The sequence below is a fragment of the Cyanistes caeruleus genome, chromosome 4, assembly GCF_971803275.1.
Source record: "Cyanistes caeruleus chromosome 4, bCyaCae1.hap1.1, whole genome shotgun sequence".
Lineage (NCBI taxonomy): Eukaryota > Metazoa > Chordata > Aves > Passeriformes > Paridae > Cyanistes > Cyanistes caeruleus.
The window spans coordinates 29,021,613-29,504,860 of record NC_141704.1 but is presented as its reverse complement, the minus strand read 5'-3'; the positions used below and the strand labels follow the sequence as shown (position 1 = coordinate 29,504,860).

The 483,248-nt window shown below is 41.2% G+C and overlaps 9 protein-coding genes and 9 long non-coding RNA genes across 71 annotated transcripts; 8 read left to right on the top strand and 10 right to left on the bottom strand.

Moving 5' to 3' along the window:
* Positions 1-36,030: 36,030 nt before the first annotated feature.
* LOC111937399 (uncharacterized) lies at positions 36,031-51,986 on the bottom strand. Its single transcript, XR_002868612.2, has 4 exons — positions 50,784-51,986; positions 37,659-37,792; positions 37,372-37,519; positions 36,031-36,271 (listed from the first exon to the last, which is right to left on the bottom strand). It is a non-coding gene; the product is annotated as an uncharacterized LOC111937399 (long non-coding RNA).
* A 3,344-nt stretch (positions 51,987-55,330) lies between these two features.
* Positions 55,331-94,661, bottom strand: CRY1 (cryptochrome circadian regulator 1). 3 transcript variants are annotated; one of them, XR_015286358.1, is made up of 15 exons: positions 94,129-94,661; positions 71,846-71,954; positions 68,445-68,587; positions 66,887-67,071; positions 65,436-65,524; positions 64,720-64,860; positions 64,311-64,622; positions 61,743-61,894; positions 61,433-61,635; positions 60,573-60,674; positions 59,438-59,530; positions 58,199-58,270; positions 57,992-58,099; positions 56,380-56,469; positions 55,331-56,001 (listed from the first exon to the last, which is right to left on the bottom strand). XR_015286358.1 is itself a non-coding variant. In XM_086887242.1 (14 exons), exons 1-13 carry the CDS (start codon positions 94,284-94,286, stop codon positions 57,996-57,998), a joined length of 1,863 nt encoding a protein of 620 aa, XP_086743368.1. In that variant the 5' UTR covers positions 94,287-94,644; the 3' UTR covers positions 55,331-56,001; positions 57,992-57,995. The 3 variants fall into 3 exon arrangements, 2 of the variants coding, with proteins under 2 accessions (XP_086743368.1, XP_086743369.1); XM_086887242.1 differs by lacking the exon at positions 56,380-56,469 and having other exon boundaries at positions 94,129-94,644; XM_086887243.1 differs by lacking the exons at positions 56,380-56,469; positions 57,992-58,099; positions 58,199-58,270 and having other exon boundaries at positions 94,129-94,643.
* LOC111937405 (uncharacterized) lies at positions 81,330-81,641 on the top strand. The gene is made up of 2 exons (XR_002868616.2): positions 81,330-81,411; positions 81,509-81,641. It is a non-coding gene; the product is annotated as an uncharacterized LOC111937405 (long non-coding RNA).
* MTERF2 (mitochondrial transcription termination factor 2) lies at positions 94,648-105,456 on the top strand. 6 transcript variants are annotated; one of them, XM_086887248.1, is made up of 3 exons: positions 94,648-94,699; positions 95,371-96,164; positions 102,204-105,456. In XM_086887248.1, exons 2-3 carry the CDS (start codon positions 95,936-95,938, stop codon positions 103,409-103,411), a joined length of 1,437 nt encoding a protein of 478 aa, XP_086743374.1. In that variant the 5' UTR covers positions 94,648-94,699; positions 95,371-95,935; the 3' UTR covers positions 103,412-105,456. The 6 variants fall into 6 exon arrangements, with proteins under 6 accessions (XP_086743374.1, XP_086743379.1, XP_086743375.1 ...); XM_086887253.1 differs by lacking the exon at positions 95,371-96,164 and having other exon boundaries at positions 94,682-94,699; XM_086887249.1 differs by lacking the exons at positions 94,648-94,699; positions 95,371-96,164 and adding an exon at positions 98,144-98,290.
* Positions 96,477-98,201, bottom strand: LOC147653517 (uncharacterized). Its single transcript, XR_015286360.1, has 2 exons — positions 97,769-98,201; positions 96,477-97,599 (listed from the first exon to the last, which is right to left on the bottom strand). It is a non-coding gene; the product is annotated as an uncharacterized LOC147653517 (long non-coding RNA).
* A 582-nt stretch (positions 105,457-106,038) lies between the features above and the next one.
* Positions 106,039-138,303, bottom strand: TMEM263 (transmembrane protein 263). 8 transcript variants are annotated; one of them, XM_086887257.1, is made up of 5 exons: positions 120,330-120,439; positions 120,104-120,218; positions 117,595-117,664; positions 112,360-112,429; positions 106,039-108,611 (listed from the first exon to the last, which is right to left on the bottom strand). In XM_086887257.1, exons 4-5 carry the CDS (start codon positions 112,421-112,423, stop codon positions 108,325-108,327), a joined length of 351 nt encoding a protein of 116 aa, XP_086743383.1. In that variant the 5' UTR covers positions 112,424-112,429; positions 117,595-117,664; positions 120,104-120,218; positions 120,330-120,439; the 3' UTR covers positions 106,039-108,324. The 8 variants fall into 8 exon arrangements, with proteins under 8 accessions (XP_086743383.1, XP_023792180.1, XP_086743381.1 ...); XM_023936412.2 differs by lacking the exons at positions 120,104-120,218; positions 120,330-120,439 and adding an exon at positions 138,221-138,303; XM_086887255.1 differs by lacking the exons at positions 120,104-120,218; positions 120,330-120,439 and adding an exon at positions 120,961-121,077.
* Positions 121,168-129,220, top strand: LOC147653516 (uncharacterized). Its single transcript, XR_015286361.1, has 2 exons — positions 121,168-121,323; positions 125,341-129,220. It is a non-coding gene; the product is annotated as an uncharacterized LOC147653516 (long non-coding RNA).
* A 766-nt stretch (positions 138,304-139,069) lies between the features above and the next one.
* LOC147653515 (uncharacterized) lies at positions 139,070-143,198 on the bottom strand. The gene is made up of 3 exons (XR_015286359.1): positions 142,920-143,198; positions 142,631-142,747; positions 139,070-139,224 (listed from the first exon to the last, which is right to left on the bottom strand). It is a non-coding gene; the product is annotated as an uncharacterized LOC147653515 (long non-coding RNA).
* Positions 143,199-146,018: 2,820 nt separating this feature from the next.
* Positions 146,019-178,190, bottom strand: RIC8B (RIC8 guanine nucleotide exchange factor B). Of its 3 annotated transcripts, none has more exons than XM_086887244.1 (10): positions 178,016-178,190; positions 174,805-174,852; positions 166,472-167,080; positions 163,873-163,967; positions 159,209-159,362; positions 158,790-158,885; positions 156,208-156,352; positions 155,911-156,055; positions 154,005-154,124; positions 146,019-147,102 (listed from the first exon to the last, which is right to left on the bottom strand). In XM_086887244.1, the coding sequence occupies exons 1-10, from the start codon at positions 178,151-178,153 to the stop codon at positions 146,991-146,993; spliced, it is 1,662 nt and encodes a 553-aa protein (XP_086743370.1). In that variant the 5' UTR covers positions 178,154-178,190; the 3' UTR covers positions 146,019-146,990. The 3 variants fall into 3 exon arrangements, with proteins under 3 accessions (XP_086743370.1, XP_086743372.1, XP_086743371.1); XM_086887246.1 differs by lacking the exon at positions 178,016-178,190 and adding an exon at positions 177,673-177,982; XM_086887245.1 differs by lacking the exon at positions 146,019-147,102 and adding an exon at positions 147,800-147,863 and having other exon boundaries at positions 178,016-178,177.
* Positions 178,191-178,373: 183 nt separating this feature from the next.
* On the top strand, positions 178,374-194,821 carry LOC147653514 (uncharacterized). 7 transcript variants are annotated; one of them, XR_015286357.1, is made up of 11 exons: positions 178,463-178,779; positions 181,230-181,455; positions 182,315-182,425; positions 183,874-183,952; positions 187,041-187,171; positions 187,534-187,652; positions 188,971-189,057; positions 190,436-190,602; positions 191,979-192,174; positions 193,300-193,492; positions 193,603-194,821. It is a non-coding gene; the product is annotated as an uncharacterized LOC147653514 (long non-coding RNA). The 7 variants fall into 7 exon arrangements; XR_015286356.1 differs by lacking the exon at positions 183,874-183,952 and having other exon boundaries at positions 178,374-178,779; positions 181,230-181,445; positions 187,038-187,171; positions 190,443-190,602; positions 193,600-194,821; XR_015286355.1 differs by lacking the exon at positions 183,874-183,952 and having other exon boundaries at positions 178,445-178,779; positions 190,521-190,602; positions 193,600-194,821.
* Positions 181,596-271,169, bottom strand: RFX4 (regulatory factor X4). Of its 8 annotated transcripts, none has more exons than XM_086887211.1 (19): positions 260,294-260,409; positions 259,909-260,079; positions 249,010-249,096; positions 242,235-242,295; positions 236,095-236,218; positions 224,930-224,991; positions 220,064-220,277; positions 219,170-219,247; positions 217,190-217,353; positions 215,098-215,198; positions 213,323-213,381; positions 211,609-211,753; positions 208,228-208,322; positions 206,668-206,785; positions 201,932-202,051; positions 200,510-200,671; positions 194,193-194,355; positions 191,676-191,814; positions 181,596-183,144 (listed from the first exon to the last, which is right to left on the bottom strand). In XM_086887211.1, exons 5-19 carry the CDS (start codon positions 236,158-236,160, stop codon positions 182,872-182,874), a joined length of 1,959 nt encoding a protein of 652 aa, XP_086743337.1. In that variant the 5' UTR covers positions 236,161-236,218; positions 242,235-242,295; positions 249,010-249,096; positions 259,909-260,079; positions 260,294-260,409; the 3' UTR covers positions 181,596-182,871. The 8 variants fall into 8 exon arrangements, with proteins under 8 accessions (XP_086743337.1, XP_086743338.1, XP_086743335.1 ...); XM_086887212.1 differs by having other exon boundaries at positions 200,510-200,668; XM_086887209.1 differs by lacking the exons at positions 259,909-260,079; positions 260,294-260,409 and adding an exon at positions 270,784-271,169.
* LOC111937410 (uncharacterized) lies at positions 260,511-261,958 on the top strand. The gene is made up of 2 exons (XR_002868619.2): positions 260,511-260,894; positions 261,462-261,958. It is a non-coding gene; the product is annotated as an uncharacterized LOC111937410 (long non-coding RNA).
* A 7,215-nt stretch (positions 271,170-278,384) lies between the features above and the next one.
* POLR3B (RNA polymerase III subunit B) lies at positions 278,385-350,359 on the bottom strand. Its single transcript, XM_086887203.1, has 28 exons — positions 350,105-350,359; positions 348,625-348,657; positions 348,013-348,069; positions 347,867-347,931; positions 347,428-347,503; positions 344,232-344,332; positions 341,946-342,037; positions 341,191-341,308; positions 340,063-340,171; positions 333,014-333,136; positions 331,414-331,530; positions 330,790-330,924; positions 325,597-325,758; positions 322,123-322,323; positions 320,922-321,084; positions 318,792-318,945; positions 317,463-317,537; positions 316,586-316,684; positions 312,916-313,043; positions 305,880-306,089; positions 303,878-304,036; positions 302,338-302,455; positions 301,751-301,893; positions 291,814-291,917; positions 290,775-290,941; positions 288,390-288,503; positions 283,149-283,322; positions 278,385-279,035 (listed from the first exon to the last, which is right to left on the bottom strand). The coding sequence occupies exons 1-28, from the start codon at positions 350,168-350,170 to the stop codon at positions 278,906-278,908; spliced, it is 3,393 nt and encodes a 1,130-aa protein (XP_086743329.1). The 5' UTR covers positions 350,171-350,359; the 3' UTR covers positions 278,385-278,905.
* A 488-nt stretch (positions 350,360-350,847) lies between these two features.
* On the top strand, positions 350,848-354,051 carry LOC111935892 (uncharacterized). The gene is made up of 2 exons (XR_002867891.2): positions 350,848-351,045; positions 351,134-354,051. It is a non-coding gene; the product is annotated as an uncharacterized LOC111935892 (long non-coding RNA).
* On the bottom strand, positions 351,778-368,114 carry TCP11L2 (t-complex 11 like 2). 25 transcript variants are annotated; one of them, XM_086887237.1, is made up of 12 exons: positions 367,263-367,336; positions 365,661-366,302; positions 362,376-362,549; positions 362,159-362,293; positions 361,003-361,135; positions 360,644-360,764; positions 359,717-359,937; positions 358,701-358,837; positions 357,503-357,690; positions 355,952-356,133; positions 355,034-355,206; positions 351,778-354,452 (listed from the first exon to the last, which is right to left on the bottom strand). In XM_086887237.1, exons 4-12 carry the CDS (start codon positions 362,259-362,261, stop codon positions 354,208-354,210), a joined length of 1,503 nt encoding a protein of 500 aa, XP_086743363.1. In that variant the 5' UTR covers positions 362,262-362,293; positions 362,376-362,549; positions 365,661-366,302; positions 367,263-367,336; the 3' UTR covers positions 351,778-354,207. The 25 variants fall into 25 exon arrangements, with proteins under 25 accessions (XP_086743363.1, XP_086743366.1, XP_086743362.1 ...); XM_086887240.1 differs by lacking the exon at positions 365,661-366,302 and having other exon boundaries at positions 355,034-355,203; positions 367,263-367,640; XM_086887236.1 differs by lacking the exon at positions 365,661-366,302 and having other exon boundaries at positions 367,263-367,562.
* Positions 368,115-372,728: 4,614 nt separating this feature from the next.
* CKAP4 (cytoskeleton associated protein 4) lies at positions 372,729-380,442 on the top strand. Its single transcript, XM_086887204.1, has 2 exons — positions 372,729-373,176; positions 377,410-380,442. The coding sequence occupies exons 1-2, from the start codon at positions 372,835-372,837 to the stop codon at positions 378,739-378,741; spliced, it is 1,674 nt and encodes a 557-aa protein (XP_086743330.1). The 5' UTR covers positions 372,729-372,834; the 3' UTR covers positions 378,742-380,442.
* A 23,620-nt stretch (positions 380,443-404,062) lies between these two features.
* NUAK1 (NUAK family kinase 1) lies at positions 404,063-450,824 on the top strand. Its single transcript, XM_023936530.2, has 7 exons — positions 404,063-404,408; positions 427,327-427,447; positions 437,766-437,917; positions 439,219-439,284; positions 445,092-445,211; positions 445,515-445,647; positions 446,733-450,824. The coding sequence occupies exons 1-7, from the start codon at positions 404,106-404,108 to the stop codon at positions 447,884-447,886; spliced, it is 2,049 nt and encodes a 682-aa protein (XP_023792298.2). The 5' UTR covers positions 404,063-404,105; the 3' UTR covers positions 447,887-450,824.
* LOC147653513 (uncharacterized) lies at positions 422,337-465,361 on the bottom strand. Its single transcript, XR_015286350.1, has 2 exons — positions 465,098-465,361; positions 422,337-428,474 (listed from the first exon to the last, which is right to left on the bottom strand). It is a non-coding gene; the product is annotated as an uncharacterized LOC147653513 (long non-coding RNA).
* Positions 465,362-483,248: the final 17,887 nt, after the last annotated feature.

Below are 483,248 nucleotides of genomic sequence, written 5' to 3'. Positions count from 1 at the left end.
GTCCCAGGCAACAGACTGAGAATGTATATGTTTGCGTGCTCTGGTTTTGAAGAAATCTTACATCCTTTTAAGCGTAAAACACCAGCAAATTTCTATCCCTTTAAGTATAAAAGCCTAGCAAACACATTTCTCTATCATGCCAACAGAGGCAGCCAAAATTCTTGGACAGACAAGGCAAGTCATGTAAGAGATTTCCCCATCCAAGCAAACCTGGCACTCCTTCAAAATCAGAAGGCTTTTCCTAGAGGAAAGGCACGAGCACAACTACAGGTAGGCTCATTTATCAGTCAGGCTGGGGAGAACTATGACACCGCCAAAAACACCAAGAGGGGGTTGCTCTCCAAATGAAGCCAAGTGCTGTTAGAAACTGCTTTCTCAGCACAGTCTTGGCCCTTCCACGAGATGCAGTATGCACTATGGGTTTCCACAGATTTCCCAAACACCACCATATCCTGATAAATGGTAGAAGAGCTGAGAACAGGAGCAACCTGAACTTAAGCCACTGTCACAAGTGAAGTAAGATGCTGAGGCCTGCACTGCTGGCAACAGCCTGTCTTGGGGCTGGCTCACCAAGAATGAGAGCATACCTCGAGAGTAAAATCCTGTGGACTTTGCAGCAATCCAGCATTACATCTGGCAGTAGAGCCCTCTGCTGTCTTCACCACCTCAGTGCAGTGGTTGCTCAACATTCCCCTTTCCATTTGGTAGAAGGAAAGCACCATCAGGACTAAACCCTTCAGGATAGTTATTTTTCTTACTCCACCTGACTCTGTCCTTATGCTCTCACAGAATGCCACAACTGTGCATATGAGAGCAGGTCAAACTCAGGAAAAGTTCAAGGTTTTCTAGTAACTGGTTTGTAGGGTTTCATAGAGACACAAGGTGGGCATCCAGGGAGGATGGAACAAGAGAAGTGAGTGTTTTGTTCACCAGCCTTTGTGAAGAATGGTGCTACAGCAGTCAACATCCCCCGTGGGTGCTGCATAATTTTTAGGCTACAACATTGCATTGAGATGAATAGGATAAATGAGAAGTGGACAGTTGTCTTGGCCACCGTGCAGACTCAGGCATTTCTATGGTTGACTCAGAAACAGTTTGGATTTCTAAAGAGGTTGGGGTTTTATTTTTTTTTTTAATTCAGAAAGCAAAACATTGGGTCTCACTAGAGATTTTGTAGCTGCAACCTTGCACACAGCAGTTTGATTCCCAGTCACACTACCAGCTCGGAAGATATTGCAATACTCGGACTCACCAAAGGTACGTCAGCAGCACTAGGCCGGTTTAAACTTTTGAAAGTGGTAGTAAGAACTTCTGACTCATTTGTTCAGAAGACTAATTACCTTCCCATTGAAAGGGCTGAAGTTCAAGTAAGTTCAGCGTGACCAGTCTGGATCTCCGGTGATCTTTTGGTACCCAAAGAATTTCACCTGCCCAGGTATGGATATGCTGGCTTCTGCATCCTGAAGTGAAATCCTGCATTATTTGGAAAGCGCTCCTCGAACAGGATTCTTTAAACCACCCTCAGAAAAGACAAGATCAAACAGTTTGGAGCAAAACCCACCCCTGCAACATGTACAATGCCTGCATGGGATGAGCTCTGGAGACAGCCCTTAGCTTTAATCCAGAAAGGGCACCACACCTGTCCTGGCCTAGGAGGAAGGGCAGGTGTCTGCAGCTGCGCTCCGTTCTGCAAGCCTTACAGCCAGGGTCATTTGCCTAGGAGACAAGAACACCCACTGCAGAAAACAAAGTCCCTTTATATGTCAAAGGCTGGGTGGAAACAATTTTCAGCTTGTTGGAGACAGGAACATCAATTATCCTTACAGACAATTCAGACAGGGACTGATTAAGTACCATACCAAGATGATAAGTGCCAGCTAAAACTCAGAAAGAGGGAAATTGAACCACATTTTAAAAAGGTGCTTAGGGCAAATTTAAGTGAAAGGGAAGTTGCCATTTTTATAGGGAGAGCACCAAGTGCTGCAATGCTTTCCTTCCCCACCCAGTCAACTGCCTGAAAAAGGCATCTTTTTGCCAGCAGTAACAAAACCACGACAGCAAACAGGCTGCCAGACAGAGCAGCAATTCACCTAGGATCAGGCCACTCCGTGTAATTTCTGTATTCAAAATTCAATGTGCTGCACTGCAGTAACAGCTCAGATCAAAAGCAGAATTTGCAGGATCTCCCAGTGCTATCTCCAGCTGCTAGGAACAAGCAGCAAACCTTAAGTGGGCCTTGCTTATATTGCTGGGGAAGTCGGAGTGCTAGTGTTTCTAATCACAGAAGCAGCAGTTCATTTACAAAGCAAAGGTGTATTATTCCTGTAGCAGTAAAGCAAGTGTGAAATGCACATCTCTGGCAGAGGAGCCTTTGGGGCTGCAGCATGTGTACAGTGAGCTGCAAAGAACACACCCATCAAAGGAGCCGAGTGTTGGCACCAGGTATCACCATCCCTGCAGGACCAGTGGGAGACTGCTGCCAACTGTTTCGACAAGCAGGCTCAGGGAGATGACTCTAGTGCTGTTCCTCAAACACACACAACTCCAAAAGCAGTGGGAATGAGTGACGCAATGAGGCCACCGGCTTGCCAGCTGGAAGGGAAGCACTGGTGGTGCCTCCAGCCTGAGTGGGAGGGAAGAACACGTGGCAGGCGGGTGCCACACCGGCCGCTTTTACCCGATCAGTTCCATCCTGCTGATTTCAGCAGCAAGCTGAATTAGGACCCCTGGCTAGGACTTAGCAGGAGCCATTGCCCCACGGAGGAGCAAGATCCAATTATCAGCTTCCCCTCTTGCAGACACTAAGGAACAGGGCTGCCCCTATATTCCAGCTGACTACTGCTTAGCCAGGGGCAGCCGCCCGCCTGTATTCCTCTCCTGTGCAAAAGCAGCAGCATCAACTTCCCACTGAGCTCAAGACCCTTCCCTACTTTCTTCCTGCAGCCCCCGTGTGCTGAGAGTGGAGTTTCATAACAGATGTGTTGACTTGTGCCTGACATGGAAGGGAGAGATTACTTGAGATTTCTCAAAAGACACGAGCTGAGGATGCCCTGAGAAACTGCCAGCCTAAACCAAATCTCGCCTCGCATAACAAAGCTGTGGAGCCCATGGCTATTGTACAGTTTGAAGCCAAGAGCACAAATGATTTCAGAAAGAGCTCTGACAAATCCCTGGAGGCTAAAGACACTGGTAGATGTTAAACACAATGGTGCATGTGCAATCTTCATCTCAGAAAGTTTTTCAACAGCTGTTTGCCAGAAATGGGGATGTTATGCCAGGGGACAGAGGACTTTGTAACCGCTCAGTTACTCAGTGGGTCTGTCGATGGCTATGCAAGATGAGATTCCTCACTGCAGACAGGGCCAGAGCTCCCAAGGCAGTTCTTTGCTTTAAAAACTTACTTCCACAGCAGGCAAGGGCACTTGTTACCACCAGTTCACAACTGCACCTTGGTTCTGCACAGCCAACACAGAAGTTTTGCTATCTTTACAAGACACTGAGTCTTGTCCTTTGTTCTAAGACAGGATCAACTGCAATCTCTACATGAATCTTGACAGGTTTTAAAACTTTTCTTTAAACCACCCATGACAAAGTCTCTAGAACTTCCCTGGGAGTTCTCTTTCCAAGTCCAAATAGCCTTACTGTTCAAAACAGCCTTCCTAACACTGATCTAACTTTGCCACAAATGGAAAGAATAAAAAGATGCTACCAAACCTTTTTAGTGGTCTGGACCAGCATCTCTGTCTTGTTTACCCTTAGGCAGTATTAAAAGCAGATAGAGCCAAGCAGAATACAAGTTAACCCCAGCCAGCAAGTATAGGCTCTTCTCACATTGTGCTACACCACTCCAAAAAGCGTAACAGTGTTTGCATGCTTTATGTGCAGTAAGATTATACATACATACCGTGTTTTGATCAGACCCAAAAGAAACAGGAATAACAGGCTTCCCAGAGGACAGACACAAGGGAAGTCTGTTCAGCCAGTGGTAATTTTCATTCCCATCCAAAATATGACAAACCTGCATAAGGGATATATGTATGAGTATATGGGAAAACAGTTTAAAGGTGAAATCTGAAGTGACAAATGTGCCTGAGATCAACAGTGGCTGTCAAGTAAGCCAGCCCTTTAGTCTTCCCTTGGGGGAATGTCCAGCATAAAGCTGTTTCAAGTTACTCTACCATTTTAAGTAATCGCTTCTCTCTGTCTGTCACCAGTGAAATCCTCTTCCTACTTGGTAGTTTAGCAATGACAGTTTATCTTCTCAAGGTGCAGAATGCTCAGACTTGCTGGCTGTTTGCAGGGGTTCAGCCTCACAGTGTAACCATGCTTGCTGCATCCTGCTGCTATGAGATGGTGACAAGTGCCATGGTGCTCACTAGGCCCATGATGTGTCATGCCGTGCATCTGAATACAATCCCTAAGGGGTTGTAGTCATTTGTCTTTGTTTTCAATTTAAAAGTCAGTTCTGATTTTAGAAGAAAATAAATATTTTGTAGGTTTTAAATACTATTCTTCATGGTATTGTTGTCCATGCAATTTTAGGAGGAACAGGTTCTACAATATTTTGTAGAATACAATAAATCAAGACATTTCCCTCTGGCACATGTGCAAAAGGAAAGGAAAGATATAAGACATAATGCTCTCCGTTGTCCCGTCTCATGGGGTCTTCTTTTAAAACAGAGCAGAAGAAAAAGATTAGAGAAGGTTATCTTTAAATCCATTCACACCTCTGCTTCTTGCCAGCACTTCAGGCTTTCTTACATTTCTGCTATTAAAAAAGCATGATGTCTTATTCCCAGCCAGCACTATATGACGATGGAAACTCCCAGGTAAAGACTTTCTCAGTTTTCCCATTTAATGCTTTTTCTTCGTAAGGGTTCCTTTGCAGGTAGACAAAAACATTGCCATTCACATAGCTCTTCTCTGCGCCACAAGCTCCCATCTTCACCTTGCACACTGCCACGTCCGAGGTCCTGCTCCCAGAATGTCTGGTGGCCTCAGTGCCACATCAACTCATGGGTGGGTGGGTGGCAAAACAAGCAGCCTCAGCCATCTCAGCAGGGAACAACTCTTACACCACCACCCTCCAGGCCAGTTCCAGGAGAAGGGGATTTTGCAAACACGTTCCCTACATCACTCTTTTCTTATATAAGCAGGCAAAGATTTTCTTTTCCCCCCTTCCCTGTGCAACAACTGGGGGAGGTGTTAGTGAGCTGCAGGCCTACCCTATTGCAAAGCATGATTAAGAGACTAATAATTCCCTGATATAAAGAGGGAACTTTCTATTTGTAGACAAATCAAAAAAGAAGCCATTTTAAGATGAAGTTTTTTGTGGATTTTTTTATTTCCTTCTGAAAATAAGAAAACAAAACCTAGAGATTTTGGCATAATATTTAAAGAACTGAGCAGTATAATGTAGTGTCAATCCCTTTGTCCTAGCACTTACAACTTCTTTTGCTTGATTTCTCTTCAAAAGTTGATCAAAGCTTCGTATTTTTTTAGACATTACAGCATTCTGTTCATTCTTTGACTGACCAAAAGTATTGCTGAAATGCTCATAAATAAATTAGAAAAAATTGCCTCCACCCAGCTTGCTCAAATCAAGTAAGAACCAGCTCCAGAAAAACTCAAATTGTTTTAAATGCTTTTTCTTGCAGAGGTATCACATCACTGCAGTCTACCAGGTTCAACAACAATGGTACATGTAGCAACATATAATGCAAATATTTTTTTTTCTAAGATTAATAGTAATTTTTAAAGATTAACAGTAGAGAGCACTAGGCAACGAGAACTGGCATTTCTGATCTCTGTCATGAGGTGTGTTTCATCCTTGCATGGGGCCCTGACATAGTGCAGTGAGGTCCAGCACAGGTCCCTGGTGAGTCAGAAATTACAGGCACAACAAGATGGGAAGATGGGAAGGGGAAGGCCAGGTCCCTGCTCTGGGGAATGCACTTGCACGAGGTTATGGTTGGTTCAGGATAATTGAGGACTCACCCTGCAAGGGTGGCGGCCTCCACAGAACAAATATTTCCTGTGAGCTCAGTGTGGCTTCTGAGTAGCTGTTTTCAGGAACTGGGAAGTTATTATAGACACCTGATTTCACACATGGTGAAGGTGGGAACAAATCATAAAATGTTTGTGGGAAATCTTTCCCTCTAATCAACCCATAATCCTCACTTTTCTCCACCCTCTCCCAATCTTTCTCTCACATTACTGGGAGTAGACAAACCATTTATGAGGCACACAGATATTATGCTTTTTCCACTTTATACAACCAGCTACCTACTGTAGTTTCATGTAGTTTCATGTACTTTAAGAAATATGAGCTACCAAACTGCCTCTTCCAATTGTTGTAATTTCAAGTATTTTTTGCATTTGCAGATGCCTGAAGGGTGGGAAACAAGAGCTGCAGAAACAATGAGAAGGGCTGGAAACCATTTTTCCCTCACATCAGAAGCTCTCAAATGACCTGTATCTCATTTAGAAACCTGTCAAAACACCTCTCCAAACAAGCAACTTTTTCTCCTTTCAGAGTTCCCTATTGTACATCTTGAAATACCTCAAGGCTGATGTCAGTTGCAAAGATAAAATAACATTTCCGGTACCTGAAACAGGGGCTGGCAAGGGCTCGCACTTGACAGCTGCTGGATGCTTGAAGGAGACTGGAAATAAAGGACAGGAGTTTACCCAGGCCTGGGAGGAGGTGCGGGTTAAGCACACACACGGTTTTATCCTGTAGTTACAAGGACTGTGGCTAATGTCATGAGGCTAATGACACACTTTGCCCTTGCTCCTGTCCCCTGCGGGCAGGGCTTGTGTGCTGGAAAGTGCCCGTAAGTGGCTGCTGCACACATGCTGCACAAGCTAGGTGGGGCCCGGTTTGTAAGCACAAATGGTTTAGGCCCTGGTAAAGACTAATCCTGTGATTTTCTTCAGCTGAGCTTCCACAGACTACCACAATGCCTCTCCACAGACTCACAGTGCCTGAAGTTTGTTGCCCCCAAGCACAGAAGCTCTGTGATGATGGTGACAAACCATTGCCTGCATCTGGACTCCCATCTAAATTTCAGTCCCTGAAATAATTTAGGAGTTTCCCTCCTTAGGAAAGTCCCTTCCCTTAGGAAGTCCCTGAATCCTCACACCTCTCGGTGCTCGTGGCCCTGGACAAATCACTTTGTGTCTCTGAGCCTATACTTTCCAACAGTAAAATGGAGATAATTATATTGACCTTCTACATAAAGTGCCTTGCAAATGTTGGACAACAGCTGAGTACTATCATTATTATTATACAAAATAATCCATTATGGCCACTGGATGTCAGAGAAGAAATGAATGATGGCGGGAGTCCACATAAACACTGTGTGAGATCAATGCAGGCACTATTACAGTGTTGATCTGGTCTCCTAGTGTGCGTTCCCACAAATCCACATGGGGATGAAAAATCCAAACATATCTCTTGGCTGAGTGAAGCTATGTTACAGGGAGGAAAAAAACATCTAACCCCATTGCATTAACCAAACTACATAGTTTCTGCTTTGATCACAGAAGGAAAAAAGTTATTTTGGCCAAGTTTTCTGCATATGAAGAGAATTGTTTTCAGTTTGTTTTGGGGATTACTTTTGCAGATGAGCCATCTGAGTCTGATATTAAGAAGGCACATTTAAATGTTTAACACTCTGTCAAAGTGAGGCACTCATCAGCTTTAAAAATTAAAAATTGTCTGGGAACAAAAGCACTGTCCTGCTTGCTGACAATGGGAAAGAAACATCCCAAACTCCATGCAAGCTCAAAAGAACATCTTCTATACTCCACTGAGCAGAGGCAAACAGGAGAGTGAATTCAAGGTTTTTCTAGGAAAGCTTCAGAAGAAACCTGCTTAATTCTATGCTGTGGCTGGCTAAAAGCCAGTCCAAATCCACTTGCTACTTTGTTGTTGAGAAAATGTCTGCTTCCAACCCTCCCTCTACACACCCCAGACATCACCAGTCAACGCCCATTAAAGCTTTAGAGGATCTACCACAAAGGCAAAAGACACTTAAGTGTAGTCAAAGAGAAGTGCATTGCTTTAATTCTTATAATGGCCCAAGTCTTGCATTTTTAACAAGGGTGTGTGACAGATGTGCTTCACCCACTGGTGAAGAGAGCAGCTGTGTGCCACAGGCTTGCTTCAAGTGGTGGGTACCAGGGTCTGCTGTGAGTACCAGCAGCCATGATGACCCTGTTCTGCCCAGGAATGGAGCTGTAGGGATGGTAGACACTACTTGGCCTTTTCCAAAGTCCTACACTGAGGAAGAAGAGGAATAGGTATATATGGATATTTCCTTCGAAAAAGAACTGGTGGAGAAGCTTGGTGCACAGCCTCAGCAGTCACAGGGTGCTGCACACACTGCACAGCCCCACTGGCTTGGGCATCCAGATCAGCATGTAGAGCTGGACTCCCTGGGGTCACCATCTGTACAGCACATCTGTGGCACACTCACCAAGTACAGTGAGGCTGGCGTGGTGGCTGTCTTGAAGGACAACCTCATCACAGTCCACACGACATTGCACTTCAGGGAGTCCTCACAGCTTGACACAGGCTGGTTCCTATGTGCCAGAGTGGTTATTAGTTCTTCCCAGGGCACTTCAGCTGCTACCTATGACTTTTCCAGAGCTGCAGAGCACAGCACTTAACTAATCTCCTAATTACAAGCAGAAGCCTTTATTTGAATGTGATTCCTTCTTCTTTATACTCTATGCTTTAAGCCTCCTGATGTATTTCTTGAGGAGACTTGTTGCTCCTGGTACATTCTCATTTTGTGAATGAAAAATGCCCCAGTGACAGACCAGCAGATAGAAGGACCATGTGTCTCAGTGAAGCTTTCAGTTGTAATAACCCATCACCCTAAACAAAACAGCATATAGCCCAATCATCCTCCAGAACAACAGGGCATGTGGGGAGTAAAAACCCAGGATTCAGATTTTCAATCATGTGGCCTAAAATCAGAGGTCCAGCCTGAGATTTTGTAAAAGCCTTGCATATTCTTCTTGGTCTCAGCTGTGGTTTTAAAAAGACAATTCATACCAGGAAAAAGCATGCACAGTATTGGACAGTTAAAACCTGCCACATTAAGAAATAAAATGGTGTTTTGTCTGCACGTATCCGAGCATCCCTGCCCTATGAAGGCACCAAGTTCCTGCTCAGGATGTGTAGAATGCATTTAAACACTGAAATAATTTTCCTGCCATAGCCCCAGTTTCTTATTTGGAAAAGAGATGACATTTATTCACTTGGTAAAATAATCCAGCAGCACATATTGTGCCCCCCTCACAACTTCTGGAAGAAAGCCCAATATACACATTCTTACGGGTAGAAAAGCTTTTCTGCAGTCACTGTCAAAAGTATTTGGAAAGGGTTTCAAAATACTGGTATCAGCAAGATGCATATGCATGATTTCTCTTTGCATGGCTCCAATTGCAGAAAGTCATGTAAAGTGGTAAAAAGGCCTTCAGTTACATGTTAGAAAACAAAGTGGTTGCAACAGGATTTAAAAGTGGCTTTGCTAATGGGAACCAGGCAGCTAATGTCAGTCCTTTCAGTTGTTTGACAATAGCTAAACCAAGGAAATTAGATCCAAAGGCAAATAAAATAACCAGTGCTTCACACTCTCACCCGCAGGCACAGAAAATCTTCTGTTCCCTAGAGTATGTCCCTGCCCCAGCACAGTAATCCCCCAGCCACACTGGGGACACTGGTTGCACCACAAATGGCAGCAGAGAGCTGAACTGGTGGGAAAAATAGTGTGGAGAAAGCTAAAGGGGAAGGGGAGGGCATGAGCTCCACTCTATGATAGAGTTCAGACCTGGGTCAGCCTTCTAGGTGGATATAGCCAGATGAGGAAAAGGGGGGAGCAGGAGTGAAGGCACAAACCTGCATTGTTGTTAAAACCAATGCTCAAAGCCCCAGCAAGTGCCGCTTCTTGGACAGCCGTAGGTGGAACTAGGTGGAACCTCTTTTTGCAAAGCTGTCATCTCAATACAGATGATTTTGTCTCTCCTCTGATTTTCCCATGTTTGGAGGCTGAAGAGTGCTCAAGGAAACATTGCTCACATTCATGGCTGTACTTTTCAGATCCTACTGTTACATCCATGAAACTACATTGCTAATGTAAAAATTCTCTCTCCATAATCATTTCTTCCCAGATGTTGCCACAGCAGGAATTCATTTTTTTTTGTTTTCATTAAGAGGCATCCCTGTCATATTGGCTTGAAGCATGAGACCATTTAATTGAATATCTGATTTCTGGCAGTGTCTGATCTTGGCTTCTTCCAAAGAAGTCTTAAATATGCTTTGTAACACATGCTACTGGGCAGCAATATCTTGTGGAGGAAGATTTTATTTCAAAGATGACTAGCGCTCAACTTGTTTTTGAGTCAATAGGATAAACAGTGTAATTGTGCATTTATTTTTTCTATGCAAGTGTCTCCAACTGACATTTCCAAAATTTCAACACCCTAAGCAGTGACCTTGGGGCAGCTAGGAAGAGCTAGATTTTTGCAATTTTCTCAGCATCAAACATCTTTTGGCTGGCACCTCTACAAATGAACATGCATAGAAACCTAGAGGCAAATTGTTTAACAAATCAGAAAAATGGCTGAGCAACCTCCCCTCAACCCTGCAATGCCTCAGAATTATTTCTGGTTTTTTTTAAGGTGAACTGCAATATTTTTAAGTCTCATCCTTCATCAAGGCTTTGCTCCTCCTTGATTTTGTATTAATGCAGAGAGTATTCAGTAACACTTTCCTCCCTGTCTGCTGTTTGTTCCTCCTCTTATTCTTGATTTCACAGACTCTGATTTTCATCTTCTGCTGAAATCTACAACACATTTTGTCTGATATACTAATACATATACATCTATCTATCTAATCTATCTATCTATCTCCCATTTTTCATTATCCTTCTCATGAGGAAACCAAGACAAATGCTATATTCAAAGCAGTGCTGATTTTCCAAGCAGTATTAAGTTTCCTCTCTATACTATGAACAAGGGATTTGTTTGCTTTTGGTCTAATATAGCCACATGCTCTGTTTCCAACACTGACATACCTGTGTTCTTTCTGGGAGACTGCCACTAATTCCAGCACAGCCAGATGAGACAGCAGTGAATATTGTTCCTGACAGGGTTATTACTTTGTACTTAGAATGCTGAAACATTTAGAAAAATTATCCCAATTTCAGTGTTTATTCATATGGTATGACATTATTGTTCCAGAAGCAGCACCACACTCTGCCATTAATCCTGTATGACAGGGCTGCTCTGCTGTCCATGCTGATAGCATCTGTATGAAAAGGAAGAACAGAAGATCAAACCACACATAAACTGACTCCAGGGCTGAAATTAAGAATAATCCTTCCAATGAAACAATAAAGGTTTGGAAAGAGTTGACATTTTTAATAATGTACAGCAGATAAGACAAAAATGCGACAAAAGCTTCTCAGTTCAAAAATACACGGAGGAGTGCTGAAAGCTGTAATGTACTGCTTGTTTAGATCATCCATAAAGGATCCAGCTTCTGAGAGAGGAGGTTCTGGTTAAAAAGCTAATTTTTCTGCTTAAACACTTTTCAGTTCTGTCTACAACTTACCCAGATGCTGTAGGCAACCAGAACAGGGTGAAGAATAGATTTTCAGCTTGATGCTAGTTCTAAAAAAAATTTAAAAATTATAAAATAGTAGTTCGTGGGTGAAGCAACTATTTTGTATTGTTTAAACATTTTGGCTTTGAGCATTTAAAACTTTCAAAGTGAACCTGAAAAATTTTGATATAAAGTTGTGGCAAGTCAGAGGATGTTGAAAATAATGGTCCAGCTGTTTTGAAGTTTGGCTGCTCATTTCTCCTCCCATTTTGTGCATATGAACAATTTGACTAAGCTGATAGTTCAGTCTCCAAAATATTTATTTATTTTTTTTTTCCCAGAGAACCTCTGGCTATCAAAATGTCAACTCTCTGTTTAGCAAGCAGATACAAAGAGAAAGGTCTCCCACTTGTGCCCCTTTAAGTTGCTCCAATACTCCTTAAAAGTGTGACGCGTGATACCTAAAACCCATCACTTCAGTTGAAGTACATACAGTGAAAGCAAAGTCACAATGACTGCTTTATACTGACAGTAATTTCTGACTACTGGTATCCACTTGCTGAGCTGATGTGGAAAACCATCATGCTCCAGCAGGTCAGTTCAATATAAAGCTCTGTAAAGATTAGTTCATAAAAATCCTCCTTTTCAAGAAAGAAGCTTCTTGTGAAGTCCTCAGTGAAGAGAACTCATGCCTAGACGGGCAGAACAATTCCTGTCACAAACACCATCCCAACTCCATCCCATCCTCCTCCTTGCACAGCTCTCTGTACCCTGGGAGAGCCGGAGATGCAGGGCCAGGTTAGTGCAGCCACCTCTCTCCTTGAAGAGTGGCAAAACCAGGAAAGTCCCTGACAGGGAGAGCTCCCTAAGGCCCATCTAACTGTAGGAATCATGTACCTCCTAGCTGGATGTGGGCAGAGGTAAGGCAGGCATACAGCTCCTCAGTGTACCCTAAATAAGCACCACTGCTGTGCCTCGCCAGTAACATCCACTGCATCACCTGCCTCCAATGTAACAGGCCTGAAAGCAGCCAAGTGACTCTATTTAAAACTAAAGTGGAAAGTACAAAGCTTTGAAGTCAGAAGGCATATAACGAATTCAGCAAAACTTTATATTTCAAAGCCAGTTCTATTTGCAGAAGCCATCTGCCCAGAGAAGAGCTCGAACATGCACCTCTGACAGGAGTCAAAAGAGTTGAGAGAAACAGATCTCATTGAGGATGTTTCAGATCATCCATTCCCATAATATCTGAAATGTCACTTTGTAGTGGAGCAGCTTCCATCTTTATATCAATTACAACATTTACATCCAGCTCCCGCAGTGTTGCTGGCATTTGAAGAGACTGTCCAGTCCAGTAGCTCCCAGCAATTTCTAATTAGATATGCCAATAAGACATCACTGCTTGTTCCTCCTAATGGTAACTGTGAGCTCTCTGAAGCTTTAAGTTAAGCTACTGTCTTACTTATCCCTCCAATGGTCATTGACCTTCCTCTCTTCCCTTGCCAGCACTCAGCTTTTAAGCCACAAATCCAGAGATAGCTCCATCCAGAAGGACAACGGGTAGTGTGATGTCCAGCCCTTTCTTTCACAGGGCAGGAGCACAACCCTTGAGCTAGGTTGTCTTCACAGGCAGCAAATGCAAACCCACCCTTGGAAAGAACCAGCAACAGAGATAGCTTTTCCCAGCACCATCTTCCCAGAGCATACATCAGCCAAACTGTTCTGCAGCATGCAGGGGCTTATATTTCTACCACAGGCAAAATCATTGTGTAAAGCTCAAAACAAGTCTGTTTAAGAATTCCCTCTGATGTCTCTGGTCTTTCATATGACCCATAAGAGTCATTAAAATTCTTTCTGATAACTGGTTTCCCGAGAGCATAAGAGCCAGGCAAGACCAGCCAGCCTCAGACTCTACCAATATTTCTCCTGGCTTAAAACAGACACTAAGATAAGCCTGGAAGTCATCTGTGAAGCCAACCTATGTCTTAGACTTTGAAGATTATTCCATTATTCACAAGGAAGCAGAGAAAACCAGAGGTTATTCCCCTGAGAAAAGGTTGAAAACCATCACTGGAAGTTTACATCAGCCAAAAAAAGAGTTTGACCATGGCTGATGGTTCTAGCATAATTTGGAACTGTATGAATGCTGACTGCCCACAGGCAACGTCTCCCCAAATCTCTCCCCAGATGTATTGCTGGCATTTACAGACCTTGTAGGATCATTGCTGTCTTTGCTAGAGAAGAGTGACCCTAATAGAGACAAAAGTTACCATGGAGAATGGGAAGGGTATAAGCCAGCAGAGAGAGAGATAATATGACTCTGTAAGCCTTATTTTATTAGAAATCATCTTAAAAACAGTTTCCTCTTATTGCCAAAATCTTTACTTTCTTTTACTGCTCACTGGATGCACTCTATGGCAAATGTATACAGTTCCCAGTGGTGTAGTGTTTCAGCTCATCAGAATATTTAGTGTATTTCACTTTAATATATTCCTGTCAAGCAGCTATTTCTTCACCCGTGGGTTTGGTTAAGACATTATCAGCCTTTGCTCACCTGCACTCATATTTATGCCTGTGGGAAACCAGGTCTAGAGCCCTGCTGCAGCACATCACAGAGCCCTTCTAGGAAAGGCTCTCTAGGATGTGGAGGAAACAAAGTGCAATATGCATCCTTTATAACCTTGAAACAAAAGCTTTTAGCCTCTGCAGCTTTGTCAGTCCAAGAGATTGATTGCTTTTCTGTGACTGTAGCTGTGGATGAATGGGGGGGGTAGAGATCCTCCACACTGTGACAGCAATTCAGAGGTGTGCTTCAGAGCCCCTGTGGCACACAGATAAACGTAACAGTCCAGTGCATATAACCAAGAAGCTGAAATTAGGTTGCAACCACTGGCAAACAATCCCACCTCTGATCTTAGTGTGACTCCAGGAGAGGAAAAACTTCACACTTACACACAGCTGCTCTGGCTTCAGCTGGGCTCTGCATCCAGCTCTTCCTGGGTCAGTGCCTGCACAGCAAGAGGAACAAGTCTTCCAAGTCAGCTTTTTCCTAGTCTCAAAATAGCTGTTGTAAAAGAAAAAGCAGATTCTTTACAAGCAGTGACAATTATTATAATAATAAAAAAATAGAACACCACAGTAAACCCACTGGTATTCACATAAAGAAATTCTAACTGCAGCCTTCCATTAATACTGCCTGAATTAGCATAGCATCCCAACAGGATTGCAGACCCCATCTGAGCCACGTGGTGCATTCTCTACCTGGCGTCTGTCAGGACAAACCCACACAAGTACAATCACCTCTAAAATGCTGAGGCTCAGGTGCTTCTCACTGCTTCACAATTTCTATGTCCATCTTGCTGGAGGACCTCCCAGGAGCCGGTAGAAAATCTGCTGTGTTGCTGCTGATGCCTGGTGATAATTGCCCACAGAAGAGGCTGCTTAACACGGCTTAATCCTCAGCCCTTTATCTTAAATTTTTGGGCAGTAATTTCTTTCTTGTTGTTCTCAGTTTTTTGGGGGCTAATTTATTATCTGGACACCTTCACTCAGCAGGTTACCTCCTTCCTATTTTGAGGCCAGCTGTTGTCCTCAGAGGCACTGGACAGCCAGATGGACTGAGCGATGTACTCGCCTGTTCAACACTGTGCTCTGTCAGCACTGCTTTTGGTGAAGGGTAAGACAAGGATATGGCTAACACCAGTGCCTCCTTTTTTCCACCTTTTCTTTTTGAAATGGCAACCCCACACATGTTATAGGTTTATTCCAAACTGAGCATTTTTTATTTTTCCTTCTCAGAAAAAAACCTGTGGCAGAGCAAGCTGATACATAAATTGTCATTGCTGGCAGTTAATGTATTGCTGGGTTTTAATGCATAGAGGTGGGCACTGGAAATAGGCTCCTTTCAGCTTCCGAATTTTACATGGAATGATGGGAGAGGGAACAGGAGCATAAAAACCTGAAACAATTTCTGAAGGTGGAAAACAGTGTCAAGTCCTAGTTCAATAGTCTGATCACAGACCACGGCTGTAAGGGGCAAAGGACACTTTTCCCAGGACAAAGCTGCCTCACCATGGAAGCCAAAATGTTGGATTTGGAATCCAGAGTACTTGCTCCCAAAACTTTTTAAGCACATATATCAAGGAGTCAAGCAAGTAAAATCACAGCTGCCAAATTATTTGTGTTCCAGCAATATACAACCGAAGTGCTAATACATACCAGCTGTACCTACATGTCAGCTTTTTTGAAACTAAGGTAATTTCTTTGCTGTAGCAAGAGGAGGAGAAGGTCAACAAAGACACATTTAGTCCAAGCTCTGCACTGATAAGAGGTCTAGTGCAGGCTGTTAGTTCTTTCCTGTTTCAGAAGGTCTGAAAAAGCAGGAGCTGGACTCTTCTTCAGCATAACCTGACATTAAAATGGCATTCTTCAAATAGTGCCTGCAATAAAACAGCATTTTATTACTGAGAAGGTGTGCTCCCAGAAAGGATCAAGGTCATATCTGCTGAATTTAATGACAGAAAATGAGCTTGTGACATATTACTTGTGCAGAGTTAACTTGGCCAAGAGATAATTAATGGAAGATGTGTAGTCGAGTCCCGTGTGCTGCTTTGAAAGTCTCAGGCTTTAATTGGTACCGTTGGCTCTTGTAAAATAAACTGTGCTTCTGATCCAGCTCAGAAATCAAAACATGGCATTAAAAAAAAAAAAGACAAAAAAAAAAAAAGACAAGCATTTTACTTTAAGGAACTGGCCTTCTGATAAAGTGGTTTTAAAATTCAGAGTGTTTAAAATGGGTTTCTGGCTTCCAGAGCTGTTACTCTCCTCACAGTGTTGTGTTATACACTCTCTGATTTCCCTGCCATGGCTCATACTTTATGTAGCTGGTGACTCTTGGTGACGCATTTTGATGCATTCAGCGCAACCACACACTAGCATGAACCAGAGCTCACCATATTTCTGGCTGTGGAGCTTGAGTAAACATGGAGCTGTGCCCAGACAGAGTTGGCGGTGGCTGGAAAACCAATACTGAAAGTCTAATGAGAACTGGCAAAAAATCTTGAAAACATGGCACTGGAGCAAAGCTGTCATCTTTCAGTGTACTGACGGCTTTCAGGCAGCCTAGTTTTGGTGTTGGGAGCAGGCTCGTCCCATTTCCTTGGCTCCTTCCCACTCTTCACAGTCACTCAGGAGCCATTTCCACAAATCTTACTTGTGCACCCAGATCAGACAGAGCTAATAAGGAAAGAGAGGAGGATCTGATAGCAGAGTATCTCTGCTGCTGACTCCCTGTGTGGCCTCATCACACCAGGGCTCAATTTCTTCCTATAAAATGAGTAACAGCACTTCCCCACCTCCAGGGGGAATTGGGAGGATAAAAACAGCGACAGCCACAAAGCGCAGAGTTATTACAGCCATCCATCCAGAGTGACTGTCAGCTTCAGCACGTAGGCTGCCCTCAGACACAGTGCTGAGAGCATTCCCAGCAGCTGCCCTGTTGGATGGAGCATGTGTCATGCTTCTCTGGTATAGGTGCCCCTAGGCTCAGAGGGTTGAACCTCATACTAGTTATATTCTGCCTCAGAAAGTAAGCCTCTTTCATTAGGTTTCTTATTTTCTTCCAGGAGAAGGCAGCAAAGGAAACCTCCACCACTTTGGACATACTGGGAAAAACTGAGCATGGGATCACCCCTTGCTCTGTGACAGCCTCCTCCCCTGATGGGGAGAAGCTGAAAAGCCATATCGAGAGCCATACTGGAAGTTTCTGCTCCTCCCTCCTCCACAAAAGCAACAACTAGGTGTGGAAAGACGCTGTCAAGCCCTACACCACATCAGCTCTTGCCACAAGTGCTCCCTCACTTCTAACCACCCTGAAAGGAAGCACAGTGTAAACAGTGTAGTAAGATCTATTCCAGATGCCTGCTGTGGTATATCAGGAGATTAACATATTAACTCTTAAAAGCCTTCTAATTTTAAGGAGAACTCTGTACTTCAACTGAAGTTTTGCAGAGATCATCAAGTTCCTCTGATGGTAGGGAACCAGGGAAACCTGTTAACAGCAGACTCTATGGATAATTGAGAAAATTATTCAATGCTACTTTTAAAGTACTTTGGATTACAATATTACATGGGTTGGTAATACTTTTCTCTTAATCTTTTCAAGTATACATTTGCAATGGTTTGTTTATTGCTAGGTTTTGCCTTGCAATCTGATAAACACAGGCTTTGCTCCAACTGGAGCTACAACTAAGCAGAGTAGGCCAAGTCAGACATGGCAAGAAAGACCGTGGTCAAATATGTCTACTTGGTGCAATAAGTTTGGGGGGGTTTGGAGCATATTGTATTACCAGCAATCTGTCATTAAAGTACTACTTGTTAAAGAAACAGAAAATGAAACAAACAGCTCAAAATTGTACAAGGACCTGAGGCAGATACCAAAATGGCCCATGGGGCAGGGTGAGGCAGAAGCAAGTATACAATAGAGGTCAGCACAGAGGACGGGAGGGATAAACCTCCTGAAATATCCAGGACTGGCACCATGCCCAATATATGTATCCTGGAGCCTGGCAGACTTCTCCTTAAAACAAGTTTCCCAAGTGACGCTGCATCAGTTGGACTGTGCTGCTCCAGGGCTGAGTAAGGAGAGCAGCCTGCCTGTGACCAGCTGCATCTTCTAGGCAAAGGGAAGGAAGAGGCATGTGTTACACCTTTTACACCACAACTGATTTGTTTCCATGTCTTCCACCATGCCATGTGCATACTGAACTCTGCAGAAATAGGCAGTGACAATAAATGCGCTTTCAGAGCCAGCCGCTCCCATGCCCCCTTCACTTGGCCAAACAGACAACATACATGTCTTTTTAATTATCAAGGAGCAGTCACAAACAAATGCTATGAAAATCTGGCCCTGAAACAGTGCTCAAAGCTAAAATTAGCCCCAGAGCAATTGGGTGTTTAGGCGTGTTTCCCACTTTTTTCATGTAGCTATACTAAGCAGCAAGAAAGCTGGTGGAGCCAGAGAGCTGGGAACATCCCTGGTGGAGCAAAGATCTGGCTGCTAGGGGTCTACAGTGGTGGCTCTGGAGGAGTTTCTCCATGCTTCTGGGCAAGGAGTGATGGATTAAAAAGGGACACATGTAAGGCAGGCTAGGCTGTCAGGGAGCCACAGCAAGAGTGGCATGAAATGGCTTGCAGACACCAGAGTCCCAGCTTGCCCTAGAAACCCTGCTCTTGGCTGGGTGTGCATCTGCCCTCATTCCTGAGCAGCACCACATAAAGTGTCCATGTGGGACAACCACCTCAATTTAAAAACACAAAACCCAAACGAGACAACAATTCAGGAATCCAGAGCTGCTGCTTTTCCTCAAGGCAGATTTCTTTTGAGGAGAACTATTCATATTTCCTCCCCAGTCTTGTCAACAATGGTCCTGGCAAAAGCTGTTTGGTTAAAGTAGGTTGTTGCCCTGGTTTTGTCCTGTCCCTTTCACCTTTACATCACATGAGGATGATGCATATTCCATTTCACATAAGCCCAGAAGTACGCGAATGATTATGTATGACCAGCTACATATATAATTGTCTTAGATGTAGGCCTATAAATGATTCATTAAGATCTGTATCAGCTGATTATTTAATGTGTTCTGCTAATTAAAACTTTGTGATAAAGACAACTACAGCTCTCTGTAATTATGCCTCTGGACAATGCGATGCACTTCCAACTAGTATTTGAAATCCTGAGTGTTAAGTTGACTCCTAAAGTAGGGTAGAAAAATATAGGTTAACTACTTCTCTTAATTGCCCTTCGTTACTAAGATTATTGTAGAATTTCATTGTACAACTCCCTGAGACTCTTCTGCACATTACAGTCACCGTTAAGTGACAATGCTGTACACTGCATTATCCTTTTGTATACCTGATAAGCTTGTGCAGGGGGGAAAAAAAAAAGGGAAAAAAGGACTACTTCAGCTAGAAGGATTGTGTCTGGCTTGGCTTATCTGGAAGGGAGTGGACCAAAGAAATATTTGAGGAAATGCAGTATTTTACCCTACATGATCAAATTTGCTATTTCATGCTCAAGCTAGAGATCCTGCTAAGCTCAGTGTAAGCTTCTCCTGAGTAAGGTCCACAGATCTCTGGTCACCATATGCTGGATACAGCTTCCAGAAGGAAGAAACACGGTGACTCAGAAAGCACATTAGGCCCTGTTTTGTTGGTCAAAAAGGAAGTTTCACTAAGTTTATGTCAGTATAACTAAGCAGGTCTAACTCAGTTTGTCTAGTCTTTTTCTCTCAAAATATTTTTGACATTGAAGGGAGTATGTCTGTATATGAAACAGGTAAGAACATTAAAATATTTTTGAGGATGGCTATCAATGTAATAAAACATTGGTTACAAGTGATAAATGCTAAGTAAAAGAAGCTTTTCCTAAGAAGCTTATGCTAAGAATGTAAGTCTTGCCCCACTACCAAAGGACTTCATTAAGTGTCATCCTTCTAATCTCATTGGCAGTCTGATATCACCACTAGGATAAACATTAAGATCAGTCACCTCAGTGGCTCTTCCTCTGCAACTTCTGCTTGGTTAGACAGAATGGGAGATGACTGCCCCTGTGTCGACACTTGTCATCACCCATGAGGATGCTCAGCTGGCTCATGTCATCATCAGTCCAGGACATGTTTCACCCAGGGGAATGACTCAGGTATAACTTGTTGGCTCTTGTTAGCCATAGAACATTGCCTAAACCCTGAAGCCTGCATCCCATGGGAGCAGTGCACTAATCTCATTTCTGGTTAGTTTCTATAAACACTAATTTGTGAAGACAAAACAAAAACTATGCAAGATGTATCTATCAAATGCATTTTGGTCCCCAAAGGTGACCTGGTATAGTCCATACCACTGTGGCCAGCACCATTAACTCACCAGTTAGAAGAAAAAGCAAGAAGTAAACTCTGTGCTGACTATACATGCTTTCTTCTTCCTGCTGTTTTGTTCCAGCTTCTCATATCCAGCCTCATTCATGTGGTACCACATCCTCAAAAGCTGCTGAAGCAAAGAGCTAGAATGCAACAGAATGGTAAAGTCTTTGAGTATAACTTTGCTTTGACTATGAAGGCTTTTACTGACTGACTTGTGCCTATAATAGCATAGGAGCAGTATGTAAAAACCTCGACCATATTGTATAAAAAAACCTGATGAAGCCAAGTCTCCTACCTGTGTCTTGGTCCACCTTACAGTGCCTTCCCTGTTGACTTTTCAGTTACTCTCATGATAGAATGGATGTCCTCAATCACTGTTGTCTCATCTTTTCCATGTGTTGATGTCTAAGTATCAAGTTAAGCTCTTCAGTCATTTCTGATTACATTGCTGATAGCAGCCTATGGTGATTACTCAGGGGAGCATTCACAGTGTAGCTTTCTACACCATGGGAGCATTTCACAGGGGTTGTCTCTCCAGTGATCTTCTTTAATTAAACTGATAGGAACTTAAGTCTGGTTGAGACTCCTACTGATAGTTTCTCAAAAGTGATTCAGACTGGTCAGTCTCAAATAAAGAGGTGCAGACCAAGTGAGTGTTTAAGTCTCAAATTTCCCATAAGACAAAAAAGTTTACAGCAGGATAATTCCGTGTGTCCCAGCTCCAGCCTGTGATGGCTGTAACAATGCCAGCATATTGTAATAGTTTGGAGAGAAGGATTCTGGGCCTAAAAAGGAGAGAGATGAAGCTGAAACTGTTCAAGAATTCCTCAGCAAGCACCAGCCTTGCTTCTGTCTTTTAAAGATGTCTCAGACAACTTTGTTCTTCCTTAGGACCATGTTGCAGAGTGGCCCCCCTGACCAGCAGTATTCCTAGCAAGGGAAATGAGGTAGTGGACAACACTCCAAGGTTTTACCTGTACACGACTTAGCGCCATTTTCCAAGCTATTTGTATGGCCACCTTAGCAAACCACCCAGGACAGACAAGAAGCAGGTTTTATGGGGTGATAAAATCCAGTCAAGTCCACCCTGACCTGAAACTATAAGGTCAGCCAGAAAGTGTAAGTACAGCTTATCCCTGTCAAGCTTCACACTTAAGCAGCATTTTAGAGCAGTAGGTACCAGTGAGTGAAGGGCAGGCACAGGCGAGGATCAGGCCTAGCTGCAGTCACAGGTGCATGGCTGTGGCAGTGCACAGATGGAGTACAAACAGGGTGTGCTGGCACCTGAAACAGCAGCAGGATCACCTAGAGCCTGAAAGGACAGAGAGGAGGAGAGTCTGAGGAAGAGATTCTGCCTGCTACACAACAAGGGCCAATCACTAGGATGGACACGTGCAGCCCTGAGAGGGAAGAAGGGAGATTCTAACATCACTTACTGAGCCAAGGGCTCAGCAAACAAATCACGGCTACAAACATCTTTGGTGCAACTCAAGACTTGCTATGCTTTTCACCTTGCATATTCTCTGGGTACAGCAGCACTGCTGGAAAAGCCTCAAATTTCCATTGCAAAACCATTCCACTGAATAGCAGAGGCACTCAAACAGAGAAAATGCTGGTTCCCACTTATGCTGCAATATTTACCTGCAGCCTCTGGGTGACATCATCCTGGCATTCTCCTCCAAAAGCAGGTGGTTACAGACATTGACTGATGGTACGAAATGAGTTATCATCTCCCCTGAAAATATATAGAAACAGAACAGGATTAGCTGTTTTACCCCAAGGGCCATGAGAAGAAATGGGGTCTAATCCAGAATTAGAGTGTGTGGGCTCTAGCAGTAGTAGGCTACAGGGTCTAGGTCTGCATGCTGTCTAGCACAATATGGCCATAATCCTGCTGAGGCCTCCAGGCAGCGCTGCAATATGCATCATCATAATAATGAGTTTCTAATCCCAATCAAGTGCCCAACCCAGTAGGCACCGCCTGACTCACAGGAAGGATTAGCTGACAGATGTAAACAGTAGTTGTGGGAGTCGCTGTGTCCATTATGCAATCCTTTTATGCTGAGTTTACAGAAAGAGCTGAGAAAATTAGAAGCTTTTGCTGAGAACATAAGTAACTGAGATTTTCAAATATACGTAATGGGTAGCCTCGTTCTTCAGCCCTAGGGATAACCCACTGATACAAGTGCACCCCATTTCTACCTCTTGAATCAACCAGATTAACAAGGACAGGGATTCATGTTCATACCATGAGACAATAAAGACAAGCTACTTACAAGATGATCCTCTGAAGCATCCAGATCATGACTGCCTCTTCCCAGGTCCTAATTTCTTTCATCGCAGAAGCATCTCTGTCACAAGTTGGAACGTGTGGGAGAAGCAGGGGGTGCATGGGAAAAAAAGCAATAGAAATTAGAGAAATGAACATTTCTTTATGAGAATAAAAAAAAAATTGAGATCAAATTTTTCTATTTTTTTTTCTATTTTATTTTTCTATTTTTTTAATTTTCTATTAAAATGTGTGCTACTTGTCTAGAATTTAATTCCAGGAATAGATGAGAGCTGGCATCTAGGAGACAACCAGAATTGCTTGAGTTACTGTAACACAAGAAGAACTCATTTGAGGACAGGCAGCTCTATTGCAGACCACACTTAGAGACCACACTGTGAAGTCTCACCAAGCTTGGGCTTCATCATTCACCTCACAAGAGAGCTGCTTAAACTATCCCCCCAGTTTGAGTGAAGGTGTATTAAAAAGGAGTCAGTTAGGGGCAGTCTTCAGGTCTTACTTTTAGATAATTATGAAAAAAAGAAAAAAAAACGGGTTTTATTAATTGCTCTCAGTGTTCAGCTTTTGTAATTTATGATGTTTTCACGTAATTTGTTTCTAATTTTGACATATTTTCCATAAGAAAAACAAGATATACAATAATAAATCAGACCTAACACTTACCATTCCAGATTTTTTGGTTGAGGAGACAAAACAAACTCTTACAAACAAGGGGTTGCTGCTAACTTTGCCTGCAGGCATAAAGAAAATCAAGGGGAATTATGTGTGCTAATTTTGTTATCTTTCTAAGGTTTGTGATCTCAAAAATCCTTAGGGGTTTTTTGAGATGCTCCCTGTCTGTCAGTTCCAAATAGGAAATGTGCTCCACGTGCTTTCCTCAGATGAACAGCAATTAACAGTGAAACAACAATTATGATAAATGATGAACAATAATAAAACAATGAAAGGAGCAGTAGTTCCTGCCTCTCCATTTGCCTCTTATGCACCATCACAGCTTAGTCCTTTTTTTGACCAAGGACAAATACTCCAGCACAACTGAGGGCAGAGGATTTGTGCCATGGACTTCAGCAGCAGCAGGACAGGGGCAAAGCAGACCTAAATGAAAGGATTTCAGTGTGATCTGGGGCCTGTCAAAGAGCCCTTTAATGTTTGCATTCTGGGTGATACTGGAGTCAACAGCAGCAATGAGCACTTTGTTGGTCACATAGTTGTGGTCATGCCTGTTGGATTTGCGTGGGGGCTGCTGTCCTGCACCAGCATCCTTGTCAGCCTCTGATCCATGGGTCAGCCCATGAACAACAGAGTTGATATTAAACTCAAACACGCACTGCCAAGGTGATAGGGAGAAGGGATGACAGCAGTGCTCTCCCTGGGAAAGTGCCCCACCACTCCACAGGATGGACCAGTGTAGCTGTAGCTAATGGAATTAGGTATTGAACTGATGTAAACATTGCTTACTATTACAACATGATGAAATTAATACTGCTTTGGGAGGAAAGATTCAATTTACTCTTCTCTTTGTGCTTCTGTTGTCACTTTTCTTATATGTTCACGTGCTCACAAGACAGGCTTTACATAGCTATCTGGTTTTGGTAGGTTTTGAGATGTATAACAAGCCAGAGACTGCTTTTAAAACAAGAGTACTTTTGCAGAACAGAAAAAAACAGCAAGAGAAGCATGGGCTCAAGTAGCTGTTGCTGGATCGAGCTGTTGGCCCTTCTTGACCCAAGTCAAAGGTTGCTCCCAGCCAGTCCAGTACAAAGCCTCACACTGGCATAGTGCTAGGCTCAAGTACGCAAAGGTTGTTGAGAATACTGAAAGAAAGGACTGGGGTTGCTCATAGAGATCTGGAACTAATGTGCCTAAAATAGCAAGAGTAATCAAATGTGCTGTAAGCATCCATCAGACCTGCAGACCATTTTCATATCTGTAACAGCAAGAGAAGAAGAAAAGAATTTTGTCATTAACTGTGAGGTTTAGCAAATATTTCCTTTGCTTCATACTGAACAATGACAGTGATTTACTCACACTTGAAAGCAGAGAAGTTGCTCCTTACATGTAGTGCTGCCCAGCACAGCAGGTACTTTGACCGTACCTCTGTACACTAGAGCATCCTGTAATTCATTTGTTTTCCAGAGAATGAAGTTGAAGGTTGTTGCTGACTGTGCAGCTTATTCCCTGTGCCCTTTTCCCTTCACTGTGTCTTATTTCTAGGTAAGTAATAATGTAGATTATTTTTGCCATTGCTAGAATATCTTTGTAATGCAGAAAAATGAAATCCATCCATACCTGTTTGGTAAAGCAGAAGAAACCTTTAGAAACAAAGCAGAGCCTACTAGTGATGGGAAAAGACAAATATTTAGCTCTGATCACAAGGCTGCAGAAAGTCAAAGAATGTGAAACCAGACTCCAGAAAATGGTCCTTGAGCAATGCACAAGAACAAGACAATGCCAATTCACCACATGAGGAAATTCCTTCCTATCCCAAATGTAGTCAGAGCTTCAGCAGCATGTCTGGGAGCAAATATCATTAGGGCTGATCCAGCTTGTTTTTATCCAGGCATGACACTGGCACTCAAAAGATGATGTTGGGTTTTGATCTTGCCTTTTAACAATTACAAAAGGAATCTCCCATGGCAAAAAATTCCAAATAGTGATTAACCTTCTAGGGCAAAAGCCAGACTTTCCATGTGTTTGATCTAAATTCAGTTATTTTTTAATTTCCAGGAGTGGCTTTTTTTCTTCCTGTCACTGTTTAGTTCACATATATTCAGGACCCTGTGTGGGTCCTGAAGATCTTCAGGAGATGTCAAATCCTAAATAGAGAGGTTCAAGAGGGGTGAATGTATTTAAGCTGTGAAAACATGTTTCTGTAAGTGGCAGCACAGCTATGCAGAAATCTGGAATATGAAGTAAATTCACATACAAGGAATGTCTTGTGGTTCTCAATGGAGTCAGGTTGCTCTTTTAATTTCCATTCTTGGGGTGGTAGTGGCTGCTCCCTGGCAGGAAGAGCAGCTTGGGGCTACTAGTAGATGGGCCTCCTGGGGAGTCACTGAGCACATTGGCTTTCAAGGAGTGCAGCTGGAGTTGAAGATATTCAGCACTACAAAGGATCTGGTCTTTCAAATGTTTTTCACTGTTGCAGGCCAAAATAATAAAAAAAAGTCAGGGGTATCTTGTTTATATATTGATGTTTCCCATGTCCAGGAACTTTATGATGCTTACAATGATCATATAAACTGCTCCTAATCTGATTTGGCAAGCTGGTCCAATGATTCCTGCTTCTGATTAAAAGTGTTTCCACGCTTGCTGAGTGAAAGCTTAACTCCAGTTAAGCCCTTGTGTTGAAGTGATGAACACCAGACCCAAGAGATAATTTATAGATTCCAAATCTGGTTATTTAGTGGTACTTGGCAGAAATCAGCTTCACTGGCAGCAGCCGTCTGCTGCCTACCTCTCTGGATCCACCTCAGAAAACAGATAGAAACTTTCTGGAAGCACTGGTTGAACCAAGAGTGTGGGAGCAGCAAGCTGGGTCAGAAATTCCGTCTCCATAGTCATGACGTGAAAAACTGGGTTCAGTTCTACTAAAATAAGCAAAAACAAAATAAGCAGCATTTTTCAGTCTTTTTGCAGTTCATCATGTAGCGTGGCAGCACTGCTCTGTGTAACGAGAGACTTCTACCAAACCAAAGCTGCACTAAGGTATAGCTATAGGGAGACAGCTCAAAATAGCAATTGGGATAAAAAGCTACAGGCACTGCAATAATCCAAAATCTAAGTAATAGATGTTCAGCAGGAAAAATGCACTGAGAAATAACACAAGCCTGACTGAGCACTGAAATAAATTGTTACTGCAGTCAAACTACCTTGCCTCTGTTTTAAGGTGGTTCAATATCATGACCAGGAAACAAATCTAAAACTGTGGGCAGGTAAGTGTGATCAGGGTTATAGTTGGCTTATTTTACAAAAATTTAAGGTTTAGAGATGTAAGCATAAATAAATAAATGCAGATCCCAAACATTAGCTAGCAGGTCAGAACAACATCACCTTACAATATATTTGTAATATGTTTTGACAAGGCTCTTCTCACTTCTTTTTTCCATTGCCTGAGCTAGTGTATTTTCCAATTAAAAAATAAAATATCCTGGTGTAAAGTGGGGAAAAATCTGATTAAGTCCTTAGGAGATCAGGAGAAGGGGATGGGTGAAAGAGTAAGTCTGCTTTCCTACATATTTATTCCATTCTTGATCCCAAATATAAGTTCAGAAATATATAAGTATCTGATCCCTCATCATATTAGCTATCTAAATAACAGGATGGATGAAAAGGAGAGAGCAGGATGGAGCCTCTACCTTTTACTTGGGGAGCAACTCCAACTATGGAGTTGTCTGGAAGCTGGTAGCAAAGAGATGTCCATGGAAAAACACATCCCCTGGGGATGGCACTAGTGTCATGGCCAGCAGCAGTGTGGAGAGAAGAAGGAGAGGGAAACATTACTACCTGAACTCAGGAGTGCAAGTAATCACAAGTGTTGCCTCTCAAGTTCTCAAGTGCATCCTGCACCAGTATCTCCTTAAAACCAGACACACTGAAAGAGCCACGGTTCCCTTGCTCTTTTTGGGCTCTGCCTTCTTGCCAAACTCCCATGTTTGATGAGCTTCTGCATGTGCTAATGTCTTTGCTCACCACCAAACTGGCAGGAGATGGGAGCAAGAGGGAACTCAAGGGCAAAAAAGCTGATCACAGCTATACCAACATGGTCAACATTGGATGCTGAATCTGCTTGTTGTATACTCACTTAGCCTCCTACGAGACCTCTGTGTCACATTGAGGACATTGTCCTATTTCAGCTTAACTTCTTTGTTTTCAGTGCACAGAGTGGTGGATTTTAAGATCTGGGAATACTGCAAATATCACCCAGGATCTTTCTGCATCACTGGAGTTCCAACATAGGAGAAATCCTTTCCAAGCTATGGATTCTTCTGATCTTTTTTCACTCTTCAGAGAGGAATACATACAGAGCTGAATGTTTTATTATATGCTAAAATAAAAAGTACATTAGATACTTAATTTGTGCTCTAGGATTCATGAATTCCGTTTTTCTCCCATGCTGTCATTTGGAGCCAGCCTGACTTGTTCCTTCCAAGGCTATGAGTAACACTCAGGTCCAATTTGTAATCCTGGTCTCTTGCACATGTTTCCTGACTGGTGTCATTGGATCCAGGAGCTTCAGCCTCCCCAAGGTACAGAGTCCTTAGATGTTCATATTCAATTTAGCTATCCAGGAAACCAGCAGGGAGAATTACAAGGACTTTTAACAGCGTCTTCCAAAAAACAAAACCAAGTTGTTTATAAATTACAACAAGGAGGTGTGCAGCCATGGAAAAGCAGAGCACTGAGCACATCTGCCTCCCACCAGGTACCCATGCTGCCAGGTCCCTGATATTTACAGGAAACCCAGGGAGTCCAAGTCTCCTACTTCTGCCTCTTACTCCAGAGAGTCCCAGTTCCTTGGTGGAATCCTTTTCTCTCTAAAACAGTCAGCCTGTGGCACTTCTGCCCGTTCCCTTTCTACTGGGATTTTCCATGTGTCAGTCCTCAAGTGGAAACACTGACAGAGTTGTTTTGAGTCTATGACTACCCATTGCTGCCAGGGATTTTGTCAAGGTGGGGTGTGCCTGGATGGAGTGGGGGGTACCTTTATGTGCCTTGCTTCAGTGTCTGAGACTGAGCTGGTTTCCTGGTGCTGAAATCCTCACAGTATTCTCCAGAACAGAAATTAATTCATAGACTGCCACTTATGCTCTGAAAACCCTCACTGTCTTTCCAACTTAGGTAATGGAAAATGGAGAAGTTCTCAGAATCTGCCTTTTCTATACAGGGTAGGCAGTGTACAAATTGTACCTTACTGGTTTGGGATTTAAAACCCATATTCTTCTTAGTTGAAACCATACCATTTTCTACATATAATCTGTGAGAGCAGTTTTTGATCAAAGATGCATTCCCAGTAAATCCCCCCCACCAACTTGCTGTAGATACCCAGGGTGGTATGAATCCTCAGAGTGTGTGCACTATAAATACAAAACAGTGGAAAAATCCATGTGAAGGAAAAGTTAGTACCCTGTTTATATTTAGAGCTAGAATTTCATGTAAGCTGTGATGTTACAAAGTCAAGTGTGTGTAGTTTTATAAAGACATTTCTCCTTGCCCCTTTGTACATAGCTTGACAGAAGCAAGAGAAAGTCTCTGACAGATGCTGATGAAATGAGCTATCTGGTTACAGAGCTGAAATATTTGGAAAGGACACAAGTGAGAACAGAATTTATTGCCTTTGTGAAAAGGGGATTTAATTTCTAAACTATCCACACGTGGCAATGAACAACCTTGTCTCTGCCCTCTGGTGACAGCCTGCAGGCACCATGCAATTATGATTAAAGCCTTTTATTGTTTTTGTCCCAGATTAGATTAAGTTGGTATTTAAAGATACAATTTTCTAATTGTGTAGTCACACCAGAACAGAGACGTGGTTGTCCATGCACTTTTACTGAGGTACAAAAAGAAATCTCAATGCTTTGAGGTAAACATGGCTAGCAACACTCCTAATTTCCAGGAAAAGCAGAAGAAGTAATTACAATTCTTCTAGATTATTATTAATTCTTAGTGTTCTGTATAACTGGGAAAACAATTTTTAATGAGTTCACACAGCTACTAAAGACAAGGCTGGGAAGAGAAGGCCACTGCTCTATGCTTTTAATGCTGCTTACAGCAGAGATCCTTTCCAGCCACAGAAAGGTCAGCATCCTTGCTCCCAAAATCATGCCACCTTTGAGGTAAAAATAAATCCTAATCACTTACACTAATCTGGATAAAAATCATACTGCTTATTAGCTGTATTCCAGTATTACAAAGCCAATGGGTCTGAGTGTGAGACAGACCTAAGAAATGCTGTCAGAAAAACGAAAAGATGAGAAGGAGCTATCCATGAGTACTTCCATGTATCTAACATTCCTGATTTTAAGAAAAAGGACAAAAGGTGACAAAAAACAGCTAATTGTCCAAACAGTTTCAGAGATAAGGGTATGAAGGAAAAAAGAGATAAATCAGTAAGGAGGTTGAGATGACAAGACAAGGAGCACCAGCTTGAAACAGAAAGTGAAAAGGAAACATTTTTATGAGTCCTGTTTAAATCCCTCTTCCTATTCCAAAAAGCAGTAAATGGCTCAGGGATTCCTCTAGCATACCATGTGCCAGGTAAGGCCCAAGGAATTCCAAACTCTGTTTTACAGCACTTACACCCCACTTACTCTGGGGATTTTGTATAGGAGGAAGACTTTTGATTTGTTTCACAAGTTGTGGACAATGAGCTCCCTGATTTTTTTCCTGTGTGGATACAGAAAGTCACCCAAGAATTGAAAAAAGCACCTTGGTTCTGTGAAAGCACATGGAAGAATTGCAGTGGTGTTTCAGTGTATCATTTATCAAAGTGAATCAGAGCTCTACCAGCAGTCACAACGGTGCTACGTAACAAAGCCAGCTCATGCTCATCCAGCAAACAAGAGACCAGAGCAGCCATAGGCTTGCTGCATATGGAACCAGAGGCACCAAAGAGCCTTATATCAAAACAGCTTTGGACAACATTACAGGTTCGCTCTGGCTTGCATGGGCTTCTGCTTTCAATCTTTTGGAACGAACTGTGATGCTTCCTACGCCCATTACTTTCACCCCCCAAACTGTGCCAAAAGGACATTATGGCAAGATGTCAAATCTAGTGCATCATGTGTAGCACCTGCTCAACCAATTGGACTCACTGCCTGCTTGCCCAGCCTGTGCAGCCACACTGCAATGTCACTGCCTGGACAACATCATGCTCAGGGGTTAACTTCAGCTGTACTGGCAATAAAGCAGTACCCCAAATGTGGAGCTGACCTGGATGGATACCAGTGCCTCCTGCAGCACAACCCCTCCAGAACCTGATCATTTCTAATTCGAACGCCTGGCAGATGTGCAGTGTTTTGGCAGAGTTTGGCACAGTGTTTTACATTGCTTCAGACTGACTGAAGGAAGCAAGTGCTACCAGCTGAGCAGATCCCAAGGCATGTCCATCAGCAAAAGCAATTCTCTCCAATTAGCAAGTCAGCCCCAAGGCTCTGCAGAAAGAGAAATTTTTTACTGAAAGTAGAAAGAGGCTGAGCAAGAGCTCCTGGTCCTGCCACCACCAGCTGAGCCACAGCAAGATGGGGTGGGGGGTCTCTCAGAGGCAACTCCAGGAGCGATTTAGGGCTGGGACCAAGGAAATCCCTGCTGTTTCCCCTGCCTCCACTACCAGGCTCACCAGTGACATGATGGGCTCTTCCTTACCCCCACCACCCTTCATCTTATATATCTATGGGAGAAGATGCTCGAGGCAGACTGTGCCTTTAATATGAATGTTTCCAAGCAAACCTGCCTGATAGTGCTTCCAAGGAAAACCAATTTCAAATGGAGCCCCCATGTACTGTTACACAACCTATTATGAATGATCCCAACTTAAGGTGATGCAGAAAAAGACCCTAACACCCATCTTAAAGAGACAAATGGGTTCCCAGTCCTGTCCTGCAGCCTGTAATCTAGGCAGACCTGAGAGATCTGCATTTGCAGGAGCAGAACATGTTTACTAGTTTTAAAATATAAAGAACAAACATTTTGTTGACTATTTCAATGTCATGTTTCAAACTCTGATTTGGGAAGTGGGTTTGTGTCATTTTTAAATAGAAAGTGCTTGAGTTGCTCATGAGATGCTGAGAGTCGTATAACATGCAGAAAATCTATCAAGTCCCCACAGAAATTTGGATAAGTATGGCTCCACAGCTTTTTTTAAAAGGAACTTGAGAACAAGTCTTCATAACAAGCATTGCTTAGAATCTGCAACTGTCACAAAAGGGAGTGGAAATACATGTAGTATCTTAGAAGTGTCTCTCTGACACTTCTAAGAAATAAAGTCACAACAGTCCCTTCAGGGTAATATCTCTTAAAAATCTAACTGGAGTGATGTATTTCATATACAGGCAGAACATTCAGCTTCTCTCCCCTTCCTGGGCTCTGAAAACACTTTCTTTATACCTGTCTGGATTTTCCTTCTATTTCTTCCGCTTTTATCTGGTTTGCTTCTGCTCATATACAGTCCTATTCACGTGGTTGGCCACCCTGAGCTTTAACTGGGCCTCTAATTATTTTTTAACAATCTAGCAAAAGATCTGAGAGAAGAAAAAAGTGACTTATGAGAGACTTAACACACTTAAGAATATTAATTTCATGGCTCTAATGGATTTGTCCTAATAATCACAAGCATCCAAGTAATGATTGCTCTTCCTCCTTCTCCCCCACCCTCACTTAAAAAGCAGTGAAATTAATGGAATCAGTGGTTCCACAGATTTAAATTTTCTGTTCCCTATCAATCCTCACTATCCTAGCAATAATCAGTTCCCACCCTCTGCTTCCACTACCATATGGATGGGCAAGATGCTGGATCAGCATCAGGTAGACTGAGCTATAAGCATAGATCCCCTTGGTAGATCCATGGCTGGGTTCAACTTCTTAATTTAATGAGTCTCTTCATAGATCTGCTGAGAACATATAGTTAACTTTGAGACTCCTAGATTTCTCTCAGACTCTGATGGATTTAGCCAGTGGAATCAAAATTTAATGGTGGTGTCAAACAACTAAGTGTTACTATCCTGCTACTGTGGGCTGTAAAATGTGTCAATTCCATGAGTGAGGGGCAAGCTCCTCCACTCCTCCATGGTGCCCATATCCCTTCACCTCCTTCTACTATCCCTCCTCACACAGTGGGTTACACTGCTACTGCAACCACTGCTTCTGGGAGGCAAGGAGGACTCAGGGCAAGCTGTGAGTAGGGTGGCAGCAGGAATCTTCCTTGAGGTGCTATTCCCGCTAGGTATGACCTTCCTTCTCATGCTCTGTGAGTCTCACAGCCCATTTTTGGGTCTCCTGACTGAACTGGGTGTGCTCCAGGTGGCAGACACCTGCACAACCCCCCACTAATTACACTGCACAAATAAATGCTTCATCCAGAGAAAATTAAGGAGGAAGGAATTAACTCATCATCCTTCCCAGCTATATTAACCAAACAGCACCCCTGGCAATGCCTCCAAGCTTCAGGGCAATAAAATAACCTGTGTGACCTGGAGGCTACACAGCTGCTGACAGGAAGCACCAGGCAGCACCTTGGATTGCTCCAAACTTTTTAAGTGGACAGCTGTCCTGCCCAAATTCAGTTAGAGCACTTTTCTCCATGGGAAGAAAATCCCCCTCTTATCCAGGGTGAGAAGGGTCTATGAGAAACTGGCCTTGGAGGCAACCCTCCAGGATGACCTCCACGTTCCCTAGGCTGTCTGATTGATACCACTCCACCTCAATATTTAAGAGCCTAGGGTTCTTAAGAGTTTACTTTCCTCTCGAAAAAGCAAACCCAACTGATCCTGGTAGAGCACAAAGCTTTCAGCATTTGAAAAGCAATTCAGAAGAGACCCCACCCCACAAGTCTGGGCGGCTCCAATACCAACATTGTTTGTGTCTGTCCTGGGGGAACGTGGCCTCTTTCCCTGCCTTCTTCTCTAGCCACTGCGCTTCCAAATGTCATATATTTATAAACATAACAAGTCATCTGAAGAACTACAGAGAAAGAGGCTTTTGGAGAAGGAAGTACAGTACAGGAGAAATGTGATACAATAAATCAAGTTTTGCAATATAAAAATTCTCAGACTTTTTTGGCGGGTAAAGAAATAAAACTTTACTGTCTGAGAGGGAAAAAAAAAGGTGCAGTTTTAGACATTGCTAGTCCCTGCCCAGGATGAAGTTAGGTACATAAAAATTCTTGAGGTATTTAGGAGAGCAAGCAAAAGCCTTACCTGGGCATAGGTTTGGAGGGTGAAATCATGGTCTGTGCAATACAGGTCAGGGCTGGGTGCACTCACCATTGGTCACTCAAGCAAATGGTTACCAAAACAGGCAAATACCTGCCAAGTGCTTCAGTGAATTGGCATCTTACAGCAATACAGGTTGCAGGGGGCAGATGAACTCTAGAGAGCTTGCTAGTGGACATGGTCCCCTCACCTCAAAGTCTGCAAAGGGCTCCCAAGAGCCTCTGCCTGTCCAGTCTCTGATTTAGAGCCCAAAAACTGCTGCACAAGCTTCTGCATCTGCCATCTGCCTCTGCCAGCTGCACTCAATAAGCTTGTTCAGGCACCATGGGCTCCTAAGACCTGAGGTCTGAGGGTGAGACCAAGACTGCAGCCCCTTAATGAGAGCTTCAGTCACCCAGGGATGCTCAGATGTCTGAGAGGCACCTTGACACACACGCTTGTTTCTGCACAAATCTGCTTGAGTGAAAAGCTTGGCTGTTTTCTCCCCACAACAAGCAAAGAAAATTTGAAGTGGTTGCATCAGCTACAGGGAAGGATGGAAAGAAAACCTCGGACAGCAACACACATCCTAGCTGATTGAAATCCCTGAGAAAGTCACCTGCCTGGGAAGGGCATGTGCTGCATGTGACACATGTGAGAAACCTGGTTTTGCCAAAGAACAAGGACAGTGATTCTGGCATAAGCTCAGATATTTCTCCTTTCCAAGGGCACCTGTTTGGGAAGCAGGGCCTGAATGGTAACGTAAGAGAGAGAAAACAGGAGCAAAAATGAGAAAACGCCCCCCCCCCCCCCCCGCCCCAAATACTTGCAGGTATAGACACAAAACATAATTATGCATATACACACTTTAATTATTTCATACCCTTAAAACGGGAAAAGGCTATATTAAAAAGATAACTTTCTTTAAAAAAATTGAAGCATTATTTATTGTGGGGTTTTTTTTTCTATATTTAAAGGATGCTCTTTAAAGGTTCCAGGACTGTAAAAGAGTCTTTGACTTTTCTGTCTCTTCCTGTCTTTGCTTTCCACAGCTGGGAGAAAAATCTAAGGGCTTTAAATAAGTTTAAATATGAAAGTCAAAAAATGGCTTTGAAAATAAGCTGTGAAGGAACACTCTGTATTTGAACTCCACAGAGAAAATTAAAATCAAGGGAAAATGTAGAGCTGAAACTGTAATACATCAAATTTTTACATGTATTTATATATATATATATTTCAATCAGAGGACTCAATGTCTTACAGATTTCAATGGGACTTTTGTTTGTGTAAAGATGGAAGAACAGAGCTCTGTTTCACCATGGCTCTGTGCTTTGTCTGCTATCTCCAGTACCCAAATTTTTACTCCAAACTGGTAGGACACCCATCTCACAGAGCAGCTGAGCTTGTGTAGGATGGGAGCATTCTCCTTTGTGCGGCACCACCAGTGCCTAAATCCCAGGTTTGCTAAAATCAGTGGCAAAACTGCTCTGAGAGAGTTTGCTTCTCACTGCCAGGCACACATGGCCACCTTGCTGACCCCCCAGCACCCTGCCAAGGCCCCTGCCATGTAAGATTAGTTGTGCTTGTGCTCACAGGGTCTGCGCCTTGGTGGGTTTTCTCACCTAGGGATGAGACTGCTCTTGCCACAGCCTGAGCTGTCTTCGGGCTGGTTTCCATCATCAGCCCCCAGAAGCAGGCTGAAATGAGCAGGGCTGAAGCTGAGCGGACATATACCAACGTCAGGTGGCATCCCCCAGTGACTGCTTATTCCTCCTCACAACTTATCTGCTGACAGCTGCTTGAAGTTCTCTGTGGCAGGTTCATCATTCACAACCACACCAAGGTGAGTCTTTCCTAGAAAAACCTGGTGAACACCAGTCCCCAACCCTGCATGTTCCATGTCCTTCAGCACAAAGTACAACATCCCACAGCACAGAAGCACTCCCCTGCAAACATCCCTAACTCAGCTACAAACGACAAACACACTCCGCAGGTTTTCTACCATATTTATGTAGCCTGCTTCTTCTAGCCACCGAGTTTTAAAATATAGCCCATCACTACAACATCTATGACACAAGACTAGACTTGGTGCTTGCTGCAGATCCAGTGCAGTGCTCTCCTTTGGGGTCAAGGAAAATAATTGATAGACAACAAAAGATTGGACAGAAATTAAGGGAACAAATAATGTTTCCTAGTAACTCACAGGCAGAAGGTAATCCCTGCCACCTTTACTATTGTGGTTTCTAGGTGCAATGAGGAGGATGGCTGGAAAGAGTCTATTTTAACAACAGTACTCACCAGCCAGAGAGAGGAGAAAATTGTTGAAGCTTCAGTCAGCTTTCTCTGTTGCATGCACAGGGCTCCAGGGGACACAGCAACAAATGTGGAATCACAAAATATTCTTTTCCTCTCTGTTTCTTCTCCAGAATCTCTCCAGCCTCAAAGAAACCTCTTGTTTCCATGCCATGGCTTTGCCTCCAGGAACAAACACAGTACCCACCTGCATAAACCATGGTGGACTCCTCTGCTCACCAGGACCCTGTGGATGCCAAGTGCCTAATTGCAGTATTTTTCCTCTTTTGTAAAGGCAATTCTTGTTCTACCTGGATTAACTTTCAGAGAAGGTGCGGGACCTCCTTTCTATCCTTGTCTGTATCTCCTCCAATCATAGACAGACCATGGCAGTGCCTTTTGCTTTTGATTAAAAGAGCTTTAGGTATCCATTAAATGGCACTGACCCTGTTTTTATCATCTGGCCCCACTGGTAAAGCTCTCTTTTGGGAGGCAGCATCCCTCAGTGGAGCTACTGTAGCAGCCTTGCATCTCTGGAGAGAATAATTCTCCAGAATAAAAGCTAAATGATGGAGCAAGACAGAGTGGGTGTCTGTGTACATAAACATTAGAATTTGTTTACTAATGCAAACAGCTCTCAGGGTGAGAGGAAAATAGCATAAATATTCAGTTAAACATTTATCTCAGTTAAACATTTATGCAGGATTTACATATGATGACATACACAGAGGTGGTGTTTGCACGGGTGACACTATTGGAAGTGTTGGATTTTTTAGGAATGCTTTCCCGGAGCATTTTTCTTGCCAGCAGAATTTTTAGTGAAACTGTGCAAGCATAACAGATCTATCATTCACATACAGAGCTGTGCAATTTTTCTTCCTTCTAAAGAACAGCTTCTTCCTGTATTTACAAGATATTAATACGAGGAGGTCCTATTCCTGACACTTGGATATAGCTTCTCAGGTTTCCCATATGGGTTCAGATCTCTGCTGATGTAACCCAGTGAGGTCAGCACATAAAATTGGAGGGTAGTTAGCAGGTTAACATCCTTTTCTTTAAACAACAAAGATGCTTCTTCTATTTACATATTTCCCTAGAAATGTAACCCCCAAAGCCAAGGATTCCCTTAGAGCACTTACTGCTGCTATTACAGCACTCTGCTAAGGGCTGAGAATGGAAACCTCAAATTAACCAGAAGACCTGGTTAACCCAAAAAATCCCAAAAAAAGTTTGAATATTACTTCTCTCAATTGAACTGAGATGTAAATTAGATAAATAATACAATTATCAAAACACAGAGCAGAATTCAAAAAGGGCCTCATCTTTACTAACTTATATTTTACTTACATGAAGGTGTTCTGATAGACAGGATATTTTGCCCAGAGCCTGGGGTAGGATACTTCAGGAAAGTTAGGTCCCATGTCAGTCACATGCTTGAGGATTGTACATTCCAGGTGGGCATTTTTCTCATCAGCTGTGAAAGTCACCTGCATAACTGAATTTACAGGTCTGAAAATCAGGGCCTGATTCTGCTGCATAACCAACCTCCAGTCTCGCAAATTTATGATGCAAGGATTCAAAAAAAACATTTGTGGGATAAGTTTACCATGACAACCTGAGATGCCTTTACATACCTTCTCATGCCTGAGTCCTAAGGGACCCCTTTTTCATTCCCATCCACAGGTAGAGGGAGAAACTCCTCCCCTCTTTTCTTTCTGACAAGGACAACTGAAATGCATCAGGCCTCTCATGACTCCAGGAGCTACAGCTGTAAAAAAAAATGCACAATTGAGTGCACACACTGAAACCATGAGGTCATTGTGAGAAGAGCCATTTTTTCTGGTCCAACTGCAATTAATTGGAACATTGCTACTGTTTTCCAAGGCCAGCAGGACTGCCTTTTCCTGCCTGCTGAGCTCTGTGGCAGGTGAGTTTCAGTGGGATGAGTTCCAATTTAATTAACAAAAAACAATTTTCTTACAGGGAGAAAAAAAAAAAAAAAAAAGAAAAAGAAAAAGAAAAAGAAAAGCCCAGACAACAAACTGTTCCTATATTTCTCTCAAAATGAAAATATACATCATATAGAAAACAAAAAGGTAATACAAAGAAACTTGGCTACCTTCCACTCCTAGGAGATGCTAGAAAGCCATTTGATACTATATTTTAAAATACCATTTATACTAGCACTGGCTACCTTAGTTGTAGGACCCCATGATGGATGGATGTTTTTTCTCTCATTGAAAAGCATCCATTTCCTCTCTTAGGCCACAAACATAAATATAGAAATAGATCATTCTGAATTGGTCTGTTAACGATTATTTATTTAATGGCTAACCACAGTGTCGAGCTACTAATACATAATTTAAATGTCTCACAAATACAGCACTTAGTTTTCAATTCATTCTCTGTACATATTCAATAAACTGAGCATGTGAAAATAATAAAGGAAGTGAGGCCTCAGTTATTAATTCTGACAGGGTTCACAGTCCTTCTAAATGTGTCTTTATGTTACTTTAGCTTGCATTTGAACATAATTATCGTGACAGACATGGCTTCAACTGAGCCAACAGAGCTTTAAAACAAATACTGGAAGCTGCTTGCTCAATGTCGATGCAAGGTCTGAGTCCTGATCAGGCAAACATCCCTATTTCCCTCAATAACCCCAGTCCTGGCATGGCCTGGCAGGCTGAGGGTTCTTTGTTAGCCAGGGTGAGGCTCACCAAAAATGTCTGCAGGAAATAAACACCCAACCTTGAAATTCAGATTTTGTCATGCCTCCACTTCTTCTTCCAAAGCCAATCTGGATCTGGGGCCTATTTGTCCTTTGTACAGGGGTGAATGTCCCTGCTGTGCCCCACCCCCAGAGGAGCAGGACAATTTTTCAGATTTCCTGATGGAATCCCACAGGACCATCTGTGTAGCCTGCTCTGCACAGTTTCAGTAGTTACGCTAAAACTCTCTGTATGTGAAAACATTGCAGCCCACACACACTTACACTAATTTAGGCTTTACCAGGAGATCCATTTCATATTGCAATTAAAAACTACTCTAGCATACAGCAGTTTAAGAAAGAATGCACCTTTAACACTTAAATATACTGTATCATGCTGTAGGAAGCCAGGTCTTCAATGAAATCTAGTCTGCTTTGATTAATAATTGATTTTTGCACAGGAAAGGAAAAAAATCCCAAAGCCACTCTTCCTATTGATCTGAAAGACTCAAATAAATGAAACAGATTCCAACTTTTACCTATGTTTGTTAACTATTGATAAAATGGCAGTACTAAGCAGAGGCAGTCATAGGTACAAATGTAAGAATGATGATAGAGTTTTAAACTGCATCTGGTTCAACTTCTTGAAAACCTTATTTGATGCTGAACAACCAGAAAACCTGTGTATACTGACAGTACAAGGTTAGGCATATCTTCCATACGTATTGCGATGTATGTTAACATACAAGAAGTAGTGGAAATTGTGCAGGCACTTAAATGACAGAAAGATAAAGATTTGGGGTCAGATCTTGGGCTGGGAAAAGAAGTAGTTTAAAAAGTACAGTTCATTAGTCTGACCTCTATCATGTACACCTTTTTCAAACAGATATTGGAGAAAATAATACTCAAGATGCAGAAACAAAAGGAGGCCAAAAGGCAATGTGGTTTTAGGAAAGGCAGATCACATTAGACTAAACTTGTCTTGATCAGAGAAAAGTGGTAGATGTAATCTTTGGGCTTTGCTTACATTTGAATTAGGCCCACATGGAAAGTTATCTGTGGAGCTGGAGAAGACGTGGGTTGTTTTTTGTTAGTGGTGTGATGCGATACATTTGCTTGTCTGTTTTTTAATTTACTGCCATTGCTCCAGTTCACTCCAACAGGGGACTAGTCCTCTTCGAATTTCAACAACTTTCACTGAGTTTGTAGGCTAGAACTCTGAGCACTGATAGAGGTTTTTCTTCAGTTGGAAGCTGCCATGGCTTCTCCTGTGGCTGACAGCAAAGCCAGCAGGATCTCAGCAGCACCTCGGGCTCAATATCACCCAAAGTGTACAAACCTGGGGAGCTGCTGGAAGATTTGCCTGAGTAAGAAGCAGAAGTCTGCTCCATTTGATCTGTGGGAGAAGTTTGAGAGCCAAGGTGAGGGGATTCTAATAAACCAGCAAGGATGCACTGGGAGGGCATTTCCCAGCAATGAATATTTGATTAGAAGAGCTGAGACGCAGAGGCAATCTATAAAATAAGACTGATGAGTCATTGACTCTCAGTCTGTGCCTTCCTGTGCATCAATGTTTCTACTGAAAGCTCACAAAATTAAAAATATTAATGAGTCAGATTTGGCCCCAGAAGTTTTGAAAAAAAGTTGTGGAGTTATTTCCACAAAATAATTTTATCTTTCCTGCTACATTTAGCTAGTAGCAAGTACTGCTGTTCTCCAGTGTTTCTAGTCCCATTGCTTCTTCCCAGGTTTAAACTCCCCTTTCAGACCAAATGGCCTGTATTTGAGAATGGCTCATTTAGCATACATGAACATTTATAAAAATGCCACTGAACACAATTCTCCCTAGCAGGACTACAAAAAGGAGCAAGTCTCATATGAGAAACATTACGTACTGTCAGAGGGAGAACAAGTCAAGATGTAGAGTGACATCAACAAATCAATCTAGCCAGAAGCACAGCCCCTTCAAGGCTCTTTTTCCTTGCATTTCTATGTCAGGCTCATGCCTACTGTAACACATCAATGGTAAAAAGTGAAACAGAAAGCAGATTTAAGTATATAAGACTAGTTTGGTATATGAAAAACAGTTAAAGTTAGCATTGCTCAATTGAGAAGTGAATACATTTCACTTTTATTTACTTTTTATTATAGCATTGCATGGGACAAAGCTGAAGAAAAAAAGCAGTAGTTTCCATTCACCAGAGAGATCATTGGGAAAGACATTCCAATACTGATAAGTTAAATGTCTGAAGATTATCATGTTTTGACACACTGTGTTTCCTTTTATGTTGGATGATTTCAGCCTGCCATTTTACACCTAAGAAATTATTCTGGATGGAGATGCCTGGGCATGCACAGGTCACTCCTTGAATGACTGATATGAAAACTGCCAGGCTGTGCTTTGGTTTTGTGGAGTTGGTAAGTCTGTTAAATCCAGTGATTTCCTACATGATTATGAATAAGGATTTTAGACTAGAATCTGTGTCTATGCCTATAGCAGGGCAGGTATGAGGGCTGTTGCACAGTCATCACCACCCTGCAAATACAGTTACAATGAATAAATTAATCCAGTGACATCAAAATCCATTAGCATTTTATGCTGACTTTAGTACAGACAGGATCAGAATCTGTAACCTTACTGCTTATAACCTACCTTACAAAATAAAGAGTTACAAAAAATGAATTAAATCAGTGATGAAACTCCTATGACTCCGGAGGCTTGGGAACAAACCTCTAGTGTGAAAAGCCAGCAGGATACCTTCTGCAGGAAAAACTAAGCAGAACTGCTTTTCACTCAGTAAGCAGTAGAAAAGCAACAGCTACTAGACAGCCTCTAAGAAGCTGAGTGTACAATTGAATCAATACTTTCAGTTTTACACTCTTACACAGGCAGTGGATAGAAAAGTTTATATTCCAGTCATGATATCTGATGGCTCAACAACAAAGAAAAATGAAAAAAAAAAAAGTTAAAGAAAAATGAAAAAAAAACCCAGAGGCATTTAAAAATCCATTGGGTTACAGTGGGTACCTTGCCTTTGTGTAGGAAATGCTTCTACTAGAGAGACTTTAGCAAAATTAATTAGGTCACCAGAAAGGTTTACAGGCTACATTCAGTGAGATAGCAATTTTCTTGAAGCAGTCTCTTGAAATAGCTAGCTAAACTCTATAAAGAAAAATCCCTTGCTGGGTACATTCCTGCAGATTAAACACACTGGGTAGAAGTAAATGCATTTAAAAAATTAAAATCAGTCTTCTTGCAAACAGTGAATGAAGAAAGTCCACCCATGCTACAATCCAAACTTTAAGCATGTGCAGAAGTGCTGTTTATGTCACTGAGAAGCAAGTCTGCCCTTTGAGCAGTTCAAGCCTTTCAGAGAACAGGCCATCCAGTGACAGTAGGACTTGCCCTCTGGAGACAGGTAACCTGTGCCTCTACACCACTTCTGGCTCAATGCAGGGTAGAGGAGGCTGTGGCACCCTTGGGCTGCTGCAGACTGCAGGAAACAATGCGGGACTCAGATTACAGCCACTGCTCGCTGCTAGTGAGCAAAAAACAAGGGATTTTTGTCTTGCTTATCCTATATTATGTACAATTAAGACTGGTGGTAAATTATCTGGCTGCATGTCTACTGGTGATTGAGGGGTTACAGCAGCAACCCAGCAGTGCCCTTAAACACATGCTTCGATTTGTCTCTAGTAAATCATACACCTGTTCTGCTGCACCCCACACGCTGTTCTGCACTTTTCTACAAACCCCTCTGCCAGGTGAATGAACTCCTTCTGTTAAGAACACTGCATTCAGAAACAATGGCTTAGATGGGACTGCTCTTCCTATGGGCTCTCAGAGAGAAGGACCAAGTAGGGCCAGCCCAGAGGAGATGAGAGTGTAGCAGAAAGTAAATACTGTGCACAAGAGCAAAGGGGGTGGTACATTGTGGACCTCATTTTCTGAGTCTGAGAGAGTTTTCAACCTGTCAGTGAAAATTCCTCTTCCCAAGGGAAAGTTTCTTGAGAACATTTCTCTCTCAAGGACTGTTTTTGTAAATAATTTTAGTTCTCAAAACAATATTGTACAGCTGTGATGAGTGTGTTTTTTCTTGTTCCACCAATGGGACTAGAGAGGTGTTCCTTTTACCAATCATGTTAAACCTGTATTGGAACACCTTATAAAAAGGAGCCAAAAGGTGAAAATAAAGCCCTACTGATGATCCTCTTTCTGCTGTGGAACTGAACTCACACTCCTTATTTCGTGTCCAACAGCGACAGTACATCATCTTCAATGAGTGTGACAAATGGACATCTTGGGACCCTGTATGGTAGCACTGCATGATGTCCTATGGCTTTACAAGGCATAAATATGCTTACCTTTTCTTATTTCGTCAGGCATGTCCCATTTTCAAAACTGACTTGCAGTGAAACCCTTTTACAGTAGCTACGTAATTTCTGAGGATGCAGTCTGAGGTCTCCATCATTTTTGAATTAACCGAATTGCTCTTGAATATGTGAATGTAGAAAACTGGACAAAGTCCCCATGAGATGCAGGTTAGTGCCTTATGTGGACACAAGCACAGGGATCCTGCTTCAATTCAGAAAAGTGCTGCCCATCCTGAAGGTGAACCTTTGCAGTTTGAAGGATGTCTGGCTTGTCTACAAAGAGCAAAATGTGTAATTCTTTAATGCCTGAAACTGTCTGCAGAGTAGTCAGCAGACCTTAGTATCTCATAGCAGCTGACAGCTCATCTCAGGGAGCAAGGGACTTCAGTGATACCTTGATAATGCTTGACTTATTTCCAAGGGAAAAAAACCTGTTTTATAAAACACTGATTAAAAACAGAGTTGTGTTCCTAAACTGACTCAGCCCAAACATGAGGAAAAAAACCAAGTGCCATAGATTGAAAACTCTGACAAAGCTGCTGCAGACCAAAGCAAAGACATATGAACATGAAGCCATCAGTATTTCAGTGACTGCCTTTCTTGCATCAGGAGCAGCAGTAAAACATCTGCCTTATACAGTGCTGCACTGCATAACATGGAAATGCCTTCGGCACAAGTGTCCAGTGATCTGTACAGTGCGGGTACTGCACACTGCAGCAAAATAAATACTGAGTAGCTAAAAGGGAAATCTGGTGGCTGTTTTCATATTACCCCTCTTCTGTGGACATATTCTTCCCTTTGGAAAGTGCTGCTCCTGGTGAAGGCTGGCCTGGAGAGCCCATATTAAATGACATACATTTCCCTAGTCAAGTCCAGGGCAGAACACCAGGTCGTTTCAGAGCACCTGCCTCAGGTTCATGTGTGACTACGTCTTCTCTTGGATTGCTTGTCTGTGACAGTTGTGAACTAGATGTGCTCTGAACTTCCAGCAGAGGTCTTTCTCTTGGTAATTTTGGCAGGGGGAAGGCAGCTCTCTGCACTCCATGGTGCTCTTGTGCAGGAGCTGCAATTTCTTGTGGAAGCCACTGCAGCCACCATGCACATCAGCTTTGCAGCTGGTCCCACACTCCCATGAGAACAGCTTTGACACACTTGAGAGCCCCAAGAGAAAGGATCCGTGTGGAAGGTCCTTCAAGACAAGACACCAGAAGCCATGCTAGTCCTAGCAGGCAGAAAGTAGCTCTAAAGAACTGCCCTGTATTCAGGAGAGCAGTAAATCCTCCAGGTCCCACAGTGATACTAGGAAGGGCTGAAATCTGCAGAGTGAACTCAAATATTTGCTTTGCTTCTAGGCCCAGAGGTCTACTGGAACCCTCCTAGGGTGTTACCTCTCTTCAGATGGTATCCCCTGGCTCTCCCCAAAAGCAGCACATTTCTTCAGGTGAGTTGGTACGTGGCCAGAAATACATTTTTTCGGTGCTGAAAACAACCATGTATGGCAGGTACCACCACTTCTTCCACTCATGTGGTTCACCCTATGGCAGAGCCCAAGTACGTTTAACACCAGGGATGATGATTCAACCCTTAGCTAAGGCATGTAGAAAAGTGCTCTCTGCAGCAGCTGCTCCTGGTAGTACTTACTGTTCCCTTAGGGACCAGTGTCTCCATGCCCAATGCCTCAGTTTGTGTCACCACCAGCAGTACACACAAGGTGTCCCAGAAGACCAGGGATGCTGGGCAGCCTGAAGCCAGAGCACAGTTTTCAGTTTGCCTGGCACCACCTTACACTTCTTGGGATGTTTTCTTCACTGCACCACAGAGTCTCACACTGCAGCAAAAAGGAAAAGAGCAAAACAAGACACACAGTTTTACAGCTGCCATGAGGAGAAGGCATTTTGTGCCCTGCTTTGGCACACTGACTCAAGGAGATGGAAGAAGAAAGGCAGAACAGTAGATGGGATTCTGTGCTGGATAGTGGATCAGCTAATGGAGGGAAAACAACTCTCTGAGTAATAAGACTGAGATGATTATTGGACATGAAGTGTGCAAAGAGGGCAATAACTAGAGAGCAGTGGGACAGAAGAGAAGAAAGAGGTAGTAACCAGGACAGAAATCTGAAGATTTGGGCAAAGTCTTTTAACTACAGAGCAGAGAGAAAATGCAACACAGAGCTGCTCTGGAAGAAACAATAAGGTCAGGAAACAGGAATTCTCACAGGATTGGCTGACATTCCTTGTGTACTGCTGGTGCACACAGACATGCTCCACAAACCTGTCATAAGGCAAGGTCTGCCCCAAGATCACCTGCTGCTCAGAGGGGAGCAGCAAGCTTTCTTTGGCTATCCCTCAGTGCCACTTTCTCCAAATCTTGACATTTCTCAGTGTGCTGCAGCATACTGAGAGTAGATCACCCTCTAGCCCTCCAGGGTAGAAAAGACTTTAGAGAAGAACTAACACTTCTCTCCAATTCAAGGAGAAATAGGCACTGTGCTAGTGGATATAGTGTTATGACCCATGCAAAGGCAGAAACCTCCCAGGGCAGCTTGGTGGTTTGTGGAGGACTCTGGGAGAAGAGATGAGACTGGTTTTGTTGGGGCTCTGGGCAGTGGGGCGCTCTGGAGAGTCAGCCGCACCCTCCAGCAATGAGGTGCCAAACAATCACTGCTGCTCCTTCCAGATGCTGGGGGGGGAAAAAAGCTTTGAGTGGAGAGTTAATTATAGGGGTTGTATTCCATTTCCTACAATTAAGGGAACCCATCTGTAGAGATTTTAATTAATGGAGATCTTATGGGGAGTTTCAGTTTGGCTGGAGGGTTTTACTGGGTGTACTCTGTCTCCTTGGTGTTTTCTGTAGTTGTGTAGTCATTAGCTTTGACCATTAAAGACAGGCAGGCAGCAATAAATGAGGAACGGACAACACAATGATTTCCATACATAGCAGATGGACATATTTGCCTGTTCCCCTGATTCCCACCATCTTTCCCTAATTAATACAACCACTAGCTACAAAAGTCTTTTATTTTTAAAAAATTTGTGGATGGTACAATTCATGTGCATGAAGCTGCATTTAAAAATGAAATGAGGACATTTCACTCCATGTAATATATCAAACATAAACAGGCATAGGATGAATATTAGAAATAATTATTGAAATAAACTCTTTTTCTATCTAAAGCATTTTCATTCCATTTTATTCTGTGTGTTGCAATTAAAACTTATCAACATTACTATTGATCTGTTTGTTTTTTCCCAGCTTTCTTTAGACATAACCCTCCTTCTTGGATAGACTTTTTTTTTTGTTTTGTTTAACCTTCTGTGTTTCTCCTACATATATCTTGGAATGAGCAGTTCTTTGAAACAAAAAGTAACTTAAATCATGTATGTCGCACTTAGCATGAGCCTAAGGCACCACAATGCACTGAAGTTTGTGCAGCCATGAGTGTGTAACCAAAAGCTCAAACCACTGGGCATCTCCTCTTGCTGTGGGGACTTTGGGTCTGGCATATGCTCATTCCTTCATTCATGAATTGACAGAAAGGTACCACACTGCTGGCTCCTGCTGTAGACTACTTAGGTTTTGCTTGGTCTGAATTATTCCTCATGCCCTAATTATTCCCTGTTTCCCCAGACACAGCTGAGGGTTGGGAGCTGCCAGGCTTGCTGGCCAAGCAGGGCTGGTAAAGCCGTGATGTGACATGGGGAGACTGAGCCTGCCCTGCTTGCAAAACAATGTCCTGACATAAAGAAGACATCAGGTCACCCAGGAATGACTGACTACCCTTTGGAAGATTCCATTACACACTGCTTCCAGCTGCATCCTGCCTCTCCTAAGATACAACAAAGGTCTGGGAGTGAAACCCCTGCCAAGCTATAGAGGCAACCACTCTGTGGTTCCTAGACCCTGCATGCTGGATGCCACAGCCCATATTCACCTGTCTTGCACCCAATGCAGACATTCCTCCTAGGCCCAAGCTTCAGCAGTGTGGGAGAGGTTGCTCCCTCTGCGAGGGTCATGGAGCTGGGGGAGGCCACTGCTGAGTGCTGTGGTTCCACAAATGCAGCTGGAGTAGTTTCTCCACTTATATGAAGATACTTTGACTTTCTTGCTGCCTGGAATTTAGTTCAGTTCCTCCTAATTTTTTTCCCATTTTCAGAGACCATTTTTCATTCGCTATCTGTAATGAGACATTCATTCCACAGCAATATCCAGTTCATCAATCTTTCCTTTCAAGAGCACTGCTGCTTTTACTGACCCTCTGTTCCTTTTATATACAAGGCCATACGCACACACTCATATGTATGTGTGTACAGAGAAGATTTCTTTCCTTCTGTCTTTTTGTTCTTTGCTGTGTTTAAATTGTTCACAACATTCTTGTAATTACATGGTCTTTGATTACCTTATGGATTTATTGTTGCCCCCAATACTGTCTCTTACATGTCTCTCAGGAGAAGTATTAACAACTTTTCTGTTATTCCCTTTCTATGCCACTCCTGCTTCCTGGCTTTCCAGGGGGATCTATGTATTCCTGCATAATTTTCTGGTGAAATGTGCTCTGCAGCAGTGAAGAATATCCCTTCTGACCTTCAGAGAGTTAGTTTGAAGAAAAGGTGGATTCCTTACTAACCTCAGATCACCATTTAAGAGGCTTTATAACATCTACCCTCCTAACAAGGTCTAACACGTTGCTCAGAGCCCCACCAGACAGCTCTTCTTCCTCTCTGTGCTCACTCAGCTCCTGGTGCAGTCATTCCCAAAGTTTCAAAGCCAAAAAGCTTTACATATTGTCTCCTCTCCATCTCAATGCCTGGAACAAGCTGTGGTTGCCCTTACTACTCAGTCAAGTGTTACTGAGAACTCCACAGAGAGACAATATACTATGCAAACCATCAGGCCTTTGGGGGTTTGAGGCAGGGAGAAAGGCAACTTCTCCTGTGGGAGCAGTACAAAAAAACAAACCAGCTGTCTGGATTGAAATCATGAGCAATTAACAGTAGTTTCAACTACCCAGAACAGAACTTTATAAATATTTGCAAATTACAGCCTACCTATTTTTGCATGACGAGTGGCAACCCATGAGGGAGCCCTCCGTAGATCAGAGGGGTGTCATCTGAGGGAATTCTGAAGGTCAAGGGTTCAAGAGATATTTTGAAATTAGCTTCTTAATTAGAAGCAGCACAGTCTAGTCTGCTGTGTGTAGATGGGCACAAGAACAACAAATTAAAATTAGAGAGAGAGCTTGGAGAGAAACTCTGCCAGCGAGTTCTCATCGTAAGACACAGCATGGCAGGGATTCCAGCAGGAAGAGATCCCACCCCTGCCTGCCTCCAGCATCCAGTGGAGACACCACAACCGTCAGACTGCAGTTAGCATCAGAGAAAAAAGGACCCATTCATTTATTCCTGTCCTGGGAGAAGAGATTGGCTTGAAAACGAGTGCTCTTGCAAACTAGAAAGATTTCTTTGGGTGGGGGTGGGCCTAGGTTTCCTTTTTCAGGCACTGGATACTGAAAGAAACTTATGGATCATAATATTTATCACATTAAAATGCATCATGTCATGATAGCTGTAGAGACAGAAACTCATCCCAGATCATCTGATAAAAATAGTTACATGGGGAATGGAATCCACCACCACCTCGATGAAGCCACAGGAATCTCTTTCCATTGTAAATATGCTCCATACAATGATGCCAGCTCTTGCAGGAGCGATAGTAAAACATAAATCACACTAACTCATAACAGCACCCACCAAACAATGCAAAAGGGCTACAGACTGAGGCTTGGCTCTGCCTGCAGAGAACTCTCTAAACTTGGAGCATGTGCTAGGGCAGCCAGAGGAAAGACTCCAGGCTCTGTGCACATCATGGGGGAGAAGACACAAACCTGGGACACAGACTTCACAGAAAACTCACACTCCTGTGTATTTTATCGCCGTCCTGCTTATGGGGAGATTGTCAGCGTGCCAGCAGAGGCCCAAGTAAAGAGTTACTAGATTGAATCTGGGCAGGAGCTACACACCCATGGCACCTGTGTGAAAGAGGCTATGTGCCTATCAGTGTTAGATGAGAAATAGATAGCTCAAAACTGAGACTGACTACATTTGGCTGTCATCAATTATTTAGAAACCATCTAAATCTGATTTAGATCCTGAGGTCAGGTGTTCAGCTTTGAAAGTCTTGGCATATTCCCATCTCCCATGGCTTCATTTCTGGCAGGATTTTCCACATATATTAACAACAGCAGTAAGAGGAGAGTGTCTTCTTTCACCAGTGCACATTCTCCCAGCCCACCAGTTCCAAGGGACAAACACATGTAGCCTGAGAACCAGCCCAGGATTTTTTTGGTGTTTGTAAACTGTGAATTAAATGAAAGCTCATTAAGCAGTGCTGTTTTCAGGGGTTTCAAAACTGCATTATTCTTTATCTGGTTCTACAAACACAGGTTTGATTAGGCCTGTAAGTACATGACAAAGTGCCTTGCAATACAAATTCTACGCCTTCATAAAGATTACATTTCAATAATTTTTCTTCTATTTACAGGCCTCATTACTTTGGGTGATATTTTATGGTATGGAGCATAAAACCCCAACAAATATTTCAGATAATACCTTCAAGTTTGCACTAAGGTGATTTTGCCATTACCAGTTGTGAGCTGATTTGGGGTTTTTACATGTTTATGTTACACTTTTGGCATTAAACCAGAGGATTAAACCAAAGTGGCACCATTTACAGGCTTCTAAGTCTTGTCTGGAGCCCACTAAGAACCCCATTAATGGAAGGTGTCTCCCAGCAAGCTGCTGTTTGCTCAAGACCAGGCAGCTACAAGACACTAAGGAACAGTTCTTAATTCTCCCTATGGTGACCTGGGCCACAGTGGGGCAGGGAGGAGACCCATAGGGAGAATTAAGAACCATTCTTGGAAGCTGAATTACTCAGTGACTACAAGGTGTTTCTGCCCTGCAAGTGGCTTTTGTTGCACAGCCACCTCAGTGCTCCCCTTGCTACCCAGGAGCAGAGCTGCAGGATGTATTTATACAGAGCTCTGCCAAAACCACACAACACCAAAGCCTCTACAAGCATCTAAAATTCCAGCTTTTTCACCCTCAACACACATGAAGAAAAAGCCTCTGATGAGCTCCAGCTTCTCAGGCAGAAGTCTAGCAACAGGAGCCACAGCAGAGGAGGGGACCCCTCATCAGTAAGTGCTTAGTAGCATTTGAGGTCACAAATAAAATCAAGGCCTGACTGCACTAATTGCAAAAAAATACACACATGCAAACATTTTGCATGAGGCAGGACAGTCCCTTAAGTCCCAGGCAAGCTCTGCTGAGCACACAAGAGGGATGCTGAAGCACCCGGGGCAGCTGCCCTGCAGAAGGGAGAAAAGCCCAGTGTGCTACCCCAGAACTCTTCTTTCCTGGAGGGGCTGGCAGTAGAACTGGGACCAAATCCATCAAAATCCACAAGCATTTGGAAATCCCTATGCAATGCAAGCATTTTCAGAAATTTGTAACATTGTGTAGCACCTAAAATACCTGCAAGGATTATTTCCTCCCTTTCTTCACCCTCCTAAAAAAAGGCCTATGTTTTAACAGAACAATTATCCAGTTAGCCAAGGCACAGTGGATGGTAAATTTATCCATAAACCTTTATCTACCAATGGACTTCCATTTCTTACCTTTTTTTTCTTCTTTCCTTCAGATGGCAACTTTCCTTGCACCATCCCTTTAATTGTCCTTCTTCCCTCCCTAAGGTTTCTGAAAAAATCCTTTCCTACTTCCACCATCTTCCTTCCATCCATTTCCCAAGCTTCCTTGAAATCTCCTGCTCCTGGGTGTGTAGCAGCCATTCTGAAGTCTGAATGCAATATCACTGATGTTTGTTGGTGCAAGCCATTCCTCAGAACAGGGCTGTGTTTCCACCACTATCAGGTAAAGAGCACATTGCTTAAAAATATTCCTAGCTTGGTCAGGGTGAAAGGTACTTGATAAAAAAGTATGGTCCAGATAATTAAAAACCTTGTGATGACCACATGGTCTGAAGCTCTACAAAGCCAAACAGACCTGAAGAAAATTCTCCCTCTCTGCATTTGCTGCGTATAAATTGCTCTTATTAACTAATATGCTTATTTGTTACTCCCAGTCAGAATAGTCATAGTTAATAAGATTATCTTCTTGTGTTTTGTGTAATTAGCAGGGGTAGGAAAAGCAGAGAAAAGTATAATTTACCTTGCATCAGGTGCACAAGTTCCCACTTACCACTGATTGTTGGATGCAGTCCTGCACATTGGCCACACCTTGGCCTTTTGCAGTTTTTCTTTAAGAGTTTTGGATTTTGAAATTTTCACTAAGACCTCTTGCAAGCAAGCAAACCAACAGCATCCCAAAGAAAGAATCTCCTTTTGAGTCTCTTTTCCATTTCTTTTATGCCTCTGTTGTCTTTTTGTAAATAAATATTGAAATCAACTCTACTTGCATTCTTTAGTTTAATACTGAATTAATTTTGCATTTGTGGTGCACACTATTCAAAAGCAGGAGCTTAGATCCCTTGAAATCAACATTAAAATTATTTCTCTGTGTCTGCTTTTAATTTCTTTGTGCTTTTTGTATCAATGCAAATTCCCCCTCTACCCAGAAATTTTCACCACTTTTGAAACTTTAAATTTCTGGGGGGAAAAAAACCTGCAATAAACATTGGAGTTGAAAGCTGAGGTAGTGAGTGAAGTAGTGTGAGAATTTCATTTGCTTAGTCCTTTAAGGGCAGCAATTCTTGCCCAAAGAACACTTTTCTATCGGAAATTAGAAGCACAAAGAAGAGAAAGGAGGCTCTCTTTGTCTTCTGTTTAACCTAATCTAATCTAATCCAGAGCAACACGGCTGCCAGCAAGAGCCTGTGCACGAAGGTTTTGGGAATGGAGAGATCTTTACCCGAGCCTGTTTAGTTTCTGATGGAGCACACAAGAACCTGGATCTCAGGTGTCCTGGCTCCATGCTCTTGTCCAAAAAGCCTCCCCGGGGCTAGCAACAGCACAGTAAACATTTCAGATAGGTAATAGCTCGACCATACTTAAGAACTGGCTTTTGGAAACAATCTCTAGGCAAAGTGCATTTGAAAAAGAGACTGTATCTCTGTGCAGGCAAGCACACACGGCAGCGTTCCTGAAAAGCAGCTTCCCGAGTAAGAAGAGTTTTGTTCTTTCCCCGGGAAGCAGAGGGTAGCTATTATGCAGCCATTCTATAATTTCCACGTATTTTCCCTTCTCCGGAGTGCTTTGTCGCCACAATACTCGGGGTGACGAGGAGCTGCTTTCGCTCCGTGCCCAGGCCCGGGCTCTCCCTCAGGGCCGCGCTCACAGCGCCCCCTGCCGGCCCGGCCACAACAAACCCGCGCTTCCCGCACGAATCCAACGCCGCTCCCTGCCAGGAGCTCCCAAAAAATGTGAATTAACTCTGCCCCAGCCAGCACCGGCACAAACGCACCCCGCCAACCTCAAGGGCTTTGAGTTTTAACTCCTTTTGTTCCCATCCTTTCAAAAACCTCTCTAGTGGTAGAACCAGTACAAGAAGGGTCCCACAAAATTCCTTTGCAAACGCTCAGGTTCTGAATGCTTGAAGACACTTTAAAACTTTTTTTTTTTTTTTTTTTTTTAATCCCAAATATCCCCTAAAGTTGTTCCTGCATGCTTCCAGAGTACGTTTTTTTTGTTTCCAAAAACCAAAAACAAGTCTGCAAACTCTTCTCTCTTCATCTCCTACCAGCCCAGGGAAGAGCCAGCTAAATCCCTTGGGAACAGAGCTTTGAGGCATATTTTAAGCTCCATTTCTGGAGTAGAGATTTAATAAGCAACGACATCCTGGCCCTTATTGCATACTGGATTTATAGCACATGTCCTACTTCTTGAAAAATCATATGGGGGTAACGGGGGTGTGGGGAGAAAAACCCTATGTCGCAATGGTTTTAGTAATTTTTTAATGTGCAAACAAAGTCTTCGCCCTTTATTTATTTTTGTGGTCACAGCACTTAGTAGGTTGGAGGGGAAGAATATGAGGCAAAGGGCTTTTATGAGGCTATTGCTACTCTGTAGGCAACTTCTCTCCTCTCTCACACACTAAACTAATCATAGACTGTTTCTTCCACCACAGTCCTGACACCAGAACTCCTTCAAGCCAGCACACAAGTGAAACAGCACTCTCCACAGATTTTTCCTCTCCAAACCCAAGGATTTGACTACACCAAGTAGAGGAATACTCACTTCAGCACTTAAGAAGGGGGAATTAAAAATAAACCGTATTTACTTACCATAAACTCCTTAGGAAATTTCTTCTTTCACCTATTAAACATTTAGAATGGTTGGGGGAAGGTAATATTTAAACAGAAGTTCTTATCTTGATGAAGTTTCTCTGTGGGAGTTTCATATCCTAATAATTAAAAAAATTTAGGTGGAATATTTAATTTAGAAGGTATGGTTTTTTAATATAAGGTTAAGCAGAAAAAAATAGCATTATCTTGATAGAGTAAAACATGTCTTAAGGCAGTCTAGGCCTATTTTTTTGCCCATTTTTTTTTCTATTTTCAAGACTATTTAAACAAAAAATGAATTGTTTATTCTCCTTATTATGTATGTTCCTAGAGAGCCTTTCCATTTTACTTGGATTGATCTCTGGAAAATACTTAGCATCTGCTTCTCTATTCTCACCATTGAGTTTTTTCATCAATTTCAAACATTGTCTACCTCAACAGACATGTCTCTATTTTCGTAGTGGTGTTTTTGATTTTGCCATTGTATACAAATCAGTATGCAGAGATATTTACATTAACAACTGTAATCTAAAATCTAGCACCATGGTAGTTTATTCTGCCACAAGAACTCTGCTGCATATGCCATTAACCCAAAAATCTAATCTGAATTTTAAAACAGTACACAGAAGTGCCCCTTGTCTAGAAGTCACCAATGTGATACTAAGAATAAGATAATTAACTCTTCTCGCTTTAGAATTAATTAATACCAATAACAAATGAGATGCTGGAGAGCAGTGCCATGGAAAGAGACCTGGGAGTCCTGGTTGATGGCAAATTGAACAGGAGCCAGCAGTGCCCTGGCAGCCAGGAGGGCCAACCCTGTCCTGGGGGCATCAGACCCAGCATGGCCAGCCAGGCAAGGGAGGGGATTGTCCCCTCTGCTCTGGGACAGCCTCACCTCCAGTGCTGGGGGCACTTCTGGGTGCCACAAAATGAGAAGGATCTAAAGCTCTCAGAGAGCCTAAAGGAGGGCACAAAGATGGTGAAGGGCCTTGAGGACAAGCCATGTGAGGATTGGCTGAGGTCAGTTGGTCTGTCCAGCCTGGAGGAGACTGAGGGGAGACCTCACTGCAGTTACAACTTCTTGTGAGGGGAAGAGGAGGGGCAGGCACTGATCTCTGCTCTGTGGTGACCAGTGACGGAACCTGAGGGACTGGCCTGAAGTTGTGTCAGGAGAGGTTTGGGTTGGATGTCTGGGAAAGAGTCTTCACCAGAGGGTGGCTGGGCACTGGAACAGTCTCCTCAGGGAAGTGGTCACAGCAGCAGCCTGACAGAGCTCAAGCAGCATTTGGACAATGCTCTCAGGTACATGGTGAATGAGATTCTTGGGGATAGTGGTGTACAGGGCCAGAAGTTGGATTCGGTGATCCTTCTGGGTCTCTTCCAACTCAGGATGTTCTAGGATTTTAACCTGGGCACCCATTCAAGTAGGAAATTAACCTAGTAATATGCAAATTCATACTGCTTCTTCAAAGATCTTAATGGTCTGAGAAAACAGTTAGATACAACTGCTCTAAACATTTGAGACAGTATTGACTGAGCATTCATGGAAGTCTGAAATCAACAGCCTCAAAAAGCAGCAAATTAAATGCATTGCAAGAAAGACTTCACAGCTATCAAGCAAATTGTAATTATAGCCGGGGAAAAAAACCAACCCAAACACCTAGATTGTGAAGGAATACTTAATAAATACATCGGTGAAAACCCTTTAATGGTCAGAATACATACATGCAGTTCAAAGAAAAATACCTGGATAATTTGAATATTGTTTTGCTTCAGTATCATGAAAATCGGAAGTAAAAGGTAATATAGTTCACTGTTTGTGACTTCTAGATTAAGTCTAAAAAGAGTATTTCTCTTCTTTCCTGAAATGATTCTGTTTGGAAATATAAGCAGGAGCAATAGAGCACACAAAAGACAAACATATGTATCTATATATACAATTTTCTTTTATTAACAAGGTATGTCATTACTGAACAAGGCAACTGAGAAATACAAGGACTGGACATATACATGAAAATCTTACAACTTGACTAAAATTGGCATGTGTTTTATATACAGATGTGATTAGTTATGGTTACAACTCTACTGTATTTGATTAGACACAGTCCTAAGCACTTACATTATGAAAATATGACGTTGATCATACAGAGCTCAAATATGGAATCTAAAAATAATAACAATTTAAAAACTTCCAACTCTCTATTTTCATCTGTTTTTCAGAACAGCACTATAGCTTTTCCTACTACCATATACATGAAAGATTATCAAAAATATATTGATGGGTCTATCACTAATCATGAATATTTATATTTACAATAAGTTAGCAAATTCTTCACCAAATACTTTATATACAAAACTCAATTTGCCCTTTGTGAAAGAGTCATTAAAAAGTTAAAAAACATAGAAATGCCAGTTAGAAATAATGCATTCCAAAAATTGGACTTGTTTACAACAACTGAGAACAATTGAAAATAATTTATGAAAAAGTATGTAATTTTAGAACATGAACTCTCACAACACTTTAGCTCCAATACAGAGTAGCAGGAATTTTGTCCCATGTGTTCTTGAAGTGGAAAACTTCTCTTCCAATCAAGCTGCAAGAAAAAAAGAAAAAAAATATTCTTAAGCAGTTTGATGTGGGTCTTTGAAGACAGAAGTAATTCAGGGGACCAATATTGTTTTCCCCCCTTCTCAATGCAGGAAGCCCTGTCCCAGTCTGTACTGGCCCAAATACTCAGAATTCTTATTTCTCACCTTAGAGGCTAAAAGGACAAGGAAACAAAATAAGAGAAACCCAACAAAAGCCTCTGTGCTCTGTACTTTAGTGCCATTCAGAAGTGCATAACCTTTTGCCAGCAGTGTTTTTGAGTATGATCTTGGCTGATGTTTGTATTGACTACAATGCTTTTGCAGCATGCTTTGAACACCCCTAACAAAATCATCTTCTCTGCCAAACTAAAAACCCCTCCAACCTGTCTCTCAATTGAAAAAGAGCTTAGACAGGAACCAGACGTTCGCTCTGCAGGTACTTCTTCTACACAGACACGAGCACCTAAGGAATTCTGCAATACAAAACATGGATGCTGAATGAATCTACACATACTAAGGATTAGACAGCTACTGAAACACAGACTCTCTTGGAATTATGTTCCACTCGGGTCCATCCAAGTAACAGAAATCAGTTTGACAATACAGAAGCAGTTTACAGGGCTTCCAGTATGTGAGAAAATAGCAGATGGATCACTCACTAGGGTCTCAGCTCACTTCCTCAGTTGACAGCATTATGGAAACAATGCTGTGGCTCTGTACTGAATCAAATCAGTACAACACAATTGCCCCTAATGCACCACAGTAACTTTGACAAAGTGCTGCCACTGTATAACAAGGAAAATTAGATCTTGCTGTCAAAACCAAATGAAGTAGACTGAATTTCCCTTTTTATCTCTGGAGATGATAAATCTATCTCCTAAACTTGTTGTATGAATTCCCTGTTTTCCAGTTCCAACAATGTCTCTCCATGTGCTATTATCTCGCTTGTTGTGCTATTCTTATTTATTCTTCGAATTTCATAATGAGCAATGCTCCACTTGGTTTTTTTAAACATCTCAGTCACCTTTAACCTTTGCAGCTGTACTCCCAGTTTTGAAATCCTGTCCCCTCTTATTTCAGACAGTCCTCAATTATTTGGCTTGCCTCCTTAGTAATTACTCTTTAATCTTATTTCTTTTCAGGCCATCTTCCTTGTTCCTCTCAAAACAAGCTTACTGAGGGAAGAGGTATAACAATTTTGGCCTTCTCTTTCCTCTATATCCTGTTCCTAACTTTATCCAAAAACCGCAATTGACTTATCTTCTCTGTGTTAATAATTTTACACATAGAACACCTCCTTCTCCAGTTTTCTGCTGCTCTCTCCACATTTTCACACCTGTTTGTGTGTATCCATCTACAATTCCTTCTCCAAATTCAAGTCTTTTTCATCATAGCTTGACAAACTTGGGCAGTCTGAGTAACCTCCTTCAATTACAGACCAGTGACAAAGGCTCACATCTTCAAATCTTATTTGTCCCTACATCCTCACACTCAAGAACCACATCAGCATTTTGCACATTTTTGGCAGTATCTCTCTGAAACATGTTCTGATTAGTCCACTTACATATCTAAACTAATCCAGGCCCTAAGCTCTTCCTTTTAAGTTGTCTTAGTCTCCTGATTCAGGTCACCATACATTCACACAAACAATGCTACTGGCACAACTTAAGGTGAGATGCGGAAGCAGAGAGTAACTGAAGCTACTTAAGCAGCTCTGCTAATGTATTAAATCCACAGTTTATCCATCTTCCCTTCGTTAACACTTGGATCTGTGTCTGATAATCTTCAGTCTGGCTCTATTTTTGCAACTGCTTCTTATCTCATACTTCACAAACTCTTAGAGCCAGAATTTTGTACTGTCTGTTTGTACAGTCCCCAGAAAAGAAGTATTTACAGCAGTAGCTCAGGATCCTTTGCATTGCAGTGACATGAATGTTACCACAGACACAAAATTTGTACAGAACTTTGATAACTTTAAGGTGCCTCAGATCTTACCAGTTTAATTTGTGCTCTGTCGCTGGACTTTTGGTCCAACGCTCTGAGTTTCTTCTTCTGGATTTGGGCGTTTCCCTGCACTAATGCCAGTACCAAGGGCCGTTCTTCCTGATAATTTAAAATCAGTGTTTACATTAAGACTCTATTGCACCCTTATATATCCAAGAAAAGTGTTTGGGGTTTTGTTGTTGTTGTTGTTTAAATTACCTGCTTGCAATAAGTGTGATTGCTGATTGTCTCCATGAGCATAGTGTAAGATACTACTTGCTTGACAGTAACCTGTTCAGATACAGTAGATATTTATTATACTACATAAAATTAAGAGCTGCAAGCAAGTGTAAAATTATGTTCTTTACAACAACAAAAAGGAGCCAATTGATTTATTTTCCATCATCAAGAAAAATCCTGCCAGAAACTATCCTGAATGCAGAAGAGTTCTTATGCAAAAGAAAAATAAGCCTCGTGGTAGTCTACAGCAGTTAAACATATATGCACTTATATCTGCAGAGTGAACAACATTTAGTGCCTACATATTTATGCATTATATTTGCAACAAGCAGAATGCTTGTATAGCCAAACATTTTAAGTTGTTATAAATCTTAACATTACTTCTGCCAAGTCTCCTTATCCTTTTTATTATTTTCTTATAGCAATGCTAATGAATCCCTGGCATAATTTAGTTGTGGAAAAACAAAAAAAGCAAGTAACTTAAAAGAAAGAGGAGAACTTCCTTCTGATTCATGTAAACTATCTACTGGCAACCTTGAAACTGAGTGTTCTGCATGAATAGTGCAATCAGCAGAAGCAGTTGCAAGGTTTCTTGTTCTGAACAGTTGTCGTGTTCCGGTTACGTTCTGGGTGCTTAAACAAAACACAGATTACAGCCTTTCCTGATCAGTAAACACACCACCTCTGTTAAGACTGCAAAGAAACAAACAGTTGGGTTAAATTTCATTGCAAATTGGATCTATCACAAACCACAGCTTAAGGTTCTGTATAGTTAACAAAAATTTGGTTCCACAATTAGAAACTATCCACACAAAACTGTGGAAATGAATTATATATGGAAAGAGTGGTAGTGAAATCAGGGAAAAGATAACATACAAATTTTGCTATGCAATAACCAAGGTGAACTTCTGGTTTTCAGTTTCTTTTAAAGTAGCCTAGAATATTGTTTATTAATTTTTGTTTAGCCATACTTGTGATCCCTCCCACTCAAAACATACAAATACTTCTCTAGATGAGTACTTTAAGGATAAAAATGACAAGATAAGCAAGTCAACGCTAAGAAATAATTTCTATGTTTCAAGAACAGAAACAAGGTCAGTTCATGTTGTAGACAGCAGCTGTCACCCAAAATCTATCCATGCTATTTTGATGTTTTGTCTGGTTTTCCATAGCTGCAAGGATTTGGAGATCCTCTACAGACAGGCACTGCCATAATACCTTGCTGCTGAATTCCACTTGTTCCTGTATGAGAGTCTCCCAGGGCACATGACTGAACAACAGAATGACCATCACCAGTTCCCAGTTGAGCTCCTGGAGAGGCAGGGAGAAGACTTAAACATAACAGAAGGTACAACTCCAGTTCTGGGATCTAAAATGTGGGGGGTTTACCCCTGTCTTCAAGTGATAGGCTGCTTATTGTGGCTTTTAAATTTCTTTTTCAAACCACCTCATTATAGGTCCAAAGCTCTAATAGTTTTTGTCTTCCAAAATTCACTGAACTTCCTACAAAAGGAAAGCTTTTCACATCAGAAATGCATAAGTACATGTATACATGAATGCATTTTAAAGAGAAAAGAGTGCACATAATGTTAATTTTTAAAAAGTAAACCCTTCTTGTTTTATACAGGTCCTAATTGTATAAGAAATAAAAGCTCAAGCACCCAGCTTTAAGGAGTTTGTATTTTAAAGCTTTAGGAGAACTGTACTGCCTAAGAACAGTAAGGGCCATCTTCCTCCACAATCTGATTCTAACCTTGACTAAAGCCTACGAAGAATATAAAACCTGTAATAATAACTGCAATAATACAGATTTCCAGTTCTGCTGTATCATTTTATATTGAAGAGTCTAAGGTGTATATAGTATTTAAGTATTTAAAATACACCATGGGTTAATTCAATCTTAATACTGTTCTTATTTTTATTTTGTAGAAATAAATTCCAATATGTAATCTAATACCAGCATTAGAAAATTTTAAGAGTTAATAATTCTCACTTGAAAGTTCACAAGTCACTCCTTATTATAAATATCAGGATGCTTATGCACTTCTAGGAGAAAATAACATACAAATGCTTTTGAAATCAAATTGTTTGATATTAGTTAATAAGTAATTTTTGGAGGGGAAAAAACATAGGTGAAAAATATTTGAGTATTTGAGATTAAAAAAATAATTTAACAATGTCTATGTACAAATACTACCAAACAGTGAATAAATTAAAGAATATTTGTGATTTGCACTCAAAATTGTCGTATGAAAGCAGTTCTTTTTCATAATACAAAATGGCAAGGGCATTATAAAAGAAGTTCATGTAGTTCAGTCCCAATAATTCTATGTATTGAAAGAATTTGACTGACCTCCTGTACTAACACAACCAGAAATGCTTTCTCCTGGTGAATAGCCCATTAGGCCACCATTTCCATTTCCATTTGGATTAGAAGGCACAGTTGCAAGAAGACCTAAAAACAAAAATAAATATATTTAAGAGAGATAGCAAGGAGGGGAAGAAAAAAAAAAAAAATCAAGTGCAGCATTCTGTTTCCCTTGTGATAGCAAATTCTCCACCCTCACACCTTGAGTGGTTTATTTTATGACAGAACACCTCTCTGTCTTGCCTGTTCCTGTTTCTTGCCAAACAGTTTTAGTTCACATTTACTTAACTTAAATTTTTCTACATCATATTCTGCATCACTTTTCCAATATTCCTTAGTTACACATATCCAGTATGTTGAGTTTAAGTGCAACAATTAATATCTGAACATACTGACTGCTCACACTTTCCTGAGCAGTACAATGCACCTGGTTTACCCCACAGAGCAAAAAGGAAGAATCCACCAGGGGCTGGGTTGGCACCTACTTCTGCAACATCATTTGCATATGCAGATACAGTATCACTGAAGTTAGAAACTGTATTAAATTTCTAATCACTGCTGCTAAAACTTAACTGTACGAGAGCTTATCAGAATGCACAAAAGGCCCAGCTTAACAAAAACACTTCTAAACACCCACAGAAAAATAAATTCAGGCAATATTTTGGACGGTACTCCCCTCAAACTCTTTCCTTTCTCAGCTGTATATAATATTTACTTGGATACGAACCCTGGTCACCACCCTGAACTTAGACCTGATTGTCACTGCTATGAGACTAAATTATTAATTGCTAGAAGGTGAGAGAAGTTTTAAATAAATAACTAAAGCAAATATTCTATAATCATACCCAGTCCTCTGTATCGTGAAAGCTGCTGGTAGATCTGTTTCATCCTCTCAATATTCAGACGGCTTGCCTCTGCATGGTTTACCATTGGTTTGGGATAATTAACTCCTATAATACATTTTGCAGCCTTCTGGATGCTCTCTGGGGCATTCCAAGGATCATAGATGTATTTTGCAGGGAAACCTCTAAGTACTGGCAAATAACGTCTTTAAAAAAATAACAAAGAGGTAAAAAGGTCATGTTAAGTATAAAGTTGCTAGATAATTTAAGCAACCCATGAATCAATTACTGCAATTTCTGGATTGCGAGTTACCTGATATAATCCCCATTTGGGTCAGTTCTTCTGCCAAAACCCACTGGACAGTAGCAGTGAAAAAACTGTTGAAAGAAGGAACTACAGGACAGCCACATCCAGCTTCCAGCATTCACACTCCAATCTGCATCAAGTAACAGCTCTTCAAAGACCTTAAGAAAGCAGTGCAACAAGTTAGTCTGGGCATGGCACACCTTCAGTACACCTACTTTTTCAGCATTAGCTCCTGAGTTTCTGATTTAAGCTCCTTCCTACCTGGCAGCATTCACAGAATGCTCAGTATGCAATTACAAATGCCTTAATACCAAACTCAAGAACAAAAGAAAAAAATCAAAACTGGGATTTTATCCTGTAAACATCACAGGAAGCTACACAATCTTACATAAACACATCCTTGAAAAATAAATCCCCAAAGGATGGCTGGAGACTCATGGCTTCCAAGTGGCATTTGCTGTTTTCAGAATTGCTTCATCACATCACAGCTGAGTAAGCTTTGTAAACTTCCAGAAAACATATAAAAGGAACATACAAATTACATTTTGAACTCAAATTGCTGGTCTGAATACCTCAACTTCCACAGCACTTTTCAGTACGTGAGGAATCCCAGGAGTAGAAATCAAGATTTTCAGGGCAGAACAAACATGCAGAAGTTGTGCTTTTAAAGGCAAATAGTTAATCTAGCAAGTCACAGTTTTGAGAACACACTCATATTCTTGGAGGCATTATGAACCACCAAGAACACTGAAGGGTGGTGTGACAGATAATGAATTCTGGTCTGAAGACCAAAAAAAAAAAAAATATTCCAAACATTTTAATTCTAATTTGCTACCCCATTACAGTTTAAAAAAACCCCAACAAAACATGAGAAAGTTAAAGATCTATAAGGGTGTTATTTTAAATCAGGAGCTCAGTAGCTGTGAAACATTCAAGCTTCCAGCACTGATTGTTTTTTCATCTTCAACACAGACAGCACCAATTTGTACAAAAGGAACAATCTATCTATCTATCTGCTCAGTCAGATCACAGCAACACAGACAGACAAAAAACAGAGTGAAGCCTCATTCTGTGAAGGACAATGCTCAAGGACCTTTTATAAAAAGAGTGTACCTAGAAGTAGTTTTAAGAACAGATACTTATTTAATACATATTTTTGCAAGTTCTGATTTCCATTTCCAAATTTTCCAAAGCAACCATCTGTCTTCATGCTAAGGCAGTAAAAACTCAACATCTTGGTACTGCCACCCAACTTTAACTAATATAATTCCTATACAAGGTCTAAGTAAGGTAATAATACCATTAAACAATGATCTCTCCATCTCTCTCTCCATATACTCAATAAGGCATTCATTCCACAGTATACAGTGAATAAGTGTTACAAAAGTATCTTTTAATAAATATCTGCAACTACTTGGGAAAAAAGTTGGTTTTGAAAAACTAGGATTTATCTTAAAATGCTTTCAAAAAACATTTCAAATAGATGGTGACTCATAATGCAACAAGATCTTTAAACAGGAAGTGTGTTAGCACACAGTTATTCCACTAGATGCTGCCATGTAGTAAGACTTTGGAAATAACACCACATGGAAGGCCAGATTAACTTTTGCTACCTAAGGAAGTTTGAGTTGAGCATATTTCCACTGCACAAGTTTGGGGCCTTCATGTATCTGTATTATTGCAAAAGTAAGAACAAGCTGCCATGTATCTGTAATTTACAGAGTAAATTATCTGTAATATACCGAGTTACCCATATATGTGAATCTTCAATGTCTGTATTTGTGAACTGCAGAAGTAACCAAATTTTTTTTAAATTTAAAGGTGTTTGCTTACAACTGATTTGTTAAGAAAGGAAATTTCCTATCATTATATACAGAGAAATATGGGGTCAAAATCCTGATGGAAATTAAATTTTTTTAGATTTAAAAAATAAAATTCTCTGATTCTCAATTTTTCATAGATTATTATTGCTCAGTAAAAGTTATGCTACCCTTCTAAAAATGTAAAATTGATTAAATTAATTAGTGAGAATAAATTACTCCATTGTTTTCTTCAAAAACCTGACATCTTAAATTTGAACTTCAGCATCTTATACTTGCTTAAAATTAACTGCATTGAGCCTTCAGCCAAATCATGTTGCCTTTACTCACAGTTCTAACACTGGGCAAAGTGACAGAAATTGCTGAAGGGACATTCTCAGCTTTCTCTCTTCCCCTTTGCAGGGAAGCAGATGCAAGACACGAAGAGAAATTATTCATACACAGAATGACTGGGAAAAAAAATAAATCTAGATTACAATAGTTATCCATGCTTACTTGTCAAGATTTAAGAAGAAATCTCAAATTTAAGAGAATTTCAGACCTATTCTGACTGCAAGAAACACTCTTAACGTTTCAATAAAAGGGGAGATCCAAGAGGAAAAATTTCAGCACGCCTGGTTTATCAGAACTGATTTAGTTTTGCCCACAATTTAAGGTTTAAAATTCAACTTACAGCACACACAGTAACAATTCTAGGATGACTATCTGAAACTTTAACAGGTACTTTAAGAAATTCAAGAATAAGAAACAATACCTTCATTCCTTCTTCCCAGCTAATCCAGAGGTCACCTCGAGTCAAAAAGCATGCTACAGCATGCCGGGCTAAATGGTGAATCCAACCTTCCTGACGAAGTTGTGTCATAATTGCATCAATCCAAGGAAAACCTGTCCTGCCTTCTGCCCATTTGGCCAAAGCCTCAGGATTCTTATCCCATGGAATTTGAACACAGATAGGATTCCCCTCCATTTTATCAAACCGTGGATTGTTAGTCGCCGCTGTGTAGAAAAATTCACGCCATAACAGCTGGCCATAGAGGGAGAGGGGAGGGGAGCTGTTCTTTTTTACCTGAAGATCATCATTAAAGAAAAACATTTTATTAGGAGAAATAGGGGAAAACCATGGCATCTAACAATATATATATCTGACTACACAGAAGTCCTACCTTTTTGTACAGATCCGTTAACTTGAAGTAAAAGAGCCGACAGGACAAACAGCCAAAGCGGAGGTAGGGACTAAGCCCTGTAGGGCTTGCCAGGAGGGAATTTGCATTCATTCTTGGTCTTTCAAAGTTTGCTACCCAAGCCTTAAAAAAACAAAAGAAAACCCACACAGCAAAATCAGACTAGAGGCTACAGAGAAACAAAGGGGGAAATCACACATTGTCTGTAACTGAATCCAAACACTGGACAGATGGTCAGGTCACCTATGATCCACAGGTGCTCCTTTTGAAACAGCAGAATCTCTAGAAGGTAATTCAACTCAATGCAGAAGGCATGGACTGTCTTCCAGAGCTATTTGTGCCTTTCTTTTCAATACACTGGAAACCTAGACAACTAGTGATACATTAGTTGTCAGAGGAATTCCCCTTCAAAATTATAAAATATATGCTTCAAATAAAATTACTCCAAAAATAAATTTAATTTTTTCTAGTACAGAAGAGTAAAACAGACTGTCTCTAAAATTCGTATTAAAGATTATCTATTATCATCTTTAAAAATAAACTATTGATTTATATCATCAACACCTTGAGTTCAAGTTTGTGGGTTTGATTTTTTCTCTAACACAACTTGCCCAAATCCCTTTAGGTTTCGCAGCCTAATTTAAAAAGAGTAACTATGTTTCCCAGATATGTCAGGCTTGCAGTAATCTGAAACATACCTTTCGCTCTAAGTGTCTTTCTAATCGTGTGAGGGCTTCAGTTTCTCCCCCTGGCCATACTGCAGAAGGCAGACCATCTGTGTCAAAACCTGAAAGACAAATTGAAACAATGAAATTGCTTGTTTGCTTACTCTGCAAGGCAACAAAATTATAGCATATTGATACTTGACTACTGCATGCTAAGAAAAACCCTAAATCGGACACAAGAGAAAGTGTGCTTTAAAATAGTATGTAACCAAGTCTTCCCGAAGCACATCCAATACCTCTAACTTGCAGTAAAACTCAAGTTTTTCCTTTACATTTATATTAATATACACTATACTTAAGACCAAATTCTTCTGGTGGTGTGGGGTGGGGTTTTTTTGGGGTTGTTTTTTTTTTTTTCTTTTTTCCCCATGAAATGACCCCTTTATCATTTACCAAATCTGCAATATGCAAGTTATCCTAAAACTATAACCTTATTTTTTTTAATTACTACTAACAAGCAACAATTACTTTTGTAATTTAAAGTATGTCTAAAAACTTTTCCACCACAGCAAAAATGTGAGTGCCATCTTCAGAACATTCCTAGATATCACTGACCTCAACTTAATTAACACAAAGATTGTTAATCTGATGATAAACATGCACTTGAGCCACAAAAGAGAGATAAAATGAAGGTAATCAGATTTTTTCCCAACCCTCCCACCTGCCCCAAGATTGCTCACCAGATGCATGGGAGAACATGTCTGCCTATAGTTTAACCACTGCATAGTGAGATCATCTTTTCTTATAAAGGCGTTAAAAAACAAAGTCTATTCTGTGAGAGTTCAAATGGACTAGACAGGGCAGTCACAGGTTAACCAAAATCAGTCCAGAGACTTCTGTTAGCAGTTTGGAGGTCATATCACATTTTCTTGTATTTTGGGATGTGTGGGGAAACAGGAAAGAGATGAGGAGATTCACAGGACCATAGCTGATACAATTGCTTAAAATTTCATTTAGAGAAATCTAAGACTTTCCCCCCCCCAGAACCTTCTAAAGTAATTAATTGTCTCATTACTATCTTTTTCAGTATATCAAGAAAAGAGGGCGCTTTTTTAAAACTAGTTTGTTAAACGACAGATTAATGACCTGAAGCACAAAGATACAAAGTGTATTTAATACAAAATGAAGCATCAAAGACTATTAATTAGTAGCTTAATGATTATTTGGCACCCTGGGAAATCAGCTACGCTGTATTGCAAGAAGCCAAACAATACTTAGTATAGTTTGACCTGACTTCTCATTTACCAGAAAACAACCAAAAGTTAAGAGTCGATTATCTTTTTTTCTGTTCCTTTTGTATGCCATAAATTGCATCAGGTTAACAATTAACCACTAGCAGGACCTCACTTCTTTTAAGTATTGTGCTTTTAGTGGGAGATTACATCTTACTTCTTTCAAAATGTCAAAGCAATCTCAGAACATACCCAGCTCTTCAAGCGATGGCACACCGTATTTCTCATCATGGTCATCAGAAACTGGAGTAGTACATTTTTTCATTACTTCTGGGGTTATAGTCTCCACAGGCATCTCCAGGGGTTCCATTCTACTAATTAGGGTCTGAAATCGCTTGTAAGTAAGAGGAGGCTGTCCTCCATTTAATTCTATTATTCTGCATTAAAGAAAAAAAGAAAATAAGCATGTCAATAATGACAATAGTATTTAACAGTTTTTCTTATAAAATATAGACACCTACACATACAGAGAAATATCTTCTTACCTCTCTCCATCTTACAATCCCAAATATACAGGGTAATCCAGACAGTTAGAACTTTAAATCTACCATCCTTCTTTCCCCACTAGGGAGACACATAAATTACCTGTTTATAACCAAGTGAATTTTCTTCATGCCTGGGTTACAGAAATTCCCTCATGAAAAAGGATATACTGAGCACGGACAGTTCAAGGCAAAGAAAAGACCAGGTAAGTAAAGCAGATAGAGATCCTAGCTAAATACAGAAGTATCTAAGTCATGTACAAGGCCATGGTATTTACATTCAAAGAAATTCACTTTCCCCTTCTGGTATTGAGAACAGTACTCAATATTAGAACTACCTTAATATGGGGGGAAAATTACATGTAGCTTATACACACTGACTGATGCAAAAACACAGTTACATGTTTTGCATTGCCATTTAAATAAATCTCAAATCTTGGAAAAAAGGAAAACTTTGAGGAAAAATTTACAAAGTTATAGATGAAACCAAATGCTTATTTAGCAGGGTGTTTGGGTGGGAGGGAAAAAAATAGATTTAGAATAAAAAAGAAGCCAGCTATTGGCTTCAAAAAGTCAATGCTTCCAATTTCACTGCCCTCTCATGTGTCTAACAGTCTCTTATATACCAGCTTGTAACAGAATAAAATGGGCAGCTACCACAATAAATCACTTAATGTTACAGGAAGACAAATCATACTTGTAACTAGTTTGTGGATTATGTTTCTATAACAGGGAATTAACCTAATCCATTAAACAGATGTGTGGAAAAATATAAACAAGACATTAAATAAGGCAACACAGGGATAGCAAGCAATCTCATGTTACTTATTGAATAGATAATTGGTAGGAAATAGTTCTTAAAAAAACTCAAAGGACTTCCTCATAACTTGTGTACAAAAAGTGAAATAAAGACAAACCAAACAAAACAACTAAAGAAAACCAGATGTTATCTGGGAGAAGTTACAGGCATGTTTGAGCAACTTAATTATAAATGACAAGTAATTAAGATGAACATCATTTTCAAAAGAACTCCAAATTAAAACTGCATTTCAGATATAGTTACACACCATTTTTTGGAGTTTCAAAATTCTACTGAGTATGTAATAAAATTTGGATGGATGGATAAAAGCAAAATGTAAATTTGTAGTTTTCCTAACTATGAACTGTTTGGTATGGAAAGTAGCCCAGAATATACAAATAAATACTACATAAAATTCCAAGGGGTTTTTCCCATCTTTTTTTAAAATCCAAGGTAAATGGTAACTTACTTGTCTAGGTCATACAATGTATGTGAAATTCGAACAATGACCTCCACTCCAGCTTCACTGGCCAGTTTCTTGATAGCTGCATCTCTTTCCTTCCCAAATGGTTCTGAATCATATTCAATTGAAAGTTTTGCAATGTTCCATTCCTAAAACACAAACCAAAAGTGTGCTCCTTTAGCAACTCAGCTGCCTGATGGAGGGTCAGGGAAAGGAAAACTGGAAGGATGGGCAGAATGGAACACCAGCTATTACCTGTGGATAGTTATCAGAGATACAGAAAGAGCCAAAACACATATGGCACCCAGAATAACAAAAATAAAGTCAACTTTTTGGCATCTAAGTAGCTATCAGGCATAAGAAAGGCTCAATCTGTCCTATTACCATGGGTGCTCACTGTAATGGAACAATTTCCATGCAAATTTTGAAAACTCATCTCTAACTTTAGGATCTGTATACCTTAAGAGAAGAGGAAGATGACAAAGGCAGTCTTCTGAACATGGATCAGCAGAAGAACCTTGCTCTGTAGAAAAGCTTTTTACTTATGTCTGTCAGCTTTAGCAACAGAACTGAAGTTTCAAGGGTGGAAGGGTGGAAATACTGTCCCAGCCTATCATCAAACACTTCCTTTACCTTTTCCAAATCCCTTCTCCTCACTCAGACAACTTTCAAATTCTTAATGAAAAAAAAAGAAAAAAAGGTTGTCTTCCACAAAGAGAACGCTCTTATGCCTTGATGTCTAATATTCTTTATGTCACAGATGCTGCTACCAAGGCCAGCAGCCACAGGTGAAGAAAAAGAAGGGAACAAAGGGATCAATAATGGCAAAGGCTTCTTCAAAAGTAAGAAGTTGGAAAGGTAAAGTATGAACAAGATTATCCTAGAAAGCTATCATGTCAATCAAATTCAAATACCTCTCTAATCCCTCAGAATCTTAATGACTTGATTTAATACACCATAGTATTTCAAAGAATTTGCTTTACACCAGAGACAAGGGCACTCAATACTAATCACCTGGGGTGCTATTTCACTTCTGAACTCCAGCTCTCTCCTAGATGAAGCCCAGCCCTGAGGACAGATGATTCCAAGGAGTGCTTGCTCTTTGTAACAAGGCTGGGATCCCACCATCTTTAAGTCTGCCAAGACTAACCCAGCAGGCCTTGAATCCTCAAGCAACCTCCTACACCCATCACGTAACATTTACTTCCCATTTCATAAATGTAACATAAACCCACTGTCTGACAAGTTGCAGCAGAAACTTTTCTAAACCCTTCCTTCCTCTGGCTTTTTGCAAAGAAAACCATAAAAAAAGTGTCCAAGACACAGGGTCACATCCCTAAGGGAGTTAAGAAACTGAGACAACTGCTGTGTAATATGAATACACCCAGATCACATCAGCATGAACCAGGCAATTAGAAGAATCATGGACACAGATAATTTTACACATACTGCCAAACAGTTTTAGCAACACTGATGCATTAAAAAAAATAGTGATTGTTTCAATTTTATTTTCTTTATTAAGCCAAGCCCAAAGAGCTAAAGACAGAAAACAGACCAGGACAAATTGAAGAGGATGAGGCAAGAACAAGCCAAAACTTAACTGAAATGAAAGAGCCTAAAGGTGTTTGAGGACTTTGGTAAGCATAGAGATAAATCAGTGTCCTGCCTGCCTTTTGAAGGAATTGTTCAGACAGTGAAAAGGAAAGCCTTAACAAGAAACAGCTGTGATACGTTCATTCCCAGGAAATCCACAGATACTGGCAGGCTCCTGACACCTGATAGGGCTCTACAGAAGTTCCACTATCTCCTACCTTAAGTTAATGACTTAACTGAAGTTATTTTTCCAAACTTAACTGAACTTATCTTTTCCACATGTGTTCGTTCAGGGTCAGGATCAAGGCTCACCTTTGAGACATTTAATAGGGATGATCTGAAAAACTTTGTTCAGTGTTATAAGCCCTTCACTGCACTGCAAGTGTCTGATGTACAGCTACTGCTCTGGCAAGAGAAGTTGTGAGATATAATTATAAAGCATAGATGTGTGTTCCAGGTATACTTCAGCCAAAATGAAAAAAAATCCTCAAGAACTGCAGTAACTTGTTTGAGCACAGAGGATGTCCTGAAAAGCCCCTCAGTGAACCAATATATGATAGATACTTGAGGAACCAGAAGACATAGACAGATGTGAATATTCTTTTTTGATTGCTGTACACTATCTATATTCCACGCTAATTTTCTTCTCAGCACTAAAATGAATATTCTAAAAATGTGGCAATCCAATGCTACCAGGCATAGAAAGATCAGCCTAGCAGCAATATATGAAACAGGAGCTGTCAAAGTAGCCATTAAAGTATTTAAGAAGACTTGTCACAGGTTGCTCAAATCCAGAAGGCAATACACAATACAAAGACCTTTGCTTCTACTTCAGTGCAATCAAACTAAGTTTGGCAGACAAATACAACAAGCTTGAATATCTGACGGGTGGGCAAGCAGCAGCTAATGCCACACTACTCTTCCAGGAAATTCTCCACTGAGGGGAAATTAAGGAAAGACCAGTAGAAGTATCATCCAGTTAACATTTCACAACAAAAGCACAATAATGAAGACAGAAATGTGAGTTTGGGTTGAGTTTTCAGGTTGGTGTTGAAGACTTGGGAATTAAAAATAATGAACATAGGACCTCTCTGGAAAAATGGATATTTCCTTTTGCTTCCCCCCCACCCCCCTCCCCGTCTTGTTTCAGTCATCTCAGTTCAATCAGTTGAAAAAAACTCTTCAAATCAATTTGCCAACTGTTCATTTTTTACTATATTATTACAGTATTACTACCTTAAATACACAATTATCCATAGACAACATATTACTATCAGTAACAATCACTCACAGCTTTAATTTTTTTTCCGTAAGACCCTTTTCCAAAAAAGCCTGAAATTTCTTTGACTAGAAATTTCTTTTAACAATCTTACAACTAGAAAAAAGCTTATTAAATCACCTTTAATGGCTAAAAAGCAATCACAGTAGATGTTTGGCCTAAATAAAACATTGCTTTTGCAGGTCAGGCTTTGAATGTGGATTCATGTGGGCAAAATTTTATTTCAGTACTACAAAGGGAACTTGTAAAGGAAAATGTAGAACTATACAGTACCTACACTTAGCAAATGATTTGAAATCAATTCTGCTTCTGGAAATGGGTGAAGTCTAAAAGCAACTCAGCTCAGTTGGTGAGATGTACATTAGAGACAAAAAATTCAAAACTAACACAACCTTAATGAGAAACTGCAAGGATAGATCAGTATTTACATGAATAACTTGCACTGAATGAAACAGTACAAGAAATACCCCTAGCTGTAATTAGTTTGTTGGTCATATTTGTGGATTAGAAACAACAACTGCAAGGCAGCATTTACCTTAAAAAGCCTGGGGAAAACATCTGCTGGCTGTCCACGGATAACAAACAGACGTGAATTCAGTTTCCGTAGATTGGCATCAAGATCCTCAAGACATTGAAGCAGGAATCTGCAAGAATTTAGAACATTTATTTTCTGAGGCAAACCAGACAATTTTACAATAGAAAAAGGTAACTAAGAGGAATAATCAACAACAATTATCAGACCTTGAGTGCTTGGTACATATTTTAGTGATGCATGCATGTTCACATCCTAATTACGCTTGGCTTACAGTGGTATGACACCATGTAATACCTTCCACAATACATAATCATGAAACCAAACCACATTGTCATTTCAGTTTTCCCCTCAATGTTATTCACCTCTAGAATGGACTAAAACATAATCTAATCTTAATTAAAATTACAAGTCTCTTGTCATTCTAAAGACAGAAAACCCCTACACTACAGAAAAAAACCCCAAGGAACAAAGAGCTAATCAGCTGTTGGCACACTGCTGTTAAACTTAATCCAAAACCTTCTTACAACACTGAACCGTTACTAAAAATGGCATACCAGAGGAGGACACAGTCATGACTGTGGCCTTCATTTATAGAAACAGCTCTCTACGTAACATATGCTTCTTGTCTGTAACCTCACCTGAATTATTTAATGAGCAAATTAGCACAGCAGGCAAAAAACAAAAACGGGGAGAATGGGGTGCTGCAAATCTTCAAGTGTTCCAAGGAAAAAAGGTAGTCACACAAAGAATGCTGAGACAGGTTCACATACACAAAGATTTAGTAGTAGATATAATAACTAAAATAACTCAAATAATTAAAGTGGTCTGAGGAAGAAATAAAAACAATAGGAAAGAGGAAAAAAAAGAACTCTACCTCACATCCAGCTAGAATGAGAAGTGCTAGGCTGTAGTGCCTTTCCCCTGGACCCTCTCCAGTCTAACAAGTGGCTCTTGCATTATATTTTTCTTGTGGTCAGCAGGTTGAGGGAGGTGATCCTCTCCCTTTACTTTGCCCTGGTGAGACCACACCTGGAGTGTTGAGTCTGGTCCGAGTCTGCTGAGTTCTGGGCTCCCTAGCAAAAGAAAGACTAGAAACTACTGGGGAGAGTCTGGTAGAGGGCTACAAAGATAGTGAGGGGACTGGAGCATCTGTCTTAAGAGCAAGGGCTAAGAGAGCTGGGCCTGTGTAGTCTAGAGAAGAGATGGCAGAGGGGATCTTATCAGTTCATACAGAGATCTTAAATGCAGTATCAAGAGGAAGAGGCCAGACTTTTCAGTGATGCTTAGCAGCAAGACAAGGGGCAATAGGCACAAACTGAAATAGGAAACTGCACCTGAATGTAAGTAAAAGCTTTTCTGAAGGTGACAGAAGACTGAAACAGGCTGCCCAGAGAGGTTGCAGTCTCCTTTCCTGGATATATTCGAAACCCATCCTGGACAGCAGGGACAGTTGGACTAGGTAATCTCCAGAGGTCCCTCCCTACCCCAGCCATTCTGTAATTCTGTACTAACAATATACATTTCACCAGTGTATGCTCAAGCCCTCTCAGCCATTTCTTCTCACAGTGCTGTTGGCACTCAGCAGAGCACATGCTGATCAGGGCAACTGCTGAGTCAGTGCCTGCTGGTCATTAACTTCTGTGCTCACACATTATTGCATCCTCTGCCATAAAACACAAGCTACACCCAAAGAGGGGGGAAAAAGAGACAATTCCCACACTGCAGTCCATTACTCCTGAGAAACCCTGCTGTAATGACACGGTGCAGGTGTCAGGCCACAGCAATAACACCTCTGGAGCAACCACCCCAGAGCACGGCAGGGAAGTAGTGCCACAACAGCTGGAGACTGTGCCTGCTGAGAAGGTGCACAGCAACCACGGAAGGGCAGCAGCACCTCTGCAAGTGCCCACAGTGCTATCAAGACAAAGGCGCTGACCAACCAGATTTACTAAAATCACGAGTTCATATGCACCAAGATTTTTAAGACAAATCCTAAAAGGTAACCAGATACAAAGAAATGAATTAATCAAAAATGCCTAATTTTCTCACTTTGCTCAGTTTTGAAAAAGCTCTGTGATAGTTAGAAAAGAAGAAGAAACTTCTCTATACTCATTTAGTTAGAATGCAAGAGTCATTTTAAGAATCAGGTGAGAGTTGCATATGCTACTACTACAGAGAACTTGAGCCTCATGTTCCCATGACAAAGCCAATTCTGTGTGGACTCTGAAAATTACAGCTTCATTTTCTCTTTTTTTTTTTAACTTGGAATGACAGACATTATTCATTAGTCTTATCCATGTGAATCTCACTTACATGGACCATGTGTGTTCATATATACCTCACAAATCACTAGGGAGACAAACTGCAACACTGTCCTGGGTACCTTTGGAATAGCTGTTGTTTGTTTGTATGGAATTTTGTTGTTGTTATATTGGATTGTTTGTTTTTTATCTAAACTCATCTCACGGAGTAGAGGGAAAGGTTATGGAAAGAAACTGATGACATGAAGTATTCATAACTATTTTAGGAAACTTTATTTTGTCATACTGGCATTTCAGTTCCCTCTATACCCTTTTCTCAGTCTTTTTTCTTCCTATCTGACTGATCACAACATATAATTTCTAGGCTGGACTTGGCACAAAATCCTATTCAAGAAGATAACATACACTGACCCAGTCTCCACATCCAAGATCCCTAAACTTGCCCTTAATACTGTTTAATCTCCATTTGTTGGTTCCCCAAATCCCCTCTATTATCTCTCACCACACTCCAGCATTTCAATCTCCATAAAACTTTCAGGTACTTAACAAAAATAACAGTGTAGATTCACACTATTAAATTGATGTAGGAAGAGAGCAGGAGGGTGGCCAGAGGACAACACTTCCCCTTACCTCAGCAACAACCAGCACAAATTAAAACCAGCCCAACCACATCTTGTGTTGCAAGACTCACAGAAAGCACATTATTCAAACATAACAGACCAAATCAAACCCTAGTGACCCTACAACATCTAGAGTAATAGCAATGCAAAAGAATACTGCTTTTGGCTTTCAGAACACACACTCAGTTCACAGTTACTCAGAAGAGGTATGCCATTTTTATTAGTCATATTTGAATCTTTCAGTTGAACCAAATGTGTTTTTAACAAAATTTTATGCAAAAAATTTATTTTTTTCATCAACTGTGTTTATACTATACCACATTTAAAGGCATTTTTTTCATTAAAGTGTTAATAGAAATTGTCTAACATAAAAGCCTTTATGCAGATTTATAGAATCACAAAATAGTTTAGGTTGGAAGGGACTTTTGAAGGTCATCTAGTCCAATCTCCCCTGCAAAAATCTAATTCAATTAAATATGAACCTTCTTAAACAATCACTTTTAAAAATATACCTTACCAAGAAACGTTAATAATTGAATCAACGACTAGTCATAAACAAAATTTTCACCTCCTCTTTTTCTCATTAGTACCTCTAAAACTTGCAGAAGCAGCACAGCATCTTTAACTGAATGCAAAATTACTTGACCTTTCTCTCTGAAAAGATACACCAGAATGCTCACAAACATGTTCCTTTTACAGTATAACAAAACCAAAAATAAATGGTAAATTAGTCTATGAATTAAAAATTAATATGAAACCTCCACCTCATAGATAGTATTTTGTTTCAGAATATGAGCTCTAGAGGCAAAGTTTCTTCATAGCACCTATGAAGTAAGAGCTATTAGGCTTGAACTCTACTATACTTTATACCAGACTCTGGCAAAGAGAAGATATTTAAATCTCTCCCTACAGTATCAGGTCACGTTCCTGAGTCTGCAATCTAAACAAATTTTTTTTCCCTCAACCTAACAGTCAATGGGAAAGCACTTTCTTTTTCACTTTGAATTAATTGCATGAGCTATAAGACTTAATTGAGACAAAAAAGATACCCAGATGATTTTTATCAGATTAGCGTATCAGTCCAGTTTTCTGTATCTAGTTTAAAACATCCCCCGGGCAAACCAGAAGGAAAGGTTTGCTAATAATTTCACAGTGGCAAACGATGTGAGGTACAGGTGACATGACAGAGGGAGACAGAAAGGACTTACTTATTTTAATATGGGGAAGATGCTGATGCAAAGCATACCAGTCTGCAAGCAACATTCATAGACAGCATTACAGACATTTTGCCAGAGATATCAAATTATGATATTTAGAACTTTCATGAAAGCTGACAAAGAATTCATTTGTTAAAAGACATGCACATACATAAAATCTTAGCAGTTGACTCCAATAAACTCCACAGTCTTCCCTGTTGTCAATCATACAAGGTATGCTTAGGGTCTAAAATACAAACTAAATGCAAGAAATTGGCAATAATTGCATAATACAGCTTATAATTTTAGCTACCATGCAACTGAAATAAACTGATACCATCAAAGCAGCTATTCAAAAACTTCAATAAATAATTGTTAACCATTAATAACAGTTAACCATTAACAAAACTACTTAAAGCAAGCACTAAATCACACAATGTTCCTGGTTCTGCGCTATTAACGTGATTAAAGACTGTCCAGGGAAGAAGTCAGGAGCAGTCTGTTAAAAAGGTAACACTTTTATTTAGGGAGGAGATCTGCAAGAAGGATACTTACAGACACACTATTTAAGGCTACCCTTAAGTCTTGTTTGGGGTTATTTTTAGGTGTAATGAACACCCAGAAACCACAATCACATATATGCATCCTTTCAAGTACAAAATGAGGGCAGTTGCTGGGAACAGAGGGGACTTAAAATACAATGACTTCTCTTACAGGTGCTATTCATGTCTGGAAATGCTAGTGTGCTAAACCATTAAGAAAAATTTTTCTGAACTAATCCAGATTCTGAAATTAACCATTAGCAGGAGTGTTAGACTGCACTGACCCACAAAAATATAGGAATTTACCTAGGCCTCCTCAATCTGAAAGGAAATTTAAGAATTTGAGTGAAAAGGAACAGTGCTAAAACTTGTTCCGTTGCTAAGTTTGATTAATACATTTTACCCACATCTGATCAGCTTCCAGCAATCCATCCAAACTTGTGTTTAACCTCTCTTATTTAAATACCTTTTATCTATCCACTAGTCCTCACACCAAGCCATTGATTCCCATCAATAGAAAAGCTCAAACAAGATACTCATGTTGTTATGAGTATTTAACTGCCACCCAGACTTTGTCTATCAGAATTATCTTAAGCAGCCTAATATCTGCTAGCTTTATTACCCTGTTCAATTGTTTCTTCCAACAATGCTATCAGATATTCCTCATCTTTCAGAGTTTAGTAGAGCTGTATTCAGTAAAAAGAAAGAATATTATATACTGTATAATACCAACCACATTTTATTAGAGGGGGTATAATTTACAGCATTAGACTCTAATGTATCAATCGCATAAATCATGTACCATTTATTTCTCTTCAGAGAGCAAGAGCACTTTTCTTTCACACTTTGTTTGCCATATGTTTGATTAGGTTGTAAGGAGATTTCAGTATATATATTCAGTATAAATATATATCTCATATTAATTTCAACAGGAATAACAATGTGAATACCAAACCAAAAACCAAAACAGAGTATGAGGCACTGAGAAGCATCTCAATGATACCTGATGTCCCTTTATACAAATACTTAGTATTTTACCAGTATATTTTCCTGTTTGATTGTCACTAGCCAATGTGTCTTAGTGCAAGCAGTATATTCTTACGAAACTGTAAGAAGATTAAGCTCAGACAGGATTTAAGTGTTATGTACACTCCACAGCATCCTTTGGCAGCCAGCCACAGTAGCATTTTCCTGTTACCAAATCAAGGTCACAGAGGCATCCCTCATTGTACCGCATTGTTTCAACAAATCCCACATCCAACTTCCACATCCTAAAATGGTATACAATAATACATTTTGTAAAGGTAGAAAAAAGTTCATGTTATTCAACTCTAAATACTTAAGTGAAGTAGCTGTGGGAGTTAATTAATCTCCTGCAGGGTTGCTCTACAGTCAGCAAAGAAAAAACAGCTCCTTTAGAGAGCAATTCAGGACTATAGCATCTTTCATAACTTAGTATAGCTGATCCACTTGCAAAAACAAAACCAAACACTGACCACAAATGCATCACTTGACTTTTTTCCCCCTAATATTTACTACTGTTATAAACTTTAAGCAAAAGCAGAGCTGTGATGGAGAACGAACGCAGGATACATCCAAGCCCATGTACAGCTGTAAAAGAGGTTCTCTGGGGAAAAAAAACCCCAATTCTTTGAAAACAGATGAAAGAAAGGGCAAAAGATTGAACAACAATCAAGAGAAAACCATGCTTAAAATTTAATCTCTCCAAGCTGAGTCCTTTTGGATGCACCTTCTCTGACATTAAGGAATAAAGACCATTTCAGATATGGAGTGGGAATAGAACATCAACCACAGCAAGCAATACTGCTCTATTAGGAACAACAAACTCATTTGAATCAAACCTAGCGCGCACTGGGTACAAAGCTAGCATTTCCTTACAAATCATCCCTCATTAATTTCTTTCCAACTGAACTAACTTTTCAAGGTTAGCATTCCCCAAAGGAAGGAAACACACCATTTTTTTTGTCCTATTCAAAAGACATTCATAATCTCCCAAAGATGAAGGAAGCAGGGTAATAGGCAGGATTACAAAACTTTTGGAGAGCTACATTTGGCCACTTCAAGCACCTACTTGGAGGAATCCCATGAGTTAAGACTCCACAAGTTAGAGGGGTCCAAGGGAGCTGATTAATACTCAAGCATCATCTGTCCGAAGCTAAGGACCAGTGCATGTCTATTAGTAAGAAATCAATTAAAAGCATCAGAAGACCTGTATGGATAAGCAAGGAGCTTCTGACAAAACTGAAACACAAGAATGTTTATGGAATATGGAAAACAGGACAGGCCACTTGGGAGGAATAAAGGCATGTTGTCAGAGTATGCAGGGATATCACAGAGAATACTAAGGTCCATTTGGACTGGAGTCCAAGGGTTGTCAAGTATGACAAGAAGGGCTTCTTCTAACCTTTCCTACAAGTAGCAAAAGGAAGACTAGAGAAACATGGGCTCACTGCTGAATCAAGTGGGTGTCCTGGTGACAAAGTGTACAGAGAAGGCACAATTAGTAAATGCTTTCTTTGCTCAGTCTTTATTGCTAAAGCCAGATTCCAGGAATCCCTGAGCATGGAGGCAAGAGTGAAAGTCCACGAAAAGGAATATTTCCCTTAGGTCAAGGAGGATCAGATTAGATGTCCTTTAGTCAAACTTGACATCCAGAAATCCATAGATTCTGATGAGATGCACCCATGAATGTAGAGGGAGCTGGCGGGTATTATTGCTAAACCATCATCCATTCCATCATCTTTGAAAGGTCACAGAGAACAGGAGAGGTGCATAAGAGTACCGGTGCAGGTTAAATGTTGTCCTGCTGGAAAGTAGCTCTGCAGAGAAGGACCTGTGATTCCTGGTGGACAACAGGTTAAACCAGGAGCCAGCAGTATGCCTTGCTGGCCAAGAAGGCCAGTGGTACCCTGGGATGCATTAGGAAGAGCACTGCCAGCAGGTCAGGGGAGATGATCTGCACTGGTGAGGCCACATCCAGAGTGACATGTCCAGGGCTGTGGCAGGGTATGCTGGGCTGCCCAGCTCAAGAAAGACAAGGAGCTCTTGGAGAACGTCCAGGGGAGGGCTACAAAGTGGATGAGGAGACTGGAGCATCTCTGTAATGAGCAAAGGCTGAGAGAGCCAGGCCTGTGTAGTCCGGAGAAGAGATGACAGAGGGAATCTCATCATTGCATACAAAGACCTTCAGGGTGGTGTCAAGAGGACAGGGCCAGACTCTTTCCAGCCATGCCCAGTGACAGAATAAGGGACGATGGGCACAAGCTAGAACACAAAAGCTCCATCTGAATATGAAGAAAAACGTCTTCACTGTGGAAGTGACAGAGTGCTAGAACAGGCCCCAGAGCAGTTGCAGTCCCCTTTCCTGGGGATACTCAAAAGCTACCTGGACACATCCTATACAACCTCCTCTGGGTGAATCTGCCTTAGCAGGAGGGGTTGAACCTGATCTCCAAAGTCCCTTCCTACCCCAACCATTTTTTGATCCCGTGAAATAGCATTATGAAGTTGGTTCCTATTTTGTGAGCCATACATAACAGCAAATGGTGTATTTAGCTTCTATGAAGTCTGGATCTTAACTTCACATTCAAAGGGCATCCATTACTCACCTAAATTATTCCCACATAATTTGAAACGAACATCTCAAATTACTTCATGTTACAAAGGTCAACCTGCTGGTGATAGAAGACTAACAGGCTCACAGCTTCCTAAATCTCTCTCTCTTAGTGTCTTCTGTTCTTTAATGTACATATTCTGTGTTTCTTTTTTTCTAATCCTCTAATTCCAATCTGATAAATCAAAGTCTTTATTATTTGACTTGAATTCTTTATGCTTGTTCTCTCCAGAGAGAAACTAGTTGGATCCATAAAGGAAAATCAAGAGCAAACAAATTGTACTGGAGACAACTGGGGAAATATTACCTAGAAGCAAATTACAAAATTAGAGTTACTTGAGAGTACAGACATGGTCATACATAAATTCAAACCACCTTATTCTCATGTATCCAAGTTCTCTTATTTAAATTAGCAGCTCTTAAGGCTTGATGTAATTAAAAGAGAGCTGGCCTGCTTTATAAAATATTTCAGCCACGTTATTTTCAGCAATCTAAGCTGTCCATGAGAAAGTAACAGCTAAGGCTCATTTCAAAAGAACAAGCACAGTAAGAGCACTCCAACAAGATGGCCTTGCAATCCAATTCTGAAGGACAGATTTTATACTGCCCTTTATTTACTTTAATAAAACCTTCTTCCTCTCCTTAAATTAAAGGGACCTCTTTAAGGTTAGAATTAGTGCTAATAAAATTTTACAGTTTTATGTTTCCTAGAAATAAAATACTGGCTTAAATAAATATGTTTCTCAACTACACTGGATAAATTGCAAATCCTTAAGGTACAATCCATTATTTCTGGCTTCCCATATCTCAAAAATCTATTAAACTAATAGAAGAGAATTAAAGATAGAGATGAAATGCTTTAGCAAGCACAGAAATTGGTAGAAAGTTTGGAAATGGAAAAAAAATATCCAGAAGCTATTCTTGGAAATCTTAATTAAAACTGACTGGTGCTCACCTCATGGTGGTCAGACTTTCAGCATTGTCTTAACTTCCCACTGCTACTATTATAAGTCCAAATGCCAAAATTTTCTGAACTGCTCTTTCAAAGCTGAAATTAGTAATTTATAGCTGAAAACAAGGTAAACTTGATGAAGATATAATCTGGGTTTTGAGTAATAATCATGTAGGAAAAAAACCCAAAACATTTACCTCCCAACCAGATAACTGAAACACAGATTTGTTCATCAAGCTGTACAAATCCTGAAAACCTCCACTTTGTCCTCAACTATCTCAGGCTGTGGGCAGACTAATGGAGGTATCTCTTCACCTCATGATGCAGAGGCTGATGCAGGAAATGCAAAGAGCTCAGTCAGGTAAGTCCTGGAAAACAGAGCTGAAGTATAGCTCAAGACACAATTGATGAAATAATCCAAATAACCTCTAGATAAACATGCTATCTGTCTGCCACAGCTTCAGCACTTCTCTGCAATATTGAAAGTCAGGACCAACAGAAGGTACATCACATGAAGTAACTAAACTGATCTTAAAAAGTTACATAATACAGTTAAATAGAAGACTCTGATAACAAAGGAGGGATACTCAACCATCTCTGCCCGAGTCATAGCAGTTTAGTAAAGAACTATTTTATGAAGACCGAAACCTTTACTGTAACAACTGTACTTCTACATTTTCTCCATCTGCCCATTCCTTTTAGAAGACAGAAGTGGATTTCCAAAAAAAATTCACTTCCTAAGCACCAGTGACAGCTTTTTTATTACTTTGTTGAAAGAATTAAGGTAGACAATTGGAGAACATCCTTTTATACAGAATCACTGTACTTTTTTCCAGTTTGCTTGTGTGTGGATTAGAATTAATAGCAAAAGAGAAGACTCAGCCAACAACACTGCCAATTTTAAAGAAAAAAAAGGGGAAAAAAAGGGGGGGCAAGCACCAAGACCACCTTCCTGAATGTGGATAAACTTTGTTGGATACAAGTGGTATATGAGCAGTGAAATATCAAGAGAAACCATGAGCATTCCAGAAGAGTGGTATTCATAGAATTATAGAATATTCTGAGTTGGAAAGGACCCACAAGGATCACTGAGTCCAACTCCTGGCCCTGCACAGCACCATCCCCAAAAGTCACACCATGTGCCTGACAGCATTGTCCGAATACTTCTTGAACTCTGTCAGGCTTAGTGCTGTGACCACTTCCCTGGGGACCCAAAAAACGTTTTATCCTCTTTTCCAAGAAAAAGGTGGTTCTCTAATTTGTTTGTTTTAACTCTAAAGTTATTTCTATAGACAAGAAGGCTCTGAACTCTGGAAACATAATCATGAATGATAGGAATTAATGTTATGCAGAACCTTCAGCAAAAAAAAAAAAAAAAAAAAGTGTCCCCCATTAGAGGTCACCCTGAACAGAAACAAATCTTATTTGCTTTAATCCTACTATATCCAACATCAGGGGGGCAAGACCACGGGGTGGGGGGCGGAGGGGAAGGAGGAAGGCAGCAGGAGTCCACAAAGCATGCAGTTTCCATTGTTACATATCTCCTAACCTGATCATTTCCTTATAGCACTTTCAAGAAGAACATTTCAATATGAATCAACAAAAATAGTTTCGTAAAGTAGGTCGTTGCTGCAGCAACCGGGCGGCTGTTTGGACTACTCCCTGCCACAATGACCTACTTTTCCAGTTATATGTAACCGTGGTAGTAAGATCCGCATATTCCTTCCCTATGGAGCCGCTCCGAGAGGATTCCTGTACCACAGCTGAACTTTATTCCTAACAAGGACACAGAAAGGCTGCATTTGAGCAGGTAAAAGCAGCGGGTCGGTTCTGCTCCTCCTCTGTGTCATACTCAGAAGTGTCGGTGGCTAAAGGTTACATGAAAGCCAATATGTGCTCGGAGCTCAGCAAGTGCCACGGCAGCGCTCAGAGCCGGAGGAGCCGATAAGAATGGAAGGGAAGGTGTGAAAAGGAACAGGCGCTCATGAACAGCGCGTCCCCTGCCAGACCCAACAGCTGGCACACGAGCTGGGCACAAACAGCCTGTTCTGCGCCGCCATCCAAACACAGCCTCATGGACACCCGCCTTTATTACAGCTCTCAATTACATTAAATCTGCATAAAAGAAAAACCCTGGTGAACTGCAGGTAAAGCTCACGTGTTTTTAAACCCTATTTAACCCTGCATGCGCTGGAGAGGGGAGACACAAAGGTACCACACAAATCCAGGAAGAAATGTTGGCAATTACATAATTTCCTGTTTACTCTTGCTGTTAAAACCAGCATTTTTCCTTATGACAAAGGAAAAAAATACCTCCTGTTAAACTAATAAAGGAAATAATTATCTCTGTAGAAATAAGACTACAAGACTCCAAACCTCAATCACACTGTCCTGTACTTTGCAATTTTTTGATCAATGTATTCAATTCCAAATTCAATGTATTCAATCCCAAGTTCAAAAGCTTTCATTCAAGGTAAAAGTAAAGACACAAGAATAAGAGACAAATATTTCCAAGCAAAAGAAAACTCATTCCAAGAAAAGACAAGCTAGGCATTACCATGTAGTACATCATAATTAAAAATCCACTCAACAGAACGCTTCTGACAGATAATGCAGTCCATATGCAGAGAAGCATAAAAATGAAGAAGACACAGAAAAGCTCTCCAAAGCTTACTTTACCCTTAGGTATTCTTAGAATTTCTAAGTTCAGCAGGAAAAATACTGCAACTGGTGACAATATAGTACTGCAAGTGGAAAAGTTTTTGGAATTTTCCTCACACTTCCATTTGCAAACAAGCCACTTACAATGACATAACTCCTCCTGAAAATCTCACACCCTTCAAACAAAATAGTAAAAAAAAAACACCCAAAAAGCCTAAAAATTATTTTTACTTTACCACTGCACTTGACAAGCCATAGAGCAACAACTGCAAACTTTTTTGCAGTTTCTGGGGTTAAGACACACTAATAGAAGAAAAAAAAGTACAGAATTAGGAAAAGAAATAGGAAAGGCTGCTGCCAAAAGAGCAACACATGGTTACTAGCAACACTTTCCAGTTTCAAAGTGTGACCTCCAATACCAAAAATGCAAGCTTCATTGTGCTGTCTCACATGGAAGCAGTAAAGAATTGGAGTAAAAATTTCTTCAAATGCTGCAAATGCAGCATTGAAGAATTTTGCTTTGACAAATACAATGTTTCAGTGTTGGCATTGAAAAAGAGAGGTTGGTGGAATTATATTTAAAAGAATGCAGAAAGCCAAATTCTAAATTGCAAAAATAGAAACAGCCACATTATCCCCCAAAAACTCATGATTTTCTTCATGGTTTAGAAGAAAAACAGACTACTGCTGAAATAAAGTACTTCAACAGCAAATTTATTGGCAACTAGCTTTCAGAACAGAAATTTCAACCAAGTAAGAAAACCCTACTCACTGAAAAGCACCATGACTGAATGATGAAAATTAATTTTACACAGGTCTCTGCAGGTTACAAAAGCCTTGAAATAAAAGGGGGAAATAGAAAGCAATTAAAGCAGAACTGTCAATATCACAGCAACTTACAATTTTTCCCTTTGTCATAAACTGAAGAAACTACATACTAGGAGAAGTTTTGAGGTCATACAAATGAAAGAGTATGCTAGAGAAAAAACCAAACAATTAGTCTCTCATAGAGACCTTTAAGGAAGCATTCACAGGATTTGGGAGATACTAAGCAAGAGCAGAAAACAGCAAACAGTAACACTGCCTAAAAAGAAACATGGATAAAGCACAGTAAACTAGACTTTACCAGGCCTGTCATCTACTGAAAAGTAATGAAGGAAAGTCTTAGGAATTATCCCTAGGCAACACAAATAAAACAAATAATTCAGATGCCATCCTTGGCTTGATCACCCTCATTAAGACTTGGATGGCTTTGACTTTTTGAGTTCACCAATAGCAAGACTTACAAAGAACAAAACTGAAATGCAACCTCCTCCCCAAAGACCCTTCTGAAACCTGGATAGTAAAAATTTCTGTGTAGAATATTTTCTTTTAAATGCATGTCTCAGTTTTGCAGATGTAGTCATGCTTCTCCTTTGAGACAGGAAAAAGGGAAAATATTAGGTAATCTCTGCTAAAAGTCAAAACATTTTCTTCAACTTTAAGACTTCTAGAAAAAATTAAGCTTGTTTAATCTCCAGAATATAAAATTAAAAGGAGAAAGAATGAAAAATCACTTGATGTCGCAGGATTTACAGACAGAAAATTTCAACACAGAGGAAACTTTATAGAGAACATAGCAAAGACAATATTTAGTCCATTCTTCAGTGAATCAAACATATTAGAAATCAAACCAGTAACTATTTTCAATGCCAGTTGCTCTCTAAATGCAGTATCACAATTGTCTGTATGCTTCCCCAATACTTCAGAACTGCACAAATTGTGAAACTGAGTTAAGTTCACCCTGGTGTTCTGTATCTTTAATGCACAGCAAAACTGCAATGGTCCATTCAGATCATGATCATGTTTTATGAACTGTACAAGGCATGAAGTAACAAGCAGCCTACATGAAGAAGTTGCCTATTTATTTATTTCTCTGATGCAAATTACCCTCCTATTTCTGTTCTTTCAATCACTTTTTTCTCTCTCTCTCTCAATTGCAGCACAGTTTACCCCTCACCGACAAGGTCAGTAGAACTCTGGCACTGAGAAACAAACAAAAAAAAACCATAAAACAAAACAAAAAAAAAAAAACCTTCAAGCACTGAACTCCACAGATTCCTTATTTTAAAAAAAAAATAAAGCATTTCCTAGCTTTGGATACATAACAGATAGAAAAATCCAAGTTTTCCTTACGGGAGTTGTTCCTAAGTAACTTCTACTGTATATATTTCATCTCCATCACTGAAGAATTAATAACATATATTCATACTTCACAACTTCCCCATTTGAGCTTAAACAGATTTTTTTTTCCATATTTCTGGTTCTAATTCTGAAGGGGTAAGGGTTTGTGTTCTGAAACAGTACAAACCTTCAGTGCAAGAATTTTACAGCTTTTGCTTTTCATGTCCCTGAAAGAGCCACAAACATACAGATGTTAAAGAAAGAATGCATGAGAATGAGCAGGAAGGGAAATGCAGAGAAGAAATGCATGGGAGTGAACAGGAAGGGAAATGCTTCTCTATAAATTAAGAAACACTGAGATAAAGTAAATTTCTAAAACAGGTCCAGAAAATTTCTCTAGTTCAGTTGTAGGAGGAAGCAATGCATAACACAAAAGCTCAGGTGCACATCACATGCCTCTTAATACAGGAATTAGATATGCAGGACACATCCTAACCAATGTTCAGTGGAAGAAATCCCTTCCACCTCTGATAAAACTGAATAGGTTTTATCTTATTGCAAAAAGGTTGTTGCACTAGCACTTTTCAAAGAGATTTAAGCAACAGTTTGACACCTGAATTTACTAATTTACTTCCGAAACCCTGAGTATTACAAAATTCTTATTTCCTATCCAGGATTACCAACATTGAATTTTAGACCTTTCAAATACTAAAGCAATTTAAAAATAAATAGTAAAAAAAAAAAAATAAAAAAAATCAAAGTACAGAATTTACCAAGAAAAGTGCATATTTTAGGAAACTGTTCACTGCAGCTCACCTACTGTCTAAACTAATGCTAACAAAGCTCATGTGTTGGTTTTTATTATCTCCACTAGTAATTGGAACGTACTCCAATTTTTAACTGTTCCCCAAAGTATAGACGCCCATGCAGACTTTTGCCACAGCCATCTCCACTTACACACTTCAAACAGAATACTGTAATATTGACCTGCCCTTTCCAGTCTATCCTTCACCTCCACTGAAGCTTTATTCCCTTACAAAAAATCATTTACACTCACTAAACTCCAAAGCAGTGAAAGCAAATGCTTTATGGTAACCTGAAAAACAAATGGAGGCTTCAGGGTTAGAAGAACACTGCAATTATAGCTCACCTCTTGACCTAGATTGCAAAGAACAGGAAAGCCAAAAGTACACAGAAACACACAAACTAACCTTGCTCCATATTAAATTAAGAGTTCTGAGAAATCTAAGTGAAATGTACTGCACCAAAATGCTATGAAGTTCTTACCCTGGTAATCAAATCCAGTCCTTTTCTAGGAGTAACCAAAGGTATGGCTATTAAACCTGCTAAAGTGTGATAAGCAAATTACTAAGCCCATGGAACACACAAAGCCACATACTCTTACACTGCTTACACAACTCACTCATGCTCAAGCTGACTTTTGCCTTTTTAGGTCACTGTGGGAAAGTCACAAAATTCCCTAAAGCAAAGGGTTTCTTTCAGTATACAAATTCATAACATCACAGACTTTAGTGTGACTTCTACATTGAAAAAATGGCCAACTTTGTTGGCAGCTTGACCTTCCTCCTATCACAGGTTATATAACTAACCTGAAAACCTGCCAGGCACTGAGACACAGTATGGAAAAGAACCACTTCTGAAAATAAAGGCTTCCATGCTGTAAGATAAACTGCTAGAAACTGAAAAGTTCAGGCAGCGCACAATGATAAACAGACTTTTCTGCAATATTTGCATAATATATTTAAAGAGTAGCTTCCATTTGTTTGGATAAAGACATTGTCCCAAACTCAAGGAGAATATATTTTATTGCATTAAAATTACCAAAAGAGAATGATAATATATGAAATAATTTGCTTTGAAGAATTGATGTACAATTCATTGACACTGCCATATACTGATCAGTTGAGGAAAAAAAAAAAATTATTCTTGTTTGCCTAAAAAAAGCTGCTTTCACATCCATCACAGATGGTGTTTGTTGGGGGTTAGCACCCTCCCCCATTTGTGACCAGAACAGGAAACACTATGAGATGCGGACAGATTACCTTGCGCTACTCAAATGAAGAATGTAATCTATTGATACTTTTGTAAAATAAAACAAAAGTAGATTACTGTTCTCAGGACAAAAAAAGACTAAAAAGTCCTATGTACTTGTTTCAAAACCACACCCCTCCCTTGATAGTCAAAGTCCACGTACTATTACATATCAAGACCACATGACCCAGATCTTCTCTGGACATCTTCAAACCTGTAGATTAGTGATGCAAAAACAGGTGTCTAAAAACTCAAAATTTCTTAATCTAGGGAATTAAGACTCCTTCAAGATCAACCTTGGAGTCAAAATCCAGATTATATAGAGGCTCACTATAATTTTTCTGGCCTATAGTAACTGCTATTTGGAAAAACCAACTTACTGAGCACAATTCAATTTGCTGTAGCACCTGCTCCCCCCACACAACCAGCGCAGTCTTCTTGTCCAACTGAATAACAGTTACATTACAGAATCTGGTGATACAAGATAATTCACCGAAATAAGGAAACAAGCACAGTGTAATTTCTCAGCTAGCAGGCTTATTTCTCACATTCTGACAGTTTGACAAAAAAGAAATTGCATATTTTCCTGGCACAGTAAAAAGGCCAATACTTATTTTCAGCAATATCATTTCAAAGGGTGTCAACAAACAGTAAACCACAGGAGAAACCAATAATCCCCTTCCAAAAAACACCTGCTGGTTACTGCAGACATGAGCAATGCAGGCCAAGAGTGATATGACCACTGTAATCTGACTCAAATCCACACTGACACTGAAAGAAATGGTACCTGCCCTTCCCACTCTTTGCCTCTTCACTACTACGGTGACCTTTTTGCTGGCACAATCTACCATAGAGCTAATCCCACCAAAACTGGTAATTAATCTCTTTTGGACAGACTGATGAGCTAAACTGGCTCACCACAGGGCTGTGTGCTATCATACAAGGGTGGAACCTTTCATCAACAGTGCAGGATTAAACCCATGAGGACATACGTCAGCGTGCTTCAATGACGTACATTGTAAATCATAGGGCTAGATCATATAACACAAATTATAGAGGGAGTTGCTGAATTGCAGGCACTTTTGGGGTAAAAAATGGTTTTTTGTGGAAGACAACAGGTGAGCAGCCTAGGTATGTGGCACTGGGGGGTTTCTCCAGACTAACTGCAGGTACCAAAGAGCTCCCATCTGAAAATGCAACTTCTGGAAACAAGCTACAAGACTTCTCATAGATTAATTACCCTCAATTTAATGGGCTGGGTGAACAGTAGTGCTCCGAGTGGCACACACCACTCTAGAGCTGAAGCCACTCATTAGAGGGTATGATGGGTTTCACTGGGTCTGCATGGCCAGGTTTTGGTACTGGGGGGCTACAAGGGCTCTCTGTGAGAGCTGCTGGAAGCTTCCTCCACCTCTTTCCAGGCCAATGCCAGAGGGCTCCAACAAGGACCTGCGGCTGGCCAAGGCAGCGCCTCTGGGGTAACCTATGGGACAGGAGGAAAATGTTCTTGCTTGGGAGCCACTGCAGACAGAGAGGAATGAGAATATGTGAGAGAAACAACTCTGCAGACTCCTAAGTCAGGGGAGGAGGGGGAGGACATGCTCCAGGCACCAGAGCAGAGATTCCCCTGCAACCTGTGGTGAAGACCACTGAGAGGAAGGCTGTCCACCTACAGCCCATGAAGGACCATGGCAGAGAAAATGAGTGTGGAGAGCCCTCCCCCGAGGAAAAAGCAGCAGAGACAAAATTCGATGAACTGACCAAAACCTCCATTCCCCATCACTCTGTGTTCTGCAGGGATAGGAGACAGAGAAAACAGGAGTGAAGCTGAGCCCAGAAAGAAGGGAGGGGTGAGAGGAAAGTACTTTAAGAATTTAGGGGTTTTTTTTGTTACCCTCTTCTGATTTGCTTGGCAGTAAATCTATTAATTTTCCCCACGATGGTAATGGCTGAGTGACCTCTCCTTGTCCTTACCTCGACCCCCAGGCATTTTCTGGGGGTTGTATTTTCTATTCCCTGTCCACCTGAGGGGAGTGATAGGGCCCTTGGTGGGTTTCATGTTAAATATTTAATAAATCAAATAGATTTTCATTCAAAGTGCTACACAAAAAAAACCCAAAGGGATGTTTTCATCAGAGAAGTCATAAATATCTCTGTGCATTCCTTTTTATAAGCATGTCACCAAAATTAACAAATTATAAAAAACAGATTTTGTTCTGCCTGAATTACATATATGAAACTCACATCACTCCTATAGTAATTCTATTAACAAAATTTTCACACCAATCCCACACCCAACACCTCTATTGGACGAATCATACCTATATAAGCTGAAACTGTAAGTATATTTACAAAACCAGATGCACAGAATAGCAAAATTTAATAGATACTACAGAAAGATGTCTAAATATTAACTTTTTAAAATAAATTCACATATCAATAAATTGCAGTGATTGTCCTGGAAATTAAACTTTTTTCTTTCCTCTGATTTTAATTTTTTATTTGCTTGAAATTTGAGTGTGGGAAAAAGAAAAATATCTTTTTTCCTTCTCCAAAATCAATACCACTATCAGCCATAATAGCAGCAGCTAACTTTGAAAGATCTTGAACACATCACTATTCTCACAAAATCTAAGAGGTACACAAAACAAATTATATTACTCTTATTTTAAAAGTGAAATCTGTTCTCTTCAGAAATGGCTAAAAAATAAATATAAGGATTGAAAAGATTACACTATTAATCTTTATAAAATCAGCTGTTGCACACCAGTGTTTTAGCTATCATATCAAAGCCTACACACTCAAAAAGACAAACTAAAAGTAAATTATTACCTAAAGTAAATCCCTATGCAGCAACTAACAGAATGTTTGCATTTCTTTTCAGTGATCAGTTGCCACTCTGTACTAAAACCAGGACTAAATTAAACTCTCCCCTAGGTGATGTTGTTAAGCATGAGTTTCCATTCTCCTTAATATGGAAAAGTCTGTGAGCACATATGAACACATTTTTTCAGAAGTAGGTAATGGTAACTTGTTGGAGTATGCAAGTTACATTCTCTTGCCTGCTTTGTTGACACAATTTGATGCAAGCTAATTCTGGTGCCTAATGTTTAAGAGCAGATGACAAAATTTTAAGAGAGCTTTAGTGTGATTTTAGCATTTAGCATCTCCCTCTACCATTTCTCCATCACCGTTTACTGCACCAAGTAACTTCTCTCTCTCGAGTGTTGATCTGTGAACAACACTGTGAACTCATCCCATAGAAAAAGCATGTCTCAATGAAAGCACATCTTGATTTATTTGACAGCTTGAAAAAAAGGAACAATAAGAAGAAACAGAACAGAACCAGAAAAAAATGAAGCGAGCTGAGGGAGGTCCTGGCATCTGTTACGTAGCATTCACGAATTTAGAACAGGTAGGCTGAATGCCAAGAGAAAGGAGGTCAGTAAGACCATGTGACTGCTTAGTAATTAGACTTGCTCAATAGTGCAATTACACAAAAATATTAGTTCCTGATTGTTACATGACTGTTTAAAGAGAAAAGTTAATTAGAAAGCACCTATATATTAAAGATTGCTATTTACCAGATTTAACACACATTTGTTAATATAAACAGTAACTGGTGGCTCTGCAAAGTGACAATACTCTAACAGGAAACTAAACCTCCTGGTTTATTGTATTCTTTCACCATTCTTCCTCACGTAGATTGTGTTAGTCATAGTTTGACAGAGGAGAATTTTGCCCAGGGCACCAGGACCACAAACACTTGGTGTCAATCAACTCAAATTAAGAAAGGGCCACTGTAAATTCACACCAGGAGGTTAAATTTGACTCACCTTCCTAATACTGAAGGGCTTCTGCTCCAAGTCTCAAATAAAATGTTTTTGACTAATTTAACACCCTACTCAACAGGCATGTAAGCACCAATTTTGCTCATAGCCAGCAAGTGAAAAAGAACATAAAATGTTTTATCATTAATTAAGAGTGTCAAATGAGACTGGCATATCAAAAAACATCATCATAGATCTTGTGCATGCTTATTGGGAATATATGTGTCTGCATTGTTTAAAAATATCTCATTAAAACCACTGGAACCTCAAGTAGATTCATACCGAACTAGTAACTGTCCATCTAAATAAAAATTTATTGAAAGGAACCGTAATAAACATACAGCTTTAGCAGCCAGTTATTCTATAAAGTTACTGTACTTTTAAACTTGGAAAAAAACTCCAATAACCTCACAAACCAGGCAGCAGGGTTTTTTACCCAAATACATGTGCAGCATGTGCCTTGAGGGTATTTGAGTGCCAGGAGATTGCTTGAAGTGCTTTGGACAGGGGAGCTGTAATTTGCCCCAAACTCAATCCCTTTAACCAGCAACTAAAGCCAGTCATTTTTCTTTGAATGCAAAATGCAGTGGTAGGAGTAGCTGCCCTCTAAAACACTGGAAATTGTTAAAGTAAACCAACCAGCAATCTATCACACACAAATGTACTCAAGGACTCTATTAGCTAATGATCATATTACACAGTCATTGAAGAACCAGGGCAATAGCACTGAAGACATGAACTTCCTTCTGCTAGAATCAAAGTTCACATTTGTCTATCATTCACTAACTCAGAAAATACAACCAAAAACTGCTCAGCATTTCAACTGCAGGGCACATTAGAGACCTATGAAGTGTTCTTAAGACATGTGATTTCCTTAACACTTAGAATTGTGCCAATTGTCCACATTCTTTTAAAACTTAAGTAGCTGTTCGTGTTTCATCCACAAAATTAAGACTTCTGAGCTTCCTCATGAATTCAGAATGTTATTCAAAAAATTTATCCCTTCAAAACTAAAACTATTTAAAAGTATGTCATAAAAGAAACAGACACCATGAATCTCAGGTAAGAGAAGTATAACAATTATTCATGTTATTTTTGTCAGTGAAAGGAAATAACCATCAAGTTAAAGTTCACAAAAAGCATATTTAGCATTTCTATCTCTTGAAAACAAGAATGTAAAGAAAACCTCTCAAAAATTGAAAAAAAATAAAACCCAAAACCTGCAGAAATAAGTCATCCGGTTGGTAAAGTATTTAATAAGTTAGGATACAAATTATTAAACCTGAAAGGAATAATCCTTCAAGTGAACTCAACTGAAACATGAAGTATCTAAACTTTGTCATTCTTCCATGACCTAGTGTTAAGCCAAGTTTCATTATGCTTGTTCCATAATTAGGCAACTTCTCAGCATTCTAGTCCGGGCAGGCAAGTTCACGAGCATTTCAAGTTCCTGACATTGGAGGGACAGATGATACACAAACTCTACTGCATTATCAACCGTTTTATAAGGGTAACAATTTTCAGATTCCTAGTGATGTTTTAACTAATCTCACATGACAAGCAAACACATAAGTCCTATTAACCTCTGCACACATTTAGCATGCAAACGTCAGGCACAGCTCCACAGTAAAGTTCATTTTTATATCGGGTAGGAAGAAGAATTACAACTGGCTTGACGGTGCAGGAACAAATCTGCATGCTCCGGAAAGGGACACCAAGCCAGTCAAAGTTCAAGAAGCATTTAGCCAACGCTCTCAGGCACACTGTGGGTTTCTTGTGGCTCTTCTATGCAAGGCCAGGAGCTGGACTCCACGATTCTCGTGGGTCACTTCCAGCTCAGGGTATTTTGTCATACCGCTCCATGCAGGAACGCTACTCTGAGAAAGGACTTGAGAGCTAAGCGAGCAGCTTCACAGTTTTTCCAGGACGGAGTCGCCCTGGGCTTCCCGGCTGCCCAGAGTTCCTGAGATGGAGCAAGCCCTCCGGGCTACTCCCCACAGGGTTTTCCCCGGCAGCAACCCCGCTCTGTGCACCAGCGTTCGGAACCGCACGGAACCGCCGCCCTCGGGAGCGACAACAAGCGCTGCCCTCCCCGAGAAGCCACAGCCCACCGCCCCGCACTCTTGCCACGGGCTTCCCGGTCCCTTCCTCCCCGTCCCTCCCACGTGCGCCGCGGGAGCCGCAGCCCGGGCCGGCGCAGGGCTGGATATGTAACACCGCCGGGCCCGCGGGGAGGGAGGGAGGGAGGGCGGCCGAGAGAAGCCGGCGCTGGCGGCGGCCCAATCGGGCGCGGAGGGGAGGGGATGGCGGGGAGGCAGCGTGACCGAATACATAACGCGGAGATTAGGGCCCCCGCAGCGCCCCGCACTCACCGCCACCTGTTGATGCCCACGTTGGAGGAGCCGGCGAACCAGGGGTCCAGGATGTAGACGCAGCGCACCGTGTCGGCGCCCTGGATGCATTCCCGCAGCGCCGGGTTGTCGTGGAGCCGCAGCCCCTTGCGGAACCAGTGTACGGCGTTCACCCCCATGCCGGGTGCGGGCGCTCAGCGGGAACCGCCGCCGCCCGTGGGGCCGCTCATGGCCCGGCGCCGCCGGGCGAGCACGGACGGGCGGCGGGGCGGCCCGCGGGGCCTCGCTGCGGACGGCTCTAGGACCCGGCGGACACGGCGGGAGCGGCCGCCCGGCGGGGACGCATCACCCCGCGGAGCCCCCGCGCCGGGGAGAGCAGGGACGAAATGTGGGAGCGCTGGATCCGGCGGTCTCTGCTGGGCGGTGACGGCGCCCTTCCCGCGGAAAGCGCCGTCCGTAGCCGCTGCCTCCTCCTCGCCGCTGGCCCTGTGACTGCGCCGGCCGCTGGGCTGCGCCGGCCACTCCGCCCCGCCCCCTGCCGCCCATTGGCCGGCGCCGCTCCCACGTGACCGCGGCCCCTCACGTTTCTGAGGTGTGTTCGGTACCGGCGGCGCGCGGGGGAAGGGAGGCCCGGCCGGGCGGGCGCGCGCCCGCGGCGGGGAGGGAGGCAGGCGGCCGTGGGGCCCGCGATCTCGGAGGGAACCGCGGCCGCCGGGGCGGCGCGGGGCCGGAGGGCCGTGGCGGCGGGGGGCGGGGCGCGGCTCTCCGCCACCCCCCCCCCACCTTCCCCCCGCGGCGCGGCGGGACCCGGATGAGCACGGGGCCGCGAGGCGGCTCTCGGTGGCGCCGGTTCCGCCGGGAGGCGCAGGCGCGCGCGCGCCCCCGAGCCTGTTACGTATCGCGCCCTGCGCGCGCCCGCGCCGCTCCCGTCAGCCGGCCGCTCCCCGGGCCGCGGCCGCCGGCCCCATCCCGCGGGAAGCGGGCGGGGGTTATGTAAGCGTGTGCGTAGGGAGCGTCTCCCGGAGCAGCGGAGCTCCGGAGGTCCCTTCCAGCCCTGACGATTCTGTGACGCGGGCCGAGGGCTCGGTGCCGTCGGGACGTGCTGGTCAAAAGGAACCCCCGGGCAAGAGAGAGCCGCTCGGCCGTGCGGCGCTGCCGCACCCAAAGAGGCTGTCGAGCAGCAGAACGAGTTAAAATGGTCCCTCTCGCACCGTTAGTAAAGTCATTACTAAAAGGTGAATTTCTCACGCCTGTTAATTACAGAGCTCGAGCCGCCGCCGGTGTGCTGCCCGCACAGCGGGTTTCCCTGGACCTGCTCCTTGGCTGCACCGGAGGCCGACGGGGGCATGGCACTGACAGGATTCAGTACAACCCTCTGGAGCCTTAGCAGGGCAGCTCTAGTTGCAGCTCTGAAAATAAACCTCCACCTGTGGATTTCAGCTCAAATCTACAGCTTCCAGAGTGTTCACGGACAAGTGGGTAGCAACAGCAAGAGCGGTCTTATTAGAGAGATAAAAGGGAGTACAAGACAAGTAAAAAGGCAGAGGATCCAAATCAGCAGTAAGGACCTTTCTTAACTTGGACAATTCCAGACAGTACTTTAAGAACTGTCATTTTTCTTTCTCCTAAAATATTTTTTCTGCTAAGATACACAGAAAGTAGAAGTCAGCAAGAAGACGCACAGGCATCATAGATTTTTTCCCTTCATGCTTTTCTTTCCTCACTTCAAATGACATAATAAACATAGTAATAGAATCACAGAATCATTTAGGTTGGAAAAGACCTCTGAGGCCAACTTTTTACTGACCACCACCATCTCAGCTTGGCCATGGCACTGAGTTCCACTTCCAGTTGTTTACTGAACACCTCCACAGATGGTGGCTTCATCACCTCCCTGGACAGCTCATTCCAATGCTTAACAACCCTGTCTGTGAAAAACTTTCTCCTGCTGTCCAACCTGAACCTCCCCTTGTGCAGCTTGAGGCTCTGTCCTCTCATCCTGTCACAGCTTACCTGGGAGAAGTATCACCACCATCAGGCCATACCTGATGATCAAGGTATGCAAAAGCCCCAGCCATGATTAGAATCCCCTTCTGCTTGGTCTTATACAAAATTTAGTTTTAAAAGGTGTAGCACGTGGAGACTGAACAGCTTTTGAGTGCTGACTTTAACAATAGCATAAATTATGATGAATTTTTCAGTTCTCACTTTGTTGTATGTAGAAAATCATATGGCACAGCTCATCATTCTGATCCAAGAAGAACATACAGGATCCCATCATATACCCTTGCTGCAACTCAGAGCCAGAGTAGTGGGGTCATTGTTAAAGTCAAACATTGCTTTCTCAGTTAATACAAAGTACGTTCTTATTTGCCTGGTTGTTTTTATTATTATTATTTTTATTATTACATGACAAATATTTGATAAATAATTTTCAAATAAAAAAATAAAAAGGAAGTTCAGTAGTTACTAACCACTGTCCATCAAGCTCATTTGAATTCTATAATTTTTGAACACACTAAAGAAGTAAATTCCTTATTTTCAAGGAAAGTCACTTCATAACACAGCTTTTATTTCAAACATTTAAACTGCTTTTTCATATTCATTTTGTGTCCTGCTAGCTCTCCACAAGGCTGCCACACTGAAGATAGCCCTGAATAAAGTCCAGCATCAACCAATCTTCTTGGGAATACTGAGGTTGAAACTGCCCTTCCTCACTAGACCTTGTGGTTTCATAAACAAATTGCAGCCATGAAAAGCATCAGTGTCTAGGGTGTTCTGTTGCTACAGGCTAAATAACAATTACAGTATATCATTAGCATATCATTATGTCAAAACACTATTTGTCTCTATCTGGCCATGCCTTCTATGCGAGACAGTTTGTTCTTGACTCAGAAGAGAGAGAAAGAACATATTAATGTATAATTAATATTGTATTAGGATATATTAATATATAATAGATGCAGACTATATTAATTAAAATGTCAGATCTCAAGGGAAGAGCCACTCCAACTTAGTTGAAATAGAAAATAGAATGACAGTTAATCAAAGAACTCATACAAGTAAACCTCTCTACAGTGTTCTCTTGTGAATAACTTTTTTTAAACAATATTGCAAATTTATCCCAGACTGCGAATGCAAAAATGAAGAGAGTGGGGAGAAGACAGAAGGGAAAAAAGATAACACAAAGGCATGAAATGAAAAAAACAAAGAAGGAAGTATACGTTATATTTTCTCTTACAAATTAGAAGCTATTTTTTTAGATGCATATTTTTGACATCATTGTTTGCATTATACTCACAGACTTCGTTAACTGCTCTTGGAACAGCTGTTATTCAGGAGACCAAGCTTGAACCCTGCTCCTAGAGCAAAGTTTCTTTATATAGCATTTCTCTTCTTCATTAGCTCTTTTTCACAGATCCAGCACAGACTACTGAACATGTAGCTTACAAAAGAAAGGTTCACATAGACGACAGCAGTGGTTTTCACTCTCTGAAAGATGTGATTGTGCAGACTTGGAGTTAGTTAAAAAATCCTAACACCTCTAGTAAAATATTTCTAGTCTAGAAATCATTTATATGACTGCTGATTTGTTACTCTAGATAAGAAATATAAGTAGATATGGCTAAAAAAAATTAAGATAGAGGAAGATAGCTCTCACCATCACAGCTCAGTGAACTTCTGAAAAGCCACCAGAAAAGCAATATAAGCCAAATGACTATATGTAATTGTGTAATAAGGCAGTGATGATATATGAGGAAAATACACTGGTGTAAGGCAAGCTTCCCATCACGATGCCGGTGTTAGTGAATCCAAAGGATCATCTGCTTCCCGTCAGAGCACAGGCACTCAAGTAGTCTGACTTTTAAACGCTCCGTTCATTGCTATTGTGTTACTTAGAAATTTTTATCCATTTATTTTTTTTTGTCGAGTTAGCCCGCTAATTCTCTCTGCAAGCTGTTTTAATGCACCGGCCTTTCACTTTTCCGAGTGCCGGCCAGGCCTGCTTCGCAAGCGCTGGCCCGGGCAGTTCCGCACCGGGCGAGCCCGGGCCGGCTCCCGCTGCGGGCCGGCCACGTCCCTGCGGCTCAGCCGCGCCCCCCCTCCCGTTCCCGGCACATGGTACGTGCCGGCGCCCCCCGCGCGGCGGCGGTGGAGCGGCCCGGCGGCGGCGGCGAGGCCGGTGAGCGCGGCCGGTGAGCGCGGGCGGGGGCGGCGGGCCCGGGCTCGGCCGCTCTCCGGCGGGGCCGGCACCGGGGCGCGGGGGCAGAGGGGCCGGCGCGGCGCTGAGGATGGCGAGGGCGGCTCCGAGGGATGCGCGGCAGGGGAGGGACCCCCGGGTGCGAGGCCCGGCCGCCGGTGACTGCGGCAGGAGCGGCGCTCGGGGCGGGATGGGCCTGCGGCTCCCGGGCTGGCTGCAGCAGAACAGCCGCCTCCCGCCTCTCCGCCCCCAAGCGGAGTCCAAAGGGTGGGAAAGGCACGGGCCGAGCCGTGGGAGAAGGCTGTGATGGAGACCCTTGTTTTGTCTGTGCTGAAAGCACCGCCACTTAATGACCAGTGGTTTAAATAGTGCAGTGCGTCCTTAAGCACTTTTCAAATCTCTCTCCTTTCCTGGATGTAAGAAAAAGCTTTTTCCCCATGAGGATAGTTGAGCAGTAGAACAGAGGCCGGCTGGGCTCCATTCATGAAGGTTTTAAAGATCTGACTGGACAAAGCAGTCTGGATCCTGCAGACCCTGCTTTGAGCTCTTGAGGTCCCTTCAAACTTGGATTATCCTAGGATCCTCTATATTATTTTCTAGAAAGCTTTCTGTTGGTCTGGCATATATTTTATAATCATTTACTTCATTTCCACCACTAATGCAAAGCAGGGATTAATTATTTAGTAAGTGCAGAAGTGCAAACATTTACTGTGCATTAATCTACAAAACTGCAACCTCTGACCAGCCCAGATTCCTTCACAAACCATTCAAACCCTGTCTACACTGCTATCTTCTAGGTAGATACCTACTCTTCTTGGTTCAAAGTTCAATCTAGGCATTCAAGAGTTTAATTTAATTTTTTACAGCCTGCTAAGTTTCCTATCATGAGAATGGTAGTAGTCAGCAGTCATACTGTTGCCATCTTTACTGAAGGATTTTGTGAACAACCTAGCATGAGTAAAAGTTTGAGTTTGCTAATTTTAAAAAAGTGATACTTTAGTCTCAAAACACACATTCAGAGATTCACATGGGTGATAAATCAACCAGTTGATCCTTGTATCTCTTTCCTATAGAAGATTTACACAGAAGTCTCATTAAATAATAAACTTACAGCACCCCTTTATTTCGTATGTGCATGTCTCTGCAAGTGTGCTAGCGAGCAGGATCACAGGCAACTTCAACATTACCTCGCTTCCTTATTGCTGTTCTAACACTTGGTGGTGAGAGGGTGCTGCTGGCAGTGACAGCAAGCATCTTATCTAAGCTGGCTCAGTTTTTCTTCTTAATCTCTCAATTGCTTTACAATCCCCACAGCAATCTAAGTATGTAAAAAGTTACAGTGGAGTCCTACGCATTAGAACATGCATTTGATCCAACAAGAGCTTTAAGAGAACTCTGGATTCTTGAAAGCAGTTACATACCCTGGAAATGTGATAACTGTCATCTATGGACTTGGAAATACATCAAATCAATACTCACATCTTCTTGGTTTCTACAAAACACCAAGACATTCAAATCCATTCATGTTATTTTGCATGTTGTAGTTTGCATCGGGCTTTTTCACAAGGGCTCCTGAGTACCCCAGTCAAATGAGTTTTGGCAAATAAAGTTTTCCTTTCTTTTACAGTATTCTGTGGTTCTGATGATCCTCACAAACAAAAGGGACAAATTGACTATGATGCCAGACATTTTTAGAAAATGTAAAGCTTATTTTAAATGAATGTAACAACCATTTCTATGTCAGATTTTAGAAAAGCACAATTTACTATATCAGATTTTTTAAAAGGTTCTATAATAGTAAAAATTACAGTATTTTAAGGGACTGCATTACTCTCAAAGGAATTTTGTTTAACAGCAGGATTATACATTGAAGTTAGTCATGGTTATTTTTCCAGTTTGTACTTTGGAAATATTATTTGACATCCCAAACAATTTTAACAACACTTCACTTTGCTGGCCACTTCTAGCTAAATTGAAGCATTAAAGAAGAAAACCCTGATCCTTCAGAGATTTGATTATTCTGACTGGACCCACTAAACTCAGTAGAACTACTCAGAGTGCTCAGACACAGGCAGTTGTGTCAGTCCTGTGGAGGAGAGATTTAGTTTGCAGCCCATCTTTCAGGACATGGAAAGGTCAGCACACAAAACATCTGTGACTTACCTACACTTACCTACACTTCCAGGGTTACTGGGAAAAAATCACTTGTTCTGTTGTGCGGCTTGGGACAGCATTTCTTAAGTCACAAGGTGTAGGAAGACAAAACCATCAGCCTTGGGGTTCTGACACAACCAGCACATTAGGCAATTAGTTTTGCCTTAGAGGTGTGAAATAATACTAGAGAACAAGTTATCAATAAACAGCTTCTGTTAATAACATAAGTGTGCATATAGGAAATTATGTCATATTCTGTTAGTTTATGATGTAGTAACATAACAGTAGTCCACCTCAGAAGCAGAAAAAAAGCAAAGGTACAGTTTCTTGAGATGAAGGATTTACATCTATAAAATATTTAACTATACCTGGCAACTAGAAAGAGGACCTACCACTAAAGTTCTCTAAACAAACCACATTATTTTCTTAGAAGATGGGCTCTAGTGCAGCTCTGTGACAGGTATTGAGGTTTGTTGGACAGGAGATTAGACTGCGTGATCATAACAGTATTTTCTCTCCTAAAAAAAACAACCCAAAACCAAACAACACCAAAACAAACAAACAAACAAACAAAACAACCGAAAGTAATTTAGCAATGCTCAGGTAGGTATTTTTTGAAGCATGCTATAGGGAGAGGTGAAAGCAACTGTCCAAATGTTCTCACTTTCAGTTTGAGCAGTTTTAAGCATGTTACCAGCAGCAGCTATTTGCAGGAGTATTGCAGAGATCAGCAGTTCTCCCTCTCACAGTCAGTACTTCCACAGGGTCGTTATGAGAACACCCCCCAGGAAGTTAAAGATACACTTGATGATATCTTTCTTTGATTGCTGCAGCTCCTTTGCCCCTGCAGAGCAAGTGACAGTGCATGTGCTATTGGTGATAACTGGGCAGTGAATTTGGGCAAAGGTGAGGTGTGGGGTTGGCCCTGTGGACTCCAGCACAGCCACACACCTATTCCACAAGGCTCTGCCTACAGAAGAGACCTGGAGGCAGAAATAAGGCATTGGTGCAGGGAGCAGCTGTAGCAAACTAGGTGCTGGAAGAGGTAGGTGAAGGCCAACAAATGTTACTGTGTACTTGCTTCCTCCCCCAAAATACCATGGTGCTTATTCAAACTCATTTAACACACTTGGCTGGTGAAAAACACTTACATAAAGGTTCATGTGACTTTTTTTTCCCTTAATTATATAACGAATGATTTCAAAATGAAATTATGCTACAAACTGCTGCTGATGCAGCACTGCGTGGTGGGTCTCTTGACACATGAAAGAACAACTCACACTCCAAATAATGCTTGAGAAGTTAAAGCAAATACATTCATAAGAACTAAGAGATTCAAGCTGCCATTTTTTGTTAATTTAGTGGGATTGCTGTCAAATGAAGTTGCATGAATCATTTTCCTCATACAGTGGAAGTGATCCAAAATGCAGTAACAATATTAGCTACAAGAAATGGCTGACATTTTGGAGCTTGTATGACTGCAGGCATTGATATGGACAGAGCACTGCCCCACATCAAGTCTGTTGCATCCATGTAACTCTTCCAGTAATGTATCCATCAGAACACTAACCTTTCAAAAATAGTCTTTCCCCCTGCTTTCATGTGAAAGCTGGATTTTGCACTAGTAACTAAAACCACTCTGGAGAGTAATTTCTTATGCCAGTTCTGTCTAAGCATCGATGATCTTGACCATTAACTCATTCCTTAAATGTGTTTTCTTACAGTTGTTGTGTCTCCACAGGACTGACTTCCATGATGTTGAGAAGAGTCGCTCACGGTGCAAAAGACATATTCACTCTTCTGTTGACAAGATCTCAGAGCTGTAACCCAGGACTGAAGCTTTCATCAGTATGGCCTGACATAACAAACAAAAGCTTCCTAATACATTCCAGTTACACAACTGATACCAAGTCAAAAGAGGAAAATAAAAAAACCCTCGAGAATCTCTACAGTTTGTCAGTTGACATAACTAAGATACGCAGACTGAAGGAATGGGTCCTTCTCCAGGATGTGGCCTATGTTAAAGAAATTGCTGGTATCTTACAGGAAATGGGAGCAGATGAGACCACTGTAGCCAACATTATAGAACGCTGCCCGGAGGCAATTCTTCACACCCCAGCAGAGATAAACTCTCAAAGAGCTTTATGGCAATTAGTATGCCAGAATGAAAAACAGCTGATTAGATTAATAGAACAATTTCCAGAGTCTTTTTTTACTACTGAGTATCAGCAGAACCAGAAGGCAAACATACTATTTTTTCAAGAGCTGGGACTTAAGAATAATATAATCACCAGGTTCTTGACAAGTGCACCCAATATTTTCTATAATCCTGTTGAGAAAAACAAAACTGTGATAGAGACATTACAAAGAAATTATTTAAATTTAGGGGGTTCTGAAGCAAATATGAAGATCTGGATACTGAAGCTATTGAGCCAAAATCCATTTATTTTATTAAATACTTCCACCGCAATCCAGGAGAACTTGGAATTTCTCCAAAAGAATGATTTCACTGACCAGGAAGTTCTACAGCTGCTATCCAAACTTAAAGGCTTCATTTTTCAACTTAATTCTACCACTATGCAGGAGAGTATGCTTTTCTCCAAAAACACCTTCAAGTGCAGTGATCAAGAACTAAAACAACTAGTGCTGAAATGCCCAGCCCTTCTCTACTATTCTGTTCCAGTTTTGGAAGAAAGACTTGAAGGACTACTGAAGGAAGGAATTTCTATAGCACAGATTAGAGAGACACCAATGGTGCTGGAATTGACAACACAAATTGTTCAGTACCGAATTAAAAAGCTCTCTGCATTAGGATATGATATAAAGAGTGGAAATCTAGAAAGCTTGAATGGTACTAAAAAAGATTTTGAAGTCACTTATGGTAAGATACAATCAAAGAAGGAGAGACCAATTTTTAATCCTGTTGCTCCTCTACACATTGAAGATTAATTTGAATGCTGTACTTCAAGTTATGCAAAAGCAAATTAAAAGGGAAGTTGGTTCTTCAAGAAGAGATGGAAGAAAAGCAATCTTAATCAAGACTGTAGTCTTACAGTGTACTTTGTCCAGGAGCGGGTCTTACGCACAACTTCAGTGTACAATTGTAGTATTCTAATGCTTTCAAATAATATCATAGAAGTTACAGTTATGATAAAGGTGGCCTTTTCCTAAGAGTACCTCAGATGTGACATTTTCTTACCTGATGGGGCATTAACTGCCTTAGATTTTCAGCTCTGTCACTGCACAACACCACAGCCCGTGGTACTGATTAGCACAATTTTTATCTGAGGAAGACAAAAGGAGGATTATTATTTTTCCAGCAGTGTTCATCAATCTGCTGGTTCACTGTTTTCAGGAAATGCTCTTGGAGTTCTTTTCCTTATTGCTGAAGTAGCTTTAGCTCCTGGATCCTGACCTGCAGCAAGACTTGATTTCTTGGACAGGAAAGCCCTGTCCTAAGCACAGGGGTGGGACATGATGATTTTCTATTCATTGACTGCTACAGTGAGACTCTAGTATGTTTGTGTACAAACCATAATGCAAAGAAGCTACAAGATAACAACCTTTACATTTCTGAGATTTCAAAATTTACTTAATTCTCAAAAGGTCTGGAACAGGAGGAAATATATTTCTTGCTACTGTATAGTCCTTAATCTCTTCTAGCAAGGTTTGGGGACAGGAAAGATAAGGGAGACTCAAGTCTCAAATGATTGTAGGAGAAAAGAGAATGTCATGCTTTTCTGTTAGGTGCAACAAAACTCTAGTCTGTAAACCACTGGTGATTAAACATGAGTACCAGATTTGCAAACAGCTGCAACAGTTTCTAAATATATGGGTGGCACTGCTTCTCAGATAACACCATATGACAATTGGCGACAAGTGCTGGCTTTCAAAATAGTAACTATCAGACAGTGTTTAAGTTCTCAAGGGATTTGATTTCTTCTCATTTGTGGACTGTGAATGATAATATAAAATAGCAGCATCACTGACAATCATTTCAACAGAATTAGGATCATCAGTGACTTTACTTCTCAGACTTTTTAAAGTAGCTATTCCACACATATTCCCTCTTGACAACAGAATAAAAACCAGCTACACACCGCCCTCACTCCAGGCATTCTTCAACACACATTTTGGCAGCAAGTCCAGGCTTCCATTTCTTAAAATGTGGTTTGTAATTGCTGAAGAAAGCTGGTATTGAATTACTGGTCCAGAGGGTGGGCTGCAAGAATGATGATTTTATAAAGACTGCCACATTATCTGCTGTGCACTGGGAAAAAGCTGGGAACACCTGGTAGGAGCAGTCTCAAGATCTCAGCAGCTGAAGGTCTTACACTGAGCACTCTGCACGCAAGTGCGGACGTGACAGGCGTTTCTGGGGGTAAATACCACTCTTAACAGGAGCACGTGTGACAGTGGCAGGAATTCAAGAAGAGGATGTATCACCATCATGAAAAAAATGAGGCTGTGGTACCAGGCTGTGTCTATGCTGAATCTTTCAAAACACATTATCATTTTTTAAGAGGAAACTGGGAAGACAGCCATATTAAAAATTCACAGGAACTTGCCTTTGTCACTTTCTGACTGTCCTTCTCTGCTCAGCTATTAAGCAGACAATATTAATCTGAATTCAAAAGCCTCCTTCCCCTCAGACACAAAGGAGCATGTCAGCTCTCCAAAGCTCTTACTAACACAACCTGTAACTGAGCCAGCGACCTGATCGGTAGCTTAGGAGGAAAGGAAAATAAGAACAGTATTTTCCCAGAATATTTAGTTCTATCATTTCTACAGGTATCTGTTTCTAAAAAGTTCTTCAAACAGCTTATTCCCATCACTTAAATTATTTCCAGTGGAAACAGAACAGGAAAAGGATGTATTTCCTTAACTAACGCACAGCCTGAGTTATCACAAACTCATTTTGCATTCTGAATGTTTCAGTTTCTCCTCCCCTTTCAAAATAAAAGCATGAGCAGAAATGCTCTTATTCTCTGCTACCAGATGAAGTCAGTCAATCCTTCATTCATAACTCTATCCTGGGAACTGTTTGTCTCTTCTCAGGATTCATTTACAATAAAACCTCAGGAAAGCTCCCAGTCACCAAAACACTGTATTTCTGAAGTACTCATCTTTTGTTACTCACAGTGACTGTGGACCAGCCTGTACGTAAGCCTTTCGCTACCTGGAGAGCAGTCAGGCATCCCAGCTGCCTTCATAAACATTTCCCCTTTTGAAACAGGGACTGGGAAAAGGAAAGTGAAATAAAGCTACCACAAAAACAATCCCAAGGCAAAAGAACAACCTCACTCCCCCAGAAAATTTCAGTTCCATATTGCATTCAGCACACTATGACCTTAAACCTGGGTATTCCCAAGCATCGTTGACCAGGGGAAAAGAAAATTAGTGCAAAACATTTTGTGCTGTGTCTGTGCACAGCTTATACACTGAAGTTACAGCTTTTGTTAAGAGCTGGTTGGTACTAAGTAGACACAAATAAAAGACACTCTGGAGTGTGGTACTGTGGGAAGATTTATACCTAAGGTATAAACTTAGGTTGATAAACTAAGGAAGCTTTCAAATGTCTGAAACAGCAACTATTTAATGTTTCACAGGTGCCAGGACAGAACTGGAACAAGTTTTCAAGATGAAGCAAGTTTCATAAGTGAATGGAAAACACACAGGATATAGGACAAAGCTAAGCTCTTTGAAAACTAAAACCATGTTCAGTTACAAGACTCAAAATAATAGCTACAGGATATGTTAAGAACAAAACATAATGAAGTGTTGGCAACTCTTTACATACCTAACATTGCTTATCTCAGACCACACTTGTTTTGCTCCAAGTTTCAAAGTTTAAAATAAAATAATTTAGTAAAAAACATGGATATGACCAGTTCAGCATTTACAGAAAAACTAATAGGAAGAGTTTGGCTGTCACAAATGATCACTATGCTCCAAACAGGTGACTCTTTTAAAAAAAGAGTTCAGTGGCAGCACTTGGGGAATATTGCTACATTGGAAATTGCACGGGAGCAGACTATACTATATTATATGCTGCAGCAAAATTGCCTCTGATATGCAGGCTAGCTCACATCTAGAGCTAACTGGTACCTCTAACAATACTATATTCTATGCAATTTGCTTTTGACCATTAAAAAAATAGTTAGAAGTGTTCTATTTGTTGCATCAACTTACCTCATTACACCCTTGCAGCAGATCAGAACCAAGCAGCTGGTGCATCTAACAGAAGGAGCAGGCACCATTTCTTGGGTTTTTGCTGTTGAAGTACCAATGGCTCAGGAGATTGGGTGACTACAGTACCATAATTGAGACATGGTGTACTTTCAACACCCATGAACAGAGGATTAAGTTTGACAAGTGATATGTTTCAAGTTTTTTTCATTTATAAGAAGTCCCCCTCATATAACCTTCTAGTACAACCACAGCCACTGAAAAAAGTAAGTTACAAGTTCTCCATAGAAACACAAGTTTTTAGAAAATACTGCATACACAACATGAACAGATGCCTTCCATGGGCTTCTAAAGAGGTGACATACTTGGAAAATCACTACACAAATAAAAGATCACAAATGGTTTCTATTTTAAGGCAACCTTGCGTTGTGCCATTACAAGTGCATTTTGCCTCACATGCTGCAGAGGATGTACAGGTATTCCCGTTTGAGGTGTCAACATTTGGAATCTGTCAGTATACAAATTACTTGAATCACGTTTCTTTTTTTTAAGGCCTCATCTACTGTTTTTGGTTTGTTTTAAATACAAGTATTGCATTTTACTCAAAAATCAAAGTGGAAAGTACAAGAAATGTAGTGAAAATTTCCTTGCATTTGCCTAAACAGAGCAAAAAGCTAACCTGGTGTGTCACGGAGTTGAGAGAACAGCTTTGCTAGTTCTTCAGTGGTTTCCAGCTACACAAGAATTCCTAGCAAGTTAGACAGCTGTGCTAGATGACCACAAACATCAGCCCAGTTTCCACAGGCTGTCCTTTTTACTAGCGTCTGTAAGAAGTTCATTAAAAGCAAGGTCTCACTTGTAGGAGATAGATGCATATTATTAAATACACCTGAGATGAAGCAATCACGTTTTCAGTAAAAACAGACAAAGTTTCAGATATAAGGATTTATAAAGAGCCTAAGGCTCATTCTGTGAACTGTACTGAAATGACAGAACAGTTCTTTACACAGCTTCACCTAGTAAAAAGAGATTTTATTCCAGTAAGGCATTAAGATAGTTCACTCTTTCTGAGCCTTTCTACCATGTTGTTAAACTTTTACACTTCTATCTCCCATTCTCATTTCCTATTCCTGCACACCTCCAGTCTCTGCTCCAGTCTTCACTGGCAGAATGCAGTCAGGGATAGTTTACAGGCTGCTTGCAAATACAGGTTCATAACCAAGACTGGGTATGTCCAACAGTGCTTTTACACAGCTGAAGGATCCTTAGCAGGAGGATGTGAAAACCACTGAGAACAGTAATTGGCATCTCGTTGTATCGATGGCATCACAGAGACTACCGAGTTTCTACATTCACATTTTAGTCCAAAACTGCAGAAGACATACAGTAAATAACTATTCAAATACTTATTATTCCTTCAGATACACTCACTTCTATAGTTATCAAGTGTAACATTTCACCAGATACAAAGCTTCAATCTAGGCTCTAATAAATCCTCATACGCTGTGCTAGCCAAGCTTCTTCTGTCCTTTTCAGATGAAATCGAGTTACTTGCACAACTCGTTAGAAGATGAAGTGTCTAAGACACATGGCTTCTCATGGTCCCAATCTTAGCAGATTTTAATGCCACTGATGCAATATTCTGGAGAATTGAGTACGTCTCAGTTTTGGTTTTAGTCGGACTTGTCCTTTTTCTTTCCTGTTAAAGGCACTTTACTTGCAACAGCAGATCCTACAGCTGTAACGCCTCCAGCTACAGCAGAAACACTTCCTTTCACTAGACCTACTCCCACGGAAGGCACAGATGTGACTGCTGTTTTGGTAATTTCCAAGCTCTTCCCTCCAATCCAAGCAACACCCCCAATCGTGGCACCAACAGCTCCCTTTGTGACACTGAAGAGGCCACCAGTCACACGAGAAAGCATGCCAGCCTGCTGCTGCGGGTGGTCTTTGAGTGACCCTAAGGGAAGAAACAACAAGAAAATCAATCTCAGCACCAGAATTTAAGCATTTTCTAAAAAAACATTACTCAAAAGTATTTTCTTTTCTAGCCTAACAGCCATTGCACACAGTCTATACTTACCTTGCAGGTCGCTTTTCTTGGATGCTCATACAACACCTAGTTCCAATTAACAAACAAGAGGGAAACCAAGAAAAGAGCAAGTGGAACCACAGTGGGCAGAGCTAGGGAATAAACAGACATGAAATAAAGAGGTAAGGGAGTCAGGAGCAGAAATAAGATGCTTGGAGGACAACTGCTCAAGGAGGCAGCAGGAAAGAAAAACCAGCTGTAGATGCACGGGAGACCTCTGTCTAGCCATGCCAACACAGTGACTTTCCACTGCAACATGCCTTAGGAGAACCAGCAGAACAGGTCTGTCCCCAGCTCCCTCACTGCCCACAACTTGCATCCAGAGCACAGATTCCAAGAATCATGTTCCAGCACCCATATACTACAAGATGAAAACTAGGGCGAGCAATTTTCCATGCACTGCCAATGCATTTGTGATAATGCCAGGACTCGGAATTCATTAAAAAACTGTAAAGGTCAGAGTTCCTATGTGCATACCTGGAATAATTCAAGCAAAAGATGCCACTTAAATGAGAGAATTTCCTACAAAGTTGACAAGAAGGGAAAATAAGGATATGGAATAGTGAAGCCCAAAGGAGTTGAAAATACCAAGTCCTTCCAGCTTACACTGGTCTCCTATTTAAGAAATTGATATAGATAATAGAAACTGAAAACATAAACGACAGCCTTTTACTTAAAGCCACGTTCTGCCCTTCCTGGTTCATTCTAGGCCAGCTTTCAACATGGACATCTCCAGCAAAAATGCACTGCCAACAAACACACAGAGAGCAGAATTTCTTTTTACATACAGAAATCCTTTAAAGCATCACACTCGGAAACATGCAGAGTCTGCTATAAAATCCAATGTCTTGGATTAATCACTAGAGGATTCTTGTGATGAGACTAATAGAACTTGTAACAAATTTGGTCAGAAACTGTTTCACTTCACTTAACAGGTTTGCTATCACTAAAATAAGTGTGAAGTTTCATCCCACTGAATTTTAAGATCTGATGTCACTGAATCAGAACTGATGTAAGCAAGAATATCCATCATAACTAACTTTAATAAAAGATACAAACAAACGTAATCTTTATGTGGGGTTTTTTTTTTACCTTACTTCAGGTAGTCCTTTGATATCTACTCTATTTCACAGGTGTAAATACAGAACATGATGGTGTAGAAATAACTTCTGGTAATGGCTGGCACATTCTATTTCCATCCTGTTTGCATTGTCTATGAGGTCTAACAAACACCCAGTGCTGTGAAGTTTTATTGCCAGTTGATTTCTATTGTAGGACACACATCCCTGGTCTCCTTTTCTCTAAAGAGTATGTTTCCAAAGAGTACCAGATCATGCCTAAATCTGAGGAGATTGACTCAGTCACTTAGACATGGTGCTGATAACACCAAGGTTGTGAGCTGATCCCCATGTGTACCCTCCACTTAAGAGCTGGGCTTGATGATCCTTGTGGGTGCTTTCCAACTCAGAATATTCTGTGATTTATGGAGCACTGAGAAAATGACACAAGTTCCCTATCCAGGAGTTGGCTCTACCAGGCTATTTTGCAGCCAGCTTCCCACTGAAAGGAATCCAAGAATAAACAAGAGTTTAAATGAACTTAGGTTGCAAAGGTTGGCTCCACTTGCAAGACAGAAAATACAGCATTAGAATAGCACTACTCATGAAAAGCAGGAGCACAAAAGCTTCTTCTATGCATCCTTTAAAACTTGTTGAACATGATTTGAACACACTACAACTATTTCTATCTTTAGGGAAAAAATTGCAAATTGGTTTTGGAACTGAGCCTTTCCTTTAAGGAGTATTTTGGCAGCCTGTTCAGAGAGGTGATCTTGCCAGCATTGATCTGGTATCCTTCCATCCACATTTGGCCGTCTTTCTGTGATGGTGTAGGTTTATCATATATAGGGCCTGGCAGAACATTCAAAATGGGGTTATTTTTCAAGGGTATTACAATATTTTAACTAAACTTGTAAGGCTTGAAGCATGCACGTGAAATAGAATCAAAAGGAAAAAGCCTCTTCAAGGATGGAGTTCACATTAAGATAAGCTGTGCTTCATTCTACTCCCTCTAACTTTCATACACCAACTTTCTCCATCTATTTAGACTTCATATTCAAACTAGTTATTGTCATACTGAAAGAAAACAATGTGCAGAAGAAAATAAGTCTTAGCTGCTCACAGATTTTTAAGTAAAACTTTGGAATAACCAGTGATAATCAAATTCTGCTGGTATGCTCTGAATCTGGAAAACCTAGTGAATACTCTAGGAAGATAAAAAAATACCCACTTGTTTCATTGCCTTACTCAATAAAGAATAGGTTCTAGTTTTCACACCACTGTTCACTTTCTATGCATGATGTTTAATATGTATAAAACACAATTAAATCTTTAAGGTAAAAAACCCCCTAACAACTAAGCAAGCAAAACCCAGCCTTAAAATTTAGACTTGAAGATAACACATTAAGGTGTAGCTTCCAATCAGGCATTTGCTATCAGCAATGCTTCTGGGATCTTAACACCAAAAGACCAAGGTTTTTGTTCTCACACCATGCTACTATAACAAGTATAATCGAGATGAAGAATTACTATTCCATGAAAACCTATTTTTCCCTTTCCTCTCATTTTCTTCTACTTGTGTTTCTTGCCTAATAGCTGTTAAGAATAGAGTGAGCTACTCCAGTGCTTTCTGCTACTGTTCGTGGATAATACTGTTGTTCAAATGAAGTAAATTGTTCAGTTATACAACATATAAAAGCTGAGGTGAAAAAAAAAAAACAGACCAACAAACAGAACTTTTAAAGGCCATTATAAACTGAAGAGCAATGAACCGAGAGGAATCATGACTCACCGACCTCTACATCCAACACATTTGGTTTTAAAGCAAGAGCAGACAGAACACAGACAACCTGTGTGCCAAGAATTGCTTTTGATCTAGTATGTTTCCAGTCACATTATGCAAACACAACTCTGTTCAATCCTGCTCGTCCACAGCTTGGAAGAAACTGCTCATCTGCAACTGCATTTCCTCTGCAGATCTAATAGCAAATTTAATATTCAGTTGGTATTCAGACCATGATGTCACTGCATTAACAAAGTCAAGTGTGTGGTTGTTTTTATGAAACTATGAGATTGTGAACAGTTGGAATCACTTTTAATTGTATGGTGGAAAACAGTCTCCAGAAGCAGTAATGAAATTCTGTATTTTTTTAAACACATCTTGCATAAAAGTCACATGCACTATGAATACAGCAATGTGTCAAAAAATGAAGCTGGGCTCTTTCTGTCTCATATAATGAATAGCAGAAATAAATACCCATTAAACCAATTCATATCTCTGGAAACTAATCTGCAAATTAAGTCCTTCAGTAACTGCCCATCTTCTCAATAATTTATAGGTACAGTTGTTTACTCAGTTATATTCAGTGGCCTTTTTGTAATCAGGATAATGCAGAAGTGAACAATAACCCAGGCCCATCTAATCTCAGGTTGGTAATTTCAGTTTGTTTACTGTTACGTAAAAGAAAGTTAAAAGTGTTCAGCTTGCAGATCCATTTTTTAAAGAGAGAACTGACCTGCTGATTAATTTACTTCATATCATGAAAACTAATACATACCTTCTGGTGGTTCATCATGAAGGTATGATGGGACTTCCTGTTGATTTTTGTCCATTTGGTTCATTATTGCCTAAAAAAAGAAATTCACATGTGCTATACATCTCTTTTGGCAAAGCATAAATGTAATCCATGAATCCAAAATTCAAGTATTTTAAGTTTCACAAAGAGAACTTTTTCATTATTAGATAAGCTAGCGGGTCCTGTCAAATTGCTACTTTATTATCAGACTGTGCTTTTGCATTCTTCAACTAGACTCAGTAAAGGAGTTCTCCATCACATCAGTAGGCTTGGTGGAGCTGCCACACCACACCAAGTGCACCTCAAAGCTAAAAATCAGTCAGGAAGACAACAAGTAGGAAAACAAAACCAGCTACTGCCATATAACAGCTTATGTTTAAGTACTGAAAAAGAAAAGCCTAGTGATCATAGAGGTGGTGGCCACTAGAGAAACAACAGCAGCATGCCTGTGAGATCTGCAGGTACCTGGAAAGCTGTTTAAAAAAACAAGTCCTTGCAGCATAATTTGAACAAATGCCATGAAAACAAGATGGAAGAACTGCAACAGAAGCACATGATTTATCTTGTCACAGAGCTGCATATAGGGCGCAGTGATGACAGCAGAACTAGATTGTTCCAGCTCTACCCAATCTTCCAACAGAAACATTTCAGGGAAGATTTCTTTACATCAGAAGCTATTTCCTAGAGCAGTTCTAGAGCAGCAGTCCCTGACAGGCAAAGCATAGAAGAAAGCTCAGCTTTCTCCCAGCAGCTCTGCTTTACAGAATTTTTCCTCTGGTGGGGAAGAAAGTAATAACCAGTCCAGGTTTCCTTCCTGCTTTCCTCCCCCACCAAAGCATGCCTTGATATTAAGTCCTGCCTCCTCCCCTGAGTTCTCATGCTAATCTTGCTTTCCCTCCTCAGCAAGCACCAAGGACACAAAAAGGAAAAACAAGTCACATTACACCAGTCAGCATCCTTCTCTCTTTCTGCCAGCGGTTCTTAGTACCCTTCCCTCTGCACAAGTTTTTAAATAATTTAATTTCTTCCAGGAGTCAACAAGCACCACAAAAATAATTCCTGGTTCTCTTGCCATGCCCAAATCTCTCTGTACATGCTCTGGGTGAGAAAGCAGTGGCTGGGATCTGAAGAAGGAATGTGGAGGCAGAACCAGGTGGGAAGACTCATCTGGAAAATGAACTAAAACCCTCACAGTATTATTATGAAATTAAAACATCATGATAAAAACTGGCACCCACATACTAAATCATGGCTCTTTGGATGAGAAACAAGCCTAAATTGAGTAATAAAGAGTTAGCCCAATCAGCACTAAGGCTGTCAGTTCAGAGCTCAAAAAAACACAGGTACCTTTATACAAGAAGCTGAACAAGAAAGCAAAAACAACCTACTGCCAGGATGTCAAATTTGACAGAAATGCTGAACAAGTGCCACTCAAAAGCCAGAAATCCAAACATGCTAGCTAAGAAATAGGAAAGTATCATATGATATCCCAAGTTGAGAGGAAACCACAAGGATCATCAAGTCCAACTCCTGGCCCTGCACAGCACAGCCCCAAGAATTACACCATGCACCTGAGAGCATTGTCTAAATGCTTCTTGAACTCTGTCAGGCTGGTGCTGTGACCACTTCCCTGGGGAGCTGTTCCAGTGCCCAACCACACTCTGGGGGAGCCTTTTCCTAATACCCACCCTAAACTTCCCTTGACACAGCTTTAGGCCATTCCCTTGGGTCCTGTCACTGGTCACCAGAAAGAAGAGATCAGTGCCTGCTCCTCCTCTTCCCCTTGTGAGGAGGTTGTAGAGTAGCAACACAACAAGTTGGAAGATTAAAACACGAGGGCTAAAAGACAACTTTTAGAAGTATCAATTACAGAATTTGTTATTTTATTTAATCACAAATATGGGTAAGAAAATTTTAAAAAATGAACCTGACCAATCACAGGGAGTAAATGAGGACAATCAGGTTCTAAGAAAAGACCCAGTGCAGATACTACATGACTTCTTTGCATTCACCTGACACAAGCTGGAAGACATACAAGGTTATCACCCTCACTATGTGAAATTCCATGTAGGTTTGTCGCTTTTTTCCAACTTGAAATAATATAAAGCACTGTAAAAAAAATTAGACAGAAGAAACTGACAGGCCTGACATTATTCAATCAAAATATCTGTATCAAGATGAAGCAAATATGTTCCTAATTAACATATGGCCATTTTGGTCATGAAGATGATTACCAGGAACGTGGAAGGAGTTTAACCACTGCCTTAGGGAAAGTCCTAAAAAGAGTAAAATAAAAGTCAGAACCTAGCAAGTCTTAATTCAAACAAAGGAATGAAAAACAGCTGAAGAATGAACTGAAGAACAGAATGATCAAAACAGTTTTAAAGCAGACCCAATGGGGAAAAATGAGTAAAGCCAGAGGTAAATTATTTTTCTATCAAGAACTACCTCCATGAATTTATTTGTATCTAGAGAGCATGTAACTCCTAAAAGAACATGAGATGAAATTGCTTGTTTGAGCTTCCAAAATGTTTCTGTCAACAATTCCACATAAGAGATTCAGAAAAATTATCTAATCTTAAAAGGACAGAGAATACACTGCCAGGGATTATCAAGTTAGAGGGGAGCTGGAGTAAGTTACCAGTTTTAGACACAGGTAGAACACTAGAAACCATCACGAGACTTCACACAAAATTTAGTATTTCTGCTGTTAAGAAGGTATTGGGTAAAACAACATTAACAGCAGACACAGCTCAGAGGAAGCCCCTGGAATTTGCTGTACAAGATGCAATACCAGTATTTAATTAAGACAGTACCTGTCCAATAGAAAGAGATAGACCAGCAAAAAGAGAGGTAAGGATTGCTTTCATAACTTTCCACAGTTTAGTTTAGACTGTTAGGTTTGGTTTCAGTTCCTGCAAAGCTAAATGAGCAAAGCAATGTAATGGCAGGGGAATTTCACAGCAGAATTTCTAGTCTAGTCAAAAAGTATACTGAATATAAAAATATATTGAGTATAAAAAGAAAAAAAAAATAGCAGCACATATAAAATCACAGCACTATATAAAAAGTGGTTCAGATTGGCCAGTCCTTCCCATTACCTTTCCTAGAACCTCAAGGTCACATATATATAATTTACATGCACTGGTTTAACACAATTGCAACAGAAATACTTCACTCACTTGCAACTAGACAGATCCCAGTGGTCTTTCTTCAGGCACTGGCAACTTGCTGCTACCAAGCCCCAGAAGTCAACAGAGAACTACCACACCTGAGAACAGCAGCTAAGGCAAGTTGGTCACAGTCCACCACTCTTGGTGGAATTGAATTTGTTCCACGCAGAAGGGAGCTTCAGGGGTTTAGCAGATCAGAAAGTAGAAAACTACTGTTTGATGGGTGCTTCTACAGGTGCCTGGAAGCATTCCAGGGATGCTAAGTGTGTGGTTGGACTGGATGATCCTGATCATCTCTTCCAGCCTTGATGATTCTATGATGCTGCAAGAGATGTGCCCAACCAGCCTGCACTAGATTTTACTCACTATGCTGTGATATCAGCGCAAGCGAAAACAGAATCACATCACTGTCGGAAAAGGCTCACAGCCTGACCTGAAACACAACTTAGCACACAAGATCTCACAAAGCGCAATTCAGGTACTTTTGTTTTTCTGTAGAAGCTCTCCAGGGAATCTCAGAATCAAGACCAAGATCCAGCAAAGGACTTCTACAGAAAATTTTCAAATATCTGCATTACAGTTTGCATTACGCATCCTTGTATCAAATTTAATACGTCAGAAGAGCTGAAGGACTGAAAAGCGATGCAAAAATCCTGTGTACTGAACAGGGTGCAGCATATCTGGTGAACAGGATATGCACAGGAGCATGTTTTAAACCTGGCTCCCTTCCAGAGATTTAAGATGAGTATTTCTATTGACTGCAGGTCAAAGGCCTGGAATAATTGCTTGGCGGCAGATTACTTCATCCAGTCTTGAGAACAAGAGGGCAGGAATACAACTTTTTTCTTCAAAAACTGGAGATAGAAAAACAAAAACCACTCACTACATTTTGCATAATACCATGGAGGTAAAAGCACTCAAGGCCTCCTTTGTCCATTAAGATCTAAGCTTGTATGTCCTGCTTTGCACCAGAGGTCCCTGGACACCAGACTGCCGTGTATCCTAAGGGAGGATCCTGTTCAAGCCTCCCCCTGAAGATGTGTCCCCAGAAAGCAGAGAAAACAAAGTTCATGAGAGCCAACAGAGATTACAACTCAGCTGAAATCAAAGGCAGTGACCCAGAGATGCAAGTGTAAGACTTTTGTGCAGCGTTAAGTCATTCAGATACACTATAGGTTAAGAAACTTTGGAAACTTTGAAGCTGCAGATTCAAAGTCCCCACTGTGCACTGAATCATTATTCACAATAATTACCAGTACTGCAGGCGTACGCAACAAGGCAAATACTTATCAGAAACCTGAACTTTGGAACTCTTCTCATAAATTCTCAGAATTTTCTTCAAAGTACAATAAGACTGGCCAAAGAAAAAGGGAAGAAGAAAGCAAGCAAAGAGATCTTTTTTTTGCATTTTCATCCTGTGATGCCAAATTCACTTGTGTCACTGCAGAAAAGCCTCCAGCTTCATTTAACATCTTCATTAAATGATGACATGGAATGAAGCAGGATCTCCACGAGGCCCAGCAAAACTCATAGGGACATTCATGAAGCAGAAATTTATTATATCACTGACACACTCCAGTTTCCTTCTTCATCTGTCTTTTCTCATGTCAAGAAATGGAAGCAAATCCAGATCTTAAAAGAAATTTCAAACAGGGATAAATGTAAACTACTTCTTGGGTTTTTTCCTCCTGCGTGCTTATGAAGATGCTATTCATTCAAGAGATAAGGGATAACTTATATTTCTTAACAATACATTAAAATAAATTGTAGCCTTCATACAAAAAAAAAAAAATAAAGATGGAAGTCACTCAACCGATTTTAAAGAAAACTTACTTCCATATTTTCAGAATATGAAATACATAGAAAGCTTAAATGTTTTACACTGTTGTACAAAAAAGAAATTGCTTATTAGAGGGTTTTTAATTCAAGAGCTATTTGTAACATTAATAATTTTATAAGATCCTGAATGAAAGAAGCTCTAGAAGTAACGACACAGCTACACGTACATTACATTCACATCAAAGCTGATTGAAATAAAACTTACCAAATATATTTCTTGAATATATTGTGAATATTTCTAGTTAGTTGTTTCCACAAAAGTATTCTGCATACACCTATGAGAAAGACAGAAGGTTAATGACATCTTAGGGAACAGTGACTGTCACATACCTGCCATGGGTTTACATTGGGAATTGGGAATACAAATCCCCACAGTATGGAAGAAGCACACCTGGTACGGCCTTAAGATGCCACATTTTGAGAGATTTATGTCACCAAAACACCAATTCCTTCTGGGCAATGAAGATTTTACTTGTTCCATGTGCTGCCATGAGGATTGCTATGAAGCACGACAATCCTTGTTAAGACACAAACGCTCCTTAATGAGCCTGCAGTTCTTGGACAGTAATTTGTGTAAAGTTTTAGCCCTTCAATTGAGAAGTGGGCTCTAACCATTACAGACGTGTGTAACTTCCCAAGTTTCAGCGGATGCTCTTGGTGTCTTTCTGCCTTTACAGACAAAAAGCCCTTCTGTCTCAGCAGAGCAAACCTGGTCCAAGCAGCAGCCAGTGAAAACTGGCTTGTTTCAATGCTACTACTAATACTAGATATTTGTGGCAGCAATGAAACGACCCAAGGATGGGGCCAATTTCAGCTGGCAGCTTAATGCTGCTCTAGACGGCTGCAGCAGCAGCCAGTGCTGGAACTTCCACCTGACAGAGCTGCAAACAAATCCATCGCCCTGTCTTGTTCCTTCTGGCTACCAGCTATGCAGGTAGAAAGCCTGGCTACAGATCTGATGGAAAATAAACAACCCTTGACACATGCACAGCTCTTCTTCCCCTCTTCCAGCAGCTGCAGCAGATTTCTGAATGAACTTGATGTATTTCATGTACATGGAAAAAAAAATATTTTTAGGTATGATAGTTTAGGAAAGAAATTTTTGGAAGACCAACAGTGCTCTGCTCTCCAAATTAAACAAGGAAATAAGCATGAAGCCAAAAAAGGTAATCCCACCTATGGCTGCTCTTCAGGGTACTGCTTCAAGCTGCACAAACCCTTCACTATCAGCTTTGCTGCCTTACTCCTTGGATTAGGGCTTGTAACATGTCACAAGCAATTGTGCTCAGTGCTCTTAGTTCTCGCACACACCTCAGAACACAGCCAACATGGAAATGTGTGTTTCAATCTGTTACTACATGGGAGAGTTGACTGAGCTTCTGCAAGAAATGTTAGTGCTAACAGCACTGAAGTACAAAAACAAATCCAGGCATGTAGCTAAAAACCAAGAGCATAGCTAATATTTCAGTAAGCCTTCAGATTAAAACCCAAGTTTCAAAATTCAGATTTATATACAAAATAAGACTGGATTGGAAGCAAACATGCCACAAAAAAAGGTGGATTTTCAAGTAAAGACCACAAGAAGTTGATCGGAAGTTTTCAGGTGTGAACTACAACTTACTTCCAAGCCTACAGCAGGATGGGCTACAACTTCCTCCAAAGGAAGTTGCCATAAGTAAAGTATGTAACAGGCTCACAGTATGCAGGATACTGAACACAGCTGGGAAGGTAATGCAACGTATCTGTATTAAAAACCAAACACACACCACAATTAAAAGCAAAAGATAAATATAATATCTCCTACAAAAAAACCCCTAAACTCTGCCCAGGACATTACTATTATATCTACCATGGATAGAGAACCCACCATTTCTCCATCACTGTAGACTAGAAAATAGATCAGGCTCCAGAAGAAGCTTTACGGAACACCTGATGTCAACAATCAAGTTTTCTCTGATGCAATGATTTACAAGACATAAAATCAAAGGTGGCATGAACCAGAATTTCCCTTTTCTAGTTCTCCAAAACTAGTTCCTAAGAAGTACATGGTTAATTCCAGTAAGGTGCATGGCACAGCTTCAGAAAGACCATGAAAACTCGATTTTACCAGTTTTGTCATCCTCTGCCTAGCTCAGTTTTCAGAAGAGCTTTCCCCACTTCTTTTAATACTTTCCTAATGCCTGTCTCAGACCTGCTTTTCCAGAAGACCCTCAAAGACAAAACCTGTCCGTGCCTAACAGCCAGCCATAAAGCAGTTTCTGAACTTTCCACCTCGGTTAATGAACTAATCCTTTCCCTAGCATCCACCACCTGTTTGTTGGCTCCTACCTGACATTTAGACCTGGTCACTTGCTGGACAAGGACCAATTTTCAGTCTGCATTTTTGTAGTGCTGTCCATTTCTAAACTGATGAGGCAATACTAACTTTTCTGAATATTTAACCACATCTTAACAGAAAGCTTTACATAATATCCTGGGTAATATTTACTGAGCAGTCTTAAAACTGATGCGCATACAAAATCAGCACTTACATGCTATATTAAGCAATCTTGTACGTACCCCTCCAGCTGTACTCATTTTCACCCCAACTCATTCAGAGTTGTCATTTTCACCCCAATTAAATGAGCAGAAGGAAGCATTTAATTGCATCCACAGAAGCTGTCTCTGCAGTTCACACAATGACCAGAACCAGGCATACGGCTAAAACAACTTGCCTTGACTTCCAGGCCACACCATATAAACGCCTAGGCTAGGTGGATGTGGAAAGCTAAGCTGGTCCCAAACAGCTCACAAAAAAACTCTTCATATCCTAGTCCATTAAGCTGGACTCTGGAGACGTGGATGAAACAAAGAGCATGTTACTACAGCAAACATTTAAACTGCAAAGTTTAAAAAGAAGAAAACACAAAACAAAGCTTCTCCTGGGTCGGAGAAACTCACGAGGGAGAACAAGACCATCAAGGAGCCAGGCCGAAGCGAGCACGAATCCCTCCTAGATTGGGGGTGGGACCGCCTCCTCCAAGGGCATCCGGCTCAGGGAGGATGGCAGCGGTAGGGCAGAAGAACCCACCTTGCCCTCGGTCCCGCACCCGAGGAGCCGCCCCCGCTTACCCTCGGGCGGCCGAAGCCCCGCAGTCCCCGCCGCGTCCTCCCCTCACAGCTACCTGCGTGCCCGGCGGAGCTCCGGAGGCGGCCCGCCAGCGACCCCCGCCCATATCCCCGGCCGGGCCGGCGCGGGCACCGCCGGTATCTCGGCGCAGGGCGGCGGCACTGACGTGGCAGCCAAGGCCGCGGCGGAGCCGCTACGCCCGGCCCGGCCCTCCCGCCCCGCGGCGCCGCGGCAGGAAGCACAAAGGCGGCCGGGCTGTGCCCGCGCCGGGGGCAGGTGGCGGCGGCTCCGCATCCCTGACCCGCCTCGCCCGCCGGCGGCTCCGCCGGGCGCTCTCCCGCCTCCTCCCTTCGAAGTTCCCCATCCTCCGCGGGGAGGCAGGGAGGGCGCTCTGGGGCTGCCCGGCTGGCGGCGGGGCCGGGGGGCAGCGGCCGCTCATCGCTCCTTCACTCCCTCACTCACCTCACGACTCGCTCGGCCCGCCCGGGCTGCGCTCAGACTTTACTCCTCCGGCCGTCCCCGCTGCCGACGTGGCGCCCGCCGCCGCCCGCCCTGCCGGCGCCCGCAGACCCCGCCCCAGCGCCCGGCGCGGCCCCTCGACGGCCGGGGGGCGCCGCCGCTCCCGCCCCCTGCCCGCCCCGGGGGTGCCGGGACCCGCCGGCCCCCGCCTCCTCCGCCGCCGCCGCCGCCGCCCGTGCCCGCTCCCTCAGAGGGGCCGCTCCTCCCGAGGGCCTGCGCAGGCCCGGCCCGACCCCCGTGGACCCCACGGGCCGGGGGGCACCTTCTTCCCGCTGGGCCGAGCACCGAGGTGGAGGAAGATGCCGGGTAGGGGCAGGGCTGAGGAGAGAAGGGAAGGGGTGCCGGCGTCGCTGTAGCTGACCGAGATGTTTCGGGGTGCGAGCGATTGACTTTCGGCGCTCAGTTGGGCTGGGGAACGTCTCGGCCGAGAGGTCCTGGTGAAGAGGTGACCCCTTAAGGCACCCTGCCCGTGCTGTTGGCACAACGGGGAGGCTGCAGAAGCACCCTGCAGCACAGAGTAGCACAGTCCGACACGGAGCTGCATCCAGTCCAGTGCCAGCGGTGACTTGTGGAGCCATGACACTAATCCTAAGGACTTAGGTTTATATTAAGCAATATTTACATTGCACCCTTTATCCCAGCTACTATTTGAGTGAGCTGAGCTTCTTACATGGCAGCTGTAGAGAATAAATTTGTGGTAATCATGGTTTAAGGGCATGGCTTTATAGTAACTGCACCAATGAGGATAGCTGGGGAGATAGAGGTTTTCTGATGCTCACCCTCTTCTTTGGGACCTCTCCATGTACATCTCTGAGGATCCCTGGGGAAGAGCAGTGACTTTCAAGTGACAAGGAAATGCCAGATGGCGAAGGGAGAGAGGAAAGTCACAGGTACTTTGAGTTTAGAAACTCAAACAGAACTGCTCTCAGCAGCAGAGGAATATTAACTACCGTATTACATACTTCATGAGTTTAATAAAGTTATATAGCCAAAATACCATCTCTGCTTCCTCCATTTGTGCATCAATGAGACCCATCAGAGCAATGCTGCATGGGCTTGGAGGTGTTTGCTGATAACCCCTTATCAGCAAAGCCAGGGACTTGGTGTTCCTGACCTGCTAAACGAATAACATCCTTATTCTCTGTTTTGGATCTGAATGGGTGAAATCAATGTGGGAGAATCCAAGTGAAACACTGAGGATGGTGTCTGCTAGGGAGCATACCATGGATTCTGTCAGGATATGGGAAACACCCAGAGTGCACAGATTAGTCATGTTCTTTGGAAATAATACTACACAGACACACAGGAATTCTACTCTGGGATCTTGATTTCCATCTGGGAGGCTGCAACTCTCTGAGCTCAGTGTTTGCAGAGAGTGTTTACTATTAAGTGTTTACCTGCCTGGTTCTAATAGATGAGACCTGCAACTGTTGACATCTTTTTGGTCTTTGAGATCAGGCTATTTTCTTATAGCTGCTGTTCATCCTTTGCCCTAAGGCCCAGCTGTACACGGTGCTTTCTATGCATGTGGTGCTCTGCTTCAAGTGCAAGGCCTGAAGCTTCTCTTGGCAGCAGAAAGAGTTGCTGCTCAAGTATTTTTTCTGTAATAGAGGTAATCATCCATAAACTTTACAGCATGAGGCATCGAAGGATGTCCTACCTCCTAGTAACTGAAAACGGAAGGCACCACAGAGATTAACATCTTTTCAAACACTGGGAGACTTAGGATAGCACAGGACTTGGGTCAGTCAAATGTTTTGCTGAGCCAACAGAAAGAGCCAACTTCCTTGTAAAGCCACAGCTACAGAGAGAAGAGCCTCACTGACAGGTGTAATAACTGAAATAACTGCAGGCTGACATCTCTACAGACAGTAGAAAACAAATGAGCAGTGTGCATGTTGCTTTGCTAAGCCAGCATTGAAGCTGAACGAAAGCTTTTGGTTGCAGAGTTATTGTCATCATGACTATTTTTGGCCTCATTTAATTTTTCATTCATTGACCATTTCTTTGATAAATAGGGTTAAAGATGGTCTACTGTTGGCATATTCAGAAAAGACTTCAGTATTATTGAATCTTTCTGAGAAATAAATAACATGCTTTCACTGGAAATAGCATGCAATTACCTTCTTAACGATTTTAAAATGGAGAAAATATAACGTTCTGTCTTCCCCTGTGGAGGAGTTGTTCCTTCATTTAAATTATAGGTTTTTACATTTTGTCTGTGAATGCACTATGATTATAGATGCAGAAAATAATTGAAGTAAGGTCAAAATATATACATTTTGTATTCTTTTGTGAGGATTGTGGTTGCTCCTGCTGCAGTAGCTGTGGGGAACTACAGCTGGAGTTGGAGTTTTACTGTGTTGGATTCGATGTAAACCTAGGAAAGAGCCTTAAAAGAAGTCCTTCTCTCTCAGTACAGAACTTTATTTAAAATGTGACAAGTGTCTCCTGAATTCCTCAGCCTTGCAGTTCCATTCTCCTGTTGTAGGTAGCTGCTGTGAAAAGGCAGAGCCTGTGGGGTTTGTGTCTGGTAGTGTCTAGTGAAGTCTATAGATGTGTGACTGGCAACAAACTCCAGCTGAATTGTTTGCTTATCAGCAGGCCTGAACAGGGAAGGCAACAGGAAAGCTTGTAAGATGTGCTGTTATATTTGATCCATTTCTAAAGATTCTAAAGTGGAGCAGGCAAGGCCAGAGATGGACCTCATGGGATGCATCTCCTAACTTGTATGCCATGGATGTAAACAGCTCCCCATTGCAGATCCATGCCTGTGGTGTAATGGAGAGGGATTAGGGAAAGACTGTGCTTTTGCAAATTCCAAATATAAATCTACCATGGAGCTTAAAAACGTGCTCCCTGAGTAGGTAACCTAGGTTAATAGTGCTGGAAGGAAGGAGAGATGGAGGGAGGTTAATATCTAACATTTTTTTTGGTAATGAGGCTGCTGGCTGATTTACTACTGACAAAACCAGGCAGGGATGAAAGAGCAGCATAACCCACTCAAACATATACAGTGTCTTCATTGCACATGAAGAGATGTGCTTGGTTAAGCATGATACATCTTGTCTCATAGGAAAGGAAACTGTCTGCTAGTTCTGGATGACTGTAGCATGCAAGGCAAGAAACTCAGAGAAGTGAGTTGGTAGCACAGTATTTTTGGCTTAGCAGTCAGGAAATAAGACATCAAGCATTCTAGTGAAGTACTACAACACTTCCAGCTACCAACAAAAAAGCCAGAGTATCATTTTTTGTTACAGAGTTAAACTAATACAAATTGTGAATAAAAAATAACAGATTTTAAGTCTTGGGCCCTTAAGTGTTCCCAGGTATCTTTTTTGTTACCTGTGCACACACAAGTTCAAGACATTATCAAATTATAATTATATAATTAAAAAAAAAATTAAAGAAACATGGTTTTGTAGATTGTAGTCAACTCATTACTGAGCCATTAAGAAACTGGTTCCAGCAGCAGAACTATTAATGAGTTGGTTTCAAGTAGTGTGTGTGCATTGTGATTACTTGGCACTCTGCCTCAGTTTAATTAAGATTTTAAATTTACATAGTGCTATTCAACCATGTGTTGCACTAGTGTTTACAAAAGTGAATACATTTAATAGTCCTCATTTTATAGGTCAGACCATGGTGTCATTTTGGGGTCAAGGGACAAAACTGAAGCCACTCATCCCCTGAAGCAGTCTGGATCTGTTGCTCAACCTGCAGGGTGGCATTTCTTCAATATGACTGAGAAAATGATTGGGTGGACGTTAACAAACCCTGAACAAAACAATTACAATATTATTTAGTAGAACTACAGTACCTAGTTTGATGCCTTCGTTGAGATTGGCAGAGATCACAGAAAAGCTTCATATCTGTAGAAGTGCAGTGGCCAATTAAAAAAATTTACCTTTGACAGGAAAATGATCAAAGTAAATGAAGTGGTTTCTCAGAGCCTTAAAGAAAAAAGAAAGATAATCACATAATAAGAAACACTATTGTTCCTTCTGTCACACTGTCTTCATATTATCAGCAATTATTTGATGTTCTAATCTTGCAAGCCTTATGAATATGAGCAGTCATGAGTAGCATGAGCAAAGTTTGCTGAAACAAATGAGCCTGGAAAGGTCAGATCCCTGCCTTGAATAAACAGGTACAAGTGACAATATTGCTGTTTAATCTCCTAGGTGTGGTGTGCTGCATAGAAGTACAGCAACTCTTGTGACTTTACTCGGTTTTAAATAAAATGTCCTTCTTGCTGTTTCCCAGCTGCATCCTCTTCTTCCTAGTGTTTTTTCATAAGCTTTTTTTCTCTGTTTTATGCAGGTGGAAGGTTGAGTGAGTTATGAGTTGGATGCGTGTTCACCCACTTTCATAGCGTAACTTCCAAAGAAAATTGTTGGCATGGGAACCTTCCCCAAGAGGTTGACATTTAAAATAACATGCTGTGCTTAGCATGAAGTCACTCCTCAGGTTTATCTCTACCATGCCTCCATTTTTGTTATGAAATAAAACATTATCAGATTTACACATCTACACAGCAAGAAGTCCTTCCATGTTTTTGAGGTTACAAACAAAGCAAAGATAAAACCCTGGCATGTGAAGGCACTGAGAACCTCTTTCCTTGCTTTCCTCTCCCAAGAGGTCTCTCCAAAGCTGACTGGATGCCTTCCTACAGTTTAATTAGATATTCAACTCCTTGCTCTGCTTCCTTGTTCTTCCCAGTGGACTGATGAAACACAAGCATTTGGAAAAGCAGGAGCAACCTCCAGATTTTGTTACAACTATTTAATTACTGAGTTATAGATGAGCAAATGCTTTCAGGTACTCTTGGTACCTTTCAGAGATGGCAGCATAACAACAAACTACTCCAGGATGTCTTAAGGTTCAGTAAATGGTCTGATCACTGCAAGCTCCTGATCAGGAGAGCCATCAGCTTGCCGCTGGCTCTCAAATTGGGCATATCACAGTAGTGGCATACCAGAGACTCTTTTTGCTGTTATTGTGTTTACTCCTACAAATGAAAGGACAACTATGAAACAGAAAATTGTAAAACAGGTGTGGGAACACTCTCAAGAAGTACCTTAAAGTCTATTTTGAACTACAAGTCACCTACTTCAAATACAAAGTTCCTATTGATACTAAGGAGTGAATACTTCATCACAGCTTTCTAATGCTGTGCCTGATCTCTGCCTGACCACTCTATACTGACACAGTTGGCATATTGAGGGGATGAAAGGAACATTCAAAAGTAAAGGAAACCATGTGATTTTACAAACCCCAGACTCAAGCCTCTGGACTTCATCAAATACAATTCCATACAAAACAAGGTCTAAATTCTGCACAATAGTTTTGAACCCTTCTCTATTTGGAGTACAGCTTTCTTCTTTCTTCTGATTTTTCAAATCAAACCCTATACTTCCTTTATTTCTTTTTTCCTATTTAAGAAAAGAATAGAAATACCAGTGATGATGATGTCAGCATAATTAATTACTTATATTTTAAAGCACTGACTCACTCCTGTAATGCAGTTAACAGTCTATAGAAGACACAGAACTCATTTTTTAGGGTGAAAGAATTGATGGGATTGCTGTCCTTGCTTAGGGGACTTTCCAGTACCACTCTCTGATGAGCTCCGTGTGGAGCAGGGAGAGGCTGGGTGTCAGAGGTGTGTGTGTGTGCGGTCAGCCTGAACTCCAGCAGTGCAAGCTGCAGCTTTGCCAGGTCCTGCCATGGGTGATTTGGAAATTCTTGTTGTGCTAAGAGGTTGAGGAGTGGGAAGGTGAAAACACAGCTGTGGGCTTGGAGTTACAAGGACTTACAGAGTTTTTATCTGCCATGCAATGCACTCAGTGACTTTGCAGTTCTGCAATCCTTTTCCCTTCATTAGTCATATCCCTTTGCTGACCCCTCATTAACCACTTCCCATCATTAGCTACACTGCTGGCTCTGACCCTGTTTTGGAGTTTGAGCACTAAATAATGACTGGCTTCTCAGCGAGCTTGGCTCTGGGTCATCTCTAACAGCATGAAGTGCCTACAGTGAAAAAGAAAGAGAGAAGACATCTAAGAACAACTGTGTAATGGGGAAAGCCTCACAAGAATGGATCATCCTTGGAAAAAATACAGTGTATCATATCCCCTGTGCACTATGGAGCTGGCGCCCTTTCTTCATACATAGACTCAAGAAAATTAGACATGTAGAAAGGAATGTTCTGACTACTTGTCCATTATGAAATGACAATATGATAATTCTGATTACAAACTACAACAACACTCTCTAAATTCACCCTAGCATTTCTAGGCAAAACCATCTAAATAAATCCCATTTCTATAAAGATTAATTAACACACCTTGGTCACACGCCTTCCTCTTTGGGAAGGTTCCCAAGCCAACCGTTCCGTCCACACTGACATCTTACAGAGTCTTGCTATGGAAAGAGAGAACGAGTTGCCTGTAAATCTTAACAGCTCAGGAGCCAGCAGGCATGCAAGGGCAAGCTAAACCCTTTCGATACTTGGTATTTTTCAGGTCCTGTGAGTTTGGATGTCTGTGTCAAATTTGGAAAGGTTGTGCCCTGCACTGCTGCAGCAAAGGTCACAAACCCAGAGAGATTAAATCCCCTGGGCTACATCTGGCTTTGCCATGCAGCATTGCATGTGAAACTGGTCTAATAAACTTCCATGAGGATTAGTACATCTAAACATGATATTCAGCAAAACTGCAAGCAGAGATGCCTTTTATTCCTAAATCACTACACCCTGATGACGTAAAACATTCAACAAGCCTAATGCTGAAGCACAGGGATACCCATTAAAGGAGAGCTTATATAATCTTAATTTAATTTTTCTTCTATTGACGTGAGTTTAGACATGGAATAACGCGGGTGGTTCATGCCAATATGAAAAATGAGATCTGACCCTCCACATCCATCTTCAGGGTGGATGGAGGGTCATATTCCTTAATGCCAGCAGATGGCATCCATACACTTTGGCATGCCTGCTCCACACTTCCCACTGCAGCAACGCAGCAATTTCCCTTCACTGGAGGGGCCCTCGTCCCTCACATGAGAATATCTCCCAAACTGGTAAAGAAAGTTTGTTTTCATAAAGGTTGGAGTATTTTCTGTACGTTGCCCAACCTGATAAATTGGTGGACTGTGAGGATTAGAGTTATTATCTCAGAGATTAAAATTGAAGTTAGATCTCACAGAAATTAACTACTACATACAATCTGTCCATTTACAAGACATTTTGATGGAAGTTGGGAGGTTTTATGCAGCTGCTCTTTCATATGAACTTTCCTAAGCTACTTCATTATTCTGAGTTCTTTGGATTAAGCAGAGTGTAGATATTATCTAGAAATCCTAAGATTTTACAATTGCATCATTTATTGAGCATTGCCATGGACAGTTTGCTTGGAGGAAAACAGCACAAAGCTGCTTTAGAAGTAGTGTTTCAAGAGTGAATGTGAGACCAGAAAAGATACTATTGTGTTCCTAGTTTTTCAAGATTCACAGAAAACAGTAGGAAATAGCTGAGGTTTGACTGGACAGTTCATTTCCACTTGCAGAGCAATGAATCTCAACAAGTGGAATTAAATATTAAAACAATTTTGACATGATGAGGACTGCTGATAACATACTAGAAAGCAAAATGATTGATGGATGTCACAGAAAACAGAAATATTCCAATGGACAAACAGAGTATTTGAAACACTTGTAAATGTAATATGAGAATACATTATTTCTGCCCTCTCTATATCTTCAAAAGAGTACAGTAAAGAGGGAGACCTAAACTATTCCTAATCTTTTGAGAGCGAAGATTTCACTAACTTTAGTGAGTTCCAGGTTAGACTGTACACGAGCACAACTCACCAAGTCAAATGCCAGACAGGAAAAAGAGAAAAGCTGCCTCAAACTTGCTGAAGATGTGTCTTGGTAAACCCAGTGTTACTGTAAAAGCCCTAAGTGGAAAACTTGTGATGGAACTGAAAGTGAACAGTGCAATACTTGTATATAGAGCTAGATGGCTGCAGTGGCACACTAAGGATGTCCAGATTTGCTAATTCATTGTGGATGCACTTTTGTTTTGTATTTTGCTTCATGTAAAACAATCTTTTCTGTCTACATTTTCTTGACATTTTTATTATGTATGAACTCCATCTACTTTTGTCCTCTGTTTCTTTTAAATAAAGTTAATGAGCTTTAAGATTTGCATCAAGTGGCTTTGAGAAATGACAATTTTAAGCTGAGACTATTTAATTTTAAAGTAAAATGTTCAGTCTGTATTTTTTCTACATAGCTCCTTCTTTAACTACAAAGAACAGAGAGAATCTAAAAAAAATTAAGGTAACTACACATATATAGAGAAATATCTTTTTTAAAAGAACTTTTCTGGCAGGCAACCTGCTTTTGCCATAATTTTATAAACTTGCAGAATATTATCTCTTGGGAACTCTATTATTACCTTAGGCAGTAAATTGGCACAAAAGAAACTTAACAAAAAGATGAGCAAAGTGTTGGCGGGTGTGGGAGGAGGAATACATCTTAGTAGCTTACACAGGCATTTCAGAAATTTTGGGGGGGTAGGGGGTGTTCTGTGTTAGTTTAAAAGATTAAAGTTTGCAATCTGCACTAGAGGAGAGTTCTTGCTAGAGTCTGTATACCAAAGCTGGCTTTGAATTGAAGAACTGTTGTAATTAGATTACTGTAAATACAATAAGAAACTCACTCCTGGTGGTCTGGGGAGGAGTGTCATAGGGCACTGGAGAATTGTGTTGGCAGGATTTGGGACAGTTTGACTGAAAGCAGAGAATACAATCTCAAAATCCTTTTAATCTTCCCCCCACCTCCCCAGTTCTTTGGGGATTTGTTTGTCATTAAGTAACAGTCAAAAGATTAAGGAAGTATAAAATGACATTAAAGCTCACAAGTACTTCTATAAAATTATCAGTGCTAGCATAGTCTTCAGCAGGGTTTGCTTCTGCCAAGACTGTCTAGAGCCAGGCAAAATGGAAAGAAAAGAGGCAAGCAGGCACAAAAGCAAACGCCGCAGACGTGGGCTGCAGTGCCCGTTGTGTGCCTGTGCCGCGAGCGCGGGGCCTCGCGGAGCTGTTGCTATGTGTCTGGGCTCAACAAGCTTAAACTTTGCATGGCCCATGCTAAACTAATTTGAGTCAATTTGTCTACATCATTTCAACAATCATCCTGTGCATTTTGTATCGTACATACAACACTGCATGATAAAGGCCCACCGAGCAGATGCCGACTGCTCATTCTGCCGTGGTCTGGCTGTTGCTAGCTCTTCACCATGGTTTCTCCATATCCTAGTGACAATGTTAGTTTTTCCATGTTGAGGTTAAGTCTGTGCCTGGCTAGTTAAGACTTTTCTTTACAGAGGACAGCTCCTATAACAACTGCCAGCTCTAAGCATGACCTTTAAAAATTAAATGAGGGAGTGTTAACTGGAGGGTTTTTTTTTTAATCTCCCAGGGGAGTTCAAAGGAATACAAGGAGATTTTGCAAGCAAAGTTTTAAGCCTGGACAAGAAAGAGACACCAATATCAGAATATGTTATCACAGGAAAGCTGATCTAACCTGCTTACATTTAAATAGTTTCCATGTAATGGGTTTTGAGTCACTTGTAAGCATGTACTTTTTAAGACAGTTTTATTTTTGAAATTGAAATCAAACAAGAAAAAAAAAATTAAAGCAACTCTACTCTGTGCCTAGGTAATACAACAGGACTGATCTGCAGCCAGTGCAAATCAGTATAGCTGCAGAGGGAATTAACTGTATGATCCCATTTTCTACCAGCTAAGGATTTAGTCTTTCAGAGCATCATGTTTGGAAAACTCCAGTATTTGATGAGTAAAAGAGCACCAAGGAGCAGTAAAAATATACCACATTCTCATGTGTGGTAAATCCCTGCAAGAGGCATTAAAGTCCATGTATTCTGTAGGGAGACAAAGCCTATAATTAACGTTTTTATTATTCTTGGATTGGCTTGATAGTTTCTCTGCAAACCTCTGCTGAGAAAGGATTACCTGGTGGGTCTTGCCAATTTGGAGCCCTGGATAACTCCAGGGACAGGGTGGTTGTTTTTCTCTCTCTCTAATGAACTACTGAGCATTTTTTGCAACACCCACTAAGTGTGGCAGCCATTTTCCTCTAACAAACTTTTGAGAAAATTTTCAGTTTTCACTGTGTTTCCAAAACAACATAGCTCTGCCCAAGTTGTCAAAATCTTATCTTGGATTAAACTTTACTGGTTTAGGGGTTTGGGGGGGGGTGTCCCCTTTTTTTATTTTTTTTCTTAAACCTAAGATATTTAGGGTAGCTTCTCTGAGTTAACCAAAATTTTATTCTGATGAAAAAGAAACAAGGATATATTGTCTAAGGAGTCACTTTTTCCCTGTCACAGAAAATGCCAGTGAAATCTCTCAGTGAGATCCATATTTTGAGAATTGTTCTAATGCAGAGGCTTTTTTCTTCTGCCCCACATATTTCCTCTCCAGCTGATAAAACCAGAGAACTGGGAAACATGGACAGCTCTAAAAAAGAGCTCAGTGACTCTTTTTAAAATGCACATCCTCCAGGCATGCACTCATTGCATTCTGATTTGAATTTTAGGGCTCAAAATAAAGTTCAGTACTTTATTCAAATTCAAATGAAGTGTGCTATGCTCTGGCAGCCTCTAAGGATGTGGCAGGCCTGCAACACCTCAGAAAGTGGAGGGGGCAGCAGGAGCTTGCAGACTAAATCCTGGCTGCCCCAGGACCAAGATATTCTAAAATTTCTCTTTTCAGGCAAGCTGAGCAGAGAAAAGGTGCACATGAAGATCCGAGATGTTCCTTCCTAGAGCACTACAGCTAATAAAGATGCAAGAGAGAGCTGCATGTTAGAAAAGCTGGGTCTGAGTTTGAGCTTCCTGCTGATGGTGGTGCTGTAGGAGTGTAGCAGAATTATGGTAGTTCCTGAATTTTGGGTAGGGGATTGATTTAGATGCTGAACTCCCCTACAAGATTCAAGGGAACAAGTGTCTGCCACTGTTGATAGAGTCACCCATGCGAATGAAAGTGAGCTGATTGCAGAAAAGTTTACCAAGATGCTGTGAAAAACAGCATCAGGAATAAATCTGAATCTAAACAACACGAGTTTATAAGATAAATGCGGGAGATGGTGAGTGCCTGAAGTTAAAAAAAAAGAGCTGGGCACTGCCATGACTGTTTTACACCTCAGCCCAAAGGGCCACCTCTGCCTGAGCCTTGGCTGTAAAGCCTTCTGGGAATCAGAGGCAGAAATTAGCTTTCATTTTTTCAGAGGGATAACTGAAGTGAGAAATGTTAAACTCCACCTTTTACAGTTCATCTCAGAACACATGTAATGTGTTAGAAAAATCTTCTGAGCATCCATCTCCTCCAAGAACCACCCAAGCACAATTTTTACCTTATTTATAATGCTTTTACACCCAGCTTGATTTCCCAGACAGTCAACAACATAGAGGAAAGCAAAATCAGGTTCACACAGGAGCATTAGTTATTAATTATTAATCTACAAATTATGTAACATCCATACAGCTTGTCAAGAAAAAGGTGTCTGGCCTTAGCACTGTGCTGGGAGCTGCAGGACCCGGCTCGTTCTGTCCCTGACTTACCCCTCCTGACGTGGGAACTGTCACAAATGTCAGGACAGAAAAGGCAAAATTTTGCCAAAATTTTCTCTGAAATGGATGAGATCCCCATAGGGAGCCATGGGCCGCCCAAGCCTGTCTCAAACAGCACTTTGTTCCAGGGGGAGCAGCCCTGTGAGAGTGCCAGGGCTGTGCTGGCCTTGCTCTCTGCTCTGGGCATCAGCTTCTTTAGCAGATTAGGAATACAAAATATGATGGGGAACATCAATCCCATGAGCACAGATCTCAGCAGAGAGCTCTCTCTGTATCCCAACAAGGCTAAGCTTTATGCTGTAAGTGAGTTCTAAGTGCTTTTCTGTCAATGTCACAGCCAGCTTGCTGCAGGCCAGGCTGCCACTCAGAGGTCACAGGGAGATGGGGACATCCCTATGCCTCCAAACCACAGCCAACCTTACCCCCCAGGGCTGATGTTGAAGTCTCCAGTGGGGAAGCACTCCAGGCTGAGAGAGGGTTGTCCATCCGTTGGGCATCTCAGCTGCCCATTGTGTGAAGCAGGGGCAGGAGCCTCCTAGGAGCTCCTGCTGCAGATCCTCGTGGGACAAGCAGTCCATTGCCAAAAGGAAATGGACATCAGCCCTTGGGCCACAGTACTTTGGAGGTATTATAGTTAAAGGAGCAAGTGGAGCTGGTTCTACCAAAAAATGAAAACATGATGAGCACCTATGAAAAGGGAATTTGTTTTCACAGGATATTGCTCTTCTAAATGATAATGACTGCTCTGAAACTCTCACAGAATATTGTTTTTTTTCATCCAAGTTGTCCTTACCTATATTGTTTTTTTTCATCCAAGTTGTCCTTACCTTGTAGCTTCAGTGTGACACCCCACAGTGAGCAGCAGTTGCTATATAAGCAGTACCCCTGTCTCCACAGGCACAACCATGAGGAACAGATGCTGTTCTTTGGGGTAAACTGAGTTACCAGAATCTGGTTTTATGGAACAACTATTTAACCTGTTGATGCCATTCCCTTTTTGTCATACAATTAGCATAAAGCCACGCAGTTTTGCACAATAAGACTAAAGTGCTGAGATTTTTAATGCTTCTTAAGGTGCCTAGGCCTGGTCTAGATGTTATACTGCACCTTATCTAGGGAGCAAAGCACTCCCAGCTTTTCCCAGGACTTGCAGAAGAACCCTCTTGCATTGAAAATCCCTAGCTAACCAAAGAATCACTTTTGCAGTTAGTGGCAGCCAAAGCCAAGAAACAAAACAAGGTGGGAGACTCCAGCAAAAGCTCTGTGTTTACTGCTGAGGGAATGAGGCAAGATGGGGGAAGGATGACGGTGCTTTGAGAATCCTGAAAGAGAAAAGAACAATATTTTGTCCCAAAATGGCCAAACCTAGGGGTTTCTATTGGCCACTGCTTGTCCTGTCCCACAGTTAAAGTCAGTTTTTAGAAAAAACACATTTCTGAAATTTGAAATTCCACTTGGCATCTCTTGCTCTCTATGCTAAGCTTTAGCAGGGTGTGTTGTTATTCCCAAGTGCTGGGCCAGAGCATGCCCAGTACACTGCAGTAAATGTGTTCTCTGTGCTACATGCTGAGCACCAGCACTGGTCTTATTTACACACACAACCCCTGATAGCTGAGCTGTGTAAACTGCTTCTAACAGTTCCTTTCCTTTCTTTGTTCAAACAGACAATGGTCTTTGGAAATTTATTTTAATGCTGATGAGACAAAATTGTAATTTAATTTAAAAATTAATAATTCTCCCTTCCAAATCCCCTTTATCTCTGCATGTGTAGTACTTAATAGCTTATCTATATGCCTATCATATTCTTACTGCTCTGAAAGAATACAACAAGTGAGCCTTTGCCTGTACAGAAGATCGGGAGAGGGAAAGGGGGTATGGCTCCTCTCTCCATTCCCATCTTGAAGAGAAAGGACAACCTTTGGTTTCCTATGGACCTTCTTGACAGCTTTTTAGACCACAAGACAGAAAATTAGGAGCTGCTTCTGGGAAGACCTTTGTGATAAAGAATGCAACACATGAAAAACCCTGCTAATAGAATAAATTATAAAGATACAACTTAAAGTATCATTCACCTTAAAAGTTACTCCTTTCTGTTTTCTGCATGGACCTCTCCACACCATCTTTTGTGGCAGCACCAGCGCTGAGGAACTTTGCTTCCCAGAGGATCAACCCTCTACCCCCATAGCTGAGGTGGATGCGCAACCTGCAGTGAGGTGAGCCTGCTCTCACCTATTCTCCGTGGCCTTTGAGTTGGCTCCTGTAGATGAGGGCAGGCAGGAGGGAAGGGCAGTGCTGGGCAAGCTGAGTAAGTTCTCTGCCTGTCTAGAGGGGATAAAAACCCAAAGGTTATTAGGGATTTAATAGGCTGAGTAGAGAGGATGGACAACCCAGCTCAGCTGGGTGAGACCTTGTTGCCTTGGATATGGAGCCTGTGTGGCTGTGGGAGCTTCTTAGTGATGGGTCAGGTCACCTGGCATCTCCCCTGTCTTTACAAAAAATTACCTGTGGGGCTGAGGGCAGTGCAAAGCAGCAGCTGAGCTGCTCTGCAGGTGATTTGGGCCTTGACAGGTGAACAGGTGTTTGCGGGGACCAACAAGCAGCACTAGCGGAGCTGTGGGTACAGACAGCACCTCAACCACTGAACTGCAGAGTTTTCCTTATCCTTTCACCTCTCCAGCTTCTCTTAAGTCTCAAGCTAACTCCTGGATTCATTCAGCCCCATTCCTCAGATCTACAGAAAGCATTTTCCAAGGCTTCTACCATTTTACTTTACAATATTAAAAATGGCCTTCTGAATACAAAACAATTAATTAATACTACAGGCTATACAGTAGGACCTACCATGTCAAATTATAAATGAATTGAAAACATTTAACTGTGAGAACAAACACCCCCATCACACACACACACCCTTCACCCTGAAAAAGGCAGCATTAGAAACATTCTTGTATTTAGGTAAAAATGTGAGGCCTAAGCAGTTAAAAGGCAATGTGCTCTAAAGCCTCCCTAATCTATTTTCCTCCAATTCTTTCCACCTCTAAGAAGCTTGTGGAGTTAGTTGTCGATTAACATTCAGGAAGATTGTACTCTGTCTCCAGTTCATTGCTCTCTTGTTGGCTTATTGTTATTCAGAGCCCATTTATTGTAGATGAGCCATTCATTTTCCTCTAATTGGATGGGATTGGATTTCACTTTCATTGTTGGATGCATTGAAAACCCTGGAGGGGCTACAGGGATCAGCCCAGGGCTGGGGAGATTTAACTTAGCACAAAGTTTAGGTTGCAGCTGAATGAAGCTACAATTGTTTTTTTTTTAATTTTGTTTTTTTTATATTCAAATGCCTCATTGATTTGCAAGGTCTCCCTTGTGACCCCAAACACCTTATTACATACCATATTTCTGGTATTTTTATGTAGTTCCTCACCAAAGCATTCATGACACAGGGATTGTTAGGAAGATTTCTGAGCATCAGAGACCCAACAAGGGCTTTGCACCAGTGTCCCTCCTTCAGGATCCAACTGGCTGACTCCTTCAAATGTTTGGATTAAATCCTTTCACAGCTCTGGGACCTTGCACTGTGACATCCTCCCCTGACAATCTGCTCAACTTCCTTTGGGGTGATACAAGGGTCTGCAAGCAGAAGTTATTATCAGATCTGCGCACTACAGTTACTCACACCACAGATTGCTCCTGCAGCTGCTGTCCCCATCTAAGAGTGAGCGAGGGTGGAAGAGCCTGCCCAATGCAGATCTAGAGCCTGGCATTGTGGCAGAGACACAAGTCTGGACCAAATCTCTCTTAGTCACCTCATAACTCGCTCTGAAGGGTTGGCAGCAAAGCTAAAAAAACACCTGGGCACCCATGTGTGCATGTGTGTGCATCTCTCTCAGGTTCTGCATAGGGGAGCTCCCTTCCCAGCTGGAAACACAGGGTGGCCATGGTCACATTGTGGGCAAGGGTGGCTCAGTCACTCTGAGCTCCTTGACTGCAGCATCTCACATCTCACCAGGCAGGGGTTGCAGCGAGGCAGAACAGCCCTTCTTGTTCAACTGGAAAAACATCTGCTGGGAGCAGGCCTCGGGATCTAACTACCAGAGTTCAAGGCAGCATTAGAATTAAACTCAAGGGCTTCATTGTCAGAGAAAACAGGTCTGTGATCTGCTGCAGGTTGCTCTGGAGTCAGTGAAGAGATGGGAAGCCCTGGAGGATGAGTGGTTCCTCCCAAGACAGGTCTCATGGGTGGGCAGACCTGCTTTCTAGAGCAAAGAAGCCAGGAGACACCTGCCTTAGGTGCAGCTCTGAGCTCTAGCACATCCTCCAGATGTGCATCCCTAAACTCACCTCTCAACATCATCTGGTGAGGTAAAGCCAGGGACTGTGTGGGAGAGAAGGGAGAGGAAAAGGAGCAGGGAGGAAGTAGAGAAAGCCTACCATGGTGCATTGGCAGGGTTAACAACTGGCCTCCTGCAGATGTTTGTCTTATGGGGACCTGGGGACTGGCTGAACTGGGGTATTTGCATGGGAAATTCTCCAGCAAACTGCAAGCATGTACTGGAGCCTTTCCCTTGGAGAGGGCCTATTTTGCACCTCTCTTCTAGGGCACAGATTTTCATTAAAGTTGGGATGGATGTATCTCCAGCACCCTCACTGTGCTGACAGATGCATTTTAAACTGGCCAGCAGGTTTAAAACCACCAGAAGGCACACGGGGAAAGGACAGGAACAGCCATGTGCCTCCGCACAGTGCTGGTGTTATGAGAAGGATGAAACAATTACCAAAGGAACTGTTGAAAAAGACCCTCTGCTCCTGCACACAAGAACAACCAAAACCCATTTCCTACAAATCTGTGCCCAGGTCCTGATAGCACATAAGGAGGTACCAGCTTGACTCAAACCGTTTTTCCCATTTTATAAAGGCAAACCCTTGCCTCTCCTGTCCCTGCCTCCTTTAGTTAAATTTTAGATGACTTGACACCTCTGAGAAACCCACACACAGCGGAAGGAGACCAGCAGAGAGCAGCAGAGCCTGGAGGGAGACAAAGGCACCCACACACCATGTGGGTTGAAAATCAGAGAACTAGCATTAGTCCCAAAGGTCAGGCTCTGGCTGAGACACAATATATTACCCACTAAAACTGACAGACCCAGAAATGAGGACAGCATTCAAAGGTGCCCGAAACTATAAATAAATATTAAAAGCAAGAGGTAAAGTTTCACCTGCTGCTTGCTGAGATTTTTTTGTTTAGAAGAACTGTGGGAGACACCATATGTGAAAGGCTTTAACATGAAAACCTACATTAGAAGTAGCTGGTCCAAAGCACAGACATTTTTAGGGTCTCCAGACCCCTCACAGCACATGGAACACCAATGGCAGCAGCAGGCAAGGCTGCCCAGGCTCAAAAGCCAGTTGACCAACCAAAGAGCTTCAGATGACAGCAAAACACATCAGAGCTCAGTCTGTCACTTCAATGCCCAATTATGCACATGAAATACTACTTTGAGCATTTTTCAGCTCCATTAAATAAATGAAAGCTTTACATACCTTCTTCCTATACAGATATTTGGTGGTTGTCAACCTTGGCTCTTGGTGGTTCTTGGGGTCTCCAGACCCCTATTAAACAGTCTGCAAATGATAATTAAACAAAGCAAGTCTGTCAGCTCAACAGCCACTATTCCAGGCTTGCAACTCCCCTGGAAAATTGTGCTGGTCTGCAAGGAAAAAGTTACAAAATTCCATCTGCTCTGGCTCCCACCCAGCCTCCTCTCAGCCTTCCCCTGAGTGTGCTGAGCAGCACGATTGTAAATCATCTCCCTGGGCTTTCCAGGCCTCTACAGATCCATGGGTTATGGGCAGGGAGCTGGCCACAGCCATGGTCTCTCTGTACACTCTATATGTACATACAGCACTGTATGGAGGGATCAATCTCCCTGTGGCAAGTGTCTCTTTCACACACTCCCTGTGCAAGGACTGTGCAGCCTCTGCATAACTTGTTGTCTTTGACCATTGCACACCAGCTCTGTGATATCTCCAGCCCCTTCAGGCTGTTTTCAAAATCATTGAGTCCCCCAGGGCCACAGGCTGGATGTTTTCCTTTGGAGAATATTCTCCAACAGCAGCTCCAGTTCAGATACTGCTGAGTAACTTTACAGTCATGCTGCATGTGCCACACCAACTCTGAGCATTACTTCTCAGAACATGACCTCTAAGTCCAGCAGGGCTCATGTGTTCCCACCTTCAGCCCAGCTGCAGTGGGACCTTTGCCTGTGGAATCACCCCAGCCCACAGCAGTGAACACATCAGTCATATTACACACTCAGAGTTTAGGTATTTCTCTCTTCTTTTTCTCCATTTTTTCCCAGCTGTCAACTACAAAGAGGCAGTGGGACTCACACAATGAGTCACTGTCACAGGCAAGGAGGTTCGCTACCCTAAATCAGTCCCAAGACTGACTTGGGTGGGGGAATCTCTTAACTCTTCTGTCCTTGGGCACAGGAACCTTTTAGTTTTTCCTCTTGTAAATCAGCCATGCTAGATTCCACTCTTCTCTGGAGAAAAACAAAGCCAAACTGGTCATGCCACAAACACAGCATCACTGGGAGGTACTGATCTCTAATGGTGCAAGAGTTTTACCAACTGAAATCTAGCAAGAATAGTAAAAATTATGGCCTTTTAAAACTCTTTCAAACAATTACAGAAGGAAATGAGAACTTGCTATGCCATTTTAATGCCCTGCTGCTTTAGTAAAAATTAGGCATGACTGTTCCATTTAATTTCAGGATTTTTTTCAATTTTCTGATTTTGCTTTGTCTTCAGTTACTTATTTTTCCTTCCTTCCAATTTTACAGAATTTTCAGAGATTAAAGGGCATAGATACACAAAAGTAAAGGAACTGACAAAACCCATAACTCTTTTTTTCCATTTGACTACCTTTTCCAGATGTTCCTGAATGGGAACAACACACCAGGAAAAAAAGGCCTTGAATGAAAAATAAATAAAAAAGTGGTGGGAGTAAAGGATGCCAGAAGTGGGAAAGTGAAAAAGAAGAACAGACAGTTCCTCAGAGCAGGATATTCCACCCCAGACTGCATCTCTTCCCACTGCTGAAGCAGAGTTTATTTGCAGGCTCACCAACTCTCCTGGCCTCGCCTGCTGCCAAGGATTTATTTTCTAGGAAGCCTCTTTCCAGGCCCAGAAGAGGCAGTGGGAATGCCTGGACCCTGGTCTCAGCAGGTGGATACAGCAGCTCTGGTGGCACTGGTGCAGCCAGGCCATGCTCTCAGGACACCTCTGGGAAACACAAGCCACACTTACAGAGGCGTTTTGCCTTAGGCTGGGAAAAACTGCCTTCATCTTCCATAATTATCCAAGAAATGACAATGAACAAATGGCTCCCTGCCACTTGTTATTTTGTTAGAAGTTTGCCTCCATGCAAACCAGCTGCCTCATGACCTGGGGAATGAAAACTGCCTGATTCTTGCAGGTTTGCACCCAATATTGCCATTTCCTCGCTGCATTAATTCCAGCTGCCCATCCCTGCACCCCTTCCAGCCCTGCTGTTGCTGTCTCCTTGCCTCAGGAGTTGCCCCAAGCTGTGAGACTCAGTGGCTGAGCACAAGCCATGGGGACAGCCCAGCCTGGCTCCCCAGGGAAGGACATCCACCATCACCTTGCTGCCCTTGTGTCCCACTCTTACTGCTTTGACATGAATAATTCCAGCTCCCCTTTTCCCTCCCTGGCACAAAGCTGCCTGCTCCCCCAAAGGCGGCAGCGTGTAAAAGTTGTTGCATCTCCATTAAACTGTACGCGCTCCGCCCGCCGGCCGCAGTGCACTTCAGATAATTCTTTGATGCAATATATTTTCCAGGATAGGCTTTTGTTTTCTTTCTTGGCTGCTCACCCTCTTTCTGTGGTCAGTTTTGCTCATTTCTCTTGTAAGCTGTCTAGAGGCAGAGAAAGGGCTTTCAGTTTTAAGCAGTTTCCTTTTCAGTTCCCCTTTATTGAATTCCAACCTCCATTTTTTTTTTTTTTAAGCATAGGGACATCATTTATCTTGGACTTTAAGTTGCAGGGGCCTTCAAGGGGCTTCTTTTTTTCTTTCCCAGCTGCATTTGTTGACACACAGTCAATCTGTTTTTTGCCTTCGTTCCCCCTCTTCCCCCCAGCAGGCCATAAAGTATCGACAGCTGTGCCCTTTATTAGCATAGCCATTTTAAGCACAACAAGGGGGAAGAGACTAAATATATTACTGCCATTACCTCTGTCAAAAAGTGACAATTTTAAAACATTTTAGCTTTTCACTGGGAAAGCCGGCAGCACAAAAGAAAGTGCTATAATTTTATTGTAAATGCTTTTTAAATATGGGTCACTTGGCCATAATCAATAGAAAGGATGGAAAAGTTCAAAGCTTGAGAACAGTTCAGGCAGATAGCAGAATTTTTTTTTTTTTTAAAGGCATGTCTTTAAAATATGCTAATTGGGGCAAAAATACAACAGTGAGAAGCATGCAAAATAAGATCTTGTTCCTGGTGGTTTTGTTTTCTTTACAGCTCTGTTCATGCTTTTCCCATCTACTTATAAGTGTGTTTTACAACTTGGATGGGAATTATTCCTCCCCAACAGGGTGTTATGAACATTTGGGGACTGAGAAAACAGAAGAAAATCCAGACAGTTACTAGTCTCTTTTCAAAAAGGAAAAAAAAAACCACACTAATGAGCTACTGTTTTTTTCTAATGCCTTTGGAAGTGTGATGTGCTACAGCACTGTGATTTACCATGCAACCTCACTTCTTGAGCATAAAATAATTCTGAAGCCTGAGAATCGTGGTAGTTTAGATTCAGGTTTGAATTCTTATTGGCAGAAACTTGTATTTTAAGCTTCTAGAATGAAGTATTGGGTTTTTTGATTAGACAAGGTCTAACACCCACAGTCAGCATCTGTTACAAACTCTAAAATGTAAAAGAAGGCTAACGGAAGTCGTGAAGCCTGATGGTCTTGGCTGCTTTTCTTTTAGTCTGTAATGGTTTCATCAGGCAAAGAGGAAGGGGCAATCTCAGCAGGGTTTATTTTGAATGGCTTCACCTTCCTCTCCATTTGTGACATCTGGAGTGAACCTAGAAGTCTTTTCTGTTATCTGTCCTCTAGTTACAAATTTTGCTGGAGGTTTCACTTTGTTTTTCAAATTTCAGAGTGTATATAAAACTTGGCTTATACTAAGGCAAGTTGTTAAACAGGTTCCCAAAAGCAAAGCTGCTTTAAAGAACCTGTTTAAGCAGGAAGCCCATGAAATCCTGCACACAGCATTATACAGCACCTACCAAGGGCTGTGATGCAGCTTTTGTCTTGTGGTGGCTCCTGGAGGCCTGTATCCCACTGCACTGAGCAATCTCCAAATTTGTAGGAGAGAGCAAGCGAGCATCCTGCTGTGGGAAGAGTGTGGTCCATGGCAAAGGAGAAAGTGGAAGGAATTCTCACCACCCATCTTTTGGCAACCAATTTAGCAGTTAAATGTAACCAGCTGGTCTCCCCAGGCTCCCTCTGTAGTCGAGGGAGGGAAAGCAAAGCTCCTGCAGAGGGTCATTCAGTGCACCCAAATTAGCCTTACTCTGAATTGTCCTCTCTCTCATCCGTGACTGGAAAAGGAGTTAGAAGAGACTACCCGGGTAATTTAGTCAGCTAAGATGGGTGGTCTGAATAATTCTTTCCCCACCAACCTCTAAAAGCCTGCCTAGGTACCCCACAGAGATTGGCATGCTGTTGGAGGGATTGATTCCCAGGCACGTCAGCAGCTCAGTGGTCTGTGCTCTCGCCTGCTCTGGAGAAAGCCGGGATGTTCGAGGAACTCACCTGGTCCTGTTGGACCCTGCAGCTCTCAGCCAGGACAGAGAGCTGAGCTGACCCACGTGCTGTAGGACTGCTTGTGACAATGGCCGGGTTTGGGTTTTTTTCCCTACCTGACAGACTCCATCTGCTCTTCTCAAGCCTGGCCAGAGGTCACTGTGGTGGGAGTAGCTGCAGGTCAGCCTGGCCCTCGGAGCTGTCTCACAGCAGAACTGAAACTGGCTCCAATGCTGCATAGAGAGAAGACAGGGCTGCTCCTACCTCCTTTCCAAGAGATTAGTTTGGTCCCATCTTGTGGGAGCCCTCTCCTCCTCCTCACTCACACGGAGGGAGGAAGCGGGGCTTGCTCTCAAGGACGGCACGGCACAGCAGCACGGGGCACCCGCTGCGTGAGGGACTGACCTGCAACACCCACAGCGTCCCTGAGGCCTCCAGCCGAGGGCAATGACCAGCCACAGCCTTCAACGGGGCCAAGCAACAGGGAAAAGCAGAGGACTAACAGGACTCATCTGCATTGCTGTGGTGAGAGAAGGAGCCCTGAAAAACACTCAGCTTTACTACAGTCACCACCTTTTTCCTCGCCTCATACCACCTGGGCCTCTCAGCCACCCGGCAGCCTCGTGCCGGCCCTGCTCCCCTCAGGCAGCGGCGGAGGGTGGGATGGGCTCCCTGACCCTGCTCACCCCAGCTCGGCAAGGACTTCCAGAGCACCCTGCCTGCTATGCTCTTCCTCCAGGGCTGAGGGAGATATGTTCCAGGCACAGCTGGAGGATGCACAGAAAAGCCAAAAGGACATCAATTCCCCCCAGAATTCCAGGTCTAAATATCGCATCACCAGAGTGACACGCATCTTTTGCATGGGGAACAAGAAATATTCCCCGACACTTTCCATCAGGGCCAGACCCACGCAAGGAACTAAGATGTTAATGCAAGAAGGATTTTCATTTGTAGGATTAAATAGCTTTTTTTTTTTTTCCCTGTCTAGAAGTGAGACACATCTTTGCACTACTACTAAATCACTGCTTTTTCGTGCTTGACCAGAAAATAATCTGACCTGGGCAGCTGTTTAACTTGCTGCTCAAAGACCAGCAAAGTCTGTCTCTCAACTGTTTGAACAGTGGAAGAGTCTTTTTACAGCCAGCCTTATTAAAGCTCAGGATTTTGTTAGCTGTTTTGTGGTAATAAGTTGAAGTACAATGTTGTGGAATGCTCCTTCAGGAGATTTGGGATCTTGTGTACTTTGCAGTTTACTTTCCTTTCTGACTAGGGTGCTTGGCAACCCACTACTGCTACAGCTTTATTGTAATGTTCTCTTCCTTAAAGTCACCTTTGACAACTGATTTTTCACCCAGGTAGGGGAAAGTTATGATTTGAAGAACTGTAAGAAAAAAAAAATTGCTATTGCCTAGTTGCTCTGTTGGTTTTTTTAAAAAGCATTTGCAGATTTTCAGGTACCTGGAAAAACTCAAGATACAGGGTAAAAACTTCACTTTGGCCACACACACACACAGAGTAATGTGGTACATTCAAAACATCAAAGCTAATGTGGTTTTCCTCTTTGGCAAATTTCTTTAAAGTCCTAGTAATTTTCTCACAACATTTTTAACAGATTGTAAATGACCCTTTTTCCTGAAAACCACTTTTGGGGCAGATGAAGTTTCAATTAGCATTTGGGAATACCTGCCAGGAAGTTTTAAACAAATATGTCTGTATTATTTTGCAAAGGAACGAAGTATTCTGACAAATTTCAGCAATTTCCCATCATCTTTTGTTTCATAACTCTAATGGGAAACAAAGAGAAGCAAGCTTCCAAATCATTGATGAGCTTTAATGAGAACTGTGTTGCTTTGGACTGTTGATGCCAAAGACTGAAACACAAGATTTTGGGTTTGGGACTGACTTTTTGGGTGTGAAAGGTACATGTCCCCAAAACCCACTGGGTAACACCTTTATAGTCGCCACAAGAAAACCTACTAACTTTCTAATCAGAAAGGAGTAAAATGAGACATTTCACTTAGAGACCCTTCCCCACACTGCCCAGTTTGCCAGTTTAAGCAAGACTCAGCTGCCCAAGCCTCCAGCTTTGGAGGTTCAAGTTTGAAAATAAATTCAGGAGCAAAATTTCACAGTACACAAAAAAATCAAGGGAGCTCCTTTTTTTAACCTCACTTTTCTCCAGACTCCCATCCAAGAGAAATCTTACCATATGCTCAGTTACTCTGAAAACGCCAGCCAGCACAAAAGGAAGCAGAGGAACCGCTGAAGGACCTTTGTCCCAAGATATTCCCAGACCTCCAGCCAGTGCAGCTAAGGTTGGACCTATGTTACATTGCAAAGATAAACCAAAAGGTCTGCAGCAGCCTTTTCACAAACCGTCCTCTTGGAACAAGAGGTGCTCTGGGGCACTGCAAATTGTTCATTTATCTACATTAACCTGCACTGCAAACAACCCAGCTGTGACAGCCACTCTTGAGCTACACGATTAAGGCATAACCTCCTATGCTTTCCTTTTTCCTTTTTAATTGAAGCAGCATCTCATGTCTGTAGAACTTTCTACAAGCATCTGTTCTCCAAGATAAACTAAACAGAACTATTTACTGCAAATGTTGCTGCCCTGTGGCAAATGACAGGAGGCAGAGCACAAGAGCTTTGTGCTATACTGCTTGTAACAAGGTCCCTGGAGCCATTATTGTTTTATTAATCTCTTTAGCCAGCTAATTGTGGTAGCATATTCTACAGCTTGTAAAGCAACAATTGAGATCTTGCTCTTTTTACTGCTCTACAGCAAGAAGCCCCTATAGAAGCTCATGACTGAAACAACTCCTTGCCCAGCCCCAGCTGACACAAAGACAGTTCCTCATTAACAGGGCCGGGGAAGTTTTGCTCCTCAGGGAGGGATCACAAATTCTTTTCACCTGTAAGGCACACAATACAATACTTGCCTGTGGTGGGCTTGGAGTAGTCAGTGCATGATGCTAAACCAAGAATTACATTTTTGAGACCCATTTTAGATGCAGCCAAACACATTTCTTGCTCTTGGACAACTGGTCTCTTCCATTTTTGGAGTCTTGTAGGAGAAGAGTGACATATTACATATGTACCAGGAAAGACATTGCTGTGGCTGAGCAGTGTCCTTTGGAAACACAAACTCAACCACTGAGAGGACAGCAGTGCATTATTTTTTTCTTTTCAATTCTTTTGGAAGACTGGGATCATCTGTAGAAGCTCCTCACATGAGCAATCAAGCACAATTTCGTACCAAATACCCCTTTACATAGTCTTTGAACACCAACTTCCTTAGTTCAGAGAACCAGTGTCAAGTCATAGGAATCAAGGAGAAATTGGAGAACCATCACCAACCTCTGAAACTTTCCCAGTGAATGGCGCGTTTAAGCTGCACAAAATATAGAATTAGAAACTAAGGCATGGATTACTCTTCATGTAATTCATGCTGGAAGAAACACATAGAAAGAAACCAAGCAGGCAAAGAGGCAACAGCAGTGCAGCACGCCTGAAACTTTAATCTTTGTTTTTAAAGAGTACAGAATCAAAAGTGACATTTTTTCTCCTTTCCACCTACCCATTCTCTATCCCATCGCTTCCTAAGTTGTCTCTAAGAGAAAATATTTCTTTGTTGATTAGTTTGACTTCCCTTCAAATGAGGCATAGCAGTTAATCTCCAAAAGTAGGCTCCAATTCAGTGAAACACTGGCACATGCACTCCAGTCCCCTCCCATTCACGGCAACATTTAAGTGCAATACTTGAACACCATTTTCAATAGGGATGTTTTTACTTAACCAAAGAGGGGAGGAGGGGGTATATTCGTGTGGTCTTAACCACGGAGGGAGGGAAGACATACAACATACATCATCTTGTTCCCAATTTAAAGGCAGTTTTAGAAGCAGTCTGTCACTGACAATATTAAAATCTTAAGGAGCAGCTTAACTGGAGAAGTTTGTATCAGTAAGAAACCCTAGGGCACTTTAAAAATGGGAGCTTTGAAATCATTGCTCAATGCCAGCTAAAGCAGCCTCACAAGGTCAATCAGACTTCTAAGTCTAAACACCCTCTGTTCCTAAATGCCATTAAGTAAACACGCTTCATTAATACAATTATATAAAGAGGAAGACTGGCAAGACAATACAAAAGATTATCAAGAATGGGAAAACCTACAGAGTTCAGAAAACAGGATTCTGGAAAATGAAAGTGGACTATATTTTACACTGTAGGCTTTCACTTTTTATCCTTTTGAAATACGTTTAATTTTAAATTAATAAAGATCATAAACTAATAAATTGATATGTTCTCTAAACAGACATAATAAAAATTCAGACATTACAGCACAGGACCCATCATTTAAATATGCCAATAATAGAACAGTTAAAGTGGTGCTGGCTAATGCGATGATAAAAGATGCAGCTCTAAGGAGAAGTGTGGATTAGAAGAGAATTGAGAGTGAAGCAGGTGATGCTTTAGTCTGAATCTGAGCTCTCTTGCTTGCTGGTATGGTACTGGCTGACTGCTTCCTCCAAAGGAGCCATTGTCCCATCCGGCCGCACTCCCATTGGCTTTATGAGCTCATCTCTGTGAGAGATTGAAGAAAAGCATCCATATTAGCATGTGCACACATATCAATTCCTATGTGTATAATATAGTCCCATACAGTACATGCTTCGATACATAATGAGCCTCTAAAAGGAAGTTATTCCTGCTAAAGCCCTCTGTTTTGAAGAAAAAGGCACAAAAAACCTTCCCAAATAGGTGGGAGGGGAAGAGCAGGACAGATAAAGACTTCATTCATATAGGCCAAGCCTACTTAGCCAATTAAAGACACCATGAAAAGTCAGTGCCTAATAGGCTCAAGACAAGGAGCAGGTTCACTGTTTTAGATACACAAACTAGCTTTTTTTCTGAGAGCTCTCTGACAGCCAGCTCTTCCTAAAATTTCACCTGCCATTCTGGCTAATATATGCCCAAGCAATTAAAACAATAATTTGATACATATTCATCTTGTTGAAGGAAATAAATCAGTTAAGAGAACAGACTATGCCTACACCAGTACTAGGGGTGTGTTAAGGACTTGCTGATTCATTTTAAAAAAAGCTGACTGATTCTAATACTATTGCTTTTGTTTGTGGCAGTTTAATTACAGGATTTACAGCCATTTTAATCTCTTCAAAGCTCCAAAGGCCGCTCAGCAGTTAATCCAATTATATCTACTCCACAAGCTTCAGCCTCATCTAAGAGATGATTAATTATTGATTAAGCCAATCAAAAAGTATTAGCAAAGATTTATTTAATCCTTACTTTTTATCACCTCATTTATATGTGGATTATGGCAAAACCTGTAAGGGCAAAGATAACATTTTGATTTTATGCTGAAAAAAAAAAAGGGAAAATACCTCTAAATATTCAAGAGTCACCTTAAATAAAGGAGCAGAGGTTTGATGTGAATTTACCCCTTGGTTGAAAGACAGCCCAGTAAAACTCTCAATTTAACATATATCTACCACCCTCCCAAGCCACAGACAATAAAACTGCATCACTCTGTGGGGAAGCAAAGGCATCTCACCAGCTCCCTGCCTTGTCTGCTCTACTACCTTGGCTGAAAAAATGGACAATTCCTTCTACACAGCTGGCAATCAATCCAACCTTGATGCACCCACAGGAACAGCAAGAAAGGCAACATCTGAGTGACATAGCATGCATATGCTAGACACTGCACAGTCAAGATGCAGTTAAATCAAGTCTCAAAAAGAGACCAGCAATATAAATGCAGCTGTTTGTGCAGATGTGACATCAGATCCTACAACAAAAAACTCACTAATGGCACATGAGAAACAATTGCTGTGGCTTGGCTGACCAGACATCGTGGCAAGTCTGATGCCAGGGAAGAAGGTTTGAAAGACCAGATCAAAGAGCACAGGCCAGGCTCTCCCTCAGCGTGGGTGGAAGAGTAGGATCCATCTTTAAGCAGACTGGAGAGAGCTTGCCATTACTTCAGGACTGCCAGTGAGTCCCCTCCCTCCTGACAATGTAATCCATAATGTGCAGATTCTACCCAAGTGACAGCACTCAGCAAATCTCTTGGAGATGTATGGAAAAGACACCTCTGACCCTCAAAATCAGATTCAAATGGGCTCAAAATATGAAGACTGCAAATCTGCTGTCCAAGGAGAACAAGAACCTGCCTGCTATTGGGGTCCCCCAAAGGCAAAGCTTGGAGCTTTGGAGCTGTGTTTCATAGCAAAGACTTTTTTTTCCACACAGAAAAAATCCTATACATCTAAGGTCTTTTAGGTTTTCAAACTTTAAAGATGGTACAAAACAAATATCCTCTAAAATGCAAAAATGTAGCTATGAATAACAAAATCACCACTGCTTTCCCTTTAAGCTGAAAAGATCCTAGATTTTTGTTTTAAAAATCCCAGAGCGTACACTTAAATTGCAACATTTAATACTTGCAGCCAGAAGTCAAAGAATCACATAATTTTCTAGTCATTTGCCATTTATATTTGGTAATAAATGAATTGTAATGGCTAATAAAGGATAAAGAATTTGTTCATGGAAAAGGAAAGAGAAACAGGAAATCAAGGTCCCAAGATCCCTTTATATGGGGACCTCCCTCTCCTCCCAACAATTCTTAGGCCTTTAAATATTGTCAAGAAGTCCCATCTCATCATTTGTCAATTATAAAGGCAAAGCTCTTTCTCTGAGGCTTCCCTTTTCCAGCCTCACTTTCACATCCTGCTTTAGCTTTAGCCTTTAACAATGGGAGTCAGGCTGAACTCACATTGAACAGAATAACAAGGATGCTTATCAAGTACCTTTCTGTTCCTGCCTGAGCTTCCTGCTTTGCAAGTCCCCGAGCAGGAATGAAGAGTACTGGTAGGGATTTGCTGTTCTCTGCATTAAGAGGCTGAATTCCACACATCCTTCACCAGGCAAGTGCTACCCAGTAAAATTGAACTGTGTAAAGAAAGAATAATGCCAAAGGAAGGAGGGGAAGAAGCAAAGATCAGCCTATTTTTTTTCCAAATCTAACCACAATTTAGACCTCAACTGTGCTTTGACACCCCGGACTACCGGAGGATGTGCTCACTGTCCATGGGGAGATAGAAGGTGGGAAGGCAAGTGCCAGGAAGTGCCAGGCCTCAGAAAACAGGTCACTGTCCAGAAACTGGATGTTTACAGCACATCCAAAGCACAGAACATCACTGGCCTCAGCCCAGTAGATGGCAGTGGGAACTCTTCCGTATCCATGAAGTTCTATACAAGCACACAATGTGTGTATTTATACATGTTCAAACATCCTTAGGTGACCTTCCACATACTCAGATGCACCTTGCAACACTCATTTTTTCTAATGCAAACAAAGCATTCTATTCGAGTGTACTCAGAAGCACACCATAATTAAACAATCGGTAAAATGTATTTTCTTCTTGCACTTCCAGATCTCCCAAGAGTCCCTTCAAATATATCCATACAAGTTCTGCCTTCCTGCTTGCCATTTAGCTTGATAACAACTCAAAAATCATTGCCTTGTTTTGAAGGGTGACTCTCTCCTGCCTGCTGTCTGTGCTGCAGGGCAGCACTGCCACACAGAATTAATGATGGTGTCTGTAATCAAACAGCCATCATGTAAACACCAGCCTGCCCCTTTGATAAAACAGCGTCTTGGGGACCTATTCACCTCCTTATAATTGAGTGCCACATAATAGTTCCGATCCTTTCAGGGAACATTATTTTGTTCTGTGATTAGAAAGGGGAAGAAAAAAACAAACTCCATGTAGCATTGCCTTCTTCATTGATCCTATGATTAATTTTGTGTTTTTAATGAGTGGGGTACCTTATTTAGACAGGTTCTCTTACTCGTTTTGTTGACTTCTGTTCAATGTACAACAAAACCCAAGCTGTGATAATTGGAGACCATTTTATCAGCAAAAGGATTCTTGCTATTAATACAAGGTTGGCTTGGAAAAAGCATCCTGACATTCTAAATTAGTCAATTAATATACAATTCTACCTACCATTTATAATAGAAAAAATGTTAGCATTTTTTCCAGACATTTTAATTAACACAGAGTTATCTCCAATAATCTATTATATAGACAGAATATCACACAGCACTGACTTAAGGTGGCTAACTGGATGTTTTGCAAAAAAAAAATGGAAGGCTGAGTTAAATCCTTGCAGATATGGGGAGTTTTCAAAGCTCAAAGATGTGCATCATGTGCAGAGGACACTGACTTACAGTCACCAAAGAAAGCTCTCAAAGAACCAACAAGACACTTACTGCAGACAAAGCCCACAGAGTTATATCAGGGCCAAGTTCAGTCATCCAGGATCAGCCTAAGCAGTATGTACACCTCCCAAGAAATGCAATAATCGAGATTCATCATGTTCATTTATACCTGTAATTTCTATAGATTTCATTATTAAAAAAAAAGTCATCTCAGCCAAATTTGATCAAAATGCTGATTTCTATAAAAGCTTTTGTAGAATCTATGTTAAAATATTGGCACAGGGGAAATGGGTTCACAAAAATATTCAGCTTTCCTACAGGTATTTTGAGAAATCAAAACTGGGTGATTAATTTTAATTTAGCCTTGTTGATGGTGAATTACCTCTTGAACAGGCCCAAGCACCAACAACCTAAAAGAGTAGAAAAGCTTAGGAAGTATGACCTGAAATGACTAAAAGCATCAATCAATTTTACATGACCTTGAAAAGTTTCCACTTTTAAGTGCCAATGCTGAAAATAAAGAGAAACCTGAAAAACAAAAATCCACTGGCATATTATAGAACTAGGAAAAAGATGTCCCTTTGTACCTATAGCTTCAATAAATCTTTACAAAGGGTATGGTGCATTCAGCACTTTGCAAAGGGTACAGCTGCGTTCAGCAGCCATTAATGAAGGCTATAATTTCCCAATGAAGTAGTACTGCCTGGCAAATTTGTTTTCTGAGTTCTGATATTCAGCCAGTCAAAGCCAAATTTGGAGTGCCCCAGTGACAAACTGGTCTGATCATCCTCATTGGTCAGGGAGAGAAGCTGACAAGCTTGTCCTTCAAGTCCTTCAACTTTTTTCATTTTTATTTTCCCCATGCTTTTCTCCAGTAGAAGTGTGACAGCTCTTCAAAGCTTAGCTTCCACTGCTGGGACAACACCAGTGAACTAAGCAAACCTGTTTTACTGTACATCACACAAGTTAACTCTAAGCTCCTGTTCAGGTTGCACTAAGTTATATAAACTTGCTCAAGATCAGTTGTTTGTTCAACTTCCTCCCCTCTATAAGCAAAGCACTGCATCAAACTGAACCTGTTCATGGCACAGCTCCCCCTCTATGATGACAAGAGAGAGCAGCAGAAGCAGGAAACCTGTCATGAGCACTCTGCCTCAGAGGAAGACTCAAACCCCAGAATCAACTAAAAACTCCAATCGAGCAACCTCTGCTTTGCATCTGTAAGGTACAAAGCAAGGGTAAGAAGTGCATTCCACAGAGATTTAAGACTGCAAACTCCCAGCACTGAAGGGCTCAAGCTGGAGGCAGCACAAGTGTCCTATTCCAAAACCATGGAGGGACTCCCCACTACTATCAGCATGGTACTAACTCCGTGTATGCAGGACTGGCAATGTCTCATGTTGTTTAACAGCAGCAGGGCCCACAACTGTACTCAGTTACATTCATGAAAAACATCCCACAGCCTCTCCATTCCAAGTCTTAGTTTCTTTTTCCTTCCTGCCAGCATTTCCCTCCTCCCCAGTTTTTAGTAAAACAAGAAGTGTGGGAAGAACAGTGAAATGATTTTATTAATGTTATCACAGCACCTAAATGGGTCACATCAACAACACTGTCCCACAGTAACCACAATACTAAACAAACAAAAACCCTCCCACAAAGAGTGCCAGCCCTGAAGCAGTGTAAGTGCTATAGAAGAAACTGCAGGTGGATGTAAGGGGCACAGAAAGCCCAAGGTGACAGCAGTGCTGCTGGCCAAGAGGATAAGTGGTGACACAGGGCAGCAGCTGCTCAGTTATTGTCAGCCTGTGGCAGGCACTGCAGCAGGTGCCTCCAAACCTCCAAACTGAAAGGGCTCTTGTGCCACAGTAACTATTGGGAGTTTTTGTGTAACTGCTGCAGTGACAGCAACTGACTTGTCTTCCGTCTCAGCTTATCTGCAGCCTCAATCTTTCTTTCAAAGAACTTTTTAGACCAGTTAGTCATTTTGTTGTGGTAGCCTTGATGCTCAGCATCTTAATTCTCTAGCTTAACAGAGCAATGATTCCATCTTACAGAGTAGTTCAATTAAGATTACATGTGCATTGCATTTTCTTCTCTTTCCTAAGAAGACTGTGACATACTACACTTGCTTTCCATGCAAATAATGTGAAAAAATATCCAATTACTTCATTGACAGTCTCAGATCAGTTGTTTTAAGTTCCTTCCCTGCTTTCAATCCTGCCTGTAATTCAGTTTTTGACAGCTAATGTAAAATCCAGATTCTCCTATATCTTTTGCTATATTCCTAATCTTTAGCAGAGAGGTAAAAAATACTTGTTCTGCTGAATTTCTCTCAATAGATCTTTTTAATTGACTATCTATAGATGCTTACAAAACAAGCACATTTATAGCTGAGTTTTTTCATGTTTGAAACTTACATATATACCTCCTACAGCTCAATTCAATGACAAATTAGTACCATATAAGTGTTCCTCAAGAGTCTAACTTTGTTTATGAATTAAAGAAAAAAAACAAACTACAAGCAATCACTCCAATATGGCCAGAAGTATGGGGAAAGAAAAAACAGTAAATTCTAGGCATGTTAAGCCAAAGAGAAAAAAATATAGAGATAACAGCACAGGTCTATGTTCTTTTGTACATCAACTGTTATGAACTGAAGATAACTCTCTGTATCAATACTGTAACACCATTATGTCACACCAAGTATACATTTCTTTTATGGCATTACCTTCGTCACATAAAACAAATTACAAAGGCTGATTTGTAATCCAGTCCTCACTTAATTGCAAATTCCCTTTTAATTGCTCCATTATAGAATTTATTGTTTCTGACAACAACTATTTTCACACTGTATTTGTTCCTTATATAAGCAGCAGGCATAAGTAGTTACAATGAGATGCTGCTCATTAACTTGGGGAAAATAAACACGCTTGCCTTGGGCCTGGATTGTGTCCCATGCTTTAAAAGAAGAAATTCTCTTCATTACCATCAGCCTATCTATTTAGGAGTAAGGTCCTCTCACCACCAGACATTCCCAATTCTGTCCAGTCGTCTACAAACGAGGTTTCCTCTGAAGTCCTGCAACATACCACTATTTCCTTTCAAGTCCTAAAGATTTTTCTCTGCTTTTAAAGTGGTCCTAATCCTAAAAGAAGTTGATTCTAGCACTATTTTAAAGCACTAGACCTTAGTAAAGAGCCAGGATACAAGCTGCCTCTCAAAAGCAGCTATAGTACAATACCTGGAAAGTTTATCAAACATGTTGACAAGCTTCATAGCTTCATACTCTTTTTGTTCTTCTGTCATTTCATCCATTGGATTGGGCATTGGTTCTTCTAAATGACCAGTGATAAGGTTAATGCTGGAGGTGAAAAAACAACACAGTTTACATTTCTGCAAGAATAGGTACATTTTCTATTTTCTTAATAGCAGAAAACAGGAAGAACTCACAGAAACCATCAAGACTAAAACTATCTGAACTACACATGAAAGGTTTTGTTATAAATAGACAAGGTTCATATTTATACCGTATTTTCTCATTAATCATGACTGTATCTTCATGTTGATTCACTTAATGTCTTGTCAGTGCTCAAAAATGCAGACTGGTAGTTCTTGTTGTTGGAAGCCAGAGAGGAACAGTTTGAAACCTGTTCCACATGATGATGGTAACACTGACAATGTCATTAGTGCTAATGAAATAAATAGGGAACTGGATGACAGATACATGTCTGAAACTAATTCTGTACAGGCCCAATTTTAAAAACACAGACAGGATCCAGTTAATTTTCCATTAAGTTAGTTAACTGTTGCCATTACATCATGATGATGATTTTTGCTCAAACCAGATTAAGTTACTTTACTTTGAGCATTTACAAAGTCAGCTTTATTTTCACTGTTAATACAAGTGAATAGTGATACAGAAATGGTAACAAAAGCAGAGAAGTAGTTTTAAAGAAAATTTTCAGGGCACATTATCCTTTCAGATATTTTAATCACAATCATTTAACTGCAATACAGAAAATCAGATGCATAAATCAACAGACAGTTATCCTGAATGTTTTATTTAAGTGTTGGCTTTTAACCAAATAGATGTTATAGTTTTACTTATGCATATAATTGAATGTCAGGCTTTTGAAAGAAAAGGAGTGAGAAAACAGCAAGGAAAAAAATTCTCAAGTGCAGAAATGAAAAGAAACCTCCTGGTTTAGAGTAGATTTCTTAGCATAGAAGCAACATAACTCCTAAATCTCATACATTTAATCCTGACTTTATTCATGTACCTTAGTAAGAATCTTTCAATAAACCATAAACATCCACCATATACCTAACCATGGCTGTGTAATTCAAGGAAAACAGAGTAAAACAGAAGAGTAACTAACATTTCAGATCTTCACTATCAACAATTTCAGAACATCTTTAAAATGGCATCAAATCTTAGGCATAACACAATAAAATAAAACCTCTAACACCCAATCAACTACAATAAAAATCAAAGGAGCTTCTATGTGGTCACTGAATCCTTCAGACAAATATATTTGGATTCCTGCTGCATGACTTCTGTAGAAGTTATTTTGCTTCTTCCATATTTACGTATGTGACCTGCTTGATTCTTTAGTAAAATTTTAGTACCAGGCAATCTGAAACTCAGTCAAAACTGAAATTAAACCTACTGGCTTTCTCCTTCTTAACAAAATTCTGGCTAAAACCTTTAGTCATATCTGGCACCATTACTTTCTCCATTACAGAGATATACCCCACAAACAATAGTTAGCAGCTTGGCAAACTTCATGTGAATTCCTCAAAAATCTGGGACAAAACCCATCCTTGCTACGTTTGCTACTAATTTTTTTTTCCTCTCACTTCCTTAAAAATCTCTTTCCACACTTGAATTTTAAGTAGTTATTCAGATGTTAAATCATTCTCATAGTACCTTTTTTCCTGCCCCCCACAACCATATCTGACTACATGATGGTCACTATTAGAGGCTAGTTTCTCAACAATTAGACCATGAAATTAGCAGAAGACAGGAGTTAATAAGCACGTATCATTCAATAACTGGCCTCTCTGAAAAAGGTAAAAAAACCCAAAATTATGTCAAAAGAATCCAAAATGCAACAGGATATGTGAAATTGAAAACAATACTATACTTTGGCTTTGCAGATTTGTATTCTTCTGTGTCTGTATCTTCATCATCTGAATACCAATGATCTCCTCTTCCTCCTGCTAGCAGGCCCCTGGCTGCAAGCAATCCTGCTGCATTACCATAGCCTGTGTATTTCAGCAAGCTATCGACTGAAAAGAGGATACAGAAAATTATTCAGCTGTAATCAGCTACAAAACAAACCCCTCCAGAGCACTATAAGAACTGAGATTTACTGCAAGAGGCAAATATACCAATTACAGCGAGACCTTATATAAAAGGGAGAAGAAAAAGTAATTTTTACCTCTCTCTTTACAAAGAACAAAAAGAAATTCTGCTGCAATTTGCTTTACTCCAAGGTCAACATGTGTCATAAGGCGCACGAGTTTGTTCCTCACTGTTGTACCAACTTCAGGACGGTTTGAGACATCTCTTAATGGAGGCAGTACCTGGCAGCACAAAAGAAAGGGAAGAGCAGCATAAAATGCAGGGAAATACCTTGCAAAACCAATATTTGCTAAAACAAATGTAGTCAAGAGTTACTCTGTCCTTAAAAAAAAAAAAAGCAATAAAATCAGACAACTATGCCCACATTAGTAGTAATTCTTAGTAATTAGTAATTACTAATGCATTAGTAGTAACTCTTGCTTCTTAATAGATTTAAGTTTTCTGGTCTGTCATTTTGGGCAGAAAAATACCCAGTCTCAAATGCAGACTTTAAAAATACAATTATTAGGAGTTTATGAGCACAAATGGTGGTCCCAGGAGAGTTTGTCAACAGGCAGCCATAACCTCATGTTCACTGTTTCTTCTGTTTTGCTCCTATATCTTGTATAAGTATTAGAAATACCAGTTTAAGGAAACTTACACTCTTAAAATGATGGTTTATATAGAAAACTATGTGTTTAATGAAAAAGCAGGAAAACAAGTATACTGCAAGTTCTACTACAAGTTTCTAGTACTAAATTTCAAAAATGGGCTATACATATAGAGGAAAGACACACTTCAACCAGAAAACACTTTAAAAGCTCAAGCTGAATCTCAGAAATATTTTAGAAAAATCACTATTTAACATTTCCTCAAACACACTATTTTCTCATTAGAGGTCATTAAGACTATTAACTTCAACCCTCAAGAAAGGCAAAAAGTGCACAAATGATGGCTTTCTGGCAAACTAACTTGTGCCTCCTTGTGTGGATGCCTTCAGGCTCAAAATCTATATAAATTTTTTCACATTCAAAAGATATATGATATGATCTGCAAACAAATCTGGGTCATATTAAGAAATACTTAATGATCCGAAAACTCAAATAAGAATTATGGATCTTCAGTATTTTATTAGGGAATAAAACGAAGTAAGTCACCAATTATCATATAATAATATCCTTTATCTTCTAAATGTCCAACATAAAGTGCCATGTCCTGTGCAAAATTACAGCACAATTACTACTGAAATTGGACTCACTGGGAACTGATCCTTACATGAATGCTGTAGTATTGACTGCTTTGGATAAAACAGACCCTGCCTTTTTCAAACCAAGTATTCAAACAATTAGAAAAAACATTTTACTTTGTCCCTGCTTATTCCCCCCAATGGGGATAGTACCATGACTGCCATTTCCCAGTGTGTTGTAAGAATGAATTATGTTCTTAGAGTACTCTAATACTAATACAGTGATGAGTGCCATAGGACAGTCCATGAGGAAATCAATCATCCTGTCTTCAGATCACAATTTGAATAGCACACAATAAATAAAGCCCAAGGCCAGCACTTAACAATGAGGGTAATTCAAAATATCAAACATCCAGTCATGCAGTTAGCAACATCCATCCATTCTCTGCACTATATGAGGCAGTGGTCCTGTGGCAGGAGTCAGCATGCAATTATATCCTGACATCGAGATGCCCAGATGTTGTAAAAACATGCAGACAACTTCATTTTCTAGCTTCTGAACACTTGGCTCTGCAACTTTTTTTATTTTTTTTTATTAAGTTAGCAGATCAGCAAAGTATCCTAAAAACTAACTGCTGTGAATAAAAATAAACAACAAGGACAAGTTCTTTAAATTGCTCAAAAACACTTTTCTGGTATAGATGAAAGAGGCAGAAAATAAATGCTCTTTTTCATGTTAAATTCCGTTTATGAATTCAGGCACAGCTTTGATCTGGGAGCAGCATCTAGGATGCAACTCAAAAGTCACTGCAGCTTAGGAGAAGGACAGCAGAAATGAGGGGAGCAATTTCTTTCTCTTGCTCATCTTTTAAATTCTTTCCACTTGACCTCAAGAAAAGCAGCAAAACAAATGGAAAACACCATAGTCAGCCACCAAGCTACACAGATCCTTTAGCTCTTTAACCATGGCACAGAAATCTTTTTCCCAATTAAAAGCCACAGTCCATACTGTAATAAAAAGCTTTTTTAAGAGACAAAATGATGAAGTGTGCTTCTGTCCAGGGACACTTCTACTCTGACAGGACATCTGATACACACTGCTACACAAATCTTAATCCAAACAACTCCTTCCTGCTGAGGTAAAACTAAACCTCAAGCAGAACCCATCAAAACACTGCTCTCAGTGGCCACCACACAGCTCTGCAAAGTTTAATTAACTGCACTGAAATGGTTCTTATTTGCTAAGCCTAAGACCTTACTGAGCTTTTTACCCATCTCACACAATCCATGGTGACTCACATTAACACAGCTTTACAATATCCCTGATGTTATTATTTAACAGCTCTACAGAATGTATCCTGGAACTCTGGCCATAATATCTACTGATTTACATGACTGAAAAATTATTTCTACAGCACTGTCCTGCACTGATGTACAAACGTCTATGTTCATCATTAGCTTCATATTCAAATTTTGAAGAATATTTTACATACCTGAGCTTTGATAAACTTCCTGATATTCCTGTGAGTTCGGCAGCATTCAGTTAATAAACTGAGAACTGGAGTCAGACCTTCTCTATAGCTGCTTCCCTAAAATAAAACCAAATACAAATAAAACATTTTAAGAGTGAATTTTCCTTTTCAAATTCTATGAACACTTCAATAAAGTTCTATATGACAGTCAAAATATGAACTTTACATAAGAGCCAAATGTTCACCCTCAGACACACATAAACAAATAGCTTCAGATATTCACAGAAATTTGCTCTTTATTTTGAGGTGTTTCAGAGTTTAGTAGGACATCCATATTTGTGCTAAGTACTGGCTTAAAGGTTTATAGAAAGTTTGATATATGTGCACTTTCTGCTTTAGTGAAAGAGGTCCCTTTTGTGAAAAATCCCTGCAGTCCATACCTTGTCTATTCTCTTCTCCATGAAATCCAGCAAAATCTGAATAGCTCTCATATTCATACCATTGTATTTTATATCTGTTTCCTCTTGGGACGATGAATTAATAAGAACATCCAAGCAAGAAACAGGAACATTGCTTAAGAGGTTGATTGCATTGCTGAAACAGATTTTAAAATTTCATTATTCATTTGGAAGAAAGAATTAAAAACAGAGTACAACTCACCATAAACTGCTTGTACAACGGCAATCAAAAAGAGGCCCTACAACTCAAACAATGCTTTATTTTCTCCTCTCTGGGTTTTAAAGAAGGTGGCCTGCATTATCGCCTGAGTGCTGGCTCTTGGAACAAACAAGGAAAAAGAAAGACAAAAAGTTCCAAAAGCAGCAGTGCAGGATTACTTCCAGCCCCCAGTCAGTATCCCATCCCATGGATAAGGCACAGCTTCCAGCAGCAAGCTACAGCAGCTGATCTTGCAGGACAGCAGGGGGAACTCTCACATTGATTTGCAGTGGTCAGGGTTTTTTCCTCCTTGAAACTTAAAACATTTTACCACACATCTACATTACCAACATTAATGTGGCAAAATACAATATGGACAACATTTCCTCCTGCTGTAACAGGGGGGCAAAGACCTAAGACCATTTCTTAGGTCCCCTGATATATTTTAATTTTGTTTGCACTACATATGAAATACAGAAGGCTTTAAACGCATTAAAAAAAGACTCAGGTTTATTTACCAAGCACTACCCTTCAGTAACTGGCAGTGTTCTCATTCTACAACACAAAGAGAAGCGTTTCCAAAGAGCCATTAAGTGATTTCAATTAGGCCACAGGGTCCCTCCCTCCTCTTTAATGGAGTAAGGTGGGACTTACTTTGCAAGGGTCTCTTGCAGGGTACTCATGCCTTGAGTTTGCTATCTACCCTGTTCTCACTGTACAGACTTGGGCTTGTACTGTTCCTGAACACTGGGAGAAATTACGCAGATGCTGCAAAAATTAGAATTCTGTCATTATTTACTTGCTGATGTCCAACTAAATTTATAAATGGATGTATTTAGAAATAGCACAAAACTATTCAGGTTTACCCATGCAGACCTCAAAGTGATCAATGAACCAATGAGCACTGATGTTTCAAGGACTGGTGAAGTGTTCCAAGAAGGGAGAAAACTTTTCAAGCAACTTCATTTAAGACTTTTAATAATATCTACTTAGAAGTTGCCCTCTTTTTCTAAGTTATTAACACAATTCTAACAAAGAATTAGCAAAAGAGAAAGCAAATCATGGCCATCAGACCATAACAGGATTTCTAACAAATGTGCTGGTTCTGGTTTGATCAGACTGGGTGGCTGTTCCACGCTGTGCCATCTCCCTTTTGCTCTTTTAGTAATTGAAATTCAGACCACTGTTACTTTTGGGAACGCTTGTTCTCTTTGTTTTGTTTCTAAATCCTGTTCAAGATATGTCTTTTATATCACAGAAGTATTCCTCTCCAATAATTCAGGAACAGTCAGAAACAAAACACGAGAAATTCAACAAATATTTGGTGGTTTCAGGCCTTTCATCAAAAGTTCTCTTTTTACCAGTTTCTTATTAAACAACCAAGTTCCCAAACACCTACAAAATTAATTTTCTGGATCACTGTGCCTGAGCTATTCTTTTCAATAAATGAAGCTCAGCTTTCTGATCTTTGTCACTCTACTGACAGTTTTATTTGTGGCAGAGGAGTGTATGAAATTCTCCAGCTACCAGGAAGTCAGTGACTATGCACAGATATGCACAATAGTGTTTGCATTCCTACTCCAGGGGGTAGAAATACTGCGTATATTACTCTCCCCTTTTCGGCTTCCTAGAGATCATTAATCACTGGGACATGACATCCACCCACTCATACTCCCAGCCCCCTCCTGATATGCAAATTCAGAATCAAAGGCCTATTTAGAGCCCTTGAATGCCTTGATTAAAACCTTGTTAGAGGGCAAAAATGGCACTCACTCTAACATGTGGTACTTTAAGTTGTTCATATTCAAACATTAAGTAATGATGCAACAGAACGACAATGACAATACTGGGTACTAACGTAGTTAAGATATTTTTATGGCTAACTTCTGCTTTTTTATTAGAAATAGCCCCACTGATAATCAGTATACATCATGGCTCAGGGCATGTATCCAACACACAGTGTTCACCTAAAATAAATCCTCAACTTACACATTCAGAGCACAGGCATTCAAATGATGTGCTTTAACAGGCTGCCTAAACCTTTCACTGGAGCATCTTAGGTTCTGCAGATTTACAAACTTAGGGAAGTGCAAGCAATCAGCAATCTTAAGAAACATATTTATATCTCCCTGATGCTTCATAAAGTTTATTTTGCATTCACCACTGTTTGTAACTTATTTTATTTTTAACAGTTTTCATAATGGCCTTACTGATAGACTCCAGGAGGAAAGCAGAGCTGGAAGTTGTGCTCTGCTCTCTGACTCACACCTCATCTCTAGCAATAAAGATTGCATGGTCAGAGTCCAGCATGCTCAACAGCCCAAATGATGACACAGCCTCTCTTTTTCAGCTACAGATTCCTAACAACAGTTTACTAGTTTGTTAGCTCCTATCGGGAATTAAGTTTTGCTTGTCCAAATAGATCAGTGGACTGACATGGGGTCCTCTGATGCAGGTCCCAATCCCTTTGAGGATTTGCAGGGGCATTACTTCTGAGGATAGCTTTTCTGTTCCAGAGTTGACTTGTGATGAACAGTCTTGGTAGACAAGTGTATTCAATTCTACAGCTTTTATTGCATCCTTGTAGCATTCAAAGACAAAACTCTGGTTCAGCAAAAAGACTGAAATACTTGAATTGCAGCAGTCAAATCCTGCAGAGTGCTCTTGTAGCATGTAAATCAAGATTGAATACCACAAGCAACAATGCAATACTTGCATTCTTTACTCTTCAGCTAACTTAAACACCTACAGTTTGCTAACTGAGGGACAAAGTTGTTTCCTTAGCACAGCAGAAAGACTGATGCAGAGCTACACTGAGTCTGCTGGAGAAGGGGGAACAGCTGAAGTGATACAAGGCAGTGACAAGTGTCCTCTTTCCTTCCTGCTTCCCCCTCTCAGAATTATGGAGAACCTTTGCTTTTACTTGGTATCTCCATAAGGCCCATGTAGGCAGCACTGCTACAAAAAAATCTCCCTTGCAACTGAAAAAAGCAAGGACAGAAATCACACCAACACTACATCATCTTCACAGCTGCCTACTTCTTTATGTAAAGCCCTCTCTAGATCTCAGCTGCAAGTGTTTGCAAAAGCTAAAACCAAAAGGACCTGCATGACTTGAATCCTTTTGCAATAGCACAAGACAATTATATTTTACAGGGCAATACATTTAACAGGGTGATCAGACTAGTCAGATTTTTGGAGAAGGGAACAGATTTTGGGAAGAGCATCAGCTTATAATAATTCTTGCAGCTCTCTCGTAATTATTGATTTTATCCAAAACTGTTAAATTCTCCCAGCAGTAGGGATTTTATTCCTGCCAGTCCCTCCCTTAAAGGAGGCTGACAGCACAAAGCACCCACCATAAGCAGCAGCAAAGATAAAACAGTAACTGCCCTTTAGGACATAGCACTAACTTCAGTCATGGCAACTACTGCAGCAGTATCCTAGATTATTCCAAACTAGTCTGCACAAACTGAGAAGGGCTCTGATGTAGGATTTTAGTGTTCACCTCCAAAGACTGTTGATCTCTAAGAGCTTTCCAAGATTTTAATCAAGCTCATTTAACGCTTTCAAGATTGCTGAGTGTGAAAAGCTGTATCCTTCTTCCTAGAGACTGGCTCAAAGACCTCCAAAAGATCCTACAATTAGATATGCAGACATCTCTGAAGAAGAAAATGGCAACATTTCAGTGCTGAGGGAAGGTACTGTACTGTCAGGCCCAGTGAACAGATGACCTACTTGGTAAAAATAAGGGTGTCATAGAGAAAGAACAGTAACACTAAACAAAGAACCACCACCTCACCACAAATAATCTGAATTTTGATTGAATTACTGGCTATCAATACATAACAGTTTGGGTGCATGACTGAGGAAAAAAAAACCCAAAACACACACCTATAACTGTGTGATTCACTCATATTAAAACAAAAAAAATAATATTATTACCACGGAAAATTAGTGGTACCTCCAATAAAGTAGATTATAACTATTGGGATAAAATATCAACTTGTTACTTCCACCCCAATCCATCAGAATTGCAAAACTTACATATTGAAATCTCAAAATGTAGTATTTTCATCAGCTTCTGTGCAAAACAACAGAAGCTGCATTCCACTTCAATTAGTCCTACACTTAGAGCTTCCATATGTATTTTCATCTTCAGATACACACACATTTACATAAAAACACAATTTTAAAATGGTGAGCTTCATTATCAGTGATAGAAAATAACAGTCTTGCCAGCCACCTTCTCTCTGGAAAACTGGATATGTTTAAACAATGTTTGAAGAAAACAGCTTTGATAAAAAAAAGATTAACAGTATTTACTCAAAGTAAATTCATTGTTTCTCAGATTTCCACTTTAGATTTTAGGCAAAGTAATTTCTATTTAGGAAAACTAAACAAACAAAAACCTTTTAACATAGATGGGTTGTGCAATTCTACCAACCTGTGCAACTCTTCGGTTTTTTCTTCAGTAGGGCCCGTAGTTAATAAGCAGTGTCGAAGGATGGCAGCCATGTAACGAAATTGATGAGATTCATTCTATATAAATATAAATTATGAAGATATTTTTTCATTTTGAAGATTGCAAGTGAGGGTTTCAGGTCACTAGAATAATAAAAGTTAAAGACGGAAAATACCTATTAGATCATAACATCCATCCCTATGAATAAAAGGACTGTACCTTAGTGTTCACTGAATGCTTAATGCTACATAAATCTCATAAGCTGACTTTAAACTCACTGGGGAGGTTTTTCCAGTTAAATCAGCCTTCATTACTACAAAACCCAGTTACAAGTGTTTGCTCAATTCCATACCATATTCCTAACATACCAATCTCTACCTTCTTGTATTCACACCAGGCCACCTCTTCATTCATTTAGATGATGCATATTCTTAATTTAGTTTCTCTTCATTTAGGCCTTTTGCTGCCAAGTTTTATTCCCTCCACCCAGTCTGTCTCTTTCTAACTCCCTTGCTTCTGCCCCCTTGATACCTTTCCTCCGTTCCATTAGTAACCTCTCAGAAACCTTGACCTACCTTTTCCTCTCTCCAAGCAATTCCCACTTCCAATCTCCCACCAGACAGCAACCACACAAAAGTACAACAGTAACTGCAACCATTTAACTGTGTATCATTGTCCTCACCCTTTTTCAACAGCTCTTCTTGGCATCTATCATTATGTTCTGGAGAGTCTGACCTGGCACAAAGCACCCAATACATCTTTTGTAGCATCAGCATCCAAATCTGCCAATTGTACCACCTGCAGCTCTTGTCTGTCTTTGCTACTTTGAAACCATTTCCAGTCATTAAATACTGGAGTTTCAAATGGTTCTGTCTACATTAGGATGGATCTTGTTTAGCTTTCCACCCACATGTCCCAACATCTCTGCTGACCTTTTATTTTCCATGTGTTCTGATTTTTGGAATCTCTTCCAAATTCTGTGTGATCAGCCCACTTAACACACCTTTCATTCTTCTTCCAGACCATTAAAATTGCCACTGGAATATTCATTAAGCAGAATGTCACCTAACATATCTGGCTAACAGCCACTAAAAAGCTCCTTAATTTAAATTTTTTCTGCTTTTAGGAATTTCTAGTAAAGTTTTATTATTAAAGCTTTATGTCAAAATGCAAATAAGCTTCTCCTGCCCTTAGATGTCTTAAACCCTCATAAAAAAAAAGTAAAAAAAAAAAAAGCTGTATGCATAAAAGGCTGAATGCATGCTTGGGATAGTAAGGAGGAAAGACAGTGAGCTGGATTTTACATGTCTCCAGAAACAGTATTTGTAAGAGCAAACCAACTTCCAGATATCAAGAGCTTACCTCTCAAGAGGTGAACATGTAACACAGTTTCTTTTTCCATCTTTCCATATAACTGTGTTACCTGCTTTTTTACCTCCAGAACAGTCACTTGTCTATACAAAGAGCTTTGACAAAGTTAGATACTTTTAATAAGGGTCTAAGTCAGGAATATAAACAGAAGAAAGAAACCTCACTTTCTTTATATATTTCCTTGAAACTCAAATATTAGCTTCTCTGAGCCCTCCAACACTTAATCTTAAATTTAAGGACTTCTTATTCAGTATATCCTTGAGACATTAAAGCAAAGAATAAACTTCCAACTTTGCTCAAGTTTTACATTGCTTAAAATTTCAATTAATGTCTGATTTGCTTTTTAGTTCAATGCACTAAAGAGAACAATTATTTGCAAGTTTTAACTACTGTAGAATTTTGATCAGCTTTATATGCTGCATATTTACCATGTCCAGTGGAAAGTAAATGACTGTTCTAGAGGCTATGATGTGCATTAAAAAGAAAGGTTGCCTGTATAACTCTTCTGCTTTAGCAGACTCAGGTTACTCAGCAAAGTCACCCCTGTAATTTCTGTTTATTAATGTAAGGATGCAACACATTGGAAGCATATCTATCTGAGGAAAAAAAAAAGATCTGACATAATAATAAAAACAAACCAAGATAAACCTTATTCATAAGACATAACAATAAAAGTGTATTTGGTTTTTGTACTTGATCTCATCTTAAAAAATCATTTTCAAGTCCAAAGCTGGTGTTGGGAGGATGGGACAAAGATATTAAAAACATTAGCACTCTTTCATCAAAATTATTTATTAAAAATGAGAGTTGATGTACTTATCAAGCAACAGGCAAAAACTACAGAGTCCTCTCAGCTCTATCTATAGCCCTATTGCCATCATCCACAACCTCCAGAGATGCAGCCACCTGGTACGCTTAGGTAAAGAAGTTTTTCCTAGCCAGCTAATTATTAGTGAACAACATTTATTTTCTTTTGGAAATCTAAGACTTTTATGAAATAGTATTATTTGCATTTTTGTATTCTAAACCTTCTACAAGTTTTAACTTGTATTAGGCAAGCCAAGCTGTTCTCCCATTACACAGAAAATGTATGGAAAAGATTTTCTGCCCAAGAAGTGACAGGAACAACAACCGCCTCCTGTGTATCTACCCGTTGGTTCTTGCAGGCTGAACAAAATCAATTGAAAAAAGCACTTCAGCTAAGCCTTACCTTGCTGTGGACATTCCAACTGTCAAGTGTTACATTAAACAGAGCCTTTAGTGCTTCAATGGCACAATCTGTCTCTTGCAAAGATAGAGGAGGCCTGTCACGATCTTCTGCTGCTTTATATTCTTCTGTCCATCTTACACTCAGGGAACTCTCCAAAGCCTGAGTCAAAACTTGCACCCCTTGTAGCTCCTGACGCAACTGTGCTCTAATATCTGTGTGCAGAAGCGACAAGAGGAAGAGGAGACGCAAATCAAAGCATTTAATGTCATCAACCAGCTGCCGGTCCTTACACTCCTGCAGAAGATTGCAGAGCATCGCTGCAAGATTCAGTTCCAAACTGAGCTTCTGTGCAACTGAACTATTAAAAATTATGTTACAGAGACATTTTAAGGCTTCTACTATCACAGGAAATTCAGATACTCTCTCCAGAGGATCTTCCACAGTGTCCAGCTTTGCTAGCTTCATAAGGATCTGCATGTTCCTCTTTGTGGTTACAGGCACTAAAACCTTCTTGTCCCTGGAGAGAATCCGGAGGGCCTCCAGGCAGGCAACTTGACATGAAGTTTTTGTGTCTTTTTCAAGGATGTTTAGAATTCCCTCACACAGTTTCTAGGCAAACACAACAAAGAAAAAGGGAACAGTATTAGTGCCAAAATATTGGTGGCAATAGGAAACTACTTTGCTAAGCTTCCATATAACTTTTGAGGTTTTATCTGACTTGAGAAACTAGGTGTTCCATATTAGAGCTTCAAAATACAAACTGTTGCCAAAAGCCTCCAGAGAGCACCAAAAGCACCAAAGCAGCTTTCCTCACAGACATAATCCAAACACATCAACATTTGCAAAAGCATTAAGCCAAAATGGTAGCTGTGACCCACCACTGCCAGTTACAGTATCAGGAATAAGAACTCCAGAAGAAAAACAAAGCTAGAGAGAAGGGAAAGCTTTTAAAAATATGTCGAAGTACAACAGTCATACCTATAGCACCTTCAGAATTTTATGTTAAGGTTGTTTCAGTCAGGAGGCTGGGAGAAAAAGAAACCAAAATAACTGCTACTTATACAAGGATTAGTACTCCATGTTTGGTAACATCTGTAATTTGTGTGGCCACTTCAACCTAATTGACAGACTTCTCCCATTTTAAGTACAACTCTCAGAAATAACACCTCTGACACAGAAACATAATGCAGTTTCACTTGAAGGCAAACTGTAGCAGTTTTACCAATCCAGCAAAGCTGTTGCTTTATCAACACAGATTGTTCTTGATGTTAAAATAGTTCACAGCTTCCTTACACCAACAGGACTGCAGGGGTAAATAATCATATAAAAGCAGCATGAGAAAATTCAACACTCAATAATCAACAGGTCAAACCATAACATTTCAATTACAGAAGTATTACCTTTGATAAGACAGAAATGGACAATCAAAGGCAAGAAAAGAGAGGCCAGAAGAGATTGCTTGATGTGAGAGGACTCCAATGGGTTTTTATGCCTTATGTTCAAGGCAACACTACTACTCATGGGTACTAGAGCCAGAAGCATAGTCACAAAAGTTCCCAATACCATAGAAATTGCACTGTTACCTCCTAGGATGCAGTTCCTCCTTGCTCCTCTCCTCACCAGCTTGGTGTCTTGACCATCAACATGAATGAATTACCAAAGAAGCCAGAGCAGCCACTGAGTGAAAGAGCCCTAGTGCAGAAGTCTGCTTAGGACCCAAAATTCATATTGTGCCAAGAAAGTGATTACAAAAAGCATAGCAATACTAGTAAAGTGTAAAACGGTTCTTGGGAAATGGTCTCTGGAATTCCACTTTTCATCATCACTACCACAATGAAAAGGTGAGGAGCACAGAAGCCCATGATCCTGACACAAAGCTCAAAACAAAGGTTCCACTTAGGACATCTAAGCCAGTATTATTACTGTGATGACTTACAATTGAAGTCAAAATAAAAAAAATTAACAAAACCAACAACAAACATTAAGTCTAAAGCACATCTAGAACAGACATTCCACAAGAATATGGGACTTCAACTTGTTTTCTTTTAACTTCAGCAAAGTTAAATGAAAATGTATGAACGAAGTCAAACAGTAGGAACTCACAATATGATTTCTAGTATGCTTGTCATGGGGTTAAGCTCATCCAAAAGCACCAACCACAATTCCACAGGGCTGTGCGTTTCCACAGCCCTGACTAGACTAATCCAGCAAAGAGTTTGAAAACAAGGAATGAGCCCCAGCTCTTATCATGTAGGCAACATGAGGAATATTTATCAGAATATTAGAGACACTACAACACTATAAACCCCACATGTGACCACCTGTACAGGCATATAGGTACTTCCAGATAAAGATACCCAAGTACAGAGTTCTCAGAGTTCTTCACCACTAACCTAACTTCACCACTAACCTGCTCACACAGATCTGCACAACTCCCTGACTTAAGCATGGTATGCTAGACTTAGACTAAATGTTTCTGTAAGTGGCACCTTTGAAGTGTTTTTAAAAATGCCCAAAACAAAAAAATGACCAGTGTAGATCCACAGCTCAACTTCCTTCTAACCTTTCTTTCTCACGTTGCTGAGAGTTTTCCATACAATTAACACTGCTTTGCAAGCTGAAATGTGGAGTCTGGTTTTGAGGAGTAACACACAACTGAACAGACAGTTCACAGAACTTCAGAAAAATGCTAGTTTATTCTGTGTTTAAGCACTTTTCAACCAGACTTTACAGTTATTGTCTTCCTTGTTGGTAACAGCTGCTACACTGTGGTCTGTAACAATTTGCCCAAATTCTGACTCATTTGATTACGAGGAGACCAAGCCACTCAAATTCTGACTTAATTTTTTTTCCCCCTAAGTTTTACCTGCCTGCTGCTATGAAAGTGTCACTGCAAAATGTTAAAAGTACTGCAGGAGAGATCCCAAAGGGCATGAACCTCCTGCTGACTTGCTAGGAGAGGTGGAAGTCTAACCTTCCCTCCATACAGTAAATGACATGCAATTTAGTTTAAAAATATATAATCATCTCTTGGTTTCAAATTTTAATGAAACACAGCCCCTGAAGAGTCTTAACTCTGAATAGCTGTATTAAAGATAGATATTAAATAGAACTTCTTTTTTTTTTATTTTTTGAGATTTATCAACCTGTTTACAACTTAAGTGCTAACAAAGTTCTCTGGAGTTAAGACCCAGGCAGCCATCAAGAGTGATTTTAGAGGAATCAGCAATCAGTTAGGATACCTGTGACAGCGAACCACTGCTGGCTGATCCCAAGAGCCATCAACAGCTCAGGAAAAGCTAGAATATCTGATTTTAATTGCAGAGCATCCATGGGAAGATTCACCCCATTAGGAAATTGCTTTTGAGACTGCTAAAATCAAATGCCATACTGCACATTTTCACATAATCTGTTTTGGCCTTGATGGTACAAGGGTAATGATGAAACGATGCACAGGGAGACGCAAAACAGGAAGAGATGTGACCACAACAACATTATTATGCTTTTCATCTTCTTTAGGTGGTGCTCTTTCCACCACCCTGTAGGCCATTAGCATGGCATAAACTAAGGGGCACGGATTTCATTTACGTGGCTGGAAATGGAAGCAAGTGAAAATTCAGACAGGAAGGTACCTCCCCCTTCCACAACATGCATGATGACTGTTCCAGTTTTAGGGGCTTTGTTGCCACCCTTCAGGTCACTATAGGATTTCAACATTTCTTTATTTGGGGGTTCTATCCTTTCAACATCCAGATAACATATTGACTTCCATCAATCATGCTACAGCAAAAAGTGTTCTTCATATAGTTTTTCACAGACTCAAGGCAGTTTCCAGTTTTAACTTCTTTTTTTTCTTTTTGTAAAATCCATTAATTTCTCTGAAATTCAAGATTTCTCAGCTTTTGTGCTAATACTAAGATTAACACAGAACAATGCACTCCATTACTTTTGTCTATATTGTAGTGTTAAATCTTGTGTTAAAACAGGAAGGCCAGAAAAACACATTTGTCATCTTGTTTTGAAAAATAAAGTATTAACTTATTTTCGTCCTTTATCTTGACAGCATAAAGTCTTGAGGCTAAGAAGCAACACAGCCCAGTAAAAAAATACCTCTCCAGAGATAAAAGGGACCTGTGCTTTCCCCCTTGCTCACCCACAGACCTGCTGTGTGGCTTTGGGCCAATATAATTTCTTTACTTCCATTATCTTCCACTGTCTTTGTTCACAGGCTGATTAGGCTGGGGGGAGGGGAAGGAAAGGGAAGCACAGCTCTACAGTTTCTGTGTTTAAGTGTCTATTAGGTTTCAGAGCTTAGCACCCATGGCAATAAAAAAGTAAGCCCATGAATGCTTGAAATGTTAGTTACAAGTTTCATTTCTCTGGAAGTAGAGACAACATTTACACAACACGTATCATCAAGTGTGCTAAGTAACAGGACAATTAGATAACCTCCCCAGAGAAGGCTGTGCCAAAATTTTGCCTAGTCATTGTGGACAGATGTGGGTGGGGAGGGAAGGTGTATACTTGCACTCCTTGAGGATTCAGCCTGTTTTATTTTGAGCACTTCACTGTTGAGCCCACACTACAGCGGGAGGTTGGCTGCTTGGCAGCTCTGACATGGCACAGCTCCAAGCTGGAGGTTAGAACATGTGAGAGCACGACAGTTCTGCAGGTGAGGTGAGGAGCACACTGAGCAATCCCTGCTGTCAGAACTGGTGGATTAAACACTTGCTTCAGAGTCACAGAAAGGTGAAATACTGCATAGCTGCACTCACAGCAACCCCTGCTCACCTCACTGGACAGGGAGAGGGAGAACCTTTCTATCCTTTGTAAACCCATGGTGAAAGAAGAATGTTAAAAGGAGAGATGGGTTTCACAAACCTTAAGAGGTTTCAGTAAAAGCCAAAAAATGCTGGATAGGAACGGGCAGGACCAGTGGGAATTCCAACAAATGCTCAGTATTAATGAAGGATACTTAGTACTTTTTCCTCTTAGAGACTGGTACTCCCATAAGGGGTTTTGGTGAAGTCAGATCAGTAACAACAGCAACTAATACCGAGATACCACACAGTGTGCCCACAGGAGAACATGAGCTTAATATTTTTACAGGATGCTCACTAATAGACTTTGAAAGCTTGCCCCAAATTTACTGGGAGGAGAAAACCCGTGCCCTGGTGGCTGCAGGACCCTTCAGGCCTCCCTGAAGCATCACAGCATCAACAGCACTATCTAATAATGAGGCTCTCCTAAGATTTAGAGTGTGACAGCATCTTGCTCCATCAACATACTTCACTCTTTCCATCCTTCCAGAGTTAAAATATGGTACTGCCCACAGACTTATAGAATCACCCCACATCATGAATTTAACTGGTAGAGAAAGCCCCACAATACATTTGATATGATTTACCACCTATTTCAACAACTTGAAAACACTCAGTGACGCAAGGGGAAAAGACTGTTCCAGTGATTTTCTTCCCACTCAATTTTAGATCCATCATCTTCAAATTGAACCCAGACAATAACTCAAGAATTCTGGTCTCAGATTCTGAAGATTTCTGTTAAGGGACCCAACACAGTAAACTGGACCTAATGCAGCAGAAACCAGATGCTGCAAGTACTACAAAAGGTGAAGCAGACACAAAGGTATGCAGATGAAGAGGAAACAGTTCAATCATGTCAGGTAAGAATGTGGCTTGTAAGTCATATTCTTACATTTGGCTACAGCTTCCCTGTTTTCCCTTTCATCCTGCAAACTCAGTGCCTTCATCCAAATTAAAAAGCCTTACTTGCCATCTTGGACAGATTTATTTCATCTGTCATATCACAGCAAACAGTGCTGTGGCAACTTCCAGCTGTGGAATGCTATGACCAACAAGGCAATCAGTGCTGAGAGATTTCCAGGGCACAAAGAGTACTGTAATTTTCTTACCATTTGAAGTCTGTAAACAGCACAAATGTGTTGCTGCTTCAGAAGCAGTATTTGGCCTGGACAAAGTATAAATCATGGAGAGCAATGCTATTAAACAAGGATCAAGTGGTCCAAAAAACCCTTTCCTTTTTGTATTAGGACATGAGTTTGAGCTGAAGCACCTGCTGTGCCACAGAGAGGCAGCACACCTGACAACTCTCTCCAAGGTGACTGCCTGGATATTACTTTTATAATAAAAATAAAAGTAATAATAGATATTACTTTAATATCTATTTTAATAGATATTACTTTTCAGGAGCAGACCTAAAGAGCCAACTGTTTGTCTCAACCATGCCATGGTGCTGTGAAGTGTTGCAGTTCTGAATACTCAACTATTCCCTGCAAAACACTGTCAACAACTTCTTGACTGCTTGAGACAAATATTTTAGATTTCTAAGAGCTCGTTAAGCTCCTCAGAAACAACACCATTGCCTTAATTTCAGCTGCTATTCCAGAGCACATTTACTTCTGGCTGACAGTTTCTATACTGTTCACACACAGAAACTGAAAACAGGCTTCCAGAAATTCATATTTTTTATTAGTAGATAAGTTAAGAAGGATTGGCACTGACTTGATGTGCCTGGTATCTGAGAGGATCATACAGTACAACACAGATTGACATCTGATTTATATCCAGAACACTCACTTCAGATAGGCCAAGGCAGACACACACATCATTAAACAAACAACCAGGACAAAAACCAAGGACAGCTCACATTACAATCTTGTGTTTTTATCACCTCTGTGATGTATTACAGTCCTGTGACTATGTCCAGATAGACAAGCTTGATACCATTACCTCTTTTCCTGTCTTCTAGAGGACACAACCTACTTTCCTCCTAGAATTCAGTATCACAAACTCACTGCTGATTTGGTTAGGTTATAGCCTAAAAGCATCGTGCTTTGATAGTCATATATCACTGCAGAACAATTTACTCAGTCCAACTGACCCAGCTTCTGGTCAAGCCATAGTTTTGGCCTTTCTATATTTTCTATTTTCAGCATGTCACTAGTGTGTATGGGTTGCTTAAAAAAAATAAATAAATCCTTATACTGTATAACTTACATTCACCTCTCAAAACTCACTGGCTTTTGTCAGTTTGGCTTCTGCTCCCCTTTCCTGCATTATGTAGTTGGCAATCAATTTTTCAGACTAGACATTTGCTCATTTGCAATATAAAAAGGGATGTGAGGGATGGTGAGGGAACAGAGGTAAGAATACCAAATCCAGATCCCAGCTGAGTTCTTCTACAGATCAGAAAATACACACAGTCCATCACCACATCACGGAGGGTCAGCTTCGAGTAAAGCCATAGATAAAGGAAAGCTAAGAGGTCTTTGAATCCTTTGTGTAACAAGGAATTGCAACTGAAGATTACAGTACAAACAGCTGATGGGTTTGCAAATGCGAAAAACTGACAGACTTAGCATCCCACCCATTTCTATCAGAAAAAAAACCCCACCTTAAAATATTTAGATTTAGCATAATATCATAGAATGAAACAATGTGTGCCCAATTCAGACAAGCTATCCTTGTAGGAACCTTGCAATTCTGATTTCAAGCTTTGAGTTTATTCCAGAAATAGGAAAAACATACAGCCTTATTCACTAATGAAGGTTTTCTGAATAAATATGCAAATCAGCTCCAAAGCTAATTACCCAACAGAAAGGAAGTGGCTTGTTATTACATATTACACCCTAAAAATAACAACAGCAAAAAATAAAAATTCCATGTCCAAGCTTTAAATGCGAGGCTTTGGATGGATCCCAAGGGATTTGTTAAGCCCTACCACACCTGGACAGCTCAAGTCATATTTCCCAGCTTTGACACCTGACATGCACGTACCACATCTCACTGATTACAGCCACCTTTGGAATAATAGGCTTCTGCAACCCTGTCTTCCTTACAGCTTAATAGCTTTCTTTACTTATCCCTTCATCTTAATCCCTAGTGTTCTTTAAGCATCTCACATAGACAAGAAATACATCAGTCATATTGTTACCTGCTGAGAAGAGAGAAAAATGAAAAATCTATTGCAAAATTTTACCTCAGTAGATATAGATGAGTATCTTTACCTTTATTCCTCCACCTCATCTCAAATCTGTACCCAGCAAAATCATTTATAGGCTTTTCTGTAACTACTTTCATTCAAGACTGGGGGCTTTGCTAGGGGAATTTCTCTTTCAGAAAAAAAGGGCAATGTGTAGTTGTCATGTCTCTTGGACTGAAGAAACAAAAATTAAAAAAAACTTGCACCCTTGCACTGTTTACACCCTTTCACAATGGCAGCTGGGTTAAGAGACTGCCTTTACTCTTTTATACTTCTACATTGAGGTATGCAGCTCAAAAGCCTATTTTACTCACCTTTCTTTTGTCTTCATCTGCAGGGTCAAATCTGAAAGTGGCCCGATTCTGCAAGTAAAGACAAGAGTTTGTGTTTGTTACATGCACAGCAGCTGCTGAGAATGTAATACCTGCAAAACTATTCAAAACTTCAGAGGTCTGGTTAAGCCCAGCCTCAGATAATGAGGCTACAACCATGTCATCCTTTTCCCATCCTCCCCAACACCAAAAGCTTCAGTAAGTGACTCCAGTGACGAGTTTCACAATTACTACTGGTGCAGAGCAAGCTTTTATCTGTGGGATCTGAGTCAACCACCTCACACATGGCACTTGACAGGGTGAAAAATGAGAGACTGCCTTGTGTTTTACACATACCTCATTACCCAGATTCTTCCCCAAGCAGATCTCGCTTACAAGCTTTTGACTGCTCTGACTGTTCCAAACCGGAACTACCACAGCATCATCTTGCCCAGAAAACAAGTAGTAGGAGTCAAATAAGCCTTGCTACAAAAACTACCAGTTTCTGTGTTCTAGAAGCATCCAAAACACCTTACCAAGGTATTTGTTTCTCTGGTACAGTTAAACACAAGATAAACATGGTCTAACAACAAGTCCTTGTTTTTTATTAAACACTTCAAATAGCAGTTTGGTCTAGTTCTATGTTAGTATGCTGAAGAATGCTATTAGTGAAATATTACTCATATGGCAAAAGTTATTCTTCCAGACAAAGAAAACAGAACTAATACCAAACAGTTTTCTTAACATTTTAAAACTTCTAATTAAAATGATCAAATATGATAAACAGCTTCAAAAAAAAAAATAAATCTCAATTTCTACTTCTAATATGCAACTTGCTACATCATGAAAGTGACTGGAAAACAAAGTGATTTTCCATAGCACATTTGTGGGCCTTACCTTTCGTGAGCCAAGCTCACAATTACACAGAAAGGCCTTGGACATCTACCCAACCACCAAAGGCAACCAACATCAGTCAGAGCCTTGAGGATGGTAGGAAAATCATTCCCTTCTTCTCTCAATAGTAGGCACATAATCTCCTTCCTCTCTCCTACAGGGTGCCCAAACGGACCACAGGAGTTCAGCAACATGCCAATCAAAAGCAGGTGAGCATTAAATGATGAGAAATTGACCAAGAGAAAGAAACCTTTATGTTTGCACATGAACGTTTTTGCAAATTTACAAAAGCAATGTAGTGAGAACAAGCAGTAGAAGAACAGAGATCTTGAATAATCATTGCAAATTGGCTAGCACAGAGAAGCACCAACAACCCTATTCATTTATCTCATTATGGTTATTCCATAGGCAACTGCACCCTGGAACTACACTTGATCCATCCCTCTCTTTTCAATTGAAGAATATTTGTTATTTAGAAAAAAACTAAGGAAACCTAAAGCTCTGGAACCTGGAATACTCTGCCCAGTCTTTGCTGGCCCATAGACAAAGTGTCAGTAACAAAGTGTACAAAAAAGAGATGGAGGAAATATGATTTAAAAGTTTGAAGAAATGCAGTAAGAGCAATGTCATATCGAGACAGCACTAAAGTTTCTCATCCCACTCCAAAAGTATTTAGCTACACATTTAACTCCAAGACTTCATGCAAATACTTGATATGTCAGAATAGAAGCTACACGAGCTCTCACTCTGTCCTTAAGGATTCAACTCAAGCCTAAATAATTCATCTGGGAAAGCTGCTGAAAAGGCATAAAATCTAGTACAGGAAAATTAAGAAATTATGCTTGTGCATGCTTTTTGACAGAACACATTTAACATGGGGTCATCTTGAAGAGTAAGGACGGAGACAAAAGGTTCCTTCAATCAGAATCCTTCCTCTGCACCTCAGATTTAAAACAGATGTGTCTCATGAACACCTCATCTACCAATCCTTCAGAAAAAATGTACCTGCAGCCGCATCAATCTCTACCTTTGAATTTCACATGCACAAAGGCAGCCTATGTCAAGACTGTTATTCAAGGTTCTTCTACAAGCCCAAGTTTGAGTGAAGAAATCAGTTACTTCCATTGTTAGATGTAAAATATATTGCATTTAAGATAACAAATTTCAAGACATTTCTTGGAGGCTGAAGAATATCTACATCACATCTACATTGGCTTCTCTCCTAATCACAAAGCTATGAAACTTTAACTAAAGATCTGAATGTTCATTCCTGTAACAGATCCCTAAATTTCAGTCAAAAATTAGTTCAACACGACTGCATTTAAATTACAGCCAAAACCAAACCCTGAGTCAGTACCAGCTTTAGAGACTTATGTACCAGTCACACAAGCACCTATACAAAGTGCAGACACCTACCTGATGGGCTGAGACATAATCTTTCAGAATGGACTGCACTGCTCTACTACAACCTAAGTGCCAAAATGCCCACATCAGAAGGGGAGGGGGTATATAAAATCCACCCAACATCTATTTTCCCTTTGATTTTCACCTCCCTACATTAGTAGGAGACCCCTTCACTTCTTGATTGAAAATACCTATATCAGACTACAACAGCAGCAGACCCTTACTACTTTTTCATACCTGCCGGCATTAAAAGCTCAACCTGCTCAAAGCTGTCTTCCCCTTTTGCTTTGTTTGGCCAGAAAGAAGGAAAATGAAGCGAAGTCTGTCAGCCCACATCACACACAGCCCCTGCACACTGACACGGTCACTGTCCAGGCGATGGAAAGCCCTCGCTATTCCCGGTGACAAAGGGCTGCCCGCAAAGGGGAGCACCTCAGGCAGGTGGGCAGGTATCAGTGTTCTTCCGTCCAGCCCCTGCCCAGCGGTATACATTGGGTATACAAGGTTAAAATACTTGTGAGGCAAATATGAAATAACTCCTTTTACAACCCGATCACCGATAACCCACACTACCCGCTGGGCACGCAGAGCGCAAGACCGAAGGTGCCGGGGGCCGAGCCTGGCAGTGCTTTGTGCTCCCTTGGAAGTCTGCTTTGCTCCAGACACTGTCCTGGCTCCCCGCCCCGGCAGTGCCGCGGGGCCCCGCTCGGCCTGAGGCCGGCAGCGCACGGCAAGGGCCGGGAGGCTGCGCCGGGCAGGGGGCGCGGCGGTGAAGCGGCGAGCGCTGGGGACCCGCTGCAGAGCCCAGCCCGGGGGGGACCAGGACGATGCTGGCAGCGCTGCCGAGGGCGGGCGGGGCGGAGCGGCGACACCGCCGGGGGAGCGGCGCAAAGGGGAGGGGGATGGGACCCGTTACCTCCTCGTTGTACCGCGCCAGGACTCGCTCCACCGCCTCGGCGCCGCTGCCGAGCCCCTCCACGGCCTCCAGCACCGCGCCCAGCTCCGGGCCCGGCTCCGGGCCCGGGTCCGAGCCCGGCTCCGCGCCCGGCTCCATGCCCGACAATCCCGTCCCGCCCCGTCCGGCGCCGCCAGCAGCGGCCGCACCCCGCCCGCGCGCCCCGTGCCCCGCGCCCCCTGACGCGGCCGACGCTCCCCGCGGAAGCCGCCCGGACCGGCAGCCAGCGGCCTCGCGCCATTGGCTGGAGGGGCCGGCGGCGCGCACCCCCGAGCCCTCCGATTGGCTGCCGTCCCGCGGGCCGGCCGTTGCGGAGAGAGGACTCCATCTCCCAGCATGCCGAACGGCGCGGCGCGCCCGGTTTTGTTGCCGCGGGGCACGATGGGGGCTGCAGTCCGTGCCCTCAGCGCTGAGGGTTCCCGCCGGGAGGAGCGGCCGTAGCGCGTACTCGGGATGCCCGGCGGCTCAGGGCAGTGCCCGGCACATCCCTCCCTCCTCCTTTGGCTTGTCCGATCGTCTGCTCTCTGCGACCTGCCCTGTGCACACCCTGTCCCAGGGCGAAGGGCTGCCACGGACACGTCTGGCCGCTTTTTCTTAATCTTTTAGGTCATTTGGCTCCCACCGCGGGAGATGTCTGTGAAGTCCCTGAAGCGGGGTTTGGCCAGAGCGCCTGGCAGCAAAACCAATCCCCCTTTCCTCAAGTCTAACCCAGCAGAGCAATGGAGGTACACGAAAAGTCTCCGTTCTGTTCAGGAGGTGGCAGGGGGGAAGGTGGGCTGCATCGGCAGAGCCGAGCAAAGGTGAACCGTGTCTCTACAAAAGTAATGCAAGACCGTGGGTGTAAAACATACCGAACAGACAGACAATATTTCCATACTCAAGGTGCCCTATAATCGAAATTAATTACTCAGATAGGAGAAAATGATATATTGAAGTTAATAAAAAAAAAAACCCAAATATGTTCATACGGAGTTGTGGCCGGTCTCTCTTTGAAATCTTTATTCCTTCAATTCCGGAATCCGTGAGAAAGAGAAACCTTTCCGTGTTAAAGAGAAACCTTTTACCTAACAAATGACGCGTTCCACAGTGGAAAACGCTAGGGAAGTTGCACCTGCAGATGGACAGGGCCCAGAGGTGCTCAGATGTGACAGTGCATGTCTGCAGAGTTTAAGATGCAGACCCAAACCAGAACCTGAATTTCCTCCTTAGGGATTTCTTGCCACAAGAACTGAGATATAATTCCAGAACAGCACAGTCACTGGACTGCAAGGAGTAACAAAATCCAGCCATCCAGTGTACAGCCATTTCTTCTGAGTCAGATCCCTCTGTAAACTAATGCAGTTTTGGAGAGAAACCCAATGAAAAAAAATCTTTTGCTTGTTAGATCTATAAGTCTATAATAAAGTATAAGCCTGCTTAGATTTATTTCACAGCACTGCAAAACACTCATTTTACTTGCACATTTCCAATTATTTTTTTTTTTTAAATTACAAAACCTGAAAAATAAAGATTAGGAAACTGTTACTGCCCTTTAAAAGCGCATTGTTATTCATCATCAGCGCATTTTAGTTTCCACTTTATGTAGCATATGAGGGATTAGGATTTCAGTGAAAGAGAGGGACAGAATAAATTGCATCCTCTACCAAAGAACTGCCAGACCTTTTCAGATGGGTGCATACCATGAGCCCTTCCCAAGTTAGTCAGCTTTATCTAAACCTTCCAAAGCAATGTCTGCCCCTGAATTTCATGGGTTTCAGGGTCAGTCACAACAGAATTGTGGGGCTGAGGAGGTCAGAGGCCATTTTTGTCAAAGGGTAGTGACCTTAGCAGCAAGAGGTAGCTTGACAAAAACAGGATTCATGTTGCTGAATGGAGTTCTCACTGCTCTTCCCCCGCTGAGTCTTTTTTTCTACCTGGTAATGAAAAATTTTGAAGAATTGTAATGGATTTTTATAGGCATACATACATACATACATACATATATATATATATATATATATTTGTGTGTGTGTAGATCTATTTAAAATTTTAAATGTGTTGTATCAGTTATGCTCTAATATATGAGTTTCTATTCTACTGTATATATATCTAACATTTGTTATATGTTTTAGCCCATGAAAAAGATCATGCCTTTATAAAAATGTGCATTTGTTGTTAGGAAAAAAGAGAATGTAAGCAAGAAATTAAAAAAAAAAAAATAAAGGGAAAAGGAAAAGAGAAAAAACAGGGGAAAAAGAGAGGAAAGAGAAAGAAGAAAATAGGAAAAAATAGCAGAAGAGAAACTGCAATTGAGACTGAATATTTCAGAATGTGGTATAAAAGTTTCTTCAGCAACATTTGCATAATCAAGTATTTGCTTTATATGCACTTAAATGCACAGCTAGGCAAGAAACCCCAACTTTTCATTTCTATGGTCAAGGGAAGGAATTAATTAACAGCCTGCAGACTCTGACTCAGGAGACAAACTGACTTTTGGCAGTTTGTACTGGGATGATTTAAGACATTCTTGCCCCTCACCAGACATTGTACCCAGAGGTTATGGTGCTGTCCCGAGCTGCTGCACTCCCCAACCTGGTGCACACCCTGTGACCTGAAAGCTGCTGTGGTGTGTGCTGCTGTGCTGGGGTCTGAGCTGCAGTGGCCCAGGATTAGTCCTACTTTCCCTCGCAGCTCTTCTCATGCAGCTTATGGCCTCTGTTTGACCAATCTATATACTGCCCCTCATGAATGTCTACTTTTAAAGTCCTCATCAGGAAGCAGTTCAAAGGTAGTTGGAAGTGCACATTCACACTCTTGAGGTATCAACACAAGCTTCTAAATTAACTTTAAAAAAGGAAAAAAAAAAAAAAAAAAAGGACTGGGTTGTTTTGGGTTTTTTTGCAAAAGACTTTCCAAGCTCTATCTGACTGATGATGTTCTTGTCTCTTTTTTATGAGCAGCTTTGTGGTGATGCTGTTGGTCAGAATTTCCTCTCCTAGGACACCCATGATGTTGCAGTTCTCCACTCAGAAAGGTTTTATTATTTCTGGGTCTCACACTGTGTCCAATATCCCTCCTCCTTCCTAAACAGTCTGCCTGAGCTCTTGAAATCGGGGTAACAGAGCTGTTCCCAAAGGTGTCGAAGGATATGGAATATTTTTGTGCTAAAATAGTCTCATTTTCTCCTCTCTTTCAGTCAGTGGGGATTAGACTTCCTTTGGTTTAACATTTTACTGTAAAAAAGAGAGGAAATGCTTCTGGCTTCCCTTGAGTGGGGTGTTTGGGTTCATCTACATCCTGATCCTTCCAAAGACCCAGCCTTGAGTTTCTGGTCAGTTCTACCCACAGACATCTCACCAAGCTATCTGGTTCTTGGAGGGACCGTGGCAGGTCATGATCACCAGTCCATCAGGCAAGTGAAGGTACATCATCCATTTGCCACAAATTGTACCTGTTCTCGAGCCCTTCCTTGGATAAAAACATATATGATGACATTTAACATTTTTTGAAGGTCTGCAGCTTGTAGAAGTTTTTGTATTTAAGTAAATTTAACTGCCATCTATTTACTTTCAGGAACTTTATTTGGGTGTGAAAATCCCTCATATATCTTGCACAACTGTACAAATAACACTTATGTTCATTTTAGGCATAAACGTGGTTATTGTCACACTGGGTGCTATCAAAGATTTTATTTACAAAACAATTACTAAAATGCCTGTTGTCATATTTCCATTTATTTATTTCTTACCCATAGGGTAATAGGTCCACCATAATTGCTTGGTGCGTTTTATAATACAGAAGAAAAAAGCTATGTTAATAAAAACTAACAAAAACTCACAAATAGCTACAAATCTGACAGAAAATGTCTAAGAAAAATTCTCCCCAAAATACAATACATTTTTCCACACATACACAGTACAGAATAACTTCAAAGGCACAGCTTTGAATTTTGCTTTTGTAGACGTATAGAGAATCATCACCACGTGAAGGAATTGAGAGAACAGTTTCATACCTGTCTATAGATAATTAAGCAAATTATCATGTTTGCATTTTCATTTTCCTTATATAATTGCTCCATATCATCATATTTAACATATGTGGCTCTGAATCCAAAATCTTCCCAGTCCCCAAGTCCCTTCTTACCTTGTCATTACTGACCAGAGAAGTTAGATTTTTCCAGATTGTGCAAACTCAACACAAATACATATATAATAAGAACAATAGTCAACTTAAGGCAGTGTATAATTCAATGCTACATGTCTTTTCTTCTCTTTTGTAAAGATCAAACTTACTGGATCAACAGAAAGGTGCATCAATATACAAAATTAGGTGTAAACTGAAACCTACAGCAACATATGTCCTTTAAGGAACCAGATAGAGGAATTGATATGAGTAAGTGATGACTTAGCAGAATGGTTTTTAAGGAATGCATTAAGAGCTTTAATGACGGAGTTTTGCTGAGGGTGAATTTCCTGTCCTTAATTCAAATTATAAATAGGTCCCATTTCAGTCCTTTTTTTTTTAAGACTCATTAATGTTTGTCAATAAGAGAGGGGATAAAAATGGCTCACTCAAACTGAGAGCACACAGGGTTGGCCCAGAATTAAAGAAGGCACAGATCGGCCCAAAAACGGTTTAGAACAGCACAGAAGTATTTTTCAGCTACAGGAACATTCAGTTGTACTGGTCTGCAATCTGCCCACGTTAGGAACTACATTTATCTGCCCGGGATCTTTTCCATTTTCACCTCCCTTGAAGAACGTCCATGAGAAGTCCCACACGGCACGAAGCTTCTCTAACTCTTGTAAGAGTGTGGGCTTAGCTGCTGGCAGTCATCTTCACTTAGCCCAGCCTGTGGTGGCTTCCCCATTGATGTAGGCAAAGCCAGGAAAGTGTTGCATGTGCTCGTACTCAGAATTCCTGCGTGTTGTCAAGGGCGTGTACATGTCACTGGAATTCCCGTATCTCGTGGAGTGCATGGAGGAGCTCGTGTAGCAGGAGTTGGCAGCTGGGACCTCTGGCCAGCGCGGAGTCACTGGTGTGGGATGCAGCCTGGGAGTACTGCTCATCAAACAGGGCTCCATTCTTGATGTTGGGCCATTGAAAGGGTACTACAATTAAAAAAAAAAATAAAATTGAAGAATCATCTGACATATACTTAATTTTAAAATAAGGCTGGTGGTGTCACAGTTCTGTGTTTAAAAAGTCAAAATCATGAGAATTAGAAGCTATCCAAGAACAAGGTATCATACTGAAGGTGAAATATCAGATAACCGGTGTCTGCTGTAAACCAAAGTTTCAGGGAATGTCTTGCAAAACAGTCACTGATTTTAAATATTGAATTAATTTATCAAAATGCTAGGTGTATCTGGGAGGAGAAAAATAGATTGAATTAATTTAATTTTTTTTATCCCACTTTTACTCAAAAACTTGCTATTTAATAAAAATCAGAAAATAAAATGTTCCAACTCTTCCTCACTCGAGTGAGTTTTGAAGGAGAGGAGCAAAAGCATCTTTATTTCTGAGAAGGTGCCTTCCCTTTAAAGTGTTCACAAGGCTGCAAGAAAATGGTGTGGCCCCAGAGCCAGCAGCTAATTGGAGAACTTATGGAAAGAGTCAGACAGGAGAAGAATCCTTCTAGTTCCCAGCTGATCACAGTGACACTTGGAAAATAGAAATAAAAGAAGTTTGACAAATGGTTTCTACTAAGGAATGACAAGATAGGAAGGAAAACAGAACAGCTTTTGCCCTCCATAGCCACAGGCTGCTCAGCAACAGAAAATAAATTGTGCTTGGGTTGGCTTGCTTAGCATGCATTTATCTTTCTGCCTGTCCTGCAGGAGCAGATCATCTGTCTGCTGTGTCTGAGGAATGGCTCTCCCTGGTTTGTCCCCGTTATCCACATGCATCACAGAGATGGTGAGGATCCCTGTTACTCTTGACCAGCCATGTATCTTCAGACCTTCTACATTTTACATCTTTATACCTTTTCTGCAAAAAGTGTCACATTTCAAATTTCTGTTTGTTGGATTATTTGACGCTGTGGTATTTCTTTAACTAGAAAGGTGTCACCTAGGACTAATACTTCTGACGCTCACGAACCTTGCAAGCTGCATGCCAAAGCTTTCTATGGCTGCAAAACCCCTTCCTCATATTTTGGAGGCCTATGGAGAGAACAGCTGGAGTAGGTGCTCCTAGGAGGGAGGCAGCAGAGATTCCCTAGGGGTCTCATTACATGACTCCACTGTGGATGGGCCCGGGGTTAATCAGTTGCATAAGCTGCTGTTACGTAAGCCCTAGGCAATTGCAGCAGTGTCTCCATGAGGAGTTTGTGCTGTCTCCCTTCAGACCACAGCCTGAGAAAGGCAGCCCAGCCTTGGCAAACGTATTTGAACAGTTCGCAAGCCTCAGGCAGCTCAGAGCCACACGCTGGCCACTCCTAACTAGAGAGGAGAAAAAGAAGACTTTTTGACCAACGTACTGTAGTTATGTCATTTAGCACATCCCTGTGTGTCCTGGGGAGACAGGCCAGTAGGCAGATGAGAGGGAAGACATCAAAGGTGTTATCTAGCCTGAACTTCCCATCACAGCTGCTGAAATGGGGTGTTTAACTGCAGCACCACCCTGGAACATCGACATTTCAGCACTGTCCTGCTAACACTGACAACAGGTCTATACAACACCATCTAAATTTCCATCTTCACCCCAGAGAAAGTTTTTTCAGTAGGAAAGTTCAGCAGAGCTTACATACTGAGTGTAAAAAGCTTTCTATTCCTTTGAAGGAGAATCAAGTTTTCAGACTTTTTGGCTTTCCAAAAGCTTTCATTGAATATGAGAACTTCCAATGACCAGCAACAATGAAACTTAAGCTTTGAAGCAATATGTGGCCCAAGCTAAAAACTATCTTCTTTGTCTTCAGTAGTGTTTTCCTTGATACCAATTATGGTGGTCTTTGCCTTTATTACCCATTGGTCTATACTTGAAATCACTGTAGATTCTTGTACCAAGGAATGTACTTACAACAGGGTTAGCCTAGACTTCTGCCATAATACACCAGTGATTCTCTCTTGTCTTCTTCCCAAGTGAAATAATTGATCCGTTCCATTGTTTACTATAGCAGAAGCCTTTGCCATCCTGACCCAGTGCAATTTTCCTTTGAGGTTTTGAAATGAAGGTTGTGACTTCTAACAGGGGAATTGCTTGCTTTCATATCCCTTACAAATGCCAAGAGATATCCCTGTCTTCAGCCAGGATAATTTGCTGTTTGAAAATCTGTAGATTGCAAAAACCTGTCACCTGTCATCAAGAAAAAGAGAATGAACTGTGGGAATATTGTGGTGGGTCTCCTTGTACACAGCAGTACGTGGAAGCCACGTTGTCTGTTTGGTGGTTTGGAACCACAAAACTTGTGCCACTGAGTGGATGAAATCTTGGCTCCCAGAATGAACTTCAGGATGCACTGGGAAAAGAAAGATCTTCCTCCTCCAATGTGCAGCCCAGAGGCCATGCTTAGGCTTGCTGAGAAGGCAGGGGAATGGCTGTGCATGAGGGGACAGGATGCAGTGTGCTGCTTTTCCTTTTCGTCGAGAGCACCCAATGCAGCTGTGTTTATGAATGTGTCATGAATGTAAAAAGAATAATTGCTTGAAAATAACATAGACTCTAAATATCCAGGATTTTACAATAAATTCTGTTATGACTGAATGCAAGATGGAAAGTTTTGTAACGGTAGGTCAGCTAATCGCAAATGACTCAGTGGCTTCTTTTTCCCAACAGTGAAGAGACTATTGAAAGACAATATTTTTAAAGTACTCATTGGCCCCTGCCTGACTATTAAATCACCCAATGAAGCATCTATTCAGCCTTGTTGGAGTGTCCAAAGCAGAGCCATCTGGGCGGATGCCTCCCCATGCTGCCTGAATCACCTTTCACACTCTACATCCGGTTTAATGAAGAGTGCTTAAGCTGAACTCAAAACACAGGGGCCTAGTGATCTTTGCCAGATATAAAAGCGACATTTGTTGGAGGACTCTTGACAGGAAATTACCATTTTCTGGGTTGACTCACACTTGTTGCTATTGCTGCCATTAGATCTAGACAAGAAGCCCTTTAAGCCTGTGAGACTTTGAGCAGATTATTGTTAAGGCCTTGCCCACAAATGTAAAATAAATTAGATTTCTTTTAGTATTATTTTAGAAAATGCAACATTAAATATGCCTTGCCATGAAGTGAAGGCTGAGGTTCTACAGTGAAAAGGATGGAGAATAATCTCTTTATCCTTATTCTCAACTCACCAACCAATTATAAATGGAAGTGAAAGGTTTCAATGTCCAAACAGCAAAATATTTTCCTTATGAATGTGGCTCTAACTTTACATTGTATTAGCTCCCACTTTTGCTGAATGCTGCAAATTAATGTTGCATGTTAGCCACTACTTTAGGGCTTGCAAGAAACACATACCAGAAACTACTGAATTGTGGAGAGCTGGCTATAAATTAACTTCATAAAAATATGCTTAAACCTTATAAAATTACATAATCAAAACTATTGATTAAATGCATCTTTATCACCCTTAATTTGACCCTTTTCTCCACAAATTGAGCCTTATTGAACCTGTTAATTGTGTAGAGTGAAACTTTGAAGCCCATCTAAGTGATTTTGGTACTTTTGGGAGTGGCATTTGGAGCCTTCAGAAAATGCTATTTGTAATTATCTCAAAAGAAGTTTAGACATCTGTTTCCTGTTGCATTCAATACATAATTGCTTCAATTACATGCTAACAGTCTCGAGGCTGTTCTTAAGCCATACAGTTGGGAACAATGACTCTTGCTGCATGGGTGGGATTTGGGCAGTATTTTTGTCTTTCTGTCATTACCAGCTGTTTGATGACAGAGTGGTTACTGAGGAGGGTGTTATTCTTACTGCATTGGTATAGCCATGGGTTTATAATGTGTATGTGCTGGAGGATTAAGAACTTTCCCCTTCTTTTTTTTTTTCCCTGAAGTAGATGAGCCAGAACAACAAGAATGGACAGTAAAGTATGGGCTCTGTCTGAAAGAGGATTTCCTTGGCTCTCCCACTGCCAAAAAGAGTTACTACTGTCTTCCAGAACTGCATCTAACAAATCCTGCTGCAGAGGTATATGAAGGGAAGACATGGTTTAGTGGAATTGTGGCATGCATTGTTTTACAGAAAAACTGAGTAGTATTGCATGCTGCACCCTGGGAAGTTATATGAGACCACTGCACTCCCCAGAGCAGTTCAGGAGAGCCAGAGTACAAACAATTACTTAAATTTCCTTTGACTATGGCCCAGTGTGCTGTGGGCCTCTGAGAAGTGCAGATCTGATCTACTGCTGAACAGCAGACTGTACTGCTACAGCATTTTCTAGATTTGTTCTGTCCAGACCACAGAGGTAAAACTATGACCTTCATAAATGCAGCTTAAAGGCAACAAAAATAAATAAATAAATAAATAAATAGATTAATTTTGTCTTTAAGGTAGGAGCTGCATAGTACAAAAGGAGGAACATTGCTGTACTACTTCTATGTCTCTCTGTCACCTGAGATTGACCATTTGGAGATGGCTGTTTCACTTCGGAAGTGGCAAAGGAGAATAGGTAAAATGAGGCTGTGTTTAGTGTGGCATCTAGGAGGGATTCTCAGATCTAGGTGACTGAGTTGACAGCTTCTTGGATGAATCCCTCCCACCTACTGTGAGATCAGGTTTGCACAGAAAGGCTGGAGAGGAGCTCCAGCTCCATCAGATTCCCTGCTCAGCACAACTGAAAGAACAGGACATTCACAGCCTCTGCAGACTACACCTGCCCTGCAGTCCTTGGATAACTCCTGTGCACAGAGCACCTGTCACAACAGAAACTAAAGAGATGATAGCAGTTAATTCTGTGAAAGAGATGACAGGGAGGACATGAGGAAGGAATGATGCAGATCTATAATGTCTTGAATGGTGAGAGTAGATAAACAGGGAATGAATATTCGCTATTCTTCATCACCCAGAAAACCCCAGGGCACCCAATGCAATTATGAGATAACAGACTTAAAAATAACAAGAGAATGAATGAGTGTTTCATACAACCCCTGACAAAGTCCATATGTAAAAAAAAGCTCAAAGACAGGGTGCTGGAGAGTGGTTTGCTGCAACAGACATCATTCCAACTGCTCCTTCCTACTCAATGTATCCCTAGGTTAGCTCTTGCCAAAGTCATCATAGCTATGCTGGTGAAACTACTTCTAAAACTTTTCCTCCACACATCTGTTTCTGGTCCTTGCTAGAGAAAGACCTTGATAACTGAACTTATAGTGTGATTCACTACAGCAACACATTAGGGTACTTACAGTTAAAGATGTGCATCTCTGTATGTTACCAGATATGCTGCAATTTCTCTGATTATCCCTCCTTCTAAAAGAGTAAGCGATGAAATTTACAAAGAAAAATTACTGCAGCATGAACTAGTTTGTGTCTAAGGAAGAGGCAGAATTACATGAACAGAAATATTTTGGATAGCCTGAAAGAGGATTAAGATCTGTCCAGCCAGGGGGAACATTGCAGATAAAAGCTGTGCTCAGAAGCAAGTCAAGCCTACATAGTGGAGGTGGATCAGGTGTGACTTTGTGAAGCTGTTGTAACTCTCTGCTAAACTCAACATAGGTTGATGAGACCTCTCAGAGGCTTTTAGATAGAGTTGCTGCCTATTTTCTACCCTGGCAACTGGTACCTAAAACTGCAGAAGTAGATGAAATGAAGAACTGATGAAATAGAGGCTTGGTATAGATGTGTTTATGTACATACACACTAAACAGTCTCCTTCTATATGATGGTGGAATAGCATCAGAATATTGTATGCACTCCTTCACTATGGCTTAGAGAATTAGGTGGTAACACATCAATCTGTAGATCATTTTTCATTTGTCTTCCAGGCTCCTGGCCAGTAATCTGAGTCAAGAAATGAGCAATCAGGCCTGGAATTACAAGCAAGGAACTGTTCTGAGAATTATTCACAGATGGTAAGGGAAGAAAAAATTCAGATTAAGATCAAGGTTTCAACAGACTGTTCCTGTCATCAAAAAGAGTCTTAGCCATCAGTGGGAAGTAGACTGTAATGACAGATCCTCACCTGCACTTTTTGATGTGAAAAGTGTAAAGTAATGGTTAATAGTAAAGTATCTACATCTATGTGATTTCTTCCCCAGCACAGCCTCACTCCAAAGATCCCAAAGATAGAATCAAAACTCTCAAAGTAGCTGATAAAACCTGGAGTGTGTCACTGTCTTCCATGGAAAGAAGTTGGATGTGATGTTCTTCAAGACCAAAATAGTTATTAATAGATCAGCTTAAACCCCACCACAACTACATGTCACCTGCTTTGGCTCAGACCCTTGTCTGGGACTAGGGCTCTCCCTGAATTCATGTTTGTGGAGCACTTACCACACACACAGATCTTTTTTTTTCACTCAGGGTTAATCACTAGACACTGTCCTAAAGAGCATGGTAGAACAGTTGCTAAAGTTGAGCCAAAGTTCTATATTTGGCCAGAATGTAGATTACAACAAAGACTTCTTTTGAAAGTTATGGTCAATGCCTCCTTTTCCCAGCTGATTGTACTTCCACAGCTCTGCACATTGCAGCCCCTTTGGTTTCAGTATAGTGGCAGTTGTTGATATATTCGTTGTAAATTTGGCTTCCTGTATTTTTATTTTGCAACATCATGAGTTCTACTGCAACTCCTTGCAACATGTCCCCCTCACAAAGACCACTAGGAAAAGAGCAGTTCCCAAACATTTTATTAGGAACATCTCACAAACTTTTTTTTTTTGTTAAAAGTCACTAAGAGAGTACTTATTATCAGGGGAGGCATTTTAACGATGCTAACATAAATTTAAAAATCTGTCAGCAAATTATTTATCAAACTGTTAAAGATTTTTAGATAATTTTTCAAAAGTAAGGTTCTGGTTTGTAGCTCCTCTCAATACAGAACAGGCACATTGATAGGGTTTTGTTGGCTGTGTCCTGCTGTGTAATTCCATCTCAGTTTATAAGCAGCATGAGAAAGAGCATGCCACACAGACATTGAAATTATTTTCCTTTAAACTGTGATCATTAAAGCATAGCTGTTCTTCATATATGTTCAGGACAGTTCAAAGACTAGCAAGAGAGGAAAAAATTATCTGACATCTGCACTTGTAGTGACAGCCTACTACAGTATGAAAGATATTTGCCTGTGTTCAGTGTTTGCTACTGCTTGCATACAGCATGTTAGCCAGGATCCAAGTAAACTAAATATGTGTTGATCTTGATTTACTAATGTTTGCATACAGCATGTTAGCCAGGATCCAAGTAAACTAAATATGTGTTGATCTTGATTTGCTTTACTTGTTTCTTGAGATAACAGGGTAAGACCTATACAGAAAAATGGAGGGAAACAAACCCGTCTCAGGACACTGCACTTAGATGTTCATTCACTTTTCAGCTGAAGATGGAGCAGTTGCAAAAACCCTCAGACAAAGCTGTACACCTCATGTAGTCTGACAGACCAGGTGCTACACAAATGGGTGAGAAATGGTAGCTTGTCCTTTCCATAAGCTAGGGAGTCATTGTTGAGCTGCTCCAAATGAGCATACAGATCTCAAAAAGCTTTAGGGAGATCAATACCATGATTCTTATCTTACAGCTAGGGAAAATGAAGCATAAGAAGGAGAAACAACTCCTCTAAGATCACACGGCAGACTGATGCCAAAGACCAAAATGAGATACAGCTTTCCTGTGCTTTGTTTCAAAGCACTACCAAATTCATATCTTTGCCTCTGTTATGAAACTGTTGCAGTCCAGTGATGATATTAAGCATGGCAGTCCCTGATACACTTTTATAAATTTCCAGTAAAGGGTAAGTGGTACCATGTGGGTGGAATACCCTGATGCCATCACCTCTTCCCTGTATCTGCCCAGAGAGCAGCTGCCTACCCTGAGGAAGCACCAGCTGCATGAGGCACTAAAGCCCTCCGACAGTGGCACTGCTTTGGAACTCTTGCCAGATCTGATCTTCACACCTAATCTCTGCTGGCTCCTACTGGCTCAGTTTCATGAGGTGGAAGGGTTACTGACATAATTTCTCAGCACTGTGGGAGACAATAGGATACAGATTAAACAACCCCTGCAGTGGTGTCCTGAAGTTATTCAAACTACATGCAGAACTTACTGTTTTAGTGAATTCCTAAACATGAGTATCCTCAAAAGCAGAGACCCACAAGAATTCATTAGGGTCTCTGCATCTTCAGCTAAATGAAAACACTTTTATTTCTTCTTAGGGATCTCTTCCTACTCCCAACGCTTAAGAATCATACAACTAATTATATTTGGTTTTGCTTTAGCTATTCCTTAAAACAGAAACACTTTGCATGATCCAGACTGCTGGATTTTACACTTAATACTTTGTATTGACAATCTAAAGCTACTTCTGATCTCCACTAAAATGAAAAAATACGTAGGTAATATTAGAAAATGAAAAATAGGAGCCATCAATATCTAGACAGCTTATTGATTCAGACAGCTAATATGCTGAAAAATTTACAAACTGAATTATTTTAAATGTTATAACAACTATCATCAAGTAATTAATGCAGATTACCTGTGAAGAGCTCCTGTGGTAAGCTGAGTAGTGAAGTGGTCCAGAAATAGCAGTATCATGTGGTAAGGATGGATACTGACTCTGCATTGGATGGGGATGCTGGTTGCTATAGCTACCATAGTTGTAACTTCCTGTGTATCTAAAATACATCAAAAACTACTTTTAGTATGCATAATAATTTATTTCCACTAATCATTCCACAAGTTTTATGAAACATAACATTGTTTTTGGTTGTTTGTTTGTTGTTTTTTTTTTTAAGAGGAGGATGATATTTTAAATCTTTTACACAAATATATTTTCCAGCTCAGATGGAAAGCAGATGCCACTAGTGAAAGTGTATATCCAGCACAACATCAAATAGAGAGACCCAGCATGTTTCTGTGGCTAATTTTAAACTGCAGACTCAGCTCTGCAGATTCTGAGGAGAAAGTGTCTTTCCTTTTTATTGTTGTCTAATGCCATGTTCCCAGTAAATTGTTATCCAGGCTGAGGAAGTATGGTAAGCCCTGACTTGAAGAACTGCAATGAATTCAGCTATCTCCTTGCACTGCAGTCAGATGTTCCTTTTTGGGGAGGGAGAGAAGTGAATTAGTTTGAACCTGAAGCATACAATGTTCAGCTTTAGCACAGCCAACTCAATAAGGGAGTGGGATGTGAAGTCAGAGAACCTGTCTGATTTCTTTGTTGAATCCCAACCTCCTCCAGGGGCAAAGGAGGGAGCAGTTTCCTTAGCTGCTGAGTCAGTGTTGGTCATCATTGTTTGGACCATTCACTAGCAGAAGATGCATGGACACTTTCTGCAATTTCCCAATTTTTGTGGACATCTGATCTTTTCAGAAAAGTTGATTCACCTTGATTAAAATGTTTCCTCAAATCACCATAAACCAACACCAGAGGCAAGAGATTCCTGCACAAACAATAAATTCTCATATACACACACACACACACACATACACAGACACACACACACACACATATATATATATTGCATAGACACTGCCTTACTGTGGTCTGTTCTATGTCTTGAATACTCTTAGCTCCTGTACCTCTGCTGCTCTATTTCTGCCTCCACCTAACAGTCATATTTCTGGATAAGAGAGACATTCCCTTTATCCAGGTTTTCCCAGTAAGGCCTTAGCAGTGACATTCAAACTGGCATCTAAACCTAACCACATTTAAGATGGAAGAAGATGCAGAGTTTAAATTAATCTACTGATACCCTTCCAAACAGTTTAGAGTCTTTCACTCTGTGAAAGCACTTCTGCAAAGTTAGTGAGTTTGCAACAAGACTGAGGAACACAGTAAAATCTTTTGAACCTCTGGCATCATAGCAGCACCTGGGCATTTGCTAATTTTTCTATATTGTTTATTCCTTCTCCATCAATTAGTTTATGGTTGTTTTTTTAGTTATGGATATCTGTGAGTTATGCACTGAATCGAATGAAAAAACAGAGAGCTTTTGCAAGTGTCTGAAGCTTTTCCAGATGAAATAATGTTACATAGATTTATACCTGTAATTATTTTAATTGACAGCCTTGAGCAAATTTTGGTGATGGAGAATATTAGATTATTATGGTGATACCGTGTCTGTATCTTCAAACTGTGGACATTTTTTCATCTGCAGGTTAACAGTAGTCATTAAATCACTGAGGTTGGAAGTGATCTGTGAGTTTATTTAGTCTAAGCCCCATACTCAAAGCAGGGTCCATGAGAGCAGCCTGCCCAGGATTGTGTCCAGCTGGCATCTGTACATCAGCAAGGATGGAGACTCCATAGCTTTTCTGGGAAACCTGCCCCAGTGTTTGGTCCCACTTACGGTAAATCAAGTTTTATATTCATTTATGTTTAAACAGAATTTCTTGTACTTCTAATTGTGTTTGTCCTGTCATTAAATACCTGTCTCTGTCTTCTTTACATCCCCCAGCAGGTATTTATACACTTCGATAAGACCCTCCCTGAGCCCTCTCTGCTTGATGCTCAATAACCTCAGCTCTCTCAGCCTCTCTTTGTATGACAGATAATCCAGTCCCACAATCATCATCAAAGTGGCCCTTTTCTGGACTTATTCCAGTATGCCTGGGTCTGTCTGGTACTGGGAAGCACAGAATTGGATCCAGATGTGGTCTCAGCAGTGCTGAGCAAAAAGAGAAGGATCACCTCTCCTGACACATGGTTGTTCTCTAGGCACATCTAGCTTTTTCAAACATGGCACAGGAAAATAGAAATCAGAGAAGGAATCTGCTTAAGCCTTCCCTTTTAGAAAATATCCTCCAGGCCTACTGTGGCTTTGAATAGAATTCAATGAGATTATAAAACTAAGACATAATATAATTATAGAATAACAACAACAACCAAAGAATTATGATACCGGCATCTTTGCAATACAGACTTAACTACATCAAGAAACAGCTTTTACTGTATTTAAAAAAAATTTTTAAAAAATCACCTCAGCAGGAGTTCATCTAAATCCCACCAAAAACACACTGAAAAAACCCAAGCCAGAGGGAAGTGCCTTACCCATGTTCTTCTCTGTGGGGATAAACAGGTATCCGGTGTGTGACGGACGATGAAGGTACGTGTGGGCTCCTCATACAGGGCAGCTGTTGGGAATTCTCAGCAGGTGACCCAGCAGCTGTTGTCACAGTGTAGGTGAGTGACCATGTGTAGGATTGCATAGCCCCTGCAGACAGAGAAGCCAAAGGAACACAATTAACACGAGCTGTCATCCACAGAGGTGCCATGCCTTGAGACAATTATAGGAAAACAAGTGGACAGGCAACAATCATGGAAAGTGCACTGATCAAAGTGAACAGACCAGTCATATCTGAGGCATCAGCATCAATACATATAGATCATTTGGAGTGTGCAAGGATCCAAAAGAATGAAACATATCTGGAATAGCTCACACTGTGGACTTCCAGTGTGGTGTTGAAATAATTTTTCAGAAAAAAACCAAAACATTGGAATAGGACTTAGAAACGGAAGAACACCAGTGCTAAGACTTCTCAGGCATGATGCACCAAACCCTGAGCTCTCTCTCACATGGAAAGGGCTGCTGGACTACTCAGCTCTGAGGCCTGGACTGAGGCAAGAAGTATGATCAGTACAAAGAAGGATTAGAAAAAAATAAATGTTATGCAAATAAATATCTTGAATCCTTTTGCAGTTTGTACCTGTTCCACTCAACTAGGTACGAGCCCTTGTAGTGGGAACACTACAAAGATCCCCAAATTATGGCAAGTAGATAGACAGAAATAGCCTAGTCATTTCCTTCCTGCAAATAACATTTCTTTCTTTTTTTTAGTGGCAACAGAGACTGGACTTAATTTATTTTTGTCATGTAGAGCATTTGTGGGAAGAGCAAAGCAAAGAAGTGGGTTTTCCATTTTGCTTAGAAGGTGCTGAGTTTTTTAATCATCCTGATCCCTTCCAGGCAGGAACTCCAGTTTCATGAGCCAGCTGCTGAGAAACCTTTGTCCTTTGCACACACCCCTTTCGCTCAGGAGGTTGACAGATCTATTGTTCCAGTATAACATAGTTCTTGCTGGAGGTCATGACCATACTGGCTGAGATTACCCTGCAAATGAGGACCAGAACACTGAATTTAACCCAATGAGGACACTGGTTTGGGGGGCTCTGGGCACTCTTGACTCCTTTTCTTCAGCTAAAAGGAATTGCAGAAGGTGACTTGGTTTTTTTTCAATATGGATTCTAGGACTTCCTGTAGCATGAAAGGGTTTAATTCAGAGGGGGAAGTGATTGTATTCTCAGGTCTGTGTCCACTCCATGGCTTTGGGAAATGGAAAGCCTATTTCAAATAGTATGCATAATTTTCTTCAGGTGTGTGTGATTTTATTTGGCAAAATCAGGTAATTTTTTTTTTTTTTTGGTGGTGGTAAATGCTTAATTCTGCAACTGAGTGAAGGCATTCTGAGCTTTACAAGGTAAGTCCTGCTCGAGATACTTCAGCAAGGTGTGATTTGGTGCTCTTGCAATAGAAATCCTTGTATGTGTTATGGCCAAGAGTATTTCTGATAGGTCTCTTTTCACACGCCTGCATTTTCTGCCACTGACTCCTGAATTTTCTATCTTCATCTCCTCCCAATGCAGAGGACCACTGAGATCCCCAAGACCCCAAGAGGAAAAGCTAGCTCCTGTTGCCATGGACAGATAAACATTCATGGTGCCTTGAATTGGGAAAATGTTTATGGAAACCTGCCTTTGCTAAAAAATACAGTTTAGGTGGAAGGGACCAGAAGCACTTATACAGTTACCAAATAGCTTCATTTGAAAACAAAAGAGTTTTGAAAATATCAACAACTTGTCTACAGCATATTTTAATGAAACATTTCAATTTCAAAAGGTCAACATATTTTCCCAAAGTTATCTTCCAAAAGAAAATTTGCAGCTTTCTTTCAAAACAGGCCTAAATGTGAAAGGCAAAAACAAAGAGAAAAGAAAGGACAACAAAGAGGGTGAAAAACTCCAAATAATTATTTTTAGGTAACATTATTGTTTGGGGTTTTTTTCCTACTTTTTCACTTCACTAAAAAACAAAAGTTTTTCTTTGATCTGATTTTATTTTTTCCAACAAGAAAATTGACCACTGATCCAAAAATATCTCATGACCTTCCTAGCTGTAATAAGAAGCTGTAATAACAAAGCCAAGAGACCCTTTGCATTTTATCAAATATAGTGATTTGAGAGGCTTCAGACATTGTGACAATCTCCTTTTCTTTTTTTAAAAAATAGTGGGGATCTTATCATATGATGAAAATGAGTGAGTCCAGGACAGCAAGTTGTTTCATGTGCTCCCTGTGGGAAGTCACATTCCTTGGATGAGAGATGCCACTCCTGGTATTCAGATTTAACTGGCAGCCACCTCAGTTAAACTTGAAAATACATGGAGAGTAACAGGCTTTGTGCTTGTCCAGATGTCACAGAAACAAACATAGAAAACAGGTCTTTCACCGAGAGAGCTGTGAATGTCTTTGTTTAATTCTTCTAACCAAGAACTGTCTGAGGTACTACAAGATAGTACCTCACACAGCTGCTCGAGGGAATATTCCCTTTTTTTTGCAGGTTATGTTTTAGAAACAAAAGTATGTTGGGTTTTACTCTGGATTTACAGAATGACAGAAAGCAGTGCAAGTATTTTTTTTCAGAATGTTCTGGGGAACCAGCTGTTGCCTCATTTCTCTTTGCCTTTGTGGAAAGGATGTATTATTTTCAGTATTTTCTAATTACAAAGACAGGGAGGAGGGATGGAAGATGACAACAGGTTTGCAGACTAAGTACATATGAGGTCAATCAGGATACTGCCAGTGTTGTGGTGGGTGGAAAAGGAGGAATGAGTGAAGTGTGAAAGGTTTTCATAGTTAGCTTTCTAATACCTGCCTAGGTCCCAGTTCTTTATGATTAATTTCCTCAGCTGGTTGCAGAATTGAACTCCAAGAGATGAAGTCTCTTTTAGATATGACTGAACCCAACTGAACTGCTTTTTTGAAATAAGCAAAAACAATAGTTATTGAGCAACAATTTGCTCTGCTTTGTGTTCTGAACATGCAGGGTTTGATTAAAATAGGGAAATTCATTTATTATCACTCTTTTGTTTCTTTTCTCTTTAAAAAAAAAAAGTGATTTTGAGGATACTAAGAGGCCATGTGATCTGTAGGGAAACCAAATATAAATGTAACTGCTATTAGTCCTACAACAGCCCTATTGTCATTGATGCCATCACATACACAAGCACAGAAAAAACCCAGAAGATGCTTCATGATGCTGCATTTTATCTCTGCTTTAGGCTGGAGGCAAATGACCACCAAGACATGGTGAGACACTCCCAGCACTGTGCATTATTTCTGATAGCCAGCAGTACTGTCAGCCTCAAGCAGTCAGAAATCCAGAGTCAGACCCCCATTTTGTCCCAACTCAACAAACAGATCACTTTACCTATAAAACTTTAGAAAAACACAAGCCTTTCCATTTGAAGGGAAGAATTGCCTTTTGAAATTGAAACCTCTGAGTTTTGCACTCTGCAGCTATGAGAATTAAACTCTGGTTGTTGAGCAAGAGCTGATATTCTCAAATACTCATATGAGTCCAGGAGCTGAAGCTTTAGGAAAAGAACCAAAAATTTGTTCTACTCATACACACAAATATGAGAAGTACTAGATCTATGCCAGTATTCCCAGAATTTTAATACTGAGCCCAGACTTGGAAGAACAGTGACTTCTAATGACCATTGCTGACCTGAGGACTTATTTCATGCATAGATTTCTTAAAACTGAACAGCAAACTCCATAGTTTACTGAGATATTAGGAACTAACAATTCAGGGTTCATTTTGGGTTGTCTAAAAATGACTGCATTGGCAAATGAGTAATCAGAGCTTTAAGAGGGGCTTTAAGAGAGAACAGCATAGTCAGCCATATAGCTATCACTTTTATTACAATACTGTTGCAGTTTGAACAATCATTAATCTGGCCATTGTGATTTAGAAAGGATGGAGGCTAATTAGCCTTTTAACTGTCCAGTAACCTAACAAAAAGTTTAAAATAAAATGTTAGTGGTACCATGGCAGATGCCAGAGTGTGATACATAGGATTTACCTTTCTTTTGCTCGGTATCATGTCATTGCAACAGTTTAATTTGCTGGTTTTGAACTGACCACTGGCTGAAGGCAAAAAGGTTAAAAAACAAGTTTAATAGTTAACTTTTACTGCTAATGTCACAAGCAAGAAAGAGTTAATGATACCCTAAATTGGGAAACTGAGAGCTAATGGTGACCAATGGAACTAGTTCTCAAGATCTGCAAAGCATTTGTGGAATTTTACATTTACCTCATAAAAAACGCATAAGAAAATCAATAGTGTGATCTTTCCAGAACAGAGGTTCCTGCTCCAAAATAATCTATGTAATGCCACTGATCTGTTTGTGAAGCAGTTTGAGTGTGTGTAATACATCTTCAGCACTCCTATTTTAAAGTGTAGCAATTTCCTCCAGCTGAGACACATTAGTTATTTTGTGTTGCTTTATGTGAATAAGTGCTTCCATTCCAGGGTGTAATGGTTAGCAAACTAAAACTAGTCCATCTACGTGATGAACATGGGAAACAGAGGAATTACTAATTGCTCGAATTAAGAAACATATTCATATTTAATGTTAACCAGAGCATTACTTGCATTGGCAAATTTGGCTTGGCAAGACAAAAATGATTTTCACAGTCTCAAAAGTGAGACTGCACCAGACAAATCCAATTCAACTAAATGAAAGCCTTTAAAAAAAACTAAAAATGAAAAGCTGAGGAAAAAATAACTAAAATAATCAGAAATACCTTTCCTTCCTAAAAATTTCTAGTATGGGAACAATTGTGTTCCCTTTCAGTACCTGGATGGAAAGGGACTTCTTACAAGGACCTGTAGTGACAGGACAAGGGCAAATGGCTTTTGGTTAACTGTTATATGGCAGTCACATGGAGTTACAGTATCTGCAGCCCAAATACAAGTCCCTCAGACCTCCATTCCAGTCAATGTCCCTGAAGAACACACAGTTCCCTTCTTTTCAGTCCTTAATTTCTGTGTACAGCCCTGCATCATACTAAGTTCTGTTCCTGGCATCACAACCATCCCACGATGCCTACAGGTCAAGTTCTGCACAATATCAATGTTTCAACAAGAGTCAAAGATCCTCCCCACCTCCACTGACACCTGGACTGAAGCTGTGTGGTCACCTACCCTGTTTAGGAATTATCTGTCTCTTGTCTATCTGTCCTGAGGGGTAATAACTTCTTATTTCCCTTCTAACCATTGTATTGCCTCCAACAGTAAAAAATCTCAAGTTGTGATGTAGGGACAAATATTTTTAAATCTCTTTCCAGCACAACATGCATTGTGCTTCCCTGTGGCGCCTTTGAAAACATGAAAAACATTTTTCAGAAAGATTTATTAGTTCTTTAGCCACTGCCAAATTCTCTAGTGTGGTAAATCATCACTTTATGACATTCTTTCAAGAAGATTTTGTAACTTTTCTAGTACATCACAAAAGCGATAGTTTCCACATTCTGATTGTACATCCTTTTCAATGAGGAGCAGCAAAGCTGGAATTTCACTGCCTGAAATGCCTTCTGAAAGACACTCACATTTCTGCCTTTCTTTCCATGAATTAAGGGAATGCTTGTCTGTTGATCATACAGACAGACTGTCCTGGGATGGTAATGAGTTTTGCTCTAGAGCAAAAAGAGGATGTCAGCCATTTATACAGCCCAAACAAGGAGCTAGTTTTATGCTTATTGTTTTCTGTCAATTCTACCCAAAAGTTTAATTTGTCCCTTAAGTGCAAATTTTTTTAGTTTGTGGGCCCACCAGAATGCAACAACCTTATCTGTTGCCATAATAGAGTATAACACTGAAAACAGGCTTCAAACATATAATTCCTAATCTCTAACATTGATTGATGAAAGTTATCAGCAATGTGTAAAAGATTTCCAATTGCACAGCTATTTAAACATATTAGGGTGTTAAACATGTTGAAAGATATCCATCTCCCACTTCACCAGCTAGGAATTCCTGAACCACTAGTGATTTGGGATTTTGCAAACCTCACTAAAATGGAAAGATTTGGCACATTTCCTTCAGGCAAATAAAACATCCAAACATCAGATCTTCTTCCTGGTAGATTGCACATCATGTGTGGATACAGTGAGAACAGATTTCTGTCTTGGGAAGGCTTCTCATATATTGCAATGCAGTACATCATGTTCTGAGGCTAAATTTTAGGAGATTTTTAGCGCAAAAGCCACCTTCAAGCAGATTTATCTGCCTTAAGCCAACCTACCTGTAGTAGCTGTTATGCCACCATACTCTGGAGACTGGTTGCTGATGGGTGATGGGGCAGAGGGCATTTCCACAGAGGTGGCAGATTTAGCTGGGGAGAATGGTGCTGGGGATGGAGTTGGAGCAGCTGGTTCACTCAGAATAATTTCTTCTCGTATTTCTGCTGCAGAATGAGAGAAAACCCATCAAACATAGCTAAAGGTAGAGTCAAGAAACACTGAGAAACTTAAGAAAAAAAATAATGCAAGCAGTAGAGTGTATTTCAGGAAGTACAGAGCAGGAACCACAAATCTTGAAAGAAGTACTTCTATAATATTACACCATTACAACCTTCAGTGTGTTTTCAGAAGAGCTCTTAAAGGAAAGTGCTATTTTTTCTGTTGCATAGGCAGGAAACTGGTACATGGACAGCTTAAGTGTTAGGCTCCTATAATGTACTATTACATGTCTAAAATTAGGAGTTGAGTCTGAGCTAGGCATTCCTACACCTTCTAGAGACATTGGAAAGAAACAGGAATTTCCAGAGCATTCCTGTGGCTTTGGGCCATGATTTTCTTTCTTTGTTGACTATAAAAGGAGGATATTCTGGGTAGTTTTAGCTGCTAAAGGTATGTGAAAAATATGCAAGAATAAGCAACTTGTTTGTCAAAAACCCAAGAGGCTATGGCAGGGCAATGAATTAAATTCAAGTCTTTCACCATACAGAAGATAGCACCCTAATCACTGAAATGTTTTTCTTACCATAAATCTACAGGGTATAAATTAAGCCACAGCTAAAATGGAGAATGAAACTTTCAAAGGTGACAGAGAGGCTTAATTTGCCAAATTTAATGGGCAATGCAAGTAAGGAAGATCACTGAGGACCTCTTATTACAAGGGGTTTCCCAGAGTGGAAAAAACTAAAGGCAATTCCTGCTTGCTTCTATTCTGGCAGGGCAGCATGGAGTGGAGCAGGACTCAACATATCCTCTGTACAGGCACTCAGAACCTAAGTGTACCAGAAACAACAGCTCTGCCATTTGTCTTTTCTCACTCCTGCTATCTCTTCCCCTTATTTAGACTGGTACAGATCCGCTGATATCAGTGAACTTATTAACACCGAGCCCACTGAAATTCATGGTGGCTTAGAAAGATTAACCAAGATAAGAGGTTCAGTACAAAAATTTTTTACTGAAACACCAAGTGCTTGGGAATGGGGCTTCAGACATCCAGAGTGATGTTGTGAAACAAGCAGCTCTCTTTCAGAATGTATTAACCAGGGATACCTCCCAAATTATTTATTTCACATGACGATAGAAGTGAAAACCACTTTGCTCCCAGATAATCCTCTGCAGGTTAGGTAAGGATAAGGATATCTCCTAACATAAAAATAGAGAAACCAGTGGAATAAAACAACAAATAATGAATAAAAGAACAGACTCACCTGTGCTTCCTTCTCCCTTCATTGCCCTCATTAGCTCATTAGCTTTCTCCTGACAATGGAGTGATTCTAGCAGATACAATACGTAGTCATCGAACATCAAGTGAATAAGGTGAAAAGACCCTGGTAATAAAGTGAACAAACAAAAAAGCCATTGACTGTCTCAATACACTCATTAAACCAATTATTATGGTACCCAACACAAACAGCCCTGAATAAGGCTGCCTCCATGTACTGAAATATCTCTCCTACTCAATGTAAGAGAGGTCAGAGTAAAACCAGGGAGTAGCAAACAGTTCATTCCTGGATTTATACAGGCTTCTGTGACCAGTTGTGGTTTAGAGTGCAAGAAGACTACCTAACTGAGAGCTGGAACTTGAAGGATTCCTCTCCTCCTATATTAGCCCCGAATGTCAGTTTGGACAGTTGCACTACAGTAGAATTGTTTCCTATTGTCTAAAGGACATACAGTTTTCTGTCAGAAGTAGAAACTCAAAGTGGCTGCCTTAGTGACACATCCTGGTATGAATTTTCTGAACTGCCTGCACAGAAAGGGAGTTGCTTCCTGTAATTTATAAAGAATGCATATCAGGGATGGTGAAGAAATATTTGCCCTAGATCACAAATCACAAGAAAAAAGAAAGGTGTGTAAGAAGAGACCACAGATGCATTTTGGGGAAGGGGGGGAAGTAAGAGGAGAAAAACATCAGAGATGGGACATTGTGCAGTGCCCTCCTGAAAGAACAAACCCCCATCTGCAGGAGAACACTGATAAGTATCAAGATGGATTTTTTTGTTCAGTTTGTGCAATAGACCCCATGACATCAAACACCTGTAATAGTTCCAGACAGGACCCATACCATGAGTTTGACTTTTTAAAACCCTTTTGTTCACTTAGATGTGCATGGAGTATTTAACACATGCTCATTTAAGTCACTAAGTAACTCTGACAAATACAAGTACTGTGAGGTTAAAATGATAGCTCATCTAGCAGCTAGCTTAAAGAGAAATGCCATCATTGGAGATAGAGACCAACTGCTGCCAGACAAAAGCCCCCCCAAAAATACATCATGTGGAGGTATTCCATTGGAAATTCCATTATTGCATTTGAGGAGAAATACTTTAATGGGAAAAAGATAAACAAGTTTCAAATTCAATCGAATTTCATAATGACTGGTTTCTTCACAGGAAAGTTAGGTTTATCTTGATGTATTAACTTTTATCACAATGAAGCATAACTACCCCTACTCCAAGTTCTGTACTCAAACATGCTGATGTAGGGCAGAAGTGGTTTGAAAGAACCAATACTCTTCAATTCTAGCTGGCAGTTCAGCTTTCAGGGTGACTCTGAGCACATTCTTTTTCTTTGTGACCCCGATGGTCTTTGTGTTTCATTCTCTCCCTCCACGCTTGCATGGTTTTGTTGTTACTGATATGAGCTGGGTGCACACCCTGGGAGGTGAAGATGAGCCCCTGTGCTCTTGGGCAAGGCAGCACAGAAACAGGACACACCTGACTGCAACACCTTTGCTATGGGGAGGAAATCTCTGGCTTCTGGTGAACCTGAAGTGTCCAGTTCTTCATTTGCTTCATGTGACTAAGCAGATCAAAATGATAACAGGTTCCTCCAGACTTTCAAGGGTAAAAAAGTGGGGATGTTCACTTAACTAGTGCAGAGAACTTGTTTTTAAAAACCCTTTGTGCTCGAAGTCTTGTTAAATAAAGTCCTATTTGATTTAGCAGTGCAATAGACAGAAGACATGGCTGAGCAGCTTGTTACTCACCTAGGATTTCCCCAGTGGAAACCTAGATTTTCAAGAATCTCCACAAAATGCTCATTCTTCTCCTGACTACAGGTTTTCAGTGAGAAATTCCTATTGACTCTCATGCAGCTACTACTAATAAGTAACTTCAAGGTAAGAAAAACAGGCTAAAATGCTGGCAAACTTCATGTAGTGCTTTAAACTCAGGGTATTTACTATTTTCCATCAAAATCCTTATTCAGCCTTCATTTAAAAAAAAAAGTGAAGTTGCTTGTAGTTTCATAAAAATATTTGGAAGTGTGAACTCTAAACACTAAATGCTAGCAAGCCAAAAACAAGAACCCAAGATCTGCTATTTTTAAAAATGTCTTTGTTTTTGGGGGGTCTAATACTTTATTTTGAAGACTTGGGGTTGGCAATACTGAATGCAGCATTTAAAAACACTCCAGTGCCCTTGTCACTCTTTTGAATTTCTCTCTTCCTCTCCTATTATTTCTCCCACTGTGTATTTTTAAGCTCTGCATAGAGTTTTTGAGCCCAGAATTTGCGTGAAAGACACCAGACAAACAAAGTTTTGGTACTGAATGCAATGAATGCAATATTTTTATATTTTTAAATAAGTCAAATGAAATATGAGCTATAGAGTGAAACTGGTATCAGGACATGCATTTCAGCCTCACAGTGAATGGCTATTCAGCACAATGTACCATAATTTATTCTGTGTTTGCAAGCTACTGTTTCTCGCATGAAATGGTTGGGTTCTTTCAAGTCTATATTTAAGTACAGATGTGGATCCAGTTGTAGCCAGAAAATCAATCACTTCTTTAGAAAGAGGTAAGAAGTCATTCAAGAGACTGTAGTTACAACAAAAAATAGCATTTGGCTCTAATTTTCAGGGGTTAACAGAAATCACGGCAATGCATAGCTAAGACACAGTAAGTATCAGCATCTATTAAGAGATACAGCAATTATGTCTAAGTAGCAAAACAACAGTGAGATTTCCAGATCTGGAGAAAATCATGGAGTTTCTATTACTAATTAGCTACTTTATACACTGGGTGCATTACCCAAACATAGCCACCAACTGTGCCTTTGATATGCATAAGCAGGAAAGAGGGAGGCAGGGAGGGAGGGAGACAGGCAAAGAGAAAAAGAGAGGGAGCAAGAAAGAGAGCAGCTTTTTTAGGTATTTTTTTCTGCCAGAGATTGTTTCAACCTGCCTGTGTCACCATGCTTAAAAGCTTTGCAGATCAAATCTTTGTGCCAGTCACTCCAGTGCCAGGTATCACCACTTCCTTCAATCAGATTTTGGAATCATCTATTTCAAAGGTAAAAGTTTATTTTCCTGTACATAGTAAAGATCCCACTAGCTAACACATTATTTCACTTAAAAAAAATTACGCTGTGAGCATCTGAGTCTACATATTGTTTGAGGTGGAAAAAATAATTAACAATCAGTCCACTGAAACACTTCCCAATGCAGTAAAAATGCAAAATATTTTATCTAAGTTAAGAACAAAGGTATATATATATGTAAATATTTAGAAGAGTAAATCACTCATTGTTTCTCTCCACAGAACTCATTTAACTGATATATAAGTCTGAAAAGCTAGAAAGAATTGTATAAATTAAGAGCAGAAAAGTTTCTGCCATCTAGCTCTGAGCTTTTTACATTCAGGGGTTATTCTTTTGGATCTTGTACAACTCTAATTCATGAACAATATGTCAAGTGGCTTTGCAGTGAAAGAATAGCATTGTTAATGTAGATGACTATAAATTTCTGTCCGTGGCTAAAGAGAGTTTATGACACTTTTGATATTCAAAACTTCAGGGTTCCTCCTGTTTCCACAAGCATTGCACCTGAACAGGTTTGTGTATTTTGCTGAGAATTGTAATCACCTTGGGGTGATCATGCTTGCTATCCTGATTCCATTTTAAAACGGAAATAAAAGTAATTTCAGATTAAAATAGAAACATGTTTTATAAATAAATATTATATGTATTATAAATATATAAAACATATTAAAAATATCTTATCTCGCTGTCAGTTTTCAAATTCATGCTATTAGATGGTTCTAAAAGCATAAAGGACATCAAAGCTCAGCCTGCAGAAAACCTTGCAGTTGTTCAATACCCATATAATACAATTATATATTTATGCAATGCAATACCCATAAAAACAGGTAATTTATTTATATGGGTATTTAATATAAGACCCATATAAAATCATTCTTTATTGATCTTTATAGAAACATGTTCAAATGAATGTGCATTTATAAAAAGCATCTCTCAAGCACAGTCTGGTCCCAAGTGACTGAATGTTCACACTCATGGCACACCAGTCAAGTCAGTCTTGCTTTTAGCTGATTTTAATCTGAACTGTTTGTATCCGTGGACAAAGGCCCCTTTCAAACAGTGTAGAAAAGCAACATGATTTTTCATTTAAAAAATAAAAATCTATTTTTTAATCCTGACTGACTTCTTAAGAAATAGAAGAGACTCTCTAGGTGACAGAAGCACACTCACTTTGCAAAGACCAGTTTCAAATGCTATGTCCTTTAAGAGGAGAGCTGGCAAAGTGCTTCACTGGAGAGCTTTTCATCCACTTCAGCACAAAGTCATCTTTCTTGGCTCAACTCGTGTCCAGAGTGGTTTGGGTAAGCAGGCTCACTTTGCACTGAAGTGCATTAGGGAATGCTCCTGTAATGGGCTCCCCCAACTGCCCTGTGACTGATCCCTGCAGCTCCTGACAGCAAACACAAGGAAGCAGCAACATTTTCATCTCCCCTGGCTGCAGACAGACATCTGTCTGAGCAATATTTCCAAATGTCAAAAGGCCAACCTATTTCTTAATAGAGCACTGGACACCTGAAAGCTGGTCATGTTTTCCCTTAAGATGTATATTACCAGCTAGGATACAGATTTATTTTTTTTTTTGGACTGTGGCATGCAATTATTACAACAAAATCCAAGTACCAAAGCTGGGTGCGCTGTGCAAAGTCATGTCCCGAATCACTCGAGTGCCAAAACAGGACCACATCAGGAGAAACTGCTGAGCTACTTTCTTCAAAGAGCCTTGTCTCTTGGCAGCTACCTGCAAGAAGAGAGATGTGTCTGACATGGAGACACTTTTATTTCTACCAGAAAGACAGCTTTATGCATATATCCATATATCCACCTTCTCTTTTTATACTGAAAAACTACTTACCACCACCTTCACATTAAAATATACACTACAAATTAAAAAGCCCAAATTCAAAATGGCATTAGACAGAAATCCACCTTATAACCATGGACAACCTTCAGAAAGAGGAAACAATAAAATATTATTCAAGACTGGATCTCCTTTATACATGATAAAAGGACTGCAAAGAAATCTGATCTGATCTTCATCTTAGCCTAATTACTAGCATGTTCCTTCTTGCCTCCTACTCAAGAAAGCAATTTATAATCAATAACGTTTGACCTACACTGCAAATTTGTATTATTTCAAATGAGGTTTAATATTGAATATAAAGTTTTTTGTTCTTTCTCGTTTTTACTTTTGTGAATTCACTTAGTCATTTTTCTAGGAAAAATACTTTCCAGAAAGCACAATTTAGGCATTAACTCTTCAAAAATGTATTTATTATAGCCATATGTGAGTTACTGAATCAACTATTAAAATTAATGTATTAAAATTCATGTCAAGTTCTTCATTAAAATTAACAGCTCTGGCCTGAATTTCAAATTGCATGCTACTGACTAAAAGACAAGCTCCCCAAAACAATCAAAGTATTTCAAATAATCTGGAGAATTATCTGTTTTCTATATGGCTATTTTGCAGCAGACAGAGAGGCAGCAGATTTTGATTTGTTTTGATTTTACTTTTGAGCTCTAACAACTGGAACAAAGAGTTGAAATTCTATCAGAACATCCTACTACGAAGAAGTAAAAGAAGTTAAAATAGTAATTTATGCATTTTCATGCTCTGTGTAAAAATATGGTGATGCCAGATCACTTTTGAAAGTACGTTTTAAAGTTTTGTTAATAGGTTTCTGCATGCACTTGAATTACAATAAAATACAAGTCCTTGGTATTCCATATCAGGTCAAAAGGAACATGAATGTGTCCTTGACTGAATGGTAATGTAGACTTTCATCCTTACATTTGACTGTATATAAGTAAGCTAGCTTAAATATCCTTTTCATTAAAACCTTAAAAGGCTAGGTTATGTTTTTCTTTGCACTGTACCATTAGGAAGACTCTGAATTCATCTCTCCATATCCCTGAAATACTGATTTGATTGGAAACCTCAACCCCGTTCTCTTTTTAATACCATCTTTTGGAATAAAATAAACAAGAGCAGAATAAAGCCAAATCCTGAATGTGAGCAATTCTCCAGGAAAACCGGTGACATTTTGCCAACTACTGCTTTAAACCTGCTCATTACCAACTCCTTTTTTTTTTTTTGGTAATTATTTTTACTTTTTCTGAAAATGTATTACCTGAATAGAGCTCATAATGAACATCAGTGACTCACTCCTCCTTACCAACCTTTACAACACATCTGTCCACCATGGAATCCAGCCACTCGATGTACGACTCAATGGGGGATTGCTCCTCCAAAAGGTGATCAAACTCCTGATACACTACCATGCAAAACAAAACCAAAAAAAAGCCCACCTTAGAACTTGGATTCTGTTTCAAACAAAAGAAAAACAAATCACAAAAGGCTATCAAAGAATCACGAGTTTATGGTATATTTTTTATAATAGATTGCTTAACTGAAACAAATGCATCTTTCTTGCTGCTGACCCAAAAAGTTTGCTGGGTCTTTTATTTTGTTTATGCTGAAAGTGATGCAGTCATTTAAAGTGTTATTTTAATGTGAGCCAATCAGAAGCTATTTTTTAAAATTAGTGGTTTTATTTATGTTGTCTGCTGTGCCCAGAAGTGAAATGTTTACGGTGTTCTCTATGAAGAGTGAGAAACTACGCCTTGACCCCAGTGATGAAAAAATGTCACGCATGAAATTGATTTAGAAATGCATAAAGAATCTTCAAGGCACCAAGTGAATGAGTATTGTTGATAGGGCGCTCATCTGTATAATGCTTTAGTTGCAAAATCATGATTTAACTGCTGCAAATCATCTATTTGCAATGCCAGACACACACACACAAAGAATGTCCATAAACTTCTCCTTCTTCAAAACAAATTACTATCCGTGCAGAAATGCTCATTATCAAGAAGAGTTTGTAAATAGAAACCTGTATACATTTTGATTTTTTCCAAGTACACATATTAATATTTTAGTACAAAAAGTTAAAAGAAGTCATTCGGCTGCAGTCCTTAGAACTTCAAGTCTCGTTTATGTATGAGAACCAATGGCTGGAAGACAAAGAATCACGTGCTTTGACACCGCAACAAACTATTCATCAGCTCGGCTAAGATATATGGCTCAGTAGGTCAAGAAGAAAGACACTTTCTGCCTGCTGTGTTACAGGATGATTTCAATGTGCTAAGCAATTCTATTTACAACTAATTATAAATAACAGGAAGAAGGAATTCTCTCCATAGGAAAGATAGTGAAAAGGGTGGAGGAGGCAAAGTGTAGAGATGATAGCTAGGGAAATGAGACAGAGAGGATATCCAAAAATAATGCAAAGAACAACCTCCCTGATCCTGTTGGATCAGGAGGATGAGCAGGAATGCATTTGCTGACTACAACTGACTACAACTTTATTTAACTGAGACTTGGAAAGGCTGAGTTACCAGAAACATTAGTTGAGAAAGAAGGGAAATGATGTTTGGACCACCCTTATCTTCTTTCATTCTTTTATTGAGTGGGAAACCTCCCTTCATTCAGAACAGGATCACAGAGAAATCTAAATGTTGTCTCCTTACCTGAGTATTTGGCTGGACAAAAACTGCCTGATACAACAGATGAAGTAATTCATCAATATCATATGCTGTGCAAAGAGGGGAGCAAGAGCAGAAAAACAAATCAGTTGCCTGCTTTGCTGCTGGAGCAATGCAACTGTGTACAACACCCTATTTGAGAAAATCAGATGTTTAGCCTTGAGCAATTGTTAAAAATACCTCAACAGGATCTGAGAATGAGGGAATAAAGCAGAAATCATGCCAGAGATAGGTAGTCCAGCAGAACAGGAAAGAGGTTCTCCTATACCCAGTGATTTTTCTGTTTCTCTCTGTTTACAGGCTTATAAACAATGTTTTTTTTTCCCTTTAGTTCTAGTAGCTGAAATTGTACTTCCTTGATTATTAGTAACAAAAGTATGAAAACAGGCCTTTAATTGATGCCATGTAAGTCATACAAGGCATAGTAAAAAAATCTTTGGTCAAGTAGAATAAACATCAAAGATGGGGAAAAAAAATATCTAAGTTCTAGAATATTCTCTATATGTATCTGAACACCTCATTGGCATCCTATCTCATGCAGCTATTAGCTTACTATTCTGACTAACTTCTTATTGGACTATATAGGCCTAAAATGCAAAAAAACCTTGCACAAATCCAACAGCATTCAGGAAAATTCAGTTTGATTTCATTACACTAATGCTACATACACAAGAAGATTCCTTAAACATTAAGGATATTCTGAATGGCAGCCAAAATGTTGCTGCTACTAGTGAGTATAACTTTGAAAACTTTTTTTTGACCAGCAGTAGGATGTTGGATAGGTCTTGAAAACATAACAGACGACAGAAGGATTCACTCAGCTTTTGGACTTCGGTGTCACTGTATGCTACCGAAGTTTGCTGCCGGGTCAAGTTCCTATCTCCTCAAAAGGGAAGAGGGCCATGAGATGAATCAAGGGTTAAGAAAAAGAGGAAAGAATAAGAACTTCTCCCTGGAAAACAGAACTAGCAGAGAATGCAAGGCCCATCCCTGAGCCGAGGAGAAGAATTCAAGTGTTAACACGGTGGGATGACTGCCAAAGTCAACCTTGTAGAGTCCAGGGTACATGTGAAGGTGTCACCCCTTGTCTTCCCAGCCACTCTGTGAAAGAGTTGCCTCACTAGCAAACCTACCCTTCCTGGGCTCCCACAAGTGGTTGCCTGGGTTGTGCCCTGTTCAGGCAGATTCTGGGTAAAAGATGGCTGGTCCCCCTCAGGAGAGGGATGGCAATACAGCAGGTGGGTTCACAGGAAGTGAGGTTATGTGAAGGATGTTAAAGACAAAGCTATGTTGCCTCAAAACAACAAAACTCAGTGTGCTTCAGGTTACACCTGAGCTTATAACTATGCAACACTTCTGGATGATGGAAGGAATATTTTGTATTTGCAAAAGATCTTGAATTGTAAAACCAGTTGCCAAGACCTCCAAAGTCAATTTCAAGCCCATACCCTTCACTGTACTAGACAGAAGCTAAATCAGCCAATGAGCTTGTCCCATATGGGGCTTCTATGTAGTCATAGAAGTTGAGGGCAGAAACTTATCCCATCAAATGCTCTTGGTTATGAAAACACTGTGTAAAAAGGAGCTCTTTATAAGCAAGTTTACAAGGGACTCAAATACACAACCACTTAAGTGTCAAAGCCATTCAAAAGACAATTCTCCAGCAGTTCTACGGCAGGAAAGATTGGACTTCCACATATTCAATGGTTAACTCACAAATTTAGTTTGCTCAGGTTCATGTTAAAAATCCTACTGAATTTGGGTGTAAGTTTTGTGCCATTGGGTTCTAGAAAGGTTCTGGGTACTAGAAAGGAAAGCATCAAGGAGCGGTGGCCAGATCTATGCCCCAAAACATAAGACCTCGACAGGGCTTTGCCTTAGGTTTTGGTAAATGTCTATATTTATCTTAAGCCTCCAAGCAAACCAATGGCTGCAAAACCAGCACTACTTTCTCTGAGCTTTGTTTGCAGCAGGAAGCCAAGTTCACCTGGCTTTATTTGAAGATTCTGCTCTTACATTGTATGATGAGCTTTCTGTGTTCCTCCCGTGAGTCCTCCATAGTATAGAGGGTTTGTTTGGTAATGCTATTCAGATCCACATTCCTCCAGTCCTCCAGCATTTGAAATGTGATGTCTGCACTGTGGATCACTGTTCTTGATGCCTGTAATCCAATCCAATCTATTCATTAGTTCATGCTTTATTAGGTTAAAAAATAGGCTTTATCCCCTTTTACGCTTCCTTAGCTGGGCTCACTAAGTTGATTCTCCTCATGGACCCCCACCCACCAGCTTGATGTCTTATGGACATTACAGGGCTCTCTAACAACAGAACTCTTCAGTCATTTTGCCTACTTTAATCAACAGCAAGTATTTTGACTGCATCCACCACAATCCCTAATGAGCAGCACTAGTCTGATGCTGCCATTGCTAGGCCCCTCAATCTCTAACAGCTCTACTGGTTTTCATTTCAAGCCTCAGTTCAGAACAAAAAAAGCAACAAGAAAAATCAAACCAATACCAAACAAACAAACCCCACTCAGGTTTGCACCCTCCCCTCTCCCAATCTATGAAGACTCTCATTCTTCCCTCAGCCACATGAAAAGGTTAAAGCTCCTTGGCCTCCTCATCAGATCCGTGTCTTGGCTGGTTGAGACAGCGATGTGCTGTTGGTAATGGGGAGGATGGACTGAGAGTAAAGGAAGTGACACAAGGCCATGGTCATGTACACACATCTCTCTAAGTTAAGCAGAGATGATAACACACACACCAAGGTTATCAGCTTTCCCAAGGGAGTGATGCACTTGAAGATTCCTTCTTCTAGGAGCTTTGATCCCAGGTTTGATGCAGAAGGTTTTGATTTCTTTATCTTTGTATCCTCTGAATTGCTATGGACCTCCAGAGTTCAGTTATGATCTATGGTATTTGGGGGAAGGCAGCACGAGTGTCTCTGTCTCCATCACTAAAATAATGGTGGCAGAAACCTACCAAAAATTCCTTGCAGGAGTTTTTTTTTATTTCCCTAGAGCTTCTGTCTGTGGGTTTCACCCCACAGGGGGTTAACCTGGGGTTTTGGATACACCTCCCAAAAGTGCAGCTTTCAGGTGACAGGGAAAAAAACTATCCCCTCCAATACATGGATGAAACAGTAATTAATTCAATGCATTCTCTCCCTTTTTATACTACACAGAATTTGGCTTCATGACTTTTTACAGGTAATTTGGATGTAAGCTGATGAAAACGAAACATTTTGGAGCAGCTTTTATATTCACTTGCTATGGTTACAGGAACATGTCTATTTAAAACCCAGTTCAGCTGTTTTCCCTTTTATGAATTTGCATTTGATTTATAATATACAATTATACTTGGAATGTATTGTTGGGCATGTAGAAATTTTTCTTGCTTTGCAACTGGCCTAATACAAACTGCATTTATTATTAAATAAATTGAATGTCTCATTTATTTCCTGGAAATGAACCATTTCTTCAAATCAAATAATATAACTTTCATAAAAGTACCCTGCTGAACTTAATGATCAGGGGTTGCCAGTTGTCTAGAAAGGCTTTTTTCAATGATTACTTTTTGATTTTGTAGAGGTGGCCACAACAAATATTGGAGACAAACTGCTAATGTGATCTTCTTCTCTGAATAAAATCCAACCTGTCAATTCATAAAATTATTTGAAAAGTCAGTAAAAATGGCATTAATTAAACTTGGGTAAGTGAAATACTTACTTGGCAGAGATGATTTAGGGATGTCTGTCGCCGTAGTATTTGTGAGAATCTTCTGGACACTGCAGGAAAGAAGAAATACATATTAATATACTGTGCTAAATAAGGATAATTACTTCAGAAAGTATTAAATTAAACAAGAACAACCAAAAAAATATATCCAGTATCCTATACAAAATTGTGGCTACATAAAATGTGCTCAACTAGCTCAGTTTTAACTTAATTTAAACCTTGACCTAAACCCTTAAATCTGGATGCTCAATCAATTTTACAGAGGCATATTACAAGCAATTATTTATAGATGCTGTGAATAATGAGATGACAAGAGAAACAGAGGACAATGGAAAGCTTTTCTTGCTCAGCATAGCAAATTTTCTCTTGCTACACAAAGGAACTGGAGAACAGAAAGAACTATTTAATAGAAAGAAAAATGTTGGTGCAAGAGTAAGTGCACATAAAATAACAAAACTATTTCCATTATGTGTGCAAATGAGAAGAGGTTTCAGGTGGAATTTGATCAAAGTTTCTGAAAGCAATTGCATGACGTACTAATACATTATGGGCTGAAATGGTCCATAGTTGCTAGTCCTCTGTTCCCAGTTTAGCTCTTTGCAAGAGCTTGTATTAGGATATTTCCTATTCTTGGAAAATGAGCTTTTAAAATGTTGCATTTTGCATATTTTTTGTCCGAAATTGGCAACTTAGGAACTACAAAAATGACCAAAAGCTTGCAGTTCCTCCTGTCAGTACTTCCACTGGCTGTGTACCCTATCACAAATTCTGATGAGGGGGAAATAGATGCAGAAGCAACAAAGGCTCATGTAAAAGGCAGGGTGCACACAATATTTTCCTTATATCAAAAGGACCAGATTTTCAGATCTATCCAAAGACATGTTAGATGTGGTCACAGAGTGAGCTTTCCCTCCATACTGTACATAAAGACAGTTAAAAAGTATAGCTTGAGAATGCCTAGAGAGTGCACTGTCCATCTCTTTCTGTCTGCCTGCAAGATTGGCAAAGATTTTGCTGTTGAAGATTCCCAATGTTTTTGAACAGAAAAAGATGTGATAAAGCATATTCTCAGTTCTGACTGCTTAATTTTTAAAATAAATTAGCAAACAATTCAAACCCACCCTGAAATTAGTTGTTCCAACTTCCATCCTGACTGTTCTCAGTAACATATACACCTAATTTTCCACGCTGATCAAAATAGTTAATCCTTCTCCTAAATTAGTTTTTTTTTTTCCCCTTTAACTTTGTGGTGTGGAATTTAGTGCTCATGAAAGGCAAAGAATTGAGAGCTGTGAAATAAAGCAGGCTTTATCAATAGGTGATGTGCACTGCAGGCATCTACAAAGCACGTCTGAAAAGGACTAGTGCCCTTTCCTGTGGTGACAGGGTAATTTGATCTCCTTCATTTCTAACTCTGGCACTTTTTTGAGTAAGGGCCTCAAGCTGTATTCAAATTCTGCTAGCTTAAAGGTTTGTTTAATAATTTTCTTTGCCTAATATCACCCTTAGTGTTTGCTTACTATCAACAAAATTAATTTCTTATCAGAATCTACAAGAAAGAAAAAGAAATTCTCATTTTGAGCAGTGCCTTATTTCACTAAATGAGATTGGTTCTCATTGGCAAGTGGAGATTCTAAGTGAATGCAAGATTTATAATGATGACAGATTTTAATTCCCAAAGAACACTAGTCTCACTTCCAATTAATTTGTAATCAATAAACATTGTCTGTCCAAGTTTAACAGGAGAGAGATTGGGCAATACATACACTCAAATTTGATATTTCGTAGGTTTTCTGGCAAATCATGGAGAGCTACTTTCAGCCACTCATCCAGTTGCTTTGCAAACTTTCGGATCACCTGTGTCAAACTGAAAAAGGGAATCACAACATCACATCATGTTTACTCTGTGCATTGTACTGTAAAAGCTGTGAAGGTGTGAAGACCATGAGTCATTTATTTACAACTCATTATTATGCAGAGTTGCTAACATATTTTGGTTTGTAGGCCTGAGGAAAAGCTTCTGACAACTTTTGCAAGAAAAGCAAAATTTATCACCATGTTCAAAACCTCCCATCTCTGTACAGCATTGCTTTGATACTTACCAACAGTATTTTTACTTTAAATAAAATCATTCCCACTCTCTACAAATATGAAATCACAACTGTTTAAAGACGACAATAAACCAAGCTTTGGATTTCATCTCGGTTGTGCCCACATTTATACAAATGTCCAGGGGGATATTCAAGTGGAGCAACAACCAGCTCTGCTGCAGGCCAGAACCAGTCAGTGACTGATGATGATGATGATGATGGGGGGAGGAATTTTCAGGCCAAGCCCACACAGGTGGGGAACTGGGGGTGGAGCAGGACCTGCCTGCTTAGCCCTGCAGAGGACTGGAACTTCCCCAGAGAAGTGAAATTTCCCTCTTCTTTCTTGCTACCCTTTCCTGCTGGTTCTATCATTTCCTGTTAAACTTGGAAGGCAGCTCATTCTGCCCTTCTTGTTGGAATCCTCAGTAAAAAATGTCAATTCCCAGGAGCAGTTGTGGAGTGCTGTGCAGAGGATCCTAAGAGTTCGTTCTGACAGACAAAGCTGCACAGCCCGTAGCAATGCTAGAAATGCACAAATGAGAGAGAAAAGATACAAGGAACTTCCCCCTTTCAACCAAGAAAAGGTTTCTGTTTGTACTCCTAGCACACTGCACGGACAACAGAGGTGGTAAAATAAACATGGCCATAGACTTGCTCTGCTCCACAAAAACACCCAAAGAGAACAGGGATGGATGACAACTGCTGGGCTCACTAAAAAGTGCCTTTTCTGGATAGCCAGAATTTGTTCCCAGGAAGTATCTCAGAGGATTCTGGCTGAGTCAGCAAGATTTCCTTCGGGAGCTTCCATTGCAATGAGACCCTTCTTCACCCCCTCCAGTGCAGGCTATGGCTTAATAGCCACAATCTGGCCCTTTATATGCATTACAAAAGTCTATATTCACACTCAAGTCTCTCCTTATTTGCTATGAAAGAACTAAGCAGCTTGAGAAAAGGACTGCTGTTCTGTTTAATCCTTCCAATGAAATAGATTTGGGGGGGGGGGGGGGGGGTGAGGGGCAAAGCCTGTAAAAATGTACATGTTTTATCAAGAACAGCCCATGCTCATAGCAGATTTCTTGTGTAAAATATGTTCACTTTAGCAGATTTGAAATGCACCTAGGAGAGCAGGACAACATCATGAAAACATTTTCCTTGATTAGAGACACTTTAAAATCTTAAGGACTAAACACACAGTTCCAGTAAAAAAACTCCTAGAGTTTCTTCTTAATTCTTAACAAATTACTCAATGTCAAGAGCACATCAGTCAAATAATATTAAAAGGGTACAGGACTATTTAGAAAAAGATGTCTTCCTGATGTCCATACAAGTAAAACTAGAGAGGGAAACATGTTGGCTGCACTCAGTGATTACACTTTTTGCTGTGGATTGTTGATCTCTGTCCTGCTTTACCTCTGTGAACAGGAATGCTTGGACTCACATGAATGCCAGGTAGGAAGAGACCAGCTGAAATCTACCACATGGATTGGAATAGTGAATTTAGTTTGGGTTTAGCTGAACATGAAGAAAACAAGAAGAAGTTGGTGTCCTTCATCACATAAAAACCCCCAACTCTCTAAGTTTTTCATAATACAAGTCTTGTTAAAATCAGAACATCTTTCCAGGAGCATGTAAGCTCTTCAACTCCTTTCAAATGACACTGTGATTTAAGTCAGAAAATGGGTTTCAGCAAGCAGCTCTCTGAGAAATGGTGTCATTCTTGAAGAAAATAAATGCAACAAAGACTGCTGAGCTAGAAGGGGTCAGTTACCTGTCAGGTAAGGCCTGTAGTACTGTGGGCATCAAAACTCCAGAAATTGCCTTGTACAGAATTGAGTCACAAACTCCCACTATATTCACTACAGTTGAAGAGCCCAGTACGGGCAGCATGTGAGGAGGCATCCCTTGCCAAAAGTGCAGAAGAAAACTTTGAACCTGCAATCACGAGAAGAAGCAGGAATGTTAAAATTAAAATAATCAAAGGCCACAAATTCTCTTTAAGTGACCCTGCTTACACAGCATTTGTTTTAGTCCCAGAGCCGGGCAACACAGGCAGGGCACGTTCCTTAACTGGACAGGCTCATACTGTAACACAGCACACAACAGGATAATCATCCAAAGGGTGAGGAGACACTCGGGGCTGGTGACAGGGAGTCTTTGTGTCACTGCAGAAGAAACACCCATGGGAATCATGGTATTTTTACCTTCCATCAGTGGCTGATGAGTTTAACTCTTTGGCTTCCACATGTCAAACCTTTTTCTCTCTCTTTGCACTCTGTCTCAGTGTACAAAGGAATGCAATCTAGGCTTTGGTGGAGGGAGGGAGGGAGGGAGAGAAGGAGAGGAGGATAGTAAATTACTTGCATGGGTCAATAAACCATTTTATGCCTTTGCTTTGGAAAGAAACACTACACTTTTGGATTTTATCTTTCCTCCACTATGAAGGAAAGTGGGGAAAAAATGAAAAAAGCCAAAAAAAAAAAAGAAAAAGGAAAATAGGGGAGAGATTTCAGACACGGCAGAATATACCTCTGAAAATTCTAATGTAGGAAATAAAGGTGTTATTCAGAGAATGACATGATCAGTTCCACAGGGGTCAGAACACCAACACTCATGTACAATAACTTTCTGCATACAATCTGTAGTGAACTAAGCAACTGCACCACATGTAGCAAAGAGTATTTGCTGTTTAGATGTTGCTTCTGCTCAGCCCCTTCCTTACCACAGATCCTGATAAACCTAATAAAATCCAGTGTCTTGCTCTTAAGAAACTGTTCTGAGACTTGCCCAGCTAAATTTCCAGAATGTGTCATGTATTTTTCATACGTGGAAACTTCTAGGCTCAGTACAATGGTGCAAAACCAGCTTTAAACCAGAAGAGTATAAGAATTAAGCAGTAAGAAGAGGAAAAGTAAGGATTTTTTCCCATTGTTCCCATTGAAAACAGAGTCAAAAGACCCATTTCCTTTGATTTTTTTTTTCCCCAGGATCTAAATATCATGTTTGGATCATGTCCTCAGTATCTCTATTGCCAGATTTGTTATCCTAGATAAGAAGCCATCTTCCCATGTAATATAAACCTGCTTGCATTCCAGTTTTATTTTTCAGCTCTGATTACAGAGCTGTCTCGTGCACTGCCAGAAACCTCTCAGATTCAGTCAGATATGAACAGGTCCAAGTCTTATCTATCTCTAAGAGATGGTATTAACTGCTGAGCAGTGTGTCTGTGTGTTCCTAGCTGTACTGCAGTACAGCTGAGCAACTGGAGACTCCAGCTATGGCTCTCTGGGATATTTGGGAGGCTGTAATCCCCCCACCACTATGCATCATTGTGAACAGACCAGCAGAGCCCACTGTTGTTGCTGTGACACCTGCTCTGGCTCTGCTGAGCACTCAGAGGCATTCCTTCAGACAGTTCAGTCCCAACAAAAAGCTTCAAAAAGTTGTGGTGGACACACTTCTCGAGTTGTAAGTACTGGATTGCCCAACATCTTGTAAGGGGATATTGCTACCTTAATCCTGCTGGACAACAGAGAGCAAAAACATTCTCATTGCTTTTGTTCCTCCAGCTCACCCAGTAAGTGAGATTTCGTGCTATCAGTCACATATTAGATACTCAAGTACAGATATTGTTCCTGAAAAGCACTGAGTAATACAAACCCCCACGTCTGTAATATAACATACAAAATAAGGTCTCAAATCCACTGATATCTTATGTATCATTAACTGCAGCTGCAGTTTCTAACCATACCTCATCAAAGTTTGCTCTTATTACAGTGTCTAGTATCCTCTGACAGTGAGTCCTATACATCATAATAAAGGTAGAAACCTGAAAAAGAATGAGGGAGACACAAAAGGTCATTCTGCTTTAAGAAATCCAACACAGAACATAGAAGAAGCAAGTTTTTTCCTTATCTATGTGCAACCACAAAAATAATGAAATCAGTTAAAGTGTGTTTAGATTAGCTGTAAAATGAGTTTTCTTAAAAGTAAATTCTCCCTTTGAATTCATGGATTTTTCTGTCAATAGGATTCTTCAAATGTAAGAGGAGCAAAAAGCCTCAGTGAGATCAAAGACGAGAATGTGGCCCTAATTAGGACATAAAGAACTAAAAAACCCTATTCTTTTGTCCACTTCACATTGATACTACACATGTGAATAGAACCAGAAACCTAGCAAGCTCAGCCAAGAGGAGCCAGAGCATTTTTGTCATATGTGCATACAGGATTTTCTGAATTTCTACTCTAGAAGAATAAGAAATGCACTAAGTCCCTCTCTGCTCAAAAAAGCATTAGAACTGTTTGTCAGTTTGCCATCAAGTGTGTTCACAGATTAGAGGGATGTGACATATTTTAAAAGTTGCCCTTGAACATCACATAGAGTTGCCCTGCTATATGTAATGTAACTTTTTAAAAAATGTGCACAGGCATTAGAAGTATTGTACAGATGATACTGTCAGCTCCCCTTTTTAAGGGAAGTTATTTCTTCTTATTAGATGAAGTAATTCAGTCCCCCATAAATCAAGTCAAAGCATTATTAAACTTACTCTAGTTTAAAGTCTTTATATATTAGACAAAGCTTTCATCCAGAGCAGGGAAAAAAAAGAAACCAAGACAAGCTGAGAAAAGATTTCCAAAGTGTTACCTTCTCCTCTGGCAGACTGGCTGGCAGATTTAGATCTTTGACATTTGGAAACTCTGGCAGCAATGTTCCCAGTTTGGATCGTGGTGAATACGCCACTGTCTGTTTGGTTACTTCTTTTTTTCCTGTTTCGTTGACCCAAGCTGCTCCTTTTTTAGAATACATCACATCATAATACTGGGAGTTTTCTTTCACTGCAATTCCATAATAATGGTACCTGATACATAGAGATGTGTATTTTATAAAGCAGATTGTTTGAAAATTAAAGAGAAATATATGGAGGCAAGGGAAACTGATAATGCAAATGTTTTCTACAGCAAATTATTTCTGTAGCAAATTAGACAGAGCAATAGTTTATACATTAATAATAAGCATTGATTCAGCAGCAGAATACTGTGGTAATATATTGAGCTTCCAATTTTCATTCCTTGTGGTAAAAGTAAGGTGACTCTGTTGTAGGGGAGGAAAAATATGTTCTTCCATTTTTGAACGTCTTAGTGAAAAGAAAAAGCATCCTACAGCTGCTTGTTGGCAGAGCTCTGCTGTGCAGCTGCTCCTTTAGCTCAGCAATAAGCAGAGGTACAGACCCTCTGGAGCAGCTCTTCTGCTGTTATTTCAGCTCCCTGATTCTCAGGTTGTTGAGGGCTGGTTTGGTCCCTGAAAAGCACAAGTCTTTATTGCAAACAAATTAACCAGAAATGTTCCAGAAAATAAAAACATTTTAACGAAAAGGGGGGGAGGGGTGGGGAAGGCTTATGCTGGAAAGCAATGAATGGAAGGAAATGTACAATTCCAATTATTTGCTGCATACCCTAGCATCAGCACTGGGCTTTAATTAGCAAGGGACAGCAGTACCTCTCTGTGAGACCACACTGGGAATTACAGTGAGGCTGTGCTTGATCTTACAGCACAAGCTTGTGCTACCACTCAGCTTTATTGTAGGTGCTGGTGGAAGCACTGGTTATCAAGCACAACTTTTGTATCAAAGCAGCAGAGATTTTCTCTTAGTCCTTCTGTAATTTCCTAACTTTTATTTCAGTTTCTCAGCTGCAGGCACCCAACCCATCAGCTAAATTAGGAGTGATTACAAAAGGCATCACAAGATTGCATTGCTGGTATACTTTTGCTTCAGCCAAATCCTATACAGACTTTCCAATAATCCTCCTCTTCTCTCCTTATAACCTGTAAGATCATCATGAGATTCTGTCCTCTGGACCCCACTGTGATGGCACAAGAATTTTCTATCTCTGAAAGCTTCTTTGACTCTTCAGTCAGTTACTATTTCAGACTGCTGCCACCACATCTGTTCATTCAAATAGACACAAATTCCCTTGAGGCAGTTCTACAAGGGTCATCAATGAAATTAATTGAAGAGTAGCATGTAAATGACGGTAGCTTAAACTAATCAGTGACTTTTCCTTTTTCCCCTCAGTCATTCACCCACAGATCAGTGCATATCATAATCCCCAGCAGAAAATAGTGGCCAAACACCCAAACTTTTCTATCAGCACACCTGAGAGCTGAGAGGAGGCCTGGGGTGTTGTGGCAAATTTCTAGTATGTGGTTCCTGGCCACACCCACCGAGAACATTCCCTATTTTCCATTAAAAATAAAAGCTATCTTGAACTCAACATTGAATAATCCAAGTGACATACCTTAAAACATTACACTGACATGGTATGAACGAAATTTCCTTAGAAAGCAACTGTATTGGCTCCAAATTTTTCCATCAGAGCTTCGGTAAAAACATGCATTCTATACAAGAAACCAGCCTCCAGACTGTTCCTAACCTGTTACAGGTAACTAATGGTGAGGGGCTACAACACCAGCTGTAGAAGTTTGTGGGTTTTTTTGTTTGTTTGTTTGTTTTTTAGCTTGAATGGTAACACCTCCAGCTCTTGGTTTAAGTGCCCAGTTTGGTTCCTGGCAGCTGCCAGATGAACATTGCATATACGAGCCATAAAACTCACACATGGCCTGTGTGCTCCATCTGGGGTAGGGGAACCCAAAAGGAAATGCTGTGGGGAGCCAGCAGCACAAATTGCTCAGGGAAGGGTGGGAAGAGGGGAAAAAGAGCAAAACTGAAAGGCTTGTATCCTTTAAATAGACATCAGTCTTGTATCAAATTTTGTCTTAAATCAGAGCAGGAAAAAAAAACAAGCCTGGAAAATGTAGTAGAATTTTACTGCACAGTGATTAATTCCTGGTATATTTCACTTAAAGAGGTGAAATGAAAGAGGTTTCTGTGTAGTTTCAAGATCATATAGACAACAGTAGCAAAATTAACTCCAAAATTTTTCTACATAGTTCTACTTTCAGTAATTTTACTATCCCAAAGGGCAAAAGCTCACTGAAGTAGTTTATACAGATTCTTTTCCAATTACTTTTTTGTATTTCTATCAGGAAAAAAAATCAACTTAGTTGAAAGTTTGATATGTAGAAGAATAACATGCAGACAACAAAATCTTTTTTGTGTTAAAGTGAAATACTTTTTACCCTGATTGATCTGTTACGTACAGCACTCCTTTAAAGAAAGAAGAAAAATTCCCTTCACACCAGGTAGCTTCCACTGGTTTAACTCACATCTTGTGTACCAAATTGAAGAGTTTCAGACTACAGTAGAGAAAGAAATTGGCTTTTATGTTCAGCTGCCTTCTCACAGCTCACCTGTGGTGGAACTGTTTTTAAGCTCAGTGCAACAGAGAGCAGCTGCACGCTCACATCAATAAACCAGCTGCAAAACAGAAAGCTCACAACTGATGAGCAAGAGTACAGCACCACTGTAGTTCTGAACTTTGTAACGTTACAAGGCAGCCATGCTATAAAAAAGACTGAAGGCAGAACAGTGTGAAGTCAGATAATCTTAACCACTTCTACGGCTGAATTTCCTTTGGCACTGGCAGGGAAGTGGAACGAAAATAATACAGGCAGCAATCGGTCAGCACAGTTGGTGATAAAGGGACTGAAGTGTTAATGTCTAAAGTAATTTCTTTATGTAACGCTCAACTGGAATGCAGTCAGATGTTTCTGAAAACAAAACCAGAGCTCAGTTACAGCTGTGCTGGGTCTACCAAGGAGAGCATTTATCTTAAGGTATAGCATGCAGGTATTCTCTCTGTGTATGACAGAAGCCCCTTATTTGCTAGGTAGGGAGCAGAACTATTTTGAGTGGTATGAAAAGAGTGTGTGACCTGAAAGCTGCTCTGACAGGCAGGCAGGTTAGGGGGAAATTGTGCAACAAATATTAAGTCTCAGTGAGAGTAAAGAGACAGCTTTTGGAGGTGCAAGACACTCCTAGTCAGCAGATCAAGTGTGTCTTGCCCTCTGAGAGGCTCCTGGAGCAGTGGAGGAGCCCCGGTTGGGAAATAAAGCAGTGCTCACTCCTTTCTCTAAATGAAAGGACAAGTAACAAAAGTTGTAGCTGATGCCAGAATGATTTGATGGCCAATAAGGGCTACTCATATGAATGTGTCCACAAAGCAACTTGTACACACTTTCACTCCATCTTTCTGAGCCTCCACAAAGCTTATATTCAGTGCTAAATCCTGACTCTCTGACTATTGTCCTATCACGTTTTCCTGGTATGCTGTTGGGCTAGCTCAGAATTTCCACCTGAGAGATTTCTGGTGGCTTTGGTCAGTGATGCTATGACAACACTCATTCTGCATTTGGGACCATTCCCAAAATCAAATCTTCAACTGGCTGTTTAAATACGTCTGCTCTAGGAAAATAAAGCTTAGTTACAAAAACTAAGAAAATATCAAGCTGGAGGGAAGAATATTTTGTCCCATCAAAGAAACACTGCCTAGCATGGACCGCCCATTAGAAGAGCACAGTAAATCTTTCTTTAATGGCATTTCTTTTAGCATCTTAGTTTATTTTTTTCCTTAAAGAGCAGGTCCTTCTAGCTGTAGTATGTAGGCTCAATCCCAACAGCATATTTAATTCTCAGCATTTAGCCATATTGTGTTTTTCAGGCTTTATTTCGAAAAAGAAGTTTTACCAACAAAATTCTGCAAGCACACCATCTCACATTTTCATTTCCCCTCCCACAGTTTTTCACTTGTGATCTATAGACACTACACTTTTGCTGCTCTGTAGGATTCTGTGAAAGCTAATCAAAAAAAGCAGGTTTTATTATGTGAGGGGCCTTATGCTTGCCACAAAAAGATTCAAAGCTCCCTGGAAAAATTTCTTGGAGTCTACAAGCAGAAAAAAGCGTAAAAACATCACTGTATCCTCTAAATTAATTGGTAGAATCACACCTTATCAACAATTAGAAAAGTCAAATATCCCAGGAAGTGCATTCTTAATTCTGAACCAGTTTCTCATTCTGGAATTAAGATGAACTATTTTCAGAAAATATAATCTTTTGGTTAAGGCAATAAGCTAAATCTTTAATTACCTAAAGGTATGTTGGATTTTATTACATGGGAAAAATGGTGATTAAATACTGGTTTGTGGACAATTTCAGTTAGCTCAATGTATGTTTCTACCTAAATTCTAAATAGCATTCTGACACTTGTTCTCTAGCCTGAAACATGATGCTAACCAGCTGATACTTCTCAGCCTCCAACAGTAGCTCCATTACTCCTGAGTGTGAATGTAGTTTACATTGTGCAAAGGGAGTTGAGATGAAAAAACAATGTGGAAAATACTGCTAATCAAATCAGTAAAAGGGCTCCATTTGACCACCTTTGCAGGACCACTGCTGAATCTATAAGATAATGTAAAGACTACAACAGAACCTCCATTAAAGTTGGTTTTAAGGCCCCAACTGCACAAATAATTTCCTGTTCTCATTCCCCATTCAGTAAAGCCAGAGCCACATGGGGCCCTGTAAGATGACAATAATACCATACTGCTTACTTTGATTGGCCTCTGGTTCCAAGTCTTCTTGTTGTTAGTTGTGGAAACTGTTGTCTTATTATCTGCAGATAAACAGAACTGGTATTAAGACAAATGGAAACACACATTTACCAATACTTAATTTAATATGAACTTTAAGGACAAAAAAAGAAGAAAAACTGTACTGTGATATCTACAAAATACATGGTAGAAGAAAGCAGCATTACAGCTCTTAATTTTTTCCATTTCTGAAAGGGGGAAAGAGACTTTAAACTTCACTATAATTTCATTAGCTACCATTAATTTAAATACTTTCAGAAGTTACTGGAATAGAGCGTGTTTCCTTAAAAATCTAAGAACAGCTCTGCCTCTAAACTAAGGTGCACTGCAATTAGAATTGGCCTACTACTTATATCACTTTGCAGTATCAACAAAGTTCTTTATAGACCTTCACAAACCAGCCATGAAATAAACACTTCTTATATTAAAAGATGATTCTCTGAAAAGATTTTGGTATTTGATAGGGGTATCATTTCTACCCAGGAAAACTCATCAGGCATTTGTAAAGATACCTCACAATCAATTTATCCTCTATGGAAAACAGGTAGATCTCAGAAACAGCAGGGTATTCATCAAGAATGCAAACTCTAGTGTGTCAGCAGACATTAAAAGAACATTTCTACCACAACCCGAAACTTCTTCTCTGCCAGTTGCATTTAAGGAAAAAAAATCAATAAATTTAGACTCTGCTTTAAGTCATCAGAGTCTCTATCAACCAGGCTAATCCTGATGAAAAAGCTTTACTGTTGTTGCTAGAAAGGAGACTCTCAGCACCTCACAGGAGTGAATCAGGCTCTCACTGGGGTCTGCAGGAGGAGGGAAAGTTTTCTGTAAGAACACTCATGCAATAAAAACTGCAGTAAGCCTTGAAGATTTACTTGTGAAGGAGATACTTCCATTTAAAATTTGTAATCCATTTTAATTTTGGTTTTTTTACATAAATTGCTAAATGCTTCCTCTTTGGGGGGTAACACCAACTCATATTAAAGGAAAATAAACCTACAAGAAGGAATATAACTGTTAAACTAGGAACAAAGTCAATTTAAATTGATTAAATAATATAGACTTTTTTTTTCTCCATTAGCCATTTTGCCACCATGATAAATATTTAATCCTGATTGATGACTGAAAGCTTTGGAACATGTATTTAGATCAAAAGGTGCTATATAAATAAAGACATTACAATGTCACATATTTGACCATTTCTTCAGTATGTTTTAGCAAAGGTACAACCATCTTCCCTTAGTATCATGTAGAAATTGACCTGTGCTGGTTTCCAAGAGCTTTGCACAAGGTGGCTGATGTCAAAAATGCAGCAAAGACTCAGAGTCGCTAGGTTGTTCAGCTTTAATTTCTGGAGCAAAACTTCAGCAAACAGTAAAACACTTTTGTGGAGCTGTGAAAGTTCAGCCTAGCTGTTTGATAAATGAGCAGACAGGCAAGCAGCCCTTCTTTCTTTTTTTGTATGGATTCAATGAAGCCTGCCTAAAGAACACCACATGCTGTTCCAGCTACTGATCTAACATTCCGCAACATCTCAGCCTTCCAAATTCCCTTTAATTACACATTAATCCCACCCCTCTCTCTTTCATTTTCTGCAGACAGGGTTGGGGGCTCCACAAGGCTGTGGGAAAAAAGGCAGTGTTGAAGAACTACTTTCTGAGGATAGTTTTTTTGGGCTAGGGGATTTTTTTAAGGTCGGTTGTTAGTTTTTTTGGGGGGAGTTTTTGTCAGTTGTCATTCAGAAAATACTATCCCTCTCCAAAAGCTGCTCTTACAGCAGCTGACTTAATAGTAGAGATAGTTTTACTCTATTTTTCCTTTTGGAACAGCATCAAACCATATTACTTTCAGATCTTTCTAGTAGCAGTGAAGTGTTACAATGAACACTGTAAATGCTACTTTATGAACCATATGCCGTGGGAGTTACTGGGATTTAAATAAATCAGCCAATTTCTACATACCAGGGCAGAGGTGATCAGGAAAAGAGAATAATAATGAAGCGGTTGATCTGATGATGCCTTTTTCTTTTCTTTGTTTCTTTTTCAAATCCAACACATTTGAAATGAGATACACCTCTCAGAGTGTATCTTAAAAGTATGCATCACTTAAAACACTAATTCCCAGTAATTTACAAAACAAAACAAACCAAAAAAAAAAAAAAAAAAAAATAACTGAGCAAAGCCCTGGGAAAAAAGTCAGGACTTTATTATCTAATGCTGTATATGTAAAATATAACATGGTATATTTACACCTAGGTGCCTGTACACATTTGCATATTAATGTCTGAATGTGTTTAAAATAGAACATGTCAAGTACTAAAAGAACTCTGTTCATATAATGTTTATACTCAGCTATGCTTATACAAATCTCTGTGCAATGATGCTGGTAAAGGCAGGAAGATTACCCTGAAAGGGGAGAGGAAGTCAGATCAGGCAGGACAAAGTGGAGTTCACTGTGGGCTGAAATCAGTGGAAAAAGCAGAGAACCCAATATGTGTTTTTTTTTAAAAATTAAATAATTGTCAACCTGAAAAATCACTGCACAAATATGTCATTGTTGGTTTAATGTTTATTAACTTTTAAAGACCTATAGACAGAATGTGTTACTTTTACAGTTGTGGGGGGAGGGAAGTGGATTCCAATTGTCAGACATAAAAAGCTAGGTTTGGATCTGAAAACCAAGTTGGATCATTTTCCTCCCATCACTGCAGTGAGGTTTGCACAAGCAAATGAATCCAGACCAGACCACGCAGTTTGAGCTGTTTTCTGAATGGAAAGTCCCTGTTCTCACAGCAGTTCTGGCTTCTCAACAGAAACAGTGGTTAAAAGATCTCATAAGTGGTATCCAAGAGAATTTTGGAGTGAACAGATCTTTTACCATTGTCCTTCAGTGGAGCTAAAATTTTATCTTGCAATTCTCCAAAATGCCCATAATTCCAGCTGCCCTGCAAGATCTGCTGAGTAAAAAGGTACAAGATTTATATTTTCCAAGTAAAATTTCACCTAAGTTACTTGACAGTTTTGACTGTTGGGCATTATTTTAGGCTACCTGGTTTTTTTTTTTGTTTTAGAACAGTTGTAGACCAGGAACTTCACAGGGAAATAACTTCTGGCCCTGCTACATTAGCCTCAGAAAAAAAAAAGTTCCTGCAATTTCTTTCTCCAATGAACTTCAATGTGTTGTCTCTCTATTTTCTCTTTACTCTGCTAAGGCATGATCTTACCTTCTGCCTACAGAAGATCTTCTATGTCTTTCTTGGCATATTATATTATATATATATATAATATAAAACAATTATATTAAGAACTGTTTTATCTTCTGGTGAGTGCCTACTGCATACATAAAATGAAGATAGAAGTAATTTCATTATAAAACATCATATATATTGTTTACACTTTTTCAGGGGACTAGTATATCCAGGCCAGCATTTGTTTCACATTGCTGCAGACAATCCTGGCAAATGGTTTTTGGAATGTCTGTGCAGGTAGATTACATGGGGAGATAACTGGGTTTTTATACCACTTCAGCTTTTTAAACCTAGCAGAGGTGTCTGAATTAACTTGAATTAAATATTTAGCTACTTGTATTTTTGGTCATTCTTAAGGCAATAAAAATTAAATGGGTTACTTGAGCATCTGCGTAAAACACAGAAAATTTTATGAGCAACTAGAAAAATTCCTCTGTAAGGGTCTGTATTGGAGTCTGCACAATCTGTTAACCCTAGGCACTGCTAACTGCAGGAGCTGTTGTTACCCACAAATGGCTGCAAGGGTGCATTCCTTCAACCTGATTACTGCCAGCTGTCATTTCTGCCACTGCCTCTCCCCCCACATCTCCAGTACTGTAACATTACAACACAAGCAGATCCAGGCTTGGCATTAAAATGAGGACTCACAGAATGGCTGGAGCTGGGAGGGACCTTAAAGATCATCTTATTCCAAACACTCTGCCATAGGCATGGACATTCTGCTTGCACCACTATGCTGTGACCCATCACTCCTCATTGCATTCACTATCAAACTGTGAGCTCTGTGTTTTCCTTTTATTCCATCTAAAATCATCTATGATATGTCAAAACAAATCAGGGAAAAGAAATCTTATAAAGCATCTTATGCATCTGTCTTCATGCAAAACAAATAAGGATGGAAGAAACTAGAGATGTCTGGAAACTTCTGAATTAACTTTTTTCCTCCCTCCTTTGTCAAAATACTAAATTTTACTCTGGGGCAACAGGCAGAGGATGACTTTTAGAAGTTTTTTGCTAGAATAATTTAAATTTCTGCTTTTCAAAAGACATGATAATTTTGTTAGTGCACCTGATCTAGAGAGATATTATTCTTCATTACTCATGTTCCTTTGATTTTAACATAATTCTAGCCTTGCTTCTAGAACTCCACAAAGTAGAGAAATAAGATCAAATTAAGTTGCAGCCCAGCAATTGCACACTGCCAGAATGAGAAATGGATTCCAAGCTCTGCACTCCCTAGTGCTATGAGATTCTAGAGAGGTTCTACATACCATGGAAAAAATTCTCTTTCCTCCCATAACAATTCTTCATAACAGGGCCTGGTTCTGAATCTCTCAATTCAGATTTCAGGTCCTATATCTAGACAGCATGGGGATTTTTTTATGAAGTCAGGTATAGAAGATGTGTGTTTATTTACCAACTTCTATTCTGGTGTTCCAGTCTTAACATTTTTTGCCATGGCAGCAGCAAAGAAGTCAGTGATAAGAAACATAGCTGTATTCTTCTAGAGCTATGCTTTCCTTATTCTCATTGCTGTGAAACTCAAGAAATACTGATGTCCTCAATCTTATAAGTGAAAGGGTTTTTGGCTTGTTTGTCTTTGACCCAATACTGCTCCAGCTGGGTCATTCCAGGATTTCCCCATCTGTGCATTTCAAAATCCTCCTCTGAGACAGGTGTTTTTATTAACACCTGTGTTAAGAGGTTCCATTCAGCTCAAAATGGCTTGGGGATGATTTGACATCACATCATTTTGAGGAAATGGTCAAGAAAATTTGTTCTGAGAAATGCCTACTGATAGGAAACAGCATCATCAAAGTAGTCCAAAACACCATTTCTGTCTCTCAAATACACCAAACTGTGTAAACAAAAGAAGTAGAGGCATGACTGTGTCTATACATTCTCTACCCCTTGTTTCTTTACTTGCATGGCCAGGAGGGAAGGCTGCAGAGTAGAGGCTCAGTACTCTTGACCCCAGATCTGCTGTCTGTTAAGATTCAATAACCTTCCCATTTCTCTCCACTTACTTTCCTAAGTTTTTAAATCGCCTAGCTGTAGGATAAGAACTTGTTTCTAGCACTGATACAGCTCAACTCATCCTGCAAAGCAAGGCAGGAAAACCTGCTGGCCTTTTCTCAAATGTCCGTGCCCAACTCTGCCTGCTATGGAGATTAGATTCTGTGAGGAACTCCAACTGAACTGGACACTGCAATGAAGATTGTGGGACCTCTCCTCAAATTCATCAATGGAAAACAACATCCTCCTTCAGCAGCTCCTCTGGCCAGATAGAATTCAGCCTAAGGCATGATCAAACAGATTAGTGCATCCCAACAAAGCTGCAAACGCTGAGTGCTCTGCCTCAGATCCTTAGCTGAGCTGCAGCCACTTTTGGTGCTGACTTGCTGAAGCCAAGCAGAACTAAACCCCTGCACAGCTCGCCCTGCTCTGTACTGGTGCCAGCACACTGCCTGCCATCACCCAGCCTATCTGTGGGAAAAGGCTGGGCGCCAGGATCCCTGCACTCTGGCAGACCCTGTGCTGTAAGCACAGCCTCTGGGACGTGTTGACAAGGCATGAGGTAAAGCAGCCCTGGGGCCACTCCATGCTTAAGGCCTAACTGGAAGCCAGATGCTTGAAGTGGCAGACACTAAAAATCCCATTGCTGTAGGGCATTGAGAAAGGAAAGTCACTCCAGAGAAACTGAGTCATCCTCAGCGGTTTTCTTACCCACCCCAAGCTCAAGGAAAAGGCAGCGGTCAGCAACCTGTAATGATACAAAGATCAGCAAAGTAGAGCTAAGGGAGAAAAAACCTTTCCAGCTACACTGCAGGATCACCATTCCCCACACCAGCATGAGTGCTTGCTTCTGCAGGACTTGTGTTATTATGGTCTCATCAGAGGAGCTTGGCCTAGAAGATTCAGAAACGGGAAGAAAACTCATACTGGTGGTAACTGTTCTTCAGTCAGGAATCCCAGCTACTCAAAAGGGATGAAGGAAAAGCAGGGACTGCTCAGATATCACTGACAGACTGACTGGGTGTAATAAGAGAAACCATGTCCTCATTTACATTGATCTTTCCCCAGTTCTATTTTTGCATTCAATGTTGTAGAAATTGCTCATAATAAAGCAAGTGCTGTTTTAAACTATCAGAAGAGAGCACTAAGAGTAAATTTGGCTTTGCTATACCAGTTACTATTGAGCTACTTAAGAACAAATTGAGAGTAAAGAAATAAAAAACACATCTTCAGCAGAAGTGTCTCCTTATGAACAAGCGCAGGCAATTTCCTGACAAGTGAATTTCAATACAAGGACAAATCAGAATGCAATCACATCACAACATCATTATCAAAGAGGTTTCAATAAAGGTCTTTTCTGTCCTTTTCAAATTGTAAAATCATATCGTATGACAGTGAGAAACTGTAAATCTTATTTATCCTAGTCATGTTTGGAGGAACAGTCTTGCAAGCAAAACTTCTGGGCATAGAGACAGTGCATCGTGATGAAAAAGGAATCTGGCTGGTACAGCTTGTACCTCCCTGGAGCAAAGTAAACTATTGGGAAAAAAAGGTTCTTTCCTAACCAATATTACAAGTCTATTGTGGAGTTTGCCCTTTATCTAGTGAAATGCATTCCTTGGAATGTAATTTTCACTTACTGCGAAGCCAGTCAGGGGGCAACAAAACTTGTGCAAGCCTGCATCCTTGTTAAACCTCTTTAAGAAGCCAAAATAATCTAAAGGGACCTCAGACTGAGGGAGAACCACCCTGACAAGTGTCACCAACGTCCTTCGTTTTCCTTTTCAAATATTAATTTGTTATTGCTTGTCAAAAGACATGCCAGAAAAGCTCCAAAATAAAAGGGGGAAAAAAAAAAAGAAAAAAAAAAAAAAAAGAAAAAAAAAGAAAAGAAAGCCAAGAAAACAAAACCAGAAGACGAAAGTATTTATCCTCCAGGGGGCACATGGGAGTTGGGAAGAGCTCAGCTTCGTGAGGCTGCAAAGGGATTTCACTCAGTTTCTCTCAGTGTTCCCGGGGAGAGCCATGGCAGGGCACGGCAGGGGAATTAGCACTGCCCAGTAAAGTTAAAGAAACCACCCGAGGACACGGAGGACGGGAGAGATCGCTGTAGGTAAAGAAGATTTATCTCCGAGGGTGCTGACTAAGAAAACAGTGTACATACAGGGTCACGAAAGAAGCAAGAAAAAAAAAAAATCAATGTTGGAAATAAAAGGAAAGAGAAACTCAAAAACCTTAGAAACTCAAAAAACTCCCAGCTAACATCTGGGAGGAATGATAGAGCCAGGAGAGCCTTATGGCACTCTACCCTACACAATAGCTACTGAGGGCTTTGGAAATACCCAAAACATTCCTGCTTTTTTATTTATTTTTTTTTTTATTCAATGAAGGCCTTATTAAAAATGATTTTATTTTTGCAATTAAACCCAGTAAGAATGAGAAGTCAGTCATCATCTACCATAGTTCTTCACACAGTGTGTTAATAATCACCAGCATTTTGTGTTAACGTGTTGCTCAGATAAAACCCAAAACAAGCACACATCTGCACAAGTTTCCCTGCAGCTGGCAGAACTTTCAGCTGGAAACACCTCCAAGTGCTGTGCAGAGCCCCAGGTCCCAGAGCAGAGCCCAAGGCATTCGCAGCACAGGGCTGAGGGGCACAGGGCTGCCGTCCTTTTGAAGTGACCTCAGCAGCAGGGCTTTCACTCCTCCTGCCTGCAGACTAATTCACAGTCTAAACACGTTCACTGGGAGAGAGCTTGTTCTCATATTCAACATTTAATTGTTAATAACTTGGTGACACACCTGCCCTGCCCCACTGTACCTCCCTGTCTTCTCACTGGTTCCATGGAACATTTTTGCTTCTTCTGCCTCACTTTTGCACAAAATCAAAATACAATATGTTTGGCTGTCTACAGTAAGAGTTTAACGCTGGACTCTGCACTTGATGCTGAACTGTAACCACCAAATTACAGGGCTCTCCCTAATTACTATTTATTCAAGATATATAAAAGAATGCTGGGTCCTGTCCCTTCACAGACAATAAAAAGTACTGTAGTGACAGAATAGGTAGCATAGCAGATTGGCAAATGCTGGTATAGATTACTGCCTGTAATTTTTGCATGTTAAATAAGTAAAACACTAAAATCTTGACTAACAAAGTTACAACTCCCTTTGCCATATGAGAAATATGATATTAATATCCCATTAATAACCATATTAGAGTATTCCTGATTTTGTATATTCTTTATGTGGCTTAGAAGAACGGGTTGCTTTTTAAAAGATGTTTATTTATACCGTATTTCTGTTCTTTGCTCTTTTTGTTCCTTTAATTGCTATTAGCTTGGTTTCCTCAGAAAACAGTCCATACTACTGTCTCTCTGTTAATCTCTCTACTCCCCAAACCAATTTTGGTTTCATTAATACAATATTACCAAGTATCTGAGGTCCAGTCCATGTCCTAGAAGTCTGACAGAAACCACTGCTACTTATTAGAGTTTGTTTTAATGTGCTGAACTCCACGTCTCTTTTTAAAAACTGCCAGTTTGTTGAAGAAAAAGCCTTAATATTTCACATTGCCCACAGAGCTAAAGTTCAGAGATGAATTATAAATTCAATGTGGTCTACAGAAAGGCAAACTGTCTACAATTTCACAGAACAACTAGCTCCTTTCTCTGGAGGAGAGACAGCTGCAGGGCTCCTGATGTTTCCCAATGAAGACAAACGTGTCCAGGGTTTCTCTTGCAGCAGCTGAGCGCAGAATGCCTTAAATAACACCTATTTCACTGCACTGCTTCAACTGCCTCCAAGGCATTTGTGCAACTCATCTTGCCAATATGGTATTTAAGTCATATGATAACAGATGTTGGCTACAACTTCATACATGTACGTCCTCCAAAGGAGAAGCTGACTGCAAGCTATTGAGAGAATGCAGATGTGCCTTGCAGATCTCTATACCTGTGCAGTACATTTTGTTAGCAGTAGCAGGCTGGAAAGAATCAGTGGGGTCTGCTCAGGTTCTGCAGATGGAGAAGCTGGTTTCATTTCAATATTTACCCCCTTGTTGTCTGAAGTTCCTGGACATACCAGTGCAGAAGTGCCAGTTCCCAGATGCAGAAGTTATGACCACCCAAAGTACTAGTGTGAAACAGTACCATGATGATTGTGTAGGGCTTCCTTCCTCTCCATAAAAAAGGTAAAAAGTTTCATGCAACACTGCTTCAGAACTCTTTTACAACAGAGGGGAAAACATGTGGACTACAGCACATGGAAAACACATTGGAATGCTGTGATTTTTGGATGAAAATCGTAGTACCTGTCCTGCTAGGTCAAAAGACTCCTATCAATGAACAGGTCTATGTATGAGAGGCAGGAGAGAAAGGGGATGAAGTATTAAACAGTGTGACAAAACTGCCATATACTGATAAATGGTGAAATCCCTGGTAAATTTATGTTCTGATGGAATAATTCTGGAATATTTACACCTTACAGTTTACAGAAGTTTCTAGCAGCAGCAGAAGTAGCATTGTGCAAATTTGTTCTGTGTTCCAAATGTGTGAGCCTGCATGAAATCTGTTTCTTATTTTCACTGTTCCTAAATTACATGTTGCCACTATACTTATCACTTGGTAGCAATAATATGTACAATGAACAACTTCATTCACAATTCTTCTAAGTATTTAAACAGAAACCTGACACAGAATCTACTGAGTTATGCAGGTCTTCAAGACACAACAAATATAGTAACATTACAACACAGTACACTTTATTTTCCTTGCCAAACTGCCTGCCTAAAGATGCACTATAGAAAATGTCACCTCATTAAATACATCCTTCACCTACTCTTTACACAAGCACTTACCCTAGAAACATTTTTTCCTTCTTTGAATACCCAGAACTTCTATAGAACAAATGTTGCAAAGACTAAAAGAGAACAGCTTGCGGGACAATGGGCTTCAGATTCATGCTTGCAAGCATTTCAAAAATGGTGGCAAACTCTACACTGTTTTTTTCACAGCCTACAGGTTTTAAAGGCCTGAGATACATTCTGTGGCAGAATTTAATTTTTACCTATCATGCTGTTTTTCACTGAGAGGAAAATATCACCTGACCAGCAAATCCAAAATACTTTAAGTTTTATGTAACCTTCTAGCCAGCTACTAACATCTGCTACCAGTGTAGGGCTTTACTGCTCACACCCAGATGAGGCACAGCTATGTCTGTGCTAGGAGTGCATCCCCACTGTGAATCTGGAGTTAACCAGAGTGGCTCTTACTAGATTAGGATTGGAAAGGGAAGCACGAGGAATGACAGTGAAAAGGTAACTCGGATAGCTTCGCAGCCTGTGCCTGCAGTGCACACAAAGGCAGCTAGACGCTTTCTGGCCTTTCACGTCTGGAGGCATTGTACTCCACCAGGTGAAACAGCCACAACATTCTATATCATTAGTTTGGAGATAACCATATCATGCTTACAAGAACAGCACAGACATGTTCCAGAATTCAATTTTACCCTTCTGTTTTCAAAAAAATATATACTTGTTTAAGCAGTGCAGGTTGTAATGCAGATGTGTTTACACTGGCTTTTATTCAACTTCCAATTCAATTTAAACTGCCAATTTTTTGTACCAGATCACCATCAGCTAGGCTGCGGACTGACATACTCTGGAGCCTAGCCATGGTTAAAAATTATCCCAACCATCAAAATACTTACAATCTTAGCCTTCATTAACTTGAATACACACAAGAGATTTCATTCATATACCTCTGTTTTAACAGTAAAAGACTTCATTCTTTTCAATAATACAAATTCACCTGAACCAGGTGAGATTTTTAGGTGCCATACTGCAGTTTAGACTTACCTTCCCAAAGCTGGCAGCATTAACAGGTTGTGTGTCGTTTTTCTCACAGAAATCCAGGTAATGCATGTAGAGAGCACTTCGAGGAATGCAAACACCTTCTGCAATCTCATAGTTCTCCTCCAGCCTTAAAAAGCAAACATCAAACAGAGAGAACTGCAAGTATGTTGGATGTCCTGTAGAGTAAACAGTATACAAAGCTTCACCTCTTAAAACCAAACATTCTGACTTTCTCTTGTCTACTAAATTTTGTCTGCTTTGTTCCTAAGTGGTCCTTCCAATTCATTCCCATAATACTTACTTGCTTCATTTGGTTCACACGTGCTATCAAAAGCACAGGCTGTGAGTTCCCAGCAATCTGTTATGCCCTAAAAGCATCCTGCAGTAAACAAATATGTGTACAACTATGAAACAAGAAATACTCACTGAGGGGAAACATTCTCTCCTTCTTTACAGAATACATCACCTTTGGTTTGTGACACTCTTTTCAATCCTGTCCAGCTGCAAAATTGCTTAACTTGAGGAAGCAGGTGTGGCTAAAGCAAATAATTTGCTAATACTCAACAGTGTCCACAAAATCTTATTGTATAATATTTTCTAGCTATTATTTGTGGGCAAAGCAAAAAACCAAAAAGAAACCATAAGAAACCACATTGAATACAATGCTGAAAAAACCTCAGTGAAATAGCATCCTCTTCTACCTTTTAGAAACTATCCTTATTTTTTCATACATGCAAATATACAACTATAAAATTTTAAATTATATGTCAAATATATGAGCAAGCTAAAGCTTGAATCTGGTCTCATTACAAATCTATAGATTAGAAAAAACTTTCCTTTGAAATGCCATTTTTATGATTGCTGACCCAAAAATGTTCAAGAGATACAGTTACATACATACTTAACATTAAACCATAATTAATCTTGTCATTGATGGTGTCAGTCATAGGCATCTACAGTCACATGTGTGCTTGTCTGCCTCGCTGGGTAAGGGAAGAAGTTAGGTGTAACTTCCTCTTCATTGCATTAAAAAATAAATATATGTTCTCAAAAAACTCCAGTTTTACATCAAATAATCCCCTGCCATTTGATAGCTGTAGAACACCTTCCAAATATCTTCTTTCTCTCCTTCATTGCCTTTTTCAGGACCTACCTACCTTCCATTTCAGTTATAGTGATAATTTGTGACTGCAAACTATTTTAATAAGATATCCGGCTGGATGAATGGAATCGGTTTGTATGGGCAACATCTATTCTTCCCTGGTTTCTACAGAAATATCATCATGGCATCTTTCCTCAATTTCATAGTGCTCTAACAAAACCTCCTTTCAAAACCTGGAGAGTTCGTTTGTATACTATAGCTGCTAATTGGAATGTCAGCTTCCGTGACCAAGACAGGACAGAAAGAAAAGCAGTTAATTATTTCTCTTCATATCTGATGAATTTTTCTCTTTTTCTCCTCTCTTTCACAGAGAGTCATTAGTCTGACACTGAACAATGCCCCATTATACCTGAACTTTTTTTTTAATGATCAAAAACCCATCTTGCTCCACTTCTTTTATTTTCCTGTCTTTTATTTAACAACTTTATCGTGTTTTGAATCCAGCTTCATTCTACAGTATTGTAGAAAAATAATGAATGCAATCTCCTACCTAACAAATCATTACCAGTTATAAAATATACATATATAAATATATAAACATTTTATATAGTGTTGTAATAAAGCCACGTGAAATCCAGCAGCTCACAATGAGACCTTTTGTACCACTGCAGTGTAGGAATAAAGCCCTTAATCCTTCCACAGGAATGACAATTTTATCTGTCCCTATTACTGCTTCCCTCCCTATACACCTACATAGTTCTAGATTAAAAGAGATTATTCTATGTCAGAGTCACATCTGTAGTGTTGTTACAGATTCATTTTATATCTCAAGACCACTGAACCACTGTGATGTTAACCACTGTTAATCATGTAGAAGATTCTAGAACAGGTTAATTTTGATGGAGTGTAACAACATATAAGGAAGTACGAATCTGGGGAGAATCCATTACCTGACTGTGTTTTACCTTGCTCTTTAAAAATTCATTTAATGTATGTTGCAGAAAACAGAACAGTTTTGTTGACTTTAGCTTCACAATACTGTTATTATTCAGAGTACCTACACTGTAAGCCAGCAAACTGCATGGGATTAGGCTGTCTGTACTTTGAATAATTCTGTGTTTGGGGAAGTAAACACACACACACACACCCTCCAAAAATGAAGTAAAATAAAGTTTTACACTAACACCTTGGTCAACCAGTTCACCACTGAAATAAACATGAACATTTTAGAGCCAAGCTGTAGCTTTACAGATGATAATGAGCACAGGAACACAGGATAAGCACAGAATACCAGGTATTGCTATATTCATGCCTTAACAGTTAAATTCAAGCTTGTGTAGTTTCACAAATTATGATGTATTTGGCAGTTTCCTCAATTATGATGTATTTGGCAGTAATGCTACATTTACCAGGCCTTTCACTTCATTTTGTGTCATCAACAATGCAAAACAAAAGCATCATTCCTGTTTCCAGGAAAAGGCTATTTAGCCAGGCTGACAGTCATCCAGACACGATTCTTGGCTTCTTCAGCTATTCTTCATCCTCCACATTTAAAATGTTCAACATATTTCACCTTTGGAGAGGCACAAACATTAAGGATAGCTCCCACAGGACTGATATAATTTGCTCTTTACAGCAAGATTCCAGACAAGGAAGAACTAATAAAGCTGATGGCAATACGAACCATGTGACAAAATGTACATATTTTCCTTATGTCTTTACTATGCTTTCTCTACTGCTTCCTTCCTCTTCTTTTTTGTTCCACTTGACATTTACTCAGTTTCTGGTTTTTGACACTTTGTCACCTTCAGTAGCTCTCATGGTAGTAGTATCTAACAGTAAAACATGAGCAGTTTTAACTTGGCAGACACCAGATGCTACAGATAATTATGAGGTTTCCATTTGCCAGAACAAGGGCAGTTTGGTACTGTATCCTGAAAACTGGTCAATGATTTACCCCACCAATTCCACCTCTTGAATCCAGCCCAGAGATTGTTGTTAGAAGACAGGACACACGCTTGCTGAAGGAACACTCAGATACATTTTTTAGTCTTCCCTGAGTGTGCAAATACCTGGTGTGAGGCCTGATGTTCTGCTTTTGGCTGGGAAAGGGTTATTTTGTTTTTCCCAGTGGCTGCTACTGTGCTGTGTTTTGGGTTTAATATGAGAATAATGTTGATAACACTTTCACGTGTTACTAAGTTGTGCTTAATCTCCAGTGTCCCACATTGTGCCAGAGAGGAACTGCACAAGAAGCTGGGGGTGCTCACAATGAGACCAGCTGACTTGAACAGGCCAAAGGAATATTCCATACCATAGAACATCATACCCAGTAAATTATCAGGGGGAAGCTGGCTGTGTGGTGCCCATCACTGCTCAGAGATGGGCTGGGCCTTGGTCAGCAACTGCATTGTGCATCACTCGTTTTTTTCTTGTGCTTCATTATGATTTTTCATTTTCATTAACACTACTAGTATTGTTATTATCTTATTTTACTTTAATTATTCATCTGTCCTTAGCTCAGCCTATGGGTTTTACTTTTTTCCAACTCTCCTCCCCATCCCAGTGAGAGCAGGGAAGGAAAAGGAGCGAGTGAGCAGCTGTGTGGTACTCACATGTTGGCCGAGGTTTAACCACCATACCAGAGCAAGAAAAACTGTCCAACATGTAAAGCTACACCTCCAGGAAGTGCTCTGTGCAGCAATTCTACAGTGCTGATCACAACAGCTCACCAGCCCACGGGCTGCTGGGTGCTACTGCAGTACAAATAACCCAATGCTAATGTGTCTGACTTTCCAGAACAGTGGAAACTGCACATCTTCACTCAAAATAAGCTTGCTACTTTAGAAGTTTGACCCTAACTTTTGAGCTTCTCATTTTATCTAGTATATCAATTTCTCCAGGAAATACCAATTCAAAGCTGCAGCACATATGTTGAAAAACATATGGAAACTACCAAAAAACTGTAGGTATGGCTGGGAAACTGGGGAACTTTTTACCTACATCCCTGTTAATAAATCCAGCCAATTGTATAATTCAGTTTGACAGCAGCTAAAGATTTTCAACATGAAATGTCCTTTCTTTCTGTTATCTCAATGAATTTTGGGTGGAAGGTGATTTTTGAATGGAGGAAATTGCAGATGCTCCAAATGACTCAAAGGGGAGAATATTTGACCTACCTTGACATGTAAGAAACATAATACAACAGACAGGTAGTAAGCCAATAGCTAGAGAGAAGTTGCAAGCAGCCTTTTCAGAACCAGAATTCTAGGATTCTACTGCAATCACTGCTGAATGAGCATTAGTGTGCACACTGTATTCCAGCAGGGCTCAATATCCCAGGAGTTTAGGGATTTACTAACCTTTATGACTGATGAAGCTTGAAAGTATTTGGCAAAAAAGACTGTTTACAGTATTTGCATGTTTTCTGTTGGGAACTGTATCGTTGGATGTTCTAATTAATGCCAGCTTCTTGGCTACAACATTATTTGCTCCTGTGGAAAAGGCTCTTAACTGACTTCACTGCAAAATAAACACTGCTCAAAATCTGGGACTGGTAGGACCTGCCTGCTATTGTATTTTAGCTAGATAGTTCTTTATTATCCTCTTTGACCTGTGTTAAAGCTGTGGGAATGAATAATGAAAAATAATAAAATATCACTATGACGTTTCGTTATTATTTTAATAATTTTCTCTCTGTCTGTAGTTACTCCCTTCCTTGAGAGTTTGTTAAAGAAAAGTTGCTCACTTTTCTTGAAATTCTGAAAAACAGGACTTCTGTGATACAAATAGGTACAAAGAAACAATAGCTCCAAAATAAATGCCTTTATTTACATTTGCCCATCTCATTATTTGCATTGAAAATATCTGTAAGTTTCTGAATACTGGCAGCAACCTATTCAAAATCAACCCACAGGTCTTGAGTTTTTTTAGTCTAAAAACCTCACCAATCAACTTTAAAAAGCAAATATAGAAGAAATAATCCAAATCATCTTTATGCATATTTTACAGAATCATATAATTTCACAGGCAGAAAAATGGAGTAAAATACACTGAATTAATTATTCTTTCCTGGTTTTTTTCAGTGAAATCTCCAAAGAGACTGACAGAAGTAAGAGAGAAAGAACTTTGCTAACATTTTTTACCAATAATCTTATCTTTTCATCCAGAAAGTACAGTAAGTACTTCAGATACTTATGGATAAACTAAAGGCCTTTCTTTAAAAAGGCTTAAAACAAGCTAAAGACTATGGGATTTCATATGAGCATTCTCAGAGGCTTCTCTGTAACAGAGCTCTGTTCTGCCAGATACATGGAACCTCTCGAAAGATACTTGATCACTTACAATATTAAGAAATCTAAACAAGAATTCAAAACCTAAATTGAGGCAAAAGTCAACAAAGTATAAGAGATGATCTATAGCAAGGGATGTCAGAATTACAGGTACACATTACAGAACATGCAGACTAAAATACTGCTGTAAATCACAGGGAACAGCACTTGTTTATTTTTTATAGCATGGTAGAATAACAAACTATCCTCTCTCTCTTCCTAATTACCCTTCCTTTTTTTCTCCTCACTAACTTTGCAAGGGGGTTTTGACAAATTAATCAAACCTCAAACTCTTTCCTTTTGTTGTCTTCTATGTTAAATTACAGAGGTCTCGTGTCAGTAAAACAGTTGTTAAGGGTGGGCTTCGTCAGACACTCAAACAAATGTGATTCTTGGAAGAAACCCTCAGTACTAATTTTCTTTTTGTAATAAATGTAACAATGATGACAAACCACAAATAATCAGCTGTCAAGGTGGCAAATAAGCTAAGTAGATTTTCTAAACTGTATCAGAAGTTTTGTCTGTTCAAACAAATCCTGTAAGACATTTGTTGAGAAATGCTGTACGGGTTACAAACAGGCACATTAAAGACTTACAGTGAAAGTATCTTTAGAACTCTAAGATGGACAAGAGCTCTATTCCTTCATCTGGAAAACACATAAGAAAAAACACTAATAGATTTTCTTTATTTTTTTTAAAAGGCATCTTACCATTGCAGCGTAGCTGGAGTTGAATGCGGTTTTGATGCTCTATTATTTTCTTTTTCCTCATCTGTTAAGAAACAAACAGAAAAAGCTATGTAATTTCAACAGGAATTTCTTGGGAATTCATGAACTGTTTTTTAAAAAGAAAAGAAAATTAAATGGTAAATTTTTTTTTAAAACTAATTAAATTTTTTAAAAAAAATTAAAATGTGCTCAAGTGCCAAAGCTTTCTCAAAATTTTGGCTAAATGGTGATCCCTAAACGACCATCTGTAGATACTGCTTAAGGCAGTAAATGATGCAAATATCACTGATAACAGCAGCAGATTGGTGCCTAGGAGTATTGACATTGAAAAGGATAAATTTATGTGGAAAAATAAGCAACTCTTAGATCTCTACCAGCATGTCAGAACATGTAAACTGTTTCACTTGCTATAAGGGAACTGTTGCCTTACACGAGTTTTATATTAGATAAGGCATTTAAAGGCATGTAAATGAGGTACACCCAATGTTTGATCCTAACATACGGTAAATATTAGATGTTTATAAATTCACAGAAATTAATTGTGAATGAGAAGAAGTGTATATTCTGTAACAGACTTTATTCCTTTTCAGGTGATTTCTCTGATCATTTTTCCCATTAACTGTTTCCGAGGCAACTCTGATTCACTGACTTTCCAAAATTATGGATAAAAGATGAATAAAGAAAAAGGTAATTAAGAGAAAACTTCAAATATTGAATTCTTCCTAATTTGCATTTGCTCATTTGAAACAATTTAGAAATATGTATATAATAATTGCAATTAATTGTGTTTTGTTAAACGTATAAAACATTCCTGGGTGGAAGCAGAGTGGAGCACAATGAGCAGCTCCAGAAGGGTATTTGGGAAACAAGTGTTGTACCAAACACATTTTGAGATTTTTAACAGCTTTGGTGAAAGCATTCAGCATAGATGGCTTTGATACCTAAACCATGAGAGAAACCTGTACACGACGCTGCAAGCTGCATTTCCTCACGTAATGAACTTTTCGAAGTTATTTTAGCGAGCCTTTAGGATGCTGGACCTTACGGGAGCCGGGCTGTCTCCCTGCACATCAGACCCTCCTGGGGGGCCGGGAGACCACGCACACAAATACATAACAAACAAGGCAGCCCGGCTTGGAGGGCTCTGTGTGCCGAGAAATCCGCCAGGATTTGTTTCCTTAGCCAGGGGAAGAAGCTGTGCCGGCCGAACATCCTTTGCCGTTCTGCAGCGGACCCCCAGCGCAGCCCCCTCCCGCATCTGCATGACAATGGGCCCCTAATTATTGGGCAGCACACTCCCTCCCTGCCTTTCAGGGCCCGCTTTTATTCAGCGCACAGGACCAACATACACATCTCAAATCACTTTTAAATTGTGCGTTTCGTTTGTTTTTCCCGGGCGGGCGCTCGGCGTGCAGCAAAGCCGGGCCGAGTGCCCGTGGCTGCCGCCCCGCACGCCCAAGCACCTGCCATGGGATGGCTTCCACCTCTGCTGAGGTGGCTGAATTCCCCTCTGGGCACGTGGCAGGCATCAAACATCAAGTCAATGTCTCAGTTACACAACATCTCTACACCCTTTCCATTCCCCCTGTTGTTCACTCGCATTAAGAGTGAGCTCCTGTGAGCAGGTGCTTTACCTAACCTGCCCTCACACACTTCAGCCAGCCATACTCAGCTCCTCCCACGTAAGGATTTGTTCTAACACCACAAACTAACAAACTGCAATTTATGGCTCCTTCCTCAGGTATGTTTGCTTCCTGGGGATTCTTCTTCAAGACTCCTCAGCATCCGTCTCTAACTGTCCCTTAAAACCCAGAAGGAGAATGATGGACTTCAACTGGAACTCAGAAAATTTCTTTAAGCTTTCATTTTCATCGAACAACTGCAACTTCAACAAAGCCAAATTTTTCACGGAGTTAGTGCTCGTCACCCCAAAATCAATTCTCTGTACAAGAAAATAGTGCAACTTTATTCTCTGCCAATGGACCAGCCAAACTTTCTCTTTTTTATTAAAAAGATGGAAAGGATTGCAGATGGCACAGGAATATATGGGACCTAGAAATACAAACTTTCTGTATTACATATACAAGCTCCTAGTTCTACCTTGTCTAGTTTAACAACATCCTCTCATCAGATAATTGACTAGCAGAAAATAATAAATATCCCTATACTTTATATTTTAGCTGGCAGCAGGGCACCTAATGGTGTCCATATCTAGCAGAGAATGTTTAACTCTTGACTCAGGTCTGATACCACATCACTTTGTCTAGCACGAAGGAGGGAAGGGAAAACAGCATTTTTTTTACTTTTTGGCCTGTCATTTTATCAATTCACATCAAAACAACACTGTAGATCAAAATAAAGCCATACCTTTTAAAATTCAATACTTTCAAAATCCAATCTATTTTGTAGGAAAAGGAATTAAAGTCACTGAAAAGAAGCCCTGCTTTGAGGCACTGTCAAAGAAGAGACATGACAATTCTTCTGTGACAAATCCAAAAGGGCTCAAAGCCATGAGGGAAAATCTTGTTCAGTTCACAGTAGCAGCACGTCAGGGAGAAACCCATCTAGTGTGCTCATTCCACTGCCAGTAGGAAGACTACCAGCATCCCAAGGAAAGGTGTCTTCAAGGTATCTGATTAGGTGGAAAACCTGGTACTCATCCCAAATTGAATGCAGATAATAGCTTAGACAATTTCAAGTAAAACTCTCAGCAAAGAAGGGGCCTTCAAACTAATAAATCCAGGAATCACGGATGTTCTAGAAAAACAGTATCTGTTTGCTCTCAGAGATATCAAAGAACCCTTTTGTCCCAGACTCCATGGAAGATTCTTTGCTAACTGCCCCATTTTACTTCCAAAAATTCTGTTTCAAAGCCACTCAAGTAGAATCCTGATTGTATCTTGTGCGTGTTTGTATCTTTGTGGCTTTCCCAGAGCTCTCAGTGGTACCCTCTAACTTTTGCTGTCTGATTCTAGGTACAGCCCAAGGGGTTTCTTACTTCTTGGTGCAAGACATGGAGACAACAGGAGCTGTACTCAGCAGCTTTGAGCCTGATGCCTTAAACGCAGAGAGTGGAACAACCAAAAGCAAAGACACGCCATTTTTGTAAAGTGTTGATGCTAGTTTATCACAACTAAAATGGAGCCAAGTCCTTCTTTCCACTATGGAGGTATTTGGAAAGCCCTGTACTTTTCAGTGCTGCCCACATGTGTCTCGAAACCACTAAGAAGCTAACATGCTGTTAGTATCTTATAGAGATAAAAATCCTTCCCTTAGTTCAGGTAGCTGCACATATTTAAGTAAAACATCTTCTTCCTCTGTATCCCCTGAAGGCCAGATTCTGACTGTTCTCAGAAGTGATTTGGCCTTAGCCAAAATTAAATTATTATTAAATTATTATCAAATTACAATATTAATATAACATATAATAATATAATAAAATTATAATATTATTAATATTAAACTATCTTGTCTCTTACATACATGTAGCCATAAAATAGATTCAGGCTCATTAGCATGTATTTCATGCTTTTAGAACAGTCAGATCTTTTCAAATCCTCTGAGAAACACAGGGACATGGTTCTCACTGAGTAATTATGACTGAAAAAGAAAGAATTTTCTCCAAGGAAAATTTCAGTGAAAATAAGTAGCTATTTTTTAAACATTTTTTTTAAATGGATGAATGACAGGTTCAGTTCAAACAAAAAACACAGATGCTGGATAAGTCCATTACAGCCAGTATGAACATGGATTTTGAACACCACTTTTGAAGCACAAAAAGTAGCCTGAATGTTTTCTTTTATCTCACAGGAAGTCTACACATTCACATTTTCAAATAATGAAGAAAATTTGGACAAGCAACCTTTCCACTTAAGCAAGAGACATCATGATTCCTTCTCCATGGAACTGAAGTTGAAACTTTCATACGCCTTTATTTGTGTTCTTCCAGATCTCTGTTTCAATTTGGATAATCTGATTTAATGCACAGTACACAGAAAGTGTTATGCAGTTGTTTTTTTGTTTTTTAATTATTGGCTACAAGGTTGTACCATTCCCTTTTCCTGTGAGTCTTTTGACTAACATGGAATGTGGAAGTGGCAGCAGGAAAAATGTTTTAAAAGTTGGAAAGTGAAACAAAATGTAGTGATAATTTTTATATTAGGATGTATAGAAGTGTGCTTTGGAAGAGGTCATTAAATGTTCCAAAAGGGTAAAAAGCACTGCAGGAAGCACAAAGATTATGTGAATCCACGAGTCATTGCTTCTTTTCCCAGTGTAATGCAAGTTCAAGAGGCCTGGAGGTCTCTGGATAAGAATGGAAGATTGCAAAGGACCCCTGTGGCCTGAAGTATGGTTCTGTAGCATACTTCAGCTGTAGAAAAGGAGACCAGCAAAACTATTATACCTGTCCTAAAATCCAACGAACTTTAAAAACATACAGGAAAAAAAACAGTCATAAGAGCAAGCATTATGCCCAGTAAGAACATTATGGGTTCACAGCACAAGTTCTCATAATCTTCAGTGGAGCCAAGGTCCAAAAAAACCCACCCACCTGAACTGAAAACCAAACCCACATTCTCTCCAGTAGTCCAGCCAACAGCTACCTCATGTATGTAGAGACAAAAAACTAGGCAAGACAAAGGTGGATTAGGCTTTCTTTTCTCACAGATGAAAACTGGACCTACACTGACAACAGCAATTAGACCACCATTTTGAAGAATTCAGATAGGGTTATGTGGGTTTTCTCAAAACATTTTTCCTGTAATTTGCTTGTAAATATGTGACAGAGGCTGGACATAGGATGACACAATGGTTTGGAAATGTCTTGGCTGGTGTTTGGGCAGCATTAGAAAAATGTTAGAAAGAGCTTGAGGGCTAGAAAGGAGTACGTAAACAGTGTTTTCTATGGTGAAACTTCTAGTTTGTTCTGGATTTCACAGATTATTGCTGTGGCTTATTTTGCTTTCCTACTTCTTCCTCTTCACCTTCTCTCCTCCCTCACCTCCCCCTCAAAACAAGGATGACTTTTCAGGTGGATTAATTCTCTTATCTGCACTGCAGAAATGCTGGTAATCTGTGCAAAGGAAGCATCTGGAAGAACTGGCTATTAAGAAGGAAGCTAGATAAAATCAACTCTGCCTCTCATTTGGGTTTCCATTATACGCTGTGACAACGTCTTCTGCACACAAATAGTGGAACAAATTCATTTATGTATTTGTTTTATCAGTTCTAAATTCACTGCCTTTCATTATCATTGCTTGCCCCTCAGTTCCAGAACCAGAAAACAGAATGAGCCACCATCCCATCTTCTCAGTGCCACTGTGGAAATAAACCTGCTCTTGTTAACCACACAGGTCCTTGTTTTACTAGCCCCAGCTCTGTGGAAGTTTCTCATGCTCAAATATAAAGCACATTTAACAATCCTGTATTCTGACCTTATTAAGAGTCTGAAGACACATCTCGTTCATTACAGATTTCTTCCATCACTTTCTCAATAGCATCAGAGTGAAATGAACTTTGTATATCTCCCAGGTTCTCGTAAAATTCAAAACAAGCTGCTGTTTGTATTTTCATTACAATCCACTAGAATCTTTTTAAGACAAACTAATTTCTGTTCCTTAATTTTTAAAAACAGAAAACCCCAAACCTCTCTCTGTTTCACTATCTTTAAAGATTCTTGTCTACTGTTCTTATCTTGGGAGTCATGAATAACTACCATTTTTCTACTAATATCTTCCTTCTCCTTCAGAAATATTCCCTCAAAAGATAGCCCTAGACAAATGAGAGTAAGACTCCCAATACAGCAAATTTCATGATCTGTTACAACATTGTGCTACAAGGCATGTAATTTTACCATGACGTCAAGATAAATAATTCTCTTAAAATGCAAAAAAAAATGTAAAAGGGAATTGCAGCAATGAAGTTATTTAACATATACTTTCTAAACACGTATTCATGAAATGTAAATTACTAGTTATTGAATTAAAGAATTCAATCTGGATTAATATCTTGTCATGTGAATATATGAAGTCCTGAAAAGAAAAGTACCATGAAGAGTATTTTGCTTTAGCCAAATTAAGCAGAATAGAAATTTCATAAACAGGGAAAACTAAATGGTAAGCTAGAAACTGTCTTACAATTTTAAAATAAACGTTTTGGTTACTTTAAACTGCTTTGAAGTAATTTGGATTACCTGCTATTGTTAAAAATCAAGACTTAAAATTATTATCACTAAAAAAGAAAAATAAATATTTTAAAATCAGCTAGATTGATTATGGTTTTCTCCCTCTGATTAAAAAGAAAGCAATATCATGTTTTAGTAAGTGATTTTTTTAATCTCATGGTTGTTTAATTCTTAATGGGAAGGGTTTTTTTATTAATGTTTTGATATAGTAGTGTTGGAAAACAGCACATATTTTCCTGTATTTTGATCACATGGTGTTCACCAGTGAAAAACAGAACAGGTGTTTATTCTCCTAAGCTGATTCTAACTGCACATTTTAGTGGTCATCCAACCTTTATTCAGTGACACACAAATTGTTCTGATTGTTTTAACCAATAAAGAGTATTATTTCTGTTTTACAAATTAAAATATTCCAGAAAAGAAAAATTAATAACACTATTGAGCGTGTCAAGTGAGTTAACTCTTTAAAATACACAGTACTAAAAATTTAATTGAGCTGTAGCAACTTATACAGCAGGAAATGAGCACTTGCACATGTTCACACTCACTTTAAATGAATGACAAGTTACTTACTTTCATCGTTAGAAACATTCCCCAGAGAGGTGTGACTGGAATAACGTTTGTTTTCGCTTTCATTGAGACATCGTTCAATCCAACTCTCTGAAAAAAAAAATAAAAAAAATGTTCTTTCGTTTGTCTATGCCTAAAATATAAACTTGCAACAGATAAATCTAAATAAAGTGCCAGCATTCAACAGATGGTGATCTTTAACATTTCTATTAAAATACATTTGATCTGAAAATATTTAGCAAGAAAATCCTTTCTTGTTTTCAAACTGTTGCTTTCTAGTTTCATTTTTTGGTTTTGCTTTGTTGTTGTTGTTTTTTGTGGGTTTTTTCTTTTAATCCACAGAGGCTGAAACACTTCTGGGTACAAAACAAAGGTCCTTGGGATATTCTGTCCCCTATCACATGATACATTAAAAAATAAAAATCAAGTAAAACACAGAAATTGCACTAGTTTCCAAGTCTTAGTCTGGCAAAGGCTTATATTCCTGTTGGTTTTGGAAGAAATCTTAATGGGTATAAAAATCAATCATTCATGTGAATTTTGGTTAAATCAGGGATCAAACGGAGCTCTGTGAAGCCCAGTCCCACTGGTGGAGTCCCAGGCACTACTGAGATCTTTTCCTCGCTGGTACAAGCCCAGTGTAGCAAGTCAGCAGCCACTGAGCAGCTCAAACCTTTGTCAACCCACAGTGCAAATGCAGCCACTTCTGTTCCTCCCTGTTTTTCAGTTCATTCCCACCAGTCAGATGAGTTACCTACAGCATTACACTGATTTGAATACACTGTTTTTCCTGGAAGCTATAGCTTACATCCGCTGATGACTTCAGAGGATGCATCAGCCTCGGCAGAATATACTGTTACAAGTCCTCAGGGCAAAAGTTACACCTTCTAATGTGTTTCCTTGGACAAAGTATGAAATACGAGTTCTTCAGTTTGCTTTAATCCCTGGGTATTGCTACAATAAACTGACTCCCTCATAAAATTATTTTTCAAGGGCATGAACATGGGCAGAAATGAGTTTATGCTCAGAGAGCTCCCTGTGGTCAAAGCAAGTAAAAGAAGGGATAGATAGGAAAGCTGCAAGGCAAGTCTGCAAGTTAGGACAGCAAACAACCCCACTGAATGAAGAGATGCACAAGAAATAAAGGGAAACAGGCCTCGCTGTCAGCAAACTGCCAGAGCCAGAAACACCTTCAAAGACAAGGAAACCGCTCCAGGTTCTTTTCCTTAAGCCCCCACAGCAGACAGCAGGCTACCTGCACAGCACTGTCAGTAGTCTGCCAGCCAGCAAAAGCCCTTCACAGCAGCACACTTGAAGGGAAAGCAGAAGCCCAGTGTCTTGGGAAAGCTGCCCATCTGGTTTATAGAAGATAAAAGTTGGTATGACTCCATTTCAGCACTAGATGTTAATAAACAAATAAGTGAGTAGTCACAGCCAACTACATCCTGCAGGAAAAAAAATGCTTTTTAAACCCCAGTATTTGCATCAGCTTGTGCATATTCCTCTGTACACACCCCCTCCAGTGCCAGGTAAACAAAAGGACAATGCCACCTGTGCAGAACCTCAGGAAGGGTGTGATGAGAACCCTTCAGAGCTGATTTCCAGGCCCTGCCACAAGACTCTAGGTACTGTTGCTTTGTGTACTTGCTGTTTTCAGACAGTGCTGTGGCAGCTCCAGGTTATTCCCCTCCCCACATATATACAGCAGTATCATGCTGCAGTGCTGCGTTCATCAGTACGAGCACGTCTCTGTGTGCATCTTCCTCATTCATCGTCACACTTGTGCCTAGGAAGCCTCACAGTCACACAGCCTGCTGCTTTGAGGTACTTCTCTGAAAACCATCAAAAAAAACCACTTGTTGTCAATAGATTTTTAAAGAATATTTCTTCTCCCATCAAGTTCAACAGAGCCTTGTTTAAAAACCGCTGCAAGGCTGCTGACACCAGGATGTAAAACCTGCTAGCAGGGCCTGTGAAATCAGCCCGCGCTCAGCTACAAACCCACAAGCCGGCGGCGGCTCCAACTCGGAGGCTTTCCCTGCTTGTGCTGCTCAGCTGCACGGGATGGGGATGTGTCACCTCCTTGTCTAAGGGCCAACACAACGATATGCCTGCTTTGTGCCAGATTTCTTTTGCTGCCCTAAAAACAAGCTCATAGCATCTCTCTAGTCCTGTTTTAGTACTGTGAGCTGTCTTACAGGTGAAGAGAAACTTGCTGCCGAGGACAACATCAGAGAGAGGTGCAAGAAGCCTTGGGAAAGATTACCCTACATCCTCCTCCTCCTTTCAGCACACAGCCATGGCTGTATATAATTCCCTTGGCTCCGAGCCCAGCTGCAGGGAGTAAAAGCAAAGGCGGCTGCCATTAGCGCCAAGGGGAGAGCGATGCCCAGCTCTGCCCTTTCTTTTCCTGCCGGCACTGAGAGCTGGGAAGCTGGGATGCATCCTCTTCCCTCGGCAGCAGGGAACTGGCAGCAGCCATCTTTAGTCAAATTCCCTGCCTAAGTAGTAGAGGGAAAAAAGAACAACTTTTTGAGTGTCACTCGATAACCATTTTCATCATCCGTGTTCACGCAGTGTCTCTGGTAACGGCGCACGTTTCCCTTTCTGACGGGAAAAGCAGCCAGTTTACACCACCACACAGAAAGCCTGGAGCAGGGTGCAGTTACTGGTTAATTATGTGCTGCAGCTCCTTTGGTCCTGAATCACTCTGGTTCAGCCTGCTGCAGCCTGAGTCTGGCTTTCTCTTTGTGGCCTTGCATTTAAATAGCTGATAGAAATTCTTCAGGCCTGAAAAGATACATGACCTGTCTGGCAGCAAAGAATGAAGAAAACTAACTCTTTTGAGCAAAAATGTCAGGGAGTTTATGGCAAATTTGTCAAGTTTTTTGGCAGATGACAAAATGTGACAAAACCAACTAACTATTTAAAAGTTGTATTATCTCATAAACTAAATTCTGCAAGTATAAATAAATATTCTAAAATGTAACTTCATTTAATAGGTAGCTATTTTTCTACTGTTTGTATAAAGAAAAACATTTTTACAAGGCTTTAAACTCCCAATATTAATAAAACCGCTTTCAAGTATTAAAAGAAAACACAGCTACAGCTTTGCTAAAATTTTAAATATTCCCACCCACAGATCCCCGACACAGCAACACCTGCCCCAAATAAAACAAAAGGAGAAAGCGGCAGAGCGAACAAAATCAAAAGTCAAAATTAGGTTTGACTTTTGGAAGCTCTTTCAGAGTTAATAAGATTAGATTTTGTTCCAGGCCTGAGGAACCCATGGGTAGAGCCCTCAACATCTTGAATGCTCTTGTGCTCATGACACGTGGGTGTGCCTGTCCCAAGGCAGGGCTGCAAGAAAAGGCCCATGGGGAGCTCCTGGTGTCTCCAGGCTGTTCCATTCCGAGGCTGGCACCAACCACATCACACCACTGTTCTAAACATGAATTGAGTCATGTGGGATGGAAATTTTTTTGTGATTAAAGCTGAATTATTGCACTTGGACCTTACAAAGTTTTCACAGGAAGGATTTCACAGCAGGAAAACTCACAAAATGATGGAGAGTTCAGGCAGTGACTAAGCAGAAGTGCGCATCAGACCTGATAACAGTAATGAATTGTTAACACAACTTGAGAACCCCCAAATTTTTAATGGGAAGTGCTTGTGAGAACAAAAGAAATTACATCCTAATTCAGACTGTATTTTTACTCACTGTGTTTTTAGTGTATCAAGCCTTAAGGCATTTCCTCTCCCCCTCTAGGACTCCTTCCCATCAGGAGTCCCAGCACACTGTACCCTCAATTGTACTGAAACAACAAGGATCAGCACTAGTGAAAAAGCAAAAAAAAAAACCAGATTAGGAATAGCTAGTAGTAAAAAATAGTATAGTCACTTACTCATAATTGTGACACTGTATGGAAACTATCATAATCTTACTAAGATTTATTTCTTACAAAGAAAGAAAATAATGTTTTTTTATGGCATTTTGAAGATCCATCTTCAAATATCATAGCAGCTATTTAATTTTGCAAAGGTTGAGCATGAACTGTAGTGAAACACACAACTGTGTTCCTCAGCCTTAAAATTTTTGTTATATAATTTTGTGTACCACTAAATACAAATACACTACAGTATCTGCTGTGGGATTCCTACATGAGGAAAAGGAGATCATTATTCCAACTACAATAATTTTTTGCAGTGTAAAATTTCTGACAGAATAACTCAATATTACACCAACAAAAATAATAAAAATTGTTCCAAATTAAGTGCTGAAAGATGCATTTAAAATAACTATGGAACTATTTCTGGCCCTAATTTTGTCTCTTCTCTTTTTGATCCCAATCTTTCTAAAGCTGACACATGCACTGAGGCTCAAGCACCAGAGCATTTCATTTCCATTCCATGTGCCCACCACACTCTTACCAACAGAAGTTAAAACTGAACTTGTTTTCAAAAGTGAGCAGAGCAGAAGCCTGTGCAGCTTCACCCTATCCCTACCAAGCCACTTCTTTTCAACAAACAGCATATTTTCATTTGATGGTGCTTCAAAGATTGAGCTGGGGAGGCAGGCCTGGGAGTTCCAAGACAGAAAAACACTAGAGCTGCTCAGGGGCAGGAACTTTCATAAACCATCAGAAATGAGAAGCAGAAGAACTCTTTAAATGTATCTTTGACAGATTATTTTGACATGTTATCTCCTTCAGAAGGAAAGGCTTCTCCCTCCAGAGGAGAGGGAGTGCGGTCTTACAGCAGAGGAGCCCGTGTGCTGCCAGTACATTTAATGAGATCATTACTCCTTGTTTGTGTAATGGTTATTAGCTAAGTATATTTGCAGCCCAAAGCACTCGTTACTCCCACATGGGCATGTCGTAGCAAGAGCAGGGTGAGAGCCACTGGGGCTCCTCTCTGCAGAGAAAAGGAGATGGGTGTGATCACAGCCACAGTGGCTTCTGCTCCTGCTATCCTGCCAGGAGGGTCAGGACTGGCTGCATGAACAGCACCACCTGTAACCACAGCCCCTTCCAGCCTCTTTGTGAGCCACTGCGGCTCTGCAGGGGCTGTGCCACACAGCTTGGAACTGAGTGTACCCAGAGCTGCTGGCTACAGCTCTGCAGGCATGTTAAGAGGTTTTATAAAGCTCTGTGGTCACCTGCACATCTGAGCTGCACTTTGCTCGCCTCATTCCTTACAGAGGTACAGAGAGTACAGGTTTTCCACAGTTACGCTATATCCTCTGACCTGGATGTGGTCTTACACCTGGAATAACTGGGAATCACTATTTTTTTGGAAGTGTATGAGATGAGAATCCCCATGTCCTAGAGAGATAGCCAAGGCTTTGGTAATGACAAAATTTGCACAACCATTTATTTCACCAAAGCCATTGCATGAAAATACCTCTCATGTAATTTCAGCTCTAGATTGGTTCTCATACTCCAAATTTTAACGACACCAAAAAGCATGAGAATTTACTTAGGGAGCTACAAACCAACCAGCACTTCTTCCACATAAGTTTGCTTGTCACTGAAATAGAGTTATCACTGGAAAAAGAATACAAGGTTTGCTATGACCCAAACCACTGCCTGAGCATACTTGGATGCTAACTTGGATGGCACAGCTGCAACAGACCAGCTTCTTACCTTCATTCAGGATTGGTCTTTAATTTTTTTGCCCCAGTTTCTCAAGGCAAATTTTTAAAAAATATGTAAGTAACTGTGAGCAAAAGTATCTAAAAGTAGATAAAGCAAATAAAAAGGAACTGCCAAATTTTAGTAGATTTATAAGAGGACCTGCTGGAAAAAATGAATATTTAGCAGTGAGGACAGACTTCATTTTACAGTTCCATTGACAGAGGAGGAACTCGTCTCATGCATACGAAGTCTTAGCACCCCTCTGAGTTATTTGTTCAGTGCTCTGAGAGGGAAGAGTTACTCATCTCTTCCTGCAGCATCTCTTTGCCAAATGTCTCAGTACCGGGCTGGCCAGCAACACTGTCTAGCTGCTCATCTGATCTGTTCGGCCAAGAGAAAGTGGTTGCTAACACCAGATTTAGCAGGTAAATGTAGTAACTCAAAAGAGGCTGACTGTAGGTCATGGAACCTCCCATTTCCATTTTGATAGCCCACGGTACCAACAGGAGAGTTGATGGGATGATATTCTGTATCTTTTCTTTTTAAGGAAACCATCACTGCCCTGACAGCTTCTTCTGTTGTCTGTCTCAGAGCAAGTGCTGAGGTTTGCAAGATCCGTTGAGCTTTTCTCTGCAGAGCTGATCTTGCTGAACATGGCCAGAGACATTCCAGAAGCCCAAAAACTCTGTTCATGCTCTCCATGTTTCACCGCTGCTGTGGACAGAGAACTTCTAACCTCTACAGTCGGTAAATTCATAATGTCTGAGCAGCCTGCCTGCTTTGGCCATCCCTTAGTGTGCTGCAAATCTAATTTCTAAGCACTATCTGAATGAAAGTAAGGAAAAATGAGACAGTGCATGTAATATTTTGACAAATGCAAGTGAAGGCTTCATCTTATAACACTTCAATGTTCACTTCAATGGAGCAATTGGTCATATCAGCTTATAAGGCAAATCACTAGTTTAAAACAGTCCCTTACAGGCAAAAGAGATGATCCCTTTCAGGAGTAACGATTAGGAGATAAACCTGAAGCCTGACTGTTGAACTACTAAACACCTGTTTTAGTACCTGCTGTGTACAACATCTGGTCTGAGTAAAAGAAAGGATTCATGTTCTGTATCTCTCTCAGACCTTGCAGCACAGCACTGCTGGTTACAGGCACATCTGCCACCTGTGTAATGCTGCTGGAGTGCTATGCAGGTTGGTTACAGATTTGGCACATTTAAAGCTTTTAAAGAACCCCATTGCTTGAAAGAGAAAGAAAAAAAATCACTTTATCTACAAAACCTCAGTCTACTGCGAAAACAAGACCTAAACAAGATCTTGCTTTGTGTCTGCACATTGTTATGAACAACTGTGTCTGTGACATGAGAGGGCTTGGCAGTCACTGGTTCCCATTGAGGGCATTGGACTTACCAAAATCAGCTAAAATCAAGCAGAACAAGCTACTTGGGACACCCTATCACACAGTAATTTTGTAAGATTTAGGTTTTCACAGGTGATGTTATCAAAATGTTCCTCCTCTCCACTGACAAATGCAAGGTTTGTGAGACCATACAAGGGTCACTGTCCAGCTGCTGTTCCCCTTGACTGCTTCAGCACACAGACACTCCTAGTTCACAAACCAGCTTCTCTCTGACCATTGAGGAGGACCTGCCACACAGAGCCTGGTTTTGCTCCTTTCTGCCGCAGTTGGTGCCATCGGCTGGCAAGGCACACACCCTCCAGTCAGTGTGTGCAAGCTGTCAGGAACATCTTCAAGCTCCACAGGAAATCATGCCAGTGTCCTCCTTGGTCCTGCATAGCCATCTTCTGTTCTTCCAAGAGACCTGCTCCTCAGGGATGACAGTGACACATGGCCTTGGTGCAGATGGCAGAGCCGCTACCCTGACAAGCTGCCAGATACCTCGGTGTTTTGTTTGCTAATCTAACTTTTTATTTAATTTCCAACAGGGGAAAATGTCAGGCACTCTTGTTGCAGTCCTTTCTTTTGTTCTTATTTCTTGGCATACAATTCTACTGGAACTGTTTCAGGGTTAATGGACATTGGTCCAGGACACTTTGTAGATGTTGGTAGGAATGTTTTTGTTCTTTTTCTTTAACTCATGATTCTGGTAAAGCATGTGGAGATTCACCATGATATCATAATGATGCAAAGAATAACACTCTTGAATGTGAGAGTGCTCTTTCATTTAGCCAGATCTTTACTCCTAGTATTGATTTTCTACTAAACTATTTGATAAAGTATATTAAAGACTGACATGCCATGCTTAAACTAATAACAAAAAGCACCACAATTAATTAATAATTTTTTAAAATTAATAATTTAAAATTAGTAATTTTTTAACTCCTCCAGAATACTTGAGCAGAAAAGCTGGAATTATAAGATGTGCTATTTTTCTTATGCTGTGCACTGTGCAGAAGTTCTGAATGTGATGCTTTCGTTTAAGTCAACAATATTCCTTTTTAAGAAGGTGCATCCCAAATATAGGTAAAACACTCTCAGAAGCCCTATAATACAAGATGCCTCTTCAAATTGATTCTGGTGTTTAGGGCAGCCTCTACCCTGGATCAAACAAGGAGCTCCTATCTGCCCCCTTCTCTGGAATCATGTAACATACTGCTATTGCATTTCCAACTCAATATGCATGTTAGTTAGGAGTAGCCCTTTCCCTCTCCCAGTCACACACAGATGCTATCTATTGTTTCATTTAGAAAAGTAAGTTTCACCAGACCAGTAAATGGCTGCATGGTTTTTGTTTCACCAGGGCCATCCCTCATTCAGCGGCAAAGCAAACGTCACTCGGTCCGATTTCAGTGCAGTGACATTTCCTCACATTCCCTTAGTGACACCAGTATTTGACCAACTCAGCTCTCCCAGGGCTGAAATTTAACTTACATGGCTGTGCAATGTGCAGCCAATCTTTTCCTGCAGGCAGCAAAGTGTGCCCTCATGCTTCCACAACAGGATGTGTTATGGCTCCTCAGGCCTTCAGGTTCTGCTGCATGACTCGGTGGAAAGGCTATCACTGTCTCCAATTTAACCACTTCTTTCCAAGAAAATGCACACATGCCTCTTGATCACTGCCAGACCTATTCTTCCCCAGAATAAAGTTCAGAGTCTACTGATGCCCTTCTTGCCCCAGATTCCACTAACTTCTTATGCTATAGGATTAACGTGAGACACACAAGTCAGCTCATAGGGCCTTAAATTCTGTATCTCTCCCGTCTCTTACACTCTGCAGCAGTCTCTGCTCTCTAGCTTCTGGGTTAAACATTCCCAGCTGCTGCCATGGTCCCTCAGCTCACCACTGTGCATGAGAAGACATGGAGTCCTCAAATCCTTAATTCAGCTCTGCTTCATTATTACACCAGGCTGGAATCATTTGGCTGCGGAGAGCTGCAGCTCAAGAAACAGAATTTGCATCAAGCACTCATGAAATGCTTCCCTCTGCCTCAAGAGCTGATGAATCCAGCAGACAGGCCAATTTGGCACAGAGATGGTAGTAGATCAGTAAGACAGGCCCACAAAGATGACAAAATGAAAAGATGTGAGATATGGGTGGGGGATACACAAAACACTGGTTGTGGGGCTGAGGGGGGAGAGAGAGGAGGGACAAGGCTGGTTGTTGGAAAGGAGGTGAGAAAGAAAGGGAAAGGAAACAAAAGAATGAATGAGAAAGAAAAGGGCACAGTCAGAAATAAAAGATAGGAGAAAAGAAAGTAACTATAGAGACTTTTAATTTTATTTTTTTTAATCAGGAGAAAAGAGGAAAGCTCCCAAAGGAATGAGTCTACAGTAAATATTTCTCATTAGAAACAGCATCCAGTCAAGCAGACTGAAAGAACATGAGAAGACAGACCCAAATGTGCACAGAATACATGACTCAGGTGTTAGGACATAATTGTAGTAGTAGGAAAGAGACAATCACTTGACTGAAAAAGAGTGTGAACCAGAGGATAGAGGTATTACATCTACTCAAATGGTGGCCCCTTTTCCTCTCTTTATGTATATCTACTCCATATCTAGCTGTTGCTCCCTACTGTCAAAGGATGCAGTCATCACATCATTCATGACCATTTTGTGGGTAAATATGGCACACAAGACAGAAACAAATGAACACAGTTTCTCTCGGCTCTCAGAATAAACACAGAGAATATCTGCCTACCAAAACCAGCAGAGAGAACATTAATAAATCATTGTAACACTCCACACACACACAAAGAACTAATTTGTGTATACAGAACTAGCATTTCATGCTGTTAACTTTACAGTGTAAATATGGTTGACAAAAAGACTTTGCTAAGTCTTGATGTGCCTAGACTTACAGATTTGTAAAACTTGTATGAATTTAGTCCCTTCCAAACTGTCTTTCCTTCCTTTAGAAAGTACTATGAAAGTAGACCAGTGCTTTTAAAACTAGGAGCCTGGCTCTTCTGAGAAGACTCCAGTCTCCTCTGAACAATATGCAAAGCAAACTCAGGGAGGGAACATGAGAAAAAAGAGAAGTCTTCTTTCCTCCTTCTTTTTTTGCCCAAGACTCACCAAAACAAGAGTCTAGTATTGAATATTCAGCACTGAATGCTAACTGCTCAATAGACAGTCTGTTTGCAGAGCTCAAAGTGGAAATGACCCAGCAAGGAGGAGAGGTGAACAAGCTGCTCCATCCATGTGATTAAACTGCTCTGTAAATGCAATCCTCCTCACTTCTCCCCACCCCATTACAATGGAGCCCCATTTGCTGCCCCTACCACAACTCATTTTCAAAAAATGTTTGCATTAGAGGGGCCCCTACATCAGTATTGTCCCCATGACTCTACATTTAGGATAGGAATGTGAGTTCCAGCTCTGGAAAAATCTGTGCTAGCCAGGCAGTCCAACCAGCAGGCTGTGTTACTGCCACTGCCTGGGAGAAGGGAAGCATGGGCACATTTTACAGAGGAGCAGAGCACCCAGCTGGGAACAGTCCCTGCTTTCTGCCTGCATGAGGCATGGAGTAAATCTCACCTAGCAGCTGCCTTCTTCTGCCATGGACCATGGAAGTCTCTTAAGCACTCCTCTGAGGTAGGACACTTTGGTGTATACACAGTGAACACCCAAGAGGCCAAGCTGGGACAGAGGCTGGTGTGCAAACACAACTCACCATTTAGCAAATGTGTTATTTGCATCCTGCCTCTCATAAGGCCAAATTTCCCTTGATAACAAAAACATAGCTCATTCTACCCTTAACCCCAAGAGGCCCAAAAGAAACAGCCTCTTACTTACACAAGGCACACATTTCAGACCTGTCATGCTGAGAATTCCTGCTCTGGCTCTTGCATTACATTGCCCCCAGTGAGACCTCTGTCTCACATGCAGCACTGGGCACAGCTCCTTTCCTGCTGGCCCTGAGGTGCCAAGCTTGTTAGCCAGCAAATCTCTGCCCTGCTGCTTAGCCTGCTCTGGCAGAGAGAGACCTGGAGCTGAAGGGCTGTGCTGAGGGGTGGGTGATGCCCTTGCACCCAGGAACACCCACTGCAGGAGCGGGCATCTCTCATCACAGGACAGCACACATCTGCTTTGTCCTGACACAAAGTATTTGGGGACCAGGACTCCACTTTTACACTGCCTTGCACCGTATTTTTTACAGCATCTATCAGGCCACTGTCACCTTAAGGATCAGCCAGGAAATTTTGTTTCCCCATGTTGTTTAAGCTTTTTAAGGAGTAAAGGAGCAGGAAGTATTTTACTTTCCTCTGAGCATCAGAGATAGCAACACCAAGGAGTAGGGTACTAAAAGCTAATGGCATTAAGTACTCATTTGCTTAATTAGGTCATCCTACCACATGGTCATGGTTAAACTGATGAGGGTGGGAACCACAGAAGTCAGGTTGTTGAGGATTTTTTTCCCCTTTGAAGGGTAGGGCTTTGTCTGCTTCCTACAACCATGAATTTTAATCAACAAATGGTCTGTTTTTCAGACAGATCCTAGAATATTAGGAAAACATACAGCCTTCCCTGCTTAGCCTCTGACACAGATGTTGGCCTTTTCCAGCAGATTGCACCTTTGTCATAGGGTGCTGAAGTGTTCTCAGTTGTCAAAAGGATGTTCTGTGGGGTCTTTTGAATCAGGTGTGCATTGTTGTCACTATGGGGGAGCCAGCTCTGAAATACAGGTGATTCCCCCCAGCACTGGATGACCACTCATGAATGAGACCCCTCTAAGGAATTGGGCTCTCCCTCCATTTTTCCTTCCCTGAGCTGTAGCTGAGGTACTTCAAGCACTACTGAAATAGTTTAGCATTAAGAGGGTTCTAGAAGGGAGGAAAAAAAAAAAAAAAAAAAAAGTGTGTTAGCCCTTCTAACATTGCATTTAGTGGTACCTCTACTTTTTGCTTTTTTCACTACTTTTTAATTTTATCATTGCATTTCTGGTATTTTATTGCTTTACATGTATAGCACAAGCTAGATCTGAACATACAGAACTATACAAGAATGGAAAGCTCCTGCCTTCTTTTTTTCTTTGTTGACTTGTAGATCTCATTTGCAAACTTACATTTGTGTATAAGACATTTTTCATATAATTAATTTTACCTGATTTAATATGAACATCTGTAAGTCTTGCCCCAAACCAGCTGAAGAAACAGGAGTCTGATAGTATAATTCTAAGAAGTGGAAGTTTAAAAAGAGAGGAAAGAGAAGGGGAATGGCAAGTATTTCTACTTCTAGTAACAGTAGTCTTTAATTTATTTATTTTTTAAAAAAAGGCAGTAATTTCTAACATTTGAAACTTGCAGTCCTCCCAGGCAAATACCAGGGTTTGTTGGGTTTTTTCTCAGGTACAATCTCAGCAAGGAAATTAAAGCCCCTAGAGAAGAGGATTTTATGGTTTTAATCATCTCAGTCCCTGCCATGGGGTTCATGAGCACCCAAGCTCCGGCGTGAAGTCTGTCGGAGTGATGATCGCAGCATCAGACCGTGCCTACAGCCAGCCTAGAGAACAGATGAAATCCCAGAACTTGTCCCCAGCCTACCACTCTGAAATTAATGCTTCCAATTCCCAGGGCCGTAAGTTTCATGGGAATCAGTCATTCAGAGAATGTTCCAGCTATCTGAAATACATTGTTTGCTTTATTTGGTGTCTGTTTGATAATATTTGGTGTTCTGCACAAAAATTCTTGGCATAAGCTGCTAATTAATTGTGAACACATCGTTCATAGCTTGGTTCCCATAACAACTTCCATCTCAGAGAAATTAAGTTAAATTACCAATAAAAGAAAACAAAGTCCTTAACTGTAGCTGAAGTGAAGGAAACAAGACAGCACTGAGCCCCACATTTCACATTTCAGTCTTGAGGCAAATTTAGCTGCAAATGAGCTTTCTCTTACTGGGTGCATTGAGAACCAAAGCTCTATTTAACCCTCTCGACTTTTTCCTGATTTCAAATTTATCAGAAAAGGAAGAATGGCAGAAAGCATTTAATCCTATATGTGTTTATATGCAGAGAATGAAACCACAGCTCTTGCAGCAAGCAAGAAAGATTCTGACACCAACTTTACACACCATTTCTAACACTGGCTAGTATTTTATAGCTAATAAACTACTCTTTCAAATCTCCTGAGAGAAAATAAATGTAAACGAAGACAGGCCAGTACTGCTAGCTATGCGTGTAAAATAGCTACAATTAAGTTATTACACATTCCTAGCTGTGGGGAGCAATCATTACATGTTAACCCTGGGCATCTGCCCTCTCTCAGGCACACACATGGACTTCAACAGGTGTTTCCCTTGTGGAGCCTCTGCAGGATCAGAACTCATCTCTAACAGAAAATTGTATTAGTTTTAAAAGTCCCCAGAAGCTCCCTGGCACATATGTACTATTCTATAGGTTCTAAACGGTGTGTGCAAACATGCCAGTGGTCCAGATATCCTAAAAAAAACCCACAGGCCTCCACTGGCTTAATCATCACCACATACTCTTCCTTCCTACACTTGTTATCTATAGGATCGCTCAGCCATCAAATATCCTTTAGGCTATCCATCTTCCTAACCAGTATGTCAGCCATCAAATCCCCTCGGCTGCCGAGACGCTGGGCTCCAGCAGGGTTGGGTCGTACCGGGTACTCATTTTCACACACCAGAACAAACCAGCACACCAGAAAATCCAGCACAGATGCAGGGAAACAGACAAATGGGTGAACTCAGGAAATTCACAAACCTCAGCACTCACAGAATTGTGAGTTAATTATTTGGACTCCAGTGTCACATCAAGTATCCCCAAAGGACTGACCTTATATTTGTATTAGTTACATGACAGCCTACCACTGCTCTCAAGGCACCGTTTTGAACCATCAAACCCCAGCTGTATTTAGGGCCACATCTTCAAAAGTCTTCATCTGAAGAGGTACTAACATTTCCTCACGGCACAGATTTCAGTGATCCCACAGTTTGATCTTCAATTTGCTGTGCTAAAATCCTATGAATGGAAATAGTATTCCAGAGGATGAACCTCTTTATGACTGCCCTAACTTGCAAACTAGCTGCAAATTAAGCTAACAAAATGCAAAGGTGTTTATGTTCATAGACACTGCAAATTTTACAGCTACGCTAACCTTCTTCCTTGCCTGCACACTCACTGCACTGCCAGCTGAAAACCAACCTTATTTTCTAAAGGCAAGCAAGCCAACAACCCTGATGGAAGCAGGATACTCTTCTGACGACTTTCTGTGGGACAGCTGTAGCAGCATCACAAGTATCTTAGCACAAAATGATCGCTTCTAATTTTGATAAGGTTTTTGGCTCAATATATGTCTACTATAGTAGAGGTGCACCTGAAACAGACCAGTTGAGGCTACAGGTTTCTTTACAGTCCACACCCAAAAGTTTTATCTGTCAGAATCCAGAGTCCCTTTTGTAATGAGGGTTACACTCAAATAAAATCTTGAGGACTGTGAACTGTAAATTGCAACTTAAATAAACTAAATAGTTCCCTACAGTTCTATGGCTATTCTTATGCAAAACCTTCTTTTAATTCTTTTTTCTTTCCATCCTCTTAAAGATCTTTAGTGCAGATAAATATTTCAGAGCAGTGAAAAATACCACAATTGCCTCTCCCTAAGGATTTTAAAATTAATTCATTAGCAGACAAATAAAAAAATCGTTCTTCTCTCTGAGTCAGGCTCAAAAGATGAACTTCTTCGGTCAAGGCAATTTCACCACATTTCAAAACCTCTAAGAAAACCCGACAGATTTTACAAAGTTATTAAAACCCCCTCAGGAATGAAGACCTGATCCAGTGACAGGACCTGGGTTTAGATCCTTGTTCGGCTGCTGCTGAGGGCAGAGGGAGCTGCCAGGAATCGAGCCCTGCCGCACAAACATTGCCCGCAAAAACGCTGCAGCTTGCAGGAAGGAAAATATTTTTTTACTGGTTTGTTGTTTTGGCTTTTTTTTCCTATTCTATTTCTTTCATTTGTAAAATCTTGTAAGATACAAAATCACATAGGACAAATATTCAGGTTCAACTATATAAAGGACCAGTGGTATTTCTTCCGCATCTCCATATCATATCAAATTTAGGATTCAAATGAATCATTGGATTATCCTAACTGCTCAGCAGGTTAGAGCCTTTATAAACACAAATTCTAAAACAATAAAAAACATGAGGGATTTTTTCTCCTTATTTGAATAAAAAAGTATGAAAAGTACTCCAGGAAAGTACAGGAAAAAAAGCCAATAGCAAGTTTCCTGTTTACTGTGTTGCAATAAGCAAAGCAAACAGTTTTCAGAAGCAAAATCAACCATTGGTTTGGATTAAACAAATCAGGACCTAGGATCACTCACTTTAGCATCTTATATACATTCTGAAATATCACAGCTCCATTCCCAACTAGCATTCAAGTATTTATTATCAATACTGATAATTTCATTAATTGAACCAGGATATGAAAGCCATTAATTCTCTTCAATCAATGCTTAATATGCTAGATCCTTCTTAAATGTCAAGCTCGTAGCAGAGGTCACCCACCACTGCCGCAACACCTGTCTATGTTGATAAGAAGATAGACTGAAATCTGGCCACTGCCACAAAGTTTTCAACCCAGGCGGTGGGAGCAGCTTTTCGTGGTTCAAACAAACTGCTTTAAGGGCCTAATCCCAACGTCCTTGACAGCACTGAAAGGCTTTCTGCTCATTTTAATGGGCTTTGGATCAGCTCCTAAGTCTCAGCTTCAAGTCCCAAGGATCTCATCCATCCAGCGCCTGAAAGCCAGCAGAGGTTTTGCCCAACACTGAAATGGCGAGGGATATTTAGTGAGTTGGGCAGGAAAGTTGCGCTCCAAGAACGCGCCTCTGTTTCCTCGGGCTCCCTGAGCGGCGCGGCGGGGCCTTCCCCGGGAGTGCGGCGGGGCAGGGAGCGTGGCAGCCCGCCGGGAAACCCAGGGCTCCCCGCGTCCCCGCTCTCCTGCCTGGGACGGCTCCCGCGGGGCAGCGCGGCGAGGACTGTGTCCCTCCGGCAGCGCCCCGCACGCACCGTGCCGATGTCACTAGGTGGGGCTGCGGACGAGGAAAGCCGCGACGGGAGCTCGGGGTCGCCCGCAAAACTTCCCCCGCCAGCCCCGGCCGCCCCTCGGGGAGCCCCGGGCGCTGGCCCCGAGCACCCAGCCCGCCCCCGCCCGCTTGCCAGCCCCGACTGCTCCGGGGTGAGACGGGGCGCGGTGCCGCTGTCCCCGGTCCCCCGGCAGCTGGCGGGCACGGAGCTGTCGGGTGCCGGCGGGGCTGGGCGGTGAGGGCAGGGCCGAGAGCAGGGCAAGCTCCAAAAGCCAGATACAGCCCCCCGGAATGACCCCTTGGTGCCCCACAGCGAAGGGGCGGGGGAGCCCGGCGGAGGCTGCACACTTCCCCGGCAGCTCGACGGCTCCCGGCCCGGCTCGAGACACCCGGGGCCGGGCGGCCGCCTGGAGGGCTTAAAGGCGGCGGCAAAGCGATGGATGAAACATACCGCAAACCCAGCGAGAAGGGCGTGTGGCCCTACTGTGTGGGTGCCCCACTCCGCGGCTGCGGGAGAACCCCGAGGGCAGCGGGAGAACCCCGAGGGCAGCAGGAGAACCCCGAGGGCAGCGGGAGAACCCCGAGGGCAGCGGGAGAACCCCGAGGGCAGCTCCTGGCCAAGCGCCTCCGCGCCGTGCCTGGGCTGGGCCGTCGGGGCCGGGCGCTGCTGCGGGCGCGCTGCCGCTGTCCCGCCGGACAGCCGCGGCTGGGGCCTCTCCGGGAGACAGAAAGCCCTTTGGCCTTGGTGACAGCCCCCACGGGTCACTCCACAGGTTAGAGGAACGAGAACTAAACCCGATAGAAGCACACGGCTCTGCTGGGGGAAGGTGAAGGATCCAAACTGTTCCCCTAGCTTAAAATTAAAATCGCGGGTGAATTTTATTTATTTATTTTTAATCCCGGTGGTTTAGGGAAAATCTGTTGAAGATGAATTAAAACATGACTGATTTTTTTCAATGAAGCCATATTTCTCCACAATGCAAAAGGATCTTTACATAACAACTGAAACTCAGGAGAAAAGCTAATTGGATTAAGTCCTGTGAAAGGGAGGTTAAGGTGTCTGAATGAGACAACTGCAAAGCTCCACTTTTCTTGCCATCTGCTTAGCAAGACTAAAGTGTTTTCTGATTAATATTATCTTAATCAATCATGCTGCCACTTATTACAACCTTACTGAAATTAAGAAACGAATAGTACGAAGGCTGAGCCCGAGAATGGACAATTTCTAAAGGAGGGACAGAAAACGCGGGGCTTTTTTTGTTGGGTTTGTTTTTTTTTCTTTCCCTAAAGACCCGTTCCTCTCGACAACGAGATGTTGCCAGCAGTCCCCTTAACCCCGCCTCGGCAGTGCCGCCGGACAGGAAGACAATTTTCTCTAACACACTCTTAGTCCCTGCACCCGCTCTGATCCGAACTCAACGATTCCTTCCTCGCCGAGCACTTTCTCCCCGGAACAGCCCGCCTGGGTTTTGTCCCGGGGACCCGGCAGTGAATGTGGCCCAAAGCCGGCTGGTGTCGCCGGTGGCAGGCGAGGGGCCGAGCCTGCCCGCTGCATCGAGCGCCCCGCGCCGGGACCGCTGCAGGGACAGCCGAGCCGGGGCGGGCAGCACTCTTCCCCTTCTCTCTTTCCCTCCTTGTTTTTAATCAATATTTAAAGTTTAGAAAACGCCCATCGGCCGCGTTGGGAACGAGGGATGAGAAAGACCTCGGCGCGTTTGTGGCGGCACGGAGCGAAGCGGTTCCGAGGCAGGACTGCCTCTCCCTGTCGCCCCTTGCCCCGTCTGCACCCGCACCAGCTACACCGGCACAGCAACCCCGGGGGAGCCGGGACGGAGCTTCTCCGGGGCTGCGAGGGAGGGGAGGAACGTGGCCCTCCGAGGCCGTCGGGGAGGCGCGGAGGGGACGCGATCCCGCTGCGGGGCTGGGGCAGCTCGGCTCCGCGGCCATCTCGCCGCAGGGCACGGCGGGCACAGCCGGCACAGCGGCTGCCGGAGGGGACGGGACAGATGAGGAGCGGGCGGCGGGAGGGCCGTCCCCGGGCTGAGCCCGACCTAACCTGCGAGCTGTCTGCCTGGGGAACGCCTGGGCGGGCGGGCAGGGAGGGAGGGGAGAAGGAGGGGGTGTTCTCCTGTGATATAAAATACATGAAGTTTTCAGAGGTGACTGTGGCGACCGCCTGCCCTCCTCTGCTCGCGGGAGCCCGGGGGCTGCGCTCCGCTCCGAGCGGTGGAAACCGCGGGAGCGCGGGCAGGGCGGCGGGAGGGAGCGGGAGAGCAGTTCCGAGAGGCTGCGGCTGACAGAGGGAAGACCTAGGCCTGGGCCCTGCCCCACGTCCCTCACGGCCACCCCCGGGCCGGGCCGGGAGGCAGAGGCGGCCCTCGGATGGCGGGGCTCGGGCTGCGGCCCTCGGGGCGGGCGGCCTCGCCTCTGCGGCCGAACCTGTCCCCTCCCGCCGGGCTTCTCCCCGCTGGCGGCGCCCGCTGGTGGTACTGCGGCCGCCGCTCTCCCGCCCGGATACGGGACCGGCCAGAGCATCTTTTGGTGGTACAGGGAGAGAGAGACACAACTCTGTCCTTCCACAAACTTCTTCTGTCCGAATCGGCCCAGCCCGACTTTGCCCGCGGGACAGGATGACCTCGGTGCTGGGTTTTCTCTAACCCACCAACCATCTTCCCTAGTAAATCCAGTTTTCTTGCCCAAACCGTTTTCTCCCCTCGTTGCTGCTTTAACCTAAGCGAGCGCCTAAAACTAGAAGCGGAGAGGCAACTAGTTTGCTGGCCGGCAGCCTATGATGAAGGATGGAAAACAAAACAAAACAAAAAAGAAAACAAACAAACAAAAACCAGAAAAACGCCCTCTGCTCCATCGTATCTGCAAGTGGAAGCGTAGGGCTCCTGCAGCCCGGGAGCGAGAGCTCCCCCTCCGCGGCCCCCGCACCCCGCTCCCCCGCACACGCCCGGGCTCATTTGCCTGCGAGGCCGGTGCGGCGGGCGGCTCCCCCCGCTGCCGCCCGGGCTGCCCCCGCCGCCACGGTCAAGTTGAAAAGTCCTCCCTGACGGGCGAAAGGAGCCCGCTGCCTGCGGGGGGGGACTTACCTGTGGAGTCCATATCGGGTTCCTCCAGCAACCCGCAATGCATGCTCTTCCCATGGACGGGACGGGAGCCCCAAGGTCCCGGGGTGTGCAGAGCCCCTATCTCAGAGATGCGCGGGGGAGAGGGAGCAGGGTGGCGGCGAGGGGGTGGGGAGAGAGGACAGAGGCAGATAGTTGGGGAGGGGGATGTAGCGCGGGAGAGAGGGACACTCCGTAATCCAGCAGGGCAAAGCCAGACCCGTCAAAATGTTTGCGGATGTTTCATGGGAAAAAGCATCATTTTATAGAAGCCCTGATGGGAGAAATGTCATTGATAGGCCAGCCAGCCTGATGAATGGCTGCTACTCAGATGGGGATGTGGCAAGGCTCAATGTGAAGCCCATTGTGATGCTGTTTTGAATAAGAAAAGCTTTCCTCCAAAAAGGGGGGCCTTAGATCTACGCAATCCCAACACTTCGACTTCCCTCTTCTATTAGAGCATTAGAAACGTTTTTCTTATTTAAAGTTCCAGCGGTCTTTCCACTCCTCCCTTCTCCCCCCCCAGCCCCCACCCAAGGTCCTTGGCTCATTACAGACCGAGATCAAAATTGGCTTAGATCTTCAAACGGGCAGTAGGTTTGGGGTTGTGCTCTTTGGGGCTGCCGGGTGTGCGTGCAGCGCGGCCGAGCTCCCCTCCTCCTCCTCCTCTTTCTCCTCCTCCCGGTGGGCTCTGGGTTGGGATCCTTCGCGGGCACATGGCATTGGAAGCTGCACAGTTTCCCCAAATTTCTTGTAAGCTTAGTTTATTGGAGAGGAAAAAAAAAAAAAAAAAGAAAGGAAAAAAAAAAAAAAGAGCGATGTGTGTGGGTAGGAAAGGGGTGTGAGGATAGAAAGAAGTTGCCAGTATCTCGGCAAGCGATGCTGGCACTGCAGACCTGCGGCAGGGACTCCCGTGCAAGGCGGGGTGGGGGCCGCTCGCCACCGGCTTGTCTGGCAGCGGAGAGCGGCTGACCCGGAGAGCTTTCCATGGGACCGGGCGGAAAGCAGGGGGGTGGGAGATCCCGATGGCCAAGAGAAATGAAGGACCAAGCATTTTCGAACTAGCGTTGCCTCCCAGCTTTAGTCCGAGGATGCGAGGATCCCTTTTCGGGTTACAGGATTGCGGGGGGAGAGTGGGGCAGGACAGAGGCTGGAAAAAAGTTGCTTATTCTGCATGCGGTTGTATGTGTTGGAAGTGGAAGTAAAAGTGCAAAGCTAGGGCTCTGATAAAAGTGGCTGGTTTAGGGAAGGAAAAGCTGTGATTAGAATATGAATAGAGCTCCAGGAGAGGAAGAGAAAGGGGGATTATGGCTGAATTACTTTGACCATGGACAGAGCCAACGTTTTCCACTCTTCTCCCCCTCTCCCCTCCCTGCACCCAGACTACCCCCCTTCCCTCTCCCCGTCGGGAAAAAAAAACAACAAAACCACCAACCCCACACAGCAAAACAAGCGGCGAGGTTGCTAAAGAGGAAGCTCCGCGGTGCCTTCGCATCCCCAGGCGGGCCGGCGGCGGGGGAGTCGGCGGGGCACCTCGGGCCCTGCGGCGGGGGAGCCGGGCGGGCACCGGGGCAGCCGCTGCGCACCCCCACAGGCCGAGTTCTGGCGTGGGGAGCCCCCAGTGCGCACGAAGTAAAAATAATACCGGAGAGCCACGGTGCAAAACCCGAGTCTGCAGCCGGCGGAGAAGCCCTCGCGGTGGCGGCAGGGACGCCGGCCGGCTCTGCCCGCCGCGGGGACGTGTCGGGCGAGGCGGCAGCAAGGCCTGGGGAGGCTGATGCTTCTCCCTCTGCCCTCCACCCCACCAAAAAACAACTCCAACGCAAGGGCTCTGCTCTTTCCCGACGGCCATGGCAATCCCGACGGGGAGCTTCCATCTCTCCGTTCCCCGCACCAGCCGGTGCCGCCGGGCTGGCTCTGCTCCAGGCGGCTCCGCACCGGGGCCCGACGGGGCGGGCACGGCCGGCTCTGTGCCGCCGCCTCCCCAAGACGGCGCGGCTGCCCCGGCCTCGCCCGGCAGGACCGATCGCCCCCGGCCCGGCCTCCTCGGGGCTGCCCGGCCAGCGGCTGCCGCCCCCCGGGGCTCGGGCCCGGCCTCTTCCCCCACACCAGCCGCATCCCGCTCCCACAGCGAGGGGACACGCTCAGCCCCGCCGCTAAACGCCCCTGCGGGCCGTGCGGGTGCGTTTTGATTTTCACCGCAAAAACGGTGACATTTCCCCACCTTTTTATGCTTTTTTCCGACTTTCTTTTCCTCCAGGGCTTTACCGTGGGTGATGCAAGCCCTGAGGGGAGCCTGAGGGAAGGCCGCGGGTGAGGGCCCCTGGGGGCCAGCCTGCTATTTTCGGGAGAGCCCCGGGCCCCGTGCGGGGGCAGAGGTCCCCCCAAAAAAACCTCAGGGATATTTTTGTCTCTGAGCAGGGCTCGTTCTCCTAGGGGTTTTGAAACCGGCGTTAACTAAAAGCCATGAGATGCCGCCGGCGCCGCCTGTTCGCGGGGTTACCTGGTGTCCGCACGGCTTCCAGCGGGTGGTCACGGCCCCCGGCAGCCCCGGGCCGGCACAAACCCGCGGGCACTCGCCGTCCATCGCTCCGTGGCGCCGGGAGGTGCCCGCAGGCAGGGGCCTGGCTTCTGGAAGTGTGGAACACCTGCAGCCGCAGGGATCCATCACGGGCACCCTGAGCTTGTAGTAATTTCACCTTCACCGGTGTAAAGTTTCAGAGATGCTCTCGTGTTGCTGATATTCCAGAGATGAACAAAATGAAAATACAGGATTTGTGAACACAGGGATATGCTCTTTCTGGGGTCGATGAGAAGGCTGGGATTTAGCACAGCCTGGATGTCTAGAGGCTTGGGCTGTTCTTTGAGGGGATGCAAAGTTGTACGTTCTCTGTGGAGGACGATGCGAGGGCAGGATCAGCAGCAGCACTTTTGTTAGACCAGAGGTACCTGCTGCAATGTGTTTACTCTCTGCCTCTCCAGGTTAGCTCCTGTCCCCACATTCTTATGGAATATGTCAATGCTGTTGCCTTCCCACTTACCTAGTCCCCCATGTGTCTCAGATCACCCCAATATACTTCATCACTCCATTATTGTTTCTTGTTTGGATTTTGCCTACCTATTTAAACAGAGCCTCGTGCTCCTCGTGCCATCCCACTGGACACTTTATTGAAGTACTTTATTCTTCTGAAAGCACAGAGCATCTCCTGAGCTGCAGGCTGGCAGTTTTCAGATGGAAGCATGGCAAGTCACTAGCTGCAGTTTTTGATTTGATACAACAGGTCTCAGCAAAGACACAAAAAGTATACAACTGGGAATTTTCACTCCAAGTTCTTGCCTATGCAGCTCATCTACAGCCCATAAAATAGATGGAGATTAACCTTACACTGCATCAGATGAGGCATTTTTAGTAGAGAATTCTGAAAAGAATACCACCTTTATTCAAGAAAGAATACAAACTTTTTTTGTTGGTGCAGGAAGGGAGAGCAGGATCAAGAGAAGAAAAGACATATTCCAGGCTGCTGAACAACTAGATGCAAAGCTGACGTACCATTTTAGGTGACCAACAGATAATGAGTTTCTTTTGATGGTTTAGCAAAACAGAGGCAGAGTGGAAGTATGATAGTTTGAATCAACTTATCATCCAGGTATTTTGAGATCTTTCAGAAAAACACATTTCTAGGACTGTCTTTTACTCTGCAGCTGTCTGTGCCAGTAGGCTGTGACATTTTTGACAGAAAAAGCTCCTTACACTGGTACTACACTGAATATCTGTACTGAACTCAAATATTTTTGGGGAAAACCCCAAGAAAAAATGTTTTCAACAAAACCTCTGATACAGGAACAAAAAAAAATATAAATTGTTACCTATTATTTTAATCAATTCTACTTAAAGGCAACTTTAGGCTGAAGTTGTATAGAAGTTTTCCCATAGATTATCAGGGACACCAGCCTTCATTAGTTTTAAGAACGGATGGGAATTGCTTGTGAAAGTAGTTACATAAGATGGCTCTTTGCAATACCAGGGATCTGAGTTCAGTGACTCAGGGGATCCTTCTGGATCCGATGTATCTCTGTGCAGGCTGTAAGATTGCTGGCAACAGCCAAACACACAGTGACACTTCATTATTTTAGCAGTGGCCTGCAGTCTTTGAGTGGTTCCATATTTTCATGCCTGAGCCAGCAACCTCCTCCTCTCAGTATGAACCCATGCTTCTGTCAACCCTCCTTCCCAGCTCTGTTCCTGTTTCTGCTATCTTCATCTACTGGGCAAATCCCATGGAAGAAACAGAGATGGATCTTGTTTCTGTACTGGCTTCTCTTTCCCACTTACTCATCTTTATTACCAGAACAGGAAATGTTAACTTTATTTTACATATATTAACACCCCTGAGGAAGCTATACATATAGGTGAAGGACAGGATATGGAGTAAGCTGACAGATGACTTCTGGAATCAACTCTGTGTCTGTGCTTGGGGAACATGATGCTGACAGATGCAGGAACTGGGAAAGGAACATCAAAAGGCTGCCTAGGTACACAAGTGCACCGATTCCTTCAAAAGCCTTTAATTGACACAAGCACCACGAGAAAGTGGCTAGGGCAGGCACATATGCAGGTATCTGGCAGAAAACAGCAGAAGAGCAGAGGCATGCAAAAGATGGATTGCACATGCACAGGGCAGGGGGCAACTTCCTTTTAGCTGGAAAGAAAAGTAACATGAATTGCAGCTGGCACTCTGTAGCTGTAGACATTTCTGAAGCCAAGTTCTGCTGAAGATGAGCACAGTCAGCCTTAGATGATCTTCTCTTATTAACGTCTGTGAAAGGAATTCTGCTCAGCCCAAGCTGTCTTCTGTTTATAAAGTAGTGCAGTGACAGAAGAGATCAGTGGAAATATCTGGTTCACACTGGTCACTGGTCAGTCTGCAAGGAGGAAGGAATTCACTCTCCTGGGTAGTATCAGCATCCATAGGAGTTGAGAAGAACCACTGCAGCCAGGGCTGCTGCCCAGAACCCTCAGCCTGGGAGACACTTGCTGACTTGAGTTTGAGAAAAGGGCAAGCAGTCATCGATTTCCGAGCTTACACCAGATTTAGCTGGCTTTTGTTGTGTGTGGCTGGTACTAGTTACCAGAGGATTTGTACTGTGTGTTGGAAGAAGAGCCAGCCCTAAAAGCTATTATAGACAACAGACACAGAAAAGATCCATTCCAGACTGCATCTCAGCTGCTGAACAACTGGATGTGAAGCTGTCATATCCTTTTAGATGATCGACTGATAATGAGCTTCTTTTGATCTGCCTGGAGCACAGAGAATTACCTTCAGTGCCTGCCTCTGACTGGCAGGGGGAGGCTTGAATGCAGAGTTTAAATTTACCAATTCACCAGGAGTTCAAGGGAAAACGGTTTCCATTATTAGAATATAATTTTAGCAAGAAATTAGAACTTTGCTGTTAAGGACACCAATTTTTTTCTTTGTTCTTGAGCTATTTCTCAGTTTATAATGTTTTATTGTCAAGTAGACTATAACTACCATGCACTGTCTGGAATGGTAAAGCATATGCATAGGTCAAGGAGCTCCCCAAAACTCCGGCTACTGGAAGACAAAGGCTCTGCTGCAGTTAGCAGCAGGGAATTGCTTTTGATTTGGATCTAACATGCTGTTTATATACTGACTGGGAGGAGGGGACAAGGACATGCACAACAAAGTTATTGGAAAAAATACATGGTCACTGGAATCACCTCAGTTACCTGCCCCAGGAACCACACAAATAAAGGAGTAACTGCAGTTAGGAGAAATACACAGTTGATGGTTTGTTTGTTTTTTTTTCCAGCAGCAAGATGCAAAGAGCAATGGGCAGCTCATGACCTTGGAAGATGGAAAAAGGCCTAAGACCATGTTCTGGGTAGAGAACAAAAATTTTTGCTGCCGATTTTGAGACAGAAAGAGAATAAAGCCATATAGACTTTTTTTTTTTTTTAAAAAGCCAACTTCAAAATTTCTATTAGCTCTGACCTGGGTTTGGAGAGTTTAAATGAGTTCCATTGTTTTAGGATCTATGTTCACATGTAAGGAAGGCAGAGGGACTGTATTTGAACTCCTAGGTTCATATTCTTAAAAGCTCTTAAATGAGTGCAGAAAGGCAAATTCATGCAGTCTTAGCTACCTGAAAGCACAGTCTGACTGCGGCTACATAATCAGGGCAGAGTAAAATTGACAGAAGTACCTGTCCTTACTCTTGCACCTTTCTACTCCTTCCCAAAGAAAGAACTCCTCCACTGAAATTGGTGGGCCCATGCTGAGATGGAAATATTTCATGACAAGGATGGACTGAAGTCAGATCTTGGTTCAAATATGCTCAAGTTTCTAGCAGAATTTAGGTCTAAAACATGGATCCATTTCTGGGCTTCTGAGCCTTAGACACAGAAACTGGAATCCGGATCCTCACCGTGCCTTGCACACGTTAAGCCTCCCAGCACTGGTCCAGATAATAGCAAAGAGTCACCATCTGGCTGGATTTTACGGTTTGATGAAGTGCTCAGTTTTAAGGCAAGCACGTGTCTGGCACCTGGGGACTGTGGAGCCCTGATCCCAGTTCTGGCACAGTCTTTCTGTGGCCCTGGGCAAGTCACGTCCTCTTCAGAGGAGGGAATTCATCAAGTGCCCCACGGCCCTGCTGAAATGGCAAAGGGCTGTAAAACAATCCGCAGCTCCAACGGGAGGAGAGGCCGGCTGGAGGGGCTTCAGCAGCGCTAAGCCAGCTCTCTGCCACAGCTCCAGAGGTGCTTGTGCTGAGACACAGCTGAGGAGGACTCCTGTGGGTCACTGTGGGAGGGCTGCAAGCCCAAGGCTTAGGCTCCCTCTCACTAGGGCCATCCTCATCCTCAAGAGCCTTGGGGCAAACTACAGATGCATTTTTAGCCCCTCTAGTTTTGCAGCTGTGTGACACCAGTTACTGTCAGGCTTTACAGGTGGTCCTTTGCAGGGCTTGCAAATGCATTGTCAGCATTTTTCATTAGTTTGCCATTTGTTACCACCAACCATTGAAATATTCTTCGGTCTTTATAGGTTTTTAATTATGACGTACTCCCATTTTGCTATAAACCATAGATACTTATTTTATTTACCATTAGAAAACATGAGAAAAGACACGGTAATTTCTCATCATCATGAGTCTATGTTTTTCATTCGTTTTCCTCCCTTTTTAAGCAAGAAATAAGGAGTCCAACAAAGTAAAAAGCTCTTTTTGCTACACATTGAAGCTTCTTTGTAAGGAAAACTCTTAATGAGATATGGGCATTACAAACAAAACCAATTGTGCTTAGTGGGAGCCCTTCCTTTACTTTCATCTTAAAATTATTGCATCTCAGTATGCCTTTATTTCATAATATATCCTCTTTGAATGCCAAAATTGGCCAGTCTGGTTTCATTTTTCTTTATAGTTTTTTTTTTTTCTTATTTCTATGTTTAGATAAATTTACCTTTTTTCAAAAAAAAAGAAGTTAAATACCTGTAAGGGTTATGTAAATGATTTGAAGCTGCTTTTCTGAACTCTAAACTAGTGACCTGTGTCGCTCTCAGCTCCAGAACTGGCCAGAAGCCCTGTGCCTTGCCTCATAGCATTCTGTAGCTCAGCCCTGGCTTCATTCTGTTTCTCACAACCAAACAGCAGGGCTGGACATATCCAGTATTCACTAGGATACATAGCATTTAACCTTTTATCTGCAAAGAGTGGCAGCTTATACTACATGGAGTTAGGTATCTTTTCCAACAGCAGCACACACCTCTAGCTCCTATCAGAAAATGGATTGCATCTGGCATTTCAGCTGGGACTGATGCTCAAGATCTTCCAGCAGAATAGCAATTCTAGAAAGCTTCTCCTGGCCATACAAGGAATAAAGAAGTTGCAATGGAATGAAAACCTTATGGCAGTTCTCTAGCCACAGCTTCTAGCACTAAAGCCTTCAGATTTTGTCAGCTGTTGTTCAGAACATGGTATCTAATTCAGCAGTTAGACAGTTATGGGAGGGTTGATCTAGGCAAGAGCAGCTCCAGCAGTACAGCCATGAGCTGACATAAGACCTTCTTTCTGAAGGCATTCATAGTATAAAAAGGGGGGAGGGAAGGTTGTCTGGGAAGATAATTCAAATGGCTGCAAGGATGAGGCTCACCAGAGGAAAGTAATCTGACAGCTCTGGGGTTCTGTATTTTACCTCATCAGTCCACGCAGAACAATTTTTTCCTGACTGCAGTAAGATTCTTCCATGAATTGCCACTTTGATCAACCATATTCCAGGAATCCATAGCCATTTGCTCTGTTTCTGCTGCTGGTTCTGTAATGCTTATTCCATTCCCAAGAGATTACTTGCAGGTGTCAATTATGATGGAACATAAGCAGCCTCTTAGGGAGATGTAAGAAGCAAGCATCAGAGTTTTAACCCAGATCTGCACTCAAATAAGCCTCCAGTGTAGGCACAGGCTTAGGTCAGGCAGCAGTGATGTGTAAATGCAGCTGATGTAGGTATCACCACAGTAGCTGATAGTGGGTGACTCTCACTTCCAGACGCATCTAGTTTCTATGCTTTACAGGATCCATCATTCTTAAGGCTGTTCTTTTCTTCCTAGAGCTCAGCTATTACAGGATATCTTTCAACCTCAAAAACCCATTCATCTCCATGCTTTCATCAGCTTGAGGTGAACAAGCTGCAAGGTTGCTCCTCAGGGCTGCACACAGACCTTTTCTCTCAATGAGGTTACTCATGAGCACTTTCTTTGTTCCTCCTCCATCTCTGCTGTAATGCTTCAATTTCCATGTGTGCAACTTACACATTGCTTAGTCTTTCATGTCCTCTGACCACCCAACCTAGGAGACCAGCTGGGAGAGGACTAGGGAGCAAGGACCCTTACCCTCAGCGGGTTCCCGTGGTGCCCCCCAGCAGCCGTAGCCTTAGAGGCTCACTCCCTCTGCTGGTGCTCCCGAGCCGCAGCTGGGCCTTCTCAGGCACCAAAGCAGAGGATGTTCATTTGGTTGAGGCTTTTGCTTAACCTCCTCCTCCAGTGTGGAGGATGTCACTCTCTCACTCTCTTAAAACTCTTTTGTAAATAACCCTGAGTTGTTTGGATCCTGGAAGAGGTGCTTCAAGAGCTTTTCCAATCCAGGTGTGCTGTGTTGACATCTGTGTTGTCACCAGTCCAACTGCAAGAAAAAGGGTGGGAGGGAAAAAGAAGGAAAGTAGAATCTATTTCTTCAGGTTTGGTTTTTAAGCCCAAACACAAAAGTAATAGTTTAAGCATTTTGTGGAAGGCTAAAAAGAAATCTACTCAGGCTGATACTCATCTGTGCTCAAAGCTAAGAGAACAGCAACAACATGACTGCATGAGCAGTGTCAGGATTGTCAGGATCAGCACACAAAGTTGTATGAAAAGAGCATCTCAAGACTTTTACATCATAGGCAATGTTCTGTATCCTTGCTGACCCAGAGTGCTGCTTTTCACTGAAGGACAGATGAAGTCTGTACACGTCAATGTCCTCTGCTTAAAAAGTTAGCTGCATGTTTTGCTGAGTAAGGGCTCATTAGTTTAGGGAACTAAATGATTCTTAGTTCATCCACTGCTTTAATTCTAGCCTTAAGACTTCATGAAAAAAATCCAGCTGTTCCCTTTCTAAATCCTTTCAGGTTACTCAAACCTGCTTCACTGTCAGTGAAGGATTTGTTCTTCTTCATAGGCTTGGTTTTGTTTTGTTCTTAAAATGTTTTGTCTGTCTTCATATTTTAAAAACGTTCTAGAGCCCTTTGACAACACACCAGGTAATGATCACTACCTAGTGTTTGCAGCCTGTCTTTTCAGGACTTTGAGCCAGCGTATTATCAGACCTGCTACCCTCAGTAGGAATGGAATGGGTATCTGTGTGCTGTATCATGCATTTGCTACATATGCTGTCACCTCCTCCCCTGAACTTCATGGAAACTGCGTACATTCGGTTGAGAGCATATTACCCGTACAAGCACACCATCACTGGCACACAAATGCATCTGCATGCTGAAATTGCACTCAAAGTGTCTGATCTCAAGCTCTTGAGAAAGAAGTTTCCTTTCTCTAACACTGACACTTCTTTAGAAAACTTTAATGCTTTAGCAAACTGCTTTAGGAACAGAAAATGGTTTAGACATTATAAGGCCTTACCATCCTTACACAATTATCAACATTCAGCCAGTATTACTTAAAACATTTATTATAATGGTTTGGAAAACATTTTTAACCTCTATGAATAAGATGTATATTTAGCTCTGCTTAACACCTAGTCCAGCAAAGACCTTTTCAAACGCAAGCATGGGATTTTTTGAAGTAATCCAAGTGCTTTGCTGGACCAAGGCCTTATTCCACAATTCCCAGGTGTCCCTTTCATGACTAATCAAGGCTTCACAACTGCTCCTAGTGTGTTTCACTGACACTCTTCCATGTCAGCTTAAAAACAAGGAGGATGTGTAAGAAAAATTTCCTACTGTCTTGCACCTCCCCTCACTCCAGTTTTAGAGTTTATTCCTGTCCACCAAAAAAACTCTGAGTTAGATATGCTGGATTTAAATTCTTTAAGGTACTTTTTTTGGGTCTTTTTAATCTTGTTCATTCGTTGTACTTAGCTAGTTTTAGCCTAGGTATGATGTTCATGGACTGCAGTTCTTGGAATAGGAGTTTACAGGCGTAAGGTATGCGCAGAGAAGACACGTGACATGATGATTTGCAGTAGTGGCACCTAGGGAAACAAACAAAAAGAAAGTTAGAGTTGGTCCATAACTTCTGCTGAAAAAACCCAATTGCCACTAGCCACTGTTGTTTTGTCCATCTGCATTTAAACATTGGCCACAGTCCTAGAAGCACCAAATGCTTCAGACACATTTAAGTGCTTAAGTCATAGCTTTAAGTCTTTAAATAATCTGACTGAAATCAATAGGAGCCTAATGTTAAATCTGCACTTTTGTAGGAGGGCAATCACAATGCTCAGGAGCTAACAGAACCAACTTTTGCTTTTTCAGCACTCACAGTGTCAACAAATTCAGCACTGCATAGTGACAGAAAAGAGGTGAACACAGCTAAGTGTTTCTGAAAAAATGGTTAATGGTCCAATTTCTGTGTTATATGTATGTCACAAAAAGAAGAGTCAGGAAGAAAGAAAGTTTTTTATATGCAATTTCACCCTGTAATGTCTCAAATCATTACACTTTCCAGAAAAGAGGCACTTCTCATCTTACATCTTTAAATATTAGTCAGCATAGAAATTCAGTAAAACTGCTTTAAACACATATTCTTTGTGCTCTTTGCTCTAATGATCTTAAAATTCAGAGGGAAATTGATTTTTTGTCATATAGATATAGCCTTGACTATATAATATATAATAGGCTAATCAGCCATCTTTGCAGTATTGGGACTCAAATTCAGTGGTGGTAGAAAATACTTCTAATAAATATCCATTTCCAACCTCCCTATTTCTTCATTCTCCTGCATATTCCACTTTCTGTTTTTGGAGAGTTGAGAAAGCCACTCCTTTGGGAACACAGAGTGACTAAGCACTTCATAATGGTCTAACAAAGCTCCTTTTTTTGTTCCTGTGTTTCAAATTTATATTTCTGGCATAAAGTCATAACGGTCTGAAGATCCAATTAAGGAAGAATTAGCAAAACTGAAGGCTTCTGTGGTACAGAATGAGGCTCACAGTCAATTGCAGGTTTATAACTACTCCCCTAGTCAGCATTTATAGGGATAGGTACATTTTATGGTGGGAGGAAGTGACCTAAATGGGAGTTGTTCTCCAGTGATGGCAAGCAAGCAATTGCTCTCAATAGGAGAGACAGAATTCCTTGCAGACCCTGGAAGCCTGATGAGACACAACTTCTCTGCTGTGAGCACATGTCTGGCATCTGATTACATCTCCTAGGGACTGAGGAGCAGAGACAACTCACTGCACCCAGGCTCAAAGCTACACCATTCTGGGCCTGCTTTGTACTTGAGGGGGACCACCCAGAAAGGTGCAGTAAGCACAAAACTGCATCACACAGAGGTCACAGAAACAAATACTTGAAAGACCATTTGGTATTAGAATTGACATTAAACAGGTCAGAAAAAAGGCAACTTTTACCATCCAAGGCTGAATCAATGGACCAGAAACAAAATTTTTCTTCATGTATATTTTGAAAGGCTAGAGAGACCAGACTAACTCAACTTATGGTCAAAAAAGGACCAAACTTTGCTCATTACATTCAGTGGTGTTCTGTTCCTAAGCACCTGTGCAACAGCTAAGTTTGAAAATCTGCATAAACCCAGTAAATCATAGTAAGTTTCAGCCAAATTTTTTACAGGGACAAATTCCGTCACTGCCACAGGAGCCCCTTTCCCCTGTGAAAATACCAGTTCAGGCCCAACACTGATCTGCTGTTACTATCTTACAGAAAACGTACCCAGGGGGTTAGTCCTTGCCTGAGAGGAAGGGCTCATCTTCCATAAGACAAGTGCCCTTAATGCTAGCCACAAACAATGTTTCTAAAAGGTTTCTTGCAGCAATGTCTTATTAATGCCTGAGTCACTGAAAAGGCCCATTTGGAAGTTTCTCTTAATGACTTCGTCTCTACTGTGATGCTCATTATAGGGCCACTTACTTCAGATACTGGTAGACTCAGTATAAAATTTAGTAGAAGCTCTCTTATTGATTACTCTCACACATCAGACAGCTTTTCACAGAATCAGATTGCAAGAATGTCTGGCTCTGTCTGAGACAGTAGTTTCTTTCACAATTATTTAAGGAGTTACTAAACTTTGCTAGGAACTTCAAAAAATGAAACATATTAGCAACACCTTAAAAATAAAATGTAGTATTACTTCTGAAGTTCAAATTCCTGATTTTCTTCAAGGTCCTTTTACTTCCTGTGGATTCTGAAAAATCTTAAAGGACTGCTCTGAAAGTCATGGTCTTATTGAAAATATAATTGAGCTACATCTGCATGTGAGGTTTTTTTAAAGGCAGTGCTTTACACAGAAGTGGTTGGTTCTTTGACTTACGGCATGTCCTTCCTTTCACACTACTTCCTACGATTGTTATTTGCACTGCAGTAGTTTTAAGACCTGGGTCAGAAAAAAGCTTCCCTTCTTACATACACTGAACACACCCTCAAGAAAAAAAGAGTCTCAAAAAGAGTTATGGCACAAGAGCCAGCAGGACCATGTCCAGCTGAAAATCACCAATCACAGCAGGATGCTCAGAGAGGGGCTCATCTCTCCTCTGGATTACATGTGTTTACCCACCTCTGTCCGAACATCTGCTCCCCCAGGAGCAGAGCTGCTGCTGCTGTGAGCAAACAAAGGTGGTGCTTGGTTTCTGGCCAGAAAGACTTCAGAAGAAAGGTTTGACCAGGGGCCAAAACAGTAGCTGTCACCTTTACACATCAACAAACTGAGAATATACCTTCCTACTTCAGTGTATCATGGAAAAATCAGCCTTGAGGTACTGAAGTGAATAAAGTCCAATTTCCTGCCTCTCCCAATAGATTGATGCTGATATCCAAGATGCAGTAAGTTTCCAACTGTGGTCTTTTGAGGTTTAGAAATTAATCTTTCTCCTCCTCCTTTTAACTCTCCATCTTTCCCCAATATAAATATTAGAGTAAATTGTAATTTGAACGTGCACCATTTATTTTTTCTTCCCTTAGTCATGGGATTTCAGGTCACCTGTTTTTTGGAAAGCTTGCAATAACCTTGTATCTAAAATTCCTGTTGGTTTCACATGTCTCTTTTCTGCTTGCCAGGTCAAAGCAAAACATCTCCCTCGCCTCTAAGACTATCTATAGTCCCTTCTATAAACAGAAGTTTGTTTATCTTCTAATAATAGTGGTGCATTTTCAGCATGCTACGGGACAAATTTAAATCTAACATCTCAAAACTGCCGGAGAGAAAACCCAGTGTGTTACACGTGGTGAGCTCCATACAACTTTGACATCCAGTTTTATGCTTCCCCTACATGAAAAACCAGTTTGTTTTCTGGAGACCAAGTCAGTACTGTTTCAGAGTCTGGTCTCAGAGTAAGACAGCAAGACCATTAGCCAGTCTAGAGGGAAGTTTCCTAGGGACAAGGCATTCAGGCCAGCTGAATTTCCACACAGACAGCTGCTTGTCTCTAAAGCTCCAACATGGGATCAGTGCATTTGCCTAATGCTTTTAGGAGGAACTCCTTGTTTTACAACACCACAAAGCAAAAGAAAAAAAAAATAAATTAGGCAAAATGCCTTTCAAAGGTAAGACCAGCACAGAGGGGCACAGTCAAAGAAAACCAAATGCATGGGATTATGAGCCCCATAGCTAGAGAAAAGAAAGCAGTGGATATTGCTTTCTTCTCCTATTCTTCTGTACCCACTTTCACTCTTCAGCCTTGTGAGGGTCAACATGGGATTGTAGCAGGAGTATGTGTGACTAGCCCAGCCAGTATCCTCATTTCTGCTGGCAGAAGCACCAAGTACGTTGACACTGCTGTTCTCCCCTTTCAAAATACAGACAATATCTGGGATTGGGTGCTTGATAATTCCTTGGAAGGATGGGATGGAAGGTCAGCAGACAGAATGAAGGGAACAGCCTGGCTGTGGAAGAGAACACCTCTGCCCCCACAACAGGAGAGATCCCTGGCTCATTGACTACATACTCAATTCAGTCCTAACTTCAATCAGACCACAATAAAGAACCATCCCCTGTCACCATTTTTCCAAATACCAATTTTTAACTTTTTGACTGAAGTGCATGGGACTGTTAATTGATGCCTGTCAGCTCTTGAAAACTAGAAGCACTGTAACCAAGGGCAGTTCTGTTACAGAGGCACTTGACAACTTACCATCCAGAGTATCCCAGCAAGCCACACTGCCCACAAACATCCACTTCGAAGGCATCACTTGAAATCATCAGTCTCTCCAATAAAAGCATGCTGGCTCCATAACCTATCAAGCAATCCCGTTCCATCTCTCCAAGACGTAAACCACCATCACGGGATCGACCCTCAGTGGGCTGCCTTTGAAATAAATATTTGGGAAATGTGGTAAGTATTGCAAAACATACATTCTATGACTCCAGCCTGTCTTCAAACTGTAGGAGCAACACAGGGGTTGATGGACTTTACAAATCAGAGCTGCTGATCTCACAAATGTGTTGCTCCTGTACCCACAATATGATGCAGTTCTGTACGTGGCAACTACAGCATCAGGCCACAGCTTTTTACCTCACAGAATGCAGCTGAATAAGTGAAAACAAAAATATTTCAAAGAGTATCCAAGACAATCTGGACACAAATTTGGCAAACTTTCTTGATGAGACATTATCATGTGTAGCTAACAAAATGAAACAATATTCAGCAGCTAATGAATCAATCATCAACCTAATGTTTCAGCTGAACTACAGCTGATTTCAAAAATAAAGATGGTTTTGATCTGTGAGAGAATACCAAAATAAGTCAGCAAACAAGTAGCACACATATTGCTAACTCATGATTGAAATGGTATTTTTTTTTTAAGTAACATTTATCTAGTTTATTTTTTTCATGTATGATGGTTAATAGACTCATTCTACAGGTTCCTCTACACAAGTCAAGCTCTTATTTTATTGTCTGGGGAGATTCCCCGTCCTTATGGACGTTGGATGCTAGAGGAAAATTTTAATAAAGCAATCAAGTATACACTGAAGATTTTGAGGTAAAAAAATAAGGTACTGTATATTATCTAACATTAAGACTGCTTAAGCCAATTTTTTTGTTGGACACAATCAAAACTTTTAACCTCGTTTGTCATTCTGCAATTTCATAGTATCAGTTCTACTCTCATGTACCAGCACAATGATATAGTACTTAGGTTGCAAATATCAGAGCAAACTATGAAGCAAAAACGATCATGAATTCCTACAGCACTAATATACTGCATGCATTTAAATGAATATTTACATCTTAGTATATTCCCCGAAACATGATAGCAAAGAGAAGGAATTCAAAAGAAGTTACTGAACTTCATTGCTCCCTGAAACCTCACATTTATGTGCTGTTTCTGACACTTGTAGCAGTGTAATCCACCTAAAATATTCAATGACAGATCTGGACCATTACTTTTGGAGAATACTTTGTTTCTATTACTTCCAACAACTGAATTTGTTAAGCTTACTAAAGATAGTAAAAAGTAAGATTTTGCCAACTTGCTGCAAACCACAGGAAAGAATTTCTGAAAGCCTTCAACAGCTAATAATCCTTTGTAACATGTAAAAACTTAGCCTAATTACCAGACCAAAATATCTTCTAAAGATGCAAATTGTATTTGTATTTAGGGGGAAGCGGTTTCTCTTACTCTGACCACACTGGAACCTTAAAACTAATCTGCTTGTAATTCAAATTGTCCTTTTCATTCATATAACCTTCTGGTTTTCCCAGTGTTGGAAGAATGGATAGAAGTTGTTTACATCCTGATTAAACTCCCCAGGGCCCCCTCCCCAGATGATGGCACCACCAGTGCTGTTTTAAAGGACTAACCCTGTGGTGAATGCAGTTTCTCCTCTGAAGTGTCAGGAGAGAGATTTTAAAAGCAGTTTGGACCTCCAAGGAATCAGGCATTTGCTGCAGTGCTAGAAGTGCCAAAGCTGTTTTTATGAACTTCTATAATACTATTTAATACTCAAGACTGCTTTCAGAAGTTTCACCTGGTGCTGTTCTACAGGACAAAATGACAAAATAGTTTTACAAATTTGAGCCTAAATAGTCTCACCCCAATTCTGACAGGATAAAACCTCTAGAGAAAGTATAGTACAGGACCTCAACTCCATGCATAGCTATACCATGGGTCTTCCAACAGATACAGGGTGAAGATTTTTAAGGCAGGTGAAATTCCACTATAAAAAAATACAAAAAGCTCCCCAAACAAAAAAAAACCCAACTAGAACATTTAGCTGTTAAGTTTCACTCACACTGTCAGTATGATCTCATTGAAAGAAATCAAATCAAAATCCTGCCTACCTAAAAAGTAGTTTTCTAAAGTGCCAAAAATTTCAATATTGAGATTGAACCTTTGAAAGGAGTCTATCTTCTGCTTCCTAAGATTATCAGATTCTTCTTCCAGCTCACATGAGTTTTAAAAGTCCTCATACAAAAAGTTATTTAAAATGTTAAAACAGTACTTATAAAGCATTTGTTCTTCCCCTTTCCCACTATACACATGTACACTGCAGCTGTTGCCCTGGGCAACTAACTTCTTTCTTTATTCTAAATACAACATCAGAAAACAAAGCAGACTCTTGAAAATAATATTTGGAATATCATTAAAAAGAGGTATTTTTAATATTAAAGAAAAACCTAAGTTCTTAAAATCCTCAAATGCTAAATAAAATGCAGTGATGCTTTAAATAATAATAAAAAATAAGTGATCTTCATTCTATTTAACTGTTGTCTTTAGAAAAAAAAAATCATAAACCAATTAACTTCAGTGTTCTTAAGCACATTAAGAATTTATTGGCACTAATTCTGCATTTTCTGCAAGAACAGTGGGTTCAGCTGAATGGTGATTCCTTGTTTCACTGGCCAGAGGGGGAAATAAGTCTACCTCCATGGTCTCAGCAGATCTCCCTTGTGCCTGATAAGGAAAACTAGTGATTAGTTTGAATGGAGTTGTTTGCTGAAGCACTGATCTCCAAGAAGTGGAACATTACCTAAAAAACACTGCCTGAAGGAGGAGGAGGGGGGCATCCCATGCTCACAGAGCCCCAGAGCACAGAGGGGAGCTCTGAGTGGTGTCTGTCCCATTGCTCCCCCGCATCACAACAGGACCTGGCACATCTGACATGTCCAAAGACACCCAGGTGGCAGCTCTGACCATGTCCATCAAAACAACTACACATGCAGAAAGCTCATATTGCTCACTTATAAGGAGAATTAAAAGCAGCTTATCTACTAAAATGATTCAGCAGGACTGGTATCTGGGCAACACCACATATAGAACTGTGTTACAGATTAATTGTCACCTACCCATGGCATTGAAATTAAGGATTGTATTTCATTTAGAGTACCACTCCAGAGGGCAACATCCTGGTGGCTTTTGACCACGTTGACAAAGAGTGCTGCTTTGCAATTCTGCAAAGTCTTGTTTTAATCAGAACAATAGCTAGAATCAGTAATGATCAAGAAGCTCAAGTATTCTGCCTTATTCCAGATGGAAATACAGCTTTGCTCTGTCACTTAGGGTACATTTGATATATAATAAAATGCATTTCAAGACAATGACGGCCAAATTCCACGTTGGAAGCTGCTACAGGATTACTTTTAAAATCAAAAAAGAATGTTAGATGCAATCTACTCTCCAGGAAGTGCAATGGATGATAAAACAATAGCGAATATGAAAGCTGGCAATGCCGACTCTCTCAGCAGAGGCAATGGCAGTAACAAATGTTTAATTATTTGAGGACAAAAAAAAAATCCTGAAAGAATAGTCAAGAGGCAGCATAAATTGAACATCCACTAGCTTTCCTGAAAGTCAAATAAGGAGCCCTAATTACACAGTATGATGCTACTGATTGAACAAAGAATTTGCAGAAAGTAAGGGATGGGGGAAATCACACAACCTTCACCTTTACATATAAACATTACATTGACTTGGTATTTAGGCTTCATTTAAATTCAGTATCTCTAAACAGCTGAGAAGTTGAGGAGGCAATACAAAGGCAGATCAAGGGATTTAGGTAAGCCAGGAGTTCCAGTAAATCCTGTGTACTGTTAGCTAAGAACAGAGAGTTTTCACTTTCATATGAAGGACCAATATAATGCTTAACACACTGAAGAACAGAAAATGGGGCAGACAACATATTTGGGAATATAATTTATGTTCATATAGGCAAGCAGCTGTGGCTGTGCTACACCTCCATCAATGTGGTTGATGAAAAAGTTCAGACAAGTTACAAAATCTTTTCTTGATTTCCTTCCCAGTTCAACCACTGGTATTTATTTCCATGGAAAGCACAAATTTGTCCTATAGCCAGTGTGAGGTTGGAAAGGAAATAAGCAATGAAAAGCCAAAGAGGAAGACACCTCTGTGTCAAGCACAGCAGAGACCTGCCCCTCCTTTCTCTAACAGCACATCAGTAGGTAGAAGCTGCACTTAGTAAGGGCTGTTGTGCAGCCGCACATGATCAACCTCACATGATCAGAGGCATAAAAATAAATGAAGAATTAAAGAATACAAATCATGCTTGTTATAGGGAAGAGTAAGGGTGGGATAGACACGACCGTGCTTACATCTTAAAAACAGTACGAAGATTTCTATGGTCAGAATCAGTACAAGGTTTGACTGGTCAAAAAGAAGAGTACCACCATGCAGGAGGGGAGGAGTAACAGTCTACATAGTAACCCAGAAAAACTGGCAAAAGGACATTTGGAATAATCTTCACTAGAATATACAAGATTAGCTGGAATTTAGTTTTCTGGCAAGTTTCAGTAAACAATCCTATTGTGATGGAGAGAAGTGAAATAAATGACCCCTCAGAAGCATCCCCAAAGCAAAGCCTGTGCCACTAAACTCTTTTTTGTGAGCAAGGAATATCAGAAACTTTGAACATTAGTGCAAGCAGACACAGACCTTGGCTTTAAGGAGAAAAAGTAAGTAGCACCAGTAAAAGCAGGAGGCTTCAATTTCCCCAAAGGGTTTCTCAAAGTGTTGAAATATTAGACCGTAATTTAAAATTTTTTCCTTCTACTCAGAACTGATTTTGTAAAAGTAAAAATTTTAAAGAACAAACAAACCTCTTAAAATACCTATGATATGAGCTATTTGACATGAAGGGCCCACATCATGTACTGTGAATCAGAGATGCTGTTTTTACCAGCTGCTAGCAGAAGTTTGAGAAGCAAACTCAAGTTTTGAACCACACAGAGCACACCTGAACCCTCAGAACAACCTCCTGCCACAGTCTACTGTCAGAGTTTTTAGTTTGCAACATAATAACAGTACCTAGCACTTTGTACCAAATATCACAAGGTCAAAAACTTTGTTTTATAGCAATGGGTCAGCTGGGCACACTTCTGCATGTACACAAGAATTTTGTGCTTAGCCTGTAATACCTGGTGAGCACTGCTCTGGGTCCTCGAGCTCTTGCATGCATTTTATCCAGCACCATGTGCTTCAGTTTCTGGTAATACACAGGACCAAAATAGATGTATGCCTCCAAAGGCTCCCTGAAAGAATAAAAAACAAAACAAAACCAACATCCACAGTTAGCACACATCTACCTTAAAAGAGGCAAAGGTGTCATGTACACAAGAAATGTGAACTAATTTGGAAATGATGAGTCCTAGAAAAATTTTCTGGGCAATCAGTCTGAAACCCTTTCCAGGGAAATCTTCTGAACACAGGGACAGCACACTGCCAGCACCACATGCTGCTGTCTCCACTGCAGCAAGGAACAAGCTCCTGAACTCTGGTCTCACGTTGTGCAGACATGCTCCTATAGCTGCAGGTACCTGTTTCAGCTGTACCATGGTAAGTCACTCCCCTATCTACAGGAACATTTCAACAGTGTCATCAGTAGCCAGGAAGGAGTGTAAACATGTCAGACCCTGAAGAGTGACTTAAGGTACTTCTCTTTATATTCCTTCATAAAGGTAAGCATATATGTAAGCGAATACCTATAGCAAAAATGCTCAGAAGATCCTTTTTGTAGGAGCACTTTAAGAAATTCCCATTTGCAAGAACTGCTTAGCACTGGAACACTACCAGCCTGACAATGTCCTCATCCACTAATTCTCCCTGCACAGCACCCTGAGGCAACACCAAGGCCCAGAAGGGTGAAAGCCCTCTTGGAGTGGCTGTGCATCAGCGCAGCTGCCTGGCAGCACTGCCCAGCAGCTGCATCCAGGGGACAAGACTGCTGCCCTGGCTGGCACTGGGGGCTCAGATGAGCTGGAAAAAGGCTCTTGAGAACTGTATTTAGGCACTTCCATCAGCTTGAGAACATCTGTGAGCAATACAGAGGGTGTTACTCGTTACTCCATTCTATGAGCTGGAGTATGGCTAAAGATTTCTGTGTTTAAAACACCCCCAACTGTAAGAAGAGTGTAAGCACCTAAAGATCAGAAAGCAACCAGTGAAAAGCACTCAGTCATTTCCCAGCTGCCACCTTCACCCAGCTACCACCTTCAGCATTAAGAATGACCAGATTTAACACTGACAGACTCAGCATGGCCATTAATTTGTTTGAAAAAAATACAAAAAAGGTATGTGCAATGTAAAACAAGCAGGAGATGAAAGTGTTATACTTCAATCATTACTGACATTATGCAGTGTTATTCCAAAAGTTGACTAGTGAAGAAAATAATAAAACTTCATTAGACATTTGAAATCTGCAAACTTTCACATTCTTATGAAATCTGCCTTCAAATTTCATAACAAACAGATTAAGCCTGTGTAATTTGCTTGGAAAAAAGTATCAGTGTCCTTAAACAAAGTCTCTAAATAGGGCACTACAAAGTTGAAGTTTGAGGATGGGGGATTTTAGAGTTAGATAGATGATTATATTCTCCCTAGGAAACATGATTAGTCAGATTTTTTAAAAGCCACCATAATATACCAACAGGAAGTGTTTCAAGGGCCAGGATACTTGATATACAATTTATGGAATATGCAGTGAATAAAGAAAACAAAATCGTATCTCTAAAACAAAAAGAGAAGCAACATATGGAATAAGTTGGTAGGAAAGGCAATTAAAATAAAAAGTATATAAAAAAAACTTGCCAAAGAGACCTAAACTTGCTCCTTGAGAAGAAGGGGACTGGAAGGATAATAAAAATAGCAGGAAGGTAGGATTAAGATACATTTTGGAAGGGTAGGCATGTGAAGCCATATGGCCTTTTCCTGTTCCTAAACTATCTTATGTTCTTTGAACTCCGTGTCTCAGAAGCCAGTCTGATCAACACAGCAGGAAGTTTGCAGATTAGAGTATTATGCCAGACTGAAACATTGTGTAATCGAAAGAAAAAAAAAAGGAAAAAAGAGCACACACAGAATATTCCCAAGGAACAGATGCTTGCCTCCAAATCCATATTTACAGTACCATTAAAGTCAACATGAAAATGCTTATCTGATTCCAAGCATATGTAAGACTTTCTGCTGACAGAAATCTGAATTTTTTTCTATCTCTCAGCAAGAAAGTCTTGATTTTAGCTTTTTTTGCCAGGCAATAAAACTTGGGAAATTTTTATATGTACCACAAGGTCCATTCCCATTACAGCCACACATACACCAGCAACTTTTAAAATGTGGATCCACAAAACGCTTCTAAGAAATAAAAAAATGCACACTACTCTTCAGCCTCCTTTCTCAATCTCACAGCAGTTTGCAAACAAGAGAAAGTTCCCAAGCTCTGAGACATGAGAAAATTTTTTCAGATGTGTCTCAACAGGATTTCCCCACTCTCCTGAAACACCTAAATCTAAAGAGCAGATTCTTACCCAGTGATCCCAGATGTTACATAGTCCTTCCCGAGGTAGTTATAACCATGGCGAATAAGATCTTCACACACATCCTTAACTTTACTGCCGCCAAAAGCCGTTCCATAGTGAAATCTGCCATCGAGCACCCCAGCCTTTCCAGCCAGGAGTTCAATCAACTTTCCTACCTGTGGAAGAAAAGCAGAGTTAGCAGCCTGGTCATTAGGACAGGCACATTGCTGGATAGGTCACAGCACAAGCTAGGCAGATGGCAGCCTGTTGCATGCAACAGGAGGAATGGAAGAAGCCCAAGAACCAACTGAGAATGCTCTTGTGTGAAGGGGGAAAACTGGACTCTTCGCAAGGTCTGGGAACGCCTTTAATGTCCCAAGGCAGTTCCACTTCTTCCAGTTGTCTGAAAAATGGGCATGATCTCTGTGGCCTTCTGCTGGAGGAAACAGCCTTGGAGATTGAGTCGCTGCACTGCAGCAGGGGGAACAGAAGGGAAGATGTTAACAAAGGAAGAAAGATCAGAGGTTGTGTGAAGGAAGCACTGAGGTCCCATATAAAGGGCAGGCAGTGAGGTATTTAGCAGGCAGTGACCCTGCAGCACAGTTGATAGACTCACCTCAGTTCCATGAGGTGTGCATAATTTAAGAAGTTTTATAGGTCTGAATCTATAATTGAAGCTCCTCTTCAACCTTCACTTTACAGTCTGCCTCAGCCAGATTAATGGGCACAGGCAATAGGGAAGGAAGAGCAAGAAATTTTCAAACACCAAGGATGCAAGTGAAGTATTCAGTTGCATCCCTCTCAGCTTGAAACAGAAAAAAAACAGAGTGATGCACAAAGAGCCTGCAACCTTACTTATTTTACAGTAGGATGTTTCAAAACAGTGAAACAGAGGGCTGGCTACTCAGAGCAGATCAAGTGCATGGCATGATGACTGGAGAATATTCCCAGTGAAATCATGCTTCAAGCTTTTATTGTCTCTAGTGGGTGATCCCTTCTCTTTCCCTCTTGGGGGACAGTGTCTTGTGAATCGGGCAGCAGCACTCACCGTCATACGCGACGGGAAGCCATGAGGGTTCATTATGATATCTGGGCAGATCCCTGTATCACAAAATGGCATGTCCTCCTGAGGAACAATCAGTCCACACACCCCTGCAGAAGAGAAAACATTTCAATTCACAAAAGAGCAAACCACCAGCAGGGCTAATGCTCATCACCAGATTTTCTTTAGTGTTTTCCTCCTCCTCTCTTTCTCATGGATCACTTTTCACCCAGATTCATTACCATGACCAGTACTCCCAACCTGCACACTGGAAGACAGCCCTTGTGACAGGACTGGCAAAATTAGCATATAACTAATACAATAGCTAATATATTAGCATAATGCTCCCAGTGATTTGTGTGTTAGCAAATTAGGGGATAAAGCTTTGGATCCTATTTTCAGAAGCAACTGGAAACTTCTGTCCAATCAGACTGGAATATCTCAAGAGAGACACCGTTTTTAAAGATGATGCTATAATTTCCTGAAAGAAAAACACTCAGAAATGTGGCCTCTTAGCTTGTATCTTTGGACATGCAGAATTATTAATGATTTGAAATTTATTTATCATATGTATCTTTGCTAAATACTGTCAACAAAAACATATAAAATTGGACTTTGACAGGGACTGAAAAGAGAAGTAGGGGAAAATAAATAAAAAACAACTAAGATTTTTTTCAGGTAACATCAGTTTGCTGAGCAAAGATTGCTATCAATGAATTAAAAAGTGCAATCCACTCCACCGACTGCTTTAACTTTGTCAGTCCATGAACACAAACTGTCCCTTTAAAAGTTTTGGAAGCTTTTGTCAGTCTCTATCAGTAACAGATAGAAAACAAAGAAAACCCTCCAAAGTCTAAAAATATTGCAGAAAGAATAAACAGAAACATGAAAACTCATTTTAAATGTCCATCATGCATCTCAAAATTTTCCTTCCAACTCTTACAATTTTTACAGTGAATTCTGCAAATCGACATACTTCAGCTATAAATGATCAAGAGATCTAACATTCAAATTCAGGTGCTAAAATGCAGCTGCTTAAGCCCATACTCCTTTGAACCAAAGCTACTGTTTCAGCTGGACAATTTCTTCCAGAGGCCCTTAGAGCTGAAAAAGTCTGCAAGCTATTTGAGATCAGCCTGCTGCAACTGTGCCAGAGCATGCTTTGGGAACAGTCCTGGAGTGGAGGGGGCTCCTGGAAGACTGAGGGTACTGGTTACATCCCTAAAAAGGCATCCCCGACCAGCCAGTTCACAGGGGGATATCGGCGTCTGCTCAGGAGGGAGCTCCTCTTCCACTGTCCAAGCAAGACAGGGATAGGTGTATGGGACAGTAGTTAATAGAATGAGAATGGTAAGTATGGGGGAAGGGAGCAGAAAAAAAACTGTCTGGGGCAAGGGGGTGTGTGCTGTTGCATTTAGTTTTTAAACCTATTGAAACTAATTTTCATTGTTCTACTGTGATAAATCAATAACATCCTTCTAGCCCTCCCTGCCAAGCAGCAATCATTTACTGAAAATAAAAAAAAAACACCAAAAAAACCCAAATCAACCCACTATCTCTTCCTTGCACAGCTTTTTTTTTGTCCTAAAATTTTATACATAAATACTCTGTTACATGTGTATTATCGTGTATACAATCTGCCTTATTTGCATTTACATCTAAGAAAGCATTAGGTTGCATCTGGACTTCACGGCACCTGTAAGCCAAGAATTAAATCTTAGCTAACTTAAAATTACTTTAGGCTCTGAAAACCTTTTATATGCCAAGCTGGTTCCCATAGCAGACAGCCACTGTGTTGTTTGTTTTGTGTGAAAGTGAATGATAAAAGATCCATGAAATCGACACAGAAAGGCAGAACAGCAGAAAGAACTGAGGGCTCTCCATCATAGCGGCTTCTACCCTCCGCTGACTTGTGTAACAATAGGACCTACACACCCAACTGCAGATCTAACACAGCTGTGCATTTCATTAGATGAAGAGCACTAGTGACACAAGTAAATAATTAACTTATTCTGGTCCGCTGACTGTGGTTATGAGACCAGTCATAGCTGACAGATTTTAATACAAGTTAACACAAAGACAGCATAATGAGCTTAGAAGTTAAAAACAAAATATTTAGACAGAATCCAGAAATGTGAAGCTCACTAGGCCATTTATAAAGTTTCTATTTTACAGAGGGGAAGAAAAAAGGGGAAAAAAAAAAAAAAAAAGGGAAAGCTATAAAGCCTCAGTTCTAAGCTTCTGTATTTTAAGAAGTTGCTGAGCCTGTAGCAGATCTATAGCATGTCTGTGTGTATTTAAGAGGACAGAGAAGCTATCCTACCCTATGTTTTAAGAAAGTTCATTCAACTGTTAAAAAAGCTGAAAGATACTTTTCCTATATACAATGCTACTTCTAAAAGAAAGTGCAATTCATTCAAAATATAAACTTGATTTCATTTTGCAATTGCTTGTTTTCAGAAGCTCTTTAGGAGACAAATGCTTGCAGATCTACACTTTAAGCTCCTGAATTTGCTACTCCGTTTTTTTTTTTTTTTTTTTTCAGCAGAGCAGTACCAGGCAAGCCAACAGCTGCAAAAAAAGTGACCAGTTGAATTAATTCATGTGAGTGGAATTATCATTTGCAACCGGCTAATAAAACAGTGAAGGAGAGGAGGCTGGATTTAAAACAGCCTCAAGTTCCAAACCCCGTTCAAGTACGAACTGCATCTCATAACTGAGCAACTGCACCCCATACAATATTCATAAATAAGGCACACTCAAACTAGGAGGCTGTTTTGCTCTGTGGCTCTTACTAGAAGTTAGTATTTCTTAATTTCTACTGATTTAGACATCACATGAAAATTGATCCCCAGCATTCATAAAGGACACATGAAATAATTTGGTTTCATCCACTTCCCCTCCTCTCTCAATTTTTATATACTGCATCTGGAATTGAGCAATTCAACTTGAGACTAAATTCCATACTGCAGTAGGCCTGAATGGCTTTCACCTATGCATTCTGGTGCCTCATCTGGGACCAGAATCAAGTATTAACAACCAGAAAAGTCTGCAGACAAAACAAAAAAACAGAAAGTGTTTTTTAATGTGGATTAACAAGATGGTTATGTGCTGGAGCAAGAAAGCATCTGGTAACTTGCTACATCTAATTTCTTTTCCATTGAAAACAAATTAAATTCTAGAAAAAAACTTCTTCTGTGTATCAGTTTTGCAATGTCACCTTAGAAGGAAAATCAGAGAAAATTCTAAGGAATTATTTTACAATATCAGAAAAGAAGAAAAAGTGGATTAATAAGCATGGAAGCTTAATGCAAGGATAACAGTTTAAATTAGAATAACCTTAAATCAGACATCCGCAGTGGTTTAACATGCAAGTATAAAACAGCCATAGGCAGTGTTTTTCAATGCTATTGTATGGCAGCCAATAAATGACAGCCCCCTGACTATGCACAATAGCCCCCAGCCCCACACACGCTATCAGCATCAATGCTGACAGCATCTCAAACCCATGTACCTCCACAAGGCACTGACAGCATAAAGAGCCCCTTGCCCCTGTACTTTTGTCTGAGTTTCTTTTCCTAATCAGGAGAAACTCAGGTTTCCAGAGCTGGTACCTTTCGTGTGGTTGCTTTTACAGTTTGCTGACAAACACGAGCACAGCCAGACTTGTAAAAGCTCGGTTCTGTGCAGAGGGGGAAGGGGGGCGGCCGGGAGGGGGCAGGGACAGAACACAACAGTATGGGAAAGTTTTTCACCAGGCTACGTTAAGGTGCCTTCTATACACACACATGCCAAATGGAAAAAAAAAAAATCATCAAATAAGTCAAAACAACCTAATATAGAAAACTAATTACTACCAGCAGGAGGGACATTAGAGAGCAAAGGAGACGACGTGAATAGAAGCAGCAGCAGTACCAGTTTCTATCAGCAAGATAAAAAGAAGCACATTACTAAACGAGCTTGTTTACTCATTCTAATGATACGGTGGTAAAAGAGCTAAAACTGACTTGAAAGGCATCTATTTTAGCTTTGCCAGATTTAGCAGAATTTGGAAATACTCTTGAGAAATAAGACAACATCACATAATTAAGCAAAGTTGTAGCTGTAACACATCGGTGTATGTTACAGACAAGTGACAGATTTGCAAAAATTAGTAAGGCTGAACAAAAAATGTACAGCTGCTTCAAAACTCTCTAATTACATACTGTGTTGGCTAACTAAGCATAAAAGAAGTCTAGAAGAAAAAAGTGCTGCATCACATAAGCTTTGTTCAATATTGAATCATTCACTGATCTATCATATCACTCGCTACATCCCATTTGACATAAGAGGTAAAGAACAGAATTAAAATTAACAGATAAATAATGCATAAGTAAACTTGATTAGTTTTCTTATTAAAAACATCACTCTAAATGAGAGGAGGTGCTAGAAGACAATACAGTTTGTACACTGCTTTCCCATGAGCTGCTGAATGGTCTGATGTGATAAATTTGCATAGTCTGAAGCACACAAAGAGCTGATTAATTGAAACCCTTACAATGCTTCTGGAAGCAGCTATTGTAAAACAATAACCATAGGAACTTTACAAAATACACATGGCTGAATGAGTCAAGAGCTTAATAAAATGTGTGTTCAGGATACACTATTTGGAAACAGAATTAGAGATTTTTATTCTGTGCCATAAAATGCTAAATCACCCTAATTTCAGAGGTTCAGTTGAGGATTTACTGAAAAGGTCAGAAGGTTACCTGTTTGCTGCTTGAGATAAAAAATGCTGTAATTTTCTTCTTAAGACAGCGAGCTAAGCAGCAGTTTTGTTAAAAATAAATAGAAAAAACAGAATGGGAAGTTTTAATGGCATTCTGACATTTTGTCAAATACAACTTCTGAAGATAAAAATATGGCAAGAAATCCCTACCTTCCCTGATGCCTAATAACTACTAATCATCCCACATTCCTGCAGTCGATTAAGAGCGAATTCTTTTTAATGCCACTTCAACCATTTAATTACTATAAACCCACTGATGTTCTATTAGAGATAAAGCACTAATTCTGACTTGTAACATGGGGGGAAATTACACAAGTAGCCATTTAAAACCAGCATTTTATTTTAAATGTTCTGCTTATCTGTACTGTACAAGTGCCCATTAAAAGGAAAAAGATAAGTTGATCTCACTATGAAGTCAGGAAAGCAGATGGCAGATGCTCAAACTAATAAAAATTTCAAAAAGTAAGCAAGGTCAGGCTTAGGTAGATGAGTGGTATTGTCATGAAGTTTATGTAGTTGATAATGCAGTGAATGGATTTTGTTTTGACACTACAGAACACGGTTCATTTAGGAAAACAAAGACGATCTTTCATGAATTTAAACTTGCTTCCTTGTCTTTAGAGTTGTTTAAGTGCAGATACTTCAGAAAGGTTTAATCCTTTATCTTAGATCTTCAGCTATTAAAAAGCTTCTGTTTGCCAGTTCAAACAATCTCTTGCTTAAATACAGTTTTTCCACTCCTCAGGAATACTGTTCAGTATTGCTGCTTAGTTCTGTGATCTACAGGACCTTTGTTGGAGGTGTTAATCCTTTTTCACATGAGAGACTGAGAAATGTTCTTTCAGAGAAGTGTTATATTGCTTTTTTTCACATCAAAGGAGCCCAACTTTTTCCTCATTGTGACTTGTAGCAAAGCAAGAGGAAATCTGGAAATATAATAATTTACTTTGTATGGAACTCAGATGAAGCTTCTTTAGCTTAACAATCCCTTTGCCTTCTGTGCTTTGAAAAGTGACTTTGCTTGAAGAATACAAGATTAAAACAACAAAATAATTACCCAAAAAAAAAGATTTTTTTTATCCTTCTGGAAAATATATGATGCAATACAGTGAAAACTAAGTTCTGCAGTTCAGGATAAACATATAACTACCAGAGAGGATTTATTTCTGAGTCATCAGGAGCTTAATGACATTACAGACTATAGAGACAATGCCAGTCCCAAAGATCTTACTGCAACATCCAGTTTGAAGATGAATATTAAAATAAAGCAAAATATTTGCATTTCAGAACACAACATGGTGGCCTCATTTGTTTGGGTTTTTTTCCATCTCCCCATATGTTTCTTTTTGAGAAGCCTTGAAGGACAGGCAACCTTTTACAGGCAGCTTGGAAGGAGTGTACTTAAAACATGGGCTCGCGTGAAAAGAGGGTGTGGTGGACAGGCCAGAAGTGGTGACCCTTGCCAATACCGTGTTGACATGTGAGAGGACACAAAGAAGGCAGCAAATACAGAGGCAGTGACATAGATCTGTATTATTACAGAGGCCTACAAAATCTACCTACATATTTAACGAAAGGCTTTTCTGTAACAAAAGGCTAAAGCTGGTTTGTGAGATTTAATCTGTTGTATCCCAGACACTTTCTAATTCCCTTACTCTGCTTCCTTCTGCTCCAGTGACAAAGCACAGCTTTGAAATACAAATCAATTTGGAATACAGGAAAAAGACCATCAAAAAGTTTGAGACATGGTTTGTGCACTCTCTTATTTTACACATATTTAATTATTTAAAACCCACTACTACAGTGATTCCATGGAATCAAATCTCATGTTCATGTATCCCTTCTTGAAAATAACTATTTCACAAAAAAGACTGACAATGGAGACAGACATATGCTTTTTCTCCTTCTCACTGAACCAAGGTATTTGGTAGTTTAAGCTCATTATATGTTTAAATGGTCCTATGGCAGGTTTAAAGCTAACAGTCACAAATTAAACTTGAAGTCATAATTGCCTACATTCAGACCAAGATGAGAGAAAAAATTCAAAGCTAATTAAAAATGCTCTCAATAGAAAAAATTAAATGGTCAGTACTATGATTTCTGCTTCACGATTGTCTATATTCTTCTGATATGATTGATCCTTCCCCAGTTTGATGTCAGAGGACGATACCAGATGTAACTTTAAAAAGCTATCAAAGGAGATTTTCCTTTTCATGTCTTTTCTCCAGTTCTGTTGTTGACAGTATTGGCTGCTTCATTGTATAGTTAAACTGCAAAACAGTGAACTGCACTGTTCTCAGTATTTTTTTTCTTAGTATCTATCAAATGTATCTCCTCCATATTCCTCCTTTCTCCTGTTTACTGTAACATCTTTTTCTATAATGCACTACAGGAACTGAGAGGTTTACTGCCAGGAGGGCTATGAGTCCTAGTAAGATGTAATAATTTGGAATATGATCACTCCCCTGATCACAAGGGATTACTACAGATTGATGTATGTGACAGCAACAGGCACATGCCTGCAAACTCTGTAGCACAACTGTTGCAATGTTCCCACTCATATCTCCAAAATCAAGTTGAAAGTCACATTCTAAATAACTGATGGGCTTGGGTTTTTTTTGTTTTTTTATTATTATTATTACTACTACTACTACTATTATTATTACTATTACTATTATTATTAGTATCCCAAGCACAGATACAGGGTGATCAGGCATTGTTAACCTGATGTAATGCAAGGTATAATTATGGGTGCCCTCAAAGTTTCCTACAGCATTCTGAATAATTCTGAATATTGCTTTTCATTACCATGGGATTTCCACAGGTGGTTGCTTGCTCTACATTGTGAGATGTCTTAGGTGCATTTTGTCATATGGAAGGTCCTTAGCACCCTAAAGCCATACTACAGCCTGCCTGACAAAATTCTGTTTCTTTCTGTCGTTCTTCCACTTCCACTCATGGCTCTATATTTGTGGGGCTCTCTTTTTATTTAATTTTTGAAAGGATATGAAAAAAAAAGTTCATTTGCATTCTGTTCAACTATTCTCATAGGTACACATTAATAACCCAAACTAGGAGAAAAAACTAACCTACATTAATTTTTCAGGCAAATCCCTATAAATATTTATCACGATTACAAAAGAAGCTTCTTTAATATATTTTGGAGGGTTTTTTTTAATTCTAATAAGAAAATTTGTCTTGCACAATACTGATTTTATTGTTATACAATAACTTGCTGCTAAAATACGGCATAGCACTTATAAGGAGAAGGGTTTAACTAGACAAAGCTGAAACTGTTTCAAGAAACAGGCTTTGGTCTAACAGTGCTCCTAACTTTTTAAGCACTGCACAACTTCACTGTGTAGGAGACTGGAAAAATATTTGAAAGAGAATCTACACAAAATCTTCCTGAAGGAGGATCCCCCCTGAGAAAAGGAAGAATGGGGCAGTTAAACATTCAAATTGCTCAACTCCTTTGGGTTGCAGCTGAAGCTGACGGTCTTCCTCCCCTCACGTACCTTAACTATCCTATAAAGCTGCAGCACAAGAACTAGACTCAGTTTTTTAAGGACAGTCAAGTACACAATGCTGCTGCTTTACTTTTTGAAACCTTCAATACCAACTCCCAAATCATTGGGGAACTCAGTGGGAATAGCTTTGTATTTTTAGATGAAAAACCATCTTGAAAATACAATCAAGAAAAACATTTCATTGCTTATCTGAAGAGTTTCTCTTCCTTAATAACAATAGAAACAATGGAAATATTTCCTGAGAATACAGAGGAAATAAAAAGCCAGTTTTGTGGGTGTGTGGAGAGACACTGTGGAATTACAGGTGAACTTGCAGAGAGCTGGATGTACTGGGAAAGGCTGTGTAGACTATTCTTATAGATAACACACAAACTTGAGGCAGCATCTGAAAACAGCTGTCACTGTGATCAACTACTGCCTTCTGTACCCATTTCACCTCTTCTGATTGACAGGGCTGCTGTAGGCAGATGTCCTGATGCCCTAACCTGGACACCACAGCAAGGTGGATTACTGTGGTTAGCTCTGCATCTCACGACAGGGACACAGCCTTTATACGTGGCCAGTATTTATTAGGACAGGATCACAAGGGGTGTATGGGCTGTAATGGGAAGGATTGGTAATATCAACCTCTTCATTTTTCCATCACATCTGACAAGAGACCAAGTAATGCTCTCAAGCCAAAATAAGAAGACTTAAAAATGTAATGAGATTACAACACTCAGGTAATAACACGGCACATACACTAACACAGAAGGTCATGCTTCAAATATTACAAATCTCCATCTCCCAAGTGTATAGGATGACCAGAACATGTCAAAACCTGTCCCACACTGACACCAATGGGAACAAAACATGCCTTTAAGTTGGTACAGTCAGACTGTTTTCAGTCACATCTTTCTTAATACCCTTTTTTCCACACCTTCCAACTTTGAGATTCAGAGGATGATCTGAGACTTGTATTTTTTCACATTCAGGTCAAGGGAGTTCACTGCTGTTTTTCAGCAGACATGGAAATAGGTTCCTGATTTTCATTTTCCTAGTAACATTAAAACTTGAGAACTATATGCCACCAAGCAGTTTCCTGTAGGTACTCATTTTCAGGTTTTGGTCTTAAGATCCAGAGATGTTCCCAGATCACGTCCCAGGCGTCTTTTTAAAAACATTCCCCTTCTTTCTGCTCTCTGCTGGTACACTCCTAGTTGTGTTCCTGATTTGCCTCTCTTTTACACCATGGTTCTGAGTTATCTACCTGCAGTCTTGTCTTTAGAGCAGAATGTCTGCACAGACATGCAAACATCCCGTTTCATCTCTCATTTTTTCTGTGCGTTCAGAACCTCTCCAATCTCTCTATTGACAACCCACTGACAAATCTATCCCCTAAGTCCAAACTAACTTAAAAGACCCAACCAAACCTCAAAAACACTGTACCTGTTTAAAATGGGCAACTACTGAATTTTCCAGAGTCGTATATCAACTGAGAGTTGTTGATCATTGCTAAATTAGGTGAACTTAACCAAAAAAAACCTGACATGGCCTTCTATTACTGTATTCATAAGATATCTTAACCAATCAATGGAAACATACATTATGTACATATAGAAGGCATATACAACATGAATTTATTTTTATTAAATGTGTCCTTTACCTTTCTGTCCATGACGACTGCTAAATTTATCTCCAATTTCTGGACGTCTGGTTTGCCTCAGCAACATTTTAATCAAGAAAGCATCCTCTGCATTTGATGAAATCATTACTTTTTCAATGTATGAATCAGTGGCACCTTTGTAGCTAGCAAAAGAAGCCAAAACATTGCTTTTACTTCTGTGAACCAAACACAAGTTACAGACAACTATCTCTGTCTTGGTAAGCTCCTGACCAAACTATAATCTTTATGGAACTTGTATAAGAGGAAAAAGGATTTTATATTTAAATACATATTTACATACAAGTTGCAGAGTACAGCATGTTTCTGAAAGAGTTTCAAGAGCTGCAATAGAAACTAAGGGAGAATTAAGATGAACTTGTAAAAGACAAGGTATGTTTTTTTTTCACACGGGCTCTTCTTGACAGCAAAAGCTTCATCATATATTGCCAATTTCTTGATCTTCACTTAAACAAACAACACCCAAATATAGTTATAGTTGAAGATGGGAATTTTCTAGAATCGAGTAATTTCTCAAACACCTTTCCTACATGTAATTTGCCCAGCTCTAAAGTTATATTGCAACATACGTTACTGGCACATCTTTGTACTGCGGCTGCTGAGGCACACTGCTTCCTTCCAGAGGTGTCTGGGTCACAGTTGGCATAGATTTGTTCACAAGAACTTGCTTATTTTCTACTTTTTCACCTACAAAGAGCAAAAGGAAAAAGCACCATGAAAATGTATCTGCCTGTGTTAGAAATACATTTTAAGCTTTTCAAAAAAAGAGTAAAGTGGAAGATAAACTGGGAGGAACGTGCCCAAGAAGTATTCTCTGTTGTTTTACTAAATATTGAATATTAAAGGAATCACTAAACCAGTTTTCTTTGGTAAACTAAAGCAGAACAGCTTGCATGCTGGGTGCACTACGAGTACAGCTATTCAACATACCCTGTGTCAGAAGTCTGCACAGTCATCTGCTCTAAGCATGGAGAAAATTAACATAGAACACTTTGCCATGATTGAACTGACAAAATTTAAAAATTCACACCTAAATCTGGGACAGTCCATCATTCCACAGTGAGCTGCGCAAGACTACTGTCAATCTCACCTTGTATTTAGATATTTCTATTGACACTGGTGTCGCATACAGCTTTTCCCTGCTCCATTCCCTTATCCTGCCCTTTACATTGAAAACCAGATCAGGAGGACGCCAAATGATACAACTGCACACCAAGTATCTACCTCCCACCTCCTCCACTAAATTACACTGAACTTCAGCCTGTGTCTCTTCTGTCCACATGAACTATCTCAAATAGGTTTTTACCTACATGCTGAGAACAGTCTCACTCTGGAGTCCAGCCTGGTCCTATCTATCCTAACACTTCAGAAGATTCTTGCCTTTTTTTCCCTTAATTAACTTTGAAAGCTCCATTGTGATGGATTAAAGAGCAAAACTGACCCAATTGTGTTACTAGAAGGGAATTAAGTTTGGTGTCCTTTAAAACACCTTTCTTACTAGATCCTAGCAGATCTATGAAGACATTTTCTAACTCAAGTATGACAGTATGGGAGGATTCTTTCTCAAATCTATTACCACTGGAAAGTTATACACCTCTCTTTACGTTTCTATTTATTTATCTCTCTGCAAACATCTTTCTAAAATGTTAAAACCATAAGGTTTTATTTCCTCAAACTGCATTAACTGACATCTTGCTAGGGGATTTTGATGCATGAAATCAAAATAAAAAGGAGTCTATCTATATCCTTAAGAAAACAACAGTACATGACAGACAAACAGGGAAAAACTACAGTATTAAAAGCTTGCAAGTTTGGGAACATAAGAATACAAATTATAATGCTTCAGTAGATTCACCTTATTAAAAACCTCACTCTTCTACTTAAATATAAAACTACTGATTTCAAGTACAGAAGTCCCCCTAATGACTGGGAACATGCTGCTTTCAGGAACTAACTTTTTAAAATTTTCCATCACATTACTGTTGACTTCAAGTCAAAAAAACTCCCAAAACACTAAGTATAAAACAAGGTGTGCAAAAAATACCAACAGAACATTAATTTCCACTTTGGGTATGAACATGCCATGAGTGAACATGCAGTCTGACCTACCTGGAGAACAGATACCATCAGCATCTAAAATCTCATGGCGCCAGATTGGTTTACGGGTAGCGGCATCCAGCATCGGCCCCATCACTTTATCAAATGTCTGATTCGTGTAACGCTTCAGTGTGCACTTGGCATTCTTGTACACAAGACACCTTCCAAAACCTAAAATGGAACACAAACTCATCTGCCTAGGAATTCAAAGATGCTTTCTGATCAAGATAAAATCTGAGCTATGGAATATAAAATATTTTTTGTTAGATTATTCATTGGCTTGAATACACATAACATTGTACACGGATACCCAGGGGTGCACAACTTAAACATTAAATCATGTATGCTACCTTTCTTTAGACACTGGGCTACAGTCCAGTTCTGAACTGTGCTGATCTGCTTCTGTATCTCTGCACACACACACACACACACACACATAGCATTTCTCTTGAAATCACTGAATCTTTTGAATGATTTTGGTCATTTCCAGGAAGATGTAACATGGGAGAAGAGACTGCAATAGGGTGAGAGGAGCACTTATTCTTTTCATGACTTCTAAGAAATCTGAACTTTACTGATGTTTGTGGCTGGTATAAGCTAGTCTACCAGGAAAGTACTAACTGAGTGTTTAGTATGATCAACCCATTATTCTTTTTTCCCCTCACCTGAAATTATATGTATTGTTATAAAACAAGTGGGTTTTGGATGAGAAAAGTATCATCTGTGGAATTTCTCTCCAAGTACAGCAACCAACCATGATACTAAAGACTTCAATCACATTTAGAATTACAGAGAGCCAAGAGCAAGGCTTGCTAATAATCTTGTATTACTTAAGTTTGTTTGAAAGATGGCTGTGGCCACATACAGTACATCTATATCTTCAGATTATGTCAAGTGATTCCTGACAGGCACCACAGCTCTCCCTCTAAATGTTACCAGTCTACCAGAAAAGAAAACATTCAGTTTTAAATCACGCCTGTTGTTGTTTTAGAAAAGGAGGCATAAATTAAATGCAGCAGACATTAATGCCAAAGATACATGTCTAGGAATACTATTATTGCTGCCTAGCAACTACGAGGAAGGGAGTTGGGGGACGGGAATAAAGTGATGGACAAATCTGATTTTGGCCACCTAAAACTAAAACAAATTTGATCACTAAACTATGCCTGCTCTCAAAGGAATTTATTTAGAAAAGGGAGAGAAGAGTGACTAAGTTATCAGGCAACTCTCCTCCAGCCCTCGGCAGCATTAACACGAAGTGCTGAAGAAGTGTGGAGAGAATGAGACAGGAGAGACCTGCACAAACATGGGTCTCTGTTAGTCAACCTTCCCTTTGGTGTTTATGTACTTTTACTTAAAATACACTCCACCACAGATTTGGCATTTATTTTTAAGGAAGCAGGTAATTAATTTAGCCCTTAATAAACACTAAATTGCTTTGCTTTAGACCATACTATTATTTTGTCCAGGAAAGCAGGCAATACTGCTACTGCTCCCTCAGAACACCAAGTTTACAAAGGCACAGACTTCCTCAGGTTCTATTTGTTCCCCAAATACATTCACAAATCTAATTTCATCTACTGCTTTTGTTACTGGTGGAAATAATGAGACCTCTCTGTTAGTAATGAATAAAGGTTCAGGTAAACATCTAAAAAGCAAGCCCAACAGAACAGATTAACTCATGCCTTATGTTTTCTGTAAACCAAGTATTTCCACTTTTTTTATTTGAGGTCAGAAGTTAGCCAATTTTTTCTTATAATATTCAGACTCAGAAGTTTATATGCATGTTGGCAGCTTCACCACACTATTGTATGCATGGAGCTACAATCACTAATCATACAGAAAACCAACAAAAGCATTCAAAGCAGCTTGGAAATTCAATTTCTTAACTGGAGATCTAATGCTCATAACTGCAATAAAAGTTATTACAGGATACCACTATGAGAAAACAAGTTTATTAGAATATATATTGGAAGACACACTGGAGAAGTGGGAAAGAGCTGATGGATCTTACCTCTGTCCAAAGAGGCCTTATTTAAGACAAGAGCATCTTCAATATCATAGCCACTGTAGCTCATCACAGCAACTGTGGCATTCTGTCCAGCAGGGAGTTTCTCAAAATCTATCAGTTCTATTGTTTTTGTTTTGACCATCGGCTTTTGTGGATAAGCAAGGAGATACATCAGGGTATCTATCCTGTTTCTTTGATTGTATCCAATTGTACCTGCATGCAAAAGAAAAACAGAAGCAGTGAACATTAGTGAGTTTTCTAGAAATGTTTGGCTAGAAAATTACCAAAATGCAAATTAATTAAAATCATACAGAAATTCTTCAAAAAAAGAGGAAAAAATTAATCCAAGCCAAAACAATTTTGCATTATTATATTAAAATATGTAAGTAGTTTCTTAATTTAAGCTCCCTGAAAGAATTATTTTCTTTTGAACAGAGAAAACCTAAGCATCAATATTAAAAGAACAACAACAAAAGAAATAAAAGCCATTTGACTAAATACAGATAAGATGTTCTTTTTTAATCACAACACTGAATCCTGCAAGTATGAAGTTTGCTTTTATTGTTCTCATAGCTACTGGGCTTGGGTTTTTTTGTGAAGTTCAACTTGTGTGTCAGAGACCTGATCCAAAATTTCATGAGAATCAACAGAAAAGACTATCACTGAGTCCAAGAGAAACTGTGGATCAAGCTCTTCATCTTCAACCTCATATTTCCTTCCTTTTTTGGGCAATAATTAGTTCAACAGCAGCCTGTGTTAGAGTGGGACAAAGTATTAACAAAGCACACCACTAGCAGCAGCCAAGAGTGATTTACTTTCTGAAATTAGAAGCAGCATTGATAGAAAGACTACAGTAGAAGTCCACTTCTATATTTGTCTTTTTACATGAAATTAATTTAAAATTTACAGTTCAGAATTCAACCCTTTGTATACACCTCCCAGCTTGAGACTGAAATTTTTGGCCCTGTCCCATCAGAATGCCAAAGCGTCTCCTGAAATCTGAGGAAAAAATAATTAACACCCAGCAGGGAAACATAAACCGTTGTGTAGCAGAACAAAGGTTAAGGCAATCATATGTTATTGGAGTTTGCTGTACCAGGACTATGCTATGCCTCTAAGCAATTAAGAAATTACACTCTGAAAAGTTAACATTTTAAAGTTTTAAGTGTTAAATATTCTGCAGTACTTTGTCCTTAGGGTATAAGTCTTTCAAAACCTTTCCATTTTCTCCTGCAGTTTCAGAGTCTGGCTGCTTTCTTGGAAATATCAAGGCAGTCAGTGTATCAGGAAGATTTCACATGGCCAGGAAGGATATCTGAACACAAACCTGCTCACTGGGGAGGTCAGTTTCACATTTTACATGCATCTACTTGCAATTCTCATTTACATTAAATGGCTAAAAAAATCAAACTACAAAATCAGGCATTTCCAAAGACCTATCCTGTCCTTGGCACTAGGTTCACTTTCCTAAACCACAACAGGTCTACCCTTCCCATGGACAAGAATGGAGAGATAGCCCGAGAGCTACTGTCTGAAAATGAACTGTTACAGCTGGCCTGGACTTTCCCAGGTTCTAGAAAGTAGATTTTCTTCTCAAATGACAAGAAAAATCTGGTACAGTTGACAGGCTTAACTTGTCTCTTGCTTTTAAGCAGTTCTTTTTCTGTCTTTTTCTTGTATAATGAAATGAATCATCTCTGAATAGAATTTTTTGTCTCCTGTAAGACACAAACTGGCAGGGCCTGGATTCCTCAAGACTGAAGACCTTTGCAGTCCCACCCTGCAAAGCCCTACTTGGCCCTACCTAAATATTCCTGACATACTCTGAGAATTTAGTTAGACATTGTTCCCATTGTACTTTTGACTCAACCCCCCTGGTTTTCCCAGTCTACAGATAGGAAAATATACTTCCAAATCAGAAACTTAAGAGGTTTAGACCATTATTCCCCTCTGCATCTAGAATTTGTGTGCTTTCAGAATAGGTTGCAGTGAAGTACAGTTTAAATGTTTTAGGTACATTTTCCTGATGTTGAGAGAAATCTTTCCAAGGGAAAATCATGCCAAACTTAACTTTCAAACTGCTTGCAATTTTCTTCTTCTCTGATATCTTTATATGCTATACCTGCTATGGTTCACTGGTTAGACAGGATGAAGTCTGGAGCACCAATTTTATCTTTCACACTGTAAGTGTGTCCTTTACATCCCAGTGACAATCTGTGGAAGTCCTCTATATATCAAGGATTTCAGACGACATTTTTACATATTTCAGGTAATGCAAATGATTTCTCTTCAGATGTTTCACGTATTCCAAAACTTCCATTTTTATCAGAGGTTCAGATATGCCTAACAGAACTGCTACTGTCTGGGAGCCAGAAGCAGCTGACATTACTGAGATTCTGAGCCTCAATAATAAGCTATATTCAGGCTATTCTTTAGGAGATAAATGCTGTATCAAATTGAAAACATATACATATATATCAATGACAGATATGCTATAGGGCAGGAAAGAAACTGACTAGAGAGTGATTCCAGAGCACAAATGAAATAAATCAGCCAAAAAACATGCCATAATATCAGCAATATTATTCCTAATTGCTAGGAATTAATGGTTATACAAATAATGCTTTCTCTAAACTGGGCTAACAAACCACAGCCTGAAACCACAATCTGCTTATTTAAAATAAAGCAGCAGCTCTCTGCAGAGGACTGGTGCGTTGGGACGTGCCCTCTGTGTGGGTGCTGAAATGAAAGAAGTCACTAGCTTTATTTCTGTTTTCTCTCTGAAAGAACAGAGCCCTTGTTTGCTCTAGCCAAACAACCAAGCAAAAGTAAAGTATAATTAAAGTTCACCATAACAAACCCTGCTCACAATGACTCGCATTTATAATTACCCCAACAGCAAGAACCAATTTTTTTCATTGGTAATTAGCCCTGGTTAAAGCAAAACACACAAGGTTGACCTGGATACAACAAAGATCATTTTCTTGCTTTTCTCAGTACTTGATATATTGTGAATGCACGTGTGCATTCTTTCTTTTTTTTTCCTGTTTCCTGACAGGTTTGTTTTTTTTCTTTTTAAGTATCATTTGAGTATCCTTTAGTGTGAAATAATCACTATAAAAACACTACCTACTGATATTTAGCATAAATGAGGCATTGTTATTCTGATGCTGAAAGTTTTGAGAATTCACCAGAACACACAGCCAGTTAAAATAAGCATTAATCCAATTCTCTGGTGTATCACTTACAACAACATTAAACTGTACAATCAAAATTAACAAGGATACAGAAATCAATCTGCTTGAGCCAAAAGGGCTATTACTGCACATGCCAAGAAAAGAATTGCTGTAATTCTCTATTTCCCTGTTTTCACCATGGATTTTCTATGATTCTGTCCTTTTATATGAGCACAAAGCAAGAGAGCAAGAAGTATATTTTTTAAAAGCTGTGATAAGCCTTGCGGAGGGGGCTCCAACTCAACTCAGACAGATTGTCACAGTACGCACATTAAGTGATCTGGATGTTAAGTATTAGAAATACTCTTTTCACAGTAGAAAGATTAAGGAGTGGGTTAAAAGATTATGAGTAAATTGTGGGGGGGTGTCAGGGGGGAGAGCTCATTTCTGCCTCAGCACTTCTGTGCCTACTACCAACGAGAGGAGAGGTGTCAAAATGGGGTCGTGTCACAGAGCACAAACACTCCTCAAAGAGCAGTGGCAGAACAGAGCTGCAGTCACAGCACATCCAGATCCAGCTGTGATGACCAGCAAAAGCTGGTTTTGCTTTGAGGTTTGTTTAGATTCTGTGCCCCTGGGCTAGCTGTACAAAATTTGGGAGGACTCCAGCTCTCAGTCCACCGAAGAGCTTTCACAACTGTCAAAACCCCCCAGCACTCAGTTCCTTGAAGCATATTTATCCTCTTAACTCAATTTTAACACATTCAGCTGGCTATAGTACAAGGCAGAGCAGTAGATAAAGGGCTTTGCTACTTCACAGAAGCAAAGCAGAAAGTACATCATACAGTAAGAAGCTTTTTTTGTAATATAAAAGTTTTTGCTTCATGATAAGCTTCTACATCAAAGCTCTCACCCACCAACATCTGTGCCCTTCCTTTTCTTTCAGAGGTTAAAGTAACAGTCAACACCCAAACCTTCATTTCCTTACTCAGCACTCGAGTTCATTTGGGTTGAAACTGCAGTGCACAGTTGGGCTGTGATTGTACAGCTTGCATTGTGTACCCACACCATCACTTACACAGCAGCACATGGGCATGTGCAATATGGGGATTACTGGCAGGAAAACTGTATGTTTTCATTCCTCTTATTAGGCTTTTACACAGTCACAGATGTACAATGTGTAAAACTGACTGGTTTTTTATGTCTTAATGGAATTAAAAAGTCCGGTTTAGAGCTATTTCTTTAACTGTAGAAGCCTTTGATCCTCTTAAGCATTATTTTACCAACACATGAAATGCAAACAGTACAGACTCTTGTATTTTCATCTTAAGTACTTCTGAGATTTTAAGGTACAACTGTTAACCTTGCACTGAAATGTCAACATTCAACTGAGGTCTTTGCAGCTGCTGTTGTATTTACTACCTAACTTCCTTTCAGTCTTACAGTTCAACCTGCAACATATGGTAAATAATCTGTGCCGAAAGTGAGCGGCTTAATTTCAATTTAAGTTTGCTGAAATCCAGTTTGATCATTAAGTGCAGCTCTAGTCCTCCAAAAAGATGACTCATCAACCCCTGAAAGGGAGGTATTTTTCAGGGCATGTAATGCTCTCCAGAAGAAACATTACTATTTTAGGACCTAACACTTGTCAGGGACACTGGATTACAGACCTCATTGCAATCTCTGATGTCCACTCTCTGCTTACTTGTGCTTTCATGCCTTTCCTCAGCTTGATGTTGCTTAAAAAAGAGTCTTAAAAAAGAGAAGACTGTCCAAAGCTGTGGCACAGCAGCTGTGATGTGGTCAGAGGGGGTGGGTCAGTGTTGACAAGCACAAGGCTCTCCTCTCCCAGTCTGAACCCTGAGCTCCCTTCACTGCCCCAGGTTTTGACAGTCAAGGGAGTGACACAGGGAACTTGGACATGAGACTTTCCACATGGCAGTGCTGGATGAGAAGCTGCTCTGCAATTTCAGCACGGAGAAAGAAAGCACTAAAGGTGGATAGTTACTTAAAGGTTGGGGTTTGAAACACTATATCACATCTCTCCACAAAAATAAACAGAAAAAAATATGTGCAATGGAATGTAATGGGGGGAATACCCTCTAGGTCTCATCTGATCAATAAACATAGAGAAAAATCTCTGCTCCACATATTGCCACTTATGGTGGCTTCTTTTTAAGCAGTTATTACAAAAAGCTTCAGGTGTTTGCAGGTACTTCAGAAGAGCAAAATATAGCTCAAGTCATGTGCCAACTTTTAAAATTTACTTTTATCTAGCTGCTTTTTCTTTGAGTCAGGTGTTTTGTCATAACAAACTGAAACAAAGGCTTTTTTTTATTGCTCAAGATATTCAATGGCTTTTGTGTTCCTAGCGTCAGCAGGAACGTCAGAGGATTGTATCCAAGGAGCTAAATGTGCAAGACCTAGGGTCAAAGCAGCTGAATACACCAACCTCAGAAAACACAGACAATGAATTGCAAATGACACTCAAAACAAAACGGGGAAAAAAACCTTCACACAGAAAACTACAAAAGAACTCCACAGATACTGAATTGGCTTTCTGTACACACTGATCCTGCTTAACTGTGTGTGGTAACTAACCAAACCTTCTGAGACTAATAGTCATAAAATAGAGACTCAGAGGTGGGGGAAAGATAATGGGATGGGGGAGAACTGTAAGGAAAAAGATTGCATCGCTCCTCTTTCCACCCACCCACCCTTTCTCTTTTTTAAAATTTAAATAGAGAACATGCATCTTGCTATTTTCTGTTTTCATGTGCTCAACATGACAGTTCAGCATAAGGCAGTTACTTTGCTATCAATTCTGCTGGAGAAGTCTCACAAAAGGTGCAGTGTTTCAGCTTTGAACACACAGCACAAAATAAATGGTTTGGTAAACCTAACTGAAGTGGCAGTTTCTTCATGAGACAGAGTTGTGCCACTGTAGCTCTCAACTTGCAAGCAAGCCATCAATACAAGCCATGAAACCAGCCTGTAAAGCACCAGTCTGAATGCAGCTGTCAGAATTGATGTATGACTGCTCAGGCTCCTCTGCCTCAATCACAGGCCATAGACTTGGACACTTTAATGCTGGTTTCTCTGAGTATTAAAGAAAGGATTAGAACTTCACTGCTGTCAATTACCCCCGCAGCAGCAAATTTACAAAACAGTTGGATTTTAATGACCAGATATGACACTGTCAAATGAAATAGTAAGTAATCAGAAAATTGATTTTGTTTCAGTACTCACCCTCTTCATCCAAAACAACAAAAGCACAAAATCTAAACCATGGCTGTGGAAAGTGTTCAAATAACTAACCACTCTCTTTCACACTTGATTCTTCTTGCTCTCTCATGTAAATGTTAACTATTGATATATTTATTTTTACAACAATTACTCAACCAGTCAAGGAAACGCTCCTCAATCTGTGCTCTGTCTCTCTTTGTGAGAACACTTTTTAACTCTTTTATGTCTGGAAACACACAGCACATGGCAGCATAAAGAGAAAAAAATCCCCACTCTGTCAATCTTGCAGATATGCTGAAAATTTGAAAGTTATGATGATTTCCAATAAAACACAATAGAAAATGTGAAAGTGTCCCAGTTTATTAAAATTTTCTTTTAAGTGTTAAGAACTGCAGATATAGTCTTAAACAAAACTGACTGGTATTCTTTTCACATTAATATTTCCAAATTTCAGAGGTAAATTCTTTTTTTTCTCAAAGCTAAAGAAGTGCTCTGTTACATTTCCTAGCAAAGCTTTTATGTGAACCAGGAAAGAAAGAATTTTTCTTTGTCACTTTTGCTACATAGCTTCAAAAACTAAATAATACTTCAAAGAGGAATAAAAAGTGAAGTCTTACCCATGGCTTGTTTCCCCATGGCACACTGGTAAGTGTTTCTTGGGGACTGGTTGTGGTGTGGATATGGAATCAGCCCAGCACAGACACCCAGAAGCGTGAAAGGCTCTATCTCCAAATGGGTTGTATCTCTTAAAAGAAAGAGTACAAATTATGGCAGGCTTGTGAACAAACAACTTCAGTAGAATTTATTTAACTTAGCAGTATCTCATAACACTTTAAATTCAATTCTGTTCAGGAGAATGTAAGGCAGTAGGACCTCAAAACATGGATTCACTACAGGATTTTTATTTTTATTACTAAAACCCAACAACTTTATTTTGGCTTTGTTTCCACACGAAAAGAAATGAAGGAGAAATAAATCAGGGTTTATGAAATTCCGTAACAGCCTCCAAATAATGACAACCTGAGGGAGCTCAGTAAGACAATAAAACATCAGTTTATACAGTAAGACCCAAAATGCCTTAAGGAAAGTCTTCTCATGTAACGAGAGCCCTCCTCATCAAATCACTAATCTCAGAGATCCAGAAATCCACTGGGGAGATGGAAGAAGGAAGAGCACAACAGATTCAGGTATTAAAAAAACTGTTTTAGTTTTCCAGGGTCAGCTGTATCAGTTAAAGAGAAAACATCTGTCTCCAAACCAGATCCAATGCCATAGGTACATGACATAATACAACACTATTTGAAAAGCTCTGCAAATATTTTGGAAGTGATTATGTTGTTAAAAGACAGTACTCATGAGAAGTAAAAAGCCAGGGAAAAGGAGTAAAGACAGAGAGACAATTTGTTCTATCTGGCATGAGCTTCAGAAGAGAAAGTCCATGCTCAACAAAGACAAATCATAGCACATTTTGGGATGCAAGTGGAGAGACTAATAACTAAGAATGAAGTGTACAATAATGCTTGGCTGGAGCAGATAGGAATTGAAATCAAGATAAGTAATTAGGAAGTGGGGAATTATGAAATACAGATGATTATAACTAAACCTATTCAAAGCCTATCTTTCCTGGATTTATTACACAGAGCTTGGGTTTATGCATATATTGCTTCTCCCAGACATCTAAACCCAATGCATTCTGAAAATCTCATCTCATGTTTGACTTCTCTTGGAAGTCTTTTGGAAGACTTTAATTATTGAAATAAATTAATTTGATTACTAAACTTTAGGATCTTGCCAAGGAAGTGACAGAAAAGTCTTTATTATGGCAACACTCAAAAGACAGCCAAGCACCATAAGCTAAAAAAGGCTAAGGAATTACCCACAAGCACAAACAGACTGAAGACAAGTGCCAGCAGAAACTTAGATAAACAATATATGTACTACTGGAAGAATAATGAAATCTGAAAAAAAAACCAGACCTGGAAATCCTGAGGATTAAGCCAATGAAGCTATCTATCAGTCCTAGAAATCTTTATAAATCACAAATACACCTGAACAACCTAAAAATTACCTGCTGACCAAAGCACAGCCACTATTTTTCTCCACTTGATAAAAAAGCAGCAATGTTGTCTAAAGCCTGTCTTAAGAAAATACTAATAGGTGAATCCAAACTGCAGTCAAGTAATTGCAAAATGGTCCCAAGAGCCAGAATCAAACTTAAAGCAGAGACTCCTCCTCCATTCTGCAAAGCTTCACAGAACTGCTGACACTTTCCAAACAATAAAACCAGAGGCTTGAGACTTACTGATAGTGAAGTTTGCAAATTTCTTCAGAGGGTACAAGTGCTTAGAAGTAGATAAACATTTGCATATAGGAGATTCAACAAAATGTCTTCTTCCAGTGAGGTGAATCCTATTTCAAAGAAAGATGATGCAACATACACAGGTCCTACTACCTTATGAAGTATTCCAGAGTGCTAATGGGAGACCTTCAAACCTTGCAGTTTCTGCAGGTCAAAAATGCTACTGCCAGAACCAGGCCCAAGAAAGGAAAAACAACCTTGTGAGTTTGAAAAGCAGAGTTACAAATGTTTAAGGAAGAAACTGAACACATTAGAGGCAAATACTCCAAAGAAATTCCCTCTAATAGGATTGGAAAGATAAAGAGAGGATACTGTAGCTAAAAGAAGCCTGTATTACAAAAGTAGGAATGTTAGTGGGATATTTCAGATAGTGGGTTGTATCAGTTGCCAGAACAAGCTGTACGAACATGGTCACACCATTTAAAATGCAAGATGATCATCTGGGGAAAGGGGGTACACAACTCAACTATTCAGGATGTAGGGAGTACCATTACCAAATGCAAGGAGCAATGTGCTCATAGAATGCAAGCTCAGATACTTATGGCACTGCTAGCCACTGTCAGCATTGAAGCCAAACTCAGAACAATTGATGGACAATACAAGAATCTTCTGAGCTTCCTAGCAGTTGTTGTGGAGTCCTTTCCTCACACTGGTCCATTGGAAGTTCACTTTCTCCTCCTCTTTTGGACTAAACAATGATTTCATGTGATACATTCCCATTAACCTTCCTAGCTGAGTCAGTTGTCCTGTAACTTAAATTTTCAGCTCTGTGCTTTGTGGAAGTTATTTAATTTTGGCACAAATGACAGCAATTGTGTGCGCTCTTCTTTGCTCATGTATACAGAACTCAGTCAAGAGCATGCAAGAGTAATTTCTTAAAGTGATAAAGTCTTCAAAAGCCTGGGTAGGAGCAGTGCAATTTAATTAGCAGAGTAAATGCATTATATTTAGCAAAGGTTAAAGATAATTGAAGGGCTCACCCAGCTCCACTGAAATCAATGATGTATTTCTATTAGCTTGCAGGAATACTTGAGCATGACAGATTATTTGGAAAAAAGAATTTTCTGCATAAATCTACTGATGAAACATTTCACAGAGATAACTTCTAGCATTTCATATTCAGCCTTCAGTTCACAGGATATTGTCAGAGAAACATTAAAAACCAGTAAAAAGATAGGAGGACTTAAAAATTTAAAAGAATCCTTCCTTTAATGTGGGCTCTTGAATCACAGTCAGAAGACAAGGGTAAAAAAAATTGCAGCAGGTCCTTCAAATATATGGAAAACGTAACAGATCTGGAAATATTTCTGAATTAAAATCACGTATCAAAAATAGTTTTAAGATGTGTGGTAAAAAATACACATAATGATGCAGACATTTTTACCAGGACCTATTATATATCCAAAAGTCAAAGGGAAGGTCTCATCCCAGCACTCCATTTACTGTAAGGTGGGTGTCTAAAGTCCCTTTATAGCCAGAAAATAAATTTCTAAATAATCATGATATGCTAAGTTAATCAAACAACACGTGGAACCATTTGCCTTCTGGACATCTGTTGGGTAAAATTATTTATGATGAGCAGCCCAACCATCAGAACAAAAAAAAAAAAAAACAAAGAGCCACATGCAGAGAAAGAAAGGATATACCTTTAAGTATTTAGTATTTTTGAGAGTCAGTAGCAAGAACAGATCTCCCAAAATCTAAACCATTTTTAGTAACTTCCCATGGATAATTTAGGATGTGTGCAGACAGATTTCTTTCCTTAATTTTTCATTTCATTTTTTTCTAGCTTTCATTTGGAGTAGTTTCAACCATTAGCAAGGGAGCAGTGTGTACATATGAAAATAGTAACATTATTTATATATTTCCATTTCAGAGAGTCACCTTATGAAAGATTTTCCCATACCAATTACTGAATGCATACTTACTTATTGATTGTATTTTCATACAGGGCAATGTTACAGTCATTTTCTTCATTCACATCCAAATATTCAACAAGGCCTTCATGCAAGAAGTCTTCAAAATTCCTACATATAAATTAAAAACTGCACTAGAAGTACTGTCTTATATTTCTGCAAACATAAAGTACTTAGTATATATATTAAAGGACTGCAATATGTAAAGTTAAACCAGATAAATACTCATACATGTAAAGTTCTGTGCATTATTACATATTGATAAAAAATGTGGTTTTTTAATTAATCCTGTTGCCCACTCACTGCTTCACAGTCTGACAGATGAATGTTACTTACTTGAACAACTACATAAAATCTTCCCATATGTAATCATCATCACTGTAAATGTAGGCAAATCTAAGGATAATGATGTACATTTTTGTGATAGTTTTGTGAAATTTAATTAGAGCTAAATTTAAATGCCTTTGTGTAAGTGTGGTGTTTTTAAAAAATATATAAACAAAGAATTTGCAGAAACTTTGAAGACTTTTTAAAAAACTCTGAATGTATGCCTAGTTTAGGGTGGTTAAGTTGATACTCCTGTGAGGTATTTGATTTTTCAATCAGGAGAAGAATGATACTGCCTCAAACCTTCCACTTGCAGAAAGATGAAGATGTGAGATGTATTTATTCTGTACACTCACCAAATCTCACAGCAGTAACAAAATACGAACACCAGCCTTAATTTGACTTTAAACAGAAAATCTCCAGTAGAGAGATTATGAATTTATATAGGAGAGCAGACTTCTCTAATTAGCTAACCCCAAGACTGTGAAACACTGACTGACTGAAGCACCTTCACACAGTATTTACTTGGTGAAAATTACTATGGTCTACTTGAATCATGTACCTGTATCCTTGAGCCAGTTCTTCCATATGCTTGTTTGTAACTGCAGGTTTCTGCTTCTTGACAATTATGTAAGGCCTGAAATAGATATATATCAAAAAAAAGACTGCCATAGCAAATACTTAAACAGGTAACTTAATTTATACTTACACTAAGAACCCTGCCTATGCACAACCTATTCTGTAAACTGTTATTAAAATTTATTGGCCTTTAACTGATAAAACCACATAAATAAAATCAGTAACTATTTATTTAAAATGTGTATCAGAAAAATCAAGACTTACATTTTGAGGTGAAATTCTTTCCCATTTAAATCATTCAACTAAAATTTTTAAAGTTTTTCCTACAGATTTTGATGTTGGCTTTAAAAGATTTGAGATTTCCCCAACTACAAAGCTAAGAACAGCATTTAGTACCGTGGTTACTGCAGGGATTTTACAGGACACTAAGTGAACAGTTTGTGCTCATGTGTCCACATGCAAAGTTGCACTTTGCAATTGCCTACATGCTGTAAAGTACAGGCATTTACTGTGGATGATCTCTGATGAATCCATAAATTTCAACAGCACATGGATCTCTGAAGGCTTCCCTACCACACAAAAACACTGACACAAAGGATGGCATGCAAGAAGGCAACGTCAAGGGCTGTTGCTATTTGGACAAGTTGCTTTGATAAAGAGTAGCAAATAGCTACAAGACACTTGTGGAGTCCCCTCTGAAGTCTAAATAACTGTTAGAAGACTAATAAGCACTTTTAAATGGTTAATAGGGATATCTGAACAATTGCAGGGTGAGGGGTGCTACAAAGCAAACTTGGTAAAGCCTTGCAAATCCACATGATTTCCCTTGCATTTATTTTAAAAATTTAAAGCTTTACTCACATCTCTCAAACTATACGTATTAGCCCTGACTGGAAAAGTGATTTCTCTGCCACTAAATATGCCACTACTCGGGATCCCTTGACCAGGTATGATTAATTGATGGTTTGTACACTTACTATTTTGGAGCCTCTGACATGCCACAAACTGCATTCAACATGCTCTGAGATTCAATTAATGAATAAAGTGGAATACCACCAGTAGTTGTGACTGCTGCTTTGTTCAAGTGCACACAGAATATGCACACAGCCAGTTAATGCTAAAATATGTATATATTCATTAACCCATTCTGCCTCTTCCAACCTCTGCCTGTTTTGAATGACGGCTACTAAAGGAGAAAAGACATGCTCAAGTCGTACTGAACTTGTTTAAATTTGTTTAAATCTGTTCCCATGAAAGTCTTAGCCCAGCACAGAACAGTGAGGTAGTGAGGTAATTTTGATAAGAAGTTTACCTGCACAATCTTCCTCCATCAGAGGAAATGTAGACACATCTGTCAGACAGATTTGTAGAGATGGAAACGAATTCGTTGATATAACCCGCTCGACGCAAGATCCGAAAGGTGTTGACTAATTTCTGGTGATCACGTATGACTCCAAGGATGTTACCTGTTCAGAGAGAGAATAAATACCTGGTGCATCCTTAGCACATCCAAAACAACTTACAAATTCTGATCACGTGTGGCATGCATAGTACTTCCTGCTTCTTGCAAATAATCTGAATGTGCCTAGTTTAGGGTGGTTAAGTTTATCTCCCTTCTCTAAGGTGAATAAGAATTGGCTCTTTTTCAGTTTTGATTCAAAATTGTCAGAATTTCACAAGTCATCTACCTGCATGCTTCCAAAGAGCCTGAGAAACCAAATGATGTGTTTCTTCCAGCTTTCTTCAAGTATGTTTCTGCTCAGGTGCCCATTCATCAGTTGGTGCACAAGTTAGCAACTCTGAAGTCTGCAATTTCAACTGTACTGAAATGGATTGAAAGTTTCCAAGAACAGGCTAAGGAACGGCCCTCCTGCCTTGTCAGAAATTTTAAAGTCCTGATATTTTGATATATGTGATCACTCACATCAGCACCAGAATTTCTCTTTCAGGTACTCAGCTCAACTCAGCTGTCTTGGCAGGGCACTTCAGCTCATACTTTTATCTTCTGATGCATAATGAACAAACAAGAGAGTAAAATTAATTTAAAGAGTCACCTGCCCAAAGCAATCTTAATATATAAAATAAACATCTATGGTCACATTTTAAAAATTTTAAAGGAGAAGGCAAAGGATGATATTTAGGGAATTTATAAGACAATAGAAAGGTTTTTACAGCTTAAAGAACTTGTACTTAACAGATTATCTGCCTTCTTAAGTCATAAGTTTAAATCAGGACCAAGTTCACAAGTTTGAATTTTTTATGGATTAAACCCACAAACCACTGGACTGAACAGCAACTTGGCTTGCCTCAAGTAGTACTAATTCATCTACATTTGGGAAAGTACTATCTTGTTCCATATTGCAAACCAAGCTTGTGAAGGAACAGTCCAATATTTTGGCTCTGCACTCATCTTTGGACCATAAAACAAGAGAGAAGAGAGTGCATGTGGTTTCGCTGAACCTAATCTTCAACACACTGCTACAGAAAAGCAAAGCAAAGGAATGCAGTTCGGTCAAGTGTTGCTCTAATGTTACTGGGAAAAGACAGGGTTGAAGAACAACTGCTGTTTAATTCAAGGGTAAATGAAGAACTTATTCATGGTGGCAGACGTCACACACTGGTCCCTGGAAGCGGATGCTGCTGACAAAAGGCTACTTTGAAATCAGAGTTATAGTTATAAAAATGTCAGTATTTTGAAATCTGACACCATAGTACCTGTTGTTTTAGAAATGTTAACAGATCAGTTGTAAAAGAAATATGAACGTGCAGATGCAAAGCACGTGTGCCAATCCATCCCTTTAACAAGAGAGGCCTGTTTTCCATGGCCTAATTTTTCTAATCACACACAAAGCAAGATGCTCCTTCAAAGGTAGTTTTAAAGAGAATAGCACTGCTGAACTTCTCAATATTTTGATGTTTCCTTTTTGTTTTTAAAGGCACTTTAAAATGCATGAATATATATATATATAAAAACATATAAAGATTACAAAAAACTAAATACTTTCTGTAAAGGATGATCTGAATTTGTAAATTTATTACAATATTACAAATTGAAGTTATTTTCTTTTAAAAGTACTTTACGAGTGGTACCTCCTTTGGGCAATATCTGAAAAAACAAACAGACCTCTAGTTGAATGTGCATATTTTTGTGCCTCTTTATGCAAGTGGGCTTAAAAACAGGGCTGAAATTTGAGAAAGCTTCAATTTCCCAGCTACACACATCTGCAGTCAGAGTTCTGAAGACACAACTTCATGCAACTAAGTGTCATCATCTGGCCCATCTACTTTGCCCAACCCTATCAAAATATTTACAGAGGAAATTATTTGCACATGGAAAGCAGCATCTGCAGTTGACTGTGCTCCAAGAACTACTGGAGGGTTTCTGAAGCCTAACTCTCCATCAGCAACAAATCAGAGTCAAGACTGCTGAAAAGTAACGTACCATTAAGAAAAACCAGGAACACGTTTGGGTATGAAAGTTCTTCACCGCAGAGCAAGTTGACATCTTCAACTCCAAGATTACTGGCTAATTTAATAATTGGGCCATCCTCCATATCCGTAGTAATATGAGTCATGAGGGCAAGATTTTTAACCAAACCACAGGCCTAGGAAAAAACAAAACCAAAACCCACTAATTTTATTCCTTCTCTTTCTATGTGTTATTACCGTACTTGCATTTTCCTCTCCAAACTGTACTTATGACTGACAAAAACAAAAAGATGACAAAGTACAAAGTGAAAGAAATTAAACAAATTAATGACCCTGAAATTTTGGAGGAAAAAAATGGTTAGCTTTTCTATATCACATTGAAATGTAATGTTTTAGCATTTACAAGCTAATAAAAAATACAGGCACTGAAATATATTTTAAATTAACCAACCATGTATAACCCTATATTTCTCTCCTCAGCTACTCAGCAACATAATGGGAACATAAAATCAGTTCATTTATCAATTTTCCACATATCCTGTATAACAAAAACATTAACATTTTTAAATGAAAAAGTATCTTGTTATACAGTATAACTTTATTTCAACTACTTAATGAGACTTGCTCATACTGAATTGTTCAGAGTTCCTCCCCCAAGAGTATCTTCTATACAGAGAAAAAAAAAAAAAAAAGAAATAAAAGGAAAGCAAAAAAACCAAAAAAAACTGTCAGAATCAATTTTTTGGTTTAAATATGTACAAAGATGGTTTTCTTCCTCAAGCTAATGGCTAAAGAAATACTGGTACATATTTCCAGAAACATTGCAGGTTGATGCTGCAACTTCAAAACAGAATGTTTATTACAGAAGAAAGGAAGAGGGGTTTAGGACTCCTCTCTTTCTGCTCTCATCAGAAGAGAACAAGTAGTTCCACTGCAAAAATGAAACCTGTTCATGTCATTCTAATATAGCCAAATACTTTCAGAACTGCTTCCAGACAGTCTATGCAGGAGAAAAAAGGCAATATAATAAGGAGGACCAGGATGTAAACAGGTGGGATGCAAGAAGTAAGTTGTGTTATCAGGCTGAGGATAATTTATCTCTCCAGAAACCTCCTCATCAGAACTATTCCTCTGATGAGGACTACTTGCTTCAAATTCAAGTGTCTCCATTCCTCAGGACAAGAAACACAGAAAGCAAAATAGAAACTCCTCACCTCTCCTTCAGGAGTGTCAGAAGGGCAGAGCATCCCCCACTGAGATGGCTGTAGTGATCGAGGACCACTCACTTTCCTTGTCTTTTCAAACTGAGAAGAGATCCTGGTCATCATTCCCAGAGCAGATATGTAAGACAAGCGGGACAAGACTTGTGTCACACCTTGGCGGTCCATCTTGAATCTCTTTAGAGACCAATTTCCCTGTAGAATAAAATTTATGTTTCAAAAGAATTTGTGCAGCTTGTCTTAACTTTGTCCAGTGTCTAGACAGAACGGTATCTGAGGAGCTTTGCAAAACAAATGTTGCCCATTTATAGAAATAAAGTTTTTAACTATCTGCCTATAAACTCCTAATTATAGCATTTCTGTGCTAAGTATTAAATAGAAGTTGAAACAAAAGGACTGCTCTTTCACATGAGAGGATACTTTTGCTATTACATATTCAATCACACAAATATTCTTTTTCATCTGTCCCTCACAGGTAAATCAATACTCAAATATAGCCAAATCAAATTATTTTGGTTTTATTTTATAGATTTTTTTTTTTTTTAATATTTAAAAAAGAAAGGAAGGCCTTTGGAGTGATATTAACACTTTTACAATAGATCCCACTAGCTTTCAGTTTTGCCTTTTCCATGATTAATTACTTTTGTAGAAAACACAGACATTTATGCTGGAGAAGTCTGACATCAAAGCCCTCTAGTTTTTTGATGCCTTTTGTTTTTGGAATCCAGAGGAAAAAGACTCACTGATGTGTCTTCCCAGAAAAGAGAGAGTGTGTGTGTGTGTGGGTGGGTGGGTGTGTGGATGTGGGAGGAGTAGGTCTACCCAACCTCTATTTGGACAACACCAAATATGAAATGCAAGATCCATGCACATCTCAGAGTGTTCGTGTTTCAGGACTGTCACTGGCACTATCACTTGTGGTTTTAATTAAGAGAACAGAGGAGCTCAGAGCATATTCCAGGACACACATTCTATGCTGAGCAGATTAATAATCTCTACCGCTATCTTGAAATTTGGTGCTACAATTTTTGCCTTTGTGACATTTATTCCATATCCAGTTCTCTGAACTTGAGTCAATGGATACAGAAAGTTTCTGTCTGAAATACTATATATTTACTCCAGGCACCATGTTACTGGTCAGTCCACAGATAACATTGTCCCAAGAACTGCTAAGAATTCTGCTAATTCTTGAACCATTTTGGCCAAATTCAGCTCACCAGTAATAACAAATAATTTGAAGCTCACTTGCTGTACTACACCAAAGCCCTTTTAGAGGGTGATTTGCTTGGGTTTTTTATTTTACACTTTTAACAGCACAATCCCATTCAGTAATCAACAGGAAGAAAACACCACCCATACGAATGACTTTGTTATTTGCCTCCACTGGAGACTATCAAATATCTCAAATTTGTAATAGCAAATGGGAAGACATCATGCCCAATGGCAAGTCAATCAAAAGAAATTTGTTCATTTGTTCAGCATCTTTGGGAAGGGTTCTCTCACTGACCATTTCATCCTTTAAAGACTGGGAGTTATGAGACTGTAAGTGGAACAACACAATAAATCAGTAGTTTTTCTTCACACTAGAAAGTATTGCATCTGTATGCTAAATAAATATGTGGTTTCTCCTTTGCTGCCCAGAAGAGTCTAAAATCAAAAAGACCAGGAAAAAATAAAAATACTGCCTGAAGAAGTCATACAAAATATTCTTTCTGCTTTGGAAGGGACAGATTAGATCTTTCAAAAGTTGTCCACAAAAAAAGAAAACCAAAAGGGGCCAGGGCAGTTGTGAAACCATCCCCATTGAAAACATCCTATTGAGAACTCTTATGAATGGGAATTTTCCCCCTCAGTGGCATCAGGTGGTTCTCAGGATGCTGGAATTTCCATGAGACTTGTGGCACTACTGCCTGTCCTACCTTCTTTCCTGGGCTTTTCCAGGGTAAGGAGAGGACCTGTAGCAAATATCACTGAGTACCACTGTACAGCTGATGCAGTAGGGCTATGAATTCTTTTGCATGCTCCTGGTGTAATTATGAATCTGCTCAGTTATTTCATGCTCTTTGAGACTATCATTGAAGCATTCTGGTGAGATTGGAGATTGTCATTTCCAAGAATGGTTTTCATGGTATTTGCTTAATCTCTTGAATGGTGTGCACTGGGCATTGTTCCTGAGAAATTATTTTTCAATGCTTAAGAGCAGATGGTGTTTAACTGCTTATGTGGCAGTAAAAAAAAAGTCCAAAGACAGAGGAAGAACGAAGACTTTACTGAATATGGACTGAATATTTGCAGATTTATCTCTGTCAGTCCAAATGGAAAAACTGGCACAAGCTAGAAGAAAGCACTAGCATTTAGAGCAACAAATCTGTCAATTGTTTTGGTTATGTGCACTGTAGAGATTTAACTACATTTGGGGCACTCATAAAATTAAACAGTGATAAGCTTTAACACTGGGATTTGTAAGTTACAGGCTGTTGGTGGTTTTGGATGCAGTATGTGGAGTTAATTTGTTTACAACAACCAAAGAAAAACCTCAGTTTCATGCTAGGCAGAAAAGCCCTCTCAAGAGTACCAAAGATTAAAAATTAAGTTCCACAGTTTTTACCAGCTCCTACAATACTTAAGTCTAATCTAATTTCTTTTAACAATCATGCATTTCAAAGTCTTTTACAAGCTACTAGCTGGATTTCAGGAGCAATCTCACAAATTGCTCTTGCAGATGTCTGAGGTGAAAGAAAAAGTTAGCATCTATTATTGTTCTTGTCCACTGGTGTGAATGAGAGTATCTGTTCCAGCAGAAGATGGAAACAGACTAAAATCCAACCAAGACAAAATTTAAAGGGCAATTATAAGTTTTTTTTTAAAAAAAGGATAATATGGCATGGATATTATGGCATGCAACAGATTTCCCTGTTAGATAGATCAGCACCATTAGCACAGAAGTACTAACTTCTATGCTGCAAATTTGTTCATTCCAGCAGCTTCAAAATAAAAAGGCATTGCCCTCAAAGAGCTCAAAATTGAGGTTGAGGGGATTTTTTTCCCCTCTTGTTCATGATGTTTTCCTGCTGTTTTTCAAAAATCTTTTGTACAAATGATGTAACCTGACCCCAGCTAAATCCAGATAATAAAAAACCACAGAGTCAAGTAGAACCTAGAAGACAGTCAGTTGGATAAATACAACCATGACCAGTTTTATTTTAAATTTGCCTGTTTCTACCATTCCTTCTCAAAAATTAAAACATCAGCTTGAAATAAAAGATGCTTGATCATTATTGATTCTTCAGTGAATTCCGAACACCCTGCCCATGACGGAATTTTGCAATTTTAATCTATAAAAAAACATGAAACAGATCTGCTTTTTAAACCAAAACCAGAAGGTTCACCAAAAATAAATGTATGCACTTCCATCATTCACTGTGGTGGAAAAGCTTTGCATCCTAGAATGAGAACAGAAATACTTACTGTGGAGATGGCATTGACCATGCCGTTGGTGATCTGGTCCTGCCGCATGTGCTTCACAACATCAAACTGAGCTGCACGCTGCTTGGGGATGACCTGGTCAGCAATCTTCTTCAGCTCTGAGTTAAATTTTTTGAACAAATCTTCAAACAGAAGAGAAAGAAGCTGGAAATACAAAACAGTTAAGGGAAAAATTATACTTCTTCAAGTCTAGGAAACGGGGAAGGAGAGGGGAGACACAAGTTTAATATTTCTACCTTTCTACTTGTCAGTTAACAGGTAGAAATAACTTTTCTGTTTCACAAATGATAATTTTATCCCAAGTTTTTTGCCTTGTTACAGTATCTGAGAACTTATCTCATAATAGAAATTCAGTACAATGGTCTAAGTTTATGCACTTACTCCTTTTTGCTTTGCTTTAATCCTTCCTTCACAGTATTTTAGCACAGCCATATTTCTCTATGCTATCCAACTATTTTCCCTAATCTGCTACATTATAATGCAGCTAATTTACTTCCTCCTCCCTAAAGTTACAAACTCTTTTAGAGATATAATACCCTAAATGTACAACCCTGAATTACACACAAGATTTGGAGGCAACACTGGTTTTTACTCTAATACATACCTCAGGTTTCATAGGCAGCTTCCTTACTCATACACACTTTTATCCTGCTACTTTCTGCTAATCACAATCTGTGGAAAACTAATTACACCCACAGAGGTCACCTGGTTCAACATCTGTCACTGTTTCCTACAACTGCTACTATCTGCAAAGTGCAATACTCTTCAAATCTCTCCCTTAAAAAATAAAAAACAACAACCCAAAAAGTCTTCAGTTTAGGCAATAAAGCTACATAACTCAGCTGAATATGAAAAAAAAACCCCAAACTATCAACCCAAAATGAACCCAGTAACAGAACTGGTCAAAAGTGTTGCATTTTAAGACAATTATTTCTTGTATATTAATTATTTCTTAAAATAGCCATAAAAAGAAAAATCTACCAAAGATGTAATCTGACTTTTTTCTCCGATCTGCTTTGTTTCTGCAGTGTGCTCAGCCTCTTCTTGCAACAGCAATAGTTTTCCAAAACATTTAAACCTGCACCTCATGCTCACAATGAGCAGCTTTTGAAGTAAGCATGTAAACTCTAAAGCCTGACAATCCAGTCCTGGGACTTGAGTCTAAAATAGCTCCAAGTTTCAGAAGAACCAAAAATGCAGTTGCCAGAAATGGCAGTTCCCAGTCTACAAAGCACTCATTGTAGAACAAGCTATGTGCTCATCCATCACAAGCCAAGACGTTCTTAGAAGTCTTAGAAGAAGAAGAAGTAATTTGTACCATACAATTTTTGTATATGCAGAATTAAACTGTATTTTAACTGTCTCCATGAGACATAGTCCCCACCTTTCCTCACCTTCTGGAAAGAAGAAAGTAAACCACACTCATTCCTCTCTCCTAGGATGGGCCACTAGTTTTCATCTCCTTTCCTCTACCTCTGTGTTCCAGCTGGGCTGACCAAAGCATTTGGCAAATGACACTGTAAAGCTCGTGACAACACGCACTGAATGCTAACCCTGGACAAAAGTGGAATCCTATTGTCAGTCTGGACAGACAGGCTTTTTAGACCTGACCTTGGAATGAGAGGAAGGTGCTGCAGACCCTCTTTACCTACCTGATGTTTGTAATACCATTAACAGATACAAAATTATACCCTCTCACCACTGTCACAAGAAATCCAGTCATCTGCAAGTCATCTGCAAGTCACCTCCAACTCACCCGTGACTTCACCATTAGTTGAAATTAGATTTCCACAAGAAATAAAAAAAGGAACTTTAATGAAGCATTGTCTTAAGAAGGAGAACCCACTGGAGCCCTCAAAAATAAGATTATAAGGGAAGAATTTCAAAAGTAGGGGAAAAGTTAAGTGGAGGAAATGTGTCATTTTAAGATGGCTGATATGACAATCATGTTAAGAACTAAACTTTTTTGAAATTAACTACAGTAAACATTTGATCTCAAGAGCTTCGAGCAGGATTTAAACACTTAACTAAACACTTTAAATACATTAAATACTCAGAATACATTTTCATATTTGATTCTTTGATCAAAAAGCTGCAAGAATCTCTGAATTCCATATGCCATGGGGTTTGTAAAGCCACACCATCCTTCCTCTTCTCTAACTAATAAAGTCAGTTACACCCCAAGTACACCAACTTGTTACTATTTGCCAGTCTGGAAAGCCTCATACTTTGCTAATTTCACTCACAGACTCTAAGAGCTCTGACTATCTGGCAAAGAAGAATCTCACAATAACCACATTATTTAGGTCAAGTGCAAGAGATTAAAGAAAAAGGATGGAATGCCACTGATAATATTCAATGGATTTCATAGTTAGTCCAGAGCCTTTCAGCCTTCTTCAGAGAGGAGCACTAAGGAGCAAATTATATTTAAGGAAAAAAAAATACTGACAGCTCATCAATTGATTTTCATTGAAAATCCTAAGAAAAATTAATAAAGAAGTTAAGCTGCTGAAATACAGTTTCAGCAATTAGCTTAATGTCAGAGAATTCTAATTAGGCGCCTTGAGATTGCTATTTAGCGTTTAAGCCTTTAGAGTGCCAAATTCTCCCTTTCACACAAACTGGTTGCAAAATTAAAGACATTAGGCAGCCTTAATTATATTATCAGAACAGCTGGGATTAGGCAATCTCTGAAGTCAAGGCGGTATTCTTTTGTCACAGGGTAGAAATCCCTTGCTTTCCAGGGTGCCGGATTTTGGTGCTGTTCCATATCTCACCCATACAAAGCAAGCTGCATTAGAAACAAAAAAAAAAAAAAAAAAAAAAAAATTGAGGACAAAGAACAGAGTAATGCTTAGCAAATAATGAACACATTAAGGGAAGAGAAAAGGTAGGTGAAAAGATTAAGCCTGAAATCGGTAGGTTTTGCTAACACCTCAGCTGGCACCTGGCCTACCGAGCCTCTAGTGGCAGACAGACTAAGAGAAAGCTCTGTAAACCAGCTTGGCTAGTGGATACAACTCTGTTATCTAAAGCTAAAGCACATTTCGTACTCTCTTGTCCCATGGGGTGTGAAATTAGCAGCTATTGTTTTCACACATTTTTATAAACACAATGCCATTTATGTCTTTACACTGTTTAGACCACTGTGTTTTTCTCCTCACATGGGAATCTTTTTCTTTTTTTTTTTCTTTTCATTTATTCAGATTTTAAATCAACAGGATTTTTATTCCAGGAACATGCTAGCATTAAAAAAACAAAAATGAAAACAAACTACCACCAACCACTTTATCCACACAAATTTTAGCTAAACACAAATATCTAGAAACTGGAAAAACTCTACACTATTTAGTCTGCAATCCAACAAAAATAGTATTTCACCAAAAAAATGGCAGAGGGGAATTCAACCATTCAGCTTGAAATGACCATTTAAAATACCTCAAGAGAGAAAGAACTATTCTTAAACAAGTGTTAAGACCCCCATACCTAGTTCTCCTTGATGTAGAAAAAATATGCATTGGCTTTGTTGTGATGATCCTCTACATTTAAAACCTTTGCCCACATAATTTAAAACAACTTTAGTTGTTAACATCTGTGTGAGCAGAGGCCTTATTCTTACAGCTTGTAGAAAATTCTTGACCTGTTCTACTTTCTGCTTCTAGAAATATTGGGAAAAAAACAAAACTACTCCTTCAAAGTTAAATAAGAACAATCTGATGACCAAGCAAAAACTAATTTTACTGATTACAATCCATACTGAATTACAGCAATATTGCAGAAGAAATCAATCACAGCTTAAAATATTTATCCCATTAGAGCGTTGCACTACTGTACATTTACTACTCCTTACACTTTAGAAACATATTCTGTCTCAGCACCAGATGAACAGTGAAGATATTAATTTGAAGAAAGAATTTTCTTATCCTAACAAGTTAAAAACATTTTTTTCATTGCATTTGTGCCTCAAATGTGTTCAAGAGTGCCATCTTAGTTTCTTCAGAAACTAAGGACTAGACTAAATTTCAGAAACTAAGAAGCAAAGCATGTGGTTTTTACTCTAAAATAATAGCACTGTGTGTACATGTGTTCACATATGTACATAGAGGGCAGGGCAGAAAGGAGGAGAATGAAACAATATGCAAGCACACATCTAAAAAAGTGTAATAAAATGAGAGTGTCCACTGGATAGGAACAAAAAAGAACAAATACTGTTATGTGTGTGGAAACAGAAATCCCAGTACAAATGCTGTGAGCAGCAGAGATGCAGTTTCTGCCATCCAGTGTATTTTGTGTACTTGTCTGAATTTCTGACGCATGACCAATAACCACAGGTGACACCAACTACTGAAACTCCAGCTTACATTAGTACTGAACACAGGAAAGCCATTTTAATATAAACTGTTTAACCAAATAAGCACACAAAGCAAGGAAAAATCCAATCCATATTAGCCAAGCAGTTCTTTCACCTGACAGGCCAATTCCTCTTGCCTTAGGATGATGCAGTTTGGCAAACAGCTGTGAACTGCCACCCTCTCTGCAAAAGGATGCTTCCAGGCAGATACCTCAAACCATTCCCTCTTTTACAGCCCTTTGATATTGCTTCTGCCTCCAGTGTCAAGATTCTGCAAGCAGAGAACTCCACAAATCAACTTTCATTAGTTGCTCAAGTTAACTTTGAGACACACATCTTGTTAATTCATGCTACTCTAGAGGCCAGACAGGCAGATGACAACAAATTATGGGAGGTTTGAGTGGCTGTTTTGTGAGCTGTTACACAAGCTGGATTCTTCACAGTGGGACAGCCTGAACCTGACATGCAGACACCTCCTTTGTCCCAGTTTATTCCTTTACCCAGCTGCTTAGAGGGGAACACTGGGGGACAGCTCTTACTGCTGCCTTCTCAACACTAACAGTGTTATGCCACAACTAGAACTGATGCTGTATATGCACTGCTCTGTCCCTTTGTCTGGTATAAAGAGGCAATACAGAAGTAAGGATATAATGTATTAGTCTCAATCATGGAAGAGATCTATGAGTGAACACAGAAAAGCCAACAAAAATAAAATGAGAGGGAAAACACTTCAATTGAGAAGACAGGATACTCCTTATTCTACATTTTTTCATAGGAGACAGTTACAAAACCCAGAAACATTTGGCTCTGAAGTAAAAACTCACCTGCCCTGCCAGCTCCAAACGTTTATTTCCATAGTAGTCTCTGTCATCTACTTTATTTTCTCCTTGAGCCAAAATCACTCTGCGTACCATCACTGCTGTGTATATGCACTTAGCACGAAAATTGAATTCCTTCACCTGTGAACAAAAAACCCAAAAAACTAATCAAAACAAAAACACACCCATGTTTCAGGATCAGCAACTTAGTTCTCATTCAGACAAACACATCCATTTAAATCACTGGTAATCTGGGCTGACTGAGCTACAAAAGGGGTTTCAGTGTTTTACTTTCTTTAAAAATGTAAAAAAATATATATTAGTTACTTTGAAGCAGATAGCAAATGAAAGAAAATCAGAATAAAGGTATAGGTTGTGAGATGAAAGTTCTGAATTAACACCTGATACTGCCTGGCTATGCAGAAAAGTATAGTTTGATTAGTTCAACGGTACAGTATTTCACAAAGATTTCTTTTGACTCAATCCAAGTCTTCCCCTTTATTTTGAGGTTGATTTACTTTATCTCAGCTACAAAGCCATCAAAGACATTTTTCCCTGCCAACAAAGCTCACACCATAAATAACCATACAAGATTATTCCTGCTTAATAAACTCCCAGAACGTCACATACAAGCACATGGGTCAGAATGGTTGATGCCAGCAGCTCTCGGGCTTCTTCCATCTTTGTTTTCTTTGGGCCTCCCCACATCCTTTGCCTTCGTACTTTGTTTCCAATGTACTTCAATGCCTGTGAAGGAGGGAATTAACCTGAGTTAATATCAGAGTTGTAACATATAGAAATATACACACATGTGGAGTTATGTGTGTATTCCTCAACCAGTGCAATCTCACCAGCCATGGATGATACAAACACCAAAGAAACCGCAAAATAACAAAGACGTAAGTGATACTAAAAGAAAAAAAAATCCTGAAAATTGACAGAATTGACTATGTATACAACATGTTTATCACAGGTTGGTAACATTTGGAATGGAAAGGGGTGAAAATTCTTTACTATGATACTGAAAGGAAGGATATGGCAGATATATAGAAAAAAGGATTCAATAAATTCCAAAGATACCTAGTTCATTTATTTAGAATTTTCACCTTCAGTTCTTTTGCGTACTTGCTATATTTCATTCAGATACTAAACCAGGAGCTGACACTCACTGTTTAATATCCCCAAAAGCTACTGTGTGGCATCCATGTCTGTCTCCAGGAGTGCCTTGCAGTGGACTCTTACTCTCCTACCAGTTGTCAATCAATCTGCAGAATTCCTAGTTAGATTAGTCAAGAAGCTATCCAAGTCCACACAAGAAGTTCCTGCCTGGAAATGAAGCCATGAAGGCATGTGAAAGAATCACCCTCTCCACTAAATGACAGTTTATCCTTTCCATCTGCTACCCTTTTCCACAAAGAGCTATCTCTCTATTAACTTCATTTGACATTTCTTGCACAGAATAACTTCTGCATTTCTGTTTTTCCAACTTCCTGGATACTTCACATTCCTCTGTGTTGCTCCAGCTCACCGTCTTACTCATCTGACTCTGAATTAGGAGCTCTTTAAGCTAGCTGGAACCCTCAAAAGCCTCCAGAAAGGTATTCACTTTAAAACACTAAACATCACACACAGAATGATTTGACAAAGTTTACAATGAAATAGCAGAAGTAAGATTAATCTCCAAAGGCTTCTTCTAGCAGATTAATATATTCTCATTTCCTCCCAGCAAAACTGCCTAAGTTGTGGCTAACTAAAAAAAGTACATGAGCTAAGAGAATTCTGCAGAGTCTTTAGCAGGACACAGGGTAGCTGCTACTGTAGGCTTCATACCAGGGATTAGAATAGGAGCACATCTACTCCTGGTGAAATGGTCATACCCACATCAACAGGGCATCTGCAAAATGGGGCATGCAACTCCTTTTCAAAAAAAGTCTTCAATTCCTCGTTTTATGGACATTGCTACTTTTTATATATAGGATTATGTCATTAAAACACAACCTTGGGCTTCTGAAAACAAAGCATTGCTTGACTTTGATTTTTTATTCTCCAGTTAGGTTACGAGAAAAAGTCTCACGTTTGACAAGTCTTGATGCTTTAAAAAGCCCCAGCTTGATATAAACCCCCAAAACAAACCTTAAAACACAAAGTCTATGTCCACTGCTGACACAGCAAAGTGGTCAATACCCACTGTCTTGATTTTTATGGTCTCTGGCCATGTGAAAAGACACACCTGCATCTGTGTAAAAATCTGAGCTTTTTGGCATTCTTCCAGGCTAGGAGCAAATGCAGCCATCACATGTTCCTCTGTGCCAATCATCTGTACAATCTCCTGGTCACTCTCAACACCCATGGCCTAGGAAGAGAAGAAAAGACAGAAATAACACAGGCTTTATGTTAACTCACTGACATTTGCTTATGCTAATTTGGTATTGTTTGTCTGCATTACTACTAAGCAAGAGCTAGTTCTTCTCTAAGAAACTGTGCCATCTGGCACTGGCAGCACATATTCCAGCTATGGAAGAACGTTAAATGGAAATCTTGATAAGCAGCAGGAACACACAACACTTTTTGGAGAGCCGTTTTGGTTTTTTTTTTTCCTTTTCTTCACTGACAGGAGTTAAATTCTGTGGGTTTTTTTCTTATAAAAAAAACAAAAAAACCTGAGTAAAAACAAATCAAAATGTTTAACAATGAAAACCAAGTCAGATTCTACAATAAAGAAAGGAAGGTGAAATTTCTTAAAGAGTACTCAGTCTCTTACCCCAAGCAATTTTGCAAACTTTGTTGACTGTGATGTTGCCCATCATATTTGAGAAATGTTTACAATTCATCCCCTTTGCAGCTCTCTGCATTTAGAAGATGACTTCACTACACAATTCCACTTGAAAGACATTCTATTATTTCACTGATCCATGGACACCTTGTTAGACTTTATACCGCAGAAAAAGCTTAATAAACTAAGAAAGCGCTTAACAGGTTTAGAAAAATCTCTGTATCAGTAAGTGTTTCAAGGTGGCACCCAGCAGTGAAGGCTTTTGTGGATTCCAGATGGTGCTAAAGCTCCCCCCCTTCACACATTTGCCTGGAGCTCTGCCATATCAAGAAATGGAATAATCTCACTAAACCTCTTCTGGCTGAGTTATAATATGTTTCTCAGAACTTTGTGAGGAAGTTACGTTTGCATTCACATTATTCTCCAAAGTGCCTGCCACAAAGACCATTGTAAATAATGGCCTATGTAGACTCTAGTATTCTGGTTCTCATTAAAAACTGGCAGTACCCCAAAAAGTCACATTTTCCTCAAAAATGCAGAAATACCTTCCCTTCTTATTGCCTTCATGGAGTGTCACTTTGCTTAACACCTAGCTAACGCCATTCCCTTGTAAAACTGTTGCCCTAATTGTGAAGTATTCAGTTTCTTTTTTTCTTTTATTTCTTTCTTTTTGAACAAAGAAGTGGTGGAAGCTCCTTTAAACTGAAACTCTTGTCTTTTCACCTTGTGGTTTATTAGAAATTAAAAGTGCTGAAAAGCATCACACACCCAGACAGTGTGAGGACCCTGTTAATAATGCAAAGCCCAGATCGCAATTTCACCATCTCAGACAGACTTGAGCGCCAACTCAAGATACAGTTACTTCACCAGGTAAGAGTGTTTCATCATAGTTTGATCCCATTAAGTAGTCACCCCTCTGATCTCAAGGCTCTTTTCAGAACCAGAAGTTAGCCATATGATATTATTGTGGTTGAGAACTCTGTTTCTCAAATATTATTACCTTTCCTCACCCCTTTAAATAAGGTCACACAGTAGTTAAAAACACCTAAGCAGAGAAGTTAACAAAACCCCTCCTGACCTAAGAGCCAGACTCACAAGGTAAGTCTACAAAAGCATGAAAGCTTTACAACAGTAAGTTTCCAGGATTTAATAGCTGGAATATTTATTCAATATATAAACTAAATATATAAATTAAATATATAAATTAATAAATTAATTTAATTTAATGTGTCTAGGATTTAATAGCTGACCAGGAAACTAGTTTAGGCACAACTAGATTCATACAACTATTGCACTTAATCTAGAACTTTTTAGAAGAATAAAATTGTTGTGCCATTCTAGGCACGTATACCACAAATATATTTATCTAAAGCACATCAGCTGCAAGCTGATATCACCCCATTTCTGCTTGTCAAGTTAATTCAAGGATAGCAACCAAATCTTAAGTGTCATATAAAAACTGGGGGGGAAAAAATTCAATCTGAATATTATTATGTTTTTTCATCCATTAAAAACTGAAAGCCATAGTAAATTAAAGAGGGTTGATGATTTCTTCTGCCTTGACGAATTCTTTAATCAAAAGTGTTACAGCAAAAGGATGAGAGTAAAACAAATCTATGCCTGCATAGATTTTCTAGCTGGAGTTAGTACCAGCAAAATCACTTGAGAATTCTCAGTTTCTGAGTGGGAAAGGCTAAGCTCTGTCACCAAACAACATATGTTGTGTTGTTAAATATGTGCAAATTGAAGGAAATTAATTTATGGGTAATGACTAAAATTCAGGCAAATGACTGAAAAAGATGTGCTAATACAACAGCCTAAAAGTAAACCTATTTATTCTCCTCTATACTCTCAACAATCCTGATCAGAGCTGCATATACAAATCTACCTACATGCAACACTGAGAGGACAAGCACCAGGTCCATGCTGCGATCAGGCAGATTTGTAATCTTAACACTTTGGTTTTCAGTTAATTTGGCCCTGATGTTATCCTTCCAAGAAAAGTCAAACAAACAACTAATAAACCAAACCAAACAAGAAAAGTACTCTTGAGTTAGCCTGTAAAATCATTAGGACAGTAACAAATTATTCCTTGGTTGTTACTTGTGTTACAGAAACAGGGAGGACGTGCCATACAGGAATGGGCCCAACGCTTAAAAAGCAAAGCAATAGCAAGATGCCTTGTTTCTTTTTGATTGGAAGGCAATGTCACAAAGGGATAATTTTATGGGGAAGGGGAAAGGAGACTTTGTAAAAGCATAATTTAACAGTGGCAGTGAAAGGATGAGGTAGGAGGCAGTAGCAGGCCGCTGGAGACCACAGTTGAAGGGTAGCAGTCAATGGACATAAAACAGACAAGACAAAGCAAGCATTCAGAATATTCAGATCATCCTGAGTCCAAGTGGGAGAAAGCGGTCCAAGTGGAATCAACTCCTTCTTAGGACTGGGGAACTTCCCTCTGCCCAAATGTGTTTGTGTTCATCTTTGTGTGAGCACACACACATGTACAGATGAGAGTGTGAGCCCAGCTCTTCTTCCCCCAGCTCACGTCTTAATGATGATGTCTAGGCGTTTCCATGGCACTTCCCTAGAATGTAGTTCTGCAGTCCATCAGGCCAAATTGCAGCACAGAGACAGGCAGATGACTGGATTAAAAAGATGTCAGGGTAGTTCAAGGTTGACATCACAGACAGAATTGGTCTAGAGCTTTCATAATTCAAAAGATACGAGCTATGAAACAACAGCCATGGGAACCCATAATCCTGCAGATCCAGTCAGACCACCATCCAGCTGTTCCTCTGGAGCTGCACACCTTAACATCTCCAAGGCTAAACCAGGTTTGTAAAAATGAAATTCAGCTTGCTGTTCAAATCTTTTTGGTCCTAGAACAGTTTCTTATAGCTCCCACAAAAACTAAAGATACTTCATCTAGTGATTAAGGTCATAAAATTCAACTTTTAAGTCCCTGTAGGTTACTTATAATTCTCTTCCTTCCCTAACCAGCATACAACCTTCACTCACTTCAGTTCCCAGGGCTCATTCATACCTACCAAACTGAGATCACAGACTCAAAAGAAAAAGAGCCCTTACCTTTGAGCAGCTCTAACTCCCTGCAATGTAGGGAGCATCCTGCAAAAGCAGCAACACCATCTTACCTCCAACTCAGATGATTCTCAGGATAGAAACACCCTTACATACCACACCAATATCCCACACCTCCTCCAATGCTCACTGCTACCTCTAACTGTCCAAGCCCCCCAGGTAAAGCATGTGCATCTCCTAGCCTGACATATTCAAGAGCACTGTGCACAGTTCACACAGCCCTATGAGATGCCCACAGCCGACACAGCTAAAACAAAGGTCTCTTGGGGCTGCAAGGCAGCTCAAGACACTATAAACACCCCTGCGGCTGCATATGTCTATTAACTAATGAAGAAGTGTTACAAAGTAAGCAGGAAGAAAATTAGCTGTGTTTGTTTCCCATTACAAGGCAGTTAACAGCCCTTTAAAAACTGCAACAAACACATACTTAAGGGGCAAGATTGTGTTTTATGTCACTTCTTCAAAAGTCAAGTTGCATTTCCCTATATAGGGACGGCACAAATGCTCCGTCACTCATAAGAAAAAAGGTCAGGAAAAACTATTTAAGCTAGCACAGCTACAAAGCTCAAGCTCCCCCACATCTAAAGAGCAGATAGCCCAAGTCTGCCCTAGAATAGTGCCAGGCACATGCCTTTTGTAGCCTATCAAATTGCAGTTAGTTGTGGTCAATGTGCTAAATTTCACAAAACCACAACTTGCATGTGTTTGGCACAACTGTCTGTAAAACATCAAAGCACGCTTATCCCAAAGATCTCTACAGGTCTGGATGACAGAAAAAACAAAGCAACAGGACAAGGTGATTCTGGCTTGCAGTTATGGACAAGGATGAACGAAATGCAGATGCTTCCTTTAGGGTGACCCCACACAATCCAGTCCCTATCTAATCTAACCAGATCAAGGTTAGATCTGGTTAACCTTTAGATCTACTTTATTCCCATGGCTCCCCAAAGCCCAGGTGCCTGGGCTTCACTCCTCACCAAAAGCAAGGATGGAGAACTCTGTGTTCAGGTCTTCCCCCAGCATGCAGCTCTGTCCATGACTTTATACCTGAAACATAAGGGTGACCTCAGCTCTGCCAGTTGGTGGTGTTCGTAATGTTCTCAATTTCACAGTCCTTGCTTTTGACAAAGATGTCTAGAGGATTTATTAGCACACCTCCACCTTACAGATGCATTAGCTTTATACATTAGATGATAGATCTGCAATACTTGCTTTCTCTTCTATAACGTTACAATGATTTTCTGCACCTGATCTATTTCTTAAGTCACACACAAAATGCCAGGTCAATTAAAGCTATTGAGACTAGAAAGACAATCCAAAATTGCTCCCCATCTCTCATATAGTCCCTGACAAACTGCCCCCTCTAGCTGGCCAATGCACTGAATGGCAGCCTTCTACCAATTCCTATTTTTTTTGTTTCTTAGTCAAAACACAGAGGTCTTTGGAACTTGGTTGTAGCCTGGATGCTGGTCTGAGAGGAAATGCAGAGCAATGGATTTTTGCCATTGCTTTCTCATTTTAGTTTTTAATTAGAAATTATACATGAGGCTGTTTCAGTACAAGTGAAGGATTCAAAGGCAGTCAAAACTTCAGACCTTAGATTGTCTATACAGCTTTATTTAGTCCCTTGCAGATGTGGATCTCTACATCACAAGCAGAACAACTGCTAGTAACAAGGAAGACACATACTTCATGCCCAAGGCCTGAGTGTTGGCAGAAAGGAATTATTCTCCTTGCTTTTCCAACAAATCTCCTGTGTATAACACTACTGTGTGAGAGAGCTGAAGTTAGACAGGCATTCCTGAGTTTGGGATTGTCCAGGCTGAGGGCTATTGCATCTGTAATCTTGCTCCTAGCAGTTAAACAGAACAAAGCAATAACACATTAGAGCAATGCCCAAGAAAGGAAAATAGCAGACTGGTGACTGCTTTCATTTCCAGCTGGAGACTCGTCAGAAGCAGGCAGAAGATCCCTGAATTTCATGTCATTAAAGGAAATGACCACTCATGAGAACTGCTAAAATGGAACATTCACAATAGTTAAAGTGGGTGTAGCTAATTTTCTACCGTATTAAATCAAAATGAATAATTGAAAAGCACTACAGCCTAGAACTTCTAACAGCTGCAACCCCTTATTCAATTAATAAATGAAAAACTAAGAAATATTATCTAAAATATAAAAGATATTTATGACAAGGGATATAATTATAGCAAACATTGTCAGAAGGTAATAAAATAGTCAGTACAACTTTACTTAGAACAACAAGCCAACAACCATCTCCTCAGACAACAACCCAGAGCAGTTAGTTTACATGAGCAGGTATTTACCTGTACCAGCACAGGGTGACAAAACATAATAAAAGTCTATAAGGTAAGGTGGAATCCAGCAGTTTGGTACTAGAGCTAATGGATTAAGAGCCATTTTAACACTTTCCTGCAACACAAGAACTGTGAACTTAATCCTGGCACTTTTATGTGCATTTCTGTCCATAAATACCTTCTCAAACTCTGTTAACCCTGGTCACTAAAAACAGATGATCTCCTCTCTTATTTGAAGAGATTTTCTTAATCAGAGCTAATATCCATTTATTTACCTCTCAAGTCTAAACCCAATGATTAAACTATTTTCTAGTACCAAGGCACACCAAGCACTGTGGTAATACAGAAAAACCCATAAATAACATTTGCACTTCAGGCACGACCAGCTCGGATGCTGCAACCTCGTGCTGCCCTCTCCTGGCACATCATTTCCTGTGACCACCTCTCCACACCTTCCGTGCTGTAACCTACTACAGAGAACACAAAAAGAGAGTTTTGCCTAGATCCATCCAGTCAGAGGGTTTTTTTGTGCCTCCAAGAATGCAGCCCAACTTCCTCCTGCACACACAACCTAACAGTCTGTAAATTCACAGGCAGCAGCATTACAGGACAGGAAGGAACTCCCAGCTGTTGGCAGGACAGGTCCCAGCCTAAGGCTTGGCCATGCCCTACAGTCGTTTCCAGCAGCTGGACAGAGCATGTCCACCCACCACCCTTCCTGGCTTTAGTCCATGCATTTGACTCCACAGACAGAAAACCAGAAACAATGACCCTTAACACAACTTGTATCACAGCTCGTAACAAAGCAAAATCCCTCTGACCTGTAGCAACCTCAGAGGGCAAAGTAAGGGAGTGGCAGGTACTTCTCTCGGCCCAGCAATGCTCTCCTTGCAGAAAAATACAGCACTTACTCTCCTTTTTGCTGTACAATAAAGATGACTTCCCAGGGGAAAAAAGCTCACAGTTTCTGAGCCCTGCCAAGTCCTTCTCTATATATGAACTTGAGAGCTGCTGTCGATCTTCATTTGGAGCTACAGCACAGCATTTTTCTCTTTTTTTTTTTTCCTAAACAAACAGCTGTATTACCTTAAATATAATAGCAATGGGAATATCTTCTGACAAAGTGTTGTGCCTCAGGTAAAATCTTCCTTGTTTCACAACCATATTTGTTCTGCTCTTCTTCTCATGAGTGGAACTGAAGTTAAAATAAAAGAATATCATGTCCAACAGTGTTTACACTGACACTAGAATCTTTTATATAGAATTTAGCAAGCTTGAACAATCTTTCAGCTGAATTAATCCCATTTTCTCCTCTTTTAAAAATTCCATCAAACCAATCAGGGATCAGCCTGTAACTTCAAGGTAATAGGGAATTATCACCTGTGCTGGGGACTACTTGGAATATTTGACTTAAGCAAATAAAAGTCGGTATTTTTTTCAATCATCTTTACATGCTTTGATAATCAATTTTGATAGAACCAGCAAGGTCAAACTGTGAACCAGTACTGCAGCAACAGTGGTAACAACATAACAGTACCTGGTGGTACATTAACCTCATCCAGACTTACTGAGAGACCACAGAGTAGCTGTGAGAGACCTTTGGAGAAGAAAAAACAGCCCTCACACTGAACAGTCACAAGCACCATAAAGCAGACCAGCATGCAGCTTAAAAAAATAAAAAACAACCAACCAAAAGCTGAACAAAATTGAAACAAAACTTGATCAAGGAGGAAAGGCCAAATTTAGACTACTTTACCATTTTCAGTAATTTGCATTGCACAAAAATATTTCTTTCCTCCTCAGCTGGCTTTACCTTTAAAAGGTTTTTATATAAAAAATTTTATATAGAGAGGCAGAAAAAAGGTTACATCCAATTTCCACTGCAGTAATTTCATGTTACTTGCTGCAAATTGAGACCAAACACCATCAATTAGGAAGTGCATTTTGTTACATTAGAGCTTGCTTTTCCTAATCTGGGATGAATCCTGAAATATATGAGCCACTCACACTATTTTTTGTGGGAATACTACACTGTTTAGGGACTGAAGTTTTAGCATACAAAATGACAGTAGCAAAACAGGAGCACTGAATGTCTACAGCTTTTTCTGGTTAAACTATAATAGGAAGAAACCTCCATAGCCATTTCAACCACAACAATGAAGTTCTAAAGCTTTAGGTTTATTTCCTTTATGTAATGCTAGGAATTTACTATACCTGGTAACAGAAGCGCCAACTGTGCCTTTTCTGTCAGCTTCCACAATAATTCTGTTTTTAGATAACTGCTCTTGAATAAGAATAACTTTCTCTACACCTTTAACGATGAAATAGCCACCTAGTTAACAGAAAAAAATATTTTGCATGTCAGTGCCCTTGCACCTTATTTGTCTCATCCAATATGCCTTTGAATATAACTAATTAGAAAGTAAATCATAAGTACACAATGGGAGAGTAAATTCTCCCTTAAAAGAGTAATGAACAAACCTGACAGACAAAAACCAAAGAAGTTGCTTGTTATAACCTTCCAACTCCTCCCTACATATCAAATAATACCATGTAATTTTAACACTTTATTCTTGCTTTACAAAGGGCAATGACAAATGAGAGTTCCTGCCGTGGAAGACATCATGCTCCACTCTTCCCTAATCTATTTAATTTTCAATGAATGAACTCAGGTTTTTTTCTCATACAACACATCACTGTATAACACTATATACAAAATTCAAAATAAAATATTCAAAATTTCTGTGTGCTGTTTTTTGTGGTTGAAAACTTAGTCTTCAAATACCAGCTATTCATGTTCTCAACCAAAAGCCTGACAATTTCTTTTAGGTGCAAACACACACTTGAGAAGTTTCCAGGAAGACTTAATGGTGGCAGGAAACACACCGAAGGGGTATTTCTTTGCTGAAAAAGACTTAAAACTCAAAGCACAGATAGGGGAAAATAAAAGAACATGAGTGAAAATGTACCTGGATCTAATGGACACTCATTTAGTTTGGCAAATTCTGCAGGAGTTTTCCCAGTAAGTACACAGTTGGAGCTACGCAGCATTATAGGCATTCTGCAAGAAAACCAGTTACAATTTTACTTCAGACTCAGAGAGAAAAATATGAATAGTCAAATTCAGAACAAAAACCATGCTGAACAAACTGGAGATACGCATTTAAGGTAATCAGAACTCATACATGCTGTAACCAACAAGTTTTCATTTAAGTCCACCTTATTTCATTGAACATGTAACTGAAAAGAGACCTGAAACTGGACACCTACAAGCAGAACCCAAAAACTTCCTATTAAATTGTTATGCAGCTATAAGGTATCGTGACAAGCAGGGTCACCAAGGCCAGTGATTAGTGCAGAGACTCCTGGTCCCCAAAACAGTCTGCAGAGAAGGACATGTCACTGCAGATCCACTGCTACCAGTTTTCCTTAGATAAAGTTAGTTCCTATCTCATTTCCCACACAGGAATGACACCTTCTGGCTGCAGAGAGATAGTGCCTCTAATTCATAACCTAAGCAAGAAGCTGCCCCAGTAGTAGCTCTGATTTCCCTGGTGTCCTAGCAGAGAAGCCTGCAAGCAAACATTTTGTGAAGCAACATGTGGTGGAAAGATATTCCAAGAAATTAAAAACAAATTCAGTGCTTAATTAAATAAAAGAGAAACTAAAGATTCACAGACTGCATATAAGGCAAAACTTCTTCACCATGAGGACAGTCAAACAGTGTAAGAGCTACACAGGGAAGCTGGGCAGTCTCCACTCACAGAGGTCTTCAGGACCTGAGAGGATGAAGCACTGAGCTGACCCATTTTGAGCAGGAGGCTGTGCAAGAGGCTGAGCAGGAGACTGTACTCTTTCAACCTGAATTATTCTGTCACCCCTTGATAAATCATGGAATGGTCACTTCTACAATTTGAACATTCAACAACAAACCAGCAATGATTTTGCAGTTATTATTGAAAAGTGTACTTTTATAGTCAGCTTCATAACATACCTTTTCACTCACAGATTTCTCATTAAAACTTTGGAAATAGAGCACAGTTTGCTTCCAAAGAGAAAGCTGTATTTCACAAAAAACAAAAAGTTGATCACTACATCTACCAAAAGACCTCCATGTCCTTTAGCCTCTTCCACCAAAAAGCTGATTTTTGATCCAGCTTATAGAATTTCACTCCTTGGTGGACAACCTTTGTAAGAACTGTGTTCCAAGTGTTTTCTAAAACACACATTGACAATAATTATTTATGAGTTCTATTAAACAAATATTTTCAACCTCTAAGACTATTCATTCAATTTCACTTCAATAAAAAACAAGATTAGACTATATTTCCTGTATTCAAATATTATAAATTATTTTTATTTCTCTGCTGTTCTCATATTCATGTATCTTAAAAGAAAACTGATGAACTCACATTCTGTACTTCTGCAGATTAAAAAAAGCTATCTTGTCACTATATTTCACTGAAAAAGCGCTTTCTAGAGACAAGAAGCTTCATATGACAAGCAAAATCTTTTATCACACACAATATAAGCTTAATGCATTGGCTGTTTATATCAGAAACAGGAAGCAGTTGGCATAAGGTAAAATGGAATGCTTCAATGCTATTACTGCAAACTCCAGTGAAACACCTGTCCCAGTTCAAACTGCATGTCAAACAAGAGCACTGGCCAAAGGAAACATATATAATATGGACAGATGAGGAAAATTATTTCCCATGGAAACCATAACTGGATATGAACAGTTTTTAACAGCAAAAAACTTTCTGCATGTATGCTTCTAAAGCTAGTCTAATAATGTAATTTAAGTAATTTTAAATGAAACCTTAACTTGTGCAGCAGAACTAATCCTTGCTTTACTGGTCTTACCATGCACTTTCCACAGATGCTACTCTACATACAATATATGAAAGACTGAGTAATTTGGCTACAAAGCAAATATGCCTGATTTAATTTTACAATAGTGCAACTTGCAGCTCCATGCATGCATTTACTTCTGTGGTTTTATACCAACAGGATCTGAGACAACATTCATCCTTATATCTATCCTTCTCTGGAAGGAGACATTATCAGAAGCTTTTGCAAAACAATATCTTAGACCCTAAAAATCATGTACAGCTGTTCATGAAGATTTGCCTGCTCATTGTTTCTTTTAACAAGGAAGCAAGGTTGGCCTACATGTGTTTTGCAGTAAAAACTCTTCCCAACATGGCAGCAAGGGAAAAATGACAGCAGCAGCTCAGCACGTGGTGTCTCACCTGCCAATGGGTAACGCATTGCGGATGATCCTCTGGCTGCCCCGTGTATATTCAATATCCACGGTAATCGGCGCAGAATAGGTCATGTCCCTCAGGCGGCACTGAAAGGACAACAGGCACACGGTCAGGTGTTGACTTCAAGCTGAAGAATCTCTCTTAAAACAGCCTGTATTTGCCCTGTCCTGTAAATCCTCACAAAGAAATCAAGCAAAGCAAAGCTTCAGCAACATCTTCATGATAGTGAAGTATGTTGGACGGACTCTCCTGCTTAAAATAAAATCCAAGAAAATACAAACACAATTGCTCTGATTTTCAAAAGCAGACAGCAGATCTGTGCCTTCAGGAGACAGCACTGCAGAGCTTAGCTTCTAAAATCTCTAATTAAACAAACAGTTCTAATCAGCAGAGCTGGCATAAAGACCACAGTGTCTGAGCAGTGCTCAGTTCAGGGACATTTCTATATGCAGACTCTCAACAGCTGAAGACCTGTGCTGCCATATGAAGTCTGACAGCATGGAAAGGAACAAGATTGAGAGAGACACCATGCTACCTTATCAGCAGAATGAGCAAACATCATGTATGGTACCATTTCTAAAGATGACTTACAGAAGGCTCACTAGAGAATCACTTCTTGCAAAGATTCCCTGAATTTTTCTGCAAATTGCTTGGAGACCAAGAGAAGCAAAATAAACATATCTAGGACATTAGATATCTCAAGGTTCAAATATTTCTAATCCAATCTTTCTGGTCTGCTCTCCCCAGCCTCACTCTAAGATGTTGCCAGCCCTCGAGGTACTGTGCCTTTTCATGCAAGACAGGCCTTACTGCATCTGCTGAACACAACAGTGCAACTCACAGCAGGTCATTCGTGACCTCACTGTGCATGCTTTTACCTTTCAGCTCCAGGATTACAGCTTTAACAATAGTCAGACTTGCACATCTATGATTCTGCAGTCTTTCAGTGTATTGCTTATGTGCAAATGAAAGGCAATTAAGATTATACTGTGTATTGAAGATGCAGCTCTATGGAAAAATATGCCTCAAGAATCATCACAAACTGGATGCTTCTCCTCTCCACACTACAAAGTAAACCTATTCTCTATTAATAATATACTGATACACACCAGCAGCTTTCAAGCCATGCTTTGCAAGAAACTAGGTGCCATTCTGCTCCCAGAAACTATATCCAATTTAAAAGAAACTGAGAATATTTCCATATTCTAATTACTTTAAATTCTTCTCTATGAATATCATCTTCCACATGAGTTCAATAAACTCCCGTAAGGACTGGAGGAAAAATAGAGTTAGATGGCCTCTTTAATACTACTTGGGGAAAAAAATGACTTGGGATTCTCTGTGTGTGCTTTTTTTAACACAAGACACAGATAAAAAATACAAATTACAGTGTAATATTCCAGCATGTGTAATTTTTTATCCTTGAGGTAACTTACTATAAACACCTGAAAGTAAAAGAAAGGCATGACTTGATATACACTCAGACCCTCTTAAAAATCTAATTATTTTATTTTGGGAAGGAATTTTATAAGCCTTCAACAGAGAAATATAACAGCTGACTCCTAACTATCCAACCATTTTTTTTTCCTCAAGGCACCCAGGCTTGACCTGAGCACCATCCCATTTAAGGGAATAACTGTGGCCTCCATGTGTGTACAACACACTGAAAATAAAGAGAAATATTGCACTAACATTAAGCATCAATGAGAATATACTCGAGATACAAGAGTATCTTATTCTAAACTCAAGGTCAGTATGCTCTATAAGCATTTATTTTGCCACCTTCTGCATGTATAGTCACTTGAATTATACAGTAAGCAAGCATATTAATACCTGAATTCTTGAGCATGAGTTGTTGGCCATAAACAATTTTTTGCATGCAATTTCATTATTTCATTCATATGAAAGAAATGCTTCCTGTTGCATTTTGTGCATGTTCACATTTACTGATTGAGTATTTTCTACACATTTGTGAGGTGCAGCAACTATCATGTATTACATCTGGCTGAGTTATTTGCTTTATTTCAAAGCTTTCCATCCAACCAAATGAGATTTGAGTCAGGTCACTCAAGACAGAAAGTGGCTACTGTCCAAGTGGCAGTCACTGGACAGCTGATTCTTACAGAATTTTTCCAAAGCACATAATGCATTTCATTATTGTCTTGATTAGATGATAAAACAGATATTTCAAGTATCAAATGGATAAGCAAGGAAAAAAGCATCTGATACATGAACTGAGTTATGAGGTTGACAACAGGCTGCATGTAGGTAAATGACTACAAGTTCCAAGTTCAGTTCCCCCTTCAGAGAGCAAAAAGAGGTCACTCCCTCAGTTGCAGTGGTATAAATCTCAAAGTAGGGTAGCAGGAGAGAAATACTGTGTTCTTGAGCACTTTGAAGAGAACTGAATGGCTCTAGATACATGAAAGCAATCCTATAAAGTTCAAAGCTTATGTTAGCTTATGGCTTTCTCATACATATGGAAGCCACCTTACATCCTGTTGGTCAGAACCAAGAGACCTTCTGATTTCAGTCACAGCAGCATGTCCTCCAACATGCATCTTTATTCCAGAAGTACACAGTCCATCTGTTAACCTACATGCCTACAGCACTACCATGAAATTAAATATACTCTTCAGAAGGCTGATGTTCTTCTGCAGCTTCTTCTATTTTTAACAGTTTCTACCTGTTTCTGCTTAAAGTTTCCATGTTTGCTTTCTGAATCAGACTTTAAAAATATGAGCAAAAAATCAAATACAAGTTCCCAAAGACTGGAAGGGAAACAGAGACTGAAATGACGTATGGCACAGACAGTAGCAAAGCTAATATTAAAAAGAAGTTAATAAAAATATCAAAGAACTTTATGCATTATAGCATGAGGTTCAGCTCTGTCATAAGGAGAGCCACAAGATTAAGCAAGAGAAGAACTTTCACTACTTTCAAGGAAACCTACTCAAATTCAGCTAGCAAAAAACACTGAATAGAGAAAAAAAAAATTAAAATAAAATTAAAAAGCTTTATTCCATGATGCTTAAAGCTCTGAGGCTTCTTTTTACAGAGATGGTGGAATGCATTGCACTACCTAATGTAGCATGCATGTACTCAAAATTACATGCAGCTATTATCCAAGATATTCCCAAGATAAAAAAAACCCAAACAGAACAGATGCAAACATTAATACCTCATGAGGTGATACAGGTCGTGTCACATTGAAGCTTTCTTCCACATCTGGAGTACCCACATAGATATTGAGGTACCTGTAATACAGTTTCAAAATAAGCAATGAGGTAAATATTTTTCATGCAACCTGAAGGAAGCAAAATTTTACACACAATGAAAAATGAAATTACTTTGATGAACACAAGTTGGTTAATAATAAGCAATGATTCTGCCCAAAGTAACTAATTTGAATTGTAGTCAAATTAGTTAAAATTTAGCCTGCATGTGCAGTAAACCTTTTAATCTTCTCATCTTTTATTGCATAAAGTAAGAGATAAGTCATGGAAAACATCCTCTTGATTTAGACCTGCACAAGGGCTTATAAACATTTCTAGCTGATAACAAACACATGAGATAGCACTCATGCTGCTATACCAATATGGAAATCATCTCATGCTTACTTCAGGTACCACATTGGGTCGGCATCACTTGTCACTTTTTCATTGGCCTTCATGATTTTCTTTATCTGGAGGAGAAAAAGAACAAAATGGAACCACAGCCTTTCCTGAGTACTAAGAGCCACTCCCCACCCACCAGGAGAACCTACCTCAACGTTGATGAAATAGTTGAATGAGTCTATGTGCTGCTTCACCAGTCCTTTCACCTGAAAAATACATGGACACAGCAAGTAAAATCAGCTTCAATAACGTTAATCACACAAGGTAGAAATTAAGATATAAGCATTCATAACTCGTTTTGGATAACTGTGCTAAATTCTTTCATCTGACAAACTCCTGCAAATGAGTTTTGCATTTTGCATGAGTGAGCGGCTGGATGCTCACTCTCTGGTTCTACACATTTCCAAGCTTACACTGGAGCTGTCATATAAAGAGCATGGATAGGGTCTCTGAGAGCCAGTAAAACAGGAAAATCATCTGAAAACATTACATATATACAGTATGGATTGAGAACAGCCACACCAAAATGCAAACCTCTAGGAGGATGTCTCCACAAAATAATCTGAATCAAGAAATAACAAGAATAATCAAGAAAACAATCTATGGAATGAGTCTATTTATAACTGAAAGGAATTAAAAAGAAAGGCAAAATCCACAGGAAAGTGAGGACGGGTATTCTGGGAAACAGTAAAAGCTAGAGAAGGGAATGTAGAGAAAGAAGATGAAGTATTCACACCATGAAATGAGCATGCAGCACTAACCTTCAGAAATGCTGGAAGAAGTCTCCATTTTTCCTGAAAACAAAAAGCAGTTTGAAACACCTTTCCAAGGAACAGCCAAATATCTAACATGCCTGAGCCTTTTTGTCTGCATGTTTGTTATTTTTTGATCAGTAATATTATTTAAAATCAGATCTATTTAGAGAAAAAAAGAAAAAAAATACTCTCTAAAGCAAACAGAGATGGATAAAAATGACCTGGGTCATTTGAGTAAACCACACGTGCAGTATTTACTCAGGATGCAATGGCAATGGTCTTTCCTAAGAGCAACTGATGTGAAAATATAATTTTCTTAGAAATTCCTTAGCACCATGTCCTCATTTAAGATCTACTAACCTTTTTCTGGTTTTGTTCTGTTAACACACTAGATTATATTCCTAGAAAGGGAAGATTTCCAACAACTTTTACTTTACAAAATACACACAAAAACCTCAGACCTAGGACCAGCACTTGTAGACACAAGTCTCTGTAACAATTACCAGGACCCTAAATCCTACAAAGATTTAGCAAAAGTACTGACAAGTGCTAAGTATATCAAGGTTCCTACAAACTTTCCCCAATTTCTAATCTTTGATGATCACAGGGAAGATCTCTTTACATCAGCCCCACTTTTTTCCCACCATGGCTGGAGACAAAATCCTTTTATTTAGGAGTGTTCCCAGACCCCATATGCTTCTCCATCTACTACTATTTAAAAATACTACAAAATTAATAACAAAAAAACCCCCGTAGAAAGTTGTTAGCTTTCTTATATCTACAGAAACGCTGATGGTGCTCTTGGCTTTCAGCCTGTTGTTTGTTAATCTACTAATCTTGCTTGTGATTCCATTTTAACATCTGATAATGGCAAAGCTAATGCAGTAAAAAGAGACATATACAGTATGGTGTGGCTTTTACTACTGGTCCCTTGTGGTCTATATGCAGTAGTGTTTACAGTCTGGAAAGCTGAAGAGCAGTTGATTTCATGCTTTTATGATTTAAATGTTATGTCTAAAAAAAAGGGGGTTTAATCTGTTAAACAGTAACGCAATTAAACTGATGACCTAGGGATGAGACTTATGATTTTAATTTTAAATAAATATTTCAAGGCCTGGCTGGAAGGGGCACTGGGCAGCCTGGTGTAGCGGGAGGTGTCCCTGCCATGGCAGGGGGATGGAAGGACAAGAGCTGTAAGATCCCTTCCACCCCAGACCGGCCTGTGACTGCGTGCGGGACACAGGTCGGGCAGAGACTGGGGACAGGACGGCACCTCAGGAGGCCGAGCCCGGGTTCCTGAGGAGCTGTGCGGGGGCAGCTCGGAACACACAAACCCTCCCTCCCACACACCGAGCGGTGCAGCGCGGGCCGGGGAACTCCACGTGTGCGCCGGCAGGCGACTCCTTCCAGCCCAGCCCAGCTCAGCCCGGCCGCGTTCCGGGAAAGCCCGAGGCGCGCCCGGCCGCTCGCCCCTTGCCCCGCTGACCTCCACTGTGTTGACCGGGGCCGCCGCCTGCTCCGGGGTGAGAGCACCGAGACCCAGCGCCTCCATCGCCACCCGCGCACCGCGGCGCTGCAGCGCAGCGCGTCCCCCGCGCTCCGGCGCGGCGCCCAAAGGTTCCGGCCCCGCGCAGCCCGGGCGCCGCCGAGCGCTGAGCACGGCCACGGCCCTGCAGCCCGCCCCTCACGGTGCCAGGCCCCTCCCGAGGCACTGCAGCCCGCCCCTCACTGTGCCAGGCCCCTCCCGAGGCACTGCAGCCCGCCCCTCACTGTGCCAGGCCCCTCCCGGGGCACTGCAGCCCGCCCCTCACGGTGCCAGGCCCCTCCCGGGGCACTGCAGCCCGCCCCTCACGGTGCCAGGCCCCTCCCGGGGCACTGCGGCCCGCCCCTCACGGTGCCAGGCCCCTCCCGGGGCACTGCGGCCCGCCCCTCACGGTGCCAGGCCCCTCCCGGGGCACTGCGGCCCGCCCCTCACGGTGCCAGGCCCCTCCCGGGGCACTGCGGCCCGCCCCTCACGGTGCCAGGCCCCTCCCGGGGCACTGCGGCCCGCCCCTCACGGTGCCAGGCCCCTCCCGGGGCACTGCGGCCCGCCCCTCACGGTGCCAGGCCCCTCCCGGGGCACTGCGGCCCGCCCCTCACGGTGCCAGGCCCCTCCCGGGGCACTGCGGCCCGCCCCTCACGGTGCCAGGCCCCTCCCGGGGCACTGCGGCCCGCCCCTCACGGTGCCAGGCCCCTCCCGGGGCACTGCGGCCCGCCCCTCACGGTGCCAGGCCCCTCCCGGGGCACTGCGGCCCGCCCCTCACGGTGCCAGGCCCCTCCCGGGGCACTGCGGACCTGGCAGCGCCTGGGGGTCCCGCCTGAATCCCGGGAGGCGGCAGGGTCACGGAGGAGTTGGGCTTGAAACACCTTTCCTGCAGTTTTTAGCATGTAAAGCAACGTAGGGCATCAGCTTGTAGCGTTTATTCTTCTTTCATCCTCTTGCTGAATCACAAATTTATTTGTTCTCCTTTGCAAGGGCCTGTGCTATGGAGACACCAAAATTGCGGTCAAATGCGGAGCTACTCATCTGCCCCAGTTCAAGATGAAACAAGAAGCACTAGTGATCTCTGCAGATTCCTGTGGTAGTAAGGTTTTGAGAAATACATATATATATTTATATGTAAATGTAGTAACTGGTAAACAAGTTCCAAGAGCAGGCAGTGAAAATAGCACACATACACGTCTGCTCTGGCTCGGGTTCCACACGTGTAGCGTTCATGGGGTTGGGTCCGGGCTCCACCCATCCTGAGCACTAAGGCCCCTACCCTAAAGAGGAGTAACATTTCAGACTCCTTCCATTTGGTTTCCTGTCTAAAGCGCACAGTCAGTGGAGACTTGATTTAATACGTGGCAATCCATGTTTAATCCATGCAAGGCCTCTGTCGGACACGGGGGGAAGCTTGGAGCAGCTTCTCACAGAAGCCACCCCTGCAGTCCACGCCACCTCCAACTCCACCGTGCAAACCCAATACATCGTGGCCCAAGGAGTCAGATTTAAGCAGCCAACTGTTTCGAATATTAGTTGTACAGCTGGGTTAAAGTCACTAGTCTACACTGGAGCTGCTACTGAGAAGTAACAGAAAAAATGGTCACAACAGAAAATTAGTGGAGTCATTTCTCTTTGGCATTTAACAATCTGTTGCATTTAATGTTTGTATAAATGACTTTTCACCACTGATGGTATCACAAACAAAATTTAATGCATACAATCCCTGAAATACTTGTTTTTTAACAAAGCTACTACAGAATGGCATCTTGTTTCACAAGGACAACTTTAGAGTAGAGGCAAGTTCTTTGCAGCCACAGTAGCATAAACAGCATGCAACACATGACATTAAACAGATGCAATGTCCATGTTTGAAACATTAAATTAAAACACATTAAACAATCACTGGAAACACAGGCCATGCTATAAAATGCCCTTTACAAGTCACCTTAATTACCAAACCCCCCAATAAATGCTATCTTTTGAGTACTTACTGGTAAAAACTAGTATGACAGTTTCCCCAGTTCATTAAAGAGCTATAGTTTGATACTTGTTTGTAAAATAGAATGCATACAAAATATTAAAATAAAAAGTTCATAATCATATTAGCAATCACCTTCACATGTTCATAAAATCCTCTTTTGGCTGAAGCTCAAAATCATGTAGGTATTTCTAAAGTTGTAGCAAATCACTAAGATTCATTCCCCCTAGCTGCTTCTGAAATGCATTCTCTTAATGATTTTGAATTGCCTACCAAAATTTTGTATTCATCTGAGCAAGCCTGGCTTACCTAGTGGCACAGTTATAGTCTAAGACTTCCTTTCTCTCAGGTTTTCCAGAAAACAGTTCCCTTTAAAATATGTGTTCATCTTTTTTTTGTGCAATGTTTTTACAAGGAATAGAACAGAAGTGCACTAGAGAAATTACTCTAGAAAGGCATTTTGAATAAAGTAATATGTACATGAACCAAAGTAACACATAAATGTACCTTAACATGTACATGTGACCAAAGTCCTTGGACACTGAAGAGCAACTGAATAGAAGTAATTTCCTTTGCTATAAAGAGTATACATTCCTGTAGAAATGGACTAGAAAACCACAGTGCTAATAAATGCCCAGTTTTTTTCAGACCTTTATAATAGACACAATAATGTGCATAAACAATTAGTGTGAGACATTACACTTTTACAGGTTTTGTCTCTTCATAAAAAATAGATTATAATATAAAATATTAAAAACAAACTCTAACTTGTACCACACTGAGGTCTTCCATATATGACATCTTAAAAGGAGTATTATATGGTAATATATTAAAATATAATTTTCAAGTAAATTATTCAATTTCATAGACAAGAACATGTCCATAATATGTATTCCAGCACTACCTAATCCCAGTAATCTGAAATATGCAAAATAAAGCCTGTGTAAATTTAAACAAGTTCACTTCCACATTTCTCAATTTCAGTCTATTTAATTTTCTGTATGCAGGACTCCCAATGCCTTAAATGGGAACTAAGTATTGCGGCCCAGTCCAAAGAAATTTAAGGAAAATCGGAGCATTTCTCACACACCCCGTAAAGAAGTGAATCTAATAATATCTTTTAAAATTACTAAGTACTTGGGTTCTTGCTTTCAGGCCTAAGAATATCTTGTGAAAAACTTACATTCTGTTGGATAAGGGCATGAAAGGGGTGGTTCTTCTGTGGTGCACTGTAAGGTCAGTCTTAAGTGGTTTTGGGAATAAAGGTTAAGAGGACCTAACTTAAAAATACTTAATACCCATTCATTAAGATCAAAGATCAGTACATACATGTATTAAAGATCTGTATGACCTCCACTGAATAAACAAAATGCTTATAAAGACTATATACAGACATTTACTCCAGCCCCCCATCATGTTTCTTAGGTGTTTATCATTAATCTTAATTAAGAGTTGAGAAGTTCTGAATGATTCCTGCTTGTAAGTGGTGAATGCCGCTTCTGTAACTGCTATCCTTCAGCTTGTAACATTGGCATTCCTTAATGTAACAGAGGCAAAGTTCTGGGTCCAGTAACTGCAGGAGTACCTGAACTTGGCCTAGTATGAACCTGGGTTTGGTTACTAAATCAGTAATGCTGTAACTTTCTTCTTCAAAGTATTGTCAAAAACATAATTGTCATCTGAGATGTTACTCTACAAAAATACAGTGTAAGCATAGTACATTTTATTTACAGTTGTTTTGTCATTTCCTAATATGCATTGTATGTAAATATATTTCAGCTGAAACATTGTTTTGATGGTGGCAACACAGTAAGTACATTGCCAGCTCTTTCCCACTGTGAGTCATAATAAATGCTTGCTATGGAAATTAATAATTCACTGGCTATTACAAGTGGCAATCCATTAAACAAATATTTTTCTATTAAAATATATATATATGACCTTGACTTTCTTTACAGTGAATTTCAGAAACTATCTGTATACATTTTACAAGACTTTTTCCCATCAACAGTCATTCGAGTAGGCTGTTCTTAGAGATGTGACTTCTCCACTGTCTTGGAAGATTAAAAAAAGGGTCCACGTTTTAATTGCTAGGTGTTTCTGCTTCTGTTTTCTCCATTGCTGCTTCAGGAAAAAGAAGTTTTCTAAGTATGTTTGCATAGAATGGTCCATACACCTTTTTATTGAAGTTTACAATGCTTGCATACTGAGACCCCAGAAACTCCATCTCTGTCTGAATCACAGAAAGGCCTCCTGGCATAGTAGGCATACACTTCTGAAAACTCGGAAGAGCAAGCAAGCTTCTCATGAAGAGCTGGATTCGTTTGTCTGAAATGGAATATAAAGTATGCTCAGAACAAATGTAAACCCAAGATGATGCCATAGTCACTTTGTAAGCACCCTGCACATCAGCACAGCTAAAAATCCAACAGTGTAAGCAACAAGTCTTTCCCAGGATCATGTTGGGGTGGGGAACAATACTGTAAGATTCTTACATTTAGCTACTGCAAGGTGGACACAGCATAAACCTACTGCAACAAGTTACATTAATTAACAGGAAGTAGACACAAAGGAAAAAGAACAAACCCACTAGGTTTTAACCCAGAATGGACAGAAAGAAGACTAAATAACACTCAATTTTTCTCAATTCTTCTCCAAACTACTAGGCTGCCTAGGCTTGTCCCTACATGCACTTTTACAATTCTTTCTAGCTGTGACTAACCACGCTCTGCAGCATACCAAGAACGCCATCTCTAAGTAAACAACATTTCTGTAGTCTTAGTTGAGCCAGTATTTTACTGCAGCAAGAAAATGCTTTTAGAAGATAATTAGACAGCTGATTAAGCTTGCTGGGAGTAAGTTTATAAACAGACACATACAACATGACTATTAGGTAGTATCTTACTAACCAATCAAGGAACAGACAGGATTATTCTTCTCAACAATATGAGCGATTTGACCCATTAAATTACTCTGCATTTCTTCACTAAGAGTGGGAAGACCTCTTTCACTTAGAGACTTATTCACTGCGCTGCAAATCTGGACACCAATAGCATTCAGAGCCTCCTTCAGGTCAAAACTTCTGGAAGAAACAGAAAAGCATTAAATTCTGCAGTTTCTATAGCATACATTGTAAAGTGTCCTCATTTGTCTCCTTTCCCTTTTATTTTCAACCTGGTCTCTGCAATGAGAATTTTGAAAAGCTTTCATCTTTTGCTGCAGATTTATGTAAATCTAGATATACAGGAAAATCTCTATGTGGAAAATAAGATAAAATAAGAACCTAGATGTGATTCAAATGGAAAAAGTAATTTCAAGTGTTCAGCAGTGACACCACTTCTTCACTTTATCATTGTGGCTAGGTGTTTTTCTGGATCATGTACATAGCATTTAATGAGAAAAAAACAGAGTGGAAAACTCTTTAAAAAGACAGTCACATAGATCATACTTGCTTGTAGTACAAGCAGACAAAGAAATAGGCAGCCAAGTAACTTGAACTACCTGTAACAAGTTTGAAACAACTCCCAAGAAGATTTAATGGATGCACTGCCACAGTGTCTCCAGTATTAGAAGTATATGAATGAACTTTACTACTAGGTTCCAGAATCTGTACATTAACATCAAGACCAGGATTTAATTAAAATCTACCTTTGAAAACACGTGTCTAACATATAGTGGCCTTGTATCATAAAGGGAATATATAAATGATTAAAATTTGGTATCTTCCTATTAATAACAAGCACCACCTATAACAGTAGAATTTTTTCCAACTGTTTCCTGTAAAAAAATAGAAGCTAAAAAAAGGAGCAAAAAAACCAAGGCCTTACTTCTTGTTCATGCCTTCAAGAAGAGGAAAGGAGATCCTTTTCAGCTGGTCAGCAAAATCAGGCACATCTACAATTGCTGCACCCACCATGTTGTTTGTTATGAGAGAAACACAAGCTATGACTTTTAATTGATTGAGCTTTTCTCTCAACTCCTGAAGACGAACTTCATCTGTGATTAGAGTCTAGAATTGAAACAATAATACTAATTTAGGAATAAGGAGGGAGAGAGACAGGAGAAGGACAGATCCAGGATATAGTAATGAAGCACTATTTTTAATCACAAATACATAAACCCAGAGGATACAGCAACTGAAATACCCTAAATATGTAGTATAGCATGAAGTGGCATTATGTACGAGTACCAGAAGTAAACCTGTGGTGGGAAGAAAAGTAATGAGGCAACTGAGGACATAGCCCCTTATTCCTCATCACTGCTGACAAATCTGCAACCAATTCAGCCCATGACATGGAATGCTCAGAGGATCCAGAGGACATTGTAATGACCAAGTTACAGACATAATAGTCTTCTGTATTTGGGTGTCTTTTGAAAAATTGCCAAGATTTGTAACTGATGGATAATAATGAATAACTGTGCTTGACAACCACCAATTCAACCACCAGAGCAGGTTCTACAAGTGATACATAACCCATTCCAGGCAAAAAGCCAGCTGATCATACCAAGAACATAAGTAATCCCTACAGCAAGATGTAGCTGGAGTTAATTTTAGGTTACAAAGAGTTCATCCTGAGCAACACAGGGGCATTAACATCCAACTGTACTTGGTTGTAATTTCAAATTTAATAGTATGGCAAGCAAGATCCACCAGAGGACATCTGCACGTAGTTCTTACTCAAAACTGTTCACAGCAAAGTAAAAGTGGTTTCACTTCTGTCCACTGACTGAGAACACCAAGAGCATCCCCATGTATTTAGCAAATTCTCTGCCAGGCCACCCTACATGTAGCTAAGGCCCTCCCTTGAAATGCAAATTTTAGCCCTGACTAATGGCAAATTTCACACTGGCTTTATGGGAAGTTGCAGAGGTCAGTAATCAGGAACTTGAGGGAAAAACTGAATATTGAGTCTTGAAGTAATAGTTTACATGCACTGAGAAAGGGTAAATGCCTACTTTAGAGGCCTCAGGTTTTTACTGATTCTATTCTACAGAGCGATCCCACCAATTCCTGGTGCTGTTAGGAAAACAGGGTGCTACAGTCAGTTCTTTTAAAGATAGAGAAAGCCAAGTACTGTCAATACAAGGGCCAGCCTTGTACCTGACCACTGTAAAGATTGCTCTTGGGGTGGAGCTGGTGAGCTATGATTGGAAAGAGGGAGAACAACCTTTACCTTGTTCTTTTCTGTTTGAAGACTTGCCCATCTTGAATTTCAAAAACTGGACTAGAATATAATCTCCAAATTTCAAATTTACTGTGCAGAAATTTAAGGAGTGCAAGACAATATTCACTTACTGTTATCAGTAGCAGGATTATTATATCACACCAATGATTTCATATAGCTGGTAATCTGAAGACATCAAAATATATTTCTTACCTCCGGAATTGTTTTGCAATAATCCCACTGTAACAATTTCAAGTAGCCATTGTTTAGCACCAGTGTAGGACTAATAATTGGTTTTGAACTACAATCAGCACCAGGGGATGATGAAGACCCATCAGAAATAGATGACAATTCATCTTCTATTGATTCCTTTATCCATTCTGTTGTGAGATTCAGGGCACCTAAGCATTGCAAATAGCACATATTTACTGCATGCCTTCATCAAAATAAAGCACTACCTTGAGAAAAATGTGAGCTGTATATATAAGATAATTCAACTTCTGAAGACTTAAACATAGTGGACAGCTCAGTCTTCATACATGATAATTCTCTCACTCACTTTCTTCCACTGGTCACCTTTTTACCTGGTTTGTACAAACCCAGCCACAGCTTGTTAAGACTTCAGTCAAGATTTTTAGGTAACGGAAGTCTCTATTTGGGAACTCAAAAGCTGGAGTTCCCAAAAGGGATTGGTTTCCCTTTTTCGCAGAGGCCACTTATGAGATAGGGCATAAGAGCGAAAAGTAGAGGTGAAGGAAGATTACAACATTTGATTTGTGGCAGAGATTTTCTCAGGCTGCATATATGAACACTGCAGGTCCTACCAGTGGCTCAGGGCTCCCATTTTAGAAGCCCCTGCTCCAGATGTTAGCAAGCTTACTTAACTCTTCTTGGAGGATATATTTCTGAACACTGTTTAACCAAATTGCACAAAACATGTAATAGTGGATCAAGTTGACTTTGCATCATCTAAGAAATTTTGTTCAGAGCCTGCCTTTTGTTTATTAAAAAACTGATCCTACCCCTTCCAGCTTTCAGGCACACAAACTGGTTTTACATGTTTACTTCACACTAACAGAACTGTTGCACACAAAAGAGAAAAGTCTCATCTTACGTAGGGCTTCTGCATCCAGACAGCAAGAATCACCACTTGTTTTTCAGATACCAACTGATTTGGAAAATGTAAGTTTGTCAGTAACTGCCCCAGGTTGCAGACAGACAAACTTGACAGCAAGTTAAGCAATCATCCAGTGATAACTTCCTTATGAAAAATTTTTCCCATTACTCAGATACAGACAAGAAATTGAAGTTTTCCTCTAAGTTAACTGCAACTTATAGAGTTTTCACAGCATATATTTAAATAGTCTTCTTTTCAAAGAAAAGTTTAACTTAAATATAGCATGACACATACTTGGTGTTTCTTCAAGAATTTCCTGGAATTTTGTTCTTTCGTAGTCCACCAAGTTATGCCAGAGGTATGGTCTAAGGCTTTTAATTGTGTAATTTGCCATATCCATTTTCATCAGGTCCAAAACACGGAATATTTGTCTGAAAAGAGGAATTTAAATTTTCACACTTTAATTTAGTCTATTGATTTTCACCAGCACATGCTAAGCACATGTACATTATCACTTTAATTTCAATTCTGGGAGAAGTGAACTCCTTCATTGGCATTTCACAGTAACAGATACGTTACCTATCATCTGAATTCTTGAAGAAGTAGTATATTTAAGGCTTGGTCTAAGTTAAGGAGAACAGGACTAATGTACCATCACTAAATGCTACAGCCCTGTAGGTTTTTCAAAAACTACATTAATTGGTGTATTGTAGCCTAAATTAACAGATTTTAACTTTTTGGTCCCTAATTGCATTAAGAGAAACAATCCTTCTGACACAGTTGCTTTGATCCCTATATATACACAGTGGAACAACTACCATTTACTCTTAATATTTCAGTGTACCTAAGGGGCACTGTTTTCTGCCCTGTTATGCAAATGTTTTACTAAAGTTCAATTAATAAAATCTTAACTAAAGAGCTTTTAAATCCAAAGTTTGGCCTTCCAGAAGAAGCATGCAATTAACACTTCAAGGAGAAACAGTACAAGTGTGCTGTTTACATTTTTTAAGAATGAACAAAAAAAGAGTTTCTGAAACAGATTATTGCAAGAGTTGTTGGCTTAGATATTCAGAGCTGCCTGGTTTCATCTAGGTATCCTACCCATTTCTTTACAAAGTAAGATAGACCATCTGGTCAATGTGTCAGAGCTCTTCCTCTAACGCTTCAGGAAGTTTTCCTATAGTTTGAGAACAGGTGTTATGCAAACTGACAATTTTAGACTTCCTTCACCCAACCACCCTGCCTTCCACTGTTTACTACTCTTTCAGAGAGGAGTTTTTTTCCTCCAAAAACCACACTCAAATACCAACCTCAGTAACTCTACAATATTGTCAGTTGCTTTTAACTGTTTTATGTCGTTGTCTCTTATTGGAGCACATAACTTTCCCATAGTGTTGATGATATAGTTAGCTAGCCCAGGAATATCAACAGCATTGTGTTCTGCCTGCTGTCTTATAAGATCCGTATCTAGAACTTCACAAATTTGATTGTGAATCCTGTTTGCTCCAGGAGTCAGGAAGGAAAGAAGAATCTAAATTAGAGGGGGAAAAATAGGAAAAGCTTATTAATAAAAACCAAATCACTTAGTAAACACATTTCAGTGAAATTTTAATATTCATGACAGGTGCATGTAGCTGACAAATTATAAGCAGACATTTTAAGACTGAACATTATCAAAGATAGTGGAGAAAAAAGGACTGTTTGAAAAAAAACAGTACAGTTCTGCAAAAATTCTCAAAGCTAATAAAACAAAAAGCAAGTCAACAACTAGACTTGTTCAAAAGCTGGGAGGCTACCCTGTAAAACAAACATTTACTAACTTAAAATTTTGAAAGACTTAGTATTGTGCCAGGATTGAAGGTTTGTATGCTCACCTGTGCAATAATCAAACAATGAGGTCTAAGTGGGCATGTGCAGTCATGTTTATGCTCTTGTTCATGCCCTAAGCTCATAGTATAATTCTGGAAACAGGCTAGTAGAGATGTGAAGCTTAGGGAAAAGAGATGACTTTCATCCAGTAACTGTGCAGTGAAAGTTGAGTGAACATGCCCCTGTTTGTTTGTGGCCATATTCCTGGTTGATAAAAATATACTACAAAGAGACATCTATTTTCAGTTCTGAATAATCATGGCTTCATACTATAAAAGGAAGAACCAGAAGATGTTGGTTCAACTAAGTTAAGGAGACCCTTCAGTGAGCTAAGATGACAAAACAGTACAAAGAAGGAAGAACATTACCTCCTTAATTTCCTCAAAGAGCTTGATAGCATGTTCATATTCTGGAGGATCTTCATTCAGTTCTGATTCCAAATGATCCCAGAATGCCTTGTGTACAATTTGTTTCACTGTGCCTGCAAAGCTGTGGAATAAGTCAATTAGTTATGGAAAAAACTCCCAACTAGCTTTCATCCTTGTAACAGTTTTAGATGGAACTGATCACTTGTTGGGAAACACACCTCCCCCAGATATTATGCCCTGCAACCACATCATTCTTGGGTGGTGGATCATCAGCTCGCAAAACATGGTCTGGACTGCGCCATTCATTTCTCCTCTCTTTCCAACACCAGCACTGCTTTTTGCAAAATTCAGGCTCTTACCTGTTTTGTGGGTAGTCTTCATGTTTTATGCAAAAATTTGCATTTACAGCAATTTCATGAGCTAGAGTCCAGTTTGACAGATTTCTTGTAGCTGCCATCAGTTCATCAAACGTGATAACCTTGGGAGGGCTTGCTGCTGGAACAAATAAGATCAATTCAAGCCAAATAGCTATAGCTGGTAAGTGCAATGGAATATACTAAAACCTTAAAATTTTACTGCTTGCTAATTGGACTCCAGTACTCTAGAAGAAGCAACACAAGATTACCAAGTCTTTATATCTTCCTAAAACACTAACTCAGGAAACTCCCAGCTTATCAGGGGTGTGTGTGTTTGTGGGGAAATACCACACAAGCCTCAAAACATTTTGAGGAGCATTTGCGTATTTCCACATCTGAACCAAGATATCTTCTTTCCTTTAAAATGGGATCTGGCATTCCACAGATTTCCTACTAACTGTTCTGTCAAAGCCACCCAACCAAAAGCATGGGCAGTGAGAGATACCAGAGGTCCACTATAATTATGAGCACATGATGGCTATATTCCCTGTTGAAAAGGTTCTGAAGTTATTGACTTGCAAACACCCCCACTTAAGATCAGCAGATCTTTGATCTGCTGTGGAATGTCAGTTACACTCATTTTTTCAGGAGTTAACAGTGATGACAAAACAAACTCTACACTGGAAAACGAGCAAATTCCCAACATTTTTAAATCCTCAAATTCTGTAATTTAATTTAGTATTTGGAAGACTGGTAAGAAAGAAAGATGAAGAGCCAGGTGCCAACCGCAGCTCCACTAACAAGCTTGTTATAATGTAAGATTATTTACGTAGATGTAAGGAGCACGGTCTGCAAATGCTTACAGACACACATGAACCACATCTTAACCAAAGTTTTCTTTACCATTACCCAAATTATCTTCCTTGTGCAAATGTATGTTTTCTGTTTGATTCTAGTATTTATGAAAGAAAAATGTGAATTCAAGATTAATTACATGTAACTTGATATGGTATTATAACATCTATAAGTTACAGCATTAATTTTTAAGTGCAGGGATCAAACAGAAGAAACCCACCCTTTGCACAAGGCATATCTGATTGAGTGGGAGACTGCTACCAATGTCAAGGTTAGAAAGACCATGGTGACACACTTTTCTTACACTTTCTGAAGGGAAGGAGTGCCCATGGATACAGCTGCTGGTGGTGCTCCACACACAGGAGATGCACTGCTTCACAGCAGAGAGAAAGCCATGCCTCTCTCATAATACTCTTAAACAGATTCAGAATCCCAGGTTCTACCCACGACAGCAAAGAGAAACAAGGTAAGTTAGCCTTATTGGTCCATGCACAATGCAGGTAAGGCTGAAATAGGCTTACACGCTGGGGAGCTGGGTTTGCTTGAAGAATCACTGTTAAAGCTCTGCCTGGAATATTCCGAGTCGCTGGAAGAAGCTGTGCTTTCCGAGAGGCGTGAAGAATCTGAGTCACTGTTCTGGTCATCATTGAGAGGCATTCTGATTCCCTTTACCTTATCTACACAGTAAACAAGACCTGGGAAGACAAACGCAATTCCCATAAAACCAGCAGTTATTTTTGTATGCTTCTCAAACATGCTACTGATCATTATATTGTGAGTGAAGATCAAGTGGTTGCCTTTCCTAAACAGGAAAAGTAAAAGAAATTATCTGGCTTGACATGCAGAATTATGTAGTTATCCATGAGCTTTGCAACTTCAGCTGTTTCATACTTTAACGATTATGTTGGAGACATTCCTAAACTGGTTATATTTCAAAAAAATGAAAGACTACCCACAGGAACCCCTGAAGCTGTTTGTTGCAAGACTTTTGGTAGTTTTCAATGTACATAAAAGCATCTCGTGATGTTACCATCCCCCATCTGACTTCATTATGAAGTGGTGTTTAGCAATGAGTTTCCTTCCACTAACAAGCTGAGTGTAAGGACTGTGATGCAAACACAGAAGTTGCAGGGGGAGAACAGGCAAGTAATTCAGAATGTAACATTTCTAACAGGGTGTAGCTGCAAGTCTGGCCTGCTGCTTTAGGTGGGTCTGTGCTCAGATCAACAATGGCCCAGACCCAAAAAACACTGTTCCTAGCAGTAAAGGTGGATAGGTTTTCTAGTTTAAGTCAAATGTCAACTCTGAGCCTCTAACATTCTATTTAGCACAGACAACCTCCTCTGAGAAGTGTTGTGCTTCACAGTCTTTCTGCCTATGTAAAGAAACTGCCTCCCAGGCAGATAATCTGCAGTTGCAGAAAATGTGGACACCTGCATAGTGTGATACAGATGATTAACAACTGCATGACAGGAAGTGAAAAATATGTTAATAATATTAAAATGAGGAGCTGGAAGTCAGCTGTGATTACTACCAAAGGAATTTGGCCCAGATACCAAAAGTAGCTGTCCGTCTCTGATTATGGCCATGAAGCATTCTGCAGTGGACTTTATGAAGAGGCATAACCAGCAATGGTTTCCATCAGCAAATGTAACTAATATATAATTTCATTTATTATTAAACCACTTCAATTTCAGTAGGCAGGGGATACCACACTCTGCAACTGCTGAACTTGGAAAAAAATACACTTTTGGCAATAAAAGGATGATCTTTGTCTGTACTTATTGAATCAACATATTGTGGGGCCCTGGGACAGACAGAAGGTAGTGAAAATGAGTATTTCTTAATGCTGGCACCTAGTTACAGCTTGGGTACCAACTCATCCTGAATAGGCCTTTATAACTTGATGAGCTACTACACCAATGAGCACTCCTCTGTTAATTAAGATGATTAACATTTCTTAAGCGTATGTTTACTCTTCTTCCTCTCCCAAGAGGAAAGAGGATGCACTTGAGCACCTTATTTATGTCATACTTTGCGCTGGGATTTTTTGTGAAAAGAACTGGTCACATTAGCAAGAACACAGCTATCCATTTAGCATTGTACTGGAGGAGCCTAGTAAGAGACACTTGGCTAGAACATAGAGGTGATGCATTCAGAACTTGCAGCATAACCTGTGATCCTAAGCATCAAAACTCTTATTAGAATAGCAATTTTGTAATTTCTAACAAGCAAATATTTAAAACAATATTGGCTAAGCAAGACAGTTACAAGAGAACCTAAAAACCCCAAAACGCAGAGATATTTTGGCTTGGAAATTGTATTTTAGTTACAAGTTAAGAAATGGGTCACTAGTTAATGCTAGAGAAGACACAAATTATTTCTTCAGTTAAAATCTGTGTTACTAACTCAAAGTTAGTGCTTTGACCAGAAACCAGTTGTGACAAACTAGTTATAGAACATACTTGAGGTTCTTCATGTTGAACTTCTCACTTAAATACAGTAACACTGTACAGAGCCTGCAGAGCTTTTACTACCTTCCAACTAATTTTTGATCAACCAAGAACACTATTTCCAGGCTTTAATCTTATATAACACCCCTTTATTTCCATACAAATAACTAAACTCCGAAAGATTAATGTTGAAGCACGTGGTTCATCAAAATATTTGATTAATGTCATTTGCAGTGTAGGGGCCCAAAGTCTTGCAAATCACTTGCCAAGTATGAGCACTTCAGTGCAGTTCAGGTGTTAAGAACATGGAAGAAGGTAAATGACCATCAAAACACAATTTACACGTCATTTCATGAACTTCCTCTTACCTCTAGGTATGACAATGTTAATAAACATTCAGCTTTGCAAGGTGCTTTTGAGAGAGGCACTAAATCAGCCATGAAGAAGAGTCAGCACTGCCATTTTCCACCCCATCTTGATTTCCAAGAAGATCAAGTAGTTAAGGTAGAATTAGAAGTCTACACTAAGTCCTTAAGCACTAGTCCTAGAAAAGGATCTTTTGGCAACAAATAGTTGCATTTCAAAGAGGCCCATGGCATTTTGATGAATCAAGACCTACTCCTACAATATATGCACACATGCAGACAGCAGAGTTGTCAGTGGAGTGCTTCAGAAGACTTAATTTAAGTAAGTTTCAACACTGCAACAGAAGGTGATACACAAAAAAAACACTGCAATCTTTTGCCACACTAAATACATCTCCTAGTAGAATGCTTCAAACACAGTGGGAAGCAAGAATGGGTGTACACTGCAGATTCAGAACATTATTGCTAAATTTTAAGTTTAAAAGATAAACACATCAAACTGAACATACATGAATATACAAGCAGAACCTCAGGGGCATCTAAAACACTTAGTCAAAAATACAGTCATTGAGCATATGAAAGGTAAGTTCAAACCAAAAATGGCATTTCTAATTAGTTACAACAATAGACAACTGAGTCACTTAGTCTTTGCTTTATAGCATGCACTGGAAGAGCTGATTTTCCTTATATTTTGTAGATAGCACATAAGTTCTCATTAATAACTAATGGCCAAGTTAATTTGGAACTTTAAGTTTCAATTAGCATAATGGTCACATAAAAATATTTCAGAAAGCCCTTCAGTCTTGCAAGTTCTCTTTGTACTCCACCATCTTGGATAAACAACACCATCTTGTTATATTTTTTTGTTCATTAATTATTACATATGAGGCTGTTGTTTTAATATACATATTAATATCCCACCTATTCTACTGAAGGGTCAGCCTGAGCTTACAACCTGCTTTACTTTGCTGCATTAAAGACTACCTACCTTTATATTTATATCAGGTTAGACACCTTCACAGTGGGCTTCATCACACCATTTGCTTTCTTTCAATCAGTACCATACCGTAAGGTTTTTTAAGGACTAAACTCTTTGGGAGACCAAGCAAAAAGTACCTACATGTACCAACCTCAAGTTCTACATGTACCAAGATTCTAGCTAATTTAACAATGAAGAAATTATTTTTAGTAAAAAGAAAAGGAATACAAAATGCTTAGAGGCATCTTGCTCCTAATTGGTTACTGCATCACCCAACTCGATTCTTCATTTAGAACTTATCAAGACTGCAATATCAGGTTAGTTTTAGAAGACACAAGCACGCTTTTTATTCAGGAAGATTTGCTTTAGAAGTTGTTTTATGAAACACCTGGGGGGAGGAAGGAGGAAGATGGTTTCACCATTCGTTGGGTTTCTTCCTCAGATACCATCTTCAAGGAAAGGTTTTCCACAGCCCTGCTTTGTTCAGCCGAAGTGCACATGGACACAGAAACTTATGAGTGCTCTGTCCAGTTCTACCACTATGAAGGTCTTAACTTTGTTTATTCTGCTGGGCTCACATTCTTACTATCTTCAAGCTGGCACCGACTGAATCTCATTTGGTCTCGAGTTTCCCTTTCACTGACTCCACCTCTGTCAGCACCCAAGACACGAGAACAGAAAAGAGCCTTTGTTAAGAGTTACTTGCATTTCCTCCCGCCTCATTTTTCACAGCTTACAGCCGTCACTTCTCCCCTTTAGCTTTCTATTTCCACAGCTCTTCCCTTTGAAGAGAAACTTCGTGAAGGCTTAAAAAACTGTATCGGCGAGAGTGAGATGTGGCCGAGTGTCCTGAGCGTTGCCCGCGGGAGTCACCTCCGCCCAAACAGGTCGGTGATGGGACGAGGGACCGCGGCTCCCGAGGGGAGCCCGGGACGTCCTGCCCGCTCCCCTCCCCCGCAGGGGGAGCGACAGCGAGGGGAGCCGGCGGCTCCTCCTCTTCCTCCATCTGTTTCGCTGCCTGTCTCCACCCCCGGCCCCATGTTTTTAACAGTTAGCAAAGGCAGGAGTTTGGCACTCGCCGACCAAAACAAACAGCGTTTCCAAGGACAGGCCCGGGGGGAGGGAGTCCGGGGGAGAAGCAAGGAGGGAACGCTCCCCGTTAGCCCCACAGAAGGCGAGTCCGGGCAGCCGCCCCTAAGGGCCCCAGCCCCCGTGCCCCGGAGAGGTCGCGGGGTGCCCCCGCCCTGCTGACCGGGGCTGCAGGGGGGGACCAGGGGCTGCGGCCGTCGGGACGGATCGTCCCGGCGGACACGAAGGGATGGCGAAAGCCCAGGAGACACAGGGCAAGGGGAAAACTACAGACTCAGCGCAGGAACTGCGAAACCCACCTGCTGCAGCGAGTGCCCCACCGGGGCAGCAGAGCGACGGGCCAGTCCACCACCTCCCTGCCACCCACACCGCACAGGAGGGTGACAGCCCCCGAGCCAGAGCTGACCCGGACTCACCCCGGAGCTCATTGCCTAGTGTGCCCGGACACCCCGCCGCGTGTCAGCTCCGCCGGCCGGCCAGAGCAGCCCTGCCCTACCCCGCTGTCGCCAGCCGGTCACTCACCGCTGCCCCTGGGCGTCCTGCGCGGCGCTCGCCGGGGCTAACACAGCCCCCCCTCAGATTTAAAGACCCAGCCCGGACTATTAGTGTCTTCCTCGGGCACGTCCATCTCTGGCGGTGGAAGGGGGGAGGTGCGTCATCCTTTTCTGCCTGCCAGCGGCGAGTTATCCGAGGAGCTTGGGCCAACCTCCGCTTACGTCCGTAGAAACTGTCCGTATCTCTTCATTCTGCCTGCGACCGGGCACTAAGCGTGGAAAAATATGAGGCGACACGGGAAAATATTTCGGCGGACTCCCCCGCGCTGGCAATGGGCCGTGCCGGCGTGCCGGGGGTAGGCCGGGGGCCGGGCCGGGTGGTGTTTACGGAAGGGCCCGTCCGTCCGGGCTGGCGCCGCCCCTGCCCCGCCCCCGGGCTGCCTCGGGGACGGGAACACCGACCCCGCCGAGCCCGGCTGTTGGGGGGAAAGGGGCTGTGTTCCACAGGGGACGGGGTAGCACCTCAGGCCATGTGTGCCCTCATCTGTGCAAAGGGCGCTTTAACTGTTCCTGCTCTGGTTTCCTTACTCTGTCGATTGTGGGGGTAGTGAGGCGCCCCTCCACGCGCCATCTTGGCCCCCCACCGCCACCCCTGCCACCGCAGCTTCAGGGCAGCCACTCGGGACCTTGCCGAATTTAATCACTCTTTTCGCTCATGGCTGTGGTGTCCGGAGGCCTGCTGAGCCACTGAGGAACGCAGCATAGGGCCGTACAGCACTATCATTATAAATGCTTTGCTTATTGCTGTATAGACCTCATGCACTGGCAGCTTCACGCACCCGCTGGGCCAGCAGTACCTGTCAGGGTCATCACCACTTCTGTCACAGGAGCTACGTGCCACCAGTGCCTCACCCACCAGGAAGCACGGAGGGCAAAACACCGGCACTCATCATCTCTGAGGCAAGAGCTCGCTAACGCCAGCCTTGCCGACCATGAAGACAGAGCTCCCCTTCTGCTGATAACCTTTAGCACACGTGGTGAACTACACAAAATAGGTGTTGTATTGTAAAGCCCTCTGTAGGTCCCAGTAACCTCTGCTATAAAATCAAGGTCTCGAAGCGGGGAACCGAGTTTGGCTACACAAGTGCCGAGTGCTCGGCCGGAGAGGGAGCGCTTGCTTGCAGCGATGCAGAGCACCTGTCAGCCCGGCCTTCAGAGACATTAAATGGGATTAAGTCCAACAATCTAATCCGATAGCTTCTACAAAGAAGACGATGTTTTAAATAACTGTATTTGCACTACTTTGCCCCACTTTTTGCATGTCACATGGCAATGACAAGTCTGAAAGAGACTCCAAAGGATTTTGGAGAAGACTGTGATGGTATGCAGATGGACTGCTTTGTACAGAACTGTTGCAACTTCCAAGGACATCATTTATTATTATTTTTTTACATCCATTTTTGCTTAGACATAATCTGAAATATGGGGAAAACACAAGTTTTTGCTGTGATGACTGCTGGCACTTTTTATTAACATACTAAAACTGCACAAAGATTGCAAAAACACCAGGGCCAGTGATTCAGGGTCCATTTTATGTCTCTGTGGACTGGTAGCTGTGGAAACCTGTGCTGCTCAGTGGCCTAGCTTGCACAGGGAGGGAAAGGGGTCAGCCTCACCAAGTAAAGTAGCTTCTAAATACTGGTATGAAAGATAACTTCAGGGGGAAGAATACCTCAGGGTTGCCACCTAAATCATGGAGTAAGGATGGGATTCCAGAAAGGGATGGCTTTAAAACAATTTTTTTTCCCCCAGTTATAGCAGTGTCCATCTCTAATAAGCACACCAGCTGTTTCGGAGCCCATTCTTAAGTGAATAGCTTGCTCTATCTATCTATCTATCTATCTATCTATTTATCTATCTATCATCTATCTATCTATCTATCTATCTATCTATCTATCTATCTATCTACCATATCAGAGATGTACATCTGTATGTATAGCTGAGGCACCAAGGACATGCTTTGGGATTTTGGTCCAAAAGCCAAGAATAAGACACCTTCTTCACCTTCTTTGTGGTATCAATTCTTTCTGATCCAGAGGCACTGAAGATGTAGGCCACTATATGGATCTTGAAGTAGATTACTTACTAGAGAGATCTTCTCCCCAGAGAAATGCTGCTCATTTCTCATTTTCTGGTGTCCCCAATGTCAGCCAGAGAAATAATTGTACAGCCTTTGCATTTGTTCTGCTCAATTAACAAGATCAATGTCCTTGTGTCCTATAAAGCACATGCATGTATGTCCTGGATTTGGCAGGGATAGAGTTAATTTTCTTCCTAGTAGCTTCCAAGTGGTTGTATTTTGGATTTGGTTTGAAAACAGTGTTGATAACACTTGGATACTTTAGGTGCCTACACTGGGTCAAGGCCTTTTCTGCCTCTCACCCCACCTCAGCAGCCAGAAGGAGGGTGCACAAGAAGTTGGGAGAGGACACAGCCAGGACAGCTGACCGCACTGACCCAAGGGATATTCCATACCATATGGCATCGTGGACACCAATAAAACTGTGGAAAGGTTGGCACAGGGACACAGCCTGGGGACTGACTGGCCACCAGTCAGTTGCTGGTGAGAAATTGTTTTCATTTGCATCACTTGTCTTTATTGACTTTTATTTGCCTCTTTGTTATTTTCATTTTTATTACAATTTAATATTATTTAAATTTTTTTTTCAATTATTAAACTTCTTTTATCTCAACCCACAAGTTTTCTCACTTTTACCCTTCTGATTCTCTCCCTCATCCCACTGGGGACATGTGGGGTGAGAGAGAGCAACTGTGGTGCTTATTTCCTGGATGGAGTTAAACCACAATAAAGGTACACATTTGGAATTTTGACTAGTGTCTCTAATTGACTTTAACTCTTGGCCTTTCACTACAGAAGCACTGTTAATTGAAATGAGTTTGTGCTCACTCCATTGCAGCAAGTTGGCTCATAACCTTCCTTACTGTTACCAGTAAAACTGTCAAAGACAGTAAAGCCTTCAATTAGTGCTCTGCTTTATCCAGCAAGCAGCAAGGCAGTTGCGGAATGGATAGGATGTGCAGCTGCATTTGGCCCCACAGGTCAGAAATGTCCCGGTATGTGGCTAACCCATGGTTAGCGTGGGAGGAGAGGGAAAGGGCAAGGCACGCTATAGTTTATGCCAGGGCCCATGACAACTCAGTTGAGAACATAAAGTCACAAGACATTTTTCCCTAATCCTAATAACTGAGCCAGGCAGACTGGCTTTAGTGCTAGCAGATGGATGTTAAGACTCTGGGTTGACTGAGATCATCAGGCCCAGATTTGATAATAGGCTCAAGGTCAAGACAGAAAGACTACAAGGCAGGTGTAAGGATGCTTTCTCAGCTTGTTCTTCTGTGGAGTTTCCTGTATTCCAAGGGGAAATAAGTCTTGTGAGAGGCAAACAGGGTTGCTGCTTCTCCCCACTGAAGTATTTGTCTTCAAATTCACACAAAGGCAAAGCAGGACATTGACACTTCTGAGAGAAAATGATACATCAGTAGCTTCCCCAACACACCAGTCTGCATTGCCCAGCAACTTTACCACCTCAGCAAATTCCTAATTAGTCCCCTCAGCACTACTAGCTGGTCTTACTGTACAAAGGAAATAGAGTTTGACCCACCAGTGTCAAATACAAACAAACAGTGTCAAACAAAAAGCTATTTGTAGAATGGTATTCTTGGTCAGAAATATCTTGAATTGGTTCCACGGTGAGAAATACCTTTAGGTAGTACATTGCTAACATTTTCCTTGTCAGTACCAAGCGAGAGAAGGAGAAATAGTGACAGTTACCTTACTGCCTTACGCCCTGAAACAGATTTACATCCCTTGATACTTAACATTGATGATCCTCTTGATTATTCTCTCTGGTGAAGTCCATATGGCTCAGTTCTTATAGTAAACTCTGAAATAAACAGCTTCAGAGCTAAAATCCTGGGTCTTAGGGTACTGCTACAAATCCTAGCCTTTCTAGGCCCTTCCTAAATAGAAACCTGATATCCCCTTCTCACAAAGTGTGAGGCTGTGGCTAGATGCTCACAGTGGAAACTGCTGTTGTAGCTTTCCCAGGGCCCTTTGTTTGCTGCTGAAGATTTCTACTCTCATTGTATTGAGGAAAACAGATTATTCTGCGAGTTCCTCCTCTGCTTTAGTGCAAGCCCCTTCATACCATCTTCAGCCACCTCTGGGATATATTTAAGACAACCTCCTGACCTCCTGTGCAAGCTCTCTGTTACTTGTTAGGGTCAGTAAGTTCTGTTGTGGTGCCCATAACCTGCAGTCACTCCAACATCTTCTCAGGTCTGTGCGTTTGATAGAATTGTGCTAACAAAATGCCTGAGACAATTCACTATAAATTCTCCTCTTATCACCTATTCTAGTAGTTACTAGAACATCATGTATAGACTTAACAGTGCAGTTCATCCTAAGCCTTGGCAGAGGTGGAACTGCATTTGACAGGCTGACATCAGAGGCTGTGATCCTGCTGACTTTACGATTCACTGTTTCTATGTAATACTCAACATAAAATTTATTTTTTATGTATATATATTTGTAAAGGAAGAATATGCTGTAATCAAAGGAAAGACAAAAAGACAAGGTCTTCCAAGACAAAATTTCTTGCTGTAATCAAATAGAGAAACAGATACATTCAGGGCCTCAATCTCCAGCTGGAGCCCGCGGCACAGGGGAAGGAAGGCCTCCACAGCCTTTCCTTTCCCGTCTTGTGCCAGCTCCGTGGGGAAGATGAAGGCAGCAGGCTCATGTCGGCATGGCGAGGCAAAGAAGCGTGCTCGGAGCGGAAAGGCTCTGTGGGCACACTCGGTGCCGAGCTCCTGGCCTCTCCATCTGGGACAAAGCCGCCAGCGACCTGAGAGGGGCCTGCCTGGGGCGCTCCTGCCAGCCAGGGCAGCAGCTGCCGGCTCCCCAGGGACCAGCCCGATGCCAAGTCTCTGCTCTGCAGGCACTAGAAATGGGTTGGGGAGAGGGGTTGCGGATGGAGAAAATAACTTTCTCTCCATGCCTTTCTCTCACTCATTCCGGAGCTTGCTGCAGCTATTCCAGTCTAAATCACAACCAAGCAAAACAGAAGGTGCGTGAGGCAGAATCCAGAAACAACCAAAACTTTACGCGCGGGGCCAAAAACCGGCAAAAGGACTCGTCTGGATTGTCCGACGCCCGGCGCCGGAGGCTGGAGAGCGCTCCCCGCTCCGAGACCCCCACACAGGGTCGGGACAAGGTCTCTAATCGCGGAGCTGGGCCGACGCTTCCTCCCCTCCCCTCCCCGCCCCGCCCGCCGCTTCCCGGTCCCATCGCTCCCCTGGGGATGGGGCAGGGCCCTGCGCGCCACGTCTGCCCCCCGGCAGGGACGCGGCCCATCCCCGTGTGCGTGGCGGCTCCCCGGGGCGGGCGCCGGGGCGGGGCGGGGAGCGTGGCGCGGCCCGGGCCGGCGCCTCCGCCTTCCCTCCATCCTCTCTGTGTCTCTTTCCTTCGCCTACTCCCGCTGCTCCCGCTCTGCGTACGGCGGCGGCGGCGTCCCGCCATGTCGGCCGCCAAGCACCGGGGCACTAAGGGGGGCAGCCCGCCCGCCGCCAACGAGAAGGGCGCGCAGCCCGGCGGCGCCGAGGAGCTGCCGGTAAAGAAGCCGGCGGCGGCGGGGCACGGCCGGGGCGGCAGGGCCGGCGGGGGGGGCCGCTCCGGCGCCGGCCCCCGCCGTAGCTGGGCGATGCTGCTGAGCGCCGCGGTGGTGCTGGGCGCCGCGCTGCCCGCCGGCTGGTACATGCTGCAGCTGCGGGAGGAGGTCGGGCGGAGCGCCCGGGAGGTGGAGGCCTCGGGCCGGCAGCGGCAGGAGCTGGCCGCCACCCTGGACACCGTGGTGCAGAAGGTAGCGCGGGGCCGGACGGGCTGGGGACCGTCGGGGCGCTCGGTGCTGCTCGGCGGGCCGGGGGGCAGCAGCCGCCCGTGCAGGGGGGCGGCCGCGGGGGTTCGCCCCTTAAATAAGGAGCTGTGCAGCTCTCGGGTGGCCTGGCTTGCGGAAAAGCGAACGCGTCCCGTTGGCTTCCCCTCCTCTTCCGCGCTCCCTCAAAGATGCTTCCATGGCATTATAGGGGCGGATGGAGGCAGGGCGGCGGTATTCCCCGTGCCTGCAAACGTGGCCCCAGAGCTGCGAGAAATCCCTGGCAGGCAGCGCAGAGCTGGGCGGGACGGGGCGGGCCGGGACCCCGCGGCGGCGGCCGCAGCCCCCAGCTGGCTTTTCCAGGGCCTGTGCCTGAAGCCATTTTATGGGAAGCGCTGCGTTCCGTGTCGGCAGCGGCGCGGAGCTGCCGTTCCGAAGGAGCTGCTGCCCCTGGTTCTGCATCTTCAAATCGCTTAACCTAGCGGGGCGAACGAGCCGCTCGTCGCTGCCTGAGTAGGCAGGTGTGCACGCCAAGGGACATGGGGTGGCAGCGCCGTCGGAATGGGGCAGGATCCTGCCACAGCGTCCCCACGCTCTAGAAAACAAAACCCATGTGAGCTTCGGCGAACAGCAGAGCCTGTGCCAGAAACACTGCTGCAGTACCCTGCCTCCCACGTTCCTGCCGCAGTCTCTGGCCAAGGGAGTGAGGCTCGCAGTGTCCAAGGCAGCGTCTAAGATAGTCCAGGATCATGGAGAAACTGTGAAGTTGCTGGTACAGGATGTGGCTCAAATGAAATTAAATAAATGCTCATTTCTCTCTTTTTTTTTTTTTTTTTTTTTCCACTCTGACCCTTATTAGCCTCCCAGCTATAGTTTTACAAATAGCAGTATCCGCTTGGATACGTCCTAGGGTGCCTGAAACCTTTAAAAATGGCATCTGTGATGGCATATCATCAACATACAATTAAACGTTTCCCAGGAGTAGGTTAATTGGTTGGAAGACAGTATGTAAAGTTATGAGTGAGTCAGATCAAAGAGAAGGAAATTCTTGTCTCAGCTTGACTGCTTTCTGCATGGCAAACCATTCAGATTCCCTGTATTCCCTGCGAGCTTGGGCCTGGGCTGGCAGTGGGGGACAGGCACTGGCAGAGATCTCCTGGCTGTTCAGTGGTGCTTCCAGAAACACAGTGGCCTGAACATGTGGAGATTATATTGTCACTCTTGGTGTTTCCTGTCCCATACAACAAGGAGGAAAAGGAAAATTCATGTCAGTGAGGGAGAACAGTTATAAACTTCAGGGCTATAGGGCTGTGTCTGAAGCTAATTTTAAATCCTGAGGGCTTTACTCACTGATGACAGGACAGTGATTTGAACTAGCAAAGGTTGTTGCTTTTTACTGGGTTTTAAGCCATTTTTGTAGACTGCTTGTAAGAAGGAAGAAATTACAATGGCAAGATGTAAAACTACAGTACATGAGTATAGAACTCAGATGTACATGGAATGTATAAGCCCTTCTAATCAAAGGATGGAGACAATTTACTGCCTCCCATCTCCATGTCATTGCAGAAAATCAGAAGTATGTGTTACGTATTCTAGGAGAGGAGTATATAACAGAAGTTTATAAATAATTGGTTTCAAAGACAACTGAAACTTACTTGCCTGTGACAGCAGATGGCTGTTAAAGGTGGGGGAAAGATCACAGGGTTTCGATGTAACCCTTGGAAATTTCAGTTGCTGTGGTTTGGTGGCACAGAAAGGTACTCGAGGGAGAGGAGAGCAGGCTGTATTTCATTGCTTTACAAAGGTGCAGGATCCTGTGCTGTACTCTTAGAGTGCCATCAGCAGAGGCTGCTGTGTTGCTTTGCCCTTTGGCTGACTGCAGAGAGCTTCTGTCAGGAGTAAGCATTATATAAACCCATCTGCTTTACACATCGAAGAGAAAGGAAATGATGTGGAGGTTTAGTCTTTTACATAGCACCGTTCTCAGAGAGGCCAAGGTCATTTGTGCAAGGGTATTGCTTTGAGTCTTGGTGGCTTTTAGTTAGGACAAATCAGATTAGAAGCTGGTATAATTTGAAGACCCCTGTCCATTTTATTATATCAGAGCTCTCTGATCTTCAAGTGGCTGGCCCAGATGGGGAATAGCTTCAACTTACACCATGAACATTGCCTGAATGCAGTGGAGTGAGGTGGGATCCATCTCTATGAGTCATACAGTTGCAGAAGCTCAGCCCTCTGGAGAGTTGTGGCTATTTCTGATTGCTTAGACTAAAAAGATAGTTACTTGCAAATATGAATTTGGTGGTTTGGTTGAAATGTGTCACTGTAAAAAGAGGGGGAGGAGAATTTTCCTGTGTTATCCTGTTAGATTTCTGACCTCCATTTATAGTGATACAGAAAAAGCTCTCTGCTCTCTGTGGAAATAATCAGAATGAATGACAGCTAAGATGTAATGAAAATGAGGTTGGTAAGTCAGTCTAATGACGGGTGCCCAGCTGCAATGTGTATGGCAGTATTACCTTCTCCACCCCTTCCCCTTAGGTCATTTCTAATTTCCTATGGGAGCTCTAGAGAATACAAGTGTAGGGAAAGTAAAGACAGTAGAAACCTTTTTGCTGAAGAGGAAGAAAAGAAGTAATCTTAATGGGCATTCTTCAAACTGCAGGGATCTGTCAAAGCAAGGGCAAGTCTCATGGCCAAACTCTACAATGTGTATACTGTGTATACTTTCAAAACTAAGGAGGATTGGCCAGGGATCTGCAAAAATGCATAGAAATAACTTAATTTCTAATTAGGGTGTCTGTTAGGTATTTTGAAAATAATGCCTAGGTTCAGAGTCAGTCAGGGAACTGCTGAGGCCTGCTTCAGTTGAAAAGAATAAAAAAAAAAGCCAGCTCTGTGTATTTCTTTCTAAAACCATATAAAATATATTTCTTTCTATTTATAGAAAAAACCACCCCTCCAGCTGTGTATCTAATCAGTAAACATGGCAGCCCATGTGGCATGGCTGATTAATGTACCCCTCAGACACAGGGAGTAGTGTGAGGCAAGGCAACGTGCATTACTCAGCACTTGCCATCCTGCCAAAGCCTTGAGGTATTTTCTGTGTGATGGATTCCTCTTGCAGCCAGTGGGAGTTCTTACACTGTTTTACTAAGTTTAAGAAAGTACAACCCACACATGCACAAAAAGATTTCTCCACAGTCTTAAGACTGATGCTCTGCTTGGCCTCAGAATTAAGTAATGCGTGCTTCTCTGGCCTGGATCTTACCTATAAATGTGAGAGTAAATGAACATGACAGCCCCTCACCCCTTGACCTTTTCCCTCTGGCTGCTACTAAAACCAGTTGTAAAGATAGTTTTTGTAATTGGGAGGTTTAATAGCATACCTGATGGAGTGGTAGGAACTTTCTGTTAACCTGAGCTAGATGCAAGGCAGGCCCTTGGCAGCTGCTGTGCTTTTGTTCTCTGTGTGTACATACATGCGCTCTGCTCACTGTGACTGTGTGGGTGTATGCAGGAGTGGGAAAAACAAGCTGCTAACTATTTAGGACATTAAAGACTTCCTAATTTTTTCTAATCTTAAAAAATAGTTAACAAAAAAAACCAATCTCTTGTGTTTCTCTTGGTCCCTAGGAGTAGCAAAATGTCACGATTACTATTTCCATTCCTTGGCCCATCCCAGCTCTCCTCTCCCCCTAATTTTTCCTGTTGCTCTTTGTTGTCTACTGTGAAACTTCTTTTTCATGATCAGGAATTGCTCTTTGGTATTCTTGACTGATAAAATCTAATCCCAGCTTTTCTATATTCAGAAGTTGATGCCAGATATTCTTTTGGTTTGGTTTTTTCCCCCCCTCCCTCCTTTTTCTAAAGACTTGTGGTCGTTAGAACCAGGAATCCTGTAGGGGAGGGATGGTTTGGGGGTCTGCATGCAAACTCTGGAGACCAGGGATCCTTTTTCACTGCCTCAGATTTCCTGGATCACGAGTGGCAGGTCAGTGAGGCCAAGGACCCTTAACAGAAGGTGTAGGTACTACAGAGCTGGAAGGCTCAGGATGCTGGGTCTTTTTTGCCTCCTGTATCTGTATGCCACTGTGTCACTTAAGGTATGGGACATGAAGGATTGCAAGGTAATCGTTTCATCTGGTAACAAGGGCTATAAGGATCTTGGACAAAAAAGGATGAAATAACTGGTATTAACCATGTGTGTTTCTGGCCTAGGTACGTTCTCTTCAAACCACATTTGGAGAATTTGAATCCATGATGAAAATTGTTCAGCAGAAGCAGGAGGTGAGCGAGAAGGCTGTTAAACAAGGGGAGAGTGAAATAAACCGGATCAGTGAAGTGCTTCAGAAGCTGCAAAATGAAATTTTGAAAGACTTGTCTGATGGCATTCATATGGTGAAGGATGCAAGGGAACGAGACTTCACATCTCTGGAAAACACAGTGGAAGAGAGACTAACAGAGCTGACCAAGTCTATAAATGATAACATTGCTGTATTCACTGAAGTCCAGCAAAGGAGCCAAGATGAAATCAATAATATGAAAGCAAAGGTCGGTTCACTAGAACAGGCAGATGTGTATAAACACGAAATTAAGGTGCTAAAAGATGCTTTTGATGAAATGCAAGCATCCATGAAAATGAAAGAAAAGGACATAGAGACCTTGAAGAGTACAATAGACTCCATGGAGTCTGATGTGTACACTGAAGTGAAAGAGTTAGTCAACCTCAAACAAGAACATGAGAAGTTCAAAGAGGCTGCAGACACTGAACACCTTTCATTAAAAGCTTTACAAGAGAAAGTTCTGAGAGCTGAGGGTTCTATTATGCAGCTCCCTAGTGACATTAAAAGACTTGATGAAGATTTACTGCAAGTTAAAGCCAACCTCAACAAATGGGAAGATAATGAACTCTTCAGGAAAGCATTAGAAACCTTTGGGAAGAGCAATGGAGGACTGGAATCTCGATTGAGGCACATAGAAGACAGCCTAGAGTCTCTAGCGTCTGTTGCTGCTCAAAACAGTGAAAAGTTGGAATCTTTCCTTTCTAAGGAGGCAGAGTATGAGAATAAGCTCAATACCCTAGAACAAAGCATTACCACTCTTCAGGGACTCTCAAATACAGACGTAAGTTCAGTCACAGATGCTCTGAAAAATCTTGGTGAAGCACAGACTTCACTGTACAACGACATGGAAAACTTAAGGAGAAGCATCAGTGGCTTGCCATCCTCTGGTGCTCTCCAGGATATCCAGAAACAAATTAGTACTTTGTTGGATCAAGGCAATCATCAGGCAGGTCAAGCACATTCTCAAGGCTACCTTGAAAAATTTTCTTCTATGGAAGGCTCTGTAGATGAACTGAGATCTTCTGTTAGCCAGGTTGATTCTGATTTGAAAATGATAAGAACTGCAGTGGATAGTTTAGTTGCCTATTCGGTGAAAATTGAAAATAATGAGAACAACTTGGAGTCTGTGAAGAGCTCAATAGATGACCTGAGGAATGATCTGGAAAGGTTGTTTGTGAAAGTAGAAAAAATACATGAAAAAGTTTAGGCAGTGGTGCTCCTTGGGCAAATAATGGGTTAAGGAAAATAGCTTTTGTATGCCCCGTTTTTTACTCTTTTTAAAAGCAATTTGATACCTCCAAAGAGAATAAGAATACTTTAATAATAGAGACAGTTCTGCTTATTTCCTTTATTTCATTTCCGTGTAGTGTTTTTGGAGTTTTTGTTGTTTGGATTTTTCTTTCCCTTAAGTTTTGTTTTAAGAAAACACGAGTTTAGTTGAGGGTTGAGTTTCTTAAGGGCTCATCTTCTCTATGAAGTTGTACCACTGTTAAGTGTAGTGGTGTAACGGAGGCACTACAGCCTCATTAGCATGGGCACATATTTTTAATGGCATGAAGGTGTTTCACACTGACACTAGAAATCCACACAGAAGGGAGAAGGGCTACAGCTGTTCTGGTACCCAAAGCATACTGCTGCACTCACCGAGGATTTTACTGGTATATTTAGGTTTAAGAAACAAACTGTCTTAAACTGTTTACTGCAGTGAACTTGAGTGGTGCAAGTGTGGAGCACCTCATCTGTTTCTGCTGTTTGGGACTCAGATGTGTGGTCAGTTTACCAAGGGTCAGCTGAGCTGTAGTGTATTTCTGAGACCTTAATCTGTACCAAGGAACTAACAAGGTCTGAGGTAAGTGGCACTGCCTGGGGCTAAGGCCTAGGAGATTCATTCTTCATGATCACATGCTTCTTTGCCAGCATCTTCAGCTGCTGGTGCAGAAGATCAGTGCTTAGAAGGGACATCTGAAGGACTGGATTAATTTCAAGAGGGTACAGTAACATTTTTGCCATATTTTTAGACTGTTTACATGATTAGGCTGTGTCTTCCTTGGAAAGTGGTCTTTGATAAAGGGTTTTTCTGTAAAAATCATCACAAATTTGAGGAAAGAGAAGGACCAAAATTGTACCTGTTGTGTTCCATGTATAACAAGCATGCTAACAACAGCAATAATACACTCCAAAACACACAAGAGGGAAAATCACCATGAAATCAGCAGAATTGCTTCTATGGCATATACATTTCCAAGTTTTCACACAGCTGACAGTGACCTGAACTCTTGTTACGTATTCAGGACTTGGCACCTGATTCTTGTCACTATTTTTGTCACCAGGTGTCTGGCTGGGGCATTGGTAGCAAAGGAACCTAGGAGAGTGAGGAAAAGGTGTCATAATTCTGTAGATGGTCTTCTAAAAACTGCTTTCTTGTGAAGCTTCTTTGGTTTTCTGTCTTTTTGGAAAGGATTTCTAATATCCCTCCTTTTCGAGTTTACTTTTCAACTTTATCCAAATAATTGGTAAAGAAGTCTGCACACGGATACCTTGGAAATAGGCTGTGGGCATCATGCCCACTTCAGCCTGGACCAGACAGATCCTCAACTGTGTTAGATGAAAAATTCCTAGAAATAGCATCTCCCAGAAATGGGAACAGCACAAGTGAAAAGGAGTTCTCCTAGGTAAATAGGATACTGAACCATATCCAGTGTTGTTCCTGCTGTAAACGGGAAAGATTTGCTGTCAGAGAAAGAGGGAGCCATGGCATTAAGGTAACTGTTGTCACTGTTGGAACTGCACTGTTCTTTGTTGACTTCTCAAGTTCTTGAACAATGTTGTTTAGGTTACTGTGAAATGAACTGTATGGCTTATTTGCAGTATTTTTAATACATAATAAACATTTGGAATATTCTTTGCACCTTTTTTTTGATTGCTGCTTGCTTATTGTTGTATTTCCCAGGGTGTTTCCAGTGGGGTACAGGGAAGGGCTTGGGGAAACACAGCAGATGTGCTGCAGCCCTGTACTTGTTCCCGGCTTCCACGGGGAAATGTCGAGGCACTTTTGCCTGCTGTGGTTACAAACCAAGTCTTGGAAGCAGGGTTTGAGTCACATCAAGGTGTTGCTGTTGACCAGCAGACTGGAGAAGGTGATCATAAAGTGTGAAATACCTGATCTGTGCCATGAGTGAGTTCTGTGCCAGATGCTGCCAGCAAGGCAGTAAGACTTCTTCAGTGCCCAAAGCTCGTAGGACAGAAATAATGTGCAGAAAGAACCTGTGTGATATTTCCACAGTGGCTGCTCCTTTTGATTAGCTTGGAATGCTGGATTGTAAGGCCCATCAACTGATACTATTCTCATGATGGATATCTGCCTTTCAAAAGTTTGGGAAAGGGTAATTTCAGGAGTATGGGCATCATCAGATCTTGGCAATTCTTGAGGCCAAAGTCACAGAAATGAGTCATAACTCTTTAATTAAACTACGCGTGCTTGACAAAGCAGGTGAGCACCCAAGCTCTTCTGTGTAAAGATATTTGAGATAACCTGTTGGCAGCAAGCTGGCTGACGGCATGCAGTGACTTTATAGTAGCTGCATGATGTTGGAACTTGGGCTGTTAAAGCCAGCAGTGCAGCTGGGCTGTATTTGATATCAAAAATTAAACAAAGAATTACTAATTACACTTCCAGTAACTGAATTTTTATGGCAAGCTATTAAAATTATTTATTTCACTAAATGAGAATAATAATTCTCTGTAAATAATAACATGTCTGGAGGCAGGCACAGAGACAAGGATCCCTTGGCAGGCTGGTGGCTCAGCTTTTATGTCTTGTTTGACATTTTCATCCAATAAAAACATTTCCTAATTTCCTCATAAATGCTCACAGACCTAATGCTGCTCTTTACTGTCATTCTTCAACTTTGTAATGAAGCAGTGGAGAAGGTCTTTAGCAAGACAGAGTGTGTTGCCAGTGTTCCTTTATACTACTGGGAGTTCACCAGTAACATGCCGTTAAAGTAACAAATTTCAACATAAATTGTCTTACCTGATTGATGGGGTATCGATCGGGCCTGTTCATTAACTCTTGCTTTCATTTTCGGCTCTCATAAATGGAGAAACCATTTCACTGAGGCACTGTGGACTTGATCACTCTTGAAAGGGCTACGCTGGCAAATGTGATGGAGATAAATCTTGGGCTGCTGCAGGAACTTCTCCCAGCGGGAATTCGACCACTGCCTTCAGCTAAATTACTGAGAAGGGCATCTGGTGGTCTAAATGTGTGCGTTGGAAGTTTCATTAAAGCATGGATTAGTGATTTAGTGTTTTTACTACCTTTTTTTGACATAGCTCAGCTGGTACCTTAAACAAAGCTGCAGAGAGATGAAATGACTGCGGGAAAAAAAGCCTGTCTGAGATGTACAAACACCCCAGCAGCCAGAAAACATCCAGCGAGGCCCTTCCGCTTGCCAAGGGTGCTCTCTGTGCAGTTTGGAGCCCTGCAGGAAAGGAGCGGCTGGGCTGGAGCGACTCCCCAGGAGAACGGCGGCGACGATCGGAGGCGAGATGTTGCAGGAGGAGAGACGGAGCGAACGGGGCTGCTGAGACGCGGGCAGGCGGAGGGCCAGGCCGGCTGGCAGGGGAGGAGGAGCGCAGGCAAGGACGGCCGCTCCCCGCTCCCCGCTCCCCGCTGCCCGGGGCTGAGGGCGCGGAGCGGGGCGGCGGCGGCGCCGGGCGCCCCCCGGTGGCGGCGGCGCGGCAGCGGCACGGGCTCTGTGCCAGCCCGTCCGTCTGTCCGTCCGTCCGTCCGTCCGTCTGCCCGGGCCGCAGGAATTCCCTCCGGGGACAGGGGCCGGGAACATGTCCTGCCTGCCACATCCAGCTGGCAAAGGACAGGCGCCAGGTTCCCCCCCGCTTCCCCTCCCCGGGTCCCGCCGCGGCACCAGGCCGTGTGCCCTGTTTAATGCTCTCCATCGCCCCGAAAAATCCTGCATCCACTGCGGAGCTCATTCGAGAAGCAACTGACGCTTATTCTGCCCAGTTTTGCCATTTTGCTACTAACTGGTCCCTGGCCCATTTGTCGTGTCATCACTTGCTTGGTTTATACCTGTTTAGGGAGGGGGAAGCTGTAGCTCTGTTGGGTTTAATATCAGCGCTATGTGATACTTAGCACTGTGAGATGCTAATTCCTGTTGCTTCTCTGAGTACTCATACATTACTGGTACCCTGGCCTTCCTGCATGCATTTTGGTCATTGTCATCCTCCACTAGCCAAGTGCAGATACTCACCAATGTCAGACATGCTTGTTCAGAATATTTACATTCAGGACTTTTTGAACAGCTATTTGTAAATCTTGGCATGAGGTCAAACAGCAATAAAAAGTGATTTCCTTGCCAAGAACCCATTTAGTCTAACGCTGACCAAGGATGCTCAAAGGGGAATTCTGCCTTGGACATCCAAACAAAAAGTGTATTTTGTCCTTGCTCACACAAGAAAACGTCTCCAGAGTCTCTAGTGTACAATCCATTGCAAGCTCCCAATATAATGTAATTTCTCCAGAGTCAGTGCTTGCTCATGCACTTGGAAAGTGAAAGAACTTGGAAATCTTTTTATGTGAGCAGAGCTCGATAATTCCTGCATTTATAATGCAAATACTAAACCCCAGAGCTATTCAGAGTTAAGACAGCATCACAGTTGTAGCCTGCTAGACCTCAGACAAAGACATCCCTGAACTCTGATTTTTTTTGCTTATGGAGCAGGTGTTCCCTTGGTTGCCACAGATTTGCAAATAGTTCATCTCAAAATCTTTTCCAAGATGATGCTACTAGATGCTCTGCTTAGCATCAAGGGGACAAAGCTCTTCTCAAGTGATTCCTGTTTCACTGTGAGAGAAATAAAAGCCAAAGAAACAATTTCTCATTTTACTGTGTATCCTGCTTTGAAAAAAGAAATATATATAGTTTTGAGGAAACACTTATTACACAATTAAATCCTCCTGTGCTTCACCCTGGTGTTCATCTGCAATTCTAGAGGAAGAAGCTAGTTCAAATAAGGGCGGCTTTGTTCCACTCAGAAAGATTTTGCTTTGGCACTCTCTAGATGTAAATATGTCAAATTCCAGTGCATAATCCTTTCCTGTCAATACTGCTTAGGTTGGGGTTGGGATAGAATCCTAGAGTTATGAGTAAGGATGGAAAACATAACAAGTGGAGAAATAATCAGGGTTACCTTGAAACTTCTGAATTTTTTTATTGCTCTGACTTCTGAAGTTCTGACAATTTTTTCTTTTGCCCTCATTTCTTTCTTTTCACCAAACTTCTCAACTGTATATACATAGTAGGAGGATACAGACTATTATGCTTAGATTTTAATTGATTTACAGTAAAAATAAAATCTGAAGTCACAAGCGAAACCATGCCTTAAGATGAGAGCCACTGAAGAGCTACTTGTTTAGAGAGAGCACTGCAAGAGATGTGATCTAAACACAGGAATCCATATCCTTGTAGGTAAAACAAAAACTTTGCAGTTGCCAGAGTGTGTTTGAATAGTTCACGCTTTGGTGTCACTCAGGCCAAAAAAACCTTACTGAACCAAATAGTCCCCTGCCCTGGAAACTCAAAATGCTTTTGCAAGGGAGAGAGATCCAACCTGCAAGGTGGTGTGCCTGTGAGCCAGAGACCTGGGAAGGGCAGCAGACTACCTCTAGTCTGTCCAGCCAGTGTGCAAAGTCTGTAAATTGAAACAGTATGGTCAAAAGAAAATTTCCACCCCGCTGGAAAACTTATACAGAGTGACAAGGGTCCTGATCCAGATCCCACTCAAGTTGGTAGCTACATTTCCCTTTTCTTTCCTGGTACAAGATTTAGGCCAAAACACTTCACCCAAAGCCACATTGTAAATGTGTAATATACCCAACAATAATTTCCAACACCTCAAGTTAAAAAAATTCTTTCCTATGAGTGCATTAGAGTTACTTACCAGAATACCTAATAGCTAACAAATCTTCCCATCCTGAAGTGAGGCTCTCCTTTTTCAAGATCCCTTCTCAGAGTCTAGACAAAGCACTGTAAGAACATTATCAGAGGAGCTAGTACTGGCTTATGTGGTATATGGATTAAAGAAATATGGTTTGTGGTGCTGGGCAAGCAGGCTGGGCCTCAGGGCATGTTTATTAACTATTTCTGTTCAAAAAGTTTAACAATGTAGATAGCCCAATGCTCACCAGTAGGCTCTTCACTGAGGGACAGCCTTCCCCATGCTGTTGTTTCCAGCTGCCTGGAGTTTCAGGCAGAGCAGCTACCTGGTACATGTTCAGCTGATGCCTTCAGAGATGCCATCACAGCCCTCACAGATAGAAACAAAAGGGACATTGATTGATCTGAATGTGTGCCCTGAGTGAATGCAACTGTTGTTATTTCTACATCATGCATATAACACCAGGGTCCAGAGGTTCAAACAGGTGCTGGATGAGAAGATTTATTTAGGCACCTGTCCACTGGAATGCTCCAGGCACCAAACCACTCTCCCAAGGGCATATTTTTTAGGATTAAATGTGGGTTTCAAGCACCCCATTCTGATAATTTTTGCCTCATCCCTATACCAGATCTTTAATATTGTACATTCACGTCTAAAGATGGTATTGGTCTTAGCACATCCATTGAGGATTGCACATTCTCAAGGTGGTTTCTTGGTTCTATTTAATGTGTTTAGCATTTTAAAATAAGATATGCATGAAAAGGAGCAGCTTTTCCATTCAGAAAGGAGATATTTGTATTGCTAATAATAGCCCTACTAAGGTTTTGTGACCTTGAGATTGATGGAAGGATAATTAAGGTTTGCCAGAGTCTGAATCCTTATGTATAATTAACTGAGGTGATAATAACCTCTTAGAGCCATGCAAAATACCTCTGTAGCTGAATGCATTCAGTGATCAAACTGCATTACAGTATCCCAAAAGAATGTCGCAGCCTCTCAGTGACTGCAGTTTGGGGACCCTGCTGGAGAAAGCCCCATACCCCCTAAGTCACTGTAGTTTTAAAGCCACAGCAGCCGTAGAGATAGCAGGGTGACTCCTCCTGGCCTCCTTTGCATTCAGAAGAACCTCCTTTGATTAAGTCAGGCTGAGAGACATTGTAGACCTTTCAGAGTGTATTATCACACAAGGACATTTGGGTTAGCTGGTAACAACATGGGGTAAAAAGCTGTGGTGCTGTAGGAAGTGAGGGCGCAGGCTCCAGTTGTCCTTTGTGTCACTGCTCCTTCCATCCACTGTGCAGTCAGACAGCAGACCAAAGGTCTGACCAAAGGAGCTGAGCAACCAAAGAACAGAGAGAGACAGAGGAGGTGTGCTAAAGCAGTGAGGCACACAGCACAGACAGACACCAGTCCACATGGCTGGTGGCAACCATGGCACCTGTGACATTTTTATAACTTTCAGGTGTTTCTGCATCCTCTCCTGTCTCTTGTAGAATTTTTCCTGGGACACGATTCAAGGCCTATGGACATAGATAGATCCTTCTCTGTTGACTTCTGTGGTCATTGGAGTAGTGTGTGTGTGGCACAGGGAGAGGGGAAGGTGAAGAAGTACCAAACAGAATAGATGCCTGCTGCTTTCCAGCCTCCCATTATGTATTTTCCAGTGTTTGTGGAGCTTTATTAGTTTATAAATCTTCCCAAGGCAAAGAATCTTCTCTTTCTCCTCAGCATTCTTTTAGTATGTAAGGAATACTTATAATGAAGTTGGCAATAGATAGTGGTGTTATTTGTTAAATATAACCCTCAAAAATAGTTTTTGATTCAGGTCAAGGAGTAAGATCAAGGACTTTAAGCTTTGCAACTAAGTGCTCCAGAAGTGCTGGTAGCTCCATAAATCCAAAACAGGAATCCCATGTTAGAACTGCCTAGAATTAATGTATTTTCCCCAAAGTCCACAGGAACAACCAAGGGTAGGGTGAGGAGCTGCATTCTCTTCTGGTTTGGGCAATTACTACTGACATGTAATTTTGCTGTTGTTGTGGATGATCTGCAAGTACTTTTAGCAGAGAATTATGGGTCTCATATGACATCTTTGGGACCTGCCCCTTGCAGCACATGTACTGATTCTCTTGCTTATGAGCCAGGTCTGCCCCAAACCTCAAATGGATGGAGTAAAGGCTGAATCTATCCAAGAGCCCTACCACTTTGTCCTTTGTTCAGATCCTGATTTGCTTTCACTTGCCTTCACAAAGCTCTTCAGTTTCCTTAGGTTTAATGTTTCACATTCATTAGAACTGGTATAATTTACTACTTTACTTATAAAATTAATTCAGTAACAGAGCTTCTGTTTCAAATGGTTGCACAGAGCAAAATCCCTGTTTGTGAAAGTATTTGAACTATAAAAAGAAGCACATCTATTAAAAAGAGGTTTTGGAGTGCTGTTTATTTTTCCTTTCAAATTTTTTTTCATGCCACCTTAACAAAAAGGTCTCCTCCTCCTGAAGAGCAGTGAACTAAGTCTAAGTTCTTACAGACTTCACAGCACAATCCACATTCAGGACTAAGTGTGCTTTCTTGCACTGGCAAAAGAGAATTGAGAAAAGATGCAGTGTAGTGAGTGAAGTTCAGTGTTTGTATTTTTGCCTGAACTATTTAGAGGCGGCACTGATTTCAACATTTTCTGGACAAAATCTGGAGATAAACTTGTATTGGGATGATGGCTGAATCTAGAGATCAGCACTTGATTCCTGTAAAAAGGAATCAAGAGCACAACATGGAAATGTCCATCACCAGGTGAATCCTGCTCACCTCAGTACTGCTGCCTGCAAAGGGGAAGAGAGTTTTGGAGGTTGCAGCTACACTGTACCTTGAGTGTGAGCCCAAACTTCCTTTATCTCTAAAGCATTTGGGCAAAGGCCTGTGCTTTAGGAGTGAGGTTAATTACACATTTGTGCAGACAAACCCAGAGGAGCTTCTTTCTTTCTTTCCCTCTCTCCCAGTCTGCATTTCAGAAAGCAGAAGCAGGAATTACTATGGGTTCATACAGGCAAAGAGAGGCTTGAGGGCTCAGGCTAGCAGCTAAGTCTCCCAGCAGCAAGTCAAAACTCCTAGCCAAAGTGCTGACTCCCAATTCAAAGTGCTTAGGTCCCTCTGAAGTTTGTACTGAGTAAAGATAAACACATCCTGAAGTGCTTTGTTAATATCACAGGGAAGGGCTTGACACAGGGACCAGATTTGAAAGTGGAGGTCTTCAGTACAAATGAAAAAAATCTAGTCACTGGGTGATTTATTAGTCTCTCTTCAATGATACTTTTGTTTTAAGAGGGCTTCAGTTACCCTCTGCTGACTGGAATTTTTCATTTATGTTGGAGAAGTATTGCTCCTTGACTTGAAAAATTACTTCCAGTGAGCAATAAATGCTGTGGGCCTCATCCTGTGGCTTTGGGCATGACAGCTCACCACCGGTCACTTTGCCATGGGATCCTTGCCATTCTTTCTCTGTTTTCTTTTTCTTGCCTTATGCTTTACACATGTTTGTAATTAACTTTTTTTTTTTTCTTTTTTTTTTTTTTTTAAGTTGCCTTGTTACATCTCCCTCAGTTCCAGGCTATCAGCTATGGGTTTCCCTGTATTTGAATCCCAGACATTCCTCATCAGTGTGCTTGCTGAAATGTTTTTACTGCTGGAAGAAATCCTTTTCTCACATTGTTTCCAGTATATGTGGTAGAGAGAATCCTTGCAGTTAAAGAAAATTCCCTCCGGGGAAAGATCCAAAGTGCAGTGAAAGGCTCAAGACCACCAATTAACCTGCTTTCAAAAATAACAGCAACATTTTAGGTGTAGCTGAAATTCTTCCTGTACATTTTGATCTTATTTGCACATTTCTGACAATGAAACCTCTGTCTGGCTGTATTTTTGTGTCTCCTGTGCAGTTATCAAGGAAAAGGTTGGGTGTTTTGGCATCTAATGTAGGTTCTATCAGTAAGTTTATTTAAAACTTTTTCTTTAATATGAGTCCTGGGCTTGTGGGGAATCTTAATACTGCTCTGCCTTATAATAACTCTTGGTAGGGATCTGTGGGGTCTGTTTGTTCTTTCCCAGCCTTCTCCTGCTCCTTTCAATAGGAGCATTTGACAAAAACAAATGCTGTATTTCAAGGCAGTTCAACTCCACTTACTCTTTTCAAAGTCAAAATGAAACCATTTTAAAGTAGGGTTTTTACTAACCAAAGCAACTCTTGCATACTTACAAACAAGAAGAAAGCAGCACATTGTTACGATGCTGTTATTGTGTCAGGATGTTAAATGCCTGTGAGTAAAAAGCTGTGTGGGACACCTTCCCAGGGCCCTTGGTTACAGCAGAGCGCAGAGCTTCATCAGTGCCTGCTCACCCTCCTGCACTGCCTTTGCAGCAGACGGCAAAGGAAAACTCTGGCACCCTTAGGACAATGTGTATCGCTGAAGCCCCTAATTCTGCAGCTTGTTTTGTTGAGATCAGAGCCCTCTCTCATCACTCTGACATGTAAATGGACTTTAAGGTAAAACAATTCCATAATAAGTCAAGAACTATTGCTGAAGATGTTGAGTAGAACAGGTGTGGCAGTGCCTGTCTGAGCTGGACATGCTGATTAACTCCCTCTTGCTTCCCAAATGCCATAGTGTTCTCAAAGTGGGGCAGAATTTCCTGTTTGCTGCCTTAGCAATACATAGGGAAGCTAGCTTCTGTCTACCAAACTTTCTGTATAAATGTCAGTACAAAGTCTAGTATTGATACTAGCCTTCCCAAGTCCAGTTACCTTTCTAGCTATTTGCCTATACAGATTTGGACAGATCTTTAACATTTTGAAAATATCTTCTGACAATGCCTAAAATGCTCTCATTTTTCCTTACATTCCCTTATATCCTTATATAGGATAACAAGAGTTGTGCCAGGGGATCCTTCCACAGCATGCAGCTCAGCTTCTGCAGTAGCAATGAACACTACTCAACTCCTGTGGGAGTAACCTTGTCTCTTGCTTCATGCAAGATTTAGGCTTCAGCTTTCTGCTGAGCCTTCTTCAAAGGTGGCCAGGAAGAGCAAGGTTGCCAAACCTCACTGCAACCTTAATGGGATTCAGTCACCCAATTCCTCACAGCAGCTGTTAAATCCCACTCTCAGCTCCATACCTTGTTCTTTGCATAATGTTCACAGCCCCATGCTGCAGCCTAGCTAATCAGTCCCAAGGCAGCACCTTATCATTGGTTGTCTTACAGGTCTGCAATGTAGGTTGGTGTGCCCAAAGAAAACACAGGAAACACATCAGATTAAAGAGGAAAATCGAGAGAAAAATCAGATAACAACACTCATCCTCATTACCCTGAAAGAAATGAGACATAGAGACCAGAAGGAAATGAGATGGAGAAAACAGAAGGAGCAGCCACTAACTAAATAGGTCAGGTTGCCAGCATGAGGCTATTTAGACAGAGATAGCAGGAATGGTGATCAGATATGCAAAGCTTTTGAGATGCAGATTTAAATTCCCCTGGTCAATGGCTCCAGATGTTCTCAGTGTAGCAGGGCAGAATTTTTTCCACAGTAATCCCCCTCCACAGTAATTCTCCTCCACAGTAATTCTCCTCCAAGTTTCACTGAACATAAACTTTTCATGAGTGCCCTTAATATGAAGCACAGAAGTCTTCAAACTAACACCTGTTGCATCTATTTTTATAAGCTGTGGGACAGATCAGTTCTACAGGGGATTCAAGAATAAAACATATTTAGTAACCACAAAGGTTTTTTATTATATTTCTTTTAATTCTAGAACTTGGGACTGTATAGCCTACATGTACCACCTGCTGCCGTTCCTGTTTGACATAAACCTCTTTGTTTTGCTCCTTTAAACTCGGTGCCAGATTCCGCTCATGCTTGTGCCCTCGTAGATTCAAAATAACTCCCTGGGCACTAATGGTGCCATTCCAGGTTCTGTCTAGGGTAAGTGAGAATAGGAGCTGGCTTTTGTCAATTCAAATTTACCCTTGATGCAACTTCATTGAGGGTGAAGGAGCTGCCATGAGGGTATTTTGGCCTCACTGCTCCATGACACTGTTTCCTGCAGGCAGCAAACGGAGTGCTGTCCAGCCAGACGTGGTGAGTGCAGCAGGTCACATACCTCTTCTAAAGCTCGGGAGCTAAACTGGGTCAGTGGAGGCACGACAGGCCACACCAGCTACAGAGGGGCCTGTGTCGTTTACGAGAAGCAAGAAAAACATGTGCAAACGCACCCATCCAAACCTGTAACTGGAACTGACAGAGGCGAAGGGAGTTCCCCGCTCTGCTCTCTCATCACATATCCTCGATAATAACCCCTGACAGAGAAAGCCTCTTCCTGGGCAGCTGTGGATTTAATTTTGGTCTTTGTCCAGCCCAAGCAGCTCAGATCTCTAAAGGAGTGGATTTTCTACACAATAGGGGTGGGATGCAGCGAAGCGTGACGAGGAGGCGGGACACCAGGTGTCTATGAATGAGCTAAGCAGGAGCCTGAAATGCCTCCGTAGCCCTCCCCTGGCCCTTGTTCTGCCCTTGGACTGTAGCACGGAGCAGCACAATGAATCAGTATTAGCCCCGGTGCAGCTGCGAGAGGTCAGGCCCTGCACTTTTGTACCGGCATCTTTCATTTAGGCTCCTCAGGGACTCGTTTTTAAACCGAGGAGAGGGCTAATGCTCGAGCTATCAGGGGAAATTACATCAGTCGGTGACAGGACAGGCTTTTAGGAAAGGCAGCTTGTACTTTAACCTCTCCTACCACACCCTCGGTGTGATGCTTAGGTAGCCTTTTCTGCCCTGGTCTCTTTAAAGTAGCCTGTATAAAGTCAACAGTGCAGATCTGTTCACCTATTCTGCCACTGATCCTCAGGAATGCAAAAGCTAAAAAACTTTAGAAGAGGAAATTGCTTTTGGTGGCACTTGGTGCAAAGTTAAGTCCAGAGACACAAAGTCTGACAGTAAAAGAGGCAGGGAGAGATGAGTACTTTTGCTAACTGCATCATAGGGAGAGTCCAGATTATTTTCATTCTGGTCTACACTCCTGGCTGCTAAACATCAAACCCTTTACTTTGGCTCTGATGCTCTACAATGCTGTCTGCTCCCTGCATTCTTTTGTTTTGTGCCTAGTTTTATTGACACGGCCCACGTTATTAACTGCAAGCTGTTTCTCCAGGGAAAATCAGGTTATCCAGCCAACACACAAGGAAGAGATGCCTCATGCATGTGAAACCCCTCTGTCTCCAGTCTTCAGGCAATTAACAAGCAGCATTAATAAACTTCTGGGGGAGGCAGCCCTTCCTGTCTGGAATGGTGGTGGTTGTGACAGAGGCAGGAGGGAAATGCTGGTGAAGGCAACACGGCAATTATTAGCATCAGGAATAGGATAAGCACTGGGGAAAACCAATCACTCTAAGCAGCAGGTACTGGATGTGGGCACTGAACACCTGGTTGCCTTCTGTTTGAGACTATGCAAATCTGAAGCACATGTAAAAAATCAGAGGAACAGCACCTGCAGAAAAATTACAGTAGGCTAGGAAAGGAAACAGGCTGTGAAAGTTGTCATCCACCATCTGTGCTGAAAAGCAAAAATAAAAATTTTCACCATGTATATAAATTAGTATTATTCCTACCAAAGTGGAATTATACTGGCATAAAAACAAAGAAAAGTGAGGTCTCATAAGGAACAACAGTCTCTGGATTAAATCCATTACTGGTGTAAACAAATGCATTCCACAGACCTCAAAAGATCATGCCTGCTTGTACACACAGTGAATTTGGTCCATTTTCCCCAGAGGCCTTTTTCCATTTTAAGTGTAGTGTGCATGCAGATGGCCTGAGCTACAATGGGGTGTCCAGCTCTGTACTAAAACTGTCAGCTTGACTTCAGCTTGAACATAATGCTGTGCTCTGCTGCGATTATATTTTTAAAGTTATACGGGAACAATATTTCAACTCCTTGTGAACTTTGACTTTTAGATCCTCAAGCATCAAGATAAACATAAAAAGGCTTTAAATATTGATGGCTAGTGTTGACAGGATCCCTACTATAGCTGTAAAAGCAATGTGAGCATGCATTTGTACATACAGATGGGTATGTAGATATTGTTTTTATACATTCCTATATGAATACTGCTGTTAGGTGTATCATGGACACACATGCACAAATGCAAAGAGTAATTAATGATTATAATAATCCCTTGGAAATTAGATTCTGCCATGTGTTTTGCCTCAATTTATCTATCTTCCCTCAGGATCAATCTGCCCTTCTTTTCAGGAGTGCTGAACAGCCACTGCTCCTGAACATCGGCAGCCATGCATAATCACCTCCTCTGAAAACCACACTGAGCTCTCACAAGCCTGCTTATGATGGGTCCTGGTCTGTTGGTGCTTCTCTTCAAATAAAGATATTCCCATTATTTTTCTGCAGTATTGTACTGGAGGATGAGTCCAATAACATACCACTGGCAGCTGCTGTTTTTGAAATGGAGCCGCGCAAAGCTTCACCTCAGGTCCCTTTCATCTTATCCTGTCATGCTAAGAAATGTATTTTTGAAAACATATCTCTGTCATTAGGAATGCTGAGTCCTTCTGTTGCTTTTCCAAACAGCGGCACCTCAGGCATCTCTGGCTGTGTTGCAAGTTTGCAGGCAGGCAAACTGAATGGCCACCGAGCACCTGCTTTTTTAATTACAGAAGCATTAGCTGGTACAGAAGAAGGTTGCTTTTTATTCCTCCTGGGGCTCTTTTCACTTGGGCAGCCCCCGTGAAGGGCAGAGATACCTTTGGTCCCTGCCATTCCTGGAGATAGAAGCAGCTAATGCTGCTGTGGCACTGCAAAAGGTCAGCGATGAACACAAGCCTCAGTGTCCTGCTTTCTGGCCAGAAAATGAGTGGGGATCATGGGCTGAGACCTACTGACACCCACAGCTGATGAACGCAGCAATTAAAGGGGGACATGATAGCTGAGAGGAGAATTACACCATGTGCCTTTCTAAGGCTAATCACCAGAGACACAATGGTTTTGCTCCTGCATACAAACCTGCTGAAATCTGTTTTACACAGATACAGCCTGATAATCTGGCCCCAGGAGCAGTACTTTTAGTCTTTCCATGAGTCAGATTTGTGGGTTCAAAAAAAACCCTGTGACTAGGACAACGACAGTGGCTTGGGCTCCCAAGGCAGATGCTTTGCTCCTGAGGACAGTGTTGGGAGCCAGGTTTTACAAGGGACATCCCAGGAAATCCCTTTCCCTGGAAGTCTCTTTGTAGTTGGGGTGAGCCTGAGCAACTAAGCTGTTATAGGCCTCTTTCCATCATATGAAGACTCAAGGCAAAGGAACCCTCCTTTAGAAGCAACCCTAAAGGTAGAGCAGCAACAGCTTATGTCATGAAAGAGTTTCTCTGATCACTTATCACTGGCAAAGGGCAATTTTATATCAGGAGTCTTTCATGGCAGCAAGAATCAGCCCCCACATTTATTTGTGATCATACACCCTTCATAATTGTTCAAATCTGATTTATAAACTCACATAGATTTTTTTCTTTTCAGGAGAAGAAAAGTAAACTCTGCTAAAAAAGGTGTTGCACGATCTTGCCTACCACTGATTCCTGATACCATTTCCCAGTGGAAAAAAAACTTCTCAAAGAAAGACCCGTCTCTCACTCTGTGCCTGTAGCACTCCTAATACATCCCAGTCCTGGTTTTCACAGCTCAAGACATCTGCTCACTCACACAAAAAGCAGATAAGCATTAAGGTTTTGTCAGTCTTCTCCTGACAACTTTGAGTTTAACACACCTAATACCATCTTCAAGCACACTCTGGCCAGCTTCAGTGATGCCAATCCCAGTTTACATCCAGCTTTACAGACAGAAAATCTTATTTACCACTTACAAGACTGTAAAGTAGTTGGAAAATGTTGCTGTGAGGCACTGCTGAGGCTGGTTTTGCAGACAGATTTTTTTTCCAGTGACGCTCAACCACTTGGTGGTGCTACAGAAAGGGTCTGGTTTGCTTTCTAAAGCAAAGCAGGTTTCTTCTCTTTCATCAGCAGTAACCAGAGATCACATGAGATAAAGCTGTGGCAAGAAGCAGCTTTCATCCTTTCTGTTTTCTCATTTGAGTACTGTCATTGCAATGGTCAGGTTGAAATCTTAGAAATCTAGCTATTGTATTTCTCCAGAGAAGGTGTGTGTAAAGTTTCAACCTCAGCCAATTCATTTCCCTCTGTTGGACATTTGATCTACGTATTTCCAGTGGAGCTGAAAATTGGCGCAGAGTTGGTGTCCTGGGAGAATTCACCCATTTAAAAATGAATGTGCCCCACACTATGCTTGCTTTTCTTGATCATCCAGTCCTAATTTTTCTTTTTCTCTGTCATGAATGCTGGCAGGAATCAAGCAGATTTCATGTCCAAGAGCTCACAGTGCCACAGTACCACAGAGCAGAGGATGTGTGTCACTTGGTGTAAAACCAGAGAGAGCTGGGCAATTCCTTCATCTCTTTGGAATACCCCAGGCATACTTGTAGGTGCCAGCTGGTACACAGGGATGGAAGGTGAAACCCTTATTTTTTATCAAGCCAGGTGATGAAAACGCTGATGGAACAAAGGTATTGAGCTTTGTGTCTAGGTTCTAAGGGAGGAAATGTCCTCTTCTTTCTCTGTCCCAACAAGTGACAGTGGGCTGGGGACTGAGGGCAGGGAACAGAAGGATGGCACAGAAGACATCAGACAGTATCATGATGAGGGGGGATGGATATGGAGGGAGAAGATGAGTAATTTCCAGCTGTTTTGCAGCAGCATCTCATTTATTCTAGGCAGTGTAACTGGTCTCATCTTCATAAGCTTCAGTGCTGGCAAAGGCAGCCCTCACAGAGATTAGCATGAGCTGAAGTAAAGTGAGAAGGATTTGGTCTTGCTAAAGCAATGGTAAGTATGCAGAGGTCACATTGCTCCTCTTACTGAATTTGAGTACTTTTTTCATCTTAGTAACAGACCTTCAAATATGCTCTTTGAAAATAACTGTCCTGTTCCATTAAAAATAAATGTTTCTTTCTTATAATACAATTAGTGTCAGCAAAGCATTCTGCAGACCCAAGAAGATTTATTTCTGCATAATTCTTGGGAGGCAGGAAAGAGTATTCTAGTTCTTTAGGAGAGATAAGGAGACACAAGTTTAAAAGTGTTTTTAGGCCCTGGGCCAGATTTTCTGATTGGCCATAGATCAAGGGGGAGATGGAGGCATCTCAAAGCTCTGTGGATTTGCTGGGGAGGGTGGCTCTTTCCTACTGCTAACATTGCCCAAAATGTTGTGCACTTTGCGTTGACACAGGCAAGCTGGTGGCATCAATGTGTTGCCTTGCTTCTCCCTGGGGAGTTGGGACTGAATCTTAAGCTTATGCGTTATCTTTTTGGAGCTGTTGAACTGTGACTCTCTCTGGTTTCAGTGCAGGCTGGAGAAGCCAGGGCGTGGCTGTCATGTGGACCAGCTAGCATCAGCTCCAAAGAAAATGACCTGTCAGCATAGCAAAAACATGTTCTCCCACCCTTAAAGCCCTCCACCCCAGGCCTGACACTCACCCTGTTGTGGGCCCAGCAATGAGGACAGTGCTGGAGTCAGAGGGGCTGTCACTCTTGGATGACAATGCACGAGGGTGCTGGCATCCTCTGCTCCCCTATACCCACTATGGGGGTTTTAGAAATTTGCAATTCCCTTTATGCTGCATGAGAAGCACAAAGAAAACACAGAGAGTCACAAAACCTTCCCTGTCACAATTCCCTAGCCAGCAAAATGAAATTTTCATGCATAATGAGGCTTTGATCAAGTTTGTCACTTAACCAATTTGCTACTGATTTAAAGAGTCCTCTCTGCTTGCAAACAGGCATGAAAAAATGTGATTTTTAAAAGATCTAATAGAAAATTATATTTGGTTCTTGGGTAACTATACACAAACAAATTCATTTTCCATTTAACTATCCTTTGTAGTTTGCTGCCTGAGAATTCTGGGTATGTCTTTTTCCTGTGAAAGTCGTTCTGGATGGTTGGTACACATCCTAAAGGCATAATATTCTGTTTACATCTTTCTAATCACTTGCCATAAAATCATGATCTTGCCATTAACATTTTTTTATTATTTGACCTAGTTTTTTTTACAAGTCATAGAAAACACTATTTTCTAAAGCCAGGAAGTGGCTGCAGACAAATGAAAAGTAAACAAAATAAAGCTGAAGGAAGCTGGCAGTCTTTGTGCTGAATCTATTTTCTAATTTAGTATTGTTTTGACTTTGACAAATTAATGATCAGTGAAGGAAAAATACAGCCAGTCTTACAGCTATGAATTCCAGTATTTTAGTGGGAATTTAAAGGGAGGTGGGGAGGATGAGATGATTTCTCCATGTCAGGTTATATCCCTAGCATGGAGCCTGTGGCAAGGGTGTGGAGTTGTCCCCTGTCTTCTAGACAGTGGGGACAAGTGTTTCCAGTGGGGGAAAGCACTGCCTTTGGAGAAGGCACAATTCAGTCCTTTCTCCCCTTGGTCTGTGGAGGGCAAGGAGGTTACCAGCCAGCCTGTAGCACCTGTAGGCAAAGAGGGTATAGAGAAACATGTTGCTGTCTATTCCCTACAGATTTGTCTCCCAACAGGACTCGGGCGGCAAACAGCGCCCATTTGCCCATTTGATGTGAACCTCACACCCACACTGCCAAGGGAAGTGATGCCTGTTATAAGTTAAATATAACAAAGGATGTTCTGTCTGATGGGGTACATTGTATGTCATAACATGCTAATGTCATGGGGTCTGTTTCTGGAAACTGGGCAGCATTTGCTGTCATTATCCCCGATATCTGCCAGACAGTGATAGTCTTATGGAAAGGTTTGTTCAGGTGTATCCAAATGTAGGAACACCCGGTAACTCACTGGTGTCATATCCAATGTGACTTTTAGCAAAACATCTCACACTTTATCTTCTTCGCTCAATAAATGATGTATATTTAAGAAAAAAAACCCCAACTTTTATCTATGTATTTTTTATTTCCTATATTATTAGAGCAGCCATAACCTTATGTTTCCAAGAAAACTGATTATGCATCAAATAGCAGCATGAAAAGAGTGATACAATCTAGACACAGATCAACAGACCTCAACATCAAAACAAAAATCATGTGCAAAACATACTCTTGGTTTTCTACACAAAAGCCACAACTCAGGCTAATACCTCTCTCCTTGTAGGAGCTACCCAGTGGCTGTGATATCTCCATTCAATCAGACTGGGCAGGAAATCCCAGAGTCCTGGAGTGATGTATCTGCCCCATCTCATCCATGAGTCATCCAGGATGAAGGGGTCACAATGGCAAAAGTTCATGCTTACCCATTATGCTCCCACACAAACATCTCTGAGCGAAGGCCCTGAGGCACACAGCTCCCCGGTGCAGCCCCCAGCAGGATCACACCCATTCCATCACCACCTCGGCTGCATTTCCCTCCCCTCTCTCTGCCCCAAACCACCCTAAACCAGCAGTGACTGCACAGCTCCACCCTTTTCCGCCACAACCCACAAGCACCACTGAACACCACCTATGTTTACAGGATAAGGGCCTGTGGCTTCACCCCCAAAACCCAACAGGAAGACACCTCGCCAGCCTGCACCGTTGCACCGGGCGAGGTGGGGCTGGAGGAATTGAGTGATGGTGGCTGGGGATGACCACTCGTGGTGATGCTTTGGAGCAGCTGCTGTGTACGAGCTTTGCCCAGAGCAGATGTTCCCAGTGTGGGAGCTGGCGGTGGGCAAAAGAGGCTGGGTGCAGATCTGGCTGTCTGCACACAGCCTAAAGGGCTGATGGCGGAAAGTGATGCTCTCAGTCAGTCTCTCAAAATAAGGGCAAAAAACCAGAAACAGCGGAAGGGATGGAACTGAGGGCAATGAAGGGAAGTGATGAGAGGAGGGAAGTGTGCTGCTGAATGACTAAGATATCTTTTAAATGTCTTTTTTTTGCAGTTTGTCTTGTTGGACTGTGCAATCCACTGGCAATTACCCAGTGCAATTCTCTGCTCCAGTGTTGCAACTTGTATGTGAATTTTAATCCTGAAAGGATTAATGTGCAGGGAGAGGGAGGGAGCTGCTAATTTGGATTGTATTGCTAATATATTTAATACAATTAATATAAAGCAACACCACAGAGTTCTACTGAAAGAACATTTCAACTAAATGAGAAATAGGAAAGCAACAGAAGAAAGTATTGTGTGTGCTCAATCCTTCTCAAAGCTGTGCAACAGAAAAGATGCTGAGCCTCAACTACTACATTTCAGTTTTGTCTTCTGTGCAGTTTGGGTTGTTTCTTCTCACTTCTCTGGTTTTGAGAACCCCAGTTTAGCAGTAACAGTGGGGAGTTTTGAGGAAATGTTGAGCGTAGAAAAGCAGTTTTTTTATGGGTAAAATCATGTGACATAAGCATACAGGCACACGTGCACATGTAATCTGGAGATGTAAATTGAGCAGGTGATTGCTATCCTATGTGCTATGGATATTCCAATAAAACATATCAAGCAGCAGAAAAAATGGAACAGTATTACAGGTAAAAATTATAACACATTAATTGTCTAAGTGCTCAGGGAAAGCCAGAAAAACAAAAGCTTGAGGCTTGGAAATGGAATTTTAAAAGGTATTTTATGGACATACAGCTCCTCTCCTATTCAAAGTCTTATAGTCTTATGAAGAACCCCAGTCTCAATTCCAGAGTCCTCTCCAAAAGGGCATTACAAGTATTCCTCAGTTTCTTCACTGCTCATAAAGCTCTATAATGGGTCCAGGATCCAGATTCAGAGGGCTTAATTTCACTTAAGTCTTTATTCTTCCTACTGCATGGACATCTCAGAGAGTCCTAGCATCAAAGAACAAGAGGAGACACATGAACTTAGATGGACGTTATGACCTCCTAATGTGGGCCCTGTCAGTGATCATTACTTGACTGAAGCATAGTTTTAATAGTGAATGGACATCTCTGGATGCAAACAAGACACACCTCAAAAGACCACTACTTGTCAAGGCAAAGTTTTTTTTATATGGCTCACTACAGAGAAAATCAGCAGTTTTACAGTCTTAATCCTAAACTTTCTTGATAACTGCAATTGTCATAAAGCATGCAATTACAAGGATTGGATGTGATCTGCCAGGGTAGATAATATACAGATACCTGCCACAGCAACCAGATGGATGCCAGCTGTCTCTGCCAGCACTGCTTTCTAAAGGATAATCCCTATCCTTGAGTGGAATACATTAACATGCTTTCACTTCCTCAGATCAGAAACCTGTCTCTGTCTCTCAGCAGGTACTTAACACGGAAGAGACAGCTCCAATGAGAGAATGTCCTCCAGTTTCACCTGCCAGTATGTTCCAGTGATTTCAAAATCATGTTGTCTTTAGATCTGCAGTCTGGACTGTGCTGGACACTAAAGCTTGGTCCAGCAAATGCTAACACCCACACTTAGCTTGATCATCAAGCATGAGCAGTCAAAGCAACTTGACTTAAATATGGTTATGGTTAAATATGGTGAACAGATTATAGAGCTCAGTAGAGAGGACTGAAACCTAAGGAAGCAGCATATTAGAATCAAAGAACACATGTCTATTGCATCCAGGAATCCCTTTAGTACTCATTTCTCCTCTTTCCTCTATCTTACACTGTAGGGAACAGTCAAGGAACCTTTTCCAGCTCTTCAACAGCCCCCAGAAGCTGATCTCTGTCAGGGTGGTAACAACACTGTTAAACAACTCACAAGCACTGGAGAATTCTGAAGAGCAAAAGGTCTGAGTACAGATGATACCATCTCACCAAGTTGCCATATGCATAATCCTTGCACAGAGAGTACCTGGCCTCAGTTGGTAAATTAAATATTTTATCAAGTATCTTTGAAATAATGTTTTGTTTTTATTTAGCTCAATATATGTAACAAATTATCATCAGCTCTATGAAACTCATGTTTCATTGCAGAAGCTATCAATTTCTTGAGGAGCCCTATATATTTGACTGAGTTCTATTAAGCTAATGGTCTTTTTTATGCTGAGTGTCTCTATGCCAGATAGAAAATAAGTTGTACTGTTTTGAAAGTTCATAGCAAAATTATTCCTAAAGATGCACTGAAATTTATAATTTTTTACTGCTTGCACGTTGCAATCTTTTAAGATCATTTTCCAATCCACACTGCCTTCACAAAGGTAAGCCTACTGAAATCAATGGCTTTTTGTTATTATTGTGATAATCTCTATAGTTTAGATTTGGCACAACAGATCCTCCAAAACTGTTTTGAAAATTAGAGCCTAATCCTATTTCCTTTGAAGCTGGCTAGCAGAAGTCTGATAGTTTCAATGGAAGGGTAATTCCTTTTTGTGAATAAGGAAAAGTAGTTATTAAAATAATACTGTCAGAAATGAAGAATTCCATAGTGGTATTCATAAACTCAAAGAACTGAAATACTCACCAAATGCTTATCTCAGAAACAATGAAACACTACATGTTTTACACAGACTTGCTAAAAATTGAAAGGAAGCATCTCTGTATGTTGGTGATACATTCAAACATATGTATACTTCTGTATTTTTCATTATTTTCAATTACCATTGCTATTACACATGAACACAGAGTTTCTTTTGTCCAGTTTCAATTTATATATCTGATTTGCTCAATGCTCACTGGCTTCACTTTTAAGGGCATGGAAATTTAAAAGGAAAAGTGGTATTTCTAATGCTACATAGTACCTGTGCTAATTCCATTACAAAATCAGCAGTTTTAATTTTGGAGTTTCTGGTAATTTATTATGCTGTCTATCTCTCTAATCACAATCCAAAATATAGCAATGATTTATGACATATTTCCTTGAAACTGATGATATCCATGAAAATGATGATGTATGTTTCCAAGCAGCTAGAAGGGACCACTCTTGGGGATATTAACAATGCTCATGAGTGCAACACAATGAAACCTATTTTCATCATGGGCATTCATGCTTTTATGCTATTCAAGAGGTATAAAGGACCAGAATGCAGGCTATACTGAGTTTCAGCCTGAAGGGAGCTTCCAGACTGTCTGACAACCATAGCTGGACACTTCCCTGCTGCCTCTGGGGGGCTCCAGTCAGTCCTGAGCTGCTCCTGCAGCACGGTCAGCTGGCCCAGGTCAGAGCAGGAGCCGGGCTGCTCTTCTCTTTGGTAGGACTAGGGCTTGCACTGGATATGCAAAACCACCAGACCGTTGTCACTATTATCTTGACAGACTGCTGCACCCCTGGCACCCAGCAAGATTGGGACTCTGATTTAATCTACTTAAGTGAAGTTGCGCAGAGGTGAGCACATGCCAGGACAATTTTTCACTTCCCTTGGCAGTCCAAGGGTACCCTTCCTGTTCCCTGTGCTGCCAGCCCCTCCCCTAGGTCCCTCCTGCCTCTTGCTGCTGCTGCATTCCCACCCCTGTGCCAGTTCTTGCTTGCGGAAGGTCTGTCCCGCATTTCTACACTCTTTTACATTTGAGGCACTCCCTCAAATGTGAGAAGAGCTGTGTAAGTGGGTTTCAGACTGGGGGCATGGAAGTCAGCCAGGGCAGTAGCAGATGTCCCTCTGTGCCTCCCCTGCATGCTCAGGTAGCCCAGGCATTGCGTTATTCTGTGCCAATGCATGCACAGAATGCAACAGCACTTCAGAACATCAAAATAAAACAGTAGAACCCAAGCTACAAATGCCATCTTGCCCCTTACAAAGAGAAGGCCACAGAATTTTTGTGCTTTCCACATTTAAGATAAAGGAAGGGGCAAATGTGTATGGGTTTTTTTGGTTTTTGTTTTTTTTTTAATACGAACAGGATGAAGCTTCCCTTACCTTTCCTGCATTGGAATAGCCACTTTCTGGTGCATTCTGTAAAACAGATATTAAATTTCATGCTCTCAGACATCAATATCAGGCTTCCTAAGATCAAGAAGCCAGGAGATGTTTCTTCTGACTGCTGCAAGATCTTTTCTGTCTTCAACCCTTGTGGCATGCTGCTGGCTCCTGCCAGAAATAGAGCACTGCATTAGGCAGACTTGCCTTGAGCCAGATGGACACTTTTGTTGGTCCTAAAATGAAGGTGTATTGATGTAATTACAGAGAAATTTCTGTTTTCAAGTCCAAGTCAGAGAAGCTAAGGCTGCAACCTCAGGGCAGACTGTTCACCGTCTCAGGAAGAAACCTTGCACAAGTCCAGCTTTACACACAGGCCTGGTGAGTTAGAGGAGCCAAATGAGAATCCTCACCAAAGCTGGTGCCTGGGTATCACCCCATCACCTTGACATTCCAGAGTAAATTACCTTTGATAAACCTAAGCCTTTGCAGGAGCCAGCCAGTAAAAGTGTCTGAGCACAAGAATCAGCTTCTGTGCTAACACTGCCCCAGCAAACCAGAGGGATGGGGCTGTTGGCTCCTCAAGTTCTGTGCCTTGACAGTCCCGTGACCACAAAGTGCAATCCAAGATTTCAAAAGGTCTGTGTGTCATCTTTGCAGAGCAGACAATCCCAACTGTAATCTGCACTTTAAGAACAGCCAGTGGGGAAGAGACACTGAACCAGGGCTCTCACTTGAAAGCTTTTGTCTTGGTCCAGAGCAGTGACCATAGTGGAGAATGCCGGAATGTTTCCACCCCATGCAAATTTCCCACTTCTGCTACAAGTGACCATCTGCCTTCCCTAGCCAGGCACTTAGGGACGGCTTCTTTTCTAGAGGGATCATGTGATTCGTCTCAACCTTGGCAACAATTTGTATGTTAGTATTTCAGTTTTCAAGCTGTCTTCGTGAAAGAAATAACCCTTACTTTAAAACGAAGAAAGCTCAAAACCGACGCATTCTTTGTATTTCAAAGATCCCGAAAGCAGAGACGAGATGTTCCTCAGCTCTTGGCGCAAATTTGCAGTCAACCACTGCAGACTGGGCCCAGGAAGGTTTCTCACCATCAAAAACCTCGTGGAGCAGACAAATACTGCCTGCCCATGCCAAGGACAGGCGGCACCTGGGTGTGTCTGAGTTTTTCTGCCAGCTCCACCAACATGGAAACCCCACAGGAAACCCTCGCCCGCTTGGTGAATGGGAAAAATTAGACGTTTTCTGGAAAAACTTTCCACACCTAAATTTGGTGCAGGCTCGGCTCGAGCCCGTGCCCGCCGTCCGTGCAGGTGCTCACGCCAGTCCGGCGGGGCCGGGGCCGCCGCTCCGCCTCGCCTCAGCCCGGCCCGGCGGGGCCCAGGGGCTCGGCGCGGGGCTCGGCCCCGCTGAGGCGCCTTCCACAGCCCCCGTCTCCCCGCCGCACAAAGGAGCGTCCGCGGCACCGATCCCTGCGGCTGCCGCCCCCGCCCGCCCCGCGGCTCTCGGGGCGGGGCGGCCCGGGCGGAGGGGCCGTCCCTCGCCGGTGCCGCCGCCGGGGCGGGCGGCGGGGAAGGGGCGGAGAGCGGGGGCGCCGCCACCGCCCCCCGGCCCGCCCCGCCCGCCGCGCCCCGTGGTGCCGGCGCGGGCGCGGGGCCGAGGCAGAGGCGGCGAGGCCGGCGGGGCGCTCACACCGCGCCCGCCGCCGCCGGGCATGGAGGGTGCCGAGGCGGCCGCCCGCGGCAGCAGCAGCCCCAGCCCCGCGCAGCCCCGCTGCTCCTCCTGCGGGCCCGGCCCGCCCGGCGGCGGCGGCGAGGCGGCAGCGGCGGCGGCGGCCATGGAGGAGCCGGTCGGGGCGGCTCCGTCCCCGGAGGTAACGGCGGCGAGGAAGCAGCAGGGGGTGAAACGGCATCACCACAAGCACAATCTGAAGCATCGCTACGAGCTGCAGGAGACCTTGGGCAAAGGCACCTATGGCAAAGTCAAGCGGGCCATCGAGAGGTTCTCTGGCAGAGTGGTAAGGCAGGCGGAGCGGCTTCTCTCTGCCCCTTTCTCTTATATATACAGGTATATGTAAGATCAGATTCCGGCGCCGGTTTGGGACCGGGGCCGGTTGGGTGCATCCCCTGCGGAGCCCCGTCCTGTGCGGGGCAGGCGGGCTGTGGCCAGGCGGGGACCCGCTCAGCATCCCAGCCGTGCCGGCGGCCCGGGGCTTTGTTCAGAGGGCAGCCCTGCAGAGAGACTTTCGTCTGGGAGGAGTGGTGGAGGTACTGTAGTACCGCATTTTGAAGGGATGTGTTATTACTGGAAAGATAGGGTGGCTTATTGTTTCTCTTCTGTGTTTTTTTACATGCGAGTCCACTGGGAATAGTTTTTTTCCCCCAGTGGAAATTCATGTTTTGGAGAAACCTGTCACATCCCCTGGCTAACTGCTCACAAAGTACTGTCAGAAGGTTTGCTTCTCTGGTTTAAAATGCCGTGATTCGGTCATACTTTTGTGACCTGAACTTTGCTGACACCTAAAAAAATTGCAGGGACTGCAACCCACCCCATTGGTTTTTACGATGCGTTTCACCGCTCAGCGGTGCCGGCTGGCTGGAGACTTCAAGCAGTCCGGGGGTTGTCCAGCAATAACTCAGCTTCAGCATTTCCTCACTGCTGCAGCGCTCCAGCCGGGCGCAGAAATGCAACTGAAGCAATGTACACATTAGTCAGAATTATTGTCATTTTTCCTTCCCAGAAATACGTAACTATCCACAGAGGGCAGGCGAATGAGAGGCAGGCGTTGTTGTGTTAAAGAAATAGGTGGTTTTCTGCAGAGGTCTTTGTCCTGAAGTACACTAATTGAGTTTTCACTAGATTTCATCTGAAGGCAAGGCATTTCCCTGGTGACGTTACATTTGTCTTTCCCTTTCGGTTGCTGGGGAGCTCAACACGCACCCAGAGGCAGAAGGATCTGTAAAACAGAAAATGAAATTTCAGATGCTATGACTTTAATAAGGAACACTTACTTTGCAACTGAATATCTTTGTGTCGACTGTGAAAATGAGAGTTCCAGCCAAGTTGTAGAGTCATATCATATATGCTTTCAGTTTATTAGCTCATTTGGAGGCTGGCTAAAGAGAAACCAGAGATGGACATCTCTGCACATGCTCACTCTAAGTCCATGATTTTTAAAGTTTGCTGTCTTGGCTGTTTTACAACTTAAGTCTAACAAAAGCTTCAGGGCTATATTATATGCTAACTCTTCTTTTAAAAGTAGATTAGTTTTGAGTTGCATTATAAAATGTAGTGAATGAGCAAGTAAGTTGAAAACATCTATTTTCAAGGAGTTGAGAAATTAACAAAAAAAGGTGACAGTAATGTACCATGAGATTTGGCTTTGGAAAGAGGCCTCACAGAGAATAGGATGTAGAGTAGATGTGTGTTTCATGTAACTCAACAACACACTAGGTCCTTCCATATTTTGCTAACTGTTAAGCTCTTCAGCTGCATAGCTAAAGGATACTTTGATGTTATAGTCTGAAATGAATTTATATGGATAATGCCATCTTGAAATGGAGAGTGTGAAAATCAGATTACCTATGCAATCTCAAATGCAACAAAAATGTAACATTCGCTGTATCAGCTGGCATGTAGAAGCTGAACAAGTCCTTACCAGGGTGTGAGTTTTTTACCAGAGTAATGCAAGCCTTGGCGTGTGGCACTTTGTAATTATTAACTAGTCTGCAGGCGAGTTCTGGTGTAACGTGTCTATTTGAACTGCAACATCTGTGAGTGTATGTAAAATATCCACACTTTGTCTGCTTGTAGAAGAAAAGCTAGTTGTCAGGATTCCAGCCAGATCTCAGTGAATGGAAAACGCTTCTTGTTTTCTCACAGTTCCCTTGTCTGGCTGTTACAGTGAACAGAGATTCCTTTCCATGGGTGAGATAAAAGAACTGACGGGATGACTCATCAGACAGGGGCAGTTTTTCTTTGTTTTTACCACCTCTCTTTCTCTTCTCTTCCCTTTCTCAACTCTTATTAGTGGCAATATTTGCATCATCCATGAGCAGGTTGGACCAGATGCTGCTGTGTCCAGCAGGGGATGCACAGAGCAGGGGATGTGGCCGGCACTGTCTGTTGTTGCACCACGTCCAATGCCAATCCTATTGCAGCCAGCAGCGAGAGTCCTAAGGGTGCTCTTGTCCAGGCTGTTTGCTTCCAGTTCTGCTATCAGTTTAGCTGATCATCTCTTTCTTTACTCAGTGGTAAGCAGGTATTTGAAGCTGTATGGTAACAGATTGCAAAGCTGGACCTTGTGTTCCCATGTATCAGTCTTGTTCAAGCAATTCTCCTGTTTGGCCTTTCCACTTCTCTTGTCTGTCAAGAATTTATTTAGCTATATGGCATTTAGTAAAGAGGTTTGTGTGATTAGCCAGGCTTTTAATGTGAAGCACAAACTTTGGATTTGTCGTCATCTATATAAACAGAGCTCAGAAATGAAATAAAGTGGCAGGTTTTGGTAAATAAAGTAAAACCAAGGTGAGAAGACAGTTCAACGTGAAGTACAGATGTGCTTTAATCCTGTGCCATTGGAAATCAATAGCAGGATTTCTGCTGACTTGAATGAAAGTAGTATTTGGCACATGTAAGCAGGTTACAGGTTTATTCAAATTGTTATTCCTCTTAACTTTATTGTCTTTCCTTATAACACAGTGGAACGTGATCATAAAGTTTCCTGCCATAAAGCTCCAGGGTAGATTGTATGATACATTTGGTTTGTTATTGGAAACAACTTAGGTGAATTTGTGCGTTAGTTACCACAGTGACTACAGACAGTATTGCATTCTGCATGGAGCAGTTAAAATATTGCCCAGTATATGATGTATGAGGTGCCTAATTTTGCCAGCAAGGTTTCTTCATTAGTGCTGTCTCAGTATACACAGTTGTAACTTACGACATTTTAAATTAAGGCATCTGTTAGCAAGTGTAAGGATGAAGAGATGATATCTCAAGCCTGTGAAGTAACACTCATGTTGATGTTTCTGTGGGTGTTTTTTCCACTTGTCATCTTGCACATGTTAAACCAGAGAATGGAACTTTTGTTCATGTTATGTATTCAATGTTTGTTAGCCAAGAAATCCACAGTTACACTTATTTCAGCCTTACTTAAGGTGTGTATTGACCACCTCTGGCTGATTCTTTGCATGGTGCATGAAGATGGTAAATGCTGCTGGAGTCTTTGAGTAAATTATTCCACTGGAGTAAATACTCATTAGAATGGAAATTTGGATTACAGATAGGTGTTTTCTGTTTGCAAAAGCCGGGAAGTTTGTCTCCCTTTTTCTCCCTAGGCTGCACTTGGGAGGCAAAGGGAATAGCTGCAGGAGCCTGCCTCCCCTCCAACTTCATCTCCCTTTTTCTGCCTGAGCCATGAAGTCTTTTCTTCCTCCTCACCAGCAGGTGGAGGAAGCACTATTCTCCTCCACCCGTTCCTCCAGAAAGTTAATTATTTTGGGAATTGATGACAAGCAGCAGCCCAACATGAAGAACAGGCACGTGATGCATATTTGGACAGGCATGTTATGTGTGGTGGCTGCCGTGTGTTATTTATCTCTTTTGCATAATAAGTGCAGGTAGAAGGATGTTGCCAAATGAAATTGGTTTTTGAATCAAAATCTTGTAAAAAAACCTCAAACTTTAAAGCAACCAATAATTTTATTTACTACTGCAGTGCAAATCTTTTCTTTGAAACAGATCTGCTTCTTGATGAGTTTGAAGGGCTGCACAGGGTCTTTGAAACCTGGAACAGCAATGGATTACATGAAAGGAGAACCTTTGCGTTGCTGATTGTATCTCTCCATACCATGACAAAACCAAAACGTGAACACCCACAATGACATCTCTGTCATGTCACTAATTAAGGCCTTGTTGGCCATACAACCAGATGTTTATTGGCAGTGTGGTTTTTAAAGGTTCCTTATAACAGGGTAAAAGTGTGCTCGTGGGTCACTGAGGGCAGTGAAAACCAGGTGGAACATTTGTCCCAGTTCTCTCACCTGTGCTGCTGATATCACAGAAAATGTCAGTATCCCTCTGATGCACATAAATTATTTTATGTTTAATTATATATTTCCATTTTTTCTCCCCCCAGAGCTTCTTCAGTTAGTACTTGGGTCACTGCTTCATACTGATTTTTATCTTGATTGCTTGTTGTGCATCTTCTGCAGGACAATGTCCAAATGTAACACAGAACTGTTTATTTCTTTTGACATTCTTTGTTGCTCTTACTAAGATGTCTTCCTTTGTGGTAGACACAGGTATATGTATCTAAACAGCACTGCTGTGATGTGAAGTGTCTATACAGTACTTTGCTCAGCAGGTTCCTGATTTGTGAATGTGGCTTCCACAGCTCTGATAATACACTTCAGTTATAGTACCAATACCTTGTATTGCTCCCCCATTTTATACATGAGAAAGGAAAACCTTGCCAGTTAAAGCCAAAATCGGCAGAAGTTTCAGCTAGTTTTGAGTGCCGAACACCTGATTCATCCAGACATACAGAGTATGTAACATCAGGGTCCTGTGGATGACACCCCTCCGCCTGCAGAGCTCAGCCTGTTCTGCCTCCTGGCCTCTCTCTTTACCCAGGGCTTTTGTCCCTGTGTGACATCCAGCTTCGGTCTCCATTCCTGGCCCTTTTGTACTCCGCTGCCTCCCGCTTTGTTGCGCGTGCCAGCGCGGTGACCCGCACGGGCGTGCGGCTTTGCTCCCTGCTTCCAAGCTGGCAGCTGCCAGCAGGATCTGCACAGCCTATGGTGGCTGCTGCAGCCACCTCTCCTGCCACGCTACACTCACATGGGACCAGAGGCTCCTCAGGGCAAAAGGGATCCTTGCAAAACATATCACCTAAATCTTATGCTTGTATGTATGTGTGTATGTATTTATTTATTTATTTAAATAAAGCCTATTTTCAACTAGCCTATTCAAGTCTAGTTCCTTTAGGGACTCGTAATGTGACTAAACCTGGACAGTGTTTTCATGGTGCTGAAGGCATGTTAGTGAAACTCAGGTCATCCTCTGCACGCCTGGAAATTCTAGATCTGGAATGAAGAGAAGTTGGAAAGAGTATATGGGTTTGAAAATAGTTTTGCTGTTAATTCGTTATTTGTTCCACCTTTAACTATTAGATGTGTTCCGAGATTGTGGTTTAAAAATAGAGGAAAAAAAAGCAGCAAATGGGAAAGAAAAACCCCACTGGAATTATTCTAATGTAATTCACAGTGAATGTTGTGGGCTTATTACCATAGGAGTTACTATCTGGTTGCATCAAATTGCTGCAGTCTTCATACAAACACTTGGATAATTGAAATGCCAAGGAACCCCTTGGCATTAAGGGGTTAACCCCTTAACATTAAGGGGTGCAGACAGCAATGACCGATTCCAGCATGAGGGTCCTCAGGAGAAAGGCACTAGAACAGAATACCAGTTTTCTGCACTGAGACTTTCTCTTGAAGAAGCAGATTCATTCCAGGGAGTATGGGTCAGTGGTAAGGAAATCTGAATTAATGACTAGCCAGTAAGGGGTCATCTGAACATGTTAGTTTGTCTAATCTTTTACCAAATTAAAGAACAGCATGTTCTTTGAACTTTGAGTAAAAATCAAATTATATTCTTTCAATGATGTTGCACTTCCTTACAGCTGGAGAAATTGAAAGTTTCCAAGAGACTGTTGCCTTATTTTTTTCCTCCTGCATTGGATTAAACAATTTTGGGCAGATAATTAACTTCCCTGTGTCTCAGTGTATTCCCTTTTGGAAAGGTTATTATGGGAAAGTTAGGCTAATGAACAGGACACATTTTGGCTTGATGCATACCTAGTAAGATTCCCTCTACATGTGAAATTTCACAACAGAATTTGAGCCAATGTTTTTAATGCAGCTTTCAGTTAAAAACTCCATAAAATGCCTAAGTGTTTTTACAAATGGTTTCACAGCACCATGTGCTGGAGAACACAAGAGAATGGAAATTGCTTGTACAAAGTCTTTCATTTGATATTGCTAAAATGTACTGCATTTTTTAGTGGCATGTGTTCTAAAAATTATTATTATTTTTTAGGAACCACAATGTGGATTTGCCATGTGGAGACAATTATTGTATATATTGTAGTTCGGGGTCATACATGTTGAATAAAACCGTGTGGAATGTGCAGTTCTTGTGAACAATTGTTTATTCTTTACAGAACTCTAATTGTAGTTAGTCTGTGTTTTGTCTGGTAAATAAGTAACTAGAGAGTCTCTGCTGGAGTGAAGAATTGGGAGGAGGCATGCGGTGGCCACAACAGTGCCAAGGAAGAATGACAAATGTGTGGGTTGAAAACCAGCTCTGGGTATATCAGCCTTGAACACCAGCAGGTGAACATGTGTATAGCCATGGTTATCCAAATGGAGAGCATATGGGACACGTTTCCAAAAGCTGCATACCAGGCATTCAGAAACTGGTTGATGACCTTTGCTTTAACATAGGCATCTGCCTGGTTCTAGTCTCTCTCTCCTGTACCATGCTAATATACTCTCTATCTGCATGAGCTGGGATGCTGATGTCAAAGCACCTCCTCTTGCTGTGCAACTTTGCTCCTCTCAGCAGGACACTGTTCTCCTTATTGTTGTCTTCTATGTTTTCCTGTAAAATGTGTGAACAAACAATGTTTTCTGCCAAGAAATCGTCCAATGATTCTCTGAAGCCAGAGATGCAGGTTTGCCTCCAGGCTTGGGGTGGGATGGGAGCTCACAGCTCCTGACCTGGATAAGGCTGGAGGCTGCAGCCAGTGCCCATCTCAGGTGTTCTGTGTTGATGGTTTGCACGCCACCAGTGATGGGCACGTTGGCGTGGGAATCTCTGACCTACAGAAGAATTTCCTTCTTTCCTCCTCCATAAGTCAGGATTTGTCCCTAAATTGCCCAGGTGTGCACCAGACATTTTATAGAAAAACCTCTTGTCATTAGCACTGATGGGTCAATGTACTTAGGATAGTTGATATGTCAGAGGAAATGTCTCAGATGAAAAGGTCTCCAACTAAATATGTAAATGATATTTGTCAGCATTTCCCTCAAATATCTTCCAGCAGATGTGAGTACCATGTGTGTCCATTTAATAAACTAAACTCAAAATAATTTCCACTTTGCTAGATATATGGGGAATAGCTGGGGAGGGCGGGGAGCAAACTACAAAGCAAGGTAAAAACTGCATATGTGTGTTGTTATATTTGATGACCAATTCATTAAAGCCATAAGTGTATCCAGGCTTTCAATAGTGTTCTCCTGCTGTTGCTTCCTGTACTCCCTGGCTACAGAATCAGTCTCTATGGCTCTCATTTGTCTTACCCACATGAAAGACTTTGAGCATCTGCAAGTTATGATTTGAGAAGTATCTGCTTTTGAACAGAATATATTTATCACCGTGTCTTCACAGGCAACATAGTACGTTGTATAAAATAGGGGATCCTAGACCTTTGAACACTTGGAGGCTGGGTGAGGTGCTCTGTGTGTGTACTGTGTCTGGCCATACCCATTAAACATCCTGGACCCACACCAAAAATGCCAGATGTTCAGTAGACGTGGAGGCCCTCCTGTAACCTTTGCTGTGTGCTGCAAAGCATGGAGGGGGCAAGGTTGTAGCCATCCCTTGATCTTCCATGGTTCTTGCACTCTTATTTGAGCCCTGTAATTTCTGTATTTTGAGCTAGAGACCATAGGCCAATCCTCAATTCAGTCTGTTAAACTACTGCATGGTGTAAGCTCATTGTGTCCCTCAATTGCCCAAAGATGGATGGGACTTGCTTAGCTCTCACGGTTTATGTGCCATCAGTCCTTAAAGCTGCCACTGGTCCATCATGTGATGGAAGTCCTGGCTCTTGCTCAAATATGGACTTTTCCAGGCTCTATCCTTACCAATGTAGGAGATAATAAAATACTTTAACGAGTCGTTCCTTTCACTTGAAAAAAAATCCATTCATAGAGCAGCCGTGGGAAAAGGGGTTGTGTGAAACCATCCCAGCCAGTTGTAGGTGAATGTGAAAATCACAAAATAAATGCAGATCTTGTTTTTTATAAATATTAAGAAGACAGCAGCTGAGATTGCTGAGCTTAACATGCTCCTAACGTAACTGTTAATTTCCAGATTCCTCCTCAGCCTTCCCTTCTCACTGTCAGCATTTCCCACTTCACCTCACCACACCTTCAGCATGGTGCCTGAGCGTCCTTGCTGCTGGGTCCCTGGGATGCCAGCCTGCTGAATGGGAGCGTCTGCTGCACCTTGCGTGGGGCTGGCTGCCTCTGATGAAGCATTGGTGCTTGGCAGGCTGTGCTTCCCCTGTTGCCTTGCCTTTCAGGGGAACGTTGGCTTATGGTGATCCCAGAGCCCCTTGGCTACTCTGGTGCAGCAGCCACATGTGGGACCACTTAAAGCTGGAGCAGTGTCTTTGTTTGGAGGTCTGGCGGCTTGAGGGACTTGCAATTATCCTAATGTCTGGCTGGGCCGTGGAGCTGAGTCAGCGTGCTTGGCCTCAAGCAGCACTGCCTCAGAATAAAGACACTAGTTAAAGGACATTAGGCTTAAAAAAAAAAAAATTATTGTTCCTGTGAAAAGATACCAAGTTCAGGGACTAAATTTAGCTGTTCCGCAGTAGATCAGAAAAACTGGGGTCCTGCTGTTGATGGAGATATGAAAGCCTTCGTATCACGTTTCCTGTACACAACAAGGCATTTGATCTCTGCTGAGATTTCTAATCTCTATTAAATGCCTGATGGTGAAAGATACCTCCCTTCATTTGAGGTGCAAGTGTTATTTTAAATATGAGTGTGAATATTTTTTTTAATCACAAAAGATAGCAATGAGGGTTGGGTAGAAATACCTCTTTGATGCTGTGTGGTAACTAAAATGTTCCTTTTTGTTAAACGGTGTTTTGTTGTTGACACAAAAAGGTTAAGTCCTTTGCATACAAGTCTGACAAGGGAAGACAGCAAAGCATTTGTTGAAGAAACAGCTTCCAAGGCACTTGTTCAGAGCTGTCACTTACTTGCATATTTTTATGACTCTGCACAAGTCAAACACTATGGCTTCCCCAGCAGAGTGCAGCTCGGGAAGGAGGAGCGAAGGTGTCTGGAGATGCCTGGGGACACCTGGTGCAGCAGATTCAGTAAGGCAGAGCTGCAGGCTGTTGTTTTGGTGTGAGGAAATAAAATAGCCTTTGGGAGGAGAAGAGGGCAGAGTGCAGCCTTTCCATCTGATGCATGTTCTAATGCCATGTGGCCTAGAACCTGGAAAATTCCAGTAAATACCTGCTGGAAGCAGTGCAGGCTTAGCTGACTTGTATAGGGATGTAACAGACTCCCATTGCCCCCTTGGGAAGATACCTTTTAAATCAGGACTATACATGAGGAAAGGCATCCTTCATGCTACTTCCTTTGTTTTTATTCTCTTCAGGGTACCAAAATGAGCTAAAATAATTAAATGGTGATCTGCGAGTTTAAGCTTCAACTTCTGTAGCATCCAGTTGTTACAGCCATGCTTTGGGCATCTAGGAGGGGAGTGGTTTCTGTGAGGTTCATCTAGAAAGTCTGTGGTGGAGCCACGGGAAGAGCAGAGGTTGACCACAGCTCCAGCACTGTGCTGAGCCATTCCTTGTGTGGGTATAACCATCTCAGGAAAATTGCTCTTAAAATGAATGTCCTCTTCCATGGCTTTAGTCACACTTGGAAGGGATGGTGCCAATTTTTCAAAAGCCCACCATCTCTTGTGCCTTTGAGACAGCTCATCACTGTTGGGCACCACTTGATACAGCTCAGTTGCTGTTGTGTCAGCACAACCTGGCAGGAATGAGGGCCTTTAGCTGGACTGTGCAGTGCGTTTGCAGCCAGGCCAGAGACAAACCATCCTTTTCAACTACAGGTTTTTTTGTGTGTAGAGATTGAGAATTTTCTACCAGTGTTTCAGTAAAACTCCTATTCTGTCTGGAATTTTATTGTGTAAATGTGGTCTAAGGGAACCTGTGATAGGCCTCGTTGTGGGTTATGTGTTGCTCACAAGGAATTAATCAGGGAGAAGGATTTCATCCTGTACTTCAACCTCCTTCAAGCCTTTCTTGGATGAAAGGAAAACTCTGCAACTGTGAATGTAACTGGCTATGATTATTGGATGTCATTACTCACTCACTCTGAGCATAAAACAAAAATATTGCATCCCCTGTGATATGTGAGGGTAAAATGCTGCTCTCAGTTGCGTGAACACTTGTAAGCTGAAGAGTAGAGTTCAGCCCTTTGTTTCACTTTAAATACTCGTTTAACACAGGCAAGGACTAAACAATACACTTGAAAGCGATTTGTGTTATTGTCTGTAGAGCAGAGCTTGTATTTTATGAACTGGCTGATCATAAAGACAGCATAAATCATGTAAAGCATTCTCATTTGCTTTTTCTTTCTTTTTTTCCTCTTTTTTTTCTTTTTGTGGATGGGGCTTGTAGGGTAGAGTTGCAGTCAAATGTCTGCTCCAGGATATTTTAGTTGAACTGTGCGAGTCCATTAAACAAATGTAATGGATTTTTGGAAAGAAGCACTGCGTGTTTCAAACCAAATGTTTTACATAGAGAACATCTGGTTAGTTCTGGGTGTTTGTATGTAGAGCACATCAGACAGCAGCCGTAGTGAGTTCAGCTGGGAGGTTGCCTGGGATGTAGTTGTAGGATATGACAGTTTGGTTGTTATGGGGAATAATTCCTATGAAGTATTGCCATAAACTGAATGTTTGGCACAAACAGTTATATCTTTGTTTTACTGCACACCCAAGTTATTTTTCTTATCTGCCCAGCAAAACTCAAGAAGCTGTTTAAATAACCCAGTAAAAGCTGGCACCTCAGATCTGTATTAAAGCATGCCCGAGGAAGGGAAGTGAAGCTTGCTCTGTTTTCAGGGAAGCAGTATGGATTCCTGCCATGGGCAGTGCAGTGCGAGTGAGTGATGAATGCAATATGTGCGAATGGTTTTGTGGGGTAGAGTTGGAAACGATCAGTGTTCCACTCGTGTTGTGTGGTGTTGCTTTGAGCTATGTGAATATGCAAAACTGGTGAAATGCATGTAATTAGCCTGATGTTAGAGTTTATTGGGGCTACTGGAAGGACTTTAACCTGGGTAAATTAATAAGTCTGCTTTTACTTCACAGCATCGGAAATAATATATTTCCAGGAAATGTAGGAAATGTAGAAAAATGTCTTATTTGGGAGTTGGTTCTTAAATTATTTCTGCAGTTTAACTGAGGAATGTGTGGTTCAAATGAGATTAAAGCTGTAATTTCCAGAGTAGCAATGCAGCTTCCCCTTTCAGGATTGTTTAACTAAAAAGTTAAACAAAGTGGGTTAGGCAGTCTCTTGGTCTGGTCCCTTGTGGATAGCAATTCACATTATGCAGCACTGCTTTAATAGTCCTGCTTGGTCTGACATGATTTGTGGTACTTGCTGAGATGAGTTTCTGGACCGAGCAGCATGAGAGGGAATTGCTCCTCACTCTGAGGAAGGGGGATGTCCAAGTCTGTGCGAAGGTCACTGGCAGGGTGAAGTGGGAAGCCTGAGCTGCTGTTGTTACACTACCTAACAGTTTAGCTTCTGGCAAGGGGATCTCAGAAACATGAGTTCTAACTCGCGCTTGTTCAATTGACTCCAGCCAAAACACGTGCCAAAAAAAGTGTTTGTGCATGTTGAAGAAGGGGGCAACAGTCCTGAGCTCGCAGGATCTGGGGGAGTTCTTAAGCAAAAGCTTTCCATCCTGAAAAATAATTGCTTTGTGCTTTTTCCCCTCCAAAGTTAAGTCTCCTCATAACTACTTAGAACAACTGCCTGCAGTTGGGAACTCCTCTTCTAGCAGGGAAAGCTGGAATTATGCATTTAAGGCTGCAGAATTGCTGTGTCGCCAGTCATTTAATTGTAGGAAAGTGTAATTCATTCGTCACCCTCTCACATCCATTCCAAGCCCAACTGGCTGCAGGGAACAAGAGTGTTCCTGTTCCTGTGTTACTCTCTCCACTGAGCCATTAGGGTGGCCCTTGTAATTTACTTTCAATAAATAGAAGGGAACAACAGGAGGTTCCTCTACCTTCAAGGGGCATAAATATTTCTCAGAAATCAGAGACGGATGGGGAAGAAATCTTAGCAAACTCCTTTTCTCCTGCTGCAGTAATTCCACCACATTCTGTCATAAATTCCAAGATGGTCCCTTCCCAGAAGGGACCATTAAATAGGCAATGTCCAGGCAGAACAATGTAATACTGAAGTAGTGTGTTAATAAAAACAAATTTAATATTGCAAAGCGATCTGCAAGCCCTTGAGCAAAATAATCTGGGTGAGGCTTTGATACACGATTGCCAATCTTTTTGTTTTCCAAGCGTATTTTTCCAGATAGGATGTGGGTTTATGGTTTGCTAGGTTCCCACCAGGAAGTGGTGTTTATATTTTGATCCGCCTTAGATCAGTTTAGGAAAGTATACTAGATACAGGTGCTTCTGATAGTTCTGCGTCATTAACCCTTCCAACTGTGCTGTTTAAACACATCTGTCCATCCTCCATCATATGATTTCTGTGGTCCACCATTTTTTCACAATGAATCCTTGCTCATCAATGTTAATCCAAAAGGCTAAAATCTATAAATTCAGCTTTAAAAATCTCTCCACACTTAAAAATTCTGTTCTGTTAATTAGGAATTTGAGGTGGTCGAACGGTATGGTGTTGGATTTTAATGAGTGTTGTGGTGCATGAAAGTACAGACATTTCTTCTTGAAAAGACTCTTCCCAAGTTTTTTCCTTGTACTATAGTAATTCCCATGGTGAAACAGCACTTTCTTTTTTTCTCTGAAGGAGTGCAGAACCAGAGAGCAAAATCAAAAGGTCCACACAATACCAGCTGACTTCACATTTGTAGTGGAAGAGGCACTGTAAAGATGTGCAAAGCTCTCAGTGATTCTGAGGTTTCTCTGAACTCACAGCAGCTTTAGTGAAAAAGAGAGAATAATCTGAGTTACATTTACTTATCCACAGCTTTCTCAAGCAGAACTACCAATGAATGAAAATGTGCTTTGAGGTGGCTTCTTGGGAAAATGATTCTAAGAGTTCAAACAATGTCTAACCCTCTTCCTTGTTTAATGTGAATTACAGCCTTGCACTGTTGTAGTACCTTTCACCTAAACCTGTAAAATCACTTTAGAGACTCTGGTAACTGCTGAGATTACCATTATTTAGCAGCACATTGTAACAGTGTGCAGCAGTTGCTTAGAGGGTGTGAATAACCCCATTTCCAATTTAAATTATAGGAGGAATTACAGGAGACTGTGTAATTTTCAAACTGGAGCTAGATCCAGGCACCAGGACTTTATACCTGTCCTCTTAAGAAAGTCATAAAGGGCTCTTTATAACGACATAGCCAAGATCTTGGTTTTGTGTTTCATCCCCAAATTGATGCCTTGAACAGTGTGCTCTCCTCCTTTGGAGGATTACTTCAGTGTGGTTCACTGCTTATTCACAATGAAAAAACAACATTGAATTAAAGTCCCTCTCTGCTGCCTCAGGTTAGCATTTTGCATTACATTAGCAGCTGTGGTAGCTGTGAGATCAAGCCCCAAAATTACTGTGAAATCTTATCTTCCAGTTTTTGGACAGTGGATCTGTAATACCCATGTAACATTGAGAACAGTAAACTTGGGGCTTGTGAATTCTTTCACTCCTCTTTATCCTGACTTGCTAGTAATTAAGTTAGTGCTAAACAGTCTGCGCACAGGCTTGCAGAAGTTGAAAGACTGACTGACACAGGATTCACTTTCAGTGACTTTTCCTCTTTTGCACATGTGCTGGATGGAGCTATGGTGTGTTTGGAATTTGATCAATAATGATTGCACAATTCTAACCTCATTTAAACTATGATATAAACAGACATGATAGAAACGGATGCTACCAGGTTTTTTTCCTGCTTAAAAGTGAAGTCAGCTTTTTTTTTCTGCCTTTTCCCCCCCTCTTTTTTTTTTTTTTCTTCCCCTTTTTGGTTCCAACAAAATTGTAACCTGGAAGAAAAGCAATTAGACTTTGTGAAATCCCAACTCAGTGTAGCATTTGGCTTTGGTAAATGTGGAAGCCAAAAATAAACATCTGCTTGGCAACTTCACTAGAAGTTAACTGTAAATGCAGTTTTCATCTTTTGAGTGAATGTGGCATTCAGTGCTGGTTAACATCTATGAAGGAGAATGATCCATAGTTGAGGCTGTAAAGCATTTTTTCTCTTTTTTGAATTATAGTTATGAACATCCATTGCCTTGGGGAAATCCCCTACCCCAGTTTCTTTCCAGATCTAATTTCGTATGTGCCAAAGCACAAATGAACTTTTCTTGAAAGTTTGAAGGTAGTTGGATGGGACATTTGTGAGTTATTAGACTTTGGAAAGGAAATGGTTACATTTAGAAGTGTATTGAAGAACATGTAATCAGTCCCTCTTTTCTCCAGGAAGGTGAAGTCTGCACATGATAGGGCCTCTCCCAGGATGCCAGACCTGCCTTGGGCTCCAGTCCTGCCAGGACACAGCTGCAAACATCTTTAAAAACCTGGTCCTGTCAGATCTCTGCTTTTCAACAAATCTTCTGCAACCTCTGCTCCTGCCACAGCAAATTTGTTTTACTGTGGATCAGGGAGGATTGAAGTGGATGCAGGTTTGTGGTAGCATGCTATTGGGACAGTGGGGAGGGGTGAAAAGGGGCAGCTTGAGGCATCACTATGGGAAGCACATCATTATTGCTAGGGATGTTGGTTATTTGTAGGATGTTTCTTCTAGAGCTGAACAGTGCTATGGCTTAGGACTTCAGTAATGTGGTGTAAAAAACTTTGGGGAAGGAAGAAGTTTTTTAATATATTTCTGACATAGGTGACTTGAGGCAAGGATTCTCAGCATTAAATGGAGAAAGGTCTGCCAGGGAAATTTGTCAGAGAATTCATGGTGTAAATATGTCAAGCTTTTTATACATAGCTGAGGGTAGTGGGTACCAGACAATGAAGGGATGCAAATTTCCCAGTAAGGCAGTAGTTACTCAGGAAATGTGCTCACAAATCCTGATAACAAGCACCGTATGCGGGGGTGAGGAAAGAAGTGGAGGGTGTTGTATGTTCCTCCTGGCACCCACTTTATATGTGTACAGTATAAATGTGTTCATCTGGTACCTTCTACTGCTCATAAAAACTTGATTCCATAAACATCTTTCTCTGTGAATAAAGGGGGAACTAGAGAGAATATGTAATCCCCTTGCGGAGTGTTCGTGAATAGTTAATTCCTCTTCTCCACTTGGTGAATCGTTATTGATGATATGATAGCAGCAACTATGTCCAGCAGAACCAAAAAAGGAAAATTAAACCTGAGGTAATTATACCTTCATTCTCCCAGAGACAGTGGCACATTGTGCCTCATCTTGTGCAAATAGAATTTTGATTTAACATTTATCACAGTGACTTGGGACTTCTAGTGCCTTGGCACAAGAGTGAGTTTCTCTACAAGTAGTGACATCAGCTTTGGTTTTTAGAAATATAATCTGTCTGGTACATTGTGAAGAGGGGAATGAAACAGGGAAATGCTGATGTTTGCTTTATGCTGTTACCATGCAGAGTGAGGCAGCTGTAAAAAATACCTTTACCTCATACAAGCACATGGACCTGAGAGGTGCATGGAGGCACGTGCATCCTTGCCCTTTATGTGTGCAGCTGCTGGCTTGCAAGAACAATAACAGTGTTTTGTCCTTGGTAACATCCATGACATGAACAAACATGTGATGGAACAAAGTAGTGAGCAGAAGCTGAGATTTAAATCAGCAAAGGCTCACTTGGGTGCAGATGGCACCGGTTACTGCTTTGAGCAACTCCCCCGATTCCTGCATAGTTTGCCAAATATCAAACAATAGAGTTGGGCTGCTGATAAATAATTAATAAGGATTTTGTTGAATGCTTGTCTCCCAGGCAGTGTCACCATGGAGATGATCTGGCTTTTAGGATGTAAAAACTAACAATCTCTGAAACAATGGCATTGTGTCAACCTTACTCTTTCTCTGAAAGGGAGAGCTCTCAGAGATGTGTTAGCACATTGCACAACGCCAGGCACTAATTTTGCTTACACTCACAGTGGCCTTTTGTCAACTTTTCAGTGTCTGCATGAAATGTTTCCTATGACCATGCAAAAGCTTGTTCTTAGAATTACATGTCCTTGCATGATGCTTTTTAGTACTGTATCTGGCCCAGGGCTAGAATCTCAAGATTACTTTTTTCAACAACTGGACACAGCAAAGGTATAATCATGTGGTATGAGGCTTACAAAAAGAAGTCCTCATGAGAATTCCTTTTCAGAATCCTTTGGATGTTTCATTTTCCCATAGGAATATTTGTCCATGGCTCCTCCTTCCCACCTGGAAGGTCCAGAGACTAGTTAGACAGTTACTCAACCCAGCCTTTCCTTTTTCTCCTTTGTGCAACCTCTTGAAGTGCCATTTCAATGCAACTTCATTATCAGCATCCCCCTCCTTATCATTTGATTGCAGCCACCTCAGAGACCACATAATTTTGTAGCTTTGTTTCTTTTACTCTTGGCTTGGTGATGTCTGGGCCAAGAGCCATAGGCAGAGACTCCCTTGGAAAAAACATTACATGGTGCCAGACTTTATTCTTTCTTACTTGGCTCTGTGGAGCTGGAGAATGAACAATGTACCTTTTCTCTCCCCACCCCCAAACATCCTCTGCTCTCCCTTTCTCTTCCTCCCCTGGTTGATCAACCTATTCTTTACCTCCACACCCCATTGGCACTTGGCACATTACACTTCCCACCTTGGAGTCTCAAAGAAAGGAAGCAGAGCTGTGAAACTGGCTGGGCTCACCCACTTCCCATTGCTGGGTGGGGATGGATTCAGTCCACAGCTTTCAGAAAGGAGAGGTTTATGTGTATTTAACCTTTCCCTCCCTCTTCACCCAAAGAAAAGGATTTATTAAAAATTTTTTAAAGAAATTTTTTTTAAAGTATTTTTAAAGAAAAAAATAATTTTCTTTAAGTATCTTTTCTGACATGTCACTCAGTGGCAACAAGCTGATTTCCCTTTCTCAGGGAACTTCGCTCTCTGTCCTCATGATGGCTTTTTGACTCTCTGCAATAGTATTGCAAGAGCCCATTGGAATTTGTTCGAGCATGGGTGGTATGTACAAGTGCTGGAACCAGCTTGAAAGTCACAGCCTCCCTCGGTGGAAAAAAGCAGTTCATATCACACTATGGTCCTAAAAATAGCCTTGGTAGATAATAGAGAGTGGAGGATTGTTTTCAATGGATCTGAATGTACTGCATGCAGAAATTGCTGGGGAAGGGTCAGTGGTTTGTGGCATTTAAGTAGTTAGGCTCAGCTACAGCACTCACCGACTTAAAAATCTGTGACTCTGCCCTGTGGCTAGTTTACCTTTATTTATATTCATACAACTCAGCTGGAAATGAGGCAAACCTAGGTTCATTTGACTAAAACAAACACATGAACCAACTTCCTGAAATCAAATGAAGCACATTTCCACTTTGATGAAAATACAGCACTTTTTTGCTTAGCCGTAAATGATGATGCCAGCAGTGACTCAGCAGACAGGGAGATTTGATATGGAAATGGGCACCTACTGCCTACCATGCCCATTGCCAGATGTTTAGACCTGGAGATGCTTTTTGGTACACAGTGGTCTTGATCAGGCTCTGTAAAAATAAATTCTACCTGTTTTGCCCTGCTAAGCAGCCAAGAAGATTGAAAAGGAAGAAGGACACTTCTCTCACAGACAGGACTGAATGTACAGAAACCTTTGCAACCGTCATACTTTTGAAGTATTTATAGTTCAAGTCCAGTTATTTGTATGAAACAAAAGCAAAGAAGCATGAAGTGTGTTGGAAAATACTTTATAATCTTTCTACACCAGTTCAGAGAGTGAATATAAATCCTCTTTCCAGCAAATGGAAACCAGTAATTTACTGCAGCCTTGAAGAAAGCAATTTATTTCTCTACACTTCCTGCCCAGCACACTCTGTAAGCTGACTCATGGAGGGATGGGAAGCCAAAAGCTGTGCTCCCTCTTTCCTATCTGCTTCTGGAAGGCAGAGCAGCAGTGAAGCTGGGGGTGTGTGCTTGTGCAGAGCAGCTTGGAAGTGCCTGGCAATATTAGAAGCTCACAACCGCTGCCTGTGCCATAGATTTTGGAGAGGGTATTCTCTTTACCTCCTTCTGAGCAGAGACTGGTACCAGAACTCGCAGTGCAGGTGGAGGAAGTTTCATCCTATCTCCAGTGGTCTTCTCTCCCTCTGACCCCATGTGTGGGACCATGCAGCCATCAGAGTTGCAGAAGATAATGGGGATGGTTTTGGTGCACAGAGCCAGTAATGATCCCCAGAGGGAAACATCACATGGCCTAGTTTTGAGCTGTGACCTTGGTGCTTTTGCATGTATTTAACTTTGCATGTGTGAGCTGTCCCACGAAAGTCAATGGCCTGCTCACATGTGTGAAGTTCGGCATGTGCTAAAGTGTTTTGCCAGATGGGATACTGTGTCTATGGGGGCTTTGGGTGAACTTAAACCTGTTTTGTTGGGGTGAGAGGCTTTGGATTTCATTATTAGGAATCTGATACATTACTCTCTCTGAGTGCAAGGTCTTGGAGTTATCTGAAATTCTCATTAAGACAAGAAGCTAGGAAAAATACAAATTCCTCCACTAGTAATGTCACTAAAAACACTGTAATTAAATTATCTAAGTCTTAAACCCAGTAAAATATATTGAGAAAGTGTGGTAGAGGTGTAAGTACAGTGTTTTGAGAGTACCAAAGGGACTAACAGCACTCTCTCTGCAGATACTGAACTGGAATATTTGGAGTAGTTAATGTAGCTGATGTAAAAAAGCATGTTGCTTTTTCTGTACTCTTGATTCATAGGCTGTGACCCTTAATAAATTTTGATGTTGCAAACAGTGAAGCTACTGCAGAAAGCAAGCAGGCAAGAAAGCAAGAAAGAAAAGAACCTTAAGAATGAACAAACAAGTTCTTTCATAAGGGATTTCTCAAGTGACATTATTTCCTATTATGCTGGAGTTACTCAGGTTTATCATGCAGCAGTCCTGTAAGTGCGATTTAGAAAAATTGAGCCAGCTCTGTATGGTGTTAAAAGCATAAGCGCTCTTTGAAAATGTATTTTCTGGAATATATTTCTGAAATAAATAAATTTCATGAAAGAAGTTACATCATTGATATTTTAGAATACGTGGAAGAGAGGCTTGTTTTATGGTCCTATACTATAACATACAGCTAGGGGTCTTATTTTACTCAGAGATATGAAAACAATGAAACATGTAATAAATACCTAGAACATGATAATGATTTGTAATGTTTCCGTGAAATACTGAATAAAACCCAACTGGACTGCTTTCTTGTTTGTGTTGGTTTTTTCACATCAGTAGACTTGAGCCCAAGTATTCTTGCTGACATGGTCTAAGCAAACCGGTGCAGGTGAAAGACTTGAGCTGGAATGAGTGCTGTCCTGCTCCACTAATCCTGCTCTGGGATGCCACTGCCAGTGACGGTCTCCTGGCACCGATCACTCACTGTTTGGCCTTTCAGACCAGGTCACCAGCAAGGCTGTGCATGGCTGGTAGCCTTTGAAGTGTTGAACTTGTCCACTTGGGGATTTATGCAGGCCACCAGGCAGATGGCATGGGGCAAAAAGTATTTGTTGAGGTGTCTTTGAACCCTTCACTTTGCTGACACCCTTTTTGAGGAGAAAAATAGCAGTTTGACATGGGAAAAGGTATCAGAAACCATCCTTTTATAACCAGATGGTTTGTTGAATAAAGGCACTTCTGAGGTGTGTTGCACAGTTAGGGAGGAAAAGGCAGGCAGCAGTTTCTGAGATGCTACTGTCCTTGTTTCCTTTAGGAGTCATGTTGCCTTTCTGTTTCGATTTCCTCATCTCCTGAAAGTGTGTAAATTGTGCTGTTTCACCAGTTACTTATCAAGGTTTAACTAATAAATGGCTTATGTGCTGTGCAAATAGACAGTGATACTATTTTGTTAGTGCATGCGTGTAAACCTCTGTTGCGTGTGAGTGCTTGTACTGGTAACATCCAAGGGGCACTGCCTCCCATGCAGCGCTCTTGCTGTTTGTCAGGATTGCAGGGGGTGGCCTGACAGTGGCCAGATGGATTCTTAGAGCTGCCCTGGCTCCATTGACACCACTGGAGTAAAGATGTTTCATACCTGCCAATTGTCTTTCCTTGTTTCCAAATGCCGGTCACTCTGATCTGAAGGAGCTGAGTGAGGGAAGAGAAAGTCTTGAATGTTAAAACCCAAGAGATGTGTTCAGCATGTATTCTTTCCTTATACTGGGATGAGATGTTGCAGCCTGGATGTCACTGACAAAGTCCCAAGTACTTTGTCTGGGCTGTTGAATTCTACCCCTGCAACTGGGAAATTATGCTTTCAGGAGAGCTTAAGTATCATCTTTGAAATTTGGGTAAACTTTTAGGAATAGCCTTTATAAATTAAGGTGCCTTAATTTTCATCATGGCTTGTGAGACTGTAAGCTCTCTGGTCTTGTTAAAAAATATGTTCCCAGGCAACACAGCTGTTTGTGAAGATGCGTAAAATATATTAGAATGTTGATCCAAACATATATTTACAAAGTGCCACCACACTTCTCAATCATGTTTGCATTTTTGTATCTAAAAATATGTTTTCTTATACACAATGATTCCACAGAGGCCAGTTGCAGTAATTATGGGTAGATGTGCAAAAGTCCTCTCTTTGAAGCACACAGTCAAGTTATCAGGAGATTGGCATGTCCTCTGGGCTGCCGTTATTACTTTACCAGCCATGAATGGGGAAGAATTTGCTCCCCGTTGTATATTTTGACAATGAAACCCTTCTTAAATTCTTCCTCAGAGCCAAGTACAAGGCTGTCTTAATAAAAAATATGTTTTTACCCATGTCTATATTTATTTCTTCCAGGAATGCACATACTGCTCCAAGAGCCACCCACATCCTTCTGTATACAGGGTGTATTTGCATTTGCAGTCAGTCCGAGTGCAAACGTGGGAAGGGGAAAAATCCAATGTCATCTTTAGAGTTGGTTGCCTTTTCCATCTCTAGAATTACTTGGAGGCTATCTTGGTCACTCATTCAATGAAGATCTGTTGTATTACCTTTTCTAGAAATACGTACCATGTAAATAAGACCTATATATTATATATATTATAGCTATAGTTGTTACTTTTAAAATCTCAATTCCAAATGTTTGGGTCAAGAGGAAAAAAAATAGTTTTGGTTTTAACATGCAAATTGTTTTGTCCCTTGACTTCTTTTTGTTCTGCTGTCCCAAAGTAGGGGAGCACTTGAGCAAGAGCTTAATTTTAAGCATGTGCAGCAATCCTTGGGAATTCAAGGGGATGGGGCATGTGCTTAATGTTTTTTTGAACAATGTTGCTTTTTAGAGTTGAAGGCTTTGTAGGAAACCTGATCCTTTAAACTGGCTCCTGTTTATGTACATTTCAATTTTATAATATTGTAAGTTTTTCTCTTCTTTCCTCAATATCCTCAATGCTACATCATATAATGAAAACAATACTGGTCATGCCACTTACAATTACTGAAGTAGGCAGTGAAATTTTTTTTTTCTAGAGTAACTGGGGAAATAATGTAAATCATAGACTTACAAATGTTTTCCCAGGAGAAGTCCACAGTAGTTGGCTGCAAAGAATGACACAAGTTTGGTTTACCCATAAAAGGGTGGCCATCTCAGCAGGTCAGTGTTGTTTTTCAAAGACGTATTGCTGATTTTAAGATAGCTGATAATTTATTCCCTGAACCCTAGCTTAAAAAAACAATGCAGGGTAAATATTGAATATGATAAAGGCCATGCTGCCATTCAGTATGCACAATTTCCTCACTTTCCCTCTCCTACCAGCTTCTCTGCATTGTCTTCTGCATTTCTCACAGGGCATGAGATGACCTCCATGATTATTTATGGGGGTGTTCAGATAAGCCCTTTTCTCACAGGCAACACACATGCACACTGGACTCACAAGTACTGTTATAATTTGAATTTATATTGCAAGTTCAGCTATCACTTCCTCTGTTCCCACCCTGCCTTTTGGAAAGATATCCAGTCACATGATTTGCTTGTTAAAAAAGCTTGCTGATTGAGGAAGGATGCAGGAAGGATATGTTTTTGCAGTGATTGCATAAGTGCTGTGTAGGACCTGAAGCCTTGAGTTTATATGAGGACGAGTTTAGATGGGAATTTCAAAGATTTATTTCTTCTGATTTTTGAATAAGTTATAACTCTTAGACAGTTTGCCTGCTTTAAAGAACCATGGACTAACCTGTGTTAATGGGATCCTTTATATATTAACATGGATATCAATACATAATCGGCACCCTGGATACCCTGCCTCTGTTCCATCAGAGATCTCAACGTTTTTCCAGAGAAATTGTCTCATAAGTTTCTTTTTAAAACTGTCAAATGCAATTTTGTCTCAGCAAATGTACTTCCCATCAAAGTCTCTTGCAGAGTTTTGTCATCCACACAAGCACATTTGCATGTACTTAGGCTAGCACAGAGATCTTTCCAAAAGACGTTGTGCTTCCCCCTCAGTGAAGTCCTAAGACCTGAAGAGCCCAAAACTTCATGTCACCCATTACTGTAATGAGAGTGTATTTATTGCTATACAGTGAGGGAGCTGGAGCATGGAGGTTTGTATTTTAAAGGTTTGTTGTGGTCATTCCGTTGTTCTGCCAACATCTAACATCTGTATTTATTTTTTGAACTCTTCTTAGTGGATTTGATGCATCTGTTCAGTTCCAAGAATAATGCTTGATTTCCTGAATTTATAGGTTGCAATAAAATCCATTCGTAAGGACAAAATTAAGGATGAACAAGATATGGTTCACATCAGACGGGAGATTGAGATCATGTCATCCCTCAGCCACCCTCATATCATCACCATATATGAAGGTTAGTGAATGTGATTTTCCTCTCTGACTGCTCTGTTGCGTTCTTGCAGACCTGATGTTCATGTTTCTTGAGATGGTGCACCAAACCAACCCCTACTCCTTGTGTAACCCATCCCTTACCAACGAGACTGCCTTGAGCACTGCCTTCCCTCTGAGCTAACAGTGTTTCACAGATGCATAAACCTGTGCTTGGAAGAGCTTCTTCTTGTGTGAGTTCACTGTGTCAATCGCAGGTGGGAGATGGTTGCATGTATCACCTCATGTCCTTGCTCCCACTGCACAGTTCAGTTTGATTTCATCCTCACTCATGAACCAGCCTGATGTCTGTTTCTTTTCCCAGCCCCTGAACCAGTCCTCGTTTGCTTTATTTTCCCTGGACTGCAAGGACCGCTCTTATCTGCTCTAGGACTTTGGTTCTCCTTTACCTGCCAGTTCAAGTTGCTAGTTCTGTCATTGCAGCTTTTCCCCCTAAATCCCAGCATCTGCTTCCTGTCCACCTCTGCACACTTTTCCTGTCAGTCTGGTGGCTCACTTCCCATTCCTGTTTCCTTATCCTGTCTTCTTCCTCTACCTCCTTTCTTCCTGGGACACGGCTAGGAAGATTTGCCAGTTTGTTTATGTCGCAGCAGTAGCTGGGCGGGTCAGGCGATGTGCATGGTAAAAGATACCAGCCAAAGGGTCTGTTGCTGCAGGGAGGGAGGCTGCATGTTGGACCTGGGATGTAGATTCCAGAGGTTCAGAGGGGCCTGGGTCAGGAAGCCTTGTCCCTGGGGATCACTCCTTTTCAAGCTCTTTGAAGAATAGGAAGCCTGCACGTAGCCCTACACATTTCCATAGCCATGAGGTAAATGCAGAAGGTGATGAGATGTGTATGGCAGCTCTGCTCTGAGAGTTGATACGGCTGATTAAAACAAGGGCTGTCTTGGCGTACTGTTACACTATCGCATATTGAGTTATTCAAAAGCGTGTTCTTGTAGTTGAAAAGAGATGAGTATCTGTCTTTTTACTGAATAAACTCATAAAAGGATCTGGGAACAGAAAAGGGGAGGGATACTGCGTCAGCATGTGGGCTGCAAATGGAACAAAAGTTACTTCAAATGTGGATGGGAGCTTAAGAAGAAAAAAATATTAAACATGCTGTGGTTCTTTGACCAATTGCCCTTCTCATCCTTAATTTAAATAGTTTTTACTGAATTAAAATATTTGTAAAAGTGAAAAAGATTACAGCATTTTTAGGAAGCAGACACTAAGTCTTGTGGGAGCAAAACTTCCCTGTCTGGCCGTGCAGAGGGAGGAGCAGTGCTTCTGCAGCAGAGCCAGTTGAGCTCCATGATGGAGAATTCATCCTCCTGTCTGAGGAGGATGAGCATGTATATCAGTTCTGGTGTGTTTTCCAAGGGGTCAGAGTCACTATTAGGCCTGTAGCAGCCAATGCTGTAACTTAGATATGGTAGCACTGGGAAGATGTGTGGTTGTGCAGCTAAACACACAGGAGCTGCCCAGAGGTGAGCATGTGAGATCAGGGGCCCTTGAGTGCGCGCTTCACTTGAAGCTGAAGAGTACTTGTTGTGAAGTTAAGGGACTATGTCAAGGACTGAAGTATTTGTATCCTCTTGAAGTTGGATTTTAGACACATAGCTATTCCTCTTGAGTGATGCATGAAGAGTGATAATATTGCTGTCCCCTGACACAAAATGTTGAAGTCAGTAAATCCTAAGAGATGGCTTAATCTCACCAAAATGAAGCAATCCAACATTTCTGCAGTTGGTGCATGCTACAAGTCTAGTGTCCCTCTCTAGTTAGGAGAGTTCAGCATCTTCACAGGGTGGTTGGCTCTGTCCTGGGAGACTTTTTTTCTCAGATGAGTGGGATAAATGACATAATGGAGGCTCCTGTTGGAGTCTGGCTGACTAACTTAGATCAGATGTTTAACTTTAAAACAGGAGCCACCCTAGAGATATTTTACTCCTATCTCACTTACTTTTACTGTAGGTTTCCAGACTGCCACTGCACATCTGACAGCTCTCTCTGTAGGTGCCAGGTTGCACAGATACACTTAGCATGGACAGTGATGGATGTCTCTGTAATAATCTTTGAAAGCTCTTTGTATTGCATTTACAAACATGTGTTTTCCTTAAGTAGGATTTTGTTTAGGTATCCTTTTGACCTTCCTGCTAATAGCGATTAACCTCTGAATTTGTCTCCTTGATGTAAACACAACCTTATCATTTTTATTGATACCAAGGAAATTCAGATGTGTGGAAACCAAGCTTTCCAGTTTAGAGGTACTTATTTGTAACCTAATCATAAGGCATGTACCTTGCCCATTACTGCCAGGGCAGATGCACTGTTGTGACTAAAATTCCATCCTCTCAGCAGGGCTGTAATTGGCAATCTGTTGAGTGGGGTTGTGAGGGAAGTGCTCTTTAAGTGACTTTCAACTCCTTGAAAGAGACTGGATAAACGAAATTGGCTTTGCTGGCGGTGTTCTGATTTCACCAGTAAATTTTAATTTATAGAATAATGCCTCTGTCCATTCATCTGTCTGTCTCTCCCCTACCCCTCGCCCTTCCTTTCCCCTATTGCTTTTTTGCCTTGAAAACTCCAGGATTTTATAATAAAGCCTTTGACAGCTAACATAGTTTTCCAGGGGTAGCTTGAGTGCAAAATCTACCTCATCTGCAAATACTTTATAAAAGTTAAACCAGGGAAGGAACATTCTGCAAACATTTAAACACATGTTGGGCCAATCATGAGCGTGAAGTTACACTTGGTACATTTAGGAGTGAGCTCTTGAGTCTTTGTAGTGTGAAAAGCAATTGTCTGTGTGAGTGTTTCTGTGCTGAAAGAGTTGTCCTTGGTTAGCATAGCCATACAGAAAAGTCTGCCCTTTTGCAAAATGCACTTAGAGGTGAACAGACTTAGCTAACATGTTTGTAGAAATAGTTTACTGAAGATCTTCTCTGGAGGATGAATAAACATTAGGATCAAAATTGGATACCATTGGAACATGATGGCATTAACCTAAATGAATAACTGAAGGAAAGTGTGTGCTGAAGTGCTCTGCTGAATCGGGGCCAGGATGATTATTAAGAGTGCTGTACCCTTTGCATTAGCAAGACACAAAATATGGATCTCCCAAGTAAGATGCACTTCTTACTTCTTTTTTTTCCTAGGTTGCATTTTTGGTACTCTGCAGAAAAAGCAGAGAAATTCTCCATCATTTGTCTGCAAGTCCACAGTGGCTTGAGCTGGGGTGCGTGTTTAATCAGGAGATTGGTTCAACTCTACCTTCAAACCCCAAAGGCAATAGGAGATAATCTGACAGACTGTAACAGCAGTGGCATAGTATTCCAGGGTACTCACTGCACTGGCCAAATACATGTTCAGTCTCACATTTTGTGACAGACTTCATGCAACAAAGCATAAACACACTTGGTATTTCACACACACATAGGTCCGTCTCTAGTGTGGGGAGCTGTGTCAGTCAAGTCACCAGCCATATCATCAGCAAAGCCAGCTGCATTGTCAGAAATCTGCCTGTGTGGCAGCTGCTAAGGTGTGTGGACGTGAGCCATTGCTGAGGAGCTGCATCCCTACAGCAGCACTGGCTCAGACAAGTGTTTTCCATCATCAGCTGCATGTGGACCTCAGGGTGGGGCAGCAGCCAGGTGCCAGGGTGGCAAATCAGTCGCCTATCTCAGGCTGTGACCTGAGTTCAGAGCAATCACAGCCTGTCTCAGCCTTCACTATCTCCTGATTTTCAGACATAATCAAAACAAACTTTGGTGCCTAATGACCCCACCCTTTCCATGTGCAAAACACCTGAAAAAGCCACAAGTCCCTTCAAACATCACGTGCATGACTGGGCTTTATTCAAGAATGCTGGATGTTGGAAAGCTGAAATGACTCCTTTTATTTTGGCCAAGAGAAAGTACTTCAGCAGTGATACTGCTTAACCACATTTCTAATTGATTTCCTCTAATTATGTTGACTTTTGACTTTCGAGTGCTTTATTCTCATTGTTTTCAGTTGATAACATCCAAGAACGTCAAGTAATATTTCAATTGTCTGGAGATACTAATGAAACAAGAATAAACAAACTTAACTCCTTAGTTACTATACACCAGCTTTATGAATTTCCTGTCATTCAGGGTGATCACCTAAACAGCACTTCATCGGACATGACATCAACTCAAATGTGTGAGATCACAGGCAGGTCCAGTTTAAATGTCAGACCGATTGCCAGCAGTGATGAAATTTATTTCTATCTTCCCATTTACACAGTCCTACCATGGCAATATAAATATTTGCTTCGCTGAAGTTCCTCGACAGTGTAAATCATGATTTAAATAAAGGGAAGTTAGCTCTTGTATTCTTTGCTGAAACAAAGACAATTAGTGTAACATGTTATTGTGGCCAAATTAGCAGCTGTCATTTTTCGTTCCTTTTAAAGAGCAAACCATCATAATCTGCATATCCTCAGTCTTGCTCGATGAGAAACAATCTCACCAAGGATAATAGTTCCCATTCTGATTAATCTCCTCACTGGGGAGTAAATTATAGCATGCCATCTGATTTAAAGAGATTATTGCAGGATCTTAACTACATTCCTTTAATTTAAAATGAAATGCAACTTGGCTGAATAAGGCCACAATTCAGGAAAACAATTTAACACAAGCTTAGCATTAAAACACGTATTTTATATATTGATATCTTCAGTTATAATTAAGCAAATGCATAAATTTGTGTGCATGCATATAAGTGGTTTTCTCATTGGACCTGGGATATTTTCATGTCTGCTATGTGCCCTGTTAAAAACAGTAATAAAATACTACTACTGCTGAAAAACCAACTAAACAAAAATTGTGCCAAGGGGCTGTAAAACAGTCAAAAACACAAAAGCTGAATCAGGCTGAATTTCTAAGGTAAAAGACAGTTTTCAGTACTTGCATGACTTTTTGAAGAATAATTCAAGGTTTATTACACAAGTGAGGTAATTGGGTCATACATGAATTTTCTGAATGAAAAGGTTATTCTAGTCTGCATCTCCAAAATTAAAAACAAACTCGCTTGTTCTTTTGATTTGGCTGACCTTTAATAAAAGAGCATTTTGTAGCAGTGGAAAGGTACTTCTGTCTGCGGCTGTTAGGAGAGTAATAAAAATACCACTGAATGGAAAGACACCAGATGGAAGGAATGTCAACATACTGGAACTAATTTAGGAGATTGCTCTGATAGAGAGCAAAGGCATGAGGAGAATTCAAATGGTTCCAGTGCAAAGAGATTGGCCGCCCCTCTTAAACTAACAAACTAAAATCCTTACCCCAGGGTTACATGTAAACGAAATGGAATCAGCCCACAAGGAGGTAGTCCTTTGAGGTGGGGGGAAAGAATCCACCCCCCTCAGCACTCACTCTGACTTCAGTGTTCTATGAGCTTGGAGGAAGGGCAAAAGCCTTCTGCTTTTTTTTGATTTTGGTAGTAAGACAGTCCAGAGTGAACTGTCCTAATAGAGAGGTGTACAGTGTACCATCAAATATTTCTGTCTGATGTTTCCAAAACCATGCCCATGTGGGCTTTCAACAATTTTAGGGTGAATCACATCTCAGCAGTGAAGAAATGTAGTGAGTATGTTCATTTGGTGTCAGACTTGAGTTTCAGAAGAGGTGACTTTGGTATAGCTAGATCTAGGGAAGAATTTGGCAGTAGGGTTGAAAAGAAGTGTGCTGATGAGCAAGAGGTCAACCAGCGCTATTTGGAAAATAGAAGGCTGTAGATAGAAGCCTCTAAATATAAATAAGTGGAGAGATTATATGCAGGAACTATTACTATAGTAGAACAACCTGCAAAAGAGGGACAGATTGTTCACATTACAAAATGTACTTTGTCTCAGATAAGTCTTTGATAGTGAGAAGTGAAATTCTTTCCCAATTTCACATTTATGTTCTTCAAGGAACTTTGAAGTCAGCAGATTTGGTTTCAATTATGAGCCTGGAGGTACAGACTTTTTCTCTGTCACTTTTGAAAAAGAAACAAACACATGAGCATTAAGGGCAGGGTTTAAAGAAAAGTAAGAAATTTTTGACCACTGTATCTTAAGCACCCTTTTCTGCTTGGGTTCCCAAGGCTTTTGAGGTGACCAGACCAAATCCAAGCAAGCTTGTAGCCCCCTGGGAAATGCTGTTTCTCCACGTTGCTGTGGCCAGTGTCCTAGTCCTTTGCTCATCTCCTGGGGATACAGTCACGTTATTCCTCACACCTTGAGGTTCATGCTGTTCCTGCTCCTGATTCCTGATGTGCTCTCACACTGTTGTCCCTGTTTCCTCCCCTGTGGCCACTCTAAGTGCAGTCATCTCCACAGTCAGTCCTTCAACTGGCAGGCTCTGTCTGCTAAGGAGTAATGATCTGCAAGCACTACTCTACAACAGCCCTTGACCACTATGGCTGAGGCAGTGCAGCAGCCCTCCCACCACATCAAGGTCTTGCTGCAGCTCTCAGAGTAACTCAGCTTGCAGAGTGGTGGAAATAAAGCAGTGGCTCAGAAAGGAATGGTGCACAGCCGGTAGCAAGCATTTCTCCTGCTGCTGTCCCCCCTAAGAGGTGAACTCATGCCTTGTATCTAAGCAACCCCCCTCGCTTGATTCTTAATTGACAGGCTATCTCCCCTGCTATCCATGTCTGACAGTTCTCCACTTATCTAATTTGGCCAGCCATTTACAGAGTATTGATGGTTTAAAAAAAAACTAAAGCAGCCCCACCTTATTCATACATGGCTTCCTTCCCTTGACCTTGCTTGGGGCTGAGGAGCAGGCTTGTATGACATGGCTGTCCCAAAAGTAGGAAGCTTTGGGAGGTTCCTGGGGTTCAGCATCCTGCCAAAGCCATGCTTCTCTGCTGGCAGTAGGTGCAGCCAGGGTTCAGGCACACTTCTAGGTGGGAGTGAGTTTCAGAATGAATATGCAGTAGGATGGCAGGTAATAAATCATCTGCAGTAAAAACAAAGAGTGAACCAAGCAGTCCCAGAAGCTGTATGGAGGCAACCCGTCTGTCATCAGCCTACAGGTTACAGCCCAGGTGCTAACAGGGCAGTGTATTTATTACCACATTATTCTTTGCAGTAAGTCAATCCAGCCTTTAATTAATGCCCTCCTGTCTTCCCCCAGCCATTGGCCACAAGGCTTTCTTGAGCATATGTTTATAAAACTACATGCTGTGCTCAGGAGGGAAATTCAGAAGTGCCTGTGAAAATGTGCCTGAAGTGAAGAAATGAAGAAGTGAAACCTGCCTGACACCCTAAATACTATTGTGAAAATTCATGGTGTACTTGGCTGATGGTGTGAGACTTGCCAGAATACCACCGTGTCGTTTGCCTGATAGCCTTGACCACTGAATTCCTCTTTAAGGCTGTGTGTGTGCATAGACATAAATCCCACTGCCTTTCAGCCTCCTCTTCTTCAGCTGCAGCTCTCATTTTAGACTTTTTTGTCTGCTCTTTAGTTCCCTCTCTGCAGGAAGGAGCTGAGTGCCCACTCCTGACATTCAGCTGATATGGTGGAGGTGCTCTGACGTGAAATGACGTAGTTGTTAAAAAATACCTCCGTATTCACCTCTGCTCCTGGGTGGAGAAACAAATTGCTGTTTGATTCTGTAATTGTTCAGCTGTGGTGATGCTGAGGAGGCCTCTGTAGTGTCACCTAAGTTCAAGGATAGCTTCCATCTCAAAATTCTCCCTCATGAAGAAGAATGTGCCAGTAAACTGAAAGCCAAATACGAGTTCCTGGAATGATACTGTTCTCGTTGTTTCTAGTGTGGCCTTGTGACAAAAATTTGAAATTTGGAACAGGGGTTTATGCTTTCCTAAATTCAGCTTGATGGTAGTATCTCAGTTTCCTAGAGGGTGTAAAAGAAAATTTGAAATGGAAAGTATCTTTGAATGCACATTCCTCCAAATCAAATGCTTTCCACCTCATTTCTGTAGAAATATTAGAAAATACATCTGGATGAGTATTTGAATTAATATGGCGAATTTGAGTCTAAAAAAATTAGATTTTAGAATTTAAAACTTCAGAACATCAAGGATGATTTGAGAAAACTCTTTGGACTGTGTAATGAAGACAAACTTTAATAAAAACACAGCCTGAAAGAATGCTCTATCGTGGCAGGGCTGCTATTGCTGTTATTGTCATCAGCAGCACCAAACACCTGGTGGGGCATCAGCTTTTGGGGGAGTGGAGCAAGAAGAGCCAAGAACAAATGTGCCTCTGAGCTGAGGGTGGTCCTCAGTTGGAAATGCTTGGGATGTGCATTCCCATGAAAGTGCACTGAGATGGTTTGTGCCATGTGGCAACTTCACCTGTATGTGTGTGATGCAGTAAGGAGAAGCTCAGGGAATCAGCTGGGGTTCTGGGGCAATTTTGTTGTTGTTGTGTGATTTATATGTTTGTTTTTAAATCAGATCTCTTATATAAGTGCATTTTCAGTGATTTGTCTCAGCTTACTAAAACTATTTATTTTTGCCTTTTTGAACAAGCCTGTACCAAACAAGCCTTTCCGAGCTTAGAGAAGTGAATGTGTGCATTACTGTTTTATTGGTAACACATCACAGCACTTCCCTGTGTGACACAGGGCATGTTCAGTTTTTCCCACACAGTATCAGTCTGTCATTCTTGGAGAGGATACTGTATGTATAATCCATCCAGAGACAGCTTTTCCAGTTTCCGAAGTTTATTGCTAATGAGGATGCACATAGGATGTAATCGCTGGCAGGAGCCTCTGCTTCGGGGTACAGTGAGGCCAGCAGACAAGCAGCCAATTTTATCTGGCTGTTTGCTCTCCCTTTTATCTGAGCTGTTTGGCTGGGGTTCAGGGGTGTTAGAGGGAACTGCAGAGGCTTTGGCTCATAGATTTGAGTGACAAGGTGTGAGAGGACATGAGACAAAGTCTAAGAGAAGCAAATATCTGTGTGTTAAGAGAGGTAGCTTTGCATTTCACTGCAAAAGCTGAAGCTTAATTCTGGGGGTTTTTTTAATCACCGAAGACTACTGTCTGAGTTTTGATAAAGAGATATAGGAAGGCATCATTACGTTAGGGCTGGTCAAAACTAGCATCTATTTGTAATAAACCCTTTAACCTCATGAATTTGTATATGCCTTGCTGCCTGTATGACCAGTGCTTAAAGATAGAAAATCGATAAAAAGATAAAAAGGATAAAAAGAAAAAAGGTAGAATAGCTCCTAGATAAAAAGAAAAGGAAAGAAAAAGAAAAGAAAAATCACCATGTTTTCATATAGCAGTGGTTATCTGTGGCAGGTACAGGAAGTTTCCAGTGGGTTGCAGTGGATTTTCGCTGACAAAAGAGAAGAACTATTTAGCAGCCAGCAATTCCAGTCTATTAACAGCCTGCTTTACTAGATTGAATATTAGTTATCTGTCACTCAGAGTGAAGTCCTTGACAGCATGTGACACAGTGTACTCTCAGCCCCAGAGAAGGGTCGGGCTGTGGCAGATATGAGATGGATTTTCCTTGCTCTGCTTAGGCTGCCGTTGTGCATTGCTGCCGGCTCTGCGCAAGCAGCGGAGGATTACAGCATGCAATCTGTGACATGTGGTAGGGACAGGAGATAAGGAAGCTTGAGGAAGACTTGGTTGCATGAGATGGGGTACAGAGCCACGCTGACAAGAGTTGTACAGCTCTGGAGGCACTGCAGCCGCAGCAGTCTCAGGTGTCCATGCCTGCCATGCTGTCACACAGAGTTGGGATGGAGGAGGACACGTCTGTCAGTTCCCTTATTGGGTTTTGGTGATAGGTGAAAGCTAACCGTCATTGTAAGCCAAATGGCAGTCCTGTATCAGTCACTGAAGACAAGAATTTATTTTGCCTTCTATGAACCCTTTCCAAATGATACGAGGGCTCCTCTTTGCTTCTGTCCTCTGGCCTCAAGTAGGCTACTTGTACAAGGAATTCCGTCCTGGAGCAGGAGCTGGTATTCATGTGTTACTGGCACAAGTGTCCACCTCACCTCACTAGGATAGACTTTGCCACCTTGTGACCCCATATTATTTGAGACAAAGAGGTTCATGTAGCCATATGAAAGAGAGGATAACCTCAGCTTCCTTCTCATGGTCTGAGATGTTGTAATCTTCCTCCGGTAAAAAATAGCTTTGGAACTTGCTTTTTGCAGTGGGATTGTTAGTACGTCTTTCCAGCCCACACTGGTGGTCTAGGATGTGATCAGACATCCTTGAGTCTTCTTCACTCTTTAAAGTGTCACTTTCAGATGTATGGAATCAACTGTGGTGTTTTTTCTTCTGTGCAGTGTTTGAAAATAAAGATAAGATTGTGATAATCATGGAGTATGCAAGTAAAGGAGAGTTGTACGATTACATCAGTGAGAGGCGGCGATTAAGCGAAAGAGAGACAAGACACTTCTTCCGACAAATAGTCTCTGCTGTGCATTACTGCCACAAGGTGAGCAAAGGATTTCATAGTAAAAAATGCTGTTTCAAGGCTGATTGCTGACATATATTTCAAAGCATGTCTGAAGTAACACCATTCATTATTATCAGAGCATATGATTTTATCAGTACAACAGGAGAGCTTCATTAAAAGTGCTACACTGAACTAATGCCTTTTTTTAAAGACTAATGATGCTTTCCTGTGTTATGGCAGATGCCAGACACACCCTTACTTTAGATGTACCTTGCATTTTTGCCTTTAAATAATTCTCCTAAAAACTCAAAAATTAAAACATCAGCTAGAGAAGGCATCCCATACATGCTATCCTGTACAGTATTAGTATTAATGCATTCAAATAAATGTTAGTTTGCAATTTGAATATGCTAGTAAACAATTTCAGAACAGGAGATATAATACATGAAAGAAAAAGCCAAGAGATAGCTATGAGGTTCATGTATGAGCTTTAGTACATACCTCATTCTGGATAGGTAAAAGTAACTTTACCAGATGTAGCAGGAAAGATACCATTTGCTAATGACCTTATCCATCATGGTACCCACTTGGAATGACAAGTCAAGCAATTAAACCTAAGGTAGCTGACTGGCTGTCATCATAGACCTTTATCCCTGTTTAAAGAGCATATCCCTGTTTATAGAACTGTATAGAGCCAAAACTTAGTATGAAGCTAAAGGCAATGAGCAGCTGAGATAATTTTAATTTGAATTCTTAAAACACTTAAGTCTCTACTTGAATTCTGATAAAAAGGGGGTTTCTCAAAGTCCTCACTGCATAGTGCTGAAAAGCTGCAATGCCATTCCTGTTGCAGTTAATTTTCCCAAGTTTCTGTAAAGAAGGCTCTGACCTGGACCCAGTCTGTTTGTTTCCATCCCTAACATTTACAATCCTTTGGGATTATAACTCCCCCGATCCTCATTGGAGGAATGAGCGCTTTTGTAGGGGCTAATGTCATTGACAGATACTGGTTTCTGGTGCCTGGGAAGAATATCCTGCTTTCCCGCAGTGGGGGTAGGATCCAGGATGAAATTAAGTTCTGAAAAGACACCCCCAGCCCTCTGCCCCACCCCCCCGCCCCTGCTGTTTTAGAGTCTTTGTGGGAGGACAGATTCCAGTCATTCTTCCCTTAACCACACACCAAGTGACTAATACAGTGCCTGCCACTAGTCACTGGTCCATGAGTGTTATGACAGTGACATCAGCCCTGAAATGTAGATGCAAAGACCACCCTGCTAGCTCACCTTTAATTTTCCCAATATTTCTCATGCTCTTCCCTGTTTTTTCCTTCCTTGTTTCAGAATGGTGTTGTCCACAGGGACCTAAAATTGGAAAACATTCTTCTTGATGACAATTTTAATATTAAGGTAGGATTCTTTTTCTCAGCTTCTCAGAATGGATTTGCATGTTTTATAACGTTTTTACCCAAGGTATTAGAAGAGCCATTGTTATGGTAACAGCTACTAAGCAACAGCATCTGGCAAGAGGCTCAGAGGTTTGGATGTTGGGGGAAGACACCACTGATTCCCAGTTATACACACTAAATGAAGCTTCGCATACTTTGGAGGAGGAAGCCCTGTCCTGCCATGCAAAGGTGACAATTCCCAATGCAGTATCTGCCCACTGGTAGAAAAGAGCAGAGCATTTTGTGCAATCAGGCTTATTGTACAAATGATATTGTTGCTGGCTGCTTCTGGGGCTAGGAAAAAACTGTTCTGGTCTACAGGGTTCAAGTGCCTCCTACAGAACAGTCTGAATGTTCTTTTGATCATGGCTGGAAAATAAGCAAATAGAGTTTCAAAATAAACCTAGTAAAGCACATGTGCTTCATTAGGAAATGGCCTTGGAACTTCAGACACAAACGTATACTTTGGATAGTGATGTCAGTGATGTCATCTCCATGCCATTTCACTCCAGTGAAAGCATGGGAATGACCTTTTTCCTGTCTTTTTCTTCTATTGTTTATAGCTATAGCACAAAATTAATTAATGCAGAGATTTAATTTCCAGAGTAATTTCCTATATACATCCTATCTATATTCCTCTGTAAAATAAGTGTAATTTCCAGGTGGCTGAACCTGTTTCAGCTTTGTTCCTCCTTGGGTAGCTGGGTGTAACAGTGACTGGATGTGCTCATCCACAGGCAAACAAGCAGAGGGAGGAACACCAAAGAGTTTCTGCTGACACTTGAGCATCCTTATTTAATTAAAAAAGTAATCAAGGAGCTACTTGTGTAGCCCGTTATCTAAATAGCCTGGATCTTCCTTTTGTCTCCCCTGAAAGCCCCGGGGCTGCAGGCACTGCCTTCTGTGCTTCACACTGGGGAGATTGTCTTCATGTCGAGCTGATACGCAATGGAAATGGAAAGTAACATGTGGTAGCTGCCATCTGTGTAATGCTGATGACAGAAGCTAACTTGGATCAACTAGTGGATTAAAGGCACATAAATATGTGGTTTCCAGAAATAGTCTTTTACAGAAGGCCCATCCAATGCAATATTTGGATGTTTTGCTGTTAGCATCCAGCGTTGGAGCAGGCCTCCCCTCTCCTGTTCCTACAGGGACGCTGTCTGCAGCAGCCAGAGCCGTTCTCAGCAGCGCTGAAAACAAAAAGTAGCCTTTCTAGGACATTGTATACAAGTCAGGCTTCCGCAGGCAGGATGACCTTTCTTTCCACATTACACGCCAAACTATCTTCCCAGCTAATCAGAGAATTCTTGAGAGAAAAGAGGAATTTGTGGAATTTGCTAGCTGTGGAGGGCTGGATCTCTGCACTGTGGTCCTCATCTGCAAAACCAATCAGTTCCTCAAGCCTCTGGGGAGCTGAGCTTTGTCAGACGGCTCCACTCCTGCCTCTCTCTCCTTTATGGGAGTCCTTCTCCTGCAGGTAGAGCGGAAGGATGGAGCAAGGACAGGTAACTTTGTTTGGTCCACCCTTGGAGCTGAGCCAGGAGCTTCAGAACCACAGATGCATTTCAGTTGCCATAGTGAGTGGCACTGCTGTGGAGGAAATTCAGGTAGCTCTACCTCCTCACATACCTTCCAGTCATTTGGGCATCTTTTTCTTGAGGGTTTCCCTTTCCTGACTTATGCTGTGTTTAAGCTGCTGTAGGTATTTTTCGTATTTCCAGGCTTTCCTCAGCTACATCTTTTCAATGTTAAGGCTTCTGAGCAGGGAAGGCTGCTTTGGCATGGGCAAGTGGCTTCTTTGCTGTCCCCTAGGCACTACTTCTGCAAAGGGTCTCATGAAACTGAAAAACAGACTGAAGTCAGGAAGGTAGTGATATTTCATACATCTTACAGTCAACAGTGTTTGAATTTTAATTGCTTCAAGAGGTGTCTTTTGGTATGGCTTTCCTTTATCTCTGTGCTCTCTGTGACTAAGGTCAGCTTTGAATACTTGATGTTAAGCCTACAGCCACTATTTCCCTGATGCTGAAGCTTTGAATATGTTGCTGTGGTTTCTGTGTTACTTGCACAGAATTTTACTTCCCACTTTTTCTTTGTTTCACTGAACAGTAACTGTTGGCAAGGAAACACATATGGAACTGTAAATTATTTATTAGGAGTAAATTTATCAGGTCCTCACTCTGAGAGTATTTACATGTGGCTTGTTCAGGCAGAAAAAAATGCAGTTTGGGGTTTGGTATCGACCGAAGGCTTCAAATACTCAGGGGAAGGCATTTTCTAGAAATGGACTGATAGTCTTATCTGTACTTTCCTAGTATTTACATTTCATTCAGTGGATTACAAGCACAAAATTGGCAGTTTGATTTTAAGAATGAGAAAATTAAAGGAATTTCTTTGTTCTTGGGTGCAATGTGCAATTAAATATATGTTTCTGATGAAGCCAGCGATCTATGCATTATGATTTACAAAAACATGTCATAATAATGTGAAGAAAAAATAAGATGATGTAAAAATGGATCCCTGTATAGCAGCTTAAACAATACTTTTAAAACAGGAAATAAAGAGGACAAGTAATCCATTAGAAATTATTATTTGACCTAAAAGGGCCCCAGGCCATTTTACTTGTTACTACACTAACTTGGAAACCATTCTTAAGCTTTAGATAATTAAATGAAGGTGATTAAGGAGTGTATGGAGACATAAAAAGGGTGGGTTTTTTTGTTTTTAAGAGTTGTGATGGTGATTAAAAATCTCTGGAAGCACAGTCATGTGTTAGAATATAGCAGCAAGGAAGCACCAGAGTCTGGAAGCAACAAAAAATTACACATTTTGAAGCATTCTGCCTATCCACAGGCCAGAGGTGGAGTGCAATGAGAGGAAAAAGGTGATCCAATCTGTGGTGTATTATTAGGTTTTTCATGGACTGGTTTTATGCAGTACTATTTTCTGCAGACTTTTACTGAAAACCACTAAATGCAGCAGACATAAATGAATCAAATGAGCTTTAAACACTTGTGAGACTGAACATCCTTGTTCACAGTAGGGATGTGAATGGTTCCTGGGCTGGGAATTGTAGCTAAAAGAGATGTCTAGCAGAGGTTGACGTAAATGGTATGATCAACCCCAAAGTGATAGAAGAGTAGAACAATGCAAGTATAACAGTAACATAATCCTGCTAACTGCACATTCTCTCAGGCTGGTAAGGGGACACCAATCAGACTAACCACTAAAAACCCACGAGGGTTTCATATATACAGACTAAGTATATGGAATTGGGATTTACTTTGCTGGAAGGCTCACCAACTGCACGTACTTTTCATTTGCTTTAAGAGACCTAATTATTTCTCTATCTGCAGTGCAGAGAGACAGATTCTTAAGTAGGATAAAACTGACAATATCCATGAGTGTGAACTCTGTGGAATTTATATTCCACACTTCAACAATAACTTACATCTGGTTTATCATAGCTAACAGTAAATATGGAACATACATTCCTGAAGCATGGGGAATAAAAGTACACTTTTCTGCTCCTCCCAATTTAGGAAGTTTTTTTGACTTGATGCCTTAGTTCCATTTAAGTGCCAAGAACATGAAGTAATGTTGGCTTCTATTAAACTTGTTTTGGGGGGCATGACACTTTTAATGGGAAAAGCTGATAAACATCAGTCTGTGAGCATGGGAGTGGACTGTAACATAAATACTCTTTTCCTGAATGGTCAGAATGAAAACATGAATGCCCAAGTCTGAGAGTTTCTTAGAGTGAAAAATGGTATGTGTATTCCTATAGATATATATATATATTCATGCACATCCACATGCATTTTATACATTCCATGGTGTTAAGGGAATGTATTTTCATAAGGAATCACACTGTGCAGTGTTTGTCCTTGTCTTAGTTGCATCCTGAACTAAAATAAAAATCAATGACTAGCACGAATTTTTAACACTGAAATGATCCCATTCTTTCCCTGATTGACAGGGCACACTTCATAAGGCTTAAAACCAACTTCCTGCAAGCCAGGCAGAGTGACTTGATAAGAAGGTGGAATTTAAGGCAATTAAGTGCAATCTGAGCCATGAGAATATGTTTGCAGACTGCAATTCTACACCAGCTGTTTTCAATGACATTCCAGCCATACAATGAAGGTTTTACAAACCGCATTTATTTAAGGGTTGAATTTTCTGCTGTGGGTTGATAATACACTGTCTGAGGGACTGAGTGAATTCGATCTATGAATGAAGATGGTGAGATGAATTAAAATTAATGAACAGAAATCAGCTGGTCTTTGAGCAGAATGAATATAGATTGTCAGTGAAACACCTGCACAAGCAGAACATCAAAATGGGGAAGAGTGAAGCATGGAATCTCATATCTGACTTGTGACTTTAAAAATTGTGTAAAAAGGATATATTAAAAGATTCTGCATTTCTAACATGAAAGTATCTATCAACTATATTTATATCTGTTTAGAAAGCATATACATGTTCCTGTTTTGGTCTCAACTGTGTCATTTTTCAGTGTAGCTATACCGGTTGAGGTAGTAGAGACAAAGACTTTACCTCTTCCAAGAGTTCACTGAACATTGTAATTCAACAGGTATTAGAGGCATTGATGATACACATTTTAGAAAGCCAAGAGTGAATGATGGTGCTGGCAAATCCTTTTCTTTCCCACTCACTTTGTGTTTTTTTGAATTTTCTCTTGTGAAAATTCCTGGGATTTAATTTCTTTCATGTAGAAAAGACATGAATAAGGTGAAGAAAACCCAGAGAAAACTCCTGTCTTTTATATCTACAATACCTTTTTTATGCCTGTGCTTTATGTAGGCATTATGTTGATAGTAGGCAGTAATACAAGTATCTCTGGGAAGCAGAAACATTTGGGTTTTAAACAAGATGAAAATGAGATGTGTTGCCTTGTGCTAGAGAAACAAAGAAAATGCAGAGGTTGTGGGAGTATTTAGTGTTGCTGTCCTCAGCTTTTGTTTTGTAAGAACAAGAACAGAGAATTGAAGTAAACAAAATATTTGGACCTGATCCTGCAATTCCTACATGGGCAAAATTCCCAACAGTCCCAAGGGAAGTTTTGTTTGAGTTGGGAAAGCCAGATTTGGGCCCATTGTTTCTAGTTAGGAACCAGACTTGTGTTTATTATCTCGTGATAGACGTCTCATGGGCTTAACAGCTCAGATTCCTCAGCCCAAAGTCCCTGAATCTGGAGGAGTGAGTGACTGCCTCACTTTGCCCCTTGTTCAGGCGTAGCTACATTCCAGCTGATTTAAAAAATCACTTTCTTCAGTAATGGTTAGCTTCCTGCAACACTCCTGCCTCCCTCCTCCTGTTGATTTTAAAGGTTATGGCTTTTGGCTTGCTTGTGTGTGATAAGAAGGGTGGTACTTTCTGCTTGCTTTCCTCTGGTACTAATGACTATACAAGATGAAGAGCAGTCAGTGGACAGCAGGCTTCCCAGTATGAGATTGTCTTTGCAAGCATATGCAATTCATCCAGGATAAAATTACCAGCTCATGGTTGTGCAGTTGGTGGCTTGTCTGTGGATGGACCCAAAGCATCCTTGTTCCTAATCAGAAGGACTTAACCTGGGAACCCTTCTTCTCTGGGGGATCTTTACAGAGAAAAGTAAAATCCACATTGAATTCCTTGCCCTGTGGTAGAGACAAATATAGCTGAATCTTTCCACATAAAGGATTTTTTGTTACTTTAAGAAATCATTAATATTACAAATGCCTTGTGCAATTCTATTTGCAGATTGCTGATTTTGGACTCTCCAACCTTTATCATAAAGACAAGTTTCTGCAGACCTTTTGTGGAAGCCCACTGTATGCTTCCCCTGAAATAGTTAATGGACGGCCTTACAGAGGCCCAGAGGTAAGAAGGGTCAGTTTTTCTGTGGTGGTATGGGGATGTCTTTGATGATAATGTTCTTGAGGGGTAGTCTTAATGCAAATCTTACTCTACACGTGAGTTCACTTGGGTTTGTCCTGTATTTGAAGTGCTTAAGCTGCTTCACTTCTGTTTACATTGACTGTGGGTAGCTAGTGAGATGTTAGATACCCATTTGCCCAGCAGTAGGTGCAGCTGGACATGATGCTGCTTGTCTGGTGCTAATGGCATGGAGAAAGGCAGGGGTCAACTTTCCTGGGCTTCACACACGTTGTGTCTGTATTTCAGGTTGACAGCTGGGCCCTTGGTGTATTGCTTTACACTCTGGTTTATGGAACGATGCCCTTTGATGGCTTTGATCATAAAAATCTCATCAGGCAGATCAGCAGTGGAGAATATCGTGAGCCAACACAGACCTCAGGTATGAAAAAGGAGGGAGAGCCATGTACTGAGCTGACAGCAGTTCAGAATGGAGCCTTTTGTTCGGCCCCTTCCAACATGTTACAGTGTCATATTAGAATGATGCGCATCAAAAAAAATATCTCATTCTCCTAGTGAGCTCATCTGCTATAAATTTCCATCTAGGTACAGCACTTTCCAAAAGCTCTTTTGAAATTAAAGTTTTGTAGCAGACAGATTTTTTTGCCTTGGGGAGCTGTAATGGGCTCTTTTAAGCAGATCTGTGGCAGTGGAAGGTCTGTTAGCTATTGCAAGTGGAATTGTTCAGACAGGCTACACAAACTGCTACAACATACTGGTACAGATCTCTACACAGTGGGCTATCACAAGCAGAGAGAAGGTGAATGGTCAGAGCAACACAGTCTCTTATTAAAGAAGGCAGGCCAAAATCTGGATTAATGCCAGTGTATTCACATTGGCTTCTAGGACAGCACATTAAGCAGCCACCTGACAGAAAAGTAGCAGCTAAGTCTGACACATTGATTATAATGACTCCTTCCAGCCTTAAACATCTAGACGAATACTATATTTAAATGAATATTTATCTTGTGTCAATTGCTTGCCATTCCATTCAGCTTTCTGTCTTCTATGTCTTTGTATGAAAATAAACCTTTACCATATACAGAAGACTACATTGTTTATGGAAAAAGTAATAAAAAATGTAAATACAGAAGTGATAATATGTAGGTCATTTAAAATATCCCAATTCTGTTTTATTTTCCTCCAAGTTTTGTCATTAGAGTCAATAGATTGGTGACTTCATTCAGTAATACAGCACTCTTCACTGTCTAATTCCAGTACAAACATGAATTTATTGGATAGCCCAGTGTACACTTTCCAGAGTGAATCATATTCTTCTGATAAAAAGTAGTGCTCAGAGGCATTTTCCATCATTGACTGATGGTCAAAGCCTTGCTCCCTTTCACTTTCTCTGTAGTATGGAGCATTATTTTTGCTCATTTGATTGTCTTTACACTTTCAATTTAAGCTGACAAACCTAAGAATGTCCATGTTCTAAAAATGTTATGTGCCATTCTTCATCCATAGATGCTCGTGGTCTTATCAGGTGGATGCTGATGGTGAACCCTGAACGCCGAGCAACAATTGAAGACATTGCCAACCACTGGTGGGTTAACTGGGGCTACAAGAGCAGTGTCTGTGACTGTGATGCCATGAGGGAATCTGAGTCCCCACTGCTGGCAAGGTTCATTGATTGGCATCACCGTTCTACTGGCCTCCAACCAGAGACTGATACCAAAATCAAGTGCCTTTCTAAGCCCAAAGGTCCTGAAGTCACACTAGAGAGACAAAGGTCTCTGAAAAAATCAAAAAAGGAAAATGACATTTCACAGTCCATCCAGGAAGGAGGAGCTGAAAATGCAACCAGACTGACCTCCAAGAGACCCAAAGGCATCCTGAAGAAAAGGAGCAACAGTGAACATCGCTCTCACAGTGCAGGTTTTATTGAAGGAGTTGTCAGCCCAGTGTTACCCTCTGCTTTTAAGCTGGAGCAAGAGTTGTGCCGGACTGGTGTGGCCATTAAAAGTGTTGTGGAGGGAGAGGTAGCTGGTAAATATGGCACTAAGCAGTCTTCACTAATGCCAAAAAAAGGAATCTTAAAGAAGACTCAGCAGAGGGAGTCTGGCTATTACTCCTCTCCAGAAAGAAGTGAATCTTCTGAACTCTTGGACAATAATGATGAGACAGTAAACAGTGACACTTCTCCAGGGGTCGCAGAGCCATCCAGAAATGGGTCTTACAGCCATTCCTGCAGGCGTAAGGGCATCTTGAAACATCACAGCAAGTATTCTAGCAACAGCACTGAACCTGCTTTGATTAGCCCTGACACACCAACGCTGGAGGCCATGGAAGAAATGGTCTTGCCTGGGGACGCATTACCTCGAAGTTACAGTCGCCCTTCCAGCGTAATTAGTGATGATAGTATTTTGTCCAGTGACTCGTTTGATTTGCTGGATTTGCAAGAGAACAGGCCAAACAGGCAGAGAATACGGAGCTGTGTCTCTGCTGAAAATTTCCTCCAGATCCAAGACTTTGAAGGACTTCAGAACCGCCCACGGCCACAGTATCTAAAGCGATACCGCAACCGTCTGGGGGACAGCAGTTTTTCTCTTCTCACAGACATGGATGATGTGACTCAGGTCTACAAGAAAGCCCTAGAGATCTGCAACAAGCTCAACTAGCAGAGGGAAGATGGAAAAGGGAGGGAAGGGAGTTATTCTGTGTACCTTTATGATGGAGTAAGCCAGGTCACTGATTTGCTGACAATGGTAGGTTTTGATTCAGAGGAGCTGACTGTACCTACTTAGCTGAACTCCGAGTAAAGTTGCCCCAAAGCCATCTCACACTTCTCTAATTTTGTGTCCTCAAAATATTACCTACCTGACCAGAGAAAAACCTTTGGTCTTTGTATCTGTGATGAAAGCACATCAGGAGCTAGCAGACAAGCATCAAGATTTGATGGCTCAAAGTCAAAGCTAGTCAGAATTAAAACTGGAAGTGAGGGACACATGATTTGAGAAGTTTGTAATTAATATTACGTAAGCTTTATTAAGAGATTAAATGAATTCTTCAAGTCAGATTTGGATGCCTTTTAGAACAAGAGGCTTTATTTCCCTCTGAAGTTATTTGTCTGGGTACAGTGATTGCACAGTGGGAATCTTTGGCTTGCATTATGCATGACACCTGGCTAGGTGGTCACCATGGTCCCTTCCACCAGAGTGACCTGAGAGGTTCTGAACATCTTCTAAGCATTTTACAAGACAAGTTTTCTGCCCCAGAAAAACTTCATGAGGTGTTTGTGGACAAGCAATGGAACAGGTATACATATCTGAACCTCCCATAGTGTCCATAGCCATTGCTCTTCAGTGAGTAGAAAGTTCTAAAATTGTTTCCAACTACCAGCAAAAACAGAACCACAGAAATGATAATGGCAACTGGAAGGAATGTGTGTTACCAGCAGCTAAGTGAATTTCTAAGGCATTTCAACCCATATGTTCAATCTGTGACTCTTTCAAGATGGCCAGCCAAATGAGTGCCCAGACAAAGATAAATCTGACAGAGATTCTCAAGGGTTAACTGACCCTCCAGTCTAAAGTTCAGTCACTGTCAGCAAATGGTGCCACCTTGCTGTTAGCTTGTAGTATTAGGGGGTGACAGTAGTTTGCAATCAGAATGTTAGGTAAGGAAAAGGTTGTGGAATGTAGGAAATGGATAGAGGTCAGAAAGATAGTGGGAAGATGCCTTTCTGCAAATGAAAATGTTTCAAGGTTGGTGGTAATGGAGCAGAAAGAATTGAGTGATGAAATGATAACGGTAGATTTAATAACAGAGTTAGTTAGCATAAAGTTGTGGGCCTGCCTCTATTTAGTGTAGCTGGTACTGAGTGTGCAATGATACCAGTTTGAAAAGAAAAAAGGATATGTTGTTTGTGTTCACAGACATATCCAGCTATCCAGACCGAAGGCTTCAACTCCCATAAAGGTACCACGTGGGTCTACTGGATTACCTGAATGTAAGCCTATGTCAGAAAGGCACTGTGTGTTTGACAGGCCTGGGCAAACTGGAATCTTCAGGCCCATTTCAGTCTCATTTCCATGAGCACATAGCCCTTGGCTTTCTTGGAGGTGCACTGGTGTGATTCAATCACACGTTTCAGCCGATGATGTCAAAATGATCCACAGCTGCAAAACTTGTATCCACACTCATACCCAGAGCAGAGGGGCATGGGGAAAGTTCTGGTCTTATTCCTGACCTGTAACTGGAACTGAAAGCAGAGTTTGACCCACTGTGTCCCAAATCCTAGAGATGGTGCAGAAACCAAATAGATTTCCCCTGGGGATTCCTTGGGAATTGGGGATAAGTCCATATATCGTTGGCATCTGGGACAGGGAGCTATTTCACTTGCATATTCCTCTTACTCAGTGTGTCATGGTACTTAAGTCTGCTGGTTCCTCCTAAAAATCAAGTGGGCTACCTAGCACAACAATGAACCAGCTTGAGTTTCCTAAATCAGTTAATCTGCCTCTGTGGAGAACCTTTACTTTTTTACTTACTCACTTACACTGGACCAAATTTGACTCTGAAATAAACAGCGTCAATACCATGAAATCTCTGAGAGACGTACTCTCAGGTGGTCAAGTGAAATCTGGCTCACTGTTGTTTGCTCAGGAAGGGCAACTGCAGGTCACTTCTCTACAGATGTGTACCTCTCTGTATGATATTCAGACATCTCATCTTGTCTCACAAGCCCTGCATGTGCTCTGTTACCCCATCCCAGACCAGCACCCCCTTTTGCAGTGTGTTGAATTAACAGGTTTGCTGTGGTGCATTTTAAAACAGCTCAGCAGCAGTCTCCATTGCCTTTCTGAAACAAGGGTGGATGTGCCTTGCAGCCATGGCTTTCAGCTCCTGCCCTGGGGTGTAAGAGCTGCATCCTCAGCTGGTGTGAGTCAGTGCTGTCCTGTTGAGGCTGGAGCATCACACCTTCCCTGCACATCTGGCACTAAACCTTGATGGATTTATAGAGGTTTCAGGATGAAGGGAAGGGAGCTCAGCCGGCTGTGGCAGGGAAGTGAGGAGCACTCTGAAGGCTCCTATCTCCAAGGCTTTTGCCCAGGCCTGCTTCCTTGTGTACAAATGTGAATGAGTGAGTGACTGCTTGCTGCCAAACTGGAAATGTTATGTAGGGATTTACTGGCATGTTACTGGCATGTTACATGTTTACTGGCATGTTATCATTCCTAGAAGAGAAGAAAAAAAAAAAACTTGACTGCACATTGTTACTATTAGTGTTGTGATTCTTATTTAATTTTTTTTGTAATACAAAGTCAACTTTTTTATTTGAATTTGTCTTTTTTTTTATTTATTGGTCTGAAAGCCATTTCAAAGTTATAATAATATATTTGGTGTAATTTAATTGGTGCAACATTATTTTACAGCTCCGGCCAAAATTGTTTGGTGTAATTTTTTGGTTTTTTTTGGTTTTTTTCTCCCAATCCTTGGTTGGTTTGAGCTCTACAAGGCACACAGGGAAAAACGCTGGATAATCACCCGAAGTGTTTGTATTTTTAATCTGATACTGTTTTTTATTAAATAAAATGAAATTAATGTAAATGTGAAGAGTCTCTCTCCCCCTTTTCTTTTTCACTGTACATCAACATGAGCCAATGCCAAATGGTAATGAACTTGTCATGCAGAAATACAGCAGCATCTCAGCACTTTGTACCAAGTTGTTTATGCAAACCTCCTTGGCTCATTTGTGCATTTGAATATAACGTGGGTGGCCACAGAGATTCCCTTGCTGTGAAACATTTGACACTGCAAAGCACACAGAGCCTTCAGCTCTAGAAAAGTTAGGTGGAGAACAGCTGGCTGGGGGTTTTCTGTTGAAGATAAATGAGGTTTGTGGGCCAGGTGTGCTGTAGGTGAGACAGAGCTGTCTGAGTGGACACAGCACAACTCATTTGTAGCTCAGAGACAGATGGTCATGGTCCATTCTCCACATCTGGGAAAGGGATAGTTTATTGACAATGTTTTTGTTGGTAAAATTTAGAGGGTTTGAGCAGTAATTTCATCAAAAAAATTGATGGCCATGCACTGCTGTCGAATTTGTGTTGATTTTGGTCAGATGGCTTTGAACAGACAGAGAAATCGGTGAGAGGGGAAAAAGGGGAGTCATTTTTTTTTGGAATCCCTGTGATCACCAGAAGGCTTTAGATTGCTTTTCTTGGAAAACAGGTGGACATCATAAGAGAAGCTTGGTGTTAGGTATGCTGTGTTTGCTGGGGACTTGTTAAAATAAAGAAAATGGTTGGCAATGTCTTCGTATTGGCTCTGAGCAAGACACAATTAAGCTTCACCCTTGATGCAGCCAGCCAGGATACCTGTGGCATATATTCTGCTTGGCAGTTTGTATTAGGATCCGAGGTTTGGATATTATGGGGAAAAAAAAAAAAAGGCTGTAATTGTTCTAATTCATTTTTTCTCTCTTGAGCTTTTCTAAAACAAGAAGCCATGGCTGTAGCTGCTAAGATTATGACCACTTGAAACCCAGTGAGAATAAAGGGAAGAAACCAATAATGCAGAAGGGTTAAGCAGGCGTTAATACATTACAAAAGGAATGATTATCTGCTGTGTGCTAATTGAGTCAGGAATTATGAGGTGTATAGTCAAAGTCAGCAGGCCCGTTCTTGCACCTGAGGTGAATAAGGTCTAATTGTGCTGCTGGTGGAAAATATACTGCAAGTCTCTTCTGCAACAGCAATTATGAAACAACTTTTTTTTTTTTTTTTAAACACACTAGTTAAAAAGTGAAGCTGAGGGCAAACTATTTGTTTTATTTTCAAAATAATGACTTTTCGAAAGTTATGGATGGCTGGGCATGCTGCACATTTGTGGCAAGCTCTGAGGAGTAATTATGTACATGTTTGTACAGCTCTGATAGTGCACAGCTCTGGGGTGGGAGCTCATAGTCTTAATTTTCCTATTTATTACAGCAGATAAGTGCAGAGCAATATGCCTCAGCTGAAGCCACATAGTACATCTGTTGACAGACCTGGTCTTCTTTTATGTTTACTGCATAGGCATTCTAGTGGTTCTCAGAAATAGTTAAGTTTTTATGGTTTGGGCAAGACAGGAGCAAGGAAGCAAGAGGAGAGCATTTTTAGTTACTGCAAACAACTGAATTTGCAGATAAATTTGTTATTGACTGCAAAGTGTGTGCAGTAAAACTTTGCAACAGCAGAGCCTCAGTTACAGCTACAGGGTAAGTAGTAACCAGCCTAATGAAGGGAGATGTCTGATACTCATGCAAATTTGGTATATATAAGAGGCTTATCAGTTTGATTCAACATTTATCTCAGTGATTCACGGCTCATTTTAATGAGCTGCTTCTGGAGACAAATCTGCAGGAATGCTTTTGTTGAGCCAATAGAAACTCTGATCCTTGCTAGCATCAGCCCAAGGTTGCTGGTACCTGTTTGGGGGTTAATAATTTCAGGGTTTCAACTGAAAATTTTACCACAGGAGAGAACAAGCTGGGTTTCCACTGTGTTACTGGTATTTAGAATTCAATTGGAGCCTTTTTTTGTCTGGTGGAGCTGTTTTTTCCTCCTTGCCAAACCAAGACATCTTTCTCATAAAAGACTGAGTAATTTGGCTGGAGAAGCAACTTTTTTGGATAGATGATCTGAGCATTTCTTTTCTGGCTATTTCTCTCTATTCCTTACTCCACCCCCCCCCCCATATTTCCTGGAATTTTATCAGTGCAGAAAACCCTTTGATTTGTGTGTCATCTGGCCATCCAGAGCCCTGAACTTTTAAGGAAATTATATTTACTTGCACTGATGCTTAATTGTTCCTTGGAAAAGCATTTTACAAGACAATTTTACAAATCTCCTGAAGACTCTTCATCCCAACTCAACTTCACGCTGAGTATTGCACCAGGCCCAGGGCCACAAAGGAGTTAGCTACATGGCTGCTGTCAAAATAAGGAAATCAGCTGTTGGTGCTGGCTATAGGTACACTTCTGGGTCAACTTCTTCATTCAGCAAAGCATCTTGACTGCCAGTGTGAACTCAGTTTTTTTGACACTGAGCACCTCTGAAAATCCATGCCCAATTTGTCTCACAATGAGCACCCTGCACTGAAGCCTTTGCTGTCAGAGACCATGCGGGAATGTTGGCATCAACCCGCCTTGACATTTTCCTTTTTGCCCTTTCCCCTTTAACTTTCTCCTATTTACTTAACACGAAGCGTGTCTCTCCCTCGTGTAGTCCAAATCCTGCTTGCTGTCCTGTTTAGCTTTGTTCCATAGACTGCATCAATCTCCTGTCAGGATGGTGGGTTGAACTTTGCTCTTAAGTTCCTTTTGCAGCTCCAACCCTGGCTGTGGCATCGCTTGGCCTTGGAGGCCGTTGGGATCCATTGCTGACGTGGTGGCTCCAGCACTGGTCCTTTGCAGCAGGCAGCTTTTCTTCCAGGATGCAGAAACCATGGCTGGGACCCTAAGCTAACAGCAGGGAGCTCTCTGAAAGAGGCGCCAAGCTGCAGGACAATTACAAAGCCGGGCTGCCAGGACAAATGGGTTAGACTGACCCAATATAAATCCCTGGAAGTTGGTGGTGAGATTATACCCTTCCCAGCAGGAATCCACTGGGAAAACTGTGCTCCTTTCATAGGCTGGGGAGATGCTAATGCATTCAGAAATATGAGGAAAGAATAACTGTAGAAGGACTGTCTGAAAAGCTGTGGAGGAGGGAGAATTTTTCTTGTGGCTCTGCAGTACACAGAGTTTATTAAGAAACCCTTCCAAATTTAAGCCTCAGAGATAATATGACAAGACATACTTTAAATAGAACTGAAGGGAAAACAAATTCATAACAGATGTTAGAAAATATGTAAATATATATTTGTATTTACATATAAAGCCCTAGCCCTTGCCTGCCAGGCAAGATTGCTAGGACCAGAGCATGTGTCATCATCCCAGCTGCATTGGGAATTGTGAAAAATATTTCTTTAAATGGTCCTTCAAACTCTGTTGTTCTCTTTAGCTGCACGTCCACAGCTTGACAATTTTATCAGAAGATTTCTTGAGACAAGGGATCTGCTGCCTGAGAAGAAATCTTTGCTAAATTCCCATACAACTCAGTGCCACAAGGAATGTTCAGTTAGCTCCAGCCCTTAGAAACCCCAAGGTAGTTAAGCCCCTTGCATTCCCAGGACAAAATTGTGTCAGAGTGGAAAGAGGCAATGGGTAACATTGTCAAGTATTACATCCCCAGATGGTGCAAACTGATGGTGACCCAACCTTGACAAACATCCAGCCTTAAAAACCAAATTCCTATCATTGTGAAACTGTGATTGGATTGAGTGGGAATGGCTTCCAGCCTCACATGCTCACCATTTGATCTCTCCATATGAGGAATTCTGTATTTCCAAAAGTAGTGTTAGAAATACCTGTTTCTGAGAAGCCAATTTCAGCTGCCTGAAATTTTTGAATTTTTTTTTACCTGAATTTTTGAAACCGATGGCCACCATCTGCTCCCTGTGACCTTGGTCTGAGCTCAGATTTAGGTTAAGTCTAAGTTAGACTTAGACCTTAGTCTGGTCCTGTGTGCTTACAAGGATAAGGCTTACTGGACCTCAGGCTGGACATTTCAAAATAGAGATACTCTGAAATATTGAGCCTTTCCTTGACTGTCTGGGGTCTTTCAAAACATGGACACATCAGGGCATTGTAAAATTTTGGGGAAGTTGAACAATTCTTCAGCTGAATAGGAATTTTATCATTAGTGGTGATGTTTTAGGGAATCAAAATGCTTTTAATTTCTCAGGAGTGTATGACTGCAAGTACTGCATAGAGGACAGGAAGCTTCAGCCCCTTTGAAAAACAAGACACTTGCAAAGCTTTCAACAACCAAGAACTTGAGTGTTACAGTTCACTAAATCTGTCCTTTCCTAAGGGAAATGATGCTTTGGTTAAGTTTCTAATGTGATCTTATCCCAGGGTATCCCACCAGACGAGTCTGGGTGGGCATGGAAATTTTCCTCTTGTGACATTAATAGAGAAGACAAAAAAACCCAGACAAGTAGCACATGAACAACATCACCTGGCCCATGAAGAAATAACTGCAGTTGCTTTTTACTAGAGCCAGAATGTTGTTTTCTGAAAAGTTCCAAATTATTGATCTAGCAATGACTTGGGTAGGTAACTCTGGAACAAGCAAAACTATTGATTACAGAAAACGTGGCAGAGTAGGGGCAACATTTAATCTTGGTGAGAGAATAGAGGGACAATCTTCTCTTGTACTGGATATGAATGAATAAATTAATTTCCTCCTACTGTTCCATGCTGAAATTGGAGCAGATTTACTAGAGCCTCTTTTTCCCAGGGCAAGTACCAATAGTTAGGTTTTCTCACAAGAGATGCAGATTTGTCCCGTGTCACCATTTGCAGCAGGACCGAAGTTGCACAGAGAATGGACTCTGCTGGCTGACATGCTGAGGGAGAGCCCTTAGAGCCCGGCCCAGAGCCCTGGGACAATGACAACTTTAGCGTGAGAGAGGGATCAGAGCCCTTAATGCACTTGAATGGGACTGCCAAGGATAGCTTTTGTTCAAGTTCTGCCATGCAAACAAAGGAAGATTTGCATATTTTCCCCTCTGACATCAGCATGCTCCCCAACACCTGCAAAAGCGCCCTTGCCACAGAGGGCATCTCTAAAAATACTTCTGAAAATTGTTGTGAGCAGACCTGATTGCTTCAAACAGCAGAAAAGCCTTGTTTGTCAACACACTCAGTAAACTTTAATTAAAACTGTACTGTTCCACCACAAAGTTATCTGGCTTTTCTTCTGGCAAAGCTGTTACTACTGAGAAAGGAATTCCTGCATTAGTTTATCTGCCTTCACCCTTTAAACCTTTTCTTCTGAAGAAGCCTGGGTCAAAAACTGAAGCAAGGTCCTCCAGCTATAGAAACTAAGCTCAAGTCAGTTTGAGGAATGGAACAGAAATGACATCAGTTTTGACCAGCCAAACCTTGTCCACATTGCCTGCATGAACATTCCATGTCTAGTGCCAATTTCCCAGAAACACTGCGAGGCCGAGGCTGTACTGACTAACTGCCTGCTTAATGGAAGTGTGTTGGATGCATCAGATGGCTCTCAATTAATTTAGTCCCTTGCCCTGGTGTATACACTCCACACTACACACAAACAGTTGTTTGGTGTTTGAGAGGGCAGTAGAAAGCCTGCAAAGCTCAAAGGAGAGATTTGGGGTTTCACCACTAAAGCATCCATACTCTCCTTCACATGCATGTGAATAGAAAGCCTTTGTTCAGATCTAGCCAAGGAGAAATAAACTGTTGTTGGAAGGTCATTTCAGCTTGCTTCAAGGGGTGAGGAAGAACTAGAAAAAAATAACCAAATGTGGTCTTCTTACCAGTGATTACAAGTATTGTCTTTCATCAGAACAAGCAAGGTTTTGTTAGAAATATCTATTTTTGTGTTTGATTAATTCATTGTAGGTTCAGGCTAGAGGTTTTATAAAAGCTTTAGCTATCACAGTTCCTGAGTGTCCCACTCGAGGCACCCTGGGGAGGTTTGATTTTTAGAGAATGAGTGTCTTATGAGGACACAGCAAATGTGCAAACTGAATCTGTCTTGCAGGTCTTGGTGGTTGCTTCTCTGAGTGGTGCCTGTCAGCATTCAGGAAATTATGAGTTCAGCTAGCTGTTAGCAGAGGAAAGATCTCCATTAATCTGTTCTCTATTGATATCTGGAGGCTTTGCTTGGATTTCAGACTCCACCAAAATGTAAATCTACCACCAGGTTGGTAAGCAACCATGCTAAGTCCATCTTCCAGCAAAGCACCACCACTTTTATTAAGAAGAGTTTTGCTACAGCTAATGAATTCATTTTAAAGGGAGGGTAGGGAGAGGGCCCATGTGACATTTCAGATGTAATTCTGCCAGGATTTCCTGTAGTTTAGTCTCTTTTATGAAATATTTCCCTTTATCTCTTATAAGAACCCTGATTCACTAAATTACTCCTTTAACTAACTTTTGTTTAAAGGTAGGCCTGCATGTTCCTTGCTGACTCAGGGCCATGGCTGACAGTGAAATGCTACCCAGAAAAATCCCCAAAGGTCAGTTTTCAGTATTATTTTTTGACATGAACTCAAAGAGGTTGGCAAAAATGCTTCAGTAGTGTTTTTCCTGAAAAAACTGAGCAATATTATATATCTGTCTTTCTGCAAATATGAATATCTGGTACAAACCACAGTTTGTCTGGCTATGTTCTGTTTTCTTCTTCTATTCTGAGTATTCATTTCTGCAGATAAATGGCTTGCAGTAGTCTGTCATATAAATGGTCATTAACAAATCAAAGCTGGAATTTTCAAAAACAGTCAGCATAAGCCTAGATCTACTCTTGTTCAAGTTACTGGCAAAACCCTTAGAGACGTTATTTTTCTTTTTCTACAGATAGCCTCTCATAAACCTAGAATATTTCCCCATTTCTGGTAGAATCATTATAGGAGTTATTGCATAAGGAAAGAACATTCTGGCAATATAATAATGATAACCCGGATCTTCTTTTATATAATTATGGATTCAGAAGGAATTAAATCAGCAAGCTTAGTGATGGAGAGAAAAACTGAACAGGTTGTTCCAGTACATCCAGGGTCACTGTCATATTTGATTTTGTAGCCCATAAAATCTTCCCTGCTGTAGTGGACATCTAAAATGACTGGCTTTACGTGCTGATTTTTCTTTCCCAAATGGCATAGGCAGGCTCCTTAGGCTATGGCTTAAACTTCCTTAAAAACCCAACAAAAATAATAAAGCTGACCTTTAATCTGCTTGATTTCTTTTTAACTGCCTGAATAAAGTGAACAGTCTTTGAAGGAAAGAAGATGCAAAATCAGAGCTCAGAACAAATGGCTATTGTAAGGAGTCTTTCCTCACCTCTTACTGTTCTGGGTTTCCCTGACAGCCCATGGGCCATGTAGCACTTCCTAACACAGGCACATCAGCAGCAACCTCCACTGCAAGCCCACACCTTGCTCCAAAAGTGCCATCACACCCAGGAAACCCCCAGGATCCCAGCTGTGCTGTCCCTTGCAAATACCTACACTACCCACACCTTGATCTGAATGACTTCAGGGATCCCCTGAAGGGTGTTTTCGTACTCCACTTCCACCAATGTTTTTGTTTTTCTCCCCTTGGAGCATGGCCTGATGCTGCTCATTGCTATTCAAGGTCTAGGGTGCCTGGACCATGTGTTTCCCGCCAGTTTGTTGAAGATAATTTGATATGTGGATTTGCAGACACAACATCAGAGACTGATTCTTAACTGGACATCCCACCCCATAGTTCCTTCTCACTGAGTCCCATTAGACAAGGCTAATATACACCTTCTGCTGGCATAGGCAATTTGCTTTAAAAGTAGATAACCAAGCTCAGGAAGGAAGGAGTGGCTGGGGGGATTGGAGCAGTTGGTTTCCATGCTGGGAATCCCCATTAGGCTGAACAATATCCCTCTTGTTTGTTGAGCAATAACGAAGAGTCACTTCAGGCGCCTCAGACCTGCACTAACCTGCGGAGTTCGCAGGCTCTGCCCCGCCTGATGCATCCAGGACTTTGCTCGGTCGAGTGTCTGCTCCTGGCTGCTCATCTGGTTTTTTTCTTATATGTAAAAACCAGTAATATTACTTTTATTTTAAAAATATGAACTAAAAAAAAAACCCCAAACGGCAGGCTGTATCTCCTATGTTGTTTGACTGATGCTGTCTGTGTGGGGCACACTGCAGGTTGCGAGCTCCTTGTGGGAGCACAACACGTACACAGCTATGCAATTTTTATGTGCATTTATCCCACAGTCCTTCACTGAGCACAACTCTGATCACTGATGTCATGATTACTCATGTCAGATGTCTCATGCTGGCTTTCAGGCCTTTTGTTCCACTTTCATGATGACTATGGGGAGATCTTGCGAAAGTACCATCATCAGCAAAAGAAATTAAAATCAGCTAGGATTTTGGCTTCTGTCACTGTGAAAAATCTGCAGTTCAGGAAATTTTGAGCTATTGTTATAACAAAAGCAGCTTCCTCTCTTTTCATTTTCATTTGCTTGGATCTTTCTCTCAGCTTTTCCACTCTTGAATTCTTTATGAGCTAAACCAGAGAAACTGGAGACCTACATAACTCAATCACTGTACAGATGCATTTTCATAGGAAAAGTTGTGAAAACACTATAAGACACCAAACAAAAGAAATTTTTTTCCCCAGCTTCCCTTCAGTTCATAATTAGAGCACTTAATATAAGTTCCAAAATATCAAAAACTTCAAGCAGCCACATGGATCAGTCATTCTGCAATTGTATTTAGAGGAGACTTGAGAATTTGTACATAAAGCAGCCTGAAGAACAAAGACGTCTGCCCTCGGGAAGGATATTAATATTGAAGGAGGCCTACATTTGAGCATGCTTCTAATCCTGCTTCAGGGGATTTTCTTCCAGCAGGGATTTTCCTGCTTCAGTTGCTAATTTCCCTGAAGGCATTTTGACAAGTAGTATGCCTCTTTACACTTTTTGTCATAGGTATGGTATTTGAGGGAGACAAAGTGAGAATCTACAAATCTGCATGTGTACAACGAAGGAAGGAGTTGTTAGTATATGCTTAAGGGCAGACAAAGGATTATCCTCTAATCTGCTCATTTTGCTAAACAGAAGTTGTACAGATTTACCAGATATTACTTGTGTCTGTTTAAATTACAGCTTATCTTTCAAAAAATAACCAGCCTTGGTACAAGCATTCCAGTGGATGAAGAAACAATCGAATTCCTTGGGAAATCGTTTCAGTCATTTATTACTAATACATAAAGCTGATATTTTCAGAGTCACCTTGAGAAGCGAGCAAACCAAGACCCGGAGGCAGTTAATCTTTAAAATCTCCATATGGAGGAATTTCTTCAGCATTTTGATAGTGTACCTCTGAAGCCTAGCTGAAATTAAAGTGTTATTAAGTCCCTGAAGTCTTCTGATCTCAAGGAGAAACTTAAAAATGGTTGGAAAATATGAACACTCAATTCATGTCTGCTGCGTGCATTTAATCCCCTGTCTCTTTCTTCCCAAAGGTTGCATACATATATATATATATTATATATATATAAATAATAACTGAATGAGTAAATAGATACTGCCTGTGTCCAGGATCAGTAAGTTGAAAACAATGCTCTGGTTAAGCTTCCATCCAGTCCTGTGGGATGCATATGATGGGAAATGCTTCTGTGTTGTTTACATAGGTCTGAAAACAGGGTTTTGACATCCTGTAGCAAATGCTTAGGGAATGTGTGCTGGGATATGGAACACTTGTTTCACTAGTGCCAAACAAATAAAAAGCCCCCAAAACATTCCTGGATAAAATTTTCTAATTGTTTTTGGAAAAAAAAGTAATTTTTTCCACATCCGTTAACACATTGTCATGACAGGTAAGTTAATTTTCCAGCAGTGCTCTACTGTTCCAAGTTTACCCACAGAATGTGCACAAAATTCCTAATTAATCTCTTACAGCAATTAGCTTTGAGAGTACAGAGTTTGAATTTTGTGAATATTAACTGATATAAAAATTCAAGGGAAACCCTCAATTATTCGACAGTGAAGCTAAGTCTGTGTTACAAAATGCAAAAAAAAAGTGACCTAGAATAGAAACCATTCCTGATCTACTGTCTGATTTTCTGATGCCTCTTCCTACTGGTATCAGTGATAGCGTGTGAAAAGTAACCACAAAATATGTAGCTTCATCATACCAAAAAGACACGTAAGTAGGAGAAGGGGACTGGATTTCAAGAAAGCAAGCTGGATTTATGGAGGAAGATTAAAAAAGCTAATTATGTTTAACTTGGCTGACAGACAGCTAAAAAAGGGGATATGATAACTGCCAACAAATATTTGAAAGATGCATAATACACCAAGGAAAGAGGGAAATAGTTTGAGACAAAGTCTGGTAAAGCAAAATTTAGCCTGGGTAGAATGCTAACAATGAGACCTGTCAGACTGCAGAAAAATTTCCCGAGGGAATTAGTCAACACCTCATTAAAAAAAATACCTTGGACAACATGCACTGAGGGGCATTGCAGGGAATAATTCTTCAGTGAGAAAGTCAGGGACCAGGGAGCTTCATAGGCCACATTCTCTCCATTATTGCTGCTGTTGTCAATATGATTTTAAAGATTTTCCCAACAATGTTTTTGAGGCACAAGACTTTTATTTCCTCCCTGACAAACACTAGATGGAGGGAAATTCTCTTTGAGGGAAATTACTCTTTTTATGGAAAATTTGAAACATGAAGAGAAAGTCACTGTATTTGGAATGGGAACAGTGGAACACACCAAAATGGTGTTGTGCCAACTTTGTCTGTCCCCAGGGAAGTTTCAGTGCAGCTGACAGGAGTCACTGCTGTCGTTGAAGTGCCAGGGAATTGGAGACAATCTGTGTTTTGGATCATGTATGCAGCCTCCTGTTCAACCTAAGTTCCATAGTGGACTTGCACTTGAGCAGCTATCCTGTGCCAAAAGCCAACCTGCCTTGAGTATGGTTTTTATTCCTAAATCAGATAATTTGATTTTGTCAACCCACCTCCAGAGCACATAATTTTTTTGCAATCTAGACCTGCCTTCACTATTAGGGGTTGCATTTCTATGCCAGAAATACCAGCCTATATTTTTCCACAGGACTGGCTCCCCTGCATGATCTACCACAACTGAGATTTAACATAGCTGGAGTGGAGCAACTGTGAATCTACTTAGCATCAGTCTTATGAAAGTCAGTGGAAACAGCTGATCCCTTAAAATGAGAAGGGAACCACAGTTTCAATGTGCATTTATGCCAATGTAACTCCTCTGCCTCATACTAGGATGAACTGAAGCTAGGCAGCAGTGAATCAGACCTAATATGTTTAGTACTTGTATACTAAATTTATGAGGCACCCAGTGACATTTGCCTTATGTATAATGGTAGCACTCCCAGCAGGATGATCTAATCATTCATAAGGAATTATGGTACAATGTTGGAGTTTATTTAATGCTTAATGTTCACAACAACCTCCAGCATTGATTTTAATCTGGTTACTGCTCACATTGTGAAACAGATCTCTGTGGAGCAGCAGCAGCAGCAGCAGCAGCAGCAGCAGCAGCAGCAGAGGAGATCAACCACATCCTGTGCAGCGTGGCATATATCAGCAGTACAAGGTTCCACTGTTTTTTCTGACAGGCAGAGGAAACAGAGTTGATTCACACACCAGAACAATTCCTCTCACCAAGACACTTAGGAATGCATCAAAGGAAACCGGTCTCTTTCTGCAGGCTTCCTCTGAGCAATGGGCTTACTGTAAATCAAAGGCTAAAAAAATAGCACATTTTGAAAATGGTGCCCTTGACAAATGGAGCAGGAAGACCTGTGAAAATTTGGATGCAGCAGAATGACTTTTCAAGGAGTGCATGCCAAGGTGTTAATTTTGTAATATGTATTTAGAGTGGCACATCTTTCTGCTTCTAACATTGTATTCCCTCCAAGAGGAGACCAAGGCTAAAAAAGGTCTGCCACCTCCAGGAGATATACTGTCCCTTAAAAAGAACCAATAATACAGGAAAGAAAGGAGGAAAAAGAACTTTCATCCAAGTTGGTTTCTCAATTTCTAAGGAAAATGTTCCAAATAACTGAATGAGCTTTTTATAACCAGAATCTCCTTCTGGGGTCCCTCCAGCTTGGTTCATGTTGCCTTCAAGTCATTTTAGCAGCAAATATTTCCTGAGCAGGAAGGGCAAATTGTTCTTCTAGTGGAATTTAGTCACAAGGTTTTAGGGAAATAATATTAATATTCACAGCTGCTGTGTCAGTGCCATAGAGTAGAAGCAGATTCACAAGGATGGCTGGTTTGTATCCTGTCCAGCCTTCATCCAAGACTGGCAAGCTCATTTTGCTAATTTTCCCCTGGAGAGATCACTACTTTATCCCTTCAATGATTTCTTGAGCTACTTGCTTAAAAGATGTATTTACATGGCATCTGTTTGTGTGATTGATTGTTCTTATGACTTGTTGCCTGGCAGCAGCTTAAATATTACATTAAAAAAAAAAAAGGCATAAAAAATTCCTTCCTAGTAAGTTAAATTTACATTAAGGAGGTTCTCACATTTAACAGTCCTTCTGCAACCACATGTGACAACACGGTGAGGAACAGGACCCATCCAACTTGTTTGCCTTGGGCTGTCAGAGAAACAAATGACTGTGGACTTTTCTTAAAGAAGCTTATAGCATCATTTCAAATGTCACGGGGCAACAGCCAAGGCTCTTGTATTCTCCAGACAAAAACACTGTGAGCCTGTGAGTATTACCGACACAGATCCTGCTTTCTGGCTTGGAGGAAAAGCAACCACACCGCACCTCCCACAGCCATAGAAACAGCTGGCAGACAGTGACAGCCTGATGTGGGTCCTCTTCCCAGCTGCCCCACATTTGCAGCACTGTGTCCCTGCTGCCTCCTGGATGCTGCTCTGCTCAGTAAAAGGACCCTCAGCGTGTCACTTCCAGGCAGGTCTCAGTGTGTGCCCTGACCAAAGATGCTTTGAGGTAGGGACACGAGCCCTCAGCCCAGCATGGGGTGCTAAGTGCCCACCATGAGCAAGAGTCCAGATTGCAGCTGTGTCCTGGGTTTTATCATGGGGAAATAGGGACATCTGAGAGTGAGAGAGAAGGGAGAGGAATTACTCATACCAAGAGGCTCATGAAATTAGAGGGAGTCAATCTATGACTCTGCATTGTTGGTTTCTGGGGTAACTCTAGCGCAGTTCATGGTACAGAACATTATTGGCTGGGTACCCCTGGGCTTCTCCCCAGGGAAGGCTTGCAGGGCTTGATCTCACCACTGGCAGCGGCCAAGGGATTGTCTGGAGGGATGTCCCTGCAAGCCTGGCAGACAGTGGGAGTTATCAGTCACCCTGCAGATGCTTTGCCGGGCATCGCTCCTGTGAGGCGATGCTGGCTGCACAAGCTGCCGAGGAGCAGCGCTATTATCGGCTAACATGTCTGGTTACTTTATAGACCCAGTTAACAAGGGGGGGGGGGCCCAGAAAATTCTTACATTGTGCAAAGGACTCTTTTCTCCCCCCGCCCCCCCCTTTGTTTGGATCTTTGCCACTGTTTAAATTTCAGCAGATTTGCTATCCCAACATCTGCAGTTTGATTATTTGACTATTGCCTGGCTCTGGGTCAAACCACAGCAGAATACACTAGTCTGTGATTTACAGCCTGGGCTGTGATTATAATGGTTTTATTTTAGTTGGACCCCTATTTACAAGCTCATTTGTATTAGTGCACAGTGTTGTAATAACAATGGTAGAATTATTAGGTCTCGCAGAAACAATCGCACGTAGTAAATGGCTGCGGCTCACAGGGCGCTGCTTAAGTGCTCCAGCAGCCTGGAGATGTCTGCAGCACAGAGGCTGCCATTTTTATAGCAAGGTGGGGAGGGGAGCGAAGAGAGGACCGGAGAGGGGGAAGGAGCCGGGGAGAAACATGGTTGTTATTCATTCTTTTCTAAGTAAATAGAAAGGACGTGTGTTTCCTGGATTAGCCGCTGAAAACAAATGCTGAGAGGGGAAAGAGCTGGTGTTTCCCTTCAGCAGGGTTAAATAAGGTACTGTGCCTCGGCGCTGATGGCCGGCGGCTGCTCGGAGCCACTCCACATGCCATGAGGGACCCCACAGGGCCTGCTGAGGGGCACCGTGGCACTGGGGAGGGTCCTCGATAGCCCTGGGTGTCTCGGCTTGCCCTGGAGAGCCCATGGCCAGCTGCAGTGGAAGTGCCTGAGGTGCAGAAGCTCAGCCCCGGGGGCCTTACCTGGCAGCAGGGGGGTGGAAGGACGAGGTGAGACCGGGGGGTCCGTGGCACCTCTGAGGGGCCCTGCTGAGGCCGGCCCAGGACTGGGCCCGGCTGGTGTGAGCCATTGTTGGTGCAGGGCTGCACCGCTGTTCCACAGGCCTTGCCTCGGGACCCTGTGTCATCTCTCTCTTCTCCTTGTGAAAGCAGGAAGGATACTCAGGGTTTTACCTGGCACACCAGCGCTGACCCCACCAGGCCTGAGTTGGACCACAGGTGGCTGGAGCTGACCACTACTGCAGGCCTCATGTTTGACCTGCCAGTGTGAGGAGCACTGGCAGCTTCTGCTGGAGACTTGCAGGTGTCAGGCAGTTTTGCAAATTGTGTTTTTTATGTGATTGGTGGCCCTGGGGGATCCAGTGGCAGGGTGGACAGGATGGAGGAGAAGCCAGGCTTCAGGTTCTGCCACTCTCTCGCTTTCCCTGGAGGGAGCTGGGAAAAGACAGCTTATCCACTCTGTGGCAGTGCTGTCCGAGGGCTTCCACCTCCTGCCCCACCACTGGTTGAAAATTAAATATTAAAAAATTATGGTTATCTAGTCTCAGGCAGGAAAAAAGCATCTTCAAATAGAAAAAAATCAAAGGAAGAGTAGTACCAAGAGTTATTATCATTCATTGTGAAGAATGTAGGACAAGGAAAATGCCCTGTCCTGACTTGCAAGGCTTAAGTCCTTTCTCTGATGTGACCCCCTCGACCATCGTCTGAGTCTGTACATGAAAAATGGGTGAGCTGAATCATCCTCTCTCCTGACTATGACAAGAGCATAGGCCAAAAAAGCACTTCATATGGATGTTTCAGATAAATTACTCAAAATGCCTGAGATTAAATTAAAGATATCCTATTTAAGATGATGGTTATAAAGCTGTGTGTCCTTGAGGCCTGTCGTGTGCTTAGCTACCCTTCCTCTTACAGATGCTGTTTGGTACTGCTGACCAGCTCTGTTCAAGGGTAAAACCCTTGAAAGCTAAGAGAAAAAGTAGTATTTCTTTCTCTGGCTGACCTCTGTCTGTGTACCTCTCTCTTTTTAAAAGCTGCTGGTTTCCTGGGTGTTTTGGTCTATTAGAAAAGAACCTTCTGACTAGAATTCTGTGTAGTGAGAGTTTTTAGGGGTTTTTGCAGTCCCTTTGTACTAATTGATTCCCCAGTGCATTAGCATCACCAAAGCTAGATTAATCTTCTTTTCATTTTAGTGCTGAGATCCATGTCTCTGTCAACATAGTTTAATGAACCTGGTACAGTTTTACCACTTGCATTTACCTCCTCTAAGATGGCTTTTCTCTTAAATATGTCCTGAGAAAAAAATCCCACTTTAAAACTCTATCTGGCCAAGCTGCCAAGCAAAATTGCTCTCCTGTGGGGCACGATCTACTGCCAAAATTCCTCCTGCTTCATCACAGATGCAGAATTTCCCAGCAGCTGGCATGTCATCCTGTAGCTTTAGGAATGAAACTGTATCTTTTTGTCAAAATAAAATTAGTATGGACTCCTCTGCTAAAGGGAAGGACTAGTGGGAGATAGTTTGACACATAGACTATGCTGCCTGGGCTCTTTTCATGGATGTAACACAACATCAGTACAAAACTTGCTTTCTGATGGAGTCAAATACCTTCCATTTTTTTCAGGATTTTTCAGGAGCCATTGAAAAAAACTGGCTGAGAGGTAATTCCTATATAATTACCCAGCCTTATAAAAGAGACTGCAGAGAAGAGGGTTTTCAGATGGTCTCGCCCAAGCTCATTTATATCATGCTACAATAGTGTGGGAAAAGCAATCTTTCTGCTTGTTTTTGTGGATGGCACAGACAGCAAAGGGTCCAGCTCTGCCCTTGGCAGTGTTCCTGCTGAGGCTGAAATTGGTGCTAAATTGCCACCAACTCCAGTGGTAGATGCACATGATCTCCTTCAGATTGGGTTTGCACTGTTTTCTCTTCTCTTGGCTTAAATAAGGATCAGTCCTTGCAAGCTTTCTGTGCATCGACTGCTTCCACCAACTTCAAGGATGTATTTGAGTGGATGAAGATTATTTCCTCACATGTGGCCTGCAAGATTGGAGCCAAAGGTGCACAAATCTTGCCTAAGAGGGCTGAAGCAGAGCTTAGCTTACTCATCTGCTTCTGTCACATGCAGTGAACCTGACTCGTAGCTCTGCTCTGGCTTCAGCATGGTGCTAAATACTTCACAGCACAGCACTTCCCAAAAAAAATCTGGGAACCCTACATCTGCAGGGAAAATCAAACAAACAGATTGGAGAAATTAATTGTAGAGTTCCCACACACAGCTCTGCATTTAAAGTGAGTACAAACAAATAGGTCTGACAAGCTGGGCTACTTGAAAAAGAAGCGAGCAATGCAAACCAGAGAAAAATACATTTGCTTTGGTGATATTTTAATCACTTATACTTTCATTAAACAAAATACTTAAGTAGATCTTATGCTTCAATGAAGTTGAAGGGACTTGAGTATATGCTGCTTTAAATTCTGTAAGTGCTTAAAAGTGCTGCCAAGCAAGGATGCAAGTCCTCAAAGTGCTTGGGCTGAGAGTATACTTAAGTGTTTTGCTGAATCAGATCCATGGTGTCACAGAGACTCAAAGTGAGCTTTAGAGGTTTCAGCTGAGATGAAGGATAAAGCCAAACAGCATAACAGGAAACTCTCAGGATTTTCCAGAGTCTAGTCCATAATTAGATTAAATGCACAATCCCATTTTGGGATTATGAGTGGGTTTGGGGTTTTTTAGACCATTAAAAAGAGAAGGAGTCTTTCTTTGCAGACGTGCACAAAATCTATCAGGTAACCTTTCCTGTGCTTTCCTAGTATGTGGCATTTCACAATTAAACAAATGTCAGTGACATTGCAGTTTAGTTTTGAGTAATTAAAGCATCCAGTTTATGAAAACAATTTCTTCTCCTGCATTCATCTAGATAGCAATAAATTATTTCCCAAGTTTTCCCTGGGAAACTAAATGGATTGTAATGGTACTGCAAGTAGAATATAACACTGCCGTAGCAATTACATCAAGCTTTGCTAACCATACATTTCAGCAAATAATTCTTAATTATATTCTTTATGGCACACAAGTATATTTATTTTAATATAAATATTTAATTTACAGACTTTAAATGTTTCCCCTAGCTCTGATCTGCATTAGCCACTTCCATTGCCTGCAGAAATGCATTAAGCAAAGCAGATTGAACAGTTCTGTCCCACTGCTTCATGTCTTCATTCCCCTTAAAATTCTATCCTTTTACTTGGCCACAGCCTGACCATGCCCTTCAGCACTACTGAATTTCAAAGAGGTGATAACTGCTTTAAAATCGATGGAAAAAACCATAAAGGAGACTAAAGACATAAAAAGCATCTGTTACCTTCATGCTGACTTTGTCTGCAACTGCTATGTGATTCCTTTTCATTGTTTGAATTTATTCAGTCATCCCAGAACAAGTCCTGAAACTGTACACTCTGTCCAGCAAAATTTAATTGGTTTTAACAAAGACAATGCACCTCTAAGGAGCACTAGACAATCTCCTGCACTTATCTACACTGATCTTATGCTTCATTCATCCTGTTTGCTGGTGTCCTGTAACCTCCCCAGTCCAGGGCCCTTGGGGTAGGAGTGTCTGCCAGCTGAGCTCAGATAGTCCCAAATGCCAGTAACTTGCCAGGGGTTGAGTTTGAATGACCCAGGCTGACTACTTGCAGTGACATTGGGGTGTCTGCACCACGTGCCCCAGCAGCTTTTCCACTTTTCTGGGATATCTTAGCAGTCCTCCATCACCTTCATCCCTCCCAAGAGCTGTCTGGAATGCCCTCCCCAGAACTTAATGTGCCCTGATGCCTGGAATTGGGATCACAGACCAGACTTGACAGTCTTGACAGAAAGCAACCCAAAATTGTAAAAGCAGCTTCATTTCCAAGATGTTGTTGTCTTCCTTTGCCTTTCATACTCCATGTATATCTGACTTTAAAGTGGGTTAGCAGTATGGCCTAGCATCCAGAAGTTACGAAGATACATGAGGGTTTGATTCCCTATGGGCTCCGCTTCTCCTGCTGTGGCTCCTCCAGGAGGTCAGAGCAGATCCATGTGATGTAGCCCAGACTCAGGAGGAGCCCGCTTTATCCAACACATTCAATCTGTGCCAAGGGCCCTCCTTTGGAGTTACAAGCCAGTGCTCTGTCCCAGTTCCTGTCTCCTCTGCACACAGTTGTGTAGATACCATACATGTCCATTTTATCAGGCTTCATCTCCACAGTGCAGTAGCCAAATGCAGGGAAAGCCATAAGTTGCTATTTTCTGCTGTCAGCAAATTGCTACAGAGATGAGCCCAGAAGGAGGTGTGGAGGCAGGCACAGAACAGCGTTTACATGGCATTTGGTTGCTGCTGACTGTTGCTCCAAAGGGGACAAAACCTAGGAATTGACTTCCAATATACATCTTTAAAGGCTGACTATGATTACTTTTTAAAAATACCATTGTATCACAATGGATAATATTCTGCCACATCAGCTTTTAAATCTACTGAATGCAGGACCAATCAAGATCTAGACCTCCTGTGAGTGATAGGGTCCTTAGTAATAAGGAAATTAGCAGCTGGAGGATAAAGGTGCCAAGGAAAATGAACCAAACAGATCTTTCAACAGCACTTGAGAAAATATCATGGAGATTGCTCAATTAAATATGGATATTGTTTAAAATGAATGGGCGGAGGCAGCAACAGGCAGGGAACAGCTGTGCCTGTTGAATCCCATCCCTTTGTTTGAGCAACAGCACAAATCCCCACACATGTGGGATCTATTTTATTATCTTTGCCCCCACCCCACATATACTTATCTTTATTTATAGAATCTCTAACAGCATCTCAGATTGTAACCTTGATATATAATACTGGAAAGACTGGCGCCCCATTTCATTTGTGTGGAAGTGAGCTAGGTGGATTGCATAGCTGAACTGTAATGCTGCTGTGAAGAATAGCAGATGTTTAGCTGTTTTCATTTCCACTCCTCAGTGGACAATCAACAAGGTCTGATAACTTCTCTTGCTTGCTGTAGGGTGGCCCAGAAATCTAAGTGGGGGGTCTGGCCAGAGAATAGCACACTATTGGATCAGCAGAATACTTCCATCATCATTTACATAGGCAATGACAATAGCTAGCTCAGTTACTGGGGCATTGTTTGGAGCTTTTCTTGTACCTCTGATTGCCCTAGGTCTGTTGCCAAACTTTTTTTGGGTTGTTTTGCATATGTGATACTGTCCTCTTTTGGGACTTCCCACAGGAGGTCAGGCACCTTTCTTATCTCTTTTCAGGAACTGAAAGTACACCACACAGACGGATGAGAAACATTTTCCCCCTAGTAAATATTTTCACTAAAACAGAAACACCTTTATATAACTGAATTTCCCATAAACTCTTAATGAGAAACCTCCTACTTTTCAAAAGAAAACAAACAGGCAAGCAAAATCCTCAACCCACCCTTGTGCTCAGCAAGTTCCTTCAGGAAGGAATCTAGCCATGTCTGCAAAAATTGTGTTGTGTAATGCCAAGGAAATGCAAGAAACCAACAAGCACTCTCGTTCATCCCTCAGCCAAGCTTTCTTCCCACTCTTTTCCACTTGTTTTAAACTATTTCCCGTCTAGTGACTGCAGGGGAGCTTCTCTCTGGGGAGTCATAGGCTGCATGATGCAGGGTCTGTGTCACCCAAGCAATGTCACTGTTTGCACTTGTACAAAGCAGCTCGGCTTCTCTCATTACTTGATTGATCAGATGCATTGGAGCCTCACTGAATTGTAAACCAGTTGAGTCAATACAATATCAAAGCTGAATCATGATGAATGAGTGTAGATTGATCTAAAATTACCCAACAAGTGTGGCTACTTGAAAGGGTGTTAACTTCACCAGTGTCAAGGGAGTTACTCTTGTTTTATGCCACTATAAACAAGAGCACAGCTAAGCTGTGAGTCATCACCCATTTCTCTTTTGCTGCTTCTAATTTCAGAGCAGATCTACTGACTTTGCTGCTAGATGAGGTTGCAGAGATGCTTTTTGGAGCTTTTTGCTAGTTAAACAGGGGTAGACTTTGTTCTTTGTGGGAGAGCAGAGCGAATCAGAGTGTTATGACCTGGGAAAGGTTGAAATGCAAAGGCTCACACAGTATTTTTAGTAGTATTATAAAATAGAGGTGTCCCAAACCTAGGTTTTATCTCAGCTGGTAACAAGCATTTGACAGCAGTCACTCTGTGGCCATACTGGGCTCCCCCACCCTCCCAAAAAAATGGCTTGTCCCAAGCAATTAAAATAGAGGTTCAAGGAAAAAATGATTATGATATTAATCTTGGACCTGAAGAAAGATGACTGAGGGGGATAGTTGCTTTGAACCCCTGAAGTATCTTTGCATTGTTACATGCTCAGAAGGTCTTTCTTGTAGGGACAGCTGTTTTCAAATTCACTCTTCTGACACAAGCATGCACAGGCAGGATGCACCCATTTTCTGAGGCAGGCAATGAAGCAATCTGTCAGCTGAGAAACATCTGAAAAAGGGTGGTTTTCCTCAAAAGGAAAATGGCTAAAGAAAGCATGTGGCTTTCAGAGGAGAAATACTTTGTTATTATTATTATTAAAGAATCCCGTCCCCAAAACATTTTTAGTCTGACATTTAACATTTGAACTGTACCATGTGGTCCAGCATTGTAGCTATTAAAATCACTTGTTTGCACCTACCAGCCAGCAAGTAATTCTGTGGCCAAGGTGCTGTGTTCATATCTTCCTTTTCCACCCAAGCCGTCCTCAGCTGTCTGGTCTTGGCTTCCATAAACCACTCATTGCTTTCACCAGGACTGAAAACAAGATGTGGTAGGAGCCATCACAAATTAACAGATCCTGTTTGCCCGGATGGATACCATGACCACAGGAGCTAAAGAGAGTCATGTCTTCCATGCTCACATTGCTTTTGGGTACAGTTTGTCCTGAAGAATGCCATGCTGGCAAAGATCTGCAAACTAGGATGAAACTCTCCCCTGTGTAGGCAGCCAGAATGGGGTACATGCTTTACCACAGTCTTCTTTGAGCTTTATTTTGACAATGCAGTAATGTACAGCCATTCTGTTGGTCCTCTGAAAAGGAGTAAATTCCAGTCTCAGAAACTTAACTGGTGTCATATTGTTATGAATCACCACTTAAATATTTTCAGTGCTCCTTGGAAGAAATAGAAAACTCAAGCAAAAGCAGAAAAGCTAAATAGGAATTTAGTCTTTACATTGGGTGCCATAAAAATTACTCTAGTTAGAGCCCTGTAAGTCTTCATATAGAATATTCTGACTATAGTTGCCTCTTTGTTTCTTTCAGGCTACATTTTCCTTAATTTGCAATCAGGCTGAATTGGGCTGATTTGTGTTTCTGTGCTGCAGCCCAGCAATCTAACAAAATAACATATCATGCTAGCAAATATAAAGAGAGCTTGTGGACTGCAAGCTCCACTTTGATGTGTGTGCAGGCATCTCTAGGTATGCCTGGTCCAGTAGAAATTGGAAAAGATCCTCCTACCACAAGGATGGGGTGTGCTGCTATTGTGCCCAGGCACTTTCTGTGCAAACCTGTTGACCTTGGTGGAGTTATTCCATCCACATGGCAAGAATCCCTAAAACAGAATTTGGAATACGGGAAGTCAGTGGGAACTATGCCACATCCATTGGCTTCAGGAGGAGCAGGGATATTGTTGGCTTAAAATTGCAGTCAGCTTTCAATTTTTATTTCTGGCTTAGGAGGGAAGGACTTAAAGAGGAAAATGGATAGAGAGAAACATTGATTTTAAAAGCTTAAGAGCAACATCATTATGCTTTCTCAGAGTGACAGGAGCACAACACATCTCCAGAAGAATGTAGGCTGAAGTCGAATTGCAAGATTTGTATATTTTTCCTTAGGAAAAATGCTGTGGTGAAAAATGTTAATGATTTTTAAATAATGCTCCATTTTGCAGAGAACAATTTTCCAAGCAGTCTTTGCCTCCAAAGCAATTGCTGACCATTTAATGACATAGTAAGTATGAAATACTGGAAGAAAGTGCATGTGGTAAGGACCATATAATCACAAAGTAAATTCACCAGTATTTTTGCCTTAAAAACCAGCACACGTGTTAAATGATATTTTTGGGTCCACTGTATATAATTACCAAGCACCGTACACTTTGGGAATACATAATTATACGTATACTCCTTGCACCAGGAGTATACAATTACTCCCTGAGCATCCCTTAGATGCTATGACTGTCCTGCCTGAAGGGCCAAATATTGGACCCTTAGTGACCAGGACCTTGGGGACTGTCACATAAATAGCCAAGTCAACATCTTACCCTGTTATGGTTTCCTTGAGAATACTTTTGGAGAGGCCAAGAGCTGAAAGAAACTACAGGCTGGTTTAGTTACTTCAGCTTTGTCACAAAGATGCTTCATCTGCCTGTGTCTTCCCTTGCCATTGCATTACTGCACTGAACGATGCTGAGCCCACCATCAAAAGGAGCTAGAAAATTTAAAAATAGTTGCAGGAAGAAGAATGACACTGTGGCTGGAAAACATGCCTGACATGCAGACACTTTAGGCATCAGCAGGAAGTTCAAAGGGGTGACTGGAGAAAACACTGAGTACAAAGTCAGCTAAAGGCACAACAAAATGGGTGCAGGCATATTGTATTGATCTATCTGCCTGAGGCTTAAGTTCTTGGACCCTCCACCTGGGCAGACAACCCATTACCTGGAAGGAGGGTGATAAAACCACCAGTCATGCAGCTGCTGGAGTCCTAGAGGGAACCTAGCTGCCCAGAGGGCCAGCTCCTGGGCAGAACAACTGAATGAATCTCTCAGGGATGCTGCTTAGTGCTGTGAATGTGATAACCAGTGTCAGTATTTCACATATATATATAGTATATATATAGTATAGGGAGAGAAAACCAGAGCTACAGACAGACATGATATCACATCAGATTTCCAGAGAACACATGGAATGATTAACTGGAATAAAGTATTTTGCCAGAAAATTGCCAGTTCTATAAAACAATTTTCTAATGACTGCAAATCTCTAAAGACCTGTTAAAGCCCCTTGGTGAGGAAGAAGAATCCCTTTTATCTGTAAAGAGATGGAACTAGCTGATTTTCATCTGATATCTTTCAGTCTTGGGAATGTTCACCAAACTTTTTTTCAGCCAAGTTCCCAAAGCACTGAGTGCAAGCATTCTCTTTTTATTTTGGGTTCCCACTTTGAGATGTTTTTCTTCCTATGGTCTGTAGTTGACAAGAAATCACTTGTCATTTGAGGAAAGGAAGAATATCACTTGAGCAGGTGAATGTAACTACAAGACTCTAAACCCAAGCCACTAACACTCTGCTATCCTTTCCTGTGACTCAGTGATCCTGGAATATCTGAGGCATGTCCTGGCGCCCTCTTATCATTGTCTCACCAAGGACTCGATGCCTGAGTTTGAGAAACCTTTATTAGTCAGAGCTGGGCTGTATTGTTGGAGGTAGATAAGGGCTCCAGGTCACTGCAATTCAATGTACGCCTGGCCTGCTTAATCTGAGGCCCATTATATGAAGGAACAATAATCCTGATTTTCTCTCTCTTCACATTTGTACTTTGTGGTCTAAGGATCTCAGAGCAAATGCTAATTAGTAAAGCTCTCAATTTAAATCTAAAACATACTGTAAGATTTTGAGAGAAAGGTTAAATTTTGCTTCCACAAGTACAGTCCCACTAGTCCTAACCAATTCCTGCCTTTTCGTATTTTTAAAGTCTTCCATATAAATATCACAAACAGAAATTATTTTGCCATCAGTTTCCAATGGAAAGCAAGTGAGAGCTGTTTCAGTGTGAAGCATTTTGCCAAGCATCTAAGTAGGTGATTTAGCAAACCTCAGGCTAATGTCAAAGGTCCAGATGGCTCAAACACTTTCAAGGCTACTGCACTTTGCTCTGCCTGACATCTGCTGTGCCTCAGCTGCAGAGATTTGTTTGGGATAATGCTTGAAAGTATTTCCTTTGATGTTAGATAGCATTAAGTGAGTAAATGAAAAGAAAAAAGAAAAAAAAAGAATAATAAAAGCCAGCCGTAAACCTATAATCCAACGTTTCTGAAATATTCAAGATAACAGTCTGTTTTCACAGTCTGTCTACAAAAGATTGTTAATATCACATTAGCTCCTTACGCTGATTAGTACTCCAGCACCAATATATATTTTATAATAATTTCAAAACCACAGAACCTAGGGTACAGTTCCCAGCCTTGCTGAGGCACGTTTCCTTGTGTCATTTTCCTTGTCAGAACCTTGAGTCAAGCCTGATGTGAGCAGGAGCAAACTGAAGTCTACAGTCTTTATTTGTGAAGAAATAAAAATAGCAGTGACACAGGAAATATCTGGAAGCAGTGTGACAAATGGCCCTTGTCAATTTACAGCTACTCACTTTTGGTCCTATATCACAGCCACTGCATTTCCTTTGCCTAGATGTAAATGACCCAAGGAGATGCCTGGCAGTGGCAAGTTAAGCCCTACATGAATATTTCAGATCTTGTGGGCAGTGACGGGCAGGCAGTGTTGCCTGAGGTACATGGTGCAATCCCCCTCGGTGCACCTGAACCCTGAGGCATTAGGGAACAAACAGTGCAGGGAAAACTGGATCTGCCTGCAACTACAGCATGCATCAATAGCGCACGGGAGTGCTGGCAGCTGGATGGGAACCACGGATCAGGAAGAAGAGAGAGAGTTAAGAAAGACTGTGTGTGTTCAGGAGAGCTTCAGGGACACAGAGTTGTTTTGGCAGAGCAGAGGCAGCAGGAGTCTGGACAGCACAGCCAGGTCTGCAAGGTCTGGGGAGCAGGAGGGAGCATCCGCATTCAATGCAGCCCTTTGCAGCTCTTTTTGCCAACTTTTGTTGTTTTTTCTCCCTCTTCTCAAAATAGTTACTTGTTAGAACAAGCTTCTTGCCAGGATGTCGCAATTGAGATGTTTGCTCTTGATCCTGGCTGTGATTCCTGTAGCACAGCTATGCTGGGTAAATCAATGCCCCCCTCCCCCCCGCCCCCCTCAACAAGTGGCAGAAAACACAATCCTGGCTGCATTGAAAATAACAAACTTTGACTCACTTCCTCTTCAGAAACTATTCAGCATGCCCCATTATGCAATTCTCCAGTCTCCTGGTACCAAGAGAGAACTAATATCCCTTTAATCCCTGAAGAGCAAACTTCTAGGGGGGACTTTTTCCTGCATGGATCCTTCAGTTGTGGTCATGTTAAAGTGGTGAAAACCCGTGCTGATGAAGGAATGCTCTGCTACTGTCCCTCTTTTGTGTGTGTGTGTGTGTGTGTGCACGTGGGATCCAGATCTCCCCTTGTTATTTATTTCACAGCAGATATGAGGTGCTTGGCATTTTAGTAGCAACACCTCAGATCCATAGCTTAGGCTCCAGCAGTTCAACCTTCCAGCTTTTCAGGGGTATTTCAGTCTTTAGGAAGTATCCCAACACTTTGTCATCAAACCAGCACCTGAAATTAAAAAAAAAGTAGGTTCTACCTCAGTGAGTAACATGCATTTCTTTAGTGACTATTGGGAGGTGAGCAGGGAAAAAAACATGGAAAATTGCTTGTATATGAAATATGCATGAAGAATATTTTCATGAGCCTAGACTACAGTCTTGCTGGGTTTCACATCTTTCATTAAGCCCTTCAGACTTCTGAGCTGCAGCAATGAATCCTTTTTAATTTTTTTTTTTATTAATGACATCAAGGCAGTGTGGCAATTGTTTAGGCAAAACTGTGCTGCACGCACACATAAAAACACATGCCCTTTTGGTGATTGGTAGTAGGAAGAAAATATTCAATAGATCAAGGATAAATGTGCAAAAGTAAAAATATCTTTTTAGTCATTGATGTGAGTGAAGCTTTACTAAATAAATTACGTGTGTGAAAAGAATTTCCACAAATTTAGGTGGTAGCTCAGCAGCTCAGTCTGTAACAGAACTGTTCCTCTGCTGAAAACTCAGGCACATGTGTATGACCAGTACTGTATCTAGGGAAAACCAGGGGAATCACAGCATACTTTTTAGCAGAATCACCCCTATTTTACCTGCAATTTCCCACTGAGTACAGCAAGGTGCGGGACCTATCCCAAACATGAGGAAATATAGCAACACATCAATTTTGTATCATGAGGATGAAGACTCAATGCTCACTTCTGAATTCAGTGCACTATGTTGTGACATCTTCTGGTGTATCATTGTGGAGTTTTAGCAAAGCAGAAATACCTTTAGTAGGGACGGAGGACAGTCCTTTTGTAAAAAACCCAAATTTTTATTGCCACCCAGAAAGATGCCACAAATCCACCTACTCACAGGGATCTACCAGAAAGTCCTAATAAAATTCCTAACTGCTTTTGAAATCTGGATTTCTTTGTTTTATTAGTGCTCCCACCACAGACAAAGCCCTATCGACCCAAGCTCTGTTCATACACACCTCTAATCCTCCAGGATTTATAATTTAAATAAACATATCAGAGATGTTAATCTAGATCATCTAAGAGTCTCTTTGAGGGTTTTATTTCAGATTCCAGTCAAAGAGATAAAGAGCTGGGATCTGAAGTCTTTTCTTCTGTAGTCTGGTATTTCTTCTAAAACTGGGATAGGGTTAGGAAGAACACTTCCTATGAAGGCTGACTATGGGCATCTATATCTCCTCTGAGATCATGTCAGCTCTGCTGCATGATGAATTCTTATTTGGGTGTCACACACAGTTGGGACTGATGAGGCAGCTGGCAGTGAGATGAGCAGCCTCTCCCTTGTGACTTGTCCAGGGTGCTGGTGGTTTGGAAGCAGCCAATCAAGCTGAGTACTCATGTGGAGATGTGTACATGCACGCAGAAAATTAGCAAAATGCCTGCCTTGCTGAAGAGGCCAGCTTGCTCAGTCTGCAGAAGCTTGCTCCTAAATCTGGAGGCAGCCGTGGCCTGGCTGACGCTGTGACAGGCTGCCCACATGTGTGTGTGCTCAGCCTACAGGGAAGGGCCAAAAAGGCAGGTGAACATGCAACGTGGCCCACCTGCCTAGGCTTGCCTGGAATGACACACCCAGCTTCTGCACAAAAACGCTGCCTTCAATCTCTCAGAAAGGTAAAACAACCACAGTTGGAGGTTGCCTTTGGAGAACTTGCTTTCTGTGCCTGCTCCCATGGAGAAAACATCAGGTCCCTCAAGATTTAGGAGGCTCCCCATGAATGGGAACGCAACACAAGGTAGAGTGACTGAGCTACAGTGCTGCCCATCCTTCTGCCTCACTCTTTCACAGACCCAGGTGATCCATACAAGTTCCCACCGTGATGCTCTCCAAGGTACAGCCAACATCCATACCTGGGACTGCCCCCCTTCAGGGCTGCTGAGGGTCTGCACCTTTTCTGGTGCAATCTCTCACTTGCTAGAGAAATGTGGCTTTGAAGGGGCATTTTGGTGGCACAGTCACTGCCCAGTGTGAAGGATGCTGTGAAGGATGGGCAGCTGAGGCTGCTCTGACCCAACATAGCTCAGTGTCTTCAGCAGTGATGTTGAAGGCTGGTAGTAGTCATGTGGAAGGTTGGTAGTGATGGTGTTTGGTAGATCTGAGGAAGACACAAATATGAAAAATCTGCAGTGCATCAGGCTGAGGAATGGAATTTAAAATTATGTCATCACCTTAGGAAAACTGACTGGAGAAAGTAGGATGAAATTCAGTAGAGACACGTGCAGGATGTTGTACTTAGGCTTGACAATACAATTCCTTAAATCTTTCATCTTGAAAGACTGAAAATGAGTCCTGTTCTGCTAAGTCCTGGAAAAACTTCAGCTGGATTTTCATGTTCAGTTTCATGATCAGTTGGAACACCAGATCTCTGTACAGAGTTTTTTTTATGACTCAGTATAAAACAGAGACTTTGTAAACCAAAAGACAGTAGCTGTTTAGAGATCTGTCATCATTTCCCTCTGGCACAAATATTTCTGCTAGTTTGGTTGACAGCATAAGCTTCTGGTCTGAGAGCAACAGTATTAAACTTTGAATTTCTCCTGGAAGGTGGTGATTAGAAGGTGTGTTGGAGACACCCTTTGAGTTGGAGAAACCATGATGATGTAGTTGTGCTGGGCAATATGTGCAGCATATGCCTTTCTTTCCTCTGGTACTGCTCCAAGTCAATAGTGTTATTACTCCAATAACATCAAGGGACTTAGGCTTGTATGAAACTGGAAATAATGCAGTGCTTAATTAGATGATTTTGATAAGAAGAACCTAGGGTAACGTGTAGCTAGAAAAGATTAATTGCAGCTTCATTTCCCGAAGTAATTCCATGTAGGATTGCCTCGCTTCATTTTCTGAGGTAATTCCATGTAGGATTGCCTCTGGTCACAACACAGTTTCACTCTAATGGTGCTGCACATTGTTAAAAGTCAGCAGTCATTTGTTTTGTGCTGAACAGACTACATTATGAAGGAGATAATCCAGTTTGCTGTCATTATGGCAGCTTGCTAATGACACAGGGCAGCATAATATTGCATGGGTTCAAAATTCAGCTGCTAAGCTTCAAGATTTATGCTTAGCACATACTGCCATTCTTCAGAAATAGTTTTTCCTTTATCCCAAAACTTTGCTTTAAATTTATTGTCACTTTCCGGCTAATGTCTAAAGGGCAACCAAATGACATTTTTCTTCATGCCTGTTAAATGATCTATAATCAAGTGAGGGCAGGGGGAAAACTCTGGCAATTAACAAGACCAGAGCCTTTGCAGAGGCAGATAGAAAGGAAAAGAGAACAGATTTGAGCTGACTCATTCAGAAGAGGTTTTAACAAAACATTCATTGCTCTAAATCTATGTCCTTCATCTAGAGGGAAAGAAAGTCTAGTAGTATGGATATTAGCCTAGAACCTGTGTAGGGCTAAGAACTGCTTGGGCCAAGTTCTTCCCTTCCGTCCTTCCCCTATTTCACCCCTTTCTACTATTTCCACGTAATAAGAAGCCAGGCCTGTGTCCCAGCCAGGAGCCAGGCACCCATAGCAGGCAGCACCATTGCCTCAAGTTTAAGGCCAGAGAACAGGGGCAGATGAAGCTTTACAAAGGTGAACTTCCATAGTATCCTATGGATATCCTGGCCCTCTGCTCTTTGGCACTTAGGGGTTGTTGCCCAGCTCTGTCCTTTGAACACAGCCTGGTGTCCTTCCTAGGGCACAGGGAACCACAGGGAGTTTGTGCTGGGGCATCTGCAGCTCTTGCTGGTGTGGTGTCTGTGGACACATTAAAGCTTGTCTCCTGGTTCTTGTTTTTGTGAGCTTGTATCTTCTGAATTTTACTTTGATTTTCAGGAAGGAAAAGGAAAAATCTGTTGAAAATGGATAGCTCACTGGCATTTCTGCCAGACATCATCAAGATTGCTCTGCACTGTATTGAATTCTCCTAGGACAATTTTGCCATAGGTTTTGTTTTTCAGTGTATTTCATGCTTAGAAATAGTTTCAGGTTTACAGACCACAACGAACCCTTATGGGAATCCTGCAGTTTGTTTGGTGGCCTGTTGGGTTTGGTTTGGTTGCTTAGCTGGACTTGGTTCATTGTTCATTTGGAGGTCCCCAAGGAGTAGAGGGCAATGGGTTCTTCTGCTTCCTTCTATTCATAAAGGGTGGGAACTCAGGCACCCTCTGACAGTGCAGGCTTTATAAGGGCAGGTAGGCAGAAAGATCAGCCTGTGGAGAGCATTCAAACTGGATACAAAAAGCCTGACCTTCATGTCCTGAAGCCAAGGGAGTCTGAAGAGTGAATCAAAGAAGACAGGAGGAACTGACAGCAGGCGATTGATAGGCAAAGACTATGATCTCAGCAACTGCTTTTTGAAGGGAGGCCTTCAGGGAAGGGAAAAAAAAAAAAAAAGAAAAAAAGGGAAAAAAAAAAGAAGAAAGAAAGAAAGAAAATGAGATCAAGCATTAAAGTTTTACCAAAAAAGGTTGACCTTTACTGATGTTAACTGCTATGAATAATATCAGTTTGTACCAGTAGAGGAATTGAGCCTGAATTTATTTTTCTTATAGACTTCCCTACTAGGTTAATTCACTTGTGAATGAGATAAAAGTAGGAGGAAGCTGAATGCTGATATTGCTAACAGCAAAGTTCACCTCTCAGGCCAGACTTTCCTACAAAATAACTGTGATCTCATACTTTTGTGCCTTATGAAAAAGATTGAAATAAAGTCAAACCTGCTCTGTGCTGCACTGAATGGCATTTATAGCAGTGGGAGGCATAGCAGGACATTCATTCTGTCACCCTTCTCCCCTCTCCCCACTCAGTAAAACACAGCCAGTGGAAAAGGTGTAATATTGGCTGAGAGCTGGGCTGTCTTCCTGGACATGAGTGGGTTGCCATACTGACTCCACAGCCAGCAGTGATGAGGAGAGGCTGAAGTGTTCAAGGCCAGGTTAGATGGGGCTCTGAGAGACTTGATCTGGTGTCCCTGCCCATGGCAAGGGGTTGGAACTAGATGATTTTAAGGTCCTTTCCAACCTAAACCATTCTATGATTCTGCAGTGATTCTATGATTACAAGGAAAATACTTGAGTGACACCATTAAGCGGAGCTCAGCAGAGTCAGGTTCTCAGCTCAGGACAGGTAGTCAACAAGTTAAATCCTGTCCTTTCAAATGTTGCAGTCAAAATGAAGAAAGACACCAATAGGTGGTCTTAGAATGAAGAGAGGGAAAGAGAAGAAAAAGGAAGCCTATTTTTAATGGTTGGAAGGTTCTTTAGATACAAAGGGTCACCCTGGATAAGACAATACAGAGTAGGCAGAAACAGCAGCATTTCTGAATGGCTCAGGAATAAGGAAGGAAGGAAAGCTGAGCTGAATATGACTCATTCCAAGGACCTGAATGAGAAAGAGGATGGGGTATTCAGCAGTTTCCCATGAGGAAGTACCTCTAAAAAGAAATCCTACCTTTCAAAGTAAAAAATGTAAGAGAAAAAAAAAACAACTCAGAAATATTTCTTGAGATTTTGTATAATTTATAAATGTCTTTTGCATTTTTCTCATCCTTAGAAAATTCCTAAAGAAATTAGTGGATCATTATTGTAGGTGGGAGCTTTCATCACCATCTTGAACAAGCAAAAATGTTCATGTTAATCTCATGCCTTTGGATCACATAAAGGCCTGTGTGTGTCATCACAATGGCTGCATTTGCACAGTGCCTTAAGACACGGCTGCTGATGCCTGTGGAAAGTACAAAGCAGTCCCCGGAAGGCACTGTGCCCCATTGTCCCATATGTCTTTTTTTCCACTCTTTATCAGCTGGTGATAGAGATAAATATTTGTTTTTCTCCTGACAGTTTTGGTTCCAGATTTATATAGGGTGTGAGTGAGAAGTATTTCCATCAACACTCTTAGATTTACAACATCTTGAATTCCTATGCTGAGAGAGCATAAGCATTCTGAATTCAGCCCTATTTTAGAGAACTATTTTGGTTTTTTGTTTGGTTTACTGTTGTTATTGGTTTTCTTTGGGGTTTTATTTAATTTTTCTCTCTGGAGAAAGTAAATTAACAGTATGACATCATGGTATGACATACCCATGTCTTTTTGAAAAGATATATGCAGAATAAGGAAAGATCATCTTAATGGTTCACCCATTAAGACAAAAAAAATCACCTTTGTTTCATGCGATATGGGATGTATGGACACCCTTTCTTTTGCTGTCTTCTTAGTCTCCTCTGCCATCTCCATGTGGAAATTAAAAATCTATATATTCTGTAGGAAACAAGACTCAAAGAATTTACTGTGCTCCTTCACATTACCCTTTCCCCTGCCTCTGTACACCAGCATGCTCTTAATTCTCTACTGCTGATCAAGAGAAAAATGAGTGCATTTCAGGTGAGTATGCAGGATACAATCCCCCACAGTGTGTGGGGAAAACCCTGCAAGAGAGAAGGCAGTGAATCTCTGAGGTTTCACGTGCTGTGGTTTTCCTGGGTGGTCTTTCTGATGAGAGGTGATAGGTATATTGGGGAATTTTGAAGCTGCAATGGTGGCTCACTCTTGGAGCTCCTCTTCCTCACTAGGATGTGGTAAAATTAGTCCTAATCAAGC

What these genes read in the sequence shown, in the direction of transcription:
- CRY1 (XM_086887242.1), bottom strand. Translation starts at nt 94,286, where the DNA reads ATGGGGGTGAACGCCGTACACTGGTTCCGCAAGGGGCTGCGGCTCCAC. An exon ending in ACATTGTATGACCTAGACAA is followed by an intron (nt 67,072 to 68,444) that starts GTAAGTTACCAT and finishes TCTTTAATGCAG; the next exon opens with AATAATAGAATTAAATGGAG. An exon ending in TGGTTGTGTTAGTACAGGAG is followed by an intron (nt 59,531 to 60,572) that starts GTCAGTCAAATT and finishes CTGCCTCTCCAG; the next exon opens with GAGCTCAACTGGGAACTGGT.
- MTERF2 (XM_086887248.1), top strand. Translation starts at nt 95,936, where the DNA reads ATGGCACTGAGTTCCACTTCCAGTTGTTTACTGAACACCTCCACAGAT. An exon ending in GGCCATACCTGATGATCAAG is followed by an intron (nt 96,165 to 102,203) that starts GTATGCAAAAGC and finishes GTGTCTCCACAG; the next exon opens with GACTGACTTCCATGATGTTG.
- TMEM263 (XM_086887254.1), bottom strand. Translation starts at nt 116,964, where the DNA reads ATGAAAATGCAAAAAAAAGATCTCTTTGCTTGCTTTCTTCTTCCCTTT. An exon ending in AGAAGAGTTCCAAAGTTCAG is followed by an intron (nt 112,430 to 116,847) that starts GTTTCTGATAAG and finishes TTCTTTTTTTAG; the next exon opens with GCAATAATGAACCAAATGGA. An exon ending in TCATGATGAACCACCAGAAG is followed by an intron (nt 108,612 to 112,359) that starts GTATGTATTAGT and finishes TTCTTCCCTTAG; the next exon opens with GGTCACTCAAAGACCACCCG.
- RIC8B (XM_086887244.1), bottom strand. Translation starts at nt 178,153, where the DNA reads ATGGAGCCGGGCGCGGAGCCGGGCTCGGACCCGGGCCCGGAGCCGGGC. An exon ending in GTTGGAATGTCCACAGCAAG is followed by an intron (nt 163,968 to 166,471) that starts GTAAGGCTTAGC and finishes ATATTTATATAG; the next exon opens with AATGAATCTCATCAATTTCG. An exon ending in ATGTTTGATAAACTTTCCAG is followed by an intron (nt 147,103 to 154,004) that starts GTATTGTACTAT and finishes AATCTCTCACAG; the next exon opens with AGATGAGCTCATAAAGCCAA.
- RFX4 (XM_086887205.1), bottom strand. Translation starts at nt 268,308, where the DNA reads ATGCATTGCGGGTTGCTGGAGGAACCCGATATGGACTCCACAG. An exon ending in ATGCTGCCAGCTTTGGGAAG is followed by an intron (nt 224,992 to 236,094) that starts GTAAGTCTAAAC and finishes GTTTATCTGCAG; the next exon opens with ATAATAAGACAACAGTTTCC. An exon ending in CAGAAAGCTCATCATACAAT is followed by an intron (nt 208,323 to 211,608) that starts GTAAGAGCAGAA and finishes TTTGCATGGTAG; the next exon opens with TGTATCAGGAGTTTGATCAC.
- POLR3B (XM_086887203.1), bottom strand. Translation starts at nt 350,170, where the DNA reads ATGGAGGCGCTGGGTCTCGGTGCTCTCACCCCGGAGCAGGCGGCGGCC. An exon ending in TTCTTCCAGCATTTCTGAAG is followed by an intron (nt 348,070 to 348,624) that starts GTTAGTGCTGCA and finishes TGTATTTTTCAG; the next exon opens with GTGAAAGGACTGGTGAAGCA. An exon ending in GAACTGGCTCAAGGATACAG is followed by an intron (nt 316,685 to 317,462) that starts GTACATGATTCA and finishes ATTTATATGTAG; the next exon opens with GAATTTTGAAGACTTCTTGC.
- TCP11L2 (XM_086887215.1), bottom strand. Translation starts at nt 366,151, where the DNA reads ATGTGCACTTCGGCTGAACAAAGCAGGGCTGTGGAAAACCTTTCCTTG. An exon ending in TTCCTCCTTCCTCCCCCCAG is followed by an intron (nt 362,550 to 366,039) that starts GTGTTTCATAAA and finishes TTGTCTTCCCAG; the next exon opens with GTCTTGTTTACTGTGTAGAT. An exon ending in AATATTGTAGAGTTACTGAG is followed by an intron (nt 358,838 to 359,716) that starts GTTGGTATTTGA and finishes TCCTCTTTTCAG; the next exon opens with ACAAATATTCCGTGTTTTGG.
- CKAP4 (XM_086887204.1), top strand. Translation starts at nt 372,835, where the DNA reads ATGTCGGCCGCCAAGCACCGGGGCACTAAGGGGGGCAGCCCGCCCGCC. An exon ending in TGGACACCGTGGTGCAGAAG is followed by an intron (nt 373,177 to 377,409) that starts GTAGCGCGGGGC and finishes TTTCTGGCCTAG; the next exon opens with GTACGTTCTCTTCAAACCAC.
- NUAK1 (XM_023936530.2), top strand. Translation starts at nt 404,106, where the DNA reads ATGGAGGGTGCCGAGGCGGCCGCCCGCGGCAGCAGCAGCCCCAGCCCC. An exon ending in AGAGGTTCTCTGGCAGAGTG is followed by an intron (nt 404,409 to 427,326) that starts GTAAGGCAGGCG and finishes CTGAATTTATAG; the next exon opens with GTTGCAATAAAATCCATTCG. An exon ending in ATGACAATTTTAATATTAAG is followed by an intron (nt 439,285 to 445,091) that starts GTAGGATTCTTT and finishes TTCTATTTGCAG; the next exon opens with ATTGCTGATTTTGGACTCTC.